At 45.7% G+C, this 576,716-nt stretch overlaps 4 protein-coding genes across 11 annotated transcripts; 3 read left to right on the top strand and 1 right to left on the bottom strand.

The window, feature by feature from the left end:
- Positions 1-109,678: 109,678 nt before the first annotated feature.
- On the top strand, positions 109,679-318,270 carry DENND4A (DENN domain containing 4A). 7 transcript variants are annotated; one of them, XM_069766368.1, is made up of 34 exons: positions 109,679-109,781; positions 218,489-218,821; positions 221,398-221,647; positions 222,814-222,883; positions 226,013-226,182; positions 226,942-227,183; positions 228,117-228,183; positions 229,867-229,925; positions 231,705-231,849; positions 234,494-234,669; positions 235,392-235,492; positions 240,642-240,860; positions 241,381-241,526; positions 242,451-242,489; positions 249,426-249,559; positions 249,661-249,790; positions 262,599-262,805; positions 262,943-263,071; positions 264,657-264,801; positions 264,910-265,038; positions 265,127-265,240; positions 265,714-265,854; positions 267,220-268,325; positions 288,868-289,072; positions 289,155-289,249; positions 290,813-290,988; positions 291,113-291,220; positions 292,337-292,541; positions 309,858-310,106; positions 310,312-310,429; positions 310,638-310,664; positions 313,255-313,417; positions 314,025-314,089; positions 316,310-318,270. In XM_069766368.1, the coding sequence occupies exons 2-34, from the start codon at positions 218,511-218,513 to the stop codon at positions 316,444-316,446; spliced, it is 5,778 nt and encodes a 1,925-aa protein (XP_069622469.1). In that variant the 5' UTR covers positions 109,679-109,781; positions 218,489-218,510; the 3' UTR covers positions 316,447-318,270. The 7 variants fall into 7 exon arrangements, with proteins under 7 accessions (XP_069622469.1, XP_069622474.1, XP_069622470.1 ...); XM_069766369.1 differs by lacking the exon at positions 109,679-109,781 and adding an exon at positions 153,442-153,506 and having other exon boundaries at positions 292,340-292,541; XM_069766367.1 differs by lacking the exon at positions 109,679-109,781 and adding an exon at positions 153,442-153,506.
- A 5,581-nt stretch (positions 318,271-323,851) lies between these two features.
- Positions 323,852-499,391, bottom strand: SLC24A1 (solute carrier family 24 member 1). 2 transcript variants are annotated; one of them, XM_069766375.1, is made up of 10 exons: positions 499,255-499,385; positions 496,499-497,664; positions 492,484-492,543; positions 448,311-448,419; positions 369,051-369,137; positions 365,715-365,833; positions 361,231-361,467; positions 360,333-360,422; positions 325,185-325,351; positions 323,852-324,432 (listed from the first exon to the last, which is right to left on the bottom strand). In XM_069766375.1, exons 2-10 carry the CDS (start codon positions 497,474-497,476, stop codon positions 324,183-324,185), a joined length of 2,097 nt encoding a protein of 698 aa, XP_069622476.1. In that variant the 5' UTR covers positions 497,477-497,664; positions 499,255-499,385; the 3' UTR covers positions 323,852-324,182. The 2 variants fall into 2 exon arrangements, with proteins under 2 accessions (XP_069622476.1, XP_069622477.1); XM_069766376.1 differs by lacking the exon at positions 369,051-369,137 and having other exon boundaries at positions 499,255-499,391.
- Positions 499,392-520,013: 20,622 nt separating this feature from the next.
- LOC138674264 (fatty acid hydroxylase domain-containing protein 2-like) lies at positions 520,014-525,857 on the top strand. The gene is made up of 4 exons (XM_069762146.1): positions 520,014-520,130; positions 522,895-523,094; positions 523,475-523,612; positions 525,474-525,857. Exons 1-4 carry the CDS (start codon positions 520,014-520,016, stop codon positions 525,784-525,786), a joined length of 768 nt encoding a protein of 255 aa, XP_069618247.1. The 3' UTR covers positions 525,787-525,857.
- Positions 525,858-540,840: 14,983 nt separating this feature from the next.
- On the top strand, positions 540,841-574,094 carry INTS14 (integrator complex subunit 14). Its single transcript, XM_069766366.1, has 12 exons — positions 540,841-541,084; positions 543,379-543,639; positions 544,568-544,675; positions 545,324-545,479; positions 556,553-556,671; positions 556,760-556,902; positions 558,310-558,402; positions 558,482-558,626; positions 559,101-559,234; positions 559,837-559,955; positions 572,909-572,974; positions 573,262-574,094. Exons 2-12 carry the CDS (start codon positions 543,418-543,420, stop codon positions 573,511-573,513), a joined length of 1,557 nt encoding a protein of 518 aa, XP_069622467.1. The 5' UTR covers positions 540,841-541,084; positions 543,379-543,417; the 3' UTR covers positions 573,514-574,094.
- The last annotated feature ends 2,622 nt before the right edge of the window (positions 574,095-576,716 follow it).

Raw genomic sequence — 576,716 nt, 5'->3', positions numbered from 1 at the left:
AAAATCTCACGATACATGGCCCCATTCATTCTTTCATATACACGGATCCGACGTCCTGTTCCCTGTGCAGAGGAACAGCCCCAAAGCATGATGTTGCAACCCCATGCTTTACAGTAGGTATGGTGTTCTTTCAATGCAACTCAGCATTCTGTCTCCTCAAAACACGACGAGTTTTGTTTCTACCAAAACTTTGGTTCTACTTTGGTTTCATCAGACCATTTGACATTCTCCCAATACTCTTCTGGATCATCCAATTGCTCTCTAGCAAACTTCAGACGGGCCCGGACATGTACTGGCTTAAGCAGAGGGACATGTCTGGCACTGCAGGATCTGAGTCCCGTACTGTTTTACTAATGGCAGCCTTTGTTACGGTGGTCCCAACTCTATGCAGGTCATTCACTAGGTGAGATTTTGCGTGGAGCCCCAGATCAAGGGAGATTATCGGTGGTCTTGTATGTCTTCCATTTTCTTATTATTGCTCCCACATTTGATTTCATCACACCAAGCTGCTTGCCTATTGCAGATTCAGTCTTCCCAGCCTGGTGCAGAGCTACAATTTTGTTTCTGGTGTCCTTCCTCTTTGGTCCTCACCATAGTGGAGTTTGAAGTGTGACTGTATGAGGTTGTAGACAGGTGTCTTTTATACTGATAAGTTCAAACAGGTGCCATAACTACAGGTAATGAGTGGAGGACAGAGAAGCCTCTTAAAGAAGAAGTTACAGGTCTGTAAGAGCCAGAAATCACAGAAATCTTGCATGTTTTTTAGGTGACCAAATACTTCCCCACTGTATATATATGTATATATATATATATATATATATATATATATATATATATATATATATATATAATTTTTTTTTATTTGAAATAATAATTTTCTCCTTCAAACTTTGCTTTCTTCAAAGAATGCTCCCTTTGCAGCAATTACAGCATTGCAGACCTTTGGCATTCTAGCAGTTAATTTGCTGAGGTAATCTGGAGAAATTTCACCCCATGCTTCCAGAAGCCCTTCCCACAAGTTGGTTTGGCTTGATGGCCACTTTTTGCCTACCATACGGTCAAGCTGCTCCCACAACAGCTCAATGGGGTTGAGATCTGGTGATGGTGCTGGTCACTCTATTACAGATAGAATACAAGCTGTCTGCTTTTTCCCTAAATAGTTCTTGCATAATTTTGGAGGTGTGCTTTGGGTCATTGTCCTGTTGTAGGATGAAATTGGCTCCAATCAAGTGCTGTCCACAGGGTAATGGCATGGCGTTGCAAAATGGAGCGATAGCCTTCCTTATTCAAAATCCCTTTTACCTTGTACAAATCTGCCATTTTACCAGCACCAAAGCAACCCCAGACCATCACATTACCTCCACCATGCTTGACAGATGGCGTCAGACACTCTTCCAGCATCTTTTCAGTTTTTCTGCGTCTCACAAATGTTTTTCTGTGTGATCCAAACACCTCAAACTTGGATTCGTCTGTCCATAACATTTTTTTCCAATCTTCCTCTGTCCAATGTCTGTGTTCTTTTGCCCATATTAATCTTTTCCTTTGGTTAGCCAGTCTCAGATATGACTTTTTCTTTGCCATTCTGACCTGATGGCCAGCATCCCGGAGTCGCCTCTTCACTGTAGACGTTGAAACTGGCGTTTTGCATGTACTATTTAATGAAGCTGCCAGTTGAGGACCTGTGAGGCGTCGATTTCTCAAACTGCAGACTCTAATGTACTTGTCTTGTTGCTCAGTTGTGCAGCGGGGCCTCCCACTACTCTTTCTACTCTCGTTAGAGCCTGTTTGTGCTCTCCTCTGAAGTGAGTAGTACACACTATTGTAGGAAATCTTCAGTATCTTGGCAATTTCTCGCATGGAATAGCCTTTATTTCTAAGAACAAGAATAGATTGTCGAGTTTCACATGAAAGTTCTTTTTTTTCTGGCCATTTTGAGAGTTTAATGAAAGCAACAAATGTAATGCTCCAGATTCTCAACTAGCTCAAAGGAAGGTTGGGTTTATAGGTTCTCTAATCAGCCAAACTGTGTTTTCAGCTGTGCACAAGGGTTTTCAAGGGTATTCTAACCATCCATTAGAATTCTTACATAGTTAGCAAACACAAAGTACCATAAGAACACTGGAGTGATGGTTGTTGGAAATGGGCCTCTATACACCTATATTGCATTACAAACCAGACGTTTGCAGCTAGAATAGTCATTTACCACATTAACAATGTATAGAGTGTATTTCTGAATCATTTAATGTTAGCTTCAATGGAAAAAACTGTGCTTTTCTTTCAAAAATAAGGAAACTTTGAAGTGACCCTAAACTTTGGAACGGTAGTGTATATACTGTGTATATATATATATATATATATATATATATATATATATATATATATACATACACATTCTATACAAATCTCATATGTACAAAATAGTTATAGAAGAACCAAAGTGCTTGGCTGCTATATGGTATGTGATTGAGCGCCGTGCAATTTTTTAGACACAGAAAAATAATTCAGCTTATACAATTATTTTAAATAGTTGTATGTATGGCCCTATTGAAATTTAAAACCTTCATATTGGGTGCCACCTGTAGTGCCCGCATCTCTGCCAGCATACTCACTGCCTAGGCTCTTGTCCTTTTCCTTCCGGGTCTGCTGCTGCTCGGGGTGCATGCCCTCTTAGCAGGTCTCCAGGCACTATGCTTAGGGCGGACGCGCACGCACACTTCCTCTTTTTTAAAGGGGCCTCACACGTTCCTCTAAAGTGTCCCCAGCCAATAGCTGGATGTCACTTACTATTTAAAGCGCCTCCAACATGGAGGTGCCTGTGCAATGTTGTGAGTTTGTTCCTAACACGCTTGTAAGTTCTCAGGTCCCTGTACTTGTATCTTAGCCAGCTGCACCCACTAGTGCTTTCTTCAAAGGCAGCCGAGCCAGCTGCACCTGCCAGAGCTTTCTTCAATGATAGCTGAGCCAGCTGCACCCGCCAGTTCTCACTTCAACAGCAGCTGAGCCAGCTGCACCTGCCAGTGCTCATCTTAATGGCAGCCGAAACAGCTGCACTTGCCAGTGCTCAAGTCGACGGCAGCCGAGCCAGCTGCTCCTGCCAGTGCTCACCACAATGGCAGCCAAGCCTGATGCACCCGCCAGTGCTCACCACGACAGCCAAGTGTGCTGCAACCGCCAGTGCTCACCACAACGACAGCCGAGCCTGCTGCACCCACCAGTGCTTACCACAACAGCAGCCGAGCCTGCTGCATCCGACAGTACTTACCACAATGGCAGTCGAGCCTGCTGCACCCACCAGTGCTCACCTCAATGGCAGTGGAGCCTGCTGCACCTGCCAGTGCTCAACTCAACTGCAGCCGAACCTGTTACACCTGCCAGTGCTCATCGCTCCATCAGCCTGTCCTTTCTGAACCTGCGGTTACTGTCATCTTCTCTGCCTGCCTGCATCTGTTGGACATTCCCCCGGGCCATCCTAGCTACCCACTCCTAGGGGTTAGCCGCCATCTACACAAGGTCAGTCCTGGAGTAGCACCTGGATCACCTCCCTTGTCTCTCCATGGACCTCGGTATCGTTAGCTGCTGCATGTCCGTGGTCAGATTGGATGAGGCTTCTAGTCACACCCCTCCAGGTCTTCCTTGGGCTTTGGCACAGTGGTTGCACCACCCAGCCCCTTACATCACCTTTAACGTAAAAAATAGTGCATTCATCCTTAACTCAGCTACCCCAATAATTCTGATATCCCCTGCCTCTTCACTCAGACAAACAATTCGCTAGTTTCCCAGTGAGAAGAGTACGGTGAGAATTGATCCTATTACTAAGGGCACTGATGTACCAGAAACGCATCAGTCTTGTTTTAAGATTTTATGTTTTGACCTTCAATTAAATTTAAAATTTTACTACCTGGATGGTTGTGCTGAACTCCACCTCCCCTCCTTCACTGCTTCTACGGTGAGAATACTACAGATTGTGGATAAGCTGTAGACACTATTGATTGAAGATTTCAATGGCTATATTGATAATCTTGTTTGAAACATGCAGTAATCAGGAAGGAAATATCTTTTAATACCTCTAGAAAACTCCATTGTTTTTCATCATTGCAGAACGGAGAACACTCACAAACTGATAATATTCCAATTTGGTATGTTAATCACTGAGTGAGTATATGAATTTTATATCTACTGTGGTAGGTTGACTCACTCAGCTGCTCTCAGAGGTAGACACAGGAACATTTGGTGTTAAGGTCTGTGGCGAGTTTATTGCTTCATAAACCACAAAGCAAAATAGTAACACAAAGCAGCCTTTTCTGGCACAAGAAAAAAAGAAAAAGTTCACACAAAAGTTATTTCCACCGAGGCTCCAGCCTTCTGGAACACAACACACTTCATCTCCCACTGGAGCTCAAGCCTGGAGACCTCCTTGTCTTCAGACACGTAGCAGAGAAAAAAACAGTTGCTGAATATTTAAATCTCCAACCACTCCCTTGAGGTGTAAATATGGTGAGTAGGCATTCCATCTCTTATAAAAATTGTAGAAGAAAAGAAAATGTGGTACTCACCAAATGATGCGTTAAAAGTCCTTTTATTCTCACACTTAGTGGGGTGAGGACATGCCTCAAGGGTGGCTGGTATACAAGAGGGTGCAGGGAAAAAACAGGACGACGGCCGTTTCGCGCCGACTGCGCTTCAACTGTATCTGTATGTGATTATTTCTTGTTTTTATGTTGTATAATTTTATGCATATTGTGTTATGTAAAGATTTGTGCTACACAGATGGTTTAGGGTTCCCTATAAAGGAACCGACATGAGTCTTAATCACACACCTGGACCCGTTGAAGCGCAGTCGGCGCGAAACGGCCGTCATCCTGTTTTTTTCTCTGCACCCTCGTGTATACCAGCCGCCCTTGAGACATGTCCTCACCCCACTAAGTGTGAGAATAAAAGGACTTTTAACGTATCATTTGGTGAGTGACACATTTTCTTTTCTTCTACAATTTTTATCATGGATTACTTTTTTGTTGAGCACCACATTGTGAGATGAAACCACCACCACTATATGGTCATAAGAAATATCTGCCTGCATAATATTGTGTTCACGGTCCATCAGTTATTGCCACATGTAGTGCCGTTCTACTTTTTCCCTTTGGACAATTTATCTACGTGTTTCTGAACTGAGCACAGCTATTTTTTGGTGTTTATTCAAAGCAATAATGATGGAAACAAGTGATGAAGCTATGGCAAATCCGACCTCTCAGGTGGAGGATAATCAGGGCTTAATGGCAGGTCGAGAGGGTGCAGGAGAATTTTTTGCAGATTGCAATTTTAAAGATGAGTTACAAGTCATTGGCAGACAAACATTGGAAATGAGGATCCATGCATTAGCTGAGCGAGAGATACGTCTTTTTTGGACTATTAAATCTTTGAAGTCGTATGTTCAATGTGAACGGGTACATTGAGGACTTCGTGTTTTTAAAGAAATTTCCCAGTTTAAGGAACTATTGTAAAAGAATGGGGAGACAAAGAGCGCAATAGGGTCTTATCCACGTTACACAGAGGAGAATATATACCAAAATTTGCTCACCTGGTTAGGATGAGATTAGAGCATATAGATAGCGGCTGCTGCAGATCCACAGGTCTTCACCAACCAGAGAAAATAATGTCTTCAAAAGGAGATTTGTAGTTAAAATTCTGCACTGCCGCTAAGATGAATTTCAGGAGAGTAAAGTTGATTCACAGTGGTTTTATTCAACGCGTTTCAGGGGTCTCATGCCCCCTTCATCAGGAAATACCACACAGAACATACAGGCATCACAGGTATAAATAGTTTTGCTAGGTTACAAAAAAAAAAAAAAGGGCACCAACAGGTCAGATGACTCAGTGTCAAAGTTCAATGATGACACACAATTAACAATTCAAACGATTAGGGAGGTATATACAATGAAAAAAAATAATGCAATGACTTCTTTTATATTTCTAGACAATATTTCCAAATTTGAAGCATTTAAGCAAAAAAAAAAAAAAAGATCTCTACTTAAATGGACAAGAACCTGTAAGAAAAGGAATTACTCCAGTTCAGAAGCAAATGCCTTACAGATGAACTACTGTGTGGAATCAACAAGCTGCTTATTCTTATCGAAAATCCATTGGAATCTTTACATTGAATATGGAATAAAATCATGTTTTATTATTTTACATTAAAAAATATAACTATATATATATAAAGATTAATTTGTGGTAGTTTGTGGTGATCTAAAATTCCGAAAATTGTAATTAGTGAGTTTAAAATTGTGTCACGTACATAAAAGTAAAAATTTAAGCAGCGGAATATCTATCATTGATCCCTGGATGGTGCTGTGTTACTTTCACTTTGTTTCTGCGCTCACTTTGAGCGCTGGTTACCGCTGCTTAAATTTTTACTTTTATGTACGTGACACAATTTTAAACTCACTAATTATAATTTTCGGAATTTTAGATCACCACAAACTACCACAAATTAATCTTTATATATATATAGTTATATTTTTTAATGTAAAATAATAAAACATGATTTTATTCCATATTCAATGTAAAGATTCCAATGGATTTTCGATAAGAATAAGCAGCTTGTTGATTCCACACGGTAGTTCATCTGTAAGGCATTTGCTTCTGAACTGGAGTAATTCCTTTTCTTACAGGTTCTTGTCCATTTAAGTAGAGATCTTTTATTTTTTTTTTTGCTTAAATGCTTCAAATTTGGAAATATTGTCTAGAAATATAAAAGAAGTCATTGCATTATTTTTTTTCATTGTATATACCTCCCTAATCGTTTGAATTGTTAATTGTGTGTCATCATTGAACTTTGACACTGAGTCATCTGACCTGTTGGTGCCCTTTTTTTTTTTTTTTTTGTAACCTAGCAAAACTATTTATACCTGTGTTGCCTGTATGTTCTGTGTGGTATTTCCTGATGAAGGGGGCATGAGACCCCTGAAACGCGCTGAATAAAACCACTGTGAATCAGCTTTACTCTCCTGAAATTCATCTTAGCGGCAGCGCAGAATTTTAACTACAAATCTCCTTTTGAAGACACCAGTTTAAGGAAGACATGAGTTTCCAGAAAGAATGGGAACGTATACATGTACAATGTTCACAAAATCTATTAAAACTGGTTGTAACTAGTGTTGAGCGATACCTTCCGATATCGGAAAGTATCAGTATCGGATTGGATCGGCCGATATTCAAAAAATATCGGATATCGCCGATACCCGATCCCAATGCAAGTCAATGGGACCAAAATATCGGAATTAAAATAAACCCTTTCTTTCCTTGTAGGTTCATTCTACATGAAGGAAAACAACTAAGAATAATGCAGGATGTATTTGGGGAGGTGGCGGAGACATTAAAGTCATAGAGGTTTAGCCCAATCAAATAGAATAGCATGATTTTTTTTTTTTTTAAAGACGTTCGGAGTGACAAAGATATTGACTATGTAAATATTTTTTTTTATTTTGTCAGATATTAATGTTTCACTATTCCACGCCCTTCCCCTTCTTTTTTTTTTTTACTTTTCCCACACTTTCATCTTCATCATCATCAGCATCTTTGACATCAACTTCTTCACCTTATTCATCTTCTTCTTCATCTTCTACCTATTTTTTTTTTTATTACATTCTTCATATTCATTTTATTCAACTATTATTATTCTTCCTATTCTACATATTCATTTTATTCAACTGTTATTATTCTTCCTATTCTACTTCTTCATCATATTCTCATTTGTGACAGGCATTCCCGTAGTTGTTAGCTATAAAAGTTTGAAGATTACACCTTCCGTTCTGCCTGTCACAAAAGTTACATTTGTCCGCGTTCAGTTTGGCCTGCAGCATCAGGCTTTATCCAGGGGCACCACGAGGAGGAACGGACTCACCCCCATACACTGCTTAGTCTTCTTCTGCATATAATTTAGATAATATCTTTTGCTCTGATATTAAGTGTTATGCTTAATGTTCTTCTGCTCTTTGTTCTGCAGCCTCTTGTTCTTCTGCTTCTCGGTCTTCCATGTCGTCGTCTCCAGGGTCGTCGTCGTCATCGGGGTGGTCTTCAGGGTCGTCATCTCCAGGGTCGTCGTCATCTCACTGGTTGTCGTCTCTGGTGTCGTCGTCATCTTAGGGGTGGTCTTCCGGGTCGTCGACTTTAGGGTCTTCAACTTGGAAATGTAGCAGAAGGTACAAGAAGGCTGAGAAAATGCCAAGAACCAGCTGATGGAACTGGAACTCGGATGGCTACCCGAAGGTTCAAGAGCCTATGGAACTACCGAGGACCAGCTGACGTTACTGGAACCCGGTTACTAAGCAGGAGGTACCCGTGCTAAAAAGCACTACCAAGGACCGCCTGACGTTGGCGGAACTCGGATACCCAGAAGGAGGCACCTAAGCCAAAGGCTCTGCCCGGAACCAGCTGACGTTACTGGAACCAGGATGGAGAGCAGAAGGTACAAGAGCAAAAGACACTGCCGAGAACCAGCTGACGGTACTGGAACCCGGTTACTAAGCAGGAGGTACCCGTGCCTGAAAGCACTACCAAGGACCACCTGACGTTGGTGGAACTTGGATACCCAGAAGGAGGCACCTAAGCCAAAGGCTCTGCCCGGAACCAGCTGACGGTACTGGAACCAGGATGGGGAGCAGAAGGTACAAGAGCAAAAGACACTGCCGAGAACCAGCTGACGGTGCTGGAACCAGGTGGTGGACCCGAAGGTCCACAGGAGAGGAGAGAACAGCTAGGCCGCGAGGCAGCTGCAGTTACCGAACCCCAACAGTCCTACAGGGGGAGCTTGGCCTACTGGCACTACAGAACCAGCCTTGACTACCAATTCACGCAGCCCACATAGAAAGCTCCTAAACTGGAGGCACCCTGGAGTTGGCTAACTCGACCGCAACATGACGGGGCAAGCATAGGCGTCTCAGTGAGCTTGACACTACCCGGAAACAGCTGACGGTGCTGGAACCAGGCTGGGCACGAGGGAGTACCCGTGACAAAAACACTGCCGGGAACCAGCTGACGGTGTTGGAACCAGGTGGTGGACCCGAAGGTCCACAGGAGAGGAGAGAACAGCTAGGCCGCGAGGCAGCCGCAGTTACCGAACCCCAACAGTCCTACAGGGGGAGCTTGGCCTACTGGCACTACAGAACCAGCCTTGACTACCAATTCACGCAGCCCACATAGGAAGCTCCTAAACTGGAGGCACCCTGGAGTTGGTTAACTCGACCGCAACACGACGGGGCAGGCATAGGCGTCTCAGTGAGCTTGACACTACCCGGAAACAGCTGACGGTGCTGGAACCAGGCTGGGCACGAGGGAGTACCCGTGACAAAAACACTGCCGGGAACCAGCTGGCGGTGCTGGAACCCGGATGCGTTGCCCCAGTGTGCAAGAGCCAATGGCACTGAGGACCAGCTGACGGTGCTGGAACCCGGTTACTAAGCTGTAGGTGCCCGCGCTTAAAAGCACTACCAAGGACCGCCTGGCATTGGCAGAACTCGGATACCCAGGAGGAGGCACCTAAGCCAAAGGCTCTGCCCGGAACCAGCTGACAGTGCTGGAACCAGGTGGTGGACCCGAAGGTCCACAGGAGAGGAGAGAACAGCTAGGCCGCGAGGCAGCCGCAGTTACCGAACCCCAACAGTCCTACAGGGGGAGCTTGGCCTACTGGCACTACAGAACCAGCCTTGACTACCAATTCACGCAGCCCACATAGGAAGCTCCTAAACTGGAGGCACCCTGGAGTTGGCTAACTCGACCGCAACACGACGGGGCAAGCATAGGCGTCTCAGTGAGCTTGACACTACCCGGAAACAGCTGATGGTGCTGCAACCAGGCTGGGCACGAGGGAGTACCCGTGACAAAAACACTGCCGGGAACCAGCTGACGGTGCTGGAACCAGGTGGTGGACCCGAAGGTCCACAGGAGAGGAGAGAACAGCTAGGCCGCGAGGCAGCCGCAGTTACCGAACCCCAACAGTCCTACAGGGGGAGCTTGGCCTACTGGCACTACAGAACCAGCCTTGACTACCAATTCACGCAGCCCACATAGGAAGTTCCTAAACTGGAGGCACCCTGGAGTTGGCTAACTCGACCGCAACACGACGGGGCAAGCATAGGCGTCTCAGTGAGCTTGACACTACCCGGAAACAGCTGACGGTGCTGGAACCAGGCTGGGCACGAGGGAGTACCCGTGACAAAAACACTGCCGGGAACCAGCTGGCGGTGCTGGAACCCGGATGCGTTGCCCCAGTGTGCAAGAGCCAATGGCACCGAGGACCAGCTGACGGTGCTGGATCCCGGTTACTAAGCTGTAGGTGCCCACGCTTAAAAGCACTACCAAGGACCGCCTGGCGTTGGCGGAACTCGGATACCCAGGAGGAGGCACCTAAGCCAAAGGCTCTGCCCGGAACCAGCTGACGGTGCTGGAACCAGGTGGTGGACCCGAAGGTCCACAAGAGAGGAGAGAACAGCTAGGCCGCGAGGCAGCCGCAGTTACCGAACCCCAACAGTCCTACAGGGGGAGCTTGGCCTACTGGCACTACAGAACCAGCCTTGACTACCAATTCACGCAGCCCACATAGGAAGCTCCTAAACTGGAGGCACCCTGGAGTTGGCTAACTCGACCGCAACACGACGGGGCAAGCATAGGCGTCTCAGTGAGCTTGACACTACCCGGAAACAGCTGACGGTGCTGGAACCAGGCTGGGCACGAGGGAGTACCCGTGACAAAAACACTGCCGGGAACCAGCTGGCGGTGCTGGAACCCGGATGCGTTGCCCCAGTGTGCAAGAGCCAATGGCACCGAGGACCAGCTGACGGTGCTGGAACCCGGTTACTAAGCTGTAGGTGCCCGCGCTTAAAAGCACTACCAAGGACCGCCTGGCGTTGGCGGAACTCGGATACCCAGGAGGAGGCACCTAAGCCAAAGGCTCTGCCCGGAACCAGCTGACGGTGCTGGAACCAGGTGGTGGACCCGAAGGTCCACAGGAGAGGAGAGAACAGCTAGGCCGCGAGGCAGCCGCAGTTACCGAACCCCAACAGTCCTACAGGGGGAGCTTGGCCTACTGGCACTACAGAACCAGCCTTGACTACCAATTCACGCAGCCCACATAGGAAGCTCCTAAACTGGAGGCACCCTGGAGTTGGCTAACTCGACCGCAACACGACGGGGCAAGCATAGGCGTCTCAGTGAGCTTGACACTACCCGGAAACAGCTGACGGTGCTGGAACCAGGCTGGGCACGAGGGAGTACCCGTGACAAAAACACTGCCGGGAACCAGCTGGCGGTGCTGGAACCCGGATGCGTTGCCCCAGTGTGCAAGAGCCAATGGCACCGAGGACCAGCTGACGGTGCTGGAACCCGGTTACTAAGCTGTAGGTGCCCGCGCTTAAAAGTACTACCAAGGACCGCCTGGCGTTGGCGGAACTCGGATACCCAGGAGGAGGCACCTAAGCCAAAGGCTCTGCCCGGAACCAGCTGACGGTGCTGGAACCAGGTGGTGGACCCGAAGGTCCACAGGAGAGGAGAGAACAGCTAGGCCGCGAGGCAGCCGCAGTTACCGAACCCCAACAGTCCTACAGGGGGAGCTTGGCCTACTGGCACTACAGAACCAGCCTTGACTACCAATTCACGCAGCCCACATAGGAAGCTCCTAAACTGGAGGCACCCTGGAGTTGGCTAACTCGACCGCAACACGACGGGGCAAGCATAGGCGTCTCAGTGAGCTTGACACTACCCGGAAACAGCTGAGGGTGCTGGAACCAGGCTGGGCACGAGGGAGTACCCGTGACAAAAACACTGCCGGGAACCAGCTGGCGGTGCTGGAACCCGGTTGCGTTGCCCCAGTGTGCAAGAGCCAATGGCACTGAGGACCAGCTGACGGTGCTGGAACCCGGTTACTAAGCTGTAGGTGCCCGCGCTTAAAAGCACTACCAAGGACCGCCTGGCATTGGCAGAACTCGGATACCCAGGAGGAGGCACCTAAGCCAAAGGCTCTGCCCGGAACCAGCTGACAGTGCTAGAACCAGGTGGTGGACCCGAAAGTCCACAGGAGAGGAGAGAACAGCTAGGCCGCGAGGCAGCCGCAGTTACCGAACCCCAACAGTCCTACAGGGGGAGCTTGGCCTACTGGCACTACGGAACCAGCCTTGACTACCAATTCACGCAGCCCACATAGGAAGCTCCTAAACTGGAGGCACCCTGGAGTTGGCTAACTCGACCGCAACACGACGGGGCAAGCATAGGCGTCTCAGTGAGCTTGACACTACCCGGAAACAGCTGACGGTGCTGGAACCAGGCTGGGCACGAGGGAGTACCCGTGACAAAAACACTGCCGGGAACCAGCTGACGGTGCTGGAACCAGGTGGTGGACCCGAAGGTCCACAGGAGAGGAGAGAACAGCTAGGCCGCGAGGCAGCCGCAGTTACCGAACCCCAACAGTCCTACAGGGGGAGCTTGGCCTACTGGCACTACAGAACCAGCCTTGACTACCAATTCACGCAGCCCACATAGGAAGCTCCTAAACTGGAGGCACCCTGGAGTTGGCTAACTCGACCGCAACACGACGGGGCAAGCATAGGCGTCTCAGTGAGCTTGACACTACCCGGAAACAGCTGACGGTGCTGGAACCAGGCTGGGCACGAGGGAGTACCCGTGACAAAAACACTGCCAGGAACCAGCTGGCGGTGCTGGAACCCGGATGCGTTGCCCCAGTGTGCAAGAGCCAATGGCACCGAGGACCAGCTGACGGTGCTGGAACCCGGTTACTAAGCTGTAGGTGCCCGCGCTTAAAAGCACTACCAAGGACCGCCTGGCGTTGGCGGAACTCGGATACCCAGGAGGAGGCACCTAAGCCAAAGGCTCTGCCCGGAACCAGCTGACGGTGCTGGAACCAGGTGGTGGACCCGAAGGTCCACAGGAGAGGAGAGAACAGCTAGGCCGCGAGGCAGCCGCAGTTACCGAACCCCAACAGTCCTACAGGGGGAGCTTGGCCTACTGGCACTACAGAACCAGCCTTGACTACCAATTCACGCAGCCCACATAGGAAGCTCCTAAACTGGAGGCACCCTGGAGTTGGCTAACTCGACCGCAACACGACGGGGCAAGCATAGGCGTCTCAGTGAGCTTGACACTACCCGGAAACAGCTGACGGTGCTGGAACCAGGCTGGGCACGAGGGAGTACCCGTGACAAAAACACTGCCGGGAACCAGCTGGCGGTGCTGGAACCCGGATGCGTTGCCCCAGTGTGCAAGAGCCAATGGCACCGAGGACCAGCTGACGGTGCTGGAACCCGGTTACTAAGCTGTAGGTGCCCGCGCTTAAAAGCACTACCAAGGACCGCCTGGCGTTGGCGGAACTCGGATACCCAGGAGGAGGCACCTAAGCCAAAGGCTCTGCCCGGAACCAGCTGACGGTGCTGGAACCAGGTGGTGGACCCGAAGGTCCACAGGAGAGGAGAGAACAGCTAGGCCGCGAGGCAGCCGCAGTTACCGAACCCCAACAGTCCTACAGGGGGAGCTTGGCCTACTGGCACTACAGAACCAGCCTTGACTACCAATTCACGCAGCCCACATAGGAAGCTCCTAAACTGGAGGCACCCTGGAGTTGGCTAACTCGACCGCAACACGACGGGGCAAGCATAGGCGTCTCAGTGAGCTTGACACTACCCGGAAACAGCTGACGGTGCTGGAACCAGGCTGGGCACGAGGGAGTACCCGTGACAAAAACACTGCCGGGAACCAGCTGGCGGTGCTGGAACCCGGATGCGTTGCCCCAGTGTGCAAGAGCCAATGGCACCGAGGACCAGCTGACGGTGCTGGAACCCGGTTACTAAGCTGTAGGTGCCCGCGCTTAAAAGCACTACCAAGGACCGCCTGGCGTTGGCGGAACTCGGATACCCAGGAGAAGGCACCTAAGCCAAAGGCTCTGCCCGGAACCAGCTGACGGTGCTGGAACCAGGTGGTGGACCCGAAGGTCCACAGGAGAGGAGAGAACAGCTAGGCCGCGAGGCAGCCGCAGTTACCGAACCCCAACAGTCCTACAGGGGGAGCTTGGCCTACTGGCACTACAGAACCAGCCTTGACTACCAATTCACGCAGCCCACATAGGAAGCTCCTAAACTGGAGGCACCCTGGAGTTGGCTAACTCGACCGCAACACGACGGGGCAAGCATAGGCGTCTCAGTGAGCTTGACACTACCCGGAAACAGCTGACGGTGCTGGAACCAGGCTGGGCACGAGGGAGTACCCGTGACAAAAACACTGCCGGGAACCAGCTGGCGGTGCTGGAACCCGGATGCGTTGCCCCAGTGTGCAAGAGCCAATGGCACTGAGGACCAGCTGACGGTGCTGGAACCCGGTTACTAAGCTGTAGGTGCCCGCGCTTAAAAGCACTACCAAGGACCGCCTGGCATTGGCAGAACTCGGATACCCAGGAGGAGGCACCTAAGCCAAAGGCTCTGCCCGGAACCAGCTGACAGTGCTAGAACCAGGTGGTGGACCCGAAAGTCCACAGTAGAGGAGAGAACAGCTAGACCGCGAGGCAGCCGCAGTTACCGAACCCCAACAGTCCTACAGGGGGAGCTTGGCCTACTGGCACTACGGAACCAGCCTTGACTACCAATTCACGCAGCCCACATAGGAAGCTCCTAAACTGGAGGCACCCTGGAGTTGGCTAACTCGACCGCAACACGACGGGGCAAGCATAGGCGTCTCAGTGAGCTTGACACTACCCGGAAACAGCTGACGGTGCTGGAACCAGGCTGGGCACGAGGGAGTACCCGTGACAAAAACACTGCCGGGAACCAGCTGACGGTGCTGGAACCAGGTGGTGGACCCGAAGGTCCACAGGAGAGGAGAGAACAGCTAGGCCGCGAGGCAGCCGCAGTTACCGAACCCCAACAGTCCTACAGGGGGAGCTTGGCCTACTGGCACTACAGAACCAGCCTTGACTACCAATTCACGCAGCCCACATAGGAAGCTCCTAAACTGGAGGCACCCTGGAGTTGGCTAACTCGACCGCAACACGACGGGGCAAGCATAGGCGTCTCAGTGAGCTTGACACTACCCGGAAACAGCTGACGGTGCTGGAACCAGGCTGGGCACGAGGGAGTACCCGTGACAAAAACACTGCCGGGAACCAGCTGGCGGTGCTGGAACCCGGATGCGTTGCCCCAGTGTGCAAGAGCCAATGGCACCGAGGACCAGCTGACGGTGCTGGAACCCGGTTACTAAGCTGTAGGTGCCCGCGCTTAAAAGCACTACCAAGGACCGCCTGGCGTTGGCGGAACTCGGATACCCAGGAGGAGGCACCTAAGCCAAAGGCTCTGCCCGGAACCAGCTGACGGTGCTGGAACCAGGTGGTGGACCCGAAGGTCCACAGGAGAGGAGAGAACAGCTAGGCCGCGAGGCAGCCGCAGTTACCGAACCCCAACAGTCCTACAGGGGGAGCTTGGCCTACTGGCACTACAGAACCAGCCTTGACTACCAATTCACGCAGCCCACATAGGAAGCTCCTAAACTGGAGGCACCCTGGAGTTGGCTAACTCGACCGCAACACGACGGGGCAAGCATAGGCGTCTCAGTGAGCTTGACACTACCCGGAAACAGCTGACGGTGCTGGAACCAGGCTGGGCACGAGGGAGTACCCGTGACAAAAACACTGCCGGGAACCAGCTGGCGGTGCTGGAACCCGGATGCGTTGCCCCAGTGTGCAAGAGCCAATGGCACTGAGGACCAGCTGACGGTGCTGGAACCCGGTTACTAAGCTGTAGGTGCCCGCGCTTAAAAGCACTACCAAGGACCGCCTGGCATTGGCAGAACTCGGATACCCAGGAGGAGGCACCTAAGCCAAAGGCTCTGCCCGGAACCAGCTGACAGTGCTAGAACCAGGTGGTGGACCCGAAAGTCCACAGTAGAGGAGAGAACAGCTAGACCGCGAGGCAGCCGCAGTTACCGAACCCCAACAGTCCTACAGGGGGAGCTTGGCCTACTGGCACTACGGAACCAGCCTTGACTACCAATTCACGCAGCCCACATAGGAAGCTCCTAAACTGGAGGCACCCTGGAGTTGGCTAACTCGACCGCAACACGACGGGGCAAGCATAGGCGTCTCAGTGAGCTTGACACTACCCGGAAACAGCTGACGGTGCTGGAACCAGGCTGGGCACGAGGGAGTACCCGTGACAAAAACACTGCCGGGAACCAGCTGACGGTGCTGGAACCAGGTGGTGGACCCGAAGGTCCACAGGAGAGGAGAGAACAGCTAGGCCGCGAGGCAGCCGCAGTTACCGAACCCCAACAGTCCTACAGGGGGAGCTTGGCCTACTGGCACTACAGAACCAGCCTTGACTACCAATTCACGCAGCCCACATAGGAAGCTCCTAAACTGGAGGCACCCTGGAGTTGGCTAACTCGACCGCAACACGACGGGGCAAGCATAGGCGTCTCAGTGAGCTTGACACTACCCGGAAACAGCTGACGGTGCTGGAACCAGGCTGGGCACGAGGGAGTACCCGTGACAAAAACACTGCCGGGAACCAGCTGGCGGTGCTGGAACCCGGATGCGTTGCCCCAGTGTGCAAGAGCCAATGGCACCGAGGACCAGCTGACGGTGCTGGAACCCGGTTACTAAGCTGTAGGTGCCCGCGCTTAAAAGCACTACCAAGGACCGCCTGGCGTTGGCGGAACTCGGATACCCAGGAGGAGGCACCTAAGCCAAAGGCTCTGCCCGGAACCAGCTGACGGTGCTGGAACCAGGTGGTGGACCCGAAGGTCCACAGGAGAGGAGAGAACAGCTAGGCCGCGAGGCAGCCGCAGTTACCGAACCCCAACAGTCCTACAGGGGGAGCTTGGCCTACTGGCACTACAGAACCAGCCTTGACTACCAATTCACGCAGCCCACATAGGAAGCTCCTAAACTGGAGGCACCCTGGAGTTGGCTAACTCGACCGCAACACGACGGGGCAAGCATAGGCGTCTCAGTGAGCTTGACACTACCCGGAAACAGCTGACGGTGCTGGAACCAGGCTGGGCACGAGGGAGTACCCGTGACAAAAACACTGCCGGGAACCAGCTGGCGGTGCTGGAACCCGGATGCGTTGCCCCAGTGTGCAAGAGCCAATGGCACCGAGGACCAGCTGACGGTGCTGGAACCCGGTTACTAAGCTGTAGGTGCCCGCGCTTAAAAGCACTACCAAGGACCGCCTGGCGTTGGCGGAACTCGGATACCCAGGAGGAGGCACCTAAGCCAAAGGCTCTGCCCGGAACCAGCTGACAGTGCTGGAACCAGGTGGTGGACCCGAAGGTCCACAGGAGAGGAGAGAACAGCTAGGCCGCGAGGCAGCCGCAGTTACCGAACCCCAACAGTCCTACAGGGGGAGCTTGGCCTACTGGCACTACAGAACCAGCCTTGACTACCAATTCACGCAGCCCACATAGGAAGTTCCTAAACTGGAGGCACCCTGGAGTTGGCTAACTCGACCGCAACACGACGGGGCAAGCATAGACGTCTCAGTGAGCTTGACACTACCCGGAAACAGCTGACGGTGCTGGAACCAGGCTGGGCACGAGGGAGTACCCGTGACAAAAACACTGTCGGGAACCAGCTGGCGGTGCTGGAACCCGGATGCGTTGCCCCAGTGTGCAAGAGCCAATGGCACCGAGGACCAGCTGACGGTGCTGGATCCCGGTTACTAAGGTGTAGGTGCCCGCGCTTAAAAGCACTACCAAGGACCGCCTGGCGTTGGCGGAACTCGGATACCCAGGAGGAGGCACCTAAGCCAAAGGCTCTGCCCGGAACCAGCTGACGGTGCTGGAACCAGGTGGTGGACCCGAAGGTCCACAGGAGAGGAGAGAACAGCTAGGCCGCGAGGCAGCCGCAGTTACCGAACCCCAACAGTCCTACAGGGGGAGCTTGGCCTACTGGCACTACAGAACCAGCCTTGACTACCAATTCACGCAGCCCACATAGCAAGTTCCTAAACTGGAGGCACCCTGGAGTTGGCTAACTCGACCGCAACACGACGGGGCAAGCATAGGCGTCTCAGTGAGCTTGACACTACCCGGAAACAGCTGACGGTGCTGGCACCAGGCTGGGCACGAGGGAGTACCCGTGACAAAAACACTGCCGGGAACCAGCTGGCGGTGCTGGAACCCGGATGCGTTGCCCCAGTGTGCAAGAGCCAATGGCACCGAGGACCAGCTGACGCTGCTGGATCCCGGTTACTAAGCTGTAGGTGCCCGCGCTTAAAAGCACTACCAAGGACCGCCTGGCGTTGGCGGAACTCGGATACCCAGGAGGAGGCACCTAAGCCAAAGGCTCTGCCCGGAACCAGCTGACGGTGCTGGAACCAGGTGGTGGACCAGAAGGTCCACAGGAGAGGAGAGAACAGCTAGGCCGTGAGGCAGCCGCAGTTACCGAATCCCAACAGTCCTACAGAGGGAGCTTGGCCTACTGGCACTACAGAACCAGCCTTGACTACCAATTCATGCAGCCCACATAGGAAGTTCCTAAACTGGAGGCACCCTGGAGTTGGCTAACCCGACCGCAACACGACGGAGCAACGCATAGGTGTCTCAGTGAGTTTGACAGTACCCGGAAACAGCTGACGGTGCTGGAACCAGGCTGGGCACGAGGGAGTACCCGTGACAAAAACACTGCCCGAGAACCAGCTGGCGGTGCTGGAACACGGATGCGTTGCCTATTCAAGATTGTCTTTCTAGAGCCCCAACTAGCGGTGTTGGAGCAAAGGGTAAGCAGGGGAAGCATAGTGTAGGCCGAAGCCTGCACTGGAGGCAGCTTTGTGTCTGCGTTGCATTTGCAGGACACGATGCTGGCTACACAGCGGGGGAACAGCTGGCGGTGCTGAACCCCACTAACACATTGGCTGGTGTTTTTCTCTGTGCAGCTAGCACGTCCGGGCAAAAACTGTCGGTGTTAGAGCCCAGGGTCAGCAGGAGGAGGAGAGGAGCAGAGTGTAGGCCGAAGCCTAATTGAACCAATTTCAAAGGTAACCTTTAACCCACCCTCAGGTGTTACAATGTAGAAGAGCCACACCTTGTGCAGCAGTAATGCTCCACAAGTGAAAGGTTGCTCTTTAAATTTTGCTCATTGCACAAGCTGAATGAAAGACGTACACAATTTTGTCCATTATACAGTAAAACTGTATTGGAGGCGTGACTTGTCTTTTTAAGGAGACGCGGCACAGGTGTCCAAAAATAACGCATTGGTGCTGGGTGCAGCCTCCTGAGCGTTGTTATTTGCTGTACAGGAGTCTGTGCTCTTGTTATCCCTTGGCCATGCGCTGTGAGCGCTGCCTGTCTTATGACCTCGTTTCATGTTGGCCGGTGTGGTTATCAATGGCCATGAATCCCAGACCCCCAGTGTGTTTTCAATAATTCACACTGCGGGGCTGGGATTCATGGCCTTGTGCAATAAATATGTTCGTCGCTCACACATGTCCTTACACCTGCTTCAGACTGGGCGGCCTCAGCTGATGCCTTCTCGCATGCCGCGGCCATAAGGCCACATAGTCTGAAGAAGGCGGAAGGAGATGAGTGAAGACAGGCGACCATATGCACTGCATATGCCCATCAATCACACCCTCGCAGTCAAAATAGATCTGACAACGAGGGGCGTTGTGTCGGGCAGGGCGGACGCACAGGCACAGCCAGCCAACCAATGATGTCAGAAGACGGGCAGTGCTAACAAGGGGGGTGCTGCGTGTCATTTAAAAGTAGAATCACACCTCAGGGACATTGTAATGGTCTCTAATGAGAAACATTTTGTACGTGTTGAGTTCCACGTGGGCAAGGAGAAAAAGTCAGCCACCTTGTACAAATGCAGCAGTACTGCTGTACAAGGTGGCTGTTATACATAGAAACACCTGGGGGGGTGGGGGTCAGGGTCCCTTTAATTTCAGTTCAGGTGCCTGCGTGGCGTTTGCAGGTCACGTTGCCGGCTACACAGCAGGGGAACAGCTGGCGGTGCTGAACCCCTCTAACACATTGGCTAGTGTTTTTCTCTGTGCAGCTAGCACGTCCGGGCCCCAACTGGCGGTGTTAGAGCCCAGGGTCAGCAGGAGGAGGAGAGGAGCAGAGTGTAGGCCGAAGCCTGCACTGGTGGCAGCTTTTCGTCTGTTGTGCCAGCGTGGCTTGTGCTGGACACGATGACGGCTACACAGCAGGGGAACAGCTGGCGGTGCTGAACCCCACTAACACATTGGCTGCTGTTCTTCTCTGTGCAGCTAGCACGTCCGGGCAGAAACTGGCGGTGTTAGAGCCCAGGGTCAGCAGGAGGAGGAGAGGAGCAGAGTGTAGGCCGAAGCCTGCACTGGTGGCAGCTTTTGGTCTGTTGTGCCAGGGTGGCTTGTGCTGGACACGATGCCGGCTACACAGCAGGGGAACAGCTGGCGGTGCTGAACCCCACTGACACAATGGCGGGTGTTTTCCTCTGTGCAGCCAGCACTTCCGGGCCCCAACTGGCGTAGTTAGAGCCCAGGGTCTGCAGGAGGAGCATTGTGTAGGCCGAAGCCTAATTGAACCAATTTCAAAGGTAACTTTTAACCCACCCTCAGGTGGTATAATGTTGAAGAGCCACACCTTGTGCAGCAGTAATGCTCCACAAGTGAAAGGTTGCTCTTTAAATTTTGCTCATTGCACACGCAGAATGAAAGACGTACACAATTTTGTCCATTATACAGTAAAACTGTATTGGAGGCGTGACTTGTCTTTTTAAGGAGACGCAGCACAGGTATCCAAAAATAACGCCTTGGTGCTGGGCGCAGCCTCCTGAGCGTTGTTATTTGCTGTACAGGAGTCTGCGCTCTTGTTAGCCCTTGGCCATGGGCAGTTAGCGCGGCCCGTCTTATTACCTCATTTCATGTTGGCTGGTGCAGTTAACGATGGCCATGAATCCCAGACACGCCGTGTCTTTTCATAAAGTCACAGTGCGGGGCTGGGATTCGTGGCCTTGCGCAGTAAATATGTTCGAAGCTCACACATGTCCTTACACCTGCTTCAGACTGTGCGGCCTCAGCTGATCCCTTATCGCCTGCCACGGCCATGAGGCCGCACAGTCTGAAGAAGGCGGAAGGAGGGGAGTGAAGACAGGCGAAGATATGCACTGCTTGTGCCCATCAATCACACCCTCGCAGTCAAAATATATGATACAACGAGGGGCGTTGTGTCGGGCAGGGCGGACGCACAGGCACAAGCAGCCAACCAATGATGTCAGAAGATGGGCAGCGCTACCAAGGGGGGTGCTGCGTGTCATTTAAAAAGGAGAATCACACCTCAGGGGCAGTGAAATGGTCTGTAATGAGACACATTTTGTACGTGTTGAGTTCCACGTGGGCAAGGAGAAAAAGTCAGCCACCTTGTACAAATGCAGCACTACTGCTGTACAAGGTGGCTGTTATACATAGAAACACCTGGGGGTGGGGGTCAGGGTCCCTTCAATTTCAGTTCAGGTGCCTGCGTGGCGTTTGCAGGTCACGTTGCCGGCTACACAGCAGGGGAACAGCTGGCGGTGCTGAACCCCTCTAACACATTGGCTGGTGTTTTTCTCTGTGCAGCTAGCACGTCCGGGCCCCAACTGGCGGTGTTAGAGCCCAGGGTCAGCAGGAGGAGGAGAGGAGCAGAGTGTAGGCCGAAGCCTGCACTGGTGGCAGCTTTTCGTCTGTTGTGCCAGCGTGGCTTGTGCTGGACACGATGACGGCTACACAGCAGGGGAACAGCTGGCGGTGCTGAACCCCACTAACACATTGGCTGCTGTTTTTCTCTGTGCAGCTAGCACGTCCGGGCCCCAACTGGCGGTGTTAGAGCCCAGGGTCAGCAGGAGGAGGAGAGTAGCACAGTGTAGGCCGAAGCCTGCACTGGTGTCAGCTTTTGGTCTGTTGTGCCAGCGTGGCTTGTGCTGGACACGATGCCGGCTACACAGCAGGGGAACAGCTGGCGGTGCTGAACCCCACTAACACATTGGCTGGTGTTTTTCTCTGTGCAGCTAGCACGTCCGGGCAGAAACTGGCGGTGTTTGAGCCCAGGGTCAGCAGGAGGAGGAGAGGAGCAGAGTGTAGGCCGATGCCTAATTGAACCAATTTCAAAGGTAACCTTTAACCCTCCCTCAGGTGTTACAAAGTAGAAGAGCCACACCTTGTGCAGCATTAATGCTCCACAAGTGAAAGGTTGCTCTTTGAATTTTGCGCATTGCACACGTAGAATGAAAGACGTACACAATTTTGCCCATTGTACAGTAGAACTGTATTGGAGGCGTGACTTGTGTTTTTAAGGAGACGCAGCACAGGTGCACATAAATAACGCCTTAGTGCTGGGCGCAGCCTCCTGAGCGTTGTTATTTGCTGTACAGGAGTCTGCGCTATTGTGATCCCTTGGCCATGCGCTGTGAGCGCTGCCTGTCTTCTCACCTCATTTCATGTTGGCCGGTGCGGTTACCAATGGCCATGAATCCCAGACCCGCAGTGTCTTTTAATAAAGTCACACTGCAGAGCTGGGATTTTTGGCCTTGCGCAGGACATATGTTCGCCGCTCACACATGTCCTCACACCTACTTCAGACTGGGCGGTCTCAGCTGGTCCCTTATCGCCTGCCACGGCCATGAGGCCGCACAGTCTGAAGAAGGCGGAAGGAGATGAGTTAAGACAGGCGAACATATGCACTGCACATGCCCATCAATCACACCCTTGCAGTCAAAATACATGAGACAATGTGGGGGGTTGTGTCGGGCAGGGCGGACGCACAGGCACAGGAAGCCAACCAATGATGTCAGAAGACGGGCAGCGCTACCAAGGGGGGTGCTGCGTGTCATTAAAAAGGAAAGTCACACCTCAGGGACATTGTAATGGTCTGTAATGAGACACATTTTGTACGTGTTAAATTCAACGTGGGCAAGGAGAAAAAGTCAGCCACCTTGTACAAATGCAGCAGTACTGTTGTACAAGGTGGCTGTTATACATAGAAACACCTGGGGGGGTGGGGGTCAGGGTCCCTTTAATTTCAGTTCAGGTGCCTGCGTGGCGTTTGCAGGTCACGTTGCCGGCTACACAGCAGGGGAACAGCTGGCGGTGCTGAACCCCTCTAACACATTGGCTAGTGTTTTTCTCTGTGCAGCTAGCACGTCCGGGCCCCAACTGGCGGTGTTAGAGCCCAGGGTCAGCAGGAGGAGGAGAGGAGCAGAGTGTAGGCCGAAGCCTGCACTGGTGGCAGCTTTTCGTCTGTTGTGCCAGCGTGGCTTGTGCTGGACACGATGACGGCTACACAGCAGGGGAACAGCTGGCGGTGCTGAACCCCACTAACACATTGGCTGCTGTTTTTCTCTGTGCAGCTAGCACGTCCGGGCCCCAACTGGCGGTGTTAGAGCCCAGGGTCAGCAGGAGGAGGAGAGTAGCACAGTGTAGGCCGAAGCCTGCACTGGTGTCAGCTTTTGGTCTGTTGTGCCAGCGTGGCTTGTGCTGGACACGATGCCGGCTACACAGCAGGGGAACAGCTGGCGGTGCTGAACCCCACTAACACATTGGCTGGTGTTTTTCTCTGTGCAGCTAGCACGTCCGGGCAGAAACTGGCGGTGTTTGAGCCCAGGGTCAGCAGGAGGAGGAGAGGAGCAGAGTGTAGGCCGATGCCTAATTGAACCAATTTCAAAGGTAACCTTTAACCCTCCCTCAGGTGTTACAAAGTAGAAGAGCCACACCTTGTGCAGCATTAATGCTCCACAAGTGAAAGGTTGCTCTTTGAATTTTGCGCATTGCACACGCAGAATGAAAGACGTACACAATTTTGCCCATTGTACAGTAGAACTGTATTGGAGGCGTGACTTGTGTTTTTAAGGAGACGCAGCACAGGTGCACATAAATAACGCCTTAGTGCTGGGCGCAGCCTCCTGAGCGTTGTTATTTGCTGTACAGGAGTCTGCGCTATTGTGATCCCTTGGCCATGCGCTGTGAGCGCTGCCTGTCTTCTCACCTCATTTCATGTTGGCCGGTGCGGTTACCAATGGCCATGAATCCCAGACCCGCAGTGTCTTTTAATAAAGTCACACTGCAGAGCTGGGATTTTTGGTCTTGCGCAGGACATATGTTCGCTGCTCACACATGTCCTCACACCTGCTTCAGACTGGGCGGCCTCAGCTGGTCCCTTATCGCCTGCCACGGCCATGAGGCCGAACAGTCTGAAGAAGGCGGAAGGAGATGAGTTAAGACAGGCGTACATATGCACTGCACATGCCCATCAATCACACCCTTGCAGTCAAAATACATGAGACAATGTGGGGGGTTGTGTCGGGCAGGGCGGACGCACAGGCACAGGAAGCCAACCAATGATGTCAGAAGACGGGCAGCGCTACCAAGGGTGGTGCTGCGTGTCATTAAAAAGGAAAGTCACACCTCAGGGACATTGTAATGGTCTGTAATGAGACACATTTTGTACGTGTTAAATTCAACGTGGGCAAGGAGAAAAAGTCAGCCACCTTGTACAAATGCAGCAGTACTGTTGTACAAGGTGGCTGTTATACATAGAAACACCTGGGGGGGTGGGGGCAGGTTCCCTTTAATTTCAGTTCCGGTGCCTGCATGGCGTTTGCAGGACACGTTGCCAGCTACACAGCAGGGGAACAGCTGGCGGTGCTGAACCCCACTGACACATTGACTGGTGTTTTTCTCTGTGCAGCTAGCACGTCCGGGCAAAAACTGGCGGTGTTAGAGCCCAGGGTCAGCAGGAGGAGGAGAGGAGCAGAGTGTAGGCCGAAGCCTGCACTGGTGGCAGCTTTTGTTCTGTTGTGCCAGCGTGGCTTGTGCTTGACATGTTGCCGACTACACAGCAGGGGAACAGCTGGCGGTGCCGAACCCCACTGACACATCAGCTAGTGTTTTTTCTGTGTAGACAACACTTCCAGGTGGCAACTGACAGTGTTGAAACCCAGGGAATCAAAGAGGAGCAGAGTGTAGGCCGAAGCCTGCAGTGGAGCAAGTTGAAAGGGAACCTTTAACCCCCCCCCCAGGCATTTGTTGCTGAAAGAGCCATCTTGTACAGCAGTAATACTGCACATGGAAAATGGTGGCTCCTAAAATTAAGCTCCTTGCAAGCGCTGAAGTACACACTCATATAATGTGTCCCCTCACACCGTCAAACCGTCACGGAAGTGGGACTTTCCTTTGTAATGTGACACAGCACAGCCGTCATTCCAACCCCCTTGGTGCCGTGCGCCACCTCCTCAACGTTGTTTGGTTCTGTCACGGAGCCCGCGCTGTAATGTTAGCCCTTGGCCATGCACAGTTAGCGGTGCCCGTCTTCTGACATCATTTAGGTGTCAGGCTGGCAGTGCCTGTGCGTCAAAGCTGCCCGAGATCCAACCTCGCAGTGTCATCTAATGTAATCCCACTGCGGGCCAGGGATCCATGGGCATGCGCAGTGCATATCATCGCCTCTCACTCACCTCCTTCCTGCTTCTTCAGACTGTGCGGCGTCACGGCCGTGGCATGCTATTAGGGATCAGCTTACGCCGCCTAGTCTGAAGAAGCGTGAAGAAGTGAAGTGAGAGGCTAGTATATGCAATGCGCATGGCCATGGATACCAGGCCCACTGTGGGATCACATTAGACGACACTGCGAGGTGGGATTTCGGGCAGCGTGGACGCACAGGCGCAGCCAGGTCGACAACAAATGATGTCAGAGGACGGGCAGCGCAAACTGTGCATGGCCAAGGGATAACATAACAGCGCAGGGTCCTTGACGGAATCAAACAATGCTAAGGAGGCAGCGCACGGAGGCAAGGGGGTAGGAATGACGGCTGTGCTGCGTCACATTACAAAGGAAAGTCCCACCTCCGGGACGGTTGGACGGTGTGAGGGGACACATTACATGAGTGTGTAGTTCAGCGTTTCCAAGGAGCATAATTTCAAGAGCGACCTTTTCCTTGTGCAGTATTAGTGCTGCACAAGGTGGCTCTTTCAGTAACAAACGCCTAGGGGGGGGGGACAGGTTCCCTTACATTTTTGTTGTGCCAGCGTGGCGGTCGAATGACACGTTGCCGGATACACAGCTGGGGATCAGCTGATGTTACTGAACCCCAATAACAGAGGAGCGACTGTTGACTGTGCAGACAGCACTTCCAGGCACCAACTGGTGGTGTTAGAGCCCAGGGACAGCAGGAGGAGCAGATTGGAGGTATTGCCGCACACACAGCTGGGGATCAGCTGACGTTACTGAACCCCAATAACAGAGGAGCGACTGTTGACTGTGCAGACAGCACTTCCAGGCACCAACTGGCGGTGTTAGAGCCCAGGGACAGCAGGAGGAGCAGATTGGAGGTATTGCCGCACACACAGCTGGGGATCAGCTGACGTTACTGAACCCCAATAACAGAGGAGCGACTGTTGACTGTGCAGACAGCACTTCCAGGCACCAACTGGCGGTGTTAGAGCCCAGGGACAGCAGGAGGAGCAGAGGAACAGAGTGTAGGCCGAAGCCTGATTGGAGCAAGTTGAAAGGGAACCTTTAACCCCCCCCCCAAGACGTTTGTAGCTGAAAGAGCCATCTTGTGCAGCACTAAGGATGCAAAAGGAAAAGGTTGCTCTTTTAATTATGCTCCTTGCAAACACAGAAGTAAACACTAAAAATGTGTCCCCTTATACCGTAAAACCGTCCCGGAGGTGGGAATTTCCTTCGTAATGGGACGCAGCACAGCTGTCATTCCTATCCCCTTGGTGCCGTGCGCTGCCTCCTCAGCGTTGTTTTAAGCTGTCACGGAGCCTGCGCTGGTCTGTTATCCCTTGGCCATGCCCAATTTGCGCTGCCTGTCTTCTGACATAATTTGGTGTCAGGCTATCAGTGCCTGTGCGTCCACGCTGCTCCAGATCTCACCTCGCAGTGTCGTCTAATGTAATCCCACTGCGGGCCTTGGATCCATGGGCATGCACAGTGCATATCCTCGCCTCTCACTCCCCTCCTTCCCTCTTCTTCAGACCGTGCGGCATCACGGCCGTGGCATGCTATTAGGGATCAGCTGACGGCGCACAGTCTAAAGAAGGCGGAGGGAGAGGAGCGAGAGCCCGAGGTGAAGATATGCACTGCGCTTGCCCATGGATCCCAGGCTCGCAGTGTGATTCAATCAGAATACACTGCGAGGCGGGTTCTCGGGCAGCGCGGGCGCACAGGCGCAGCCAGCCTGACACCAAATTATGTCAGAAGACAGGCAGCGCAAATTGGCCATGGCCAAGGGATAACAGAACAGCGCAGGCTCCGTGACAGCTTAAAACAACGCTGAGGAGGCAGCGCATGGCACCAAGGTAGGAATTACGGCTGTGCTGCGTCACATTATGAAGGAAAGTCCCAGCTCCGGGACGGTATAACGGTATCAGTGAACACATTTTATAAGTGTTAAGTTCTGCGTGTGCAAGGAGCTAAACTAAAAGAGCTACCTTTTCCTTGTGCAACATTACTGCTGCACAAGATGGCTCTTTCAGTAAGAAACGCCGGGGGGGGGGGGGGGGACAGGTTCCCTTACATTTAGGTAGTTGTGCCAGCGTGGCGGTCGCAGGACACATTGCCGGCTACACACCTGGGGATCAGCTGACGTTACTGAAACCCAATAACACTGGGTCGTATGTTTTGACTGTGCAGCCTGCACTTCTGAGCCGCAACTGGCGGTGTTGGAGCCCAGGAATAGCAGTTCAGGTGGTAGAAAGATGAACACATCAGGAGACCTGGATGACACCCAATTACTTAATCAGGCAGAGGAGTGGCAAATTCCTGCGAGATCCAGGCCTGGTTCATTTTCAGGAAAGTAAGCCGGTCAACGTTATCGGAGGATAGTCGCATGCGACGGTCTGTTAGTACACCACCTGCGGCACTAAAGACACGTTCCGATAAGACACTAGCCGCAGGGCAAGTCATCACCTCCAATGCATACTGGCTTAGTTCTGGCCATGTATCCAGCTTAGAGACCCAAAACTTGAACAGGGAAGAGCCGTCTGGGAGTACAGTAAGAGGGCAAGCCATGTAGTCTGTCACCATCTGACGGAACCGTTGCCTCCTGCTGACTGGAGCCGCCGGTGATGGTGTAGACATTTGGGGCGGGCACACAAAAGTTTGCCACAGTTGTGCCATACTAGGCTTGCCTTGGGCAGACGCACTGCTTCTGCTCCCTCTTTGTGCAGAGCCTCCCCCACTGCCTCGACGCACTGAGCTGCTTTGTAAAGCACTAGCAGCACTCCTCTCAGTTGGACTGGAGAAGATGATGGAATTCACCAGTGTGTCGTGGTACTCCCGCATTTTACGCTCCCGGGTCAACGCTGGGATGAGGTTTTGGACGTTGTCCCGGTAGCGAGGATCGAGGAGGGTGAACACCCAATAATCAGGCATGTTGAGAATGTGGTCGATGCGGCGGTTGTTTCTCAGGCACTGCAGCATGAAATCCACCATGTGCTGCAGACTGCCAACTGGCCCAGAAACGCTGTCCCCTGCTTGAGACATGATCTCTGTCCGCTCGTCATCACCCCACCCTCGCTGTACACACTGACCACTGGACAATTGTCTCACTCCCTCCTCTGGACGGAGCTCTTCCTCCTCCATTGACTCCTCCTCATCCTCCTCACAAAGTGGCCCCTGCGTACCCCTTTGTGAGGAACCACGTGGCGCTGACTCTCCAGAAGCTGATGGAAAAGGTGACTCCTCATCCTCCACCTCTTCCACAACATCATCCTTTAACGCTTGCAAAGGTTGCTGAAGCAGGCATGCTGACTAGTGCATCATCTGCACTTGCCATCCGCGTGGAATAATCGAAAGGACGCAAAACCTGGCAGACGTCCTTCATAGTGGCCCACTCTGTGGTTGTGAAGTCTGATCGGCGCTGACTGCGACTTTTTAGCACCTGATGCAGCTGGTACTCCATTACTGCTTGCTGCTGCTCACACAACCGCTCCAACATATGTAACGTGGAATTCCACCTGGTAGGTAGGTCACATATGATGCGGTATTCCGGAAGGCGGAATCGGCGCTGCAGAGCAGCAATGCGGGATCTTGCCAAGCTGGAACGCCGCAAGTGAGCACACTCTAGGCGGACCTTGTGCAGCAGTGCATCAAGATCCGGATAGTCCCTCAGAAAACTCTGCACAACCAAATTGAGCACATGTGCCAGACATGGGATGTGAGTGAGGTTGCCAAGGGCCAAAGCTGCCACCAGATTTCGGCCATTGTCACACACTACCATGCCTGGCTGGAGATTCGCTGGCACAAACCACACATCGCTCTCCTGCTTGATGGCATTCCAGAGCCCCTGCGCTGTGTGGCTTCGATTCCCCAATGAAACTAGTTTCAAGACGGCCTGCTGACGTTTGGCCACGGCTGTGGTCATGTCGGTCATAGGTAAACGTTCACGGGTCCATGTGGAGGTGAACTGTGACGGCTCCTGCAGCGATGATTCTGAGGAACTTGTGTATGAGGAGGAGTCAATGCGTACAGACTGGATTCCTGCAATCCTTGGAGTGGGCAGGACACGTCCTGCGCCACTCGCACGATCTGTACCGGGCTCAACAACATTAACCCAATGGGCAGTGAGGGAAATGTACCGCCCCTGTCCATGTTGACTGGTCCACGCATCGGTGGTGAGGTGGACCTTGCTACTGACGGCGTTCAGTAGCGCGTGTTTTATTTGTCCCTCCACATGCTTATGCAGGGCAGGGACAGCTTGCCTGCTGAAGTAAAAGCGGCTGGGCACCTTGTACTGTGGGACTGCCAATGCCATCAAGTCATGGAAGCTGTCAGTCTCCACCAGCCTGAATGAGAGCATTTCCAGGGACAGAAGTTTGGCAATGCCTGCATTCAGAGCCTGTGCTCGGGGGTGGTTGGCCGAGAATGCCCGCCTTTTCTCCCATGCCTGTACTACCGATGGCTGTAGAGTAGACTGGGAGTGTGAGGATGACTGGGAATGTGGTGCTGTGGGTGGAATTACACTAGGTCTCTGGACAACAGTGCCAGAGGTTCTTCCATGGCGATCCAGGGAGGACGCCAAACCAGCTGTGCGTGAGCTGGAGGAAGAGGCAACATGAGCTGTAGAGGTGGTAGCTGCCGCTGTTGGTTGGCCTAGGTCTTCAGTGTGTTTTTGGAACTCCACCGCGTGCCTGGTCCGCACATGTTTCCACATATTTGTGGTATTGAGGTTGCTGACACTTTTACCTCTTTTGACTTTCTGATGACACAGCTTGCATTTGACAAAACAAATGTCATCTGCAACTGTGTCAAAAAAGGACCAGGCACTGCAAGTCTTGGGAGCGCCCTTTTTGGATTTTGAAAGAGACAGGCTCCTAACGGGTGCCAAAGTGGAGGCTACAGGCTCCGCAGTCTTCCCCCTCCCTCTCCCTCTTTGGCCCGTTAGGGGAATCTCTTCCTCTGAGCTGCTCCCACCACCTTCCATTTCCTCACGCCACGATGGGTCAAGGACCTCATCATCTCCACTACCCTCTGCCACCAACTGCTCCTCCTGGGTAGTCTCGGCAGCACAGTACGCACCAGAAAGCGGCACCTGAGTTTCATCATCAGATGCGTACTGCGCTGTGGTCACCGCAGGCACTGACCCACCCGCCTCTTCAGAGTCAGAGAGACAAAGCTGTTGGGCATCACTGCACACTGCCTCTTCTTCCATTTCTCCAATACTGCTTGGCTGGCCCCCTGTTTCCAAGCCAAGAGATTCAGAGAACAGAAGTAGAGACGGCTCCTGTCCTGGGCTCTCTGACTGCCTGGCCAATTTGGCAGGTGGTGAAGAGACAGATGGCTGCTCTCCAGTGGTCTGTGCCTGAGAGGATGTGGCAATAATTGAAGTCGATGCCGATGTGTTAGCTGCCATCCATCCGACAACGGCTTCAATTTGATCTTCACGCAGCAGCGGTGCACGGCGCTCTCCGACAAAGCTGTGCATGAAGGACTGTTCCCTGCTGAAACTGAGTGATGACGAGTCACCGGTGCCCGCAGCAGGCACAGAATCACCACGTCCTCTCCCTGCTCCTCTCCCTGCTCCGCGCCCATGCCCACGTGCCTTACTCCCTGCCCTCTTCATCTTGGTTGACAGATAAAGATAAGCAGAAAAGTACTAAGGCCTTAGTATGCTTATTCCTGAAATGCTCCTCCTAACAGGTGTAAGAAACACTAATGTTGTGAAGTGTGGACTAGACTTTATTATTTATAAAATGTGGCCTACACAAGTGTTAAGTGGTGTTTGGTGAACTTTACTTTTTTTTTCTGCAGATCGGGCTACAGAGCGACTTTAACTCACACGGGGACCGTGCAGACAGCCGTAAACGGCGCTGCAAGGCCCAAAAACACTCCTCTAGGTTATCCTATGTAGTGTTTTTCCACTATTTAGCTGGAGACGGGTGGAAAGACACTAATAGGAATTTTTAAAAAAAAATTTCAACAGGCTGCACTATTTGAAAAAAAGGACAAGTTATTCAACGGTATGAAGCAGTGACGAACCCTGAGCTGAATACAACGGGCTGTGGCTGCACACAGACTACAGGGCGAGCTGCGCTCACACGGAGACCGTGCAGACAGCCGTAAACGGCGCTGCAAGGCCCAAAAACCCTCCTCTAGGTTATCCTATGTAGTGTTTTTCCACTAATTAGCTGGAGACGGGTAGAAAGACACTAATAGGAATTTTTTTTAAAAATTTTCAACAGGCTGCACTATTTGAAAAAAAGGACAAGTTATTCAACGGTATGAGGCAGTGACGAACCCTGAGCTGAATACAACGGGCTGTGGCTGCACACAGACTACAGGGCGAGCTGCGCTCACACGGAGACCGTGCAGACAGCCGTAAACGGCGCTGCAAGGCCCAAAAACCCTCCTCTAGGTTATCCTATGTAGTGTTTTTCCACTATTTAGCTGGAGACGGGTGGAAAGACACTAATAGGAATTTTTTTTTTTAAATTTCAACAGGCTGCACTATTTGAAAAAAAGGACAAGTTATTCAACGGTATGAGGCAGTGACGAACCCTGAGCTGAATACAACGGGCTGTGGCTGCACACAGACTACAGGGCGAGCTGCGCTCACACGGAGACCGTGCAGACAGCCGTAAACGGCGCTGCAAGGCCCAAAAACCCTCCTCTAGGTTATCCTATGTAGTGTTTTTCCACTATTTAGCTGGAGACGGGTGGAAAGACACTAATAGGAATTTTTTTTAAAAATTTTCAACAGGCTGCACTATTTGAAAAAAAGGACAAGTTATTCAACGGTATGAGGCAGTGACGAACCCTGAGCTGAATACAACGGGCTGTGGCTGCACACAGACTACAGGGCGAGCTGCGCTCACACGGAGACCGTGCAGACAGCCGTAAACGGCGCTGCAAGGCCCAAAAACCCTCCTCTAGGTTATCCTATGTAGTGTTTTTCCACTATTTAGCTGGAGACGGGTGGAAAGACACTAATAGGAATTTTTTTTAAAAAATTTCAACAGGCTGCACTATTTGAAAAAAAGGACAAGTTATTCAACGGTATGAGGCAGTGACGAACCCTGAGCTGAATACAACGGGCTGTGGCTGCACACAGACTACAGGGCGAGCTGCGCTCACACGGAGACCGTGCAGACAGCCGTAAACGGCGCTGCAAGGCCCAAAAACCCTCCTCTAGGTTATCCTATGTAGTGTTTTTCCACTATTTAGCTGGAGACGGGTGGAAAGACACTAATAGGAAATTTTTGCAAAAATTTTCAGCAGGCTGCACTATTTGGAAAAAAGTAAAAATGTTTTCACGGTATGAGGCAGTAACGCACCCTGAGCTGAATCCAACCGGCTGTGGCTGCACACAGACTACAGGGCGAGCTGCGCTCACACGGATACCGTGCAGACAGCCGTAAACGGCGCTGCAAGGCCCAAAACCCCCCCTCTAGGTTATCCTATGTAGTGTTTTTCCACAATTTAGCTGGAGATGGGTGGAAAAACACTAATAGGAAATTTGAGAAAAATGTGCAGCAGGCTGCACTATGAGCAAAAAAGGACAATGGATAGAACTGTGTGAGGCAGTGGGAACCCCCCCTGAGTTGAATACAACCGGGTATATGGCTGCACACAGACTACAGAGTGAGCTGCACACACACACACACACAGAGACCTTGCAGAACGCTGTTAAAACAGCGCTGCAAGGCAAGAGCAAGGTGAACAGTGAACAATGCACAGCGTTTTGCTAAATTAGCCTTGGGAAAGCAAAATAAAGCAATTAGCTATCTCAACTGGCCCTCAGTTAGAACACAGCGTCCTGTCCCTAACTGAAATCACAGCAGAGTGAGCGCAAAATGGCGGCAGCGTTTTTTATAGTGCAGAGTGACATCATTTCAGCAGCCAATCACAGCCTTGCCAATACTTAGATGCCCACCATGCTAAACAGGATGTGCCCACACTTCCATTCATTCCTCATTGGCTGCTGCGTGCAGTTTGAATTCTGGGAACTTCCGATTCCGGTATCCGATACGCGGGAAGTATCGGAATTCGGTATCGGAATTCCGATACCGCAAATATCGGCCGATACCCGATACTTGCGGTATCGGAATGCTCAACACTAGTTGTAACACAAAATGAAAAAGAATATGCGGACTTGTGTATACAGTTAGAAAAAGCAAAAAATTAATTGTCTTCTCGTTTGACTGAGGTCCAGCATGGTAATTTCAGCAAGAAACTTGAGAAAAAACTAGTCCCGATCCAAATAGAAACGAAACAAAAGAAAAATTTGTGAGAGATAAGAATGATTTTGATAATGGGCCGATTTTTACCTGGAATAAGAATAAAAAACGTTCATTTTTTAAGAACCGTATCAATAAAAATATGAAGAAGCGTAAACCAAGAACAGATGGTTGGATAACAGATTCGGAGTCCAGTGCCGCAAAAGAACAGGTGGAGGATTATGAACAGGCTTCAACATCTTCTAATGCGATACCCCTTTAGGAAGAAGATCAGACGGGGGGGCAGGAAACGCAAATCCGTGGAAAAAACGGAAACAAGTTTTGTGGAAGGAATAAAAACAGTTGAGGATAATCTACAGATAATAAACTTGTCGAATAGAATCTTGAACAATCATCATTTGGCGGTGTTGTCAAAAGGTTTAAATTTTTGTGTACCGGAACAATTTGATTTGGTAGAATGTAAAATTGATTTATTTAAGAACACTAGGAAGCTCCATTTACAAAAACATTATGCTGGCATAAAAAATAAGAACATGACTGGAGCAGTAAGTAATTCGGAGAGTCCAGTAGCAGTAGGTAGTTTGGGCTTCATGATAAGTCAAACTACGGATATCAAGGACTTAAGGTACCGTCACACATAACGATATCGTTAATGATATCGTTGCAACGTCACGCTTTTGGTGACGTAGCAATGATCCCGCTAACGATCTCGTTATGTGTGACAGCGACCAATGATCAGGCCCCTGCTGGGAGATCGTTGGTCGTTGGGGAATGATCAGGACCATTTTTTGGTCGCTGATCACCCGCTGTCAGCGATGTGTTCACTTGTAACCAGGGTAAATATCGGGTTACTAAGCGCAGGGCCGTGCTTAGTAACCCGATATTTACCCTGGTTACCATTGTAAAAGTAAAAAAAAAAAACACTACATACTCACATTCTGATGTCTGTCACGTTCCCCGGCATCCACTGTGTCAGCGCCGTCCGTAAAGCAGAGCACCGCATGGAAACTCTTGGCAGCAGCGCGTGCATTAGCAGCGCTCCTGCCGAAAGCAGTTTTAACCCTGTGGACGCCGGCAGGGGACGTGACAGACATCAGAATGTGAGGATGTAGTGTTTTGGTTTTTTTTTTACTTTTGCAATGGTAACCAGGGTAAATATCTGGTTACTAAGCGCGGCCCTGCACTTAGTAACCCGATGTTTACCCTGGTTATCCGGGTGCTGCAGGGGGACTTCGGCATCATTGAAGACAGTTTCAACGATGCCGAAGTCGTTCCCCTGATCATTGATCGCTGGAAAGAGCTGTCTGTGTGACAGCTCCCCAGCGACCACACAACGACTTACCAATGATCACGGCCAGGTCGTATCGCTGCTCGTGATCGTTGGTAAGTAGTTTAGTGTAAAGGTACCTTTAGAGGACATGCTACTGCTGGCACATTTAGGTGATAATAGTATAGTCAGAGATGAATCATTACTTTTAGAAAGGGAACAACCCCATATGGTTCCGTTTAAAGGTGGAACACTTTCTAATTACATGCCATCAATTTCCCCAGGGAATGCTATCGATTTGTTCCACGATTCTGTAATAAGAAATGTACAGTTAGGTCCATATATATTTGGACAGAGACAACATTTTTCTAATTTTGGTTATAGACATTACCACAATAAATTTTAAACAAAACTATTCTGGTGCAGTTGAAGTTCAGACTTTGAGCTTTCATTTGAGGGTATCCACATTAAAATTGGATGAAGGGTTTAGGAGTTTCAGCTCCTTAACCTGTGCCACCCTGTTTTTAAAAGGACCATAAGTAATTGGACAGATTCAATAATTTTTAAATAAAATGTTCATTTTTAGTACTTGGTTGAAAACCCTTTGTTGGCAATGACTGCCTGAAGTCTTGAACTCATGGACATCACCAGACGCTGTGTTTCCTCCTTTTTGATGCTCTGCCAGGCCTTCACTGCGGTGGTTTTCAGTTGCTGTTTGTTTGTAGGCTTTTCTGTCTGAAGTTTAGTCTTTAACAAGTGAAATGCATGCTGAATTGGGTTGAGATCAGGTGACTGACTTGGCCATTTAAGAATATTCCACTTCTTTGCTTTAATAAACTCCTGGGTTGCTTTGGCTTTATGTTTTGGCTCATTGTCCATCTGTAGTATGAAACGACGACCAATCAGTTTGGCTGCATTTGGCTGGATCTGAGCACACAGTATGGCTCTGAATTCCTCAGAATTCATTCGGCTGCTTCTGTCCTGTGTCACATCATCAATAAACACTAGTGACCCAGTGCCACTGGCAGCCATGCATGCCCAAGCCATCACACTGCCTCCGCCGTGTTTTACAGATGATGTGGTATGCTTTGGATCATGAGCTGTACCACGCCTTCGCCATACTGTTCTCTTTCCATCATTCTGGTTGATCTTGGCTTCATCTGTCCAAAGAATGTTCTTCCAGAACTGTGCTGGCTTTTTTAGATGCTTTTTAGCAAAGTCCAGTCTAGCCTTTTATTCTTGATGCTTATGAGTGGCTTGCACCGTGCAGTGAACCCTCTGTATTACTTTCATGCAGTCTTCTCTTTATGGTAGATTTGGATATTGATACGCCGACCTCCTGGAGAGTGTTGTTCACTTGGTTGGCTGTTGTGAAGGGGTTTCTCTTCACCATGGAGATAATTCTGCGATCATCCACCACTGTTGTCTTCCGTGGGCGCCCAGGTCTTTTTGCATTGATGAGTTCACCAGTGCTTTCTTTCTTTCTCAGGATGTACCAAACTGTAAATTTTGCCACTCAAAATATTATAGCAATTTCTCGGATGGGTTTTTTCTGTATTCGCAGCTTGACGATGGCTTGTTTCACCTGCATGGAGAGCTCCTTTGACCGCATATTTACTTCACAGCAAAACCTTCCAAATGCAAGCACCACACCTCAAATCAACTCCAGGCCTTTTATCTGCTTAATTGAGAATGACATAGCGAAGGGATTGCCCACACCTGTCCATGAAATAGCCTTGGAATCAATTGTCCAATTACTTTTGGTCCCTTTAAAAACAGGGTGCACATGTTAAGGAGCTGAAATTCCTAAATCCTTCATCCAATTTTAATGTGGATACCCTCAAATGAAAGCTGAAAGTCTGATCTTCAACTGCATCTGAATTGTTTTGTTTAAAATTCATTGTGGTAACCAAAATTAGAAAAATGTTGTCTCTGTCCAAATATATATGGACCTAACTGTAGAAGCGATCCTATATCATCCCCCTAATTTAAGTCTAACTAAAGAGGAGATAAGTGCTTTGACGAGATGAGAACGTGGACTGATGTAGTGTTCCGTAAAGCGTATAAAGATGGCAATGTGGTAGTTTTAGATCGGACCTACTACGTAGAAGAAGCTTTATCCCAGTTGAGTGATTCTGATACCTATGTGATGCTAGATAGTAATCCAACTTTTAAATACAAAGGGAGATTAAGGACATTATTGAACAAATATGTAGCACTTGGAGTCTTGACTAAAAAAAGAGGAGAAAATGTATTTCCCGAGTTTCCTAATACTGCGTTCTGGTATAGTCTACCCAAAGTACACAAAGATTCTAAAAAACCTCCAGGGTGCCCAATAATATCAGGGGTGGGTTCTTTAACAGATCCACTATCGCAATACCTGGATTGGTTGTTAAAACCACTGCTGCAGAAAATACCTTTGTTTGTGAAAGATTAGGGCGATTTTCTTGCTATATTAGATGAGTTTGACTGGCAAACTAGTTTCTCTCTGGCTTCAATAGACGTTGTTAGTCTATACACCAGAATTCCACAAGATGCGGGCATAGAAGCTATTCAAAAAATGTTGGCAAATGGTAATGTTGATCAGGACCTTATCTCCTTTATTGTAGAAGGTTTAAAATTTGTCTTATCGCATAATACCTTTAAATTTCTTGACAAGTGGTATTTGCAAAAGACCGGTACCGCTATGGGTACACCGGTCGCATGTGTTTTTGCAAACCTGTTCCAAGCGGTATTTGAAGAGAAGTACATCTATAGTGACCACAACCCATATCTTAAACACATCCGTTGTCTTTTGAGATTTGTTGATGATGTATTCATCATATGGGACGGGACAAAAGAGGATTTCGAGGGTTTTGTACAATACTTAAACCTGGAGAATGATGATAATATGTGTTTTACATCATGTTTAGGGGGAGTAGTTTAGAGTTTTTAGATGTTAAGATTTACATTATAGATGGACGAATAAACACTCGGGTCCATAAAAAATCTACGGCTACAAATAGCATGTTGCGATACGACAGTGCGCATCCTGTTCACACTAAGCGAGGATTGCCCTATAGTCAAATGCTAAGATATCGGAAGATTATTAACAATGAAGAGACATAGAGACAACAGCTAAAGGTTTTAAAGTCATGCTTCTTAAAAAGAGGTTACCCGAAATCATTGTTGGATGAAGCAGAACAACGGGATGAGAATGTTACACAGCTGGATCTTCTTAGAAAACAAAGGTATAAAAATAATAAAAAACATACTTATAAAGAGAGAATTGAGCAGAAGGTTATTTTTAACTTTAAACACAGTCCAATGGATAGAGTTGTTCATACAGCCATTAGAAGAAACTGGCATATTCTGCAATCGGACAGAGATTTAGCTAAAATAAATATCGGTAATCCACAATTTGCTTACAGACTCACACAAAATTTAGGGGATATACTGGTGCATAGCCCGCTTCAGTTCCTGGAATGCCATCTTTACCTCAGCAGTCCATTTAACTATCATCGATTTGATGCCATTAAGGAGATCAGTCAAAGGTGCGTCAATTATGATGAAACTTTGGATAATCCACTCGTAATATCCCACAATTCCAAGAAACGCCTTCACCTGCTTCTTGGAAAGCGGTTGCGGCCACTTCTGAATCGCCTCGACTTTGTTTATCTGTGGCTTGATTTCGCCTCTCCTGATGATCTAGCCTAAGTACTTGACCTCTTCCTTCCCTACGGCACATTTTTTTAAATTTATGATGCACCCTGCATTCCTCAGAGCATCTAGAATCACCTGTGCCATTGGGTGATGACTACTGCAGTCAGGGCTGAAGACCACAATGTCATCAAGGTAGGCTGCGGCATACTTCGTATGCGGAATTAGGATCCGATCCATAGCCCTCTGGAAGGTAGCTGGGGCCCCCTGCAGTCCGAAGGGCATTCTGGTGTATTGAAAACAGCTATCAGGTGTCGAGAAGGCCGTCTTCTCCTTGACACTCTGGGACATAGGAATCTGCCAATAGCCCTTCGTCAGGTCTACGGTTGTAATGTACCTCGCGGGTTCAAGTCTCTCAATGAGTCTGTCCACATGGGGCATCAGATACTTATCAAAATTGGACACCTCATTCAGCCTGCAGTAGTCATTAAAAAAAAACGCCACTCAGTTGGGAGATGCACAGTCATGAACTGTACGTTAGAGAGAGAGCTGCGAGCAAGTGGGTAAACTTAATCTACTTTTGCCTCTCTAGGTATGCCCACAATGATTTTGGCAAGGACTGGCTATATGTTTGCAGATTATATGGGTTACCGGCTTTGACCCAATGTACAGTACCATTTCTTGATGTACTCGTTTAAACCCCACCCTGCTTCTTTTCCTCCCTTTGACTTGTCCCTGGTTCTCCCACTTCCTGCCTTCCCTTCCACTATCCCCACCCCTATTCTTCCCCATCCATCCTTTCCCCCCTCCACTCCCCTTTTCTCATTTTACATAAAAACGTGTTATCTGAAGAGTTTATCACTGACTTTGAATGTATTTGCCTGTATTGCGCATTTAATTGTCATTGCTTTTCCGTTTATTCATAAATAAAGAATTTACAAAAAAAAAAAAACGCCACTCACCGTTGAACTTTGGCACGAGGACGTAAGACTCGACCATCCAGTTTTTGCTCCTATATCATGCCGACGTGTAGCATTTTCTTCACCACATTTGATATTGCCATTAAAGCCAGTGCTGGGCAGCGGTGAGCAGATGCTTTTGGGACTAAGTCCTGCTTTGCTCCTTCTGAGCATGCCCAGGGTAAGATTTCTCATTGGAGATCGAGGATCACATGCTTGGATACTGCAGCAAAGTCCATTGGTTCTCCAGGAAGGTCCTGAAGGTGCTCAGGCTTTGTGGCAGCTTCTCATTGGTCCTTCTAGGAAGGTTTTGTGCTTGCTGCAGCTATAAAAGGCTCTTTCTAAGTATCTTTCTAAGTTATGTGCTTTGCGCCAGTGTGGTCATGTAAGACTGTGTTCAGGGATCCGGCTGAAATAAGCCACTAGAATGCTGGCACCTCCGGCGAGGAGATTGTGTGTTTGTGTGTATTCAGGGACCTGGCTGAAATAAGCCCCTAGAATGCTGGCACCTCTGGCGAGGAGATTGTGTGTTTGTGTGTATTCAGGGACCTGAAGTAAGCCCCTGGAATGCTGGCACCTCCGGCGAGGAGTTTTGTGTGTATGCATGACCACTGACTGCTCTCTGTAGGGCAGTTAGCCTGTGCCTCTGTGAAGTCTAACAGGGCGCAGTGCTTTGCTTTCACGGCCGCTCTGTGAAATAACAGAGCTAGTCCATACCGCCATATAGTGCCGCCATTTGCTAGCAGCAGGTTCTCCTGCACGGTGGACTCCGGGCTGAGAACGCATCAATAACAATAAAACTTCTATATTTACTCGGTGCGTTCTGCTAGCCCTAACAGTACGGACGTTTAGAGGCCTCCCCCTATAAATATGGATCTCTCTGGATCAGCATGTCCTCGTTCTGTGAAGGAAGGAACGACACTTGGGTGAGATTGTTCCTCTTTATTATTTCAGGCAACAAGTTGTGATTGAGGGTTTGCCTGTTTCTTTCTGTCAAAATGCAAAATATATTAAAAAAGGACAGCAAGACGATTGTTTATTGGCGCCTAATGCTTTTTTGCTATGGTGGTTTATGTATACACTTTAAAAAAAAAAGGGGGGATGTGTTTTTTCACCAGGCTATATGGAATTGGGGCGCTCTATATGAGCACTCACTGATATGTGATTCGTGCATTGCTTTAAGTGTTTGTGATTTGATGGTCTGATGGAGGAGAGCAGAAACAAATAATCCCAGTCTTGACCATCCTTCTCAATGACCTTCTTTAGCATGTCCTTTAAGGTCTTATTGAAACTCTCTACCAGGCCGTCTGTCTGCGGATGATAGACTGAGGTTCGCAGCTTGGCAATCTGAAGGACCTTACACAGCTCCCTCTTCACTTTTCTCATGAAGGGGGTTCTCTGGTCCATCAAAATCTCCTTTGGTAGGCCTGTCCTAGCAAAAATATGGACAAGTTCCCAGGTGATACTCTTGGACGAAGAGTTCCTTAGTGTTTTTTTTTTTTTATCCCAGCAGGACCTCTACCCCTCCACAGAGAGAGACATTTTAGTCTAAGAGAGGATTCATGTTCCCATACAGATGAAGACTTTATTCTAAGAAAGGAAAGGCATTGCTAGGTCCTGGAAACAAGAAATGCCTTAACGTGGCTTCCAGGTACACATGAATTGGCCAATTTATGCGCTAAGCTTTCTCAATTTTTCATATTTCTAATGGAGTAATGCAATAAAATTTTCATATTTCATATTTGCATGCTATGGCACTGCAGAGTGCTGCCTTTTTTGTTTCAGTGTATATGAGTTGGTGACTCTAGGTTAGCACCTGTTCACACTTAGTCTATGTTTGGATGTGATGGTCAGTTTTTTTTAAATTTGAATCCTTTGGTAGGCCTGTCCTAGCAAAAATATGGATAAGCTCCCGGGCGATACTCTTGGCCAAAGAGTTCCTTAGTGGTACTGCTCAGTGTACCGGGTCGCATAGTCCATGTCCCTGGAACGTTGCCCGCATTTGAAACATTGACTGTGGTAGGTTGACTCGCTCAGCTGCTTTCGGATGTAGACACAGGGACATGTGGTATTAACCCCTTAATCCCATATGACGTACTATCCCGTCAAGGCGACCTGGGACTTAATTGCCAGTGACGGGACAGTACGTCATACGCAATCGGCCGCGCTCTCGGGGGGAGCGTGGCCGATCGCGGCCGGGTGTCAGCTGACTATGCAAGCTGACATCCGGCACTATGTGCCAGGAGTGGTCACGGACCACTCCCGGCACATTAACCCCCGACACACTGCGATCAAACATGATCGCAGTGTGCCGACGGTATAGGGAAGCATCGCGCAGGGAGGGGGCTCCCTGCAAGCTTCCCTGAGACTATCGGTACAAGGCGATGTGCTCACCTTGTACCGAGCATCTCGTCCCTGCAGGCCCCGGATTCAAAATGGCCGCGAGGCTACTTCCGGGTCCTGCAGGGACTGCTTCCGGGTCCAGAGCAGGCTCTGGTATCCAAGCAGCAGGGCACGCCAGATCGCTGATCTGACACAGTCCTCTGCAAAGTGTCAGATCAGCGATCTGTCACTATACAGTGATGCTCCCCCTGGGACAAAGTAAAAAAAATAATTTTTAGATGTGTAAAAAAAAAAAAAAAATTCCTAAATAAAGCAATATATATATATATATATATATATACAGTTAGGTCCTTATATATTTGGACAGAGACAACATTTTTCTAATTTTATTTATAGACATTACCACAATGAATTTTAAACAAAACAATTCAGATGCAGTTGAAGTTCAGACTTTCAGCTTTCATTTAAGGGTATCCACATTAAAATTGGATGAAGGGTTTAGGAGTTTCAGCTCCTTAACATGTGCCACCCTGTTTTTAAAGGGACCAAAAGTAATTGGACAGATTCAATAATTTTAAATAAAATGTTCATTTTTAGTACTTGGTTGAAAACCGTTTGTTGGCAATGACTGCCTGAAGTCTTGAACTCATGAACATCACCAGACGCCGTGTTTCCTCTTTTTTTGATGCTCTGCCAGGCCTTCACTGCAGTGGTTTTCAGTTGCTGTTTGTTTTGGGGCCTTTCTGTCTGAAGTGTAGTCTTTAACAAGTGAAATGCATGCTCAATTGGGTTGAGATCAGGTGACTGACTTGGCCATTCAAGAATATTCCACTTCTTTGCTTTAATAAACTCCTGGGTTGCTTTGGCTTTATATTTTGGGTCATTGTCCATCTGTAGTATGAAACGAGGACCAATCAGTTTGGCTGCATTTGGCTGGATCTGAGCACACAGTATGTCTCTGAATACCTCAGAATTCATTCGGCTGCTTCTGTCCTGTGTCACATCATCAATAAACACTAGTGACCCAGTGCCACTGGCAGTTATGCATGCCCAAGCTATCACACTGCCTCCGCCGTGTTTTACAGATGATGTGGTATGCTTTGGATCATGAGCTGTACCACGCCTTTGCCATACTTTTCTCTTTCCATCATTCTGGTGGAGGTTGATCTTGGTTTCATCTGCCCAAAGAAAGTTCTTCCAGAACTTTGCTGACTTTTTTAGATGTTTTTTAGCATAGTCCAGTCAAGCCTTTTTATTCTTGAATCTTGTGAGTGGCTTGCACCGTGCAGTGAACCCTCTGTATTTACTTTCATGCAGTCTTCTCTTTATGGTAGATTAGAATATTGATATGCCTACCTCCTGGAGAGTGTTGTTCACTTGGTTGGCTGTTGTGAAGGGGTTTCTCTTGACCATGGAGATTATTCTGTGATCATCCACCACTGTTGTCTTCCGTGGGCGCCCAGGTCTTTTTGCATTGATGAGTTCACCAGTGCTTTCTTTCTTTCTCAGGATGTACCAAATTGTAGATTTTGCCACTCCTAATATTGTAGCAATTTCTCGGATGGGTTTTTTCTGTTTTCGCAGCTTAAGGATGGCTTGTTTCACCTGCATGGAGAGCTCCTTTGACCGCATGTTTACTTCACAGCAAAATCTTCCAAATGCAAGCACCACACCTCAAATCAACTCCAGGCCTTTTATCTGCTTAATTGAGAATGACATAACGAAGGGATTGCTCACACCTTTCCATGAAATAGCTTTGGATTCAATTGTCCAATTACTTTTGGTCCCTTTAAAAACAGGGTGGCACATGTTAAGGAGCTGAAACTCCTAAACCCTTCATCCAATTTTAATGTGGATACCCTCAAATGAAAGCTGAAAGTCTGAACTTCAACTGCATCTGAATTGTTTTGTTTAAAATTCATTGTGGTAATGTCTATAACCAAAATTAAAAAAATGTTGTCTCTGTCCAAATATATATGGACCTAACTGTATATATATATATATATATATATATATATATATATATATTGTTCCTATAAATACTTTTTTTATCTAAATAATAAAAAAAACAATAAAAGTACACACATTTAGTATCGCCGTGTCCGTAACTCCCCATCCTATAAAACTATAAAACTGTCCCACTAGTTAACCCCTTCAGTGAACACCGTAAAAACAAACAAAAAAAATGATGCAATAAACAACGCTTTATTATGATACCGCCGAACAAAAAGTGGAATAACACGCGATCAAAAAGACGGATATAAATAACGATGGTACCGCTGAAAACGTCATCTTGTCCCGCAAAAAACGAGCCGCCATACAGCATCATCAGCGAAAAAATTAAAAAGTTACAGTCCTCAGAATAAAGCGATGCAAAAATAATTATTTTTTCTATAAAATAGTTTTTATCGTATAAAAGCGCCAAAACATTAAAAAAAGTAAATGCGGTATCGCTGTAATCGTACTGACCCGAAGAATAAAACTGCATTATCTATTTTACCAAATGCGGAACGGTATAAACGCCTCCCCCAAAAGGAATTCATGAATAGCTGGTTTTTGGTCATTCTGCCTCACAAAAATCGGAATAAAAGCGATCAAGAAATGTCACATACCGGAAAATGTTACCAATAAAAACGTCAACTCGTCCCGCAAAAAACAAGACCTCACATGACTCTTAGGACCAAAATATGGAAAAATTATAGGTCTTAAAATGTGGAAACGCAAAAAATATTTTTTGCAATAAAAAGCATCTTTTAGTGTGTGACGGCTGATAATCATAAAAATCTGCAAGAAAACCCGCTAGAGAAGTAAATCAAACCCCCCTTCATCACTCCCTTAGTTAGGGAAAAATAAAAAAAATTTTAAAAATGTTTTTATTTGCATTTTCCCATTAGGGTTAGGGCTAGGGTTGGGGCTAGGGTTAGGGCTACAGTTAGGGTTGGGGCTAAAGTTAGAGTTAGGGTTGGGGCTAAAGTTAGGGTTGGGGCTAAAGTTAGGGTTAGGGTTGGGGTTAAAGTTAGGGTTAGGGATAAAGTTAGCGTTGGGGCTAAAGTTAGGGTTGGGGCTAAAGTTATGGTTGGGGCTAAAGTCAGGGTTAGGTTTGGGGCTAAAGTTAGAGTTGGGGCTAAAGTTAGGGTTAGGGTTTGGATTACATTTACGGTTGGGATTAGGGTTAGGGGTGTGTCAGGATTAGGGGTGTGGTTAGGGTTATGGTTGGGAATAGTGTTGGGTGTGTTCGGGATAGGGTTAAAGTTAGAATTGGGGGTTTCCACTGTTTAGGCATATCAGGGCTCTCCAAATGCGACATGGCGTCCGATCTCAATTCCAGCCAATTCTGCGTTGAAAAAGTAAAACAGTGCTCCTTCCCTTCCAAGCTCTCCCGTGCGCCCAAACAGGGGTTTACCCCAACATATGGGGTATCAGCATACTCAGGACAAATTGGACAACAACTATTGGGGTCCAATTTCTCTTGTTACCCATGGGAAAATAAAAATTTGGGGGGCTAAACAAACATTTTTGTGGGAAAAAAATTAATTTTTATTTTCACGGCTCTGCGTTATAAACTGTAGTGAAACACTTGGGGGTTCAAAGCTGTCAAAACACAGCTAGATAAGTTCCTTAGGGGGTCTACTTTCCAAAATGGTGTCACTTGTGGGGGGTTTTAATGTTTAGGCCCATCAGGGGCTCTCCAAACGTGACATGGTGTCCCATCTCAATTTCAGTCAATTTTGCAATGAAAAGTCAAACAGCGCTCCTTCCTTTCCGAGCTCTGCCATGCGCCCAAACAGTGGTTTACCCCCACATGTGGGGCATCGGCGTACTCAGAACAAATGGCACAAGAACTTTTGGGGTCCAATTTCTTCTCTTACCCTTGGGAAAATAAAAAATTTGGGGCGAAAAGATCATTTTTGTGAAAAAATATGATTTTTTATTTTTACGGCTCTGCATTATAAACTTCTGTGAAGCACTTGGTGGGTTAAAGTGCTCACCACACATCTAGATAAGTTCCTTAGGGGGTCTACTTTCCAAAATGGTGTCACTTGTGGGGGGTTTCAATGTTTAGGCACATCAGGGGATCTCCAAACGCACATGGCCTCCCATCTCAATTCCAGTCAATTTTGCATTGAAAAGTCAAATGGCGCTCCTTCCCTTCCGAGCTCTGCCATGCGCCCAAACAGTGGTTTACCCCCACATGTGGGGTATCGGCGTACTCAGAACAAATGGCACAAGAACTTTTGCAGTGTTAAAAAAGTTAAATGTTAATTTTTTTTTAAACATTCCAAACATTTCTGTAAAACACCTGAAGGGTTAAAAAACTTCTTGAATGTGGTTTTGAGCACCTTGAGGGGTGCAGTTTTTAGAATGGTGTCACACTTGGTTATTTTCTATCATATAGACTCCTCAAAATGACTTCAAATGTGATGTGGTCCCTAAAAAATATTGGTGTTGTAAAAATGAGAAATTGCTGGTCAACTTTTAACCCTTATAACTCCCTAACAAAAAAAATTTTTGGTTCCAAAATTGTGCTGATGTAAAGTAGACATGTGGGAAATGTTACTTATTAAGTATTTTACATGACATATCTCTGTGATTTAAGGGCATAAAAATTCAACGTTGGAAAATTGCAAATTTTCAAAATTTTCGCCAAATTTCCGTTTTTTTCACAAATAAACGCAAGATATATTGAAGAAATTTGACCACTATCATGAAGTACAACATGTCACGAGAAAACAATGTCAGAATCGCCAAGATTCATTGAAGCGTTCCAGAGTTATAAAAATTGGCCCGGTCATTAACGTGCAAACCACCCTTGGGGCTTGAGGGGTTAAAGTCTGTGGTGGGTTTATTGCTTCATAAACCACAAACTAAAATAATAACACAAAGCAGCCTTTTCTGGCACAAGAAAAAATAAAAAGTTCATACAAAAGTCCTTTCCACCATGGCTTTAGCCTTCTGGAACCCAATACACTTCAGCTCCCACTGGAGCTCGAGTCTGGAGACCTCCTTGTCTCCAAACACATAGCAGAGAAAAAAACAGTGGCAGGGATTTTAACTCCTCAATCACACCCTTGAAGTGTAGATTTGGTAAGTAGACATCTCGCCCATCTCTTAGGTGGCGCCCCTGAGGGTCCAGTTGCCACAGAGGTACTGCATCTCAGCCAGAGGTGTGGTGCCCCAACTCTCTGGTAAGGAGGGGACACTGTACAGAACACTAACACTTGCACCCATCACTAGACCTCTCCAGGCCAGGGAGGGATTAGGTAGAAGGTGTAAGTGGAGAAAATGGACAAGGGGAGGAGATAGTTAGTAAGTCAGTCAGTCTGTGGGGAGAAGGCCAGACATGAGAGAGAGTTGAAGCTGGGGACTGGAGCTGTGAGGAGCTTGTCCCAGCACGAGAGAGAGAACAGGAGAGAAAAGGGAGAGAAGCTCCCAGGAGAAATCAAGGGGTCTTACGGGCACGAGAAGTGTGGAAACCACCCTTGGGGCCCGCATCCATGCTGACCATCGCCAGATGGAGGGATCAGGTTGCAGTAGGGCAACCGGCCCCTGATCTAGTGGAGGAACTACAAGTCCCAGCTAGGAACTGAAGGCTGTCGTGTCTGGCAGTGTGACAGCTACATGCTCATCTTTTCCTCTGAAAAGGTAGACACAGAGGGTCAAGGGGACAGTGAAGACGTCGCCCATCAGGACCTGCGACTACCGGCTTGGGACACTGGGTGTGAAGCACAGGGCAGGAGAGGCGAGAGCCAGCGCAGTGAGTCGGCCAGGAAAGGCACATATTAAGGAGTTCTGGACAAGTGCTCCAAGTTACTGGAGAGTTGGCTGGACCACTAACCCAGAGGACACAGCACCTGGCTGGATACTGTACTCAAACTGAGAGTAAAACGTGAAGACTGCACCCTGCTGTGTCCTCTCAGTTTTTTCTTGCGTCACTTCCCCTGCACTATATCCATCATCACCATCTTTAATAATATAACTGCTCTGGGACTAAGCTCTACCTCTGGAGAGCTGAAACAACTCTGCTGCATCACCATCAGCCCCAGCGGTCTCTTTAAGCAGCGTCGGCAATCCCTAGCCAAGTACCACAGGTGGTGTCACGAACAATCCCCTTTCCTATATAAACTTTATTCCCATTATCCATTCTTCATCTTTGATTGCACGCACAGGGCCACGGACAGGGTCACCGCCGCCGTGACCACCCCTTTAAGAACCATCCGACCCGGTTTCACGTATCCCACAGCCCTAGCGGGCGTTGCACTTACACCTACTCACAAAAAGCCCAAACCCTTGTAATGGCTGGTTAACTTCCTCAGCACATAGGATGCTGGAAGGAAACTTATGGGTTCCACATCACGGATGATAGCAATCTTAATGACACATATCTCCCTTCACATACAGCACCAGTGACTTTGTCAGACTACTTTCAAAAATTAGCATGCCTGTGTAATAGACAAACACATTTTCCCCATCACTAATGGATCATTTTTTCCCCATTTCCCATTTACTTTTCTTTAATATTAGCAGATTGAAAATGTGACAATTGCCTTCAAGAAGTTTTCCATCACTGTGATGTGAATACTGTAAACCCCCTTCAAAGTCCAACCATTCTCAGTGCAGTGTTGGGAGTGGCAATGGGACACCGCAAGTGTGCTGGCTAAAACAGCTTCTGCCTGAGGAAAGTCTTAGGCCACCTACCACAGTATGTTGGCTAACAAGATTCTATGGATTATAACCAACACAGTTCAAATATGATGTCAAGTGGTGGGACCCCTTGGTCACAGGATATCCCAACAGCTACTGTGGAAGGAAAAAGGGAAGATCAAACTAGCAGTGGCATTGGTGACATAGATATGACAAATCTATATGGACACCTATCTGCCAAATTGAGAATCTATGCTGTACGAAACTCATGAAAATTGTAATGAGGAACATTAATGGAATGAATGTCTGGAAACTGACCATTGTCAAGAAAGAAGAAGAGGACACCAAAGAACCCTCTGAATTGACAGCATCAAAGTGACATGGGAATAACCATTGCAAACTAAAAGAAGCAATGCAGGATAGGACATGAGTCTTGTGAGTGATGATCCATAGAATGAGTCATACTCGCCTGAACGGGTAAGAGGAGGGAGGATGTGAATAACCTGTCCTTAAGAATAGAGATAGGTGAACCCAAACAGTAAAGTTTGGGGGTCCATACCCAACACCTACTTCTCCAGGAAGTCTGTGTTATTGTTTGGCATCCCAAACACCGGGTGTTTCTCGTGCTGTCATCTGTATAACAGAGCAAGATACACCTCTGACTGGTGGTAAGATTGTTAACACCAGTCAGAGTGCTGTGGCTCCCGCACTGTCAGATGACAACGTGAGCCCGCAGCTGTGACTGGAGGTAAAAAGTTTACCTCAGGTCACAGAGACATCGTCTGATGGGAGTCCTACCATGAGATTTCTCAAAGTGGACTGCAGTGTACTCACTGAGCTCAGAGCTGCACCGTGAGACTTTTTCTCACATTGAGATCGGTGATCTCACTGAGGTCACTGCAGTTCATTGGCCTGGCTGGGAATGCAGCCTCAGTGACCTGCAAGTAACCTCGATGATGTCACTGCTAATGACTGAGGCTGCTCTTACAGCAGCTCATTTTCCCGTGGTTTTCAGCGTGGACCGTCGCATCTTGGCACCATCCAGGTTGAAAACCATTTATTGCAGACATGGATTACCATGTGGAACAGTACATCGGGCAGGTGAGGGATATGATCTTTTTTTTTATTTTTTTTTTTACAGGAGACCAGGGCTTCAACAGAATGGACATTAGGTGAGTATTATTGTTGTTTATTTATGTTTTTACAGGAGACGAGGGCTTCAATGGAATGCGCGTTAGATGAGTATAACTGTGTTTATTATTTTTAAATAAAAAAGTAAAACTTTATTTTATTTCAAATAAAGTACTTTATTAACACTTGATTTACAATATGACTATAGGATTAGTAATGGATGGGTCTCTTATAGGAAGTTCTCCATTAGTAACTCGTGGGCTTAATGTCACCTGACAATAAAAAGGTGACATCAACCCCACAAATATTACCCCACTTGCCACCGCCAAAGGGCAAGTGGGAAGAGCTGGGCAAAGTGCCAAAATTAGGGCATCTAATAGATATGCCTTTTTAGGGTGGCTGCAGGCTGCTATTTTTAGGCTGGAGGAGCAAAATCTATGGCCCCTGACCAGCCTAAGAATACCAGCCTCCAGCTATCTGCTTTAGCTTGGCTGGTTGTAAAAAATGAGGGGGACACACTGTTTTCTTTAATCATTTATTGAATTGTGTAAAAAATTTTTTTTTAAAACCACGTGGGGATACCCCTATTCTTGATAACTAGCCATGATAATGCTGACAACTGAGGGTTGCAGCCCGTAGCTATCAGTTTTACCTGTCTGGTTATCAAAAATACAGGGAAGCCCACGTCAATTTTTTAAATTATTATTTATTTATTTATTCATAGAGTAGACTGATAAATACTCCCATCTGATGGGAAATTCTCCCAGGCTGATGGGAGTAGTAGTCCGATCAGCCGACGGCTGTGAAAGGAGGTAAACTTTTTAACTCCGGTCACAACCCCAGGCTCACACTGTCATCTGACAGCGTGGGAACCGCAGCTCTCTGACCGACAGTAATGATCTTAACGCAGATCAGAAACAGTACTTGACACTACATCACAGAGCGGCAAATAATGGATGTTCATGTGAATAAGGTCCGGGTTCAGGTACTGTACTGGTACCCGAACCAAACTTTTTTTCTTTCAAATAATTTTTATTGGGAAATATAACTTTTTAACCAGGCAGGAAAGGCCAGGAAGGGACGGAGGGGAAGGGTGGGATACGGATGTAGGGGAAAATAAGCCCCTATAGCAATAGGGGAGACAGGCGATCATACAGTAGATTAATGTAAACATAATAGCTTAAAATGATGAACGTAGTAAGCTATAAAATAGCATAAGTAGTGCATTGTGAAAATTCGCTAAATCAGTAAGTAGTAATGCTTTGTATCGATTTGCTAAATAAACATTTAAAGTAGGTTATAAAAATGGCATAAGTAATGCTTTGTGTATATTCATTATGTAAACATCTAGTAACCAGTAAACATAAGAATATGAATGCCCGTCATGAACTTTAAGCTTGATGTATGATAAATAGTAGTTTGACGTGCATGGGAACACCCTTGGGTGATCCTGCGACTATGTGGGCAGCAAAAAAGTCTGGCTCAATATCAAGGCTAATTATTGGGATAAGATATAATTGTCACTTATGAGCGAAATGAGGATATGTGTTTTTATGTATAGGACGGGACTACAAGTCAAGTAAAGCCATTGGCAGTTCTAGGAGGGTTCAGACCATGTCGCCGCAGAAAGGTCATACCCTCCTCCGGTGTTGCAATGTGTACGACCCCAGACGAGAGCTTCACCAAAAGAGTGGAGGAAGGCGACCATGAATAAGCAAGATGGGACCTCCGGAGCTCCCGTGTGACGGATTAAAAATCTCGTCGCTTTTTCAAAGTGTCCTTAGACAAGTCCCTGAAGAATGTTAGGTGGCCATATGAGGAGCGCAGAAAGCTTTTTTCGGAGGAGAGTTCAAATAGTTTACCCCTAACCCAGACTGGGAAAAAGGAGACAATAATGTCTCTTGGCACATCAGATGGGAGGGATACAGGCCTTTTAATACGGTAGACTCTTTCTTTTTTTTTTTTATTCAAATAAATTTTTATTAAGAATAACAAGATAAATGACATGTTACATTCTCATTTTCAATACAAAGCTTTTTTCTCCCCCTTCAAACATTCCCCTTCAATCCCACCACCCCCCAACCCCACCCAACAAAGCAGCTCACCTTGCTTACCACTTCCATCATTAGACCAATATACTATCTAATCCCTCGGCCAATAATATAAGCCACATTTAACATTACCATTAATTAGGAACCTTAATTAACTCTCCCTCTATAATACCCCTATCCCATAGCAATCCACGGAGACCACATTTTATTGAACATTTCGATTTTCCCTCTTTTTTTATAAAACCCCTTTTCTAGTGTCAGGCCCTGCTTCACATACTGGAGGAACTCTCCTCTTGACGGCGGTTCTTCCCTAATCCAATTTCGAGCTATTACCTTCCTAGCCATGTATAACAATCTGGCAATAGCTATCTTTAGGTTGTTATCCACTCCAATCTCATCCACACATCCCAACAAGCACACTATAGGATCCCTTGGCACCTTACAGCCATACGCACCTTCCATACGACTCAAAACTACCACCCAAAAAGCAGCTAGTCTCGGACACGTCCACATCATATGGAGTATATCAGCATCTGCAGTTTTACACCTCGGGCATTCAGAATCATCACGCAAACCAGCCTTATATAGCACCATCGGAGACTTATAAACCCTGTGTATCACATAGAGCTGTGACAGTCTATACGGTTCGCTCAGTGACAATCGTGGGACCCATTCTAGCACCGACTCCCAAGTCTCATTCTCCATTGGACCCAGATCCCTCTCCCACTTAGCTCTCGCCATTATTGGAAACCCCAATAGGAAAGTGTGCAACAGATCTTTATACAAAGTAGATATGACTCCCCCAGTAGTCCCTTCATTACACACATACTCCAGTACTATATCCCTCTGAATTCCAATACCTCCGTTTCTACTCTGAGCTCCAAAAGCATGCCTCATCCGCAAATACTGAAATTCCCCCACAGTCCCAAGACCAAATTCCGCCTGTAATTGGGAAAATGATTTCAATTCACCTCGCTCAATTATTTGATACACGTATTGAATCCCTTTGACTTGCCATTCTGTCAGTACCCCCAGTGCCTCAAACTCCTGTAAGTTGCTGTTATGCCATAGCGGTGAGAATCTAGTCAAATCCGTGACCCCCCGTATATGTCTCAGCCTACCCCACAGCCTGCGTATCAACAACACAGTCGGGTATAATTTCCCCAGAGCCCCCAGGGATCCATCCTCGAAACATTGTACCACTGGCCTTCTTTTTGTCACCACTTCCATCAGCCGCTGTACCGCCCCAGATGACCCTTCATGCGCCCAGCCTTTTAGATGCTGACTCTGGGCTGCAAGAAAATATGTTTCAGGGTTAGGCAATGCCAATCCCCCATCTTCCTTGGGTCGCTGAAGTGTCTCCAGTTTCATACGCGGATGCTGTCTCCCCCATATCAAATTCCTGAACAGAGAGTTAATCTGTCTAAATCTCCCACGTGGTATCCAAACTGGCGCATTATGAAGAATATACAGTATTTTTGGCATCAAAATCATTTTAATAAGATTCACCCTACCTACCACAGATAAATGCAGTTTAAGCCAAGCATCCGCTTTCGCTTTAAGAACACCTAAGATTGGAGTCAGATTTCTATGTATATAGTCAGTAACAGGCATAGATACCCATATTCCAAGGTACTTAAATTGGCTAGTCATCTCCAGTCGCCCATCCTCCAGTGACTCCCCACCATCATCATCCACCTTAAACAAGACAGACTTACTCCAGTTTATCCTAAGTCCCGACACCGATCCGAAACGCTCAATAATCCCAATGGCTCCCTCCAAGGACATACCCGGGTCAGCCAGAAATAGCAGAATGTCATCCGCATACAACGCCACCCTTTCTTCAATCATCCCATATTTAAACCCAGTCACCTCATCAGACCGTCGAAGCTTAGCAGCCAGTGGTTCCACAGCCAGAGCAAACAAAAGAGGAGAGAGCGGACACCCCTGTCTCGTCCCTCTAGCCAGTTGTATGGTCCGTGATAACTCCCCATTTACCCTAACCCTAGCCATCGGCATCGAGTACATTAGTTGAATCCAGGATATGAACTGCGGTCCAAACCCCATACTCCGGAGCACCTGCCAGAGATATCCCCACTCCACACTATCAAATGCCTTATGGGCGTCTAAAGATGCAATAACTCTCTGGCCACAGTTGTCGGATCTGATTTGCAAAGTCATATACAGCCTTCGTAAGTTGATCGCAGTGGACCGATCAGGCATAAAGCCGGACTGGTCTGAGTGCACCAGGCCGGAAATAACACTTGTCAACCTCATCGCCAACACCTTAGCCAGAAGTTTAACGTCTGTAGTAAGCAAGGAGATTGGCCGATATGAATCCGGCTGTGTCGGGTCCTTCCCCTCCTTAGGAATCACCACTATTATGGCCTCCCGCATAGATGCCGGTAGACGACCGCCACTCCTAGCCTCCTCCAGAAGTACCCTTAATTTAGGGATCAGCACTTCCCCAAAGTTTTTATAAATTTCAGCAGGAAATCCATCTACGCCAGGTGCCTTCCCATTAGCCATAGACTGCAGTGCCCGACCCAACTCCTCCTCCGTGATGGGAGCTTCCAAATCTTCTCTATCTATGTCACTCAGCCTTGGGAGCTCCAATTCCTCAAGGAACGCCACCGTGTCCTCCACCAACCCATCTACCTGAGAGGAATATAAGTCCGCATAAAAATCCGCAAAAATGTCCAAAATCTCTGAAGTCTCAGAGACAGCCACACCGCTCCCCGATACCAAAGAATGAACAAAGGAAGTGTTTCTCTGGGCAGAAGCCACCATCGATAGCAAATGACCCACAGATTCGCCCTCCTGGTAAAAAGCCAGATTCATGAATTCCCTCTTCCTTTCAGCCTTACCGAGCAATACCTCCTCCAACTGACTCTGAGCTGCCTTTAGCCTCCTCCCAGCTTCCGGAGTACCCGCTATTACCATCTCATCCTCGGCTATCCTCAGCCCATCAACCGCCAACCTCTCTGTCTCTCTTGATTTCCTCTTACACCTGCTAATATCCCTGAACAGCAGTCCCCTCAAGTACGCCTTCATGGCTTCCCACACTGTAAGAACATCTACACTTCTCTCGTTAATCTCAAAAAATTCCGCCAACTCCTTCTTTATCTTTTCCAAGTCCATACTGTGTAGCCAATTAGGGTGAATCTTCCACTCCTTCCTGCTCCCGATCCGTGTCCCCACCGGCCGAAATTCCACCTCAACTGGACTATGGTCTGAAAGAGCCCTAGGTAAATATCTCATGTCCCTTACCATCGTGTCCAGTAAACAGTTACCCAGCGCCAAGTCAATCCTAGACAAAGTACCATGAGCTGGCGAGTAGCATGAGTACGTCCTTTCCCCAATATGTCTAACTCTCCATAAATCAATCATACCTACTTCCCGGACATAGGTCCCAAACGTAGTGATATGTCCCCCTGTTCTATTCTGGGGATTTTTGTTTTTATCCCAAAAGTCATCACAGATATTATTAAGATCGCCAATAATTAGAGATGGTAACGGTCCCCAACGCTCTACCCTCTCCAGCACCTCTCTTATCTTCTTACTTGAGTATGGGGGCGGAATATACATTGCCGCTATACACATCAACACTCCATTTATTTTACATTTCACCACCACATACTGACCATCCACATCCACTTTTACCGCTACCTCCTCATACTGCACCCCCACAGGTATTAACACAGACACACCCCTAGAGTACGTCGAGAAAGTAGAATGATACGCCCTCTGTATCCAGCGCCTATTCAATACGTTCACCCTCTCCCGCACTAAATGTGTCTCCAGCAGACATATCATTGAGACCTTCTGTTCTCGGACATACTGCAGACTTGCCGCCCGCCGTGTTTTATCCGCCAGACCTCTCACATTCCAACTCAATATTTTAATACAATCTCCCATCATGTGGCTCATCATTTCTTAAAGTATCCAATTTCCCAAGTATGAGCTGCCCCAAAAATAGGGGGGGTTGGTGAAAGATCCGAGTGGGGAAAATTACAGCCTTCATGGAAAAAGTCCTCCATACTGCTGTCTGAAGAGCGTGCCAAGGACTCGTATGAGTCATGTGTTGGTGAAGAATGATCGCAGAGTGAGGATCTTGAGGAAGATAAGGACGAGGAGGAATCCAGGCTTTCCGCAATGGATGTCAACGCGTCCTTTATGTACGACTCTGATGCTGTATCTGAACTGTAAGATCGGGTGTTTGACGGATTAAAAGAGAGTAAGGCTTTAATTTGTGTTAGGAATGCCTCCTTCATTTTTTTGTTGATTTGGGCACAGAAGTCTTTCAGCAAACTGTCTATAATTAATTCAGTCGGGGGACTTTCTGTAGCTCTCACCCCCTCTGTACTGAGAAAAGAGCTTATAGTTTCTGTGGGGTAGTTCCCCCCCCCCCCGATTGGAGCAATCGCTGGGTTTCTGAATTGGTGCCTTTTGTGGGTGGCGATTTATTTGCTGTGTGTCCTCCTGAATTGTTTTAGCACCCTCAGCCCTGTGCCTCTCTGTCGTCTGGTGTCTGGGCTGGGGTACGAATGTGGGGGCATTATAGTTCAGTGTGCGGCTAGCTGCTTTCCTTAATGTTTCTTTGGCTGAGGTGCTGCTGTTAGCTGTGGACGGAGTAGTGGGCGGGGTTTCGTCCTCTCTCCCGCTCCCCATCCCCGCCGGTAAAAGCAGAGCCGCGGCTTTGATTTTATGTGTCGTGTCAGTCTGAGGGGCTAGAGCGGGTGTACCCAGGGTATGCAGAGCAGGAGCTGCCCGTGGAAGAGGCTCACCTGACGCTTCACCTGCATCCAGGCCGGAGTCTCCGTCTCGGAGCGATGCCGCCGCGAGCTGTGGGCGGAACAGTGGGCGGAGCTTCAGCGTTCCTTCTGTTTCCCGGCCTCGCTTGTCTAAGCGGGGCCGCGGCTTTGGGTCCGTTCCCGGTGGCAGCTCCGGTTTGCGTAGGAGCAGCGGAGGGCCCTGGGAACCTCAGGGCGGGGGTCGCTTGTGGTCTTGAAGGTTTTCCCGGTGTCTCCCCCGCAGCTGGGACCAGGTTCCTCTTTCTAGAGATGGGGCTGCCGCGCGTCGTGGGCGGAATTTTGGGCGGGGTTTCAGCGTCTCTCCTTCCCGACCTCGCCTGCTCAGGCGAGACCGCGGCTTTGGGCCTACCTCTGGCGGTAGCAGCGGGCTGTGGGCCTGCCATATAGGGACCTGCAGGTTTCAACACAGGGGTCGTTGCGGATGGGAGCCTGTCCAGGTGTCCTCCAGTAGATGCGATTAGCCTGGGGCTTGTTAGCACCGATGAGTGCGGCCTCTTGTTGTCTTGTAAGCCAGGGCCTGCAGCAAGGCCGCGGCTTGGATCCGGACGTCCCGAAATCGCTTGTGCCTTCTTAAAAGCCAATTTATTCATTCTGTGTCCTGGTCCTGAGCACTTTAAATAAAGTTTTGAACAATTTCTTTGTTGCAGAGTGCGTCTTCTTGCAGTCACCGCTGTACTTAGGAGAGCTTCAATCAGCAAGATATCTTGAGTAAACAGTAATTACTTCATACTGGATAAACATGAGATACAATTCAGTGTCACACAGTCCGTGCACTGAAGACAACACATTCATGAAGAAAAGCAAAACAGAAAGTAAGAAAAACAACCAACAACTGAGAGCTTCCCTCCCCACATTACAGCAAGTATATAACTTTACACACTATCGCCATCTGCTGTCTGGTTAGTATAAAGTCCTCCTTTCACTTATAATAAGTTCTAATCTGTTGCATATGCCAACACCCTTTCTCAACAGTAAGGACTTATTCAATCAAACCCAACTTTTTTATTAGTCTCTGATGTTTATCAGCATTCAACGCCTTCGTGAAAATGTCTGCTGTCATTTCTTCAGTAGGACAGTACTCTAACTTCAAGACTCCTTGTTCCTGATGATCTCTCAAGAAATGATATTTCACATCAATATGCTTGGTTCTTGGATTGACTCTTTCCATCTGAGCAAGAACAAGACATCCTTGATTGTCCTCTTTCAGTTTTGTTGGTGCCAACTGTGGTTGTCCTAATTCTGTCAACAATTGTCTTAACCACAGTACTTCTTGACTCGCATGTGCTGCGGCAACATATTCTGCGTCTGTTGAAGATAGTGTCACAATTGACTGTTTCTTACTTGTCCAACTTATTGTATGAAGGAACAAATTATGAAAGATTCTCCATTTTGTGCTTTGACTCCATTTTGTTGTTGGTTAAAGATAAATTCTGTTATTTACTTAGGTAGAAGGTTACAGCTGCTATGAAATAACTCTGTCCTGTTTCTCACGAAGATAACATTTTGTTATTCAGCTAGTCTATGGTCCATAATTGGTATAAAGACCTTGAGTATTCTAACTCGAGTGAGCCAGATAAGAGACTCGTGGGGGTATCGCTATACAAGACTGAGGCATCTGTTAATATGTTTTTCTATGCCAAAAAGACATGACCATATCTGTAGTTTCCATTTTTCCTGTATCCTCATGGGTTAAGTTTTTCCTGTATTCTTATAGGTTAAGAACTGTGAGCGTATTCTTATGCTGATTGGTTGAAGTATAATTTGTATGACTATGAAAACTCATACACAATAAACGGGGGCCCAGAGATCTGCTCGATCCCCCACACAGAGGCACGAGTCTCCGTCTGGTCATTTTCAGTTGCCGGCAACGCCCTTTAGATTAATTTGGAAATCACTGAGTCAACCGTGAAGGATCACTTTAGATCCTCCCTCAACAGCTTGGCGCCCGAAAACGTGGGGCCCCAAACAGGAACGCCTCTGCCCCCCGGAGGACAACAAGGCAAAGGACCCTCGGAGCGGACACAGGCACTGGAAAATTGGGACTGATCATCCCCCACAACAACCACGGTAAGTTGGCAGTTATACTGTCCAGACTGACCGTTTGGTGTGGTTTTCCTGTGTTTGTTGCTGCAAAGAGGATCTGAGGTTTGTCCCCGATGGTGGGGTGATTTTTGGGTGGAATCATATAGAGGTGCAGTTCCGTTGGGAGCCCAGTGCTTGAACCATACCTCATAAGGGACGGACACCCCGGATTGACCAGTGATGTAATTCTCTTTATAGTCAAAATATCCTGAATTCCTGATCATTGTTAGAATCAGGCGCGGTGAGGTGATCGAAGATTGGGTAGGATACGTAACTCAGGAATATATAGAAGTATACAGTATATATATCCAGAGGTATTCGGAGGGAATGTCTAAGACGCCCTCCTCCTTTCACTGAGTACCGCGTTTTTGGGTTGTCCCAGCGGGGGACAGAGAGACCCAGTGGAACAAACCGTAAAGGCCTCTCGGTATTGTGCACAACTAGGTAAGGATATTCAGCTCTAAAGGAGAATCATGTTTCCATGGAAGTAAGAGAAGACTTTGAATTTGTGTGTTGAATCTGATACTGTTAGCCCAAAGATGAGGAAAATATTCTCAATCATTGGTTTTTCTAAGGTGTTCTGGCATATGAATTGTGTGATGAAGGTTTTGTAGAAATTAATTAATTCTGATAACTGCTGTATTCCGTTACTCTGTGTGGTTTTCCGAGGGTTAAACAGCTGCGCTGTGCCTTTCTTCTTTTGTGTTGAGGAATGCTGTGATGTTCTTAACAGTTCTGTGTTTCTGGTATGGAGGGGGCGAGTCGCTGCGTCCTCTCGGAATTTTCTATCCTTGTGTAGTATGTGTAATAGTACAATATTGTATTGAAGTAGAAAGAATTATTGTAAGTTTAAAGTAAAATATGGTGTTTTGTTTTAGAAAGATACTTGTAAGAGATTGTTTGGTTATCAGTGTAATTGAAAGATTGGTAAAAGATTCACCTGCTTCAAGTTGAGTGGTTGATTAATTAAGGATTAAGGCAAATTAAGGATTAACAAAGGACGTGAATTTGGATTTGTTTTTGTTATGTTGAAAAAAAAAGGAAAATTGTCTATTGCTATGACAAAAACTGGATGTTTGTAGTGCAGGAAGGAACTGAGAAAGTGATTGAGGGTAATGTGCTAGAAAGACAAATAATTAAAAAAAAAAAAAAAATTGAAACAGGGGGGCTCCCTGTTGGGTAATATGATCCCTCCCCAGGAAATTAAGTCTCTTCTCCCGACTGTAAGCTCTGTGCCCCTTAACCCCAAAGCTCCAATATATCCTGGGTTGCCAAAACTTAGTGCGCCCCCACCCTATGATCCTGCCGGGTGGATTTGTGATGTATGCAGAGTTACTAATTCTCAGTGGAGACAGGTCTGTTACAATTGTGAAGCAAGAAGACTCGGAGTTGTAGCCCCCACCTTTCCCTTGCTAAACGCTGACGGCACTTATTATCAGCCACCGCCACCGCCAGCACCAGTCCCTGCTATGCTTCGTATTGCTAGTGGTTATGAGTATCCACCCCCTCCTACTTTAGTTACCCGATTCAGAAACATCCCCCATGGCCTTCTATAGACAAATAGCAGCGAATCGAGAGATTTATTCCACTCCCCAGAGAGATCTGTTACACTTACTCCATGTGAAGGCTGGAGAGGGGTATTTTCCAATTATTGAGGGTGGCATAATGTATAATGTGAACGGGGGAACCTATGAGAGTGATGTTGATTTCTGTAATGCTTTAAAGGTTTGGGCACAAGATAGACTAGCGGACCAAACTACCTCCCTCACAGATGTCACACAGGACAAGGGGGAGACTGCCGAGAAGTTCTATGGGCGTCTTATGGTAGTACTTAAAGATTTGGGGTTTTCACTGTATAATAAAGCCCATTCACATCTTTTTGCAGTAGCTTTGATGTCCGGCCTTACATCTGAATTGAAAGAGGCAATAATGTCAATGAGACCCGATACTGAGACTTCCATTCTGGACGATGCATTGAAAAAAAAAAAAAAAAAAAGGGTAGTACAAAGTTTTCAGAAGAACTTAACCCACTCTAAATCAGCAGCTGCAGCGATCTCTGCTCGCTCTCTAGCCCCCACCACCGCAGCTTCAAGGACGCAGCTCGGTTCCTTATCAGTGGCCCAAGCAACAGACTTTAGCTCCAGCCCCCCTCCCTTACTCAAATCCAGTCTCATACTCCAATATCCATTTTAACCCTATATCTGGGAATCTCCCTCGCCATGTCAATTCTCAGATCAAGAGCTTGTTTTAATTAGAGTAGATGGCAGACCCAATAAATATACTCTCACAAAACCCATCCCTGTGGGACCTTTCCCTGAAGTTACTGCTCAGTTCGTAATCTCTCCCTCATGTCCGGTAAATTTACTGGGGGCAATTTTATTATCACAGTTGTTAGGGGTCGAGTTCCCGCTTCTGCACTGGGGGAATCTCGAGCCACTTCCGCTGCGGTCTCCCATTCTTGTCCAGCCGCAGTGGAGCCTGCTCAGCAAGGACGTTGGTCCCAGCGTCTTGCTCATTCTCACTCTGTTCAGAGAGTTAGTGCTGCTTCTCCAGTCTCTGCCATTAAAGTCAGTACTGGTCAGCAGCGAGCGGACTTCTCTGGGACTAAGTCCTTGTCTGCATGTACTGAGCATGCCCAGCGTAAGGTCTCCCGTTGGAGATCGAGGGTCATGTGCTCAGGCTCTGCAGCACATTCCATTGGTCCTCTTGGCAGGTCCTAGAAGGGCAAAAGTGCTGTGGCCACTTCCTGTGCTGCTCCTATATAAACTGCGCATGACCGCACGGCCATGCGCTAGTATTGTCTTGTTATTATGTGTGTGTGTAGATGGATGTATGTCGAAGGATGAAAGCTCCTAAATATCCCTCCCTAGTGTTGTTGACTGTTCGCGGATGACGGTAGCTATCTAGCGCCCGACTTGCCATCTACACGATACACACATCTCAGCGTCCTATAGCTGTGCCTGCCTGTACGGCGCCGTGCGCTTGCCTTGCGCTTTCCATACCCTAGTCTGGGTGGTTAGTGGCGTCCGTTAGTGCGGCATCGCTCGCACTCTTGTGCACATATTTGTCCTAAGGTTCTCTACACACCCAGTTGCGGTGTTACGCCAGCAAGGGTCTAATCGGGCTTCAATCCCTTCTGGGGTTAAGTCCGCTGACCACTTGCTCGCGCTCTAGTGCGGTACTGCGGTCCTGTGAGTTAACAGGATCGCTTTCTTCACGCTGGGTGAGGTTTAACCCACGCGTGTATACTTTAGTGTACCGCCATATTGTCTGCCAATTACTAGCAGCAGGTCTCCACCTGCACGGTGGACCCCGGACTGCGAACGCACCTTTATCATCTGTCTTGGTGCGTTCCGCCAGTCCTAACAGAATACTAGCGCCAGGGTCTGGCTAGTAAAATGGCGGACGACCAGCGTTTACAGCGGTACATCCAGCAGCTGGAGGGAAGGTTGGCGGCTCTTGAGCGTACAACCTCAGCTGTGGATGTCACTGCTGTAGCTGTGCAGGCTGCAAGTGTAGCCGCAGCCAGTTTGTCCACTGCCACCCCTGCTCCGACTTTATCCCGTCTCCCACTACCTGACAAGTTTGCTGGAGAGAGCAAACATTGTCGTGGATTCGTGAGCCAGTGCTCTATCCATCTCGAGCTCCTGGCTGCACGTTTTCCTACAGAGCGGGCTAAGGTGGGATTTATTGTCTCGCTGTTGTCGGGCAGGGCGTTGGAGTGGGCTACGCCGCTGTGGGAGCGTGATGATCATGTGGTGCAGAGTGCTCCGTTGTTTCTGGGCACGCTGAAAAAGGTCTTTCTAGGACCTCAACTCACCCATGATACAGCGCTCCAACTACTGGCATTAACTCAGGGTGAGTCCTTGGTCAGCCATTTTTCCGTCCGATTCCGTACTTTAGCTTCCGAGCTGGAGTGGTCGGATAAAGCCCTTATCCCCATATTCTGGAGGGGCCTGGCTGACCATGTTAAGGACGCTCTGGCCACTAGGGAGATTCCTGCCACACTGGAGGAGTTAATATCTATTTCTACTCGTATAGACCTCCGTTTTAACGAGCGGAGGTTGGAACGAGCCCAGTGTAGGCAGAGGTTTCGGCTGGCTCCTACCTTCGCCAAACCTTTGAAATCTCCAGTCCAGGCATCTGAGTCACATGAGACCTTGGAGGTGACACGAGCGGGATCCAAGTCTCAGTCCGCTCGTGCACATAAGGTTCGTCATGTTTGCCAGCAGTCAGGACGTCTTGCCTCCAAGAGTCCTCAGCGGTCGGGGAAACGTCAGCGTCTAGTGGCAGTTGGAGGAGGTACACTAGACACGGCGACGTTTGCCTCAAAGTTGTCCTTCAAGGGGACAATTACCATAGGCCCATCCACTCTCACGGTCGAGCTATGCTTGGATTCTGGGGCAGAGGGTAACTTTATGTCCTCCGCCTTTGCCCAGCGTCACGCAATACCCTTGGTGATGCTCGCCCAGCCAGTGACCGTTCGAGTGGTAAATGGGTCAACACTACCTTCACAGATTACCCACCAAACCATTCCTTTCACCCTATCTGTGTCTCCATCACATCAGGAGATAATCTCCCTATTAGTCATTCCTGAGGGAATTTATGAGGTCCTGTTGGGGATGCCATGGCTTCGCTACCATTCTCCTCATATTGAGTGGTCCTCTGGGAGAATTTTGGGATGGAGTAAATCCTGTGAGGGTAGATGTCAGAGGGAGTGCGTTCAGGTTGCTACTACACAGGTACCCGCAGATCTTTCCTCTCTCCCCAAGCACTATTGGTCCCATGCAGACGTGTTCTCCAAAAGAGCTGCGGAGACCCTTCCGCCTCACCGCCCCTATGACTGTCCTATTGACCTCTTGCCTGGTGCTGAGCCTCCCCGGGGTCGAGTCTACCCGTTATCTCTCCCGGAGACGGAGGCAATGTCCCAGTATATTCAGGAGAATCTGGCAAGAGGATTCATTAGGAAGTCAGTGTCACCGGCAGGGGCTGGGTTCTTCTTCGTACAGAAGAAGACTGGAGACTTACGTCCATGCATAGACTACAGGGGTCTTAACGCCATTACCGTTAAGAACAAGTACCCATTACCCCTGATATCTGAGCTCTTTGATAGGCTACGGGGAGCAAAGGTATTTACAAAGTTAGATCTGCGGGGTGCTTACAACCTGATTCGCATCCGTGAGGGGGATGAATGGAAGACGGCTTTTAACACCAGGGATGGTCACTATGAATATCTAGTGATGCCCTTTGGGCTCTGTAATGCCCCAGCCGTTTTCCAAGACTTTGTGAACGACATCTTTCGGGATATGCTCACCACCTCGGTCGTAGTCTATCTGGATGACATTCTCATCTACTCTCCAGATATAGACTCCCATCGGAGAGATGTTCGCAAAGTCTTCGACCTCTTACGGGCAAACTCCCTCTACGCTAAGTTGGAGAAGTGTGTGTTTGAGCAGGAGTCCTTGCCTTTCCTTGGTTATATCATTTCTGCCCAGGGTTTGGCTATGGATCCTGCCAAGCTACAGGCTGTAATGGACTGGCAGGAACCCCATTCTCTTAAAGCGGTGCAGCGCTTTATGGGGTTCATTAATTATTATCGCCAGTTCATTCCACACTTCTCAACTTTGGTAGCTCCCTTGGTCGCCCTCACCAAGAAGGGAGCAAATCCCAAGTTGTGGTCAGAGGAGGTCTCCAAGGCCTTTCTCTCGATTAAGTCACACTTCGCTAGCGCTCCCATCCTACATCGCCCCGATGTAGATAAACCATTCATCTTGGAGGTGGATGCCTCATCCGTTGGTGCTGGAGCAGTTCTTTTCCAAAAGGATGCTCAAGGTCGGAAGCATCCTTGCTTCTTCTTCTCCAAGACCTTCACACCAGCGGAGAGGAATTATTCCATCGGGGACAGGGAGTTGCTAGCCATGAAGTTGGCTTTTTCAGAGTGGAGACACCTCTTGGAGGGAGCTCGCTTTCCCTTCCAAGTCTTCACTGACCACAAGAACTTGGTGTATATACAGACGGCCCAGCGGCTGAATTCTCGCCAGGCTAGATGGTCCCTGTTCTTCTCCCGGTTCCATTTTACTCTCCATTTTCTCTCCGGGGAGAAGAACGTTCGTGCCGACGCTCTCTCCCGCTCCGTAGTGTCATCTGAGGAGGAGGAGGAGGAGCCTCGGCTTATTGTCCCTTCTGAGAGCCTGAGAACTGTAGCTCCGGTTTCGCTAGAGTCTGTGCCCCCGGGCAAGACTTTCGTGCCAGCTAACTTGCGACCGGAGGTTCTCTCTTGGGCTCACTCCTCCAGAGTGGGGGGGCATTTTGGGACCAAGAGGACATCAGAGCTTTTGGCGAGAACATACTGGTGGCCGCATATGGCCCGAGATGTCAGGGACTACATTCAGGCGTGCGTTTCTTGCGCCCAGAATCGGTCTCCTCGGCAACGGCCTGCTGGGTTGCTTTACCCTCTACCGGTGGCAGACAGGCCCTGGGAGATGGTCGGGATGGACTTTGTGGTGGGTCTACCCAAGTCGCGTGGCTGCTCCATTATTTGGGTTGTCACTGACCATTTCTCTAAGATGGTGCATTTGGTGCCGCTTCCTCGGTTACCCTCAGCACGGGCCTTGGCGGTGTTGTTCGTTAAACACGTTTTCCGTTTGCATGGTATGCCTGATAAAATTGTCAGCGATCGGGGTCCCCAGTTCGCATCTCGGTTTTGGAGAGAGCTCTGCCGTTTACTCAGCATAGAGTTAAACCTCTCCTCTGCTTACCATCCCGAGACGAATGGGTTGGTGGAGAGAACCAACCAGACTCTGGTGACATATTTGCGACATTTCGTCTCTGCTAGGCAGGATGACTGGGCATCTTTGCTACCTTGGGCGGAATTTGCCCTGAACAACGCCGTAGCCGATTCCACTGGTCAAACTCCTTTTCTCCTTAATTACGGCCAGCATCCGCGTGTCCCTGTGCCCATGCCCGTGTCCTCCACCGATTCTAGGGTGGCAGACTGGGCGGTGGAGGCACGTGACATCTGGGACCGCACACAGGATGATATCCGGGCCTCCAAGGAGAGAATGAGGGTTTCGGCTGATACACACCGGCGCCCCGCTCCGGTCTTTGCTCCCGGCGACTTAGTGTGGCTCTCCGCCCGTAACATCAGGCTGCGAGTTGAGTCCACTAAGTTTGCTCCTCGCTACATTGGCCCGTTTAAAGTTCTGGAACAGGTCAACCCTGTGGTTTACCGTTTGGCCATTCCTCCACGCCTTGGTATCACCGATACCTTTCACGTTTCCCTCTTAAAGCCCGTTCGTTTGTCTCGGTTTTCTGAGTCATCTGCTGGGACATCGGGTTCATCCACGGATGAATTTGAGGTGAATGCTATTGTGGGAAGCAAGGTGGTACGTGGCAAAAAATTTTATTTGGTGGATTGGAAGGGTCATGGTCCAGAGGATAGAACCTGGGAGCCTGTGGAGCACATTCGGGCTCCGCAGCTCATTGCTGCCTTTGAACGTAGCGAGGCCCAAGGAGGGGGGGGCCCTGGGAGGGGGGGGTAATGTTAGGGGTCGAGTTCCCGCTTCTGCACTGGGGGAATCTCGAGCCACTTCCGCTGCGGTCTCCCATTCTTGTCCAGCCGCAGTGGAGCCTGCTCAGCAAGGACGTCGGTCCCAGCGTCTTGCTCATTCTCACTCTGTTCAGAGAGTTAGTGCTGCTTCTCCAGTCTCTGCCATTAAAGTCAGTACTGGTCAGCAGCGAGCGGACTTCTCTGGGACTAAGTCCTTGTCTGCATGTACTGAGCATGCCCAGCGTAAGGTCTCCCGTTGGAGATCGAGGGTCATGTGCTCAGGCTCTGCAGCACATTCCATTGGTCCTCTTGGCAGGTCCTAGAAGGGCAAAAGTGCTGTGGCCACTTCCTGTGCTGCTCCTATATAAACTGCGCATGACCGCACGGCCATGCGCTAGTATTGTCTTGTTATTATGTGTGTGTGTAGATGGATGTATGTCGAAGGATGAAAGCTCCTAAATATCCCTCCCTAGTGTTGTTGACTGTTCGCGGATGACGGTAGCTATCTAGCGCCCGACTTGCCATCTACACGATACACACATCTCAGCGTCCTATAGCTGTGCCTGCCTGTACGGCGCCGTGCGCTTGCCTTGCGCTTTCCATACCCTAGTCTGGGTGGTTAGTGGCGTCCGTTAGTGCGGCATCGCTCGCACTCTTGTGCACATATTTGTCCTAAGGTTCTCTACACACCCAGTTGCGGTGTTACGCCAGCAAGGGTCTAATCGGGCTTCAATCCCTTCTGGGGTTAAGTCCGCTGACCACTTGCTCGCGCTCTAGTGCGGTACTGCGGTCCTGTGAGTTAACAGGATCGCTTTCTTCACGCTGGGTGAGGTTTAACCCACGCGTGTATACTTTAGTGTACCGCCATATTGTCTGCCAATTACTAGCAGCAGGTCTCCACCTGCACGGTGGACCCCGGACTGCGAACGCACCTTTATCATCTGTCTTGGTGCGTTCCGCCAGTCCTAACAACAGTTCCGCTGCAGAATATAATTCCAAGATGCTGGTCAAATGGTATTTACGTTATATAACCCCTATGCAAATGAATATAATGAGATGTGTATCTTACACGCCCTTTCCCAATCAGTATGCAAAAAATATGGGCGAGTGTTTTTAACCCTGGCAGTTAGAATATCCTTATGTCACGCTGCTTCAGTATGTGGGTAACCTTTTGTTGTGTGCACATACAGAGCAGGAAGCCATTGTTGCCACTGTTAGTTTCCTCAAGTATCTTGCAGATCTGAACTGTCGGGTTTCGGCCTCGAAACTTCGGTTCTGCCTTGGTCAAGTGATATTTTTGGGTCACTGTCTCCTTCAGGGTGCCAGACACCTTACAGAAGAAAGAAAAATGGCAGTCAGCTCCCTTCCTTTCCCAAAAGATGAGACTGCACTCCAGCGTCTTCTTGGACTATGTATTTATTGTTGTCAGTGAATACCGGACGCATCCCGCATAATGCTACCCCTCTACAATGCCCTGAAAGACGGTTCAAGATATGATGATTTTAGCAGATTCCACACCGGATACACTGTTACTACGGAAGATACTGTATTGCCCGGAGCTGCACTCCCTCCCTCACTGTCAGGACAAGAAGCAGAACGTCAGGCTCTGTCTACTGCATGTGTTCTGGCCAAAGACAGACGGGCTAATATATACACGGACTCACAGTATGCATTTGGTATTGCTCATGATTTCAGAGCCCTATGGACCAATCGAGGGTTTGTTACTACCGCCGGGACTCAGTGAAGAATGTTGAAGCTGTTAAAGCCCTCATGGACTCAATCAAATTACCTACTCAGGTGGCCATTATCAAAGTTAAGGAGCACGGTCCTAGGAACAGTCCACAGACTGTTGGTAACGCCTTTACGGATATGCAAGCAAAAGCCGCTGCTCTTCTGCCTGTTGAACAGACCATACCAACTATGGTGACCACACGCTCTCAGCGTAAACAGTTACAAGAAACACTGACTCTACAGGAACCTGATGATCTATACCAGACTGAGGTTTTCTTTCGGACCCCGCGAGATCGCTTAATGACGATGCAGAGAATGTCTCCAAAGGAAGAAGTGAAACAGTGGAAGCTGATGGAGCATGTATGGACAATGGTCTCTGGAAAAAGGACCAACTTGTGTGTCTCCCTAAGCGGATGTACCCTGCTATTGCCACGTGGGCGCATGGGCCCACACATCGAGGTATCTGTCAGACCTGCAATCCCGGTCAACTTCAATGTGTAACCCCAAAGCACCTTGCTAAGCCCGACTATCCTTTCCAAAGGCTCCAGGTAGACCTCATCACGTTGCCTAAGTCTGGAAGGTATGAATATTGTCTAGTGGTTGTCGATATGTTCTCCAGTTGGCCAGAAGCATTCCCCGTTACCAACGTGACTGCAAAGACTACAGCAAAGAAACTGGTGATGGAAGTTATATGCAGATATGGTGTTCCAGAAATTGTTGAAAGTGACCAAGGCCCGGCCTTTTCTTCTCATGTGTATCAGGAGGTTCTGACAATGCTTGGATCCACTGTAGCCCTCCATACTCTGTACCATCCACAATCTAGTAGGAAAATTAAGAGGCTGAACGGCACACTGAAGGGACAATTGACCAAAATGATGCAGGAGACTACGGCTCCATGGCCAGGGCTCTTACACATTCGTACTACCCCTATTGCAAAACATGGCCTGTCCCCATAGGAGATATTGTTTGGTGCTAGGTTCTCAGTTGTAAATTTTCAGTCTCAGTAGTTGTCAGAAGAAACTGACCGTGCTGTTCAATATGTTATTCAGTTTAGTAGAAATGTTGCTAACACCCATGTTTTAGTTTCTTCTTCCCTTCCAGATTCAGCAGAAACCGATATTGGTCACAATTTGAAGCCTGGTGGTTTTATGGTCGTGAAAAGCTATGTCAGAAAACACGGACTAGAACCCTTGTATGACAGTCCCTACCAAGTCCTCCTCATTACTCCTATGTCAGTAAAGCTGGAAGGAAGGCCGCCATGGATCCACGTATCGCACTGCAAGCTGGTCAAATAGACTAGTGGCAAATAAGGGGACATGATGTTTTGGTTTTTCGTATTTCCATTTAATAATATTGATAACCGAATGGGACAGCCTAAATTCCACAACATCCTTGAATAATAAGTTTGTACAATATCATGAAAGATTAATAGTACAGATGTGTTGTGAATTCTGTGGCAGAGCTCCCTCCTGTGGTCACAAGTGGTACTTCGGCTGGTTCTCTCTGTGAGCTTCCGTTGGTGGAGGAAAGTGGTACTGCGGCTTCTGAGTTTCCTTCCTCAGGTGATGTGGTGAAGTCGTTAGGTGCTGCTCTATTTAACTCCACCTAGTGCTTTGATCCTGGCCTCCAGTCAATGTTCTAGTATTGGACCTGTTTCCTCCTGGATCGTTCCTGTGGCCTGCTGCTCTGCATAGCTAAGTTCTCTTTGCTATTTGTTTGCTGTTTTTTTCTGTCCAGCTTGTCAATTTGTTTTTTACTGCTTGCTGGAAGCTCTGGGACGCAGAGGGTGTACCTCCGTGCCGTTAGTTCGGTACGGAGGGTCTTTTTGCCCCCTTTGCGTGGTTTTTGTAGGGTTTTGTGTTGACCGCAAAGTTACCTTTCCTATCCTCGCTCTGTTCAGAAAGTTGGGCCTCACTTTGCTAAATCTATTTCATCTCTACGTTTGTCTTTTCATCTTATCTCACAGTCATTATATGTGGGGGCTGCCTTTTCCTTTGGGGTATTTCTCTGAGGCAAGGTAGGCTTATTTTCTATCTTCAGGCTAGCTAGTTTCTCAGGCCGTGCCGAGTTGCATAGGGAGCGTTAGGCGCAATCCACGGCTGCCATTAGTGTGGTTTGAGAGGATTAGGGATTGCGGTCAGCAGAGTTCCCACGTCTCAGAGCTCGTTCTATGTTTTTGGGTTATTGTCAGGTCACTGTATGTGCGCTGACCTCTATGTCCATTGTGGTACTGAATTACCTTTCATAACAGTACTGGAGGCCAAAAGTACTAATGATTCCCAATAGAGGGAAAAAAGAAGTTCTGAGACCATTTTTTTTTCTTTGCACTGTGTTTTGCCTTTTTTTTCCCCTAGACATTTGGGTGGTTCAGGACACAGGTGTAGCAATGGACATTAAAGGTCTGTCTTCAGGTGTGGATCAGCTCACGGCAAGAGTACAAAGTATTCAAGACTTTGTGGTTCAGAATTCTATGTTAGAACCGAGAATTCCTATTCCTGATTTGTTTTTTGGAGATAGAACTAAATTTCTGAGTTTCAAAAATAATTGTAAACTATTTCTGGCTTTGAAACCTCGCTCCTCTGGTGACCCAGTTCAACAAGTTAGGATCGTTATTTCTTTTTTGCGTGGCGACCTTCAGGACTGGGCATTTTCTCTTGCGTCAGGAGATCCTGCATTAAGTAATATCGATGCATTTTTCCTGGCGCTCGGATTGCTGTACGATGAGCCTAATTCTGTGGATCAGGCAGAGAAGAATTTGCTGGCTCTGTGTCAGGGTCAGGATGAAATAGAGGTATATTGTCAGAAATTTAGAAAGTGGTCCGTACTCACTCAGTGGAATGAAGGTGCGCTCGCAGCTATTTTCAGAAAAGGTCTCTCTGAAGCCCTTAAAGATGTCATGGTGGGATTTCCTATGCCTGCTGGTTTGAATGAGTCTATGTCTTTGGCCATTCAGATCGGTCGACGCTTGCGCGAGCGTAAATCTGTGCACCATTTGGCGGTATTACCTGAGCTTAAACCTGAGCCTATGCAGTGCGATAGGACTTTGACCAGAGTTGAACGGCAAGAACACAGACGTCTGAATGGGCTGTGTTTCTACTGTGGTGATTCCACTCATGCTATCTCTGATTGTCCTAAGCGCACTAAGCGGTTCGCTAGGTCTGCCACCATTGGTACGATACAGTCAAAATTTCTTCTGTCTGTTACCTTGATCTGCTCTTTGTCATTGTATTCTGTCATGGCATTTGTGGACTCAGGCGCTGCTCTGAATTTGATGGACTTGGAGTATGCTAGGCGTTGTGGGTTTTTCTTGGAGCCCTTGCAGTGTCCTATTCCATTGAGAGGAATTGATGCTACGCCTTTGGCCAAGAATAAGCCTCAGTACTGGACCCAGCTGACCATGTGCATGGCTCCTGCACATCAGGAGGTTATTCGCTTTCTGGTGTTGCATAATCTGCATGATGTGGTCGTGTTGGGGTTGCCATGTCTACAAGTCCATAATCCAGTATTAGATTGGAAATCCATGTCTGTGTCCAGCTGGGGTTGTCAGGGGGTACATGGTGATGTCCCATTTCTGACTATTTCGTCATCCACCCCTTCTGAGGTTCCTGAGTTCTTGTCTGATTACCGGGATTTATTTGATGAGCCCAAGTCCGATACCCTACCTCCGCATAGGGATTGTGATTGTGCTATCGATTTGATTCCTGGTAGTAAATTCCCAAAAGGTCGACTGTTTAATTTATCTGTGCCTGAGCACGCCGCTATGCGGAGTTATGTGAAGGAGTCTTTGGAGAAGGGGCATATTCGCCCGTCATCGTCGCCATTAGGAGCAGGGTTCTTTTTTGTAGCCAAGAAGGATGGTTCACTGAGACCTTGTATAGATTACCGCCTTCTAAATAAGATCACGGTTAAATTTCAGTACCCCTTGCCATTGTTATCTGATTTGTTTGCTCGGATTAAGGGGGCTAGTTGGTTCACCAAGATAGATCTTCGTGGTGCGTATAATCTTGTGCGTATTAAGCGAGGCGATGAGTGGAAAACTGCATTTAATACGCCCGAGGGCCATTTTGAGTATCTAGTAATGCCATTCGGACTTGCCAATGCTCCATCAGTGTTTCAGTCCTTTATGCATGACATCTTCCGAGAGTACCTGGATAAATTCCTGATTGTGTACTTAGATGACATTTTGATCTTCTCGGATGATTGGGAGTCTCATGTGAAGCAGGTCAGAACGGTGTTTCAGGTCCTGCGTGCTAATTCTTTGTTTGTGAAGGGATCAAAGTGTCTCTTTGGTGTTCAGAAGGTTTCATTTTTGGGGTTCATCTTTTCCCCTTCTACTATCGAGATGGACCCTGTTAAGGTCCAAGCCATCCATAATTGGACTCAGCCGACATCTCTGAAAAGTCTGCAAAAGTTCCTGGGCTTTGCTAATTTTTATCGTCGCTTCATCTGCAATTTTTCTAGTATTGCTAAACCATTGACCGATTTGACCAAGAAAGGTGCTGATTTGGTCAATTGGTCTTCTGCTGCGGTGGAAGCTTTTCAAGAGTTGAAGCGTTGTTTTTCTTCTGCCCCTGTGTTGTGTCAACCAGATGTTTCGCTTCCGTTCCAGGTCGAGGTTGATGCTTCTGAGATTGGAGCAGGGGCTGTTTTGTCGCAGAGAAGTTTTGATTGCTCGGTGATGAAACCATGCGCCTTCTTTTCCAGGAAGTTTTCGCCTGCTGAGCGAAATTATGATGTGGGCAATCGAGAGTTGCTGGCCATGAAGTGGGCATTCGAGGAGTGGCGTCATTGGCTTGAAGGAGCTAAGCATCGCGTGGTGGTCTTGACTGATCATAAGAACTTGACTTATCTCGAGTCCGCCAAGCGGTTGAATCCTAGACAAGCTCGTTGGTCGTTGTTTTTTGCCCGTTTTGACTTTGTGATTTCATACCTTCCGGGCTCTAAAAATGTGAAGGCGGATGCTCTGTCTAGGAGTTTTGTGCCCGACTCTCCGGGTGTATCTGAGCCGGCGGGTATCCTCAAAGAGGGAGTAATTGTGTCTGCCATCTCCCCTGATTTGCGGCGGGTGCTGCAAAAATTTCAGGCTAATAAACCTGATCGTTGCCCAGCGGAGAAACTGTTTGTCCCTGATAGGTGGACGAATAAAGTTATCTCTGAGGTTCATTGTTCGGTGTTGGCTGGTCATCCTGGAATCTTTGGTACCAGAGAGTTAGTGGCTAGATCCTTTTGGTGGCCATCTCTGTCGCGGGATGTGCGTACTTTTGTGCAGTCCTGTGGGATTTGTGCTCGGGCTAAGCCCTGCTGTTCTCGTGCCAGTGGGTTGCTTTTGCCCTTGCCGGTCCCGAAGAGGCCTTGGACACATATTTCTATGGATTTTATTTCAGATCTTCCCGTCTCTCAAAAGATGTCAGTCATTTGGGTGGTCTGTGATCGCTTCTCTAAGATGGTCCATTTGGTACCCTTGTCTAAATTGCCTTCCTCCTCTGATTTGGTGCCATTGTTTTTCCAGCATGTGGTTCGTTTACATGGCATTCCAGAGAATATCGTTTCTGACAGAGGTTCCCAGTTTGTTTCGAGGTTTTGGCGAGCCTTTTGTGGTAGGATGGGCATTGACTTGTCTTTTTCCTCGGCTTTCCATCCTCAGACTAATGGCCAGACCGAACGAACCAATCAGACCTTGGAAACATATCTGAGATGCTTTGTTTCTGCTGATCAGGATGACTGGGTGTCCTTTTTGCCTTTGGCTGAGTTCGCCCTTAATAATCGGGCCAGCTCGGCTACCTTGGTTTCACTGTTTTTCTGCAACTCTGGGTTCCATCCTCGTTTCTCTTCAGGGCAGGTTGAGTCTTCGGACTGTCCTGGTGTGGATACTGTGGTGGACAGGTTGCAGCAGATTTGGACTCATGTAGTGGACAATTTGACTTTGTCCCAGGAGAAGGTTCAACGTTTAACTAATCGCAGACACTGTGTGGGTCCCGGACTTCGGGTTGGGGACTTGGTTTGGTTATCTTCTCGTCATATTCCTATGAAGGTTTCCTCTCCTAAGTTTAAACCTCGTTTTATTGGTCCGTATAGGATTTCTGAGGTTCTTAATCCTGTGTCTTTTCGTCTGACCCTTCCAGATTCTTTTTCCATACATAACGTATGCCATAGGTCATTGTTGCGGCGATACGTGGCACCTATGGTTCCATCTGTTGATCCTCCTGCCCCGGTTTTGGTGGAGGGGGAGTTGGAGTATATTGTGGAGAAGATTTTGGATTCTCGTGTTTCAAGGCGGAATCTGGTTAAGTGGAAGGGTTATGCTCAGGAAGATAATTCCTGGGTCTTTGCCTCTGATGTCCATGCTCCCGATCTTGTTCGTGCCTTTCATATGGCTCATCCTGGTCGTCCTGGGAGCTCTGGTGAGGGTTCGGTGACCCCTCCTCAAGGGGGGGGGGTACTGTTGTGAATTCTGTGGCAGAGCTCCCTCCTGTGGTCACAAGTGGTACTTCGGCTGGTTCTCTCTGTGAGCTTCCGTTGGTGGAGGAAAGTGGTACTGCGGCTTCTGAGTTTCCTTCCTCAGGTGATGTGGTGAAGTCGTTAGGTGCTGCTCTATTTAACTCCACCTAGTGCTTTGATCCTGGCCTCCAGTCAATGTTCTAGTATTGGACCTGTTTCCTCCTGGATCGTTCCTGTGGCCTGCTGCTCTGCATAGCTAAGTTCTCTTTGCTATTTGTTTGCTGTTTTTTTCTGTCCAGCTTGTCAATTTGTTTTTTACTGCTTGCTGGAAGCTCTGGGACGCAGAGGGTGTACCTCCGTGCCGTTAGTTCGGTACGGAGGGTCTTTTTGCCCCCTTTGCGTGGTTTTTGTAGGGTTTTGTGTTGACCGCAAAGTTACCTTTCCTATCCTCGCTCTGTTCAGAAAGTTGGGCCTCACTTTGCTAAATCTATTTCATCTCTACGTTTGTCTTTTCATCTTAACTCACAGTCATTATATGTGGGGGCTGCCTTTTCCTTTGGGGTATTTCTCTGAGGCAAGGTAGGCTTATTTTCTATCTTCAGGCTAGCTAGTTTCTCAGGCCGTGCCGAGTTGCATAGGGAGCGTTAGGCGCAATCCACGGCTGCCTTTAGTGTGGTTTGAGAGGATTAGGGATTGCGGTCAGCAGAGTTCCCACGTCTCAGAGCTCGTTCTATGTTTTTGGGTTATTGTCAGGTCACTGTATGTGCGCTGACCTCTATGTCCATTGTGGTACTGAATTACCTTTCATAACACAGATGGGTATAGCCAATAAAATTGTCAATTCCATTTTCATTTACCCTATGATTACACAAATGTGGGATAAATTGCTTAGGGCCACAGATTATCCAGATTATCAAATTTGGGGATATATTGGATATACTTAATACTACTGTTGCTGTCCAAAACTAACTTATCATAGTCACTAATCAATATACTGTAGTACTGGACTACTTAACAGCAGCACAGGGTGGTATGTGTCAGATTATTGGACCCGCATGCTGTTATTATACAGATCCCAATAGTACTCTAAAGTTAAAGTTAGAAGACATTCAAAGACTCAGAGATCAATATGATAAAGACAATGACTGTAATAAGGACAGTTGGTGGGCAGACACCTTCTCCTTTCTTAATCCAGCCAATTGGTTTGAGGGACTTGCGGCTGGATAGCTGGAATCTTGCAAAGTTTGTTACACATCGCTGCCTTTATTCTTGTCATGTATGTAATACTAAAACTTGTTCTTTGGTGTATTTCTGTATGTATTAGGAAATTCTGCACTAAGACAACTAATGATGAAACCAAAAGCGTTGCCACCCCTGCTCTTCTCTACACCGATTTCACAAAGTTACCAGATGAAGATGTTGAAGCCAAGCGCATGGCTATCTTCAAAAGATCCCCACCACCGTCATCAACAATTGTTATTCGTAAATTCTAGCATACAGGGGGGACGGGTACGCCGCAACAGCCATGGCTGGTAACGTGGCACCAGTCATGTGAAGACCAGTACCCCTCGAGCTTATAGCTTGGGATAGTACCTCTGATGCTGGACATTAATTAACAAAATTTATCTAGGGGGGAATGTGAAGGAACAAATTATGAAAGATTCTACATTTTGTGCTTTGACTCCATTTTGTTGTTGGTTAAAGATAAATTCTGTTATTTACTTAGGTAGAAGGTTACAGCTGCTATGAAATAACTCTGTCCTGTTTCTCACGAAGATAACATTTTGTTATTCAGCTAGTCTATGGTTCATAATTGGTATAAAGACCTTGAGTATTCTAACTCGAGTGAGCCAGATAAGAGACTCGTGGGGGTATCGCTATACAAGACTGAGGCATCTGTTAATATGTTTTTCTATGCCAAAAAGACATGACCATATCTGTAGTTTCCATTTTTCCTGTATCCTCATGGGTTAAGTTTTTCCTGTATTCTTATAGGTTAAGAACTGTGAGCGTATTCTTATGCTGATTGGTTGAAGTATAATTTGTATGACTATGAAAACTCATACACAATAAACGGGGGCCCAAAGATCTGCTCGATCCCCCACACAGAGGCACGAGTCTCCGTCTGGTCATTTTCAGTTGCCGGCAACGCCCTTTAGATTAATTTGGAAATCACTGAGTCAACCGTGAAGGATCACTTTAGATCCTCCCTCAACAATTGGTCCACCTGAGAGGAAAAAAATATGTCCACTGGTAGATCTTCTGTCAGTTGGATCTCCAGCCCAATCTGCATCAACATTTCCTGTTAAAATGCATTCATCGCTTGTGGGTAATTTCAGCTTAACATTGCTAGTTCCTTTCAAATAACGCATTACTCTCTTCACGGCATTCCAGTCAGCTTTATTTGGTTTTGATACCTTTCTACTCAGGATTCCTACTGCTGCTGCGATGTCTGATCTTGTAACGGTCGCTAGATACAGTAGTTTTCCTATTGCTGTTCTGTATTCTTCATTATTTGGTAGCATATTTTGTTCACTGTTCATCTGTTTGAGATAATTAATTTCCATTTGAGACTTTACTGTTTTTGCATCCTTTAATCCAAATTTTTCTGTTATGTCTTGAATCATGTGATTTTGATTCAGTAGGAAACTTCCATCTTCTTCTCTTTCTACTTGTATTCCTAGATATTGTTTTACATTTCCCAAGTCTTTGATCTCGAAATGTTGCTTCAGGATTTTTAGAATGTTTTCGTTATCCCTTTCTTGTTCAAAACAAATCAAAATGTCGTCTACATATGAGTATTGTAAGACTCATGCTGGTGTGGTAGATGGAGGCAGGTATATCTCGCCCAGGTGTTTGTCCTATGTGAATTAGGCCACTCAGTATCTTCAGGGTGCTAATGGGTTAATGATTGCAGGAATAAAAGATGACCAGCTGGGTGTTTCCAGTGTCTGCCTGGGGCACACAGATTGCCTGCCTGTGTGAGACAAACGTGAGTGAAGAGCTCTGCTTAAGATCTGTATGATGTTAGCTGGGTGGGAGAAGCCCCCCAGTTGTTGAGATAGCAACGTATTTGTTTAGTTAGTGCCGGACAGGCTAGGGTTTATTTTTATGTTTTGTTTTTTGTGTTGCTTTCACGTTAATAAATCTGACCTGAGGTCAGCCTGCTCAGAAACCTGCTGTACGCCTCAGATTCAATGCACAAACCACGTGTCCTTTGACCCCAGCAAAGGCGATCCCAGAGTGTTTTGTCACATTGTGGTGGAGAACGCGGGCATACCGTGGCACAGGCGACAGCATGGAAGACGTGGTGAAAGCCTTAGTACAGTCCACTGCCGTACAGCAGCAGGCCACTGCCGCACAGCACGAAGCTAATCGCTTGATGGCCGCACAGCTGAAGGAGTTACTGGACATGACGGTTGCAGACCGCCAACTTCTCCAACAGGTGGCGCAGCGCCTGGTGAGCATGCCTGACGCTGACCCGGAAGCAGAGTCCAGAAGGATCCATGTGAGTCGATACTGGCAAAAGCTGACTGCAGAAGATGATGTCGAGGCATATCTGACAACTTTTGAGCGGACGGCATTGAGAGAGAAGTGGCCGAAGGCACGATGGGCCGATTTGATTGCCCCGTTTCTCTCCGGCGAGGCCCAAAAAGCTTACCATGATTTGGACCCGGAGGTCGCTCAGGACTTTGAGAAGCTGAAAGCTGAGATCCTGGCCCGGCTGGGTGTGACGACGGCTGTCCGTGCACAGAGGGTACATCAGTGGACATACCAGCAAGATAAACCAGCGCGGTCTCAGATGTTCGACCTCATCTACTTGACAAAGAAATGGCTGCAACCCGAGGTACTGACAATACCCGAAATAATCCAGCGGGTTGTCCTGGACAAGTACCTGAGAGTACTACCCCCAGCGCTGAAAAGGTGGGTAAGCCAAGGAAATCCCACGACAGCGGATCAACTTGTGGAGTTGGTCGAGCGTTATTCCGTGGCAGAAGGACTTCCCGACGACACCGCCAAACCCCGGACTGTGCCTCCTCCTCGTGGAACCGGTAAGACTGTTCCAGGGACCACGGGTGAAGGAAAATCGCTTAAAACTGTGGGGGAGGAGTCCGGGACTGCTCGCACTCCGAGACCAAGAGTATTGGACGGTGGTCTCAGTAGGGGACCTGTTAGGTGTTTCCGCTGCCATGAGAAGGGTCATGTTTCTGCGAACTGTCCTGTTACCGCTGAACCCATGCAGTGCGACGTTATAGAATCTAGAAAACGCATGTCTGGTTACACAGCTAGTGAGTGTGAATGCGGGTCAAAATGATACAGTGAAACACCTGTGTGAATTATCTGTTGATGGGAAAAATGTTGTGGCATTACTAGACTCTGGAAGTGTGGTGACTCTAGTGAAAGCTAGTCTGGTGGCACTTCCGTCTGGTCCGTCTGACAAGTTTTCTGTGACGTGTGTGCATGGTGACACCCGCTCGTACTTAACAGCGGTCATATGGATTTCTACTCCCTATGGGTCAGTGCAGCACAAAGTGGGACTCGTTCCCGCATTGTTACATGATGTAATCCTGGGCAGGGATTTTCCCTATTTCTGGCAGTTGTGGGAGAATCAGTTACTCCTTCACGGTAGCTGTACCCGTGAATCTTCTCCCATGCCATCTGGAGGTCCCGAGTCCCTAGAGGAGACCCCACAGGAAGATGTTGCTGGGGAGGTTAGTGAATCTAACCTTCAGTACCCCTTCTCCGTCATGGCGGGGGAAACAGAGGAAACTGAGGAACCTCAGCGAGAGGCGGAGGCAGACAGCCATCCGGCACCCTGCCTGCCAGATTTGGGAGTCCAGGTGGATGACTTCCACAGCGAGCAAATGAAAGATCCTACCCTGACTCCGGCTAGGAAAAATGTAAAAATGATAGATGGGGTACCCGTAGAACCTGACACTAGGCTAGCGTACCCATATATGGTTCTTGAAAATGATTTGCTCTACCAGGTAGAAAAAAAAGGGGAAGACACAGTGCAACGGTTAGTGGTACCCAAACCTTATCGGCGGAAGGTACTGGATTTGGCCCACGGACATATAATGGGGGGACATCTGGGGGTACAGAAAACCACAGAAAGGATATTGCATTGTTTTGTGTGGCCTGGAATACATTGTGATGTGCGTAACTATTGTGAGTCCTGTCCAGAGTGCCAAATCGCGGCCCCTAAATCTCAGTTCCGTAGCCCTTTGGTACCCCTTCCTATCATCGGGGTCCCTTTTGAGAGAATTGGGATGGATTTGGTTGGGCCCCTTCCCCGATCCGCACGTGGGCACCAACATATCCTCGTCATCGTGGACTATGCCACTCGTTACCCGGAAGCCGTCCCTTTGCGTAACACAGCTACCAAGACGATCGCCAAGGAATTGGTACAAGTGTTTAGTCGGGTGGGAATTCCAAAACAGATACTCACCGACCAGGGGACTCCCTTTATGTCGAGGGTAATGAAGGAGCTCTGCAGGCTCTTACAAATAGACCCGTTGCGTACGTCTGTCTATCACCCTCAAACAGATGGCCTGGTTGAGCGCTTCAACAAAACCTTAAAACAGATGCTCCGGAAGGCAATAGACAAAGATGGGAAGAACTGGGATTACTTGTTACCCTATTTGCTGTTTGCCATTAGGGAAGTTCCCCAGTCTTCCACAGGATTTTCGCCTTTCGAACTGTTGTACGCCCGTCGTCCCCGGGGACTGCTGGACGTCGCAAAAGAAACCTGGGAAGGTCAAGTCACTCCCTTTAAAACGGTGATCGACCATGTAACACAAATGCAGGATCGTATTGCTGCTGTCATGCCCATTGTTAGGGACCATATGTTACAGGCCCAGGGAGCCCAGAGGCAAAGTTATGATAGAGGCGCTAAGGTCCGTACATTTGCACCCGGCGATAGGGTGTTGGTCCTAATCCCTACGGTGGATAGTAAATTCCTGGCGAAATGGCAGGGCCCATTTGAGGTCCGAGAAAGAGTTGGTGAAGTGAACTATAAAGTGTACCAGCCGGGTAAGAGAAAACCGGAACAGATTTATCATGTGAATCTGATAAAATCCTGGAAAGACCGCTCTGCCCTAACGGCGGATCTGCCCCGTCCGGTTTGTTCACCTACTGTACCAGAGGTGCAGGTTGCTGAGACTCTCTCAGAACGACAAAAATCTGAGGTTAAGCAATTTTTGTTACAGAACCGACAGTTTTTCTCCGAAAAACCTGGCCGGACGAAGTTGGTGAAACATGAGATTGTCACAGAGCCTGGCGTCACTGTTCATGTGAAGCCCTACCGGATTCCGGAAGCCCGCCGTGAAGCCGTCTCCCGGGAAGTGATGGCAATGTTGGACTTAGGAGTCATTGAGGAGTCACACAGCGCCTGGTCCAGTCTAATTGTGTTGATACCTAAACCGGATGGCTCCATCCGGTTTTGTAATGACTTTAGGAAACTGAATGCAGTTTCTAAATTTGATGCGTACCCTATGCCCCGGGTCGATGAGTTGATCGACCGGCTTGGTAAAGCCCGATACATTACGACCCTGGATTTAACAAAGGGGTACTGGCAGATTCCTCTGGCCGAGGCGGCCAGAGAGAAGACGGCATTTGCTACACCGGAAGGTCTGTTCCAGTATGTCTATATGCCGTTTGGACTTCACGGAGCTCCCGCAACGTTCCAGAGATTGATGGATCGAGTCTTGAGGCCTCACAGACAGTACGCTTCTGCCTACCTGGATGACATCGTAATTTACAGCATGGACTGGGAAACTCATCTCCAGAAGGTACAAGCCGTGATTGATGACCTGCGAGATGCAGGTTTAACGGCAAACCCCAAGAAATGCCACATCGGGCTTGAAGAAGCCCGATACTTGGGCTACGTGATTGGCCGAGGAGTGGTTAAACCCCAGATCGACAAAATACAGGCAATTCAGGGCTGGCCACAACCAGTGAACAAAAAACAAGTGCAGGCTTTCCTGGGGATTGCCGGCTATTATCGCCGGTTCATACCCAATTTTGCAGCCATGGCTACTCCCTTGACGGATCTTACCAAGGGGAAGGGTTCCGTCATGGTAAAATGGACCTCAGCTGCTGAAGAGGCCTTCCACAGCCTGAAACGGGCTTTGTGCTCTCAGCCCGTACTAGTGACTCCTGATTTCAGCAGCGAGTTTGTGGTACAAACTGATGCCTCTGATACTGGTGTCGGAGCTGTACTTTCCCAGGTGAGGGACGGAATCGAACACCCGGTCCTCTATCTCAGTCGGAAACTGAATGTACATGAGCAGAGGTATGCCGTGGTTGAAAAAGAGTGCCTAGCCATTAAATGGGCTCTCGACTCCCTCAAGTATTACCTGGCTGGTAGGAAGTTTAGGCTGGTCACAGACCATGCCCCTCTCAAGTGGATGCACCTCCACAGGGACCGTAATAGTCGGGTAACCAGGTGGTTCCTTGCCCTGCAGGCTTACTCTTTTACGGTGGAGCACCGACCTGGGGTGCAGATGGGGAACGCCGATGCCCTATCCCGAGTGCACTGTTTCAAAAGTGTTCTTGCTCGACCGGAGTGGTCTGAGCAAGGGGGGGGGATATGTAAGACTCATGCTGGTGTGGTAGATGGAGGCAGGTATATCTCGCCCAGGTGTTTGTCCTATGTGAATTAGGCCACTCATTATCTTCAGGGTGCTAATGGGTTAATGATTGCAGGAATAAAAGATGACCAGCTGGGTGTTTCCAGTGTCTGCCTGGGGCACACAGATTGCCTGCCTGTGTGAGACAAACGTGAGTGAAGAGCTCTGCTCAAGATCTGTATGATGTTAGCTGGGTGGGAGAAGCCCCCCCAGTTGTTGAGATAGCAACGTATTTGTTTAGTTAGTGCCGGACAGGCTAGGGTTTATTTTTATGTTTTGTTTTTTGTGTTGCTTTCACGTTAATAAATCTGACCTGAGGTCAGCCTGCTCAGAAACCTGCTGTACGCCTCAGATTCAATGCACAAACCACGTGTCCTTTGACCCCAGCAAAGACGATCCCAGAGTGTTTTGTCACAGTATGTAAATCCATCTATTAATCAGCCTTTTTGTGTATAAGCATGGATCAGCTTTGCTTCTTTGAAATTTTTAATTTGTAAGTACTTCCGTGATTTTGTAATTCCACGCTTTAGCTGCTTGCTTTAAACCATATATGCTTTTCTGTAGTTTACAAACTTTGTTTGGATTTCTTTCATCTTTGAATCCTGGAGGTTGTTCCATATAAATGTCTTCTGTTAAATCTCCATTCAGAAAAGCTGTCTTTACATCCAGATGTCTCAGTTGCATCTGTTTCATTGCTGCAACTGTAAGTAAAGTTCTTATTGTAGTGTGTTTGACAACTGGAGCAAATGTTTCATCATAGTCTTCTCCATATTTTTGAGAATACCCTTTAGCTATGAGTCTTTCTCGGTATCTTTCAGCTGTGCCATCTGTTTGGTATTTAACTTTAAAAATCCATTTACATCCTATGGTTTTTCTTTCTTCTTGTAAATCTGTTAGTGTCCATGTATTTGAATCTTGCATGGATTTAATTTCCGTTTCTGTTGCTTCTATCCATTTATTAGCTTCTTCTACAGGCAGTTTAGATATTTCTTCCCAAGAAGTAGGCTCATAGATTTTTCTTGTGCTTGTCTTGTATGAGAGACGTTTCGGTGGTTTTCCTTTGTTCTCTCTCATTGAACGTCTTGGTTCTGTGTCTGTTTGTAGTTGTGATTCTTCACTTTCAGTATTTTGTTCTTCATTAATTTCTACTTCTTTCTCATCAGATATTTCTTTAGTTGTGTCATTATTGGTTTTCTCATTTTTTGTTTCAACTGAAATCATAATATCTTCATTTAAATCTTCAATGAATGTCACACTGTTACTAACCGTAACTCTGTCTGTTTTGGGATCTAGGATTCTGTATCCTTTGCAATTTTCACTATATCCAACAAATATTCCTTCCATGGATCTGTTTTGAAGTTTGGAACATTTTTCTGTTGGAATGAATATGAAAACTTTACATCCAAAAACTTTTAACTGATTGACACTTGGTTTCATACCTTGCCAAAGTTCATATGGAGTTTTCGTCAGTTTTCTGCAAAAAAGTCTGTTCTGTAGATAAGTAGCTGTCATTGCTGCCTCACCCCAATATTTCTCTGGTAGTTTGGAATCCGTCAGCATACATCTTATCATCTCTGTTAGAGTTCTGTTTTTTCTTTCTGCTACTCCATTTTGTTCAGGTGTGTATGGAACCGTTTTCTGGTGTTCTATCCCATTTTGTCTTAAGTAGTCTTCTATTCTGTGACCTGTAAATTCACCTCCATTATCACTTCTGATGACAATTGGCTTCCTTTGAAATTTGTTACTTGATCTTGTTACATAGTCTACAAGTTTATCAAATACTTCACTTTTGTTTTTAATTAAGTATGTGACTGTGTATCTTGAGCAATCGTCTTTAAAAGTCAACATGTATCTATTGCCTCCTGATGTATTCACTTTCATGGGTCCACATACGTCAGTATGCACCAAATCAAGTGGTCTTTCGCTTTTCATCTCACTTTCTTTTGGAATAGATATCCTTGTGGCTTTGGATTTTATACAACAATCATATCTTTTGGTAATTGAGCAATCTGATATCTTTAAATCTTTTGTCAATTCTTTTCTCTGTAGTTCTGTATACTGTCAGGGTGTCTATGTCCTAGACGTCTATGCCACATGTGAATACAGTTTTTGTGATCATGTGTACATACCTTCATCTCTTCCTTTGGTGTGTCAAAATGATATAATTGTTCATCTGCCTTGACTTTGGTTATCACCTTGTTTCCTGCAATAATTGCACACTCATTGTCTTTGAATTTCACTGTAAGTCCTTTTGCTGTTAAACGTTTCACAGATAATAATCCGCCTTCCAATTTTGGGACATACAACACATCTTGTACAAGTATCTTTGAATCTTGCCCAAACTTGTTTGAACAATTTAGCATACCTTGTCCAATACCTTCTGCGGTTATTTTGCTTCCATCTGCGAGATAAATGGCTTCTTTCTTATCTAAATCAAGATCACTAAAGAAATTCTTGTCACTTGTCATATGACTCGTTGCTCCTGAATCAATAAACCAACCAAGTGATGATTTCTTGTCTGTTACTTTAAATGTGCCATTCCAATTATTCTCAGATGAATCGGAAATTGTGTTTTTTACTTTCTATGTATGCTTTTTATGTTGTAATTTTTGTTGTTCTGCTTTCCATATGGTAGAGTCTTTCTTTAAATGACCTTTTTTCTTACATCTGAAGCATTCTCTTGTCTCTTTATTATAGGGTTTTTTGAATTCTGTAGCTTTAAGAGCGTTTCCACTGTCCTTTTCAGTAGAAGAATAATTTCTTTGTTCTTTTCTTCTCTGATATTCATCTATTAGTCTTGTTTTCACAAAATCTAATGTAATGTCAGTTTCTGGTCTCGTCTCAAGGGCATTTATCAAGGCTGTATACGAATCTGGTAAACTGCACAACAATATAGCTGCTACATGACTTTCTTTGACATCTTCACCAATAGATCTTAGCTGTGATATCACTTCCATCATTGAGAATATGTGCTTCTGCATATCATCATTTGCACTCAATCTCATACTGTACAGCTTTCTTAATAAAATTAACTTGTGATTCAAGCTAGGTCTTTCATACAGTTTTCTTAATGCTTCCCACATTCCCTTAGCTGTTTCTTCATTTCTTATATGTATTAATTGAGCATCATCCACTAATAAGCTAATGGTGGCTCTCGCTTGTATATTCTTCTTATCCCATGTCTGATTATCTTGATCTGGTCTTGCTGTAACAATTACTTCCCATAGATCATCCTTAGATAACAACATCTCTACTTTGAATTTCCATAACTGATAATTTTCACTATTCAGTTTAGCTACTGTAAATTTCAGTTCTGTGTTACTCATCATCTTTATATAGTCTTACTTGTTTAGAGAGTTGTACTGAAGATATTCTCCTGTATGTCCTGTGAATTCTCTGCAATTATATCCAGCTCCTGGGATGGTGAATTCCTCTGTCACTGTGTATCTGGATTTAGTTCCTTCTGTTTACAGAGCTTATCTGTGTGCTCCGTTATCTGGGCTATAAACCAGGATCCTTCTGCCTGAGCTTGTAGTGCAGACCTGTAGTGTCTGGGGTGCCTGGGCCCATAACCTGTTGCAGAGTGCGTCTTCTTGCAGTCACTGCTGTACTTAGGAGAGCTTCAATCAGCAAGATATCTTGAGTAAACAGTATTTACTTCATACTGGATAAACATGAGATACAATTCAGTGTCACACAGTCAGTGCACTGAAGACAACACATTCATGAAGAAAAGCAAAACAGAAAGTAAGAAAAACAACCAACAACTGAGAGCTTCCCTCCCCACATTACAGCAAGTATATAACTTTACACACTATCGCCATCTGCTGTCTGGTTAGTATAAAGTCCTCCTTTCACTTATAATAAGTTCTAATCTGTTGCATATGCCAACATTCTTCCCAGAAAGTATGCAAGTTTTCGCTAATAATAAGGGATTTTTCAGGAGCTCCTGTGACACAGGTCTGCTCCTGATACCCAGCAAGCCACGCCCCCCCGAACCAAACTTTTTTTAACTGTTCCGCTGAACACGCTGGACCCGAAAAGCCAGTGGTTCGTCCATCACTACTTAAAATCTGATCTTCACAGTACAGCATCTGATTTTTATGGATACATTGCAATTCTGTAAGATAGGATACTGTAAATGATCTTGTAAATTATTAATAGCTGCTGAGTAAAAAAACCGATTGGATAGGGACAACACAGAGAAAAAAATGGTATCACTTTTCTGGATGAAAATCGGACCGATTTTTTCATACTGTTGTGTGAGCCTAGCCTAGAATTTAGTTGCATTAATCTGAACGGTAAAGCACATGTATAAACCCCATTAAGATAACAGGGACTGTTGCAAAAATGGGCGAAGCAAGTCTGCTACATGTGAATTTATTCTGATGCTTTATTCACACTTTTTCGCTACTCCTCTGTTTCCCCCCTCTGCAGATCTCTTCACTGGCTCCCATTCCCTCAGCGTATCCAGTTCAAATTACTAACTCTGACCTACAAAGCCATCCATAACCTGTCTCCTCCATATATCTCTGATCTAATCTCCTGATATCTTCCCTCATGTAATCTCTGGTCCTCCCAAGACCTCCTTCTCTTCTCCACACTTCTCCGCTCCTCACCCAACCGCCTCCAAGATTTCTCCCGAATATCCCCCATCCTCTGGAATTCTGTGCCCCAACACGTCCGACTATCAACCACATTCGGATCCTTCAGACAGAACCTGAAAACCCAACTTTTTAGGAAAGCTTACAGCCTGCACTGACCCCGCTGCCTTCTCAGCACTACCGGAGCTACCACCTCACCAACACCAGAGCAGCTGCAACCCCTTGACCTCCTGTCTCCTTCCCCATAATCATGTGTAGAATGTAAGCCCGCAAGGGCAGGGTCCTCTCACTTCTGTATCAGTCTGTAATTGTTAGTTTATTTATTGTAAGTGATATCTGTAATTTGTATGTAACCCCTTCTCATGTACAGCACCATGGAATCAATGGTGCTATATAAATAAATAATAATATTTAAAAAATGGGCCTCGGTGCTTTCTCAAGTGCCAGGGCCCTGAAAAAGTGGGGGGCCCACTTGCTGTAGAGGACACTGGCACACCATGGGGGCCTGGTGCCAGTGCCTTCCCCCCGCCTGCTAAGGACCCCGGTGCCTGTAATACTTAGCACTTAGCGGTGTCTTCCACGTCTCGTGACTCTGTGACGATTCAGGTCAGAGATGTAAGTCTCCATAATGAAAATGAAACTCAGTGCCAATTATGAATCAATAAAAGTGCATAATATATTTAAAAATACATACAAGGAAAATATTAAGAAAAAATAGTAAACATATGACAGCGTGAATGTGCCTGTGTTTCACGGCCGCAAACCAAAAAGCCCATTCCTGTGAGTGATGTCATGGACGCATACTCCACACGAACGGTACAGGTCTCGCTCCATATTCAATCTGATCTCCGGGCACCAGACCAACACACCACTGACCTCGTGATTAACACACCTCCCCACCTAGCATGCTGATTGGTCAATCCTTATAACTTAATCATGTCCACTCCTGCCCAAAACACGTCTCCTGATGAAGATTGTTGTGAATTCTGTGGCTGAGTTCACTTCTGTGGTCACAAGTGGTATTGCAGTCTCTGGGCTTCCTCCCTCAGGTGTTTTGGTGAGCTCGTTGGCTGCCTTGCTATTTAGCTCCACCTGAGTCTGTCTTCCTTGCTCCTTGTCAATGTTCCAGTGTTGGATCTGAGCTACTGCATCTTTCCTCGGGCCTGCTGCTCTGCTAGATAAGTGCTTCTAGTTTGTTTTCTGTTTTTTCTGTCCAGCTTGCTATTGTCTTTTGCTGGAAGCTCTGAGAAGCAGAGGGGTGCACCGCCGTGCTGTTAGTTCGGCACGGTGGGTCTTTTTGCCCCTTTGCGTGGTTTTCGTTTTAGGGTTTTTTGTAGACTGCATAGTTCTCTTTGCTATCCTCGCTCTGTCTAGAATATCGGGCCTCACTTTGCTGAATCTATTTCATTCCTACGTTTGTCTTTTCATCTTGCTAACAGTCATTATATGTGGGGGGCTGCCTATTCCTTTGGGGTATTTCTCTGAGGTAAGTCAGGCTTGTATTTCTATCTTCAGGCTAGTCAGCTCCTCAGGCAGTGCCGAGTTGCATAGGTAGTTGTTAGGCGCAATCCACTGCTGCTTATAGTTGTGTGAGGATAGATTAGGTACTGCAGTCTACAGAGATTCCACGTCTCAGAGCTCGTCTTATTGTTTTTGGTTATTGCCAGATCTCTGTATGTGCGCTGATTACTGCACGCTGTGTTGCCTGATTGCCAGCCATAACAGTACAAGGAGCCAACCAATGATTCCCAATAGAGGGAAAAAAGAAATCCTGACATCATTTTTTTTTCTTAGCTCTGTCTTCAGTCTTTTTTTTCCCCTAGACATTAGAGTGCTTCAGGACACAGCTGTGGACATGGATATTCAGGCTCTGTGCTCCTCAATGGATAATCTCGTTGTAAATGTACAAAAGATTCAAGATACTATTGATCAGAAATCGATGCTAGAACCAAGAATTCCGATTCCTGATTTGTTTTTTGGTGACAGAACTAAGTTCCTGAGCTTCAGAAACAATTGTAAGCTATTTTTGGCCTTGAAACCTCATTCTTCTGGTAATCCTATTCAACAGGTTTTGATTATTATTTCTTTTTTGCGCGGCGACCCACAGGACTGGGCGTTTTCTCTTGCACCAGGAGATTCTGCATTGAGTAATGTTGATGCATTTTTCCTGGCGCTCGGATTGCTTTACGATGAGCCTAATTCAGTGGATCAGGCTGAGAAAAATCTGCTGGCTTTATGCCAGGGTCAGGATGATGTAGAAGTATATTGTCAGAAATTTAGGAAATGGTCAGTACTCACTCTGTGGAATGAATCTGCACTAGCGGCTTTGTTCAGAAAGGGTCTCTCTGAAGCTCTTAAGGATGTAATGGTGGGATTTCCTATGCCTGCTGGTTTGAATGAGTCTATGTCCTTGGCCATTCAGATCGGTCGTCGCTTGCGCGAGCGTAAATCTGTGCACCATCTGGCGGTACTGCCTGAGAGTAAACCTGAGCCTATGCAGTGCGACAGGACTATGACTAAAGTAGAACGGCAAGAACACAGACGTCTGAACAGACTGTGTTTCTATTGTGGTGATTCTACTCATGCTATTTCTAATTGTCCTAAACGCACTAGGCGGTTCGATAGCTCTGCCGTTATTGGTACTGTACAGTCCAAATTCCTTTTGTCCATTACCTTAATGTGCTCTTTGTCATCGTATTCTGTCATGGCGTTTGTGGATTCAGGCGCTGCCCTGAATCTGATGGATTTGGATTATGCTAAACGTTGTGGATTTTTCTTGGAGCCTTTGCGGTGTCCTATTCCGTTGAGAGGAATTGATGCTACACCTTTGGCCAAGAATAAGCCTCAGTACTGGGCCCAGCTGACCATGTGCATGGCTCCTGCACATCAGGAAGTTATTCGCTTTCTGGTACTGCATAATTTGCATGATGTGGTCGTGTTGGGGTTGCCATGGCTACAAACCCATAATCCAGTATTGGATTGGAACTCTATGTCGGTAACCAGCTGGGGTTGTCAGGGAGTACATGGTGATGTTCCATTTTTGTCTATTTCGTCATCCATTCCTTCTGACATCCCAGAGTTCTTGTCGGACTTTCAGGATGTATTTGAAGAGTCCAAGTCTGATGCCCTACCTCCGCATAGGAATTGTGATTGTGCTATCGATTTGATTCCTGGTAGTAAGTTCCCTAAGGGTCGTTTATTTAATTTGTCCGTACCTGAGCACACCGCTATGCGCAGTTATGTGAAGGAGTCCCTGGAGAAGGGACATATTCGCCCATCGTCGTCACCATTGGGAGCAGGGTTCTTTTTTGTAGCCAAGAAGGATGGTTCGCTAAGACCGTGTATTGATTACCGCCTTCTTAATAAGATCACTGTTAAGTTTCAGTATCCCTTGCCATTGATTTCTGACTTGTTTGCTCGGATTAAGGGGGCTAGTTGGTTTACTAAGATTGATCTTCGTGGTGCGTATAATCTGGTGAGAATCAGGCAGGGAGATGAATGGAAAACGGCATTTAATACGCCCGAGGGTCATTTTGAGTATCTGGTGATGCCGTTCGGACTTGCCAATGCTCCATCTGTTTTTCAGTCTTTTATGCATGACATTTTCCGTGAGTATCTGGATAAATTCTTGATTGTTTACTTGGATGACATTTTGATCTTCTCAGATGATTGGGAGTCTCATGTGAAGCAAGTCAGAATGGTTTTCCAGGTACTGCGTGCTAATTCCTTGTTCGTGAAGGGATCAAAGTGTCTCTTCGGTGTGCAGAAAGTTTCATTTTTGGGGTTCATCTTTTCCCCTTCTACTATCGAGATGGATCCGGTTAAGGTTCAGGCCATCCAGGATTGGACTCAGCCGACATCTCTAAAAAGTCTGCAGAAATTCCTGGGCTTTGCTAATTTTTATCGTCGCTTCATCTGTAATTTTTCTAGCATTGCCAGACCATTGACCGATTTGACCAAGAAGGGTGCTGATTTGGTTAATTGGTCTTCTGCTGCCGTGGAAGCTTTTCAGGAGTTGAAGCGTCGTTTTTGCTGTGCCCCTGTGTTGTGTCAACCTGATGTTTCTCTTCCGTTCCAGGTCGAGGTTGATGCTTCTGAGATTGGTGCAGGGGCGGTTTTGTCACAGAGAGGTTCTGGTTGCTCAGTGTTCAAACCATGTGCTTTCTTTTCCAGGAAATTTTCTGCTGCTGAGCGTAATTATGATGTGGGCAACCGAGAGTTGCTGGCCATGAAGTGGGCATTCGAGGAGTGGCGTCATTGGCTTGAGGGTGCTAAGCATCGCGTGGTGGTATTGACTGATCATAAGAACTTGACTTATCTCGAGTCTGCCAAGCGCTTGAATCCTAGACAGGCCCGTTGGTCGTTATTTTTTGCTCGTTTTGATTTTGTGATTTCATACCTTCCGGGCTCTAAAAATGTGAAGGCGGATGCTCTGTCTAGGAGTTTTGTGGCCGACTCTCCGGGGTTATCTGAGCCGGCGAGTATCCTCAAGGAAGGAGTCATTGTGTCTGCCATCTCCCCTGATTTGCGGAGAGTGTTGCAGAAATTTCAGGCTAATAAACCTGATCGTTGTCCGGCCGAGAAACTGTTCGTCCCTGATAGGTGGACTAGTAAAGTTATCTCTGAACTTCATTGTTCGGTGCTGGCCGGTCATCCAGGAATCTTTGGTACCAGGGAGTTGGTTGCTAGATCCTTCTGGTGGCCATCTCTGTCACGGGATGTGCGTGCTTTTGTGCAGTCCTGTGGAATTTGTGCTAGGGCTAAGCCCTGCTGTTCACGTGCCAGTGGGTTGCTTTTGCCCTTGCCGGTCCCGAAGAGGCCTTGGACACATATTTCGATGGATTTCATTTCTGACCTTCCCGTTTCTCAAAAAATGTCGGTCATTTGGGTGGTCTGTGATCGCTTTTCTAAAATGGTCCATCTGGTGCCCTTGGTTAAATTGCCTTCCTCCTCTGATTTGGTGCCTTTGTTCTTCCAGCATGTGGTTCGTTTACATGGCATTCCTGAGAATATTGTTTCTGACAGAGGTTCCCAGTTTGTCTCGAGGTTCTGGCGAGCCTTTTGTGGTAGGATGGGCATTGACCTATCTTTCTCCTCGGCCTTCCATCCTCAGACTAATGGCCAGACCGAACGAACCAATCAGACCTTGGAAACATATCTGAGATGTTTTGTTTCCGCTGACCAGGATGATTGGGTGTCCTTTTTGCCGTTGGCTGAGTTCGCCCTTAATAATCGGGCCAGCTCGGCTACCTTGGTCTCTCCATTTTTCTGCAATTCTGGGTTCCATCCTCGTTTCTCTTCAGGACAGGTTGAGTCTTCGGACTGTCCTGGTGTGGATTCTGTGGTGGACAGGTTGCAGCAGATCTGGACTCAGGTAGTGGACAATTTGACCTTGTCCCAGGAGAAGGCTCAGCTTTTCGCTAATCGCAGACGCCGTGTGGGACCCCGACTTCGTGTTGGGGATTTGGTTTGGTTATCTTCTCGTCATATTCCTATGAAGGTTTCCTCTCCTAAATTTAAACCTCGTTTTATTGGTCCGTATAGGATTTCTGAGATTCTCAATCCGGTGTCTTTTCGTCTGACCCTCCCAGACTCCTTTTCCATACATAATGTATTCCATAGGTCGTTGTTGAGGAGATACGTGGCACCTATGGTTCCATCTGTGGAGCCTCCTGCCCCTGTTTTGGTGGAGGGGGAATTGGAGTATATTGTGGAGAAGATTTTGGATTCTCGTGTCTCTAGACGGAAACTCCAGTATCTGGTCAAATGGAAGGGTTATGCTCAGGAAGATAATTCCTGGGTTTTTGCCTCTGATGTCCATGCCCCAGATCTTGTTCGTGCCTTTCATGTGGCTCATCCTGGTCGGCCTGGGGGTTCTGGTGAGGGTTCGGTGACCCCTCCTCAAGGGGGGGGTACTGTTGTGAATTCTGTGGCTGAGTTCACTTCTGTGGTCACAAGTGGTATTGCAGTCTCTGGGCTTCCTCCCTCAGGTGTTTTAGTGAGCTCGTTGGCTGCCTTGCTATTTAGCTCCACCTGAGTCTGTCTTCCTTGCTCCTTGTCAATGTTCCAGTGTTGGATCTGAGCTACTGCATCTTTCCTTGGGCCTGCTGCTCTGCTAGATAAGTGCTTCTAGTTTGTTTTCTGTTTTTTTCTGTCCAGCTTGCTATTGTCTTTTGCTGGAAGCTCTGAGAAGCAGAGGGGTGCACCGCCGTGCTGTTAGTTCGGCACGGTGGGTCTTTTTGCCCCTTTGCGTGGTTTTCGTTTTAGGGTTTTTTGTAGACTGCATAGTTCTCTTTGCTATCCTCGCTCTGTCTAGAATATCGGGCCTCACTTTGCTGAATCTATTTCATTCCTACGTTTGTCTTTTCATCTTGCTAACAGTCATTATATGTGGGGGGCTGCCTATTCCTTTGGGGTATTTCTCTGAGGTAAGTCAGGCTTGTATTTCTATCTTCAGGCTAGTCAGCTCCTCAGGCAGTGCCGAGTTGCATAGGTAGTTGTTAGGCGCAATCCACTGCTGCTTATAGTTGTGTGAGGATAGATTAGGTACTGCAGTCTACAGAGATTCCACGTCTCAGAGCTCGTCTTATTGTTTTTGGTTATTGCCAGATCTCTGTACGTGCGCTGATTACTGCACGCTGTGTTGCCTGATTGCCAGCCATAACAGAAGATAGAGCGAAACGTGCGTTGGGACAACAGGGACAACATACAAACGAGTGGTCATTTCATATAAGTGTAGTTTCTTTTGAATATATTACCTATCATTTTTCAACAAGGGAAAAGTGTATCCCATAGTATTTAAAAATATAGCCAGGCGATCTATGTACAGGTCCTTCTCAAAAAATTAGCATATAGTGTTAAATTTCATTATTTACCATAATGTAATGATTACAATTAAACTTTCATATATTATAGATTCATTATCCACCAACTGAAATTTGTCAGGTCTTTTATTATTTTAATACTGATGATTTTGGCATACAACTCCTGATAACCCAAAAAACCTGTCTCAATAAATTAGCATATTTCACCCATCCAATCAAATAAAAGTGTTTTTTAATAACAAACAAAAAAACCATCAAATAATAATGTTCAGTTATGCACTCAATACTTGGTCGGGAATCCTTTTGCAGAAATGACTGCTTCAATGCGGCGTGGCATGGAGGCAATCAGCCTGTGACACTGCTGAGATGTTAAGGAGGCCCAGGATGCTTCAATAGCGGCCTTAAGCTCATCCAGAGTGTTGGGTCTTGCGTCTCTCAACTTTCTCTTCACAATATCCCACAGATTCTCTATGGGGTTCAGGTCAGGAGAGTTGGCAGGCCAATTGAGCACAGTAATACCATGGTCAGTAAACCATTTACCAGTGGTTTTGGCACTGTGAGCAGGTGCCAGGTCGTGCTGAAAAATGAAATCTTCATCTCCATAAAGCATTTCAGCCGATGGAAGCATGAAGTGCTCCAACATCTCCTGATAGCTAGCTGCATTGACCCTGCCCTTGATGAAACACAGTGGACCAACACCAGCAGCTGACATGGCACCCCACACCATCACTGACTGTGGGTACTTGACACTGGACTTCAGGCATTTTGGCATTTCCTTCTCCCCAGTCTTCCTCCAGACTCTGGCACCTTGATTTCCGAATGACATGCAAAATTTGCTTTCATCAGAAAAAAGTACTTGGGACCACTTAGCAACAGTCCAGTGCTGCTTCTCTGTAGCCCAGGTCAGGCGCCTCTGCCGCTGTTTATGGTTCAAAAGTGGCTTTACCTGGGGAATGCGGCACCTGTAGCCCATTTCCTGCACACGCCTGTGCACGGTGGCTCTGGATGTTTCCACACCAGACTCAGTCCACTGCTTCCTCAGGTTCCCCAAGGTCTGGAATCGGTCCTTCTCCACAATCTTCCTCAGGGTCCGGTCTCCTCTTCTCGTTGTACAGCGTTTTCTGCCACATTGTTTCCTTCCAACAGACTTACCATTGAGGTGCCTTGATACAGCACTCTGGGAACAGCCTATTTGTTGAGAAATTTCTTTCTGGGTCTTACCCTCTTGCTTGAGGGTGTCAATGATGGCCTTCTTGACATCTGTCAGGTCGCTAGTCTTACCCATGATGGGGGTTTTGAGTAATGAACCAGGCAGGGAGTTTATAAAAGCCTCAGGTATCTTTTGCATGTGTTTAGAGTTAATTAGTTGATTCAGAAGATTAGGGTAATAGGTCATTTAGAGAACCTTTTCTTGATATGCTAATTTATTGAGACAGGTTTTTTTGGGTTATCAGGAGTTGTATGCCAAAATCATCAGTATTAAAACAATAAAAGACCTGACAAATTTCAGTTGGTGGATAATGAATCTATAATATATGAAAGTTTAATTGTAATCATTACATTATGGTAAATAATGAAATTTAACACTATATGCTAATTTTTTGAGAAGGACCTGTATGTACAATTGTGCTTATAATAACACTGTTCTATGGGTGTGAAAGTCTCTGCTCTGAGGAAAGCAGCCTCTGTATTATTATTATTATTAGTTTGCACAACTATTTTAACATTGCTTAAATTAAAAATGTTTTAGTTGGGTTATACGTACTCCTTTGTTTTTTCTCCCTTCTATTCTGTGCGGGTTGTTTTATGTGCAGATTTTCCCCATAGAGTTGCATTCGATGCGTAAAATCCGCAGGTAAATACGAATGTAATCTGCATATGACTATATAAAAAAGTTTTGTCAAAGCTAAATCTCAGGAAGTATCAAAAACAAAGAAGCAATTAAAAATATAAGTAACCTAATTTAACTAATAGATACAGAAATGGCGCAGAAAATCTGCAGTCTCAAAAACTCACCAAAAGCTCATCGTGGGACCGTAGCCTTAACATAACTACAGGAAGATACATTGCTAAATCTAAATTGGCAAATACTTCTTAAATCTGTCCACTAGATGTCCTTCCAGATATAGAAAAACACACTCAGCGAGGATGCAGTGACGTGGAAATGATTATCTCCTCAGTCAGGCTAGTATTTCTGGTCCTAAGGAGGACCTGTAAGGCTACGTTCACATTGGCGTTCCGCCAATGTGCGTCGCTGTTGCGCCGGCGACGCAGCGGCGACGCAGCGGCGACGCGCCCCTATGTTTAACATAGGGGACGCGTGCGTTGTTTTGGTGGCGTTTTTGCCACGTGCGTCGTTTCCGACGCTAGCGTCGGACGCAAGAAAACGCTACATTGTAGCATTTTCTGTGCGTCCGATTTTCGTAAAAAACGACGCACGCGTCGCAAAACGCGCGCGTTTTTGCGCGCGTTTGCGCGCGTTTTTACGTGCGTCGCGCGTTGCGTCGCCGACGCAGGGCGGCGCAACGCTAGTGTGAACCTAGCCTAAGAAAGTTCCCTTCTCTGTCTGAAGTGCTTTGTTGCATTCCAGTAGCACATAAAAAGAGATTACAAATGAAAACTGAGGAGGAGTAATGTTGAAGACTAGTATATCTCAGTGGTATACGTGTAGCATGTCCTATAGCCTAAAACATTGCTGCACCCATTCTCTTAGGCTAAGTTCACAATGTGTTAGCAGCAGCCCATTCAGCACATACGCTAACGGGCTGCTGCTAGCGCAAGTGCCGGCGCTACATCGCGCTAGCAGTGACGGACCCGGAAACGCTGCAGCCCACGTCTCGGGTCCGTCACTCAAATGACGGCACATCGCTAGCGCACACCCATTGTGGGCATGCGCTAGCGATGCGTCCGACAATGCATTCAATGGCGGCGTTAATGGACTACGTTACACCGCGTTATGCCGCGGTGTAACGTAGTCCGTTTAACGTAGTCACTGAACGCAGTGTGAACCCAGCCTTATTCACCAGCCCAACATTTCAGCATCTGGTTTTCCTGCAGAAACTTGTCTCGTACTGTTTTTATGCAGTCTGTGATGTACCATATTTTATTGTAGCTCAAACTGGAAATTGATGGAACTCCAATGAATCTTTTCTTTGGTACATACTCAAGGTTTGGTTAAAAGAAAAATCTAAAAAAAAACTGCAAAAAAACAGCATTTTAGAAGCACAATCTAACTGTAAGGCATCATGTCCGCTCTGTATCTGAAACTCAACCTCTCCAAAACTCAACTTCTTCTGCTCCCGCCATCTACTAACCTCCCTAAATCTGACATTTCCCTCTCCGTGGATGGCACCATAATAACACCCCGGAAGCAGGTGCGCTGTCTGGGTGTTATGTTTGACACCGATCTCTCCTTCACATCCCGTATACAATCTCTTGCCCGCTCGTGCCGCTTACACCTAAAGAACATCTCTAGAATCTGCCCTTTTCTCACCATGGAGACAACTAAAACCCTCACTGTCGCCCTGATCCACTCCTGTCTGGACTACTGCAATTCTCTATTAATTGGCCTCCCCCTTACTCGACTTTCCCCTCTCCAGTCCATCCTTAATGCAGCAGCCATGGTTGTCCATCTAGCTAATCGGTATTCAGACGTGTCCGCTCTTCGCCAGTCGTTACACTGGCTGCCCATTCATTATAGAATCCAATTCGAAGTACTTATTCTCACCCACAAAGCTCTCCACAGTGCGGCACCCCCTTACATCTCCTCCCTCATTTCTGTCTATTGGCCTAACCAACCGCTGCGCTCTGCAAACAACTTTCGACTAACCTCTGCACTAATCCATACCTCCCACTCCCGACTCCAAGACTTCTGCCGCGCTGCACCAATCCTCTGGAATGCTCTACCCCAAGATATTAGGACCATCCACAATTTGCATAGTTTTAGGTGCGCCCTCAAAACACATTTGTTCAGAGCGGCCTATCACGTTCCCTATTCAAAGTCATTTTATGTTTGTGTGTGTGTGTAGCCCATTCACTATCTCCATCTTTTCCCCACCCCCTGAAGATGGCTGAACCATCATTGTAAATACACCATTGTAAATACACACCTGTACTTTGTATCTCCCCCACCTCATTGTAGATTGTAAGCTCTCACGAGCAGGGCCGTCTTATTTTGCTTTAATTATTGTATTGTTAACGTTGTTATCTATGACTGTTGTGTTTGAAACTGTTAAACTGTAAAGCGCTGCGGAATATGTTGGCGCTATGTAAATAAATATTATTATTATTATTAAGGCAGAATTCATACATGTAGTTATCAATCCAGTTTTGAATGCAGAAAGTTAGATACAAAAGAGATGAGAATTATAAGTCTTCCCTTTCTAAAATGTATATTATAAATTGCATACATCTAGAAGTTGTAATTTTTTATAGGAATTTTGAAAAAAAAATTCTAACAATTTATATAATGTAAAAACAAATATTTTTAATTATTCAGTTTCTATGGCACTTCCCAAAAAAAGGCTACAAGGAACCTAGGGTAACTGAATGCTGACAGGTACTCTGGTCTGAGTGCTAAACAAAGGGGTCCACCAATGATAGAAGAACCATTGCACCTGCAGAACTCCACAACTGACCAGTCATCTGTTTGTGCAGAATGCAGAGAGAGGACACATGATGTGCCAATACATGATTCTGGATTGATGGTGAGAAGAAAGCCTGATAAGCCTGATTAGGCATGTTCTCTACAGTGGGTACGGAAAGTATTCAGACCCCTTTAAATTTTTCACTCTTTGTTTCATTGCAGCTATTTGGTAAATTCAAAAAAAAAACTGAAATATCACATGGTCATAAGTATTTAATAAGTATTTAGACCCTTTGATCAGACACTCATATTTAAGTCACATGCTGTCCTTTCCTTGTGATCCTCCTTGAGATGGTTCCACTCCTTCACTGGAGTCCAGCTGTGTTTAATTAAACTGATAGGACTTGATTTGGAAAGGCAAATACCTGTCTATATAAGAGCTCACAGCTCACACTGCTTAAAGGGAACCTGTCAGCTGTTTTGGCATTCTGTAATGCTGTAGATAAGCCCCCGGTCAGTCTTGAAAGATAAGAAAAATGAGTTTTATTATACTCACCTGTGGGGCGGTCCGGTCCGATGGGTTTCGCAGGTCCGGGTTTGGCACCTCCCATCGTTTTGTGATGCCGCCCTCCTGCTTGCTTCATCGCTCCCCGGCATCGTGCTCCTGTGCAGGCGCACTTCTCTGCCCTGTTTAGGGCACAGTAAAGTACTGCAGTGCCCTGGAAGGCGGTGGCCATATCTTATATCGCCCAAAACTGCTGACAGCTTCGCTTTAAACATGAGTGTCTGAGCAAAGGGTCTGAATACTTATGACCATGTGATATTTCAGTTTTTCTTTTTTATTAAATTTGCAAAAATTTCTACATTTCTGTATTTTTTTTTAGTCAAGCTGGGGTGCGGAGTGTACATTAATGTGAAAAAATGAATTTTTGAATTTACTAAATGGCTGCAATCAAACGAGTGAAACATTTAAAGAGGTCTGAATACTTTCAAGAACTTTTTGTTTTCATAGATTCTGGAATCTCCTTTCATTATGGGATAAAAACTTATTACGGTACCAATGATTCTATGATGAATTCTATTCTTCTGCCCTATTGAACATGTACTGGAGAGGTTTCTTGAAGAAAATCCTATGTACCGTAAATACTTTTCTGCCCCCCCAAAAAAGTATTCCAGGAGTTATTGCTTTGTTTTTGGGGGGCTTAAACATATTTACATTTATTTTTATGGTAACTACAATAGAATTTTTCGTTGTACATAATAATTGAGGAAAATAGAAAATGGTTTGTTGCTAAGCCACAATGTAAGTGCTAACGATCATGTTTAGAATACTTCTGTTACAACACTTGATCTCTGTATCTATGATAATGTTCAAAGTTAAACTTGTGACGTTTTGGGAAGTGGGCAGGAAGTGACTTACATCCGATTTAAGTCAAGTGCATGTTTCTGTGTTTCCACCTTATCACTGTCACAACAGGCGAGCAGAGGGCACCGACACCATCCAGCGATGTTTGGCATTAGGCTAGGTTCCCATTGCGTTAATGGGACCGCGTTGCATGGCGAAATTAACGCCGTGCAACGCGTCCGTTAGCGCACCCATTAACAGCAATGGGGACGCGCATCACTAGCGCGTGCCATTTTCGGCACGCGCTAGCGATGTGCCGGTGCTTTGTGGTGCGCTGCGAACGCTGCTTGCAGCGTTCGAGGCGCGCCCGCAGTCCGTTCCCCGCTCTCGCAGATCGGAGATCTGCGAGAGCGGGGACGTTTAACGCGACCCCTTTACAACACATTGCATTAGCGCAATCCGCTAGCGCTAAACGGATTGCACTAACGCAATCTGAACCTAGCCTTATAGTATTGTGTGATACACTGCTATATGGATTAGGTCCTGCCATTATAAAGTAACATTCTTAAAGGGGTTGTCCGGTCACACTATACTGATGACCAATCTATAGAGTTACTAAGAGGGGGCATTGTGGTAGGGGGTTACTGTGAGGGCCTCTTTGCGTGTTTGGAAGTATTATACTGTGGGAGGGTTACTGTGAGGAAATCATACTGTGGGAGAGTTCTGCCTATTATAAAGTAACAATCTTAAAGGGTTGTCTGGTCACACCATACTGATAACATATTTATTGAGTTGCTGAGGGGGGTCATTGTGGAGACATATTGTGGGAGGGTGACTGTGGGTGCCTCATCCTGTGTTTGGAGGTATTATACTGTGGGAGAGTCACTGTGAGGGCATCATTCTGGTGGAGCATTACTGTTTGGGAGCCACTGCTTGGCCTCATAATGTGTGTGGGGGAACTGTGGGGGTATCATACTATAATACTGAGATTGGGGCACTCTAGTAGTACTGCAGTAACATTCATAGGATAGGTAATCAATATTGACACCCAACACCCCCACAGATCAGCTGTTCCGCAGTACCTGGCAGCGCCTACTACTCATTAAATGGAGCTGTGCTCTGCAGCTCTGCTTCATGAATTTAAATCTTGCAAATATCAGCCGAGTGTTGGACCCCCATAGATCTTATATTAATAACCTGTCCACTGGAAAGCTCATCAATATGGTGTGACTGGACAACCACTTCAAAGTCTACTTGTTTGTGTGGCTAAGATCTAATAACCATTTACATGAAAATTACACATATAAGCTAAACAAGAGATACCAAGAATATTTATGATCTAAACTGTGCCCCTTTATATAGATAGAGATGGTGAGGAAGAAAATTCCAGATTTATCTTTCAAATGTAACAAAAATCCCCTCCTAGCATATACTGTACAGTAAACGTTTGGTGCAAGCTGCTGTGACTTGCATTGCTATAGCATAGTGTCACGCTACAGCATTGCAGGTAAATGCAAACTCCACTAGATGGCGGCAGAGTGGAGAGAGGGATGAAATCCTTCTCAGAGCAGACCAGCAGAACTGCAGCAAGGCTACCACCAGGTGGCAGCAGAATAGTCAAACAAGCCGGGTCGATACCAGAAAGTAGCGTAGTACCAAGGGGAATTCCAAACACAGAGTCAGAGTAGCGCCAAAAGGTCAGTACCGGTCCATAGCAGAAGTACCAGAAGGAAGAAACAGAATCAGGTCAGAGCCAAAGCAGAGTTGAGTACCGGGGAATCCAAACACACAGGGACACACAGAGTCGGGGCGGGAAGAGAGGAATGAACAGACACAGGCAAAGGCAGCTAAACGTAGCAGGACAAATCAGGGTTTCACCAGAGCCAGCTACACACGCTGAAGGCAGGAAAAATAACTGGCACTGCCTGCCATGACACAGCGCAGAGAAATAGCAGACCAACACCGGAACGAGGCAGAGACATGACCAGACCGGGAAAGGAGAGACAAGACCCATAACCCAGTCTGGATCATGACACATAGAAAACACAAATATACAACCGAACTCTGAGCCGCTAAGGTTATATATGAACATTGACTAAATTAGTTTTCGACTGCGTTACTCTTATATAGACTATATTTATGTATTTAAGCAGTCACCAGAGTTTGATCAAGTTGTTTGAGCCCATCTGCCAGGGTCAAAGTAACTTAGATTGGAGCCTATACTATCAGACTTACCTATACCTACAAATTTAGCCATAGAGAGATGGGAGGAGTGCTGCAATCAGATATTACTTATAAGAAAGCAAAGAAAATACAGTACAGAGTAAAATGGCAAGCTGACACATTAAAGGGAATCTGTCACCTCATTTCTGGGCTATAAGCTACGGCCACCGCCATCAGGGGCTTATCTACAGCATTCTGTAATGCTGATGAACCAGGTGACCTCTTAAAGGATGGAGGGAGTGGTCACCACAAACATCAGCCGACCCAGCAGCAATGCAATAACACCAGCGGCCACCGGGGGGAAAACACTGCATTAACCCCCGATGACCAGAAAGGAAAAAAGGTCTAAAACTGAGGCAAACCAGATCTGCCACAAATCCAAAATTGGATCGTGACAGACCTCCCAAGGAAATAAGGATAGGCCACAATGAATGTAGAGTTCAAAAACATATAGTTTATTTATATCAAAAAGATAAAAAGCTACAGGCTGTTATAAACAATCCAAACATAATGAAAAAGTGCCTCCGATCGTATGAATAGGTCACGTGTAATTCATACACTGATACCAGTATGTAAGCAACTATAATAAATATTTAATCAAGCCAAAAAATGGCTTATGCCATATAAATAAACATACTGGACATAGATAATATGTATGAGAGAACCTAAAGGGAATAACCCCTATACAAAAGTGCCAAGTGCATAGATCTAATAAACCACGCATATAAATAATCTATTGAGAGGGCTACAAATGATAGTACCTGGGTATTACCCTATTGTTGGTACTTACTTATCCTAAAAAAACCTCAAGCAATATGCAAGTAATAATGCAGGTTAATATACAAAGTATAGGAAACCTCAAAACATATTTACCACAGTGGGATAACACGAGACCTGGGCAAACCCCTACGCGCATTTCGATGAATTCTTCTTCCGGGGGCGTATACCATGGAGGGAGATGGAAGTGTATTTAAGTGAACCTCAGCCAATCACAGCGCTAGTAACGGCCGAATTTACATAGTATAACGAGCGTGTCCCACATGGACCTATTGCGCAATTGCAGAAGTGTCAATCCCGGATACTAATCAAACATTTGATTATACACTGTTACCTAGCTACTCAATTAAATACACTCACTTAAATGAAAAGCATTACTGCGCATGCGCCCACGCACTATGTCCCAGAACACAGCTAAATACTTCCGGGACATAGGGCACTGGCGCATGTGCTGTAATGCTTTTCGGCTTTGCCCGCAGTTGGGCAAAGCATACTGCGCGTGCGCGAGCGAAGATTGCATTGTGCACGCATGAACTATGGAGGACAAGTACTCTAATTCTCGAACATATTGCGGACAACAGGGACAGATGGGGTGGAGAAATGAAGACGAAACACCGCCCATCGGATGGGAAAAAGGCATTTACATATCTCGCCAATTTGAGGTGACAGGTTCCCTTTAACTTATTTGGGAGTCACTGTTGCACTAAATTCACTGGCGGAAACGCCCGCTGCTTTACAGTTGGTATAATGGTTAATGTGAGATAAAGGGGTTGTATCATGAAGACATCCTCTGTCTATATACCCCGTTAGGGCATACCAATGTCAAAGAAGGGGCACCTAACTAGGGACCCCTTCTGTCAGTTATAACAGAGAGTTACTCAGTAGGCGTCACCCCTTCTCTACTAGCCAACTTATGCATTTCATGGATAGCCTTTAATTGACCATTATGTAATGCAATATTTCCTGTGCAGGAAAAAAAGAATTGCTTGCTGCAGTTTCTTGCACTAATAACAGATGATCGCAGAGGACTGTGAGAACCAGCGGATTTGAATTGATTCCTCAATATCAGATTGGTGGAGGCCTGACACCCCAATAAGTGCTCAAGCACAGTTCTTGGCAGCCGCAGCTAATAACATCTGATCGGAGGGGAAGGATGGGCCATCAATATCAAATCCTTAGAGAACTTGAAAACAAGTTATCACCAATCCACAGGAAAGGTGATTATTTATGATCATTGGCGGCCGGTCGGACCACTGGAGCCTATCACCAATCTGCAGAATGGGGAATTTGTATCCCCAACAGTGAAACTGTATTCTCTTTACAAAATAGTGTGGCAAGTCGGATGTCTGACCGCCACTCCATTCATTCTCTGTGGGTCTGCCAGACAATCCGATTTATAAAAAACTAGCTGAAGAGCCCGGCGTTGCCTGGGCATAGTAAATATCTGTGGTTAGTTATAGCACCTCACTTCTCTTATTTTCCCATCACGCCTCTCATTTTCCCCATCACATCTTTCATTTTCCCTCTCACATCTCTCATTTTCTCCCTCACACCTCTCATTTTCCCCCTCACTCCTCTTATTTTCCCCCTCACTCCTCTCATTCCCCTCTAACACTTGTCATTTGACCTCACATCTGTCATTTTCCGATCACTCCACTATTTTCCCTCACTCCTCTCATTTTGCACTCACACCTTTTCATTTTCACCTCACACCTCTCATTTTCACCTCAGTATATACATGTTTGTCATCTCCCTTATATATAGTATACACCTGTATGTCATCTCCTGTATATAGTATATACCTGTATGTCATCTCCCCTGTATATAGTATATACCTGTATGTCATTTCCTCCTATATATAGTACATACCTGTATGTCATCTCCTCCTGTATATAGTATATACCTGTGTGTCATCTCCCCTGTATATAATATATACATGTAAGTCATCTCCTCCTGTATATAGTATATACCTGTAGGTCATCTGCTCCTGTATATAGTATATACCTGTGTGTCATCTCCTCCTGTATATAGTATATACTTGTATGTCATCTCCTCCTGTATATAGTATGTACCTGTATGTAATCTCCTCCTCTATATAGTATATACCTGTGTGTCATCTCTCCTGTATATAGTATATACCTGTGTGTTATCTCCCCTGTACATAGTATATATCTGTATGTCATCTCCTCCTGTATTAGACCTCGTTCACACGTTATTTGTTCAGAATTTTTACCTCAGTATTTGTAAGCTAAATTGGCAGCCTGATAAATCCCCAGCCAACAGGAAGCCCTCCCCTTGGCAGTATATATTAGCTCACACATACACACAATAGACAGGTCATGTGACTGACAGCTGGCGTATTTCCTATATGGTATATTTGTTGCTCTTGTAGTTTGTCTGCTTATTAATCAGATTTTTTTTTTGAAGGATATACCAGACTTGTGTGTGCTCTAGGGCGAGTTTCGTGTGTCAAGTTGTGTGTGTTGAGTTGCGTGTGGCGACATGCATGTAGCGACTTTTGTGAGATGAGTTTTGTGTGGCGATATGCGTGTAGCAACTTTTTGTGTGTCGAGTTGCATGTGACAGGTTAGTGTAGTAAGTTGTGTGCAGCAAGTTTTGCGCATGGCGAGTTTTGCGCGTGGCGAGTTTTATGTGTGGTGCCTTTTGAGTATGTGCAAGTTTTGTGTGAGGCAACTTTTGCATGTGTTGCAACTTTTGTGCATATGGCAATTTTTCCGCGGGTGCAAGTTTTGCGTGTGGCGAGTTTTCCCATGAGGTGAGTTTTGCACGTGTGGCGAGTTTTGCGTGAGCCTAGTTTTTGCATGTGGCGAGTTTTGCGCGTGGCGAGTTTTGAGTGGCGACTTTTGTGTTTCGACTTTTATGTGGCGAGGTTGGTGTATGTGTGGTGAAATGTGTGCTGAGGGTAGTATATGTGTTCAAGCACGTGGTAGTGTGTGGCGCATTTTGTGTGCGTGTTCATATCCCCGTGTGTGGTGAGTATCCCATGTCGGGGTCCCACCTTAGCAACTGTATGGTATATACTCTTTGGCGCCGTCGCTCTCATTCATTAAGTCCCCCTTGTTCACATCTGGCAGCTGTCAATTTGCCTCCAACACTTTTCCTTTCACTTTTTCCCCATTATGTAGATAGGGGCAAAATTGTTTGGTGAAGTGGAAAGCGCGGGGTTAAAATTTCACCTCACAACATAGCCTATGATGCTCTCAGGGACCAGACGTGTGACTGTGCAAAATTTTGTGGCTGTGGCTGCGACGCCTCGAACACTTTTCCTTTCACTTTTTTCCCCATTATGTAGATAGGGGCAAAATTATTTGGTGAATTGGAAAGCGTGGGGTTAAAATTTCACCTCACAACATAGCCTATGATGCTCTCGGGGTCCAGACGTGTGACTGTGCAAAATTTTGTGGCTGTAGCTGCGACGCCTCCAACACTTTTCCTTTCACTTTTTCCCCATTATGTAGATAGGGGCAAAATTGTTTGGTGAATTGGAAAGCGCGGGGTTAAAATTTCACCTCACAACATAGCCTATGACGCTCTCGGGGTCCAGACGTGTGACTGTGCAAAATTTTGTGGCTGTAGCTGCGACGGTGCAGATGCCAATCCCGGACATACAGTTAGGGCCAGAAATATTTGGACAGTGACACAATTTTCGCGAGTTGGGCTCTGCATGCCACCACATTGGATTTGAAATGAAACCTCTACAACAGAATTCAAGTGCAGATTGTAACGTTTAATTTGAAGGGTTGAACAAAAATATCTGATAGAAAATGTAGGAATTGTACACATTTTTTTACAAACACTCCACATTTTAGGAGGTCAAAAGTAATTGGACAAATAAACATAACCCAAACAAAATATTTTTATTTTCAATATTTTGTTGCAAATCCTTTGGAGGCAATCACTGCCTTAAGTCTGGAACCCATGGACATCACCAAACGCTGGGTTTCCTCCTTCTTAATGCTTTGCCAGGCCTTTACAGCCGCAGCCTTCAGGTCTTGCTTGTTTGTGGGTCTTTCCGTCTTAAGTCTGGATTTGAGCAAGTGAAATGCATGCTCAATTGGGTTTAGATCTGGAGATTGACTTGGCCATTGCAGAATGTTCCACTTTTTGGCACTCATGAACTCCTGGGTAGCTTTGGCTGTATGCTTGGGGTCATTGTCCATCTGTACTATGAAGCGCCGTCCAATCAACTTTGCAGCATTTGGCTGAATCTGGGCTGAAAGTATATCCCGGTACACTTCAGAATTCATCCGGCTACTCTTGTCTGCTCTTATGTCATCAATAAACACAAGTGACCCAGTGCCATTGAAAGCCATGCATGCCCATGCCATCACGTTGCCTCCACCATGTTTTACAGAGGATGTGGTGTGCCTTGGATCATGTGCCGTTGCCTTTCTTCTCCAAACTTTTTTCTTCCCATCATTCTGGTACAGGTTGATCTTTGTCTCATCTGTCCATAGAATACTTTTCCAGAACTGAGCTGGCTTCTTGAGGTGTTTTTCTGCAAATTTAACTCTGGCCTGTCTATTTTTGGTATTGATGAATGGTTTGCATCTAGATGTGAACCCTTTGTATTTACTGTCATGGAGTCTTCTCTTTACTGTTGACTTAGAGACAGATACACCTACTTCACTGAGAGTGTTCTGGACTTCAGTTGATGTTGTGAACGGGTTTTTCTTCACCAAATTAAGTATGCGGCGATCATCCACCACTGTTGTCATCCGTGGACACCCAGGCCTTTTTGAGTTCCCAAGCTCACCAGTCAATTCCTTTTTTCTCAGAATGTACCCAACTGTTGATTTTGCTACTCCAAGCATGTCTGCTATCTCTCTGATGGATTTTTTATTTTTTTTCAGCCTCAGGATGTTCTGCTTCACCTCAATTGAGAGTTCCTTTGACCGCATGTTGTCTGCTCACAGCAACAGCTTCCAAATGCAAAATCACACACCTGGAATCCACCCCTGACCTTTTAACTACTTCATTGATTACAGGTTAATGAGGGAGACGCCTTCAGAGTTAATTGCAGCCCTTAGAGTCCATTGTCCAATTACTTTTGGTCCCTTGAAAAAGAGGACGCTATGCATTACAGAGCTATGATTCCTAAACCCTTTCTCCGATTTGGATGTGGAAACTATCATATTGCAGCTGGGAGTGTGCACTTTCAGCCCATATTACATATATAATTGTATTTCTGAACATGTGTTTGTAAACAGCTAAAATAACAAAACTTGTGTCACTGTCCAAATATTTCTGGCCCTAACTGTACATACATACATACATACATACATACACACACACACACATTCAGCTTTATATATTAGATAAATGGAGCAGCGGTTGAACATCTGCACTGCGCCTCCAGACTAATGGTGATTAATGTTCCCCATTCTGCTGATCAGTGCAGGTCCCAACAGTCAGACCCCCACGATCAATAAGTTATCACCTATCTACCTAGGTGATAAATTCTGTTCACCGGACAACCCCTTTAACTTTGGGGCTACATTGTTTGAGCACGGTGGTAACTAGTTTAGCCCTAAGTTCTGAGTAAGAGCTACAGATGATATAGTGAGCTGCGCCATATAGCAAACTTGGCTCGCCTACATCTATACTGCACTTTCCTCCGCTAGCTGTTAGCCCTTTTTTTCCCCTGTATGCTCGTGCAGCATTATCGATCATGATGGTTTCTAAATAAATAATGATTCCATATATAATTGTGCAGCAGGGCTCCTAAGACAGCAGGATTATGCAGATTGATCTTTTCTTATTTATAGGTAAGCAATTTTACACAGTCCCAATAGGCAGCACTTGTCATCTGGAAAGCTCATTATTGCCATCCAACATCACCATGATAAAAGCTACCCAGCTTGCTTCCAAACATTGTAATGACAGCAGGGTTTCTGCTCCCTACTCTTCCATGTAATGTACCTGCATTGCATTCCTATGTCAGTCATACCCATCGTTTCATTAGTGCGACACTAATAAGGGCACATGAATAAGCTTTGTGCACACTGGCATTAATTATTTTACCATCTCCTTTCTGTTGCTTTTTGACAGCATGCTGAGCTATTCTGTCCATGAATAACCAGAAACATGATAAATCTATGATAAGTCAAATTGGAGATAATAAAATCAACTGATCCAATAGGCCCCTATACATATTCGATAGAAGTCACTTGACCTCTATGAAATTGGCAGAGTATAGCGGGGGCTTCTTTCTGTGACCTGACATCATCAAAATCCAAAAGTTGGATTTCAACTTCTCTATTCTTTTGCTCTCCATGGGATTGAGATAAGTCACTGCTAATGTGGGGGCAGCAGCAGTTTACACCGCTCTCCCCACTAAAGACATACACATTTGACCAAGCATGTTTATGAGGGAGTTGTGAGGATAAGCTGTTGTTCAGATGAATCATCTATGGCTGTTTTCACACCTGCATGATTGCAAACCAGGCCTTACTATCAGGTCTCCTCAATTGAACAACTTGCTTAATATATATGGTCTACAAGGCAGTAGTTAGCTCAGGTCTGGAGACCCGGCAGACAAGTCGTGTCTTGAGATCCAAGTGTGGTCCATGTAGCACAGATGTGTTAAACCAGCCAAAAGTGTTTGGCCACCTCAATGAATAATAGATCACAACAGATCTCTCACCTAGATCAAGACAGATCAATCCTATCTGACATCTGTCATGGAACAAAGCCTCAGGTATCCTGTGGACACAATACAAATGCAAATAAAGATTGACCTAAATGGAACTTGGTCATTAGAGCTTTGAACATATCATGAAATGGTCCTCCTGTGGTTCAAAAGGAGCTTCACCTTTCACCACTTATACCCAAGGAACTAAGATTGGATATGTTTCAACCAATATCTTCTAAGGGAAATACCGAAATTTTGAAAAGTGGGCATAAGATGTTGCATTACTAGTAGTAATGTTATCTTAACTTTGTTCCTACTACCAAACTCCGGACGGAACTTTTAGTTGTCTCTGCAAACAGATCTACTTGACATCTTAGCCATGTCCCTTCTCTGTGGTAATAGTGATCCATCATTGTGAAGTTCTTCAGCTGTTTGAACCTCTGCCTCTTTCCTCCCAGCACCCAGCTAAGAATTTTAGCAGCTGTTCTCTTTTGTTTTTCAAGAAGAACATTCCTGAGACCTGGGCAGGAACCAGCCCAGCATGGACCTGGACAACTTGCCAAGAACATGAGCAGTAAGTGACATGTCTGTGTGCACTCAAAGACTTCCTCCACCTCCCAACTGTAATCTCAGCATGTTACAAAGACCTGGTGCCTGTACAGAAAACCACAGGGTTTCCCCATCACAGAGCTGGGCTGTCAGACAACTGTGACACACATTTCATTCAGAGCTGTCTCCAAGGAAGTTGGGCTGATCTCTAAGCTCATAGAGGACCCTTCAGGGACAATTATTCCATTGAGAAGGTAAAGCAACGCTATTATTCCTACCTGAATGTAGACTTGGCAAACTATATGTCTTTATAACTTGATTCTTGAAAAGTTTTTATTACTTGTAATTAGTAATTTCTTACAAGCCAAAATTAAGGGCAGCATGGTGGCTCAGTGGTTAGCACTGTTGTGTTGCAGCTCTGGGGTCCTGGGTTCAAATCCCACCAAGGACAAGACCTGTAAGGAGTTTGTATGTTCTCCCCATGTTTGCGTGGGTTTCCTCCGGGTTCCCTGGTTTCCTCCCACACTCCAAACACATACTGATAGGGAATTTAGATTGTAAGCCTCAACGGGGACAGTGCCGGTAATATCTGTAAAGTGCTGTGGAATTAGTGGCGCTATATAAGTAAGTAAAATAAATAATATGAGTCAAACTTTTTATCTCGATTCTTACAGACTTTTGCCTCCTTTTTACCCATCTGCATATTTTGTGTTAAAATTTAGAAAGATTCTTGTAATTGTTCGTACACTTTTACAATATTTATTATCAATTGTGGACATTTTTCTTTTACTTAAAGTATTTCAGCTATTCTAACTTGTCCATGTCTAGATTGGCTTATGTCTTGTATATACAACGTAGTGGGGTGGGAAATGTGAATTATGGGGACATGTTTTGGATAGTGGAGGGTCACGGTTGGCCCAGAATGGATCAATATTAGCGACCCTCCCCCAGTAACTGTGTCACATATTGTATGGATAACTTAAAGGAATGTTTCAGTCTTAGTAGGTTATCACTTCTCCACTGGATGAAGATTGCATAGCACAGCGCCCAGCTATTTTCAGACATCTTTAGTGTCACAGACTTTAATGGAGGGGAAGGACGCATACATGACTGTTCTGTGATCTTGTAGACATGACAGATTGGGGACTCAATCACTGTTCTGGTAAATGGTGGGGCTCCCGGTGGTGATACCCACAGCGATCTCACCGTCATTACCTATCCCGTGGGCTGGAATACTCCTTTTAATCTATCGTTATATATGACACTCCTCAGAAAAGCAGATCATCCTGCCATATTATGTGTATAAGGAAACTTGATTGTTGCCCGATTTGTAGCCTGTTACCATGGAGACCACATTGGTCTGCATTGAACCTGTGAACACAGATTGATAGGAAATGTTACATCTAATTATTTTATTTCAGCTACATCGGGACAAAAATGGTTGCTCAGTTGTACATAGCCTATAAATATGTTGCAGCATCAGAACATTGGTTCACTGTCATCAAAGCACCGAAAAACTTATTGAAATAAATGTCTAATTCTATCATGTAGCCATTCCTATCCTCAGCTTATTCACCCTGAAGGGTCAGCTAATGAATCCATGCTGCTGCTTCCGTCTTCTTCTTCCACTACAATCACTATCAGCTTGCCACGTTTCAAAGGAGAATTTATCAGACCATTCTGGTACTTTGCGGGATATTTCCATTTACTAGGAGCATTGCACTTTATCATCCAAATGACTGATGATGCAGGCTCTGTATATTCACATCTTGTGATTAAAATACATTAATATTCAAAAGCACAAATGACAGATTGGGTTCATTCTAGCTATAGATCTCATGGCAGCTGCAGAAAGGTACTGACTGTTTTATGAGTTTGTTGGTCTTGGTTCATCAAATGCATTTGTGTCCTATTTCATATCAGAAAACAAATGTATTTGCATAATTCAATACAGACACACATTTGCCCTATTCCATTTCTTGCATATTATAACTCTTTATTGGCTCATATTCATCCGTGCAACAATAAATAATTGCGCGCATGACTACGACACAATGCATTGTTAGCCAAAATCTACTATAAGATGAACTGTCCGTATCTCATCTTGCATTCTGTCCTACAAAGTTATGATGGTAAATGGGTTTCCCACAGCTCCTGCTCTCACAGTCTTATCAGTCGTGTTTTTTACTAAACCTAAAGCCGGTCCTTCACATGAGATTTCTATTAGATGATCATTCATGTGTTTTCATTGGGAAAAGACTAGAAAGTAGCTGTCAGCAGCTATAGCTAACCTCCCCCAACGATGATCGCGAACAAGCCGTAAGCCTAACAGGCTAATTAAAGAAGTTGTCCACTACTTGGACAGCTTCTTGTCATACCCCTCGCTTGGCCCAGATAAAATGATAAAGCCTATACTTATCTTCTGTGCCGGCGCCGTGTTTCTCACGGAAAATGATTGCAATTACACGCTTTGTTAGGCTAGGTTCACACTAGCGTTGCGCCGCCCTGCGTCGGCGACGCAACGCGCGACGCACGTAAAAACGTGCGCAAACGCGCGCAAAAACGCGCGCGTTTTGCGACGCGTGCGTCGTTTTTGACGAAAATCGGACGCACAGAAAATGCTACAATGTAGCGTTTTCTTGCGTCCGACGCTAGCGTCGGAAACGACGCACGTGGCGAAAAACGCCACCAAAACGACGCACGCGTCCCCTATGTTAAACATAGGGGCGCGTCGCCGCTGCGTCGCCGCTGCGTCGCCGGCGCGTCGCCGGCGCAACAGCGACGCACATTGGCGGAACGCCAATGTGAACGTAGCCTTATACACGTGTTTATTTTGTTTGTGTGTATTGAAACAACACAAAAAAAGGCAAATTGGACATAATTTCACACAAGACAACAAAAATGGGTCACACACAATTGTTGGCACCCTCAACTTAATATTTGGTTGCACACCCTTTGGAATAAATAACTGCAATCAGTCACTTCCTATAACTATCAACAAGCTTCTTACATCTCTTACTCAACTGGAATTTTGGACCACTCTTCTATTGCAAACTGCTCCAGGTCTCTCATATTTCAAGGGTGCCTTCTCCCAACACCAATTGTTAGATTTCTCCACAGGTGTTCAATAGGGTTTAGATCGGGACTCATTACTGGCCACTTAATATCTCTCTAGCACTTTGTTTCCATCCATTTCTGGTTGCTTCCTGAAGTATCTTTGGGGTAATTGTCCTGCAGGAAGACCAACGACCTAGGATGCAAACCCAGCTTTCTGACACTGGCCACTACATTGTAGACCACCAAGATAAATAATCCAAGGGTATAATTATTTAAACAAAAACAAAAAAAGAAAAAAAACACCTAAAAATATTTTTTTAATAGATATACTTTAAAAATACTATCAATAATTACAGGCAAATACACAAATTACCAACACCCAAGCTGAGTAGGGTTAGGGACAAAAAGGCCAAAAATACCGTATGAGGGTGAAAAATTCCTGAAGTCGCCCTGAAGGGGTCCTAATAGACTAAAGGTACCGTTACACATAACGATATCGTTAACGATATCGTTGCTTTTTGTGACGTAGCAACGATATCGTTACCGAAATCGTTATGCGTGACAGCGACCAACGATCAGGCCCCTGCTGTGATGTCGTTGGTCGCTGGGGAATGATCAGAACTTTATTTTGGTCGCTGATCTCCCGCTGACATCGCTGAATCGGCATGTGTGACGCCGATTCAGCGATGTCTTCACTGGTAACCAGGGTAAATATCGGGTTACTAAGCGCAGGGCCGCGCTTAGTAACCCGATGTTTACCCTGGTTACCATTGTAAATGTAAAAAAAAAAAAACCACTACATACTTACATTCTGGTGTCTGGTCACGTCCCTCGCCTTCAGCTTCCCGCAATGACTGTGAGCGCCGGCCGTAAAGCAGAGCACTGCGGTGATGTCACCGCTCTGCTTTACGGCCGGCCAGCGCGCCGCTCACAGTCAGTGCGGGAAGCTGAAGGCGAGGGACATGACCAGACACTGGAATGTAAGTATGTAGTGTTTTTTTTTTTTTACATTTACAATGGTAACCAGGGTAAACATTGGGTTACTAAGCGCGGCCCTGCGCTTAGTAACCCGATGTTTACCCTGGTTACTCGGGGACTTCGGCATCGTTGGTCGCTGGAGAGCTGTCTGTGTGACAGCTCTCCAGCGACCAAACAGCGATGCTGCAGCAATCGGCATCGTTGTCTATATCGCTGCAGCGTCGCTAAATGTGACGGTACCTTTACCCTTCCTGTCAGTGGAGGTTGGCACCCTACAATTCGATGTGGCACCCCCACTCTTCATCGACTGTCCCTCCTGGCCATACATGTCCCTGCTAGCTACCCACGCCCAAAAACCCAACCACATACATACAAGACTCTGTAAGCTAGACTGACCTGCAATACATATGCTTATAATCAGTGTAGATATATAGAAGGTGTCAAAGCTCTTAATCTAATAAAGGCTATTTGGTATTGAAATGATTTTAAGTTATAGACACCTTTTGGTATAGTGGTCAGAAAAACATTTTTTTAGTAAAAAAATATATACCATAGATCCAGCTAGAGTAAATAGAAACTATCTGCATTTATATAACTGACCATGACTTGGCCAAGTGATATTGGAGTTTCACTCCATATGGAGTAATTTAGCACTTCACAGGTAAACATATTAACAACAAAAGTACTTATATCATAGCAGTGCCTGAGCTTTAGAGCACTAATGCCAGGCTGTAATAAGCCAATAGTCTGCCTAATACAGCTCAGTATCCCAGTTGTTCACTATACAAACAAAAAGGGGGGGCACCTGATGTTGAACAGTAAGGTCATGGTTCATAATGCAGAAAAAACTTAAATAGCTTGCTAAATCCACCACAGTGGGTCACTTATCTGGTCACTTGTCTGATCATGTCTGGTCATCTATCCCAGTTTAGTTATAGCGTCCCTACGCGTTTCACCCTCTCCCATCAGGGCTCATCAGGGGACTGTAGAAAGGAGCGTGCCGAAGTGGCTGTAGTAATCAGTGTGGGTGACACTGATTACTGATTACTACAGCCACTTCGGCACGCTCCTTTCTACAGTGATACAGTTTCTACTTGTGATATCAATTGCAAAATGTGCTAACTTAATAAATCAGTTTAATGGCCAATAATTCTACAACGGTCTGTAGTCTTATAGAGAGCCAACATCAATATTAGCAATACCCCCAGTGGGTTCCAATTTCTTTCTATCATTTAGTGTGTGAGAAATCATTTCTTGCTGCAGTGTGTTCATTGAAGCTGTATGTTTATTGAAATATTTCACTTTTAGTACATTCATTTTATAACAAGCGACATTAAAACACAGTTTGCTTCAGTTAAGCATTAGATGCTGCCTTTACTTTCTGCAATTACCTCATTGTAAAATATTATGCAGACTGACTATAACTGGAGCAAAATAATATGGGTAAGGTGGTGTCTGAAGCGTCAACCCAACAGACCTCATAATACACCATGTTCCAAATTATTACGCAAATGACATTTTTCTCGGATTTTCCTAGATGGTCGGTGCAAATGACAGTAAGTCTAATAAAAGTCATCACCCGTTAGATTATACATCGAATTTTATTGAAGAAACCTCCCAATGATAACAGTATAATCTCCAAAATGAATAAAAACTCAAATTGCACTGTTCCAAATTATTAGGCAGAGTAGAATTTCTAAACATTTGATATGTTTTACTGAAAATGCTCATTTGTGGAATTTGCAGCATTAGGAGGTCACATTCACTGAACAAAAAAGCTACCGTATATACTCGAGTATAAGCCGACCCGAGTATAAGCCGACCCCCCTAATTTTGCCACAAAAAACTGGGAAAACTTATTGACTCGAGTATAAGCCTAGGGTGGAAATGCAGCATTTACCGGTGAATTTCAAAAATAAAAATAGATCATTATTTCCCCATAGCTGTGCCATATAGTGCTCTGCACCGTTCATATTGCCCCATAGATGCTGCACAGATGCCCCATACAGTGCTCTGCACCGTTCATATTGCCCCATAGATGCTGCACAGATGCCCCACAGTGCTCTGCACCCTTCATATTGCCCCATAGATGCTGCACAGATGCCCCATACAGTGCTCTGCACCGTTCATATTGCCCCATAGATGCTGCACAGATGCCCCATATAGTGCTCTGCACCGTTCATATTGCCCCATAGATGCTGCACAGATGCCCCATATAGTGCTCTGTACCGTTCATACTGCCCCATAGATGCTGCACAGATGCCCCATATAGTGCTGTGTGCCGTTCATACTGCCCCATAGATGCTGCACAGATGCCCCATATAGTGCTGTGTGCCGTTCATATTGCCCCATAGATGCTGCACAGATGCCCCATATAGTGCTGTGTGCCGTTCATATTGCCCCATAGATGCTGCACAGATGCCCCATATAGTGCTGTGTGCCGTTCATACTGCCCCATAGATGCTGCACAGATGCCCCATATAGTGCTGTGTGCCGTTCATATTGCCCCATAGATGCTGCACAGATGCCCCATATAGTGCTGTGTGCCGTTCATACTGCCCCATAGATGCTGCACATAAATCTGTGCTGCTGCTGCTGCAATAAAAAAAAAAAACACATACTCACCTCTCTTGATTGCAGCTCCCAGCGTCCGGTCCCGGCGCCTCCATCTTCCCGGCGTCTCTGCTCTGACTGATCAGGCAGAGGGCGCCGTGCACACTATACGCGTCATCGCGCCCTCTGCCTGAAGTCTGAGCGCAGACGCCGGGAAGATGGAGGCGCCGGGGAGATGGAGCGGCGCCCGGCGGCTGGAACGGGGACAGGTAAGTATGATATACTTACCTAGTCCCAGCGATCCTGACGCTCCCCGCCTTCCTCCCCGTCTTCTGTGCTGCAGCCTCTTCCTGTCAGCGGTCATTGGCACCGCTGATTAGAGAAATGAATAGGCGGCTCCACCCCTATGGGAGGTGGAGCCGCCTATTCATTTCTGTAATGAGCGGTCCCACGTGACCGCTGAAGAGGGGAAGAAGCTGCAGCACAGAAGCCCGTGGGACGGCAGGGACAGCGCGAGGATCGCTGGGACTAGGTAAGTATACCTCAGCGACCTCTCCCCCTCACCCGCCGACCCCACCGCTACCGTGACTCGAGTATAAGCCGAGAGGGGCACTTTCAGCCCAAAAATTTGGGCTGAAAATCTCGGCTTATACTCGAGTATATACGGTATTTAACTCCAAAACATCCTAACAGGCCAAGTTACATGTTACCATAGGACCCTTCTTTGATATCACCTTCACAATTCTTGCATCCATTGAATTTGTGAGTTTTTGGAGAGTTTCTGCTTGTATTTCTTTGCATGAAGTCAGAATAGCCTCCCAGAGCTGCTGTTTTGATGTGAACTGCCTCCCACCCTCATAGATCTTTTGCTTGATGATACCCAAAGGTTCTCTATAGGGTTGAGGTCAGGGGAAGATGGTGGCAACACCATGAGTTTATCTTCTTTTATGCCCATAGCAGCCAATGACTCAGAGGTATTCTTTGCAGCATGAGATGGTGCATTCACATTGGTGCATGAAGATGATTTTGCTCCTGAAGGCACGTTTCTGCTTTTTAGACCATGGAAGAAAGTTGTCAGTCAGAAACTCAATATACTTTGCAGAGGTGATTTTCACACCTTCAGGAACCTTAAAGGGCCCTACCAGCTGTTTCCCTGTGATTCCGGCCCAAAACATGACTCCTCCACCTCCTTGCTGACGTCGCAGCCTTGTTGGGACATGGTGGCCATCCACCAACCATCCACTACTCCATCCATCTGGACCATCCAGGGTTGCTCGACACTCATCAGTAAACAAGACTGTTTGAAAATTAGTCTTCATGTATGTCTGGGCCCACTGCAACCATTTCTGCTTGTGAACACTGTTTAGGGGTGGCCGAATAGTAGGTTTATACACCACAGCAAGCCTTTGAAGGATCCTACACCTTTTGGTTCGAGGGACTCCAGAAGCACCAGCAACTTCAAATAACTGTTTGCTGCTTTGTAATGGTATTTTGGCAGATGCTCTCTTAATCCAATGAATTTGTCTGGCAGAAACCTTCCTCATTATGCTTTTATCTGCATGAATTCTGTCTGTGCTCTGTTTCAGTCACAAATCTCTTCACAGTATGATGATAACTCTTAAGTTTTCGTGAAATATTTAATGTTTTCATACCTTGTCCAAGGCATTGCACTATTTAACGCTTTTCAGCAGCAGAGAGATCCTTTTTATTTCCCATATTGTTTGAAACCTGTGGCCTGCTTAATAATGTGGAACATCATTTTTAAGTAGTTTTCCTTTAATCAGAATCACCTGGAAAACTAATTATCACTTGTGTTTAAGATTGATTTCAGTGATCCATTGAAAAAAAAACCAATTCAATCTTTGACACTTAAATCCAATTTGCATAATAATTTGGAATACAGTGTAAACCTCCACCACTTTCTGCTCTTGGATATTTCCGAGTAATCGTTACATTGCCAGTGTGACACTTGAATTATTTGGCCACACGGGATTTATAATGGGTATATTAGGTCAACATCATTGTTCATCAGTATGATACTTCATTGGTTCTAGGCTTTGACATAATTTTGAGATTTAAGAGTCCAGAAGGAGCTAACCTGATTTAGTGCCGACTTTGGAGCCAAGTAGAGTTTTGTAAAGTCTTACTTGGAGAGGTGGATCCTAGAAATCTTTGGTCCAGAAGAGAAGATCTTATACACCATAAAAAGATGGTGTTGGTGCAGCGGAACGATCCAGTTGGTACAACAAAACCTGATGTGGGACCCGAAGACAATGAGTCAAAGTGACAGAAATTGGCGTGGTGAGGTCACCTCATTGACAACAGGCTGGATATTATGAACACGTTCACACGTTCACATGAGTAACGGTAGAAGGAAATGACTTAAAAGATGCCGTTCCTGCACCCAACTGGTTCCTGTACAGACTAGTAAAGTCCATAACATGGATGGGGAAGTAGATATGACATGGGCAAGTTAAGTTGGGTGCTCTAATTTTACAGAATAGGAAATGGACCTCACCTCTGTGTAATCTACACTGTGTGCAGAATTATTAGGCAAGTTGTGTTTTAGAGGATTATTTTTATTATTGATCAAGAACTATGTTCTCAATCAACCAAAAAGACTCATAGATATCAAAGCTTAATATTTTTGGAAGTTAGAGTGTTTTTTTTAGATTTGGCTATCTTGGGAGGATATCTGTTTGTGCAGGTAACTATTACCGTGCAGAATTATTAGGCAACTTGATAAAAACGAAATATATTCCCATCTCACTTGTTTATTTTCACCAGGTAAACCAATATAACTGCACAAAATTTAGAAATAAACATTTCTGACATGCAAAAACAAAACCCCCCAAAATGAGTGATCAATATAGCCACTTTTCTTTATGATGACCCAACAGCCTTACATCCATTGATTCTGTCAGTTGCTTGATCTGTTTACGAACAACATTGCGTGTAGCAGCCACCACAGCCTCCCAGACACTGTTCCGAGAGGTGGACTGTTTTCCCTCCCTGTAGATCTCACATTTTATGAGAGACCACAGGTTCTCTATGGGGTTCAGATCAGGTGAACAAGGGGGCCATGTCATTATTTTTTCTTCTTTGAGACCTTTACTGGCTAGCCACGCTGTGGAGTAGTTGGAGGCATGTGATGGAGCATTGTCCTGAATGAAAACCATGTTTTTCTTGAACGATACTGACTTCTTCCTGTACCACTCCTTGAAGTTGTTTTCCAGAAACTGGCAGTAGGTCTGGGAGTTGAGCTTCACTCCATCCTCAACCCAAAAAGGTCCCACAAGTTCATCTCTGATGATACCAGCCCATAGCAGTACCCCACCTCCACCTTGCGGGCGTCTGAGTCGGAGTGGAGCTCTCTGCCCTTTACTGATCCAGCCTCTGGCCCATCCATCTGGCCCATCAAGAGTCACTCTCATTTCATCAGTCCATAAAAAACCTTTAAAAAGTCAGTCTTAAGATATTTCTTGGCCCAGTTTTGACGTTTTATCTTATGTTTCTTGTTCAAAGGTGATCATTTTTCAGCCTTCCTTACCTTGGCCAGTGTCATTTAACATGCGCTTTCGGCAAGCGCGCTGGAAATCCAACCCATCGGCGCCTGTGTAAAATGACCGTTGGTCGCTGATGGACTGGCATGACAACCAGAGGTCTCCAGCAGACCTATATAGTTGTCATGGCCGGACTGCTATGAGCGCCGCCCGGTGGTCAGCGTTCATAGCAAGTCAGCAATTCTGCTACATACAGGCGATTTGATCATCATCTGTATGTAGCAGAGGTGATCGGGTTATGGCAGCTTCTAGTCTCCCATGGAGACTATTGAAGCATGCCAAAAGTAAAAAAAAAGTTTTTAAAAATATAAAAAAAATATAAAATATGTAAAAGTTCAAATCACCCCACTTTTGCACCAAACTAAAGCAATAAAAAAAATTAAACCTACACATATTTGGTATTGCCGCGTTCAGAATCGCCCGATCTATCAATATAAAAAAGAATTAACCCGATCGCTAAACGGCGTAACAAGAAAAAAAGTCAAAACGTCAGAATTAAATTTTTTTGGTTGACGCAACATTGCATTAAAGTGCAATAACAGGCGATCAAAAGAACGTATCTGCACCAAAATGGTATCTTTAGAATGTCAGCTCAGGAAGCAAAAAATAAGCCCTCACCCAACCTGAGATCATGAAAAATGGAGACGCTACGAATATCGGAAAATGGTGTTTTTTTTAACAAACTTTAGAATTTTTTTTCACCACTTAGATAAAAAAGAACCTAGACATGTTTGGTGTCTATGAACTCGTAATGACCTGGAGAATCGTAATGGCAGGTTATTTTTAGCATTAAGTGAACATAGCAAAAAAGCCAAACAAAAAACAATTGTGGAATTGCACTTTTTTTGCAATTTCACCGCACTTGGAATTTTTTTCCCGTTTTCCAGTACACGATATGGTAAAACCAATGGTGTCGTTCAAAAGTACAACTCATCCCACAAAAACAAACCCTCACATGGCCATTTTGACCAAAAAATAAAAAAGTTATGGCTCGGGCAAGAAGGGGAGCAAAAAATCAAAATGAGAACATGTGTTTATGTGCTGCATGTATACAACTTAACCCCTTAGTGACAGAGCCAATTTGATACTTAATGACCGAGCCAATTTTTACAATTCTGACCACTGTCACTTTATGAAGTTATAACTCTGGAACGCTTCAACGGATCCCACTGATTCAGAGAATGTTTTTTTGTGACATATTGTACTTCATGTTAGTGGTAACATTTCTTCGATATTACTTGCGATTATTTATGGAAAAAAAAAAGAAATATGGCGAATATTTTTAAAATTTTGCAATTTTCAAACTTTATATTTTTATGCCCTAAAATCAGAGAGATATGTAAAAAAAATAGTTAATAAATAACATTTCCCACATGTCTACTTTACATCAGCACAATTTTGGAAACAAATTTTTTTTTTGTTAGGGAGTTATAAGGGTTAAAAGTTGACCAGCAATTTCTCATTTTTACAACAATATTTTTTTTTAGGGACCACATCACATTTGAAGTCATTTTCAGGGGTATATATGATAGAAAATAACCAAGTGTGACACCATTCTAAAAACGGCACCCCTCAAGGTGCTCAAAACCACATTCAAGAGGTTTATTAACCCTTTACGTGCTTCACAGGAACTGAAACAATGTGGAAGGAAAAAATGAACATTTAACTTTTTTTTTGCAAACATTTTACTTCAGAACCATTTTTTTTATTTTCACAAGTGTAAAAACAGAAATTTAACCATAAATTTTGTTGTGCAATTTCTCCTGAATACGCCGATACCCCAAATGTGGGGGTAAACCACTGTTTGGGCGCACGGCAGAGCTCAGAAGAGAAGGAGCGCCGTTTGACTTTTTCAATGCAGAATTGGCTGGAATAGAGATCGAACGCCATGTCACGTTTAGAGAGCCTCTGATGTGCCTAATCAGTGGAAACCCCCCCAAGTGACACAATTTTGGAAACTAGACCCCTTAAGGAACTTGTCTAGATGTGTGGTGAGCACTTTGAACCCCCAAGTGCTTCACAGAAGTTTATAACGTAGAGCCGTGAAAATAAAAAATCGCATTTGTTTGCACAAAAATGATCTTTTTGCCCACAAATTCTTATTTTCAAAAGGGTAACAGGAGAAATTAGACCACAAAAGTTGGTGTACAATTTTTCCTGAGTACGTTGATACCCCATATGTGGGGGTAAACCACTGTTTGGGCGCACCGCAGAGCTTGGAAGAGAAGAAGTGCCGTTTACTTTTTCAATGTAGAATTGGCTAGAATTGAGATCGGACGCCATGTCGTTTGGAGAGCCCCTGATGTGCCTAAACAGTGAAAACCCCCACAGGTGACACCATTTTGGAAACTAGACCCCTTAAGGAACTTATCTAGATGTGTGGTGAGCACTTTAAACCCCCAAGTGCTTCACATAAGTTTATAAAGTAGAGCTGTGAAAATAAAAAATCCTTTTTTTTCCCTCAAAAATGATTTTTTAGCCTGCAATTTTTTATTTTCTCAAGGGTAACAGGAGACATTGGACCCCAAAATCTGTTGACCAGTTTGTCCTGAGTATGCTGATACTCCAAATGTGGGGGGAGGGGCACTGTTTGGGCACCCATCGGGGCTCAGAAGGGAAGGAGCGCCGCTTGGAATGCAGACTTTGATGGGATGGTCTGCGGGTGTCATGTTGCATTTGCAGAGCTCCTGATGAACCTAAACAGTAGAAACCCCCCACAAGAGACCCTGTTTTGGAAACTAGACCCCCCAAAGAGCATATCTAGATGTGTGGTGAGCACTATGAACCCCCAACTACTTCACAGAAGTTTATAATGTAGAGCCATGAAAATAAAAAAATAATATTTTTTCCACAAAAGTGATCTTTTCACCCCCAAATTTTTACTTTCACAAGGGTAACTGGAGAAATTGGACCCCAAAACTTATTGTGCAATTTATGCTGAGTAGGCTGATACCCCATGTGTGTGTGTGGGGGGGGGAGGGCACTGTTTGGGCGCTTGGCAGAGCTCGGAAGGGAAGGAGCACCGTTTTGGAATGCAGACTTTGATAGAATGGTCTGAGGGCGTTATGTTGCGTTTGCAGAGCCCCTGATGTACCTAAACAGCAGAAACCCCCCACAAGTGACCCCATTTTGGAAACTAGACCCCCAAAGGAACTTATCTAGATGTGTGGTGAGAACTTTGAATGCCCAAGTGCTTCACAGAAGTTTATAATGCAGAGTGTTGTGAATTCTGCTCTTGGGTTCCCTCCAGTGGTTGTTGGTGGGAATGCAGTTGTCTCTGACTCACAGTCCTGGCCAGGTGTATCGGATAATTACAATTCTGATTGGGATATTTAGGTGTGCAGGATCCTTTAGCCCTTGCCAGTTGTCAATGTTCCTTGTGAAGTGTTGGATCTCTTTCTGGCTTCTCCTGCTTGCTGCCAAATTCAGCAAAGATAAGTGTTTTGTTTTTGTATCTGTGGCACACTGCTGTGTGCTTGTTTCAGTTTATTCCTGCTCTGTTTGTAGGATTCACTGGAGTTGCAGATATACGCTCCGACATCTTTAGTTAGATGTAGGAAGTTTTTTGTATATTCTGTTGTGGATTTTTTGAAGGGTTTTAATACTGACCACACAGAACTCTGTCCTATCCTGTCCTATCTAGCTAGAGTGGCCTCCTGTGCTAAATCCAGTTTTTTCTGCCTGTGTATGTTTTTTCCTCTCCTACTCACCGCCGATATTTGTGGGGGGCTGTCTATCCTTTGGGGATTTTCTCTGAGGCAAGATAATATTCCGATTTCCATCTTTAGGGGTTTTTAGTCCTCCGGCTGTGACGAGGTGTCTAGGTGTGTTAGGTACACTCCACGGCTACTTCTAGTGGCGGTGTTAAGTTCAGGTTTGCGGTCAGTATAGTGGCCACTTTCTCCAGTGAAAGTTCTCATGCAGCTCCAAGGTCACCAGATCATAACAGCAGAGTCGTGAAAATAAAAGACTTTTTTTTTTCAACAAAAAAGATTTTAGAAGCCCCCAAGTTTTTATTTTCATAATGGTAACAGGAGAAATTGGACCCCAAAAGTTGTTGTCCAATTTATCCCGAGTACGCTGATGCCCCATATGTGGGGGTAAACCACTGTTTAGGCGCACGGCAGAGCTCAGAAGGGAGGGAGCACCATTTGACTTTTTGAGTGCAAAATTGGCTGTCGTGTTTGGAGACCCCCTGATGTACCTAAACAGTGGAAACCCCCCCAATTCTAACTCCAACCCTAACCCCAACACACCCCTAATCCCAACCCGATCCATAATCCTAATCACAACCCTAACGATAATCACAACCCTAACCCCAAAACAACCCTAATCTCAACCCTAACCATAACCCTAATCAAAACCCTAAATCCAACACACCCCTAATCCTAATCTCAACCCTGACCTCAAACCTAACCCTAATCCCAATACACCCCTAACCCTAATCCCAACCCTAACCTTAACCCTTATCCCAAGCCTAACCCTAATCCCAAGCGTAACCCTAATACCAACCCTAATCCAAACCCTAACTCTAATCCCATCTCTAACTCTAACTTTAGCCGCAACCCTAGCCCTAACTTTAGCCCCAACCCTAACTTTAGCCCAACCCTAACCCTAAATTTAGCCCCAACCCTAACTTTAGCCCCAACCCTAACCCTAGCGCTACTTTCACACTTGCGTTGTGTGGCATCCGACGCAATCCGTCATTTTGGACAAAAAAAAGATCCTGCAAATGTGCCCGCAGGATGCGTTTTTTGCCCATAAACTTGTATTGCCGACGGATCGCGACGGATGGCCACATGTCGCGTCTGTCGTGCACTGGATCCGTTGTGTTTTTACAGACTGTCGTCACAAAAAAAATTCAATGTAACTTTTTTGTACGTCGCGTCCGCCATTTCCAACCGTGCATGCGTGGCCGTAACTCCGCCCCCTTCTCCCCAGGACATAGACTGGGCAGCGGATGCGTTGAAAAACTGCATCTGCTGCCTACGTTGTGCACAATTTTCACAACGTGCGTCAGTACGTCGGGCCAACGCATTGCGACGGCCCAGTACCGACGCAAGCGTGAAAGAAGCCTATCCCTAGTCCTAAATTTAACCCCAACCTTAACCCTAAATTTAGCCCCAACCCTAAATTTAGCCCCAACACTAACCCTAAATTTAGCCCCAACCCTAACCCTAAATTTAGCCCCAACCCTAAATTTAGCCCCAACCCTAAATTTAGCCCCAACCCTAAATTTAGCCCCAACCCTAACCCTAATTTTAGCCCCAACTCCTCCAGCTGCCAGCCGGCAGATCATGGCGGGCGCACTGCACATGTGCCCACCATTTTCTTACTGGATGAAGCCGGCGGGCAGGAGGGGACGCAGGAGGACCCAGGGACAGCAGTAAGTATAGCAGGGTCCCCGAATCCCCCTATTTCTTTGTCCTCTGATGTGCGATCACATCAGAGGACAGAGAATGACAGATCGCTTTTTTTTTTTGCGGCCGCCGGTAAGCAGTTAATTACCGGCGATCGCAAAACAGGGGTCGGTATAAACCGACCCCGATCATGTTCTTTGGGGTCTCGGCTACCCCTGGCAGCCAAGACCCCAAAGATTTTCCGGGTGCCGTCCGGCGGGCGCACTGCGCATGCGCCTGCCATTTTTTGGCCGGAACAAGATGGCGGCGCCCATCGGGAGCCACGAGGAGCACCGGGGGAGACAGGTGAGTATCGGGGGGCTATCGGGGACCCTATTTCTCTGTCCTCTGATGTGCGATCACATCGGAGGACAGAGAAATTAAATGGGAAATTGCATTTTTGTTTTTTTTTTGCGACCGCCGGTAAACGGTTAATTACCGGCGATCGCAACCCGGGGGTCGGGAAAAAACCCCCGAATCATTTTCTCTGGGGTCTCGGCTACCCCCGGCAACCGAGACCCCAGAGAAAATCCAACTCTGGGGGGCGCTATTCACTTTTTCCACAGCGCCGTTAATTAACGGCACTGTGGTTTAAGTACCCTTAACTGCCGCCGTTAAAAGGCGTATCGGCAGTCGTTAAGGGGTTAAACCAAGCTCCATTTTTATGTTTTTTCTTTGTATTTTTGCATTCTGTGCAAGTCAGGTGTGGCCTCTCTCTCTCCTGAGCTGGAAATTAAATTTAGAAGATTCCCTGCTGAGGTCAGCACAGTGGTTCAGTGGATAGCACTGCAGTGCTGGAGTCCTGGGTTCAAATCTCACCAAGGACAACATCTGCAAGGAGTTTGTATGTTCTTCCCGTATTTGCATGGGTTTCCTCCAGGTTCTCCGGTTTCCTCTAACATTCCAAAGACATACTGATAGGGAATTTAGATTGTGTGCCCCATCGGGGACAGCGATGATAATGTGTGCAAAACTGTAAGGCGCTGCGGAATATGTTAGAGCTATATAAAAATAAATATTATTACAAATAAATATCATAATTATTATTCCCCAGACTGGTGTCCACAGGTTGGGATCCGGTCCTTTTTATCGGCCCTTATTCACATACTAAGGTCAACTCTAACACATAGTAAGGTTTTTAATATTAGACAGTGTAGGACCGTCCCAATCATCCAGTATTTTAAAGGGAATCTGTCACCCCCGAAACGTATACAGTGGGGCAAAAAAGTATTTAGTCAGTCAGCAATAGTGCAAGTTCCACCACTTAAAAAGATGAGAGGCATCTGTAATTTACATCATAGGTAGACCTCAACTATGGGAGACAAACTGAGAAAAAAAAATCCAGAAAATCACATTGTCTGTTTTTTTAACATTTTATTTGCATATTATGGTGGAAAATAAGTATTTGGTCAGAAACAAACAATCAAGATTTCTGGCTCTCACAGACCTGTAACTTCTTCTTTAAGAGTCTCCTCTTTCCTCCACTCATTACCTGTAGTAATGGCACCTGTTTAAACTTGTTATCAGTATAAAAAGACACCTGTGCACACCCTCAAACAGTCTGACTCCAAACTCCACTATGGTGAAGACCAAAGAGCTGTCAAAGGACACCAAAAACAAAATTGTAGCCCTGCACCAGGCTGGGAAGACTGAATCTGCAATAGCCAACCAGCTTGGAGTGAAGAAATCAACAGTGGGAGCAATAATTAGAAAATGGAAGACATACAAGACCACTGATAATCTCCCTCGATCTGGGGCTCCACGCAAAATCCCACCCTGTGGGGTCAGAATGATCACAAGAACGGTGAGCAAAAATCCCAGAACCACGCGGTGGGACCTAGTGAATGAACTGCAGAGAGCTGGGACCAATGTAACAAGGCCTACCATAAGTAACACACTACGCCACCATGGACTCAGATCCTGCAGTGCCAGACGTGTCCCACTGCTTAAGCCAGTACATGTCCGGGCCCGTCTGAAGTTTGCTAGAGAGCATTTGGATGATCCAGAGGAGTTTTGGGAGAATGTCCTATGGTCTGATGAAACCAAACTGGAACTGTTTGGTAGAAACACAACTTGTCGTGTTTGGAGGAAAAAGAATACTGAGTTGCATCTATCAAACACCATACCTACTGTAAAGCATGGTGGTGGAAACATCATGCTTTGGGGCTGTTTCTCTGCAAAGGGGCCAGGACGACTGATCCGGGTACATGAAAGAATGAATGGGGCCATGTATCGTGAGATTTTGAGTGCAAACCTCCTTCCATCAGCAAGGGCATTGAAGATGAAACGTGGCTGGGTCTTTCAACATGACAATGATCCAAAGCACACCGCCAGGGCAACGAAGGAGTGGCTTCGTAAGGAGCATTTCAAGGTCCTGGAGTGGCCTAGCCAGTCTCCAGATCTCAACCCTATAGAAAACCTTTGGAGGGAGTTGAAAGTCCGTGTTGCCAAGCGAAAAGCAAAAATCATCACTGCTCTAGAGGAGATCTGCATGGAGGAATGGGCCAACATACCAACAACAGTGTGTGGCAACCTTGTGAAGACTTACAGAAAACATTTGACCTCTGTCATTGCCAACAAAGGATATATTACAAAGTATTGAGATGAAATTTTGTTTCTGACCAAATACTTATTTTCCACCATAATATGCAAATAAAATCTTAAAAAAACAGACAATGTGATTTTCTGGATTTTTTTTTCTCAGTTTGTCTCCCATAGTTGAGGTTTACCTATGATGTAAATTACAGACGCCTCTCATCTTTTTAAGTGGTGGAACTTGCACTATTGCTGACTGACTAAATACTTTTTTGCCCCACTGTATGACCTATTAATATGGGCATACAGGTAATAGAAATGTTACACTGGTCCTACCTGTATGCCTCATATTAATGGTCTTGTTGTGGAGAAATGTTATTTTCTTTCTTTATGCTAATTATTTCTTCCAGGCTTCTGGGAATTTCTCCACAACAAGACCATTAATATGAAGCATACAGGTAAGACTAGTGTAACATTTCTATTACCAGTATGCTCATATTAATAGGTCATATATGTCCCGGAGGTGACAGATTCCCTTTAACACTTAGTATATAATTCTACATTTTATTTCCTCAGCTCCAGTGCAGGACTTTATATCTTGTCTACATCAAAGCCCAAAACTCCAGCTTATACAGTGTATTGCGAAAGTCTTCACCATCTTGGATTTTTACCTATTTTGTTACAGTACAACCTGTGTTTAAATATGTTTGTAATCCAATTTGTTTGTGATACATCAGCACTAAATAGTCTAAGTTGATGAAGTGAAGTGAGAAAAATATAGACATAAATTAAATTTATGGGATCAAATAACAAAAAATTGGCATGTGCATATGTATTCGCCCCTTTTGCTGTGAAGACCCTAAAAATTTTTGGTGCAAGCAATTACCTTCATAAGTCACAAGCTTAGTGAAAAGAAGTCCCCCTGGGTGCAATCTAAGTGTCAAATGGTCTGTCCGTATCAAACTCTTTACCTTTTCTGAAAGGCCTGTGAGGCAGTGACTCGTGTCACAGGTAGGGGTCACTGTGTGTTCTCCCCAGGTTGTGCATGGAGACGGATGAAGTCCATAGGGGTGCATGGGAGTCATGGATTTCGGGTCCGGGTTTTCCATGTGGCTGTAAGCCACAGGTTTGTTAGTTAAAAACCCTGCAGTAAGGGGTATGGGTGTGTCAGGTGCAACATCAGTGTCAGTCTAGTGTGTGCTGTTGTGCAGAGCAGAGGCATGCAGAGCGCTGGCTGTGTGTGAAGCAGCACAGGCCAGCAGAGCCAGCAGCTGAATAGCTTGGCACCCACAGCGATGCAAGTCGTCCATAATAGCTGGTCTCGGATGTGGACAGTCCTGTGTCCGAAGGTGGATGTCCTGTGCCCAAAAGAGGACTGGCATGTGTAACGATTGCAAACAGGTGGAAATGGTGCCCGGCTGCTATCCAAATGATATCCTGGACTGTGTACGGCTGTGTGAGTAGAGTCTGTGATACAGCAGTGCAGGACACCCACGGGAACTAGTCAGAGGAGGACTGGCGTGTGTAGTATCTGCAATATGTAAAGCTGTGTTTGGGGACTTTCATATGGCGTGCGGTCGCCCCACAGATACTGGACAAGGAGAGGTCAGGCGTGTTTAGGGACTGCAATCTAAAAGCCATATGATATGTAATGCTATGAACTGGTATGAATTGAGCACTGATAATATACACTGAAGTTATATGCACTGAAATCTATGCACTTGTGTGTGAATTGGACTTCAATGCTGTGAGGAAACACATTAAAGAGACTTTGTGTTGGAACTTTGTGGGTCACTGCCTCTTCACTGCGTACAGTTGCTACCGCAGCATCATAGGCCACAGAGACTGCAGTTAAGACAGTTAAGTAAGGATCATCACTAACCAAACACCACCATGAAGACCAAAGAGATCTCCAAACAAGTCAGGGACAAAGTTGTACAAGTAGAGTTGGGTTATAAAAAAAATCCCAATCTCTAATGATCCCCTGGAGCACCATCAAATCCGTTATTATCAAATGGAAAAAAAATGGTACCACAACAAACCTGCCATGAGAGAGACACTCGCCAAAACTCTCAGCCTGGGCAAGGAGGGCATTAATCAGAGAGGCAGCACAGAGACCAAAGGTAACCCTGAAGGAGATAGCGTTCCCAAGCAGAGACTGGATTATCTGTCCATACTACCTCAATAAGCTGTACACTCCATAGAGGTGGCCTTTATGAAAGAGTGGGCAGAAAAAAAGCCTTCACTTACACACAAAAAATGTAGGGTTTGTTTTGAGTTTGCCAAAAGATATAAGGGAGACTCACCAAATGTATGGAGGAATGTGTTGTGGTCAAATGAAGCCAAAATTGAATTTTTTGGCCACCAAGGTAAACGTGATGTCATCATAGCTCATCATCCCAAGAACACCATCCCCACAGTGAAACATGGTGGTGGCAGCATCATGCTGTGAAGATGTTTTTGGGCAGCAGGGCCAGGTAAAATTATCCGAGTCGAGAGGAAGATGGATGGTGTGAAATACAGAGATATTCTTGAGCAAAACCTGTTTCCGTCTGTCAGTTATTTGAGACTGAGATGGAGGTTTACCTTCCAACAAGAGAATTGTCATACCATTGCTGCCGCCTCCCCAGTCAGCGTCTCTTTCTCCGCGCTCGCTCCCGGCCTCTGCTTCTCGTGCGCGCGCGCATACCAGGTTCAGTGCTGCGCGTGTGCACTTCTGATCTTCTGTCTCCTCTATGGTCCTGGAGGACTAATACCCTGAGGTCGGTTCTCCTTATTGTCCTCTCTATGGTACTGGAGGTCTGTTACCTGGAATTGCTACCCTGCCTGTAGGTATTTAAACTGCTTCCTGCCGTCCCTCTGTGCCTGGTTATCATTTGTTCCTTCAGGTGTTCCTGGCCGCTCTTAGTCTCTGTGAAGTTCGTTTTCCCTCTGACTTTGAGTTTATCGTGTCTTACTGCTGCAGTTTACCCATCAGTCCTGTGTCTCTGCAGTTCCTGTCTTTCCTGGATCCTGCTAGCCTCTGTGTTTCCTCAGTCCCTTCGCCAGTCCCTGTACTGGTGCAGTTTACCCATCAGTCCTGTGTCTCTGCAGTACTCTCTACAGGACTGCACTCGGGTGTCATCTGAGTCCAGCCTGATTCTATAGCATTACTCTGTGGTCCTACTATCCACGCCTCATCTTGGTCTTCTCCCGTCCTGGTCCTCCAGCTTCCGTGGCGATAGTCCCTCACGGGCCGGCCCCTAACTCTCCCTGTATAGGGGGCGATCTATCTGGTCAGCTTGTCCGTGAGGGGTTCGTCGTCGCGGTCTAGAGGGTCCACTTCCCATTTTCCTCCTGTGAATCGTCACACTCACTATAGGACTGCACTCGGGTGACATCTGAGTGCAGCCTGATTCTTACAGCATAATAAGAATGACCCAAAGCATATTGCTAAAGCACCACTCAAGTAGTTTAAGGGGAAACAATGTTTTGAAGTGGCACAGTTAATGCCCAGACCTTAATCCAATTGAGAATCTTAAACTATGTTTTTCTCTGCAACGCTGCAACCGCTGTCTGATACATTCTGCCCGTGGAACGGTCAGCATGTATCAGCTGCCAAGTGTATTAAAAAGTGATAAAACATACATACCACCGAATGGCGCCTATGAAAACTACTTTCCTGCCACAGCTCCACTGATGAAACATGGCAACACTGAAAAATGATTTCATACAGTATTGCTGAAACACGTAATTCAACCATACACTTCTGGTAACGTCGTACCCCGAGCCACAGAATAAAGTTAACACTTAATTTATGCAGCATATGAATAGTGTTAAATTTACAATGCAAAAAATAGAAAAGACACCCAACAGCTGCCTAGCTTTCTATCTCTCCCAGTAAAGATTTAAAGGGTTGTCTCATTTCGTTAAAAAAATAATAAAATTGTAAAACGGTATTAAATAAGAAACTTTGCATTTTCCCTCTTATTTAAAAATCTTTTTTTTCTCAAGAATGGAGGGATTTTAAATTCTATAGTTTACAGATTGTTGCTCAAGTTACTCGCCACCTCTGCAGTCTATCAGAGGTGGCCGTTCCATGAGGAAAGGAGTGCAGCACTTACATGCTGTTTGCTATAAAGTTTGTAAGCAGTGGCGTAGTGACAATGGCGGCAGTCCACCCAGCTGCTATGGGACCTGTGAGCAGGGGTGCCGATACAGTTAAGTCTTTTTAGGCGTCTGCCGTCTCAGCGCAGTGGGCGCGATGACATCACTACCTGTGTCGGCTGTGCTGAGATGTGCGGCATTTCAGGATACTCGCTGCAGAGACCGAAGCAGCCCGGGGAACGAGTAGGAGATGTGAGTAGTATTGTTTTTTTTTTAAATCAGTGAGTACATTGTGGTGTCCAGAATACTGTATAGAGGCCTATGGGGAGTGCATTATACTCTATGGAGGACTACGGGAAATGCATTATACTGTATGGAGGGCTAGGGGAAGTGCATTATACTGTATGGAGGACTATTGGAAGTGCATTATACTCTATGGAGGACTACGGGAAATGCATTATACTGTATGGAGGGCTATGGGGAGTGCATTATACTGTATGGAGGGCTATGGGGAGTGCATTATACTGTATGGAGGACTATTGGAAGTGCATTACACTCTATGGAGGACTACGGGAAATGCATTATACTGTATGGAGGGCTATGGGGAGTGCATTATACTGTATGGAGGACTAGGGGAAGTGCATTATACTGTATGGAGGACTATTGGAAGTGCATTATACTCTATCGAGGACTACGGGAAATGCATTATACTGTATGGAGGGCTATGGGGAGTGCATTATACTGTATGGAGGACTAGGGGAAGTGCATTATACTGTATGGAGGACATGGGGAAATGCATTATACTGTATGGAGGACTAGGGGAAATGCATTATACTGTATGGAGGACTATTGGGAGTGCATTATACTGTATGGAGAACTAGGGGAAGTGCATTATACTGTATGGAGGGCTATGGGGAGTGCATTATACTGTTTGGAGGACTATTGGGAGTGCATTATACTGTATGGAGGACTAGTGGAAGTGCATTATACTGGGGCACTTTGGAATACCCGCTCTATATGCAACAAACTCCATGTGATCCACGATCTCTTTACTTCCCGCAATCTTTCCTTCCTGGCCCTCGCTGAGACCTGGCTGACACCCCCTGACACGGCCTCGCCTGCAGCGCTGAGCTACAGTGGCCTCCAATTCACCCACACTCCTCGCTCTGGCAACAGACATGGCGGAGGAGTGGGTATCCTTCTTTCTAAAAACTGTTCCTTCAACCCTATCCAACCCCCACCCTCCCTTATCCTCCCTTCTTTCGAGGTTCACGCTGTCCGTATCTACTCTCCCTCTAATCTTCAAATGGCTGTCATATACCGACCACCGGGCTCAACCACTGCCTTCATCGACCAATTCTCCACCTGGCTACTTTACTTTCTCTCTGCTGACATCCCCACCATCATCATGGGTGACATTAATATCCCTACTGACACCAGCCAGCCAGCATCCTCCAAGCTCCTGGCCCTTACTTCATCCTTTGGACTCACTCAGTGGTCCTCCACAGCCACCCACACAGACGGACATACACTAGACCTCATCTTCACCCGCCTCTGCTCCTTATCTAATCTCACAACCTCTCCCTTCCCCCTATCTGACCACCATCTACTCACCTTCTCATCCTTGTCCTCCTCACCTGCCCCCCATGTCCAGCCATTACCACATCCTCGCAGAAACCTCGCACACCTAGACATTCACAGACTCTCTCCTACCCCTGTCCTTCATATCTTCACTCCATGATACGAACAGTGCCACCGCTTTCTATAACTCCACCCTCACATCAGCCATAGACTCAGTCGCCCCTCTCATGCATGGCTCAGTGCGACGAACCAATAGGCAACGTTGGCATAACAATCTCACAAAAAAACTTCGACAAGCATCCAGGGTGGCGGAGCGGCGTTGAAAGAAAACACGCCTGCCAGACGACTTCAATGCTTTCAAACAAGCTACATTTGACTTCAAGTCTGCCCTCACCTCCGCTAAACAGACCTATTTCACTAACCTTGTATCTTCACTATCCTACAACCCAAAACAACTATTCAGCACATTTACCACATTTCAGAGACGGACTACACCTCAACAAACCTGGGAAACACACATTCGCCAGAAGACTTGCTACACTCATCAGGAGGGCGTTAAACTAGAAGAAGAGGGGACGGGAAGAAAAACATTAGACTCGAACAAAGAAGACCCAGGAAAACATACTCATAAGGGAGGTAAGAACATTTCTAAAACAATCCACAGCAAGGAGATTAGAACAAAACAAAATCCTCTAAACTGCATGCTCGCAAACGCCAGAAGCCTGACAAACAAGATGGAAGAACTAGAAGCAGAAATATCTACAGGTAACTTTGACATAGTGGGAATAACCGAGACATGGTTAGATGAAAGCTATGACTGGGCAGTTAACTTACAGGGTTACAGTCTGTTTAGAAAGGATCGTAAAAATCGGAGAGGAGGAGGGGTTTGTCTCTATGTAAAGTCTTGTCTAAAGTCCACTTTAAGGGAGGATATTAGCGAAGGGAATGAGGATGTCGAGTCCATATGGGTGGAAATTCATGGAGGGAAAAATGGTAACAAAATTCTCATTGGGGTCTGTTACAAACCCCCAAATATAACAGAAATCATGGAAAGTCTACTTCTAAAGCAGATAGATGAAGCTGCAACCCATAATGAGGTCCTGGTTATGGGGGACTTTAACTACCCGGATATTAACTGGGAAACAGAAACCTGTGAAACCCATAAAGGCAACAGGTTTCTGCTAATAACCAAGAAAAATTATCTTTCACAATTGGTGCACAATCCAACCAGAGGAGCAGCACTTTTAGACCTAATACTATCTAATAGACCTGACAGAATAACAAATCTGCAGGTGGTCGGGCATCTAGGAAATAGCGACCACAATATTGTACAGTTTCACCTGTCTTTCACTAGGGGGACTTGTCAGGGAGTCACAAAAACACTGAACTTTAGGAAGGCAAAGTTTGACCAGCTTAGAGATGCCCTTAATCTGGTAGACTGGGACAATATCCTCAGAAATAAGAATACAGATAATAAATGGAAAATGTTTAAGAACATCCTAAATAGGCACTGTAAGCGGTTTATACCTTGTGGGAATAAAAGGACTAGAAATAGAAAAAACCCAATGTGGCTAAACAAAGAAGACAGGCAATTAACAGTAAAAAGAAAGCATTTGCACTACTAAAGCAGGATGGCACCATTGAAGCTCTAAAAAACTATAGGGAGAAAAATACCTTATCTAAAAAACTAATTAAAGCTGCCAAAAAGGAAACAGAGAAGCACATTGCTAAGGAGAGTAAAACTAATCCCAAACTGTTCTTCAACTATATCAATAGTAAAAGAATAAAAACTGAAAATGTAGGCCCCTTAAAAAATAGTGAGGAAAGAATGGTTGTAGATGACGAGGAAAAAGCTAACATATTAACCCCTTAGTGACAGAGCCAATTTGGTACTTAATGACCGAGCCAATTTTTACAATTCTGACCACTGTCACTTTATGAGGTTATAACTCTGGAACGCTTCAACGGATCCCGCTGATTCTGAGATTGTTTTTTCGTGACATATTGTACTTCATGTCAGTGGTAACATTTTTTTGATATTACTTGCTTTTATTTATTAAAAAAACGGAAATATGGCGAAAATTTTGAAAATTTCGCAATTTTCAACATTTGAATTTTTATTCCCTTACATCAAAGAGATATGTCACACAAAATGGTCAATAAATAACATTTCCCATATGTCTACTTTACATCAGCACAATTTTGGAAAAAAAAAAAATTTATTATGGAGTTATAAGGGTTAAAATTTGACCAGCAATTTCTTATTTTTACAGCAAAATTTACAAAACCATTTTTTTTAGGGACCACCTCACATTTGAAGTCAGTTTGAGGGGTCTATGTAGCAGAAAATGCCCAAAATTGACACCATTCTAAAAACTGCACCCCTCAAGGTGCGCAAAACCACATTCAAGAAGTTTATTAACCCTTCAGTTGCTGCACAGGAACTGAAGCAATGTGGAAGGAAAAAATGAACATTTTACTTTTTTTCACAAATATTTTACTTCAGAACCAATTTTTTTCATTTTCACATGTGTAAAAAAAGAAAATGAACCACATAATTTGTTGTGCAATTTGTCCGGAGAATGCCGATACCCCATATGTGGGGAGGGACCACTGTTTGGGTGCACAGTAGAGCTCAGGAGGGAAGGAGCGCCATTTGGCTTTTTCAACATAGAATTCCCTGGAATTGAGATCGGACACCATGTCGCGTTTGGAGAGCCGCTGATGTGCCTAAACAGTGGAAACCCCCCACAAGTGACACCATTTTGGAAACTAGACCCCCTAAGGAACTTATCTAGGTGTGTGGTCAACACTTTGAACCCCCAAGTGCTTCACACAAGTTTATAACGTAGAGCCGAAAAAATTAAAAATCATTTTTTTTTCACAAAAATGATCTTTTCACCCCCAATTTTTTATTTTACCAAGGGTAGCAAGACAAAATGGACCCCAAAAGTTGTTGTGCAATTTGTCCTGAGTATGTCGATACCCCGTATGTGGGGGTAAACCTCTGTTTGGGTGCACAGTAGAGCTCAGAAGGGAAGGAGCGCCATTTGACTTTTTCAACATAGAATTCTCTGGAATTGAGATCGGACACCATGTCGCGTTTGGCGAGCCCCTGATGTGCCTAAACAGTGGAAACCCCCCACAAGTGACACCATTTTGGAAAATAGACCCCCTAAGGAACTTATCTAGGTGTGTGGTCAACACTTTGAACCCCCAAGTGCTTCACACAAGTTTATAACGTAGAGCCGAAAAAATTTAAAATCATTTTTTTTTCACAAAAATGATCTTTTCACCCCCAATTTTTTATTTTTCCAAGGGTAGCAAGACAAAATGGACCCCAAAAGTTGTTGTGCAATTTGTCCTGAGTATGTCGATACCCCGTATGTGGGGGTAAACCTCTGTTTGGGTGCACAGTAGAGCTCAGAAGGGAAGGAGCGCCATTTGACTTTTTCAACATAGAATTCTCTGGAATTGAGATCGGACACCATGTCGCGTTTGGAGAGCCCCTGATGTGCCTAAACAGTGGAAACCCCCCACAAGTGACACCATTTTGGAAACTAGACCCCCTAAGGAACTTATCTAGGTGTGTGGTCAACACTTTGAACCCCCAAGTGCTTCACACAAGTTTATAACGTAGAGCCGAAAAAATTAAAAATCATTTTTTTTTCACAAAAATGATCTTTTCACCCCCAATTTTTTATTTTCCCAAGGGTAGCAAGACAAAATGGACCCCAAAAGTTGTTGTGCAATTTGTCCTGAGTATGTCGATACCCCGTATGTGGGGGTAAACCTCTGTTTGGGTGCACAGTAGAGCTCAGAAGGGAAGGAGCGCCATTTGACTTTTTCAACATAGAATTCTCTGGAATTGAGATCGGACACCATGTCGCGTTTGGAGAGCCCCTGATGTGCCTAAACAGTGGAAACCCCCCACAAGTGACACCATTTTGGAAACTAGACCCCCTAAGGAACTTATCTAGGTGTGTGGTCAACACTTTGAACCCCCAAGTGCTTCACACAAGTTTATAACGTAGAGCCGAAAAAATTAAAAATCATTTTTTTTTCACAAAAATGATCTTTTCACCCCCAATTTTTATTTTCCCAAGGGTAGCAAGACAAAATGGACCCCAAAAATTGTTGTGCAATTTGTCCTGAGTATGTCGATACCCCGTATGTGGGGGTAAACCTCTGTTTGGGTGCACAGTAGAGCTCAGAAGGGAAGGAGCGCCATTTGACTTTTTCAACATAGAATTCTCTGGAATTGAGATCGGACACCATGTCGCGTTTGGAGAGCCCCTGATGTGCCTAAACAGTGGAAACCCCCCACAAGTGACACCATTTTGGAAACTAGACCCCCTAAGGAACTTATCTAGGTGTGTGGTCAACACTTTGAACCCCCAAGTGCTTCACACAAGATTATAACGTAGAGCCGAAAAAATTAAAAATCATTTTTTTTTCACAAAAATGATCTTTTCACCCCCAATTTTTTATTTTCCCAAGGGTAGCAAGACAAAATGGACCCCAAAAGTTGTTGTGCAATTTGTCCTGAGTATGTCGATACCCCGTATGTGGGGGTAAACCTCTGTTTGGGTGCACAGTAGAGCTCAGAAGGGAAGGAGCGCCATTTGACTTTTTCAACATAGAATTCTCTGGAATTGAGATCGGACACCATGTCGCGTTTGGAGAGCCCCTGATGTGCCTAAACAGTGGAAACCCCCCACAAGTGACACCATTTTGGAAACTAGACCCCCTAAGGAACTTATCTAGGTGTGTGATCAATACTTTGAACCCCCAAGTGCTTCACACACGTTTATAACGTAGAGCCGAAAAAATTAAAAATCATTTTTTTTTCACAAAAATGATCTTTTCACCCCCAATTTTTTATTTTCCCAAGGGTAGCAAGACAAAATGGACCCCAAAAGTTGTTGTGCAATTTGTCCTGAGTATGTCGATACCCCGTATGTGGGGGTAAACCTCTGTTTGAGCGCACTGCGGAGCTTGGAAGGGAAGGTGCGCCGTTTGACTTTTTAATCTCTTAATTGTGAGAGCGGACGCCATTTTGGGTTTGTAGATGTGCCTAACAGCAGAAACCCCCCACAACTGACCCCGTTTTGGAAACTACACCCCTCAAAGATTTTAATCAGGGGTATATTGAGCAATTTGAACCCACATGTATGACACAGAGTTTGATAACATTAGGTCGTCATATTGAAAAAATTCATTTTTTTCCACGAGAATCTTGTTTTAGACCTGAATGTCTCACTTTTTCAGAAATAACATCAAAAACTGGACCCCACAATTCGTTACCCACTTTATTATGAGTGCAGCGATATCCCATATGTAGTAAAAAAGTTCTGTTTGGACAAATGGCAGGGCTTGGACAGAAAGGGGCACAATGTGACAAATTTGGCTTTATTTGAAATTGAAGATCCAAGACCCATTCAAAGCTTCTAGAGACATTGAGCAAAAAAGAAAATCCTTCCAGGAATTATTACTCACAGAGGGAGGCATGCTCCTAAAACACAATGGCTGACTATAAAATTGGTCTTGCTAACAAAACAGTTGTCCCGCATTTGCGTATATTGTAGCAGGAAGAATAAACTGTACTGGAATGAAGGGCAAAATGTGTAGGAAAATGCAGCCAACTATGTGGCAAAGCGGAGTTTGTTCCAAAGATGAAAGAACACCATCAGGGCTAGAATGGCAGACACTTTCAGAGACTGGTCGTACAACGTCCTTTTAGCTCCATCAATCCCTATATGAGAGACGAATGTGCCAATAGACGTGGTACACCATAGCAAGCTCCCACCCGCCAAGGTCAGAACCGCTATATGCACAAAACAACCAGTTCTCTATAGAAAGTATTGTCTGGTACCAGAGGTTCGGCAAGAACCATAAAGTAAAGCCCATAGTGTATAAGTACGGAACTTCCTCATTTTTTAGAAATCCTACAATAAAATGATCATGCCCGTATCATCAACATAAATATAAGTAATATAAATGGAAGCCAAAGTTTTGTGTAGCAAGACAGCTATAAAAACAGTCAAAGTTAGATAAATGGTCAAAAATGTTTGTGAGTAATCAAGTCCTAGAATTCATTTTCTGATAATCTCACTTTTCATGATCATTTCTGGGGTCCACATTCTAACGCTTATTGACATAGGTACGTGGACGAGAATTTGTTGGAATAGTAGTTTGGTATGGGATTGATCGAGTTGTAGAATTTTCAGATGACCTGACTTTGCAAGAACATTTGTGGGGTCCACACTCTAGAGCGTACAGACGTGGGTACGTGGGTGAGAATTTGTTGGGATAGTAGTTTGGTATGGGATTGATCGAGTCGTAGAATTTTCAGATGACCTGACTTTGCAAGAACATTTGTGGGGTCCACACTCTAGAGCGTACAGACGTGGGTACGTGGACGAGAATTTGTTGGGATAGTAGTTTGGTATGGGATTGATCAAGTTCTGGAATTGTGAAATGGGGTAAAATGGGATCTACTAATTAAAATATTATTTATCAATTGTTCCAAATTGTACTACTGGGGCCACTAAGCAGAAAATAAAAATTATTGAAAAAAAGCAAACTAATAATTGTAGGTGGTGTGGTAGGTCTCAAAACAGGGGGAGATACAAAGGCCTGGTTGGGATGGGCATGTGGGGCAATAGAATCGGGAATCACTCCGCCTGCCATGCTTTCTGCAAACTCGGCACCTTTTTTGAGGATACCTTTGGGTGGGAGTGACAGGGACAGGGTGAGGAAAATGGCGTTCTGACAGTCTCCGGGAATCCTCAGAGTCGAAGGCTTCCCCCGGTGCCATCGACTCAAATATGAGGCTCTCTACTACTTTCTCCTGAAAGTGCAGGAAAGTTAGCGGTCCTTGAGATTTTTTATATAGGACAAAGCTGTTGTAGGTGGCAGTCTGAATTAGATAGATTCCCACCTTTTTATACCACGCCCTGGTCTTCCTCTTGACCAGGTATGGTTGCAGAACCTGGTCTGACAGGTCTACGCCACCCATATGGTTGTTATAATCTGTGACGCAGACAGGTTTTTCTTTGTCCCTGGTGGCACCCCTCTCTCTGACCGTCACAGTGGTGTCCGTATGCAGTGTGGAAAGCATATAGACGTCCTTCCTGTCTTTCCACTTCACTGCAAGTAGTTGGTCGCTTGCAAGTGAAAATGACGCCCCCCTCTCCAAACGTCTGGACACCAACTGTGACGGAAACCCCACTCTGTTTTTCCTCACTGTCCCACAGGCCCCTGTACTTGCAGCATGGAGGGATTTGTATAGGGGGATACTCGTGTAATAATTATGTGTACACGTGGTACCCTTGATTGAGAAAGGGCGTCATTAGCTCCCAGACAATTTTGCCTGGGATACCAATTGTCTGGGGGCAGTTTGGGGGGTTTATTTGGCGGTCCCTACCTTCGTAAATTAGGAAGGTGGACGTGTACCCTGATGAGCTCTCGCAAGCTTTATATAATTTTACGCCGTATTTGGCTCTCTTGGAGGGAATAAATTGGCGGAATGAAAGACGGCCCTTGTAGCTCATCAAGGACTCGTCGACTGCCATATTTTGCTCTGGGGTATAGGAATTTAGAAAGGAAGTTTTTAGGAGGGAAATTAGGGGTCTTAATTTATTTAGCCGATCGTAGTTGGGGTCAGTTCTTGGGAGAGCTTGGGAATTGTCACTGAAGTGGAGGAATCTCATCAGGGCTTCGTAACGGGCTCGGGACATGATGGCTGCAAATACAGGGGTGCAGTGGACAGCTTTTGTTGCCCAGTAAGAGCGGAGAGTGGTTTTTTTTACTATACCCATATTCAGGGTGAGGCCTAAGAATTTTTTAATTTCGGGGACATTTGTGGGGATCCAGGAACGGGAATGAAAGGCAGTGGGTTTTTGGGAAATATATTGCCGGGCATATAGGTTAGTTTGGTGGACGATTAATTGCAGGACTTCGGGGCTAATGAAAATTTCAAAAAAATCAATGGGGGTAAAATTGGCGACATCTACTTTTATTCCAGGGACTGCAGAAAAAGGGGGAATTTGAGGGGAAAATGAGGTGTCATTATACCACAGCGGGGGGAGGGGAGGGGACTGCGGTACTTGGTCCTGCCTCTGAAGCTTCAGCAGTGACGACCGACTCCGCTACCACCGGGCTGGGGGATCCCGTGGAGGAAGAGTCGTCATCACTGTCTGAAAACTGCTCAGCTTCAGGGGCAGAATCTGTTTCGCTGCCGGAGCTGCCGGAGCAAAGCAGGCTGTAAGCTTGCTCCGCGCTAAAAGTTCTGTGGGCCATTTTATCTAATTCCTCCCCTAACCCTAACCCTACCCCTAACCCTGCCCCTAACCCTAAAAAAAAATTTTTTTAAAAAATTATAATTTTTTTTTTCTTTTTTTTATAATCCTCTGCTGATGATGCAGGGATTACGGAGAACGGGGGTGGGTAAATGGGATGCTGGCGGAGGCAGATATTATGTTTTGTGAATAACTGACAGGGCAGCACTTGAACTGTAGTCTCTCTCTCTTCTCTCCTAGAACAACTACAAGGAGAGAAGAGAGAGGTACAGCCCAAGTGCTGCCATATTTATCAAACATTTGGGGTTTTGATCACTGTAATTGGACATATTACAGTAATCAAAACCCAGCAGCCAATGAGAAAATTCTCATAGGTTGCTGGGTCTCTGCTGGCAGATCATGGCAGGCGCACTGCGCATGCGCCCGCCATTTTCTTCCAGCAGAGAAGAAGAAGGGGGGCCAGGAGCAGTGGGCTGGGGACCGGGGACCATGGGCTGTGGACCGGGGACAGGGGGACATCAGGAGGAGGTATGGTGGGGGGCTCGGGGGCTCTATTTCTCTCCCCTCTGATGTGCGATCACATCAGAGGGGAGAGAAATCCAAAGCATTTTTTTTTTTTTTTTACAAACTATTTGCAGCGATTGCAATCCCGGGGGTCTGTAAAGACCCCCGGGATTGCGATCGCTCCAGGGGGTCTGCGATCGCTCCAGGGGGTCTGTAAAAACAGACCCCAATACACCGGGGGAAGCTAGGCTTTGGCGGGCGCATCTGCACATGCGCCCGCCATTTTGGAGCCCGGACAGCTAGGAGGAGGGTCGGGGACCGGGGGGGCACCTTCTCCGGTACATAAGGTACCGTGGGGGGCTCGGGGGACCCTATTTCTCTCCCCTCTAATGTCCGATCACATTAGAGGGGAGAGAAACACAATACTAATGCGTTTTTTTTTTTTTTTTTTGCGATCGCCGGTAAACGGTTAATTACCGGCGATCGCAAAAGCGGGGTCGGTGAAAACCGACCCGAATCATGTTCTCTGGGGTCTCGGCTACCCCCGGCAGCCGAGACCCCGGAGAAAATCGGCCTCTGGGGGGCGCTATGTACTTTTTCCACAGCGCCGTTAATTAACGGCGCTGTGGCTTAAGTACACTTAGCGGCCGCCGTTAAAAGGCGTATCGGCGGTCGCTAAGGGGTTAAATACCTTCTTCTCCACGGTATTCACGGCGAAAAATGAAATGCTAGGTGAAATCCCAAGAAACAATGAAAACCCTATATTAACCCCTTCACCCCAAAGCCTGTTTTCACCTAAGTGACAGGGCCAATTTTTACAATTCTGACCACTGTCACTTTATGAGGTCATAACTCTGAAACGCTTCAACGGATCCTGGTGATTCTGACACTGTTTTCTCGTGACATATTGTACTTCATGATAGTGGTAAAACTTCTTCGATATGACTTGCATTTATTTGTGAAAAAAACAAAAATTTGTCAGAAATTATGAAAATTTAGCAATTTTCAAACTCTTAGTTTTTATGCCCTTAAATTAGAGAGTTATATCACATAATATAGTTAATAAACAACATTTCCCACATGTCTGCTTTACATCAGCACAATGTTGGAAACATAATTTTTTTTTGTTAGGACGTTATAAGGGTTAAAAGTTGACCAGCGATTTCTCATTTTTGCAACAAAATTTGCAAAACCATTTTTTTACGGACCACCTCACACTTGAAGTGACTTTGAGGGGTCTATATGACAGAAAATGCCCAAAAGTGACACCATTCTAAAAACTGCACCCCTCAAGGTACTCAAAACCACATTCAAAAAGTTTATTAACCCTTCAGGTGCTTCACAGGAATTTTTTGAATGTTTAAAAAAATTGAACATTTAACTTTTTTTTCACAAAATTTTTACTTCAGGTCCAATTTGTTTAATTTTACCAAGGATAACAGGAGAAATTGGACCACAAAAGTCGTTGTACAATTTGTCCTGAGTACGCCGATACCCCATATGTGGGGGTAAACCACTGTTTGGGCACATGGCAGAGCTCGGAAGGGAAGGAGCGCCATTTGACTTTTCAATGCAAGATTTGCTGGAATTGAGATCGGAGCCCATGTCACGATTGGAGAGCCCCTGATGTGCCTAAACAGTGGAAACCCACCACAAGTGACACTACTTTGGAAAGTAGACCCCCTAAGGAACTAATCTAGATGTGTGGTGAGCACTTTGAACCTCCAAGTGCTTCACAGAAGTTTATAATGTAGAGCCGAAAGAAACTTTTTTTTATTAATTTTCACAAAAAATTATCTTTTTGCCCCAAATTTTTTATTTTCCCAAGGGTAAAAGGATAAATTGGACCCCAAAAGTTGTTGTGCAATTTGTCCTGAGTACGTCGATACTTCAAATATGGGGATAAACCACTGTTTGAGCGCATGGCAGAGCTCGGAAGGGAAGGAGTGCCATTTGACTTTTCAATGCAAAATTGGCTGGAATTGAGATCGGACGCCATGTCGCATTTGGAGAGCCCCTGACGTGCCTTAACAGTGGAAACCCCCCACAAGTGACCCCATTTTGGAAAGAAGACCCCCTAAGGAACTTATCTAGATGTGTGGTGAGCACTTTGAACCCCCAATTGTTTCACTAAAGTTTAGAATGTAGCATTGTGAAAATTAAAAAATCATTTTTTCTTTCCACAAAATGATGTTTTAGCCCGCAATTTTTTTTTTCCCAAGGGTAACAGGAGAAATTGGACCACAAATGTTATTGTCCAATTTGTCCTGAGTACGCTGATACCCCACATGTGGGGGGGAACCACCGTTTGAGTGCATGGCAGAGCTCGGAAGGGAAGGAGCACCGTTTGAAATGCAGACTTAGATGGAATGGACTGCAGGTGTCATGTTGCATTTGCAGAGCCCCTGATGTACCTAAACAGTAGAAACCCACCACAAGTGACCCCATATTGGAAACTAGACCCCCCAAGGAACTTATCTAGATGTGTTGTGAGAGCTTTGAACCAACAAGTGTTTCACTACAGTTTATAACGCAGAGCCGTGAAAATAAAAAATATTTTTTTTTCCACGAAAATGATATTTTATCCCCTATGTTTTTATTTTCCCAAGGGTAACAGGACAAATTGGACCCCAAAAGTTGTTGTCCAACTTGTCCTGAGAACGCTGATACCCCATATGTTGGGGGGAACCACTATTTGGGTGCACGGCAGAGCTCGGAAGGGAAGGAGCGCCATTTGAAATGCAGACTTAGATGGATTGGTCTGCAGGCGTCATGTTGCATTTGCAGAGCCCCTGATGTACCTAAACAGTAGAAACCCACCACAAGTGACCCCATATTGGAAACTAGACCCCCCAAGGAACTTATCTAGATGTGTTGTGAGAGCTTTGAACCAACAAGTGTTTCACTACAGTTTATAACACAGAGCCGTGAAAGTAAAAAATATTTTTTTTTCCACGAAAATGATATTTTATCCCCTATGTTTTTATTTTCCCAAGGGTAACAGGACAAATTGGACCCCAAAAGTTGTTGTCCAACTTGTCCTGAGAACGCTGATACCCCATATGTTGGGGGGAACCACTGTTTGGGTGCACGGCAGAGCTCGGAAGGGAAGGAGCGCCATTTGAAATGCAGACTTAGATGGATTGGTCTGCAGGCGTCATGTTGCATTTGCAGAGCCCCTGATGTACCTAAACAGTAGAAACCCCCCACAAGTGACCCCATATTGGAAACTAGACCCCCCAAGGAACTTATCTAGATGTGTTGTGAGAGCTTTGAACCAACAAGTGTTTCACTACAGTTTATAACGCAGAGCCGTGAAAATAAAAAATATTTTTTTTTCCACGAAAATGATATTTTATCCCCTATGTTTTTATTTTCCCAAGGGTAACAGGACAAATTGGACCCCAAAAGTTGTTGTCCAACTTGTCCTGAGAACGCTGATACCCCATATGTTGGGGGGAACCACTGTTTGGGCACACAGGAGAACTCGGAAGGGAAGGAGCACTGTTTTACCTTTTCAAAGCAGAATTGGCTGGAATTGAGATCGGACGCCCCCTGATGTGCCTAAACAGTGGAAACCCCCAATTATAACTGAAACCCTAACCCCAACCCTAACCCTAGCCCTAACCCTAGCCCTAACCCTAGCCCTAACCCTAGCCCTAACCCTAGCCCTAACCCTAGCCCTAACCCTAGCACTAATGGGAAAAAGGAAATAAATACATTTTTTACATTTTATTATTTTTCCCTAACTAAGGGGGTGATGAAGGGGGGTTTGATTTACTTTTATAGCGTTTTTTTGGCGGATTTTTATGATTGGCAGCTGTCACACACTAAAAGACGCTTTTTATTGCAAAAAATAGTTTTTGCATCACCACATTTTGAGAGCTATAATTTATCCATATTTTGGCCCATAGAGTCATATGAGGTCTTGTTTTTTGCGGGACGAGTTGACGTTTTTATTGGTAACATTTTCAGGCAGATGACATTTTTTGATCGCTTTTTATTCCGATTTTTGGGAGGCGGAATGAACAAAAACCAGCAATTCCTGAATTTCTATTAGGGGGGGCGTTTATACCGTTCCACGTGTGCTAAAATGGATAAAGCAGTTTTATTCTTCGGGTCAGTACGATTACAGCGATACCTCATTTATGTAATTTTTTTTATGTTTTGGCGCTTTTACACAATAAAAACTATTTTATATAAAAAAATAATTGTTTTTGCATCGCATTATTCTGAGAGCTATAACTTTTTTATTTTTCTGCTGATGATGCTGTATGGCGGCTTTTTTTTTGCGGGACAAGATGACGTTTTCAGCGGTACCATGGTTATTTATATCCGTCGTTTTGATCGCGTGTTATTCCACTTTTTGTTCGCCTGTATGATAATAAAGCGTTGTTTTTTGCCTTGTTTTTTATTTTTGCGGTGTTCACTGAAGGGGTTAACTAGTGGGATAGTTTTATAGAGCGGGTCGTTACGGACGCGGCGATACCAAATATGTGTACATTTATTGTTTTTTTTTTTTTTTACATAAATAAATGGATTTATTGGGAAATGTTTTTTTTTTTTTTTATTTGGGGATTTTTTTTTATTTTTTTTTACACATTCTATTTTTTTTTTTTTTTACTTTCTAACATTGTCCCAGGGTGGGACATCTCTGTATTAGATCAGATCGTTGATCTGACACTGTGCATAGCACACTGTCAGATCAACGATCTGACAGGCAGCTTAGCTGGCTTTCCAGCGCCTGCTCTCAGCAGGCGCCGGCTAGCCAGGTCACTTCATGACCCGGAAGGAGTCCGGCGGCCATCTTGGATCCGGGGACTCCTTCCGGGTCACCGGAGCAACGCGATCTCATTGCGTTGCTCCGGTGGGAGAGCGCAGGGAGCCCCCGTCCCTGCGCGATCCCCCTCTATGCCGCTGTCACTACTGACAGCGGCATCAGAGGGGTTAAATGCCCGCGATCGGCGATAGCGCCGATCGTGGGCATTGCTGCGGGGTGTCAGCTGTCGTATACAGCTGACACCCGCACCCGATCACCGCGGCGCTCAGCGCGAGACCGCGGTGATCGGTGCGCCGTACTAGTACTGCTGCTGGCACTAATGCAGTGCCGGCAGCGCAGTACTAGTACGGCGCATGTCGCGAAGGGGTTAAGGGTCACCAATCTAACCCAAGAAGAGGTGCGAAACCGGCTAAATAAGATCAAAATAGATAAATCTCCGGGTCCGGATGGCATACACCCACGAGTACTAAGAGAATTAAGTACTGTAATAGATAAACCATTATTTCTTATTTTTAGGGACTCTATAGCGACGGGGTCTATTCCACAGGACTGGCGCATAGCAAATGTGGTGCCAATATTCAAAAAGGGTTCTAAAAGTGAACCTGGAAATTATAGGCCAGTAAGTCTAACCTCTATTGTTGGTAAAATATTTGAAGGGTTTCTGAGGGATGTTATTCTGGATTATCTCAATGAGAATAACTGTTTAACTCCATATCAGCATGGGTTTATGAGAAATCGTTCCTGTCAAACCAATCTAATCAGTTTTTATGAAGAGGTAAGCTATAGGCTGGACCACGGTGAGTCATTGGACGTGGTATATCTCGATTTTTCCAAAGCGTTTGATACCGTGCCGCACAAGAGGTTGGTACACAAAATGAGAATGCTTGGTCTGGGGGAAAATGTGTGTAAATGGGTTAGTAACTGGCTTAGTGATAGAAAGCAGAGGGTGGTTATAAATGGTATAGTCTCTAACTGGGTCGCTGTGACCAGTGGGGTACCGCAGGGGTCAGTATTGGGACCTGTTCTCCTCAACATATTCATTAATGATCTGGTAGAAGGTTTACACAGTAAAATATCGATATTTGCAGATGATACAAAACTATGTAAAGCAGTTAATACAAGAGAAGATAGTATTCTGCTACAGATGGATCTGGATAGGTTGGAAACTTGGGCTGAAAGGTGGCAGATGAGGTTTAACAATGATAAATGTAAGGTTATACACATGGGAAGAAGGAATCAATATCACCATTACACACTGAACGGGAAACCACTGGGTAAATCTGACAGGGAGAAGGACTTGGGGATCCTAGTTAATGATAAACTTACCTGGAGCAGCCAGTGCCAGGCAGCAGCTGCCAAGGCAAACAGGATCATGGGGTGCATTAAAAGAGGTCTGGATACACATGATGAGAGCATTATACTGCCTCTGTACAAATCCCTAGTTAGACCGCACATGGAGTACTGTGTCCAGTTTTGGGCACCGGTGCTCAGGAAGGATATAATGGAACTAGAGAGAGTACAAAGGAGGGCAACAAAATTAATAAAGGGGATGGGAGAACTACAATACCTAGATAGATTAGCGAAATTAGGATTATTTAGTCTAGAAAAAAAGACGACTGAGGGGCGATCTAATAACCATGTATAAGTATATAAGGGGACAATACAAATATCTCGCTGAGGATTTATTTATACCAAGGAAGGTGACGGGCACAACTGGGCATTCTTTGCGTCTGGAGGAGAGAAGGTTTTTCCACCAACATAGAAGAGGATTCTTTACTGTTAGGGCAGTGAGAATCTGGAATTGCTTGCCTGAGGAGGTGGTGATGGCGAACTCAGTCGAAGGGTTCAAGAGAGGCCTGGATGTCTTCCTGGAGCAGAACAATATTGTATCATACAATTATTAGGTTCTGTAGAAGAACGTAAATCTGGGGATTTATTATGATGGAATATAGGCTGAACTGGATGGACAAATGTCTTTTTTCGGCCTTACTAACTATGTTACTATGTTACCTCCCTCCTCCGCCCACCACTGCCTCCTCCAACTCCCCTCATCTCCTCCGAGGACTTTGCCACCTACTTCAAAAACAAGATCGACCAAACAAGACTAACCTTTACAGCTCCATCACCCCAACCACTCCATATACCAGACCTCTGCCCTTCCCTAATAACCTCCCTATCCAACATCACTGAAGGAGAGCTTACTCGCCTCTTCTCCAAATCGCACCTCACCACCTGTGCACTTGACCCCATCCCCTCCCACCTGCTCCCCAACGTCACTAACATGCTCATTCCAGCCCTAACCCATCTCTTCAATCTATCGCTATCTTCTGGTACCTTCCCCTCGGCCTTCAAACATGCCACCATCACACCCATCCTCAAAAAAACTAACCTTGACCCAACTGCTATGCCCAGCTACCGCCCCATATCACTGCTCCCATTTGCTTCAAAACTCCTTGAGCAGCATGTCCATGCTCAAATTTCCTCCCACCTCTCATCTAACTCTCTCCTTGACAACCTCCAATCTCGCTTCCGCCCCCATCACTCCACCGAAACTGCCCTGACAAAAATTACTAATGACTTACTCACAGCCAAAGCTAACAGACAGTTCTCCATCCTCCTCCTTCTTGACCTGTCCTCTGCTTTCAACACAATCACTGCCTACTGCTACAGATTCTTTCTTCCCTTGGCATCAAAGACCTTGCCCTGTCCTGGATTGCGTCATACCTTTCCGACCGCACATTTAGCGTTTCCCACTCCCACACCACCTCCTCATCCTGCCCTCTCTCTGTTGGAGTCCCTCAAGGCTCTGTCCTAGGGCCCCTACTTTTTTCCATCTATATTCTTGGCCTAGGACAACTCATAAAGTCCCATGGCTTCCAGTACCACCTGTATGCGGACGACACTCAGATCTACCTCTCTGGCCCAGATGTCACCTCTCTGCTGTCCAGAATCCCGAAGTGTCTGTCAGCCATATCCTCCTTCTTCACCTCTCGCTTTCTAAAACTCAATGTAGACAAAACCGAACTCATCATCGTTCCCCCATCTCACGTATCCCCCCCTACCTGATCTATCTATTATGGTAAACGGCATCAAGCTCTCTCCCGCACCTGAAATCCGCTGCCTCGGGGTAACTCTCGACTCTGCCCTGTCCTTCAAACCGCACATCCAAACTCTTGCCACCTCCTGTCGCCTCCAACTCAAAAATATTGCCAGAATCGGTTCCTTCCTCAGTCCACAATCTACCAAAACTCTTGTGCATGCCCTCATCATCTCCCGCCTCGACTACTGCAACACCCTCCTCTGTGGCCTCCCCGCTAACTCTCTTGCACCACTCCAGTCTGTCCTCAACTCTGCCCGGCTAATCCACCTCTCTCCTCGCTACTCCCTACTCCCCTGCTTCTCCCCTCTGCAAATCCCTCCACTGGCTCCCCATTCCCCAACGAATCCAGTTCAAACTACTAACACTGATCTACAAACCCATCCACAACCTGTCCCCTCCCTATATCTCTGAACTAATCTCCCAATATCTTCCCTCACGTAATCTCCGATCTTCCCAAGACCTCCTACTCTCCTCCACACTTATTCGTTCCTCACACAACCGCCTCCAAGATTTCTCCCGAATATCCCCCATCCTCTGGAATTCCATGCCTCAGCACGTCCGACTATCCGCCACCCTTGACTCCTTGAGGCGGAACCTGAAAACCCATTTCTTCAAGAAAGCCTACAGCTTGCAATAACCATTCTGCCGCCTCACCATCGCCAGAGCCACCGCCTCGCCATCGCCAGAGCCGCCGCCTCGCCCCTACCTTCTGTCTCTCCCCCACTATCCTATAGAATGTAAGTCCGCAAGGACAGGGTCCTCTCCCCTCTGTACCAGTCTGTCAATGTAAACCTGCTTACTGTAATCAATATCTATAACCCTGTATGTAACTCCTTTCTTATGTACAACACCATGGAATTAATGGTGCTATATAAATAATAATAATAATACTGTATGGAGGGCTATGAGGAGTGCATTATACTGTATGGAGGACTAGGGGAAGTGCATTATACTGTATGGAGGACTAGGGGAAATGTATTATACTGTATGGAGGACTAGAGGAAGTGCATTATACTGTATGGAGGACTATTGGGAGTGCATTATACTGTATGGAGGACTGGGAGAAGTGCATTATACTGTATGAAGGACTAGGGGAAGTGCATTATACTGTATGGAGGACTAGAGGAAGTGCATTATACTGTATGGAGGACTAGGGGAAGTGCATTATACTGTATGGAGGACTAGGGGAAGTGCATTATACTGTATGGAGGACTAGGGGAAATGCATTATACTGTATGGAGGACTAGGGGAAGTGCATTATACTGTATGGAGGACTAGGGGAAGTGCATTACACTGTATGGAGGACTAGGGGAAGTGCATTATACTGTATGGAGGACTAGGGGAAGTGCATTATACTGTATGGAGGACTAGGGGAAGTGCATTATACTGTATGGAGGACTAGGGGAAGTGCATTATACTGTATGGCGGACTAGGGGAAGTGCATTATACTGTATGGAGGACTAGGGGAAATGCATTATACTGTATGGAGGACTACTGGGAGTGCATTATACTGCATGGAGGACTAGGGGAAGTGCATTATACTGTATGGCGGACTAGGGGAAGTGCATTATACTGTATGGAGAGCTATGGGGAGTGCATTATACTGCATGGAGGGCTATGGGGAGTGCATTATACTGTATGGAGGACTAGGGGAAGTGCATTATACTGTATGGAGGACTAGGGGAAGTGCATTATACTGTATGGAGGGCTATGGGGAGTGAATTATACTGTATAGAGGGCTATGGGGAGTGCATTATACTGTATGGAGGACTAGGGGAAGTGCATTATACTGTATGGCGGACTAGGGGAAGTGCATTATACTGTATGGAGGACTAGGGGAAGTGCATTATACTGTATGGAGGACTAGGGGAAGTGCATTATACTGTATGGAGGACTAGGGGAAGTGCATTACACTGTATGGAGGACTAGGGGGTGCAGTATACTATTTGGAGGCCTATGGGGAGTGCATTATTATATTTGGAGGACTATTGGGAGTGCATTATACTGTATGGAGGACTTTGGGGTTCGGTATACTATATGGAGGATTATGGGGCCCATTATACTATACTAGATTGTGGCCCGATTCTAACGCATCGGGTATTCTAGAATATGCATGTCCCTGTAGTATATGGACAATATGGACTGATTGGTCGAGGCAACCTTTATGACATCATCGTCGCCATGGCAACCATTATGACATCTACGTCGATACTGTGCCCGTCGCTGAATCAGAAACGTGGGATTTCTATTTCCTTTATGACATCATCGTCGCTGTGCCCGTTGCTGATTGGTCGAGGCCTGGTGGCCTCGACCAATCAGACGCGGGATATCTACGTCCTTTATGACATCATTGTCGCTGTGCTCGTTGCTGATTGGTCGAGGCCTGGCGGCCTCGACCAATCAGAGAGGCGGGATTTCCAGGACAGACAGACAGAAAGACAGACAGAAAGACGGAAAAAACCCTTAGGCAACCTTTATGACATCATCGTCGCCATGGCAACCATTATGACATCTACGTCGATACTGTGCTCATGGCTGACCAATCAGAGACGCGGGATGTCTGCGTCCTTTATGACATCATCGTCACTGTGCCCGTCGCTGATTGGTCGAGGCCTGGCGGCCTCGACCAATCAGAGACGCAGGATTTCTACGTCGATACTGTGCCTGTTGCTGATTGGTCGAGGCCTGGCGGCCTCGACCAATCAGACAGGCGGGATTTCCAGGACAGACAGAAAGACGGAAAAACCCTTAGACAATTATATATATAGATGGAGGGCTGTGTGGGGGGGCCATTATATTTGGAGGTCTGTGTGAAAGTCTTTATACCCTATGGAGGGCTATGTGGGGGCCATTATACTTTATGGAAGCAATTATACAGAGTGAAGGTTAGCATGGAGTCCATCAAACTGTGCAGAGGCCATTATATTCTTTGGAGCGCTAGAGGGGGTCATTATTCAGTGTGGAGAGGTGTGGGGCCAATATGCTGTATGTAGGGCCATTACACTGCACGGACGGCAGGGGGGAGTGGCGGTGAGGTACAGTGGGGTCACCAAACTGTGTGAGTGTGGAGGGCTCACTGTGGGGGGGTGATACTGTGCTGGGGGCACATCTTGGAGGCATTATACTTTATGGTGCAATGAAAACGGAATCTAGGGCTTCAGTGGGAGGAAAATTCGTCTGTCTGGGGATTAGTACTCCTGCTATGGGCCCTCATGATTTCTATGAGCGCCCCTGCTGGTAAGCGCGGCTCTGACCGAACCCATCATCCAGGCTCAGTCCCCGGCCTCCTATACACATTACTGAGGGCAGGCGCTGCACACAGACCACCGGGTACAGCGTGACACAGACACACACGCTGCCTTCTGCGTCTTACGTGCCCCTCCGATGATGACGTCACATGTGAGGGGGCGGGGACTCACAGCCACGTGTCTCCGGCCTACCGTCACGTGACACTAATGCTCCTCCCACCAGTGGTCCAAACACAAGATGGCGCGGGGAGGCGGCGGGAGACGCTGAGCACCGGGAGAGAGCCCGGCGGAGGTGAGAGCGCGCAGCATGCCGGGAGAAAGGGCGTGGTCAGAGCACGGTCCGTTGTGTGAGGGGGAGGGGTGCAGGTGATTGTCATCATATAGGAGGTGAGGGAGGATGAGGCTGCGGATAACGGGACGGAGGCTGCTGACATCTCTGACAGGACCCGCTCCCGCCCTCTGCATTATCCCTGTGACAGTTACCCTGACTACAGGGGGTCACAGCGCGACAGTCAGTCGTGACTTACGGCTGTCAGTCATGTATTAGGGGTTAGTGACAGCGGTGCGTGACACGATGTGTGGATGGTGGTGAGGGGCTATCTCCTCCCGGCACTGCCGGTCCCACCAGTCGGGAAGTGTGACAAGCCATTGTAGTCTTTTTTGGGTGCCTGCCCAGCGTTCTGTCAGCACTGTGGGTGCTGGAACTCCCGCTCTCACTTCCCAGCATGCATTGTTGCTGTCACTGATGGCTTCCAGCTTCTGCTCTGATCTCCCCCCTCTGTCATGACTTGATGTGGTTGCTGGAGACGGATTGCACTTGACAACAAGCAGCAGGATAAAGGTGTTGTCCTCTCTGCATGGAAGTGTGCAGCCCCCCTATGTGACAGCAGCCTGAACCTTACAACAGGGGCACGCCGTGCTGTCAGTCATGTGGTCGCCATCGCTCCGCTCCCTGTATAGAGCGCTCCAGTGTTCTCCGAGCGACTGGTCTCCTCAGCCCGATCCCTCTCACCCCACACTCACTTCATGGTCGGCGACTTTTATTTAACGTCTGTGGACAGAAGCGAGACCCTACTGGCCGGGACATTGCTGGGATGATTTATTTATTTTTCAGACAACATAATAATGATGTTATTTGCAGATTGACATCAGATCAGGTTTTGTGTCCGGCTCTGTCACACTGAATGTGGATGAGAAGCATACTGTCAGGAGGGGAGCGGTGCCAGTAACACTACGACCCCACGCACCTGACCTCCGCTGGATTAATTGACTACTGGCCACCGCTGCAGTCCTATCAGAGGTGGCTGATCTTCTAGACAAGGAGCACAGCGCTTCCAACCTTTGCTATAGGGCTTGTAAGTGCTGCTCTGTAGCAGGCCCTATCCATAGCTGTCTCTGATGTTAGTATCGCAGAGCACACCATGGTCATCTATGCGTGTGTGACCTCTCAGCCAGGAGAGCAGCCCCCCTGCCCCAGCAATTGGGGAGAGGTCCCTCCTGAAACGCTCATGTGCAACAATTCTTTTAAGAATGTGAAAAAAGAAGAACTCAACTAAATTGTTGGCCTGTGTGTATATAGCCGCGTGTCCGGCTTGGTTTTGAGATTTCCAAACTTCTGTCTGTGTGATATTCATTGTGAGAACTGGAGGTGACATGCGTGCATTAACCCACGAGATGCCTGACACCACTGTAAGTCTGGTGCAGTCGGCCTGTCAGGGACGTGCTGGCTACTCCCCTCCCTCTGATCGCTGCCAGTAAGTATTACGTGCTCAGAGGGCATGAATGATGAAAATCTCTGAAATCTGACGGTACAGCACAGCTAAGTGGGCGCCCTGTCAGAATGTCTTCTGGTAAAATGTAGGTGTGGGGTTGACATTTCATCGGTTCTTTGAGCACGTGCCGATGGCCATTACTGGAAGACATGCTGCATCTTACAGTATGTCACGAGTTTAGGATGAGTTACATAATATGTCAGCGCCAGCCTGCATCAATATTCAATAGTGGAGAAAAATCTAAAGCAGTGAGCCTCCAGATATTTACTGTCATATTCTCTGCAAACAAAGTGATGTAGTTGTTATTATTATTGAGTTCATAGAATGTTAGCATTGGAAGGGACCTCCAGGGTCACTGTGTCCAGCCCCCCGGAGTTGTATATAGCTAAGGATACCATCACTGCTATTTAACAGTATCTGATTTTTGACAACTGAGCCTCCAGAGCAGAATGGAGCTCAGCCGCAACACACGGAGTAACCTTACCGAGGTATACCGGGATCCTTCTCCTATAAGCCCTTAGGTGATTTATGCAGTGCTGACTTGTAAGAAAACCCATGGTAAACATAAGAAAACACAAGCGGAGCTGCAGTTTAATGTGCCACATGCAGATGAGCCCCGTTCAATTGGGCCAGTTCACGTCTGGCTAACTGCACGTGGGTTTCTGATTTCAACAATGTTGCTTGTTTTTTTTGGAAATGTGGTTTTTGAGTCCTCGCTATGTGCACACATTACGGATTAGGCTTAGGAATTTCTGGTGCGGATTCTGCCTCTCCTGGCAGAAAATGCACCTGCGGATTTGTCGCGTTTTTTTGTGCGGTTCTGCTGCGGTTTTTACCCCTGCGGTTTTCTATAATGGAATGGGTACAAAAACGCTGCTGATTCACAAAAAATCATTGTATTGTAAATCAATTGCGGATCTGCAGCGTTTGTGCACCGCAAAAAACGCTGCGGATCCGCAGAGAATCCGCAAGGTGTGCACATACCCTTGCACAGATTTCACGTGTATTAACTTGCAGAATTCGTATTCCAGTGTTTGAACAATCTCTAAAACCTTTATTTTTATTAAAGTTCGGTTCATATAATATCGTGAAAGTTGCACCTTTTGTGCTGTATCGAACAGAAAAAAACATTCCTCCTATTAAACTTGGAGCTGTAGTAAATGTTCCATGTATTTCTATGGGCATTTCCGCATTTATGGTCCGAGTACAGACCTCCGTGTCTGGAATGGCCTCAGGTCTCCTGACCGGAACGTAGCACCCTTTAAGGACATATATGACGCCATCAAGTTTGGCTCGAAGATCTGTGGTTGGTCCGTACTTGGACCATGAATGTCAGAAGTGTGACATGCCTTGGTCTTGTAGTGTGGTGTTCAGCTGCAGTACGAGTATAGGTAAAGCATGTTATAGCCATGTGTGGTTCTCGGGCACACGGCAAATATTCTCCACTGTTCGGGGGGCCCTTGTTCTTGGGGTTTTGTGATTTCTAGTGTGCAGTCGATCTTAGTAGCGCCTGTCTGTAGGTGGCTTCTCTTTAGTCGTCATCTTTGAAAAGTGACTCTCCCGTCATGACAGATTTGGGTTAAAGTTTCCTTTTGAATTTGATTCATTTCTTTTGTAGTTTCTTAAATGGGAAAAGTGCCAGCTATGCTACTGGAAAATTACAGTGTATTAATTCCCGGTTCCTTTAATCCGCTCAGTGATGAATAATAGCATAACGTACATGGAAAACTTTGGAGCAGAGTTTTTTATAGGTGTTCTCCGTACTTTACTGATGACAGTCTCACCAATGCCGTGTGCACTTTTGTATGTAGCTATGTTAAGGCCATGTTCACACAGTGCGTTTTTTACTGCGGAACCGCAGCGTTTTTGCCGCTGCGGTTCCGCAGCTGTTTTCCATGCAGGGTACAGTACAATGTACCCTATGGAAAACAGGAACCGCTGTGCACAGGATCCTGAATTTAAAAAAAAAAGCCGCGCTGAATAGCTGCGGGAAAAAAGAAGGAGCATGTCACTTCTTTTTTCGGAGCCGCAGCGGTTCTGCACCCATAGACCTCCATTGTGAGGTCAAACCCGCAGTAAAACCCGCAGATCAAAAATATATCTGTGGGTTTTATTGCGGTTTGTGGTGCCGAACCGCTGCAGCAGGAAGTGCGGGGAAGCGGGCGGAAGTGCGTGGGCGGAGTGTGGCTGCCCCGATCCCCCCCCCGTGCTCCGATGCCCCCCCCCCCCCCGTGCTCCGATGCCCCCCCCCGTGCCCTAATCTCCCCCCTTATACTTACCCGGCCTCCCGGTGTCCGTCCGGCCGTCTTCTCCCTGGGCGCCGCCATCTTGCAAAATGGCGGGCGTATGCGCAGTGCGCCCACCGAATCTGCCGGCCGGCAGATTCGTTCCAAAGTGCATTTTGATCACTGAGATAGGTTATATCTCAGTGATCAAAATAAAAAAATAGTAAATGACACCCCCCCTTTGTCACCCCCATAGGTAGGGACAATAAAAAAATTAAGAATTTTTTTTTTTTTCCCACTAAGGTTAGAATAGGGTTAGGGGTAGGGGTAGGGTTAGGGCATTTTCAGCCATTTTAACCCTAAAAAACTTCCTAGAAAACACACAGACTCTGCATAGAAAACTGCATTAAAAAAAGGATCAAAAAACGCATCAAAAAACGCACCAAAAAAGCACAAAAAAAGGACCAAAAAAAGGACCTGCGTTTTCTGCCAAGAGCTGCGGTTTCAGTCCTGAAAAAAAAAGGATGGAAATCAGGAACGTGTGAACATACTTTAAGGCTCCTGACGTACAGAGATTGTATAACGACTGGCATTTTCCATCAAATGTACGGTAGTATTCTCTAGAAGCATTAGTGTTCACTATATTACAAATTATTTTCTATTGGGGTAAGTTTACGCCCCATTCACCTTGTCAAAGCAGGTATACTAGGACCTGGAGATTGTACAGCTACAGACAGGGATGGTTCCTATTGAATGACAAGGAGCAGAGAGCTTGAAAACTTTTGGGAATTGCTGTATCGAAAACCGAAATACATTTTCTTTATACACAACATAGCATTTACTTGATCAAACTGGAATATCCCTTTAATGTTATTACATACTCAGATTACACCCAAACATTTAACTTCAAAACTTAAAACAACCTATTTTTGAAATATACCCAATCGTTATTGCTGGGGGGTCAGTGATTTTAAGAATGGGGCTCTAGTCTGCATGCTCTTTGCATCAGTCCCATAGAGAATGAGTGGAGCAGTGGTTCATGTTCGACCTCTGCTCATTTCAGACAGGTCTCTTCAGAGCTTGGTTCTTGGGATTGGTGATTCCTCCCACCTTCATGAAGCTATTCCCTATCCACAAACCCTTTAACTGGTCTTACAAATATCCCTTAAGGCGATACTAGTATAAATGATATGCTCTTCCATACGATATGAGTGTGTTACTGCTCTGTACAGCGCCTGGAATGGGATGGAGTTCCTAAAATGGCACGTGTATTGCCTCTGGTCATGGATTCTAGAGGATAATGACCCTGTAATTTGGCACACTGGGTGCCACTGCTCCGTAGTGCTGAGCTTGCAGGGTCTGCATTCGATTCTGCTGTGTGCATGAGGCTTAATACTGAGTCCAGTGGATGTTTCTCAGGCACCAAAGGATGCTCTGTGCTGGCTCTGAATGACACCCCACAAGGTCCAAAGCAACATCAAATCCAAAGTATCTGATGCTCTAGAAACTTCTCAAAGGGATAAAATAGAATAAAAGTTATATCTTTAAAAGCATTTGGCAGTGGTTACAATTGAGCTAGATGGAAAAAGCGAAATTTCGGCCATAATAGGCCTTTTTCAAACCAAAATTACAAATTACGAAAACAGATGTCACAGGAGCCCAGAAGCTGTAATGCCTCGACCATCTGCATCAGGCCTGACATCTAGGCTAGACATTTGAAGCCCAGATACTTTTCAAGTGTTGATCACATCAGTGTTTTCAGTGTTTCTTCCTTTGTTGCTTTCTACACGCATACTTTAACACACTTTAAAAAATGGTAATCCCTTGAAGGTCATTTATTACCTTGCAGATTGAGCCTTGCAGAACTTTTTGGACCTATTGCTCCACGAGGCTGAAGTTGGTTTCTTATTCGTTCAGTTTCTTATTCGGAGCTGAAGTTGGTTTCTTATCGGTCAGTATCTTATTCTGCAATTTTTTTTTCTTTTCTGTTTTTTATAGGTTTGACAACAAAAAATAAGCATCACAATAATAAAAGACAATGCAGTGAGGTGCCCTGATGTGAATACACTAAAAAAGGCTACAAAAATCAATAGAACTGGCACAAAAATGGGCATCAAAGTGGGCACCGAAGAGCGCTGAAGAAAGGGTTAAATGCCTTTAGGCCACTGATCTCACAATGCAGACATATAGAACAGGGTGCCCCACATCAAAACCAGCTATCTCCAGCCTGGCTCAAATGGGTTCTGGGCATCAGAACTAGCATCAAAGTGGGCAGACATTCAATTTTGGCCATTTTAATAAGTGACTGATGTTTTTAAGGGGTTAAATGCCTTTGGGCCACTGATATCACACTTAAAATACTCAGATATTGATGCTGTGCATCAAACCCAGGTCCCTGCAGCCTGGACCAAATGGGTTTAGGGCACAAGAACTGGCATCAAAGTGGGCAAACAGCCCATTTTCACAGATTTGAATAAGTAACTGATGTTTTTAAGGGGTTAAATTCCTTTGGTTCACTGATCTGACACTTAAAATACACTGACAGTGATGCCCTGCATCAAACTCGGGTCCCTCCAGCCTGGTCCAAATGGGTTCTGGGTACCACAACTGGCATTAAAGTGGGCAAACAGCCCATTTTTACACATTTGAATAAGTAACTGATGTTTTTAACAGGGCTGTGGAGTCGGTAAGCCACAGTTGCTACTCCGACTCCTGGATTTTATCAGGTTCCGACTCCGGCACCGACTCCGACTCCTTCATAAATGGCCAATTCGTAACAATAAATTTACTGTTGTCAAATATTGTCATCGTGCTTATTCAGTTTCTCACCATCATATATAAGTAATCAGACCACTTAGAGCAAAAACTATATTTATTAGAATACAATTAGAATATAGCAAATAACTTTTATAAACTCTTGTAAGTAAATATGCAATAAACACTGTTATGCAGTTAATAAGAAGAAATCTATAAATTTGTCCTCAGAAAAAGTATTGTCTCTGTCAAATCCTTCTTCATGGATGCCCTCAAATCTGATCTAATTATTTTGAGTGCAGAGAACAACCTCTCTACACTAACTTGGGTTGGTGGCAAAGCAGTAACCACTCGGGCAACATCTCTGACAATGTCAGGATACAGAGGAATCGCTTGTTGCACTGTTATTTTTGATGAACGGTCAAATTTCTCAATTTCTTTTAGTGCACATGAAAAATTCTGCTGAAATGTACTGACTGTGTTCTTTGATGGGGATGACTCTTCTATGCGGGAACGCTTTGCACGGTCCTTGTGATCCAAATATTTTTCGAAATTAAATTCTGTTATTCCTCATGTACTCACAGTTAACTGATGCAAAGTTTGTTGAAAGGATAATACTTCTTACAGTCTTCCTCTTCTGAGTAGCAGCTGTGAGATGCTTGGAAGACTCACACCAAACATCTAGTCTAGAGGAGGAGCTTTACTACTAAGAATTTGCAATACATTTTCACTTTCAGTTTCATACATTGTAAGTAGGGGGGGTTGGGGCAGCATGAAGTTAACCAAGTATAAGATTAGATAAGGGCAGTGGAGAACAGTGACACACAAGTAGTAAGAAATGTCTCTACCTCCAGCAGAACTGCTTATCACTGTTCATAGTTTGATAGAACATATATATTTGAGTAACATTTATAAAATTCATATGAAAGTTCAATTATGAAATATTAATACATTTTTTTTTAAAGCTTGAGTCGGTACATTTCTACCGACTCCGACTCCAACCAAAACTACCTCCGACTCCACAACTCCGACTCCACAGCCCTGGTTTTTAAGGTGTTAAATTCCTTTGGTCCACTGATCTGACACTTGAAATACACAGACAGTGATGCCCTGCATCAAACTCCGGTCCCTCCAGCCTGGCCCAAATGGGTTCTGGGCATCAGAACTGGCATCAATTTGGGCAAACAGCCCATTTTCGCTCATTTTAATAAGTAACTGATGTTTTTAAGGGGTTAAATGCCTTTGGGCCACTGATCTCACACTGTAGTCAGATAGAACACGGTGCCCCACATCTAAAACAGGTCCCTCCAGCCTGGCCCAAATGGGTTCTAGGCACCAGAACTGGCATCAAAATGGGCAAACATCCCACTTTCACAAATTTGAATAACTAACTGATGTTTTTAAGGGGTTAAATGCCTTTGGGCCACTGTTCTTACACTTAAAATACACAGATATTGATGCCATGAATGAAACCCAGGTCCCTCCAGCCTGGCCCAAATGGGGTCTGGGCACCAGAACTGCCATTAAAGTGGGCAAACAGCCCATTTTCACAGATTTGAATAAGTAGCTGATGTTTTTAAGGGGTTAAAGGGAACCTGTCACCAGTTTTTTTTTGCCTATCAACTAAAAATATCATCTAATAGAGTGTGAGCTATACATTCCCCAGCTACTTATGAACCCCCCCTCCCCCCCCCCTTCCCGACTATATCCTCGGTCCGGTTAGATGGGCGTTGGTTCTGGCCCCTCTTCCCACCCCAAATCTGCGTGCCATACGCGTTCCGTTCTGTGAATAGCGTTGTTCGCCTTCAGGCTCCTGCGTGCTCCTTCAAATTGCCTTCTGCACGTGAGCAGTATGCTTTGCCCAACTGCTGGCAAAGCCGAAAAGCATTAGTGTCCTCTGACGAAGGCTCCACCGAAACGTGCGTCGGGGTGATGTGTTGACCTCTGGCTTCCTGGTGTGCTCCCCTTTCTGACCGTCTTCAGTGATTCACTGGACCTATACCTTGGTATGCTATATTATCTCTATTGATCTCTTTTTGCTACTACTATGCATTCAGTTACAGGCCAGCATATGCATTTTTACATGTTAGGGGCCATCAGTGTGATTTTATATTTATGATTCTACTATCCATCATCAGTTATATATTACTTGGACTCTATTAGCCAGGGTCTACACATCCCGTTTCGCTTGATTGTATATATGCACTGTGGTTGCATCCACCTCTCTACCCGTTTTTTGTTCTTTGTATAATAATCTAATAGTTTTTTTCTACTTTTATATTTATATTGGCCTATGCATCATCCTTTGTCCTCTTGCGGTTTTTACTTATTCAAATCTGAAAAATATTTAGAATTGAGAGTCCTCAGTGGTTGATACCTTTTAATGGCTAACTGAAAAGTTGGTAACAAGTTGCAAGCTTTCGAGACTACTCAGGTCTCTTCATCAGGCAAAGACTAAAAGAAATTCTGAAGAATCACATATTTATGCACAACATAGCACAGAAAAAAAACAACCATGGATAAGACAGGTGACATGAAGCAGAATTACCATGAGTGATAAACAGTTATGTCCATAAATATTGGGCCAGTTCTTAGGTAAGGAATGTTTTATTGTCCTCTGATTGAGGTCTGTTATGATGACCCCTCATGGTCTGCGGGGCAAGTTCCTTAGTTGATGTAAAAAGACATAAATCCATGCGACACATTCATTTTTGCAGTGAGTCTGTGAAAATGGGCTGTTTGCCCACTTTGATGCCAGCTCCGGTTCCCAGAACCAATTTGAGCCAGGCTGGAGGGACCTCGGTTTGTTGCAGGGCATCAATATTTATGTGTTTTAAGTGTCAGACCAGTGGCCCAAAGTCATTTAACCCCTTAAAACCATCAGTTACTTATTCAAATCTGTGAAAATGGGCTGTTTTCAAAATCTGATGCCAGTTCTGGTGCCTAGAACCCATTTGGGCCAGGCTAGAGGGACCTGTTTTTGATGTGGGGCTCCCTGTTCTATATGTATCCACTGTGGTATCAGTGGCCCAAAGGCATTTAACCCCTTAAAAACATCAGTTACCTATTCAAATTTGTGAAAATGGGCTGTTTGCCCACTTTGATGCCAGTTCTGGAGCCCAGAACCCATTTGGGCCAGGCTGGAGGGACCTGGGTTTGTTGCCAGGACATCAATATCTGTGTATTTTAAGTGTCAGATCAGTGGCCCAAAGGCATTTAACCCCTTAAAACCATCAGTTACTTATTCAAATCTGTGGAAATAGGCTGTTTGCCCGCTTTTATGCCAGTTTTGATGCCCAGAACCCATCTGGGCCAGGCTGGATGGACCTGTTTTTGATGTGGGGCTCCCTGTTCTATATGTATGCACTGTGGTATCAGTGGCCCAAAGGCATTTAACCCCTTAAAAACATCAGTTACTTATTCAAATCTGTGAAAATAGGCTGTTTGCCCACTTTGATGCCATTTTTGGTGCCCAGAACCCATTTGGGCCAGACTGAAGGGACCAGGGTTTGATGGAGGGCATCACTAGCTGTGTATTTTATGTATCAGATCAGTGGCCCAAAGTCATTTAACTCCTTAAAAACATCAGTTACTTATTCAAATGGCCAAAATTGACTGCCCACTTTGATGCCTGTTCTGATGCCCAGAACCCACTTGGGCCAGGCTGGAAATCACTGGTTTTGACGTCGGGCACCGTGTTCTATCTGACTACAGTGTGAGATCAGTGGCCCAAAGGCAGTTAACCCTTTCTTTAACGCTCTTTGATGCTCACTTTGATGCCCATTTTTGTGCCAGTTTTAATGTTTTTGTAGCCGTTTTTAAGCGTACTCACATCAGGGCACCTCACCGCATTGTCTTTTATTATTGTCATGATTATTTTTTGTTGTTAAACCTACAAAAACAGAAAAGAAAAAAATGCTGAATAAGAAACTGACGAATAAGAAACCAACTTCAGCTCCGAATAAGAAACTGAACGAATAAGAAACCAACTTCAGCCTCGTTATTGCTCCACACTGCACAACTTCTGAGATGTCCAACCCATCCTAATAAAGGACTGCAGCTCTGTGTGTTTGTTTGTTTTTTCTCAGCAGTGGTGCCAGGTCCCCTGGTGTACAGGAGTTGTACAACCGCTCCAGTGATATGAATGGGTCCACGTTGCATTGTAACTTTTGGACGGCCCATACGAGAGCCACTTTGGAGATACAGCACTAAGCCTCCATTGTGTTTTATTACTTCCCAAGATTTGTAGGAGTGAGATTCGTACAATATACCACCATGATGGGACTGAAAATTTTCAAACAACTACTACAAAATGTGTTTCAGGATAACTAGTAATGCTGCTACATTTCTTTCTGAAGAGAATGGCAAGAATAAAGATTTGTAACAGTCTTAGATGGCAGAGTGAGGAGGAGAGGTTCGTTTCTTCTTCCCTTACTGATGTCACAGCTGAAATGTTTCTCACCATTCAATGAAAGAGACAAAAAAATCAATTTGGTTATATGCTACAAGTTATGATGAAGAATCTCTGACACCTTTGGTGAACGGAACATGTGGTCACTGTTCCCACACCATGATTCACTCTTCTTGATCAGTCCAGTCTCTTCACAAGGGTATCTCACTGCGAATGTGAGGGAAAAATACATTGGAGAACCCACCAGGTGATGGAAAGTCCTCATTAAATAAAGGGTCCTGTCATCTACCTGCTTTCTCAGAAACGGAAGTGATGTTTGAAATAGAAATCCTTGAGCTTAGAAGATGAATCCTGCATGTAAAAATTTGGGAGCTCATGAACATTTTTGGTTTTAACTAGAATGCCTCAATGTCACGGCGGTTACCTGCATGCCTCCTCAGCGCACCCTACTCTCCACGGTCACTGCACTGCTTATCCTCGTGTCAGGCTGTCTCACTGGGTCTGCCTCTTGCAGTACTCCTCAACACTGCTGCATCTTCCTACTGTTTCCACCTGGCAATGTTTGCCGGAGTGTCCTGCAGAAATTAGGATCCTTGGCCTATCCCGTGCCAGAAGGGTATATGAGGAAGCTCCTCCCATCACTCCTTGCCTGAACGTTGGTTCTTCATTAGTTCATCTGCTAGTGCCCTACACTTGTTTGTATACTCAAGGTATTGATCTGATTTGTTTACCTGTCCCATCTTACCTCTAGGCTCCTGACCTTGGCTACGTGTATCAAACTTGTGCTTCCTGCTCTGACCTTGGATTGTCTGACCACAGCTTTGCTTTCACCCTCCTGTACTTCGTACTTGTGTCTCTGACTCTCTGGTCAGCTGCTACAGTCCCAGGGCCTGCCCTGGAGTAGTACCTTCTGGTGGCCAAGCCCATCCTCACCATCAGAGGCTCTAGTGAATACCTTAGTCATGCCTCTCAAGGGTAAGCGTGGCTTCTTGTGCAATGGCTCCACACCCGCCAGTGTTGCGCTCGGCATGATGCCAGGATAGTGGCGCACGGAGTCCTAAAGATTCTGTATTGCAGAGCTGTAGACATTTGATGTGCTGGCATTTGACAGTCTGGCATGAGATCTTCTTAATATTTGAAATGTCATTGTGATTTTGAGCACATAGTGTTTCCTTAACCCCTTCCCGACCCATGACGCCACGTAGGCGTCATGAAAGTCGGTGCCAATCCGACCCATGACGCCTATGTGGCGTCATGGAAAGATCGCGTCCCTGCAGATCGGGTGAAAGGGTTAACTCCCATTTCACCCGATCTGCAGGGACAGGGGGAGTGGTAGTTTAGCCCAGGGGGGGTGGCTTCACCCCCTCGTGGCTACGATCGCTCTGATTGGCTGTTGAAAGTGAAACTGCCAATCAGAGCGATTTGTAATATTTCACCTATTATAACGGGTGAAATATTACAATCCAGCCATGGCCGATGCTGAAATATCATCGGCCATGGCTGGAAATACTAATGTGCCCCCACCCCACCGATCGCCCCCCCAGCCCCCCGATCTGGCCGGTACACTGCTCCGGCTCCCCTCCGTCCAGTGCTCCGCTCCCCCTCGTGCTCTTGTCCGCTCCCCCCGTGCTCCAATCACCCCCCCCCCCGTGCTCCAGTCACCCCTCCTGCACTCCGATCCACCCCCCCGTGCTCCGTTCCAGCCCCCCCGTGCTCCGTTCCAGCCCCCCCGTGCTCCGTTCCAGCCCCCCCGTGCTCCGTTCCAGCCCCCCCGTGCTCCGTTCCAGCCCCCCCGTGCTCCGTTCCAGCCCCCCCGTGCTCCGTTCCAGCCCCCCCGTGCTCCGTTCCAGCCCCCCGTGCTCCGTTCTACGCCCCCGTGCTCAGTTCCACGCCTGCCGCGCTCCGATTCCCCCCTCCCCATGCTCCGATCCCCCCCCCCCCCGTGCTCCCCCCCCCCCACACCATCATACTTACCGATCCTGCGGGGCTCCGTCCGTCTTCTCCCTGGGCGCCGCCATCTTCCAAAATGGCGGGCGCATGCGCAGTGCGCCCGCCGAATCTGCCGGCCGGCAGATTCGTTCCAAAGTACATTTTGATCACTGAGATTATATCTCAGTGATCAAAATAAAAAAAATAATAAATGACCCCCCGCCCCCCTTTGTCACCCCCATAGGTAGGGACAATAAAAAAATAAAGAAATTTTTTTTTTTCCACTAATGTTAGAATAGGGTTAGGGGTAGGGTTAGGGGTAGGGTTAGGGTTTCGGTATGTGCACACGTATTCTGGTCCTCTGCGGATTTTTCCGCTGCGGATTTGATAAATCCGCAGTGCTAAACCGCTGCGGATTTATGGCGGATTTACCGCGTTTTTTTCTGCGCATTTCACTGCGGTTTTACAATTGCGATTTTCTATTGGAGCAGTTGTAAAACCGCTGCGGAATCCGCACAAAGAAGTGACATGCTGCGGAATGTAAACCGCTGCGTTTCCGTGCAGTTTTTCCGCAGCATGTGTACAGCGATTTTTGTTTCACATAGGTTTGCATTGAACTGTAAACTCATGGGAAACTGCTGCGGATCCGCAGCGTTTTCCGCAGCGTGTGCACATACCTTTAGAATTAGGCCATGTGCACACAGTGCAGCAGTGTTCCATCAGGTTTACAGTACCATGTAAACATATGAAAAACCAAATCCGCTGTGCCCATGGTGCGGAAAATACCACGCGGAAACGCTGTGTTGTATTTTCCGCAGCATGTCAATTCTTTGTGCGTATTCCGCAGCGTTTTACACCTGTTCCTCAATAGGAATCCGCAGGTGAAATCCGCACAAAAAACACTGGAAATCCGCGGAAAATCCGCAGGTAAAACGCAGTGCCTTTTACCCGCGGATTTTTCAAAAATGATGCTGAAAAATCTCACACGAATCCGCAACGTGGGCACATGGCCTTAGGGTTAGGGATGGAATTAGGGTTATGGCTACAGTTGGGATTAGGGTTAGGGGTGTGTTGGGGTTAGGGTTGTGATTAGGGTTATGGCTACAGTTGGGATTAGGGTTAGGGGTGTGGGGGGGTTAGTGTTGGAGTTAGAATTGAGGGGTTTCCACTGTTTAGGCACATCAGGGGGTCTCCAAACGCAACATGGCGCCACCATTGATTCCAGCCAATCTCGTATTCAAAAAGTCAAATGGTGCTCCCTCAATTCCGAGCCCCGACGTGTGCTCAAACAGTGGTTTACCCCCACATATGGGGTATCAGTGTACTCAGGATAAAGTGCGGAACAATTACTGGGGTCCAGTTTCTCCTGTTACCTTTGTGAAAATAAAGAAATGCTTGCTAAAACATCATTTTTGAGGAAAGAAAAATGATTTTTTATTTTCACGGCTCTGCGTTGTAAACGTCTGTGAAGCACTTGGGGGTTCAAAGTGCTCACCACATATCTAGATAAGTTCCTTGGGGGGTCTAGTTTCTAAAATGGGGTCACTTGTGGGGGGTTTCTACTGTTTAGGCACACCAGGGGCTCTGCAAACGCAATGTGACGCCCGCAGACCATTCCATCAAAGTCTGCATTTCAAAAGTCACTACTTCCCTTCTGAGCCCCGACGTGTGCCCAAACAGTGGTTTACCCCCACACATGGGGTATCAGCGTACTCAGGAGAAACTGGACAACAACTTTTGGGGTCCAATTTCTCCTGTAACCCTTGGGAAAATAAAAAATTCTGGGCTAAATAATTATTTTTGAGGAAAGAAAACGTATTTATTATTTTCACGGCTCTGCATTATAAACTTCTATGAAGCACTTGGGGGTTCAAAGTGCTCACCACACATCTAGATAAGTTCCTTTCGGGGTCTAGTTTCCAAAATGGGGTCACTTGTGGGGGGTTTCTACTGTTTAGGCACATCAGGGGCTCTGCAAACGCAACGTGACGCCCACAGAGCATTCCATCAAAGTCTGCATTTCAAAACGTCACTACTTCACTTCCGAGCCCCGGCATGTGCCCAAACAGTGGTTTACCCCCACATATGGGGTATCAGCGTACTCAGGAGAAACTGGACAACAACTTTTGGGGTCAAATTTCTCCTGTTACCCTTGGGAAAATAAAAAATTGCAGGCTAAAAGATCATTTTTGAGAAAATAATTAATTTTTTTTATTTTCATGGCTCTGCGTTATAAACTTCTGTGAAGCACTTGGGGGTTCAAAGTCCTCACCACACATCTAGATTAGTTCCTTTGGGGGTCTAGTTTCCAAAATGGGGTCATTTCTGGGGGATCTCCAATGTTTAGGCACACAGGGGCTCTCCAAACGTGACATGGTGTCCGCTAATGATTGGAGCTAATTTTCCATTTAAAAAGCCAAATGGCGTGCCATCCCTTCCGAGCCCTGCCGTGCGCCCAAACAGTGGTTTACCCCCACATATGGGGTATCAGCGTACTCAGGACAAACTGGACAACAATATTTGGGGTCCAATTTCTCCTATTATCCTTGGCAAAATAGGAAATTCCAGGCTAAAAAATCATTTTTGAGGAAAGAAAAATTATTTTTTATTTTCATGGCTCTGCGTTATAAACTTCTGTGAAGCACCTGGGGGTTTAAAGTGCTCAATATGCATCTAGATAAGTTCCTTGGGGGGTCTAGTTTCCAAAATGAGGTCACTTGTGGGGGAGCTCCAATGCATAGGCACACAGGGGCTCTCCAAACGCGACATGGTGTCCTGTCATGATTCCAATGGCAGGGAATCACAAAAGGAGAAGCACCAACGAGCTCTAGGGTGATGGAACCTGAGCTGACCGCGACCCTAAACCTGAACACACAAATAACAATAGCCGGGGAACGTGCCTACGTTGATCCTAGACGTCTCGCTCCAGCCGAAGATCTAACTTCCCCTATTAGAAGAAACACAGACCTCTCTTGCCTCCAGAGAAATACCCCACAGAAATAGCAGCCCCCCACATATAATGACGGTGAAATGAGAGGAAGGCACATACACAGTATGAAATCAGATTCAGCAAAATGAGGCCCGCTAAAACTAGATAGCAGAGGATAGAAAAGTAAACTGCGCGGTCAGCAAAAAAACCCTTCAAAAAACCATCCTGTAATTACTTGAACTCATGTTCCAACTCATGGAACATGAGGAGCAATTACAGCCCGCTAGAGCAACCAGCAGCAAAGAAACAATTATATGCAAGCTGGACAAGACAAAAATAAATCAAAACGTGGAACAAGAAAATCAAAAACTTAGCTTGTCCTGAAGATTACTGAAGCCAGAAGCTGAGGTAACAAAACACTCAGATAACCTTGATAGCCGGCGGGGAAATGACAAGAAAGCCCAGTTAAATAGGAAACTCCCAACATCCGTAACCACCAGAGGGAGCCCAAAAACAACCCACAACAGTACCCCCCCCTTGAGGAGGGGTCACCGAACCCTCACGAGAACCACCAGGGCGACCAGGATGAGCCCTATGAAAAGCGCGGAACAAATCATCAGCATGAACATCAGAGGCAACCACCCAAGAATTATCCTCCTGACCATAACCCTTCCACTTGACCAAATATTGGAGTTTCCGTCTGGAAACACGAGAATCCAAGATCTTCTCCACAACATACTCCAATTCTCCCTCCACCAGCACCGGAGCAGGAGGCTCAGGCGAAGGAACAACAGGTACCTCATACCTCCGCAACAACGACCGATGGAACACATTATGAATAGCAAACGATGCCGGGAGATCCAAACGAAACGACACAGGGTTAAGAATTTCCAAGATCCTATAAGGACCGATGAACCGAGGCTTGAACTTAGGAGAAGAGACCTTCATAGGAACAAAACGAGAAGACAACCACACCAAGTCCCCAACACGAAGTTGAGGACCCACGCGGCGACGGCGATTAGCAAACTGCTGAGCCTTCTCCTGGGACAACTTCAAATTGTCCACCACATGACTCCAAATCTGATGCAACCTATCCACCACCATGTCCACTCCAGGACAATCAGAAGGCTCCACCTGACCAGAGGAAAAACGAGGATGAAACCCCGAATTACAAAAGAAAGGAGAAACCAAGGTAGCAGAACTAGCCCGATTATTAAGGGCAAACTCGGCCAGCGGCAAAAAGGTAACCCAGTCATCCTGATCAGCAGAAACAAAACACCTCAAATAAGTTTCCAAGGTCTGATTAGTTCGCTCCGTCTGGCCATTCGTCTGAGGGTGGAATGCAGACGAAAAGGACAAATCAATGCCCATCTTAGCACAGAACGTCCGCCAAAATCTAGACACAAACTGGGATCCCCTGTCAGAAACGATGTTCTCCGGAATCCCATGCAAACGAACCACGTTCTGGAAAAACAGAGGGACCAACTCAGAGGAGGAAGGCAACTTAGGCAAGGGTACAAGATGAACCATTTTAGAAAAGCGGTCACACACAACCCAGATGACGGACATTTTTTGAGAGACAGGGAGATCCGAAATAAAGTCCATGGAAATGTGCGTCCAAGGCCTCTTCGGGATAGGCAAAGGTGACAACAATCCACTGGCTCGAGAACAGCAAGGCTTAGCCCGAGCACAAACCTCACAAGACTGCACAAAAGAACGCACATCCCTAGACAAGGAAGGCCACCAAAAAGACCTGGCCACCAAGTCTCTAGTACCAAATATTCCAGGATGACCTGCCAACGCAGAAGAATGGACCTCGGAGATGACTCTACTGGTCCAGCTATCCGGAACAAACAGTCTCTCAGGCGGACAACGATCAGGTTTACCCGCCTGAAACTCCTGCAAAGCACGTCGCAAGTCTGGGAAGACGGCCGACAAAATCACCCCATCCCTAAGGATACCAGTGGGCTGAGAATTTCCAGGGGAGTCAGGCACAAAACTCCTAGAAAGAGCATCCGCCTTCACATTCTTTGAACCTGGCAGGTATGAAACCACAAAATTGAAACGAGAGAAAAACAGTGACCAACAAGCCTGTCTAGGATTCAGACGCCTGGCAGACTCAAGGTAAATCAGATTTTTGTGATCAGTCAAGACCACCACACGATGTCTAGCACCCTCCAGCCAATGACGCCACTCCTCAAATGCCCACTTCATGGCCAAAAGTTCCCGATTACCCACATCATAATTCCGCTCAGCGGGCGAAAATTTTCTAGAAAAGAACGCACATGGCTTCATCACCGAGCAATCGGAGCTTCTCTGTGACAAAACCGCCCCCGCTCCAATCTCGGAAGCATCAACCTCAACTTGGAAAGGAAGCGAAACATCAGGCTGACGCAACACAGGAGCAGAAGAAAACCGGCGTTTAAGTTCCTGAAAGGCCTCCACAGCCGAAAGGCCTCCACAGCCGCAGGAGACCAATCAGCAACATCAGCACCCTTCTTAGTCAAATCCGTCAAAGGCTTAACAACACTAGAAAAATTAGTTATAAAACAACGATAGAAATTAGCAAAGCCCAAGAACTTCTGCAAACTCTTAAGAGATGCAGGCTGCGTCCAGTCACAAATAGCCCGAACCTTGACGGGATCCATCTCAATAGTAGAAGGGGAAAAAATATACCCCAAGAAAGAAATCTTCTGGACTCCAAAGAGACACTTTGAGCCCTTTACAAACAAGGAATTAGCCCGCAGGACCTGAAAAACCTTCCTGACCTGCTGAACATGAGACTCCCAGTCATCAGAAAAAACCAAAATATCATCCAAATACACAATCATAAATTTATCCAGATATTCACGGAAAATATCGTGCATAAAGGACTGGAAGACTGAAGGAGCATTAGAAAGTCCGAAAGGCATTACCAAATACTCAAAATGGCCCTCAGGCGTATTAAATGCGGTTTTCCACTCATCACCTTGCTTTATTCGTATAAGATTATACGCACCCCGGAGATCAATCTTAGTGAACCATTTAGCCCCCTTAATGCGAGCAAACAAATCAGTCAACAAAGGCAAAGGATACTGATATTTTACGGTAATCTTATTCAAAAGACGATAATCTATACAAGGTCTCAAGGACCCATCTTTCTTGGCCACGAAAAAAAAACCTGCTCCCAAAGGGGACGAAGATGGACGGATATGTCCCTTTTCCAAGGACTCCTTAACATAATCCCGCATAGCAGTATGCTCTGGCACTGACAGATTGAACAAACGACCTTTAGGAAATTTACTACCAGGAATTAAATCTATAGCACAATCGCAATCCCTGTGAGGAGGAAGCGAACTGAGCTTAGGTTCCTCAAAAACATCCCGATAATCTGACAATAATACAGGAACCTCAGAAGGAGTAGATGAAGCGATAGAAATCGGAGGTGCATCATCATGAACCCCCTGACATCCCCAGCTTAACACAGACATTGTTTTCCAGTCAAGGACTGGATTATGAGTTTGTAACCATGGCAGACCAAGTACTAGAACATCATGTAAATTATACAACACCAGGAAGCGAATCACCTCCTGATGAACGGGAGTCATACGCATGGTCACTTGTGTCCAGTACTGAGGTTTATTCATAGCTAAAGGTGTAGAGTCAATTCCCTTCAAAGGAATAGGGACTTCCAGAGGCTCAAGACTAAACCCACATCGCTTGGCAAATGACCAATCCATAAGACTCAGGGCAGCGCCTGAATCTACATAGGCATCGACGGAAATGGATGATAATGAGCAAATCAGAGTCACAGACAGAATGAACTTAGACTGTAACGTACTAATGGCAACAGACTTATCAACCTTTTTTGTGCGTTTAGAGCATGCTGATATAACATGAGCTGAATCACCACAATAAAAGCACAACCCATTTTTCCGCCTATAGTTTTGCCGTTCACTTCTAGACTGAACTCTATCACATTGCATTGTCTCAAGTGCCTGTTCAGAAGACACCGCCAAATGGTGCACAGGTTTGCGCTCCCGTAAACGCCGATCAATCTGAATAGCCATAGTCATAGACTCATTCAGACCCGTAGGCGCAGGGAACCCCACCATAACATCTTTAATGGCCTCAGAAAGGCCATCTCTGAACTTTGCAGCCAGGGCGCACTCATTCCACTGAGTAAGCACTGACCATTTCCGAAATTTTTGACAATATATTTCTGCTTCATCTTGCCCCTGAGATAGAGCTAATAAAGCTTTTTCAGCCTGAATCTCTTGGTTAGGTTCCTCAAACCCAATGCCAGAAAAAACGCATCTACATTAAGCAACGCAGGATCCCCTGGTGCCAATGCAAATGCCCAATTTTGAGGGTCACCCCGCAGGAAAGATATAATAATCTTAACCTGCTGAGCAGGGTCTCCAGAAGAGCGAGATTTCAAAGAAAGGAACAGCTTGCAATTGTTCCTAAAATTCAGAAAACTAGATCTATCTCCAGCAAAGAACTCTGGAATAGGAATTCTAGGTTCAGACATAGGAGCATGTACAACAAAATCTTGTATATTTTGAACCTTAGCAGCAAGATTATTCAAGCCGGAAGCTAAACTCTGGACGTCCATGATAAACAGCTAAGGTCAGAGCCATTCAAGGATTAAGAGGAGGAAAAAAAAAAAAAAAAAAAAATCAGCCAGGCTGCAATTAGAGCTAGGCAGCAACCTCAGAGGAGAAAAGAAAAAAAAAAACTTCCTCAGACTACTTTTCCTCCTACTTCAGCCCAAACATTTTTGGCCGGCTATACTGTCATGATTCCAATGGCAGGGAATCACAAAAGGACAAGCACCAACGAGCTCTAGGGTGATGGAACCTGAGCTGACCGCGACCCTAAACCTGAACACACAAATAACAATAGCCGGGGAACGTGCCTACGTTGATCCTAGACGTCTCGCACCAGCCGAAGATCTAACTTCCCCTATTAGAAGAAACACAGACCTCTCTTGCCTCCAGAGAAATACCCCACAGAAATAGCAGCCCCCCACATATAATGACGGTGAAATGAGAGGAAGGCACATACACAGTATGAAATCAGATTCGGCAAAATGAGGCCCGTTAAAACTAGATAGCAGAGGATACAAAAGTAAACTGCGCGGTCAGCAAAATACCCTTCAAAAAACCATCCTGTAATTACTTGAACTCATGTTCCAACTCATGGAACATGAGGAGCAATTACAGCCCGCTAGAGCAACCAGCAGCAAAGAAACAATTATATGCAAGCTGGACAAGACAAAAATAAATCAAAACGTGGAACAAGAAAATCAAAAACTTAGCTTGTCCTGAAGATTACTGAAGCCAGAAGCTGAGGTAACAAAACACTCTGATAACCTTGATAGCCGGCGGGGAAATGACAAGAAAGCCCAGTTAAATAGGAAACTCCCAAATCCTAATAGAACAGGTGGACACCAGAGACAGCAGAACACAAATCACCCAGTACCATCAGTAACCACCAGAGGGAGCCCAAAAACAGAACCCACAACAGTGTCCGCTAACAATTGGAGCTAATTTTCCATTCAAAAAGTCAAATGGCGCGCCTTCCCTTCCGAGCCCTGCCGTGTGCCCAAACAGTGGTTTACCCCCACATATGAGGTATCGGCGTACTCGGGAGAAATTGCCCAACAAATTTTATGATCCATTTTATCCTACTGCCCATGTGAAAATGAAAAAATTGAGGCTAAAAGAATTTTTTTGTGAAAAAAAAGTACTTTTTCATTTTTACAGATCAATTTGTGAAGCACCTGGGGGTTCAAAGTGCTCACTATGCATCTACATAAGTTCCTTGGGGCGTCTAGTTTCCAAAATGGGGTCACTTGTGGGGGAGCTCCAATTTTTAGGCACACGGGGGCTCTCCAAACGTGACATGGTGTCCGCTAAAGAGTGGAGCCAATTTTTGATTCAAAAAGTCAAATAGCGCTCCTTCCCTTCCAAGCCCTGCCGTGCGCCCAAACAGTGGTTTACCCCCACATATGAGGTATCAGCGTACTCAGGACAAATTGGACAACAACTTTCGTGGTTCAGTTTCTCCTTTTACCATTGGGAAAATAAAAAAATTGTTGCTAAAAGATAATTTTTGTGACTAAAAAGTTAAATGTTCATTTTTTCCTTCCATGTTGCTTCTGCTGCTGTGAAGCACCTGAAGGGTTAATAAACTTCTTGAATGTGGTTTTGAGTACCTTGAGGGGTGCAGTTTTTAGAATGGTGTCACTTTTGGGTATTTTCAGCCATATAGACCCCTCAAACTGACTTCAAATGTGAGGTGGTCCCTAAAAAAATGGTTTTGTAAATTTCGTTGTAAAAATGACAAATCGCTGGTCAAATTTTAACCCTTATAACGTCCTAACAAAAAAAAATTTTGTTTCCAAAATTGTGCTGATGTAAAGTAAACATGTGGGAAATGTTATTTATTAACTATTTTGTGTCACATATCTCTCTGGTTTAACAGAATAAAAATTCAAAATGTGAAAATTGCGAAATTTTCAAAATTTTCGCCAAATTTCCGTTTTTATCACAAATAAATGCAGAATTTATTGACCTAAATTTACCACTAACATGAAGCCCAATATGTCACGAAAAAACAATCTCAGAACCGCTAGGATCCGTTGAAGCGTTCCTGAGTTACCTCATAAAGGGACACTGGTCAGAATTGCAAATAACGGCAAGGTCTTTAAGGTCAAAATAGGCTGGGTCATGAAGGGGTTAAATTTCACCAAGGTGAAGCCCATATGTCCTTGACTCTTTTATGGGGCCATCTCGCTCAGTAGGGTTTTGGAAATGTGGAGGCTTTTTATAATCTGGAGAAGGCTTACAACGGCCGGCACACAAGTGCCTCTTTATTGTATTAAGGTAATGAGAGAAAGGAAGAAAAATATTGCATGATGGCTATACATATTACTCTGCAAGCAATTTTTCTAGGTTTTTCTCATGTGCAAAAATCTGACCCCGTCTCATCAGTGTTTTTGATCAGATTTTCATCAGTCTTTGGTCAGTGTACCAGTTTTTACCATCTGCTTCATCAGTTTTTCTTGTATACAAAAAACCCTTACGGCTGTTTTTCAAGCTTCTACCTTGAGACAGTGGAAAACGGAACATTTTAAGTGCTGTCAGATTTTTTTTTTTTGTATTGATCAATAGACTTGGATTGTTGAGTTTTATCTGTGATTTGGATTACCATAATATCGGATAAGTCTCCAGAAAGATACACAGAGAAGTCAACAGTCCCATGGACCTTACGAGTTCTGTCTGTGAAAAACCTGGAACTCGTGTGTGAAAAGTGGACATCTGAATGAGGCCTGTGGTAGATATGTCTGTAATATTCATAACCTTTCTCCTCCATATATCTCCGAAATAATCTCCCGTTATCGTCCCTCACGTGATCTCCAGTCTTCCCAATACCTCCTTCTCTCCTCCACGCTTATTCGCTCCTCACCCAATCGCCTCCAAGACTTCTCCTGAATATCCCCCATCCACTGGAATTCTGTGCCTCAAAACTACCAATTATCCACGTTATTGGGATCCTTCAGACACAACCTGAGAACGCATTTCTTCAAGAAAGCTACAACTTGCTCTGACCCCGCTGCCACCTCAACACCCCCGACCTACTGTCTCCTTCCATCATCCATCATCTCCCCTCTGTACCAGTCTAGTATGTCTACTGTAAGTGATATTTGTAACGCCCTTCTCATGTACAGCACCATGAGAATCAATGGTGCTACATAAATAATATGTAATGTAACACGCCACATTTTTCTGCTTCACAGATTCTATATGAATGTGTGAGAACCTGTATGCCTCCTTTTTGACATTGGATGTAGTGTGACCTAGGATATTTTTGTGGTTGTTACATTACAGAAGTGTACAGCACAGATCCGATATGGCAAAATGTACACAGCCTTAGAGATGGGATTTAAAGATGACCTTGACTTGTACTTTTTAACTTAAGCTGAGAGCCACCTCCAATTGGCGCTGCTCCACTGATTCTGGAACAGCTTTTTTTTTTATTTTTCTTCTGTGCCTCTCCATTCCAAAATACGCCCCAGTAATGAAGATGCACATTTTCCCTTCAACCAACTGGACGTATGCCACAGCACACCTCTGAGACCATTTTTGCTTTTTCTTCTCTGCCATAGAAGTTTTGTGATATAAGCCCAGTTGGTTGAATAGAAAATTTGCATAACTTTTACCGGGGTCCATAGCAGGACATTGGTACTTATTTGTACTTTTGATTGATTCTGACATTCCCTTCTTTTGGGCAACATATCTGATGCAATTATGAGTAGTGAGATGTCTGTGCTGCTCCATTCTCCATTAGGCAGTTTTGTTGTGCTTGCCAATTTTAGCCCTTGTTGTCACTTTTTGACCGTTTATATTTGTATGGATATTTAAATAAAATATATATTTTACTACTCTGGACTAGTACACTAATTTTCCTTCTGTGGTGCTATAATCTCTTTAGTGTGTCCTGCACATCCAAGTAATTTGGCTTCAACATCATATATCTTATGATGCTAGTTTATTGTGCTAGAAGCCTTGTATGTTTCCTATGTGTGTACCTCTTACTATACTGCACTCATCACGTTATACAGCACTGTGTACTTAGAATTGCTCCTTTTGCCTTTCTACCTAGCTAATTCTTCTTTTTCACTGCTCTATGTAAAAACAGAAAGTGTATTGTGCCTGCAGAAATCATTACCCTCTGTAACTCCTAACCCAACTGTCATTGATGTTTGCAGTGACTGATGACTCATACAGGGAAAATTGACCTCCTGTTTCTGCATAGCTCTAAAGGTACCTTCACACATAACGATTTCGTTAACGATATCGTTGCAACGTCACGCTTTTTGTGACGTAGCAACGATCCCGCTAACGATCTCGTGTGACAGCGACCAACGATCAGGCCCTTGCTGGGAGATCATTGGTCGTTGGGGAATGATCAGGACCTTTTTTTGGTTGCTGATCACCCGCTGTCATCGCTGGATCGGCGTGTGTGACGTCACCGCTGTGCTCTGCTTTACGGCCGGCGCTGACAGTCAGTGCGGGAAGCTGACGGCAGGGGACGTGACAGACATCGGAATGTGAGTATGTACTGTGTTTTTTTTTTTTTTACTTTTACAATGGTAACCAGGGTAAATATCGGGTTACTAAGCGCGGCCCTGCACTTAGTAACCCGATGTTTACCCTGGTTACCCGGGAGCTGCAGGGGGACTTTGGCATCGTTGAAGACCGTTTCAACGATGCCAAAGTCTTTCCCCTGATCGTTGGTCGCTGGAGAGAGCTGTCTGTGTGACAGCTCCCCAGCGACCACACAACGACTTACCAACGATCACGGCCAGGTCGTATCACTGGTCGATAAGTCGTTTAGTGTAACGATACCTTTAGTAGGATTCAGCAGGTCAGTTTTTAATCACGCCATGTCATAGATGTAATGGGAAAACAAAGATTAACCCCTTTACCCCCAAGGGTGGTTTGCACGTTAATGACCGGGCCAATTTTTACAATTCTGACCACTGTCCCTTTATGAGGTTATAACTCTGGAACGCTTCAATGGATCCTGGTGATTCTGACATTGTTTTCTCGTGACATATTGTACTTCATGACAATGGTAAAAATTATTTGATAGTACCTGCGTTTATTTGTGAAAAAAACGGAAATTTGGCGAAAATTATGAAAATTTCGCAATTTTCCAACTTTGAATTTTTATGCAATTAAATCACAGAGATATGTCACACAAAATACTTAATAAGTAACATTTCCCACATGTCTACTTTACATCAGCACAATTTTGGAACCAAATTTTTTTTTTTGTTAGGGAGTTATAAGGGTTAAAAGTTGACCAGCAATTTCTCATTTCTACAACACCATTTTATTTTAGGGACCACATCTCATTTGAAGTCATTTTGAGGGGTCTATATGATAGAAAATACCCAAGTGTGACACCATTCTAAAAACTACACCCCTCAAGGTGCTCAAAACCATATTCAAGAAGTTTATTAACCCTTCTGGTGTTTCACAGGAATTTTTTGAATGTTTAAATAAAAATGAACATTTAACTTTTTTTCACAAAAAATTTAATTCAGCTCCAATTTGTTTTATTTTACCAAGGGTAACAGGAGAAAATGGACCCCAAACATTGTTGTACAATTTGTCCTGAGTATGCCAATACCCAACATGTGGGGGTAAACCACTGTTTGGGCGCATGGCAGAGCTCGGAAGCGAAGGAGTGCCATTTGACTTTTCAATGCAAAATTGACTGGAATTGAGATGGGACGCCATGTTTCGTTTGGAGAGCCCCTGATGTGGCTAAACATTGAAACCCCCCACAAGTGACACCATTTTGGAAAGTAGACCCCCTAAGGAACTTATCTAGAGGTGTGGTGAGCACTTTGACCCACCAAGTGCTTCACAGAAGTTTATAATGTAGAACCGTAAAAATAAAAAATCATATTTTCACAAAAATTATCTTTTCGCCCCCAATTTTTTATTTTCCCAAGGGTAAGAGAAGAAATTGGACCCCAAAAGTTGTTGTACAATTTGTCCTGAGTACGCTGATACCCCATATGTGGGGGTAAACCACTGTTTGGGCGGATGGGAGAGCTCGGAAGGGAAGGAGCGCCATTTGACTTTTCAAAGCAAAATTGACAGGAATTGAGATGGGACCTCATGTTGCGTTTGAAGAGCCACTGATGTGCCTAAACATTGAAACCCCCCACAAATGACACCATTTTGGAAAGTAGACCCCCTAAGGAACTTATCTAGAGGTGTGGTGAGCACTTTGACCCACCAAGTGCTTCACAGAAGTTTATAATGCAGAGCCGTAAAAATAAAACAAAATTTTTTTCCCACAAAAATTATTTTTTTAGCCCCCAGTTTTGTATTTTCCTGAGGGTAACAGGAGAAATTGGACCCCAAAATTTGTTGCCCAATTTGTCCTGAGTGCGATGATACACCATATGTGGGGGGAACCACTGTTTGGGCACATGGGAGGGCTCAGAAGGGAAGGAGTGCCATTTGAATGCAGACTTAGATGGAATGGTCTGCAGGTGTCACATTGCGTTTGCAGAGCCCCTAATGTACCTAAACAGTAGAAACCCCCCACAAGTGACACCATTTTGGAAAGTAGACCCCCTTAGGAACTTATCTAGATGTGTGCTGAGCGCTTTGACCCACCAAGGGCTTCACAGAAGTTTATAATGGAGAGCCGTAAAAATAAAACAAAATTTTTTTCCCACAAAAATTATTTTTTAGCCCCCAGTTTTGTATTTTCCCGAGGGTAACAGGAGAAATTCGACCCCACAATTTGTTGTCCAATTTGTCCTGAGTGCGCTGATACCCCATATGTGGGGGGGAACCACTGTTTGGGCGCATGGGAGGGCTCGGAAGGGAAGGAGCTCCATTTGGAATGAGGACTTAGATGGAATGGTCTGCAGGTGTCACATTGCATTTGCAGAGCCCCTAATGTATCTAAACAGTAGAAACCTCCCACAAGTAACACCATTTTGGAAACTAGACCCCCTAAGGAACTCATCTAGATGTGTTGTGATAGCTTTGAACCCCCAAGTGTTTCACTACAGTTTGTAACGCAGAGCCGTGAAAATTAAAAAAAAAAATCTTTCCCCCCAAAATTATTTTTTAGCCCCCAGTTTTGTATTTTCCCGAGAGTAAGAGGAGAAATTCGACCCCAAAAGTTGTTGTCCAATTTGTCCTGAGTACGCTGATACCCCGTATGTTGGGGGAAACCACCGTTTGAGCGCATGACAGAGCTCGGAAGGGAAGGAGCGCCATTTGGAATGCAGACTTAGATGGAATGGTCTGCAGACGTCACATTGCGTTTGCAGAACCCCTAATGTACCTAAACAGTAGAAACCCCCCACAAGTGACCCCATATTGGAAACTAGACCCCCCAGGGAGCTAATCTAGATGTGTTGTGAGAACTTTGAACCCCCAAGTGTTTCACTACAGTTTATAACGCAGAGCCGTGAAAATAAAAAATCTTTTTTTTCCCACAAAAAATGTTTTAGCCCCGAGTTTTGTATTTTCCCAAGGGTAACAGGAGAAATTGGACCCCAAAAGTTGTTGTCCTATTTGTCCTGAGTACGCTGATACCCCATATGTTGGGGTAAACCCCTGTTTGGGCACACGGGAGAGCTCGGAAGGGAAGAAGCACTGTTTTACTTTTTCAACGCAGAATTGGCTGGAATTGAGATCGGACGCCATGTCGCGTTTGGAGAGCCCCTGATGTGCCTAAACAGTGGAAACCCCACAATTATAACTGAAACCCTAATCCAAACACATCCCTAACCCTAATCCCAACAGTAACCCTAACCACACCTCTATCCCAGACACACCCCTAACCCTAATCCCAACCCTATTCCCAACCGTAAATGTAATCTAAACCCTAACTGTAACTTTAGCCCCAACCCAAACTGTAGCCCTAGCCCTAACCCTAGCCCTAACCCTAATCCTAACCCTAGCCCTAACCCTAACCCTAGCCCTAACCCTAGCCCTAACCCTAGCCCTAGCCCTAACTCTAACCCTAGCCCTAATGGGAAAATGGAAATAAATACATTTTTTTAATTTTTCCCTAACTAAGGGGGTGATGAAGGGGGGTTTGATTTACTTTTATAGCGGGTTTTTTAGCGGATTTTTATGATTGGCAGCCGTCACACACTGAATGACGCTTTTTATTGCAAAAAATATTTTTTGCGTTACCACATTTTGAGAGCTATAATTTTTCTATATTTTGGTCCACAGAGTCATGTGAGGTCTTGTTTTTTGCGGGACGAGTTGACGTTTTTATTGGTAACATTTTCGGGCACGTGACATTTTTTGATCGCTTTTTATTCCGATTTTTGTGAGGCAGAATGACCAAAAACCAGCTATTCATGAATTTCTTTTGGGGGAGGCGTTTATACCGTTCCGCGTTTGGTAAAATTGATAAAGCAGTTTTATTCTTCGGGTCAGTACGATTACAGCGACACCTCATTTATATCATTTTTTTATGTTTTGGCGCTTTTATACGATAAAAAGTATTTTATAGAAAAAATAATTATTTTGGCATCGCTTTATTCTCAGGACTATAACTTTTTTATTTTTTTGCTGATGATGCTGTATGGCGGCTCGTTTTTTGCAGGACAAGATGACGTTTTCAGCGGTACCATGGTTATTTATATCTGTCTTTTTGATCGCGTGTTATTCCACTTTTTGTTCGGCGGTATGATAATAAAGGGTTGTTTTTTGCCTCGTTTTTTTTTTTTTTCCTCACGGTGTTTACTGAAGGGGTTAACTAGTGGGCCAGTTTTATAGGTCGGGTCGTTACAGACGCGGCAATACTAAATATGTGTACTTTTATTGTTTTTTTTTATTATTTAGATAAAGAAATGTATTTATGGGAATAATAATTTTTTTTTTTTCATTATTTTGGAATATTTTTTTTTTTTTTTTACACATTTGAAATTTTTTTTTTAAACTTTTTTACTTTGTCCCAGGGGGGGACATCACAGATCAGTGATCTGACAGTTTGCACAGCACTCTGTCAGATCACTGATCTGACATGCAGCGCTGCAGCCTTCACAGTGCCTGCTCTAAGCAGGCTCTGTGAAGCCACCTCCCTCCCTGCAGGACCCGGATCCGCGGCCATCTTGGATCCGGGGCTCGGGGAGGGAGGGAGGTAAGACCCTCGCAGCAACGCGATCACATCGCGTTGCTGCGGGGGGCTCAGGGAAGCCCGCAGGGAGCCCCCTCCCTGCGCGGTGCTTCCCTGCACCGCCGGCACATCGCGATCATCTTTGATCGCGGTGTGCCAGGGGTTAATGTGCCGGGGGCGGTCCGTGACCGCTCCTGGCACATAGTGCCGGATGTCAGCTGCGATAGTCAGCTGACACCCGGCCGCGATCGGCCGCGCTCCCCCCGTGAGCGCCGCCGATCGCGCTGGACGTACTATCCCGTCCATGGTCATAGGGGCCCACCCCACATGGACGGGATAGTACGTCCGATGTCAGAAAGGGGTTAACTGGGTAGAAAGGCAAAATGAGCAATTGTGAGTACACTGCTATATAATATGACTGCACTATATTAACTTGATAAAAGCTTTGATGGGAGGCGTGCTTCTTTAAAGGATGCAGTGAAAATGACTCGGAGCTGCTTGTGAGCCACTACACCGCTTATTGCCATTCTCTTCTTTTGTACCAGTTTTTGCCAAATTTCCCCCATAAACTATTCTGGATACTATGACTTTCAATCGCCCTACGGTCATTTGCTCTCGTCAAGGTGTCTTGCCCTCGCCCGGTTCGGACCGCCTGTGCTCCCTGTGAGCAGTCCATGACCGCCACTCACCATTTGCAGTAATGAAATATTAAAAGAGAAAATAAAAGCTCAGTCCCGAGTGGCAGCGCTGGTTTCTGCCAGACTGGAGAACAATATAATTTTTAGCTTTTAACCTCCTCCCTGCCTGTATAGGCCACTGCTGGCAATAAAATAAAGACTAATTTATATTTTTTTTTTTTCCTATAATCACTTGTTAGTACAACACATCCTGCCATTACACCAACAGTCTTAGAAAGGGCCAAATCTTTTGAATAAAGTAAGTTCCAGTGATATTTCACATTTAATATCTTGCAGAAAGAACGCAAAATGTTAAAGTGCTAATGTGTCCTAGTAATTACGTCTCAGATTTTTGCCCAGTGTCCTTGTATTGTTTCACCATGTTCAGTAGAGATTGAACTTTCTTTATAAATGTCAGACCTTCGTAGCGTCTGACCAAGATCCCATCAGCAGCAATTTCTTAGCAGTAACCCATGATTATACTACAGTATTCAGTTTACTTTCCAGCTCCTATAAAAGGTTTGTAGTCTCCACATTTATGTACAGTACAGACCAAAAGTTTGGACACTCCTCATTTAAAGATGTTTGTGTATTTTCATGACTATGAAAATTGTACATTCACACTGAAGGCATCAAAACTATGAACTAACACATGTGGAATTATATACTTAACAAAAAAAAAGTGCAACAACTGAAATTATGTCTTATATTCTTGGATCTTCAAAGTAGCCACCTTTTGCTTTGATGACTGCTTTGCACACTCTTGGCATTCTCTTGATGAGCTTCAAGAGGTAGTTACCAGGAATGGTCTTCCAACAATCTTGAAGGAGTTCCCAGAGCTGCTTAGCACTTGTTGGCCCTTTTGTCTTCACTCTGTGGTCCAGCTCACCCCAAACCATCTTGATTGGGTTCAGGTCTGGTGACTGTGGAGGCCAGGTCATCTGGCGTAGCCCCCCATCACTCTCCTTCTTGGTCAAATAGCCCTTACACAGCCTGGAGGTGTGTTTAGGGTCATTGTCCTGTTGAAAAATAAATGATGGTCCAACTAAACGCAAACCGGATGGAATAGCATGCCGCCGCAAGATGCTGTGGTAGCCATGCTGGTTCAGTATGCCTTCAATGTTGAATGAATCCCCAACAGTGTCATCAGCAAAGCACCCCCACACCATCACACCTCCTCTTCCATGCTTCACGGTGGGAACCAGGCATGTAGAGTCCATCCGTTCACCTTTTCTGCATCGCACAAAGACACAGTGGTTGGAAAAAAGATCTGAAATTTGGACTCATCAGACCAAAGCACAGATTTCCACTAGTCTAATGTCCATTCCTTGTGTTCTTTAGCCCAAACACGTCTCTTCTGCTTGTTGCCTGTCCTTAGCAGTGGTTTCCTAGCAGCTATTTTACCATGAAGGCCTGCTGCACAAAGTCTCCTCTTAACAGTTGTTGTAGAGACGTGACTGCTGCTAGAACTCTGTGTGGCAGATTTATCCGGCTGCTCAGTTATTGCTGATGGATTCTATATGTTATACACCATACTCGCAATGTGCATTCATAAGCGCCGTTAATGCCATCTATAGGTAGGGAACTTGTCCAGCATCAGCACATTGTTTCCTCTAATCACATCAGAATGGTTAAAGTATTATTCACACTGGAAGATTCATTGCAGACATTTCTGCAAATAATATGGCATTTGTGAACAACCACTTATGAAAATAGTCATCATTAAAGTGATTGTCCGACTCCATCCTTGGGATGAGCCATCCATATGAGGTTGTTGGAAGTCAGACAGCCGGGACACCGGGCCCACCGATTTGCTGCCGGAAGTAAACCATGAACAGAGCCAGCACAGGCACATTCGCTGTGTAGTGGCTGTTGTTGAGAAATGCTGACCAGCTCCTATTCAGCTCAGTGGGAGACGTGCTCCAGTTCCACATTTATAAGAGCTGATCGGTGAGGGTACTACCGATCTGATGTTTTCCTTAGGATAGCTGATCAAAATCATAAGCACCGACAACCCCCATAATTGGTGTCCGGCATTATGTACTTGGACAAGAAAGTGACATTTTAAAACATGTAAATTTATTGCCCAAACTTTTAATAAATTGCAGTTCCTCGTTATACACACATATGGGTATCTCTGGCATCTAACGGAGCCTCCAGTACAAGGGAGAACACCGCCCTAGCAGATGTTTCCCACACCCTTTATGCCTTTTTTCGGGAGACAGTCCATGGCAGCTTATATACTGAAGGACCATGGTTATAGGCAGTGAGACCATAAATTTACCGAAAAAAAACAGAGACATAATGATTAAATACTCTACACTAAATAAATAAATAGCATAGTGCATGAAAATAATATACAGTACTTAGTTAACATGTATTTTGATTTTTTTTTAAAAAAATGCAAAAGCCATCCCACCACTTCATTGTGACCCTAATTGGGACGGTCCTAACTTAAATAAAAAACCTTACCGTTTGTCAAGTGACATGCATATAGATAAGGGCTGAGAAGGACTGGACCCCGCTAGCGGAACCACAACCAAGGGAGACAACATCAATAATGCCCAGCTCAAGGGAAAGGCAGGCCCCACCCTTTATATGCACTTTGGCTGTTTGCACCATGTGCAAATAAAGGTTAATATTCGAGTTAGGACCATCCCAATTAGGGTCACCGTGAAGTGGTGGGATGGCTTTTGCATTTTAATGTATTTAATCATTATATTTGTCTTAGTTTTTTTTTCTGTTCATTGGCCAGTGTGAACGGGCGCTTACATGCTGCATGCACACCAGTCTGTATCCCAGTTCATATCTTTAGGTTCATAAACTTACCTAGAAGTGTTCTCTTTTGTAATACCCCAAACAGTACAGAACTTGATCTCCCCAGTGACTTTTGGACCAATACTTGAAGAAAGTGTCTTCCTGAATCTATCAGTGGTTATAAGGCCAGTTTCATCCATCCATGTTTCATGGCTCCAGTATGGACCATGAATGTACGGACTGACTAATAAGGGTCTACTGATCCAAACACAACAGTTTCATATATGTTTATGAGACTATTGATTTCAGGAGACCTGCAGCTTGTCGGGACATCCCTATCTGTACTCAGAGCTTGAAACATGGACCTGTGAATCCGGGCTAATCCTAAAACCAAATCCCTCTGTACTGGATCCAGACTCTGATGCCTACATCCTATAGATATCAGTCATAGCCCCGTCACCAGTCACACTCATCCTAATTTAGTAACCAGAATCTATCTTTCATAACTCCTGCCCTGCATTCTTCCCTCAGCTCCTAACTCCTGTATTATCTGATGTCGTGTTCCCCCATAATGTCACTGACTTGTTCTGTCATTGTGCTGCCCAGATGTGTCGTACACCCCGCGCTGTCAGTGTGGCCTATCGTAACTACGGTAATCAGATTTTAGCTTTCCCTGGAGATGTGTGCCAAATACAACTTTGTATTAGAACGGTTTTTAAAGGAAACCTGTCAGCAGGATTGTTCTCAGTAACATACTGACAGTGTCAGGTCGCCGCCATTATACTGATTAAAATAACGTGGTTGATGAAATCAGTCTTGTGGTTGTTGTTGTTTAATCTGTATTTGTAGTTTTCAGTTAGAGATTCTCGTGCTCCGGGGCGGCCTGTGGGGGTCTTTATGTGCTTGTTGTAGATATTTGTACTGGTGGCTTATGACAGGTCACTGATCCCTCACTGACCTACTCCATATTTTGCATCCTGTATATATTATTGTTTGGAAAAAAAAATTACAATAGTCATGCAGACAATAGCGCCTGCGCTGTAGCATGATTGTATCTATAATATCCATATATTAATTTTAAAGTTTTAGACTATGATCGCTACACAAAGAAATCCCTGCACGCACTCATGGTGGCCGCTATCAGTGGCTGAGGAATGTTCTGCCACACTGGATACATTTGGTTACACTAATTATCAAGATCCGCTACTGGCAAGTCCTCTGCAGTTGTCACTCGTGCTGCTATGACCTGTAGCCTCTCCGTACTTGACACCAGTCGAGCATATGAGGGAAGTCATCAGTTGGCAATTGCATAGGGAGCTGCCAGCAGCGGCTCTTGATTTGCTAAACTGCGTTCAGCATGGGCAGACAACCATTAATACAATCAGTGATAGCAGCCAAGCCATGTAAGTGCCACGATTGCTGCACGTGGTGCTCATACTCGATACGGAATAAATCAAGATGTTTTGAAAATTTTCCATCATGTGCATGTCATTAACATTCCTTTCAATTTTGTGATTTCCATGGCTCCTTGTCTTTTCCTTCTTGGTGTTGTAGTTTCAATGCAGAGGCGAGTATTCGTGTAGTCTCACCAAAGGTGAGCAGAGGCGCTGATGTTTGTACTAATGGTTCAGCATGTGTTGTCAGACTTTATTTGTAGAGGTCGTATCCCTCTCACTTACTGAACTTCACCCTTTTTTGCCTGCCTGCTCTTCCTATACTTGCATTGGCAGATTTGATATCTCTCGGATTTCAGTGTCCAGGTACAGCTCTTTATATTTTGTTTTATCCTGTTGTATTGGCTGTGAGGTCGGACTGGATTAAGTGATAATCACCTGGCTGCATTGGAGTCTATACTTTTTATTCTTGTAATATTTTGGATTATACTTAGGTCTGTAGCACAGACACTAATGATTCAGGGAAGGTTATTCATCCATGCTCTCCACATAATCCATACAGGCGGCTTTGTATGTGTGGGATACATGCGTAGTGTTTTGTGGATAACGCCACATAAAGTTGTGTGAAAAAGTGTTTGCCCCCTTCATGATTTCCTAGTCTTTTGCATGTTTGTCACACGTTTGTTTGTCTAATATTTAAATGTTTCAGATTACCATAGGTAGCTCAAGTAAACACAAAATTCAGTTTTAAATGAAGGTCTTTATTAAAGGAAAAATAAATCCAAACCTACAGGGCCCTGTGGAAAAAAAAGTGATTGCACCCTAAACCTAATAACTGGTTGGGCCACCCTTAGCAGCAACAACTGCAATGAAGTGTTTGCGATAACTGGCAGTAAGTCTTTTGCAATGCTCTGGAAGAATTTTGGCCACTCATCTTTGAAGTATTGTTGTAACTCAGCCGCATCGGAGGGTTTCCAAGCATGAACCGCCTTTTTAAAGTCCTGCCGCAGCATCTCAATCGGATTAATTTAATTAAAGGTACCGTCACACTGAACGATATCGCTAGCGATCCGTGACGTTGCAGCGTCCTGGATAGCGATATCGTTGTTGTGAATTCAGCTTTTGGGCTCCCTCCGGTGGTTGTAGAGGGTAATGCAGTTGTGCCTGGACTGCAGGATTCGACAGGTGTATCTACTAATTGCAAAACTGACTGGGGTATATAGCTTTGCAGGACTCTTTAGTCCCTGCCAGTTGTCCATTGTTTTTGGAGGATTCACATCCCTTCTGGTCTCTCCTGTTCGCTGTGCTTTTCTTCAAAGATAAGTCCTGGCTTTGTTTTTGCTGTCCACCTGCTGTGGACCTTATAGTTCTGTGCATTTTCATGTTTTGTCTTGTCCAGCTTTGTCTGTGAAGTATTTTTTTGCAGCCTTGCTGTGTCTCTGGAGGTGCAGATATACCCTCCATGTCTTTAGTCAGATGTGGTGTTTTGTATTTTCTGTGGTGGATATTTTCTAGTGTTTTAATACTGACCGCATAGTACTCTGTTGTATTCTTTCTATTTAGCTAGTATGGCCTCCTATGCTAAATCCTGATTTCATGTCTGCGTATGTTTTTTCCCTCTCCTCTCACAGTCAATATTTGTGGGGGGCTATCTGTCCTTTGGGGATTTTCTCTGAGGCAAGATAGGTTTCCTATTTCTGTCTTTAGGGGTAGTTAGTTTCTTAGGCTGTGTCGAGGGGTCTAGGGAGTGTTAGGTACCCCCCACGGCTACTTCTAGTTGCGCTGCTAGGTTCAGGGTTTGCGGTCAGTACAGGGGCCACCTTCTCCAGAGTACGTCTCATGCTGCTACAAGGCCACCAGATCATAACAATCGTTCAGTTTGACAGGCAGCAGCTATCTGGATCCTGCTGTGCCATCGTTGGTCGGAGCAGAAAGTCCAGAACTTTATTTCGTCGCTGGATCTCCCGCAGACATCGCTGAATCGGCGTGTGTGACGCCGATTCAGCGATGTCTTCACTGGTAACCAGGGTAAACATTGGGTTACTAAGCGCAGGGCCGCGCTTAGTAACCCGATGTTTACCCTGGTTACCATCGTAAATGTAAAAAAAAAAACCAAAAACTACATACTTACATTCCGGTGTCTTGTCCCCCGGCGCTGTGCTTTCCTGCACTGGCTGTAAGCGCCGGCCAGCCGTAAAGCACAGCGGTGACGTCACCGCTCTGCTTTACGGCTGGCCGGCGCTGACAGTGCAGGAAAGCACAGCGCCGGAGGACAGACATCGGAATGTAAGTATGTAGTTTGTTTTTTTTTTTACGTTTATGCTGGTAACCAGGGTAAACATCGGGTTACTAAGCGCGGCCCTGCGCTTAGTAACCTGATGTTTACCCTGGTTACCAGTGAAGACATCGCTGATGTTTACCCTGGTTACCAGGGGACCGGCATCGTTGGTCGCTGGACAGCTCTCCAGCGACCACACAGCGACACTGCAGCAATCGAGATCGTTGTCTAGATCCCTGCAGCGTCGCTTAATGTGACGGTACCTTAAGGTAAGGACGTTTACTAGGCCACTCCAAAGTCATAACTTTGTTTTTCTTAAGCCATTCAGAGGTGGGCTTGCTGGTGTGTTTTGGATCATTGTCCTGCTGCATAATCCAAGTTCTCTTCAGCTTGAGGTCACGAACAGATGGCCGGACATTCCCCGTCAGTATTTTTTGGTAGACAGCAGAATTCATGGTTTCATTTACCACAGCAAGTCTTCCAGGTCCTGAAGCAGCAAAACAGCCCCAGGCCATAACATTACCACCACCATATTTTACTGTTGGTATATTGTCGCTTTTTTGAAATGCTGTTACTTCTACTCCAGATGTAATGGGTCATACACCTTCCAAAAAGTTTAACTTTTGTCTTGTCAATCCACACCGTAGTCTCCCAAAAGTCTTGGGGATCATCAAGATTTTTGCTGGCAAAACGGAGACGAGCCTAAGTTATTGCTCAGCAGTGGTTTTTATCTTGGAACTCTGTCATGCAGGCCATTTTTGCCCAGTCTCTTATGCTGGAGTCATGAACACTGACTGACCTTAACTGAGGCAAGTAAGGCCTGCAGTTCTTTAGATATTGTTGTGGGTTTTTTTTGTGACCTCTTGGATGAGTCGTCACTGCGCTTTTGGGGTAATTTTGGTTGGCCAGCTACTCCTGGGAATGTTTACCGCTGTTGCATGTTTTCGCCATTTGTGGATAATGGCTCTCACTGTGGTTCACTGGAGTCCCAAAGCTTGAGAAATTGCTTTATAAACTTTTCCAGACTCATAGATCTCAGTTACTTCACATCTTACTTGTTCCAGAATTTCTTTTTATCGCGGCATGATGTCTAACTTTTGCGGATGTTTTGGTCTGTTTTACCTTATCGGTCAGGTCCTATTTAAGTGATTTCTTGATTGAGAATGCGTCTTTTCAAAGATGTGATAAACCACAGTTAATTTTATGTTTTGGAAGTGGGGGGTGGGGGCGGCTGGCATGGAATCACTTTTTCACACAGTGCCTTGTAGGTTTGCATTTCTTTTTCCCTTAGTAATAAAGACCTTCATTTAAAACCTGTGTTTAGTGCGTCTGTAATCTTTGTCTAATATTTACACTTGTTTGGTGATAGGATACATGCAAAAGAATAGAAAATCATGTAGGGGCAAACGCTTTTTCACACAACTGTAATATCTAAGTTCTGCACAATAATAGTGATCACTGACTATTTTACCAGAAAATTAAAATGTATTGCATTCTGTACTATTTTAACGATTTAATGGCCTTATCAACTAATTTTACTACTGAATTAAATAGCAACATCAGTGATGTTACTTCATTGCTGCCCCATTTAGAGGTTTTGCTTGAAAAAAACGTACTATTTGCTAGATTCCAACATCTGTATGTCATCTCTTTTACCTCTTTTTTTTTTTTTTTTTTTTCGCATTCTTGTTACATTGGTTTTTATAAATTGAAAGAGAATGATCTTTTACTTCTAGATTCACTCTTAACACCGAATCAGTGGAAAATGCATGAAACACGGATAGAAAATTGAAGGACAAAGTATTCCTTTCATTTTTCAGCTGTGTCTAATGGATCCCCACAGATTTTACTGTCAGTCTGATCTGCAAAAATAATGCGAGGATGAGAATAGGGCATGCTCGGAGTCTCACTGATCGGATCCATTTTTAAAATGGTTGTATGGATCAGTGAAACTTTATGTAGGGTCCATGTGCTGTTTGTTTACAGATGTGTTAATGGTGGCTTAACCCCTTAGCGACCGCCGATACGCCTTTTAACGGCGGCCGCTAAGGGTACTTAAACCACAGTAATTAACGGCGCTGTGGAAAAAGTGAATAGCGCCCCCCAGAGTCGGATAGTAGTCGAGACCCCAGAGAACATGATTCGGGGTTTTTTTTTTACCGACCCCGCATTTGCGATTGCCGGTAATTAACCGTTTACCGGCGATCGCAAAAAAAAAACAAAAACGCGATCTCTTTAATTTCTCTGTCCTCCGATGTGATCGCACATCAGAGGACAGAGAAAGGGGGTCCCAGATAGCCCCCCGATACTCACCTATCTCCCCCGGTGCTCCTCGTGGCTCCCGGTGGGCGCCGCCATCTTCAAAATGGCGGGCGCAGTGCGCCCGCCGGCCGACCCCGGGAGAATCTTTGGGGTCTCGGCTGCCGGGGGTAGCCGAGACCCCAAAGAGCATGATCGGGGTCGGTTTTACCGACCCCTGTTTTGCGATCGCTGGTAATTAACTGTTTAACGGCGACCGCAAAAAAAAAAAAAAAAGTCAAAGTGTAATTCTCTGTCCTCTGATGTGATCGCACATCAGAGGACAGAGAAATAGGGGGATTCGGGTACCCTGCCATACTCGCCTGTGTCCCTGGGTCCTCCTGCTGCTCCTCCTGGCCACCGGCAAAAGAAAATGGCGGGCGCATGCGCAGTGCGCCCGCCAACTGTCTCCATCTGCCGGCCGGCAGGAGAACAGCAGTTGGGGCTAAAATTAGGGTTAGGGCTAAGGTTAGGGTTAGGGCTAAGGTTAGGGTTGGGGCTAAATTCAGGGTTAGGGTTCTTTCACACTTACGTCGTTACGGGGCCGTCGCAATGCGTCGGCCCGACATACCGACGCACGTTGTGAAAATTGTGCACAACGTGGGCAGCGGATGTAGTTTTTCAACGCATCCGCTGCCCAATCTATGTCCTGGGGAGGAGGGGGCGGAGTTACGGCCACGCATGTGCGGTCAGAAATGGCGGACGCGACATACAAAAGAACGTTACACTGAACGTGTTTTGTGCCGACGGTCCGCCAAAACACAACTGATCCAGTGCACGACGGACGCGACGTGTGGCCATCCGGCACGATCCGTTGGCAATACAAGTCTATGGGCAAAAAACGCATCCTGTGGGCACATTTGGAGGATCCGTTTTTTGTCCAAAATGACGGATTGCGACGGATGCCAAACGACGCAAGTGTGAAAGTAGCTTTAGGGTTGGGGCTAAAGTTAGGGCTAGGGTTGGGGCTAAAGTTAGGGTTAGATTTGGGATTAGGGTTAGGGTTTGGATTAGAGTTGGTATTAGGGTTAGGGTTGGCATTAGGGTTACGCTTGGGGTTAGGTTTGGGATTAGGGTTAAGGTTAGGGTTGTGATTAGGGGTGTATTGGGATTAGGGTTAGGGGTGTATTGGGATTAGGGTTAGGTTTGAGGTTAGGGTTGAGATTAGGATTAGGGGTGTGTTGGATTTAGGGTTTTGATTAGGGTTATGGTTAGGGTTAACATTAGGGTTAACCTCAATATCAGACAATATCCTCAGAAATAAGAATACAGATAATTAATGGGAAATGTTTAAGAACATCCTAAATAGGCAGTGTAAGCGGTTTATACCTTGTGGGAATAAAAGGACTAGAAATAGGAAAAACCCAATGTGGCTAAACAAAGAAGTAAGACAGGCAATTAACAGTAAAAAGAAAGCATTTGCACTACTAAAGCAGGATGGCACCATTGAAGCTCTAAAAAACTATAGGGAGAAAAATACTTTATCTAAAAAACTAATTAAAGCTGCCAAAAAGGAAACAGAGAAGCACATTGCTAAGGAGAGTAAAACTAATCCCAAACTGTTCTTCAACTATATCACTAGTAAAAGAATAAAAACTGAAAATGTAGGCCCCTTAAAAAATAGTGAGGAAAGAATGGTTGTAGATGACGAGGAAAAAGCTAACATATTAAACACCTTCTTCTCCACGGTATTCACGGTGGAAAATGAAATGCTAGGTGAAATCCCAAGAAACAATGAAAACCCTATATTAAGGGTCACCAATCTAACCCAAGAAGAGGTGCGAAACCGGCTAAATAAGATTAAAATAGATAAATCTCCGGGTCCGGATGGCATACACCCACGAGTACTAAGAGAACTAAGTAATGTAATAGATAAACCATTATTTCTTATTTTTAGGGACTCTATAGCGACGGGGTCTGTTCCGCAGGACTGGCGCATAGCAAATGTGGTGCCAATATTCAAAAAGGGCTCTAAAAGTGAACCTGGAAATTATAGGCCAGTAAGTCTAACCTCTATTGTTGGTAAAATATTTGAAGGGTTTCTGAGGGATGTTATTCTGGATTATCTCAATGAGAATAACTGTTTAACTCCATATCAGCATGGGTTTATGAGAAATCGCTCCTGTCAAACCAATCTAATCAGTTTTTATGAAGAGGTAAGCTATAGGCTGGACCACGGTGAGTCATTGGACGTGGTATATCTCGATTTTTCCAAAGCGTTTGATACCGTGCCGCACAAGAGGTTGGTACACAAAATAAGAATGCTTGGTCTGGGGGAAAATGTGTGTAAATGGGTTAGTAACTGGCTTATTGATAGAAAGCAGAGGGTGGTTATAAATGGTATAGTCTCTAACTGGGTCGCTGTGACCAATGGGGTACCGCAGGGGTCAGTATTGGGACCTGTTCTCTTCAACATATTCATTAATGATCTTGTAGAAGGTTTACACAGTAAAATATCGATATTTGCAGATGATACAAAACTATGTAAAGCAGTTAATACAAGAGAAGATAGTATTCTGCTACAGATGGATCTGGATAGGTTGGAAACTTGGGCTGAAAGGTGGCAGATGAGGTTTAACAATGATAAATGTAAGGTTATACACATGGGAAGAAGGAATCAATGTCACCATTACACACTGAATGGGAAACCACTGGGTAAATCTGACAGGGAGAAGGACTTGGGGATCCTAGTTAATGATAAACTTACCTGGAGCAGCCAGTGCCAGGCAGCAGCTGCCAAGGCAAACAGGATCATGGGGTGCATTAAAAGAGGTCTGGATACGCATGATGAGAGCATTATACTGCCTCTGTACAAATCCCTAGTTAGACCGCACATGGAGTACTGTGTCCAGTTTTGGGCACCGGTGCTCAGGAAGGATATAATGGAACTAGAGAGAGTACAAAGGAGGGCAACAAAATTAATAAAGGGGATGGGAGAACTACAATACCCAGATAGATTAGCGAAATTAGGATTATTTAGTCTAGAAAAAAGACGACTGAGGGGCGATCTAATAACCATGTATAAGTATATAAGGGGACAATACAAATATCTCGCTGAGGATCTGTTTATACCAAGGAAGGTGACGGGCACAAGGGGGCATTCTTTGCGTCTGGAGGAGAGAAGGTTTTTCCACCAACATAGAAGAGGATTCTTTACTGTTAGGGCAGTGAGAATCTGGAATTGCTTGCCTGAGGAGGCGGTGATGGCGAACTCAGTCGAGGGGTTCAAGAGAGGCCTGGATGTCTTCCTGGAGCAGAACAATATTGTATCATACAATTAGGTTCTGTAGAAGGACGTAGATCTGGGGATTTATTATGATGGAATATAGGCTGAACTGGATGGACAAATGTCTTTTTTCGGCCTTACTAACTATGTTACTATGTTACTATGTTACTATGTTAGGGTTGTTTTGGGGTAAGGGTTGTGATTATCGTTAGGGTTAGAGATTAGGATTGTGGATAGGGTTGGGATTAGGGTTAGGGGTGTGTTGGGGTTAGGGTTGGAGCTAGAATTAGGGGGTTTCCACTGTTTAGTTACATCAGGGAGTCTCCAAACACGACAGCCAATTTTGCGCTCAAAAAGTCAAATGGTGCTCCCTCCCTTCTGAGCTCTGCCGGGCGCCCAAACAGTGGGTTACCCCCACATATGGGGCATCAGCGTACTCGGGATAAATTGGACAACAACTTTTGGGGTCCAATTTCTCCTGTTACCCTTGTGAAAATAAAAACTTGGGGGCTAAAAAATCTTTTGTGGAAAAAAAAATATTTTTTTATTTTCACGACTCTGCATTCTAAACTTCTGTGAAGCACTTGGGCATTCAAAGTTATCACCACACATCTACATAAGTTCCTTGGGGGGTCTAGTTTCCAAAATGGGGTCACTTGTGGGGGGTTTCCACTGTTTAGGCACATCAGGGGCTCTCCAAACGCGACATGGCGTCCAATCTCAATTCCAGACAATTCTACATTGAAAAAGTAAAATGGCACTCCTTCTCTTCCAAGCTCTTCAGTGCGCCCAAACAGTGGTTTACCCCCACATATTGGGTATCGACGTACTCAGGAGAAATTGCACTACAACTTTTGTGGTCTAATTTCTCCTGTTACCCTTGTGAAAATAAAAATTTGGGGGCAAAATATCATTTTTGTAGAAAAGCGATTTTTTTTTTTTTTTTTTTTTTTTTTTTTTTAAATTTTCACGGCTCAACGTTATAAACTTCTGTGAAGCACATGGGGGTTCAAAGTGCTCACCACACATCTAGATAAGTTCCTTAAGGGGTCTAGTTTCCAAAATGGTGCCACTTGTGGGGGGTTTCCACTGTTTAGGCACATCAGGGGCTCTCTAAACGTGACATGGCGTCCGATCTCAATTCCAGCCAATTCTGCATTGAAAAAGTCAAACGGCGCTCCTTCACTTCGAAGTTCTGCGGTGCGCCCAAACAGTGGTTTACCCCCACATATGGGGTATTGGCGTATTCAGGAGAAATTGCATAACAAAATTTATGGTTACATTTCTGTTTTTACACTTGTGAAAATAAAAAAAAATGGTTCTGAATTAAAATGTTTGCAAAAAAAAGTTAAATGTTCATTTTTTTCCTTCCACATTGTTTCAGTTCCTGTGAAGCACGTAAAGAGTTAATAAACTTCTTGAATGTGGTTTTGAGAACCTTGAGGGGTGTAGTTTTTAGAATGGTGTCACACTTCATTATTTTCTATCATATAGACCCCTCAAAATGACTTCAAATGTGATGTGGTCCCTAAAAAAAAAAAGGTGTTGTAAAAATGAGAAATTGCTGGTCAACTTTTAACCCTTATAACTCCCTAACAAAAAAAAAAAAATTTGTTTCCAAAATTGTGCTGATGTAAAGTAGACATGTGGGAAATGTTATTTATTAACTATTTTTTGTGACATATCTCTCTGATTTAGGCCATGTTCACACAGTGCGTTTTTTACCGCGGAACCGCGGCGGTTTTGCCGCTGCGGTTCCGCAGCTGTTTTCCATGCAGGGTACAGTACACTGTACCCTATGGAAAACAGGACACACTGTGCACATGGTCCGGAAATTGTAAAAAAAAAGACGCGCTGAATAGCTCCCGGAAAAAAGAAGGAGCATGTCAATTCTTTTTCCGGAGCCGCAGCGGTTCTGCACCCATAGACCTCCATTGTGAGGTCCAAACCGCAGTAAAACCCGCAGATCAAAAATATATCTGCGGGTTTTACTGCGGTTTGATGTGCAGAACCGCTGCAGCAGGAAGTGCGGGGAGCGGGCGGAAGTGCGTGGGCGGAGTGTGGCTGCCCCCCCCGTGTTCCGATCCCGCCCCCCCGTGCTCCGATGCCCCCCCCAGTGCTCCGATGCCCCCCCCAGTGCTCCGATGCCCCCCCCGTGCCCTAATCTCCCCCCCTTATACTCACCCGGCGTCCCGGTGTCCGTCCGGCCGTCTTCTCCCTGGGCGCCGCCATCTTGCAAAATGGCGGGCGCATACGCAGTGCGCCCGCCGAATCTGCCGGCCGGCAGATTCGTTCCAAAGTGCATTTTGATCACTGAGATATAACCTATCTCAGTGATCAAAATAAAAAAATAGTAAATGACACCCCCCCCACTTTGTCACCCCCATAGGTAGGGACAATAAAAAAAAAATAAAGAATTTTTTTTTTTTTTTTTTTTCACTAAGGTTAGAATAGGGTTAGGGGTAGGGTTAGGGGTAGGGTTAGGGGTAGGGTTAGGGGTAGGGGTAGGGTTAGGGTATTTTCAGCCATTTTAACCCTAAAAAAATTCCTAGAAAACACACAGACTCTGGCTAGAAAACTGCATCAAAAAAACGCATCAAAAAACGCATCAAAAAACGCATCAAAAACGGACCAAAAAAGGACCAAAAAAAGGACCTGCGTTTTCTGCCAAGAGCTGCAGTTTTTTAAAAAACAGTCAGGAAAAAAAAAGGATGGAAATCCTGAACGTGTGAACATACCCTTAAGGGCATAAAAATACAAAGTTTGAAAATTGCAAAATTTTAAATTTTTTTGCCATATTTCCGTTTTTTTCATAAATAATCGCAAGTAATGTCGAAGAAATGTTACCACTAACATGAAGTACAATATGTCACGAAAAAACAATCTCAGAATCAGCGGGATCCGTTGAAGCGTTCCAGAGTTATAACCTCATAAAGTGACAGTGGTCAGAATTGCAAAAATTGGCTCGGTCATTAAGTACCAAATTGGCTCTGTCACTAAGGGGTTAAAACTGTACCCAGCTAATTGAGGTTGCGGTCTGCAGAGACTAATTCCTGTAAGTCAGATGGCTGTAGAAATCTGTCCGGAGATTGGAACGCGGTGCATGGACTGGAGAGCGGCTCTCCCGAGCAGTGCCTGACAGCTGCATAGAAATACATGAAGCTGTCCTGCTTGGCTCAGGAGAGCCGCCAGCCAGTCCGTGCACTATTGTCCAATCTCTGTCCCATTTATACAGCTGTCGACTGCACCCTTTCTGCGTATATTGACCAGATACGATAATACATTACATATGCGCATGTGCCTACCACATATTGGTATTATTGCAGGTAGTTTTTTTCACTAATCTATGTACACGGTTATCCATGCATATACATTGTCACTTTGATAATTTAGGACTGAAGTAGATTTATTTATCTGGGAGTTACATTTAGATCCTGCCTAACGGTAATTTTCTATAAAGTAAAGTCAACTGACATAAAACAAGTTATGTAATATATAGAACTGATTGTTTGTATATCAAAACTATTAATCAAGCACATGTGACCAGTTGTTTTTTGGTTATGAGGTATTTGCACATTATGTATTTATGGATGTTAAAGAAACGAAATAATTTTATGGTTGATAAAATAAACTTTATATATTTGAACTAAACATTCTTTGGCCTGCACAGTGGTTTTTTGGGGGGCCTTTTGTTATAACAGATTTGGTATCGCTGCATTCAGAATCGCCCGGTCTATCAATAACAAAAAGCATTAACCTGATCGCTAAACAGCGTAGCGAGAAAAAATTTGAAATGCCAGAATTACATTTTTTTGGTCGCCGCGACATTGCATTAAAATGCAATAACGGGCGATCAAAAGAACGTATCTGCACCAAAATGGTATAATTATTAACGCCAGCTCGGCACGCAAAAAATAAGCGCTCACCTGACCCCAGATCATGAAAAATGGAAACGCTACGGGTATCGGAAAATGGCGCAATTTTTTTTTTTTTTAGCAAAGTTTGGAATTTTTTTTCACCACTTAGATAAAAAATAACCTAGTCATGTTAGGTGTCTATGAACTCGTAATGCCCTGGAGATTCACAATGGCAGGTCAGTTTTAGCATTTATTGAATCTAGCAAAAAACCAAACAAAAAACAAGTGTGGGATTGCACTTTTTTTGCAACTTCACCGCACTTGGAATTTTTTTCCCGTTTTCTAGTACAAGACATGGTAAAACCAATGATGTCGTTCAAAAGTACAACTTGTTTCGCAAAAAATAAGCCCTCACATGGCCAAATTGATGGAAAAATAAAAAAGTTATGGCTCTGGGAAGGAGGGGAGCGAAAAACGAACACGGAAAAACGGAAAATCACAAGGTCATGAAGGGGTTAAATTATGAAGACTGTTATATTATGGAAATGCTAGGCAAGTAATTTGCTATTATTTCCAACCTTTCCATTTTGCCACGATCTAGCTGTGTACTGTATATTGAATCAGGGTGACGGATTGCTGTTATTATAGATGTCTGCCATGTTTTGCCACAAGGGATTAAAATAGCAGTATCTGACTTTTTCAAGCAGACACAAAAATGTGGATGACTGCATTTGTGTACCACCTGAAAGTAAGGTCAGACAGAGCATGTTGTGCCATTGTCTGCGGATGCCCCTGAATTCTGGTTTTCAGGCCTTCGTGCAGAAGTCTCACCAAAGCCACTGGCAGAATGAGAATTTGGCCTTATACGTGCTATTGGCCTTTTACGTGCTATTGGCCTTATACGTGCTATTGGCCTTGTACGTGCTATTGGCCTTGTACGTGCTATTGGCCTTGTACGTGCTATTGGCCTTGTACGTGCTATTGGCCTTGTACGTGCTATTGGCCTTATACGTGCTATTGGCCTTGTACGTGCTATTGGCCTTATACGTGCTATTGGCCTTGTACGTGCTATTGGCCTTTTACGTGCTATTGGCCTTGTACGTGCTATTGGCCTTATACGTGCTATTGGCCTTGTACGTGCTATTGGCCTTGTACGTGCTATTGGCCTTGTACGTGCTATTGGCCTTGTACGTGCTATTGGCCTTGTACGTGCTATTGGCCTTGTACGTGCTATTGGCCTTGTACGTGCTATTGGCCTTGTACGTGCTATTGGCCTTGTACGTGCTATTGGCCTTATACGTGCTATTGGCCTTTTACGTGCTATTGGCCTTATACGTGCTATTGGCCTTTTACGTGCTATTGGCCTTGTACGTGCTATTGACCTTGTACGTGCTATTGGCCTTGTACGTGCTATTGGCCTTTTACGTGCTATTGGCCTTGTACGTGCTATTGGCCTTTTACGTGCTATTGGCCTTGTACGTGCTATTGGCCTTTTACGTGCTATTGGCCTTGTACGTGCTATTGGCCTTATACGTGCTATTGGCCTTTTACGTGCTATTGGCCTTATACGTGCTATTGGCCTTTTACGTGCTATTGGCCTTGTACGTGCTATTGACCTTGTACGTGCTATTGGCCTTGTACGTGCTATTGGCCTTTTACGTGCTATTGGCCTTGTACGTGCTATTGGCCTTTTACGTGCTATTGGCCTTTTACGTGCTATTGGCCTTATACGTGCTATTGGCCTTATACGTGCTATTGGCCTTATACGTGCTATTGGCCTTTTACGTGCTATTGGCCTTATACGTGCTATTGGCCTTGTACGTGCTATTGGCCTTGTACGTGCTATTGGCCTTGTACGTGCTATTGGCCTTTTACGTGCTGTTGGCCTTGTACGTGCTGTTGGCCTTTTACGTGCTATTGGCCTTATACGTGCTATTGGCCTTTTACGTGCTATTGGCCTTATACGTGCTATTGGCCTTTTACGTGCTATTGGCCTTATACGTGCTATTGGCCTTATACGTGCTATTGGCCTTGTACGTGCTATTGGCCTTATACGTGCTATTGGCCTTTTACGTGCTATTGGCCTTATACGTGCTATTGGCCTTATACGTGCTATTGGCCTTGTACGTGCTATTGGCCTTGTACGTGCTATTGGCCTTATACGTGCTATTGGCCTTTTACGTGCTATTGGCCTTGTACGTGCTATTGGCCTTGTACGTGCTATTGGCCTTGTACGTGCTATTGGCCTTGTACGTGCTATTGGCCTTATACGTGCTATTGGCCTTATACGTGCTATTGGCCTTTTACGTGCTATTGGCCTTGTACGTGCTATTGACCTTGTACGTGCTATTGGCCTTGTACGTGCTATTGGCCTTGTACGTGCTATTGGCCTTATACGTGCTATTGGCCTTGTACGTGCTATTGGATAGTAGATCTGCCCACACTTGGAGCATCTGCCATTGGCCACCGTCTGGGTGGATGCTGTGACATTTGAAGACCATCGGGACCTGTTGCAAAAAATGGTATAGAGCGCAGTATACGTTTTCCTTTGTTTGCCCTCTCTAAGAGAAAGTGCTGCCTGTACAGTGAAATAAACACATTACCAACATACACTGCCCAGAGGCTACTGTCTGGTGAGTGGGGGCAATACTAAACAGTACGTTGCCTTTCTCATCAGATCCATTCAGTTCAGAGCTCGGCCCCTGACTCTTGTACATAGTCGGTAATCTTATCGTCTTCATAGACCTGACTGTGGGCCCTGAAACAGGTATTGTCAGTAAAATGAAGTTTTCTTTTATTGGATGTGAGAATGGCCGCCCCGGGTATACTGTTCCTCCACTCTGTGGTCTGTGCTGGCTGTATAATCCACACGTCTTATGGTGTCATTACTGGAATGTGCGCAGCAGATGGAGGAAATCCAGTGCACATTGTGGAGCTGTACAGACCTTACTAGCACCTACTTAATTACAAGCTTACTTCATTAAGTCATCCTAAAGCCTCTTAGATGCATTGATTGGATTACGTATCAAAGACCAGCATTTGCTCCGCTCTGAAACCCGTAGCAGAGTTTAGTCAGTCATTTGGCACAACTTATCTGCGTCTTACATTTGCATTACATCCTGGGAAAGCTTCCAACGTATGTCATAGGGCTCCACTCACCCGCCAGAGATGGGAAACGAAGTGTCCTGGTCACCGCTGGGCTGATATAGTCACTTTTTTTGCAAAGGCTTCCTGCAAAAAGTGTATCACACGGTGCTATTTTTTTTAAAGAAAACCAGAACTGGGCCGGTTTTGCTCTTATTTTATTCCCACTGCTCTGAATAGTACTTTTTTCTAAAATCTGCCATACGGTTCCAGTATTTTTATGGTCTTTACTAGGGAGTGTGGCTCACAGAGTAATAAGAGCAGCCTACAGACACTCCCACCCCCCCAGGGAATCCTTTTGCTTCTCCCCCTTGTAAAGATCATAAAAAGTAGCACTAAGGGAAAAATCTCACACAGTGGTGTAGTGCATCGGGTTTGGTGCAATGCCACAGATAGGGAGCGACCACAGAAATGTCCAACATAAACAATGTCTTTATTTGCAGACTCACATGCAAGAGTGATATCGTCCAGATCGCAACCAGGTTGTCCATATGTACAGTCCAGAACTCAAAACCCGGTTGCTGTGGACGATGGCACCGCCGTGTCTTTTTGGTGCGTCAGCCCCCTTGAAGTCCCTGGCTCTGTGTTAGCTTCACACAGTCCTGGGTTGCACAGAGCCTCCTGCTCTGCAACTTGCAAACTCCAAACTGACACCCCCAGGCAAAAACTGACCAATTTTAAATAGAACCGTGGCCATAGAGCCACTTCCAAAACCTGGAGTGGAGAGAGGCATTCGCCCCACTACCAAACCTGCAAATCCCTCTAAAAATAAAAGCCCTTAACGGATTTTCCTAAGAATGTGACTGGGTCACTACTTGTACCCAGTCCACTCTTTCTTTTATTTTGCCTTGTGATTCACAGGCATCCTGCTGTGAACCCAAGGCACTCCAGCTGGTTTTATAAGACTCCTTTCCCATCCTGGGAGACACGTATCGACCCTCGCATATGATCCTCCTCACTGCCTCAGTGGTATATGAAGGGCAATGCTGACATTAGTATCTGACTGAATGTGAACAGATGAGAATCCACTTAAAATTTTGCAATACTTTTTAGTGAAATAACTTAATATATCCCTTACCCTTTCACCCTTTTCTCCATCAATACAAAGACTTGGGTAGATTTAAAGGGATCTTCCAATTACAGGCGGAAAAAAAAAATGAGGGCGCTTAAAATAGAAATCTTTGGCATACTTATTTTCTGGTACCCACGTGCTTCCAGCACAGGTCCCTCTAGAAAAACCACGCCAGCTTTGGGAGGTCACAGGATCATTACAGCAGTGATTGTCTGCAGCTGGCAGTTGACTAGAGAGCAGGTCATCAGATGTTGTTCGGATTTCTGAATGGAGGGAGCCTCACTTACGGGGCTGGCTGAGACCTCCAGAGCGGCCTGCGCTGGGTCCACAGGGTGCCTTAAAGGGAACCTGTCACCCCGTTTTTTCAGTACGAGATAAGAATACTGTTAAATAGGGCCTGAGCTGTGCGTTACTATAGTGTATTTTGTGTACCCTGATTCCCCAACTATGCTGCCGAAATAACTTACCAAAGTCGCCGTTTTCGCCTGTCAATCAGGCTGGTCAGGTCAGATGGGCGTGGTGACATCGCTGTTTCTTCCCCCAGATCTTGCATATCTTTCCGTTGGTGGCGTAGTGGTTTGCACATGCCCATCTTCTGAATCCACTGGGCAGGAGAAGAAAAAACGCGCGATCTGCACTATTTCCCTGGTGATCTGTGGGGGCGGCCATCTTCCTGAGGCCGCGCGTGCGCATATGGAGTCCTCTGCTGCCCAGGGCTTCAGGCAAATGGCCGTGGGATGCCGCGCGTGCGCAGATGGAGATCACGGCGGCCATTTTCCTGAAGCCGAGATGCGAACTCTGCTTCAGGAAAATGGCCGCCGCGATCTCCATCTGCACACGTGCGGCATCCCGCGGCCATTTTCCTGAAGCCCCGGGCAGCAGAGGACTCCATATGCGCACGCGCGGCCTCAGGAAGATGGCCGCCCCCACAGATCACCAGGGAAATAGCGCAGATCGCGCGTTTTTTCTTCTCCTGCCCAGTGGATTTAGAAGATGGGCATGTGCAAACCACTACGCCACCAACGGAAAGATATGCAAGATCTGGGGGAAGAAACAGCGATGTCACCACGCCCATCTGACCTGACCAGCCTGATTGACAGGCGAAAACGGTGACTTTGGTAAGTTATTTCGGCAGCATAGGTGGGGAATCAGGGTACACAAAATACACTATAGTAACGCACAGCTCAGGCCCTATTTAACAGTATTCTTATCTCGTACTGAAAAAACGGGGTGACAGGTACTCTTACAAATGCCGAGCGCCCAGGGCTGTGGAATCGGTAAACCAAACCTCAGACTCCTCAATCTCCCTGACCCCCGACTCCCCAGCCCTGGTCACTACTGAGAATGTACATAAAGTGCAGCACAGATTCATCTCCTCTACGACCCCACAGCACTGGTCACTACTGAGAATGTACATAAAGTGCAGCACAGATTCATCTCACCTACGACCCCACAGCACTGGTCACTACTGAGCATGTACATAAAGTGCAGCACAGATTCATCTCATCTACGACCCCACAGCACTGGTCACTACTGAGCATGTACATAAAGTGCAGCACAGATTCATCTCATCTATGACCCCACAGCACTGGTCACTACTGAGCACGTACATAAAGTGCCACACAGATTCATCTCCACTTACAGCCGAGATTCTTAGATCAGGAACAGAACAGACATTTATAGGACATTTCATAACTTTCCCAAATTTTCATGAAAACATTTACAGCACATCCTGTTGGAGTCGGACCATTTTATTCTGACTCCACCAAAATGGACTCCCGACTCCGCAGCCCTGCGATTGCCTCTGCCAGAAATGTTAATTAACCCCACTGAATGGCAATACCTTTTTTCGACTGGCATCTCCAAGCTATACTTTTGCCTTTGGCGGAGCTGGTTGGGGCGGCTTAAAAACACAGAAGTCATTAAATTTTTTGCAAAACTTAGCGTTTCTAAAATATTTTGTGACATTTCAAGGTGTTTTTTTTTTTGCCATAAAACTGTCAAACCCCTTGATGAATCGGGCCCTATGTGTACAGAAGGATCGATTGGACTGTGCTGGAAGCACACGTGCGGTTCTCTTTGATGTTCGGTCCTCTCCAGCTGCCTGACATGTGGCAGCAGTAATGATGCCATAGCTGTGTAAGTGATAGTCCTCCTCTAGACCAGCGTGTGGTCAGCTGCAAGTTCCTAACGTTCACTTTATCACCCTGGGCTCATCTGTAAAACTCAACATTTTTCCTTTCTAGGCTCTAAATCCTGGAACCGTCTCACACATCACACAGCACGCGGCAATGGTCTGTGCTCATTATACGCCCAGGTGCTGGCAGAGCACATGAAAGCGCTGTCACCTGCTTCTTCTGTTTGTCAGCACCTTGTTTGACAGCACTTTGAGGCGGTTTTAATGAAGGCGCCTTCTAAGATCTGATGCCTCATTCCTCAGATACAGACCCTACACTTTATTTTCCCCTTTCATATACATGATAAATGACAAATGTATAATAGTGCTTGAGAAATAGTTGTTTGGTGGAGAATATGTACATGTGTGGCTGTGCTAAAATTACAACATCCACTAACAACCCAGCAGGCAAACATGGGTACGGGAGCGCCACGTGGCATCATGACAGCACTAACCGCAACACTTCATCTTCTAATATACCCCTTCTATTCCAACTACCAAACGACATTGTGATGAACACCCCGGTGGGGTCGAAACATTCTTACTTTGTTGCATATATCACAGCTGCCTTTTATATTGGTTGTCTTCACGAAATAAAGAACATTGTGTTACCAAATACATAGCGTGCGGTGAATCTCTAGCCTTGGTCGTGGGGTCACATACCCCATTCCACCTACACCTCAATATTTTAACTGAGTGTACACCATTCTTCCGTCATGTACTCATGGGGTAGGTGCTATAGTAAATCAGAAGAACTATACTGTATTTCTAACTGAATCTTTTTGGTACTATTAGTAAGAAATCATATAATAAAATTCAATTTTTATTTCACCATTTCTAAAACCCCCAAAAGGGGTACAAATATGTATATAAAAAAAGCACAAATAAAACATTACATAAAAACCTTTTTGTGTATGCTAGGTAGCCCTGATGCTGCGGTCCTGTGCTTTACCCTGCCTAGGGGGGAAAGTTACCACCTAAAAATCCCCGATAACTGATAGTGTCCCCATGTGCAGTAAGAGAACCACTACTACTAGACAATCTACACACCTGCTGCACTAAGGCAACCCAATACCCCAAGGTTAGATTCACAAACAGATCAGGACGATTTACCCGATTTATGACCAGTATGGGTTAATCGCAGTGACAAATCTGAATTAAAAGGAACCTGTCAGCAGGATTATGCACAGTAACCTGCACACAGTGTCAGGCTTGCGCCGTTATACTGATTAAAATGATGCCTGGTGATGAAATCCGTCTTGTGGTTGTTGTTTAATCTTTATTTTCAGCTAGATGGTGGCCCGATTCTAACGCATCGGGTATTCTAGAACAGGGGTCCCCAACTCCAGTCCTCAAGGCCTACCAACATTCATGTTTTCAGGATTTCCTTAGTCTTGCCCAGGTAATAATTTCATCACCTGTGCAATGCAAAGGAAATCATGAAAACATGACCTGTTGGTGGGCCTTGAGGACTGGAGTTGGGGACCCCTGTTCTAGAATATGCATGTAGTTTATTTATGAAGATTTTAGAATAATACAATGAATACACAGAATTTGGCTGGCCGTGCGCGACTAATTAGCGAAGCGTGGTTCAAATCCTGCGCCAATTCGCAGCCGGAGTGCGCCTGTCGCTGATTGTTCGCGGCCGGCCACGTAGTATATAGCAGCCCACATGTGCTGCCTACCTGGCGCTCGAGTCCGACACATCGCTGATCGGGTTGACAGATTACTGATTACTGGGAGGGGCTGGTGAGGACCCAGCGGTTATGGTGCACATTGGCACAAATGACAAAGTTAGAGGTAGGTGGAAGGTCCTTAAAGATGATTTCAGGGAATTAGGCCGCAAGCTGAAAGCAAGGACCTCCAACGTGGTATTTTCCGAAATACTGCCTGTACCACGTGCCACACCAGATAGGCAATGGGAGATTAGGGAGGTTAATAAGTGGCTCAAGAATTGGTGTAGGAAGGAGGGGTTTGGGTTCCTGCAGAACTGGGCCGACTTCTCAGTTGGCTACAGGCTCTACGCTAGGGACGGGCTGCACCTCAATGGGGAAGGTGCAGCTGTGCTGGGGGAGAAAATGGCTGGAAGGTTGGAGGAGTGTTTAAACTAGGAATTGGGGGGGAGGGTATTCATTTTATAGGAGGGGAAGATAGTGCAGATAGAGACCTGGGCACAAATAAGGAAGTTGGGGGTGGCGGTGGCATGGGGGGTGGGGTTAGAACAGTTAATTTAAGAAAGAATAGAGGTGCAAAGAGGAACATCAAGTGCATGTATACTAATGCCAGAAGCCTTGCCAACAAAATGGATGAATTGGAACTAATGTTGTTGGAGCATAATTATGACATGGTGGGGATATCTGAAACGTGGCTGGATGAGAGCCATGACTGGGCTGTTAACTTGCAGGGCTATAGTCTGTTCAGAAATGACCGTACAGATAAGCGAGGGGGTGGGGTGTGTCTATATGTAAAATCGTCCTTAAAACCCATCCTGCGTGATAATATAGGTGAATTTAATGAAAATGTAGAATCCCTATGGGTGGAGATAAGGGGAGGGGGAAAAAATAATAAATTACTGATAGGGGTTTGTTATAAATCTCCAAAAATAATGGAAGCAATGGAGAATATCCTCGTAAAGCAAATAGATGAAGCTGCGACGCAAGGAGAAGTCATTATTACGGGGGACTTCAACTACCCTGAAATAGATTGGGGAACAGAAACCTGCAGTTCCAGCAAGGGTAATCGGTTTTTGACAACTATGAGAGACAATTACCTTTCACAACTGGTTCAGGACCCAACAAGAAGGGGGGCACTGCTAGACCTAATATTAACCAACAGGCTAGACCGCATAGCAAATGTAAGGGTTGGGGGTCACTTGGGAAATAGCGATCACAAAATAATACGTTTTCATGTATCCTTTAAAAAGATGTGTAATAGAGGGGTTACAAGGACACTAAACTTCAGGAGGGCAAATTTCCAACGGATGAGAGAGAATCTTGGTGCAATTACCGTATATACTCGAGTATAAGCCGAGATTTTCAGCCCAAATTTTTGGGCTGAAAGTGCCCCCCTCGGCTTATACTCGAGTCACGGTAGTGGTGGGGTCGGCGGGTGAGGGGGTGAGGGCGCTGAGGTATACTTACCTAGTCCCAGCGATCCTCGCGCTGTCCCTGCCGTCCCACGGTCTTCGGCGCTGCAGTTTCTTCCTCTCTTCAGCGGTCACGTGGGACCGCTCATTACAGAAATGAATAAGCGGCTCCACCTCCCATAGGGGCGGAGCCGCTTATTCATTTCTCTAATCAGCGGTGCCGGTGACCGCTGATAGAGAAAGAAGCTGCGGCACCGAAGACAGGAGGGGACAGCGCGAGGATCGCTGGGACTAGGTGAGTATAGCATATTCACCTGTCCTCGTTCCAGCCGCCGGGCGCCGATCCATCTTCCCGGCCGGCGCCTCCATCTTCCCGGCGTCTCTGCTCTCTGACTGTTCAGGCAGAGGGCGCGATGACGCATATAGTGTGCGCGGCGCCCTCTGCCTGATCAGTCAGAGCAGAGACGCCGGGAAGATGGAGGCGCCGGAACGAGACGCCGGGAGCTGCAATCAAGGGAGGTGAGTATGTGTTTTTTTTTCTTTATTGCGGCAGCGGCGGCACAAATTTATGTGGAACATCTATGGGGCACAGTGAACGGTGCAGAGCACCGTATATGGCACAGCACAGCTATGGGGCACAGTGAACGGTGCAGAGCACCGTATATGGCACAGCACAGCTATGTATGGGGCACAGTGAACGGTGCAGAGCACCGTATATGGCACAGCACAGCTATGGGGCACAGTGAACGGTGCAGAGCACCGTATATGGCACAGCACAGCTATGTATGGGGCACAGTGAACGGTGCAGAGCACCGTATATGGCACAGCACAGCTATGGGGCACAGTGAACGGTGCAGAGCACCGTATATGGCACAGCACAGCTATGTATGGGGCACAGTGAACGGTGCAGAGCACCGTATATGGCACAGCACAGCTATGGGGCACAGTGAACGGTGCAGAGCACCGTATATGGCACAGCACAGCTATGGGGCACAGTGAACGGTGCAGAGCACCGTATATGGCACAGCACAGCTATGGGGCACAGTGAACGGTGCAGAGCACCGTATATGGCACAGCACAGCTATGGGGCACAGTGAACGGTGCAGAGCACCGTATATGGCACAGCACAGCTATGGGGCACAGTGAACGGTGCAGATCACCGTATATGACACAGCACAGCTATGGGGCACAGTGAACGGTGCAGAGCACCGTATATGGCACAGCACAGCTATGGGGCACAGTGAACGGTGCAGAGCACCGTATATGGCACAGCACAGCTATGTATGGGGCACAGTGAACGGTGCAGAGCACCGTATATGGCACAGCTATGGGGCACAGTGAACGGTGCAGAGCACCGTATATGGCACAGCTAGGGGGCACAATGAACGGTGCAGAGCACTATATGGTTCACACCTATGGGGAAATATGAACGGTGCAGAGCACTATATGGCACAGCTATGGGGAAATAATGATCTATTTTTATTTTTGAAATTCACCGGTAAATGCTGCATTTCTACCCTAGGCTTATACTCGAGTCAATAAGTTTTCCCAGTTTTTTGTGGCAAAATTAGGGGGGTCGGCTTATACTCGGGTCGGCTTATACTCGAGTATATACGGTAAATGGGACGATATCCTGAGACACAAAAATACACAAAGAAAATGGGAGACATTTATTCGCATCCTGGATAGGACCTGTGCACAGTATATACCGTATGGGAATAAACATACTAGAAATAGGAGGAAACCAATATGGCTAAATAGAGCTGTAAGGGGCGCAATTAGTGACAAAAAGAAAGCATTTAGAGAATTAAAGGAAGTAGGCAGTGAGGAGGCATTAAATAAATACAAACAATTAAATAAATTCTGTAAAAAGCAAATCAAGGCAGCAAAGATTGAGACAGAGAGACTCCTTGCCAGAGAGAGTAAAAATAATCCCAAAATATTCTTTAACTACATAAATAGTAAGAAACTAAAAAATGATAGTGTTGGCCCCCTTAAAAATAGTCTGGGTGAAATGGTGGATGAGGATGAGGAAAAAGCCAATATGCGAAATGACTTTTTTTCATCAGTATTTACACAAGAAAATCCCATGGCAGACAAAATGACTAGTGATAAAAATTCCCAATTAAATGTCATCTGCTTAACCCAGCAGGAAGTGCGGCGGCGTCTAAAAATCACTAAAATTGACAAATCTCTGGGCCCGGATGGGATACACCCCCGAGTACTGCAGGAATTAAGTACAGTCATTGATAGACCATTATTTTTAATCTTTAAAGACTCCATAATAACAGGGTCTGTACCACAGGACTGGCGTATAGCAAATGTGGTGCCAATATTCAAAAAGGGGACAAAAACTGAACTCGGAATTTATAGGCCAGTAAGCTTAACCTCTACTGTGGGTAAAATCCTGGAGGGAATTCTAAGGGATGCTATACTGGAGTATCTGAAGAGGAATAACCTCATGACCCAGTATCAGCACGGGTTTACTAGGGACCGTTCATGTCAGACTAATTTGATCAGTTTCTATGAAGAGGTAAGTTCCGGATTGGACCAAGGGAACCCAGTGGATGTAGTGTATATGGACTTTTCAAAAGCTTTTGATACGGTGCCACACAAAAGGTTGATACATAAAATGAGAATAATGGGGATAGGGGAAAATATGTGCAAGTGGGTTGAGAGCTGGCTCAGGGATAGGAAACAAAGGGTGGTTATTAATGGAGCACACTCGTACTGGGTAGCGTTTAGCAGTGGGGTTCCACAGGGGTCAGTATTGGGCCCTCTTCTTTTTAACATATTTATTAATGACCTTGTAGGGGGCATTCAGAGTAGAATTTCAATATTTGCAGATGACACTAAACTCTGCAGGGTAATCAATACAGAGGAGGACAATTTTATATTACAGGATGATTTATGTAAACTAGAAGCTTGGGCTGATAAATGGCAAATGAGCTTTAATGGGGATAAACGTAAGGTCATGCACTTGGGTAAAAGTAATAAGATGTATAATTATGTGCCTAATTCTAAAACTCTGGGCAAAACCGTCAATGAAAAAGAACTGGGTGTATGGGTGGATGACAAACTCATATTCAGTGGCCAGTGTCAGGCAGCTGCTACAAAGGCAAATAAAATAATGGGATGCATTAAAAGAGGCATAGATGCTCATGAGGAGAACATAATTTTACCTCTATACAAGTCACTAGTTCGACCACACTTAGAATACTGTGTACAATTCTGGTCTCCGGTGTATAAGAAAGACATAGCTGAACTAGAGCGGGTGCAGAGAAGAGCGACCAAGGTTATTAGAGGACTGGGGGGTCTGCAATACCAAGATGGGTTATTACACTTGGGGCTATTTAGTTTGGAAAAACGAAGACTAAGGGGTGATCTTATTTTAATGTATAAATATATGAGGGGACAGTACAAAGACCTTTCTGATGATCTTTTTAATCATAGACTTGAAACAGGGACAAGGGGGCATCCTCTGCGTTTGGAGGAAAAAACGTTTAAGCATAATAACAGACGCGGATTCTTTACTGTAAGAGCAGTGAGACTATGGAACTCTCTGCCGTATGATGTTGTAATGAGTGATTCGTTACTTAAATTTAAGAGGGGACTGGATACCTTTCTGGAAAAGTATAATGTTACAGGGTATATACACTAGATTCCTTGATAGGGCGTTGATCCAGGGAACTAGTCTGATTGCCGTATGTGGAGTCTGGAAGGAATTTTTTTCCCCAATGTGGAGCTTACTCTTTGCCACATGTTTTTTTTTTTGCCTTCCTCTGGATCAACATGTTAGGGCATGTTAGGTTAGGCTATGGGTTGAACTAGATGGACTTATAGTCTTCCTTCAACCTTAATAACTATGTAACATAGCATATAACACCGCTCAAGTAGTATATAACACAGCCCACGCAGTATATAACACAGCCCACGCAGTATATAGCACAGCCCACACAGTATATAACACAGCTCACGTAGTGTATAACAGTCCACGTAGTATATTGCACAGCCACGTAGTATATTGCACAGCCGACGTACTATATACCACAGCCCACGTAGTATATTACACAGGCCATGTAGTATTACAGCCCACGTAGTATATGGCACAGCCACGTATTATATTGCACAGCCGACGTACTATATAACATTGCCCACGCAGTATATAACACTGCACACGTAGTATATAACACAGCCCACGTAGTATATATCCATGTGGGCACCATGTCCCTGTTAAAAAAAAAAAAAAAAAAAAAAAAGAATTAAAATAAAAAATTGTTATATACTCACCCTCCGGCCCCCGGATCCATCCCAGGACTTTCCCGCTCCTCGCGCGCCGCTCCGGTCCCAAGCGGCAATAACACGTGATGATATAGCGGTCTCGCGAGACCGCTATGCCGTCTCTGGTCATTGTCGCAATGCATTATTGCGACCGGAGCGGGAAAGGCCTGGGCTGGATCCGGGGACCGTCGGAGGGTGAGTATATAATGATTTTTTAAAATTATTTTTAACATTATATGTTTTTACTACTGATGCTGCATAGGCAGCATCAATATTAAAAAGTTGGTCACACAGAGGGTTAATGGCAGTGTTAACGGACTGCCTTACACCGGGTTATGCCGTGGTATAAGGTAGTCCTTTTAACTTTATGTAGGCGTTGACTGGGGGGGAGGAGGGAGGGGCCATTTTGCGGTAGGACTGTGCCGTCACTGATTGGTCGCGGCCAGCTGGCCACGACCAATCAGCGACGCAGGATTTCTGTGACAGACAGACAGAAAGACGGAAGTGATTTTTAGACAATTATATAGTAAATTTAGAGTTAATGATGTGCCCGTGCTTCGGGGCGCCTGTGGGGGTCTTCATGTGGTGCTCTGTTTAAAGGGAACCTGTCACCCCGTTTTTTGAGATTGAGATATAAATACTGTTAAATAGGGCCTGCGCTGTGCGTTACTATAGTGTATGTAGTGTACCCTGATTCCCCATGTATGCCGAGAAATACATTACCAAAGTCGGCGTTTTCGCCTGTCAATCAGGCTGGTCTGGTCAGGTGGGCGTGTTCACAGCGTTCTTTTCTTCCCCAGGTTTCCGTTGGTGGCGTAGTGGTGTGCGCATGTCCAAGGTCCGGATTCCCTGTGCCCACGTGAAGACACAGCGCGCGATCTGCGCTGTCATTCCTTTCATCGGTGCGGGCGGCCATCTTCCTGGGGCCGCGCGTGCGCAGATGTAGTGCTCTGCTGCACGGGGCTTCAGGAAAATGGCCGCGGGATGCCGCGCGTGCGCAGAAGAGATCGCGGTGGCCATTTTCCCAAAGCCGAGTTTGCATCTCGGCTTTGGGAAAATGGCCGCCGCGATCTCTTCTGCGCACGCGCGGCATCCCGCGGCCATTTTCCTGAAGCCCCGTGCAGCAGAGCACTACATCTGCGCACGCGCGGCCCCAGGAAGATGGCCGCCCGCACCGATGAAAGGAATGACAGCGCAGATCGCGCGCTGTGTCTTCACGTGGGCACAGGGAATCCGGACCTTGGACATGCGCACACCACTACGCCACCAACGGAAACCTGGGGAAGAAAAGAACGCTGTGAACACGCCCACCTGACCAGACCAGCCTGATTGACAGGCGAAAACGGCGACTTTGGTAATGTATTTCTCGGCATACATGGGGAATCAGGGTACACTACATACACCATAGTAACGCACAGCACAGGCCCTATTTAACAGTATTTATATCTCAATCTCAAAAAACGGGGTGACAGGTTCCCTTTAACTATTCATCTGTATGGCTTATGACAGGTCTCTGCTCCCTCACTTACCTGCCCCCTAGTTTACATAATGAATATTATATATACATATTGGAGAAAAAAAACCCTTCTGCAGGCGAGCTCCGACCATGGCACCAGCACTGCAGCATAATCACATGTGTAATGTGCATGTAATTATTATGGTTAAGGTTTTCCTACTATACCCCCCCCCCCCCCCCAAAAAAAAAAAAAAAAATCCATTTGAAAATATTGCCCACCGCAACTGCGCAGTACAAGAGCAGTATCAGGGCTATCTAGCGTACACAAAAAGGGTTCTAATGTTATGTTTTGTTTGTGCTCATTTTTTGTATTTTTTGCATACATTTGTTCCCGTTTTTGTTTTTAGAAATGGTGAAATAAAAATTGCGTTTTATATTTAGGTCTTGCCTTGTTGAGACTGTTAACGACCAGGGGAATTTCAGTTTATGTATTTGTTTTTCACTCCCTTTCTTCCCAGAGCCATAACTTTTTGATTTTTCAATGTCAATATGGCCGTGTGAGGTCTTGTTTTTTGCAGGACAAGTTTTACTTTTGAACATCACTGGTCTTCAGATATCGTGTACTGGAAAATGGGGGAAAAAATTCCAAGTGCGGTGAAATTGTAAAAAAGTGCAATTCCACAATTTTTTTTTTCCACCATGTTCACTAAATGCTTAAACCGACCTGCCATAATAATTCTTCAGTTTGTTACGAGTTCATAGACACCAAACATGTCTAGGTTTTTTTTTTATCTAAGTGGTGAAAAAAAAAATTCCAAAATTTGTTTTAAAAAAAAAAAAAAATAATGGAGCCATTTTCCGATACCTGTAGCGTCTCCATTTTTTGTGATTTTGGGTTCGGTGAGGGCTTATTTTTTGCATGCCGAGCTGACGTTTTTATTGATACCATTTTGATGTTGATATGATTTTTTTGATCGCCTGTTATTGCATTTTATTGCAATGTAGCGGCGACCAAAAAACATAATTCTGGCATTTTAAGTTTTTTTTTCTTGACACAGCTTTCAGCGATCAGATTAATTTTTGTTTTATATAGATCGCGCGATTCTGAATGCGGCGATACGAAATATGTGTATATTTTAATTTTTGAACTTTTTATATATTTTTTAATATTTTTATAACAATTTTTTTTTTGTTTTTACTTTTTGCATACTTGAATAGTCTCCATGGGAGACTAGAAGCTACAGTATTTTGATGGCTTCTGCTGCACACAGGCGATGATCAGATAATGTGACAGGGTCACAATGGGTGGGCTTAGTGACGCACTTACGGTAAGCGTGAGTTGAATGCCGCTGTCAGAGATTGATAGCGGCATTTAACTAGTTAACAGCCATGGTCGTGATTCCACCTGCGGCATTGCTGGTAAGTCAGCTGTATAGATCTGTCATGTGCCCGGAAAGGTGCTGGCTCGGCGCCGGAGCCCGCACCAAACAAGGGGAGTCCAAAATCAGAAAGGGTTAAAGCATCATTGTTCACAATATACTATTATTATTACACCTACTACATATTGGGATAGGATCTGGGAGATGGGAATACCCCTCTAATTACATTGAAAATCAGAAAGTGAAGACCAGTGTGGCTGCAGCAACTAAATAGGAAAATGATGAGATCTCTGGAACTGAAGGAATCCTAATTGCGAAACTTTGGGCTCTAAGTACGGTTTCGTTACTATATGGCAACATTTTATATTTTGCGCAAAATCCCTTCTAAAATTTCCATGTAGAGTTTAGTTTGACAAAGTTTGTCTTTCTCTTTTACAATGTTATGTGGGTTTGATGTGCTGCAGATTTTGTTGAAGATGTCACTAAGGCCGTGGTCACACTAGACCGTAATACGGCCGAGTGCAATGTGATAAAAAAAATCGCATTGCACTCGGACCAATGTTAAGCTATGGGACAGCTCCCACCAGCCGACTTTTTGTGCATGCTGCGATTGTCTCGGACCGAGGAAAAGTCTCGGCTCACTCGCACCCATATAAGCCTATGGGTGCGAGTGAGACAGCGCACACCACTCGGATAACATCCGAGTGATGTGCGCTATAAGCGGACCCCAGCAATGGAGGAGATGGAGAAATTCATTTCTCCGCCTCCTCCCTGTGCGAGAGAATCGGAGCACAGACGCATGACACTCGGCTCCTGCTCTGCTGCGAGCAGGAGCCGAGTGTCATTAGCATATCGCATCCGATGCAATACGCCAGTGTGACCCCGGCCTAAAATGTAGCCTTTGCATTGTGTTCCCCACTTGTGTGGCTGAGACTGCACATTTGACCTGTGTGGCCTGACCCCAATATCTGCATGCAGCCCAGCATAGTAATGCAGGAAAGCCCCCTCCAGAAGATTTGTGTGCGCCGCGTTTGACAAACTGGACAGGAAATAAAATAGATTTTGAGTTTCTATTATTGAGAAACGTGATTAAGATTTTCTTGCGAAGGGGAAAAACAGAAGTTGGTTTCTGCTGTGTGCTGACACGTCTGAACTTCTGGCACAGTTTTTTTTTTCATGATGAGCAAGAGACTTTTTGTTCATGTTCTGGGATCCTCGCTCCCTGTGTTATTCGGGCAGTTAGTCACTGAAGCCTATGTGCACACACACATTTTTGAGAGGTTTAAAAAAAAAAAAAAAGTTACCGTAAGTGGAAACTACAGTACTTAAAAAAAAAAAAAAATGCTCCTTTTTTAGGGAAATTTTTTCCTTATACAGTTTTGAGAGTTGTGTTTTTTTTTCTTTTTGCTGAAGAGGATTTTTTGAGTTGACAGCGTCCAGCTTGGAGCAGATTCTACCATATGTGTTTTCATCACTTATTTCTGAAGAAAAAATATTGTGATAAGTCTGCACATCGCCTTATTTACAGGGATGTGCGACTGCAGACTTGGGAATCCTTATGTTGCGCACACTATGCTGTGAGGATTTTCTGGTGCATGCGATTTAAACACTTGCAGACACATGCCAACTAGATGTGAGGGCAGACACGTCTAGTCGGATTGTGGTTGGCTGCAGTCACATGACCTCCTGCCATCGGAGAATCCTAACAGCGTGCAGTGCGTGCGATGTGAGGATTCACAAGACTTGTAGTTTAAGTCCCGACACCCCCTTTAACAACCTGTTGTCCTACCATGATTCCCTCTATGTCTCTGACCACTAGGTGTCTCCCTTCTGTTGAATTTTCTTTCTACCTCCTGTTGTGTAATCTCTATAGATGCTGAGACGCGTTTCAGGACATTTTTCTCGGATCCCCTGTCTGTCACACTGCATACAGGCATAACATAGAGGCAGATGTTCAGGGCAATCAAGACATTGGCCAATGCCAGACGCTATGCATGCTGGGAAGTGAGAAGGAAGTTTCAGCACCTATAGTGCTGACCGAATGCTCAAGAGGAAACGCCTACTCCAAAATAATTAGTAGCAGGTTACAGAGCAGGAGTATCGAGACAGTTCCTGGACATATTAGCCTGGTAGAACTTGTGGGGGTGAATGAAGCAAGGCCATTGTGTATGAAAGGTCTGGCACAATTGAAACCGCCTTTTCTTCCAGTGGTCTACCTATGACAAGTGCACAATGTCCGCCTATACTATTCATTAGTATATGGTCTAGTCTTGGATGGAACATGGCGTCCTCTATCATGGAGCCTGACAGAGCGGACCTGTCCCCTTACTGAGCTGCCCAAAACGCGTTGTTCTCGAATAACAGAAGTTCAGAATTGATCGTGTCCTCTGATGGGGATAGCCATATAATTTAGCAGAGTGCTAACATTATTATTTTCTCTATACTCGTGAACGTTCTTGTTAATAACCAGAGTCCTAACCTTTCCTCTTGTCTCCTGTGTTTTCAGCTTTCTCATCCCAACACGGAAGATGATGGAAGATAAAGGACCCCGTGTCGCCGACTACTTTGTTGTTGCAGGATTAACGGACTCGTCAAAACCGCTCGAGGAGGAAATCCACTTTAATGATGCCTGCCATAAGATAGCGAAACCAAAGGAACCCATCACCGATATTACCGTGATTATTAAATCCCTTGGGGAAGAGGTGCCCCAGGGATATGTATGTATGGACACTACGCCGACGGGCCTGTTGGCTGACCTCAACAATGGGAGCATCCGCGGACCCCAGATATATCTGTGTTATAGGAGAGGAAGGGACAAGCCGCCTCTTACAGATCTGGGGTGAGTCTGTCCCTCTGAACAGTGACTGTGGTGGGCAGCCTCTCTGCTTACAATGGATCCGCAGTGTGTATTATCTGGGAACATTGATTATTTCTCCGGCTTTTCATAAAGTATTGGGGGTAATCCTCTGTTTTACGATGTATGAATACTATAACCCGACCAATATCAGAGCCAGAGGAGAGAAAAACCTCTGTGATCTGTGCGGTGGAGCGCTTTATCTGTGTTACGTCTCCTGCTGCAGTCTTTTTTACATTTTTTTTCATATTTCTTTTATTTATGTGTTCATAACACACAATAACAGTATCCTATCCCAATATGTAGTAGGTGTAATAATATTAGCAAATGCCTCCAAATAAAAATGTAGTATAGTTCTTCTGATTCACTATGTTGCTTTCCCCATGTGCAGCAGGGCATTGCAGTAGCTTAGGTTTCTATGGTTATCACCACCAGCAGCTGTCACTATATTAGCTGTTGTAACCATGGATACCTAAGCTGCTGCAATGCCCTGCACAAGGGGAAAACGACATAGTGAATCAGAAGAACTATACTACATTTCTTATTGGAGGTATTTGCTAATATTATTATTGCACCCACTACATATTTGTATAGGATTTTGTAGATGAGAAGACCCTTTTAAAGGGACTTTGTCAGCTCAGAATGACTGTTCAAACTGAGTCCCACCGCTCGATGCTTAAGGTGCGGCCGATCATTTGTATACACCTTCCCACCTGCTTGTTGTCCCTCTATCTCCATCCTCCTGCCTTATTTCATTGACCGCTCTGGCTTTCTAGAGCGAGACAAGGGCAGAGATTGAGGCAAACAAGCAGGTGGGAAGATGTAGTTAAACGTCTGGCCGCGCCATGCTGCACTTAGCGCCTGTGCTTGGTTTGAACAGTCATTCTGTGCGGACATCCCCTTTAAGGTGAAAGAAAGACTGGGAAAACAATGCTAGAATTGTAACATCAGAGCTGCAAAAAAACAAGTAGAGCGAAATGTAACTTTTTTTTCTACAAAACTTTGTATTGAGTGCGCCCATTAGCTATGATCGTACCTGTTTAACCCATTGTATGTCGTTGTCAAGCATGAAGTTGACATTTAGATGGCCTCCAGCATGGCTGTCAGCAGCATTCCTGAAGCCTTTGGCTGAAGGCCTCCCTACTTGCCATGGTCCGCGGTACAATAAACTGCGGTGCCGTGGTGTTAATAGTTGGCAGAAACGGAGCGGTTCTTCTGACTGTAATGTTTGGTATAGGGGCTCCAATGCACCGTGTTCATCACCGTCAGACACGTACAATTGGCACATCCCCCACTTTATATTGACAGATGATGGTTGTGGCATAACCTGCTGCGTAGGCGTACGCCAGAAGAGTCAACATACACCATGTCATGTTCTGATACTATATATTGACTCATGCAATGGCAACTTTAACCCTTTCCCAACATAAGATGTTCATTTCCGTCATGTCAGATCCCCTTCCTTGAAGTAGGCTCAGATACTGAGCCAGCTTGATCGCAAGCAGATGATGACGGTGTTACTCAGCCATCATCTGCCTCTAGTGGAGCCGGGCTCTGCCCGCCGCCGTCATTCACAGTGCGTAGCCCAGGGGGCGCACCGTTCTAAGTGTCTTCTTTCCATCCAGGATCACCATTCGACCGGTCTTGTGTTGCAGATGGGTTGCCATGATAGTCTGGGTCTGCAGAAGACCCACAGGCCTGTCATGACTGTGCTTCAATGAAACGAAGTAGAAACCTCAGCATCACAAAAAAAGAAAATGGGACTGTAGGTCTTGCTGCAGTGTTATTTATTTTGATCCGGCAAGACGGATCTGGTCCAACGTTTTGACCAAGAACGGTCTCTGTCAAGGACGTCTGTGCAGCAAGAGCCGGGAACCAGGGAATGTGGCCGGTGTTACCCTGCAGTAAGACCTGCCGTACCTTGGTCTTTTTTGTGGTGCTCGGGGTTCTACTTCGATTAGTCTGGACCCTGAGCCCCGTCTTCGAGCACACTATTTAAAATGACAGCGCTGGTCTTCCTCTTTCATCTAATTTGCGCTTCAGTGACAACCAGCCTGTACCTGGCGATCATAGGAGATGGCAACATTGTGACACTGCAGTATACAGTATCAGCGATCACACGATGGCAGGCTCAAGTCCCCCAGGGGGACTTAAAAATACAGCAAAAAGGGAAAAAAAAAAAAAATAGAAGTTTGAATTACCACCACTTTCCCCATTTAAAATCCATACAAAGAAAATGCTCATGAGGTGTCACTGCTGCCATAAACGTCTTATCTGTCCGATCGGTGTAGGTAATCTAATGCCTGGTAAGATATTATAGAACTCATTACACACAATAGCAAAAAAGTGGCATGGAAAAGAGATGCCTCATGCCACCTGAGGGAGACGGTGCCATCTGGGTAACCGTGTGGAAGTGATGTCTGCCAGCAGTACTGAAGGCTTGATGCCAGCTATGTGAAGATTCCCGCTCTGCATAAATTGCCATTTTGGTCAGATTCCTTCTCCCGGGAGTCGGCAGCTCCTTCCGTCCGTCCGCAGTAAACCTGCGCTTTCTTTTTCAGGGTTTTGTATGAGTGGAAAGAGAGGCTGAAGCCGGGCTGTCACATCATCCAGACCACAGCGCACGGCCGTCCTGCCAATATCAGCAGCAGTACGTCCTCGCAGAAAGCTTACATCACCTATCGAAGAGCCTCCGAAAACATGACCCAGAACACCCTGGCCGTCACGGACATTTGTATAATCATCCCCAGCAAAGGCGAAACTCCGCCACACACCTTCTGTAAGGTGGAGAAGAACCTTAATAGCAGCATGGTAAGAAGGAGCGGTTCGTGCTGGGCCCCTCACTTTTACCAATCTTAGGCCCTGCTTACACTTTCTTTCAAGGGTTTTTTATTTTTTTTTTGTTCTATGTAATCGATTAAGGCACGTTGACATATTTTTATAGACATATAGAGTTGCTGCAAATTTTACCCAATCACATGAAAACATGTGGACAGGTTTTTGTTATGTAATCGGAGAGCAGCATGATGTAGGGGCAGAGACCCTGATTCCAGTGATTTATCACTTACTGGGCCGCTTGCGGCAGTTCTGCTAAATCAGTTTATCTGCTGCTGATCTACCAGTTCTCTGACTGCTGAGCTCTGTATAACCTCACCCACATTACTGATTGGCAGCTTTTTATTCACACTGTGCATAGGCAGGAAGCTTTCAATCAGTGGTTGATGCATGGTTATACAGAGTAGAAAGAGTACATGGCAGGAAACAGCTAGTCCTCTAGTGACAATTTCCTGCTGATAAAACACAAATTGTATTGACACTACAATTGCCAGTCCCATAAGTGACATATTGCTGGAATCAGGGTCTCAGCCCCTACCTCATGCTGCTCTCAGGTTACATAACAAAAATCTGTTGACAGATTACCTTTAATTGGAAAGCATGAAATGCTGGGTGAAAATGAGCAGCAAATAGTCAATTTCCACAGCGATATTTTACAGAAAATATTTTTGACTTACAATTCCAGATATAAAATCCACAGTGTTTCCACCACATAAAGGGGTTGTTGCATTACACAAGCCCTGCCCCAACAGGGTATAAGGACCTGATTGAGGGGGTCCCAAGCAGGGGCGTTACCCACCCATGAACGCCATACACCCTAAAGAGCAAATGAGCGGGCTGAGCATTAGATAGAGCGCTGCTAACTGGCGTCCATGTTCTAATACAGTCCATTAGCTGGCATGTTATGCTACTGTTCCCTGCTGTCAGCCACTGCAGTGTATTGATGTGTTTATCTCCAGTTTTCCCCAGTAATTGCTGGCATATATAAAGTGGATAACAACGACATGCCTGCAGCGATTCCATTTCTATGCTATAGAGGACATTTTCATACGGTAGATTGGATCTGTATAATAATGGCCGAGCCTCACGTATTTCTGAGTGTTTCTATATAAGATGATTCAGTGTCTCCTTCTCCCTTGCAGTGGGGATCAGCCGTGTACCTCTGTTACAAAAAGTCAGTTGTGAAAGCCAACGCCGTGTCTTATAAAGCTGGTAAGTAACCGTCCGGCTGTAGACTGCTCCTAGAACTGTTGTCACTGTGAATTAAAGGAGCACTGCGCGTCTTAAATACTATAATACAGTGCGGCGAGGTGTACGCAGCTGATATAGGGCCACAGTCTGGATGCCCAGGCATCTCTCCATTATAGGGACCTGTTATAAAAACAGATACGGCCCGGTACACATTTGTTCTTTGTGCCGACACCCCTGTATATGAATGTGCAGTCAGCAGGGCATTAGGAAGCCGTGAAATAAATGCTTTACATTTCCCTACACGCAAAATCTAGGCCAAAAAAAAAGCTGCCGACACACATTTTTGGCTAAAGCCACGCAGTCTGCGTTTTTATAGTTCACGCTTTGCAATTTAATGGGGTAGCTTTATCAGGATGTATCGCTGCATAGACAGAGTATTGTATTGCATTCAACAAGATGATGTAGGGGAAATGGTGAGTTTGGCACAACCCTTTAGGTGTAGTCATTGTTCTTTCTCACCACTCGCCTATATTAACATGCCCCAAATGAACGCCCACCTACTGCTGTGGCCAAGCTATGGAAGTAGCGTGAGATCGGTGTGATTGATCATTTATCAGTGTGAACATTTATGTGGCGTGTGCTAAATCTGTAAGTATTCTGCGCCAAAAAATGTGATGTCCAGAAGTGTCAGGATGGTCTCCAGTGACAGATCTTCTATCCCTGAAGCTCTGTTCCATAGTGTCTTCTGCGGGATGATCATGGATTGCTGCACACAACACCCAAGTGTCTGCCCTAAGTGCCACAGGCTGTCAGCAGTATTGTTCTTACTGTGTGGTACGACTATATGGGGCGAAAAAGTGCAGTACAATCCAGCTGTCTGGGAATGATCAGGTTAAAATTCAGATCTGTGATTTCATAACTTTCTCAACATGAACCCCCTCATCTTGGTTTTGTCCCTTTGCCAACAGCATATTTGGCTGCTGACAATCATAAATGAATGTTGGACGCTGCATGCACCAATTACTCGGAGACGTCTTACTATCCTGAGATAATTCCCTCTCGTTACTGTAAATGAGGGTAATCATCCGCAGGACGCTGCGGGTTCTCCACTTATCACCCCGGACGGCTCCTGACATACCAGGCTGTAATTTCACTTTACCTCCATTATAACCTTGATTTATATAGGATTTATTGTGATTTCCTCTTAGACAGTATATTGAATTACTCATATCTTGAACTGCAGTCAGACGTTTTTAAGTTTTATACATTTGTGTTAAAGGGAATTTCCAGTTTCAGAAATCCCTTTTCCCCAGCTGCAGATTGTTTTTTTTTTTTTTTTCCAAGACAATGCTTTACTTAGGGCCGAGTTACCACCGCTGCTGCCAGTGTGTGGTATTGACTGCATCACTGAGTCTGCACCACTGCTGCCAATGTCTGGTATTGACTTCATCGCTGAGTCTGCACCGCTGCTGCCAATGTCTGGTATTGACTTCATTGCTGAGTCTGCACCGCTGCTGCCAGTGTCTGTATTGACTGCATCGCTGAGTCTGCACCGCTGCTGCCAGTGTCTGTATTGACTGCATCGCTGAGTCTGCACCACTGCTGCCAATGTCTAGTATTGAGTGCATCGCTGAGTCTGCACCGCTGCTGCCAATGTCTGGTATTGACTGCAGCGCTGAGTCTGCACCGCTGCTGCCAGTGTCTGTATTGATTGCTTCGCTGAGTCTGCGCCTCTGCTGCCAGTGCCTGGTATTGACTGTATCGCTGAGTCTGCACCGCTGCTGCCAGTGTCTGTATTGATTGCATCGCTGAGTCTGTACCGCTGCTGCCAGTGTCTGTATTGACTTCATCGCTGAGTCTGCACCGCTGCTGCCAGTGTCTGTATTGACTGCATCGCTGATTCTGCACCGCTGCTGCCAGTGTCTGTATTGACTTCATCGCTGAGTCTGTACCGCTGCTGCCAGTGTCTGTATTGACTGTATCGCTGAGTCTGCACCGCTGCTGCCAGTGTCTGTATTGATTGCATCGCTGAGTCTGTACCGCTGCTGCCAGTGTCTGTATTGACTTCATCGCTGAGTCTGCACCGCTGCTGCCAGTGTCTGTATTGACTGCATCGCTGAGTCTGCACCGCTGCTGCCAGTGTCTGTATTGACTTCATCGCTGAGTCTGCACCGCTGCTGCCAGTGTCTGTATTGACTGCATCGCTGAGTCTGCACCGCTGCTGCCAGTGTCTGTATTGATTGCATCGCTGAGTCTGCACCGCTGCTGCCAGTGTCTGTATTGACTGCATCGCTGAGTCTGCACCGCTGCTGCCAGTGTCTGTATTGACTGCATCGCTGAGTCTGCACCGCTGCTGCCAGTGTCTGTATTGATTGCATCGCTGAGTCTGCACCGCTGCTGCCAGTGTCTGTATTGACTGCATCGCTGAGTCTGCACCGCTGCTGCCAGTGTCTGTATTGACTGCATCGCTGAGTCTGCACCGCTGCTGCCAGTGTCTGTATTGATTGCATCGCTGAGTCTGCACCGCTGCTGCCAGTGTCTGTATTGACTGCAGCTCTGAGTCCGCACCGCTGCTGCCAATGTCTGGTATTGACTGCATCGCTGAGTCTGCACCGCTGCCGGACGTGACGTCACCGCTCTGCTTTACGGCCGGCGCTTACACAGTGCAGGGAAGCTGACGCTGGGGGACGTGACAGGAATGTGAGTATTTACTGTTTTTTTTTTTTTTACTTTTACGCTGGTAACCAGCGTAAACATTGGGTTACTAAGCGTGGCCCTGCTCTTAGTAACCCGATGTTTACCCTGGTTACCCGGGGACCGCGGCATCGTTGGTCGCTGGAGAGCTGTCTGTGCAACAGCTCTCCAGCAACCACACAAGGACTTACCAACGATCACGGCCAGGTCGTATCGCTGGTCGTGATCGTTGGTAAATCGTTTAGTGTAACGGTACCTTTACAGTAAGCAAACTAACAATGACAGACTGGTACAGCGGGGAGAGGACAGGATGTTGGGGAAGGAGACAATAGGTTGAGGGTTGCCATCAGCAGATCGTCCCTTTCCCACCACAATGGTCTATGTACATGCTGGTTGTTGTGAGCGTGGTAACGCCGAGATTCTGCATCGATAATCTGAGTGTTTTCCTTTGTGCAGGGTTAATCTGCAGATATCCAGAAGAGGATTATGAGTCGTTTCCTTTGCCGGAGTCGGTGCCCCTCTTCTGCTTGCCCATGGGGGCGACCATTGAATGCTGGCCGTCCAACAGTAACTATCCGCTGCCAGTTTTTTCTACCTTTGTTCTGACTGGCGCATCTGCAGCAAAGGTACAAGACATTGGGACTTCACGAGTAACGGCACTTACCTGTATATTGTGCTGACTCGCAGCATATCCTTTCTCATTCCTTAATGCCTTTATAGTGGGCTCTGGGATATAGCTGGAGCTTTTGCTGTGCCCTTTGCTTTTGTATATAGGTGTATCCGGGCGTTATTGTCTCCATGTAGTAAAATAAAGTCAACTGTCAGCATCTTTTACATATGTAAGCAGTGCTATGTCTGTTGTGGGATTTGTCCTCCCGTAAAAATACCTTTTTTTTTTTTTGTCTTCAAAAGATCCGATGTACCAGTTATGAGAAATCCAGCATAGAAGCCGTATGCAAATAAGGTGGGAGGTGCACTGGAGGCGTGTCAGAGCTGTGACTTATTTCCAACTATAGGGAGACGCCCACAATGCACTTCCTGTCTGATTTGCATACGCATTGATTCTGGATTTCTCACAAATGGCGACTCTGTTCTTTTCAAAAATGTTATAATTTTTATTGGGGGGTGAGCACTTCAATAGCCTTCCCACTGCTTCCATATGTAAAGCGCTGTGAACCAATTCTGCACTGATATGTGGTATACCAGGTTTTTTTCTACCTGTATAACATGGCTGTAATACGAGTCCTTGTGGGGTCCGGGGATTGCCTCTGTAGCACGGACTCTGTATTTGGCCATATTACAGCTGTGTCCAACCTATATATACTCCTGTTATTTTACCTTTAGTCCTTCTTTCTGATGCGTTTTATAACCTGCATTACCTTTAGGTGTACGGTGCGGCCATACAGTTCTACGAGCCATGTGGTCACGAGCAGTTGACCGAAAAGCAAAAAGTCCAATTAGGACAGGCCAACAACGCAGAGGGCTGGATGGACGCCTCCCGCAGCATCCATGTCAGCAAGTGCATCTGCCTCCTGTCTCACTGGCCTTTCTTCGATGCGTTTAAGAAATTTCTCACTTTCCTCTATCGCTATTCCATCTCTGGACCTCATGTGCTCCCGATAGAGAAGTAAGTAATCCTTACTGTGAATAATTTACTGCCGTTGTCTTGTTCCATCCGCTCACATGAATGCACGCTGTCCTGAGCAGCCGGACGCCCAGTGTCACACTCTGAGGCTACGTTCAGATTAGCGTTGCGCGCCGCTGCGTCGGCGACGCGACGCACGAAAAAACGCGTGCAAACGCACGCAAAAACGCTGCGTTTTGCGACGCGTGCGTCGTTTTTTTGACGAAATCGGACGCAAGAAAAATGCAACTTGTTGCGTTTTCTTGCGTCCGACGCTAGCGTCAAAAACGACGCACGTGTCGGAAAACGCAACAAGAAAAACGCATGCGTCCCCCATGTAAAACATAGGGGCGCATGACGCGTGCGTCGCCGCTGCGTTTCCCGACGCAGCGTCGGGAAACGCTAATCTGAACGTAGCCTTACTGTACGCACGCTGCGCATCCACTATCACACTTTCTTTGTTAAAGGGGTTGTCCTCTTTTAGAAATCCTGGTTGCAGGTTTTTCTTAAACAAACAAACAAAATGTACTTAACTCACCCTCCCTGGGTCCGGCGCTACTCCCAGTTTCTGTTATTGGCTGCAGCCGGTCAGTGAGCCCAGAGGCTATGAGTGGAGCATTCATCCTACGTGGGCAGAGCCACCGAGCTCAGTGATTGCTGGTGATGAGCGGCAGCGCTGCAGCCAATAGAAGACACTGGGAGCAGTGGTGGACCTGGGGATAGTGCGTAAACCGCTTTGTTTTCTATGGTATACTGCCCGGAGACCAGGATTTTCTGAGGGTGACTTTTTCCTGACGATAATATATTTAATTCACTATAATCCTTTTGTTCAATAAATAATTCTTGCTAAATTTCTTTTTTTTTGTGTGTGCTTTTGATTGTAGTGTATATTTCACATTAGTCACTTCATTTTCCTTTTTATCTTCCTTCGTCCAGACACATCTCCAACTTCATGCATAAAGTCCCATTCCCTTCTCCACAAAGGCCAAGAATATTGGTCCAGGTAAGTGTGCGGTTATATTGTTACACGACCTTAAACATTAGGGAATCGATCCCACAGTTTCTGTGCTTGCAGAATAAAAGGGGTTATCCCATCTCTGACGGATTCTCCATAAATGTCCCATTGCACAGGCGTGATAGGGCTTGGGTCTCGTTCAGACAAGCGTATAATACGGACAAGCGCTGTCCCAGTATTTGTCCGACTGACCAATATAGTGCTGGTCGGATGAATTGTTTTCACATTGACCAAGTGTCCGTGTGAAAAACATTGCAGCATGTACTATTGTTTTTCAAGAATTCCAATGCTTCAGATCCCATACTGAACATCCATATAACATCTGATTTTTACTGATACATTGCCATTATTAATCTAGGAAACGGTGAGTGAAAATACACATTTAGTGATGAGCAAACGTGCTCGGATAAGGTGTTAGGCTGGGTTCACATTGCGTTAGTGGGTGTCCGCTGACGGAATCCGTTACATAACTGCACTAACGCTATGTAACGGATCCGTTAGCGCACCCATTGACCGCAATTATGTAGCGCATTGCTAACGCATGCCATTATTGGCATGCGTTAGTGATGTACCGTTATTTTGTGACGGACCCTCGAACGCTGTATGTAGCGTTTTTGGGTCCCTTCCCGCTAGCGCAGATAGAGCATCTGCGCTAGCGCGATCGCATAACGCGATCCCTTTTTGGCAATTGCATTAACGCAGTCCGTTAGTGCAGTCCGTTTAGCGCATACGCTAACGCAATGTGAACCTAGCCTTATATGAGCATGCTCGGGTTCTAACAGTGACTTCGGCGTCCTCAAAAATTATGTTCGAGACCCCCTAGCTGCATGTCTTGTTTCTGTTTGACAGCCGCAGCACATGCAGGGATCGCATAACGGACATGCTAACAGCCCCCATAGATATTCCATCGATAGTGGATCAGAGGGATTCACCAATAGAAACCTGATGTCTGTGGCCAGGTCCATGTAATATTGTTGGCTATACATATGAAGAGCCTGTACAGAGGCCAAGGTGTACGTTTCCTGGTGTGACCCCGGTCCGTGTTTGTGCCCTTTCCTGCTGTAAGGACAGGTACACACACGTGTTGTCGGTTTCTAAGTGTCATCCATCTTTTTTTTTTATCAGATCCGTTTTTTCTTATGCTTGAAGGAACTGACACGGTTTCTTGACTCTGTCAGCTAGGAATAGATGAAATGGGATGTCCGGCCGCTCATCCTTAGCACCAGGTATTGGGCAGTGACTGTGTAACGAACCCGCTGTGCTGGGACTTGCGGTGTCTCCCATTGCAGTTCCGGAGGTTGTCTGCAGTGTTTGCACAGCCGAGGGCTGATGGTAGGCGATGCAGCGCTGCTTCTTTACAACCTCGGGATTAGCGGTGGTCCCAGAAGAATGGCCAATACCACTCAAGTGATGGCTTAGTCTAGTCATATGTCATCTCTGATCAAGATAAGAATGAGTCCTAGAGACCGGAGCAATCAGTCGCTGTGTGATGCATTATTCATGATTTCTGCGTTACTCCTCTGATTGGTTTTTGCTGGACTTGATGATGTTGCAATGATAATTATACTAATAAGCGTTTATTATGCTGCTTGCCCTGTATGTTTCTCCTCTCATGTAAATCCAGCCCTTTCGCTCTGCTGACCAAACACAATTTGCTGTCTTTTCGAATAGCTGTCCCCGCACGACACCCTGATACTGAGCCAGCCTGTGTCCTCACCGCTCCCACTGAGGCAAGTACACACGATTCTGTGCCAGCGCCGACCCTTACAGGTGCACCCGTAGATCGCCAGCTTCCTGCGGATAAGCCTTGTATAATGCTGCACCAGTAAAGCTAATTGCATCTGATGGGTGCTGTCATGTGACGGACATGTTTGTAAGCTCCCGGCGCAGTTGGGCTTTGGTTACTTTAGCAACCTGTCTTTCCCCGCAGTGCGACGTCTCTCTCCTTGCAGGGTGTCACGGGACACCGCACTACGACCAGCCTGGCGTTCATTAGTGCACCAGCGAGACATTGAAAAGACGGCTGCATAATAGCAGCAACATTTACATTTAATTACTGTAAAATTAATTAGTGCTGAACAATTATCTTTTTATTGTTCTGGAAGCTTGTCATTGCTGGCAGGGTCCCACGACCTTCACTAGCAGACTACAGCAGCCATTTAATTACTCAGTTAGCCGGAGTGACCCTTGTTGATTTCGTTCCTGGTCCCATTAATTGTATTTTGCTAACTCATTGGTGTCCCAGAATTCTGACATCCTGGATTGTTAATGGATCTTAAACAAATTTAGTATGGTAGCGTAGACTGGACTTTAACCAGGGTTGAACATCCTGCAAATACTCAGCAGGGAAAAGAACAAAACAGGTGACTTTCCTCCGCACTTATATGTCCGTGTGAATCAATGGTTCACATGGAAAATGCAGCAGAGCCCTCTAATATTATTAACGAGTTGAGCAAAAAGATTTGCAACTCCCTGGTACAGCGGCCATGCTGGTAGTCTGTGGCCATGGAACCCAAACCTGCAAGCCTCCTCCTACCTGCTGACATCCTTGGTGCTTCTTCTGATTAGTAGGCTCGGCATAACATCATGTGTCATGCCATCATCAGACCTGTGGAGTCGGTAAGCCAAACCTCCGACTCCAACTCTGACTCCGACTCCTCAATTTCCATGACACCGGCTCCGACTCCACCAAAATGGGCTCCGACTCCACAGCCCTGGCCATAATGGTGACGTCACTCCAGGTCTACTGATCAGAAGAGGCATAGGGATTCCAACAGGTAGAGAAGATCAGAAGATCTGCACGGACTTGTTTTAGCAACCATGGACTCCTGACATGGCCGATGAATCAGAGTCCTGCAAATCTTTTCTGATTGTTGATGAAAGTGAAAGGTCGGAAATACAAGTTTTGGGGTATCAGAGGGAACCTGTAACATTACGCTAGTGGTTCAACCTATGGGCAGCATGTCATAGAGGAGGGGAACAGATTTATATGCAGCTATGGGAGAAAATGTAGTTGGTAGGTGGTCCTACTGACAGATGTGTATGCTCCGCCCACTGGACTCCTAAGCCTTGAAATAGCAGTGATTCTAGTTATATCAGTCTGGTCATCTTACATAATGTGTCAGAGTTTTTGTGTAATTTGTGCCAAAAGAAAACCCTCTTTCCTGACCTGCACCCCATTTCTGCACCATGCGGGTCGAGATGGCATGGCCTCATTGAAAAGGGCATGTCTTGCTGGTAGAAGGCATAGTCAAGGTGAAATAATGGGCCATAATTGTGGCAAACATTTCTGGCACAACAAAAAAGCAGTGTAAAATTATACAGCATAGTCTTGAAATGTGACAGATTTATCCAGTGTCTGGTGAACATTTGCACTGTTTATGGAATTGGACAGTACTGATGAATGTTCCCCAATGTCTGCACACGTGACACTATGGGGGGCATGCTTACTCCATCCGCCTCTGTGGTGCTGTTATACATTGTGCTTTCTTGTATCTTTGTTTTGGCAGCGGAGGGAAGTTCTCTACTTTACTGCAGAATTTGGGACCCGAGAACGCGGTGACTCTCTTGGTCTTTGCAGTCACAGAACACAAGATCCTCATCCACTCCCTACGGCCGTCTGTCCTCACCAGTGTCACTGAGGCTTTGGTCTCGGTAAGTGGCTTTTATTATTCAGAAAAATTCAGTTTTTATCATTTTTTTAATGTATATTTATTTGTAAGAAGTCAAATGAGTTGATCCATTTTATCCCAAGTTATTTCTGGGTAGCTGGTTGTCAAGAAGAAAACGGCTGGTCTGAAGCCTAAGGCTGTGTTCTTGGGAGCTCATGGTGGCAACATTTCCCCTACTGACTTCTATCACGAGCAGTGTTGTCATGGGGACTTTGTGTGAATACGCAAACACGTCAGTATCTTCCTGACTAGTAGCCGGCGTGTGTATATTTAGGGTCATCCCATGTAACATAACATAGTAACATAACATAGTTAGTAAGGCCGAAAAAAGACATTTGTCCATCCAGTTCAGCCTATATTCCATCATAATAAATCCCCAGATCTACGTCCTTCTACAGAACCTAATAATTGTATGATACAATATTGTTCTGCTCCAGGAAGACATCCAGGCCTCTCTTGACCATGTATTTGGTGATTAACATTCTCACAAGATCTAATGACAACACTGCACCTGATGGAAATCGGAGCGGGAAGTGTCACCAGGACTCTCAGGAGCACAACATTACTCAGTTTTATTTTCCATTTCTGACCTGCTAGTTAGACATATGATGACACTTATTTAAAAACAATATACATACACACATATATATATATGGCCTCATTTGTGATGACGGGCTCCCATGGAAGCGGCCATCATTTAACACTTCTCCAAGTGGAGGATATTGATGCAGAGGGGAAGGTTTCCACGGATCCTTTGTCATGTGATTGTGCTATAGCTTTGCTCTGCCTTCCATATTGATTGTGTTCCAGCTGGTTGTTCTCGCACCTTCCGCCAGTATACTTAGACTGCGCAGCTCCTGGTCCCATAGGTATTTCTTGCAGCGGCTGCATGGTAACGTTAGAAGCAGATGGAGCTGCTCCATGGCCTCATTTCCGTCACATTACCTGGCTGCTCGCAGGCCCTCGTTACTGGCCCGAATCCAAATGCAGGATTCCCGAGCCAGCCTGTAAAGTGTGCGAGAATGGGGCATATGGCGGAGGAGCTTATCACGGCCTAACCGTCCTACTTCTCATGCAAGAGCACATTGCCCAGAGTTCTTGTAAATTACAGCCAGACTGATAGCCATTGCTTAAAGCCTGCAAGTGTGTGACGCTGTGATGTGCCTGGGAACGGTTAGTGTTCATCTGCACGGAATACATCGAGTGTTGGAGGATTTTATTTTTATCCACTTTAGCTTTATTTTCTGCTACACCTTGCCCAAAAAGCTGGAAGTTTTCCAATCTGCCTGGCGCCCATACACTTTACACTAAAGTAAGTTAAACCCACCGACGCAAGTGGGACTGACCAGCAATCTATTATTTATGGGGACCTCCAGACTCATGATGTCCTTTGGCCGATCCTTTTGTTCTCCCCTGAGATAAGGCTCCTCTGGCAGTGGCTCTGTCATAGAGAACCAGGGAACAGTGGTCTGCGCGGAGTATTCCTGTATTTGGGAGGTCTAAGGGGGCACTCTTCTCCTTCTGGCGAGTGCCAAGCCAGGGAAAGGAGACTTATTGGCCATAATATGCTTCTCTGGAAATGTAATTATTCAAACAGAGGAAGAGGACTAGACCTCTAGCACCACTTATTAAATGTAGCAATACTAATGGCCAATACCGACCCTTTTAACGATACTCATTTTGCAACCATGTATAGAGGTGTTTGCCCCTTTTCAGTGCAAAGCCAGTAGGTGGCGCTAGAGTTCAAGTGTTCTTCCTCTTTGTAGAGGCCTATGTATATGGGGTAGTAGGGTGAGAGTGCTGTCGGTGAATAATCGTTCGGCTGATATCTGTCTGATGTGCATGTAGGCCTCTAAGTAATGTATTTCCTTGTCTTTAGATATGGGCAGAGATAGTCTCTATGGCAGGGAATGATGACATGTAAAGCTGTCTATATGATACCTTCTGATTCTAGCATATAAGTGTGTTTTGCTAACCCAGATTCCACTTTGTGCCCATAATATAAGTACACCCCTGCCTTGTGCCACATCCCTGCATTATTAATCCATCCTCCATGCATGTCCTATTCAAAACAGGGTACCATATCATAGGAGATCTGCATAAAGCGAGGGTGACAGATCGTATCAGCAAGTCTAAGACGTATGAATTGTGGACCTACGATTGTAGAGCTGCGCTTTAGCTGTAAAAAAAAAAAGTCCCATCATAGACCTGTCACGTGCTGGGTGCAGCTACGTGCCTTACATTGAAGCCCATGGGGGAAAAGCTACTTGGAACCTGCACCCAAGTTTGTGTGTTTTTTTTTCTCCAGTGGTACGGACTCCTTGTGATGAGACATTTGCAATTATTAGATGCACACGACACGTTGCCCTATCCTAAAGCTGACCATAAAAATTAGGAGACATCTGAACATGCAGATTGGAGGACTGAAGGAGGAAATATTGCAGATGCATATTATAGATTACAGAATAAAGGCTTTGTACGAGCACTTAGGCTCCAAAACAAACCAAGGAGGACTATGATTTTGTGCCGTTTATGGAATCCTTGTCTCATTGATGCAAAAGGTAACACTGTGATCTAACAAACCCAATAACAGAAATCATTTCTCTTTCATTTTTCTGTTCCCACAGATGATTTTCCCCTTCCACTGGCCGTGCCCATATATTCCTCTTTGCCCTTTGGCTCTGGCGGACGTGCTGAGTGCCCCATGTCCTTTCATCGTGGGAATTGATTCTCGCTACTTTGATTTGTATGAGCCCCCTCCGGATGTGAGCTGTGTTGACCTAGATACCAACACCATCTCTCAGTAAGTTTTCCTGCATCAGAACTTGCTGCGCCACAATAAAAGGGATTGTTACTTTCCTTAAATACATTCAAGCCTATAACCTACATATAGACTGATGGATCACCAATTCGACCTGTTCCGGTCAGGGGCAGCCAATGTGATAATTAGAGGCTTCAGTTTTATAATTCAGAAACCATCAAAGCTGAATAAATGATACTGCACACATTGTACCTACAAATCTGCAGTAATTATATAGGAAGATCGCATCATTGGACGTGGTCTGCGAGCTGCGTCGCTGCATAAAAAACGTAATTTACAAATACAAATGCCCCCAACTATGCTGTGTAATGTATATTTCTGGCCTTTTTTGGCTAAGTGCCCAATGCAAAAAAAACTGGAAGCCTGTAAAACTTATTCAAATGTGATGTAAAATGTCGCCTTGAATCCTAAATCTGCAGTAATGCATGTGTAGACCATCAGTGATTCTAGACTTCTCATCTGGAGTTGTCACTTGTGCCAAGTCCAGATTTTGTGTCACTCATCCTGCTGTGACACGCATCTGCATCTGCACTTGGATGGTTACCATCTTACTTATGATTTACATAGATTTGCCGCTTGTTAAATCAATCACAATCGGTTATAAATGACTAGATGTATGCAATGTTTGTTTCTCAGCTCGATCACATAGATGATTAATGAATTGGGAATAACAATTGATTGTAATTGTATCTCTGATTTCACAGAATGGAGTGTAAGAGGAACGTCAGCTGGAAGAACCTTCCCAAAAAGGCCTGCAAGAATCTCCTGAATACGCTCAGCAACTTGTATCAGCAGCTGGCAGAGTGTAAGTGGGTAATAATGTTGCCCCTGCAGTGTGCGGCTTTGCCCCTAAAATGCATGTATGCAGGCTGGTATGCTATATATTGGGGATCTGCAGCTGTCTGCTCCTTTCCCCCATTAGCCATTAGTTAGGTTTTTGCCCAGTACCCTCACATCTACTATATAATTGTCTAAGGGTCACTTCCGTCTGTCTATCACGGAAATCCCAAGTCGCTGATTGGTCGTGGCTGTTTTGCGACGGGCACAGTCCGGCGGCAAAATGGCCACTCCCTACTCCCCTGCAGTCAGTACCCGCTCCATACTCCCCTCCAGTCAGCGCTCACACAGGGTTAATGGCAGCGTTAACGGACCGCGTTATGCCGCGGTGTAACACACTCCGTTAACGCTGCTATTAACCCTGTGTGACCAACTTTTTACTATTGATGCTGGCTATGCAGCATCAATAGTAAAAAAAGATCTAATGTTAAAAATAATAAAAAAACCATTATATATTCGCCCTCCGTCGGACCCCGGATCCAGCCCTGGCCTTTCCTACTCCTCGCGACGCTCCGGTGACCGGTCCATGCATTGCGATCTCGCGAGATGAAGTTGTAGCGGTCTCGCGAGACCGCTACGTCATCATCTCGCGAGACGGCAATGCACTCTTGGGACCGGAGCGTCGTGAGGAGCATCGGCAAACGCCTGGGTTGGATCCGGGGGGCCGACGGAGGGTGAGTATATAATTAGTTTTTATGTCAATTCTTTTCTTAACAGGGATATGGTGCCCGCATTGCTATATACTGCATGGGCTGTGTTATATACTACATCTCTGTGCTATATACTATGTGGGCTGTGCTATATACTACGTGGCTGTGGTATATATTACGTGGCTGGGCAATATACTACATTGCTGTGCTCTATACTACGTGGCCTGGGTTATATACTGCATGGGCAGTGTTATATACTACGTCTCTGTGCTATATACTACGTGGCTGTGGAATATATTACATGGCTGTGCAATATACTAAGTGGCTGTGCAATATATTGCGTGGCTGGGCAATATACTACGTGTCTGTGCTATGTACTACTTGGCTGGGCAATATACTACGTGGCTGGGCAATATACTACGTGGCTGGGCAATATACTACGTGGCTGGGCAATATACTACGTGGCTGGGCAATATACTACGTGGCTGGGCAATCTGCTATGTGGCTGGGCAATCTGCTATGTGGCTGGGCAATCTGCTATGTGGGCTGTGTTATACACTACTTGGCTGTGGTATATTTCTCTGCTGTATCTGTGCATTATGAATCCTGGTATGTGTTAAAGAGGGGGGCCCACTGAGACTCTTTCGCCCGAGGCCCTCAAAAACCTGGAGCAGGCCCTGGCTTCACTGATTGGTCACGCCTGGCCGCGAACAATCTACGACAGGCGCATTCCGGCTGCGAATTGGCGCGGAATTTGAACCACGCTTCGCTAATTGGTCGTGGCCGGCCGAATCCTGTGTATAAATTGCATTATTCTGAAAACTTCATAAATAAACTGCATACATATTCTAGAATACCTGATGCGTTAGAATCGGGCCACCATCTAGGGTGTTTGTAAGCAGCTGACCCTGGCATAACTTAACAATGCCAATCCCCTGTCACTCACTGACACACTGGCACAGAAGCGCTGGGGTATTGGTAATGTGAGTATTCCTCCTGTTACTTTATACCACTAGCAGTTGTTTTGATACATAATAATAATAATAATAATAATTTTTATTTATATAGCGCCAACATATTCCGCAGCGCTTTACAAATTATAGAGGGGAATTGTACAGACAATAGACATTACAGCATAACCGAAATACAGTTCAAAACAGATACCAGGAGGAGTGAGGGCCCTGCTCGCAAGCTTACAAACTATGAGGAAAAGGGGAGACACGAGAGGTGGATGGTAACAATTGCTTTAGTTATTCGGACCAGCTATAGTGTAAGGCTCGGGTGTTCATGTAAAGCTGCATGAACCAGTTAACTGCCTAAGTATGTAGCAGTATAGACACAGAGGGCTATTAACTGCATAAAGTGAATGAGAACATAATGCGAGGAACCTGTTTTTTTTTTTTTTTTTTATAAATAGGCCACACAGGGATCATTAGGTTAATGCATTGAGGCGGTAGGCCAGTCTGAACAAATGAGTTTTTAGGGCACGCTTAAAACTGTGGGGATTGGGGATTAATCGTATTAACCTAGGTAGTGCATTCCAAAGAATCGGCGCAGCACGTGTAAAGTCTTGGAGACGGGAGTGGGAGGTTCTGATTATTGAGGATGCTAACCTGAGGTCATTAGTGGAGCGGAGGGCACGGGTAGGGTGGTAGACTGAGACCAGAGAGGAGATGTAGGGTGGTGCTGAGCCATGGAGTGCTTTGTGGATGAGGGTAGTAGTTTTGTACTGGATTCTGGAGTGGATGGGTAGCCAGTGTAATGACTGGCACAAGGTAGAGGCATCGGTGTAACGGTTGGTGAGGAATATGATCCTGGCAGCAGCATTCAGGACAGATTGGAGCGGGGAAAGTTTGGTAAGAGGGAGGCCGATTAGTAGAGAGTTACAATAGTCCAGACGAGAATGAATAAGTGAAACAGTCAGAGTTTTTGCAGAGTTGAAAGTAAGAAAAGGGCGAATTCTAGAAATGTTTTTGAGATGCAGGTAAGAAGAGCGAGCCAGTGATCGGATGTAGGGGGTGAATGAAAGGTCAGAATCAAGGATGACCCCAAGGCAGCGGGCATGTTGCTTTGGAGTAATGGTGGAACCGCACACGGAGATGACAATGTCGGGCAAAGGTAGGTTAGTAGAAGGAGAGAACACGAGGAGTTCAGTTAACATACATGATACATGAGCAGTTAATAAAATTGCCAGTTAATACAAAGACCCTAAACTGTTCCTTATATGGATACAATACTGGAGATCCATATGGGATCAATTTTTTTTTTTTTTTTTTTCACACGCACCCATAGTAGTCTTGAAAAGGTGAGTCTCATCCAAAATAGAGAGAACCGTGGATGCTGCAGTTTCTTTCAACATACCTATTGAAAAAGACTGTCCCTTGTGATGGTACTTTTTTTTGGTGAACCGCACTCTGGCAGAAAATATGGTTTTCAATATACTGACTTAGCTATCTCCCCTGACCTCCCCATACACACGCTTAACTCTGCGACGTAAGCTGCTGACAAACACATCTGATGATAGATAAAGGCAATCACGAAAAAAACAAGTGTGCCCACTATTGAAAACATTTCTCTCTTCTGACATGATATACATGTTAGAGGAGAAAGTAATGAGGTCCCAAAGCCCCCCGGGACCTCCACCATTCCCTGTCCCTCCAACTCCGTCCCCGGCCCTCCACCAACAGTTTGCATCGGGGTCGCTCGAGCTCCTGCGATACTTGGTGCATAGCGGAGCCCCCGATGCAAACTGGAGTAGCGAGCACTTTCTCTTAACACTATTGACGACATATTCAATATGACAACCTAATGTTATCAAATTCTGTGTAGTACCTTTGGGTTAAAAATCCTCACTATACTCCTGGATTCTCCAAAATACTCCTGGAGTTTCCAAAATGGGGTCCCTTGTGGGGGGTTTTCACTTTAAGACACATTAGGGGCTCTCCAAACGTGGCATGGTGTCCGCTATTAATTCCAGCCGTTTTTGTTATCAAACGGTGCTACTTCCCTTCCAAGTTCTGCCGTGTGCCCAAGTATTAGTTTTCTCCAATATATGGGGTATCTGCATGCTCAGGAGAAAGTGCACAAAAGATTTCGGGTCTATTTTCTCCTGTTACCCTTGTAAAAGTAAAAAAAATTGGGGAGCTAAAGCAACATTTTTGTGTGAAAAAAAAAAAAAGTTAAATGTTCAATTTTTCCTTCCATATTTCGTTAATTCCCGTAAAGAGCATGAAAGGTTAATAAACTTATGAATGTGATCTTCAGGACTTTGGGGGTGCAGTGTTTAGGATGGTGTCACTTTTGGGTTTCTTCTGTCACATAGGCCCCTCAAAGTCACTTTAAATGTGAGGTGGTGCCTAAAAAAATGGTTTTGTAAATTTTGTTGGAAAATTGAGAAATCACTGGTCAACTTTTAACCCTACTAACTTCCTAACAAAAAAAAAATTGTTTCTTAAAAATGTGCTGTGGTGAAGTAGACATGTGGGAAATGTTATTTATTAATGGGAATCTGTCACCCCAAAAATGGCCTATAAGCGAAGGCCACCGGTATCAGGGGGCTTATCTATAGCATTCTGTAATGCTGTAGATAAGCCCCCGATGTAACCTGAAAGATAAGAAAAACAGGTTATATTATACTCATCCAGGGGCGGTCCCGCTGCGGTTCTGGTCCGATGGGAGTCGCGGTCCGGGTCCAGCGCCTCCCATCTTCTTAAGATGACGTCCTCTTCTTGTCTTCCTACTGTGGCTCCAGCACAGGCGTACTTTATCTTCCCTTTTGAGAGCAGAGTAAAGTACTGCAGTTCGCAGGTGTCTGGAAAGGTCAGAGAGGCCCAGCGCCTGTGCACTGCAGTACTTTGCCCTCAACAGGGCAGACAAAATACGCCGGAGCCGCGGCAGGAAGAAAAGAAGAGGACGTCATCGTATGAAGATGGGAGGTGCCAACCGCGACGCCCATCGGACGGGACTGCCCCTGGATGAGTATAATATAACATGTTTTTCTCATCTTTCAGGTTACATCGGGGGCATATCTACAGCATTACAGAAAGCTGCAGATAAGCCCCTGATGCCGGTGACCTTAGTTTATAGGCCAATTTTGGGGTGACCGCTTCCCCTTTAACTATTTTGTGTGACATGACTCTGATTTAAGGGCATAAAAATTTAAAGTTTAAAAATGGCAAAATTTCAAATTTTTTATATTTTCATAAATAAACGCAAATTACATCGACTAGAATCTGCCACTATCAGGAAGTACAATATGTCAAGAAAAAACAATCTCAGAATACCACATAATGTGAGAGTGGTCAGATTTAAAAAAATTTGGCTTGGTCATTAAGGTCAAAATTGTCTCCGTCACTAATGGTTAAACATATGTCCTTTCTTCAGTGGACTTCTTGACTCAGTAATGTTTATAGTATATAGATTTTTATTTATATCCAGTGGATCAATGCATTTCCATTTTTCCTTTAGTACAGCAAAGACCTAGAGACGATGCACTGCTGGAGCTGGCTTTGAACGACTGTGACTTTAATGCCGGAAAAAAACTCCACCAGCTGGACATGGAGATTCAGGAAGCCTTCCTGTGCTTCATGGCATCCATTCTGAAGGGCTACAGAGCCTACCTTCGACCAATCACACAGGCGCCCTCTGAGACCGCCACCGATGCCAGCTCCCTTTTTGAGCTCCAAGGTAACAACACAATAGTACTTTTTTCCTCTTTTTGTGTGAAGTATGCAGTCAACATTAGGTTTCTGGGTACATTAGTGCATGGATCTACTCCCACCTCTCTCAGGCATGTCCTCTAAACCAGGCTTGATGCTTAGGAGAGGGATAAAGGAGACCAACTGCTTTTAGATTGGCAGAAGCAGCTATATTCTCGGTCGCCAGCTTTTCCCATAGATAGCCATAACTTGGAGGAAGCAGAGCAAGTGCATCGACACATCCCAGTGCACTTAATTTGCATGTGGCTTTTAGACTGGAATATCCATCCGATCGCTTAAAAAAAAAAAGTTATTTGTGGACGAGCGCCTAGTCATACCACTACTTCCATATGTAAAAACATACAGACAGGTTCCCTTTATCAAACATATTTTTATAAATGAGAAAATACAGTTTTTCTTTTTTGGGTTGTATGGCGGGGTTCATTAAATGTTTAAAACGACTCCTATCTGAGGAGTATAACAATGCTCTCTGTTCTCTTCTTTATTAGGTTTTTTAAAAAGTCGAGATCGCTCCCACCACAAGTTCTACAACATGATGACTAAAACGCAGATGTTCATCCGGTTCATCGAGGAGTGCTCCTTTGTTAGTGATAAGGACGCCAGTTTGGCCTTCTTTGATGACTGTGTCGAGAAGGTGGGTACATTGTAAATTCTGTTCCCCCTGGTGTTCTCTTAAAGCCGTAATAAGGGTCTTTTAACTCTGCTAAATTGAAGGTTTATATCTGGAGAATTTCCCAATGCCAGACAAAGTTGTTTTTGTTTTTTCCTTTTTTTTTTCCTCTGGATGTCGCTTTAGGGAATAGCATAGTACTATTAGAAAAAAAATGTACACAAACAGATGCCTGACTTCTCGGAGTCTGTTGGGTGACTTGGAAGGTCCTGGGAGCTTTCCCGATGCATTCACCATATCAACATTGGACCCTGCATACACAGGGTACATACACCCCTAAAGGGGGCACCACCATGTTGGAGAGCATTTTGCTTGGACAAATCAGTGGGGGTCAGACCCCTGGGAACCCTACCTGTCTCCAGAATAAAGTCTCATTATTATGTGGATTGATTTACCATTTCTTCCTGTAGGTTAATATTACACTTTGCTGTAAGTGTTCACCCTCGTCCTCCTGCATACAGTTTACTGTGGAGGTGACACGAGGAGCGTTTCATTGCAGGTTTTTGTGGGTGGGTGGGTGGGTGGGTGGGTGGTACCCACTATCCATGGATTTACTGAACCCCATACAGTGTGCTGTATGGTATTTAAAAAAAATCTATCATTGTTGTTTGCCTTTTCAGATCTCTGCCATTTTTTTAAACTAATATTTTATACCTGAAGCTTATTAATTGACGTTGATAGAAAAATAATCCAGCTGTAAAGAGCAGCCACATTTTTGAACATGTTCTAACGTTTGTGTTTTCAACCCTGAACAATTCTGGGATTATACCACAATGACCGCAAAACCTTACATGTGCCTACAAATCCATGTTATCTGTTTGCAAGCTGTAATGTTCAGCTGATACTTCACCTTCTGATACTTTACTGCTTTGCTCTTTCATTAACAAGCTGTTCTCAGAAAGGAATGGTGCAGAAAAAGGCGCCAAGGTAAGTGGTGTCAGGGGTCCATTGTCAGAGACCCTTACTGGTGCTCAATTCATTATCCTGTAAATGTATTGCAGAGCCCCATGTTAAATGTATTGTTACAGACACTGATAGAGACGATGGCTGCTTAGAAGTTGCAAAAAACTTGTCACAAGACTACTGTTCTCCTGATAGGTTCCAGTTTTAAAATGGTTCTCATCAGGGCAAATCAGGACTTTAAGGGTATGTGCACACGTTGCGCGTTTTGCTGCGGATTCGCAGCGTTTCCACAGCTGCGGAATCCGCAGCAGTTTCCGCAGCTGCGGATCTGCAGCAGTTTCCCATGAGTTTACAATACAATGTAAACCTATGGGAAACCAAAACCGCTGTGCCCATGCTGCGCAAGAAAACGCGCATGTCAATTCTTTGTGCGGAATCCGCAGCGTTTTTACACCTGCTCCAATAGGAAACTGCAGATGTAAAACCGCAGCGGAATCCGCAATAGAAAACGCGATAAATCCGCAGGAAAAATGGCAGAGGAGCTCTCTACGTGTGCACATACCCTAAAAGAGGCTCCGTCACCAGATTACACACTGCCAAGTGAATGCTATATAGATTTTCGCCCTAATGAGGCTAATGAACTTACTTTGAAAATTCATGTAAGAATGGCTGTAGAATGATTTATTTAAAAGTTTTCCACCCTTTATAAAAAGGACGATTTTAAGCTGAAGAGCTTGACTCATAGCATGCTCATTTTATTACCCGGCTCGCTCTGTAATTCTCATAGACTTCTATTGTAAAAGCTGAAAATATTCATAAAAGATTATACAAAAATTCTGCTGTAGTAAGCACATCAGCCTCTTCAGGTCTTTGAGCTGTTTAATAATGTATGCAGCTAATATTGTGACAGATCTGCTTTAAAGCTTTTAGTCTAGAGATGGTGTGTTTTTCACATTTTAAAGGTGGTGGTTCTAGTTTAGCTGTCGTTAATCGAATATTCATGTGATGATGGCTTAGATTTAGCTCCCATCAAATGTAGGTCAGTGTAATTCATTCCTACAGATCATGTTAATGAGTACACAGAAGCTGACATTCTGTAGATCAGCACCTAGGCTCCAAGGCTCCATCGCTCGGCTCCTGTCTGCATTTCACAGCCGCTTCATGGAATAAGTGCTCGTATCTTTTATTTCATGTTTTGCTCATTACAGTAACCGCTTCCGTACGCTGTCACTATAATAAAGCAGATTTCTAGGATCTCCATTACTGCAGCATGTGCTTGGTTTTAATTTTTACTACTGGCTTAAGGCCTTTAGACCTTTGGCCAAAAATCAGGGAATAAGTGTTTATAGGAATATTTGTTCCCAAATATCGACCCGTGTAAACAGGCCGGAAATTATCCATCAAATATGTTGTTCATCAGATGCAATGATTTAGCTTAAATATAATTATCGGCAGCACATCGTCCTGTGTAAACAGATGACATTGTATGTGCACAGAATGAGCACAGTAAGGACACTATCAGTATTTGGTCAGTATTTTACATCCATATTTGTAGCCAAAACCAGGAGTGGGTGATAAATACAGAAGTGGTGCATATGTTTCTATTATACTTTTCCTCTGATTGTTCCACTCCTGGTTTTGGCCTACAAATACTGATGTAAAATCCTGACCAAATACTGAACGTGTGAACATGGCCATTCAATCATATTTGGATTGTAGTTGGCCTGTTACTTTTAGTGCTGTAATACTACAAGACTGTAATTGCTCCCCAACTCGTTACACTCCCCATTTGTGCATTTCAGCAGCCACTGACATCATTGACAAATGCAACACATGATCAAAGCAGAGAAATATTGTTTTACTATCCAAAAACTTACTATATAAGATTATTCTATAACTAGATGGCAGCCCGATTCTAAAGAATCGGGAGTCTAGAATCCATATATACTTTATTTATTCAAATGTAAGAATAATACAATTAATAAATAATAGTAAGAAAGAACAAAAATAATAGGCAGTATATGGAGAAAACACCAAACAAAAGTTCAAAATTGGTGTGAAAATGGCACTGAACCACTTCACAACTAAATATATATAGTTTTGGTAAATGGTATTATCATTTTTTTGACGAAATTCGGCAGGAGCTTGAAGAGCAACGTCAGTGGGCCCGTCTCCACGCAGTAGAAACTTGCTGTGAGGTAAAAATTCAAAAATCACACCAAAATGGCGGGCGGAGTGTGTCACAGTACGGCACGTTTCTGATTGGTCGCTCGCAGCAGGCGGCAACCAATCAGACAGTGGACACTGTTGACGTCACTTATCTCCGGACATTATCTCCGGACATTATCTCCGGACATTATCTCCGGACATTAGCTCCGGACATTAGCTCCGGACATTAGCTCCGGACATTAGCTCCGCACATTAGCTCCGGACATTGGCTCCAGACAAAGCCTCGGAAGTTGGCACAAATTGCAGGAAGTAGTATTCTAGGCAATTAATCTCCGGACATTAGCTCCGGACATTAGCTCCGGACATTAGCTCCGGACAAAGCCACGGAAGTTGGCACAAATTGCAGGAAGTAGTATTCTAGGCAATTATATATTAGATAATGTACTGTAGGAAAAGAATGGAGACCAGCTCACCCGCTTGCACTATTAGAAATCCGGAGCAGAGGAGGCGTCTGTGCCTTAGATGTGGGTAATTGTAAGAAAGAAAGTAATCCAGCTCCACGGAAATTCCAAATCTTTTCTTTATTGATGCGAGTTGAAAACATTTCCGTCTGTAAGTTTAAAATGCAGTGGTAATGGATAAAACAACGCGTTTCAGGTAGTGAAACCCTTACGCCTCATTTCCACTTGTCTAATATATAATTGCCTAGAATACTACTTCCTGCAATTTGTGCCAACTTCCGTGGCTTTGTCCGGAGCTAATGTGCGGAGCTAATGTGCGGAGCTAATGTGCGGAGCTAATGTGCGGAGCTAATGTCCGGAGCTAATGTCCGGAGCTAATGTCCGGAGATAAGTGACGTCAACAGTGTCCAGTGTCTGATTGGTTGCCGCCTGCTGCGAGCGACCAATCAGAAACGTGCCGTACTGTGACACACTCCGCCCGCCATTTTGGTGTGATTTTTGAATTTTTACCTCACAGCAAGTTTCTACTGCGTGGAGGCGGGCCCAGTGACGTTGCTCTTCAAGCTCCTGCCGAATTTCGTCAAAAAAATGATAATACCATTTACCAAAACTATATATATTTAGTTGTGAAGTGGTTCAGTGACATTTTCACACCAATTTTGAACTTTTGTTTGGTGTTTTCTCCATATACTGCCTATTATTTTTGTTCTTTCTTACTATTATTTATTAATTGTATTATTCTTACATTTGAATAAAGTATATATGGATTCTAGACTCCCGATTCTTTAGAATCGGGCTGCCATCTAGTGTATAAATAATTGGTCCCGTTCTCATCCAGGAGAGTGTGATACTTCTTTCTCACTTGTCATCCATATTCAATACTTATTCGATTTTTTTTTTTTTTTACTCAGCAGTGGTGATGAGCGAATATACTCGTTACTCGAGATTTCCCAAGCACGCTCGGGGGTCCTCTGAGTATTTTTTAGTGCTCGGAGATTTAGTTTTTCTTGCCGCAGCTGAATGATTTACATCTGTTAGCCAGCATAAGTACATGTGGGGGTTTCCTAGTAACCAGGTAACCCCCACATGTACTCAGGCTGGCTAACAGATGTAAATCATTCAGCTGCGGCAAGAAAAACTAAATCTCCGAGCACTAAAAAATACTCAGAGGACCCCCGAGCGTGCTTGGGAAATCTCGAGTAACGAGTATATTCGCTCATCACTACTCAGCAGCTATTAATCTTTCACAGGACCATTTACAGTTTCCAGCTTCATGTTTCAGAATTGTAATACATTCGTAAAAATCAAATGTTATACTGTATGGCATGCTGATTTATTTTTTATTTTTTCCCTCACACCCATGCCGAATACAGCTGAGAAAAAATACTCAGATCTGCACTCCCTCATTGAATAACATTGGTGCGAGTGTAATGTGATTTTTTTTTTTTTTTTTTTCTTCTTCTCATTGTGCTCATTGAATTTATACACAAGTCAGAATGAGACCTGAACTGTTATCATACAATGTAAAGGGTGAAGACTTATATAAAGCAGTATCTGTTCTTCGTATATGATGCTTAACACCTTTCCAACGTGGTCCGTCATTTTTTTCACAAAGAAACTCAAGTCATATCAATGAAATGTTAACATTATCATGAAGTACAATATGTCATGAGAAAACATTGTCAGGATCACCAGGATCCGTTGAAGCGTTCCAGAGTTATAACCTCATAAAGGGACACTGGTCAGAATTGTAAAAATTGGCCCGGTCATTAACGTGCAAACTACCCTCGGGGGTAAAGGGGTTAATTATCAATTAATCAAATTGACCTCATCACGTGCATTGTGAACAGAACAAGTAATAAACTGACAAAAGCAAATAGCACATTGCCAAGTACAGTGTATACAGCATATGTAGTACATCTGCAATAGTCTGGGGTGAAACATACAGAACATGCAGCGTAGGGTCACACAATGTGCCAGATACACGTTTTTTACAATAATTATACAAAATGTCAAAACATTTTATTGGAAAACATCATGGCGATACTTGAGGAATAAGAGTTTACACTATTGAACAAGTACCATCAGCAATAGACGGGGAAACACGGAGGCTATGAAAAGACGCGAATGCTTGGTGGATATTTAATGTGAATACAAGGTACCTATGGGTCCGAATCTCAGGGAAGATATTGTGCTCCATTACTGATTATTAATCATTTTTATAGAAATGAAGGAATAATTGAAAGAATTTACGGAACATTTTCCCTATTGTTAGTAACTGTATATAATATTGAAGTACGACTGTGTTTGCGCATAATGGAAATGCCGTAATAATAAGAATCTATTAATGGGAACAACACCTATTTTGTACACAGTAGTATTTCATCATTGGTAGTGATATCCTATGTTCTGCACACTTTGGATATTTAATATATTTGTTCATTTTGTATGTTTTGCTTATTTTTGCATAATTATTGTAAACATTTGCACATATGGCACATTTCGTGACCCCATGCTGCATGTTGTGTATATTTCACCCCAGATTATTGCAGATGTACTACTACATATGCTGTATATACTGTACTTGGCTATGTGCTATTTGCTTTTGTTAGTGAATTACTTGTTCTCTTCACAATACACGTGATGAGGTCAATTTGATTAATCGATAAATTATGCGTCATATGTGAAGACCGGATATTGCTTTATATAAGTCGTGACCCTTCATATGGTAGGATAATATGATTAAGGGTTTCACTACCTGAAACGCGTTGTTTTATCCATTACCATGGCATTTTTTGTACTTACCGACTGAAGTGTCTTCTATTCGCACCAATAAAAAAGAGTTGGAATTTCCATGGAGCTGGATTACTTTCTTTCAATACTAATATACTTACTCTGGGCCTCTGATGGTAACGTGTAGATGGCACTGTACATAATTAATTTCCATCGGCCGCAGAGTAAATGTATTGAGCCACCGTGAGATATATTGTTCCAGACACTGCAGTTTAAAGAAGATTAATCCATGATGTTGGATTCCCTGAAAACTGGGTCACCTTCTGTCCTTTCAGCAGGAATTAGCGCAGATTATACAATGCATATTACTAAAAGTCTACATTACCGAAAAGAGTATGGCAGCATATACCGTAACTAGCTGCCAATCGTGCCGCACCCACGGTACTTTAATAATGTGTCTCACATGCTGCCTTCTGCCGCCCATTAACACCGCTCACTTGACTGCAATGTTAGAATCTCGCTAAACTTTATAGTAGATCATTAATCTTGGTGTTTTAATCAGGGAAGTTTTTAATCCAAGGGGAGAGATATTCTAGAAATATAGATCACTGTTCTCCGGGACCTTCTTGGCATTGGGCTGACGGTTCTCCGCACCGCCGTGTGTTCACATGTACTGGGATAGGAGATCCATCATTTCACAGCAAACGCCTAACTAGTAGTGATGAGCGAGCATGCTCAGGTGCTGAGTGTCTTCTGCGTGCTTCAATAATATGTTCAAATCCCTCCGGATGTGGCAGCCGCAACACATGCAGCTCATCCCTACTAACTAGCTGAAACCACAGGCCAAAGGGATTGATCCAGTAGATCCTCACCACACATTCCTCCATATGGGAAGCACGCCTAATGTACAGATGTCGGGCTAATGGTCACATTTGGAAAACCCACATTTCAGGGAGCTTACCAGGCTTAGCTTCTGAGTGAGGGCCACAAAAGTGACCATTAATAAAGGAGTGTTCCTATCTGCGACAATGCGGTATGTCCACAGGATATGACATATATGTAAGATAGATGTTTCTCCCAAGACAATATACAAATTGTCTCTTCAGAGAAAAAGAGGACTTGAACTCTATAGCGCCACCGGTTAGAAGTAGCGATCCTACAAGTCACAATCAGCCCTTTAACGAGTCGTGCAGTATGACTTAGGATAAAAGCCAAATCAGTATCTCAATACGCAGACAGAGACCCATTGTGGAAGGTAAGGTTGGCTTGCCTTGCGCAGGCGTGTACTATGGAGGACATAGAATGAACTTCAATCCAATATTGCAGCCAGCATGCAGCCAGCGGGTAAGGAAAGGGTGAATCAAACACCTGAAAACCCCGCCCCTATGGCTGAAAATTGTTCCCTCCAAATTCAAGTGACAGAGTCCCTTTAAGTCTTTGGAGATGATTTTATTTATTTTTCATTTTTGATCCATATATAGTCACTTTGTGTCCTGTGCTTGGCATACTCCATCCGGCCTTAGTAATTTTCAGAATATCATCTGAAGCTCCCCCTCTGCGCTGGTGCCATAACTGAAGACATAACTTTACATTCCAGGTGGATGTAGACAAGTCCGGAGAGATGCGTCTGATTGAGCTGGATGAGTCTCACAGGAGTGAGCACACCGTGTTTATTACACCACCCGAGATCCCTCATCTACCGAATGGCGAGGAGCACCCAAAGAATTACAGGTAGGCACCCACCTGCCTAGTGGAGATTTCTACCCTAATTTCTCTTGTGTTCTCCATTTTTGGTGAAGCCATCCAATATAATGTTTATTTCTGATCTTTAGTTACAATGGGTTTCCTGTTCTCACATTGGACCTCTTTGACACTCCGGAAGGGCTCTTGAAAACCCTTAGGCTGTCCTCTAAAGTTTCAGCACCCTGCAGTCCTTCTCCAATGTTCAGGAGAACTAAGCAGGTATGTCCACCACTGGATGTCTTACTGCACAGTAAAGCCAACTTTTCCGTAAGTGTAGTAATGTTCATGCTATCTGAAGACCGGATACCCCATGCTGTTATTATTATTATTATTATTATTAATAATAATAATTTTTTATTTTTATAGCACCAACATATTCTACAGCACCTTCCATTATACAGTGGACTTGTACAGACAATAAACACATTAGAGTAACACATAAATCAGATACCAAGAGGAGTGAGGGTCCTGCCCACAAGCTTACAATCTTTGAGGAAATAGGGGGACACGAAAAGTGAATGGTAAAAAGTGTTTGTATTGTATGGTCCGGCCATCAATATAATAAATAGGGTATTCAAATAACGCTGCATGAACCAGTCACCAGCCAGTACCAGTACAAGTACAGACAGAGGGCTAATAGGTGATGGAGGGTATGTGGACAGAGGGTCTTGATTTTGAAGCAAATTTTGTTTGGGCAAAAAGGGATAGTTAGATAAGTATGTTGTGCGATAGGCCAGTCTAAAGAAATGTGTTTCTTTCTCACTTCATTGGGGGACACCGGTAACCATGGGTGTATGCTGCTGTCGCTAGGAGGCTGACACTATGCAAAAAAAGGAAAATAGCTCCTCCTCTGCAGTATACACCCACCGACAGGCAGGAAGTACCTCAGTTTAACCCCTTTCTGCCAGCTGACGTACTATTCCGGCAGTGAGGCCACCTCAAAGCCGCGACATGTCAGCTGTTTTGTACAGCTGACATGAGCGCGCAATGAGCGCGAGCGGAATCGCGATCCGCCCGCGCCCATTAACTAGTTAAATGCCGCCGTCAAGCGCTGACAGCGGCATTTAACTAGCGCTCGCGGCCGGAAGTGCTCGCACTGCTGACCCCCGTCACATGATCGGGGGTCAACAGTGCATTGCCATAACAACCAGAGGTCTCCCTGAGACCTCTATGGTTGTTGATGGCCGATTGCTTTGAGCGCCACCCTGTGGTCGGCGTTCAAAGCAACCCTGCATTTCTGCTACATAGAGGTGATCTGTACTTCAACTCTATGTAGCAGAGGCGATCGAGTTGTGCATGCTTCTAGCCTCCTATGGAGGCTATTGAAGCATGCCAAAATTTAAAAAAAAAGTGATTAACCCCTATCTGACCTTGGACGGGATAGTACGTCCAAGGTCAGATCCCCTGCTTTGATGCAGGGCTCCGCGGTGAGCCCGCATCAAAGCCGGGACATGTCAGCTGTTTTGAACAGCTGACATGTGCCCGTAATAGGCGCGGGCAGAATCGCGATCTGCCCGCACCTATTAACTAGTTAAATGCCGCTGTCAAACGCAGACAGCGGCATTTAACTGCCGCTTCCGGCCGGGCGGCCGGAAATGACGTCATCGCCGACCCCCGTCACATGATCGAGGGTCGGCGATGCGTCTCCATTGTAACCATAGAGGTCCTTGAGACCTCTATGGTTACTGATCGCCGGTGGCTGTGAGCGCCACCCTGTGGTCGGCGCTCGCAGCACACCTGCATTTCTGCTACATAGCAGCGATCAGCAGATCGCTGCTATGTAGCAGAGGCGATCGCGTTGTGCTTGCTTCTAGCCTCCCATGGAGGCTATTGAAGCATGGCAAAAGTTAAAAAAAAAAAAAAAGTTGAAAAAAATGTTAAAAAAATAAAAAAAAAATATAAAAGTTTAAATCACCCCCCTTTCGCCCCAATCAAAATAAATCAATAAAAAAATATCAAATCTACACATATTTGGTATCGCCGCGCTCAGAATCGCCCGATCTATCAATTAAAAAAAAGCATTAACCTGATCGCTAAACAGCGTAGCGGGAAAAAAGTTTGAAACACCAGAATTACGTTTTTTTGGTCGCCGCGACATTGCATTAAAATGCAATAACGGGCGATTAAAAGAACGTATCTGCACCGAAATGCTATCATTAAAAACGTCATCTCGGCACGCAAAAAATAAGCCCTCAACCGACCCCAGATTACGAAAAATGGAGACGCTACGAGTATCGGAAAATGGTGCAATTTTTTTTTTTTAGCAAAGTTTGGAATTTTTTTTCACCACTTAGATAAAAAATAACCTAGTCATGTTAGGTGTCGACGAACTCGTACTGACCTGGAGAATCATAATGGCAGGTCAGTTTTAGCATTTAGTGAACCTAACAAAAAAGCCAAACAAAAAACAAGTGTGAGACTGCACTTTTTTTGCAATTTCACCGCACTTGGAATTTTTTTCCTGTTTTCTAGTACACGACATGCTAAAACCAATGATGTCGTTCAAAAGTACAACTCGTCCCGCAAAAAATAAGCCCTCACATGGCCAAATTGACGGAAAAATAAAAAAGTTATGGCTCTGGGAAGGAGGGGAGTGAAAAACGAACACGGAAAAACGAAAAATCCCATGGTCATGAAGGGGTTAAAAATATAAAAAATATATATAAAAGTTCAAATCACCCCCCTTTCGCCCCAATCAAAATAAAACAATTAAAAAAAAATCAAACATACACATATTTGGTATCGCCGCGTTCAGAATTGCCCGATCTATCAATAAAAACAAAGGATTAACCTGACCGCTAAATGGCGTAGCGAGAAAAAAATCAAAACGCCAAAATTTTGTTTTTTTGGTCGCCGCGTCATTGCATTAAAATGCAATAACGGGCGATCAAAAGAACGTATCTACACCAAAATGGTATCATTAAAAACGCCAGCTCGTCACGCAAAAAATAAGCCCTCACATGACCCCAGATCACGAAAATTGGAGACGCTACGGGTATCGGAAAATCGCGCAATTTTTTTTTTTTTTTTAAGCAAACTTTGGAATTTTTTTTCACCACTTAGATAAAAAATAACCTGGTCATGTTAGGTGTCTATGAACTTGTAATGACCTGGAGAATCATAATGGCAGGTCAGTTTTAGCATTTGGTGAACCTAGCAAAAAAGCCAAACCAAAAACAAGTGTGAGATTGCACTTTTTTTGCAATTTCATCACACTTGGAATTTTTTTCCCGTTTTCTGTTACATGGCATGGTAAAACCAATGGTATCATTCAAAAGTACATCTCGTCCCGCAAAAATAAGCCCTCACATGGCCATATTGACGGAAAAATAAAAAAGTTATGGCTCTGGGAAGGAGGGGAGCAAAAAACGAAAATGAAAAAGCGGAAAAAGCTCCGGGGGTGAAGGGGTTAAGCTTAGTGTCTGTAGGAGGCGGACCTAGATTTGTTCCCAGATCCGCAGCTAATCCTTTTTTCCTTACAGGTATTGTTGTGTTTTAATAACAACTAGCTGAAGAGCCCGGCGTTGCCTGGGCATAGTAAATATCTGTGGTTAGTTATAGCACCTCACTTCTCTTATTTCCCATCACGCCTCTCATTTTCCCCCTCACATCTCTCATTATTTCCCTTACACCTCTCATTTTCCCCCTCACTCCTCTTATTTTCTCTCCTCACTCCTCTCATTCCCCCCTAACACTTGTCATTTCGACCTCACATCTGTCATTTTCCGATCACTCCACTATTTTCCCTCACTCCTCTCATTTTGCACTCACACCTTTTCATTTTCACCTCACACCCCTCATTTTCACCTCACACCTCTCATTTTCCCCTCAGTATATACATGTTTGTCATCTCCCTTATATGTAGTATACACCTGTATGTCATCTCCTGTGTATATATATATATATATATATATATATATATATATATATATATATATATACCTGTATGTCATCTCCCCTGTAAATAGTATATACCTGCTGTATGTCATCTCCTCCTCTATATACCAATGTCATCTCCTCTTTTATATAGTATATACATGTCATCTCCTCCTGTGTATAGTATATACCTGTGTCATCTCCCCTGTATATAGTATATATGTGTGTCATCTCCCCTGTATATAGTATATACCTGTCATCTCCTGTATATAGTATATACGTGTGTCATCTTCCCTGTATATAGTATATACCTGTCATCTCCCCTGTATATAGTATGTACCTGTATGTAATCTCCCCTGTATATAGTATATACCAGTGTGTCATCTCCTGTATATAGTATATACCAGTGTGTCATCTCCTCCTGTATATAGTATATACCTGTATGTCATCTCCTCCTGTATATAGTATATACCTGTATGTCATCTCCTCCTGTATATAGTATATACCTGTATGTCATCTCCTCCTGTATATAGTATATACCTGTGTCATCTCCTCCTGTATATAGTATATATGTGTGTCATTTCCTCCTGTATATAGTATATACCTGTGTCATCTCTCCTGTATATAGTATATATGTCATCTCCCCTGTATATAGTATATATCTGTATGTCATCTCCTCCTGTATTAGACCGCATTCACACGTTATTTGGTCAGTATTTTTACCTCAGTATTTGTAAGCTAAATTGGCAGCCTGATAAATCCCCAGCCAACAGGAAGCCTTCCCCCCTGGCAGTATATATTAGCTCACACATACACATAATAGACAGGTCATGTGACTGACAGCTGCCGTATTTCCTATATGGTACATTTGTTGCTCTTGTAGTTTGTCTGCTTATTAATCGGATTTTTATTTTTAAAGGATAATACCAGACTTGTGTGTGTGTTAGTGTGAGTTTCATGTGTCAAGTTGTGTGTGTTTAGTTGCATGTGGCGACATGCATGTAGCGACTTTTGTGAGGTGAGTTTTGTGTGGCGACAGGCGTGTAGCAACTTTTTGTGTGTCGAGTTGCATGTGACAGGTTAGTGTAGCAAGTTGTGTGCAGCAAGTTTTGCGCATGGCGAGTTTTGCGCATGGCGAGTTTTATGTGTGGTGCGTTTTGCATGTTTTGCAACTTTTGTGCAAGTGGCAATTTTTCCGCGTGTGCAAGTTTTGCGTGTGGCGAGTTTTCCATGAGGTGAATTTTGCATGAGCCTAGTTTTACATGTGGCAAGTTTTGCGCGTGGCGAGTTTTGAGCGGCGACTTTTGTGTTTCGACTTTTATGTGGCGAGGTTGGTGTATGTGTGGTGAAATGTAGGCTGAGGGTGGTATATGTGTTCAAGCACGTGGTAGTGTGTGGCGCATTTTGTGTGTGTGTTCATATCCCCGTGTGTGGTGAGTATCCCATGTCGGGGCCCCACCTTAGCAACTGTACGGTATATACTCTTTGGCGCCATTGCTCTCACTCTTTAAGTCCCCCTTGTTCACATCTGGCAGCTGTCAATTTGCCTCCCAACACTTTTCGTTTCACTTTTTCCCCATTATGTAGATAGAGGCAAAATTGTTTGGTGAATTGGAACGCGCAAGGTTAAAATTTCGCCTCACAACATAGCCTATGATGCTCTCGGGGTCCAGACGTGTGACTGTGCAAAATTTTGTGGCTGTAGCTGCGACGGTGCAGATGCCAATCCCAGACATACACACATACACACACACACATTCAGCTTTATATATTAGATTTCTACAAAATATAAACAAGAGAGAAAGCGGCGCTGGTTTTTGGTGCAGGGTATAGAAAATCTGCCGCGAAATATAAACAATCACCACAAGATTGTAGGAGATACCAAACAGTAAAAAACATATACCGTATATATACTTCGCGCTGATATACCCGATATTTATACACACGAGTAGGTGTATTGTAATAGTGCACTAGATTAGATGATAGTCCATATCTAAAAGATAGTCTAAGCGCTAAAGTCTGCAGTTTAAAATCAATACCTTTGGGGGTAGAAGTAGATCATGTCACATGCCGTGACATGATCTACTTCTACCCCCAAAGGTATTGATTTTAAACTGCAGACTTTAGCGCTTGGACTATCTTTTAGATATGGACTATCATCTAATCTAGTGCACTATTACAATACACCTACTTGTGTGTATAAATATATTAGATTTCCCTTTGTCTTTCAGATACAGTTTCAGGGAAACGGTGTAATTTCTCACTCTGCCTTCCCATATTAGGTGGCTGAGCGAGCAGTGTGGTGTCTCCCACATCGCAACTCTCAGGCCCGCTGGCAGGACTTTATCCCCTGCCACCTTCACGGGTGCTCCAGGGTTGATTCCGGTGGCCAGTCCTTGCCATTTCCCTCCTCACCCCTCTCCTCGGAGAGGGCTGAGCGGAAGATGGTGGTCATCAGCGGTGGCCTCCCCCTTGTAAGGGGTTGATGCCATCTTCTGCACCGTCCGGAGATGATGCGGGAAGAAGGATCCCAGTTTCCAGTGACCCTCACCCTTCCTGAGGGCTCCTGATGTGATCCTCGTCAGTGAAGAGGGATTCGGGACTCACCTTTTACAGGTATGTCCTTTTCTCTGTCCCTGGCAGCTACCTGCCTGCCTCACTGTTTACGCGCGGAACGCTGCACAGAACATAACGTCACTGAACAACAACGGCCATCTTTTCCTCAGCTAGTGCTTCGTTAACGCCCTCCGCATATTTATCACGTGCTTTTCTCCCTATCAAGGGGCCTCCTCCCCCCTACCCGGTGCATTCCTCTGGCGGCACAGTCAATGGAGGGGCCCCTACTCCCACCAGACGCAGACTAGGACCTTCGTTTACCGGCCCTGCCACTGCGGGTGCCGAGACTGCACATAATTCCATGTCCAGCTCAGACTGGTTATTTTCTCTCTTCACAAGGTCTTAGCTCTCCCAGCTGTAGCCCTAGCCTATTACTTATGCCTAATCTCAGGGAGGCCCATTCCTGTCCCTATAATCCACAATGCTTTTGCCATCCGTACAAGAGCAGTGGCATTCAGATAAACCCTCTAACACCTTGGATGAGAGCAATCACATCCTTCCGGAGTGGGCTGTTGCCAGGTCACAGTCGTTCTCAGATCTGACCAAACTCTCACAATCCCTGGTCCTGGTCCGCCCTTCACGTTTGTCTTCTGCCACCAGTGCTCCGAACACCTCTCACGGTGATTCGCACGCACCTGACCGTGACCTTCACAGGTACAGATCGCGTACAAAGCAAAAGAACCGGCTGGTCCCTCTACTTTATCCTGGATGCATTCCTCATCCCATGCCCCTCGGAGGCGGTTTTTGGGTCGGATATGGATTCCCAGTCTGAGTCCGATACGGGCCAGACCTGATACGGACCAGACCTGAAAGATGCAAGATATGCTCATTAACCTCATCTTGGCAAAATACCAAATTTCTGAACCTACGGGAGGATGAGGCTCCTGCTCACGAGCATTCCGATACTTTCAAATTTTCCCTGATCAGGGAACTTGTCATCACTATGTCTAAACACTGGGAACACTCTGAAAAGCGCCTCCCAGGTAGGAGGAAGCTACACATCCTCTATCCCTTTAGACCAGGCCTTCTTGATAAATGGGCAGAATCCCTAAGGTGGATCCGCCTGCTTCTCGCCTGTCTTCCTAGACAGCCTTGTCTCTACTGATCAGTGCATCCCTTAAGGATTCTACAGATAGACAGATTGAATCCTTGGTTAAGTCAGCCTTGGAGGCAGGTGACGCCCCTCTCTCTCTGTCCCACATTTGCCTACACCTGGGTGTCAAATTCCATGTATGTCGGGGCAAGAATACTTCAAGGTATTCTAGCGGCCGCTCCTCCGGATGGGAGGCCAGCAAATATATCGTGTCCGCTCCCCTTTTTATGCGGCTGGTTGTTTCTTCACGACTACCGGCAGCATCGTTTCCATATGTCGCATTCTCTGGCCTCACTGGTTTTGCCTTCAAAGTCTCTAGATCTTTTGGATCCAAGCTGGATCAATAGTTTCGGATGCCACTGGCGGGGAAAAACGCCTCGCTTTTCCGGTCCAAACGTAATGTCCTTTTAATAGGAAAAGGTTGCTTCAACCTCAAGAGAGATAGCAACTTCCATCTACAATATCGACCGTTCTTCTCCCCCAGGAAGATGTTTCCTTTTGTTTTTTCGCCCGTCAAGACATAAGTCGCAGGCCCCAGCAGTTCTTCAGGCAGTCTTTACCTGCCATTCACAGAAGTGATCGTACCCGTCCCCAGGAACGTACTGTTCTCGGGGTTCTATTCTATTCTTTCTTAGTCACGAAGGAAGGCAGAACACTCCTCCGATTTTAGTCCTCGAGCGGTTTACCGGTCACGTTCAGTCCTGTCTCTTCAGGACGATGTAACTAAGTTCGGTAATCACTTTCATGGACTCGGGAGAATTTTCCTCACATTCTTGTTTGTGTTTAGCTTCAGAGGCTCCTATGATGTGCGATCCAGGAGGGTCCTTATCAGTTCACAGCTCTCCCCTTCATCCTAGCCTCTGCTCCCAGACTATTTATGTCATGGCAGCGATCAGGGTCATTCTTCTATCCAAGGGATTTTTTCATATTTCCCTACTAAAACGATCTTCTGATCAATGAGTTGTCCCGCTGAGACTGCAAACAGAGTCTTCAGTTTACTCTACATATCCGGGTCCATCTCAGCTAGATTATAAACGGAGAAAAGTCCTCCCTCACCTTTGCTCTATACTAGTGTTTCTAGGTATGAGTTTGACATGACCCAAGCCAGTCTCTTCCTTCCAAAGGAGAAGGTTTTTCATCCCTCTACCAGGGGTTTCTGTACTCTAAAGCGATCAGCTTCTCTTCTCCTATGGTCCTGCATAGGAGTTCTAGGGGAAATGGATTGTCGCCTCGGAAACCGTTCCTTTTGCCCAGTTCCATGCCCGCCCCCTTCAGCGGGCTCTCTGGTCGTCTCCACGGACAATCCTGTGCTTCTTCCTCTCAGAGTGAGGCAGTGTTTCATCTGGTGACGCCGTCGACATCAGTTCTATAAAGGAAGTTCCTCTTTCCTCTCTAGTGGCAGGTTTTTACCAACAACACCAGTCTCATCTTTTGCGGAACCGTTTTTTCTTCGTGTCACAGCGCAGAGCCACTGGAACACCCAAGAGAAAATGCTACGGCCGGGGTTTACATAAACCGTTAAGGCGGTACTCGCATCAAACAAGTGAAGTCAAAGTTAACAAGGATTCTGCGAGAGGCAGAACATAATGTTTCCGCCATATCAGCCATGCATATTCCGAGGGTAGAAAACCGGGCAATCGATTTTCTGAGCCATCTGGGTCTCGCTTCGGGCAGCCAATGGCTCAGCCCCTCTGTCTTCATCCATATATGCTGAAATGGGGCTCTCCGGACGTTGCCCTCGTGGCGTCTTGGATAAACCATAAGGTTCCTTGGTTCGTAGCCAGATCCCGGGACCTGCTAGCCACCTGTTGCGACGCTCTAGTAATATCATAGTCACAATTCCATCTGCTCTCTCCTTTTCCGTCTCTCCCCTCGGCCCGAGAGTTGTGAAAAGGATAAAGGAAGAAGGGATCCCTATATTCCTGTTACTGTATCTTCGGATTGGCCAAGAAAGGCCCGGTGAATATGTTCATAGACGCCCCTTGGAAGCTTCCAGTCTGTCCAGATCCTCTCTCTCAAGGTTCCGTCTTCCACCAGAGTTCATAGTCTCTGTCTTTAACAGCATGGCCGTTGAGGCCATAGTCCTAGAGGAGGCTGGTTTTTCCCCGACTGGTCATTTAGACCATGATTGGGACCGGGAAACCAGCATCCTTGAGTATCTACTACAAATACTGAAAGGCCTTTTTTTGGTTGAGTATGGACAAGGGTCTGGTCCCTATGTCCGTTTTCCGTTCATTCTTGGTTTTCTTCAAGGAGTCGCTCACCTGGCTCCTCCTTATTGTCCTCTAATAAATCCATGGGATTTTAATCTTGTCTTAGGCGCGCCGCAGCGCGCCCCTGTTTTAGCCCATTCAACACATGACATTTCTCTTTGTTCAATTATGTCCATCAGGACAGTTTCCAAGTTAGCACTCCTGATTCTATATCAGGACAATGTGGTTCTCGGGCCTGGCCCTTCCTTTCTTCCCGAGGTGGTCTTTTCCTTTCTCATTAACGAAGTCATTGTCCTTCCTTCTGTGTCTCTCCAGTCCATCCCCTGGAGAAGTCCCTCTACAAGCTGGATTCCGTCACAGCTCTCCGAATCTACCTTTCAAGGACTGCTCTCTTTCGTCAATCTGATTCCCTGCTCATCATCTCTGAAGGTTGCCTTAAAGGGCTCCTAGCTTCTAGTTTCTCTATTGCCGTGAGGCAGTCTGCTTCCAGGACAAACAGCCTCTTCCGACGGTGCAGTCTCCTCTGGGGCTGAAGGCTCACTCCGCCCTGCGGTAGGGGCCTCCTAGGCTGTTTGTCACCAGGATTTGGCTTTCCAGACTGTAAGGCCGCAACCTGGTCATATTTGCCATGCCTCATCTGATGCAGACCTGGGAAAGTAGGTGCTGCAGGTGGCGGTTTTGCACCGACCGACCTGAGCCCATTTATTCCTTGAATCTTCCTGTGTCCCACCCTAGGGACTGCTTTGGGACATCCCATGGTTACCTGTGTCCCCCAATTAAGCGATAAAGAAAGAGGGATTTTTGGTACTCACCATAAAATCTTTCTTGGAGCCTTCATTGGGGGACACAGCACCCTCCCTAACTGTTTGTACCATTAATGTGCCTTTGTTGTTTCATTGGCACATATGTGGTACCATTATTTGGTATGTTGTACCATTATTTGATCTATGTGTCGTCATGTTGGATTGGTACATATGTTGTACCAATATTTGGCCTATGTGCCTCCGTTGTTGGATTGGTACATATGTTGAGTTTTGGTTGCTTCTCCTACTGCTTTAACACTAACTGAGGTACTTCCTGCCTGTCGGTCGGTGTATATTGCAGAAGAGGAGCTATTTTCCTTTTTTTGCATAGTGTCAGCCTCCTAGCGACAGCAGCATACACCCATGGTTACCTGTGTCCCCCAATGAAGGCTCCAAGAAAGAGATTTTACCGTGAGTACCAAAAATCCCTCTTTTTAGGCCACGCTTAAAGCTGTGGATATTGGGGATAAATCAAATTGTTGTGGGTATTCCAAAGAATTGGCGTAGCACGTGAGAAGTCTTGGAGACAGGATTTGGAGGGTTGGGTTATTAAGGATGTTAGTCTTAGGTCATCAGCAGAACAAAGGGCACGGGTAGGGTGGTAGACTGAGACGAGGGAGGAGATGTAGGATTGTGCTGAACCATGGAGAGCTTTGTGGGTGAGAGTGATAAGTTTATATTGGACTCTATATCAGATGGGCAACCAGTGCAACCACTGGTACAGGGTAGAGGCATCGGTCTGGTGGTTGGAAAGGAATATGGTCCTCGCTGCTGCATTCAGGACAGATTGGAGAGGGGAGAGTTTGATATGAGGGAGACTGATTACTAGAGAGTTACAATAGTCCAGACAAGAAATTAGAGCAACAGTAAGAGTTTTTGCAGAGTCAAAGGTAATAAAAGGTCGAATTTTTGAGCTTTAGGTGACACGAGCAAGTGAGTGAATGGATGTTGGGGGTTAATGAAAGATCTGAGCAGTGATGGTCAAACCACGCAGAAATAGCAATAGAGAGCACAGGTAGGTTAGTGGAGGGAGGAAACAGTGGAGCTGTTCCTGTAACATTACCATTAATCTGCTACGCGTGAGTGTATCTCAGTAGTTGCATCTAAAAAAAAAATATGACCCATTTTGACAGGTCATCAAAGATTTCTAGTAGATTAGTGTGGTAGCGATAACAAGATGTTTGAGAGTTAAAAGTTGTATTGCTATTTGGGCAGAGATGGATGAAATTTTTTTATTTTGGCCCTATGTCTACCTTTTCTTAAATGCAGATGCAAAATCATTACCTAAATATGCAAGTGTGAATGAGGCCTTAAGCTCATCCATTTGTGTGACTGAGGAGAAAAGTCACAAATTTTACTGCAAATTTTGTTAACTGTTACATTTACTACTTTTCTCATCTAAGAAAATTAGGACTTTAATACTGGCCGGAGTTTGTGTGGTCAGATCTTCTTGGATGTGGAGAGCAAATAAATTTTTTTCCTCCAGACCCATAGACCTGAATGGCCAGTGGGATCCAATAATTGGATGCATGATGCAATTTTCTCCTCGGACCGACTGAGTCTGCATGGCCCCATAGAATGACAAGGGGAAGAGCGTTACCATCAAAATGACGGTTAGCACTCGTCCGATTTTTAGTCATGTGCACAAGCCATAAAGGGTTATTCTCATCTCAGCCTTTCATGGCTCTAAACTGTTACTCCTCCATTCTTGGCTGTGTCCTTTCTCTACCTCCTGTGGTCTGCACCTGGACATAAAAGGCTGAGATTGGAACAATCCTAGAGGTGTGCTCAGTTCATGAGTAGAGATCAGTGAATTTGCTCATTCGGCAAGTGATAGCGCTTACCGAATAAGCTGCAGAGGGAACCTGGCTTCCTGGATCACTCTGGCCGATCAGCTGTTCGGCGCTATAGATGCATGTGTTGCGGCTGTGTGACAGTCACACACATGCATGGAGGGCCTGTTTGTTAGGTAATCCCCGCATGTGTTGCAGCTGCGGGGACTTGAACATATTATTCCAGCACGCGGAAAATACTCTATTAGCACCCGAGCATGCTCGCTCATCACTACCATGACTTATATTGGCATACATGAGGTCCCGAGACCTGTGGTTTGACCAAACGTTGAGGCCACAAACAAGGGAGACTATGGTAATTTCCTATAGGGCGAGTGTTCCACATATTGTTCAGCAATTTCTTTGTTCCTTAACAACTACTGACATCTTGTAAATGATGGAACCGACTGTTTGCTACATGCTACGGTCAGGGTAACACTATTCTCCGTCTGTGGCCACATATATGAGCGGCTTCCTCTTACTATTAAATATTAGTGGCCATTTTCTTTTAGACTATCAGAAAAGTCACCTTAACGCTTGACTGATCTACAACTCCTTCTCAAAGAGGGTAAATCTACTGTGTCGCCTTTGCAGGAGATCAAGTCGGCTCATAAAATAGCGAAACAGTACTCGTCTATCCCCCAAATGTGGTCCCGATGCCTGTTAAAGCATTGCTACGGCCTGTGGTTTATATGTCTGCCGGCCTACGTCAAAGTGTGCCATTCTAAAGTGAGAGCCCTGCGTACTGCATACGACATCCTCCGGAAGATGGCGGCTAAGAAAATCGACTCTCCTGATGAGGTAAAACAGATGCAGTTGCATTTTTTTTTTCTCGTATGAACATGTGGACAGTGCACCATATGTTGTTATTTCAGTGTGCAGTGTAACCATCAGGTCATAGTTGGTGCCCATTGCCCATCCGTGTCCGTGTATTTCAGGTGTGCTATCGCGTTCTCATGCAGCTGTGCGGGCAGTACGGGCAGCCGGTGCTTGCTGTTAAAGTTTTATTTGAAATGAAGAAAGCCGGTGTGCAGCCCAACGCCATCACCTATGGGTACTACAACAAAGTAAGTACTGGTAGTAATGAAATAGAAACCTTAAAGGGTGTGCAGGGCCTGCATGTTACAGGGGTTGTCCACCCTTAGGGAACCTTTTTTTTTTTTTTTTTTATCAGTTAATGCCCCACTCCGTGTTTTTTTTTTTTTTTTTTTTTTTGAGTGGTGCTTTAAATGCAATTTCCCTGTCTCATACCCACCTGCCACCTTCATAGATCTCCAGTGTTGCTTCCGTCGGTCTCCAGCTGTCTACAGCTCCAGTGTTTCATGGAGCCGCAGATGTGGAGGTCACGTTTCTCAATACAAGTCTATGCTCATTCTGGCCTCAGTCTTGCAGTGAGAGCTTGTGACGTAGCTTTTAACTTCCGGCCACTCAGAAGCTGCACTCACAAGATGGTGCCACGGGACCAGAGCGGTGCTGACAAATGAGGAAGACGCTGGAAGGTGACTTTAACCGTAAGCCCCCTGCCCATGGTCATAAAGTGCCATCCAGCACTGGAAGAAAAAAAAAAAACACCCTGGAGTGGTGCTTCAAGTATTTGTATTTGGGGCTAAAATTTATTTTTGCTACTTGGTTTGATTTAAAAATTGTGCACCGTTTAGCTTTAACAGGCTCTTTGTTTCTCTGCACATTCAACTTTGGTGTGGTCTGTGGTCATAGATCAGTCAATAGGTGCCCAGAAAAAGACAGACTACCTGAATGAGCTCACTGATGGATACTCCGTTAACGCAGTGGGGAAACTTTTAATGAAACCTAATTGTAGAAATCATTTTTTAGCTTGTAAATAACAATCAAAAAAATGTTCTTTGGAAAAGCCATCAAGAATAGGTTGGTTTTTGGTCCTGCTCCTGCCACACTATGATCAGCATATTGAAGGTCTGCCATGCTTCTTTGGTTGTTGCGCCCCTTTCATTGGTTACCAGGCATGGCTGTATACGCCTTGTAGTGTCAGGGCAGCTCTCACCAGCACAGTACTATGCAAACCATTAGGACTGGGCTGCAGTAACCTCACAGCCACCACGAAACGTACCAATACAAAACGTAAAGTGGACAAGCTCTGTTATTGTATCGGAAAACCGTTTTTAACATTAACTTTTTTTTTTTTTCAATTTTTCTTTACCTGTGGTGCAATGTACAAAAATTCAATGGTAAATCCAAACATTGCCATCATGTTCTCCTGCAGTTTTCCAGTTCAGTATCTTCTGATTAGGTGAACTAGCATCATTATAGACAGCCTTCAAAATATGGGAGCTGGGCTTCAAGACAATAGAAGCTGTGGCAACGTCAGACATTTCTGGGGAAATGTAGTATCACATGTCCGCATGGAAGCCATTTATACGAATGGCCGTCTGTGTAAAACATAGATTGCCAACCTCTGCTAGAACCAGGACAAATGGAAAGATAATGGTATGGGGGGCTTCTAGAGATGCTGCTGATGACTTAGATAAGTCCTACTGGAGAGAGATGGCTCCATGTCTGAGTCTTGGAGACCGGCACATATTCCAGCTTATATTCTCATTAATATCTGTATAGTAATTCCGGGTATAGGTGCCCTAGCTGTGCTGCATGCCGCTAACCCGTACATTCCTTGTACAGGCTGTCCTGGAAAGTGTGTGGCCCTCGGGGAACCGAGGAGGTTATTTCTTGTGGATAAAGGTCAGGAATGTTCTTCATGGAGTCGCCCAGTTTAAGAGAGCCCTGAAGAAGCCGCACTCTGTAGCTCCACATGCGACGCCCTCAGGTAACTGCAGGAAATCTGTTCATACTAGTTAGGATATAGCAGTGACATGTCACAGGAGTGATCGGTCAAGGATTTAATCCCTGTTTTTCATCCATCCGTCCTCCATAGATAGCAGCGATCTGGACGCAGTTAGTCACGGCAGTATGGACAGTTCTATAGACATGAACGCCACAGATCAGCCATCATTCACCACAGACGTGACCAGCACTGACCCCACAGATGACCGATCTAGTACAGGTATGGGCCGCACACTATGCTGGGTGGATTGGGTTTGTTAACCATTGGCATGCTGAGATGATCACTAATGAGCTTCCTGGATCTGTAGGTGGTCAGTCTGATCTGGGATACAGCTCATTATCCAAGGAGGAGGTTCGCAGAGGAGCGGTGCATGATATACAAGAAGAACAGGAGGACTCCCGAGGCAGCGACTCCAGCTCATGTATGTTTATCTCACTTCTACAAATAACTGGCGACCTGCATGAGTTTATAGAGGTTATCTGCGATGCATAAAAAAACAAAAAACGTGGCTGCTTTCTTCAGGAAACAGCAAGATTGTTCATTGTTTGCGTTTACCTTCATTCTGACTCCTCTGTGTCCTGATTTAGTAAGCCTTGTATTTTAAGTGTCAGTTATTGTAAGACATCAGTGATGTGAATAAAGGGCATGTAGAAGATGGCTATGAAAGTGGTAAAGTGGCAAATGTGCCGAGTGCCCGCTGTCCACTGCCTCTGACCCGCAGCTCCGAGGGTAAATGCTGCAGTCCTGACTAATCGGGTGACGTGGAATTATCTAAATCATAGGCTTTTCTCATTCTTTATGCATATTTCATATTTAAAATGTTAGTCACACACAAATTCTTTTTCCTTTTTTTTTAAATGGACATCTAAGATTTGATATCTATTTTCTGTGTAGTGTCAGAGACGGAGAGTTCCAAAGGCAGCCGCGATGGCCTACCCCAGCTGCTTAGTCCCATTTCTCAGCCTGCCAAGCCCACATCCAGTATCGTTCGTAAAGAGGTCATAGCGGACAACGTGGCTGACACAGTCGCTGCAGGTAAGTAGAAGCCACGTATCCTACCGTGTAGTGACTATAGAGTGGTCAGCCAAAGACCCCAAATGCATTGGACTATTTTTACTATTACTTCTTTTTGTCTCTTTCATTGGAAAGCGCCACCTTAGCCTTGTCTCATGTAGTTTTCTACACTAAAGAGAACAAATCAAGACACCGGTACTAATCTGCAAATTACACTTACAGCTTCACACATTCAAGTTTCCGGGCCCCACATTTTTGTTTATATATGAGGCTGAATAGTATGGGTCCGGAGACCCCCAGCCAGTCCATAAATCGCAGTCTGAATTCAAACATTCAATCTTAGTGATTTCTTCCATGGTTTGTGAAATAATTAAAAAGTTGACAGGCCCTTTGAATCTGGTATTAGTGAGAACACGCTAGTCCCAGATTATCTCATGATCTCCATTTCCCCTTTAACAAATCTTATATCTTTGAGTCTGTCAGGTTAACCGTTCCATTCTGGTATTTGTCACTTCTATCGGCATCTGTTTCCTAAAAGCCTTTCGGTTTTCGCTTTTACACAACCTCTTACAGAAATGATTTTGTAAACAAGAGCAATGGCTTCTGCTAGTTCCCTAGTGGACATCTCTAATAATGCTTTACTTGTCCTCCGTAAAAAGGTTCAATTGTCAAAAATGCACACTCAATTCTTAGATCTGATTACTAAGACCTACACGGGTCTGTCTTTTTAATTGCACATCCAACGCACTTAAGAATTTCCATGAATTCGGTCCAAAATAGGTAAAATACTCATCTCTGGTCACAGACCTCTAAAATCTCTGAAGTCCCTCTATTGACATGCACTCAGAAATTTGGCATCTTTCTTCATCTGGAAGAGGGCAAAAAGCACAGCAGGAGCGGACATGCCATTAGTGCAACCTGCACAGCCGCTTTTGGGCCCAAGAGGTAATGGATTCCACTTCTACATCCAAAACAGCACATAGGGCCCATATACTGTTCATGCACAGGGGACCTCTCTGTTCTGTGTTCGGTCCTTCAGCACAGCTATTTTTTTTTCCTTGATCGTGACCACCATTCATAATATAAAGATAGCATTAGTAAATCATGGATTCCTCTGACTTTCATCCAATGTTTGTGGGCTTGTGAGTTTGCTAAACTTCACCTCCATAAATATTATTTCATGTCTTGATAACTAAACTTTGAAGCACTGGACTAAAATATTATATAAGCCAAGTTCAAAGAACTGAAAAGGTTAAAGTATGGGTCTTTTTGTGATATGGAGAATATTATATTATTGAAGGTACCAGAAATAAATCATGGAAACCCCTTGCTCATCTAAAGGCATATCAAAGTAAATCATTTATGGAATGCATTTCTCAATTTCAGGAAATGCAGCTGGAGTGCTATTTGCTTCCTCACTTGAAGACGGCAGGGAAAGGGAAATCTACCAAAGCTGGAGTTTACAGAGGAGGCGCAAGGGCACCATGGAGCCAAGTCTAGAAAAACAATTAGATTGGGGAAGTAACAGTGGACCGTACCAGCAGGAAAACATGGCAGGGTTACTGATCGATGTCACTGGCCGAGAAGAAAAAGCTGATAAAATGCTTCATAAACTAGGAGCTGATGCAAAGATACTCAGTGGAGCGCTCCAAAATAGTATTCCTCGGCCAAAGACCTTGGACATCAAAAGGGCATCTCCACGGAAGGAATCTGTGAATATGACCAAGGAGTGGAGTGATGATGAGTCTCCAGTGGGAGAGGAGGGGTACACAGACAAGGCTGACTCTCCTGTCATTTTTGACCTTGAAGATCTTGACAATGACGCTATGGAAAGCAAGCCAGTAAGGATCGGTGGACCAAAGGCAAATCGCGTAGAGAGGAGCATGAGCACAAGTTTATCGATGTCCGTGTTCCCAAGCAAGTCCGCGGAGAAGACAGATGTAAAAGTAGGATTAGATCCTCTATCAATGCTAGCAGCAGAGACCGAGCAAGAAGAAGAAACTGAGGAAATGGAAGACAAAACGCTCTTGACACCATCTGCTAAAAGGGACCTTGCAGAAGAGATTGAGATGTACATGAACAACATGAGCAGTCCATTGGCCAGTAGGGCCCCGAGTATGGACCTACAAAAGAACACCTCTGACCAGTACAAAAGCTCTAAAGCTATTCCACTCTGCCGACGCTCGAGTCTCCCCTCCACCCCTCCACAGGCACCTCGATTAACGAAGTCAAAAACTTACCATGTAAAGCGTGAAGATAGACAGCGTGGGCGGCTCTGGTCCTCTCCTGCCTACTCATTGGGAAGTCCAAAAACAGAGCACCCACCAGATTCCACAGTGGCAGTGATGTCGCCAACATCTTTTAACTTTGACACAATTCTTACACCCAAGCTTGATGTGCTGAAGAGCAGCATGTTCTCGGCTGGAAAGGGAGTCGCTGAAAAGGCCACCAAATGGTACTCAAAGATTGCCAACTACAGCGGCCCAGTGAAGGTAAGCCAATACTCTTATCTGTACAATATACAGCAGCTTATCCACCATGCTTACGGTTCCCAATTCTGGGAAAGTGTCAAGAAGGGTTGTAAGCTCACGTGTCATGCTTTAGTGATGTCAGGAGGGGTTCTAAGCTCACTTATTGTGCTCTACTGATGTCAGGAGGAGTTGTAAGCTCACATATTATGCTCTACTGATGTCAGGAGGGGTTGTATGCTCACATATGGTGCTCTACTGATGTCAGGAGGGGTTGTAAGCTCACATATTGTGCTCTACTGATGTCAGGAGGGGTTGTATGCTCACATATGGTGCTCTACTGATGTCAGGAGGGGTTGTAAGCTCACATATGGTGCTCTACTGATGTCAGGAGGGGTTGTAAGCTCACATATTGTGCTCTACTGATGTCAGGAGGGGTTGTAAGCTCACATATTGTGCTCTACAGAGGTCAGGAAGGGTTGTAAACTCACATATCGTGCTCTACTGATGTCAGGATGGGTTGTATGCTAACACATCGTGCTCTACTGATGTCAGGAGGGGTGGTAAGCTCACATATGGTGCTCTACTGATGTCAGGAGGGGTTGTAAGCTCACATATCGTGCTCTACTGATGTCAGGATGGGTTGTAAGCTCACATATGGCGCTCTACTGATGTCAGGAGGGGTTGTAAGCTCACATATTGTGCTCTACTGATGTCAGGATGGGTTGTAAGCTCACATATTGTGCTCTACAGAGGTCAGGAGGGGTTGTAAACTCACATATCGTGCTCTACTGATGTCAGGATGGGTTGTATGCTCACACATGGTGCCCTACTGATGTCAGGATGGGTTGTAAGTAGTGTTGAGCGATACCGTCCGATACTTGAAAGTATCGGTATCGGATAGTATCGGCCGATACCCGAAAAATATCGGATATCGCCGATACCGATATCCGATACCAATACAAGTCAATGGGACATCAAGTATCGGAATGTATCCTCATGGATCCCAGGGTCTGAAGGAGAGGAAACTCTCCTTCAGGCCCTGGGATCCATATCAAAGTGTAAAATAAAGAATTAAAATAAAAAATATTGTTATATTCACCTCTCCGGCGGCCCCTGGACATCAGCGGGAGGATCCGGCGTCCGGCACGGCTTCTTTCTTCAAAATGCGCGCCTTCAGGACCTGTGGAATGACGTCCCGGCTTCTGATTGGTCGCGTGCCGCCCATGTGACCGCCACGCGACCAATCAGAAGCCGCGACGTCATTCCTCAGGTCCTAGAAGGCGCTCATTCTAGGACTTTAGCTGAGGAATGACGTCGCGGCTTCTGATTGGTCGCGTGGCGGTCACATGGGCGGCACGCGACCAATCAGAAGCCGGGACGTCATTCCACAGGTCCTGAAGGCGCGCATTTTGAAGAAAGAAGCCGTGCCGGACGCCGGATCCTCCCGCTGATGTCCAGGGGCCGCCGGAGAGGTGAATATAACAATATTTTTTATTTTAATTCTTTATTTTACACTTCCGATACCGATACCCGATATCACAAAAATATCGGATCTCGGTATCGGAATTCCGATACCGCAAGTATCGGCCGATACCCGATACTTGCGGTATCGGAATGCTCAACACTAGTTGTAAGTAGTGTTGAGCGATACCTTCCGATATCGGAAAGTATCGGTATCGGATAGGATCGGCCGATATTCAAAAAATATCGGATATCGCCGATACCGATACCCGATCCCAATGCAAGTCAATGGGACCAAAATATCGGAATTAAAATAAACCCTTTCTTGCCTTGTAGGTTCATTCTACATGAAGGAAAACAACTAAGAATAATGTAGGATGTATTGTGGGAGGTGGCGGAGACATTAAAGGCAATGAGGTTTAGCCCAATCAAATAGAATAGCATGTTTTTGTTTTTTTTTAAGATGTTCGGAGTGAAAAAGATATTGAGTATGTAAATTTTTTTTTATTTTGTCAGATATTGATGTTTCACTATTCCACGCCCTTCCCCTTCATCATCAGCATCTTTGACATCAACTTCTTCTTCACCTTATTCATCTTCTTCTTCATCTTCTACCTATTTTTTTTTTTTTATTACATTCTTCATATTCATTTTATTCAACTATTATTATTCTTCCTATTCTTTTTATTCCACTGTTATTATTCTTCCTATTCTACTTCTTCATCATATTCTCATTTGTGACAGGCATTCCCGTAGTTGTTATCTATAAAAGTTGGAAGATTACACCTTCCGTTCTGCCAGTCACAAAAGTTACATTTGTCCGCGTTCAGTTTGGCCTGCAGCATCAGGCTTTATCCAGGGGCACCACGAGGAGGAACGGACTCACCCCCATACACTGCTTAGTCTTCTTCTGCATATAATTTAGATAATATCTTTTGCTCTGATATTAAGTCTTATGCTTAATGTTCTTCTGCTCTTTGTTCTGCAGCCTCTTGTTCTTCTGCTTCTCGGTCTTCCATGTCGTCGTCTCCAGTGTCGTCATCTCCGCCGTCGTCGTCTCAGCCGTCGTCGTCTCCGCCGTCGTCGTCATCGGGGTGGTCTTCCGGGTCGTCGTCGTCGTGGTCTTCCGGGTCGTCGACTTTAGGGTCTTCAACTTGGAAATGTAGCAGAAGGTACAAGAAGGCTGAGAAAATGCCAAGAACCAGCTGATGGAACTGGAACTCGGATGGCTACCCGAAGGTTCAAGAGCCTATGGAACTACCGAGGACCAGCTGACGTTACTGGAACCCGGTTACTAAGCAGGAGGTACCCGTGCTAAAAAGCACTACCAAGGACCGCCTGACGTTGGCGGAACTCGGATACCCAGAAGGAGGCACCTAAGCCAAAGGCTCTGCCCGGAACCAGCTGACGGTACTGGAACCAGGATGGGGAGCAGAAGGTACAAGAGCAAAAGACACTGCCGAGAACCAGCTGACGGTACTGGAACCCGGATGGGTAGCCGAAGGTCCAAGAGCCAATGGAACTACCGAGGACCAGCTGACGTTACTGGAACCCGGTTACTAAGCAGGAGGTACCCGTGCCCGAAAGCACTACCAAGGACCACCTGACGTTGGTGGAACTTGGATACCCAGAAGGAGGCACCTAAGCCAAAGGCTCTGCCCGGAACCAGCTGACGGTACTGGAACCAGGATGGGGAGCAGAAGGTACAAGAGCAAAAGACACTGCCGAGAACCAGCTGACGGTGCTGGAACCAGGTGGTGGACCTGAAGGTCCACAGGAGAGGAGAGAACAGCTAGGCCGCGAGGCAGCCGCAGTTACCGAACCCCAACAGTCCTACAGGGGGAGCTGGGCCTACTGACACTACAGAACCAGCCTTGACTACCAGTTCACGCAGCCCACATAGGAAGCTCCTAAACTGGAGGCACCCTGGAGTTGGCTAACCCGACCGCACCACGACGGGGCAAGCATAGGCGTCTCAGTGAGCTTGACACAACCCGGAAACAGCTGGCGGTGCTGAAACCAGGCTTGGCACGAGGGAGTACCTGTGTCAAGAACACTGCCGAGAACCAGCTGGCGGTGCTGGAACCCAGATGCGTTGCCCCAGTGTGCAAGAGCCAATGGCACGACCGAGGACCAGCTGGCGGTGCTGGAACCCGGTTACTAAGCTGTAGGTGCCCGCGCTTAAAAGCACTACCAAGGACCGCCTGACGTTGGCGGAACTCGGATACCCAGGAGGAGGCACCTAAGCCAAAGGCTCGGCCTGGAACCAGCTGACGGTGCTGGAACCAGGTGGTGGACCTGAAGGTCCACAGGAGAGGAGAGAACAGCTAGGCCGCGAGGCAGCCGCAGTTACCGAACCCCAACAGTCCTACAGGGGGAGCTGGGCCTACTGGCACTACAGAACCAGCCTTGACTGCCAGTTCACGCAGCCCACATAGGAAGCTCCTAAACTGGAGGCACCCTGGAGTTGGCTAACCCGACCGCACCACGACGGGGCAAGCATAGGCGTCTCAGTGAGCTTGACACAACCCGGAAACAGCTGGCGGTGCTGAAACCAGGCTTGGCACGAGGGAGTACCTGTGTCAAGAACACTGCCGAGAACCAGCTGGCGGTGCTGGAACCCAGATGCGTTGCCCCAGTGTGCAAGAGCCAATGGCACGACCGAGGACCAGCTGGCGGTGCTGGAACCCGGTTACTAAGCTGTAGGTGCCCGCGCTTAAAAGCACTACCAAGGACCGCCTGACGTTGGCGGAACTCGGATACCCAGGAGGAGGCACCTAAGCCAAAGGCTCGGCCCGGAACCAGCTGACGGTGCTGGAACCAGGTGGTGGACCCCAAGGCCCACAGGAGAGGAGAGAACAGCTAGGCCGCGAGGCAGCCGCAGTTACCGAACCCCAACAGTCCTACAGGGGGAGCTTTGCCTACTGGCACTACAGAACCAGCCTTGACTACCAGTTCACGCAGCCCACATAGGAAGCTCCTAAACTGGAGGCACCCTGGAGTTGGCTAACCCGACCGCACCACGACGGGGCAAGCATAGGCGTCTCAGTGAGCTTGACACAACCCGGAAACAGCTGACGGTGCTGAAACCAGGCTTGGCACGAGGGAGTACCTGTGACAAGAACACTGCCGAGAACCAGCTGGCGGTGCTGGAACCCAGATGCGTTGCCTATTAAAGATTGTCATCCTAGAGCCCCAACAAGCGGTGTTGGAGCTAAGGGTAAGCAGGGGGAGCAGAGTGTAGGCCGAAGCCTGCACTGGAGGCAGCTTTGTGTCTGCGTTGCGTTTGCAGGACACTTTGCCGGCTACACAGTGGGGGAACAGCTGGCGTTGCTGAACCCCACTAACACAATGGCGTGTGTTTTTCTCTGTGCAGCTAGCACTTGCGGTCAAAAACTAGCGATGTTAGAGCCCGTGTTGAAGCAGGAGGAGGAGGAGAGGAGCAGAGTGTAGGCCGAAGCCTATTTGAACCAATTTCAAAGGAAACCTTTAACCCCCCCTCAGGTGTTACAAAGTACAAGAGACACACCTTGTGCAGTATTAATGCTGCACAAGTGAAAGGTTGCTCTATTAATTTGTCTACTTGCACACGCTGAATGAAAGACGTACACAATTTAGCCCATTCTACAGTCAAACTGTAGTGGATGCGTGACTTGGCTTTTTAAGGAGACGCAGCACAGGTGTCCAAAATAACGCCTTGGTGCTTGGCGCAGCTTCCTGAGCGTTGTTATTTGCTGTACAGGAGTCTGCGCTCTTGTGTTATCCCTTGGCAATGCCCTGTTAGAGCTGCCCGTCTTATGACCTCATTTCATGTTGGCCGGTGCGGTTAACGATGGCCATAAATCCCAGACCCACAGTGCCTTTTCATAAAGTCACACTGCGGTGCTGTGATTCGTGGCCTTGAGCAGTAAATATTTTGGCCGCTCACACACGTCCTTACACCTGCTTCAGACTGGGCGGCCTCTGCTGATCCCTTCTCGCATGCCGCGGCCATGAGGCTGCACAGTCTGAAGAAGGCGGAAGGAGATGAGTTAAGACAGGTGAAGATATGCACTGCTCGTGCCCATCAATCACACCCTCGCAGTCAAAATAAGACAACGAGGAGCATTGTTTCAGGCAGGGCGGACGCACAGGCGCAACAAGCCAACCAATGATGTCAAAAGACGGGCAGCGCTACCAAGGGGGGTGCTGCGTATCATTAGAAAGGAAAGTCACACCTCAGGGACAGTGGAATGGTCTCAATGAGACACATTTTGTACGTTTTGAGTTCCACGTGGGCAAGGACAAAAAGTCAGCCACCTTGTACAAATGCAGCAGTACTGCTGTACAAGGTGGCTGTTATACATAGAAACACCTGGGGGTGGGGGGCAGGCTCCCTTCAATTTCAGTTCATGTGCCTGCGTGGCGTTTGCAGGACACGTTGCCAGCTACACAGCAGGGGAACAGCTGGCGGTGCTGAACCCCACTAACACATTGGCTGGTGTTTTTCTCTGTGCAGCTAGCATGTCCGGGCAGAAACTGGTGTTGTTTGAGCCCAGGGTCAGCAGGAGGAGGAGAGGAGCAAAGTGTAGGCCGAAGCCTGCACTGGTGGCAGCTTTTGTTCAGTTGTGCCAGCGTGGCTTGTGCTGGATACGATGCCGACTACACAGCAGGGGAACAGCTGGCGTTGCTGAACCCCACTAACACATTGACTGGTGTTTTTCTCTGTGCAGCTAGCAGTTCCGGGCAAAAACTAGCTGTGTTTGAGCCCAGGGTCAGCAGGAGGAGTACAGGAGCAGAGTGTAGGCCGAAGCCTAGTTGAACCAATTTCAAAGGTTACCTTTAACCCCCCCCCTCAGGTGTTGCAAGGTACAAGAGCCACACCTTGAACAGCATTAATGATGCACAAGTCAAAGGTTGCTCTATTTAATTTTGCTCCTTGCACACGCTGAATAAAACACGTACACTATTTAGCCCATTATACTGTCAAACAGTAGTGGAGGCATGACTAGTCTACTAGTCTTTTTAAGGAGACGCAGCACAGGTGTACAAATTTACACCTAGGTGCTGTGCGCAGATTCCTTACCGTTGTTATTTACAGTACAGGAAACTGCGCTCTTGTGTTATCCCTTGGCAATACCCTGTTAGTGCAGGCCGTCTCATGACCTCATTTCATGTTGGCCGGTGCGGTTAACGATGGCCATAAATCCCAGACCCACAGTGGCTTTTCCTAAAGTCACACTGCGGTGCTGGGATTCGTGGCCTTGTGCAGTAAATATGTTCGCCGCTCACACATGTCCTTACACCTGCTTCAGACTGGGCGGCCTCAGCTGATCCCTTATCGCATGCCGCGGCCATGAGGCCGCACAGTCAGAAGAAGGCGGAAGGAGGGGAGTGAAGACAGGGGAACATATGCACTGCTCGTGCCCATCAATCACACCCTCGCAGTCAAAATATATGAGACAACGGGGGGCGTTGTGTCGGGCAGGGGGGACGCACAGGCACAGCCAGCCAACCAATGATGTCAGGAGACGGGCAGCACTAACAATGGGGGGTGCTGCGTGTCATTAAAAAGGAAAGTCACACCTCAGGGACATTGTAATGGTCTGTAATGAGACACATTTTGTACTTGTTGAGTTCCACGTGTGCAAGGAGAAAAAGTCAGCCACCTTGTACAAATGCAGCAGTACTGCTGTACAAGGTGGCTGTTATACATAGAAACACCTGGGGGGGTGGGGGGCAGGCTCCCTTCAATTTCAGTTCATGTGCCTGCGTGGCGTTTGCAGGACACGTTGCCAGCTACACAGCAGGGGAACAGCTGGCGGTGCTGAACCCCACTAACACATTGGCTGGTGTTTTTCTCTGTGCAGCTAGCATGTCCGGGCAGAAACTGGCGTTGTTTGAGCCCAGGGTCAGCAGGAGGAGGAGAGGAGCAAAGTGTAGGCCGAAGCCTGCACTGGTGGCAGCTTTTGGTCAGTTGTGCCAGCGTGGCTTGTGCTGGACACGATGCCGACTACACAGCAGGGGAACAGCTGGCGGTGCTGAACCCCACTAACACATTGACTGGTGTTTTTCTCTGTGCAGCTAGCATGTCCGGGCAGAAACTGGCGGTGTTTGAGCCCGGGGTCAGCAGGAGGAGGAGAGGAGCAGAGTGTAGGCCGAAGCCTGCACTGGTGGCAGCTTTTGGTCGGTTGTGCCAGCGTGGCTTGTGCTGGACACGATGCCAACTACACAGCAGGGGAACAGCTGGCGGTGCTGAACCCCACGAACACATTGACTGGTGTTTTTCTCTGTGCAGCTAGCAGTTCCGGGCAGAAACTAGCGGTGTTTGAGCCCAGGGTCAGCAGGAGGAGGAGAGGAGCAGAGTGTAGGCCGAAGCCTAGTTGAACCAATTTCAAAGGTTACCTTTAACCCCCCCTCAGGTGTTGCAAGGTACAAGAGCCACACCTTGAACAGCATTAATGATGCACAAGTCAAAGGTTGCTCTATTTAATTTTGCTCCTTGCACACGCTGAATAAAACACGTACACTATTTAGCCCATTATACTGTCAAACAGTAGTGGAGGCGTGACTACTAGTCTTTTTAAGGAGATGCAGCACAGGTGTCAAAATTTACACCTAGCTGCTGTGCGCAGATTCCTGAGCGTTGTTATTTGCTGTACAGGAGTCTGCGCTATTGGGATCCCTTGGCCATGCGCTGTGAGCGCTTCCTGTCTTCTGACCTCATTTAATGTCGGCCGTTACGGTTAGCGATGGACATGAATCCCAGACCCACAGTGTGTTTTCAAAAAATCACACTGCGTGGCTGGGATTCGTGGCCTTGTTCAGTAAATATGTTTGACGCTCACACATGTCCTTACACCTGCTTCAGACTGGGCGGCCTCATCTGATCCCTTATCGCCTGCCGCGGCCATGAGGACACCCAGTCTGAAGAAGGCGGAAGGAGATGAGTGAACACAGGCAAACATATGCACTGCACATGCCCATCAATCACACCCTCGCTGTTCAAAAAAATTAGACACCGAGGGGCGTTGTTTCGAGCAGGGCAGACGCACAGGCGAAGCCAGCTAACCAATGATGTCAAAAGACGGGCAGCGCTAACAAGGGTGGTGCTGCGTATCATTAGAAAGGAAAGTCACACCTCAGGGACAGTGGAATGGTTTCAATGAGACACATTTTGTACGTGTTGAGTTCCACGTGGGCAAGGAGAAAAAGTCAGCCACCTTGTACAAATGCAGCAGTACTGCTGTACTAGGTGGCTGTTATACATAGAAACACCTGGGGGGGTGGGGCCAGGTTCCCTTTAATTTCAGTTCATGTGCCTGCGTGGCGTTTGCAGGTCACGTTGCCGGCTACACAGCAGGGGAACAGCTGGCGTTGCTGAACCCCACTAACACATTGGCTGGTGTTTTTCTCTGTGCAGCTAGCACTTCCGGGCAAAAACTAGCGGTGTTTGAGCCCAGGGTCAGCAGGAGGAGGAGAGGAGCAGAGTGTAGGCCGAAGCCTGCACTGGTGGCAGCTTTTGTTCTGTTGTGCCAGCGTGGCTTGTGCTGGACACGTTGCCGACTACACAGCAGGGGAACAGCTGGCGGTGCTGAACCCCACTGACACATCACCTAGTGTTTTTTCTGTGTAGACAACACTTCCAGGTGGCAACTGACAGTGTTGAAACCCAGGGAATCAAAGAGGAGCAGAGTGTAGGCCGAAGCCTGCAGTGGAGCAAGTTGAAAGGGAACCTTTAACTCCCCCCCCCCAGGCATTTGTTGCTGAAAGAGCCATCTTGTACAGCAGTAATACTGCACATGGAAAATGGTGGCTCCGAAAATTATGCTCCTTGCAAACGCTGAAGTACACACTCATATAATGTGTCCCCTCACACCGTCAAACCATCCCGGAAGTGGGACTTTCCTTTGTAATGTGACACAGCACAGCCGTCATTCCAACCCCCTTGATGCCGTGCGCCACCTCCTCAACGTTGTTTGGTTCTGTCACGGAGCCCGCGCTGTAATGTTATCCCTTGGCCATGCACAGTTAGCGGTGCCCGTCTTCTGAGATCATGTAGGTGTCAGGCTGGCAGTGCCTGTGCGTCCAAGCTGCCCGAGATCCAACCTTGCAGTGTCATCTAATGTAGTCCCACTGCGGGCCAGGGATCCATGGGCATGCGCAGTGCATATCATCGCCTCTCACTCACCTCCTTCCTGCTTCTTCAGACTGTGCGGCGTCACGGCCGTGGCATGCTATTAGGGATCAGCTGACGCCGCCTAGTCTGAAGAAGCGTGAAGAAGGGGAGTGAGAGGCTAGTATATGCACTGCGCATGGCCATGGATACCAGGCCCACTGTGGGATCACATTAGACGACACTGCGAGGTGTGATTTCGGGCAGCGTGGACGCACAGGCGCAGCCAGGACGACAACAAATGATGTCAGAGGACGGGCAGCGCAAACTGTGCATGGCCAAGGGATAACATAACAGCGCAGGGTCCATGACGGAATCAAACAACGCTAAGGAGGCAGCGCACGGTGCCAAGGGGGTAGCAATGACGGCTGTGCTGCGTCACATTACAAAGGAAAGTCCCACCTCCGGGACGGTTGGACGGTGTGAGGGGACACATTACATGAGTGTGTAGTTCAGCGTTTGCAAGGAGCATAATTTCAAGAGCGACCTTTCCCTTGTGCAGTATTAGTGCTGCACATGGTGGCTCTTTCAGTAACAAACGCCTGGGGGGGGGGGACAGGTCCCCTTACATTTTAGTTGTGCCAGCGTGGCGGTCGCATGACACGTTGCCGGATACACAGCTGGGGATCAGCTGACGTTACTGAACCCCAATAACAGAGGAGCGACTGTTGACTGTGCACACAGCACTTCCAGGCACCAACTGACGGTGTTAGAGCCCAGGGACAGCAGGAGGAGCAGATTGGAGGTATTGCCGCACACACAGCTGGGGATCAGCTGACGTTACTGAACCCCAATAACAGAGGAGCGACTGTTGACTGTGCACACAGCACTTCCAGGCACCAACTGGCGGTGTTAGAGCCCAGGGACAGCAGGAGGAGCAGATTGGAGGTATTGCCGCACACACAGCTGGGGATCAGCTGACGTTACTGAACCCCAATAACAGAGGAGCGACTGTTGACTGTGCACACAGCACTTCCAGGCACCAACTGGCGGTGTTAGAGCCCAGGGACAGCAGGAGGAGCAGAGGAACAGAGTGTAGGCCGAAGCCTGATTGGAGCAAGTTGAAAGGAAACCTTTAACCCCCCCCCCCCAAGACGTTTGTAGCTGAAAGAGCCATCTTGTGCAGCACTATGGATGCAAAAGGAAAAGGTTGCTCTTTTAATTATGCTCCTTGCAAACACCGAAGTAAACACTAAAAATGTGTCCCTTTATACCGTTAAACCGTTCCGGAGGTGCGAATTTCCTTCGTAATGGGACACAGCACAGCTGTCATTCCTATCCCCTTGATGCCGTGCGCTGCCTCCTCAGCGTTGTTTTAAGCTGTCACGGAGCCTGCGCTGTTCTGTTAGCCCTTGGCCATGCCCAATTAGCGCTGCCTGTCTTCTGACATAATTTGGTGTCAGGCTGTCAGTGCCTGTGCGTCCACGCTGCTCCAGATCCCACCTCGCAGTCTCGTCTAACGTAATCCCACTGCGGGCCTTGGAACCATGGGCATGCACAGTGCATAACCTCGACTCTCACTCCCCTCCTTCCCTCTTCTTCAGACTGTGCGGTGTCACGGCCGTGGCATGCTAGGGATCAGCTGACGGCGCACAGTCTAAAGAAGGCGGAGGGAAATGAGCGAGAGCCCGAGGGGAAGATATGCACTGCGCATGCCCATGGATCCCAGGCCCGCAGTGTGACTCAATCAGAAGACACTGCGAGGCGGGATCTCGGGCAGCGCGGCCGCACAGGCGCAGCCAGCCTGACACCAAATTATGTCAGAAGACAGGCAGCGCAAATAGGGCATGCCCAAGGGATAACAGAACAGCGCAGGCTCCGTGACAGCTTAAAACAACGCTGAGGAGGCAGCGCATGGCACCAAGGGGGTAGGAATGACGGCTGTGCTGCGTCACATTACGAAGGAAAGTCCCAGCTCCGGGACGGTATAACGGTATCAGTGAACACATTTTATAAGTGTTAAGTTCTGCGTGTGCAAAGAGCTAAAAAAAAAGAGCTACCTTTTCCTTGTGCAGCATTGCAGCTGCACAAGATGGCTCTTTCAGTAACAAACGACGGGGGGGGGGGGAGGGGGGTGACACAGGTTCCCTTACATTTAGGTTGTTGTGCCAGCGTGGCGGTCGCAGGACACATTGCCGGCTACACAGCTGGGGATCAGCTGACGTTACTGAAACCCAATAACACTGGGTCGTATGTTTTTACTGTGCAGCCTGCACTTCTGAGCCGCAACTGGCGGTGTTGGAGCCCAGGAATAGCAGTTCAGGTGGTAGAAAGATGAACACAGCAGGAGACCTGGATGACACCCAATTACTTAATCAGGCAGAGGAGTGGCAAATTCCTGCGAGATCCAGGCCTGGTTCATTTTCAGGAAAGTAAGCCGGTCAACATTATCGGAGGATAGTCGCATGCGACGGTCTGTTAGTACACCACCTGCGGCACTAAAGACACGTTCCGATAAGACACTAGCCGCAGGGCAAGCCAGCACCTCCAATGCATACTGGCTTAGCTCTGGCCATGTATCCAGCTTAGAGACCCAAAACTTGAACGGGGAAGAGCCGTCTGGGAGTACAGTAAGAGGGCAAGCCATGTAGTCTGTCACCATCTGACGGAACCGTTGCCTCCTGCTGACTGGAGCCGCCGGTGATGGTGTAGACATTTGGGGCGGGCACACAAAAGTGTGCCAGAGTTGTGCCATACTGGGCTTGCCTTGGGCAGAGGCACTGCTTCTGCTCCCTCTTTGGGCAGAGCCTCCCCCACTGCCTCGACGCACTGAGCTGCTTTGTAAAGCACTAGCAGCACTCCTCTCAGTTGGACAGGAGAAGATGATGGAATTCACCAGTGTGTCGTGGTACTCCCGCAATTTACGCTCCCGGGTCAACGCAGGGATGAGGTTTTGGACGTTGTCCCGGTAGCGAGGATCGAGGAGGGTGAACACCCAATAATCAGGCATGTTGAGAATGTGGTCGATGCGGCGGTCGTTTCTCAGGCACTGCAGCATGAAATCCACCATGTGCTGCAGAGTGCCAACTGGCCCAGAAACGCTGTCCCCTGCTTGAGACATGATCTCTGCCCGCTCGTCATCACCCCACCCTCGCTGTACACACTGACCACTGGACAATTGTGTCGCTCCCTCCTCTGGACGGAGCTCTTCCTCCTCCATTGACTCCTCCTCATCCTCCTCACAAATTGGCCCCTGCGTACCCCTTTGTGAGGAACCACGTGGCGCTGACTCTCCAGAAGCTGATGGAAAAGGTGACTCCTCATCCTCCACCTCTTCCGCCACATCATCCCTTAACCCTTGCAAAGTTTGCTGAAGCAGGCAGATAAGGGGGACAGTCATGCTGACTAGTGCATCATCTGCACTTGCCATCCGCGTGGAATAATCAAAAGGACGCAAAACCTGGCAGACGTCCTTCATAGTGGCCCACTCTGTGGTTGTGAAGTCTGATCGGCGCTGACTGCGACTTCTTTGCGCCTGATGCAGCTGGTACTCCATAACTGCTTGCTGCTGCTCACACAACCGCTCCAACATATGTAACGTGGAATTCCACCGGGTAGGTAGGTCACATATGATGCGGTGTTCCGGAAGGCGGAATCGGCGCTGCAGAGCAGCAATGCGGGATCTGGCCAAGCTGGAACGCCGCAAGTGAGCACACTCTAGGCGGACCTTGTGCAGCAGGGCATCAAGATCCGGATAGTCCCTCAGAAAACTCTGCACAACCAAATTGAGCACATGTGCCAGACATGGGATGTGAGTGAGGTTGCCAAGGGCCAAAGCTGCCACCAGATTTCGGCCATTGTCACACACTACCATGCCTGGCTGGAGATTCGCTGGCAGTAACCACACATCGCTCTCCTGCTTGATGGCATTCCAGAGCTCCTGCGCTGTGTGGCTTCGATTCCCCAATGAAACTAGTTTCAAGACGGCCTGCTGACGTTTGGCCACGGCTGTGCTCATGTCGGTCATAGGTAAACGTTCACGGGTCCATGTGGAGGTGGACTGTGACGGATCCTGCAGAGAGGAATCAGAGGAACTGGTGTAAGAGGAGGAGTCGATGCGTACAGACTGGATTCCTGCAATCCTTGGAGTGGGCAGGACACGTCCTGCGCCACTCGCACGATCTGTACCTGGCTCAACAACATTAACCCAATGGACAGTGAGGGAAACATATCGCCCCTGTCCATGCTGACTGGTCCACGCATCGGTGGTGAGGTGGACCTTGCTACTGACGGCGTTCAGTAGCGCATGTTTTATGTTTGCCTCAACATGCCTGTGCAGGGCAGGGACAGCCTGCCTGCTGAAGTAAAAGCGGCTGGGTACCTTGTACTGTGGGACTGCCAATGCCATCAAGTCACGGAAGCTGTCAGTCTCCACCAGCCTGAACGAGAGCATTTCCAGGGACAACAGTTTGGCAATGCCTGCATTCAGAGCCTGTGCTCGGGGGTGGTTGGCCGAGAATGCCCGCCTTTTCTCCCATGCCTGGACTACCGATGGCTGTAGAGTAGACTGGGAGTGTGAGGATGACTGGGAAGGTGGTGCTGTGGGTGGAATTACACTAGGTCTCTGGACAACAGTGGAGGAAGAGGCAACACGAGATGAAGAGGTGGTAGCTGCCGCTGTTGGTTGGCCTACTTCTTCACTGTGTTTCTGTAACTCCACCGCGTACCTGTTCCGCACATGTTTCCACATATTTGTGGTATTGAGGTTGCTGACACTTTTACCTCTTTTTACTTTCTGATGACACAGCTTGCATTTGACAAAACAAATGTCATCTGCAACTGTGTCAAAAAAGGACCAGGCACTGCAAGTCTTGGGAGCGCCCTTTTTGGCTTTGGAAAGAGACAGGCTCCTAACGGGTGCCAAAGTGGAGGCTACAGGCTCCGCAGTCTTCCCCCTCCCTCTCCCTCTTTGGCCCGTAAGGGGAAGCTCTTCCTCAGAGCTGCTCCCACCACCTTCCTGTTCCTCACGCCACGATGGGTCAAGGACCTCATCATCTCCACTACCCTCTGCCACCAACTGCTCCTCCTGGGTAGTCTCGGCAGCACAGTACGCATCAGAAAGCGGCACCTGAGTTTCATCATCAGATGCGTACTGCTTTGTGGTCACCGGAGGCACTGGCCCACCTGCCTCTTCAGAGTCAGAGAGACAAAGCTTTTGGGCATCACTGCACACTGCCTCTTCTTCCATTTCTCCAATGCTGCTTGGCTGGCCCCCTGTTTCCAAGCCAAGAGATTCAGAGAACAGAAGTAGAGACGGCTCCTGTCCTGGGCTCTCTGACTGCCTGGCCAATTTGGCAGGTGGTGAAGAGACAGATGGCTGCTCTCCAGTGCTCTGTGCCTGAGAGGATGTGGCACTAACTGAAGTCGATGCCGAGGCGTTAGCTGCCATCCACCCGACAACGGCTTCAATTTGGTCTTCACGTAGCAGCGGTGCACGGCGCTCTCCGACAAAGCTGCGCATGAAGGACTGTTCCCTGCTGAAACTGAGTGACGACGAGTCACCGGCGCCCGCAGCAGGCACAGAATTACCACGTCCTCTCCCTGCTCCTCTCCCTGCTCCACGCCCACGTGCCTTACTCCCTGCCCTCTTCATCTTGGTTGACAGATAAAGATAAGCAGAAAAGTACTAAGGCCTTAGTGTGCTTATTCCTGAAATGCTCCTCCTAACAGGTGTAAGAAACACTAATGTTGTAAATTGTGGACTAAACTTTATTATTTTTCAAATGTGGCCTACACAAGTGTTAAGTTGTGTTTGGTGAACTTAACTTTTTTTTTGGTGCAGATCGGGCTACAGAGCTAGTTTAAATCACACGGAGACCGTGTAGACAGCCGTAAACGGCGCTGCAAGGCCAAAAAACCCTCCTCTCGGTTATCCTATATAGTGTTTTTCCACTATTTAGCTGGATACGAGTGGAAAGACACTAATAGGAATTTTTTTTTTCAAATTTTAAACTGGCTGCACTATTTGAAAAAAAGGAAATTGTTTTTCAAGGTATGAGGCAGTAACGCACCCTGAGCTGAATCCAACCGGCTATGGCTGCACACAGACTACAGGGCGAGCTGCGCTCACACAGAGACCGTGCAGACAGCCGTAAACGGCGCTGCAAGGCCAACAAACCCTCCTCTAGGTTATCCTATATAGTGTTTTTCCACTATTTAGCTGGATACGAGTGGAAAGACACTAATAGGAATTTTTTTTTTCAAATTTTAAACAGGCTGCACTATTTGAAAAAAAGTAAAATTTTTCTCAAGGTATGAGGCAGTAACGAACCCTGAGCTGAATCCAACCGGCTATGGCTGCACACAGACTACAGGGCGAGCTGGGCTCACACGGAGACCGTGCAGACAGCCGTAAACGGCGCTGCAAGGCCCAAAAACCCCCCTCTAGGTTATCCTATGTAGTGTTTTTCCACAATAGAGCTGGAGACTGGTGGAAAAACACTAATAGGAAATTTGAGAAAAAATGTGCAGCAGGCTGCACTAAGAGCAAAAAAGGACAACTGTGTGAGGCAGTGTGAACCCCCCCTGAGCTGAATACAACCGGGTATATGGCTGCACACAGACTACAGAGTGAGCTGCACACACACACACACACACAGAGACCTTGCAGAACGCTGTTAAAACAGCGCTGCAAGGCAAGAGCAAGGTGAACAGTGAAGAACACACAGCGTTTTGCTAAATTAGCCTTTGGAAAGGAAAATAAAGCAATTAGCTAGCTCGACTTGCCCTCAGTTAGAACACAGCGTCCTGTCCCTAACTGAAATCACAGCAGAGTGAGCGCAAAATGGCGGCAGCGTTTTTTATAGTGCAGAGTGACATCATTTCAGCAGCCAATCCAAGCCTTGCCAGTACTTACATGCCCACCATGCTAAACAGGATGTGCCCACACTTCCAATCATTCCTCATTGGCTGCTGCATTCAGTTTGAATTCTGGGAACTTCCGATTCCGGTATCCGATACGCGGGAAGTATCGGAATTCGGTATCGGAATTCCGATACCGCAAATATCGGCCGATACCCGATACTTGCGGTATCGGAATGCTCAACACTAGTTGTAAGCTCACATATGGCGCTCTACTGATGTCAGGAGGGGTTGTATGCTCACATATTGTGCTCTGCTGATGTCAGTAGAGGTTGCAAACTCACATATGGTGCTCTACTGATGTCAGGAGGGGTTGTAAGCTCACATATTGTGCTCTACTGATGTCAGGAGGGGTTGTAAGCTCACATTGTGCTCTACTGATGTCAGGGGGGGTTGTAAGCTCACATATGGTGCTCTACTAATGTCAGGAGGGGTTGTATGCTCACATATTGTGCTCTGCTGATGTCAGTAGAGGTTGCAAACTCACATATGGTGCTCTACTGATGTCAGGAGGGGTTGTATGCTCACATATGGTGCTCTACTGATGTCAGGAGGGGTTGTAAGCTCACATATGGTGCTCTACTGATGTCAGGAGGGGTTGTAAGCTCACATATTGTGCTCTACTGATGTCAGGGGGGGTTGTAAGCTCACATATGGTGCTCTACTAATGTCAGGAGGGGTTGTATGCTCACATATTGTGCTCTACTGATGTCAGGAGGGGTTGTATGCTCACATATTGTGCTCTACTGATGTCAGGAGGGGTTGTATGCTCACATATTGTGCTCTACTGATGTCAGGAGGGGTTGTATGCTCACATATGGTGCTCTACTGATGTCAGGATGGGTTGTATGCTCACATATGGTGCTCTATTGATGTCAGGAGGGGTTGTATGCTCACATATTGTGCTCTACTGATGTCAGGAGGGGTTGTATGCTCACATATTGTGCTCTACTGATGTCAGGAGGGGTTGTATGCTCACATATGGTGCTCTACTGATGTCAGGATGGGTTGTATGCTCACATATGGTGCTCTACTGATGTCAGGATGGGTTGTATGCTCACATATTGTGCTCTACTGATGTCAGGAGGGGTTGTATGCTCACATATGGTGCTCTACTGATGTCAGGATGGGTTGTATGCTCACATATGGTGCTCTATTGATGTCAGGAGGGGTTGTATGCTCACATATGGTGCTCTACTGATGTCAGGAGGGGTTGTATGCTCACATATTGTGCTCTACTGATGTCAGGAGGGGTTGTATGCTCACATATGGTGCTCTACTGATGTCAGGAGGGGTTGTATGCTCACATATGGTGCTCTACTGATGTCAGGAGGGGTTGTATGCTCACATATGGTGCTCTACTGATGTCAGGAGGGGTTGTATGCTCACATATGGTGCTCTATTGATGTCAGGAGGGGTTGTAAGCTCACATATTGTGCTCTACTGATGTCAGGAGGGGTTGTATGCTCACATATCGTGCTCTAGTGATATCAGCAGGGATTGTAAACTCACATATCGTGCTCTGCTGATGTCAGTAGGGGTTGTAAACTCGCATATCGTGCTCTACTGATATTGGGAATGATTCTAAAGCTCATATATCATCCTCTACTGATGTCAGGAGGATTAGTAAGCTCACATATCGTGGTCTGTTCCTGTAATAAGACTTGATCTAGGTGATTATATACGCCTTATATATCTTATGTATGTGTAACAGTCTCTGCAAGTATCAGGGCTATCCATTTTATAGTGCAAGTATAATACAACATTTAGATAATATTTTCCTTTCACTTCATGAAATTGGTATTCTCAAGTTTGGAAGCGATCACCTAGTCATTGGATAGAAAATAACTTTCTGAGCACTGTGGATTACTGCACATTGTAAAATACTATTTTATAACTTTGGTAGGGATTTGGTAATTAGTGGCTGTCTAGTCTAGGGGGTGTAGGGACCGGTGCAGTTGTTTTTCCCAGTGTAGTCATCCCACTAATCACATGGCACCCCTGGGGGAATGTGAGTAACATGATTATTTGTAAGAGCGGCGTTGCCAGTGATGCTTTGCAAATCTCTGCCTCCCTGGCAATGCGCCGTACACCCCCTGGCTTCATCCGCACCCTGTGCATGGCCATATCTGCATCCCGGCTTAATCATTGCACTTGGCATGTGTATACATGGATTCCTCCGCACTATCAAGGAGTATATACCCTGGCTTTATCAGTGCATGCCCATGGAGGCAGCGGTGATATAGCTGTAACGACTGGCTAAGTCCTATATCACCTCTGCATGCGTGTACACCCGGGTTACTGTGCTTTGTCAGGAATCAAAGATTTGCAAAGAGGCAGTGGTTGTGCCCATAAGGGCATAATAACCTGATTAGTGGGATGACTAGTAGTGATGAGCGAGTGTGCTCGTTACTCGAGATTTCCGAGCATGCTCGGGAGGTCTCCGAGTATCTTGGGCGTGCTCATAGATTGTTTGTGTCCCTGTAGCTGCATGATTTGCGGCTGTTAGACAGCCTGAATACATGTGGGGATTCCCTAACAAACAGGCAATCCCTGCATGTGTTCAGATTATTTAACATCCGCAAATCATGCAGCTGTGAAGACAAAAACATAATCTACGAGCACGCCCAAGATACTCAGAGACCACCCTAGCATGCTCGGAAAACTCGAGTAATGAGCACACTCGCTCATCACTAATGACTAGTATTGGGAAAATGCCTCCCCTCCATGACTAGTCATCCACTAATTAGCATATCTCCTCAAACATAATAAAATAGTTGTTTGCAGTAATCCTTTACCTTTAATAATAAGGACTTGTCATGGCAATGAGTGACTACATGTTGGTGGTTTGGGGAGCCTGGGCAAGCTGTGATGGGTGTGCAGCACTCCCATAAGAATGATTGGAGTGGCAGTGTGCATGATTGACTGTTGCTTCATTCACACGGGAAAACGCAAAGCCCTGATTCTTGGGATTGGGGGGTCCCAGTGGTTTGATTCCCAGTGACCAGGAAGTTATCCCCTGTCCCATGGATAACGTCTAACTTTGAGAATACTCGTTTAAAGAGGTATTGTCACTTTAGTAAGTGATGTCCTCATTCACTATGGTGTAATTACTGCAATCCTTACATGACCTTGACGTTTCCCAACAACGACACGAATTGTTGTGATCACGAAAAACTTTTTCTTTTGTAGCGAAACATTGATTTTACTGTGACTGATGTGTAATACTAGTGTGGAGAGGTTTTCCATCACACGTGTAAAAATGGCTGAATATTAATGAGCAAACAACCAAAATCTGACTATTATGTTTTATTGACACAGAAATAACTGCAGTTTTCTATTTTGTTTTGGTGGCCATATTGGCAAAAGTGAAAACAGTGCAAACTTCTACAAGTTCACTGTGCGTCAGCAAACTACGATTAGCTCCATTATTGCTGGTTAAAAAACAAGAGGCAGTGAATGAACCCTTTTTTTTTTATCTAAAAGCCGCCCAACCACGTCAAGATTACCTGAATTTTGTATGGTTCCTGACTACACACTCGCCTCTCCATGTGCTCCGTGGTTTTTTATAAGTGCAGTCTTATTAGTGTTCGTCGCTTTTTTGTTCTCTTCTTTGGCAGATGACATTATTATTTTGTCAACATTTTCAACAAATACAAAGAAACCGTTTTACTATCAGTGATTGAGAAGCCAATATGGCTGTCTCTTGCAAAAATGGCCACTGTAGTGGAAAATCATATGCCCATAGTTCTGTAAATAAAAGACCGTTAAAGGATTAGTCCACATGAAAACATTTAGAAAGTGTTAGGTGTAAAATGTCCAGGTGATTAATGTTTTTGGTTAAGATATCCCTTTACAAAACTTTTTCATCTGGTGAGTTCTCCTTCAATGGAAGTCTTCAGACAGACAGAAATCTGTCTGAGATGGTTTAGTGAATACTGCATTGAACAGGGGGTTGGACATGATGACCCTGGAGGTTCCTCTCCAACTCTACCATTCTAGGAATAACATTACGAATTCTGACTACGTCACATTTATGTATGGGCGATAACGTGCTAACTGTTTTACGTGCTGCATGTTTCCCAGGATCAGAATTCGGATCGGATGAGCCTCTGTTCTAGTGGGACTGGAGACGCAGAGTCGGCCTCTCTCAATGAAGATGACTTTGAAGGCATCGCCTCTTCTCGGGACGGCGACCTCACTAATGCCAACATCACAATGGGTATGAGCAGAACAAGCCTGGAGAGCAACACTTCTCAAGAGGGCAGCACCAAGCAGCTCTACAACAGCGGTAAGCATTAATCCCAGGAAGCGTTCTCAGGAGGACCAGGGGGAGATGATGGTGCTAACCCAGTGTCTTCTCTCCAACACAGGCTCCCCTTCTAGGATCACAATAAACTATAAACCGGAGCCTCATCCCTCCTGCAATTCCAGCACTACCAGTGTCTTCCAGAACTATGCCATGGAGGTGCGCTGCTCCAGTTATTACTATCTCATGAACCATTTTGGGTGAATGTATCAAGGACATATGTATTAATGGTAACATAGTTAGTAAGGCCGAAAAAAGACATTTGTCCATCCAGTTCAGCCTATATTCCATCATAATAAATCCCCAGATCTACGTCCTTCTACAGAACCTAATAACTGTAAGATACAATATTGTTCTGCTCCAGGAAGACATCCAGACCTCTCTTGAACCCCTCGACTGAGTTCGCCATCACTACCTCCTCAGGCAAGCAATTCCAGATTCTCACTGCCCTAACAGTAAAGAATCCTCTTCTATGTTGGTGGAAAAACCTTCTATCCTCCAGACGCAAAGAATGCCCCCTTGTGCCCGTCACCTTCCTTGGTATAAACAGATCCTCAGCGAGATATTTGTATTGTCCCCTTATATACTTATACATGGTTATTAGATCGCCCCTCAGTCGTCTTTTTTCTAGACTAAATAATCCTAATTTATAGTACTTTATAGTACTAAATTATAGTAATAATAGTCACATTTTATTTTATGACCAAAAGACTTAAAGCAGCTTTTTAATCAGACCATGTTTTCCAGTGTGAGGGCAGCATTGCTAGTGGACAGGTCTACTCTTCTGGCCAAAAAATCATACTGTGCCATTTGGCTAATAGCAATCATAGAATACAGCAGACAGTTTGAGCCCGGTGTCGTTATCAGGGGATCGCTTCCCCTGACTCTCCCAAGCTCCTCCAGAAGCTGATTGACAGCTGGATGCTGTGTACACGTAGAGCGTAGCTGTGTCTGTTCCAGCCAAGGTACTTTGAGGTTAAAGGTTTGGAAATGGGTCTCCTGCTCCTGACCACCAGACCACTACTGGAGACTTTGCACGACCATGTATATTGGTGAATGAGAGCCCTGTAAAAGCACGTTTCTCTTGTAGTTCCTGTTGAACCTTCAGCTTCAATGGGGGTTGTTTACTTGAACATCTTCTTTTCAAATGAAACTGTACCCCATGTAAAATAAAAACAGCACATGCTCAGTGTTCACCTTTCAGATCAGCGCAGTTCCGGCAATGTCATCACTATGTCTTCTGGCACTAGCGTAACATTGTCATATCAGTGGCTGCTGATGGGCTGCAGCGCTCACATGGCATAACCATGCTACACTACTGCCTTTGACTCCGCACCGGCATAGTTGAAACTGCGCTGGTCTAGAAGGTGAGTTTATGCCGTTTCCATTTTATATGGGACACTATTTAAAAAGGGGTTGTCCAAGTAGGGAATAACCCCTTTAAGGACCCGCAGCAATCTCTTGATAGTCAGTGGCTTTTAAATTTAGGTCAGTGGCGCAGAGAATTAGAATTAACTTAGATAATAAAAGTGCGGCTGTAAGGCTCCTCTCACTTGTCACAGCCACATTAAATGCAGAAGATTGTGGTCGTGTGTGTATATGTGTATGTATATATATATAGAGAGAGAGAGTGATATTATATTCAGTTATATACATAGATGTTCTCAATTTTGTTACCCACTTTAAACCCCATAATAGAATTGTCTGCACTTTCCTTTGAAGGTCCTGATCTCCAGCTGCTCGCGTTGTCTGACCTGCGATTGCCTTGTTCACGATGAAGAGATTATGGCGGGCTGGACAGCAGACGACTCAAATCTGAATACAACTTGTCCCTTCTGTGGCAGTCCCTTCCTACCGTTCCTTAATATTGAAATCCGAGATTTGCGCCGCCCTGGAAGGTAAGCTTCCCATAGCTGGTATATATAGAATGAGTGCTCAGTAACAGGTTATATCTAGCAGGGAGCAGAGCAATGTGTCTGATATATCCGCAAAAGCCCAAATCCTCACCATTGTCTCTACTAGATACTTCCTGAAATCCAGTCCTTCCACCGAATGCATGCCGATTCCTTCTGTGGCATCTCAAAGACCCAAGTCTGAAATCATTTCTCGGTCATTTTCTCTTAATCCAAGGTTGGTATTTAGGATTGTGCTGCAATTTTAAATGAAAACTTCACAGCTTCTGACACTGAAACATGCAGACATATCTCAGCAAGCGAGAAATGCTGCAGACTCGGGGATGGATTGGATATATCAATAGTCAAAAGGTGCATTGCACTTGAGTACCAGAGCCCCTGCTTAAAAGTGGAGAATCTCTTTAAAGGTTTAAGCAATAAACCATAGAACTGTATTAGAGCTTGCCCCATACTGTTACTTATTAATACTGACAAATGCATCTATTCACAACACATTGATTGGTCCCCATAGCCCTGAAAGAGGTAAAGGCCACCCATCCTTTGCAAATAAAAATCTTGATATATTATAGTATTGTCCACCTTTGTCTTTATGCCCCTAACGATCGCTCTAAACACTGCTCTGCTCTGACGTGTGCATCTCCTTCAAAAGATGTCTGCACAGATTATTGTATGGGCTCAATAGTGAGTGTGGCTCCGTATACCACTCTGTGAGGGAGTGCACAAACTCATAGACTTACTATTGAGCCAGTACACCACCACCGATTTGCTCATATAAAATATAATAAGACAGCTACACTATGTAGGTGTGTCTCTAAACAATAAACATTGAAGGCAAGCAGAGATCTAGCTGTTTTTGGTACAGGGGCTCTTATTAGAAAATAGTTTGTTTGTTTGTTTGTTTTACAGTGAATTACCTAGATTTGCTAAAACCTTAATGTTCGTGATTAGTTATGAGCGAGTGTGCTCGTTACTCGAGTTTTCCGAGCATGCTCGGGTGGTCTCTGAGTATTTGGGGTGTGCTTGTAGATTATGTTTGAGTCCCCGCAGCTGCATGATTTGTGGCTGGTGGACAGCCTGAACACATGCAGGGGTTGCCTCTTTGTTAGGGAATCCCCACATGTATTCAGGCTGTCTAGCAGCCGCACATCATGCACCTGTGGAGACTCAAACATATTCTACAAGCACACCCCAGATACTCAGAGAGCACCTGAGCATGCTCGGAAAACTTGAGTAACGAGCACACTCGCTCATCACTACTCGTGATTCTTACTACATGTAATCTTTTTTTTTATTATTATTATTATTTATTTATTTATTTTATGCTTTATTTTAGTAGGAAAACTAAATCAGAGGAGACAAATGTCCGGATCATACAGATCCCGACAGGAAGGAGGAAAAATGATCGTAACGAAGCCACTTCTCCAAGTATCCCTGTAGCGAGAAGCATCAGTACGTTCAGCCCTTTGGATGAGAAGCCATCTTGCAATCTGAGCCATGTCTCGACCGGCAGCCTGCCTACTAACTTTCAGACATCCACTGTATGTGACCCTGTAATTCTACATTAACATTCTCATATAACAATGTCCGGGCACCAGCTCTTTAGGTTGACCAGAATAATAAACTTACGCTTAATTAGTGATGAGTGAATATACTCGTTACTCGAGATTTCCCGAGCACGCTTGAGTATTTTCCCGAGCATGAGTATTTTTTAGTGCTCGGAGATTTCGTTTTTCTTGCGGCAGCTGAATGATTTACATCTGTTAGCCAGCTTGATTACATGTGGGGATTCCCTAGCAACCAGGCAACCCCCACATGTACTTATGCTGGCTAACAGATGTAAATCATTCAGCTGCGGCAATAAAAACTAAATCTCCGAGCGCTAAAAAATACTCGGAGGACCCCTGAGCGTGCTCGGGAAATCTCGAGTAACGAGTATATTCGCTCAGCACTACTCTTAATTTCTTCTCCTGTCTCAGCATGGAGACACAATGAGCATGCTGACAAATGTATGAAGTCCATGGTCTTATAGACAGGTCCTATTAAAGGGGTACTCTGGGACAAAACTTGTACCGTCCCTGCCCTCATAAACTATAAAGAGGAGATGCACATTGCACTTTAATTATCTTTATAACCCTTATAATTCCATGTGACAGGAGCTGCTCCTCACTGCTCCCCCTCCCATCTGGCGAAAAAAGCAAATCTAGATAAATCCACGGTAATGGGAAATATGCAACAAATCCCACCAAAATTAGAGGAACATAGCTATAGTAGGAATCTAAAACATAACCTTTAATATATATAAGGTAAAAATATACAAAAAAACAAAACAAATATCACCCCACACCAATCTAATAGTATTCAATGGTGTAACCCGAATTAAAAAAAAAAAACACCATTTATAATATGATACCAAAAATGTTTATGAGAACAGCCTTATCACATACAGTGTGCTGTCCCACGCTACCAAGATACCGCTAGTTATAAACATAAGCACACCTAGGTGCAAAAAATGTTCAGCAGGGTAAACTTGTATGTACAAATATTGGCAGGTATCAGACAAATGAATAAAGCAGGCAGGAGGGGGTAAGGCAAAAGAAAAGAAATATCATGTAACAACAAAGATAGTTAAAACAGGAATGATCTCACCAATTGCCATAAACGAAGTAGGTGAAGCCCGCAATTCACTGGAGTAGAGAAAAGTCCATATAACAGCGATGCCGGGAGACAATACCCTGTCAATCCCTAAGGGGCTATTCATAAACCTACAGTCCCAGACTCCCAATCCTTACTAGTTATAAACATAAGCACACCTAGATAAGGGTGTGCCTTGTAAGGGCGGGAGTCTGGGACTGTAGGTTTATGAATAGCCCCTTAGAGATTGACAGGGTATTGTCTCCCGGCATCGCTGTTATATGGACTTTTCTCTACTCCAGTGAATTGCGGGCTTCACCTACTTCGTTTATGGCAATTGGTGAGATCATTCCTGTTTTAACTATCTTTGTTGTTACATGATATTTCTTTTCTTTTGCCTTACCCCCTCCTGCCTGCTTTATTCATTTGTCTGATACCTGCCAATATTTGTACATACAAGTTTACCCTGCTGAACATTTTTTGCACCTAGGTGTGCTTATGTTTATAACTAGCGGTATCTTGGTAGCGTGGGACAGCACACTGTATGTGATAAGGCTGTTCTCATAAACATTTTTGGTATCATATATAAATGGTAAGCAATAAATTACTTGGCACTCAGGAAATCTTGTTGCAAGATAAGAAATTAGTTTATTTAGTGCATCCAGTTCCAACTTTTGAACGTTTTCGGTCTTAACAACAGACCTTCATCAGAAATAGTTTTTTTAGAATACTGTAACACATGTATAAAAAACATAAGAGAATACTTTTAGAGAACACACATGATGCACAGAACAAATACAGGTGTAACACATTTAGCTCGAAAAGATCAATTAAATACATCACTAGTTGTATGGCAGATAACAGCAGTGGCGGTCTAAAAGATCCGGACTGGTGTTTCGTGAGTCACGTTCAGGAGATGCAATAGACTGTGAGCGTGTTTAGGAAAAAAGTGAGCGTATCAAGTCCATATCAGGTGACTGAGCGAGTAGGCTGCATAATGACCACCCCCAAAGGATACAGAGAGTGTGGTGACCTCCCAAGACGCGGGGTCACAGGGCTGAGGTGCAAGGTAAGGTGCCTAAAAATATAAAAACACGAACATATGAGTACACACACTAATGCCATTGTGTAAGTATCGTATAGTGCCAAGTAATTTATTGCTTACATTTGACGGGTTGGATACCTAACTTGAGCACCACCAAGAAGCCCTGAGTGCCGTGTTTACTATTGCTCCTCATATATAAATGGTGTTTTTTTTTTTTTATTCGGGTTACACAATTGAATACTATTAGATTGGTGTGGGGTGATATTTGTTTTGTTTTTTTGTATATTTTTACCTTATATATACAGGTCCTTCTCAAAAAATTAGCATATAGTGTTAAATTTCATTATTTACCATAATGTAATGATTACAATTAAACTTTCATATATTATAGATTCATTATCCACCAACTGAAATTTGTCAGGTCTTTTATTGTTTTAATACTGATGATTTTGGCATACAACTCCTGATAACCCAAAAAACCTGTCTCAATAAATTAGCATATTTCACCCATCCAATCAAATAAAAGTGTTTTTTAATAACAAACAAAAAAAACGTCAAATAATAATGTTCAGTTATGCACTCAATACTTGGTCGGGAATCCTTTGGCAGAAATGACTGCTTCAATGCGGCGTGGCATGGAGGCAATCAGCCTGTGACACTGCTGAGATGTTATGGAGGCCCAGGATGCTTCAATAGCGGCCTTAAGCTCATCCAGAGTGTTGGGTCTTGCGTCTCTCAACTTTCTCTTCACAATATCCCACAGATTCTCTATGGGGTTCAGGTCAGGAGAGTTGGCAGGCCAATTGAGCACAGTAATACCATGGTCAGTAAACCATTTACCAGTGGTTTTGGCACTGTGAGCAGGTGCCAGGTCGTGCTGAAAAATGAAATCTTCATCTCCATAAAGCATTTCAGCCGATGGAAGCATGAAGTGCTCCAAAATCTCCTGATAGCTAGCTGCATTGACCCTGCCCTTGATGAAACACAGTGGACCAACACCAGCAGCTGACATGGCACCCCACACCATCACTGACTGTGGGTACTTGACACTGGACTTCAGGCATTTTGGCATTTCCTTCTCCCCAGTCTTCCTCCAGACTCTGGCACCTTGATTTCCGATTGACATGCAAAATTTGCTTTCATCAGAAAAAAGTACTTGGGACCACTTAGCAACAGTCCAGTGCTGCTTCTCTGTAGCCCAGGTCAGGCGCCTCTGCCGCTGTTTATGGTTCAAAAGTGGCTTTACCTGGGGAATGCGGCACCTGTAGCCCATTTCCTGCACACGCCTGTGCACGGTGGCTCTGGATGTTTCCACACCAGACTCAGTCCACTGCTTCCTCAGGTTCCCCAAGGTCTGGAATCGGTCCTTCTCCACAATCTTCCTCAGGGTCCGGTCTCCTCTTCTCGTTGTACAGCGTTTTCTGCCACATTGTTTCCTTCCAACAGACTTACCATTGAGGTGCCTTGATACAGCACTCTGGGAACAGCCTATTTGTTGAGAAATTTCTTTTTGGGTCTTACCCTCTTGCTTGAGGGTGTCAATGATGGCCTTCTTGACATCTGTCAGGTCGCTAGTCTTACCCATGATGGGGGTTTTGAGTAATGAACCAGGCAGGGAGTTTATAAAAGCCTCAGGTATCTTTTGCATGTGTTTAGAGTTAATTAGTTGATTCAGAAGATTAGGGTAATAGGTCGTTTAGAGAACCTTTTCTTGATATGCTAATTTATTGAGACAGGTTTTTTGGGTTATCAGGAGTTGTATGCCAAAATCATCAGTATTAAAACAATAAAAGACCTGACAAATTTCAGTTGGTGGATAATGAATCTATAATATATGAAAGTTTAATTGTAATCATTACATTATGGTAAATAATGAAATTTAACACTATATGCTAATTTTTTGAGATGGACCTGTATTAAAGGTTATGTTTTAGATTCCTACCCTTCCCCCTCCCATCTGGGACAATGTCATGTTTTATCTCCCCAGAGTACCTCTTAACCCCTTGCCTACCTTTAATGTACTTGAACATCAAAAGTCGTGTCCCTGCCTTTGATGCGGGCTCGCACACCGAGCCCACATCTTTCCTCACACATGATGGCTGATTTAATCAGCAATCATGTGCTTCTGACAGCAGCAGTCAACACCCTCCTGCAGGGGTGCGCATCGTTCCAGGCTCCCATCGGCGAGCCCTCATTAAAGTCCGGGAGATGGCTATGACGTACGGGTATGTCATATGTCGGTAAGGGGTTAAAGAGGATCTTTCTCCAAATTTTTCATGTCGAACTGGACACACATGGTAATAGTAGCTACAGAGCGGAATAAAACAGAGATATTCGCAATCAAGGTAATGGCACATAATGAGTGTGCATTAATACAAGAGGGTCTTATTAGTTACTTTTTACTAGAGGCATGTACTTGTTCTCGGGGTCTTTAAGTACAACAATGAATTTCGTTGTGTATTGTCTCATCAGCTTATCTGTATGGGGTCTATAACATCGCTCAGGCTTTTGCTTTCTGGTTCATGAACAGAATGACAGAAGTATCGTAAAGATTGGCTTGTTTTGCTATGTATCAGTCCGAATTTATATTTCACTTCAAATGTTTTATTAATTGAGTAGGATGTATACAGCAGCATTGTGCATCCTGAGCTGACTGGTTCATGTACACAATGCCAGACATAAAATCGACTCGCACCTGTTTTGCTATGTGACCGGGTAAGTTTCTATTCCATCCATGGTGCTTGGGTACAGTTCTGAATCCCACTGTGTAGTGTCTCTTCGCCGTGACTGCTTGGATCTCTGGCATTGCTCTTCCTGAGCTTACAAGTTGAGTTTTCATCTCTGATCAGGCATTGTGGAGGAGCGGTACAGCTACACATGGAGTTTATCTGAAAGATGTTAGGCCCCTTTCACACATCAGTTTTTTGCCATTAGTCGTAATCCGTCGAATTTTGAAAAAAACGGGTGCGGCGACTGATACCGTTTTTTTCTCATAGACTTGTATTAGCGACGGATGGCCTCACATTTCATCTGTTGTTTACCGGATCCATCAAATTGTCTGTCCAGCGGCCTGAGACAACGGACAAAGTAACGGTTTTGTGTCTGCCAAAAAAACATGTCATGTTGTGGTGTTTCCAGATGAAGAACTCTTATAACTTTGAAACGCGTTGAATAAAACCACATTTTATACTGATAATAAACCCGGACTTCCAGTTATTCAGCAGCGCAGAGTAAATCCACGTTTTATTCATTTTTTTTCTTTCGGTTGGTCACTATTGGACCTGTGGATCGGCTGCAGCGAACACTTCCAAAAGCTAAATTTTAGCTCGATCCGGTGAGCACAGTTCAATCATATTAAACCCTGTTTGCGCTATTTTCTCCAGCAGCAGTCACTGTATCCTTACATCTCACACCCTGAGAAACCGCTATGGCGGGACGTGTGCGCTCTAGTATGTTGCTGCCTGTCTATGATTGGGAAAAGAAAGTGAAAAGTAACTAGGAACACACACTTGGACTTAATTTTTCTCCATCGTCTCATTGGGGGACACAGGACTGTGGGTGTATGCTACTGCCGCCAGGAGGCTGACACTAAGTAGGTATAAAAAAAAAAAAAGTTAGCTCCTCCTCCATAGTATACACCTTGCCACTGGCCCTGACAGCTCCAGTTTATGCTCAATGTCCGTAGGAGGCACATCTCTGGGTTTTCCCAGATGCTTTTTTTCTCTTTCTCTGAAGATAAGACAGGGGCAACGGACCATTTTGAAGGGGTCCGATCTCCCCAAACCAACAACGGGCGAGCACATGGAGTGTCGCCTCCACGTATCCTTTCCCGCGACGTGGGATTTTTTTGCCGGACTAAGAACCTGACCACCCTGAGGTAACGGAACCCTAGGTTGTACAGGCATTCATTCCTTGTCCGTGCACCCTCCACTTCATCACCAATGCACGGCTACGGAGTTTAAAGGAGGCAGACGGTCCCTCTCCTCGCCTTCTGAAGGGTGTAAGGAGTTAGGGTGCCTGCACCGTCTTTTTTATATATGTATATATATTTATATGTGGATTTTTTTGGTCTAACCTCATCCGCTGTCAGAGGGCTGCACAGGGGGCTCCTGCTTCATCGCGCGTTCTGCTGGTACTGCACAGGTGGCGACTATTATCCGGCGCTGTGCTGGTTTCCAGCATTATTCCCCACAAGCAAACTTCAGCAGGGGCATGGGCGGAAGTCCCGCCCCTTTTTTCGGCGGTTTCCTGTTCTTTAGGCAGCCTGAGGCATTATGGATCTTGTAGTCTGAGCATGGGCGGAAGTCCCGCCCCTTTTTCGGCGGCTTCCGGTTTTCTGTACGGCCTGTGGCATTATGGGTCTTGTAGTCTGGGGGAGGTCCCGCCTCCATCAGCGGCGGTTTACTTCCGGTTTCGAGCACCCAGCTTTCCCGGGAGAGCAGGGGAAGGAGTAAAATCTAGATCCCTGCTTCAGCCTAAACTGGGTCCATGCGTGGTAACTCCTCCCACTTTTTCAGGCATCCGCCCTGTGAATTAGTTTATATGTGTGGTTTGCACAGGAGACATGGTTCAGTGTTTGAGAGCATACGGGGACACAGGACTGGGGTAAGTGCTACTTCCCTCAGCCTGTCAACAGTATTTGTTCTAGACCTAGTAGCTCATAAGGAGTCATCATGTCTAGAAACCCTAAGACTCACTCAGTTCTGTATTCCTCATGCATTACCTGTCGGTCTGCTTTTCCGCATGCGCAAAGTAACCATCTCTGTGAGGTTTGTGATTCCGAGCGCATTCAGGAGCCCCCGTCTGCTACCCTGCCTGTTACCCCGCCGGCTATCCTGCCGGGTGTGCCTGTACCTGGGTCGGCAGTGTCTCCCCCTGAGTGGGTCATATCATTAACGCATTCTATGGCATCTCTAACAAAGGCGGTTGAGTCCCTTCAAGCCCCTGTCAGGGACATTCATCCGCCTGTTTTGGAAAGATCCTCCGAATTTCAGGATCCTCCGGCCTGCATGGGCCGTACTCCCTCTAGGCAGACACAGGGGAAACGATCCCACACAGCGTCTCCCGGTCCGTCAGGTGCATCAGCATCTTTGAATCCCGTCTCTCGATCTCCCTCTCCTGCGGAATTGAGTGAACACGGTTCGGACTATGACTCAGAGGGGTCTTTTGATTTAGAAGCTCCTGGTTATCAGGAATCTGTTGACAGTCTCATTGAGGCCGTTAACCAGACTTTTGGGAGTAGAGGATGTGGCCACCTTACCTTCTGGTCATAAAGTGTCCTTTAAGAAATTCAAGCTACCTCATAGGGTGTTTTCTACTCATCCTGAGTTTGAGGATCTAGTCCAACGTCACATGGAGCGACCAGATAAGCGTTTCTTAGGCCAGAAGGCCCTAGGTGCAAGGTATCCTTTCACTCCAGAGCTTTGTAAAAAGTGGGCAGAATCCCCTTCAGTGGATCCTCCCGTGTCCCGTTTGGCCTCTAGTACGTTGCTGTCTCTTCCTAATGGGTCGCCTATTAAGGATCCGACTGATCGGCTCCTAGAGTCTAGCTCGGTCTCTGTTTGAGGCTTCAGGGTCAGCCCTCGCGCAGTCTTTTGCGGCCACATGGGTTGCCAAAGCTATGATAGCTTGGTCAGAGTCCGTAACTAAGGCTCTTCAGGATAAGGGGTTTCCTGTAGAGGTGATAGAGATGTCAAATCAGATATCTTTAGCAGGGAATTATCTGATTAATGCATCTTTGGATGCGGCAAATTGTTCAGCATTGGCTGCGGCAAATGCTATTGCTATCAGAAGGGCCCTATGGCTAAGAAATTGGCGGGCGGACTCTACTTCAAAAAAGTCCCTTACATCCCTCCCTTATCAAGGTGTCCGTCTTTTTGTCGAAAAACTGGATCAGCTTATATCTGATACCACGGGAGGTAAAAGTAATTTCCTTCCTCAACAAAAGGTTAAGCAACCTTTTCGTCGCCAATTTCAAGCAAGATTTAAATCCTTTCGTAACTCCCGGTGGTCTGCGGCACCAAGCGCAGGTCCCCCAAGTCGGCCTGTCCAAGACAGGGAGCACCAGGTCTCCTATAGGGCCAATCCATTGGCAAGAATGCGGTATCAACCATCAAGATCTAGGGGATCTAGATATCCTCGATCTTCGGCTAAATGACTGGAGGCAGCCTCTCGTCGCTTTCAACAGGGTAGGCGGTCGCCTACTACTGTTCCATCAGTCCTGGCTGTCAGTTGTTCAAGACAGATGGGTAAGAGACCTGGTGGTTTCAGGGTACAAAATAGAGTTTTCCTATCTCCCTCCAGGCCGGTTTTTTCCATCCAGTCTTCCCAGTTCAAAAACCCATCTAAGAGCTTTATTCAGAGCAGTCGAGTCTCTTCAGTCCAACGGGGTCATTGTCCCTGTTCCAAAGGAAGAAAGGTTCAAAGGGTTTTATTCAAATCTGTTTACGGTTCCCAAAAAGAATGGGACCGTGGGACCCATTCTGGACCTAAAGTGTCTAAACAAATTCATCAGCACTCGTCGCTTCCGTATGGAATCTCTCCGCTCGGTCATTGCGGCTATGGAAAGGGGAGAATTCCTGGCTTCCATAGATATTCAAGACGCCTATCTGCACGTTCCTATATTTCCTCCTCATCAAAAATTTCTACGGTTTTCCATAGGCGAGCGACACTTCCAATTCACTGCATTACCTTTCGGGCTCGCCACTGCTCCCAGGGTGTTCACGAAGGTGATGGCAACAGTGGTGTCAATCCTGCACTCTCGAGGCATAGTCATTCTGCCTTACTTAGACGATCTCTTAGTCAAAGGACCAACTTTTCAGGCATGCAGGGACAACGTCAACATCTCTTTGGACACCCTAGCTCGTCTAGGGTGGCTGGTCAATTTAAAGAAGTCATCTCTAGTACCATCTCGGAAGATCTCTTTTGTAGGGAATGATCTTCGACACCTCTCGGGGGCTAACTATTTTACCCCAGGACAAGGTGCTTTGTCTCCGGCAGGAGGTAAAAATTCTTCGGCAGCCGAGTTTCCATTCAATCCGGTTCTGCATGAAGGTCTTGGGCAGGATGGTAGCAGCTATAGAAGCGGTTCCATTCGCCCAATTCCATCTTCGTCCACTTCAACAGGCACTTCTGTCAGCCTGGGACAGGAGTCCTTTGTCTCTCAACCTCAGGTGTCGTCTGTCTCCTGGGGTCAGGCAATCCCTGATATGGTGGATGAGGAGTTCATCCCTACTTCAGGGAAAAGCCTTTCCTCCAGTTCATTGGCTGGTAGTCACTACGGACGCCAGCCTTCTCGGTTGGGGAGCAGTGTTTCTCCAGCACACGGCTCAGGGTCGTTGGTCCCCAAGGGAATCAACCCTTCCAATCAATCTGTTGGAGATAAGGGCAATTTGGCTGGCCTTGCAGCACTTTCACCATCTTCTGGCGGGTCGCCCGGTGCGGATCCAATTGGACAATGCCACGGCCGTGGCCTACGTAAATCATCAGGGGGGCACTCGCAGCAGATCAGCCATGCGCGAGGTAGGACAAGTCCTCCGCTGGGCCGAGAACAATCACTCTGTGATCTCGGCAGTTTACATCCCGGGCAAGGAGAACTGGGCAGCGGACTTTCTGAGCCGACAGGGTCTTGCGCCCGGGGAATGGTCTCTTCACCCCGATGTTTTTCGGCAGATATGTCTACGCTGGGGAATCCCGGACGTGGATCTAATGGCCACCGGGTCGAATACCAAAGTACCCAGGTTCGTTGCACGGTTTCGAGATCCAGGAGCAATTGCCGTAGACTCACTAGTCCTATCTTGGAACCAATTTCGTCTTCCATATCTGTTTCCCCCTCTGGCGCTGCTTCCAAAGGTCGTCAGGAAGATCAAGTTAGAGGGAGTTCCGACAATTCTAGTCGCCCCAGATTGGCCTCGGAGGTCATGGTACGCAGACCTAGTTCAGCTGATCGTCGGGGTTCCTTGACAGCTACCAATGCAGCCAGATCTTCTGTCGCAGGGGCCGATATTCCACCAGAACTTAGAGGCCCTGCGTTTGACGGCTTGGCCGTTGAATCTTGGATTCTGACCCAGGCCGGTTTTTCTCAGAAAGTAGCCTCAACTATGGTTAATGCTCGAAAGACAGCTTCAGCACGCATTTACCACCACACCTGGAAAGTCTTTCTCTCATGGTGCAGGAAGAAGGGTCTTCCTCCTCTTCGGTTTTCCATTCCTAATGTCCTAGCTTTTCTCCAATCTGGTCTAAACTCAGGTCTCGCTCCAAGTACCCTTAGGAGGCAAATATCCGCCTTATCGGTTCTTTTCCAGCGCAGGATCGCTACCAATCTGCAAGTAAAAACTTTTTTGCAGGGAGTCTCTCATATAGTCCCTCCTTACAAAGCTCCGATAGAAGCTTGGGACCTTAATTTGGTCTTGAGTGCTCTTCAGGAACCTCCATTTGAACCCCTCCAAGATGTTCCTTTAAGGTACCTTTCTTGGAAGGTTTTGTTTCTGGTAGCTATAACATCCATTAGGCGGGTATCGGAATTAGCGGCCTTGTCCTGTCAGGCGCCGTTTCTACAATTTCATCAGGATAAGGTGGTGCTGAGACCAGCACCTTCCTTTCTGCCAAAAGTAGTCTCCTCATTCCACATTAATGAGGACATTGTCTTGCCTTCTTTTTGTCCTGCGCCTACACACCGGGTGGAAAAAGCTCTCCATACTCTAGATTTGGTGAGAGCTCTGAGAAGATACGTTTCCCGGACCGCTTCTTTCGGATGTTCTGTTCGTTCTTCCTGCGGGTCATAAAAAGGGACTCGCAGCCTCTAGATCGACCTTAGCCAGATGGATAAGAACCACTATTCAGGAGGCCTACCGTATCAAGGGTGCAGCCATCCCGGCTGGGATCAGGGCACACTCTACTCGGGCGGTAGGGGCTTCCTGGGCGCTTCGGCACCAAGCTTCAGCAGAGCAGGTTTGCAAAGCGGCCACTTGGTCCAGCCTGCACACTTTCTCTAAACATTATAATATCCACACTCAGGCCTCTGCTGATGCAAGTTTGGGAAGGAAAATTCTTCAGGCTGCGGTATCACACCTATAGGCGGTAAGTGCCTAGGGGTTTTCTTCCAGTGAGTCTTCTTCCCACCCTGGGACTGCTTTGGGACATCCCACAGTCCTGTGTCCCCCAATGAGACGATGGAGAAACAGGGATTTTTGTGTTACTCACCATAAAATCCTTTTCTCCGAGTCGTTCATTGGGGGACACAGCTCCCTCCCTATTCATTTTATTTGTCTATGGGGTTGTTCAGACTGTAGTATTATTCTAGACATGTTGTCTTTGCTCTAATGCTGTTTTGTTTTCTCTATCTCCTACTGCTTGTGCACCAAACTGGAGCTGTCAGGGCCAGTGGCAAGGTGTATACTATGGAGGAGGAGCTAACTTTTTTTTTATACCTACTTCGTGTCAGCCTCCTGGCGGCAGTAGCATACACCCACAGTCCTGTGTCCCCCAATGAACGACTCGGAGAAAAGGATTTTACGGTGAGTAACACAAAAATCCCTGTTTTTTTAAACTCCTTATGTGCCAATACTTTGATTGCTAATGTCTCTGCAACGAAGAGGTGAAATTAAAAAAAAAAAAAAGATTTTTTTTTTTAATTTTGCTCTGCAGCCACTATTACATTGTGTGTCCGTTTCAATGTGAAAAATTTGTTGATCGATCCTCCTCAAGGTAGAATAATCAGATAATTCATATAGATGAAGTTTGTTCTTACATATAATAGTCAAACATTAGCTACTGGAAGCTGTAGATGGCTTCTATGTAGAGGACAGAAGGTCTTCAGGGTTCTTTTAAAGTAGAAATGTAATGGAGCTTTCCTCACATGGCATCCAAAGGAGCAGCTGATCCTGGCCCAGTAGTCCTACATGGCATCCAAAGGAGCAGCTGATCCTGGCCCAGTAGTCCTACATGGCATCCAAAGGAGCAGCTGATCCTGGCCCAGTAGTCCTACATGGCATCCAAAGGAGCAGCTGATCCTGGCCCAGTAGTCCTACATGGCATGCAATGGAGCAGCTCATCCTGGCCCAGTAGTCCTACATGGCATGCAATGGAGCAGCTGATCCTGGCCCAGTAGTCCTACATGACATGCAATGGAGCAGCTCATCCTGGCCCAGTAGTCCTACATGGCATGCAATGGAGCAGCTGATCCTGGCCCAGTAGTTACTACATGACATGCAATGGAGCAGCTGATCCTGGCCCAGTAGTCCTACATGGCATGCAATGGAGCAGCTGATCCTGGCCCAGTAGTCCTACATGACATGCAATGGAGCAGCTGATCCTGGCCCAGTAGTCCTACATGACATGCAATGGAGCAGCTGATCCTGGCCCAGTAGTCCTACATGACATGCAATGGAGCAGCTGATCCTGGCCCAGTAGTTACTACACGACATGCAATGGAGCAGCTGATCCTGGCCCAGTAGTTACTACATGACATGCAATGGAGCAGCTGATCCTGGCCCAGTAGTCCTTCATGGCATGCAATGGAGCAGCTGATCCTGGCCCAGTAGTCCTACATGACATGCAATGGAGCAGCTGATCCTGGCCCAGTAGTCCTACATGACATGCAATGGAGCAGCTGATCCTGGCCCAGTAGTTACTACATGACATGCAATGGAGCAGCTGATCTTGACCAGTAGTCCTACGTGGCATGCAATGGAGCAGCTGATCCTGGCCCAGTAGTCCTACATGGCATGCAATGGAGCAGCTGATCCTGGCCCAGTAGTCCTACATGACATCCAATGGAGCAGCTGATCCTGGCCCAGTAGTTACTACATGACATGCAATGGAGCAGCTGATCCTGGCCCAGTAGTCCTACATAACATGCAATGGAGCAGCTGATCCTGGCCCAGTAGTTACTACATGACATGCAATGGAGCAGCTGATCCTGGCCCAGTAGTTACTACATGACATGCAATGGAGCAGCTGATCTTGACCAGTAGTCCTACGTGGCATGCAATGGAGCAGCTGATCCTGGCCCAGTAGTCCTACATGACATGCAATGGAGCAGCTGATCCTGGCCCAGTAGTTACTACATGACATGCAATGGAGCAGCTGATCTTGACCAGTAGTCCTACGTGGCATGCAATGGAGCAGCTGATCCTGGCCCAGTAGTCCTACATGGCATGCAATGGAGCAGCTGATCCTGGCCCAGTAGTCCTACATGACATGCAATGGAGCAGCTGATCCTGGCCCAGTAGTCCTACATGACATGCAATGGAGCAGCTGATCCTGGCCCAGTAGTCCTACATAACATGCAATGGAGCAGCTGATCCTGGCCCAGTAGTCCTACATGAAATGCAATGGAGCAGCTGATCCTGGCCCAGTAGTCCTACATGACATGCAATGGAGCAGCTGATCCTGGCCCAGTAGTCCTACATGACATGCAATGGAGCAGCTGATCCTGGCCCAGTAGTTACTACATGGCATGCAATGGAGCAGCTGATCTTGACCAGTAGTTCTACATGGCATCCAAAGGAGATCCTGGCCCAGTAGTCCTACATGGCATCCAATGGAGCAGCTGATCCTGGCCCAGTAGTTACTACATGACATGCAATGGAGCAGCTGATCCTGGCCCAGTAGTCCTACATAACATGCAATGGAGCAGCTGATCCTGGCCCAGTAGTTACTACATGACATGCAATGGAGCAGCTGATCCTGGCCCAGTAGTTACTACATGACATGCAATGGAGCAGCTGATCTTGACCAGTAGTCCTACGTGGCATGCAATGGAGCAGCTGATCCTGGCCCAGTAGTCCTACATGGCATGCAATGGAGCAGCTGATCCTGGCCCAGTAGTCCTACATGACATGCAATGGAGCAGCTGATCCTGGCCCAGTAGTCCTACATGGCATGCAATGGAGCAGCTGATCCTGGCCCAGTAGTCCTACATGACATGCAATGGAGCAGCTGATCCTGGCCCAGTAGTCCTACATGAAATGCAATGGAGCAGCTGATCCTGGCCCAGTAGTCCTACATGACATGCAATGGAGCAGCTGATCCTGGCCCAGTAGTCCTACATGACATGCAATGGAGCAGCTGATCCTGGCCCAGTAGTCCTACATGACATGCAATGGAGCAGCTGATCCTGGCCCAGTAGTTACTACATGACATGCAATGGAGCAGCTGATCTTGACCAGTAGTCCTACGTGGCATGCAATGGAGCAGCTGATCCTGGCCCAGTAGTCCTACATGGCATGCAATGGAGCAGCTGATCCTGGCCCAGTAGTCCTACATGACATGCAATGGAGCAGCTGATCCTGGCCCAGTAGTTACTACATGACATGCAATGGAGCAGCTGATCTTGACCAGTAGTCCTACGTGGCATGCAATGGAGCAGCTGATCCTGGCCCAGTAGTCCTACATGGCATGCAATGGAGCAGCTGATCCTGGCCCAGTAGTCCTACATGACATGCAATGGAGCAGCTGATCCTGGCACAGTAGTCCTACATGACATGCAATGGAGCAGCTGATCCTGGCCCAGTAGTTACTACATGGCATGCAATGGAGCAGCTGATCTTGACCAGTAGTTCTACATGGCATCCAAAGGAGATCCTGGCCCAGTAGTCCTACATGGCATCCAATGGAGCAGCTGATCCTGGCCCAGTAGTTACTAAATGACATGCAATGGAGCAGCTGATCCTGGCCCAGTAGTTACTACATGACATGCAATGGAGCAGCTGATCCTGGCCCAGTAGTCCTACATGACATGCAATGGAGCAGCTGATCCTAGCCCAGTAGTTACTACATGACATGCAATGGAGCAGCTGATCCTGGCCCAGTAGTCCTACATGGCATCCAATGGAGCAGCTGATCCTGGCCCAGGAGTCCTACATGACATGCAATGGAGCAGCTGATCCTGGCCCAGTAGTCTTACATGACATGCAATGGAGCAGCTGATCCTGGCCCAGTAGTCTTACATGGCATCCAATGGAGCAGCTGATCCTGGCCCAGTAGTTACTACATGACATGCAATGGAGCAGCTGATCCTGGCCCAGTAGTCCTACATGACATGCAATGGAGCAGCTGATCCTGGCCCAGTAGTCCTACATGACATGCAATGGAGCAGCTGATCCTGGCCCAGTAGTTACTACATGGCATGCAATGGAGCAGCTGATCCTGGCCCAGTAGTCCTACATGGCATCCAAAGGAGATCCTGGCCCAGTAGTCCTACATGGCATCCAATGGAGCAGCTGATCCTGGCCCAGGAGTCCTACATGACATGCAATGGAGCAGCTGATCCTGGCCCAGTAGTCTTACATGACATGCAATGGAGCAGCTGATCCTGGCCCAGTAGTCTTACATGGCATCCAATGGAGCAGCTGATCCTGGCCCAGTAGTTACTACATGACATGCAATGGAGCAGCTGATCCTGGCCCAGTAGTCCTACATGACATGCAATGGAGTAGCTGATCCTGGGCCAGTAGTTACTACATGACATGCAATGGAGCAGCTGATCCTGGCCCAGTAGTCTTACATGACATGCAATGGAGCAGCTGATCCTGGCCCAGTAGTCCTACATGACATGCAATGGAGCAGCTGATCCTGGCCCAGTAGTTACTACATGGCATCCAAAGGAGCAGCTGATTCTGGCCCAGTAGTCCTACATGGAATCCAATGGAGCAGCTGATCCTGGCCCAGTAGTCCTACATGGCATGCAATGGAGCAGCTGATCCTGGCCCAGTAGTCCTACATGACATGCAATGGAGCAGCTGATCCTGGCCCAGTAGTCCTAGATGGCTTGCAATGGAGCAGCTGATCCTAGCCCAGTAGTCCTACATGGCATGCAATGGAGCAGCTGATCTTGGCCAGGAGTCCTACATGGCATGCAATGGAGCAGCTGATCCTGGCCCAGTAGTCCTACATGGCATGCAATGGAGCAGCTGATCCTAGCCCAGTAGTCCTACATGACATGCAATGGAGCAGCTGATCCCGGCCCAGTAGTCCTAGATGGCATGCAATGGAGCAGCTGATCCTAGCCCAGTAGTCCTACATGGCATGCAATGGAGCAGCTGATCTTGGCCAGGAGTCCTACATGGCATGCAATGGAGCAGCTGATCCTGGCCCAGTAGTCCTACATGGCATGCAATGGAGCAGCTGATCTTGGCCAGGAGTCCTACATGGCATGCAATGGAGCAGCTGATCCTGGCCCAGTAGTCCTACATGACATGCAATGGAGCAGCTGATCCCGGCCCAGTAGTCCTAGATGGCATGCAATGGAGCAGCTGATCCTAGCCCAGTAGTCCTACATGGCATGCAATGGAGCAGCTGATCCTGGCCCAGTAGTCCTACATGGCATGCAATGGAGCAGCTGATCCTAGCCCAGTAGTCCTACATGACATGCAATGGAGCAGCTGATCCCGGCCCAGTAGTCCTAGATGGCATGCAATGGAGCAGCTGATCCTAGCCCAGTAGTCCTACATGGCATGCAATGGAGCAGCTGATCCTAGCCCAGTAGTCCTACATGACATGCAATGGAGCAGCTGATCCCGGCCCAGTAGTCCTAGATGGCATGCAATGGAGCAGCTGATCCTAGCCCAGTAGTCCTACATGGCATGCAATGGAGCAGCTGATCTTGGCCAGGAGTCCTACATGGCATGCAATGGAGCAGGTGATCCTGGCCCAATAGTTACTACATGACATGCAATGGAGCAGCTGATCCTAGCCCAGTAGTCCTACATGGCATGCAATGGAGCAGCTGATCCTGGCCAGTAGTCCTACATGAAGCCATGTGCTGTGTTGCAGACAGGCACGGATTGCCTCTGTGCACCTCTACTGTAATTATATAATTTTCTAGTAGGGTTTTGTCAGTATGTGCTGCTTTTTAAGGCCGTGATTCCCGAGTCTGAAAACGGCTGTGTTTTTTTGTGCCGCATTTTTCTACAGGCGTTCACACCACAATACCCTGACTTCTTTATACTTTTTGGTGCAGATTGGATTCGGCTATTTTTACTGTTTAATTTGGGGAAAGTTGTGTTACTAACACACTGAACTATCAGGAGTTGTGAGAAGTGTTTCTAATGTTTGCTGTAACATAAGGATATTGGTGTCTGTACTACCTCGCCATTCTGCCCGCATCGTGTCATATTGATAATTTAGCTGATGGCGTCCATAAGTAACTCGTCTACCCTCTGATCACCGATGTCAGGACTCTCTGGACTGGAGGACGTCGCACCCTGAGCCGATCACAGTACCTTACCTCAGCCCCCTCGTAGTGTTGAAAGAACTGGAAAGTCTGCTGGAGAATGAGGGGGACCCAGCAATTACCGTGTCGGGTTTTGTGGACCATCACCCCATTGTTTTCTGGAACTTGGTGTGGTATTTTCGGAGGCTGGATCTTCCCAGTAACCTGCCTGGATTAATCTTATCTTCTGAACATTGCAACAGACAATCCAAGGTGAGCAGAGACTTGCGTCTGGTCCTGGACACATCGGGGCTTTCGTGCCTCCTAATGTCTGGTCGCGTGTTGTCTTCACTTTACGTTCAGCACATCTCCAGGGAAATCCGCAAGGCAGTAACCTGTATGGGAGAAGCAGTTTTTTTTCAAAGTTTTAGATTTATTAATTATTCTAAGTTTGCTTTAATTTGACTGTTTCCCGCAGATTCCCAGGATTTCAGTGCCTGAAGACAGCAAACACGTCCTTATTCAAGTGTTGTGGGACAATCTGAAGCTCCACCAGGATCCTCGGCAGCCGCTCTACATCCTGTGGAACACTTTAAGTAGGTTTTATTGCCACTTTACTTCTGGTATCGGGCTGCATTCACACTGTTGCTCCTTTCCATATTCCCTGTGCTGGGATCCGTTTCTATTTTTTGGTAAATTACATCCGGTAGGGAAGTGGATCTCGTAAGCCCTATTGTGAATGCAGATTTACTATGTTTTTCTTGCTTCAGTTTATACTGACTTTTAATCTCGTCTTATCTACAGGTCAGAACTGCACTGTAGTTTATGAGAGTGAGTCCCAGCTGTTACATGGGCCTTTGGTGAATTTTGTCTGGTTTTGCATGGCTACTGTTTCTGGAGAACTAAGTGTTAATTGTCCTACCAAAGATGAGCCGATAACACCACGCACATGGCGCTTATGTGATGACCAAATGTATCCCAATAACACCACTTTTCTGGCAAATGTTGTAGCATCTGATGAAAAGACAGCAATAGTTATAAAGTGGAGCTCCACCTTCCTACGTCAGTAAGTTATGGCACCTGTGGGACCCCACTGGTCCTGAGAATGAAGGGGCTGCTTCAGAGTACTTGTAGCCGACCACGGTTCCCTGCTCTGTGGCGCTCCTGGACCACCCAGCTGTGCAAAGAACTGCAGTATGCCCCAGTCTCCCTGGCTGCTCCCATGAAGCAATGTTGCATTCCCTACCAGGATCAATGAGATCCCCAGCGACCATTAAAGAGTAACTTTAATTACTCTCCAGACTTTGTAAATCTTTTAAAGTTTGTAGTGTACATCATTGCAGCAATTTGCTTCTTTCTTTCCCAAACTCTATGCCCAGTTCAGCTTTCGGCTGGTTCTCTGCAAGATCTATATAAAAAGAGATTGCATACGACACTTTTTCTATCTGAGCTTCTCGGATCCCCACCCCAGTACTCGGACAGGGTAATGCTATGATTGTTTGATTATGGTACATGGATCTATCTGAGCAGCAGTTGAAAGCAGTTTCTAAAGGGCAATAAATTGGCATTGAAACAGCATTGCTGCATAATGTTTGGGACAGAGGTAAGCAAAGTAAGGTAAATAAGTACATTCATAAAATTCATAACTTTGCAATGCTGGAGGATAATTAACTAAACAGTAACTGAACTAAAAAAATGTTTAAAGTGCTGGTGTATCGTAGTGGTTTGCCATTACTCACTAATATGGTAATATCCCTTTTATGGACACTATAAGCGGTATGTCAGTATTATACAGAGATGGGGCTCCTCTTTAAGTACTGTAATAAGTTGATGTTGCAGATAACCTTTGTCATATGGCCGCCCTCTGCCTGGGTGTATCGCTCTGCCCTCCGTCTGTCCGCCTCGCAGACTTCCCCACCATGCAGGTTTTCTGGATATTGCTTATTGATCAGTGTGATCCTGAAAGCCTGCAGTGTTCTTCATGATGTTTGCGGTCTGGATTTCTATGATGATGTGTTCGTGTGTCTTCGTTATCTGTGTGTCTGTTGTGAGTAACCACATGATGATTTACTCTCATGCCGCACATTTTTATCATTTATGTATAGAGCTAGATGCAAACACAGTCAGATACCGCTCTACCTATTCTAAACTCCTGTGGCCTTTGGTTCGTGTCAGGAACACGTTTCATTGAAAATGATAAAGTTTCGATATTTGTGGTGCCCGTACACAGGGGGTGTCTCTTGACCAATCACTCATTCAGCAGACTCCCCCATACAGATGAATATTCTGCTCAGCTGAGAGTCAATATGTTGTCAATGAGGAGAGAGGAGAAAGTGTCAACACTACAGCGCTGGGGGCAGCTTTTCTCCCATGAGAACAAAGGCTCAGGCATGTTAGAATCCGACATGTCCCATCCTTCTTTTTTGTGACATGTACCATCGGTGGAGAATCCGTGCACCCTATACACATTATATTATTGGTTATTCCTGCTGAAAAATAGTTCATGGTAATGCATGGACAGACTGGGCATCCCGATGCAAAAAAACCATTCATGTCTAACAGTTCTCTGCTCCCCGTTTCCCCTTCCTCACTCACGCCCAAGATGCCATAAAACATCATTTGGACTGACCTTGTCTTTGAGACAGCCCCCTTCCCTTCTAAACCAGGGTGCTCTGTTTTCGGGCGTTACACGATGTAGCGTATAGAGAAGTATCCACTAAGGATCGTGCTTGGTTTATAGGCGTTCGGACACAGCTAGAGCCTGGTTTTGAAAAAGCGTTTTTTAAAGGGGTTATCCCGGACTGAATAATTTTTTTACTATGGGCCTTACAACTAACAGGCAGGTAGTTGCTAGCTCCCTGCCTGTTGTGCCCAACACCGATCTCTCCCAGTACAGAGCTGTCACAGACCCCTCCTTCCGGCAAATCAGCGGCTTCCGGTGACATCATGTCAACAAACCGCTGCTCTGTTGACTGCCAACATCATGTATTTTGACAGCCGGCTACCCACTGCCTAACTGCGATCAGCGGGCTGTCAATCAGCATGATGTTGCCTGTTGGCACAGCAGTCCAGAAACCCAAGAGCTGATCTGATTACGTTGAGCAGATAAACCACCGGCAGCAGAGGTTGGTGACCACTCTTGAGTTTGCGCCTCCAGATAGTTGCCTCCATTAGCAGCTACCTGCCTGTTAGTTTTTAGGCCTGTAGTAAGTAAATGCAATAGTCCTGGACATCCCCTTCTACGGATGGTTAGGACACTTATGCAACTTATTTTTTTTAATCTTGCCTAATATTTTTCCCTGGTATTAATCTTACTAAGAAGCGTTTGATAAACCTCACGGTGCAGCAATGTCTCTGTACAATGCTACAAACCCCGAATGTCATGTAATATTACATATTCCTCTCCTACTTCTTTTTCCAGCCCAGGAGCACCCACTGGCCCTTGCCCAGTACAAACAGGAGGAGACGTATAATCAGGAGTTCCTCCAAGGTCTTGTGAGGAGCATCAAGAGCAACAATGTGTATGTTCCTATGAGCCAGATACTGGAGTCGCTGCAGCCTAGCCCAAAGAGCCCACGGCAGAGGTATCTCCGCAACTAACGCAGTCTTACTTTATAGCGGGGTGAAGGTCAATGCCGCTGACTGGAGGGGTGCTGATCTCGCTGTTCTATAATGTGCATCCCTTCAGTGATGCCATTGCAGAATGGGGACACACAGCAGATTCCTGACGGCTCTCTGGTTCAGAAAATGCCAATTTGGAGGACTTATCCTTACTACTATGCGATCCTCTATTATTATGGTACTCCTGGAAAAGTACAAACAAATTGACAACTGGGTTGCGCCCCTACATTCTTTTCACAGTCCAGTCAGCACTAACTTGTGTTGAGATTCCCCTTATTACCAAGGAAACAGTTACACTAATAAATGGATAATTGGGAGGATTTCCAGGAGTAATAATAGCGGTATTATTGATTACTGACTTGTTAGAAAAGATGCTCCAGAATTGTCATTTCAAGTCGAATTACTAAAATGTACTGCACATGGAAGTTTTATAAATTTAAAATGATGAATTTGGTGTTTTCATATCTTATATCACCACTGTGCTCATTCCTGTATTCTGCAGATCGTTAGTGTTTGTCATTCAGACAGAGGTCTTTTTCTAATGAGTAACCCTTTATTGCTGTCTTGTAGGAGTTTGTACCGAGAGATTCTGTTCCTGTCTCTCGTAGCTCTGGGGAGAGAGAACATTGACATAGGTAAGTGTCAGCGACCTGTCCTCATACTGTAACTTCATTACTCTCCTTATCGGCCATCTCAGCGACTCATCCGACATGTCACTGCATCGTTATGCTTTGTAATGTAAAAGGTTTTGGGTGGTCCACGGCTCCTTGGGACAACAACCATTAACATTATCTGTGACAAGATATGGACATTCCCTGTAGCTGTCACTCATCATTTCTTGTTCTTTATCTGGGTGAACAATCACTGTTGCTGTTGGGTTTATAGGCCCCAATTCCACTTGAAAGTCGGCAAAACCTACTATCTAATGTGTATCCCACCTCTCCACCGACAGAAAACCAGTTGGACTTTAAACATCTGATCCTTTTGTTTTCAGGGAAGATAAGTCACTGGCCGAGGTGATCTGAACAGTCGCGTTTGGGGAAGTTGGGAGAGATAGTTCTCAAACGAATGTTTGTCCCACATCCACATGTTTATGGCCAGCTAAGGGACCTCAAATCCTTACATAGTTGGTCTTAAAATAACAAGTCTCAACACTTGAGAATTGTCAACTTTTCCAAGCGTTTTATCGAACTTTGATCAATATCGGCTACTTTTTGGATTCCATTGAACATTAAGAGGTGGATACTATAAGTTATCACCTATCCACCTTCATCTTACCCGACTGATCACCCCCATCGAGGTTCTGTATACCCCCAACGAGGTCCTGTATACCCACTATCTAACCCAATAATCACAGAATAAAGGTCCTGTATACCCCCTATCTAATCCCACTAATCACAGAATGAAAGTCCTGTATACCCCCTGTCTAATCCCACTGATCACCAGAATGAGGGGTCTGCTTGTCCTCTATCTAATTCCACTGATCACAAGGGATCTACAGGACCTTCATGCTATCTATTCCCACTGATCAGCTGAATTAAGATCCTGTAGCCCCCCTGTCTAACCCCACTGGTCACAAGAATGGAGGTCCTGTATACCCCTTATCTAACACTACTGATCACAAGAATGAAGATTCTATATACCCTTTATGTAAGCCCACTGATCACCAGAATGGAGATCCTGTAGACCCGATTAGAGTGGAACAGTGGATTACACATGCGCTCGTCTATAGGACTGACGTAGACCACCAAGTACAGCTTTGGGCTATGCCTATCAGACCTTTGGACTGAGTGCAGGTCGCTTACACAACCACCACTCTATTCCTACAGGAAACTTGGGACCCCTTTTCTGCAAGTTATTCCTGGTCATGTGGATAGGTGAAACTTTGTTGATGGATTATCACACCTGTAACCTTAATCCCAGTATAACCCCCAGCTGAAATGGATACAGATTGGGAATATACCCTGTTTGATAGTTGATGTTTATGAGACTGTGTTGTGTTTCACTGTTAATGTTTGGTAGGTCAGACAGTCATATACTGTATATATAATTGTGCACCAGTTTTCTTGTATTAAAGGGATTCTGTCACCCCTGGGACATATATAACCTATTAATATGGGCATGCAGGTAATAGAAATGTTACACTGGCCCTACCTGTATGCCTCATATTAATGGTCTTGTTGTTGAGAAATGTTATATTCTGTCTGTATGCTAATGATTTCTTCCAGGCTCAGGGGCGTGCGTTGCCAGGAACAAATCCCTGTCCTCTGTCCTCATTGTAATACTTGCTTCATCGTCAGTTATGGCTCCAGAATCCCGGTGAGTCGCTCTGACCTCCGGTGTGTACGACAATAATATGCTCTCCCCACTTCCTCCATGCATTGTCATCACTAGGAACCATGAGTACATAGTGATAACTATGCCGGGAGGAAGTGAGGAGAGCACCTTGTCGTCGTGCACACCAGAGGTCACTCTGGTAGCGGAAGTCGCCTGCGCAGAAGATCCCTGAATGCAGTGCCCAGAGAAGGGAGGAAGACGTATGGATTTTTTCATGGAGTGCAAGGCGCATGGGTGGGATCCGGCGCCATAACTGACGTGCATGGGAGAGGGGGTAGTATTATAATGAAGACAGGAGGCAGGGATTTCTTCCAGGCAGGGCACGCCCCAGAGCCTGGAGGAATTCATTAGCATACAGATAGAATATAATATTTTTCAACAACAAGACCATTAATATGAGGCATACAGGTAGGACTAGTGTAACATTTCTATTACCTGTATGCCCATATTAATAGATCATAAATGTCCTGGGGGTGAAGGATTCCCTTTAATAATTCACTTTCATCCTTTTCATACAGATGTGTTTGACCGAGAATACAAAGCAGCCTATGACCGCCTTACCCCTGAGCAGGTGAAGTGCACCCAAATCTGTGACTGTCCTCCAAGTACTGGCGTCACTGAATGCAGGAAGACATTTGGGCATCCGTTCCTCTGAGAGTCTTCTGATCGGCTGCCACTTCAAGGATGCCGGAGCCAGATGGCAGCACATACGTGTGTGCTGCAGGAGATCCAGCATAGGGAACAAGCAATATGGCAGATTTTCATGCATTGTGTGTAAAATGGATGATAAAAGGCAGGAGGGGGAAGTATTGTCTGCGACCCCTCACCTGTCCTGAACGAGGGTCAGGTCTCTATATTATGGAGAGAGGAAAGCGAGAGATTTACATCATTCCGAGTGTTTGTAGTTTACACAGAATATTTATAGGTAATGTTATATAAAGCCTTTGTGTACAGTAGGTAGCGATACCTAGTAAGTCCTTACCGGTCTATTTTATATTTTCTGATGAGAGTACTGAGTGGTGAACATGTTTTGTGGGCAATATGTTACTGTGCCTCATAGTGCGGGCACCAACTTGTCTTTAGCTATTTATTAGACGTCCTGGGTGCCGTGTGATGTTCGCAATTGTAAAAATAAGTTCTGAAAAATATCCATTCAGACATCACCATGTTCAGCCGGCTATGAATTACTGTATCCGGAGGGGGATTTCTGCATTGGAGCAGCAATAAATACACTAATCCTATAGCTATGGGAGTGATGCGGTACGCTTGGCTATGATGGCGGGTCAGAGACCCCACTGGAGCTAACCAGAGGTAGTGCAACCGGCCTCATGCATTCGCCTCTATGCTATGGGTTATGGTTACAGATATAAGGTGGTGTATGTCAGCAGATGTTGGTTACAGGTGACAACCCAGGACATGATGCCATTACTGTAGCTACGGTTGTCTGGTTTATACATCCCTTTTCCATTTGCCCTATTGGAGCGTGGGACGCCATGATCACATAGTACCTACTGAATTGTACGCCATCACAGAGGGGCACAGCCCCCTATGGCCATGTAGTTTTGGTCCAGCGGACTCCATGATTTGATTAATCTTGGTCCCAGAGGACACTGCTATTTGCACCTTACGGCTATCTTATCCCACCAAACACACAATATTGAGCAGGGACCAGATAAGAGTGAAGGCTCACCCGTGTGGTGCATTCCTACCCCTTGGTAGGTCGCTTGTTGATCGCACCCTTTGATCAAATTATTGCTGACCTGAATGAATCCTCATGCACTTAATGCTGTTACATTCCTACTATTACCAATGCTGGCGATCATGGAAGGCGCTGGCTTTGCACTATGAATACTGTTTTGTAATAACGGTATGTAATGCTTAGTTCTACAACATAGTTGTAGGTATAGCCGCTATCCTGTACATGGGATTAATGCACAGTTACCTGTACTGCACACGCCACCTCCATACTGGAAAACTCAGCATTATACCCGGCTGTGAAATAGGTGGGTCGTCCCTTCATCTCATTCCTCTGAATATCGGTACTGTCTGGAGCTGTACATTCTGTAGATTTGTAATATTTCCAGAAATAATATACTGAGAAGAGATGAGTTTATTATAGAAATCACCTTTATTTTTGTGGTAAGAGGCTCGTTTACATTGGTCGGACATTTCGGTTCTAGAGGTTATAAATGCAGCATTGTAAAAGGCGGCGAACAGACCAGGAGGTATATGAGAGGTCATGTCAGATGTAGCAGCGTTACTGCCCCTGCCCGATGTGCTGTACATAAAACCCTGTAAAGAGTCTACAGATTGCTTCTGGTTTACAGGCGCACGGACACTGCCAGGAACCACGTGTACTAATGATACCGTATGTATGAAGGTGGTTTGCTGGTGGCATGGAAGATCTGTTCATCATTGTTGCCTTGTGACATTTTGTTGTGTTGCTTTTATTTAATTAAATGTCTTTTAAAGTTGGAAATTTTGTGTCTTATTGCTTCTTCAACATAAGAAGTGACGATGGGGGTTGCTGTTTTGACAAGGTGAAGCTCCTGCAGTAGACGGCGTAGTAGTGACGTCACCCAAGCCCGAGCTCAATGGTTATCACATCCTATCCCACACAAGGATCATGGAAGCCATGGTTGACCCCGTTGTACCATCTACGCATAGTAACCTTTCAAGAAGACAGAAATCACTTCTCACACTTTGTTCTACTACATCTAATGCCAGGACCGCAAAGTGCCACGGCTCAGCACGAGTTGTCTCTGGTGGGGTACACACATTGACCACCTTTTTATTATGCAGTTTACAACTTGTTTTGGTGTAAACTGCACCATTAAAATGTTGCCAATGACATGCTACGTTTTAGTGGTAAGAATTGCAAGCAATGGGGAAATTCTGCTTAATCCCAATAGTTTAGGCATGGTTTATTAATGTAGCAGGCACAGATTTCATTTCCTCATTGTAAATTGTAAAAAATGCAGAGAAGTAACTGGTGGGAACAATTGAGCGCAGTGGGGTATTGTCCAGATAACAGCGTGAAGTGAGAGGTGGTACTGCTCACCCAACACAACACAACGCATGGCACCAGGAGATGGAACAGGATCCTTGATGCAAACAACTGGCTAAGATGATGGTGCAGACAACAAGGATTCGGATTCCTGGACCACGGTGTGAATTACTTGTACGATGGACTCCTCGCCAGAGACGGACTACACCTCAACAAACCTGGGAAACACACATTCGCCAGAAGACTCGCTACACTCATCAGGAGGGCGTTAAACTAGAAGAAGAGGGGACGGGAAGAAAAACATTAGACTTGAACAAAGATCCAGGAAAACATACTCAGAAGGGCGGTAAGAACATTTCTAAAACAATCCACAGCGAGGAGATTGGAACAAAACAAAATCCTCTAAACTGCATGCTTGCAAACGCCAGAAGCCTGACAAACAAGATGGAAGAACTAGAAGCAGAAATATCTACAGGTAACTTTGACATAGTGGGAATAACCGAGACATGGTTAGATGAAAGCTATGACTGGGCAGTTAACTTACAGGGTTACAGTCTGTTTAGAAAGGATCGTAAAAATCGGAGAGGAGGAGGGGTTTGTCTCTATGTAAAGTCTTGTCTAAAATCCACTTTAAGGGAGGATATTAGCGAAGGAAATGAGGATGTTGAGTCCATATGGGTCGAAATTCATGGAGGGAAAAATGGTAACAAAATTCTCATTGGGGTCTGTTACAAACCCCCAAATATAACAGAAACCATGGAAAGTCTACTTCTAAAGCAGATAGATGAAGCTGCAACCCATAATGAGGTCCTGGTTATGGGGGACTTTAACTACCCGGATATTAACTGGGAAACAGAAACCTGTGAAACCCATAAAGGCAACAGGTTTCTGCTAATAACCAAGAAAAATTATCTTTCACAATTGGTGCAGAATCCAACCAGAGGAGCAGCACTTTTAGACCTAATACTATCTAATAGACCTGACAGAATAACAAATCTGCAGGTGGTCGGGCATCTAGGAAATAGCGACCACAATATTGTACAGTTTCACCTGTCTTTCACTAGGGGGACTTGTCAGGGAGTCACAAAAACACTGAACTTTAGGAAGGCAAAGTTTGACCAGCTTAGAGATGCCCTTAATCTGGTAGACTGGGACAATATCCTCAGAAATAAGAATACAGATAATAAATGGGAAATGTTTAAGAACATCCTAAATAGGCAGTGTAAGCGGTTTATACCTTGTGGGAATAAAAGGACTAGAAATAGGAAAAACCCAATGTGGCTAAACAAAGAAGTAAGACAGGCAATTAACAGTAAAAAGAAAGCATTTGCACTACTAAAGCAGGATGGCACCATTGAAGCTCTAAAAAACTATAGGGAGAAAAATACTTTATCTAAAAAACTAATTAAAGCTGCCAAAAAGGAAACAGAGAAGCACATTGCTAAGGAGAGTAAAACTAATCCCAAACTGTTCTTCAACTATATCAATAGTAAAAGAATAAAAACTGAAAATGTAGGCCCCTTAAAAAATAGTGAGGAAAGAATGGTTGTAGATGACGAGGAAAAAGCTAACATATTAAACACCTTCTTCTCCACGGTATTCACGGTGGAAAATGAAATGGTAGGTGAAATCCCAAGAAACAATGAAAACCCTATATTAAGGGTCACCAATCTAACCCAAGAAGAGGTGCGAAACCGTCTAAATAAGATTAAAATAGATAAATCTCCGGGTCCGGATGGCATACACCCACGAGTACTAAGAGAACTAAGTAATGTAATAGATAAACCATTATTTCTTATTTTTAGGGACTCTATAGCGACAGGGTCTGTTCCGCAGGATTGGCGCATAGCAAATGTGGTGCCAATATTCAAAAAGGGCTCTAAAAGTGAACCTGGAAATTATAGGCCAGTAAGTCTAACCTCTATTGTTGGTAAAATATTTGAAGGGTTTCTGAGGGATGTTATTCTGGATTATCTCAATGAGAATAACTGTTTAACTCCATATCAGCATGGGTTTATGAGAAATCGCTCCTGTCAAACCAATCTAATCAGTTTTTATGAAGAGGTAAGCTATAGGCTGGACCACGGTGAGTCATTGGACGTGGTATATCTCGATTTTTCCAAAGCGTTTGATACCGTGCCGCACAAGAGGTTGGTACACAAAATGAGAATGCTTGGTCTGGGGGAAATTGTGTGTAAATGGGTTAGTAACTGGCTTAGTGATAGAAAGCAGAGGGTGGTTATAAATGGTATAGTCTCTAACTGGGTCGCTGTGACCAGTGGGGTACCGCAGGGGTCAGTATTGGGACCTGTTCTCTTCAACATATTCATTAATGATCTGGTAGAAGGTTTACACAGTAAAATATCGATATTTGCAGATGATACAAAACTATGTAAAGCAGTTAATACAAGAGAAGATAGTATTCTGCTACAGATGGATCTGGATAAGTTGGAAACTTGGGCTGAAAGGTGGCAGATGAGGTTTAACAATGATAAATGTAAGGTTATACACATGGGAAGAAGGAATCAATGTCACCATTACACACTGAATGGGAAACCACTGGGTAAATCTGACAGGGAGAAGGACTTGGGGATCCTAGTTAATGATAAATTTACCTGGAGCAGCCAGTGCCAGGCAGCAGCTGCCAAGGCAAACAGGATCATGGGGTGCATTAAAAGAGGTCTGGATACACATGATGAGAGCATTATACTGCCTCTGTACAAATCCCTAGTTAGACCGCACATGGAGTACTGTGTCCAGTTTTGGGCACCGGTGCTCAGGAAGGATATAATGGAACTAGAGAGAGTACAAAGGAGGGCAACAAAATTAATAAAGGGGATGGGAGAACTACAATACCCAGATAGATTAGCGAAATTAGGATTATTTAGTCTAGAAAAAAGACGACTGAGGGGCGATCTAATAACCATGTATAAGTATATAAGGGGACAATACAAATATCTCGCTGAGGATCTGTTTATACCAAGGAAGGTGACGGGCACAAGGGGGCATTCTTTGCGTCTGGAGGAGAGAAGGTTTTTCCACCAACATAGAAGAGGATTCTTTACTGTTAGGGCAGTGAGAATCTGGAATAGCTTGCCTGAGGAGGTGGTGATGGCGAACTCAGTCGAGGGGTTCAAGAGAGGCCTGGATGTCTTCCTGGAGCAGAACAATATTGTATCATACAATTAGGTTCTGTAGAAGGACGTAGATCTGGGAATTTATTATGATGGAATATAGGCTGAACTGGATGGACAAATGTCTTTTTTCGGCCTTACTAACTATGTTACTATAAAGGTATCAGAGAAAGCGCTCCAGCTGCTGTAGCCCCACAGGTTCCAACGTTTTATTCAGGTATACAGGATCTTTGGGTAACCTGCGCTGCTGGGGGTATATCCAATAAATAGAAATCCAATCCAGTATAAAGGTAACTTTAGTTTGTCAGCGCGTTTCGAAGTGCTATCGCTTCATCAGGAGAACAACAAAAGTTTTGGATAAGGTTAACAGTAGTGATGAGTGAACGTGCTCTGGTAACATCTTATCCGACCACGCTCAGTGTTATCAGAGCATCTGGTAGTGCTTGTATATTATGTTCACATGCCCTGACTGCATGATTTGTGGCTGTGATATAGAAGGGTTACATGTTTTCCCTTTAATTGCAAGAATTTGTTCTTATAATGTAGTAGCCTTATAGTCTCCCAATTCAAGGATTTTATACTTATCTTATATGAAATGTTTTCAATAGTCAGCAAGAACATGTTCTGGGTACATGGTAAATAAAGCATGACCCTGGGTAACGAGGGGCTACATGACTTACTTTGAGTTACATTTGCTGTAAATGGTGTAAAATACTGCCTCTTGTTTCAATAAACCAGAAAAGTGATTTGCTCACAACCTGTGTGCTTTCCTTGCTCCAAGCGCTTGTCAATTTGAGGGCGTAACATCTTCATTTGGCCTCACTGGTGATCTGGCATATCTGACTTTGGGTCAGAACGAAAACGCCTACAACAGTTTTGGCGCCCAGCCAGATCTCCTGTGTGGATTGCCTATTTGTTAGATAACATCAATATATGGGGATTCCCTAACAGCCGCAAACTATGCAGCCACAGGGACGCGAACATAATATACGAACATTACAAGATACTCTCATAACCCCTGAGCATGCTTGGATAAGACGGTATCCGAGCACGTTTGCCCATCACTAGTTAACACTGCTGTTTATTCACAATGCATTTCCAAGTGTTCTCAGTTCTTCATCAGGAGAACCACAAAGATGGGTTTGGGTTCTTCGTGGTTCTCCTGATGAAGAAGTGAGAGCACTTTGAAACATGTTGAGAGTAAACCGCACTGTTACCCTTATAACGAATTGCATACACCACCAGCAGCGCAGGTTACCTAAATACCTGAAAAAAATGTGCAGAGGCTCCTCTACCTAGGCTGGCATTAAACAGGTTTTTTTTTTTTTTTTAAATGTTCACCAATATATTCAGCACTTGGCATTGATGCATCGATGGTAGTCAAGGGGTTAATGATAACTCAATACCTTTAGGGTATGTGCACACGATGCGGATTTTGCTGCGAATCCGCAGCGTTTCCGCAGCAGTTTCCCATGCGTTTACAGTTCAATGTAAACCTATGGGAAACCAAAAACGCTGTGCACATGCTGCAGAAAAAACCGCGCGGAAAAAAACGCAGCGGTTTACATTCTGCAGCATGTCACTTCTTTCTGCGGATTCCCCCTATGGAAAACCGCAGTTGTAAAACCGTGGTAAATCCGCAGCGGTTTTCCACTGCAGATTTCTCAAATCCGCTGCGGAAAAATCCACAGTGGACCTAGAATACGTGTGCACATAGCCTAAGTCTTATCAAACGACAATCGACTGACCAGCAAAGAGTCTTCTGCAGCGCCATAATGGTTACTTACCCCAATATAAACCTGGCCGAACCCTGCGCCACACACTGGATTGATCAGATGGCAATGTATACCTCCCACTGCTGCCATCACTCAATGAGCCCTGTACTTGATGCCGGCATACAGATACAGACGCCATTACCTCTGGGAATCAGATTGGTTTTATTTTCATTCACTTATTATGTTATTATTCTGCAATCTTATTCAGGGTTCACATATCGCTTGGAGGACATCGCTAATGGTGGCATCATAGTGAAATGTGCATATATAGTCCGGGTATAAAGAGTTGGAGATTTCTAGGCGGAGGACACAATTTATATTCTATGTGGAAATACTGCTGTGGATAAATATAGTAGCAACAGGTATATATGTATGTGTGTATATATGGAATAAGAAAATATACTTATGATCAGGTTTGTGCTATGATGGTGCGCCATGTATATGAGCATTGGGGGAGGTCCGTTCAGTGGGGGCGTTATATCGATATGGGGCACACAATGATCCTGTCCTCCAGCATCACACTGACGATCACAAACACAAAGTACAATACGAACATGGTGAATCCTAGGAACTTGTTCATCTTCCACTTGCAGGCAGCAATGGAGAATATGACAAAGAGAAGCATGAGAAAGAGGAGGACGATTGCACAAAACAAGCCATTGCTGCTCACCGCCACCGGACTGAAACCATTAAATACTGAGAACAGAAACCAGGGGACCGGTAACCTGCAACCAAAAAGATGACAGTTTGTACGGCCACATCACCAAACCTTCAGCTGTGCACATTACGGCTTTATAGGTGCCCGCAGCGCTCTTCTATACCCATAGGGAAGACATATTAAAGGGATTATCCGGGACTTGGAGGAGTTTTTTTTTCTTATAGGCTTAATTGCTGTCTGCAATTCTTCTGGTGACGTCATGTCGACAGAGCAGTTCTTTCTTTTCCGCTCTGCTCTATTAATGGGGGCTCACTGCCGAGTTCAGGCTGATTGACAGTCAGCTCCCCACTGCCTGATTTTAAAAGAAGCGGGGGAATCACCACTTGAATCAGGAAAGATCTTTGCATCGCAGGACATACAGGCAACTACCCGTTGGTAAGTTTTTCACTCTTGAAAAAAAAAAGCCCTAAGTCCTGGATAACCCCTTAAAGAAGGACATATATACTGTATTTTTCATAAGGATTTAAAGGGGTGGTCTAAGGGTATATGGACGACATAAAGGTGGGGGGTACAGCTTTTGCTGATTGGTGACTTTCCATTGTATGACGATAGAACTGATCACTCTGCCATCTTTGTTTCTAAACAGGTTGTCATTAAGAGACCACTTTTGTAAGTCATGCATAATGCAAGTTGTGTATGGCAATGAATGTTCGGGGATCAGTAACATTTTAACTAATCTCTAATTAGAACATAAGTCATCTTCGTGTATTGTTGTTAGCGTTGGACTCAACATTTAGCTCCATTATTACAGATACTCACCCTACAGTGATGTCAAAGATGTTGCTTCCAACAGAACTAGAGACGGCCATGTCTCCCAGTCCCTTCCTTGCCACAATCACACTGGTGATGAGATCTGGGATTGAGGTGCCGGCAGCCAGTATGGTAAGGCCCATTATCTCCTCTGAAATGCCAATGGTTTCCCCAACCTGATAGAAGTAATGCATAGTTAACACTTTATCTCGGATTATATACTTTACTCCTAAAGGTGCCAACCATCCATTTTGTTTTGTACCATTTACTCATACACTGTTTTAGTTTACCATGCATTTACCCCAAATTGTATCACATTTTTTAAAACTTGAATGGCAACTTTGGCAAGGTGCCGCTGTGTACAGTCAGTCTATGATTTACCATGGGAGACAGACCGATCCCTATTCCTGAATTGATGTGTAGTTGACTACATTATTCTAGGTGTTCTATGTATCCCAGTGTCATTTGTACATTTTTTTCTTTAACAGAAAAGTAAAGTTTAATGAAAATGAATAACATTACACTTAAAATTTTTCAACTTCCATTGCAAATTAGTTTTTTTTAACAAAATGTAAAACCTTTGAGTTTCCAATAAATGAATAATTGTATATAACTCAATACAATAGAGCAAAGCCGTGTTACTGAGGAATATTAGACCATTCCTCATGGACAATAGCTTCCAGTTCACTGGTATTCTTGGGTTTGTGTGCTGCCACCGCCTTCTTCAAATCCCTGCAAAGGTTTTCTATAGTGTTCAAGATAGGCAAGTTATGTCCACTTCAGAGACTGCTAGGACTACTTCTTAAACCAAGCATTTGAAGACTTTGAGGTAAGTATATAGTCCTATTGGAAGGTCCAGTGACATCTAAGCTTCAGCTTTCTTACAGAAGCCATGATGTTTTCTCCCAGGATTTCCTATTGATAGAATATATTTTGCCCTCCACACGAGGCAAGTTTATAGTGCCAGGAGAAGCAAAGTAGCCCCAGAGCATCACTGCATCACTTCTGTGCTTCACTAGGCATCACAGAGCCACCATTAAGTTTCTCTGTAGGTATCACCGAGCCACCACACAGCTTAACTGTAGGCCTGATCGAGTCACCACTATGCTTAACTGTAAGTATGATGGAGACACCGCCATGCTTCACTAGACAACACTAAGCCATCTCTAGTAGTGATGAGCGAGTGTGTTAGGATAAGGATGCTCATGTCCTAATCAAGTATTTTCAGCGTGCTCGAGATGCTTACTGTCTGGCTAACAAACAGGCAATCCCTGCATGTGTTGTGGCTGTCGAACAGCTACGAGACATGGAGCTGTGGCAAATCGAGGATTTTTTTTCCGGGTGCATCGAATATACTCGATTAGGACAATGGCATGCTCACTCATCACTATGCTTCATTAGATATCGCTGAGCCTCTGCCATTTTTAAACGATAGGCATCACCGAGCCACCATCAACCTTCACTGTAGGCATCAATGAGACACCATCAAGCTTAACTGTAGGCGTGAGTGAGCCACTGCCATGCTTCACTGTAGCCATCACCGAGTTACCACCATGTTTAACTGTAAGCATCACGGAATCATGTCTATGACTTTTTACTGCATCTTTACTCTGCTGTGTGTGTGCACACTCAAGTCTCATCAACTGGGTACTTCTAAGAGTTAAAAGAACTAAAACATTAACCTCTTGCCTCCGCAACCAGTTTTCATTTTTTTATTTGCATTTTTCCCTTTCTGTTAAGTGGTATACGTTTGTTTTGCATTACTCTGACGACATAGCTGTACGAGGGTTTGTTTTCTGCAAGACAAGTTGTAGTTTTGAATGATGCCATCAATTTTTCAGAGGGTGAATAATTATGAGATTGTAGTAGTCACTATTAGTGGTATTTTGTGGAACCACTTGTTATGTTAATTGTGTTGAGTGATATCAATTGGGCTTTTTTTGCAAACAGAAAGATTGTAAATTTCCCTAACATCTAATTTGCAAGTGGAGTTGAAAAATTTTAATTGAAACTGTATAACCTCAGCCATGGCGAGGAGAAGCACATTTCTCCTTGCTGCAGGTGAGCTTGTAGGGACAATCATATTCTGCCTAATGAAATAGAGTTCACAAGTTGCAAGCTACACGTAGATAAATGGCACTCTGTTGTTTCAGATTCTTGTCTATGATTGAAAGCTGTGTTTTTGTAAGGGTGTTTTGGGGTAAAGTTATGCCCTGCACCCCTCCCTAGTAAAATTGTGTGATAATGCTTTATTATGCAATGATGTATGTGTAATGTGTAGTTATTCATCTTTATGGACTTGGGATAGAGTTATAGAATTACAGTATAAGTGGAGTATTTAATAATAACTTGTAATATACGGTTTAGTACAGTGGGGGCACTGTAGATTAGGAGATTAGGATAAGAACTAGTTAAGGAAATAAGGGATTTCCAAGTTAGGAGAGGCCAGAGTAGTGATAGTTGAGACAGATCCTGGTTTTAGTCAGTCAGACAGTTGGATGGAGAATAGTAAGGTTATTTCAGGAACAAGTATAAGAAGATGAGTCGAGCAATTCAGGGCTGGAAGTTACACGGGTAGGGAACAAAAGCAGCATGAGAGCGGCAGTGACTAGGTTCAGTGGGAAATCCCAGAATGCCCGATACTATGGTCTGGAAAAGGTTTGGAAGAGCCATCCTTTATTTCGCCCTCGGAGGGGAAAATGGGCAGGGACCCCCAGGCAGGAACTAGTCTGGCTAGTCAGGAAGCTGCAGTACATTACCGGAACAAAGATTGCCAGGAGAGCAAGGGACAGCACAGAGGAAAGGCTCTATGTTCAGTGAGAATTACTGTGTGATATCGGTGACTGAATTTGCTGAGTAAAGTTGTTTTGTTAAAAATGGATTTGGACTCTGTCATTCAGTGTGTGATGATATCTGGAATCAGGACCGTGCAACCCGAGGAGAACTCGAACCTAAAAGTGAGTGACTTGCATTGCACACAAATCACACAACAAATGGGACACTACCACCCTGGCCACCTCACATTTTCACTACTAAATATCACATCTGTAACATCTAACTGTAAATGTTAATAAATGCATCCTACAATGTCTGCTGCCTATACAGTAGGTCTGTGTCATACTGCTCCTATCTGAGATTTTCTAAGTTATGGACAGGGCTTTAGTGGGACTGCCCAGGCCTAGATGACCACAATAAAGCCTCCAATCGACCCTTGGCTTATAGGTTGTAAGGACTAGTAGATCAGCAGACATGGCCACATTTAGCTTGATTTACGGTCTATCCATCTAACCTGACGAATGAAACATGTCTGAACTTTAATCAATCCTTGGAGAACTTATTTACATGAAATATCAGGTATTCAACTTCTCCTGACATATTTCTATTGATTTCTATTTCATATTTCTATTGATTGAGCAATTTATGGCTGGAGAAGGACGTTCTTAAAGCCAGGTCACGTTCACACGTTCATTATTTTACCTCCGTATTTGTAAACCAAAACCAGGTGTGGAACAATCAGAGGAACAATCAGAGGAAAAGTATAATAGAAACACGTCACCATTTCTGTATTTATCACCCACTCCTGATTTTAGCTGCAAATACTGAGGTAAAATACTGACCAAATACTGAACATGTGAACTGTGGTCTATGGGTTTGTTTACACTGGTGAAGCCAGCTGTTAACCCCTTAGTGCCAATTTTGTGTTTAATGACGAAGCCAATTTTTACAATTCTGACCACTGTCCCTTTATGAGGTTATAGCTCTGGAACGCTTCAACGGATCCCACTGATTCTGAGAATGTTTTTTTATGACATATTGTACTTCATGTTAGTGGTAAAATTTATTTGATATGACTTGCGTTTATTTATAAAAAAAAAATGGAAATATGGCAAAAAATTAGCAATTTTCAAACATTGAATTTTTATGCCCTTAAATCAGAGTGGTGTCACACAAAATACTTAATAAGGCCTGTCCCACACGTCCAGATAATTCCGGTACCGGAGTTATCCGTGTCCGTGTGCTAACGTGGCACATCAGTGTGGCACATGTGCGGTAGCCGTGTGCCGACTGGGTACCACACGCACCGTGCAGGAGACAGTGCTAGAGTTAAGCGCTGTCCCCTGCTTTGGGTGCTGAATCCAGAATTCATTCCTTCTTTCCAGCAGCGTTCGCTGGAGAGAAGGAATGAAATTTTTTATTTTGTTAAAATAAAGTTCCCAGTAATCTCCCCCCTCCCACCCCCTGTGCGCCCGCCCGCTAGCATCAGAATACTTACCCAGCTCCCTCGATGCTTCCATCCTCTGTGTCGCAGCTCTTCCTGTATGAGCGGTCACGGGGTGCCGCTTATTACAGTGATGAATATGCGGCTCCACCCCTATGGACCCTCAAGGTGCGCAAAACCACATTCAAGCAGTTTATTAACCCTTCAGTTGCTTCACGAGAACTAAAGAAATGTGGAAGGAAAAAAAATGAACATTTTACATTTTTTTACTTTGGAACCAATTTTTTTTTACTTTCACAAGGGTATCAGGAGAAAATGGACCACAAAATTTGTTGTGCAATTTCTCCTGAGTTCACGATACTCCACATGTGGGGAAAAGCCACTGGGTACATGGCAGGACTCAGAAGGGAAGGTGCACCGTTTTACTTTTTTGAACGCAAAATTGGCTGGAATTAATAGTGGTGCCATGTCGCATTTGGAGACCCTCTGATGTACCTAAATGGTGGAAACCCCCCAATTTTAACTCCAACCCTAACCCCAACACACCCCTAATCCTAACCACAAACCTAACCCCAACACACCCCTAATCCCAACCCTAACCTTAATTCCCTAACTTTATCCCAGCTCACTTTAGCCCAACCCTAACCATAACTTTAGCCCAACTCACTTTAGCCCAACTCTAACCCTAATGGAAAAATGGAAATAAAGTTTTTTATTTTATTATTTTTCCCTAACTAAGGGAGTGATAAAGGGGGGTTTATTTACTTTGTTCATTTTGATGACTGTGATAGATCCTATTACAGTGATCAAAATATAATAAAAATAGGAAAAAAATTTCCTATTGTTGCTGGGTGCCGGCCGGCAGATCTCGGCAGGCGCTGAACTTCACGGGGGCATGCAGGGACACCAGAGGTACTAGGGGGTGATCGGGGGACAGAAGGACCCTATTTCTCTTTCCTCTGATGTGTGATCACATCAGAGGAGAGAGAAATTATATGGAAATCTGACCTTTTTTTGGCGGTCGCGGTTATACCGTTAATAATGGTGATCGCAACACTGGGGTCGGTAAAAACTGACCCGAATCATGTTCTCTGGGGTCTCGGCTACGCCTGTAGCCTAGACCCTGGATAAATTCTGACGCTGGGGGGTGCTATACCCTTAAACCTCAGGGCCAATAAAAAGCGGCGCTGTGATTTAAGTACCCTTAACTGCCACCATTAAAAGGCATATCAGCGGTAATTAAGGGGTTAAATGCCCACCCATTATTTACTTGTTTACCTATCGGCGGTCATTTCATAGCCTGCTTACACAGATACAGACTGAACGATCAATAATAGATTGCTCTGTGTCAACGGCGCAGCTAAGGGTTCATCTGGGGAGACATCAGAGTGCACCCCTAACTGATTACCCTGATAATAACTATGGTTACACACCATAATCATGTGAAAACATATCTTACTGAAAGTACATCTCTACACAAAGACCAACACCGATATTACCACCATATGGTGACCATACAAGTCCTGCAGAACATGTAAGAGATTACAGTACAGTTATAGATTGTGACTTACAGGGAACACCAATTTGTGTGAGAATAATAAAAATGTACTGTAGCTTTCAATAAATACACTACCGTTCAAAAGTTTAGGGTCACAAAGAAATTTCCTTATTTTTAAAAGAAAAGCACAGTTTTTTCCAATGAAGCTAACATTAAATGATTCATTAAATACATTCTATACATTGTTAATGTAGTAAATGACTATTACAGCTGCAAACGTCTGGTTTGTAATGCAGTATCTTCATAGGTGTATAGAGGCCCATTTCCAACAACCATCACTCCAGTGTTCTTATGGTACTTTGTGTTTGCTAACTGTGTAAGAAGGCTAATGGATGGTTAGAATATCCTTGAAAACCCCCTGTGCAAGTATGTTAGCACAGCTGAAAACAGTTTGGCTGATTAGAGAACCTATAAACCTGACCTTCCTTTGAGCTAGTTGAGAATCTGGAGCATTACATTTGTTGGTTCCATTTAACTCTCAAAATGGCCAGAAAAAAAAGAACTTTTATGTGAAACTCGACAGTCTACTCTTGTTCTTAGAGATGAAGGCTATTCCATGCGAGAAATTGCAAAGAAACTGAAAATGTCCTACAATGGTGTGTACTACTCCCTTCAGAGGAGAGCACAAACAGGCTATAACCAGAGAAGAAAGAGAAGTGGGCGGCCCCGCTGCACAACTGAGCAACAAGACAAGTACATTAGAGTCTGTAGTTTGATAAATTGACGCCTCACAGGTCCTCAACTGGCAGCTTCGTTAAATAGTACACGCAAAACGCCAGTGTCAATGTCTACAGTGAAGAGGCAACTCTGGGATGCTGGCCTTCAGGGCAGAGTGGCAAAGAAAAAGCCATATCTGAGACTGGCTAATAAAAGGAAAAGATTAATATGGGCAAAAGAATACAGACATTGGACAGCGGAAGATTGGAAAAAGTGTTATGGACAGATGAATCCAGGTTTGAGGTATTTGGATCACACACAAGAACATTTGTGAGATGTAGAACAACTGAAAAGATGCTGGAAGAGTGCCTGTCAAGCATGGTGGAGGTAATGTGATGGTCTGGGGTTGCTTTGGTGCTGGTAAAGTGGGAGATTTGTACAAGGTAAAAGGGATTTTGAATGGGGAAGGCTATCACTCCATTTTGCAACGCCATGCCATACCCTTGGACAGTGCTTGATTGGAGCTAATTTCATTTTACAACAGGACAATGACCCAAAGCACACCCCCAAATTATGTAAGAACTATTTAGGGAAGAAGCAGGCAGCTGGTACTCTATCTGTAATGGAGTGGCCAGCGCAGTCACCAGATCTCAACCCCATTGAGCTGTTGTGGGAGCAGCTTGACCGTATGGTAAGCAAAAAGTGCTCATCAAGCCAATACAACTTGTGGGAGGGGCTTCTGGAAGCATGGGGTGAAATTTCTCCAAATTACCTCAGCAAATTAACTGCTAGAATGCCAAAGGTCTGCAATGCTGTAATTGCTGCAAAGGGAGCATTTTTTGACGAAAGTAAAGTTTGAAGGAGAAAATTATTAATTCAAATAAAAATCTTTTTTTCGAATCTTGACAATGTATGGACTAGATTTTCAATTCATTTGGCAACTCGTTTGATTAATAAATGTATGAGTTTTCATGGAAAACACAAAATTGTCTGGGTGACCCTAAACGTATGAACGATAGTGTATATTTAAGAGAATCAAGGTGCTATCTAAAAAGAGGATAGATTCCCCAACCAACGTATAAGGCTGCCGTCACACTAGCAGTGTTTGGTCAGTATTTTACATCAGTATGTGTAAGCCAAAACCAGGAGTGGGTGATAAATGCAGAAGTGGTGCATATGTTTCTGTTATACTTTTCCTCTAATTGTTCCACTCCTGGTTTTGGCTTACAAAAACGGATGTAAAACACTGACCAAATATTGCTAGTGTGACGGCAGCCTAAGTGACCTTTTTAATGGATGGAGGTCTATCTCTTATAAAACCAAGCACAAGGAGGTCCAGGTCATGGTAAGCCAAGGTACCATGTCGTGGCTGAAGTGAGACACTAAAGCAACATTGGTCAAACTCCTGTTCGAGGGTGCACCAGAATCTAGGAGACAATCCTATCCTAATGCAGAATAATTTTAGGACAATTGAAAGTTACTTGTAGCTGCTTATATCATACTAGATGGAGGCCCGATGCTATCGCATCGGGAGGGCAGTAATGTCACGATGGGGGCAGGCTTTGCAGGGTTGAGAATCTCTCCCCCCCCCCCATGTGCTCACCCACCTATCCACTCTCTCTTTACCCATGTGCTGACTTCTCCCGTCTGTGCTCTCATCTTTGACATTGGCGTACTTTTTAGGAAAAGCCATGTTGGTGTTGATATTTTCTTTTTAAAGGGGTTTTCCCATGAACTAAAGTTCATTTTAAAATTGTCTGTGTCTGACCATATACAGAACATACCAAATCTCCTGGGCAGGGGAGGAAGCAAAAGACAATACTGACATTACAGCAGGAGATCGCAGAGGATATATTTTGTGAGGTAAAATATTGTTTAAAAACAGTCAGTGAAATATTTTACCTGACAAAAGAAATCCTCTGTGATCCCCTGCTGTAATGAAAATATTGTCTTTTGCTTCCTCCCCTGCCCAGGAGATGTGGTATGCTCCGTACAATGTATGTGAGCACAATTGCCACGTCAAAGCGTCCTTCATAATTGGGTCCCTGTCCTGTTTTGTCATCTCCTGGGCAAAAAAAGCCTACAATTTATGGGTCAGGAGTGGACCAGCTAACTACTTAACCCCTTCCCGACCTGTGACACAGCGTATGCGTCATGAAAGTCGGTGCCAATCCGACCTGTGACGCATATGCTGTGTCACAGAAAGATCGCGTCCCTGCAGATCGGGTGAAAGGGTTAACTCCCATTTCACCCGATCTGCAGGGACAGGGGGAGTGGTAGTTTAGCCCAGGGGGGGTGGCTTCACCCCCTCGTGGCTACGATCGCTCTGATTGGCTGTTGAAAGTGAAACTGCCAATCAGAGCGATTTGTAATATTTCACCCATTATAACGGGTGAAATATTACAATCCAGCCATGGCCGATGCTGAAATATCATCGGCCATGGCTGGAAATACTAGTGTGCCCCCACCCCACCCCACCGATCGCCCCCCCAGCCCCCCGATCTGGCCGGTACACTGCTCCGGCTCCCCTCCATCCAGTGCTCCGCTCCCCCCCGTGCTCTTGTCCGCTCCCCCCGTGCTCCAATCACCCCCCGTGCTCCAATCACCCCCCCCTGCATTCAAATCCAACACCCCGTGCTCCGTTCCACCCCCCCCATGCTCCGTTCCAGCCCCCCCGTGCTCCGTTCCACGCCCCCCGTGCTCCGTTCCACGCCTGCCGCGCTCCGATTCCCCCCCCCCGTGCTCCGATCCCCCCCCGTGCTCCGATCCCCCCCCTGTGGTCCCCCCCCACCCCATCATACTTACCGATCCAGCCGGGGTCCCGTCCGTCTTCTCCCTGGGCGCCGCCATCTTCCAAAATGGCGGGCGCATGCGCAGTGCGCCCGCCGAATCTGCCGGTAGGCAGATTCGTTCCAAAGTGCATTTTGATCACTGAGATAGATTATATCTCAGTGATCAAAATAAAAAAAATAATACATGACCCCCCCCCCCCCCCTTTGTCACCCCCATAGGTAGGGACAATAAAAAAATAAAGAAATTTTTTTTTTTCCACTAATGTTAGAATAGGGTTAGGGTTAGGGGTAGGGTTAGGGGTAGGGTTAGGGGTAGGGTTAGGGCTAGGGTTAGGGGTAGGGTTAGGGGTAGGGTTAGGGGTAGGGTTAGGGTTTCGGTATGTGCACACGTATTCTGGTCCTCTGCGGATTTTTCCGCTGCGGATTTGATAAATCCGCAGTGCTAAACCGCTGCAGATTTATGGCGGATTTACCGCGTTTTTTTCTGCGCATTTCACTGCAGTTTTACAATTGCGATTTTCTATTTGAGCAGTTGTAAAACCGCTGCGGAATCCGCACAAAGAAGTGACATGCTGCGGAATGTAAACCACTGCGTTTCCGTGCAGTTTTTCCGCATCATGTGTACAGCGATTTTTGTTTCCCGTAGGTTTACATTGAACTGTAAACTCATGGGAAACTGCTGCGGATCTGCAGCGTTTTCCGCAGCGTGTGCACATACCTTTAGAATTAGGCTATGTTCACACGGTGCGGATTTGGCTGCGGATTGGCCGCTGCGGATTCGCAGCAGTATTCCATCAGGTTTACAGTACCATGTAAACATATGAAAAACCAAATCCGCTGTGCCCATGGTGCAGAAAATACCGCGCGGAAACGCTGCGTTGTATTTTCCGCAGCATGTCAATTCTTTGTGCGGATTCCGCGGCTTTTTACACCTGTTCCTCAATAGGAATCCGCAGGTGAAATCCGCACAAAAAACACTGGAAATCCGCGGAAAACCCGCAGGTAAAACGCAGTGCCTTTTACCCGCGGATTTTTCAAAAATGGTGCGGAAATATCTCACACGAATCCGCAACGTGGGCACATAGCCTTAGGGTTAGGGTTGGAATTAGGGTTGTGGTTAGGGTTGTGATTAGGGTTATGGCTACAGTTGGGATTAGGGTTAGGGGTGTGGGGGGGTTAGTGTTGGAGGTAGAATTGAGGGGTTACCACTGTTTAGGCACATCAGGGGTCTCCAAACGCAACATGGCGCCACCATTGATTCCAGCCAATCTCGTATTCAAAAAGTCAAATGGTGCTCCCTCACTTCCGAGCCCTGAAGTGTGCCCAAACAGTGGTTTACCCCCACATATGGGGTATCAGTGTACTCAGGATAAACTGCGCAACAATTACTGGGGTCCAATTTCTCCTGTTACCCTTGTGAATCTAAAAAAATGCTTGCTAAAACATCATTTTTGAGGAAAGAAAAATGATTTTTTATTTTCACGGCTCTGCGTTGTAAACGTCTGTGAAGCACTTGGGGGTTCAAAGTGCTCACCACATATCTAGATAAGTTCCTTGGGGGGTCTAGTTTCTAAAATGGGGTCACTTGTGGGGGGTTTCTACTGTTTAGGCACACCAGGGGCTCTGCAAACGCAATGTGACGCCCGCAGACCATTCCATCAAAGTCTGCATTTCAAAAGTCACTACTTCCCTTCTGAGCCCCGACGTGTGCCCAAACAGTGGTTTACCCCCACACATGGGGTATCAGCGTACTCAGGAGAAACTGCACAACAACTTTTGGGGTCCAATTTCTCCTGTAACCCTTGGGAAAATAAAAAATTCTGGGCTAAATAATTATTTTTGAGGAAAGAAAACGTATTTATTATTTTCACGGCTCTGCATTATAAACTTCTATGAAGCACTTGGGGGTTCAAAGTGCTCACCACACATCTAGATAAGTTCCTTTCGGGGTCTAGTTTCCAAAATGGGGTCACTTGTGGGGGGTTTCTACTGTTTAGGCACATCAGGGGCTCTGCAAACACAACGTGACGCCCGCAGAGCATTCCATCAAAGTCTGCATTTCAAAACGTCACTACTTCAATTCCGAGCCCCGGCATGTGCCCAAACAGTAGTTTACCCCCACATATGGGGTATCACCGTACTCAGGAGAAACTGGACAACAAATATTGGGGTCAAATTTCTCCTGTTACCCTTGGGAAAATTAAAAAATTCTGGGCTAAATAATTATTTTTGAGGAAAGAAAACGTATTTATTATTTTCACGGCTCTGCATTATAAACTTCTATGAAGCACTTGGGGGTTCAAAGTGCTCACCACACATCTAGATAAGTTCCTTTCGGGGTCTAGTTTCCAAAATGGGGTCACTTGTGGGGGGTTTCTACTGTTAAGCCACATCAGGGGCTCTGCAAACGCAACGTGACGCCCACAGAGCATTCCATCAAAGTCTGCATTTCAAAACGTCACTACTTCACTTCCGAGCCTCGGCATGTGCCCAAACAGTGGTTTACCCCCACATATGGGGTATCAGCGTACTCAGGAGAAACTGGACAACAACTTTGGGATCCAATTTCTCCTGTTACCCTTTGTAAAATAAAAAATTCTGGGCTAAAAGATCATTTTTGAGAAAATAATTTTTTTTTTTTATTTTCATGGCTCTGCGTTATAAACTTCTGTGAAGCACTTGGGGGTTCAAAGTCCTCACCACACATCTAGATTAGTTCCTTTGGGGGTCTAGTTTCCAAAATGGGGTCATTTCTGGGGTATCTCCAATGTTTAGGCACACAGGGGCTCTCCAAACGTGACATGGTGTCCGCTAATGATTGGAGCTAATTTTCCATTTAAAAAGCCAAATGGCGTGCCATCCCTTCCGAGCCCTGCCGTGCGCCCAAACAGTGGTTTACCCCCACATATGGGGTATCAGCGTACTCAGGACAAACTGGACAACAATATTTGTGGTCCAATTTCTCCTATTATCCTTGGCAAAATAGGAAATTCCAGGCTAAAAAATCATTTTTGAGGAAAGAAAAATTATTTTTTATTTTCATGGCTCTGCGTTATAAACTTCTGTGAAGCACCTGGGGGTTTAAAGTGCTCAATATGCATCTAGATAAGTTCCTTGGGGGGTCTAGTTTCCAAAATGGGGTCACTTGTGGGGGAGCTCCAATGCATAGGCACACAGGGGCTCTCCAAACGCGACATGGTGTCCGCTAACAATTGGAGCTAATTTTCCATTCAAAAAGTCAAATGGCGCGCCTTCCCTTCCGAGCCCTGCCGTGTGCCCAAACAGTGGTTTACCCCCACATATGAGGTATCGGCGTACTCGGGAGAAATTGCCCAACAAATTTTATGATCCATTTTATCCTACTGCCCATGTGAAAATGAAAAAATTGAGGCGAAAAGAATTTTTTTGTGAAAAAAAAGTACTTTTTCATTTTTACAGATCAATTTGTGAAACACCTGAGGGTTTAAAGTGCTCACTAGGCATCTAAATAAGTTCCTTGGGGGGTCTAGTTTCCAAAATGGGGTCACTTGTGGGGGAGCGCCAATGTTTAGGCACACAGGAGCTCTCCAAACGCGACATGGTGTCCGCTAACGATGGAAATAATTTTTCATTCAAAACGTCAAATGGCGCTCCTTCCCTTCCGAGCCTTACCATGTGCCCAAACAGTGATTTACCCCCACATGTGAGGTATCAGTGTACTCAGGAGAAATTGCCCAACACATTTTAGGATCCATTTTATCCTGTTGCCCATGTGAAAATGAAAAAATTGAGGCTAAAAGAATTTTTTTGTGAAAAAAAAGTACTTTTTCATTTTTACGGATCAATTTGTGAAGCACCTGGGGGTTCAAAGTGCTCACTATGCATCTAGATAAGTTCCTTGGAGCGTCTAGTTTCCAAAATGGGGTCACTTGTGGGGGAGCTCCAATTTTTAGGCACACGGGGGCTCTCCAAACGTGACATGGTGTCCGCTAAAGAGTGGAGCCAATTTTTGATTCAAAAAGTCAAATGGCGCTCCTTCCCTTCCAAGCCCTGCCGTGCGCCCAAACAGTGGTTTACCCCCACATATGAGGTATCAGCGTACTCAGGACAAATTGCACAACATCTTTCGTGGTTCAGTTTCTCCTTTTACCATTGGGAAAATAAAAAAATTGTTGCTAAAAGATAATTTTTGTGACTAAAAAGTTAAATGTTCATTTTTTCCTTCCATGTTGCTTCTGCTGCTGTGAAGCACCTGAAGGGTTAATAAACTTCTTGAATGTGGTTTTGAGCACCTTGAGGGGTGCAGTTTTTAGAATGGTGTCACTTTTGGGTATTTTCAGCCATATAGACCCAAACTGACTTCAAATGTGAGGTGGTCCCTAAAAAAAATGGTTTTGTAAATTTCGTTGTAAAAATGACAAATCGCCGGTCAAATTTTAACCCTTATAACTTCCTAACAAAAAAAAATTTTGTTTCCAAAATTGTGCTGATGTAAAGTAAACATGTGGGAAATGTTATTTATTAACTATTTTGTGTCACATATCTCTCTGGTTTAACAGAATAAAAATTCAAAATGTGAAAATTGCGAAATTTTCAAAATTTTCGCCAAATTTTCGTTTTTATCACAAATAAACGCAGAATTTATTGACCTAAATTTACCACTAACATGAAGCCCAATATGTCACGAAAAAACAATCTCAGAACCGCTAGGATCCGTTGAAGCGTTCCTGAGTTATTACCTCATAAAGGGACACTGGTCAGAATTGCAAAAAACGGCAAGGTCTTTAAGGTCAAAATAGGCTGGGTCATGAAGGGGTTAAAATCACCTGAGGCTATTGGGAGTGGGAGTGCACATGTCCAAAAAGGCTTAAAGGGAACCTGTCAACCCCAAAATCGAAGGTGAGCTAAGCCCACCGGCATCAGGGGCTTATCTACAACATTCTGTAATGCTGTAGATAAGCCCCCGATGTAACCTGAAAGATGAGAAAAAGAGGTTATATACTCACCCAGGGGCGGTCCTGCTGCGGTCCGGTCCGATGGGCGTCGCGGTCCAGTCCAGCACCTCCCATCTTCTTACGAGGACATCCTCTTCTGGTCTTCACGCCGCGGCTTCGGCACAGGCGTTCTTTGTCTGCCCTTTTGAGGGCAGAGCAAAGTACTGAAGTGCGCAGACGCCAGGAAAGGTCAGAGAGGCCCAGCGCCTGCGCGCACTGCAGTGCTTTGCTCTGCCCTCAGCTGGGCAAACAAAGTATGCCTGCGCCGGAGCGTGAAGACAAGAAGAGGATGTCAACTTATGAAGATGGGAGGCGCCGGACCGAGACAACCATCGGACCCGAACCACACCGGGACCGCCCCTGGGTGAGTATAATCTAACCTCTTTCTCATCTTTCAGGATACATCGGGGGGCTTATCTACAGCATTGTGTAATGCTGTAGATAAGCCCCTGATGCCGGGGGGCTTAGCTCACCTTTGTTTTTCGGGGTGACAGGTTCCCTTTAATACAAATATGAACAACTTGTATGTTTTTTTTAGTTGGCGCCTGTTCACACTAGCTTGGATGTGCTGGTCTTGTTCTCTATTTGTATTAAGCCTTATTACAGTAAAGAGCTGACAATGGTCAGACCAGATATACTGTACCTTAGCCGGTAACTTAGAGTAACCAGATCAGATATTAACCCCTTAACGACCGCAATAAGTCTTTTTACTGACCTGAGATATAAGAGAATAGCCTCCCCATACAGGTGACAATCCAGCAGCTGTGGGCTGTACACTATAGGTGACAACTTGCTGCGTCAGCCACAATCAGTGTTGACACCGTCTATATCTGTTTAACACCTTAGATGCTGGTGTCAATAGTGACTACATCATATAAATGGTTAACGGAGTGTGGGGGTCCCTCTTTAACCCCATTGGCACCTTGAGATCTTGATTGCCTGGTCCTGATGTTTGCCATGGCAGTTCACAGTCAAATAATGGCCTTAGTCTGCCAGTTGCAGCGGCCTGTTCAGAACTTAGAGACATTTAGGTGGTAAAAATACACTTTTTCATTCTGTCATGTCACTTTGCATTAATTCCTGAAAATGACCTGAAGGGTTAATAAACTACATGACAGCAGTTTTCAATATGACAGGGAGTGCGGTTTTCAAAATGGTATCACTTTGGGGGTTTCCCAATATGTAGGAACTCTAAAGTCACTTCAAACCTGGATAGGTCCCTCAAAAAAATAAATTTCCTTGAGAAAATTCAACTGCTCCATTTTTAAATTTCCTAAAATGCTAACAAAATAAAATAACATTTTACAAATGGTGCACTGCTGAATTAAAGCAGACATAAGGGAAATGTTATGTTTTTCTATGGTATGACTACCTAGATTAACCCCTCTGTGACCTTAGACGTACTATCCCGTCGAGGTGCCCTGGGCTTATCTGACCCTGGACGGGATAGTACGTCATAGCCGATCAGCCGTGCTCACGGGGGGAGCGCGGCCGATCGCGGCCGGGTGTCAGCTGCTTATCGCAGCTGACATCCGGCACTATGTGCCAGGAGCGGTCACGGACCGCCCCCGGCACATTAACCCCTGGCACACCGCGATCAAAGATGATCGCGATGTGCCGGCGGTGCAGGGAAGCACCGCGCAGGGAGGGGGCTCCCTGCGGGCTTCCCTGAGACCCCTGGAGCAACGCGATGTGATCGCGTTGCTGCGAGGGTCTCACCTCCCTCCCTGCTCCCTCCAGCCCCGGATCCAAGATGGCCGCGGATCCGGGTCCTGCAGGGAGGGAGGTGGCTTCACAGAGCCTGCTCAGAGCAGGCACTGTGAAGGCTGCAGCGCTGCATGTCAGATCAGTGATCTGACAGAGTGCTGTGCAAACTGTCAGATCACTGATCTGTGATGTCTCCCACTGGGACAAAGTAAAAAAAAAATTTTCCAAATGTGTAAAAAAAATTAAAAAAAATATTCCAAAATAATGAAAAGAAAAAAAAATATTATTCCCATAAATACATTTCTTCATCTAAATAAAAAAAAAACCCAATAAAAGTACACATATTTAGTATCGCCGCGTCCGTAACGACCCGACCTATAAAACTGTCCCACTAGTTAACCCCTTCAGTAAACACCGTAAGAAAAAAGAAAAAAAAACGAGGCAAAAAACAACGCTTTATTATCATACCGCCGAACAAAAAGTGGAATAACACGCGATCAAAAGGACAGATATAAATAACCATGGTACCGCTGAAAGCGTCATATTGTCCCGCAAAAAACGAGCCGCCATACAGCATCATCAGCAAAAAAATAAAAAAGTTATAGTCCTGAGAATAAAGCGATGCCAAAATAATTATTTTTTCTGTAAAATAGTTTTTATCGTATAAAAGCGCCAAACCATAAAAAAAAGATATAAATGAGGTATCGCTGTAATCGTACTGACCCGAAGAATAAAACTGATTTATCAATTTTACCAAACACGGAACGGTATAAACGCCTCCCCCAATAGAAATTCATGAATAGCTGGTTTTTGGTCATTCTTCCTCACAAAAATCGGAATAAAAAGCGATCAAAAAATGTCACGTGCCCGAAAATGTTTTCAATAAAAACGTCAACTCGTCCCGCAAAAAACAAGACCTCACATGACTCTGTGGACCAAAATATGGAAAAATTATAGCTCTCAAAATGTGGTATTGCAAAAAATATTTTTTGCAATAAAAAGGGTCTTTCAGTGTGTGACGGCTGCCAATCATAAAAATCCACTAAAAAACTCGCTATGAAAGTAAATCAAACCCCCCTTCATCACCCCCTTAGTTATGGAAAAATAAAAAAAAATGTATTTATTTCCATTTTCCCATTAGGGCTAGGGTTAGGGCTAGGGTTAGGGCTAGGGTTAGGGTTGGGGCTACAGTTAGGGTTGGGGCTAAAGTTAGGGTTAGGGTTTAGATTACATTTACAGTTGGGAATAGGGTTGGGATTAGGGTTAGGGGTGTGTCAGGGTTAGAGGTGTGGTTAGGGTTACCGTTGGAATTAGGGTTAGGGGTGTGTTTAGATTAGGGTTTCAGTTATAATTGGGGGGTTTCCACTGTTTCGGCACATCAGGGGCTCTCCAAACACGACATGGCGTCCGATCTCAATTCCAGCCAATTCTGCGTTGAAAAAGTAAAACAGTGCTCCTTCCCTTCCGAGCTCTCCTGTGTGCCCAAACAGGGGTTTACCCCAACATATGGGGTATCAGCGTACTCAGGACAAATTGGACAACAACTTTTGTGGACCAATTTCTCCTGTTACCCTTGGGAAAATACAAAACTGGGGGCTAAAAAATAATTTTTGTGGGAAAACAAAAAGATTTTTTATTTTCACGGCTCTGCGTTATAAACTGTAGTGAAACACTTGGGGGTTCAAAGTTCTCACAACACATCTAGATAAGTTCATTGAGGGGTCTAGTTTCCAATATGGGGTCACTTGTGGGGGGTTTCTACTGTTTAGGTACATTAGGGGCTCTGCAAACGCAATGTGACGCCTGCAGACCAATCCATCTAAGTCTGCATTCCAAATGATGCTCCTTCCCTTCCGAGCCCTCCCATGCGCCCAAACGGTGGTTCCCCCCCACATATCGGGTATCAGCGTACTCAGGACAAATTGGACAACAACATTTAGGGTCCAATTTCTCCTGCTAACCTTGGAAAAATACAAAACTGGGGGCTAAAATATAATTTTTGTGGAAAAAAAATATTTTTTATTTGCACGGCTCTGCGTTATAAACTGTAGTGAAATACTTGGGGGTTCAAAGCTCTCACAACACATCAAGATGAGTTCCTTAGGGGGTCTACTTTCCAAAATGGTGTCACTTGTGGGGGGTTTCTACTGTTTAGGTACATTAGGGGCTCTGCAAACGCAATGTGACGCCTGCAGACCATTCCATCTAAGTCTGCATTCCAAATGGCGCTCCTTCCCTTCCGAGCCCTCCCATGCGCCCAAACGGTGGTTCCCCCCACATATGGGGTATCAGCGTTCTCAGGACAAATTGGACAACAACTTTTGGGGTCCAATTTCTCCTGTTACCCTAGGGAAAATACAAAACTGGGGGCTAAAAAATAATTTTTGTGGGAAAAAATTTTTGTTTTATTTTTATGGCTCTGCATTATAAACTTCTGTGAAGCCCTTGGTGGGTCAAAGTGCTCACCACACATCCAGATAAGTTCCTTAGGGGGTCTACTTTCCAAAATGCTGTCACTTGTGGGGGGTTTCAATGTTTAGGCACATCAGTGGCTCTCCAAACGCAACATGGCGTCCCATCTCAATTCCTGTCAATTTTGCATTGAAAAGTCAAACGGCGCTCCTTCCCTTCCGAGCTCTCCCATGCGCCCAAACAGTGGTTTACTGCCACATATGGGGTATCAGCGTACTCAGGACAAATTGGACAACAACTTTTGAGGTCCAATTTCTTCTCTTACCCTTGGAAAAATAAAAAATTGGGGGCAAAAATATAATTTTTGTGAAAAAATATGATTTTTTATTTTTACGGTTCTGCATTATAAACTTCTGTGAAGCACTTGGTGGGTCAAAGTGCTCACCACACATCCAGATAAGTTCCTTAGGGGGTCTACTTTCCAAAATGGTGTCACTTGTGGGGGGTTTCAATGTTTAGGCACATCAGTGGCTCTCCAAACGCAACATGGCGTCCCATCTCAATTCCTGTCAATTTTGCATTGAAAAGTCAAACGGCGCTCCTTCCCTTCCGAGCTCTCCCATGCGCCCAAACAGTGGTTTACTGCCACATATGGGGTATCGGCGTACTCAGGACAAATTGGACAACAACTTTTGGGGTTCATTTTCTCCTGTTACCCTTGTTAAAATAAAACAAATTGGAGCTGAAGTAAATTTTTTGTGTAAAAAAGTTAAATGTTCATTTTTATTTAAACATTCCAAAAATTCCTATTAAACACCTGAAGGGTTAATAAACTTCTTGAATGTGGTTTTGAGCACCTTGAGGGGTGCAGTTTTTAGAATGGTGTCACACTTGGGCATTTTCTATCATATAGACCCCTCAAAATGACTTCAAATGAGACGTGGTCCCTAAAATAAAATGGTGTTGTAAAAATGAGAAATTGCTGGTCAACTTTTAACCCTTATAACTCCCTAACAAAAAAAAAAATTGGTTCCAAAATTATGCTGATGTAAAGGAGACATGTGGGAAATGTTACTTATTAAGTATTTTGTGTGACATATCTCTGTGATTTAATTGCATAAAAATTCAAAGTTTGAAAATTGCGAAATTTTCGCCAAATTTCCGTTTTTTTCACAAATAAACGCAGGTACTATCAAAGAAATTTTACTACTATCATGAAGTACAATATGTCACGAGAAAACAATGTCAGAATCACCAGGATCCGTTGAAGCGTTTCGGAGTTATAACCTCATAAAGGGACAGTGGTCAGAATTGTAAAAATTGGCCTGGTCATTGACGTGCAAACCACCCTTGGGGGTAAAGGGGTTAAAGGGATAAACACACAAATTTTGAAATAGCACATTTTTAAAAAAAATTTGTCAAATTTGTTTTTTTTTTTTTTTTATAAATAAACACAAAACTTAACCTAAATTTACTATTATGATAAATTATAATGTGCTACGAAACAAAACAATCTCCAAATCACTGGGATATGTTGAAGCATTCCAGAGTTATTACCACAAAGTGACAATGGTCAGATTTTAAAAATTTGGCCCGGTCACCAAGGGGTTAAATAGAAATATGATAAAAATAACATTGTTACGTGTTACGGAACCACTTAGCACCCATAATATGTTGTACAGTTATATGTATGTATAATAGGTTCCATGTTAGATGCATGTCCCTAATGCATCAGCCCACAGGCTGCGCCCCTGGGCAGAGGGGACACGATATTCCCCTTTTGACCTCCCCCACCTTTGTAATTCCCACCGTAAATATCGGCAGGCTCCGGCCACAAGTGGCTATTGTAATGTATGTCTGGCCTGCCGTTTTTCTATTGGCCTGCCCTCTGTATCTGTGTTATATATTCTGTGTCCTGTGAGTAAAGTGTTGCAAGACTGGAAATACGTGGAGAAGCAGTGATCTTTTATAAGCGCCCATGTAACCAAGGAATTCCAGCCAGCGTCCTTCATTCAGACTCCAGCCAAAGCAGAGTGGACCTCCGGAAACACGGGGTGGTACTGAAAGAGGTACCCCAGATTGGTAGACCCCGTTACACTGGTGGCAGACAGCGGGATATGATACCCCTTCTACAGGAGGAAAGGAATGAATGAAAAAAACTACCAGAAGTTAAAGTGGACTACATTAAAATATCTGGTGGAAGTACGAGGGTTGATCGCCAGCAACAAAACAAAAGCAGATTTGATAGCAGCCATCATGGAACACGACAGTGCAGCGCCCCCCAATGTGAACGTGGAGGAGACTGAATTCCAGAGGGAGGTAAAGAACAGACTGGCATTCTATGGCCCAAACCCTGCAGTAGAGATCATACGAGAGGTGATGGCTGATGTGCGTACTGATCTGAAGGAAAAGATGGCCGAGCGGACCAGGATAGAGCTAGCCAAGATGGAGATGGCAGAGCGGACCAAAGTGGAGCTGGCCAAGATGGAGATGACAGAGCGGAGAGAGGAGAGTCAGCGAGCATGGGAAGCTCTGGCCTTCGACCAGGTACCTTCAACAGTAAGCCACAAAAAGATCCAGTATAATGCCTTCCGACAGATGGGGGAGGCAGAGGAAGACATTGATGGCTTTCTGCATGACTTTGAGCGGCAGTGTGCCCTTCATCAAGTGAAACCGGAGGAACGGGTTCAGATTCTGGCCATCTTGCTCACACTGACATGACAACTTTTTCAGCCAGGACTCGTCGGCAGAGATTACAACAGACACCTAGGACTTCTCACATTTCCTGCACCATCGCACGGTACCTGATGAGGACTGTATGGACTATGAGCGGATCAAAGAAGTGATCTTGGCCCTGTATGCGCTGACACCAGAGGCATACCGCCAAAAGTTCCGCGGACTTATAAAACGCGTAACCGATACCCACGCTGAATGGGCCTGTAAATTACGGCGGTCACTGCTACAGTGGGTACAAGGGAGCCAAGCAACTACTAAGGAGGACGTCCTCCAGCTCTTCTTGTTAGAACGATTATTTAATGGACTAACCCCCGAGACACAGGAATGGCTTCGGGACAGGCGGCCAACGACTCTTGAGGAAGCCGCTCGTCTGGCCGATGAACATCATGATGCCAGGAGGCCGCAGTTGTCCGGATCAAAGATTGTCACTAGGGGCCCGCCCATGGACCTGGAGGGCCCCAAACCACCGAAGATTGTAGGGGGACCAGCTAGATGCCCGGCCTACCACAGTCCCCCTGGGGTGCGATGCCCCACCTGCCGTCAGCTGGGCCACCTGCAAAGACAATGTCCCAACCGGACTCAGCATACCCAGTGGCCAAAGGCGGGAACAGCGACCTTCAGCTGGGCTGCTGTACACTGCTACCAAGGTGAAGCTGACCCGGCATTGGGGGCTACGACTAACCAAGGGGTGGAAGACATGGAGGAAGTGCTGCATGAAGTAGACCCCGTGCAGGCAGCCCGGGCAGATAATCGACAACCGCATCGACAGGTCGTGTGGGTTAATGGGAAACGTATGCAGGGACTAAGAGATTCTGGGGCAACTTTGACCCTAGTGAAGCCTCATCTCGTCCGAGACTAAGAGAAGATGGACCGGACAGTGGCAGTCCGTGTAGCAGGGGGAGCTATACATCGACTGCCCACTGCCAGGATTCACCTGAACTGGGGAGTCGGGGATGGCCTTGTTGAGGTCGGCTTGATGGAGGATTTGCCTGCAGACGTCTTGCTGGGAAATTACTTGGGGCCCATGTTGCCTGCATTCTCGGTTGCCCCTCTGGCTGAGACATATCCTGTGACCATCCGGAGACAACGCCAGATTGCTGCGGTGGAGTTTAGCCCTACAACCTCTGGAGTTGCCCATCCACTACAGACCCGGCAAACAAAACGGTAACGCTGATGGACTAAGTCGACAAACGGAACTTGTACCAACCCCATAAACTTTGGTCATCCCCAAACCAATCCGTTAAGGATCAGACTGTGTATGCCGATCGCGTCACTGAAAAGGGGAGCCATGTTACGGAACCACTCAGCACCCAGAATATGTTGTGCAGTTATATGTATGTATAATACGTTCCATGTGAGATGCATGTCCCTAATGCACCAGCCCACAGGCTGCACCCCTTGGCAGAGGGGACATGATATTCCCCTTTTGCCCCCCACCTTTGTAATTCCCACAGTAAATATCGGCAGGCTCTGGCCACCTGCGGCTATTGTAATGTATGTCTGACCTGCCCCTTTTCTATTGGCCTGCCCTCTGTATCTGTTATATATTCTGTGTCCTGTGAGTAAAGTGTTGTCAGACTGGAAATACGTGGAGAAGCAGTGATCTTTTATATGCGCCCATGTTACCAAGGAATTCCAGCCAGCGTCCTTCATTCAGACTCCAGCCAAAGCAGAGTGGACCTCCGGAAACACAGGGTGGTACTGAAAGAGGTACCCCAGATTGGTAGACCCCGTTACAAACATGTTGGGTTGTAACCACCACACTCAGTTGGTTAGATATGCAGTAAATAAGGACGTTCTCACCCATTGCAGATGGGGGTATACTTCATCCTGCTAGAGGTGATCTAGAAAAAAAAAGGTGCAGTCTGGCTCTATAGGTCCCTATAGGAGCTGCGCTAGACTGAAACCCCAATGGCTCTCACCCTGACAGGGGCAGTCTACCAACTTACCCTAACGTGCAGGTCCTGCACTTTCCCTTAAATCGTCTCGATGTGTTTCTTCCCAAACAGATTCCTCAGGGGACTGATAGTATGAATATGGTCTCTAGTGTGCGAAATGCAGAGTGTAAACGGGTGTCTCCTGTCTCTATTCTGCAGATGATCTATCGTCACTTACAGCTGACGTTCTTTCTGATGGAGTAGTTCACTTTTCTCGTCTTTTCCATCTTGCTCACACTGACATGACAACTTTTTCAGCCAGGACTCGTCTGCAGAGATTACAACAAAGACACCTAGGACTTCTCACATTTCCTGCACCATCCCCATGTATTCCCAATCTACGCAAACACCAAGTCCTACTGATATCCCATTACTGAGTTATTGCTGCCATATGTGTCTGTGTGGTACAATAACAGTGCTCCTCTTATTGCCCCACATAAAAATGCCACCACTGTGCCCCTTACATTATTATTATTATACATTTTTATAGCGCCATTTATCCCTTGGCGCTTTACACGTGAAAGGGGCAAATATAGACAAAGTACAATAGACATGAGCAAATGAATGCACACACAAGTACAGAAGGAGAGAGGACCCTGCCCTCGAGGGCTCACAGTCTACAGGGGATGGGTGAGGATACACTAAGAGAGGGTAGAGCTGGTTATACTGTGGTTCAGCAGACTAAGGATCCCTGCAGGTTGTAGGCTTGTCGGAAGAGGTGGGTCTACAGGTTCGTTTTGAAGACTATGGGGGAAGAACGGGAGAAGTTTTGTATGCTGTTGTGGGAAGAAGAGATAAGAGGGGAGTAGATAAGGAGGTGTTGAGAGGGTCAAAGGTTGTGTGTGAATAAGTACCGGGAGATCATGTCACAGATGTATGGAGGAGACAGGTTGTGGATGGCTTTGTATGTCATAGTCAGGGTTTTGAACTGGAGCCTCTGGACAATAGGAAGCCAGTGAAGGGCTTTGCAGAGAGGAGAGGCTGGGGAAAAAAGGGGAGACAGGTGGATTAGTTGGGCAGCAGAGTGTATGATGGATTGGAGTGGTGCCAGCGTGCTAGAGGGGAGACCAGAGAGTAGGAGGTTGCAGTAGTCAAGGCGGGAGATGATAAGGGCGTTCACTAGTGTTTTTGTGGTTTCATGGTCAAGGAATGCACGGATCCGGGAAATATTTTTGAGTTTGAGCCGGCAGGATGAGGCAAGGGCTTGGATATGTGGCTTGAAAGAGAAGGCAGAGTCGAGGATCTCCCTGAGACACCGAGCATGTGGGACTGGGTAAAGTGAGATGGGGGAAAGATGATGAATTCTGTGTTGTCCATGTTCAGTTTTAGAAACCGGGCAGAGAAGAAAGCTGAAATAGCAGGCAGACATTGTGGTATTTTGGTCAGTAAGGAGGTGACGTCGGGTCCAGATAGGTAGATCTGCGTGTCATCGGCATAGAGATGATACTGCATACCATGGGATTCTATGAGCTGTTGAAGGTGTAGATGGAGAAGAGCAGGGGCCCTAGGACTGAGCCTTGGGGAACACCGACAGACGGGGCGAGGTGAGGAGGTGGTGTGGGAGAGGGAGACACTGAATGTTCGGTCTGTTAGATATGACGAGATCCAGGATAGGGCCAAGTCTGTGATACCAAGAGATGAGAGAATCTGTAGCAGGAGGGAATAATCAACAGTGTCGAAGGCAGAAGACAGGTCCAGGAGAAGGAGGACAGAGTAGTGTCGCTAGATCTTGGCGTTTTGTAGGTCGTTGGTAACTTTAGTTAGTGCAGTTTCAGTTGAGTTCAGTTACATAGTAATAATGTTGCTTCCTTTGTGACCTATAGATGGTGAAATTGCTCCCTAGAAAATTAGAAAATATTAATGTCCTGTGCAAATGCCCTAAAAAACAATGTCCACATTCTCTATCCCCATGATGGCACCACGGAGAGAGGGGTCCGCCCCCAGGGACAGGAAACCTACAGATGAAAAAGGGCGTACCTCTCTCCCACATCAGTTGGTTTCCTGTCCTTGACGGGGAACCTACAGCACGTACCTGAGGTTTCGGCGTGGGATTCCAGGGAGCTGGTCTGGTCGGTTCCTGACAAGGGGTGCACTGTCACGACTGGATCCAGCAGGTTTTCTCCCCCCTTTTGTTCCGACCCTGAAGCACCACCGCTGGGGTCGGCGGGCCCTATGGGTGAGTGTGGCAGGGGGAGGCAGTGAAGGGGATCGAGCCTGCCTTCCCCGTGAAAAAAAAAAAAAAGGGGGGAGGAAAGAGGCAGGTGACGGCGGTCACCGATATAGCCTCTGTACCGCTAATCGGTACATGGAGGTAGCGGCGGCTACGCTACCATGAGGGGACACAGGAGCGCACCAAAAGCGCCCATGGCACCGCCGGACGCCGCCGCCTAAACCGGAAGTGCGGGGGCAGCAGGACGGGGGCGGAACGCTAGAGCGCGCGCACAGGCGTCCCCGATAATATCCTCCCTATAGGACGCCTGTGCTGCGAACCGGAAGTGACTCGCGCGCATGCGCAGATCGCCACTTTCACTGGCGGCAAATTTAAAAGCGTTTTCTAAGGGGAATACGTGGCAATACCTCCTCTTTGCTAAAACGCAGCGTGGAGCCACTATGAGTGACAAAGAGCAGCAAGAGGCACAGGAGTGTGCACAATTGTCGCCTGAGCAAGTGCAGGTACAGTGGCACCCGCGCTCACAACATCAGCGCGAGGGAAACGTTTCCTCTCAGCAGCGCAGCAGCAGTGGACGCTCAGGGTCACAACGCAGCCGAGTCTCTGAAAAAACTACGCGACCGGTGACGAATCCAGTGGATATAGTCCCGAGGCCAGAGACGGTATCTCTTATTCACAAAGGGTGAGTGATCTACGTGAAAGTAATAATGTAATACGGGATTACTCTTTCTCCTAGGGAAGAAAATGTACAGCCAAATCAAAGCACAAAGTGTGTGCGATATGTCTGGAAGAGCTACCTTCCTCCTGGGAGAAAAGCTATGCGGGCCTTGCATAGAAAAAACCATTCAGGAGGAATCTCCGGCGTTCGCATCAGACCTAAAAACACTAATAAAAAATCAGGTGGAGAGTGCCCTCAAAGGCATTAAAGTCCCGAAGAAAAAACACAGGTCAGGTCATAAATCTCCTGAATCTAGCATAGACGAATCAGAAAGTGAAACATCCGATTCTAACGATTCGTCGACATCCGGGACCTCTTCACCATCGTCAGAGGGGGGACGCAGTTACTTCCCCATCTAAGAGACAGACGCACTGGTAAAAGCCATTAGAACGACCATGGGTCTGGTAGACGAACGTCCCAAAAGAACAGCACAGGACATAATGTTCAGCGGATTAGAACAAAAGAAAAGAAGAGTATTCCCGATAAATGAGAAAAGTCATTCTTTGATCAAAAAAGAATGGAAAAAAACGGATAAAAAAAGTTCTCTTGACCCCAAGAGAAAATACCCGTTTGACGACCCAGCCTGCTCATCCTGGAGCAAGGCACCCAAACTGGATGTGGCCATAGCAAAGGCCTCTAAAAAATTCGCCCTGCCCTTCGAGGACATGGGCACTCTAAAGGACCCGATGGACAAAAAAGCGGACACTTTCTTAAAAAACTCCTGGGAAGCAGCAGGAGGTGGCCTAAAACCAGCCATTGCAGCCACTTGTACGGCCCGTGCCTTAATGGTATGGCTCGAGCACTTGGATTCCCAACTAAAGGAGAAAGTCTCAAGAGAAACAATCCAGAAGTCAGTGTCCATGATGAAAGGGGCGGCAGCCTTTTTGGCGGACGCTTCGGTGGACTCAGCAAGATTAGCAGCCAGGTCGGCCTCTTTCTCAAACGCCGCAAGACGTGCCCTGTGGCTAAAGTGCTGGCCGGGGGACTTGCAAACAAAGACCAAGTTATGCTCAATACCTTGCGAAGGTGAATTTCTGTTTGGGTCAACATTGGACGACATCCTTGACAAAGCGGGAGATAAAAAGAAATCTTTCCCCGGGTTCCCTAACCAGTCATATAGGCGTTCCTTTCGGAACAGAAAGTTCATGCGGAGAAGACCCCCAAAAGGGAATAAAGACGGATGGGAAGACAGAAGGAACAAAAACATGGGCTTCTTGTTCAACAAACCCCCCCCCCCCCCCCCCTTCCAGATAACAAAAAATCTCAATGAAGGTACTCCCCGGGTCGGAGGGAGACTAGCCAAGTTTCTTCCAGCCTGGGAAAAAATTTCAAACAGTCCCTGGATTTTAGGTATTATACGAGAAGGCCTCAAATTCAAATTTCGTATTCCTCCCGGCAACTCCTTCATGATAACGCCTCAAAAACAAACACACGAACAGTCAGCTCTCGAGAAAGAAATTCTGAGCCTAATCCAGAAAGGAGTATTGCAAGAAGTCCCATACCAGGAAAGAGGCACGGGGTTCTATTCTCCCCTCTTCCTCCGCAAGAAACCGGACGGATCGTACAGAGCGATCATAAATCTCAAAAAATTAAACAGTTTCCTAGAGATACAACATTTCAAAATGGAGACGATAAAATCTTGCGTGAGAATACTCTTTCCCTTGTGTTTCATGACTGTTCTAGATTTACGAGACGCATATTACCATGTGCCCATCCACAGAGATTATCAAAAATATCTCAGACTGGCAGTGAATATCCAGAATATCCACTTCCAATTCCGGGCTCTCCCCTTCGGGATAGCCGTCGCTCCTCGGGTATTCACGAAAATAATGTCAGAGGTAATGGCCCACATACGGGAACAGAATATCCTAATAGTTCCCTATCTGGACGACCTCCTCGTGGTAGGGAACTCATTTCAACATTGCGAACAACAGTTGAATCTGGTCATGGCTTCACTGTCGAGTCTAGGGTGGCTGCTAAACATACCCAAGTCCAAAATAGTGCCATCCCAGGTACAGGAGTACTTAGGGATAGTCCTAGACTCGATCACGCAGAAATGCTATCTTCCTCAGGAGAAGGTTCAAAAAATGACACAGGCAGTGTTACAGCTGACGGTATCCCCAGTCACTACTCTGAGGAAAGCAATGTCCCTGTTGGGCTCCATGACTGCCTGTATCCCGGCCGTACAGTGGGCACAATGTCATTCCCGGGATCTACAATGGGAGACTTTAGATTCAGGCATATCTCTGCACGGAAATTTAGACGGGCAGTTAAGTATATCACCAAACACGATACACTCCCTAGTATGGTGGGCAGACCCAGGGAATCTAACCAAAGGGGTTCCTTGGGCGCTACCGACAGTAAAGATTGTAACGACAGATGCAAGCCCCTGGGGTTGGGGAGCACATATAGATAATCAAGTGGCACAGGGGAATTGGAATAAAAGTCAAGAGCTAGCTTCTTCCAACATGAAAGAGCTGTTAGCGGTAAAACTGGCCCTAACACACTTTCTATATCTCCTTCACGGCCATCACGTAAAAGTCTTTTCGGACAACCAGGTAGTGGTTGCATATCTAAACCACCAAGGGGGCACCAGGTGTCGAGCACTGATGGAGGTAACCCAATCCATCTTCCACATAGCAGAACACAGTCTAAAGTCCTTGACAGCTCTCCACTTAAAGGGCTCAGAAAACCAAACTGCAGACTTCCTGAGCAGAACATGCTTAAAGCAGGGGGAGTGGGAGCTAAACCAATCAGGTTTCGATCAAATCGTTAATCTCTGGGGTTTACCAGAGATAGACCTATTCGCGAACAGCCAAAACCACAAAGTAAAAACATTCTGCTCAATCGATCCCCGGGGGAACCCTGTAGCTCTAGACGCACTGACAATTCCTTGGAATTATCACCTTGCCTATGCGTTCCCTCCAATGTCGCTCATCCCCTTAGTGTTGAGGAAAATTCGGGAGGAGGGAGCTATAGTGATAGTAATAGCGCCATTCTGGCCCCGCAGAATATGGTTTTCTTGGCTAAGAAAAATGTCCATATCAAGCCCATGGGTTCTACCAGACACTCCGAAGCTTCTGTCCCAGGGCCCAGTATTTCACCCCAATGTAAAGAATTTACACATGACAGCGTGGCTTTTGAAAGGAGGTTGCTAAGGGATAAAGGGTTCTCTCCCAACTTGGTGTCCACTCTATTACAGAGTAGAAAACCCGTAACCACTAGAATATATGGGAAAGTGTGGAAAAAATTTATGTCGGTATCAGGGGCAGACCCGTCCGGGGAAATTCCAATAGGGAAAATCCTTGAGTTCTTACAGAAAGGTCTGGAAAGAGGTTTGGCTACAAGCACTCTAAAAGTTCAGGTGGCAGCCTTGGGAGCACTGTATAATTATGATTTGGCCAGAAATCGGTGGGTCATGCGATTTATTAAAGCCTCAACTAGGTCCAGACCCATTCCCCTCCACAACTCTCCTCCATGGGATCTAAACCTTGTATTAAACGCTCTAACCAAACCTCCCTTTGAGCCCCTGACAGAAGTTCCTTTAAAGATCTTATCTCTAAAAACCACACTCCTAACCTCGGCTCGTCGTGTCAGCGATATACAAGCGTTATCTTCATGCCCACCCTTTACTCAGATACTTGATGACAGAGTCATTCTTAAAACTGACCCGGCTTACCTCCCTAAAATAGCGTCATAGTTTCATAGAACGCAAGAAATTTCTCTACCCTCCTTTTGTCCTAACCCTAAAAATGAGGGGGAAAAAACACTGCATACCCTAGACGTAAAAAGATGTCTGGTCCAATATCTATCAGCCACTAGGGAGTGCAGGAAGGATAGTTACATAGTTACATAGTTATTAAGGTTGAAGGAAGACTATATGTCCATCTAGTTCAACCCATAGCCTAACCTAACATGCCCTAACATGTTGATCCAGAGGAAGGCAAAAAAAACCCATGTGCAAAGAGTAAGCTCCACATTGGGGAAAAAAAATTCCTTCCCGACTCCACATACGGCAATCAGACTAGTTCCCTGGATCAACGCCCTATCAAGGAATCTAGTGTATATACCCTGTAACATTATACTTTTCCAGAAAGGTATCCAGTCCCCTCTTAAATTTAAGTAATGAATCACTCATTACAACATCACATGGCAGAGAGTTCCATAGTCTCACTGCTCTTACAGTAAAGAATCCGTGTCTGTTATTATGCTTAAACCTTTTTTCCTCCAACCGCAGAGGATGCCCCCTTGTCCCTGTTTCAGGTCTATGATTAAAAAGATCATCAGAAAGGTCTTTGTACTGTCCCCTCATATATTTATACATTAAAATGAGATCACCCCTTAGTCTTCGTTTTTCCAAACTAAATAGCCCCAAGTGTAATAACCTATCTTGGTATTGCAGACCCCCCAGTCCTCTAATAACCTTGGTCGCTCTTCTCTGCACCCGCTCTAGTTCAGCTATGTCTTTCTTATACACCGGAGACCAGAACTGTGCACAGTATTCTAAGTGTGGTCGAACTAGTGACTTGTATAGAGGTAAAATTATATTCTCCTCATGAGCATCTATGCCTCTTTTAATGCATCCCATTATTTTATTTGCCTTTGTAGCAGCTGCCTGACACTGGCCACTGAATTTAAGTTTGTCATCCACCCATACACCCAGGTCTTTTTCATTGACGGTTTTGCCCAGAGTTTTAGAATTAAGCACATAATTATACATCTTATTACTTCTACCCAAGTGCATGACCTTACATTTATCCCCATTAAAGCTCATTTGCCATTTATCAGCCCAAGCTTCTAGTTTACATAAATCATCCTGCAATATAAAATTGTCCTCCTCTGTATTGATTACCCTGCAGAGTTTAGTGTCATCTGCAAATATTGAAATTCTACTCTGAATGCCCCCTACAAGGTCATTAATAAATATGTTAAAAAGAAGAGGGCCCAATACTGACCCCTGTGGTACCCCACTGCTAACCGCTACCCAGTCCGAGTGTGCTCCATTAATAACCACCCTTTGTTTCCTATCCCTGAGCCAGCTCTCAACCCACTTGCACATATTTTCCCCTATCCCCATTATTCTCATTTTATGTATCAACCTTTTGTGTGGCACCGTATCAAAAGCTTTTGAAAAGTCCATATACACTACATCCACTGGGTTCCCTTGGTCCAATCCGGAACTTACCTCTTCATAGAAACTGATCAAATTAGTCTGACATGAACGGTCCCTAGTAAACCCGTGCTGATACTGGGTCATGAGGTTATTCCTCTTCAGATACTCCAGTATAGCGTCCCTTAGAATGCCCTCCAGGATTTTACCCACAGTAGAGGTTAAGCTTACTGGCCTATAGTTTCCGAGTTCAGTTTTTGTTCCCTTTTTGAATATTGGCACCACATTTGCTATACGCCAGTCCTGTGGCACAGACCCTGTTATTATGGAGTCTTTAAAGATTAAAAATAATGGTCTATCAATGACTGTACTTAATTCCTGCAGTACTCGAGGGTGTATCCCATCCGGGCCCGGAGATTTGTCAATTTTAGTGATTTTTAGACGCCGCCGCACTTCCTGCTGGGTTAAGCAGGTGACATTTAATTGGGAATTTTTATCACTAGACATTTTGTCTGCCATGGGATTTTCTTGTGTAAATACTGATGAAAAAAAGTCATTTAGCATATTGGCTTTTTCCTCATCCTCATCCACCATCTCACCCAGACTATTTTTAAGGGGGCCAACACTATCATTTTTTAGTTTCTTACTATTTATGTAGTTAAAGAATATTTTAGGATTATTTTTACTCTCTCTGGCAATGAGTCTCTCTGTCTCAATCTTTGCTGCCTTGATTTGCTTTTTACAGAATTTATTTAATTTTCTGTATTTATTTAATGCCTCCTCACTACCTACTTCCTTTAATTCTCTAAATGCTTAATGCTTGATAGGGCTCTGTTTGTCTGCTTCCAGGGTCCACGCAAGGGACAAAAAGCATCAAAAGCCACGTTAGCAAGATGGATAAGAGACGCCATCGCCCTATCCTACTCATCCTGTGGGACAGCCATCCCAGAGAACATAAAAGCTCATTCGACCAGAGCAGTGGCATCATCCTGGGCGGAGAGAGCTGGCGCTTCAATACAACAGATATGTAGAGCGGCCACTTGGTCTTCCCAGTCTACATTTTTCAAGCATTACTGCTTAGACTTGACCTCCTCTGATCCTACCTTTGGGCGAAGGGTTCTAGAGGCAGTGGTCCCTCCCTAAGAGCTCTATCTATTCAAATCTCTCCGTGGTGCCATCATGGGGATAGAGAAAATGGTAGTTACCTGCCGATAACGGTATTTCTCTGATCCCATGATGGCACCCGTATATTCCCTCCCTTTTCACACACAGGTGTGCACTTGATAATGTACTAGTAATTAATTTTAGTCACGGTGCCTCTGTTAAGTTAAATAGGTTAAGTTTAATTTGTGTAAATATTGAGTTGCAGCTGAAGTTCTGTATAAGGCTCTGTAATCCAACTGATGTGGGAGAGAGGTACGCCCTTTTTCATCTGTAGGTTTCCTGTCCCTGGGGGCGGACCCCTCTCTCCGTGGTGCCATCATGGGATCAGAGAAATACCGTTATCGGCAGGTAACTACCATTTTCTGCCCCTAGAAAGTAATAATACCTCCTGAGCAACTTTGGCAAGTCACAGCAATCTGAGTCCCTCTATAACAATAATGCTTCTTAAGTGCCAATTAACATTTAATAATATACCCTGTGTTTTCCCATGTACAGCTCCTGTAGACACAGTATAATGCCCCCCAAAAGGTTACCTATACACAGTATGGTTGACCCACAGCTCCTCTTTACACAGTATGATGGACCCACAGCTCCTCTTTACACAGTATGGTGGGCCTACAGCTCCAATATTAACAGTGTGATATGCCAACAAGTCCCCATACACACAGTATAATCCCGCCACATCTAAATAACAGTTTAATGATCCCCACAGTAGAAGCCATACTGTATAATGGCCCCCACAGTAGAAACCATGCTGTATAATGGCCTCCACACTTTATGATGGACTCTACAATAGCCTTCAAATTTTATACTGGCCCTCGCATTAGCTCCCACACTGTATGATTACCACCACTGTGGGCTCCAAACTGTATAATAGCTCCCACAGTACTCCCACACTATATGATGGCCCCCAAACTATATCATGGCTTCCACATTATATAATGGCCCTCACTGTATTTCCCACACTGTATAATGGCCCCACATTATCCCTCAAACTGTATAATGGCCTCCACACTTTGAGGGCCCCCCACAGTAGTTCCTACAATATATTAAGGGCCCCCTCACTGTATAAGGGTCTCCAATTGTTTATGATACCCTTAGTCCACCACAAGTTTTAATTAAAATAAAAAAATCAAATGTGTAATCCAGAATCCTGATGAGTCCCCCGGTGAGGCTCTCGCTGACCAACAAGCTGATGTCATCCCGCCGATGTACACACAGAACATCAGAGTCCCGCCGCTGCAGCCTGATGATGTCACCGCATTGAGACTCTGACTTCCTGTGCATGTGCGGCACCTCGGCAACTGCATCCCCCTGCTTTTCCTTAGGTCGCAGGTATAAAGCAACCAAAGGTCTACAGAACGGAGAGCCGTAGTCAGGGAGATCAACTTTCCTTGCTCTACAGCATGCTGATATAGCTCTCAGTAAAGGTAGCTTTGGATGGGCAAAGGGGCCCAGGACAACCGCACCATCATACTCCCCTTGGTAGCTACTCCACTACTCCTGTGCACATAGGCTGCCATTGTTCTCGACAGCACATGTCCTTGTTTACACAGAACAATGCTACCTACACCCATGATTAAAAATAATTTCACCTGATGAACATCGAGTGATTGGCCGTCTGCTTACTCTGCACAATTATTAGGTCACCAGCGTTCCTAGGATAATCTGTCATTGTACAGGTACTTTAACTCGCGATAAGTGACAGAGGGAAGGTCAGACAGTGAGGCGGTCTAATTCTGATTGACGGTCAGATTGAGGATTATCACTGGGTAAACTGGGCTTACCTGTGATTCAGGCACCTCTAGTAACTAAGAGACCAGTGAACTGTAAGAGGGTGAACTGTAGTCCCACTGAGAGGGCACTAGGACCCTGTGGTTTTTGCCTGTTGCAGCAGAGGACAGACCTCCCAGAGACAATGTGTGCTGCGGGGTGGGGTCTAGTGTCTCGAGTGTAAAGTAAAAGTAGGAAGTGAGAGCTGAGAGAGAAAAGGCGGGAAGAAAAGGAGAAGCTGCTGTGAGATCTTAAAAAGAGACTGTGTGGATTTACTGCAAGTGTTTTTGGAGGAAAAGAAGCTTTTGAGAGACTTTTTGTTGCTAACGGTCCCCTGGAGAAGAGCTAACCTTTTGTTTAACTCTGTGAGAGACTTGTGTTGCTAACGTTTCCTGGAGAGGAGCTAACCCTTTATCTAAGAAAAGACGGAGACTTTGCTAAGAACCCAGTACGAATTTGGAAGTCTGTGGATTCCCTGTGCATTGAGTGGAGGAAGAAGTCTGGACAGACTGCTGATACAGAGACGGACGGATTGTCGTGGAACCATTCCTAGGAGCTACAGAAGCAGAGACTACATCGTGAGACCACTAACTAAGTCCCCGGCGTTTGGGCTCGGCATCGGCCGACAAGACAAGAGGAGCTTGCTGTAACTTATTGGCGCTGAAGATATGAACTGGCTACAGCCTCTGCGGATTCCTGCCTGAGAGGAAATCTATCTCAGGATACGGTACCATAGTTATAGATACCTGGGTATCTCTGCTCAGAGTGTTAGATTGTTACTTTAGAGGTGTATCTTATATTAGAGTTGTGTAAGTTATACTCAATGTGCCATTCCAGGGGCTCCCTTAATAACACTACATTCAATTTACACTTGTTCCTGTTTTTAGTTGCCTGTTAGGTAAATTTCTTACTAGTCTGTTGTAGTACACAGTTCTCAGGAGACCTTTGAGTGGCACAGTGATTTCAGCTGCTGCTGAATTAGTGTATCTTTGGGGTGCATCTGCCTTAATATTCTCCATATTACCTTGATTAATTTGCCTTTGAGTAAATACCGTTGGAGATTTCTGCCTTGGTCTTGGTTTGTGACTCACTGGATCTTATTCGGACCTCTGGTCATTACAGAACCATAACACAATTTATGGTATTTGCATTTGGCAGAATCTTAGTCTATTGACTAGGCAGATAAAACGCAAAGCCGGTACAATGATGCCTGCTCAATCCCCAGCCTCACCTGATGTGCCCACCATACCATGAGATACGAAAACACAGCAATCCACATAATAGAGCCCAGGAACGTCAGCACGAAGAACTTTCTTGATTTCTGTAACAGAATTAGGAAATGACAGATAATAATTAGTTTGTGTAAAGCCTGCGGATAATGAGATTAGTTTTCAGTGGCCTCTGTTCTCAATGGAGTCTGTGGTGACGACAGGGAGGATAGCGCAGAATCCAGTAGTTTTATTTCCCTCGAATCTGACAAAATTTGTGACTGAACCTTCGAAACATATGTGAAGTGAGCCTAATACGCATGTACATTTCTAGTTCATTCAGGTAGTGTAAATGTAATGTAACTAAATGAAAGAATAATAAAAATCAAGTTGGTGTAACTTGACTGAGACTAAGTCGCAATACGAGGCACACCCCATGTACAAGGGTGGCGCTGTATATGGAAATAAAAAAAAGTCTAATTTATTTATTTCCCATCTTTGGGCTTGTTCCAATGAGTGTACTATACATCCTTGTGCCGTTTGCATGCAAAACTGATACATTGGTCCATGTGTTGTGCTAAGTCAATGGTGTAACTTAAATGATCGTTTTCACACAAGGGTGGATGGCCCACATGTAAAAACTACAATATGCACTAGTTTCATTCATGTTCGGATCATACATTCGGACACCATCCATATGACATCCGATTTATACTTATTCATTACAATTATTAAACGGCGTTTGGCCTTTCATTATATTTGAAATTGTTGTATAAAGCGGATTGGAAAAATATACAGATGGCAAAATGGATGAATAATTGCCTGTTGTTTTTTTTCTGGATGAAAAACGGACAGTTTTTCAAATGTTCGTCAAAACCCTGGCTTTAGACAATCCTTTAATTATCCCATATTGTCACTTACCGGACTCCGGACATCAGGCACAGTCAACCACAGAGGGAATACAATGGGAAGTAGTAATAGGTATGTTATTTGCTTTCTCTTAGTGTCAGGCCACTCCAAAGAAAGAGGTTCATCTGGCTCGTCTTCATCATTGTCATCATCATCACTGTCATCATCATCGCTTTCATCCTCATCATCACTGTCATCTCCGCTGCTGCCAGATCCACGTCCTCCATCACCTGCTTCAGCTGCACCTTTCTGTGGAGCAACAGCACAAACTGAGCACATACTTGTTACGCTCATGTGTGGACTGTTAAGCGCGCACGTGGATCTTGGACCAAGGAGATCCTGGAGGAGTTTGGCTAAGCACACACGAGACTCTTTGCTAAAGTCCCTGATGGTGGGGTTAAACGTAGCTCCGGATGGACGCCAGGTGCTACTCCAATACAGACCTCGGACGCACGGCAGTTGACCCCCCAAAGGGACAGGAAGCTATAATGACAGGTGCTGGCAGGAATGGTAGAGATACAGGCAGGTGCAGCAGGTATACTGACTGGCACGGCTGATTCACTGGAGAGACAGGTACTGGCAGACACTGCTTGTATACAGGCAGGTGCTGGTGAGCATGGCTGATATACAGGCAGGCAGGTGTTGGCGGGCACAGCTATGTAAGATGACTGCAACAGGAGCACGGTCGCGGCGGTGAGTACTTTGGCGTTCCTGCCAGGGGAAGGAGGAGGCATGCAGTGATGCTAGCATTATGCAGCGCCCCAGAGACCTGGTCGTTGCAGTATAGCGCTCTGCCGCTAAGGGGAGCAGCGGTACGTCTGATGGCACTAAGGAGTTCTCCTGACCAGGTATCACCAGAACACATTACACTTCACACTCCGGCCACTAGGGGGAGAAAAAGGCTTTATTTATTGGGCCACTCCTCACACTGGTAAAACTAGGGGCTGGGGAGGAAGTTAGTCAGAAGCTGACTGGGTTGGAACCAGGCAACATCCCGTGGCAGGGAGTGTTGCAGGGAGAAGGCACAGGGGGGTCCCTGTTAGGTGTGGGAACCTGGCAGGTGCCTAGCGAACAGAACGTAACGGAACCGCGCCTGCACACCCTGCGGCGGTATCCAGAAGAGAGACATGAAGGGAAGGATATTGTGGAACAGTGTAAACAAGATCAGCACAAAGGAGAGCCAGTAAGAATCGTGCCGAGAGAGGAAGGCAACATCTTACTGAGGCGCGTAGTCGGTGGCCGGATCACCGTAGGAGTAACTGACTTCAGGCCTTACTTCATATTCCGCTGGACAGTTAATCATAGGTTGGCTGTCTACCTTCTACACCTACGAAGACAGAGGGGGCAACATTGGGAGAGGAGCGTCTCTAGGGTCCCGGAAGACCTCCAAGCCCTCCCGTCAAATGGGTGGCGTGGGGGACGTTAGAAACTAGTAACATCTGGAACCAAAGAACGAGAGAGAGAAAGAAAGCTGTAGAGAACGAACGAACGAGAACAGCAGTTGTGAGGACTATTCCGAATGCTCAGCAGGGTAGGACTACAACACACAGGCGCTATTGGTAGGCAACGATTTCCATCTGCGAAGGAAACTCTGGATGTGCCCATCGGACCGGCCGGTCTCTGATAGCCCGGTTGAACGTGCTCTGGACTGAGGATATTGAAGCCTTCAGTAAAGAGGTAAAGAGACTGCAACCTTGTGTCCTCGTTATTGCCTGCACCTCACACCATCATCATCTACCTTACTGCCTTACTGGGAAGCCCTGGGGACATACTTCACCTGTGGGAAGGTATACCATCCAGCTGCCATTCCATCACCCCAGCGGACCCCACAGCAGCGTCGGTCACCCTGACCGAACACCACAGGTGGCGTCACGAACCCCTGACAGACTGCTTACTACTTTCATTGGACGCCCCTTAGCAGGGTCGCGGACCGGGTCTAGCCACCGTGACCGCCTCAGAACCGAACCAGAGAGGCCCGGTACCGAAACGCGTGGCCCTGTGTCTGGGGGCGCTCCAACTACAATACTGAAATCCAGAAAAACAATCCTCTGGTATGTGGTTGATGAGTGAGAAGATGACCTCGCTGAGGTCAGAAATATTCTGGAAAATATCAGAGTCCAGAGATTTCTGTTATTGTAAATTAGATATAAAATTCTAAGGAAAGGCCCATTCGTATCAATAAGAATGTGATCAGTAGTCAACCCCCTTAGTTCAGTGGAGGTCCATGACTTCACCAATGTCATCTTATCCCTTATATGACACATCCAATTATTTCTAATGGATTTATAATTTAAGAAATGACTGTGCATTTCATGAATGAGCAAACAATTTACCAAAGACCATTTTACTTCTGTCGCCAATGTGCAATGGCGGTAAGTGTAGACACAATTTTGTAAAAGTGTAGATTGTGGAAGTAATAACTTTGTAACCAGAACCAACTTGCTATGATGCATTCATGGGTTAGGTGATGACCTCTAAACCAGTGGGAGTCTGATTGCTAAAACGCCTACCGATCCTCAAAACGGAGAACTTTTGTCCGCCCCCCACCCCAAGGTGAATGGAGACGGGGTGTGCTCAATCACAGCTACACTGATTCTAAGTGGGACTTCCAGAGATAACCAAATACACGCCTGTTAAGGCTTGTCAAATGCGTATGGGCACCTTAAAGGGCTTGTCCAGTTATACCATATTGATCACCTATCCATAGAACAGATCAACACTAAAATATTTGTAGGGGTCCGAAACCTGGCACCCGCACCAATCAACTATTTGTTGCTCCATTCAATGTGCAGTGGCTGACACTGACTACTGCAGAACAGCTCCTGTTTGTTTGAATAGCGACTAATCTGCAGCACCCGGCAGCAGACACTACACATCGAATGGAGTTGCACTTTGCTCAATTCAATGTGTTTACATGCAGCCACCACCAGAGCAAATAATAGCTAATCTGTAGGGGTGTCTGCTGTCGATTGATACAGTATCCTATCAAGAGGTCATCAACATAGTATTAACTGACAACTTTTTCTTACTTTCCAAGTATGAATGTTTGCTGTACACTGTATACAATGATCTGATCACCACAAAGACTTGCATGGAAATACAAAAACATTTTTCTGGGTCGTGTTTCTGAATGCTTTCTATGTTTGTTTCCTTCCAGCTCATAATGATTAGTAGAAAGCAGCTAGCAAGTAGCTAGTGTTCTGGGGAACGGTTCCCTACTCTGGAAAATACAATGATTTCCCTGTAACAAAATGCAGAGTTGTATTCCCAATAATAAAGCAGATCCCTATAAAACAATAAGGAATTATAAGAATAGTCAGCATGGTCGCCACCAATGTCCGTAGAGAAGGACTTCACCCCTATGTATGTGTTACATCTCACCTTTACTGAACACTCCAGCTTTGGGGTCCTGTCCACAAAAAAAGAACTGTAAAATAGTTTACATTTTAGAAAACTATAGATAAGCTAAATGGTCAGAGGTCTGCACATAGGTTAATGTGAATCCCTGGTAGTTCAAGAGGTTTCCTTTTATTTAGAGGGACAGTCAGGGTCTCCACAATCCCTTGGGTCATGGACAGATTTATTTTATTAGCCATCTCTTCCATTGCTCTCAGTATATTTTGGTGTTTGATCTTTGTAATTGACCTGCCTCATTAAAATCTTGGTAGGAAAAATTCCTGCTGAGCTTCAAGATGTGGTAGGAAGGAGCAAAAAGAGTCATAGTGCCGACTGGCTGCCAGCTGGGGCTGTAGTGGATGTGGATCAAGGCCAGCACTTGACTGCCAACATTCTGAAGAACATTTCTAATTACTAGACCGCCTATATGTCATGAGGTCGCAGAATGACACATGTCATGATATTGCATGATACTAGGGCAGAATGGTGGCTCAGTAGTTAGTAGTGTTGCTTTTCAGCTCTCATGTCCTGGTTTCAAATCCCCCCCCAGGACAACATCCGTAAAGAGTTTGTATGTTCTCCCTGTGTTTGCGTGGGTTTCCATCGGGTTCTCCAGTTTCCTCCCACACTACAAAGACATACTGATAGGGAATTTAGATTGTGAGCCCCAATGGGGACAGTGATGTCTGTAAAGCACTGTGGAAAATGATCTATGTAAGTTAGCATAATAACTAAAACAAGGTTTTACAAATCTTTGGCTATTCTCTACGAGCCGGTATCTTTTCTGGTAATATTAATACACTATGTTATGCCAACTGCAGGGCGTGAGGGGTGGTACATAAGGTGCCATTCATTTAGAAAACTGGACTGCAGTTTACAAAAGAGCTGGTATTTTACATACATGAATTTCTATGTCTGTATGAGATGTGGAGGGTAAACTGGTAATATGGATGCATAAGGGAGACACAGCATAGTGCGCAGGTATAAGAACAATAAATAGATGGTTGGAAGCCGCCTTTAAGAATAGTAGTGGGTTCTTTACCTACTGAGCCCGTGTGCCGTTGCTTTTATGGTAAGTCCACCCCTGTGAATTGACTTACCTGAGAATCATCCTTGTCTGCTCCTTCATACTCCCCAACCTTGGAGGGCTCAGACCCAGTGGCGGGAGTCACCTGTACATTCACACTGTTGGGGACATCACCACCTTCATCTTTGTCATCTGCAAAGAAAATAGAATTAAATAAAACGCTGTGCTGGCGATGTGGAGTTGTGTTCACTAGTTGCTAATACTATGTCATAATTAAACTATCCATTGTGAATAATAAATGTCTAGTCTTCTACGTAAGACTCTGTTATGACTAGTAGGATTGTATGGTATTACTCATGCATGTCACTATGTACAGTACAGACCTAAAGTTTGGACACACCTCATTTAAAGATTTTTCTGTATTTTCATAACTATGAAAATTGTGCATTCACACTGAAGGCATCAAAACTATGAATTAACAAATGTGGAATTATATACTTAACAAAAAAGTGTGAAACAACTGAAATTATGTCTTATATTCTAGGTTCTTCAAAGTAGCCACCTTTTGCTTTGATGACTGCTTTGCACACTCTTGGCATTCTCTTGATGAGCTTCAAGAGGTAGTCACCGGGAATGGTCTTCCAACAACCTTGAAGGAGTTCCCAGAGATGCTTAGCACTTGTTGGCCCTTTTGCCTTCACTCTGCGGTCCAGCTCACCCCAAACCATCTCGATTGGGTACAGGTCTGGTGACTGTGGAGGCCTGGTCATCTGGCGTAGCACCCCATCACACTCCTTCTTGGTCAGATAGCCCTTACACAGCCCGGAGGTGTGTTTGAGGTCATTGTCCTGTTGAAAAATAAATGATGGTCCAACTAAACGCAAACCAGATGGAATAGCATGCCGCCGCAAGATGCTGTGGTAGCCATGCTGGTTCAGTATGCCTTCAATTTTGAATAAATCCCCAACCGTGTCACCAGTAAAGCATTCCCACACTATGACACCTCCTCCTCCATGCTTCACGGTGGGAACCAGGCATGTAGAGTCCATCCGTTTACCTTTTCTGCGTCGCACAAAGACATGGTGGTTGGAACCAAAGATCTCAAATTTGGACTCATCAGACCAAAGCACAGATTTCCATTGGTCTAATGTCCATTCCTTGTGTTCTTTAGCCCAAACAAGTCTTTTCTTGTTGCCTGTCCGTACCAGTGGTTTCCTAGCAGCTATTTTACCATCAAGGCCTGCTGCACAAAGTCTCCTCTTAACAGTTGTTGTAGAGATGTGTCTGCTGCTAGAACTCTGTGTGGCATTGACCTGGTCTCTAATCTGAGCTGCTGTTAACCTGTGATTTCTGAGGCTGGTGACTCGGATAAACTTATCCTCAGAAGCAGAGGTGAATCTTGGTCTTCCTTTCCTGGGGCGGTCCTCATGTGAGCCAGTTTCTTTGTAGCGCTTGATGGTTTTTGCCACTGCACTTGGGGACACTTTGAAAGTTTGCCCAATTTTTTGGACTGACTGACCTTCATTTCTTAAAGGAATGATGGCCACTCGTTTTTCTTTACTTAGCTGCTTTTTTCTTGCCATAATACAAGTTCTAACAGTCTATTCAGTAGGACTATCAACTGTTTATCCACCAGACTTCTGCACAACACAACTGATGGTCCCAACCCCATTTATAAGGCAAGAAATTCCACTTATTAAACCTGACAGGGCACACCTGTGAAGTGAAAACCATTCCCGGTGACTACCTCTTGAAGCTCATCAAGAGAATGCCAAGAGTCTGCAAAGCAGTCATCAAAGCAAAAGGTAGCTACTTTGAAGAACCTAGAATATAAGACATATTTTCAGTTGTTTCACACTTTTTTGTTAAGTATATAATGCCACATGTGTTAATTCATAGTCTTGATGCCTTCAGTGTGAATGTACAATTTTCATAGTCATGAAAATACAGAAAAATCTTTAAATGAGGTGTGTCCAAACTTTTGGCCTGTACTGTATGTCTTGTCCAGAAGCTCAGGCAGTAATACTAATTACAAGCTATATACCTATATCTAGCTTCATGTATATTTCTCTCAGTATTCTGTATCATCTTCCTCACAGGAATGATGGATATTGCCCCTATTACAAGTGGCTGTATGATGCAAGCCAAGCAGGGAATATCAGGGAATGTAGGACACAAGAAGAAATGGTCTTTAAAGGAGTTGTCCACTACTTTTGGAAATGCCCAACGAGGTGTAAAAATAGAAAAACCATCTACCAGACCCCCAATGCTCCCCCATCTGGCTGCTGCTCCTGTCAGTTTCCTGGCTTCCTGTGCCAGCGGGGCATCATGTGACCACTGCAGCAGTCATGATTTGGGCAGACATACTACTGGTGCAACCAAGCACTTGGAATTGTACAATATTATGAGCTATTGGACTGCAAAATGCCCATACGCTGTCCCTACACAGAGGCCCTGTTCTGTCTATGTCATTAGTGGGTCATGAGATGAGCAAAATGATTTTCACTCCTCAGGTCCGGTGTCCACTTCATCCAGAAGTCACCGTTTGGCTTAAGCTGTCACCAGATAGTCCCAAGCATAAGAGGTGGCCAGAAAACAAATGAGGGTAACTGGCAGCAATACAGAAGAGCATCAGTAATCCGGCAGGTGGGTATTTTTTTGTGCCTATTAAATTAACTATTTCAAATTAGTAGACAGTCCCTTTAGGCAGCTAATTTCTTTTAGTTCAGCTATCAATACCCATGAATGAACCTGCAATATTAGCAAGGATACAGTTTAAAAATCATAAGTGACAAAACCTTAGAGAACCGATAGGCTGTCGTTCTCACATTTCTGCTCATGAAATGACTCCCCCCCTATACTTTTCTTTTGCGAAATCTTGACATACAGAAGCTCAATAGTTCCCATTGGTTAGTTAGCCGCTCATCGTAAGCAATAAATCCTGCCCATTCACCAGTGTTAGTAATCCTGTAAGACCCAACCAAAACAAACCATGCTGAATACATCTAACAAGAGGTGCCTAAGAGACAGACTCCATATATAGCACACCTATCCATTTCATTACTTAACGTTCCCTAAAAAAAACAAGATAAATGTTATATTACATACTCATTTTAATAACTGTGTAGGAAAACAACTAACTGTCTGTCCATCGCTCAATAGGATATCGCAAAGACACCAGAAAGCAAAATTCTGGACTAGACCTCTATATAGACATCCAACACTTACACATCTTACATAGCGGGATTGGAGATTAGTGCATCTAATACTGCTGCTTTAAAGATTTGGGCTAGATCTATACCCATGCCTCTATTGAACTACTTCTATAAACTGGGCAAGGGGTGTACAGCCATGACATGATCAATCCAGTGTCAGGAAGATGAACAGCATCTGAGCCTACTTTTCTCACCTTTGTTTTTCAGACATTTTTTCCCCTCTGTTTCTACCTTGGCCTTGGCCATGTTGTTCATGATTTCAGCTTTGTCTTTAAATTTTGCTGGAAAGGAGAAAATGTACTTACTGTTCACTCATTCAGTGCACACATGAACTTCACCCTACAGGCAACTCTTGCACTTTTTCCGTGCATAAAAGTACCAATACTACCCATCCAACACAAGCAGCTGTCCTAGCTCTAGCGTAATGACTACATAGTCCATAGAAACTGTTTTTAGTGATATATTTGCCCCTGCTGCATACATATTATATATACAAAGCACAGAAGCTATCACTCCTTAGTCATATCTGCAGCAAAAGGTGAAGTTTCCTATAGGAAGTGGCATACCAGAGGAGCAGGACAAGGAGCAGGCAGAGTGGGCAGCAGCCTAGGGTGGTACTGAGCATGGGAGTGCAGTTTATATATTGTTAAAAAAATGAGCATCTACATTGGATCACACCAACCAAATGAGTCTGACTTTAGTTAAGAAATAAGTGCCTAGAAGAATAGCCAGACGGCAGACTGATTTTTATTTATATGTACTGTACCATGTAGTGAAATTATGAATGGGGGACAAGGCACTTGATGACACACAAACCTAAAGCAGCAATGTCTGCCACATACAATATAGTCAATACATATATACCACACACCATCAACATAAGTCATTAACTGTGTTCTCAAATAAAAATTCAGCATATCAGAATGGAATCGGTACATGTTTTTCTAAAAAAAAAATCTTAAATGTCCCTCAAAACTTTACAGCAGCAGTATTTTAGGGTAACTGAATCTCATTAAAATGTAGAGCAATGCAAAATAAAGTATAAAATTAGTGATTACATTTTTTATATATCTGCAATGCATCAAAAATTCTCTATAAAGAACAAAACAAGAGGCTCTGTCATCAGATTACAACCTACATACAGTAATAAATAGATCTCTCAGAACTAATAACAATGTAGTATTTTCCTTGAAAATCCATGTTGAAATGTCTGTCTAATCTTTTATGAAACTTTACCTCCATCTACCCCCTACTAGCTTGATTGACAGTTCCTCAGTGTCCCTCCACCCTGCTGAGATCTCATACTACTATGTAGAAGCTGCAGCTAAGATTCAGGCTGGGAGGCAGCAGCTGAGTACACTTGTACTTATGAGTTAATCATCTTATTTTCTAAAGAATTTGCCCTCATTGCATTTGAAAAATAGGTCAGATTCTGTCTTGGTGATCTTGCCTTCCAGTGACAATTCTGGGTTTTTCCATAGCCGGTTCAAAGTACCGGAAGAGTGGCAACACATGACATATCAACTGCAGATGTCGTATGGCTAAGTACTACGGAATAAGGAAAGACCTCGTGAGCGACTGCATAAAATCTTTACCATGAAACTATGGATCATAATCCATATGCTTCAAATACAGTATGTTGTTTAACAATTGTTACCCCAGGCTGGACAGCATCATTCAAGAGCGAAGGTACATACAAAATAATCAGGACATGGATAATTTCAAGAGGGAGAAACCTACATGGAGGCCCAATTGTGAATATAGTCCCTGATGAAAAGGGCTACCTAAGCTGCAAAAAAAAAACAATATTCCATTGGAATGTGGAAGCTGACTGGGATGAACACTGGAAAGATGGACATTATCAAGAGGAAAATGGAAAAAAAAAATTGTAAACCTGAAAGTCAATGAACTGTATTTAGTACTCAAGCAATAACACATTAAGGAGAAAGGGAGTTGCTAATGTGGCCAACAAAAGGATCCAAGTCTGCACCAACGGCAGATATGTCAGAGCAGGACATTAAGGACCTATAGGCCCAGGCACTCCGCATGATTCCAAAGAAGGATATCATCTACATTGTGGGCAAGTTCAATGCCAAAGTTGAAGAAAGACAGGATGCAGGAGTGGTCGGCAGACATGGATTAGGAGAGAGGAAAGAAGCTGGTGAGCACTTTGTGCAGTTGTATCATGAGAATGAGCTAAGAATCACCAACACCTTCTAATCTTCACTCAGCCAAAGCAAAGCACGTGGATATCCTCATCCTCACCAGCAAAAAAGGAACAGATCAATTTTCTCTGCAAAAACATGGCCAGGAGCAGACTTAGTCTGATCATCAACACCTTGCAGCCAAAATCAGGGTCAGACTATGCAAGATGAAGCATGCAGACATGCAAAGGAAGTTTCATATCAATATGATCCATGCGAGTGGAAGTGCTCAGGCAGTAGAAAGGGGCTTAGACAAATTGTGGAAAAGATCAAAGCAACTATAACTGAAACTGCTGAATAGTATATTCCATAAAAGAAGCCAATACATGGTGGGAATTTATTAGCTGAATCACCCTCTAGATCCCTAGTAAAAAGAGAGAGGCCAAGTGAGAGCACATTGTACAATGTGAGGTAACCTAATATTGATGTCCAAAGAGAAGCCGGAAAGACAAGAACAACTTTCTGAATACCCGATGAATGAACCTTTAAGAAGTCTATAATAAGGGCCAGAGAATTATTTTCCATGGTGAAACAGGTGAAGCCATTCTTAGCATGACAAATAACCATCAATGATCGTAATGGGAATTAAATCAGCGACCACCTAGACATCAAGTAGAGATGGAAAACTTACAAGAAATATATGACTTTGACAGCACTGACTATCATGAGGAGCAGGGAGACCAATAGGAATGAAAATCATATTTATTGGCAAGTAAAGTGGATTAAATGCCGAGGCAGCTTCCAAACAATAAAGCACCTGGCAGTGATGATATCGCTGTAGAGATGCTCAAACCAGTCTCAAAAGCAGCACTATGCTAGAAGATCCAGAGAATCTGCACAAGGACAAATGACGAGAAAAGATCATTCAACTGCTGAAGAAAAGCAACGCCAGGGACTGTGCCAAAGAGAACAATTGCCCTGATCTCCCACATCAGCAAGGTGGTTCGGAACATCATTCCAAAGTCCTTGGGCAAAATCCTTGATAGAGAACTTATTGATCACCAAGCTGGACTCCATAATGACAGAGGGAACAATAATCACAACACAATTCTTAGGTGGTTCATAGAAAAAGAAGAAAGAGTACCAAGAGTACCACTCTGTTATGAACAGGTGATTCAGAACCACAATGGACCTGGTGGTTACGAGCACAGAAAATGACCTGATAGTTGCTAATCACATAGGACGAGCTCTGAGACGTGGGAACTCTGCAGACCGCAATCCCTAATCCTATCATACCACACTAAAGGTAGCCGTGGAGCGCTCCTGACCAGACCTAGGCACCTCGGGCACAGCCTGAGAAACTAGCTAGCCCTGAAGATAGAAAAATAAGCCTACCTTGCCTCAGAGAAATTCCCCAAAGGAAAAGGCAGCCCCCCACATATAATGACTGTGAGTTAAGATGAAAATACAAACACAGAGATGAAATAGATTTTAGCAAAGTGAGGCCCGACTTACTGAATAGACCGAGGATAGGAAAGATAGCTTTGCGGTCAGCACAAAAACCTACAAACAACCACGCAGAGGGGGCAAAAAGACCCTCCGCACCGACTAACGGTACTGAGGCGCTCCCTCTGCGTCTCAGAGCTTCCAGCAAGCAAGAAAAACCAATATAGCAAGCTGGACAGAAAAAATAGCAAACAAAAGTAACACAAGCAGAACTTAGCTTATGCAGGGCAGACAGGCCACAAGAACGATCCAGGAGAAAGCAAGACCAACACTGGAACATAGACTGGAGGCCAGGAACAAAGAACTAGGTGGAGTTAAATAGAGCAGCACCTAACGACTTAACCTCGTCACCTGAGGAAGGAAACTCAGAAGCCGCAGCCCCACTCACATCCACCAGAGGAAGCCCATAGACAGAACCAGCCGAAGTACCACTCATGACCACAGGAGGGAGCTCGACCACAGAATTCACAACAGTACCCCCCCTTGAGGAGGGGTCACCAAACCCTCACCAGAGCCCCCAGGCCGACCAGGATGAGCCAAATGAAAGGCACGAACCAGATCGGCCGCATGAACATCAGAGGCAAAGACCCAGGAATTATCTTCCTGACCATAACCCTTCCACTTAACCAGGTACTGGAGTTTCCGTCTCGAAATACGAGAATCCAAAATCTTCTCCACTATATACTCCAACTCCCCCTCAACCAAAACCGGGGCAGGAGGATCAACGGATGGAACCACAGGAGCCACGTATCTCCGCAACAATGACCTATGGAATACGTTATGGATGGAAAAAGAAGCTGGAAGGGTCAAACGAAAAGACACAGGATTAAGAACCTCAGAAATCCTATACGGACCAATGAAACGAGGCTTAAACTTAGGAGAGGAAACTTTCATAGGAATATAACGAGATGACAACCAAACCAAATCCCCAACACGAAGTCGGGGACCCACACAGCGCCTGCGGTTAGCGAAACGTTGAGCCTTCTCCTGAGACAATGTCAAATTGTCCACCACATGAGTCCAAATCTGCTGCAACCTATTCACCACAGTATCCACACCAGGACAGTCAGAAGACTCAACCTGCCCTGAAGAGAAACGAGGATGGAAACCAGAATTGCAGAAAAACGGCGAAACCAAAGTAGCCGAGCTGGCCAGATTATTAAGGGCGAACTCAGCCAAAGGCAAAAAGGACACCCAATCATCCTGATCGGCAGAAACAAAACATCTCAGATATGTCTCCAAGGTCTGATTGGTTCGTTCAGTTTGGCCATTTGTCTGAGGATGGAAAGCCGAGGAAAAAGACAAATCAATGCCCATCCTAGCACAAAAGGCTCGCCAAAACCTCGAAACAAACTGGGAACCTCTGTCAGAAACGATGTTCTCCGGAATGCCATGCAAACTAACCACATGCTGGAAGAACAATGGCACCAAATCAGAGGAGGAAGGCAATTTAGACAAGGGTACCAAATGGACCATCTTAGAGAAGCGATCACAAACAACCCAAATGGCCGACATTTTTTGAGAGACTGGGAGATCCGAAATAAAATCCATAGAGATATGTGTCCATGGCCTCTTCGGGACTGGCAAGGGCAAAAGCAACCCACTGGCACGAGAACAGCAGGGCTTAGCCCGAGTACAAATCCCACAGGACTGCACAAACGAACGCACATCCCGTGACAGAGACGGCCACCAAAAGGATCTAGCCACCAAATCTCTAGTACCAAAGATTCCAGGATGACCAGCCAACACCGAACAATGAACCTCAGAGATAACTCTACTCGTCCATTTATCAGGGACAAACAGTTTCTCCGCTGGGCAACGGTCAGGTCTATTAGCCTGAAATTTTTGCAGCACCCGCCGCAAATCAGGGGAGATGGCAGACAAAATTACCCCCTCTTTGAGAATACCCGCCGGCTCAGACAAACCCGGAGAGTCGGGCACAAAACTCCTAGACAGGGCATCCGCCTTCACATTTTTAGAGCCCGGAAGGTACGAAACCACAAAGTCAAAACGGGAGAAAAACAGCGACCAACGAGCCTGTCTAGGATTCAACCGTTTGGCAGACTCGAGATAAGTCAAGTTCTTGTGATCAGTCAAGACCACCACGCGATGCTTAGCTCCTTCAAGCCAATGACGCCACTCCTCGAATGCCCACTTCATGGCCAGCAACTCTCGATTGCCAACATCATAATTACGCTCAGCAGGCGAAAACTTCCTGGAAAAGAAGGCGCATGGTTTCATCACCGAGCCATCAGAACTTCTTTGCGACAAAACAGCCCCTGCTCCAATCTCAGAAGCATCAACCTCGACCTGGAACGGGAGCGAAACATCTGGTTGGCACAACACAGGGGCAGAAGAAAAACGACGCTTCAACTCTTGAAAAGCTTCCACAGCAGCAGAAGACCAATTGACCACATCAGCACCCTTCTTGGTTAAATCAGTCAACGGTTTAGCAATACTAGAAAAATTATTGATGAAGCGACGATAAAAATTAGCAAAGCCCAGGAACTTTTGCAGACTCTTCAGAGATGTCGGCTGAGTCCAATCATAAATGGCCTGAACTTTAACAGGGTCCATCTCGATAGTACAAGGGGAAAAAATGAAACCCAAAAACGAAACCTTCTGAACACCAAAGAGACACTTTGACCCCTTCACAAACAAAGAATTCGCACGCAGGACCTGGAACACCATTCTGACCTGCTTCACGTGAGACTCCCAATCATCCGAGAAGACCAAAATATCATCCAAGTATACAATCAGGAATTTATCCAGGTACTCTCGGAAGATGTCATGCATAAAGGACTGAAACACCGATGGAGCATTAGAAAGCCCGAATGGCATAACCAGGTACTCAAAATGGCCCTCGGGCGTATTAAATGCTGTTTTCCATTCATCGCCCTGTTTAATACGCACAAGATTATACGCACCACGAAGATCTATCTTGGTGAACCAACTAGCCCCCTTAATCCGAGCAAACAAATCAGACAGCAGCGGCAAGGGGTACTGAAATTTGACCGTGATTTTATTTAGGAGGCGGTAATCAATACAAGGTCTCAGCGAACCATCCTTCTTGGCCACAAAAAAGAACCCTGCTCCCAATGGCGACGACGACGGGCGAATATGACCCTTCTCCAAGGATTCCTTTACGTAACTCCGCATAGCGGCGTGCTCAGGCACAGACAAATTAAACAGTCGACCTTTAGGAAACTTACTACCAGGAATCAAATCGATAGCACAATCACAATCCCTATGCGGAGGTAGGGCACTGGACTTGGGCTCATCAAATACATCCCAGTAATCCGACAAGAACTCTGGGACCTCAGAAGGGGTGGATGATGAAATAGACAGAAATGGAACATCACCATGTACCCCCTGACAACCCCAGCTGGACACAGACATTGATTTCCAATCCAATACTGGGTTATGGACTTGTAGCCATGGCAACCCCAACATGACCACATCATGCAGATTATGCAACACCAAAAAGCGAATATCCTCCTGATGCGCAGGAGCCATGCACATGGTCAGCTGGGTCCAGTACTGAGGCTTATTCTTGGCCAAAGGCGTAGCATCAATTCCTCTCAATGGAATAGGATACTGCAAGGGCTCCAAGAAAAACCCACAGCGCCTAGCATACTCCAAGTCCATCAAATTCAGGGCAGCGCCTGAATCCACAAATGCCATGACAGAATAGGATGACAAAGAGCAGATCAAAGTAACGGACAAAAGAAATTTCGACTGTACCGTACCAATGGTGGCAGACGTAGCGAACCACTTAGTGCGCTTAGGACAATCGGAGATAGCATGAGTGGAATCACCACAGTAAAAACACAGCCCATTCTGACGTCTGTGTTCTTGCCGTTCAGCTCTGGTCAAAGTCCTATCGCACTGCATAGGCTCAGGTTTATGCTCAGGTAATACCGCCAAATGGTGCACAGTTTTACGCTCACGCAAGCGTCGATCGATCTGAATGGCCAAAAACATAGACTCATTCAGACCAGCAGGCATAGGAAATCCCACCATGACATCCTTGAGGGCTTCAGAGAGACCCTTTCTGAAAATTGCTGCCAGAGCACATTCATTCCATTGAGTGAGCACAGACCACTTCCTAAATTTCTGACAATATATCTCTACCTCATCCTGACCCTGACACAGAGCCAGCAAGATTTTCTCTGCCTGATCCACTGAATTAGGTTCATCATAAAGCAACCCGAGCGCCAGAAAAAACGCATCAATATCACATAATGCAGGATCTCCTGGCGCAAGGGAAAATGCCCAGTCTTGAGGGTCGCCACGTAATAAAGAAATAATGATCTTAACTTGTTGAACTGGGTCACCAGAGGAGCGGGGTTTCAAAGCCAGAAATAGTTTACAATTATGTTTGAAATTCAGAAACTTAGCTCTATCTCCAGAAAATAACTCAGGAATAGGAATTTTAGGTTCTAACATAGGATTCCGAACCACTAAATCTTGAATGTTCTGTACACTTATAGCGAGATTATCCATCAAAGAGGTCAGACCTTGAATGTCCATGTGTACACCTGTGTTCTGAACCACTCTGATGTAAAGGGGAAAAGAAAGACAAAACACAGTGCAAAGAAGAAAAAAATGGTCTCAGAACTTCTCTTTTCCCTCTATTGAGAAGCATTAGTACTTTGGGCCTCCAGTACTGTTATGAACAGGTGATTCAGAACCACAATGGACATGGTGGTTACGAGCACAGAAAATGACCTGATAGTTGCTAATCACATAGGACGAGCTCTGAGACGTGGGAACTCTGCAGACCGCAATCCCTAATCCTATCATACCACACTAAAGGTAGCCGTGGAGCGCTGCTGACCAGACCTAGGCACCTCGGGCACAGCCTGAGAAACTAGCTAGCCCTGAAGATAGAAAAATAAGCCTACCTTGCCTCAGAGAAATTCCCCAAAGGAAAAGGCAGCCCCCCACATATAATGACTGTGAGTTAAGATGAAAATACAAACACAGAGATGAAATAGATTTTAGCAAAGTGAGGCCCGACTTACTGAATAGACCGAGGATAGGAAAGATAGCTTTGCGGTCAGCACAAAAACCTACAAACAACCACGCAGAGGGGGCAAAAAGACCCTCCGCACCGACTAACGGTACGGAGGCGCTCCCTCTGCGTCTCAGAGCTTCCAGCAAGCAAGAAAAACCAATATAGCAAGCTGGACAGAAAAAATAGCAAACAAAAGTAACACAAGCAGAACTTAGCTTATGCAGGGCAGACAGGCCACAAGAACGATCCAGGAGAAAGCAAGACCAACACTGGAACATAGACTGGAGGCCAGGAACAAAGAACTAGGTGGAGTTAAATAGAGCAGCACCTAACGACTTAACCTCGTCACCTGAGGAAGGAAACTCAGAAGCCGCAGCCCAACTCACATCCACCAGAGGAAGCCCATAGACAGAACCAGCCGAAGTACCACTCATGACCACAGGAGGGAGCTCGACCACAGAATTCACAACACCACTCTACCTGTGCTTTATTGATGATACCAAAGCTTTTGACTGTTGAGCAAGATAAGCTTCGGGAAGCACTGAGTGAAATAGGGGGGCTGGTGTACCTGATTAGGTTTCTATAACCATCAAGAAGATGCAGTGTGAACCAGATATTGAGATACAGACTGGTTGTGTGATAAGAAAAGGGACGAGACAACAATGTATATTTGGTCCTTTTCTTTTCAATCTCTATTCAGAAGGATTCACGAGGAAGTTGGGAATATATGATTTGAGTGTTGCAATGAACATAGGGGAAAGAACCATCAGCAACCTGAGATATACAGATGATACAACCCTGCTGGCAGAGAGTGAGAAGGACCTGAAGACGCTGATTCTGAAGCAGAAAGAAGAAAGCGAGAAGATGGGACTTTGCATGAATATCAAGGAGACCAAAAACATGACTACCATCAATAAGGAACTCCATATAATGATTTACAATGAAGACATAGAAGTGGTCGATAACCCAATTTTCTTGGGTCCCTCATTAATCACAGTGCTAGTTCTGCAGCAGAGATTGAGTGTTGATTAGCACTGAGGCAAAAAGCCATGGTGAACATGGACCAAATATGGAAGTCTCATTAACTTTTGAACGAAGGCACACTGCAATTGTGTTCCCAATTCTGATATATGGCTGTAAAACGTGGAGACTCAAAAAAGCAGACAAGAAAAATTGATGCTGTTAAACTGTGGTGGGAAAACTTCTATGAATCTCATGGGAAGCTATAATCACCAACAAAGATTGTTGGAAGGCACCAAACAGAAATTGACCTATTTTGGACATGTAACATAGTAACATAGTAACATAGTTAGTAAGGCCGAAAAAAGACATTTGTCCATCCAGTTCAGCCTATATTCCATCATAATAAATCCCCAGATCTACGTCCTTCTACAGAACCTAATAATTGTATGATACAATATTGTTCTGCTCCAGGAAGACATCCAGGCCTCTCTTGAACCCCTCGACTGAGTTCGCCATCACCACCTCCTCAGGCAAGCAATTCCAGATTCTCACTGCCCTAACAGTAAAGAATCCTCTTCTATGTTGGTGGAAAAACCTTCTCTCCTCCAGACGCAAAGAATGCCCCCTTGTGCCCGTCACCTTCCTTGGTATAAACAGATCCTCAGCGAGATATTTGTATTGTCCCCTTATATACTTATACATGGTTATTAGATCGCCCCTCAGTCGTCTTTTTTCTAGACTAAATAATCCTAATTTCGCTAATCTATCTGGGTATTGTAGTTCTCCCATCCCCTTTATTAATTTTGTTGCCCTCCTTTGTACTCTCTCTAGTTCCATTATATCCTTCCTGAGCACCGGTGCCCAAAACTGGACACAGTACTCCATGTGCGGTCTAACTAGGGATTTGTACAGAGGCAGTATAATGCTCTCATCATGTGTATCCAGACCTCTTTTAATGCACCCCATGATCCTGTTTGCCTTGGCAGCTGCTGCCTGGCACTGGCTGCTCCAGGTAAGTTTATCATTAACTAGGATCCCCAAGTCCTTCTCCCTGTCAGATTTACCCAGTGGTTTCCCATTCAGTGTGTAATGGTGATATTGATTTCTTCTTCCCATGTGTATAACCTTACATTTATCATTGTTAAACCTCATCTGCCACCTTTCAGCCCAAGTTACCAACTTATCCAGATCCATCTGTAGCAGAATACTATCTTCTCTTGTATTAACTGCTTTACATAGTTTTGTATCATCTGCAAATATCGATATTTTACTGTGTAAACCTTCTACCAGATCATTAATGAATATGTTGAAGAGAAGAGGTCCCAATACCGACCCCTGCGGTACCCCACTGGTCACAGCGACCCAGTTAGAGACTATACCATTTATAACCACCCTCTGCTTTCTATCACTAAGCCAGTTACTAACCCATTTACACACATTTTCCCCCAGACCAAGCATTCTCATTTTGTGTACCAACCTCTTGTGCGGCACTGTATCAAACGCTTTGGAAAAATCGAGATATACCACGTCCAATGACTCACCGTGGTCCAGCCTATAGCTTACCTCTTCATAAAAACTGATTAGATTGGTTTGACAGGAGCGATTTCTCATAAACCCATGCTGATATGGAGTTAAACAGTTATTCTCATAGAGATAATCCAGAATAACATCCCTCAGAACATGTGATTAGGGCAACTTCATTAGAAAATGATATACTATTTGGAATAGTAAATTGGAAAAAGAAACAGGATCCCGTCCCGTTGGCTGGACACCATCAAGAATAACATGGAAATGAAAATCAGGCAATGGAAAGAAGCCATGGAAAACAGTCAAGAATGGTGAGAACTGATCTTCGGAGTATCAGCGTATCCAAGGGTTGGACATAACTGGATAGAATAGAGTTTCATCAGGTCTAAGAGATCTTTAATAATGTATGTAATTTTTATCGTGAAATTTAGTAACAGATCCACCTAGTTTAATCCACCCAAAATTTCTCCATTAATTAGGGAGAATAGAGTGCTACAAGGTGTATTTTTGCCTGTAGGACCCAGTTATGTCACAGACAGGTCTTAAATCAATAAGCACCATGGAATGCCTATCTTTCCCTCTGGTGGCAACTGTAGGAGAATTTGATATATGCTGCTTAATTCCTCCACACATTCCAGAACATGTTGTGCAAAACGGCAAGGAAAGATATGACATGTTCTCTCCAAGAATACAAAGGTTAAAGTAGATATGGTGATGTGGTGAAGGGAGGGAAGGCCACAAGGACAGATGCTCTGGATGCAAAATTTCAAAAGAAACGAGAAGTAATGCCATTAGCACTGAATATCTGAAGCAGTGGACATGCCTGATTCTCCAGGTGACCACCACTTTGAATATCATGCCAGTACATTTAGATCCAGTGGTAGAGCAGGGAGCCATAGGTCCACCACTCTCCACCCTGTAGGGCAGAGGCTGGGTGGGTTTGTGGCCTCCAACTTGTCAGTACCCCAGCAAGTGGTAGGCAACACTGCGTTGCTCCATGGATGCTAGCCCGCTCTATGTGCAGAAGTAACGAGGTGTTGATCTCTTGGATTAGGTGAATTCAGACTTTATTTTTTTGTGGGGGTGTCACAAAGGTGGCATTATTACTTTGGGAGAGATCACTTATGGAGCATTATTACTTTTTATGGGTGTATTCAGGGGGCATTAATAATGGAATAGGGGGGGCACAATTTTTGCCTTGTTCTAGGTGCTACCAACCTCACATTATGCCACTGAGTAGGTATGGAGGGCAGTTATGGTGGCAACATGTGGGTTGACCACAAAGCTTACTGACAATGTCACAATTCTGTTTTGCCATGAGTATGATAAGTCTCATTAGATTTTACAGCAAAAATTGCCTCAAAATCAGTTATTTTTATTCAATATATTGCATGCTTGCTCATTCTTTATACTGTTGCTATGATATAACAAACTATTTTTTTAGGCAGATGCCTGTATTATTTTTTCAGCCACTACATACAGTACAGACCTACAGTTTGGACACACCTTCTCATTTAAAGATTTTTCTGTATTTTCATGACTGTGAAAATTGTAAATTCACACTGAAGGCATCAAAACTATGAATTAACACATGTGGAATTATATACTACACAAAAAAGTGAAACAACTGAAATTATGTCTTATATTCTAGGTTCTTCAAAGTAGCCAACTTTTGCTTTGATGACGGCTTTGCACACTCTTGGCATTCTCTTGATGAGCTTCAAGAGGTAGTCACCGGGAATGGTCTTTCAACAATCTTGAAGGAGTTCCCAGAGATGCTTAGCACTTGTTGGCCCTTTTGCCTTCACTCTGCGGTCCAGCTCACCCCAAACTATCTCGATTGGGTTCAGGTCTGGTGACTGTGGAGGTGTGTTTGGGGTCATTGTCCTGTTGAAAAATAAATGATGATCCAACTAAACGCAAACCGGATGGAATAGCATGCCGCTGCAAGATGCTGTGGTAGCCATGCTGGTTCAGTATGCCTTCAATTTTGAATAAATCCCCAACAGTGTCACCCGCAAAGCACCCCCACACCATCACGGTGGGAACCAGGCATGTAGAGTCCATCCGTTCACCTTTTCTGCATCGCACAAAGACACGGTGGTTGGAATCAAAGATCTCAAATATGGACTCATCAGACCAAATCACAGATTTCCACTGGTCTAATGTCCATTCCTTGTGTTCTTTAGCCCAAAAAAGTCTCTTCTGCTTGTTGCCTCTCCGTAGCAGTGGTTTCCAAGCAGCTATTTTACCATGAAGGCCTGCTGCACATAGTCTCCTCTTAACAGTTGTTGTAGAGCTGTGTCTGCTGCTAGAACTCTGTGTGACATTGACCTGGTCTCTAATCTAAGCTGAGCTGCTGTTAACCTGTGATTTCTGAGGCTGGTGACTTGGATAAACTTATCTTCAGAAGCAGAGGTGACTCTTGGTCTTCCTTTCCTAGGGCGGTCCTCATTTGAGCCAGTTTCTTTGTAGTGCTTCATGGTTTTTGCTACTGCACTTGGGGACACTTTCAAAGTTTGCCCAATTATTCAGACTGACTGACCTTCATTTCTTAAAGGAATGATGGCCACTTGTTTTTCTTAGCTGCTTCTTTCTTGCCATAATACAAATTCTAACAGTCTATTCAGTAGTACTATCAGCTGTGTATCCACCAGACTTCTGCACAACACAACTGATGGTCCCAACACCATTTATAAGGCAAGAAATCCCACTTATTAAACCTGACAGGGCACACCTGTAAAGTGAAAACCATTCCCGGTGACTACCTCTTGAAGCTCATCAAGAGAATGGCAAGAGTGTGCAAAGCAGTCATCAAAGCAAAAGGTGGCTACTTTGAAGAACCTAGAATATAAGACATAATTTAAGTTGTTTCACACTTTTTTGTTAAGTATATGATTCCACATGTGTTAATTCACAGTTTTGATGCCTTCAGTGTGAATGTACAATTTTCAGTCATGAAAATACAGAAAAATCTTTAAATGAGAAGGTGTGTCCAAACTTTTGGTCTGTACCTTGAGCCTAACAATGTGCAGCTGCAAATTCACAGAAATATTGTCTGTAAGAAGAATAGAAGCCACGTGGGTCTCGGGATTAAACAGATCAGGCTCAGGACAACTGGCTGCTCTCCAGGTTTGACGAGATTTTTGTTAATCTGGTCAGTAATACACCTGACATGAGCAGCACACAGTAGAGGTCGGTGAGTAGAACTTCAAGGTCGTAGGACCAGAGGTGCTTAGAGATTATAAAATACAGACACAGCAGGTTTTTATATGATCTTCAAATAAGGTGGAAGCAAACAAGTAAAAGTCATTACATTTACCAAGAATTGATTCTTCCTAAGGCCTCATTCAGACATTAGTTTTTCACAGATAGCACACATACCTATCAAAGTCTATGATGCTACTCACATGTCTGTGTTCTTTTGCAGACCGTGTATGCGCAAAACAATTACAAAGACGTGTCCGTTTTTGATTAGTTTGACAGAGAAAAATAACCCATACGATTCTATGGGTCTGTGATAATCACTGAGAGCACACGAATGGCATCAGTGTATAAGCCGTGTACTGTCCGTGATTAACATTGCAAGGAATAGGTGAAGCTTTGTCTTTTATTTCTTTATTTTCATCGCTGAAAATCCCTGATGAAATACTGATGGTAAAAGCTGACACTGACCAAACTCAGATCAAAAACCTTAACAAAACTCAGACTATTTTTTGGGGAGTGTGAAAAATGTCATCTAAATGAGGCAGGAATATGCATGTAAAATATCTCTCTCATCACATTTTTTTCAGCACAAACAGAAGAAGAAATGTGTAACACATTTTGTAGGGTTCCATATTAAAGAGAGATGCAAGTACAAGTGCTTCTCACAAAATTAGAATATCCTCAAGAAGTTAATTTAGTTCAGTTCTTCAATGCAAAAAGTGAAACTCATATATTATATAGAGTCATTACAAATATAGTGATCTATTTCAAGTGTTTATTTCTGTTAATATTGATGATTATGGCTTACAGCCAATGAAAACCCAAAAGTCATTATCTCAGTAAATCAGTAATATTCTCAGTTACCCCACCAACAACCACCTCAGCAGGTAAGGTACAGTGAGACGAGAAAATGCAGGAAATATATACACCCGGGTCGTCTCCCTCCATATGACCAGGGGGAAGCGGCTCTTTACATGGTGCAGGTACTTTCGCACACGCTGGGCAGACATTGATAAAATAACCGGTCTGCCCACAGTAAAAACATGCCCCCACTCCATGGCGAACCACAGGCAACCCATTCTGGGAACCAACTCCTCCCACCTGCATGGATTCATCCGCCTGCCCAGGTGTGTCCTCCTCCCTAGCAAGGATTACAGGGGGCACATTTGGTGTATGCCTCTCCCTCAAGCGTCTATCCACCCGGATGGCAAGGGACATGGCTGCCTCCAACGACCTGGGAGCGGCGTACTGCACCAGAGTATCTTGCAACCTAGGGGACAGACCTTGAACAAAATGGTTCCTAAGGGCAGGGTCATTCCACTGTGTCTGTGGCCCTCCTCCCAAACTCTAAACAGTACTCCTCAGCCGGCTGGCCCCCCTGCTTGATCTTACGGAGTCGGGATTCTGCCAGGGAGACGCCATCAGGATCACCATACACCGACCGTAGGGATGGTGATCCGGTCGGCAGGGAGAAGGCCCAGGATTGGGGATCACCTTTAAGAAGGGAAATGATGATTCCCACCCGTTGTTCCTCAGTCCCTGATGAATTAGGGCGGAGCCTGGGGTATAACTTGCAGGCTTCCTTAAAAAAAAAAAATGTATCTCTCCCTCCAGAGAACTTGTCAGGGAGAGATATCTTGGGTTCTGGTTCAGCCTGTACCTGAGCCGAGACTCAGAACCCCAACAATTGCTGCAGCTCCTGCACCACCTCACCACGCAGCACGTTACACTCCTTGGTGAGACTCACAAGGGAACACCGGGGACACAGTAACAAAGGTGGGCCCTGCGATAGGGAACGGGGAAATGGACACCTCCTGCACTCTCCTAAGGATGTGCCCTAATAGCCATCGGGGGGGAAACTGCATTAATCTCCAATGACCAAAAAGGAAAAAAGGTTTTAATGAGAGGAAAACCAGATCTGCCACAGATCCAAACATGGATTGTTACAGAACGTACATAGAGTGTAACCAGACAGCAACAGTTAATTTAAAAAAAAAGTACAAAAAATTTGCGTGGGCTCCCGCGTAATTTTAATAACCAGCAGAGGGAAAGCTGAGGGTTGTTGTTAATACTGTGGGAAGGAGCTAATAGCCATAAAGGTTTCCAGGTTAACCCTGCTGTTCTGTTGGTCAAAAATGACCGACTTTGAACTTCAATATTCTTTAAAATATTCAAGATGCGGCTCTGAAACCCGTGGCCGACCGACCCATCCTCATTTAAGTCAATCAACCACAAGTTTCAGAACCGCATCTTGAACACCCCAAAAAATACCAAAGTTCAAAATAGGTCTCCCCAGACCGAACAGAACAGCAGGGTTAATATCAGCTTGAAGCCGTTTGCTTATGTGGCACCCCTAGGGGTATTTGCCACAAAAATAGTTACTGACACTAAACACAAATATTAAGATAGCAAAACTGCACTACCACCTCCGGCCAGAAGGGGGAGCTCCAGAAACTCCCCTTAATCCATTCTGGTCTGAGAGAAGAAATGGCAGTTGGGCTAAGGAGCTGAAAGTGAGAGGTCATACAGTTGAATCTCTAACAGCCCTGTGACTGTTACCAGGCCTAAATCACCGGCCTGAGGAGAAGAGGGATAGAGAAAAAGGACATTGTGAGAACCGGGTAGCATTAATCACTACCCAGAACAGGCGCAAAGACGGATACCGGATCCGTGGCTGTATTCATTATATATAATACAGCAACCGGAAAAACGTGAGGTGATATCAGCTTCACTAGGGTCGGATGCAGCAACAGACACAGAGTTCAGCGGTACTCCCAGAGGGGGTAAACCGATAAAAGGACTCGGGTTGCCCGTCGAACCAGGACCCGGAGGGGACAGATTGGGCCGGCAGCCAGTTCACATACAGCAGCAGGGCCACACAGAAATTGCGCACAATAAGAGGCGAAGACCCCGGCAGGGTCAAAGTAACTCAGAGTTCCCATACAGACTCCGGTGACAGGACTGGTTGTAAATCCTTTTATGTTAAAGTAAACTGGTTAAACGTTTCAGTGCCTCAGTCTTTCATTTGGACAATAGCCATCTATCCAGGATCGAGATCGTCACCGCTGGGAGAACCTGCTGCTGATCAAGTAAGTGCCTGTCCCCTCATGATACCCCTTACACTGTGCATTGCCTGAGGCCACAGCACCGGGTCAAGCCACCCGTGACATCCCCCTCAAGAGACAGACTCCATTGGTCCGGTGCTGGGTATCCCGGTCTCCCGGGCGTCACAATTGGCGTCACGAACAGGATCTAGCCAGCCCGTATACCGGGTATTGTGTGCCGTGATTGGAGCCCAAAACTGTGAAAACTGGGATGAAAAATCTTGAAAATCGACTTTATTAAAGAAAAATCCATTCCCCATTGAAAACTATTGAAAGTGACTTTTCCCCATTGGTTATAATGGAGTAAAGATGGCCGCCATCCCCTGAGGTAATCACTTCATAACCGTTAGGCACGAGACTGTTAATTGAGCTACGCCATCACCTGAGCCCCAGTCTAACTGAAAAACTTCAGAATCCGCCATTACAGAGCGCGGTGGGTGGGAGCAGCAGGGGACGTGTCATTGTGGGCGGCACCAAGCTGAGCGCTCTGACATCAGAGCAAGGGGAAAATCGATCCTGCTGCACAGCGGAACGAATCTACACTATCCCGACGGAAGCGGAGGACCGGAAGGGTCCGGATTAACTAAGGGGGCACAGTATGTCGCAGCACGGAGACGCCGCAGCACTCGGGAACGCTAATGCAGCTGAAAGACAGAGTGTCAATAGAGAGTCCGGCAGCGCAGCGGTGCAAGGAGTGGCGCCCATCATGCCGGTGCTGATGCCATATACCCCGGGTGGCCCATGGCTTCCAATGTATGAAGGTGAGCCTAATACCCTTGACGATTTCAGAGAAAAGATGCTGGCCCATTTTGACATGTTCCCTGTGGGTGAAGTTCAGCGTGTTAGTCTCCTGATGATGCAGTTAAGTGGCCATGCTAAGCGAGAAGTCACAGCATGGGCAGCTGATCTAAAAGGCACTGTTGAACGCATATTTGCTGGATTAAAAGCTACATTTGAAACCACGGCCAGCAGCAAAGCTAAAATACGATTCTTTAGTTGCAAACAAAAAGCTAATGAGGGCGTGAGAGACTTTGCCTTAAACCTGCAGGAAGCCCTTAAATCACTTACACTGGCTGAACCCATTTTTAACACCGGAGCGGATAAACTGCTAAGAGATCAATTTATTGAGGGACTCTACACCCCTTCTCACCGGGGGCATGTGAGCATGCTTGTTTTTAAGAACCCTGAATTGACATTTGCCCAATTAAAGGAGAGCGCTATACGTCTCCAGCTGGCAGAGGCACCTCGGGATCAGGATCCTGCGCAACCCATGGCAGAGGCACCTCAACAACAGGGAGTGCCAGTGACATCAGCTATGTCTGGGGCCATTGCTAAGCCCCTGGGGCCCAGTACTAATGAGGCTCTTCAACAAAAGCTTGACTCTTTAGCTGATGTTGTTGCTTCAATGGCTAAAACCATGCAGGAGATGAGAGGACACAAGATGGAGTTGGCAAACTGTAGAGAGGATGTTCCATGGATGAGACCCCGGAGATACCCGACATGGAGAGGACGACCCCGCGACCGCTACCAACCGGATGGACAGCCCATTTGCCGCCGTTGCCAGCAGCCGGGCCACTTTGCACGAGATTGTGATTTAAACGGGAATCCCCTGGGAATGCGGGCCGCTTCACAGGAATGAACTTTCAAGGCCCAACACCCTGGCACGACAGGTACATCGGAGGACGACCCATTATCCCTATCGTGCTGGACGGAATTCCCCTCAACGCTTTGCTGGACACAGGTTCCCAGATTTCATCTATACCGTATATCCTTTATAAGAGGTACTGGGCTGATGCAGATATTGATAAAGGGCCCTCTGATGTTGAACTAGATATATGGGCCAGTAATGGTAAGTTGGTACCGAAACTAGGATTCAGGGAGATGACCATAAAGATTGGTAAAGTAGAACTGAAGAAACAGGGTATAATTGTTGTTGATGTTGACCGGCGGAACTGTGAACCAACTGTATTGATAGGAATGAATGTGTTAGAGAACTGCTTTTCCGAAGTCATTTCTGTCTTACAGCAAATTGCTGAAACTGCCCAATCCTGCCAGCAGAGAGTTCTCCGGAGGGAAATAAAAGTATTGATGTTAAGGCAACAGGTAGAAGTTGCAGGTGGAGAAATCGGCAGTGTGAGGGTAAGTGATCCAACGTCTATTGTAATCCCACCAAAAACAGAAATGCTGGTATGGTGTAGAGCAGCCATTGGTACTAAGGGACGAGATTATCAAGCCTTAATAGAACCAGTGTACACCAACAGCAGGCCCACTATACTCACAGCACGAGGGATAGTCGAGGTACACCGGGGACGAGTGCCGGTACGACTTTTGAACTGTGGAGAGGAAGAGGTCACTTTGCCAAGGTATGCTACAATGGCAAAGCTATATACTGTTGACAACAATGCCATCACAACCATTGAGCCCTTAGAACCAACCTGTCAGGTGGAAGGCAATGGCTCAGATGGAGAAATGGAGGATTGGTGCCAACAGCTACACGTGGGCATAAATTCAACACCTACCCATCAAAAACAAGGGGTGTATAGGCTAGTGACGGAATATGAACAAGTCTTCAGTAAACACCCATTGGACTTCGGACGGATAGAAGGGGTAGAACACACAATCCCCACAGGTGACCATCCCCCAATAAAAGAAAGATATAGACCCATACCGCCCGCTCACTATCAATGTGCAAAAGATATGCTGAGGGAAATGAAACAGGCCGGGGTAATAAGAGACAGCTGTAGCCCCTGGGCGGCCCCTCTAGTGATTGTCAAAAAAAAGGACGGAACCATGAGAATGTGCGTAGACTACCGGAAGATTAATAACATCACCCATAAAGACGCCTACCCCTTGCCTAGGATAGAAGAGTCCTTAACTGCTTTGAAATCTGCTAATTATTTTTCCACCTTAGACTTAACAAGCGGGTATTGGCAAGTCCCTGTGGCTGAGAGAGATAAGGAAAAGACGGCATTCACCACACCAATGGGTCTATGTGAATTTAATCGCATGCCGTTCGGACTCTGCAACGCATCCGGTACCTTCCAGCGGTTGATGGAATGCTGCCTCGGACACAAGAACTTCGAGACCGTCCTCCTGTACCTAGATGATGTGATCGTCTACTCAAAGACTTACGAACAACACTTAATAGACCTGGCAGAAGTGTTCGAAGCCTTATCCAGGTATGGCATGAAAGTCAAGCCATCCAAATGTCACCTTCTCAAGCCAAAGGTACAGTACCTGGGACACATCGTGAGTTCGGAGGGAGTAGCACCAGATCCCGAGAAAATAAGCGCCATAAGGGATTGGCCAAGACCTACCAGCGCAAAAGAAGTGAGACAATTCCTGGGATTGGTGGGTTACTATCGCAGATTTATAAAAGGATTTACCAAGTTGGCAGCACCCTTGCAAGACACCTTGGTAGGGCAGACGAAGAAACTTTCAAACCGAAACCCTCCTTTTCAGTGGAACGACGAAAGGGAAGACTCCTTTGAACAACTAAAGAAGGCACTAACCGGAGAAGAGGTTCTGGCATACCCAGATTACCATAAACCTTTCATCCTCTACACCGATGCCAGTAATGTGGGACTAGGAGCGGTGCTGTCACAAAAGCAAGAAGGTCGGGAGAAAGTCATCGCCTTTGCAAGTAGAAAGCTCCGGCCTACTGAAAGAAATTCAGAAAATTACAGCTCCTTCAAATTGGAACTACTGGCAGTAGTTTGGGCTGTGACGGAGCGTTTCAAACACTATCTGGCCGCTGCAGAATTTATTGTCTATACTGACAACAATCCGTTGACCCACCTGGACACAGCCAAATTAGGTGCGTTAGAACAGCGATGGATAGCCCGGTTATCTAATTACAACTTCATAATCAAGTATCGAGCAGGTCGCAAGAATGGAAATGCCGATGCCCTATCCCGGATGCCACACTTGAGAGATGTAGAAGAGGAAACGGGGGAGCTTGAAGAAATTGAACTACCAGCCTTCCATCGTCCCAAGGCAAAACATCATCAGTCAAGTACCTATCAGAAACAACAAGAGGTGAATTTTAATCCGTTAGCACACCATAGATGGGCTGACACCCAAGACAGCAATCCGGCTGTGAAGTTGGTGAAGGAACTGTTGACTGAGCAAAGTGCATATCCCTATGAGGATGCCCCAGAAGAGACGCATCAACTCTGGAAAGAGAGAGGCAAAATGTTCCTGTATCAAGGGAAGCTCTGTAGAAGATACACCAATCCGAAAACACATGAATTGGTTTGGCAGATTATTGTGCCTAAACAAGATGTGAAGATGGTCCTCGAAGCTTACCATAATGGTGCTGGTCACTTCGGTTGGAAAAAGTTAGAAGTACTTCTAAGAGAAAGATTTTATTGGGTCGGGATGAGAAAATCAATCGAACAGTGGTGCAGAAATTGTGGCCCGTGTAACCTCAGAAGAAACGATCAAAAGAACCAAAGAGCACCACTGCAGCCCATAATCACCAAACAACCACTTGAACTTGTAGCCATGGACCACGTGAAGTTGACACCAAGCCGGTCCGGCTATGTCTATGCCTTGACCATCGTGGACCATTATTCACGTTTCTTGGTAGTAGTACCCGTAAAAGATCTGACAGCAAAAACAGCAGCCAAAGCATTCCAAACGTACTTTTGTAGACCCCATGGATATCCGGAACAGGTTCTCACCGACCAAGGTACAGCCTTTGAATCAGAGATCTTCAGAGAATTCTGTAATATGTATGGTTGCAAAAAGATCCGGACGACGGCCTATCATCCACAAACAAACGGCTTATGCGAGAAGATGAACCATATTGTAATAGACCTACTAAAGACTTTACCTGAGACAGAAAGGAATCAATGGCCAGAGAAATTGCCTGACTTGGTGGATCTGTATAATCATGTCCCGGTGAGCTCCACCAACTGCACCCCAGCTTACCTTATGCGTGCAAGACCCGGCCAATTACCAATCGATCTAGAAATGGGAATTCTGAAACCAGACGCAGAAGTTCAAGACTCCAATTGGGATATCATACGGCAAAAGCAGTATCGCCAAGTGCAAGAGAGTGTGGAAAGAAGCCTTCAGCAAACTAGAGAAAGACAAGAGCGAACTTTCAACCAGAATGCTCTAGCGACCCCATTAAGACCGGGTGACCAAGTGCTCAAGAGAAATCGTCGAACCAATAAACTGGACAATCAGTGGGAAGCCGTACCCTACACAGTTTTACCAACAAGAGTGGATAATCCTAAAATGTGTCTCATTAGCAAAAACGGAGGCTTAACATCTGTACTAGTGTCACGAGACAATCTTAAATTATGTCCGGAAGCATTGAAAGAGCCAGACGTTGTCCAGCCAGAACCAGAAGTTATTCAACCCATACAGGTTCAACCAGTAAAGGAAAAAGAAGAGGAAGTGTATCACACCTGTATAGGAGACTTTCCCAAAACCCTACTAACATACCATGGTGCAGTAGTGGTTCCCATGGTGGCCTTTTACCCAACACCGAACCCAATACCAGAAGTCCCAAGACAGGAAGAGGCTGACCCCGTACTACAGGAGGTTCCAGGCCAGGAAGAACAGATTCCTGGTCAGAGTAATCCCATTCACGGTGGACTTGCCAACTCCATAGTCGTGGAATTATCTTTAGCAGAGCGGGCAGATACTACATCCGCAGTAGACAGTAGTACACCACATGAAGAGACACCGCTATTACGTAGATCACAGCGTAGTACCCAGGGTCAATTACCGGCCAGGTATGCAGATTACCAACTATAAAGCTCATAATGTGAATTGTATATATGTTATGCCGTATATAGTTAAACAGAAAATGTAGTATAGTCATTGCTATCAGTCTGCAACGTTTAAGCCCAGTGCCTACAGAGACTTGTCTGTATGAACTTATTGCATATTCTTGAACTTTTTATCAGCCCGGAGGCACTAAATCAAAGCTCCGGAAAGACTGCTTTTTGAACTTTGCTTTTTGCTCTTTTTGAACTTTCTTTAGACTTTCTATTGAGTACCTTCAAGGGTAGAACTGTATTAATGGACGCTATTTGAAGTGACTTTTTACAGAACTCTATTTTTGTTTCCTTGAGTGGTTTTTGTAACTTTTCATTTTTAAGACTCTGTACATAATAATTGTTATTTCAAAATGTTATCGTCCCACAGTCCCGGAGTACTGTTCTTAACTAAGGGGGAATGTGGCACCCCTAGGGGTATTTGCCACAAAAATAGTTACTGACACTAAACACAAATATTAAGATAGCAAAACTGCACTACCACCTCCGGCCAGAAGGGGGAGCTCCAGAAACTCCCCTTAATCCATTCTGGTCTGAGAGAAGAAATGGCAGTTGGGCTAAGGAGCTGAAAGTGAGAGGTCATACAGTTGAATCTCTAACAGCCCTGTGACTGTTACCAGGCCTAAATCACCGGCCTGAGGAGAAGAGGGATAGAGAAAAAGGACATTGTGAGAACCGGGTAGCATTAATCACTACCCAGAACAGGCGCAAAGACGGATACCGGATCCGTGGCTGTATTCATTATATATAATACAGCAACCGGAAAAACGTGAGGTGATATCAGCTTCACTAGGGTCGGATGCAGCAACAGACACAGAGTTCAGCGGTACTCCCAGAGGGGGTAAACCGATAAAAGGACTCGGGTTGCCCGTCGAACCAGGACCCGGAGGGGACAGATTGGGCCGGCAGCCAGTTCACATACAGCAGCAGGGCCACACAGAAATTGCGCACAATAAGAGGCGAAGACCCCGGCAGGGTCAAAGTAACTCAGAGTTCCCATACAGACTCCGGTGACAGGACTGGTTGTAAATCCTTTTATGTTAAAGTAAACTGGTTAAACGTTTCAGTGCCTCAGTCTTTCATTTGGACAATAGCCATCTATCCAGGATCGAGATCGTCACCGCTGGGAGAACCTGCTGCTGATCAAGTAAGTGCCTGTCCCCTCATGATACCCCTTACACTGTGCATTGCCTGAGGCCACAGCACCGGGTCAAGCCACCCGTGACATCCCCCTCAAGAGACAGACTCCATTGGTCCGGTGCTGGGTATCCCGGTCTCCCGGGCGTCACACTTAGATTTACTGGCTAGTTTACAGGGGACCCAGAAAAAAATTGACACCGGGTTCCCCTATAAAATCTAACCGGCAAAGGCTAGGCAGACTAGCTGCAGGTTGATATTAATAGCCTAGGAAGGGGCAATGGATACGCCCAGTGAGAGCCATTCAGGGATTTTATTGGCTCTCACTCGGGTGTTGGCTCCCATCGTTCACAGCAGGGAGCCGGCTCTTTGACTCGGATCATTCACGAACGACACATCACTAGTTTGAGCCCTCCCCCCAGCATCAGTTGGAAACTGAAGGATGACTGAGAGTTGCATCTTGAAGTGCTGATAGTAAGAGACTGCGGTGACAGGAACACAGGAGAGTTAAGAAGAAGAATCACATTGGGGAGACGACTATGGTTGGATACAGAGTTAGAATCCACCCAAAGCATCCGCTGTGACGTGAATGGCTTTCTGCTAGCCTGTCAGGCACAAACTGTAAATGACCAGGATCCACTCCATGGTCTCCCAGCTAAACGGCTGTTCGGACGATTAGACAGTCACTTCTGTATTCAGTTAATGGTCAGTAAGTCCTGAGCTCAGGCCCCACCACAGGAATCCCGGGGGAAGAGGGGGGGGGGGGGATTGAGCATGCAGGCAGACTTTAGATAGAGTTTGGCCAAACCTAATTTCTCATTTTGAGACATTGTTTGCTAAAGGGGCTGTGTGAACCATGGCTAGATAATCCCCTCAGTGGGTGAGCTTGTATATAGATAGCAGGACAGAACTGTAATGTTAGAGAATTGTTAAGTTTGTAAGGGTACCGTCACACTATACGATTTACCTACGATCACGACCAGCGATATGACCTGGCCGTGATCGTAGGTAAATCGTAGTGTGGTCGCTGGGGAGCTGTCACACAGACAGCTCTCCAGCGACCAACGATGCCGAGGTCCCTGGGTAACCAGGGTAAACATCGGGTTACTAAGCGCAGGACCGCGCTTAGTAACCCGATGTTTACCCTGGTTACCAGAGTAAAAACAAACAAACAGCACATACTTACATTCCGGTGTCCGTCAGGTCCCTTGCCGTCTGCTTCCCGCACTCACTGACTGCCGGCCGTAAAGTGAAAGTGAAAGCACAGCACAGCGGTGACGTCACCGCTGTGCTCTGCTTTCACTTTACGGCCGGCAGTCACTGAGTGCGGGAAGCAGACGGCAAGGGACCTGACGGACACCAGAATGTAAGTATGTGCTGTTTGTTTTTTTTTAGTTTTACGCTTGTAACCAGGGTAAACATCGGGTTACTAAGCGCGGCCCTGCGCTTAGTAACCCGATGTTTACCCTGGTTACAAGCGAACGCATCGCTAGATCGCATCACTAGATCGGTGTCACACACACCGATCTAGCGATGACAGCGGGAGATCCAGCGACGAAAGAAAGTTCTAAACGATCTGCTACGACGTACGATTCTCAGCAGGATCCCTGATCGCTGCTGCGTGTCAGACATCGTTACGATATCGCTGGAACGTCACGAATCGTACCGTCGTAGCGATCGAAATGGCAGTGTGTGACGGTACCCTAACTCTCTGCTCTGCACCACCGCCTCTAGCACTCATCTAATTACACCCTTGCTCTTAAGGTGCCATCACACTCAGCGACGCTGCAGCGATATAGACAACGAGCCGATCTAAACTAGATCGCTGGAGCGTCGCTGTTTAGGTCGCTGTAGAGACGTCAAACACACCAACTCCAGAACGATGCAGGAGCGATCCAGTAACGTAACTTATCGTTCTCGCTGGTTGTTAGCTCCATGTCAAACAGCTGGAGTGTAACTATCCGACAAATTGCAGCGTAGCCAGATAGGCGTGTTTCTCCACATGGAGACACCCAGGATGTGACGTTCCGGCGTCCCGGAATATAAACCGCAACTCTACAGCGATTCAATCGTTCTATATTGTTTGAGAGCTGCATCTTCACATTCTTCTGCCTTTCCAGCGTCCTGTCCGGAACGACCCTCCGCCAGCTACGATCCTCTTCTCCCGTGAGCGTTCTTTCCGGAACGCCGTACTCAATATACTGCAGGCGTCTTCATCGGTTCTTTTCTTGCTCATCAACGGTATGACATATCTTTGAGTTGTTGTTTGTTTCTTCTGTGTATAGTTATGGCTATGAAGCAATGCTTATCTATGTACAAGGTAAAATGATGTATAAAACATCTCTGGCAGCCATCTTGTGCATCTGGCAAGCGGACGCACAAGATGGAGGCACTTTAGGATGCGGTTAGCAAACTCTTTTGCGCTGGCTGCCATTTTGTGCGCACACTATATGGAAAGGTAAACCAACTCTTTTGTGTCTGCCTTGGCTTGGCTGGCTCTGGCCTGCTCCGCTAGTTAATTAAAACAGCACACAACATAATGGTAATATGAAACTTTTTTTTTTTTTGGAACAACTGGTAATATAAACCTTTTTTTTTTTTTGAACAACTACAACTTTGAATAAGAAAAAAAATTTAAATCCTCCCACGGGCCACCAGGTGTCGCAGCGTGCGGCCCTGCTGCTTCACTTGCTCCAGCAGACGCGCTGCTGTAGTCTCCAGCCGCTTCTGCTTGGCCAGCAGCTCTCTCACGGTGGGCGATTCTGTGGATAGAAGAGGTCGGAGAACAGACGGTGATTACGCTGCAAATACGGCATATGTGAACATACCCTGAGATTTACTACAAACTCAATTTGGTCCTGTCCCAGAGGGCGAGAACGTTTTTTTTTGTCGTTTTTGTCGTTGTCAAATGTGACATCCCACCGATAACCCCTCCCACTGTCTGTATACTTACGGAGAAGGGACGCCAGTTGTTCATCCCCGGAAGAAGTGCTGCTGACCTCCCATCCCCTCGCTCGGGCCACAGCTGCCGCAGCTAAAAGGAAGCAAATACATATCTGGTTAACAATTGAACACGCTGTGGGGAAGCGCTTGCAGTTTTGCTCACTTACGAATGCTCGCCTCTGGGGAGAATGCCACCGACCCGGGGGAGGAAGATGAGTGTCGGAAGGATGGTGTTGTGGCTTGCGGTGGGGTGCTAGCGAGCCTGGTCCTTACTGCGTCTGTAATGTATACAATATTTCAGCTCCCCTCTAATGTCCCGTATGCAGTAATAAAATTGCAATGAATGATGGTTAACATACGTGATGTCCCGGGCTGTGGGCTGCCGCTGGTGGCGGATGAAGACATGCTGGCTGGTGCTGGTGCCTGTTGCCGGCGCCGTCTCTTTACACAAACATTAAAGAACCGCAATATTTAGACACCAAAAGTACAGGGCTCCAAAATAAAAAAAAAAAATACCTAGGCGCCATTGGTGGCAAAAGGTAGGAGTCAAATGAAATTTTGAGTCGCAAAATGTACGTACATATATAGAAAATAGAGATCACACTTCCCAGTGATGCTATACTCTGCATTGTCTGGGGGCTCTGGTGTTCAATGGTCTGCGTGGCGTGGGACACGTATTATTGCATCACTAGGAAGTGCCTCACGGCAGCCCCCGTCTCCTGATTCCCCCCCCCCCCCCCCCCCGGCAATTGCGGACATCCCAAAATTTTATATGTTGGTGGAGATTCTGGAACCCCTGACCTGACCATTTTTCACATTCCCCCCTTCCGGCAGCGTGCGTCACCCGATTCCCCCATACTAGTACTTGCCTTGACTAGTCTCCGCCCTCAACTCTGCCAGAAGCTGTGGGGTTTTAAATTTCAGGTCCGCCCACTTCTTACGCAGCTGGAGCGCACTGCGGCGGATGCCAAACCGCCCCTCCATCTGCCCAGCAATGCGGCGCAGCACCTCCTGCTTGTGCAGGTTTTTGTGGGCAGGTGCTCTCTGAAGACCCTCATAGTCATAGTCCCAGGCTGTCATTTTGTACACAAAAAAACTGAGTTCTGTCTGGCCAAAGGGAGCGCAATGCTATCTCACCGCCATTTTACCTGGAATGACGCTGAACGGCACCGCCTAACCACGCCCAGAGGAAGTTCGCGATCCGCATCGCTATAGCGTCTCCGTTTATGCACAGCGTCGCGGTTGTGACGCCGGCTCCTGAAATCACTCTTTGGCTTTCCTGGTTTCAAGCCGCAGCGCTCATCGTCATGGTTTCAGCGTTTCAGCGGCTTGTACAGTGATTTTAGGGAATCTATGGGGAACGGCTGTTGCGTCAATGCTGCTCATTAGCCCTGCATATGGACCAGACAGTGGCTGCAGAAGAGGAATCAATTGTCCCATATGGGCCTAATAAGGGAACTGCAGGAGAACAATCCGCATGATTTCAGGAACTACCTGCGAATGTCGGAGGATTCCTTTAATGTGCTACTTGCTGCTGTGGAACCTTCTATCAGGCGGCAAAATACCAGGATGCGAGCTGCTGTCCCTGTGGATGAGAGACTGGCTGTCACGCTGCGGTTCCTGGCGACTGGCAGGTCTATGCAAGACTTGCATTACTGCGCAGCTATTTCCCGATCCCTGCTCAGCGTCATCATCCCAGAGACATGTAATGCAATCGTCTCAGCTTTACACCGCACTTACATGCCTTTCCCGGAGACCCAGGATGATTGGAAACAGATTTCCCATGGATTTCAGCAGCAATGGCAGTTCTCAAATTGCGGTGGGGCCTTGGATGGGAAACATGTCCGCATCACACAACCACCACACTCCGGCTCATTTTTCTACAATTACAAGGGTTATTTCAGCGTTATTCTCATGGCCCTCGTTAATGCAAACTATGAATTTATAAGTGTGGCTGTAGGGATCAACGGGAGAGTATCTGATGGCGGAGTTTTGGAGCACACCGATTTTGGGGACCGCTTGAAAGAAAACAAACTGGCCTTGCCGCCCAACAGCGACACCACTGAAAACATGAACTTTGTGTTTGTCGGAGATGAGGCGTTCCCACTGCATCCCAACCTTCTGAAGCCCTACTCCCAGAAAACTCTGACACCGGAGCGACGCATTTTTCATTACAGACTTTCCAGAGCTCGACGTGTTGTGGAGAATGCTTTTGGTATTATGGCAAACTGATTTCGGGTTTTCCACACTGCACTCAACATGAAACTCTCGTCTATTGACTCTGTGGTGCTTGCCTGTTGCATCCTGCACAACTTTCTACGCCGCCATGATGCCAGTGCATACAGCCCTCCACAATATGTTGACTTTGTTGACCCTGCAAACGGAGATGTAACCAATGGCGTCTAGACGAGCACAGGGTTTCAGGCTTGGAAAGTCTTGGATCCGGAAGGAACTCTGATGATGCGACGATTTGCAGGGAGAAGTACTGTGACTTTTTCAATGGGCCAGGGGCTGTTTCATAGCAGCATCTCCAGCAGTAGCGTAACTGTAGCCATTTACTTGTACCATGTATTATGGAATACATTTTTTTGGGTTGATGTGCTCTCGTGTACCATTTTGTTGATGACCCATGCAATTCCTTTTTCTGTCGCAATGTCTACATAAATATATATCTATCTATGCACATACTCTAGTTCTGTATCAAACATATCAATAAATATATCTATATATGCACATACTCTACTTCTGTATCAAGCATATGAATCCTGGGAACCCGCAGCATCCTCTGCCCTAGCGCTTTCATGAGATATATATATATATATATATATATATATATATATATATATATACTGGATGGTGGCCCAATTCTTCACGCATCGGGTATTCTAGAATAAGCATGTCCACGTAGTATATTGCCCAGCGATGTAGTATATTGCCCAGCCACAGAGCCACGTAGTTTAGAGACTTAAAAAAAATAAATATTTTTTTATTATTTTTGACATGACATATTTTTACTATTGATGCTGCATAGGCATAGGGGATTACGGAGCGGGTGTGCTGGGCAGTGAGTGCAGGGGAGTAGGGGAAGGACTAATCGGACTTATAAAGTTTATTAACATATAAATAAACATATACTCACCTTCTGAAGTCCCGTTGAAGTCGCTATACTCACCATCCGCCGCCTTTCCCTGAGACCAGAAGCTGCCGCTTGCAATGGAGCGGTCCCGGGAGCGGGAAAGGTGGCGGAGGGTGAGTATAGCAGGTGTTTTTTTTAATTATTTTTGACATGACATATTTTTACTATTGATGCTGCGTAGCCATAGGGGATTACGGAGCGGGCGCCGGGCAGTGAGTGCATTGGAACTTTCAATCACAGATGGAATAGGATGAGGTAAATTTTGGAAAAGCACTGGCCCATTCTAAAAACAGACTCCATCTTGCAGAAATGCCTTCCTGATGGACCCCTGATGACAGCGCGGAGATGTAACAACATCCGCGACATGGTGGTACATAGCCACTATGTGGCTAAAAATCCTGACCCGTTCAAGGCAGGAAGACAAAAAAATGGTTTTTAACCATGTGGGGATTGTCTGGCCTGCAGTAATTTGATGCGAGCCACATCTTTCGCGTCATCTGATGGCAAAAAGAAATATCAAATTAGGGAGTATATCAGCTGCAGCACCACGTTTGTGGTGTATTATGCAGTTTGCCCGTGTAATCTAATATATGTGGGCTTAACATCCCGTGAACTACGTGTTCGTACACGGGAACACGTTAGAGATATAATCGCCTCACGTGACGCGGAAGATGTGGCCAATTTAAAACCCATACCCAGACACTTCAGAGCATGCCATGCCAGTAACCCAAAAGGTCTCAAAATTAGAGGAATAGACAGAATTCGTGCTGGGATTAGAGGGGGAGATCTGAAACGCAAGTTGGCACAGAGGGAATGTCGCTGGATCACTATCCTTAACCCCTTCCCGACCTGTGACACAGCGTATGCGTCATGAAAGTCGGTGCCAATCCGACCTGTGACGCATATGCTGTGTCACAGAAAGATCGCGTCCCTGCAGATCGGGTGAAAGGGTTAACTCCCATTTCACCCGATCTGCAGGGACAGGGGGAGTGGTAGTTTAGCCCAGGGGGGGTGGCTTCACCCCCTCGTGGCTACGATCGCTCTGATTGGCTGTTGAAAGTGAAACTGCCAATCAGAGCGATTTGTAATATTTCACCTAAAAAAATGGTGAAATATTACAATCCAGCCATGGCCGATGCTGCAATATCATCGGCCATGGCTGGAAATACTAATGTGCCCCCACCCCACCCCTCCGATCGCCCCCCCAGCCCCCCGATCTGTGGCCCGCTCCCCTCCGTCCTGTGCTCCGCTCCCCCGTCCTCCTATCCGCTCCCCCGTGCTCCAATCACACCCCCCCGTGCTCCAATCAAACCCCCCCGCACTCCGATCCCCCCCCGTGCTCCGAACCACCCCCCCTGCACACCGATCCCCCCCCCCTGCACACCGATCCACCCGCCCGCACACCGATCACTCTCCCCCATGCTCCGATCCCTCCCCCCCCGTGCTCCGACGCCCCCCCGTGCCCTGATCTCCCCCCCCTGTGCCCTGATCTCCCCCCCTTATACTTACCGATCCTGGCGGGGTCCGTCAGTCTTCTTCCCCGAGCGCCGCCATGTTCCAAAATGGCGGGCGCATGCGCAGTGCGCCCGCCGAATCTGCCGGCCGGCAGATTCGTTCCAATGTGAATTTTGATCACTGTGATATAATCTATCACAGTGGTCAAAATAAAAAAACAGTAAATGACCCCCCCCATTTGTCCCCCATAGATAGGGACAATAATAAAATAAAGAATTTTTTTTTTTTTCCACTAAGGTTGGAGTTAGAACTAGGGTTAGGGGTAGGGTTAGGGGTAGGGGTAGGGTTAGGGTTAGGGTTAGGGGTAGGGTTAGGGGTAGGGGTAGGGGTAGGGTTAGGGGTAGGGTTAGGGGTAGGGTTAGGGGTAGGGGTAGGGGTAGGGGTAGGGGTAGGGGTAGGGGTAGGGTTAGGGGTAGGGTTAGGGGTAGGGGTAGGGTTAGGGTTTCGGTATGTGCACACGTATTCTGGTCCTCTGCGGATTTTTCTGCAGCGGATTTGATAAATCCGCAGTGCTAAACCGCTGCGGATTTATGGCAGATTTACCGCGGTTTTTCTGCGCATTTCACTGCGGTTTTACAACTGCGATTTTCTATTGGAGCAGTTGTAAAACCGCTGTGGAATCCGCAGAAAGAAGTGACATGCTGCGGAATGTAAACCGCTGCGTTTCCGTGCAGTTTTTCCGCAGCATGTGTACAGCGATTTTTGTTTCCCATAGGTTTACATTGAACTGTACACTCATGGGAAACTGCTGCGGATCCGCAGCGTTTTCCAAAGCGTGTGCACATACCTTTAGAATTAGGCTATGTGCACACGGTGCGGATTTGGCTGCGGATCCGCAGCGGATTGGCCGCTGCGGATCCGCAGCAGTGTTCCATCAGGTTTACAGTACCATGTAAACCTATGGAAAACCAAATCCGCTGTGCCCATGGTGCGGAAAATACCGCACGGAAACGCTGCGTTGTATTTTCCGCAGCATGTCAATTCTTTGTGCGGATTCCGCAGCGTTTTACACCTATTCCTCAATAGGAATCCGCAGGTGGAATCCGCAGGTGAAATCCGCAGGTAAAACGCAGTGCCTTTTACCCGCGGATTTTTCAAAAATGGTGCGGAAAAATCTCACACGAATCCGCAACGTGGGTACATAGCCTTAGGGTTAGGGTTGGGTTGGAATTAGGGTTGTGGTTAGGGTTAGGGGTGTGTTGGGGTTAGGGTTGTGGTTAGGGGTGTGTTGCGGTTAGGGTTGTGGTTAGGGTTACGGCTACAGTTGGGATAAGGGTTAGGGGTGTGTTGGCGTAAGAATTGAGGGGTTTCCACTGTTTAGGCACATCAGGGGGTCTCCAAACGCAACATGGCGCCACCATTGATTCCAGCCAATCTTTTATTCAAAAAGTCAAATGGTGCTCCTTCCCTTCCGAGCCCCGACGTGTGCCCAAACAGTGGTTTACCCCCACATATGGGGTATCAGTGTACTCAGGACAAACTGGGCAACAATTACTGGGGTCCAATTTCTCCTGTTACCCTTGAGAAAATAAAAAATTGCTTGCTAAAACATCATTTTTGAGGAAAGTAAAATGATTTTTTATTTTCACGGCTCTGCGTTGTAAACGTCTGTGAAGCACTTGGGGGTTCAAAGTGCTCACCACATATCTAGATAAGTTCCTTGGGGGGTCTAGTTTCCAAAATGGGGTCACTTGTGGGGGGTTTCTACTGTTTAGGCACACCAGGGGCTCTGCAAACGCAACGTGACGCCCGCAGACCATTCCATCAAAGTCTGCATTTCAAAACGTCACTACTTGACTTCCGAGCCCCGACGTGCGCCCAAACAGTGGTTTACCCCCACATATGGGGTATCAGCGTACTCAGGACAAACTGGGCAACAATTACTGGGGTCCAATTTCTCCTGTTACCCTTGAGAAAATAAAAAATTGCTTGCTAAAACATCATTTTTGAGGAAAGAAAAATGATTTTTTATTTTCACGGCTCTGCGTTGTAAACGTCTGTGAAGCACTTGGGGGTTCAAAGTGCTCACCACATATCTAGATAAGTTCCTTGGGGGGTCTAGTTTCCAAAATGGGGTCACTTGTGGGGGGTTTCTACTGTTTAGGCACACCAGGGGCTCTGCAAACGCAACGTGACGCCCGCAGACCATTCCATCAAAGTCTGCATTTCAAAAGTCACTACTTCCCTTCTGAGCCCCGACGTGTGCCCAAACAGTGGTTTACCCCCACATATGGGGTATCAGCGTACTCAGGAGAAACTGGACAACAACTTTTGGGGTCCAATTTCTCCTGTAACCCTTGGGAAAATAAAAAATTCTGGGCTAAAAAATTATTTTTGAGGAAAGAAAACGTATTTATTATTTTCACTGCTCTGTGTTATAAACTTCTGTGAAGCACTTGGGGGTTCAAAGTGCTCACCTCACATCTAGATAAGTTCCTTTCGGGGTCTAGTTTCTAAAATGGGGTCACTTGTGGGGGGTTTCTACTGTTTAGCCACATCAGGGGCTCTGCAAACGCAACGTAACGCCCGCAGAGCATTCCATCAAAGTCTGCATTTCAAAATGTCACTACTTGACTTCCGAGCCCCGACATGTGCCCAAACTGTGGTTTACCCCCACATATGGGGTATCAGCGTACTCAGGAGAAACTGTACAACAACTTTTGGGGTCAAATTTCTCCTGTTACCCTTGGGAAAATAATAAATTGCAGGCTAAAAAATCATTTTAGAGAAAATAAAATTTTTATTTTATTTTCATGGCTCTGCGTTATAAACTTCTGTGAAGCACTTGGAAGTTCAAAGTCCTCACCACACATCTAGATTAGTTCCTTTGGGGGTCTAGCTTCCAAAATGGGGTCATATGTGGGGGATCTCCAATGTTTAGGCACACAGGGGCTCTCCAAACGTGACATGGTGTCCGCTAATGATTGGAGCTAATTTTCCATTTAAAAAGCCAATTGGCGTGCCTTCCCTTCCGAGCCCTGCCGTGCGCCCAAACAGTGGTTTACCCCCACATATGGGGTATCAGCGTACTCAGGACAAACTGGACAACAACATTTGCGGTCCAATTTCTCCTATTACCCTTGGCAAAATAGGAAATTCCAGGCTAAAAATCATTTTTGAGGAAAGAAAAATTATTTTTTATTTTCATGGCTCTGCATTATAAACTTCTGTGAAGCACCTGGGGGTTTAAAGTGCTCAATATGCATCTAGATAAGTTCCTTGGGGGGTCTAGTTTCCAAAATGGGGTCACTTGTGGGGGAGCTCCAATGCATAGGCACACAGGGGCTCTCTAAACGCGACATGGTGTCCGCTAACAATTGGAGCTAATTTTCCATTCAAAAAGTCAAATGGCGCGCCTTCCCTTCCGAGCCCTGCCGTGTGCCCAAACAGTGGTTTACCCCCACATATGAGGTATCGGCGTACTCGGGAGAAATTGCCCAACAAATTTTAGGATTCATTTTATCTATTGCCCATGTGAAAATGAAAAACTGAGGCGAAAAGAATTTTTTTGTGAAAAAAAAAGTACTTTTTCATTTTTACAGATCAATTTGTGAAGCACCTGAGGGTTTAAAGTGCTCAATATGCATCTAGATAAGTTCCTTGGGGGGTCTAGTTTCCAAAATGGGGTCATTTGTGGGGGAGCTCCAATGTTTAGGCACACGGGGGCTCTCCAAACACGACATGGTGTCCGCTAACGATGGAGATAATTTTTCATTCAAAGAGTCAAATGGCGCTCCTTCCCTTCCGAACCTTACCATGTGCCCAAACAGTGGTTTACCTCCACATGTGAGGTATCGGTGTACTCATGAGAAATTGCCCAACAAATTTTAGGATCCATTTTATCCTGTTGCCCATGTGAAAATGAAAAAAATTGAGGCTAAAAGAATTTTTTTGTGAAAAAAAAGTACTTTTTCATTTTTACGGATCAATTTGTGAAGCCCCCGGGGGTTCAAAGTTCTCACTATGCATCTAGATAAGTTCCTTGGGGCGTCTAGTTTCCAAAATGGGGTCACGTGTGGGGGAGCTCCAATTTTTAGGCACACGGGGGCTCTCCAAACGTGACATGGTGTCCGCTAAAGAGTGGAGCCAATTTTTCATTCAAAAAGTCAAATGGCGCTCCTTCCCTTCCAAGCCCTGCCGTGCGCCCAAACAGTGGTTTACCCCCACATATGAGGTATCAGCGTACTCAGGACAAATTGGACAACAACTTTCGTGGTTCAGTTTCTCCTTGTACCATTGGGAAAATAAAAAAAATGTTGCTAAAAGATAATTTTTGTGACTAAAAAGTTAAATGTTCATTTTTTCCTTCCATGTTGCTTCTGCTGCTGTGAAGCACCTGAAGGGTTAAAAAACTTCTTGAATGTGGTTTTGAGCACCTTGAGGGGTGCATTTTTTAGAATGGTGTCACTTTTGGGTATTTTCATCCATATAGACCCCTCAAACTGACTTCAAATGTGAGGTGGTCCCTAAAAAAAATGGTTTTGTAAATTTCGTTGTAAAAATGAGAAATCGCTGGTCAAATTTTAACTCTTATAACTTCCTAGCAAAAAAAAATTTTGTTTCCAAAATTGTGCTGGTGTAAAGTAGACATGTGGGAAATGTTATTTATTAACTATTTTGTGTCACATAACTCTCTGGTTTAACAGAATAAAAATTCAAAATGTGAAAATTGCGAAATTTTCAAAATTTTCGCCAAATTTCCGTTTTTATCACAAATAAACGCAGAATTTATTGACCTAAATTTACCACTAACATGAAGCCCAATATGTCACGAAAAAACAATCTCAGAACCGCTAGGATCCGTTGAAGCGTTCCTGAGTTATTACCTCATAAAGGGACACTGGTCAGAATTGCAAAAAACGGCCAGGTCATTAAGGTCAAAATAGGCTGGGTCATGAAGGGGTTAATACTATTACTCCAGCAGGCCTAAATGAGCAGATTAGTTTTAGCTCGTTTTTGTAAAAATTGTCTCCATATGATACGTGTGTGTGTGTGTGTGTTTTTTAATTATTTATTTTCTGTCTTGTTTTTAATTTAGCTATTTAATAGCACATGTGATGACGCCAAAACAAGTTGTTCCTAAATTCAACATTGTGGTGGGATATCTGGGGAAGACTTCCGGTTATGAACTTTTGGAGGACAAAATCAAGATCCGCAATAATAACGAGCAATGTGGAAATATACAAGCAGCAACACTGTCATTTTATGTATATGATTAATGCGTATACTTGTATTCAATTCACTTATGTATAATGAGATGTTATTTTAATAACAGTTTGTATCATCTGTATTGGTCATATTATCTGTTTTTTAGAAGAGGTAATAATTTATATAGAAATATTTGGGGTTGATAGATATGGCAATAGAGGGGTGTAAATATCACGAATAATAGATATAGCGACACTTTATTATATAGAGGTTGTCATATTATCTCCTTAGCAAGCACTATGTTTTAGTAAAGAAAGGGTTAATATTCACGTACGCTGCAGCGATATGTTCTCCAGGTGAATATGGGAGGATCTTCCTGTCAGGCACAGTGCGCATGTCTTCCATGACTGGCGTCTCGGGGCATCATGGGTGGCGCTGGGAAGTGATGTGTGCGCTTCAGTGACGTCATTAGGACATGCCTGAATGCGCTCCATCATGGTGGGCGCCCAAAGTGATGCAGCTCCTGACGCGGTCAGCGGCGCACAAGCGCTACGGTCTGTGCCTGATTCACGGTAATTAGGGATCCCATATAAACTTCCCCCACACACATCACAGTACCGCCCCCTGACGAAGCCGACGCGAAACGCGCGTTGGGGCTGTACTGTGTGATCGCGCTGCATCTACCACATGGGTAAGGAGTCGGACCTAGGACAATAGATTTATACTAGTGATTACCGGGTAATATGAGACTTGAGATGGTTTGAGTAAGGAGGTGTAGACCCCCTTTTTTCCTGGGGGGCTCTGGATCCCAAAAGTCGCACTGATATGCACTGAACACTGTATTATTGATAGTGAGTAGGTGTGTGCGGTCACACAGGTCTGGTGCCAAATGTTCTTCTGCTGAGCATGTTTTATATTTGTGGTGATATTTTGTAAATAACAAATCTATATATGTTTAATAAAAATTGACTTTTACCTTTATCTAATTTGGGACTTGAACTCTGTTTTTCCGGGGTTATGGTATCTTGATAGTGGAGTGTCCTATGTTGACTCTATGATGCCTATATATGGGGTTCCTCCACATGGAGACGAACCAATATAGGAAAACTAATGTTGTTCATTATGGGATTTAATTAAGTGAGTGCAGGGGAGTAGGGGAGGGACTAATCAGACTTATAAAGTTTATTAACATATAAATAAACATATACTCACCTTCCGAAGTCCCGTTGAAGTCGCTATACTCACCATCTGCCGCCTTTCCCTGGGACTGGAAGCCGCCGCTTGCAATAGAGCGGTCCCGGGAGCGGGAAAGGCGGAGGAGGGTGAGTATAGCAGGTGTTCTTTTTTTATTATTATTTTTGACATGACACATTTTTACTATTGATGCTGCATAGGCATAGGGGATTACGGAGCTTATAAAACAGAAGTCTCTATTGATTTCAAGCCAAGGACCCTACAGATGTTGATAGTAGGTGTCCATCTCGCTGTACTGGTGTGTGGCCGTAGGAGGTCCTTGCGAAAAGTCACCAAAAGATGGTGGTGTCCGGAACTGCAAATGATGTGGGCCTGGTCTGCGGACAGGAGTGCTGTGCATGGGCTCCTGCTGGTATCCCCAATAAAACTGGCCACTGGGCTGACGGTCGCTGATGGTCACCGTTGATGTCTCATTCAGTTTGCCAGCGGCTGCCGCGTTCAAAACCTCAAACATTAATCTCTCCGCGTGCGTTCGCTGGGTAACGTCCAATCTGTTTAACCGTTCCGCAACGAAGGATGGGAATCCGGTGAGCTGGGTTGTGGCATGCTGGGTCATAATGTTGTTGGCCAGTGCCAGGAGATCCACAGGTGTGCCCGCAGTCGCCTTTCTTTTGCGAGATGGCTGCTGTGGACGTGTCTGCTCCTCGACACATGGGCTTATGGAGGACTGAGGGGTTTCGTCATCGTTCCCTTCCGGTGTTTGGAGCTGTTGCAGAGGCACCTGCGAGTACAGGAAAAAAAAAAAAAGTCAATAACATACAAACAAATCAGCCCTAGAGAGCCCCCACCTCCCCAACACCTCTATGCCCGTCCATGGGAAGCTATGAGGAACAGTTATCTAGGTAGCAAACCACAGGGGTTACAGAGCTGGGCTGAACTACTTTTGCCGGCTATACTGTACGAATGTGCGGAAGACACAAAATTTAAATTTATCTTATAGACTTTTGAAATAAGACAGCATTTAAAGGAAGGGAAGGACTGTTTGGACATACTTATCTGAACAGGAAGTGGCACTGTTATTATCTGGGGGATTAAACATGAAAAACGTGAATTATTATTATTGGAAACCGTGCAGTCTCATAAACATACAAGACACTCGGCATGCTACAAGAAGGGAAGCTAGGGGGTACTTACATGCTCGTCAGGAGACTCAGGCAGGATCTCTTCGGCAGATGGCGCACAAAGGCTTGTCACGGTCTGGCACGTGTGAGGGATTTCCTGGTCCGGAGTGAACACCAGCAGGTCATAGTACCACAATTTGGGCACATAGACGTCGTCGGTTCCGGGCCCAGACTTCATGGACTTTTCGACCTTGTTAATTTCTTTTTTGTACACTGTGCGGAGAGCCTGGATCTTCTTCCGCACAATGTTTTCATCCACCGTCTCAGTGGGATGATGCTCCTTGTAGAGGGCCACCAGCTTCTCGTACACAGCTTTCTTTTTGTAGCGGTTGCTGTAATCCGCAGACTTGATCTTCCACAAGCAGGGCAGGGAGCGGTACATATCGATGAGTGCCCAAACAAACTTCTGGTCATTGGCAGACATCTGAAAAAAAGAAAGAAATAGTTAAGTTACAGCAAGCAAGAAAGTGATGGGCCGTGTGCTTTTTCCTATTGTTAGCAGCCATTTTGTGGATGGGATGGGCCGTGTGCTTTTCCTATTGTTAGCAGCCATTTTGTGGATGGGATGGGCCGTGTGGTTTTTCCTATTGTTAGCAGCCATTTTGTGGATGGGATGGGCTGGGGTTTTTTTCTTTTGTTAGCAGCCATTTTGTGGATGGGATGGGCCGTGTGTTTTTTCCTATTGTTAGCAGCCATTTTGTGGATGGGGTGGGCCGTGTGCTTTTTCCTATTGTTAGCCATTTTGTGGGTGGAAAAAGTGTTAATTATAATGGTGGCTATTTTGTGGATGGCAAATGTTAATTTGGCGGTGGCCATTTTGTTGGTGAACATCTTAACATCTTAACACACCACATCACCAAATCCTTGTTACCCAGTAATGACCACTAACTGCCAATACTACAGCGCAAAAGCGTATTTGTTTACAAACTTGCAAGCTCAAACAGATCCCTGCAGAGCTCAAAATGGCTGCCAGCCAGCGTAAAAACATATTTGTTTACCTTTCCATATAGTGAAAGCTCAAAGTGGCTGCCAGCCAGCGCAAAAGCGCATTTGTTAACAAACTTGCAAGCTCAAACAGATCTCTGCAGAGATGTTGTATACATCACTCTACAATACACATAAATTACCATTGCTGCATGGCAGATGAAACAAACAGCACAAAGATATACTTACCGTTGATAAGCTGAAAGAGATATAGAGAACGAAGACGATGCAGAGTTCTGGATTTCCAAACAGGACGCTCACGAGAGGCTCGTAGATGGCGGATGACGCACAAGTGATTGCAAAGGAGTAGAGTCGCGGTTTATATTTCGGAATGCAGCTACAGATGATCCCGCTGTGGCCTATCAGCGTTCACAGGGAGACGCCCAGCTACCACTGTTCCTGCTGCAAGGTCCCTCCCAGGCCATCGCGGCTGAGGGCGTCTCCATTTGGAATACAACATGCCTACCTGGCTAGAAAGAGACGCTGCCACGCCCCCTATGCTCGTTGCTGGCGTCGTTGCTTTTAATGTCAAACATGACGATACACGCCGACCTGACGACGAAATAAAGTTCTGGACTTCTAGCTCCGACCAGGGATGGCACAGCGGGATCCAGATCACTGCTGCATGTCAAACACAACGAGATCGCTATCCAGGACGCTGCAACGTCACGGATCGTTGTCGTTCTCGTTGTAAAGTTGCTGAGTGTGAAGGTACCTTTAGTAACTCCCGGTTACTGCATTAGGCAGAACCACAGGTCAGGCCGGGGTCACACTAGCATTGAATATGGATGAGTGCTATGCGAGAAAACATAGCATAGCACTCGGACCAGTGTTAATCTATGGGGCAGCTCCCATCACTGTATTTTTTTCTCAGGCGTATTCAGCGTGCATGTAAAATCGCAGCATGCTGCGATTTTAAGCGTATATCGTCCACCAATGCAAGTCTATGGGTGTGAGAAAAAAATCGGACACCACCTGGACCATCTGTGTGACTTGCGATAAATACGCACACATTTTCCTCATTTCAGCCCATGGAGCCATTAAATTCAATGGAGAAAAGCAGTGAGAAATGTAAAGCCATATCATTGCAAACACATTACATACGAATGCCCATACGGAGAACACTTGTACGACTCTCGGCAGGGAGACTCGCACCAATTTTCCATACGTTTACTGCGACCCTGGCCTCAGGCAAATTATAGTGTACCTGATAGAACATACTGGGCCTATCGGTTGTGCAGCACAGGGGTCCTAGCTGATCCAGGATAGATGTACGTGTGATAGTTAACTGTGTTTCTTTCTTGCTATTTCCGGGGTAACACAGTTTTCGTTGTTAGTAAAAACTAGTTCCTCAACAAATTGCCTGGTCGTGTTCTTTGTCATCGGCCCCCTGTATTCTGGAAGAGACCACCCCGGTACATGGTCTACACCAGAGGTGTCAAACTGCATTCCTCGAGGGCTGCAAACAGGTCATGTTTTCAGGATTTCCTTGTGTTGTACAGGTGATAATTTAATCACCTGCACAGAATGATTCCAGCACCTTGTGCTAAGGAAATCTTGAAAACAAGCATGGTTTGCGGCCCTCGAGGAATGCAGTTTGACACCCCTGGTCTACACTACCTGCTACCGGCAGCCATAAGTTGTGGTTTTAGGAGCTCTTGCTTTTCCTTTTAACTTTACATGCTAGCTTTTACCATATTGGAGCTTTTATTTTCTATTGTAGAACTATGTATTCAAATTTATTTGACCCCCTTCACCACCTTGCGATTTTCCATTTTTCATTTTTTGCTCCCCTTCTTCCCAGAGTCATAACTTTTTTATTTTTCCCTTAATATGGCCATTTGAGGGCTTGTTTTTTTGCAGGACGAGTTGTACTTTTGAATGACACCATTGATTTTACCATATAGTGTACTGGAAAAAAGGAAAAAAAAAATGTGTGGCAAAATTGCAAAACAAAGTGCAATTTCACACTTTTTTATTTTTTTTTATTTACCATGTTCACTAAATGCCCAAACTGATCTGCCATTATGATTCTACATGTCACTATAAGTTTGGAGATACTAAACATGAATAGATAGTTTTTTAGGTAAATGGTGAAAAAAAATCCAAAGTTTGTAAGAAAAAAAATGTTGCCATTTTCCGAGACCTGTAGCGTCTCCATTTTTCGGGATCTGGGGCTGGGTGAGGGCTTATTTTTTACGTGCCCAGCTGACATTTTTACTGATATCATTGTAGGGTAGATACAATGTTTTGATCGCCTGTTATTGCAATGTTGAGGCGGCCCCAAAAAATGTAATTCTGGCATTTCAAATTTTGTTTCTCTTCACATCATTCACTGATCAAATTAATTTACTTTATATTTTGATATATTGGACATTTCTGAACGCAGAAATACCAAATATGTGTATTTTTTTTTCTTAATTGTTTTATTTTTAATGGGGCAAAAGGGGGCTGGATTTGAACTTTTGTGTTTTTTTATTTATTTATTTATTTAAACTTTTTTTTATTTACTTTTTACTGGCATCAATAGTCTCTTTTGGAGATTTGAAGCTGCGATTATTCGATCGTCTGTGCTTTACCCCTGCTATGTGTAGCAGAAATCATCATCTCCTATGAGATTTCATAAGAGATTTACAATGCAGACTCCCGACTGTCATGACAACCCATCAGCGCAACAACCCATAACCCTGGCTGTCATGACAACCCATAACTTGTTAACAGCTGCGGGTAGATCACAAATCTACTTGTGACTGTTAGATGCACATGACAGCTCATCAAATCAACCATCATGTGCAGGGAAAGATGCGGGTTCAGCGCCGGAGCCTGCATCAAAGGCAGGGACACGATCAATGACGTAACTATACGTCATCGGTTGTGATCGGCTTAACACATCTGTGTTGTATATTATCTGTTTTCATTTATCAACAATTTAGGGAACCTTTAATCAGATTTTTGCTACCCCCAACTTAGAGCAACATAACGTAGGTGCAAAGACTAGCTGCCGTTTTGGATAAAAAAATATTTTATCTGCGGAGATCTAGTAGTTCTCTAATGCTGAGCTCTATTTAACCCCACCCACGCTATTCATTGGCAGCTGTCTGTGTATACTCTGCATAGGCAGAAAGATGCCAATTAGTGGTGGGGGCGGGGTTTTACAGAGCTCATGAATATGGAGGACTACATGGCAGCAGGTTTACTAGTCCTCTAGTGATATTCTCCTACTGATAAAACAGTGATTTGATCAAAACTACAGCAAGCGCTACAGTAAGTAATACAGTGCCTTGCGAAAGTTTTCGGCTCCCTGGAACTTTTCAACCTTTTCCCACATATCATGCGTCAAACATAAAGATACCAAATGTAAATTTTTGGGGAAGTTGAATAAAATTTATAGGTTATTTTAATTTTTTGTGGAAATTCAAAAACTGAAAAGTGGTGCGTGCAATATTATTCGGCCCCTTTACATTCAGTGCAGCAAACTCACTCCAGAAGTTCATTGTGGATCTCTGAACGATCCAATGTTGTCCTAAATGCCTAGTGATGATAAATATAATCCACCTGTGTGTAATCAAGTCTCCGTATAAATGCACCTGTTCTGTGATAGTCTCAGGGTTCTGTTTGAAGCGCAGCGAGCATCATGAAGACCAAGAAACACAACAGGCAGGTCCATGATACTGTTGTGGAGAAGTTTAAAGCCGGATTTGCATACAAAATGATTTCCAAAACTTTAAACATCCCAAGGAGCACTGTGCAAGCGATCATGTAACAACCCTGCCGGCATCACTGCATGGCCTTTGTTCTGCCCAATAATGTGCAGCAAGTTAATTCATAATGTAATACCTGTTGTCACCATTAGATGTCATTAGGTACACATTTATCCTGTTCCTGTATTCCGGAGCATATCACTTTAATCCTGTGTTCTGACTAGAACCGCCCCCCTGGTTTCTCGGCAAGAGTAGCCATTTTCCCCCAGACCTTGAGTCTTACACACGTTCCTGGCTCTCTCTTCCTGCAGATCATTGCTCTTGATAAGCAAATTCTGGTGAGGCAGTTATGCAGCCACTGTGTAGCAGAGTGTGTAGTTAGGCATGTTGTGCTTTGTTTCATATTGCTGTTTCTCGGTATGAAGATAGATGTTTGCCTGTATAAAGTAATACAATGCTGACAGCCTGAATTTGCCCTAAGATAGCCATGATAACTGTGTATCTGCCTTATGCTGTGTTAGCTCTGTAATCTCTGTTATTCATGTTATTGCATCCTGTAACATGCTGTAATGTACCAAGTACTGATGCTGTTATTTCCTTTGTAGTTTTTTCCTGATCATCCATTATATCGCATATCTCACAATATCATCTACTATTGTTGTTCATCGTTCACCAGCTCAATAAATATAGACTTAAGAACCTATACAGTCTGTTTACTAAGGAAATGGATGAATGTTTATCTGTATGCTAGAATCCACATTGCATCATACGTGGAGGAAGGCAGAACAGTAAAAACGGAACTGCCGGTTTCACGCGGTGATTACACAGACTGTACGGGACCGCTACCACCCAAACTGCTCTGCATACGGGTATTACAGCAGCTGCCATACAGCCGCAGGGAATAAGAACCCAGGACCTAGTAAAAATGGACCACCGGTCGCACGCGGTGATTACACAGACTGTATGGGACCGCTACCACCCAAACTGCTCCGCATATGGGTATTACAGCAGCCGCCATACAGCCGCAGGGAATAAGAACCCAGGACCCAGTAAAAAGGGGCCGCCGGTTGGACGCGGTGATTACACAGACTGTATGGGACTGCTATCACACAGACTGCACTGCATACGGGTATTACAGCACCCGCCACACAGCCGCAGGGAACAAGAGTCCAGGGCCCAGTAAGAACAGATTAGCTGCCTTCAGTGAAACTGATAGCCGGTCGCAGGCTGTAGTTGATCAGACTGTACGGAACTGCTAACACCCACACTGCTCCGCATAAGGGTATCACAGCAGCCACCATACAGCCGCAGAACGAAACTGAAGCCCACCAAGAAGTGCTATGCCATTCCCGCCAAGCGGAAGCTCGCCTGCACAAAGACTCGAGTTTCCCACCAAAATACTCAGTAGTACGCAGCTAAGCGCACAATGTCTCGGCGCGATACATCCTCACTCAAAACGAGGTCACGAGCAGGCTCTAACAAGTCTTCAATAAAAAAGCTTGCTGCTGTTGCTCCTGCCGAAGCCGAAGCGGCCTAAGTGAGGTCCTCTTTCGCTGAACAAGAGATGCATCTAAAGATGAGACAAGCAGAAACTGCAAGTTTGAAGGCAGAGAATGAAGAGGAGAGTGCGCGCCTGTGAGCGTCTCTAGAAAGACTTGCAGCCGACAAAGAGACGGCAGCTGCAATAGCTAAAGCAGAGTACTTGGAAGCTATGAAGGATCCTGATGATGAGAGACGCAGCAACGTTCTCGGAACACATCTAGAGCAGCAAGATCCAGCACAGCGCGTCGCAGAGTATGTCCATCAACATTCTGGCATGGATGACAGCCCTGATGCACTACACCAACTAGCTTATGCTGATTATCAGCGATACAACCCCGAACTTCGCTACTATAGACAAGAGGACACCCAGCATAGAGATGTCGACCATAGCTACTGTTCCACTGATCAGAAGGTATGGCTCTCGTCCCCCCTTAAAGAGACACCTTCACCGGAAAGGTACTACGTAGACTATCCGAAACCAGGAACGTCTCACAGGTATTTTTGGTACACCACACATTAGACATGACTATAACACACCGGCTCGGACCAGCAATAACCAAGCCACCATGGACTTTGCAAAGTTCTTTACCTGCCGAGAACTAGTTACTAAAGGACTTGTAAAGTTCACTGATAAAGCTGAAAACTATAGATCATGGCGTGCCTCGTTCCAGAACAGCCTTTCATGTACTGGACCTTTCTAGTAGTGAGGAATTAGATCTCCTGGTAAAGTGGCTCGGAAGTAAGTCGGTCGACCATGACAAAAGACTAAGAGACATTAATATAAAGTATCCCCACATACAGTACAGACCAAAAATTTGGACACACCTTCTCATTTAAAGATTTTTCTGTATTTTCATGACTATGAAAATTGTACATTCACACTGAAGGCATCAAAACTATGAATTAACACATGTGGAATTATATACTTAAAAAAAAAGTGTGAAACAACTGAAATTATGTCTTATATTCTAGGTTCTTCAAAGTAGCCACCTTTTTCTTTGATGACTGCTTTGCACACTCTTGGCATTCTCTTGATGAGCTTCAAGATGTAGTCACCGGGAATTGTTTTCACTTCACAGGTGTGCCCTGTCAGGTTTAATAAGTGGGATTTATTGCCTTATAAATGGGGTTGAGACCATCAGTTGTGTTGTGCAGAAGTGTGGTGGAAACACAGCTGATAGTCCTACTGAATAGACTGTTAGCTGCTTTTTTCTTGCCATAATACAAATTCTAAGTAAAGAAAAACGAGTGGCCATCATTACTTTAAGAAATGAAGGTCAGTCAGTCTGAAAAATTGGGCAAACTTTGAAAGTATCCCCAAGTGCAGTGGCAAAAACCATAAAGCGCGGGGCATGGCTATGTAGCAGAGGAGTGAGGACACATCTTGAGAGAGCTCCTGGGATCCTGTAATCATCCTGTATCTAAGAACCCTGTCCAGGACATCATACTCACCGGCGCTGGGACCACTGGGCTCCGTGAGGCTGTTGGCTCCATTGGAGGGATGCTACAAAGATCTAGAGGCACCAGGAGCAGGGGAGGCCAGGACAAGTGAGGAGCTCCACGTGGGGAGGTGGCCATCTTCTGGGAGAGCGCTCTGTCTGGAGGAGGCGCGGCGCCGGCTCCTGCTGGGGCTTGGATTCTCCCTGAACTTCGGAGGACTCTTGACACTTGCTAGTAGGAGCCGCGGTACCCTGATGTGCCAGGAGTTGGAGGGATTCATGCCGGCGCCGCCTGTGTGGGTCGGCGGCCACTTCTAGAGCACGCGCTCTAACAGGAAGAGACGCGTCGTTGTTTATTATCGCTGCAGTGCTGTTCGGGGGGTGAGCACACATCTTGAACATACTGAGGGGACGTGCGGTGTGTGCTCTGGAAAATTGGGCCCTGCGCTCCCCTATTACTTAGTCACTTGACCCGTCAGCACCATTACTTTGGAGGGTCCTTGGAACCCCCTCCCTGCTGCTGCCACTGTGGACACCGTGGGTCCCTCCTGTTATATGACACTCTGGTGAAAACCCAGGGTTGTCACACTTATAACTCTTGGCTACAGAACTGTTTAAAGACATAAATACCATATAACGGCCCTGCTGTACTTGTGTGGAACCCTTATAAATGTAATAGATAATTTGCTGTGCCACAGAGCTGCCAATCATGCACCGCTCTAAAGGGTCAGGAGCTGTCGACAAATTAAAAGAATTCGCCAGAGTTGACCCCTCTAATTGAAACACGGTCCCTCAGAAACAATCCCTCACAAGCTCAGCGCAAAAATCGCCTCTCTGATGGTATTGAGGAGAGTGAACAGGAAAAATTGTCTCTTAAACAGGCGTCTGAACAATTAATGAAGGCCATATCCCTAACCAAAACATCCCTCACCGAAAAAATAGAAGATGTACATACTGAGGTGGGGCGTCTTCGGCAAGATATACAGGCCATGAAGGAGCGTATTACTGAAGTGGAGACAAGAGTGTCTCATATAGAAGACACCATTAAACCTATGGAGGCAAAAAGTCACTGGCTCTATAAACACTTGGAAACAAAAAGAGGACGATTTAGAGAATAGACATGTCGGAATAATATTCGAATCATTGGATTACCAGAACGCTCAGAAGGTCAGCAACCTGAGAAATTTCTGAAGGGCTGGCTTAAGTCTTCTCTGGTAGACAAATTTTCTCCAACGTTCTCTGTGGAAAGAGCTCATAGAGTTCCTACTAGGCCCCTCCCTCCTGGGGCCCCGCCTAGACCTTTCCTGGCACGTATCCTCAATTGCAAGGATAGAGATGTTATTCTATGTCTGGCACGGCAAAAAAGTCCCATCAAGTTCAACAATGCTACAATCTCGATTTTTCCAGGCTTTTCTATGGAACTTCAGAAACAACGGGCAAGGTTCATGGAGATTAAGAAGCAACTCAGAGACAAGAATGTTATATATTCAATGATTTATCCAGCTCAACTCCGAGTTGTCTATGAAGGTTCTTCTATATTTTTCACAGATCCAGCAGAGGCGGCTGAATGGCTGCAGTCCCATGGGATGTCCAATCCTTATATGTTCCTGATAAAGCAGTCTCCTTATAATGATGTTATATAGAGCTCTCTCTCTGCACGTCCAATTTACCAACAATACCGGACGCTGAATTCAGCAGGGGTATCCCCTTACTTGTTTGACAATAGGAGCATAGGACTCTGCTCCTACACTGTTTGGTTCTTGTTCCGTTTTTTTTCTTACATTTGTTTTATTTGTTATTTAGATAGAAACCACCGCCAACAGTATTATCACTCTCTGTGTGCTGTCTTTGAACTTTATTTGAGTAATATGGCATATCATACTTTGATGAGTAAGTATGGGATCTAAAATAATATGTATGACCTGGAATGTACGGGGTATTAAATCCCCCCAGAAGAAAATTAAGGTATTTTCACAGATTAGACGCTATCATCCCCACATCGCGGCCTTGGTGGAGACACATCTGACCAGGGACACGGCCCGGTGCGTACAGAAACCATGGGTACAATGGTACATCCATGCGTTCCACACTAGCTGTTAGAGAGGGGTCTCACTGTTAATACACAGAGATGTTAGATGGGAGGCTCGAGGGGCCCGGCGGGATTCTGAGGGTCATTTTGTATTTGTATACGTGCTAATCAACTCCCGTGAATATGTTATATTGTATGTCTATAACCTTCCTCCGGCTAATACATCAATCCTTCAGATCGCAATGAGTTGCCTTAAATTATCCAGATGCACATGTCATTTGTATGTGAAATTTAAAATTAGTCATGGATAATTGTCTTGATAGGCTAAGACTGGGAGATGAGATATCTGGAGAGCCCCCCTCTCCGTCTCCAACTTCGTCTCAATTAGCATTATTTATGGAGAATAGCGGGTGGTTAGATCTATGGAGGATGCGTCACCCTGGGACAAAAGGTTATACTTGCCACTCGTCCACTAAACGTTCTCTGTCCCGCAGAAATTACATATTCGGATCCAGCAGATTAGCAATGTGGATAGACAGCATAGAACATGGCAATAGAGGAATCTCAGATCATAGCCCGATTGTACTTAAACTTAAATATGGGCAATCAAATAATGGTATTGTTTGGAAACTGAATCTCTTTTGGCTGAAATGAATAGATTCTAACGACAGAACAGCAGGCCAGTTGAATTGTTTCATTTTGTCCCACCCAGAACCTCAGAACATTAATTTATTTTGGGATACCCTTAAGGCATATTTAAGGGGATGTTTGTCTTCTACAATCTCCTATGTTAAAAGGGTGACATCGAAAGAGGATGATGAGATGGAGCGGCGATTGAAAGATACTGAGGCGGCATATATATCTAACCAAACTAATGGTAATAGAATTGAGTGGCTGACCTCACAAAGGTTATATACTCAGCATATAGACACTAAGTCTAAGGGTATGTGCACACGTCAGGATTTCTTGCAGAAATTTCCTGAAGAAAACCGGAAATTTTCTGCAAGAAATCCGCATTTTTTTTTTTGCTTTTTTTCCCCGTTTTTTTCCCGTTTTTTTAGCATTTTGCAAGCGAAATCAGCTTGCAGAATGCTAAAGTTTTCCAAGCGATCTGTAGCATCGCTTGGAAAACTGACTGACAGGTTGGTCACACTTGTCAAACATAGTGTCTGACAAGTGTGACCAACTTTTTTACTATAGATGCTGCCTATGCAGCATCAATAGTAAAAGATAGAATGTTTAAAAATAATAAAAAAATGGTTATACTCACCTGCAGACAGCCGATCTCCTCAGCGGCGTCCGTTCGTATAGATGGTGTGTGTGTGCAGGACCTTCGATGACGTCGCGGTCACGTGAGCGGTCACATGAGCGGTCACTCGACCAATCACAAGACGGCGACGTCATCGCAGGTCCTTCACACACACCATCTATAGGAACGGAAGCGGCAGCATGCACCGCTGAGAGGCGGGAAGACTCCGGGGCCATCGAAGGTGAGTATATCACTATTTTTTATTTTAATTATTTTTTTTTTACCAATTATATGGTGCCCAGTCGGTGGAGGATAGTCTCCTCTCCTCCACCCTGGGTACCAACCGCACATAATCTGCTTACTTCCCGCATGGTGTGCACAGCCCCATGCGGAAAGTAAGCAGATCAATGCATTCCTAGGTGTGTGGAATCCCCCCAATTCTGGAAATTTTAATGAACATGTTGCTTTTTTTTCCGCAATGCGATTTTTTCGTGGAAAAAAATGCAACATTTGCACAAGAAATGCGGAATACACTGTAAATAATAGGAGGCATATGTAAGTGTTTTTTTCGCGTTTTTATCACGTTTTTATAGCAAAAAAACGTGAAAAATACTGAACGTGTGCACATGGCCTAAACGTAAATTGTTCTTCACACGTCAATCCTATTTTGAATTGGGAAACCAAGCAAGTAAATTTTTGGCTTTTCTGGTACGTCAACATAACACATCTAATACGGTATTACAGATTTGTACACCTGACTGCTCATTGGCATCCACAACTGAAGAAATACTTCAGCCCTTTCATGACTATTACAAATTGTTATATCATTCTTTCATGACTATTACAAATTGTTATATCAGTCTAAGAGTGGCCTCGATACTTTAGAATGTCTAGATTACTTATCAGATGTAACATTTCCCACACTGAGTCCTGCCCAGTGGGCCTTTATGGAAGCTGAGTTCACCTTGGAGGAGATAGAATATCCTATAGTGGATATGGTCTCTGGGAAGGCTCCTGGGCCAGATGGATTTCCCATAGAGATATATAAAAAATATCAAGATATTTTAGCACCACTCTTACTTAAGGTATTTCGGGGTGTATGGGGGGGTGGATGTATGCCTGACACCTTCTATGAGGCAAACATTATCATACTCAGGAAGGAGGGAAAAGACCCTTTAGAATGTGGATCTTATTGCCCCATATCGTTGGTAAACGTAGACTACAAAAAATTTACTAAAATCTTGGCCATCAGAATTCAATTATATTGGATCTTGTTCATCCAGATCAAACTGGTTTCATGCCCGGTAAGATCACGTCTATTAACATCAGAGGAGTCCAGTCATAATTCAATATAGTTCTTTCATTGCGGATAATAAGTGGGCATTAGCATCGCTAGATGCAGCTAAGGCGTTTGACTTTCTTGAGTGGCCCTTTTTGTCGGCATGTTTGCAAAGATATGGTTTTGGGGATAAATTCTTAAAATGGGTCAATATACTATACGTGAAACCTAAGGCCCATATAATTGTAAATAATTCCATTTCTGAGCCCTTTTCATTATATAAAGGGACCCGTCAGGGATGCCCCCTCTCTCAGGCTCTCTCTGCCCTTGCGATAGAGGCACTGGCAATACGTATAAGATCTTCCCCTGACATTAAGGATATAGATATAGCGGGTCGTGTGGATACCATTGGTTTATATGCTGATGACATCGTAATATTCATGGACAGGGCGGAAGAAACACTGCCACGGGTGATTGCCATTATAGATAAATTTAGTAAATTTTCGGGCCTACACATAAATTGGGACAAGTCTGCTTTATTACCTCTTTCTCATGCCCCAATATCTAATCTTGATACTCTTTTCTTGTTACCAATTGTTTCTAATTTTAAGTATCTAGGCATCTACATGTCTCAATATAGTGATTCGGACTTACAACTTAATGTTTACCCACTATTGGAATTAGTCAAACTTAAATTCTCATTTTGGAGTAAACTCCCGCTATCCGTCGCAGGCTGCATTAATTTAATTAAAATGATATTACTCCCTAAGCTAAGCTATTGTCTCCAACATAGTGCAGTAACAGTACCTAAATCCCTCTTTACAAACTTAAATTCCCAAATCACTTCTTTTATATGGGGAAAAACTAGGCCTAAGCTTAAGCTATCTGCTCTGCAGAGACCTAAACAGGGGGGTGGAGTGGCATTACCGGATTTCTTTCTGTATTATCTGGCCGGACAGGCTAAAGCAGTAAGTAAATGGATGCCTAATAATTATCTCCCTAATTCTGAACATCATTTACTTCATCCTGCCCGAACCGAATGTCCGTTGAGCCTCCTGGAATCAGAAAAAAATAATGTCCCTCGCTTACTACCTTTGCTTCGACTGGCACGGTCAATTTGGAGACAAATTATAAAAGTTGTTGGATTTCAAGATATTATAGCTGAAATGCCTCTATGGAAAAATAATTATTTTCCGGTGCTGTTAAACCACCCGTCCACTGATTTTTGGATTTTCTATGGTGTCTCCTCGGTGGGTGATCTGTATGACCGGGGGACCTTAATATCTTTTGAACAGTTGCAGGCTAAACACAGCGTCCCGAAACCGCAATTTTTTTCGTTATTTACAACTGAGGTCGGCCTTCCAGTCGTATATGAGAAATGTGGGCGCAGATCGAACCATTTCGTCTTTACCCCTGATAGGAATCCTTAATTCGCCAGACACTCAGAGCCTTATCTCCTCTTTGTATACCTACAGTTAGGGCCAGAAATATTTGGACAGTGACACAAGTTTTGTTATTTTAGCTGTTTACAAAAACATGTTCAGAAATACAATTATATATATAATATGGGCTGAAAGTGCACACTCCCAGCTGCAATATGATAGTTTCCACATCCAAATCGGAGAAAGGGTTTAGAAATCATAGCTCTGTAATGCATAGCGTCCTCTTTTTCAAGGGACCAAAAGTAATTGGACAATGGACTCTAAGGGCTGCAATTAACTCTGAAGGCGTCTCCCTCGTTAACCTGTAGTCAATGAAGTAGTTAAAAGGTCAGGGGTGGATTCCAGGTGTGTGGTTTTGCATTTGGAAGCTGTTGCTGTGAGCAGACAACATGCGGTCAAAGGAACTCTCAATTGAGGTGAAGCAGAACATCCTGAGGCTGAAAAAAAAGAAAAAATCCATCAGAGAGATAGCAGACATGCTTGGAGTAGCAAAATCAACAGTTGGGTACATTCTGAGAAAAAAGGAATTGACTGGTGAGCTTGGGAACTCAAAAAGGCCTGGGCGTCCACGGATGACAACAGTGGTGGATGATCGCCGCATACTTAATTTGGTGAAGAAGAACCCGTTCACAACATCAACTGAAGTCCAGAACACTCTCAGTGAAGTAGGTGTATCTGTCTCTAAGTCAACAGTAAAGAGAAGACTCCATGACAGTAAATACAAAGGGTTCACATCTAGATGCAAACCATTCATCAATACCAAAAATAGACAGGCCAGAGTTAAATTTGCAGAAAAACACCTCAAGAAGCCAGCTCAGTTCTGGAAAAGTATTCTATGGACAGATGAGACAAAGATCAACCTGTACCAGAATGATGGGAAGAAAAAAGTTTGGAGAAGAAAGGGAACGGCACATGATCCAAGGCACACCACATCCTCTGTAAAACATGGTTGAGGCAACGTGATGGCATGGGCATGCATGGCTTTCAATGGCACTGGGTCACTTGTGTTTATTGATGACATAAGAGCAGACAAGAGTAGCCGGATGAATTCTGAAGTGTACCGGGATATACTTTCAGCCCAGATTCAGCCAAATGCTGCAAAGTTGATTGGACGGCGCTTCATAGTACAGATGGACAATGACCCCAAGCATACAGCCAAAGTTACCCAGGAGTTCATGAGTGCCAAAAAGTGGAACATTCTGCAATGGCCAAGTCAATCTCCAGATCTAAACCCAATTGAGCATGCATTTCACTTGCTGAAATCCAGACTTAAGACGGAAAGACCCACAAACAAGCAAGACCTGAAGGCTGCGGCTGTAAAGGCCTGGCAAAGCATTAAGAAGGAGGAAACCCAGCGTTTGGTGATGTCCATGGGTTCCAGACTTAAGGCAGTGATTGCCTCCAAAGGATTTGCAACAAAATATTGAAAATAAAAATATTTTGTTTGGGTTATGTTTATTTGTCCAATTACTTTTGACCTCCTAAAATGTGGAGTGTTTGTAAAGAAATGTGTACAATTCCTACATTTTCTATCAGATATTTTTGTTCAACCCTTCAAATTAAACGTTACAATCTGCACTTGAATTCTGTTGTAGAGGTTTCATTTCAAATCCAATGTGGTGGCATGCAGAGCCCAACTCGCGAAAATTGTGTCACTGTCCAAATATTTCTGGCCCTAACTGTATATGCTATCAGTGAGAACTGGGTCCGCTTTAAGATCTGTTAGGGGAAAATGGGAGGGACTTATCCCTGAAGTGCAAGAAGAGGAATCGGAAGAAATTCTAGAATCCCCACTCAAGGTGTCCCCATCAATTAATAACAGGATGACCCAGTTATATCTAATCTATCAATCATATTTGACTCCGATACAACTTTTCAGGATGGGCCGATTTCAATCATCAGAGTGCTTACGATGCCACTCACCAGATACAGATTTTACTCATATGATATGGAGGTGCCCCATTATCCTTCAATATTGGAAAGAGGTGATGTCATTATTAACAACCTTGCTGCCTGCCCCTGTTCCTCTTGAGCCGCTGGTTTGTTTGTTTGGGGTGTGGGATGAGGAGGCTTGGGATCATTATGTTGGGATTTTTCTATGGGAGACGCTCTTTACGGCATGGAAGGTATTGGCACTACGGTGGATGGGGGGGTTCATGTCCCTCCCTTAGAACCTGGATTGAGTTGGTGAACTCGGTTATCCCATATGAACGCACATTGTATCAAAATAGAGGATGTCCGGGTAAATTTGTTAAAATCTGGGATAGGTGGAATTCCTCTCACCTTACTCTATATTATTCATAATGATCCAGTATTAGTGCAAGGGGTTTGGTTTCTTGTTTCTGAGGACATCGCACGGAGAGGAAAATATAAAACATAGTGTTAAATGGCGGAATAGAAGTAGTTACTATAGATATAGTAACAGTTGTAGTGTAGGAACTTTATATATTTATAGTTCCACTAGATGGTGGCCCGATTCTAACGCATCGGGTATTCTAGAATATGCATGTCCACGTAGTATATTGCCCAGTCACGTAGTATTTTGCCCAGTCACATAGTATTTTGCCCAGTCATGTAGTATAATGCTCCATGCAGTTATGGCCCCATAGATGCCCCATATAATGCTCCATGCAGTTATGGCCCCATAGATGCCCCATATAATGCTCCATGCAGTTATGGCCCCATAGATGCCCCATATAATGATCCATGCAGGTATGGCCCCATAGATGCTCCATATAATGCTCCATGCAGTTATGGCCCCATAGATGTCCCATATAATGCTCCATGCAGTTCATTATGGCCCCATAGATGCCCCATATAATGTTCCGTGCAGTTATGGCCCCATAGATGCCCCATATAATGCTTAATGCAGTTATGGCCCCATAGATGCCCCTTATAATGCTCCATGCAGTTATGGCCCCATAGATACCCCTTATAATGCTCCATGCAGTTATGGCCCCATAGATGCCCCATATAATGCTCCATGCAGTTATGGCCCCATAGATGCCCCATATAATGCTCCATGCAGTTATGGCCCCATATAATGCTCCATGCAGTTATGACCCCATAGATGCCCCATATAATGCTCCATGCAGTTCATTATGGCCCCATAGATGCCCCATATAATGCTCCATGCAGTTCATTATGGCCCCATAGATGCCCCATATAATGCTCCATGCAGTTATGGACCCATAGATGCCCCATATAATGCTCCATGCAGTTATGGTCCCATAGATGCCCCATATAATGCTCCGTGCAGTTCATTATGGCCCCATAGATGCCCCATATAATGCTCCATGCAGTTCATTATGGCCCCATAGATGCCCCATATAATGCCTTATGCAGTTATGGCCCCATAGATGCCCCATATAATGCTCCATGCAGTTATGGACCCATAGATGCCCCATTTAATGCTCCATGCAGTTCTTTATGGCCCCATAGATGCTCCATACAGCATTGTGCCACATGTAATGCTGCTGCTGCAATAAAAAAAAAATCACATACCTCTCGTCGCTGCTCCTCAGCGTCCCGTCTCTCCGCACTGACTGTTTAGGCAGAGGGCGGCGCGCACACTAATACTTCATTGTGTCCTCTGACCTGAACAGTCACTGCAAGAGGACGGGAAGACGGAGCGGCGCCCGGCGGATGGAACGCGGACAGGTGAATATGAAATACTCACCTGCTCCTGGCGCTCCTGACGCTGTCCCTGCCTGTCCCATGGTACCGCAGCTTCTTCGCGCCTGTGCGAGAAGGACCTGCCATGACGTCACGGTCACATGACCGTGACATCATGGCAGGTCCTTCTCGTGCAGGGCCTGTGATGACGTCGCGGTCACATGACCGTGACATCATGGCAGGTCCTTCTCGCGCAGGCGCGCAAGGCCTGTGATGACATCGCGGTCACATGACCGTGACGTCATGGCAGGTCTTTCTCCCATGCCATCGTTGGCACCGGAACCTGCCGCTTCCATGGAGAGGTCACCGGAGCGTCGCGAGGAGCGGGAAAGGTGAGTATATAATAATTTTTTATTATTTTTAACATTAGATCCTTTTACTATTGACGCTTCATAGGCAGCATCAATAGTAAAAACTTGGTCACACAGGGTTAATAGCGGCGGTAACGGAGTGAGTTACCCGCGGCATAACGCGGTCCGTTACTGCTGGCATTAACCCTGTGTGAGCGGTGACTGCGGGCAGTATGGAGCGGGCACTGACTGCAGGGGAGTAGGGAGGGACTTATCAGACTGTGGCCGTCGCTGATTGGTCACGGCAGCCATAACAGGCAGCTGCCGAGATCAATCAGCGAATTAATGTCCGTGACAGAAAGAAAGAAGGACAGACGGAAGTGACCCATAGACAATTATATAGTAGATGTTTCCATTAATATGATTCACGTGATGAAAATGATCTGATATACACAGTCGTTAACACTTTTTTTTTTTGAAAATTTCATAGACTATAAATGTCATTCTGGATATGAATAGGGGCGAGAACCCTACTTTACATATAACAATGTATGCTTTCTATTTTATGTACTAATAACGGATACAAATGTGTATATTGAATAACTTTATTTTTTTGTTAATAAATGAATTTAAAAAAAATAAAAATCAAGCGCTACAAAGAAACTGGCTCACGTGAGGACCGCCCCAGGAAAGGACGACCAAGAGTCACCTCTGCTTCTGAGGATAAGTTTATCCGAGTCACCAGCCTCAGAAATCGCAGCAATTCAGATTAGAGACCAGGTCAATGCCACACAGAGTTCTAGCAGCAGACACATCTCTACAACAACTCTTAAGAGGAGACTTTGTGCAGCAGGCCTTCATGGTTAAATAGCTGCTAGGAAACCACTGCTAAGGACAGGCAACAAGCAGAAGAGACTTGTTTGGGTTAAAGAACACAACGAATGGACATTAGACCAGTGGAAATCTGTGCTTTGGTCTGATGAGTCCAAATTTGAGATCTTTGGTTCCAACCACCGTGTCTTTGTGCGACGAAGAAAAGGTGAACGGATGGACTCCAAATGCCTGGTTCCCACCATGAAGCATGGAGGAGGAGGTGTGATGGTGTGGGGGTGCTTTGCTGTGACACTGTTGGGGATTTATACAAAATTGAAGGCATACTGAACCAGCATGGCTACCACAGCATCTTGTCGCAGCATGCTATTCCATCCGGTTTGCGTTTAGTTGGACCATCATTTTTCTTTCAACAGGACAATGACCCCAAACACAACTCCAGGCTGTGTAAGGGCTATTTGACCAAGAAGGAGAGTGATGGGGTGCTATGCCAGATGACCTGGCCTCCACAGTCACCAGACCTGAACCCAATCAAGATGATTTGGGGTGAGCTGGACCGCAGAGTGAAGGTAAAAGGGCCAACAAGTGCTAAGCATCTCTGGGAACTCCTTCAAGATTGTTGGAAGACCATTCCCGGTGACTACCTCTTGAAACTCATCAAGAGTGTGCAATGCAGTCATCAAAGAAAAAGGTGGCTACTTTGAAGAACCTAGAATATAAGACATATTTTCAGTTGTTTCACACTTGTTTGTTAAGTATATAATTCCACATGTGTTACTTCATAGTTTTGATGCCTTCAGTGTGAATGTACAATTTTCATAGTCATGAAAATGCAGAAAAATCTTTAAATGAGAAGGTGTGTCCAAACCTTTGGTCTGTACTGTAGGTCTACGTAAAGTGTGGGAAAGACTTGATGAGTGCTATGGGTCCGTAGAAGTCATAGAGAATGCTTTATACAAAAGGATTGATGATTTCCCTAAGATAGGGCCTAAAGCAGTGGTCCCCAACTCCAGGCCTCGAGGGCCGCCAACAGTGCAGGTTTTCAGGATTTCTTTAGTATTGCACAGGGGTTGGAATCATCACCTGTGCAGATGATCACATTACCACCGATGCAATACTAAAGAAATCCTGAAAACCTGCACTGTTGGCGGCCCTCGAGGCCTGGAGTTGGGGACCCCTGGCCTAAAGGTTATAAGAAGCTTAGAGAATTGAGTGATTTATTGATAGTTACAGGTTGCCCAGAAGGAAGGTCACTTGCCCAGATTGGCATTCTTAGACACTGTTAGGGGTTTCAACCCAATAGTACGGAAACTCCCTTACAACTTACAAGAAAAGTGGGTTACACATGGTTCACGGTATAAGTACACTCATAACGTAGCATTCTCTCCTTTTACTGTATTTGTGGAATTTGTCACCCAACAAGCTAGGATCAGAAATGACCCCAGTTTTGACTTCACTCTGTCATGTTCCACTGCCCCTGGTGTCAAACCCAGTAAGACACCTGTGGCAGTCTACAAAACTAATATTGTTTCCACAGGTCCTCCTCACAATACAAGTAAGCCCCCTTCAGAAGAGAACAAACCTCAAGATGTCAGTAAGCAGTGTCTTCTACACAGAAAACCACATCCTCTACAGTAATGCCAAGCCTTCAAGGAGAAGTCTCTGGAGGATCGCAAAGGTTTCTTTAAGGAAAACAACATCTGCTTCAAGTGCTGTGCCACAACCTCTCATCTCGCCAGGAACTGTGAAGCTAGTATCAAATGTGCAGAATGCAGCAGCATGGATCACAACACAGCCCTGCACCCTGGACCACCTCCACGAGCATTGTCACAAGCAGAGGAGCCTGATGGGAAGCAAAAGAACACTGAAGAAGACACCCCTGTGGTCACCCCTCAATGTACGGAGATCTGTAGGGGACTCCCAGGAGGAAGATCCTGTTCAAAAATCTGCCTTGTCCGAGTCTACCCAGCAGGCTTCAGGGACAAAGCGTTCAAGATAAATGCAATCCTGGATGACCAAAGTAACAGGTCTCTAGCCAAGTCCATCTTCTTTGACAAATTCAGCATTGTAGGCCCCGGTTCTCTCTACTCCTTGAGGACGTGTTCAGGTACCGGTGAGATGGCGGGGAGGAAAGCAACCGGATACAAGGTGGAGTCCATAAATGGCCAAACCTGCCTATCACTACCGACCATCCTGGAGTGCAACCAGATTCCCGACAACAGGTCGGAGATACCTTCAATGGAGGTGGCAGCACATCACCCCCACCTGAAGCCCACCTGATACCAGAGTTGGACCCAGAAGCCCCAATAGCTTTACTCCTGGCAAGAGATATACTACGAGCCCACAAGACTAGAGAATATATCAACGGCCACCGGAATGCTAAATACGCACAGAGTCTCGACCTTGGATGGGTCATTATAGGAGACGTCTGTCTAGGAGGAGCACACAAGCCGGCTTCAGTCAACAATATGCTTACCAGCACACTTGAAAATGGACGTCCGTCTCTCTTCCAGCCATATCACAATAGTCTACTGGTAAAGGAATTACCAAACAGCACTTCCCTACCTTACCGACGAATACCACTCCTGTGAAGGTGAACAAGACCACATATGATGTACAGTCTTCCACAGGATGAAGGAAGACGACAAGGTAGCGATGTCCATAGAAGACAGGATGTTCTTGGACATCATGGATAGTCAAATTGTCATGGACAAGTCAAAGAGTTGGGTCGCACCATTACTGTTCGACCTCAGAGAAGACGCCTACCCAACAACAGGGAACTCGTCTACAACCGATTCATCTCCCTCAGACACAAGTTTCAGAAGTCACCTGAGACAAAGCAACTTTTCTTTACTTTCATGGGGAAAATATTCCAGAACAACCACGCAGAACCTGCACTTCGGCACTCAGAGGAGTGTTGGTACTTGCCCATCTTCGGAGTGTACCATCCTAAGAAGCCAGGGCAAATAAGAGTGGTATTCGACTCAAGTGCCAAATGCGAAGACGTTTCATTGAATGATGTCCTACTGTCGGGCCCAGACCTGAATAACAGACTTCTAGAAGTACTGCTCTGTTTCCGCAGAGATACGGTGGCATTTATGGCTGATATACAACAGATGTTCCACTGTTTTCTTGTCAAGGAGGAACACAGAAACTACTTGAGGTTCTTCTGGTACCGCGACAATGACCCAGGCAAAGTCATCGCAGAGTACTGGATGAGAGTACACATCTTTGGGAACAGCCCTTCCCCAGCAGTTGCTATCTACGGCCTCCGGAATTCCACCAAAGAGGGTGAAGAAGAGTATGGGTCAGACGTCAGATCCTTCTTAGAAAAGGACTTCTACGTAGATGACTGTTTGAAGTCCACACCAACAAATGAGGCTGCAATCAGTCTACTAAAAAGGGCTCAAGAAATGCTCTCTCAGTCTAACCTATGGTTACACAAGATTTCCTCCAACAGCCGAGTATTGATGGAAGCCTTTTCCTCTGAAGGCTATTCCAGCGATCTAAAAGACTTAGACTTAAGCATCGACTCCTTTCCCATGCAATGAAGCCATGGATTGCTTTGGGATCTGAAGATGGATGCCTTCACCTTTCAGATCTACAAGGATGAGAAATAATTCACCCACAGAGGAGTTCTTTCTTTTGTGAATAGTCTATACGACCCCCTGGGATTTGTAGCTCCGGTAACCATCCAAGGAAAAATGATGCTAAGGGTCTTCACCCAAGACACATCTGATTGGGACGATCCACTTCCAGCAGAAAAGGCTGACCAGTGGGAAAAGTGGAGGAAGTCTCTCGAAGCTTTGACTGACCATCGTGTGAAACGACTGTATGCTCCTGTGCCATCCACAGAAGTTAAAACACAAAGGCTTTGTATCTCTATGATGCATCAGTCAAAATGATCGCAGCAGTAGCGTACCTCAAGACCATAGATGAGAAAGAACAATGCCATATTCAGTTTGTGATGAGCCGTACTAAACTGGCGCCACTCAGTGAACACATGATACCCAGATTGGAACTCTGTGCTGCTGTCCTCGCAGTGGAGTTAGTTGAGCTTATCTCAGATGGGATTAATCTGGAGGTCAAAGATGCAGAGTTTTACACCAATAGCAAGGTGGTACTGGGATACATCTGCAACGAAACGCAGAACTTCTAAGTCTACGTTAGCAACCGGGTACTGAGGATAACCTGCCACCTACCCTAATCAGTGACACTACGTGCATACTCATCACAATCCCGCAGACCATACGACTAGATCAGTTGCACCAAGTCATCTTAAGGACACTACATGGTTCACAGGCCCTGCCTCCTTGAACTGTTCTATGCCCCACATCAGCAGGACTGATACATTCGAACTAGTGGATCCAGATACCGATGAAGAGCTCCGTCCTCGAGTGTCTGCTCTACATACAGTCAACACCTCAAATCTCATCGGTTCATCGGGTTTTCAACCTGGAAGTCAATTGTTCGAGTCATCGCTTGTCTAATTCATGTAGCCTAGTCCTACAAGTCAGCACTACCTGCATGCCAGGAACCTTGTAAAGGTTGGCATCACTGCAAGCATGCATTTACCGCTCCCAACCTGGAAAGAGCCAAGGTTACAATACTTCGTGTTGTACAAAGCATGTCCAATGTCTTTTGGGACAGATGGAGAAAGCAATATCTCTCCACCCTGCAAATCAGGACAAAGTGGTTGAAAGACCTCCCAAACATCCAACCTGGCGATGTTGTACTTGTCAAAGACAGTCGCATCGAAACGAGTGGCCACTCGGGCCTAGTCACCAAGCCCTTTCCCAGCAAGGGCGGGAAAATGCGCAAAGTAGAGGTGATAGTGTGCAAGCTTGGGGAGAACAAACTGTTCCTCAGGCCAGTTACTGAACTTGTATTGTTATTTTCCCCAAAAGAACCAAATAGTGGCATCCATTGATGTCAAGCGGGGAGTGCTCTGCCCATTAATGTGCAGCAAGTTAATTCACAATGTAGTACCAGTTGTCACCACTAGATGTCATTAGGTACACTTTTATCCTGTTCCTGTATTCAGGATCATATCGCTTTAAGCCTGTGTTCTGACTAGAACTGCCCCCCCTGGTTTCTCGCAAGAGTAGCCATTTTACCCCTGACCTTGAGTCTTACACACATGTTCCTGGCTCTCTCTTCCTGCAGATCATTGCTCTTGATAAGCGGATTCCGGTGAGGCACAAATGTAGTTACATGCGTGTGTTATGTTAGAACAGTTATGCAGCCACTGTGTAGCAGAGTGTGTAGTTAGGCATGTTGTGCTTTGTTTCATATTGCTGTTTCTCTGTATGAAGATAGATGTTTGCCTGTATAAAGTAATACAATGCTGACAGCCTGAACTTGCCCTAAGATAGCCATGATAACTGTGTATCTGCCTTATGCTGTGTTACCTCTGTAATCTCTGTTATTCATGTTACTGCATCCTGTAACATGCTGTAATGTGCCAAGTACTGATGCACTGTTATTTCCTTTGTAATTTTTACCTCATCATCTATTATATCGCATATCTCACAATATCATCTACCATTGTTGTTCATCGTTCACCATCTCAATAAATATAGACTTAAGAACCTATATAGTCCGTTTACTGAGAAAATGGATGAAGGTTTATCTGTATGATAGAATCCACACTGCATCATACGTGGAGGAAGGCAGAACAGCCTCCTGTTACATCAACTCACTCACCCTGTGCCATGCTGTGAGATCTGTCTGCTGCCGGCTCCATGTCGTGTGCTTCATGGCCGCTTGCTCTGTGTACAATTCCTGGCTGTGTGCATAGGGGGGCAGCGCTGGCAAATCTGGATTCTTATTGAGACTGTGTGCACCTCCCTATGGTGTCCCTGGCCAATGGCCTAAAGGCCTCTGATTTTTAAGTCGTACTCACCCATTGCAGGACGCCTGAACAAACTATTTCCCTCAGTTAGTATTTGCTACTGAGCTGCCAGGTCGTGTTCTGTTTCAGAGGGCTGCAATACGCAGGCCTTTATCTGTGTTCTGTTTGTGTATCCAGGGACGCCATCAGGGCATTACAGCCGTGACTGGCGTATGGGGCCCGGTGAGCAGAGGGGGCCCGCATCGGGCCCCTACCGGCAGCCGCAGGCTGAACCGGGCCCTTAGCGGCGGCCGGCGCTACAGCTGTTTAACGCGCCCGCACGTCAATAGTTAACAGCCGCCAGCCGCAGCGTGCAGGTCGCCGGCGTCTGATGTCATTGTCAGTCGCCGGCGAGTGCACGACGCTGCAGTTGCGTGGAGAGAGCAGGAGCGCGGCAGGTAAGCAGAACTTTTTTTTTTTTTATTGAGAGCGGCGATCCGGGGGGGGGGGGAGACAGAAAGCTGGACACAGGGAGGGCAGAAAGCTGGACACAGTGAGGGCAGAAAGCTGGACACAGGGAGGGCAGAAAGCTGGACACGGGGGGGGGGGCAGAAAGCTGGACACAGGGGGGGCAGTAAAGCTGGACACAGGGCGGGCAGAAAGCTGGGCAGAAAGCTGGACACAGGGGGGGCAGAAAGCTGGACACGGGGGGGCAGAAAGCTGGACACAGGGGGGGGCAGAAAGCTGGACACAGGGGGGGCAGAAAGCTGGACACAGGGGGGGCAGTATAGCTGGACACAGGGGGGGCAGTAAAGCTGGACACAGGGGGGGGCAGTAAAGCTGGACACGGGGGGGCAGAAAGCTGGACACGGGGGGGCAGAAAGCTGGACACGGGGGGCAGTAAAGCTGGACACGGGGGGGGCAGAAAGCTGGACACAGGGGGGGCAGAAAGCTGGACACGGGGGGGAAGAAAGCTGGACACGGGGGCAGAAAGCTGGACACGGGGGGGCAGAAAGCTGGACACAGGGGGGGCAGAAAGCTGGACACGGGGGGCAGAAAGCTGGACACAGGGGGGGCAGAAAGCTGGACACAGGGGGGGGCAGAAAGCTGGACACGTGGGGGGCAGAAAGCTGGAACAGGGAGGGCAGAAAGCTGGACAAAGGGGGGGCAGAAAGCTGGACACAGGGAGGGCAGAAAGCTGGACACAGGGAGGGCAGAAAGCTGGACACGGAGGGCAGAAAGCTGGACACGGGGGAGGGCAGAAAGCTGGACACGGGGGGGGCAGAAAGCTGGACATGGGGGAGGGCAGAAAGCTGGACACGGGGGGGGCAGAAAGCTGGACACGGGGGGGCAGAAAGCTGGACACAGGGGGGCAGAGTGCTGGACACAGATGGGGCAGAGTGCTGGACACAGATGGGGCAGGATTGGACACAGATGGGGCAGAGTGCTGGACACAGATGGGTGTTGTGAATTCTGTTGTCGGGCTCCCTCCTGTGGTCATGAATGGTACTTCGGCTGGTTCTGTCCATGGACTTCCTCTGGTGGGTGTTTCTGAGTTTCCTTCCACAGGTGACGAGGTTAATTTGTTAGCTGCCGCTCTATTTAACTCCACTTAGATCTTTGCTCCACGCCACCTGTCAATGTTCCAGTATTGGTCTAGTTCACTCCTGGATCGTTCTTGTGACCTGTCTTCCCAGCAGAAGCTAAGTTCCAGCTTGAATTTCTTTGGTTTGCTATTTTTCTGTCCAGCTTGCTATTTTTATTGTTGTCTTGCTTGCTGGAAGCTCTGGGACGCAGAGGGAGCGCCGACTCACGTTGCGGAGGGTCTTTTTGCGCCCTCTGCGTGGTCTTTTTGTAGGTTTTTGTGCTGATCGCAAAGTAACCTTTCCTATCCTCGGTCTGTTCAGTAAGTCGGGCCTCACTTTGCTAAATCTATTTCATCTCTGTGTTTGTATTTTCATCATTACTCACAGTCATTATATGTGGGGGGCTGCCTTTTCCTTTGGGGAATTTCTCTGAGGCAAGGTAGGCTTTATTTTTCTATCTTCAGGGCTAGCTAGTTCCTTAGGCTGTGCCGAGTTGCATAGGGAGCGTTAGGCGCAATCCACGGCTATTTCTAGTGTGTTTGATAGGATTAGGGATTGCGGTCAGCAGAGTTCCCACGTCCCAGAGCTCGTCCTTATTATCAGTAACTATCAGGTCATTCCGTGTGCTCTTAACCACCAGGTCCATTATTGTCCTGACCACCAGGTCATAACAGTACAGGTGGCCCAAAGTACTAATGCATCTCAATAGAGGGATAAGAGAAGTTCTGAGACCATTTTTTTTTCTTTGCAGTGTGTTTTGTCTCCCTTTTCCCCTTTACCTCTGGGTGGTTCAGGACACTGGTGTAAACATGGACATTCAAGGTCTGTCCTCTTGGATGGATAATCTCACTACAAGGGTACAAAACATTCAAGATTTTGTGGTTCAGAATCCGATGTCAGAGCCTAGGATTCCAATTCCTGATTTGTTTTTTGGTGATAGATCTAAGTTCTTGAATTTCAAAAATAATTGTAAATTGTTTCTTGCCTTGAAACCTCGCTCCTCAGGTGACCCTGTTCAACAAGTAAAGATCATTATTTCTTTGTTACGTGGTGACCCTCAAGACTGGGCATTTTCCCTTGCGCCAGGAGATCCGGCATTGCGTGATGTTGATGCGTTTTTCCTGACGCTTGGATTGCTTTATGACGAACCTAATTCAGTGGATCAGGCAGAGAAAATCTTGTTGGCTCTGTGTCAGGGTCAGGATGAAGCGGAGATATATTGTCAGAAGTTTAGAAAGTGGTCTGTGCTCACTCAGTGGAATGAATGTGCCCTGGCAGCAATCTTCAGAAAGGGTCTCTCTGAAGCCCTTAAGGATGTCACGGTGGGGTTTCCCATGCCTGCTGGTCTGAATGAGTCTATGTCCTTGGCCATTCAGAACCGATCGACGCTTGCGTGAGCGTAAAGCTGTGCACCATTTGGCGGTACTATCTGAGCATGGGCCTGAGCCTATGCAATGTGATAGGACTTTGACCAGAGCTGAACAGCAAGAACATAGACGTCGGAATGGGCTATGTTTTTACTGTGGTGATTCCACTCATGCTATCTCCGATTGTCCTAAGCGCACTAAGCGGTTCGCTAGGTCTGCCACCATTGGTACGGTACAGTCTAAATTTCTATTGTCTGTTACTCTGATTTGCTCTTTGTCATCCTATTCTGTTATGGCATTTGTGGATTCAGGCGCTGCCCTGAATTTGATGGACTTGGAGTATGCTAGGCGCTGTGGTTTTTTCTTGGAGCCCTTGCAGTATCCTATTCCATTGAGAGGAATTGATGCTACGCCTTTGGCCAAGAATAAGCCTCAGTACTGGACCCAATTGACCATGTGCATGGCTCCTGCACATCAGGAGGATATCCGCTTTCTGGTGTTGCATAATCTGCATGATGTGGTCGTTTTGGGGTTGCCATGGCTACAGGTTCATAATCCAGTATTGGACTGGAAATCTATGTTTGTGTCCAGCTGGGGTTGCCAGGGGGTACATGGTGATGTTCCATTTTTGTCTATTTCGTCTTCCACTCCTTCTGAAGTTCCAGAGTTTTTGTCGGATTATCGGGATGTATTTGATGAGCCCAAAGCCAGTGCCCTACCTCCTCATAGGAATTGCGATTGTGCAATTAATTTGATTCCTGGTAGTAAGTTTCCTAAGGGCCGATTGTTCAATTTATCTGTGCCAGAGCACGCCGCTATGCGCAGTTATATAAAGGAGTCCTTGGAGAAAGGCCATATTCGCCCGTCGTCATCACCGTTAGGAGCAAGGTTCTTTTTTGTGGCCAAGAAGGATGGTTCTTTGCGACCTTGTATTGATTACCGCCTTCTTAATAAAATTACAGTCAAATTTCAGTATCCTTTGCCGTTGCTGTCTGATTTGTTTGCTCATATTAAAGGGGCTAGTTGGTTCACCAAGATAGATCTTCGAGGGGCGTATAATCTTGTGCGTATTAAACAAGGCGATGAATGGAAAACAGCATTTAATACGCCCGAGGGCCATTTTGAGTACCTGGTTATGCCATTCGGGCTTTCCAATGCTCCATCAGTATTTCAGTCCTTTATGCATGACATCTTCCGAGAGTACCTGGATAAATTCCTGATTGTGTATTTGGATGATATTTTGGTCTTTTCGGATGATTGGGAGTCTCATGTGAAGCAGGTCAGAATGGTGTTCCAGGTCCTTCGTGCGAATTCCTTGTTTGTGAAGGGGTCAAAGTGTCTCTTTGGAGTTCAGAAGGTTTCATTTTTGGGGTTCATTTTTTCCCCTTCTACTATCGAGATGGACCCTGTTAAAGTTCAGGCCATTTATGATTGGACTCAGCCGACATCTGTGAAGAGCCTGCAAAAGTTCCTGGGCTTTGCTAATTTTTATCGGCGCTTCATCGCTAATTTTTCTACTGTTGCTAAACCGTTGACTGATTTGACCAAGAAGGGTGCTGATGTGGTCAATTGGTCTTCTGCAGCTGTAGAGGCTTTTCAGGAGTTGAAGCGTCGTTTTTCTTCTGCTCCTGTGTTGTGCCAGCCAGATGTTTCGCTCCCGTTTCAGGTTGAGGTTGATGCTTCTGAGATTGGAGCAGGGGCTGTTTTGTCGCAAAGAAGTTCTGATGGCTCAGTGATGAAGCCATGTGCTTTCTTTTCTAGAAAGTTTTCGCCTGCTGAGCGTAACTATGATGTTGGTAATCGTGAGTTGTTGGCCATGAAGTGGGCATTCGAGGAGTGGCTTCATTGGCTGGAAGGAGCCAAGCATCGCGTGGTGGTCTTGACAGATCACAAGAATTTGACTTATCTTGAGTCTGCCAAACGGTTGAATCCGAGACAGGCTCGATGGTCGTTATTTTTCTCCCGTTTTGATTTTGTGGTTTCGTACCTTCCGGGCTCTAAGAATGTGAAGGCTGATGCCCTGTCAAGGAGTTTTGTGCCTGACTCTCCGGGTGTTCCTGAGCCGGCGGGTATTCTCAAAGAGGGGGTAATTTTGTCTGCCATCTCCCCTGATTTGCGGCGGGTGCTGCAAAAATTTCAGGCTGATAGACCTGACCGTTGCCCAGCGGAGAAACTGTTTGTCCCTGATAGATGGACTAGTAGAGTTATCTCTGAGATTCATTGTTCAGTGTTGGCTGGGCATCCTGGAATCTTTGGTACCAGAGATTTGGTGGCTAGATCCTTCTGGTGGCCGTCTTTGTCACGGGATGTGCGTTCTTTTGTGCAGTCCTGTGGGACTTGTGCTCGGGCTAAGCCCTGCTGTTCTCGTGCCAGTGGGTTGCTTTTGCCCTTGCCGGTCCCGAAGAGGCCCTGGACGCATATTTCTATGGATTTTATTTCGGATCTCCCTGTCTCTAAAAAGATGTCGGTCATTTGGGTGGTTTGTGATCTCTTTTCTAAGATGGTCCATTTGGTACCTTTGTCTAAATTGCCTTCCTCCTCTGATTTGGTGCCATTATTTTTCCAGCATGTGGTTCGTTTACATGGTATCCCGGAGAACATCATTTCTGACAGAGGTTCCCAGTTTGTTTCGAGGTTTTGGCGATCCTTTTGTGCTAGGATGGGCATTAATTTGTCTTTTTCCTCGGCTTTCCATCCTCAGACAAATGGCCAAACCGAACGAACTAATCAAACTTTGGAAACCTATCTGAGATGCTTTGTTTCTGCTGATCAGGATGATTGGGTGTCCTTTTTGCCGTTGGCTGAGTTCGCCCTTAATAATCGGGCCAGCTCGGCTACTTTGGTTTCGCCGTTTTTCTGCAATTCTGGTTTCCATCCTCGTTTCTCTTCAGGGCAGGTTGAGTCTTCGGACTGTCCTGGTGTAGATACTGTGGTGGATAGGTTGCAGCAGATTTGGACTCATGTGGTGGACAATTTGACATTGTCCCAGGAGAAGGCTCAATGTTTCGCTAACCGCCGGCGCTGTGTGGGTCCCCGACTTCGTGTTGGGGATTTGGTTTGGTTGTCGTCTCGTTATGTTCCTATGAAGGTTTCCTCTCCTAAGTTTAAGCCTCGTTTCATTGGTCCGTATAAGATTTCTGAGGTTATCAATCCTGTGTCATTTCGTTTGGCCCTTCCTGCTTCTTTTGCCATCCATAATGTGTTCCATAGGTCGTTATTGCGGAGATACGTGGCGCCTGTGGTTCCATCCGTTGATCCTCCTGCCCCGGTGTTGGTTGAGGGGGAGTTGGAGTATGTGGTGGAGAAGATTTTGGATTCTCGTGTTTCGAGACGGAAACTCCAGTACCTGGTCAAGTGGAAGGGTTATGGTCAGGAAGATAATTCCTGGGTTTTTGCCTCTGATGTTCATGCTGCCGATCTGGTTCGTGCCTTTCATTTGGCTCATCCTGGTCGGCCTGGGGGCTCTGGTGAGGGTTCGGTGACCCCTCCTCAAAGGGGGGGTACTGTTGTGAATTCTGTTGTCGGGCTCCCTCCTGTGGTCATGAATGGTACTTCGGCTGGTTCTGTCCATAGACTTCCTCTGGTGGGTGTTTCTGAGTTTCCTTCCACAGGTGACGAGGTTAATTCGTTAGCTGCCGCTCTATTTAACTCCACTTAGATCTTTGCTCCACTCCACCTGTCAATGTTCCAGTATTGGTCTAGTTCACTCCTGGATCGTTCTTGTGACCTGTCTTCCCAGCAGAAGCTAAGTTCCAGCTTGAATTTCTTTGGTTTGCTATTTTTCTGTCCAGCTTGCTATTTTTATTGTTGTCTTGCTTGCTGGAAGCTCTGGGACGCAGAGGGAGCGCCTCCGCACCGTGAGTCGGTGCGGAGGGTCTTTTTGCGCCCTCTGCATGGTCTTTTTGTAGGTTTTTGTGCTGATCGCAAAGTAACCTTTCCTATCCTCGGTCTGTTCAGTAAGTCGGGCCTCACTTTGCTAAATCTATTTCATCTCTGTGTTTGTATTTTCATCATTACTCACAGTCATTATATGTGGGGGGCTGCCTTTTCCTTTGGGGAATTTCTCTGAGGCAAGGTAGGCTTTATTTTTCTATCTTCAGGGCTAGCTAGTTCCTTAGGCTGTGCCGAGTTGCATAGGGAGCGTTAGGCCCAATCCACGGCTATTTCTAGTGTGTTTGATAGGATTAGGGATTGCGGTCAGCAGAGTTCCCACGTCCCAGAGCTCGTCCTTATTATCAGTAACTATCAGGTCATTCCGTGTGCTCTTAACCACCAGGTCCATTATTGTCCTGCCCACCAGGTCATAACAGATGGGGCAGGATTGGACACAGATGGGGCAGAGTGCTGGACACAGATGGGGCAGAGTGCTGGACACAGACGGGGCAGAGTGCTGGACACAGATGGGGCAGAGTGCTGGACAGAGATGGGGCAGAGTGCTGGACAGAGATGGGGCAGAGTGCTGGACAGAGATGGGGCAGAGTGCTGGACAGAGATGGGGCAGAGTGCTGGACAGAGATGGGGCAGAGTGCTGGACAGAGATGGGGCAGAGTGCTGGACAGAGATGGGGCAGGATTGGAAACAGATGGGGCAGAGTGCTGGACACAGACTGGGCAGGATTAGACACAGACGGGGCAGGATTGGACACAGATGGGCAGAGTGCTGGACACAGATGGGGCAGGATTGGACACAGATGGGGCAGAGTGCTGGACACAGATGAGGCAGGATTGGAAACAGATGGGGCAGAGTGCTGGACACAGATGGGGCAGGATTGGACGCAGATGGGGCAGGATTGGACACAGACGGGGCAGAGTACTGGACACAGATGGGGCAGGATTGGACACAGACAGGGCAGAGTGCTGGACACAGACGGGGCAGAGTGCTGGACACAGACGGGGCAGAGTGCTGGACACAGACGGGGCAGAGTGCTGGACACAGATGAGGCAGGATTGGAAACAGATGGGGCAGAGTGCTGGACACAGATGGGGCAGGATTTGACACAGACGGGGCAGAGTACTGGACACAGATGGGGCAGGATTGGACACAGACGGGGCAGAGTGCTGGACACAGACGGGGCAGAGTGCTGGACACAGACGGGGCAGAGTGCTGGACACAGACGGGGCAGAGTGCTGGACACAGATGAGGCAGGATTGGACACAGATGGGGCAGAGTGCTGGATACAGATGGGGCAGGATTGGACACAGATGGGGCAGAGTGCTGGACACAGATGGGGCAGAGTGCTGGACACAGCAGATGGGGCAGAGTGCTGAACACAGATGGGGCAGAGTGCTGAACACAGATGGGGCAGAGTGCTGAACACAGATGGGGCAGGATTTGACACAGACGGGGCAGAGTGCTGGACACAGACGGGGCAGAGTGCTGGACACAGACGGGGCAGAGTGCTGGACACAGATGAGGCAGGATTGGAAACAGATGGGGCAGAGTGCTGGACACAGATGGGGCAGGATTTGACACAGACGGGGCAGAGTACTGGACACAGATGGGGCAGGATTGGACACAGACGGGGCAGAGTGCTGGACACAGACGGGGCAGAGTGCTGGACACAGACGGGGCAGAGTGCTGGACACAGACGGGGCAGAGTGCTGGACACAGATGAGGCAGGATTGGACACAGATGGGGCAGAGTGCTGGATACAGATGGGGCAGGATTGGACACAGATGGGGCAGAGTGCTGGACACAGATGGGGCAGAGTGCTGGACACAGCAGATGGGGCAGAGTGCTGAACACAGATGGGGCAGAGTGCTGAACACAGATGGGGCAGAGTGCTGAACACAGATGGGGCAGAGTGCTGAACACAGATGGGGCAGAGTGCTGGACACAGATGGGGCAGAATGGAGACAGATGGGGCAAGATTGGAGACAGATGGGGCAGGATGGAGACAGATGGGGCAGGATGGGGAGATCATATGGGGCAGAATGGATACTCATGAGGGCAGGATGGGAGAACATATGGCTGGAGCCTGGAATGAGACACACGGGGGCTAGGATGGCGAATATTACCATAGGGGCTAATTAAGGGATATTATTATTGCAGTGATGTATTTATTTTATTTTTTGAGTATACTGTTTTAAATTGGGGGGGCGGTCCTGTTACTGTGTAGAGTGATACTATGTTGCCTTCTTCATGTGGTGTAATGTAGAAGTTGGGAAAATTAAGTAATGTGTTCTACAAGCGGAACTCGAGATAACCGTTTTATTCCCTGCAGAGACGAGTCCTGGCTGGATGAAGTGATGGCGGTCTGTGCTGGATGAAAGATGAAGGACTTCACCTAGAGACGTCACTGGTGAGTCAGTGTTACCTATACACTGACACTATACACTGTATACTATATACAGAGGTCCTGTGTACAATGTCACTACCTGTGGCTCAGTGCTTCTCTGCTTTGCTCGCCACAACCTGTGACTCTGTGCTTCTCTGCTTTGCTCGCCACAACCTGTGGCTCTGTGCTTCTCTGCTTTGCTCACCACAACCTGTGGCTCTCCGCCTTCTGGCTCTTGGTTTTGCCTCCTGCGATTCTGATCTTGGCTCCGCCTTGGGCGTCTTCGCTCTTGGCTCTGCCTCCAACATCTCCGCTCTTGGCTCTGCCTCCAGTGGCTCCGTCCTTAGCTCCGCCTTCTCCTTCTCTGCTCTTAGCTCCGCCTTCCTCTTCTCTGCTCTTAGCTCTGTCTTCTCCTTCTCTGCTCTTAGCTGCGTTTCTGTTCTTGGCTCTGCCTCCTGCTCTAGGCTCCACCTCCTGTGTTCTGTTCTTGGCTCCACCTTCTGCTCTTAACTCCTGTGGCTCTGCTTTGCATCCGCTCTTGCGGACTTTCTCTATCCCCGTTCTGCAACTTGCCGCACAGGTCTCTACCTGTTTCTTTATAATCACCAGTCCGAACAGGTCCCTACCTGTTCTCATATACCCTCCAGTCTGAACAGGTTCTTCCCTGTTTCCATACACCTGCCTGTGTACCAGTTCCTACCAGAGTATCAGCCCTGTCCATCTGACATGCCAGTGTGCCAGCCGTGCTCGCCTGTCTGTGTCTCTGTCAAGCCCGTCTGCCCATCAGGGCCTCTGCCGTACCCGTCAGCCAGCCAGTGTCACCGCGATGCCTGCCTGCCTGTGTCCTGTCCCCCAGTGGGATCAGCAGCCACAGCCAGACACCACCCTGGAGTGGTACCTGGTAGCTACCTGCCACACAAGTCTGACCTCACCATCAGAGGCTCCAGTGAACATCTAAGAAGCTACTCAGTTACGCCCCTTCCAGGGTAGTCTAGTCAGTGGTCCAATGGGGCCACACCCCCGGACGCTCGCACCAACCAGTCTGGGAGTGAGCGTTACAGATCATATTGAAATGGAAGGAGTATCATACCACTGCAAATCTACCAAGACCCGGCCATCCCTCTAAACTTTCATCTCAATCAAGGAAAGACTGATAAGAGATGCAGCCAAGAGGCCCATGATCACTCTGGATGAACTGCAGAGTTCTACAGCTGAGATGAGACAGTCTGTCCATAGGACAACAATCAGTCGTACACTGCACAAATTTGGCCTTTATGGAAGAGTGGCAATAAGAAAGCCATTTCTCAAATATATCCATTAAAAGTGTTGATTAAAGTTTGCAACAAGCCACCATGGAGACACATCAAACATGTGGAAGAAGGTGCTCTGGTCAGATGAAACCAAAAATTTATCTTTTTGGCAATAATGCCAAACGATATGCTTGGCGTAAAGGCAACACAGCTCATCACCCTGAACACAACATCCTCACTGTCAAACATGGTGGTGGCAGCATCATGGTTTGGGCCTGCTTTTCTTCAGCAGGGACAGGGAAGATGGTTAAAATTGATGGGAAGATGGATGGAGCCAAATACAGGACCATTCTTGAAGAAACCCTGTTTGTCTGCAAAAGACCTGAGACTGGGATGGAGATTTGTCTTCCAACAAGACAATGATCCCAAACATAAAGCAAAATGTACAATGGAATGGTTCACAGATAAACGTATCCAGGTGTTAGAATGGCCAAGTCAAAGTCCAGACCTCAATCCAATCAAGAATCTGTGGAAAGAGCTGAAAACTGCTGTTCACAAACGATCTCCATCAAACCTCGCTGAGCTCGAGCTGTTTGCCAAGGAAGAATGGGCAAGAATTTCAGTCTCTCGATGTAGAAAACTGATAGAGACAAGTGACTTGCAGCCGTAATCGCAGCAAAAGGTGGCACAACAAAGTATTAAGTTAAAGGGGCCGAATAATATTGTACGCCCCACTTTTCAGTTTTTGAATTTCCACAAAAATTTTAAATAATCAATACATTTTGCTCAACTTCCACACTGTGTTCCACTTGTTGTTGATTCTTCACCAAAAATTTACATTTGGTATCTTTATGTTTGAAGCATGATATGTGGGAAAAGTTTGTAAAGTCACAGGGAGCCGAAAGCTTTCGCAAGGCCCTGTATATTGCTGACATTGATTACAGATTCCTTTTAATGCTTTCTTGGATTTTATATTTCTTTCTGCATATGTATGTATGATTGGTGACCATCTGTCTACTTCTCACTTCCCCACTATAACCCGGCACACTAACATAACAACAATTTATCTACTTAGCTTCAATCTCTTTTAAACTATACTTGAATGCCAAGAAGATAATCCATTTAGAGCAAGTAGGCCATTGCAGGACAGACGTGCACTTGATACAAGAATCATCCTGTGAACCTGTACTCCATAGAGAAATCTTTTCATATTCTCTTCCCATTCTTCCAAGAGCCATAACTTTTTATTTTTTTTCTGTAGACATAGCTGTATACAGGATTGTTTTTGCAGGACAAGTTGTAGTTTTGAGTGGTATCGTTCATTTCACCACTCAATGAACTGGAAACCAGAAAAAAATTCCAAGAACTTAAAAAAATAATAAAAGTCTGCAATTGTGCAATAGTTTTTTTTTTGCTTTATTTTTACATTATTCCTTGAGTGGTAATAGTGACCATCATCATCATGATTTCTCAGGTCAGAGCAATTGCAGAAACACTAAAATTGCATCTTTTTTTTATTTACGTGGTAAAAAAAATCTTAATTAAAAAAAAAAAAAATTGCTGACATCATTATTTTCCAAGACAAGGCCGGTCTATCAATACAAAAAATGAATTATGCTTGCTTGCCACACAAAAAGTTTCATTTATTGTATTGATAGATCGGCCTTATACGGATGCGATGATCCTAAATATTTTATTTTTTGACATTTTTTATTTCTTAGTTAAAAAAAAAGGGAAAAGGAGCATAAATTGAATGTGTATATTTTTAAATAATTCTGTTAATGTTGATGATTATGGCTTACAGCCAATGAAAACCCAAAAGTCATTATCTCAGTAAATAAGAATAATTAACAAAAACACCTGCAAAGGCTTCCTAAGGCTGCTTTTACACTTGCCGTGATTTTGTGGCCCCAATAGATTTCTATGGCCTTGAGGGCCGTATTTACAGCCATGATAAAAGATCGAGCTTGCTCGATCTTTTTCACGGCTTGCGGACACGGCCCCATTGTGTGCCGTCACGTCCAGTTTTGTGGACCACCGTTCTTTTTTTCCCAATACTCTTGCTATAGTAGTAATATTGGGAACCTGGAAAACATTTTTTTGCGGTCTATTATTGCAGCAGACCTTGAAATTTGCGGCAATACGGCCTGAAAAAAAGATCCGCCATAATGGGCAGCAAAAAACACGCAATGTGTAAAAGTAGCCTAAGAATTTAAAAAGGTCCCTTAACCTGTTTCAATAGGCTCCACAATCATGGGGAAGACTGATAACTTGACAGATGTGAAGAAGGCAGTCATGGATACACTCCACAAGGAGCATAAGCCACAAAAGGTCATTGCTAAAGAAGCTGGCTGTTCACAGAGTGCTGTAGCCAAGCATATTAATGGAAAGTTGACTGGAACGAAAAAGTGTGGTAGAAAAAGGTGCACAAGCAACTGGGATAACCGCAGCCTCGAAAAGATTGTTAAGAAAAGATATTGTAATTTATTGAGATAATGACTTTTGGGTTTTCATTGGCTGTAAGCCATAATCATCAACATTAACAGAAATAAACACTTGAAATATATCACTCTGTTTGTAATGACTCTATATAATATATGAGTTTCACTTTTTGTATTGAAAAACAGAAATAAATTAACTTTTTAATATTATAATATTTTTAATATTTTGTGAGAAGCACCTGTACATATACTGCATACAGTATATGCTACAATACCACAGTATTGCAGTATATAGTAAAAATCACTGTCATGTGAACACCAGCCACATGCTGGTCTTCACATCAGTGCCTTAAGCAAGCCCCCAGCTGCCATGGCAATTAATTGGCAACACGTGATTGCATTGCAGGGAGACAAATGGGAGTATGGAACTGTACCCCTCAACACCAATTTGCACACTTTAAATGCCAATGTGAGAGACTGACAGTGACATCTAAGTAATTGACCTCTTTACCCCCAAGGGTGGTTTGCACGTTATGGACCGGGCCAATTTTTACAATTCTGACCACTGTCCCTTTATGAGGTTATAACTCTGGAACGTTTCAACGGATCACTGTTTTCTCGTGACATATTGTACTTCATGATAGTAGTAAAATTTCTTTGACATTACCTGCGTTTATTTGTGAAAAAAATGGAAATTTGGCGAAAATTTTGAAAATTTCGCAATTTTCCAACTTTTAATTTTTATGGAATTAAATCACAGAGATATGTCACACAAAATACTTAATAAGTAACATTTCCCACATGTCTACTTTACATCAGCACAATTTTGGAACCAAAATTTTTTTTTGTTAGGGAGTTATAAGGGTTAAAAGTTGACCAGCAATTTCTAATTTTTCCAACACCATTTTATTTTAGGGACCACATCTCATTTGAAGTAATTTTGAGGGGTCTATATGATAGAAAATACCCAAGTGTGACACCATTCTAAAAACTGCACCCCTCAAGGTGCTCAAAACCACATTCAAGAAGTTTATTAACCCTTCAGGTGTTTCACAGGAATTTTTAAATAAAAATTAACATTTAACTTTTTTTCACAAAAAAATTACTTCAGCTCCAATTTGTTTTATTTTACCAAGGGTAACAGGAGAAAATGGACCCCAAACGTTGTTGTACAATTTGTCCTGAGTACGCTGATACCCCATATGTGGGGGTAAACCACTGTTTGGGCGCATGGGAGAGCTTGGAAGGGAAGGAGCGCCATTTAACTTTTCAATGCAAAATTGACTGGAATTGAGATGGGACACCATGTTGCATTTGGAGAGCCACTGATGTGCCTAAACATTGAAACCCCCACAAGTGACATCATTTTGGAAAGTAGACCCCCTTAGGATCTTATCTAGATTTGTGGTGAGCACTTTGACCCACCAATGGCTTCACAGAAGTTTATAATGCAGAGCCGTAAAAATAAAACTAAAATTTTTTCCCACAAAAATTTTTTTTTAGCCCCCAGTTTTGTATTTTTCCGAGGGTAACAGGAGAAATTGGACGCCAAAAGTTGTTGTCCAATTTGTCCTGAGTGCGTTGATACCCTATATGTGGGGGGGAACCACCGTTTGGGCGCATGGGAGGGCTCGGAAGGGAAGGAGCGCCATTTGGAATCCAGACTTAGATGGAATGGTCTGCAGGCGTCACATTGCATTTGCAGAGCCCCTAATGTACCTAAACAGTAGAAACCCCCCACAAGTGACCCCATATTGGAAACTAGACCCCCCCAAGGAACTTATCTAGATGTGTTGTGAGAACTTTGAGCCCCCAAGTGTTTCACTACAGTTTATAACGCAGAGCCGTAAAATTAAAAAAAAAAAATTTAACCCCAAAATTATTTTTTAGCCCCCAGTTTTTTATTTTCCCAAGGGTAACAGGAGAAATTGGACTCCAAAAGTTGTTGTCCAATTTGTCCTGAGTACACTGATAACCTGATAACCTATATGTTGGGGTAAACTCCTGTTTGGGCACACGGGAGAGCTCGGAAGGGAAGGAGCACTGTTTTACTTTTTCAACGCAGAATTGGCTGGAATTGAAATCGGACGCCATGTCGCGTTTGGAGAGCCCCTGATGTGCCTAAACAGTGGAAACCCCCCAATTATAACTGAAACCCTAATCCAAACACACCCCTAACCCTAATCCCAATGGTAGCCCTAAGCACACCTCTAACCCAGACACACCCCTAACCCTAATCCTAACCCTATAACCAACCGTAAATGTAATCCAAACCCTAATCCTAATTTTAGCCCCAACCCTAACTGTAGCCTTAACCCTAGCCCCAACCCTAACCCTAGCCCTAACCCTAGCCCTAACCCTAAAGTCAACAAAAGATGCCCACTTGGAAGAAAGCCCCCAAAGTTTTTGAACTGAAACTATATTCAATATGTAAATGCAGGGGATGAAACCAGGGAAGTTCAGCAGGGAAAAAAAGCAAAACTATAAGCAAAGCAGATTAAGAAAATGACTATGGTTTATGATACTCAGTCAAAATAACTTAGCGCTGGTGGAATCACATTCACACAAGACCAAAACTTACAATCACAGGAAACAAAAAGCTCAAAAATGAAGTCATGATTTGATTGAAGCTCAATGACCAGTAGTGTTATATCAAGATAATCCTCATAGTGAGTCCATCAGATCTATCACTCATAATGTTCATTGAGAGTTGTCTTACCTTCCCCCAGGGGGTCCAGGGTATGGATCATAAGTTGAAATATGGTGCAACGAATGGTGCTGTTATGTAGAGAGGCCGAACTCCCGCCTCTGGTAAGGTAAGGCTTCAGCTGGACAGAAGAGGAACAAGTATTATTATATATTAAAACTTATATTTATAGTAAAGGAGCAATCCAGTCATAGGCAGCTGTTACCTATCCATTCCCTTATAAAACTGTATATTTAAATCATGTTGGTCTGGAAAATTAATTCATTCTTTTCTAACTGTGTTGCTGGTTGCAGGAAGTCAGACTATACATGCCAGGGGTGTCAAACTGCATTCCTCGAGGGCTGCAAACAGGTCATGTTTTCAGGATTTCCTTGTACTGCACAGGTGATAATTTAATCACCTACACACATAATGATTGCAGCACCTTGTGCAATGCTAAGGAAATCTTGAAAACACGCATGGTTTGCGGCCCTCGAGGAATGCAGTTTGACATCCCTGATATATGCTATACAGTGGGGCAAAAAAGTATTTAGTCAGTCAGCAATAGTGCAAGTTCCACCACTTAAAAAGATGAGAGGCGTCTGTAATTTACATCATAGGTAGACCTCAACTATGGGAGACAAACTGAGAAAAAAAAAATCCAGAAAATCACATTGTCTGTTTTTTTAACAATTTATTTGCATATTATGGTGGAAAATAAGTATTTGGTCAGAAACAAAATTTCATTTCAATACTTTGTAATATATCCTTTGTTGGCAATGACAGAGGTCAAACGTTTTCTGTAAGTCTTCACAAGGTTGCCACACACTGTTGTTGGTATGTTGGCCCATTCCTCCATGCAGATCTCCTCTAGAGCAGTGATGTTTTTGGCTTTTCGCTTGGCAACACGGACTTTCAACTCCCTCCAAAGGTTTTCTATAGGGTTGAGATCTGGAGACTGGCTAGGCCACTCCAGGACCTTGAAATGCTTCTTACGAAGCCACTCCTTCGTTGCCCTGGCGGTGTGCTTTGGATCATTGTCATGTTGAAAGACCCAGCCACGTTTCATCTTCAATGCCCTTGCTGATGGAAGGAAGTTTGCACTCAAAATCTCACGATACATGGCCCCATTCATTCTTTCATGTACCCGGATCAGTCGTCCTGGCCCCTTTGCAGAGAAACAGCCCCAAAGCATGATGTTTCCACCACCATGCTTTACAGTAGGTATGGTGTTTGATGGATGCAACTCAGTATTCTTTTTCCTCCAAACACGACAAGTTGTGTTTCTACCAAACAGTTCCAGTTTGGTTTCATCAGACCATAGGACATTCTCCCCAATCTCCTCTGGATCATCCAAATGCTCTCTAGCAAACTTCAGACGGGCCCGGACATGTACTGGCTTAAGCAGTGGGACACGTCTGGCACTGCAGGATCTGAGTCCATGGTGGCGTAGTGTGTTACTTATGGTAGGCCTTGTTACATTGGTCCCAGCTCTCTGCAGTTCATTCACTAGGTCCCCCCACATGGTTCTGGGATTTTTGCTCACCGTTCTTGTGATCATTCTGACCCCACGGGGTGGGATTTTGCATGGAGCCCCAGATCGAGGGAGATTATCAGTGGTCTTGTATGTCTTCCATTTTCTAATTATTGCTCCCACTGTTGATTTCTTCACTCCAAGCTGGTTGGCTATTGCAGATTCAGTCTTCCCAGCCTGGTGCAGGGCTACAATTTTGTTTCTGGTGTCCTTTGACAGCTCTTTGGTCTTCACCATAGTGGAGTTTGGAGTCACACAGTTTGAAGGTGTGCACAGGTGTCTTTTTATACTGATAACAAGTTTAAACAGGTGCCATTACTACAGGTAATGAGTGAAGGAAAGAGGAGACTCTTAAAGAAGAAGTTACAGGTCTGTGAGAGCCAGAAATCTTGATTGTTTGTTTCTGATCAAATACTTATTTTCCACCATAATATGCAAAAAAAAAATGATAAAAAAACAGACAATGTGATTTTCTGGATTTTTTTTTCTCAGTTTGTCTCCCATAGTTGAGGTCTACCTATGATGTAAATTACAGACGCCTCTCATCTTTTTAAGTGGTGGAACTTGCACTATTGCTGACTGACTAAATACTTTTTTGCCCCACTGTATATACAGTGTCACATTGGAAAGCCATAATATATCATTATGATTGCCAGTGATCAATATTTACAGCCCATAATCCTGATATGAAGACATCAGCTGCATTCACTGTAAACCCTTAACCCCTTCATGACCCAGCCTATTTTGACCTTAAAGACCTTGCCATTTTTTGCAATTCTGACCAGTGTCCCTTTATGAGGTAATAACTCAGGAACGCTTCAACGGATTCTAGCGGTTCTGAGATTGTTTTTTCGTGACATATTGGGCTTCATGTTAGTGGTAAATTTAGGTCAATAAATTCTGCGTTTATTTGTGATAAAAACGGAAATTTGGCGAAAATTTTGAAAATTTCGCAATTTTCACATTTTGAATTTTTATTCTGTTAAACCAGAGAGATATGTGACACAAAATAGTTAATAAATAACATTTCCCACATGTTTACTTTACATCAGCACAATTTCGGAAACAAAATTTTTTTTGTTAGGAAGTTATAAGGGTTAAAATTTGACCAGCGATTTCTCATTTTTACAACGAAATTTACAAAACCATTTTTTTTAGGGACCACCTCACATTTGAAGTCAGTTTGAGGGGTCTATATGGCTGAAAATACCCAAAAGTGACACCATTCTAAAAACTGCACCCCTCAAGGTACTCAAAACCACATTCAAGAAGTTTATTAACCCTTCAGGTGCTTCACAGCAGCAGAAGCAACATGGAAGGAAAAAATTAACATTTAAATTTTTTAGTCACAAAAATTATCTTTTAGCAACAATTTTTTTATTTTCCCAATGGTAAAAGGAGAAACTGAACCACGAAAGTTGTTGTCCAATTTGTCCTGAGTACGCTGATACCTCATATGTGGGGGTAAACCACTGTTTGGGCGCACGGCAGGGCTTGGAAGGGAAGGAGCGCCATTTGACTTTTTGAATCAAAAATTGGCTCCACTCTTTAGCGGACACCATGTCACGTTTGGAGAGCCCCCGTGTGCCTAAAAATTGGAGCTCCCCCACAAGTGACCCCATTTTGGAAACTAGACGCCCCAAGGAACTTATCTAGATGCATAGTGAGCACTTTGAACCCCCAGGTGCTTCACAAATTGATCCGTAAAAATGAAAAAGTACTTTTTTTTCACAAAAAAATTTTTTAGCCTCATTTTTTTCATTTTCACATGGGCAACAGGATAAAATGGATCCTAAAATGTGTTGGGCAATTTCTCCTGAGTACACCAATACCTCACATGTGGGGGTAAACCACTGTTTGGGCACATGGTAAGGCTCGGAAGGGAAGGAGCGCCATTTGACTTTTTGAATGAAAAATTATTTCCATCGTTAGCGGACACCATGTCGCGTTTGGATAGCTCCTGTGTGCCTAAACATTGGCGCTCCCCCACAAGTGACCCCATTTTGGAAACTAGACCCCCCAAGGAACTTATTTAGATGCCTAGTGAGCACTTTAAACCCTCAGGTGCTTCACAAATTGATCTGTAAAAATGAAAAAGTACTTTTTTTTCACAAAAAAATTCTTTTCGCCTCAATTTTTTCATTTTCACATGGGCAGTAGGATAAAATGGATCATAAAATTTGTTGGGCAATTTCTCCCGAGTACGTCGATACCTCATATGTGGAGGTAAACCACTGTTTGGGCACTCGGCAGGGCTCGGAAGGGAAGGCGCGCCATTTGACTTTTTGAATGGAAAATTAGCTCCAATTGTTAGCGGACACCATGTCGCGTTTGGAGAGCCCCTGTGTGCCTAAACATTGGAGCTCCCCCACAAGTGACCCCATTTTGGAAACTAGACCCCCCAAGGAACTTATCTAGATGCATATTGAGCACTTTAAACCCCCAGGTGCTTCACAGAAGTTTATAACGCAGAGCCATGAAAATAAAAAATAATTTTTCTTTCCTCAAAAATGATTTTTTAGCCTGGAATTTCCTATTTTGCCAAGGGTAATAGGAGAAATTGGACCCCAAATATTGTTGTCCAGTTTGTCCTGAGTACGCTGATACCCCATATGTGGGGGTAAACCACTGTTTGGGCGCACGGCAGGGCTCGGAAGGGATGGCACGCCATTTGGCTTTTTAAATGGAAAATTAGCTCCAATCATTAGCGGACACCATGTCACGTTTGGAGAGCCCCTGTGTGCCTAAACATTGGAGATCCCCCAGAAATGACACCATTTTGGAAACTAGACCCCCAAAGGAACTAATCTAGATGTGTGGTGAGGACTTTGAACCCCCAAGTGCTTCACAGAAGTTTATAACGCAGAGCCATGAAAATAAAAAAAAAAAATTATTTTCTCAAAAATGATCTTTTAGCCTGCAATTTTTTATTTTCCCAAGGGAAACAGGAGAAATTTGACCCCAAATGTTGTTGTCCAGTTTCTCCTGAGTACGCTGATACCCCATATGTGGGGGTAAATCACTGTTTGGGCACATGCTGGGGCTCGGATGTGAAGTAGTGACGTTTTGAAATGCAGACTTTGATGGAATGCTCTGTGGGCGTCACGTTGCGTTTGCAGAGCCCCTGATGTGGCTTAACAGTAGAAACCCCCCACAAGTGACCCCATTTTGGAAACTAGACCCCCAAAGGAACTTATCTAGATGTGTGGTGAGCACTTTGAACCCCCAAGTGCTTCATAGAAGTTTATAATGCAGAGCCGTGAAAATAATAAATATGTTTTCTTTCCTCAAAAATAATTATTTAGCCCAGAATTTTTTATTTTCCCAAGGGTTACAGAAGAAATTGGACCCAAACGTTGTTTTCCAGTTTCTCCTGAGTACGCTGATGCCCCATATGTGGGGGTAAACCACTGTTTGGGCACATGCCGAGGCTCGGAAGTGAAGTAGTGACGTTTTGAAATGCAGACTTTGATGGAATGCTCTGTGGGCGTCACGTTGCGTTTGCAGAGCCCCTGATGTGGCTTAAAAGTAGAAACCCCCCCACAAGTGACCCCATTTTGGAAACTAGACCCCGAAAGGAACTTATCTAGATGTGTGGTGAGCACTTTGAACCCCCAAGCGCTTCATAGAAGTTTATAATGCAGAGCCGTGAAAATAATAAATACGTTTTCTTTCCTCAAAAATAATTATTTAGCCCAGAATTTTTTAATTTTCCCAAGGGTAACAGGAGAAATTTGACCCCAATATTTGTTGTCCAGTTTCTCCTGAGTACGGTGATACCCCATATGTGGGGGTAAACTACTGTTTGGGCATATGCCGGGGCTTGGAATTGAAGTAGTGATGTTTTGAAATGCAGACTTTGATGGAATGCTCTGCGGGCGTCACGTTGCGTTTGCAGAGCCCCTGATGTGCCTAAACAGTAGAAACCCCCCACAAGTGACCCCATTTTGGAAACTAGACCCCGAAAGGAACTTATCTAGATGTGTGGTGAGCACTTTGAACCCCCAAGTGCTTCATAGAAGTTCATAATGCAGAGCCGTGAAAATAATAAATACGTTTTCTTTCCTCAAAAATAATTATTTAGCCCAGAATTTTTTATTTTCCCAAGGGTTACAGGAGAAATTGGACCCCAAAAGTTGTTGTCCAGTTTCTCCTGAGTACGCTGATACCCCATGAGTGGGGGTAAACCACTGTTTGGGCACACGTCGGGGCTCAGAAGGGAAGTAGTGACTTTTGAAATGCAGACTTTGATGGAATGGTCTGCGGGTGTCACGTTGCGTTTGCAGAGCCCCTGGTGTGCCTAAACAGTAGAAACCCCCACAAGTGACCCCATTTTAGAAACTAGACCCCCCAAGGAACTTATCTAGATATGTGGTGAGCACTTTGAACCCCCAAGTGCTTCACGGACGTTTACAACGCAGAGCCGTGAAAATAAAAAATCATTTTTCTTTCCTCAAAAATTATGTTTTAGCAAGCATTTTTTTAGATTCACAAGGGTAACAGGAGAAATTGGACCCCAGTAATTGTTGCGCAGTTTGTCCTGAGTATGCTGGTACCCCATATGTGGGAGTAAACCACTGTTTGGGCACACGTCAGGGCTCGGAAGTGAGGGAGCACCATTTGACTTTTTGAATACGAGATTGGCTGGAATCAATGGTGGCGCCATGTTGCGTTTGGAGACCCCTGATGTGCCTAAACAGTGGTAACCCCTCAATTCTAACTCCAACACTAACCCCAACACACCCCTAACCCTAATCCCAACTGTAGCCATAACCCTAATCACAACCCTAACCACAACCCTAATTCCAACCCTAACCCTAATCCCAACTGTAGCCATAACCCTAATCACAACCCTAACCACAACCCTAATTCCAACCCTAACCCTAAGGCTATGTGCCCACGTTGCGGATTTGTGTGAGATTTTTCAGCACCATTTTTGAAAAATCCGCGGGTAAAAGGCACTGCGTTTTACCTGCGGATTTTCCGCGGATTTCCAGTGTTTTTTTGTGCGGATTTCACCTGCGGATTCCTATTGAGGAGCAGGTATAAAACGCTGCGGAATCCGCACAAAGAATTGACATGCTGCGGAAAATACAACGCAGCGTTTCCGCGCGGTATTTTCCGCACCATGGGCACAGCGGATTTGGTTTTTCATATGTTTACATGGTACTGTAAACCTGATGGAATACTGCTGCGAATCCGCAGCGGCCAATCCGCAGCCAAATCCGCACAGTGTGCACATAGCCTAATTCTAAAGGTATGTGCACACGCTGCGGAAAACGCTGCGGATCCGCAGCAGTTTCCCATGAGTTTACAGTTCAATGTAAACCTACGGGAAACAAAAATCGCTGTACACATACTGCAGAAAAACTGCACGGAAACGCAGCGGTTTACATTCCGCAGCATGTCACTTCTTTGTGCGGATTCCGCAGCGGTTTTACAACTGCTCCAATAGAAAATCGCAGTTGTAAAACCGCAGTGAAATGCGCAGAAAAAAACGCGGTAAATCCGCCATAAATCCGCAGCGGTTTAGCACTGCGGATTTATCAAATCCGCAGCGGAAAAATCCGCAGAGGACCAGAATACGTGTGCACATACCGAAACCCTAACCCTAGCCCTAACCCTACCCCTACCCCTAACCCTAACCCTACCCCTAACCCTAACCCTTCCCCTAACCCTACCCCTAACCCTACCCCTAACCCTACCCCTAATCCTACCCCTAACCCTACCCCTAACCCTAACCCTAACCCTATTCTAACATTAGTGGAAAAAAAAAATTTCTTTATTTTTTTATTGTCCCTACCTATGCGGGTGACAAAGGGGGGGGGGTCATTTATTATTTTTTTTATTTTGATCACTGAGATATAATCTATCTCAGTGATCAAAATGCACTTTGGAACGAATCTGCCGGCCGGCAGATTCGGCGGGCGCACTGCGCATGCGCCCGCCATTTTGGAAGATGGCGGCGCCCAGGGAGAAGACGGACGGGACCCCGGCTGGATCGGTAAGTATGATGGGGTGGGGGGGCACGGGGGGGGGATCGGAGCACGGGGGGGGGGATTGGAGCGCGGGAGGGGTGGAACGGAGCACGGGGGGCGTGGAACGGAGCACGGGGGGGCTGGAATGGAGCACGGGGGGGTGGAACGGAGCACCGGGGGGGGGGGTGGATCGGAGTGCAGGGGGGGTGATTGGAGCACGGGGGGGTGATTGGAGCACGGGGGGAGCGGACAAGAGCACGGGGGGAGCGGAGCACTAGACGGAGGGGAGCGGGAGCAGTGTACCGGCCAGATCGGGGGGCTGGGGGGGCGATCGGTGGGGTGGGGGCACATTAGTATTTCCAGCCATGGCCGATGATATTTCAGCATCGGCCATGGCTGGATTGTAATATTTCACCAGTTATAATAGGTGAAATATTACAAATCGCTCTGATTGGCAGTTTCACTTTCAACAGCCAATCAGAGCGATCGTAGCCACGAGGGGGTGAAGCCACCCCCCCCTGGGCTAAACTACCACTCCCCCTGTCCCTGCAGATCGGGTGAAATGGGAGTTAACCCTTTCACCCGATCTGCAGGGACGCGATCTTTCCATGACGCCACATAGGCGTCATGGGTCGGATTGGCACCGACTTTCATGACGCCTACGTGGCGTCATGGGTCGGGAAGGGGTTAAATGATGATAATTACAGTCAAAATAATCTGTATACGTTTCTTCAGCTTCAAAAAAAATCACAGACCCCTGATTTTTTTTCTATGGACAAGTGAAAATGTTGGCAACCCTGGTATCAAAGAATGGTTTAGAAACCAGCAATAGATACCCAACCTCACTACCCACATTTTAAAAAAGTTACAAAAAGTTTGTGGTAGGGATGTTGTGAAGAGAGCAGATGAAGAGAACTGGGGAAGGAGGGATCTGATTGTTAGGAGACAATTGGGTAGCCATTGAAGATATTGTTGGGTTCTAGAAACATTGTCCTATGTCCACACTATAGAATTTGAACAGAACCTTCGACGGAGCTATAGAGTGCAATGACACAAACGAAGTACAAATGGACTTTGTGCTTTTTTTTCCCAACAGTGTCCCCTTCTTCAGACAGGGACAGAAATGTAGAAAACATTCCTGTGTCCATCTGAAAAGACATACACCATCGCAAAAAGCATGAACAGTGTACATTTGTGTCACTGTACTCTATAGCAACATTGGGGTTTATGCTTAACCCCTTAGTGACAGAGCCAATTTGGTACTTAATGACCAGGCCAATTTTTGCAATTCTGACCACTGTCACTTTATGAGGTTATAACTCTGGAACGCTTCAACGGATCCCGCTGATTCTGAGATTGTTTTTTCGTGACATATTGTACTTCATGTTAGTGGTAACATTTCTTCGATATTACTTGCGATTATTTATGAAAAAAACGGAAATATGGCGAAAATTTTTAAAATTTTGCAATTTTCAAACTTTGTATTTTTATGCCCTTAAATCAGAGAGATATGTCATGAAAAATAGTTAATAAATAACATTTCCCACATGTCTACTTTACATCAGCACAATTTTGGAAACAAGATTTTTTTTTGTTAGGGAGTTATAAGGGTTAAAAGTTGACCAGCAATTTCTCCTTTTTACAACACCATTTTTTTTTAGGGACCACATCACATTTGAAGTCATTTTGAGGGGTCTATATGATAGAAAATAATGAAGTGTGACACCATTCTAAAAACTACACCCCTCAAGGTTCTCAAAACCACATTCAAGAAGTTTATTAACCCTTTACGTGCTTCACAGGAACTGAAACAATGTGGAAGGAAAAAATGAACATTTAACTTTTTTTTGCAAACATCTTAATTCAGAACCATTTTTTTTATTTTCACAAGTGTAAAAACAGAAATGTAACCATAAATTTTGTTATGCAATTTCTCCTGAATACGCCAATACCCCATATGTGGGGGTAAACCACTGTTAGGGCGCACCGCAGAACTTAGAAGTGAAGGAGCGCCGTTTGACTTTTTCAATGCAGAATTGGCTGGAATTGAGATCGGACACCATGTCACATTTAGAGAGCCCCTGATGTACCTAAACAGTGGAAACTCCCCACAAGTGACACCATTTTGGAAACTAGACCCCTTAAGGAACTTATCTAGATGTGTGGTGAGCACTTTGAACCCCCAAGTGCTTCACAGAAGTTTATAACGTAGAGCCGTGAAAATAAAAAATCGCTTTTGTTTACACAAAAATGATCTTTTCGCCCACAAATTCTTATTTTCACAAGGGTAACAGGAGAAATTAGACCACAAAAGTTGTTGAGCAATTTCTCCTGAGTACACTGATACCCAATATGTGGGGGTAAACAACTGTTAGGGCGCACCGCAGAGCTTGGAAGAGAAGGAGTGCCGTTTTACTTTTTCAATGTAGAATTGGCTGGAATTGAGATCGGACACCATGTCACATTTAGAGAGCCCCTGATGTACCTAAACAGTGGAAACTCCCCACAAGTGACACCATTTTGGAAACTAGACCCCTTAAGGAACTTATCTAGATGTGTGGTGAGCACTTTGAACCCCCAAGTGCTTCACAGAAGTTTATAACGTAGAGCCGTGAAAATAAAAAATCGCTTTTGTTTACACAAAAATGATCTTTTCGCCCACAAATTCTTATTTTCACAAGGGTAACAGGAGAAATTAGACCACAAAAGTTGTTGAGCAATTTCTCCTGAGTACACTGATACCCAATATGTGGGGGTAAACAACTGTTAGGGCGCACCGCAGAGCTTGGAAGAGAAGGAGTGCCGTTTTACTTTTTCAATGTAGAATTGGCTGGAATTGAGATTGGACGCCATGTCGCGCTTGGAGAGCCCCTGATGTGCCTAAACAGTGGAAACCCCCCACAAGTGACACCATTTTGTAAACTAGACCCCTTAAGGAACTTATCTAGATGTGTGGCGAGCACTTTGAACCCCCATGTGCTTCACAGAAGTTTATAACGTAGAGCCGTGAAAAAAAAAATTGCATTTTTTCTACAAAAATGATCTTTTTGCCCACAAATTTTTATTTTCACAAGGGTAACAGGAGAAATTAGACCACTAAAGTTGTTGTGCAATTTCTCCTGAGTACGTCGATACCCAATATGTGGGGGTAAACCACTGTTTGGGCGCACCGCTGAGCTTGGAAGAGAAAGAGTGCCGTTTTACTTTTTCAATGTAGAATTGGCTGGAATTGAGATCGGACGCCATGTCGCGTTTGGAGAGCCCCTGATGTGCCTAAACAGTAGAAATCCCCCACAAGTGACCCCATTTTGGAAACTATACCTCCCATGGAACTTATCTAGATGTGTGGTGAGAACCTTGAATGCCCAAGTGCTTCACAGAAGTTTATAATGCAGAGCCGTGAAAATAAAAAATATTTTTTTTTTCCACAAAAAAGATTTTTTAGCCACCAAATTTTTATTTTCACAAGGGTAACAAGAGAAATTGGACCCCAAAAGTTGTTGTCCAATTTGTCCTGAGTATGCTGATACCCCATATGTGGGGGTAAACCACTGTTTGGGCGCACGGCAGAGCTCGGAAGGAAGGAGCGCCGTTTTGGAATGCAGACTTTGATAGAATGGTCTGCGGGTATTATGTTGCGTTTGCAGAGCCCCTGATGTACCTAACCAGTAGAAACCCTCCACAAGTGACCCCATTTTGGAAACTAGACCCCCCAAGGAACTTATCTAGATGTGTGGTGAGAACTTTGAATGCCCAAGTGCTTCACAGAAGTTTAGAATGCAGAGTCGTGAAAATAAAAAATATTATTTTTTTCCACAAAAAAGATATTGTAGCCCCCAAGTTTTTATTTTCACAAGGGTAACAGGAGAAATTGGACTGCAATAGTTGTTGTCCAATTTATCCCGAGTACGCTGATGCGCCATATGTGGGGGTAAACCACTGTTTGGGCGCACGGCAGAGCTCGGAAGGGAAGGAGCGCCTTTTTGGAATGCAGACTTTGATAGAATGGTCTGTGGGCATTATGTTGCGATTGCAGAGCCCCTGATGTACCTAACCAGTAGAAACCCTCCACAAGTGACCCCATTTTGGAAACTAGACCCCCCAAGGAACTTATCTAGATGTGTGGTGAGAACTTTGAATGCCCAAGTGCTTCACAGAAGTTTAGAATGCAGAGTCGTGAAAATAAAAAATATTATTTTTTTCCACAAAAAAGATATTGTAGCCCCCAAGTTTTTATTTTCACAAGGGTAACAGGAGAAATTGGACTGCAATAGTTGTTGTCCAATTTATCCCGAGTACGCTGATGCGCCATATGTGGGGGTAAACCACTGTTTGGGCGCACGGCAGAGCTCGGAAGGGAAGGAGCGCCTTTTTGGAATGCAGACTTTGATAGAATGGTCTGTGGGCATTATGTTGCGATTGCAGAGCCCCTGATGTACCTAAACTGTAGTAACCCCCCACAAGTGACCCCATTTTGGAAACTAGACCCCCTAAGGAACTTATCTAGATGTGTGGTGAGAACTTTGAATGCCCAAGTGCTTCACAGAAGTTTAGAATGCAGAGTCGTGAAAATAAAAAATATTATTTTTTTCACAAAAAAGATTTTGTAGCCCCCAAGTTTTTATTTTCACAAGGGTAACAAGAGAAATTGGACCCCAGAAGTTGTTGTCCAATTTATCCCGAGTACGCTGATGCCCCATATGTGGGGGTAACCCACTGTTTGGGCGCACGGCAGAGCTCAGAAGGGAGGGAGCACCATTTGACTTTTTGAGCGCAAAATTGGCTGTCGTATTTGGAGACCCCCTGATGTACCTAAACAGTGGAAACCCCCCAATTCTAGCTCCAACCCTAACCCCAACACACCCCTAACCCTAATCCCAACCTCATCCATAATCCTAATCACTAACCCTAACCATAATCACAACCCTTACCCCAAAACAACCCTAATGTCAACCCTAACCATAACCCTAATCAAAACCCTAAATCCAACACACCCCTAATCCTAATCTCAACCCTAACCTCAAACCTAACCCTAATCCCAATACACCCCTAATCACAACCCTAACCTTAACCCTAATCCCAAACCTAACCCTAATCCCAAGCGTAACCCTAATGCCAACCCTAACCCTAATACGAACCCTAATCCAAACCCTAACCCTAATCCCAGCTCTAACCCTAACTTTAGCCCCAACCCTAGCCCTAACTTTAGCCCCAACCCTAACCCTAGCCCTAGGGCTACTTTCACACTTGCGTCGTTTGGCATTCCATCGCAATCCGTCGTTTTGGACAAGAAACGGATCCTGCAAATGTGCCCGCAGGATGCGTTTTTTGCCCATAGACTTGTATTGCCGACGGATCGTGACGGATGGCCACACGTCGCGTCCGTCGTGCACTGGATCAGTTGTGTTTTGGCGGAGCGTCGGCACAAAAAAAGTTCAATGAAACGTTTTTTTGTACGTCGCATCCGCCATTTCTGACCGCGCATGCGTGGCCGTAACTCCGCCCCCTCCTCCCCAGGACATAGATTGGGCAGCGGATGTGTTGAAAAACTACAGCTGCTGCCCACGTTGTGCACAATTTTCACAACGTGCGTCGGTATGTCGGGCCGACGCATTGCGACGGCCCCGTACCGACGTAAGTGTGAAAGAAGCCTAACCCTAAGTTTAGCCCCAACCCTAACCCAAAATTTAGCCCCAACCCTAACCCTAAATTTAGCCCCAACCCTAGCCCTAACCCTAGCCCTACCCCTAACCTAACCCTACCCCTAAACCTACCCCTAACCCTAACCTAACCCTACCCCTAACCTAACCCTACCCCTAACCCTACCCCTAACCTAACCCTACCCCTAACCCTAACCTAACCCTACCCCTAACCCTACCCCTAACCTAACCCTACCCCTAACCCTACCCCTAACCCTACCCCTAACCCTACCCCTACCCCTAACCCTAACCCTACCCCTACCCCTAACCCTAACCCTACCCCTAACCCTACCCCTAACCCTAACCCTACCCCTAACCTAACCCTACCCCTAACCCTAACCCTACCCCTACCCCTACCCCTAACCCTACCCCTAACCCTAACCCTAATTTTAGCCCCAACTGCTGTTCTCCTGCCGGCCGGCAGATGGAGACAGATGGCGGGCGCACTGGGCATGCGTCCGCCATGTTCTGCTGCCGGCGGCCAGGAGGAGCAGCAAGAGGATCCAGGGACCTAGGTGAGTATGCTAGGGTCGCCGAATCCCCCTATTTCTCTGTCCTCTGATGTGCGATCACATCAGAGGACAGAGAATTACACTTTACTTTTTTTTTTTTTTTTGCGGTCGCCGGTAAACAGTTAATTACCGGCGATCGCAAAACAGGGGTCGGTAATACCGACCCCAATCGTGCTCTTTGGGGTCTCGGCTACCCCCGGCAGCCGAGACCCCAAAGATTCTCCCGGTGCCGGCCGGCGGGCGCACTGCGCATGCGCCCGCCATTTTGAAGATGGCGGCGCCCACCGGGAGACACGAGGAGCATCGGGGGAGCTAGGTGAGTATTGGGGGGCCACCTGGGACCCCTTTTCTCTGTCCTCCGATGTGCGATCACATCGGAGGACAGAGAAATTAAAAAGAGATCGCTTTTTTTTTTTTTTTTGCGATCGCCGGTAAACGGTTAATTACCGGCGATCGCAAATGCGGGGTGGGTTAAAACCCCCCCGAATCATGTTCTCTGGGGTCTCGGCTACCCTCGGCAGCCGAGACCCCGGAGAAAATCGGCCTCTGGGGGGCGCTATGGACTTTTTCCACAGCGCCGTTAATTAACGGCGCTGTGGTTTAAGTACCCTTAGCGGCCGCCGTTAAAAGGCGTATCGGCGGTCGCTAAGGGGTTAAATCTCATTTTTGGGGATTTAGACAGAACAACAAATTACACTGCATTAATACAATGTGAACAGTAGAGACTAGTGTTGAGCCACCTCCCTAGTGTTCGGGTTCGGTTCATCGAACAGGGACGTGTTCGACGAAATGTTCGTTGAACGTTCGACGAACACAGTCGAACCCCATTGAAACCAATGGCAGGCAAACACAAACACATACAAACACATGGAAGACACATAGAAAACACCTTAAAAGGTGTCCAAAAGCTGACAAACTGCTCAGAAGACACAACAAACACATGGAAAAGTCACAACTACATATAGTCATGCGAAAAGAAAGGTGGAGGAGTAAAAGGAGGAGGAGACACAGATATAGGCATGTCATGCCATTCTAAAATCAAGAAAGGCTGGAGTAAAAATCTAAAGTCACTCTACCAACACCCAGATGTCTTGACAAAAAAAATAAAAAAAATAAATATCTTTAGGTAGAATGGCGGCGGGTCCATTCAGAACACTTTCCTTAGAAGACGTAGTGGTACCCCCGTTGGGAGTTGTGCCAAAAAATGAACCCAATATATTCATACTAATCCACCATTTGTCATATCCAAGGGGCAGGTCAGTAAACGACAACCTTGACGCGGAACCTTTGAAGAGGCAATCAGGCGGGTCAAGAAGTTGGTAAGGGGCACCCTAATGGCCAAAACAGACATTGAGGGGGCGTTCCGGTTACTACCTGTGCCTCCGAATAGTGTCCTCCCATTGGGCTGCTTCTGTGAAGGAGCATACTACATAGATCGCTGTTTGCCCATGGGGTGCTCCATATCCTGCTCACTATTTGAGGTGTTTAGTTGCTTCCTCAAATGTGTTGTCATGGACGTTTGTAAGGCGGCACATATTATCCATTACCTCGACGACTTCTTATGCCTGGGCCCAAAAGATTTGCCACAGTGTGAAAACACGTGGTAGTCCACCTGTGAGAAGGAGAGCTGGAGGGAGAGTGGACACCCCAGAGCCGAGGGGTTAGATTGAGAAAGAAAGAAGGCGGTGTAGCTTGCTTCATGGGTGGGGTACTCTGCTGAGTAGCAGAAATTGCTACTAGGCCCAAAAGGATTTCCTGGGCCAAATGCCGTTTAAAAATAGTACTTAGGTAAACAGGCGGTGTAGCTTGCTTCATGGGTGGGGTACGCTGCTGAGTAGCACCAAATTCTAATAGGCCCAAAAGGATTTCCTGGGCTAGATGCCGTTACAAAATAGTAGTTAGGTAAACAGGCGGTGTAGCTTGCTTCATGGGTGGGGTACTCTGCTGAGTAGCACAAAATGCTATTAGGTACAAAATGATTTCCTGGGCTAGATGCAGTTAAAAATTAGTAATTAGATCAACAGGCGGTGTAGCTTGCTTCATGGGTGGGGTACGCTGCTGAGTTGCACCAAATTCTACTAGGCCCAAAAGGATTTTCTGGGCTAGATGCCGTTAAAAAATAGTACTTAGGTAAACAGGCGGTGTAGCTTGCTTCATGGGTGAAGTACGCTGCTGAGTAGCACCAATTTCTATTAGGCCCAAAAGGATTTCCTGGGCCAGATACAGTTAAAAATAGTACTTAGGTAAACAGGCGGTGGGTGGCTGGGCTACTCTGCTGACTAGCAGGCACTGAAGCTTTGGAGCAGACCTCTGAATCCCAGGCCATAGTATGAGTAAACAACTCTGGAGACGACCCCACCCACCTGGAATTGACGATGGCAATGTCATGTAAAACTCAGCAAGGGGACTAAATAAAAGAGTCTCCATTTTTTCCAAAAATACAGCCTCAGACACCACTTAAGTGGCATCAATTTCGCCAGAGTTTTTTAAAACGGTTGGTGAAGTGATTTTCAAAAATCATCAAGCTTTTAGTCTCCCCAAGATGACACAGGGGTAGAAAAGTCCTTGCGGATCCAGGATTTGTTCATCTTGATAAACGATAGTCTGTCTACATTGTCACTGGACAGCGGTGTGCGCTTATCTGTCAGCACAACACCAGCAGCGCTGAACACACGTTCAGAGAGAACGCTGGCTGCGGGGCACGACAAGATCTCCAAGGCGTCAGTGGCGAGCTCAGGCCATTTTTCAAGATTGGAAGCCCAAAATGAGCAAGGGTCCAGTTCCACAGTCATGGCATCGATGTTAACTTGGAGATACTGTTGTACCATCCTCTCTAGGTGTTGGCTGTGCGTCAGACTTCTTGTCTCCTGTGGCCTTGCAAAGGATGGTCTAAAAAAATCTTGAAACGATTGGAAAAAATTGCTGTTACCACCAGATACGAAGTTACTGTTACGGTTTGAGTGATAACTCGATAGTCCCACGGTTGGCAAGTTAGAACTCAGACATTCACTACGTGCACCACTGGTGTTTTGTGGAAAAGCAGATGTTAGATTCTGTAAAAGTCTCTGCTGATACTCCTGCATGCATGAATCCCTTTCTATGGTAGGAAATATTTTGCCAAATTTGCTTTTGTACCGGGGATCTAAGAGTGTGGCAACCCAGTAGTCGGCATTACTTTGGATTTTGACAATCCGAGGGTCATGTTGCAGGTAGTGCAGCAAGAAGGCACTCATGTGTCTTGCGCATCCAGGAGGACCAAGTCCTTGTTGTCTTGGTGCTGGCGAGGTGAGAATCATGCTTCCTTCGTCTGCCGTCTACCCCCAACCTCGCACAACAGAAAATTGATCAAGGTCTCCCTCATCTGATGAGTCTTCCATGCCCAACGCCAGTTCGTCCTCCACTTCTCCCTCGCCTCCTGCACCTTCCTCAACAGTTTGGCTGCTACCATGCGCCCTCAGTAATCACTCTCCCCCAGCCTCCAATGCCAGCCGCCTTGGTGCTGCCAACCTTCTTGACCTTGGAGATATGATCCCTTCTGCATACGACTCCTCCTGTTCCTCCTCCTCCTCTAGTTCCAGCACCTGACTCCGAACACTGTGTAAGGTGTGCTCCAGCATGTAAATCACCGGAATGGTCATGCTGATAATGGCATCGTCAGCACTAAACATCTTCGTTGCTATTTCAAAACTGAGCAGAAGGGTGCATATGTCCCTGATCTGAGAACACTCCTGCAGCGTGATTTGCCCCACCTCTTGATCTTGTTGGCCCAGGCTATACGTCATAACGTACTGCACCAGGGCTCATCGGTGCTGCCACAGTCGCTGCAACATGTACCGAGTTGAATTCCACTGTGTGGGCACATCGCATTTCAGCCGGTGAACTGGCAGGCCCAACGACTTCTGTAGAGATGCAAGTCGTCGAGCTGTGGGATGTGAACGGCGGAAGTGAGCACACAGCGACCGTGTCCTCTGCAGAAGCCCATCTAGTCTGGGATAGTGGGATAAAAATTGCTGGACAACCAGGTTCAAAATGTGAGCCATACAAGGCACGTGTGTGACATTGCCCCGGCGAAGGACCGCACCCAGGTTTGCAGCATTTTCGCACACAGCCTTCTCTGGCTGCAGGTTGAGTGGAGACAACCATTGATGGAACTCGGTCTCCAGAGCTGACCACAACTCCTCAGCTGTGTGACTCACATTTCCCAGACATTTCAATGTAAACACTGCCTGATGCCGTTGAGCCCTGGTGACAGCATAGTGAGGAGGTGTGCAGGATTCCTTTTGCGCAGTTACAACGCGGGTGGCATTACCAGACATGCTTTGGGTGCAGGGGGAGGACCGAGAGGATGTTGAGGAGGCAGAAGCAGTGGAGGAACTTCTAGATACAGAGGATCGACGAGCAACTCGTGGGGACGGCAAGACTTGGACGGCAGCCTCTTCTCCTGATGGAGACCCGTGGAAGCGTAGCCACACGAAACGGCCGTCGTCCTCCTCATCCACGTTCTCCCTTGTTGTTCCCTGCATATGCCGTAATAAACGATTGTTGAATCACAGGACCGGTGAGTGCACCATCATTTTTTCCTTTTGTCTGGACTATTTGCATACTACTGCATGAAGTGCACCCGAGAGTCTGCTCAGGTAGTTTTGGCAGTATCGGCATAGCAGCAGCTTACAGTCGTGGGTACATTGGATAGGTGGGTGAAGCAGTGCCGTGTTATTTCTCTTTTTTCTTGACCTCTGGACTGGCGGACTGGGGGTTGACAGTAAGTGGGGTCTACAACCTCATCATCATCATCCTGTGTGTTCTCACACCCGTCGTCCTCAGAGCCAACCTCTTCCTGCCCCGACCGAAAAGTCAAGTTTTCGTTCCAATCAGGTATCTCATTCTCATCATCATCTTCCTCATTGTCTCCACCAACAGGAGTTACAGTTTGGGAACGAGGGTCTACATTATGCTCAGAACCTTCTTCATCTGGGCCTGGATCCGACTCACAAAGATTCTGGGCATCAGTGCAGATCATTTCCTCATCTGGATTCACAGAAGCTCTGGAGCAGACCTCTGATTCCCAGGCTATAGTATGCGTAAACAGCTCTACAGACTCAACCATGTGTGTTACCCCATGCTCAGACGGGCAGCTGGAGACTTGGGAGCTGTGAGGAAGCAAGTGCCATTGGGGTGACAACTCTGAGGACTGGAGTAGTTGTGATGTTGAAGTTGACATGGAGGAGAGCCCACTTGAACGAGCACTTGATATCTGTTCAAGCACCTGCTGTTTTTGTGCCTCATCTGGAATTTTTGGCGATGCTTGTAGCGATGGTCGTAAGAAAGGGATCATATCAGATTTTCCACGAAAAGAAGTAGACATCTTACTTTGGCTGGAAGATGGTCTTTCTTCTGCAGATGGTACTGTTGCTTTACCACCTACCTCACGGACACAACCTTTTTTTCCCTTTCCAACATGCCTATTCCCCTTTCCACCACCAGCAGGCCTTTTGCCACTCATTTTAGTGCTTAACTTATTGGCAACTCTGTATCTGTAGTTGTTGGCACAACAACCGATGGATGAAAACCGAGCAGAACTGAGTGGATAAACTGCGGTACTAGGCCCAAAACTATTAACTGGATTAGATGCAGTGAAAATTGAGATACACAGGCGGTGTAGTTAGTTTCACAGGCGGGCTACTCTGCTGATGTGCAGACACTGCTCCTAGGTCCAAAACTAATAACTGGATTGATGCAGTGAAAATTGAGATACACAGTCGGTATAGTTTGCTTCACAGGTGGGCTACTCTGCTGACGTGCAGACACTGCTCCTAGGCCCAAAACTATCAACTGGATTAGATGCAGTGAAAATTGAGATACACAGGCGGTATAGTTTGTTTCACAGGCGGGCTACTCTGCTGACGTGCAGACACTGCTCCTAGGCCCTAAACTATTGACTGGATTAGATGCAGTGAAAATAGAGATACACAGGCGGTGTAGTTAGTTTCACAGGCGGGCTACTCAGCTGACGTGCAGACACTGCTCCTAGGCCCAAAACTAATGACTGGATTAGATGCAGTGAAAATTGAGATACACAGGCAGTATAGTTTGTTTCAAAGGCGAGCTACTCTGCTGACGTGCAGACACTGCTCCTAGGCCCTAAACTATTAACTGGATTAGATGCAGTGAAAATAGAGATACACAGGCAGTGTAGTTAGTTTCACAGGCAGGCTACTCTGGTGACATGCAGACACTGTTCCTAGGCCCAAAACTATTAACTGGATTAGATGCAGTGAAAATAGAGATACACAGGCGGTGTAGTTAGTTTCACAGGCGGGCTACTCTGCTGACGTGCAGACACTGCTCCTAGGCCCAAAACTATTAACTGGGTTAGATGCAGTAAAAATTGAGATACACAGGTGGTATAGCTAGCTTCACAGGTGGGCTACTCAGATGACTATCAGACAATGCTACTAGCCCAAAAGGATTGGCTGAGCTAGATTACACCAAATGCTGTGACAAACACTTGCACAGCACTGGCACAGACCTGCCTGGCAAACAGTGCTATGAACTGCTGTAACCTACCCTGAAAAGGGCTGATATTACAACTAGTCCCGACTCCTCCTGACTCCCTAAACCTATCTCTCTGACAATTCGCTCCAAGAAAACACTCTTAGTCTGTATAGCGCCCACAGCAGTAACGGTACCGTCTAACACTAAGCTGCAGCACTGAGGAAATGGTGGCAACGGGGCAAATGGCTGGTTCTTATAGGGCAAGGACATGTGACATACACAGCCAATGACACATGCCCTTGCTTGTGTGCATCACATGCACATTGCCGTGTGTGTGTGCACTGCCGATAGACTGAGAGACTGCAACGCCCCACTGTAAATGTGGGAAAGAAAAAAAAAATGGAGATCGGCGTTATTTCCGCACAGATCTATCCACCCCGCCCACTATACACTGAAACAGTCTATTAACAATGATAAACAGTTTTAATGTGCAAATCAAGCTAGGCTTTTGGTGAACGAACAGTTATCGAACAGAAACTCGAACAGCTGAATTTTAAGCAAAGTGTTCAGGTTCGTCGAACGACTCGAACACCGCCCAAAACAGCTTGAATTTGAAATTGGCGAACAGTTCAACTCGAACACTGCTCATCTCTAGTAGAGACTTCCAATCTAGATATGCATAGAAAGAGTGATCTGACTGTAATGGGGTCTAATAAGCTGGGGTACCTCTTTCAGTACCACCCCGTGTTTCAGGAGGTCCACTCTGCTTTTGCTGGATTCTGAATGAAGGACGCTGGCTGGAATTCCTTGGTTACGTGAGAGCATATAAAAGCTGACTGCTACCCCACGTATTTCCTGCCTAAAAGAACTCACTTTATTTACAGCACACAGAATATATAACACAGATACACAGGGCAGGCCAATAGAAAAAACAGGCCAGACATACATTACAATAGCCGCAGGGGGCCGGAGCCTGCTGATATTTACTGGGGGAATTACAAAGGTGGGGGAGGACAGAAGGGGGATATCTTGTCCTCTCTGCCCAGGGGCACAGCCTGTGGACTAATGCATTTCACATGGAACCTATTATACATAATATATACTGCATAACATATTCTTGGTGCTGGGGGTTCTGTAACACTGACACTTAGTATGGTTGATGATAAGAGCTCTCACAGCTGGAAAATTGGTGGTCTGGCACAGAAGAGCTCCAACAGTTATGGACGTGGTAAATATATGATTTGGTACATCATGGAACTGGTGAGGAGGCCTTACAGTTAGAAAACACACAAAGACACATAGAAGATAAATAGTATCTCCAAAGCTTGAAAGCTGTGAAATAATTGACTGAACAAGTAGAAGAGCTGAAGAAGAGAGCCTCTGGTGTTGTAGATGAAAGGAATTAGTAATCTGGCACAAAAACAGCTAGAAAAGTATGGTGTCTGGTACATGGGAGCGCTGAGAAGGACATCTCCAACACTTATAGACCTGGGAAATAAGTGGTCTGGCACATTGAAGAGCCGGCGAGTATTGCCCTCACAGGTGAAAACCTGGTGAATGACCTCTGCGACATAGAAGAGCTGGTAGGAAGGGCTACTACTAGGGTTGAGCGACCTTGACCTTTTTAGAGTCGAGTCGGGTTTCGCGAAACCCGACTATCTCAAAATTTGAGTCGAGTGGAATCGGCCGATTATCGCGAAAAGTCGGGGATCGACCGAAACACGAAACCCAATGCAAGTCAATGGGGGAGCATAGTCGGCAGTGAGTAGAGGCCAGGAAAACATGTACAGAGTCCATTTGAATGGCAAAAACCTCCATTCTTGTTACTGAAGCTTGTCAATCTTAATTTAGCTTATAATAATTGTAAGGCATTTGCAATTGGGGGTCATTTGGCTAAAGTTGTGGGTGGTAGGGCTGGTTCAAGTAATTAGTGGGCCCAGTAAATCTGGACCACGTCACGGCAGTGGAGCAGGGAGAGGTAAGTATTTCAACTTTGCAAGTGCTGTGATCCTGAGCAAGCAGGGGGGGCCCACTCGTTGGCATTGGCACTGGCACAGGGCCCCTCAAAGTACAGCGGTGTGTTTGCACGGCGGGGGCGCCTCCCACCGGCAGCAACACTTTTGCGTACTATGAGGGGCCCTGTGCCAGTGACGTCGCCAATGAGTATTCCTCCCCCCACCTGATGAAGGAACCTGCACCTTCATCTGCACCTTCCTCTTTGTCCCCGTGTAAGGTGGTATGGTATGCGGGAAGGGGGACCTGACTTTCAGCAGGGTCACAATCTTGCAGTGTAGCGTGCACGGGGAATGTTGCATTATGGGTCAATGTACCAGCAGACTCATCTATCACTGGCTGGGCAATGGGCAGGATGAGGGGGAAACAGATATGGGCCCAAAGAATAAAGTGGGCTAAATGCAGTTCAAAATTGGTAACAGGACTAACCAGGGGGCATTGTTTTGTTCAGTGGAGGACAACTGGAATGAGAGGCTGACATAGAGAGTAGGCCCAAATCAGTAAGTATTCTAAATGCAGTTCAAAATTGGCAACAGTAGTAAACCGGCGGCACAGCTTTGTTCACTATAGGAGAACAGCAAGGAGCGGCAGACACAGATAGAAGGCTCCAACCCAACTAGTAGGCCGAATGCAGTGTTGTTTTCAACAACTACTAAACGAGAGCTTTAAGATTGAAGCAATGGAGAGGAAACCTGGAGAGCACCTTGGAGCGTAAGACACCGTCTCTACAACCCAGACCCAACTTGTAGGCCGAATGCAGTGTTGTTTTCAACAACTACTTAAGAAGAGCCAGAAGATCGAAGCAATGGAGAGGCAACCTGGGGAACACCTTGGAGTGGAACACACCGTCTCTACACCCCAGACCCAACTTGTAGGCTGAATGCAGTGTTGTTTTCAACAACTACTAAACGAGAGCCAGAAGATCGAAGCAATGGAGAGGCAACCTGGGGAACACCTTGGAGTGGAACACACCGTCTCTACACCCCAGACCCAACTTGTAGGCCGAATGCAGTGTTGTTTTTAACAACTACTAAACGAGAGCTAGAAGCTCTAAGCTATGGAGAGGAAACCTGGGGAACACCTTTGAGCGGCAGACACCGTTAGTAGGCCCTACCGAAGTAGTAGTAGTAGCCCCAATGCAGTTTTCAAATTCCTATAGGCTGAAAACCAGACTATTGACGCTCAGCTTTTTTAAAAGGAGGACAGCTGTATTGAGTGGCGCAGACAGACACAGGTAGTAGGCCTTAAACACAACATTTGGCTCAATGCAGTTTAAAAAAGGTTACAGGGGTACACAGGCAGCATTGGTCTGTTCAGTGGAGTACAATTTCAATTATGGACCACAGACAGAGTTTGTATGCCTACTATTAAAAAAAGGATGCTCTATGCAATTTAAAATAGGTTCCAGGGGTACACGGGCAGCAGTGGTCTGGTCAGTGGAGGACTAGTGGAAGGAGGGACCGCAGACAGGCGTAGTAGGCCTAACATAACAAAATTTTGCTGTAGGCACTTTTAAATTGGTTCCAGGGGTACATGGGCAGCAGTAGACAGGACACTGGAGGACTAGTGGAAGGAGGGACCGCAGACAGGCGTAGTAGGCCTAACATAACAAAATTTGGCTGTAGGCACTTTCACATTGGTTCCAGGGGTACACGGGCAGCAGTGGACAGGTCAGTGGAGGACTAGTGGAAGGAGGGACCGCAGACAGGCATAGTAGGCCTAACATAACAAATTTTGGCTGTAGGCACTTGCAATTCTCTTGCAGGGGTACGCAGGCAGCATTGGTGTTGTCAGCGGAGGCCGATTGTAATGAGTGTCTGCCAGTTAGTACTCCAAAAAAATAAATAGATGTTAATGTCTCGCATTACAACAAAACCAAAACACAAAAGGGTGGAATACTTAGGTACAGGGGTGGGCTCCTCTACTGAGTTTTAGACCTAGTAATTTGGCGCTAATTATTTACTGGTGTAAATATAGGACACTGCCCCTGTCTATGTTAAGTACCATCATACATGTCAACACAATGGTATTGTCAGTGCCAGGCATTGAATGATGTCAGCGCATAGACTAAACATTGGTGGAACTGTGAGAGATAATTGTGCAAGTGGTAGAGCAATGTTTGAGCTGGGGGGGGGAACTCTCTTGTGGCCGGCGGTACAGGCCCAGGGCCCCTCATGTTACAACAGTGTGTCTGACGTTGAGTGCGCACCACCACCGCCAGAGACACTTTATTGTACAATGAGGGACCCAGTGGCAGTGCCGTCGACCAAAAGCGGACACACCCACCTCTTCAGACAAACGGCACTCTCACGGGTGCTTGCGCCAAGTGGCGAGACCACGGCCCCGTGGGGGGAGTTTGGCCATTTTGGGAGGTGTAAACATGTCGTATGCTGGACAATCAGCTGCTGCAAATTACGCGATTGGAAAAGTCAGTCAGAGTAGTCCACAAGCAAGACCTTTTCATAGGAAAGCTAGGTGTCAGCCGGGCAAGGTGGGGCAAAAGAATTCGAAATCCAGTTGTGGTTCATTTTAATGAAGGTTAGATCATCAACATTTTGGGTAGCCAGACGAGTCCTTTTTTCGGTTAATATTGAACCTGCAGCACTGAATACTCTTTCTGATAGGACACTAGCTGCCGGGCAAGCAAGCTCCTGCAATGCATATTCTGCCAATTCTGGCCAGGTGTCTAATTTGGATGCCCAGTAATCAAATGGGAATGACGGTTGAGGGAGAACATCGATAAGGGATGAAAAATAGTTAGTAACCATACTGGACAAATGTTGTCTCCTGTCACTTTGAATTGATGCTGCAGTACCTGTCCTGTCTGCGGTCATAGCAAAATCACTCCACAACCTGGTCAGAAAACCCCTCTGTCCAACACCACTTCTGATTTCTGCACCTCTAACACCTCTGGTCTGCTGCCCCCTGCAGCTCGTGTGAGAACGATCACGGGCGCTGTGTGCTGGGAATGCCTGAAGCAAACGGTCAACAAGAGTTGATTGTTTGGTTGCTAATATTAGTTCCAAGTTCTCATGTGGCATAATATTTTGCAATTTGCCTTTATAGCGAGGATCAAGGAGGCAGGCCAACCAGTAATCGTCATCGTTCATCATTTTAGTAATGCGTGTGTCCCTTTTGAGGATACGTAAGGCATAATCCGCCATGTGGGCCAAAGTTCCAGTTGTCAAATCTGCGGTTGTGCTGGGTTGAGGGGCTGTTTCAGGCAAAGACCACTGATAGGTCTGCATACGGCTGGAGTGTACGGGCGAACGGCGGATATGCGAGCAAAGTCCGCGCACTTTGAGGAGCAGGTCGGATAACCCCGGATAACTTTTCAGGAAGCACTGCACCACCAGGTTTAAGGTGTGAGCCAGGCAAGGAATGTGTTTCAGTTGGGAAAGGGAGATGGCAGCCATGAAATTCCTTCCGTTATCACTCACTACCTTGCCTGCCTCAAGATCTACAGTGCCCAGCCACGACTGCGTTTCTTTCTGCAAGAACTCGGACAGAACTTCCGCGGTGTGTCTGTTGTCGCCCAAACACTTCATAGCCAATACAGCCTGCTGACGCTTGCCAGTAGCTGCCCCATAATGGGACAACTGGTGTGCAACAGTGGCAGCTGCGGATGGAGTGGTTGGGTGACTGCGGTCTGTGGACGAGCTCTCGCTTCTGCAGGAGGACGAGGAGGAGGAGGAGGGGGTGCGAACGGCTACAGCCAACTGTTTCCTAGACCGTGGGCTAGGCAGAACTGTCCCAAAATTGCTGTCCCCTGTGGACCCTGCATCCACCACATTCACCCAGTGTGCCGTGATGGACACGTAACGTCCCTGGTCATGCCTACTGGTCCATGCATCTGTTGTCAGGTGCACCTTTGTACTCACAGATTGTCTGAGTGCATGGACGATGCGCTCTTTAACATGCTGGTGGAGGGCTGGGATGGCTTTTCTCGAAAAGAAGTGTCGACTGGGTAGCTCGTAGCGTGGTACAGCGTAGTCCATCAGGGCTTTGAAAGCTTCGCTTTCAACTAACCGGTAGGGCATCATCTCTAACGAGATTAGTCTAGCTATGTGGGCGTTCAAACCCTGTGTACGCGGATGCGAGGCTAAGTACTTCCTTTTTCTAACCAGAGTCTCATGTAGGGTGAGCTGGACTGGAGAGCTGGAGATCGTGGAACTAGCGGGGGTGCCGGTGGACATGGCAGACTGAGAGACGGTTGGAGACGGTATTGTTGCCGCCGGTGCCCTAGATGCAGTGTTTCCTACTACGAAACTGGTGATTCCCTGACCCTGACTGCTTTGGCCTGGCAAAGAAACCTGCACAGATACTGCAGGTGGTGCGGAAAATGGTGGCCTTAGGCTACGTTCACATTTGCGTTGTGCGCCGCTGCGTCGGCGATGCAACGCACAACGCAAATAAAAACGCACCAAAACGCACGCAAAAACACTGCGTTTTGCGATGCATGCATCGTTTTTTGCCGAAATTTGGACGCAAGAAAAATGCAACTTGTTGCGTTTTCTTGGTCCGACGCTTGCGGCAAAAAAGACGCATGCGTCGCACAACGCAACAAACAAAAACGCATGCGTCCCCCATGTTAAATATAGGGGTGCATGACGCATGCGTCGCCGCTGCGTCGCCCGACGCAAACCCGACGCAAACTAGCATAACGCTAGTGTGAACGTAGCCTTACACTGACGGAAGGGATGTAGCGTTGCTGACTAGCTTCATTGGCCGAGGGTGCTACAACCTTAAGGGACGTTTGGTAGTTAGTCCAGGCTTGCAAATGCATGGTGGTTAAATGTCTATGCATGCAACTTGTATTTAGACTTTTCAGATTCTGACCTCTGCTTAAGGTAGTTGAACATTTTTGACAGATGACTTTGCGCTGATCAATTGGATGTTGTTTAAAAAAATGCCAGACTGCACTCTTTCTAGCATCGGATCCCTTTTCAGGCATTGCAGACTGAGCTTTAACCGGATGGCCACGCTGTCCTCCAACAGGTTTTGGCTTTGCCACGCGTTTTGGGCTAGATACGGGCCCGGCAGATGGAACCTGTTGCGATGTTGATGCCTGCTGCGGCCCCTCCTCCTCCGCTTCAGAACTACTGCCGCCTGCACCCTGTTCCCCCAATGGCTGCCAATCGGGGTCAACAACTGGGTCATCTATAACCTAGGTCGTGTGCAACTTCGTCTGTGTCACCGTGTAAGTCGGTGGTATAGCGTTCGTGACGGGGCACCATAGTCTCATCAGGGTCTGATTCTGGATCAGTACCCTGCGATGGCAATGTTGTGGTCTGAGTCAAAGGACCAGCATAGTAGTCTGGCTGTGGCTGTGCATCAGTGCACTCCATGTCAGATTCAACTTGTCATGGGCATGGCCTGTTAACTGTTTCACTTTCTAAGCCAGGGACGGTATGTGTAAAGAGCTCCATGGAGTAACCCGTTGTGTCGCCTGCTACATCCTTCTCTGTTGCTGTTTTTGCTGAAGAGGACACGGAAGCGACTTGTCCCTGATCGTGAACATCCACTAACGACGCGCTGTTTTTACATTTACCAGTTTCAGAAGAGGAGGCAAAAGAGCTAGAGGCTGAGTCAGCAAGGTAAGCCAAAACTTGCTCTTGCTGCTCCGGCTTTAAAAGCGGTTTTCCTACTCCCAGAAAAGGGAGCGTTCGAGGCCTTGTGTAGCCAGACGACGAACCTGGCTCCACAGCTCGAGACTTAGGTGCTATATTGTTTTTCCCACGACCACCCGATGCTCCACTACCACTACCATCATTACCAGCTGGCAATGAACGCCCACGGCCACGACCTCTTCCACCAGACTTCCTCTTTGTTTTAAAACGTCACCAAACTAACGGTATTTGTTACTGTCAAACAACTTACAAGGTGAACTCTAACTTCTGTATGATTTAGATATCCCTTTATAGGTGGGTGAGACCGCAAGGAAAATCAGGCACGATGTTACACATTCTGTTTTCTGTGGCACCAAATGAGAGAGATGCCACACACGCAGGACTGTCACTCAAGCACAAAGGCCAATATTAATCTCCCACTGTTTTTTTTTTTTTCAGGGAGAATTTAGATACCAAATTAAAAAAAAAACAAACACTAGGCTTTCTATGGCCCACTATTTAAGAGAGATGGCACACTCAGGACTGGCAGACAAGCAGAAAGGTAAATATTAATCTCCCACTGTTTTTTTTTTTCAGGGAGAATTTAGATACCAAATTTAAAAAAAAACCACTAGGCTTTCTATGGCCCACTATTTAAGAGAGATGGCACACTCAGGACTGGCACACAAGCAGAAAGGCCAATATTAATCTCCCACTGTTTTTTTTTTTCAGGGAGAATTTAGATACAAAATTTAAAAAAAAACCACTAGGCTTTCTATGGCCCACTATTTAAGAGAGATGGCACACTCAGGACTGGCAGACAAGCAGAAAGGCCAATATTAATCTCCCACTTTTTTTTTTTTTTCAGGGAGAATTTAGATACCAAATTTAAAAAAAAAACACTAGGCTTTCTATGGCCCACTATTTAAGAGAGATGGCACACTCAGGACTGGCACACAAGCAGAAAGGCCAATATTTATCTCCCACTGTTTTTTTAATTTTTTCAGGGAGAAGTTAGATACCAAATTTTAAAAAAAAACCACTAGGCTTTCTATGGCCCACTATTTAAGAGAGATGGCACACTCAGGACTGGCACACAAGCAGAAAGGCCAATATTAATCTCCCACTGTTTTTTTTTTTTTTTCAGGGAGAATTTAGATACCAAATTTAAAAAAAAAAAAAAACACTAGGCTTTCTATGGCCCACTATTTAAGAGAGATGGCACACTCAGGACTGGCAGGCAAGCAGAAAGGCCAATATTAATCTCCCACATTTTTTTTTATTTTTTCAGGGAGAATTTAGATACCAAATTAAAAAAAAAAAAAAAGCTTTCTATGGCCTACTATTTAAGAGAGATGGCACACTCAGGACTGGCAGACAAGCAGAAAGGCCAATATTAATCTCCCACTGTTTTTTTTTTCAGGGAGAATTTAGATACCAAATTAAAAAAAAAAACACTAGGCTTTCTATGGCCCACTATTTAAGAGAGATGGCACACTCAGGACTGGCACACAAGCAGAAAGGCCAATATTTATCTCCCACTGTTTTTTTAATTTTTTCAGGGAGAAGTTAGATACCAAATTAAAAAAAAACACTAGGCTTTCTATGGCCCACTAATTAAGAGAGATGGCACACTCAGGACTGGCAGACAAGCAGAAAGGCCAATATTAATCTCCCACTGTTTTTTTTTTTCAGGGAGAATTTAGATACCAAATTAAAAAAAAAAACACTAGGCTTTCTATGGCCCACTATTTAAGAGAGATGGCACACTCAGGACTGGCACACAAGCAGAAAGGCCAATATTAATCTCCCACTGTTTTTTTTTCCAGGGAGAATTTAGATACCAAATTTAAAAAAAAAAAAACACTAGGCTTTCTAAGGCCCACTATTTAAGAGAGATGGCACACTCAGGACTGGCAGACAAGCAGAAAGGCCAATATTAATCTCCCACGTTTTTTTTTATTTTTTCAGGGAGAATTTAGATACCAAATTTAAAAAAAAAACACTAGGCTTTCTATGGCCCACTATTTAAGAGAGATGGCACACACAGGACTGGCACTCTAGCAGAAATGCCAATCTTAATCTCCCACAACTTATTTTTTTAGGGAGAATTAAAAAAAAAAAAAAAAAAAAAGGGACTGTCCTACAATTACTATCTCCCTGCATAGTGGATGCTTTCCTGAAACGGAAAGTACTTGCAAGCAGCATAATACAAAGAATAGCAGGTTTACCCAGAATCCTTTGCAGTAGGCGGAGCTATGCAAATCATCTCTTTCCACCCCTGTCTAATCCACAGCGCTTGGAACCGCCAAGTGTGCAATGCTGCGGATTAGTTTATAAATTTACACAGCCAACCAATTCCTACCTGTGGACATGTGTTTCGGGCTTTAGGCCCTCATCAGCACAGGGCTGGAATTGGTTGGCTGTATGGAGTGAGGCTCGGTGAGCAAGCGATACATACATGCTAGCCACCTTAGGGAGAGACCCAAGTTGGGCTAAATGTAGCGGGACGAAAGAGACCGAAAAGCCCTCTACTTAAAGGAAATACATAGTGGATGCTTTCCTGAAACGGAAAGTACTTGCAAGCAGCATAATACAAAGAATAGCAGGTTTACCCAGAATCCTTTGCAGTAGGCGGAGCTATGCAAATCATCTCTTTCCACCCCTGTCTAATCCACAGCGCTTGGAACCGCCAAGTGTGCAATGCTGCGGATTAGTTTATAAATTTACACAGCCAACCAATTCCTACCTGTGGACACGTGTTTCGGGCTTTAGGCCCTCATCAGCACAGGGCTGGAATTGGTTGGCTGTATGGAGTGAGGCTCGGTGAGCAAGCGATACATACATGCTAGCCACCTTAGGGAGAGACCCAAGTTGGGCTAAATGTAGCGGGACGAAAGAGACCGAGGGCTTAAGTAGAGGGCTTTTCGGTCTCTTTCGTCCCGCTACATTTAGCCCAACTTGGGTCTCTCCCTAAGGTGGCTAGCATGTATGTATCTCCCTGCAGTAATCTCAGCCAGGTATGGCAGGCAGCAATAAGAAGGAGTGGACTGCTGCACAAATTAAATCAAATGTGTGGACAAACAAAAAAGATAGCTGTGCAGAAAGGAAGGAACAACAGGATTTGTGCTTTGAAAAAAGCAGTTGGTTTGCACAGCGGCGTACACACAGCAATGCAGCTATCAGGGAGCCTTCTAGGGCAGCCCAATGAGCTACAGCGCTGAGGAAAAAAAAATGTAGCTTCCACTGTCCCTGCAAACAAAAGGTGGTGTTGGACAGTGGAAATCGCTACAGCACAAGCGGTTTGGTGGTTAATGGACCCTGCCTAACGCTATCCCTGCTTCTGACGAAGCGGCAGGAACCTCTCCCTATGCTCAGATCAGCAGCAGTAAGTTGGCGGTCGGCGGGAACGCCTCTTTATAGCCCCTGTGACGCCGCAGACAGCAAGCCAATCACTGCAATGCCCTTCTCTAAGATGGTGGGGACCAGGACCTATGTCATCACGCTGCCCACACTCTGCGTCCACCTTCATTGGCTGAGAAATGGCGCTTTTAGCGTCATTGAAACGCGACTTTGGCGCGAAAGTCGCGTACCGCATGGCCTACCCCACACAGGGGTCAGGTCGGGTTTCGTGAAACCCGACTGTGCCAAAAGTCGGTGACTTTTGAAAATGAACGATCCATTTCGCTCAACCCTAGCTACTACAGCTAGACAGTGGTCCTCTTTCACATTGACAGATGGAAATTAAATAAATAGGCAAATAGAAAAGCTGGAGAGGAGGGTCTCCACAGCTATATGCATAGGAATGAGTGGTCTGCCACACAGCACAGCAAGGGACAAATGATGTCTGCCACATAGCACAGCGAGGGAGGAATAGTGTCTGCCACACAGGGCAGCTAGGGAAGAATGATGTCTGCCACATAGGACAGCAAGGGGCGAATGGTTTCTGCCACACAGGACAGCTAGGGAAGAATGGTGTCTGCCACACAGCACAGCAAGGGACGAATGGTGTCTGCCACACAGAACAGCTAGGGAACAATGGTGTCTGCCACAAAGAACAGCTAGGGAACAATGGGGTCTGCCACACAGAACAGCTAGGGAAGAATGGTGTCTGCCACACAGGACAGCGAGGGAAGAATGGTGTCTGCCACACAGGACAGCTAGGGACAAATGGTGTCTGCCACACAGGACATCAAGGGAACAATGGTGTCTGCCACACAGAACAGCGAGGGAAGAATGGTGTCTGCCACACAGCACAGCGAGGGACGAATAGTGTCTGCCACACAGGACAGCTAGGGAAGAATGGTGTCTGCCACACAGGACAGCTAGGGAAGAATGATGTCTGCCATACAGGACAGCGAGGGAACAATGGTGTCTGCCACACAGGACAGCTAGGGAAGAATGATGTCTGCCACACAGCACAGCGATGGACGAATGGTGTCTGCCACACAGGGGAGCTAGGGAAGAATGGTGTCTGCCACACAGAACAACAAGGGGAAAATGGTGTCTGCCACACAGCACAGAGAGGGACGAATAGTGTCTGCCACACAGGGCAGCTAGGGAAGAATGGTGTCTGCCACACAGGACAGCTAGGGAAGAATGATGTCTGCCACACAGTACAGCGAGGGACGAATAGTGTCTGCCACACAGAACAGCAAGGGAACAATGGTGTCTGCCACACAGGACAGCTGGGGACGAATGATGTCTGCCACACAGCACAGCGAGGGACAAATGGTGTCTGCCACACAGGGGAGCTAGGGAAGAATGATGTCTGCCACACAGAACAACTAGGGAAGAATGGTGTCTGCCACACAGGACAACTAGGGTAGAATGGTGTCTGCCACACAGGGCATCTAGGGAAGAATGGTGTCTGCCACACAGCACAGCAAGGGACGAATGGTGTCTGCCACACAGGGTAGCTAGGGAAGAATGCTGTCTGCCACACAGAACAGCTAGGGACGAATGGTGTCTGCCACACAGAACAGCTAGGAAAGAATGGTGTCTGCCACACAGGACAGCTAGGAAAGAATGGTGTCTGCCACACAGAACAGCTAGGAAAAAATGGTGTCTGCCACACAGAACAGCTAGGAAACAATGGTGTCTGCCACACAGGGCAGCTAGAGAACAATGGTGTCTGCCACACAGAACAGCGAGGGAAGAATGGTGTCTGCCACACAGCACAGCGAGGGAAGAATAGTGTCTGCCACACAGGACAGCTAGGGAAGAATGGTGTCTGCCACACAGGGCATCTAGGGAAGAATGGTGTCTGCCACACAGCACAGCAAGGGACGAATGGTGTCTGCCACACAGGGTAGCTAGGGAAGAATGCTGTCTGCCACACAGAACAGCTAGGGACGAATGGTGTCTGCCACACAGAACAGCTAGGAAAGAATGGTGTCTGCCACACAGGACAGCTAGGAAAGAATGGTGTCTGCCACACAGAACAGCTAGGAAAAAATGGTGTCTGCCACACAGAACAGCTAGGAAACAATGGTGTCTGCCACACAGGGCAGCTAGAGAACAATGGTGTCTGCCACACAGAACAGCGAGGGAAGAATGGTGTCTGCCACACAGCACAGCGAGGGAAGAATAGTGTCTGCCACACAGGACAGCTAGGGAAGAATGGTGTCTGCCACACAGGACAGCTAGGGAAGAATGATGTCTGCCACACAGGACAGCGAGGGAACAATGGTGTCTGCCACACAGGACAGCTAGGGAAGAATGATGTCTGCCACACAGCACAGCGAGGGACGAATGGTGTCTGCCACACAGGGCAGCTAGGGAAGAATGGTGTCTGCCACACAGGACAGCTAGGGAAGAATGATGTCTGCCACACAGCACAGCGAGGGACGAATGGTGTCTGCCACACAGGGGAGCTAGGGAAGAATGGTGTCTGCCACACAGAACAACGAGGGGAAAATGGTGTCTGCCACATAGCACAGAGAGGGACGAATAGTGTCTGCCAAACAGGGCAGCTAGGGACGAATTGTGTCTGCCACACAGAACAGCGAGGGAACAATGGTGTCTGCCACACAGGACAGCTGGGGAAGAATGATGTCTGCCACACAGCACAGCGAGGGACGAATGGTGTCTGCCACACAGGGGAGCTAGGGAAGAATGGTGTCTGCCACACAGAACAACGATGGGAAAATGGTGTCTGCCACACAGCACAGAGAGGGACGAATAGTGTCTGCCACACAGGGCAGCTAGGGAAGAATGGTGTCTGCCACACAGCACAGCTCGGGACGAATGGTTTCTGCCACATAGGGGAGCTAGGGAAGAATGGTGTCTGCCACACAGAACAACGAGGGGAAAATGGTGTCTGCCACACAGCACAGAGAGGGACGAATAGTGTCTGCCACACAGGGCAGCTAGGGACGAATGGTGTCTGCCACACAGGACAGTGAGGGAACAATGGTGTCTGCCACACAGGACAGCTAGGGAAGAATGATGTCTGCCACACAGCACAGCAAGGGACGAATGGTTTCTGCCACATAGGGGAGCTAGGGAAGAATGGTGTCTGCCACACAGAACAACGAGGGGAAAATGGTGTCTGCCACACAGCACAGAGAGGGACGAATAGTGTCTGCCACACAGGGCAGCTAGGGACGAATGGTGTCTGCCACACAGGACAGTGAGGGAACAATGGTGTCTGCCACACAAGACAGCTGGGGAAGAATGATGTTTGCCACACAGCACAGCGAGGGACGAATGGTGTCTGCCACACAGGGGAGCTAGGGAAGAATGGTGTCTGCCACACAGAACAACTAGGGAAGAATGGTGTCTGCCACACAGGACAACTAGGGAAGAATGGTGTCTGCCACACAGAACAGCTAGGGACGAATAGTGTCTGCTACACTGGACGGCTAGGAACAATGGTGTCTGCCACATAGGGCAGCTAGGGAAGAATGGTGTCTGCCACACAGGGCATCTAGCGAAGAATGGTGTCTGCCACACAGCACAGCAAGGGACGAATGGTGTCTGCCACACAGGGGAGCTAGGGAAGAATGCTGTCTGCCACACAGAACAGCTAGGGACGAATGGTGTCTGCCACACAGAACAGCTAGGGAAGAATGGTGTCTGCCACACGGGACAGCTAGAGAACATTGGTGTCTGCCACACAGGACAGCTAGGAAACAATGGTGTCTGCCACACAGAACAGCTAGGAAACAATGGTGTCTGCCACACAGGGCAGCTAGAGAACAATGGTGTCTGCCACACAGGGCAGCTAGGGAAGAATGGTGTCTGCCACACAGAGCAGCTAGGGAACAATGGTGTTTGCCACACAGAACAGCTAGGAAACAATGGTGTCTGCCACACAGGGCAGCTAGAGAACAATGGTGTCTGTCACACGGGGCAGCTAGGGAAGAATGGTGTCTGCCACACAGAGCAGCAAGGAAACAATGGTGTCTGCCACACAGAACAGCTAGGAAACAATGGTGTCTGCCACACAGGGCAGCTAGGGAACAATGGTGTCTGTCACACGGGGCAGCTAGAGAGCAATGGTGTCTGCCACACAGGGCAGCTAGGGAAGAATGGTGTCTGCCACACAGGGGAGCTAGGGAAGAATGGTGTCTGCCACACAGGGCAGCTAGAGAACAATGGTGTCTGCCACACAGGGCAGCTAGGGAAGAATGGTGTCTGTTACACAGGGCAGCTAGAGAACAATGGTGTCTGCCACACAGGACAGCTAGGGAAGAATGGTGTCTGCCACACAGAACAACGAGGGGAAAATGGTGTCTGCCACACAGCACAGAGAGGGACGAATAGTGTCTGCCACACAGGGCAGCTAGGGACGAATGGTGTCTGCCACACAGGACAGTGAGGGAACAATGGTGTCTGCCACACAAGACAGCTGGGGAAGAATGATGTCTGCCACACAGCACAGCGAGGGACGAATGGTGTCTGCCACACAGGGGAGCTAGGGAAGAATGGTGTCTGCCACACAGAACAACTAGGGAAGAATGGTGTCTGCCACACAGGACAACTAGGGAAGAATGGTGTCTGCCACACAGGACAACTAGGGAAGAATGGTGTCTGCCACACAGAACAGCTAGGAAACAATGGTGTCTGCCACACAGGGGAGCTAAGGAACAATGGTGTCTGCCACACAGGGCAGCTAGGGAAGAATGGTGTCTGCCACACAGAGCAGCTAGGGAACAATGGTGTCTGCCACACAGAACAGCTAGGAAACAATGGTCTCTGCCACACAGGGCAGCTAGGGAACAATGGTGTCTGTCACACGGGGCAGCTAGAGAACAATGGTGTCTGCCACACAGGGCAGCTAGGGAAGAATGGTGTCTGCCACACAGGGGAGCTAGGGAAGAATGGTGTCTGCCACACAGGGCAGCTAGAGAACAATGGTGTCTGCCACACAGGACAGCTAGGGAAGAATGGTGTCTGCCACACAGCACAGCGAGGGACGAATGGTGTCTGCCACACAGGGGAGCTAGGGAAGAATGGTGTCTGCCACACAGAACAGCTAGGGAAGAATGATGTCTGCCACACAGGGGAGCTAAGGAACAATGGTGTCTGCCACACAGGATAGCTAGGGAGCAATGGTGTCTGCCACACAGAACAGCGAGGGAACAATGGTGTTTGCCACACAGGACAGCTAGGGAAGAATAGTGTCTGCCACACAGGACAGCTAGGGACCAATGGTGTCTGCCACACAGGATAGCTAGGGAACAATGGTGTCTGCCACACAGGACAGCTAGGGAAGAATGGTGTCTGCCACACAGGACAACTAGGGAAGAATGGTGTCTGCCACACAGAACAGCTAGGAAACAATGGTGTCTGCCACACAGGGGAGCTAAGGAACAATGGTGTCTGTCACACAGAACAGCAAGGGAACAATGGTGTCTGCCACACAGGACAACTAGGGAAGAATGGTGTCTGCCACACAGAACAGCTAGGAAACAATGGTGTCTGCCACACAGGAGAGCTAAGGAACAATGGTGTCTGCCACACAGGATAGCTAGGGAGCAATGGTGTCTGCCACACAGAACAGCGAAGGAACAATGGTGTTTGCCACACAGGACAGCTAGGGAAAAATAGTGTCTGCCACACAGGACAGCTAGGGACCAATGGTGTCTGCCACACAGGATAGCTAGGGAACAATGGTGTCTGCCACACAGGACAGCTAGGGAAGAATGGTGTCTGCCACACAGGACAACTAGGGAAGAATGGTGTCTGCCACACAGAACAGCTAGGAAACAATGGTGTCTGCCACGCAGGGGAGCTAAGGAACAATGGTGTCTGTCACACAGAACAGCGAGGGAACAATGGTGTCTGCCACACAGGACAACTAGGGAAGAATGGTGTCTGCCACACAGAACAGCTAGGAAACAATGGTGTCTGCCACACAGGGGAGCTAAGGAACAATGGTGTCTGTCACACAGAACAGCGAGGGAACAATGGTGTCTGCCACACAGGACAGCTAAGGAAGAATGATGTCTGCCACACAGCACAGCGAGGGACGAATGGTGTCTGCCACACAGGGGAGCTAGGGAAGAATGGTGTCTGCCACACAGAACAGCTAGGGACGAATAGTGTCTGCTACGCTGGACAGCTCGGAACAATGGTGTCTGCCACATAGGGCAGCTAGGGAAGAATGGTGTCTGCCACACAGGACAGCTAGGAAACAATGGTGTCTGCCACACAGAACAGCTAGGAAACAATGGTGTCTGCCACACAGGGCAGCTAGAGAACAATGGTGTCTGCCACACAGGGCAGCTAGGGAAGAATGGTGTCTGCCACACAGAGCAGCTAGGGAACAATGGTGTTTGCCACACAGAACAGCTAGGAAACAATGGTGTCTGCCACACAGGGCAGCTAGAGAACAATGGTGTCTGTCACACGGGGCAGCTAGGGAAGAATGGTGTCTGCCACACAGAGCAGCAAGGAAACAATGGTGTCTGCCACACAGAACAGCTAGGAAACAATGGTGTCTGCCACACAGGGCAGCTAGGGAACAATGGTGTCTGTCACACGGGGCAGCTAGAGAGCAATGGTGTCTGCCACACAGGGCAGCTAGGGAAGAATGGTGTCTGCCACACAGGGGAGCTAGGGAAGAATGGTGTCTGCCACACAGGGCAGCTAGAGAACAATGGTGTCTGCCACACAGGGCAGCTAGGGAAGAATGGTGTCTGTTACACAGGGCAGCTAGAGAACAATGGTGTCTGCCACACAGGACAGCTAGGGAAGAATGGTGTCTGCCACACAGAACAACGAGGGGAAAATGGTGTCTGCCACACAGCACAGAGAGGGACGAATAGTGTCTGCCACACAGGGCAGCTAGGGACGAATGGTGTCTGCCACACAGGACAGTGAGGGAACAATGGTGTCTGCCACACAAGACAGCTGGGGAAGAATGATGTCTGCCACACAGCACAGCGAGGGACGAATGGTGTCTGCCACACAGGGGAGCTAGGGAAGAATGGTGTCTGCCACACAGAACAACTAGGGAAGAATGGTGTCTGCCACACAGGACAACTAGGGAAGAATGGTGTCTGCCACACAGAACAGCTAGGAAACAATGGTGTCTGCCACACAGGGGAGCTAAGGAACAATGGTGTCTGCCACACAGGGCAGCTAGGGAAGAATGGTGTCTGCCACACAGAGCAGCTAGGGAACAATGGTGTCTGCCACACAGAACAGCTAGGAAACAATGGTGTCTGCCACACAGGGCAGCTAGGGAACAATGGTGTCTGTCACACGGGGCAGCTAGAGAACAATGGTGTCTGCCACACAGGGCAGCTAGGGAAGAATGGTGTCTGCCACACAGGGGAGCTAGGGAAGAATGGTTTCTGCCACACAGGGCAGCTAGAGAACAATGGTGTCTGCCACACAGGACAGCTAGGGAAGAATGGTGTCTGCCACACAGCACAGCGAGGGACGAATGGTGTCTGCCACACAGGGGAGCTAGGGAAGAATGGTGTCTGCCACACAGAACAGCTAGGGAAGAATGATGTCTGCCACACAGGGGAGCTAAGGAACAATGGTGTCTGCCACACAGGATAGCTAGGGAGCAATGGTGTCTGCCACACAGAACAGCGAGGGAACAATGGTGTTTGCCACACAGGACAGCTAGGGAAGAATAGTGTCTGCCACACAGGACAGCTAGGGACCAATGGTGTCTGCCACACAGGATAGCTAGGGAACAATGGTGTCTGCCACACAGGACAGCTAGGGAAGAATGGTGTCTGCCACACAGGACAACTAGGGAGGAATGGTGTCTGCCACACAGAACAGCTAGGAAACAATGGTGTCTGCCACACAGGGGAGCTAAGGAACAATGGTGTCTGTCACACAGAACAGCAAGGGAACAATGGTGTCTGCCACACAGAACAGCGAGGGAACAATGGTGTTTGCCACACAGGACAGCTAGGGAAAAATAGTGTCTGCCACACAGGACAGCTAGGGACCAATGGTGTCTGCCACACAGGATAGCTAGGGAACAATGGTGTCTGCCACACAGGACAGCTAGGGAAGAATGGTGTCTGCCACACAGGACAACTAGGGAAGAATGGTGTCTGCCACACAGAACAGCTAGGAAACAATGGTGTCTGCCACGCAGGGGAGCTAAGGAACAATGGTGTCTGTCACACAGAACAGCGAGGGAACAATGGTGTCTGCCACACAGGACAACTAGGGAAGAATGGTGTCTGCCACACAGAACAGCTAGGAAACAATGGTGTCTGCCACACAGGGGAGCTAAGGAACAATGGTGTCTGTCACACAGAACAGCGAGGGAACAATGGTGTCTGCCACACAGGACAGTTAAGGAAGAATGATGTCTGCCACACAGCACAGCGAGGGACGAATGGTGTCTGCCACACAGGGGAGCTAGGGAAGAATGGTGTCTGCCACACAGAACAGCTAGGGACGAATAGTGTCTGCTACGCTGGACAGCTCGGAACAATGGTGTCTGCCACATAGGGCAGCTAGGGAAGAATGGTGTCTGCCACACAGGGCATCTAGGGAAGAATGGTGTCTGCCACACAGCACAGCAAGGGACGAATGGTGTCTGCCACACAGGGGAGCTAGGGAAGAATGCTGTCTGCCACACAGAACAGCTAGGGACGAATGGTGTCTGCCACACAGAACAGCTAGGGAAGAATGGTGTCTGCCACACAGGGCAGCTAGAGAACAATGGTGTCTGCCACACAGGGCAGCTAGGGAACAATGGTGTCTGCCACACAGAACAGCTAGGAAACAATGGTGTCTGCCACACAGGGCAGCTAGAGAACAATGGTGTCTGTCACACGGGGCAGCTAGGGAAGAATGGTGTCTGCCACACAGAGCAGCTAGGAAACAATGGTGTCTGCCACACAGAACAGCTAGAGAACAATGGTGTCTGTCACATGGGGCAGCTAGGGAAGAATGGTGTCTGCCACACAGGACAGCTAGAGAACAATGGTGTCTGTCACATGGGGCAGCTAGGGAAGAATGGTGTCTGCCACACAGGACAGCTAGGGAAGAATGGTGTCTGCCACACAGGACAGCTAGGGAAGAATGGTGTCTGCCACACAGGACAGCTAGGAACAATGGTGTCTGCCACACAGGGCAGCTAGAGAACAATGGTGTCTGCCACACAGGGCAGCTAGGGAAGAATGGTGTCTGCCACACAGGGGAGCTAGGGAAGAATGGTGTCTGCCACACAGGGCAGCTAGAGAACAATGGTGTCTGCCACACAGGGCAGCTAGGGAAGAATGGTGTCTGTTACACAGGGCAGCTAGAGAACAATGGTGTCTGCCACACAGGACAGCTAGGGAAGAATTGTGTCTACCACACAGCACAGCGAGGGACGAATGGTGTCTGCCACACGGGAGCTAGGGAAGAATGGTGTCTGCCACACAGAACAGCTAGGGAAGGATGATGTCTGCCACACAGGGGAGCTAAGGAACAATGGTGTCTGCCACACAGAACAGCGAGGGAACAATGGTGTTTGCCACACAGGATAGCTAGGGAAGAATAGTGTCTGCCACACAGGACAGCTAGGGACCAATGGTGTCTGCCACACAGGATAGCTAGGGAACAATGGTGTCTGCCACACAGGACAGCTAGGGAAGAATGGTGTCTGCCACACAGGACAGCTAGGGAAGAATGGTGTCTGCCACACAGGACAGCTAGGGAACAATGGTGTCTGCCACACAGGACAGCTAGGGAAGAATGGTGTCTGCCACACAGGACAGCTAGGGAAGAATGGTGTCTGCCACACAGGACAGCTAGGGAACAATGGTGTCTGCCACACAGGATAGCTAGGGAACAATGGTGTCTGCCACACAGGACAGCTAGGGAAGAATGGTGTCTGCCACACAGGACAGCTAGGGAAGAATGGTGTCTGCCACACAGGACAGCTAGGGAACAATGGTGTCTGCCACACAGGACAGCTAGGGAAGAATGGTGTCTGCCACACAGGACAGCTAGGGAAGAATGGTGTCTGCCACACAGGACAGCTAGGGAACAATGGTGTCTGCCACACAGGATAGCTAGGGAACAATGGTGTCTGCCACACAGGACAGCTAGGGAAGAATGGTGTCTGCCACACAGGACAGCTAGGGAACAATGGTGTCTGCCACACAGGACAACTAGGGAAGAATGGTGTCTGCCACAGAGGACAGCTGATGAATGATGGGCTCAAATAAACTTGAGAAGGATTGGGCTGGTGATATTAAAGGTGAAATCAGTCAGGGAGGAAAGCTCCTGAAATTGCTCTAATCCTTAGAGATTTGTTATTGCTGACCAGGGGTTAGCAGTTGAATAAATACACCTCTTAATTCGTGTATACATAAAAGAAGATTATTTATTATTTATTATATATGATGTTTAGTCTGTAAATAATGTAATTATTTATTACTACCATAATGGGTTCTGGGGTCATCTATTGACCACACACTTGTTTTCCAGAATTCAACAACAAAAAGTACGGTAATATCATTAAGACATTTTTTCACATTTTCTGACATTTATCCATCAATGCCATATACAGAATTAAAGGTTTATCAAACAACACTTGATGCAGAACTCTAACTTGTGGACAGTCATAAGTACAGTTAGGGCCAGAAATATTTGGACAGTGACACAATTTTCGCGAGTTGGGCTCTGCATGCCACCACATTGGATTTGAAATGAAACCTCTACAACAGAATTCAAGTGCAGATTGTAACGTTTAATTTGAAGGGTTGAACAAAAATATCTGATAGAAAATGTAGGAATTGTACACATTTCTTTACAAACACTCCACATTTTAGGAGGTCAAAAGTAATTGGACAAATAAACATAACCCAAACAAAATATTTTTATTTTAAATATTTTGTTGCAAATCCTTTGGAGGCAATCACTGCCTTAAGTCTGGAACCCATGGACATCACCAAACGCTGGGTTTCCTCCTTCTTAATGCTTTGCCAGGCCTTTACAGCCGCAGCCTTCAGGTCTTGCTTGTTTGTGGGTCTTTCCGTCTTAAGTCTGGACTTGAGCAAGTGAAATGCATGCTCAATTGGGTTTAGATCTGGAGATTGACTTGGCCATTGCAGAATGTTCCACTTTTTGGCACTCATGAACTCCTGGGTAGCTTTGGCTGTATGCTTGGGGTCATTGTCCATCTGTACTATGAAGCGCCGTCCAATCAACTTTGCAGCATTTGGCTGAATCTGGGCTGAAAGTATATCCCGGTACACTTCAGAATTCATCCGACTACTCTTGTCTGCTCTTATGTCATCAATAAACACAAGTGACCCAGTGCCATTGAAAGCCATGCATGCCCATGCCATCACGTTGCCTCCACCATGTTTTACAGAGGATGTGGTGTGCCTTGGATCATGTGCCGTTCCCTTTCTTCTCCAAACTTTTTTCTTCCCATCATTCTGGTACAGGTTGATCTTTGTCTCATCTGTCCATAGAATACTTTTCCAGAACTGAGCTGGCTTCTTGAGGTGTTTTTCTGCAAATTTAACTCTGGCCTGTCTATTTTTGGTATTGATGAATGGTTTGCATCTAGATGTGAACCCTTTGTTTTTACTGTCATGGAGTCTTCTCTTTACTGTTGACTTAGAGACAGATACACCTACTTCACTGAGAGTGTTCTGGACTTCAGTTGATGTTGTGAACGGGTTCTTCTTCCCCCAATTAAGTATGCAGCGATCATCCACCACTGTTGTCATCCGTGGACGCCCAGGCCTTTTTGAGTTCCCAAGCTCACCAGTCAATTCCTTTTTTCTCAGAATGTACCCAACTGTTGATTTTGCTACTCCAAGCATGTCTGCTATCTCTCTGATGGATTTTTTCTTTTTTTCAGCCTCAGGATGTTCTGCTTCACCTCAATTGAGAGTTCCTTTGACCGCATGTTGTCTGCTCACAGCAACAGCTTCCAAATGCAAAACCACACACCTGGAATCCACCCCTGACCTTTTAACTACTTCATTGATTACAGGTTAACGAGGGAGACGCCTTCAGAGTTAATTGCAGCCCTTAGAGTCCATTGTCCAATTACTTTTGGTCCCTTGAAAAAGAGGACGCTATGCATTACAGAGCTATGATTCCTAAACCCTTTCTCCGATTTGGATGTGGAAACTATCATATTGCAGCTGGGAGTGTGCACTTTCAGCCCATATCTAATATATAATTGCCTAGAATACTACTTCCTGCAATTTGTGCCAACTTCCGTGGCTTTGTCCGGAGCTAATGTCCGGAGCTAATGTCCGGAGCTAATGTCCGGAGATAAGTGACGTCAACAGTGTCCAGTGTCTGATTGGTTGCCGCCTGCTGCGAGCGACCAATCAGAAACGTGCCGTACTGTGACACACTCCGCCCGCCATTTTGGTGTGATTTTTGAATTTTTACCTCACAGCAAGTTTCTACTGCGTGGAGGCGGGCCCAGTGACGTTGCTCTTCAAGCTCCTGCCGAATTTCGTCAAAAAAATGATAATACCATTTACCAAAACTATATATATTTAGTTGTGAAGTGGTTCAGTGACATTTTCACACCAATTTTGAACTTTTGTTTGGTGTTTTCTCCATATACTGCCTATTATTTTTGTTCTTTCTTACTATTATTTATTAATTGTATTATTCTTACATTTGAATAAATAAAGTATATATGGATTCTAGACTCCCGATTCTTTAGAATCGGGCTGCCATCTAGTTATATATATAATTGTATTTCTGAACATGTTTTTGTAAACAGCTAAAATAACAAAACTTGTGTCACTGTCCAAATATTTCTGGCCCTAACTGTAAGTATGCATATAAAACATGCACATTACCTATGCTTTTTATTTGCAAAACTATGACATTCCACTTTACACACAGGTAATAATGTAAATTGGATTAGATCACTCTGTATTAAGCTCCTTGTATCGCCTACCTTTAATCTGTTGTCTTCTTGTGCCTTTGGCTCATCCCCTGCAAGTGACCCATTGCCCTTCTGTACATAGACATGAAAAGTAATGATGTAACAGCATCAGTCAGGACATTAACACCCATTAGCAACAACAAGGTTAACCCTACTGCATTAAGTGCCTTTTAGTAAAGTGGAAATATGTGGAATTATTCCGATTTTTATTTAAATTCTTGGACATTTTGTTTGTTGCTGGTTGTCAAAATTAAAGGGGTGGTCCAAAGGCAAAGCCATTTTCATTCTAAATCCCTATCTATTGCCATAATCTAAACTATTTTCTAATATACTTGCACTGAAAATTCCCTGTTCTTCTCTAACTACGATATCTAACTATTATTCTATTTTTTTTTCTCCAACTTTCTTTGTGGAAGACTCTTTGTTTGAGAATCCTAGCCCATGCTGGGAAACTCAAATGAAGCTTTTTCAGGGGCCAGAGGCTGCAGTCATTTCCGCAGTCTCTGCCCCCTCCCTGAAATGAAACATCATCAGTGACGCTCCTTTCTGGGGATGGGCTAGTCTCCGTGCTCTATGGACAAATGCAGCGCACTTTGTGTTCCTGGCTCAGATCAGCAATAACAAGCCGGCAACAGAGCAGTGTTAGAATACCTGGATGGAATGTAGAGAACAGTGACGTCACTTGTGGGGCAGTGCTGGTCTCCTGCACTCCGAGTATCTGACATTGCTCTGTTGTCGATTCGTTGCTGCTCATGTGAGCTGTCAACAGAGAGGGCGCTGTCAATGTGCACATTGTGCAGGGACTAGCCCATCCCCTGAAAGGAGCATCAATGATGACGCTTTGTTTCGGGTAGGGGTTAGAGTCTGTGGTAGAGGCAGCAGCCTCTGCCCCCTGATCACTTCATTTTAGTATCCCATCATTCACTAGGATTCTGAAATGTAACATCATAAAAATATAGAATAGCAGTTAGTGTAGTAAGGGAAGGACACAGAATTTTTAATTAAAATATATTAGAAAATAGTTTAGATTATGGCATAAGAAAGATAGGGATTTAGGAGGAAAGTGACCTTGCCTTCGGACCCCCCATTATCATAACTAGATTAGTATGAAGGGTATGGCATTGGGACATATCATGTATCGAGCATTGAGACCAGCCTATCCATCTCACACAATCACTCTTTTGGTATAGAAGCTGTTACAGAACCCCCAGCACCAAGAATATGTTATGCTATATATATATTATGTATAATAGGTTCCATGTGAAATGCATCAGTCTACAGGCTGCATCCCTGGGCAGAGGGGACAAGATATCCCCCTTCTGACCTCCTCCACCTTTGTAATTCCCCCAGTAAATATCAGCAGGCTCCGGCCCCCTGCAGCTATTGTAATGTATGTCTGGCCTGTTTTTTCTATTGGCCTGCCCTGTGTATCTGTGTTATATATTCTGTGTGTTGTAAATAAAGTGTGTTCTTTTTAGACTGGAAATACCTGGAGTAGCAGTCAGCTTTTATATGCTCCCATGTAATCAAGAAATCCTAGCCAGCATCCTTCATTCAGAATCCAGCAAAAGCAGAATGGACCTCCTGAAACACGGGGGGTGCTGAAAGAGGTACTACAGCACAGTAGACCCTGTTACACTGGTGGCAGACAGCGGGATGTGATACCCCTTCTACAGGAGGAAAGGAACGAATGGAAGACAACTACTAGAAGTTAAAGAGGACTACACTAAAAGATCTGGTGGAAGCCCGAGGGTTAATCGCCAGCAACAAAACAAAAGCGGATTTGATAGCAGCCATCATGGAACACGACAGTGCAGCGCCCCCCAATGTGAACGTGGAGGAGACTGAATTCCAGAGGGACGTAAAAACAGACTGGTGTTCTATGGCCCAAACCCTGCAGTAGAGATCATACGAGAGGTGATGGCTGATGTGCGTACTGATCTGAAGGAAGAGATGGCCAAGCGGACCAGGATAGAGCTAGCCAAGATGGAGATGGCAGAGTGGACCAAAGTGGAGCTGGCCAAGATGGAGATGGCAGAGCGGAGAGAGGAGAGTCAGCGAGCAAGGGGAGCTCTGGCCTCCGACCAGGTACCTTCAACAGTAAGCCACAAAAAGATCCAGTATAATGCCTTCCGACAGTTGGGGTAGGCAGAGGAAGACATTGATGGCTTTCTGCAGGACTTTGAGCGGCAGTGTGCCTTTCATCAAGTGAAGCCGGAGGAACGGGTTCAAAAACAGGCCAGACATACAGTACAATAGCCGCAGGGGGCCGGAGCCTGCTGATATTTACTGGGGGAATTACAAAGGTGGAGGAGGTCAGAAGGGTGATATCTTGTCCCCTCTGCCCAGGGATGCAGCCTGTGGACTGATGCATTTCACATGGAACCTATTATACATAATATATACTGTATATAGCATAACATATTCTTGGTGCTGGGGGTTCTGTAACAGAAGCCTATTATGTAGATTATGTAGTATCATAAACTTAGCGGTCAGGTACCTGTCAGGCGGAAATCACTTAATAAATTAGCTTATTTTGGAAATAGGTAAAGGGCAGAGCAATCAGGATTTGCATTTTCCCAGTTCAATACATCAATCATTACCAGCTATATAACACTCTGATATACACAGTAGAATACGCATTGACTGCAGTATGGATCAATGACAGCAGCTATGATGTATTTCAAGAGAAGCCGTCATGAGGGTAACAGTGTCCAGTTTTTCCTGTTATTTTATTCTCGCTGCTCCCCTGAGTATTTCATTTTTTTTTTTTAAATCTGCCATATGGTAGCAGAGATGTAGGCCTTATTATTTAGTAATAACATTTATGATCTTTACTAAAGGGGGTTTGGTTCAAATTGTAATTATGCAAAGCAGCCTAAAACACAGAAAGAGCATAAAAACTATGACTAAATAAAAAGTCCCATATCTCTGAGGAGTAAAAAAAAAACACTGAATAATCAGAGGCGAGGCATGAATAAAGTAAGAGTAAAAACTAGTAACTTTTAACCTGGAAACATATCCTCTCTGAATATAATTTGTCAGCTAAGGTTTCATTATTACACTAATCGCTTTATATTACAATGGCTGAAAATTAATTTTTGAAGATTTTCCCCTAGAGATCGTCAGTTTTACTAAGAGAGAGAAAGTGAAGTTATATTATCACCATGTGCTGCCCTCCAATAGTCATCTGGGAGGAGCTTAAGTGCTGATTAGTCATTATTGTGATCACACCCATTTTTTCTTGATTTATGTCCCTCTTGGCACATCTAGCATTGAATTCACATGCCACGCAGGACAGCAATAAAAAAAAGTGTGATTGTGATTATGGCCAAGACTACCAAAAGTGTGCATCCCAAATTAGACATGGCCAAAAAGCTTGACATTTCCCAGGTCCGATGTCTGCTTTGGTACTCCATGGCAGGCAGGCCAGAGCAGTGGAACTTTGTTGGCCAGCACTGGATTATCAGCATGCTAGGAGTCTCTTCTGATTACTAGGCCCCTGAAAAGTCATGACGTGAGTCATGGTGGAATGCCGAGATGTCTCATTTAGTGATGACAAAAGCTGTCGATGATGCAAGATCGCATTGCCTTGGCCTGCCTGCCGTAGAGTACCCAATTGTGTAATGGACGGACCTACTGCAGGTAGTGCGAAGCTTTATCAAATGCCATAACATATAGGGGTCTTGTAGGATGCAAAGCACATAATGTCTTAACAAGGTCAGAATCTTATTAATTTATGTACAAGTTTTTGACAATATGGATAAATCAGTTGATTTTATTCCTCTCTTTTGTCATTGTAAGCTACACAAATCATAAAAACACCACAATGAATGTAACATAATGGGTAAATGCAAGACATCATAGGAGATGTACAGTAATCAGAAACATCATATTTATTTTCATGAAAAAGGTCCGCAATTCATATATGACTTCTATTATAAATTACTTGTGATTAAAAGTTCGTATGATACTAGATGATGCCAGGAAGCTTGCTCAGGTAACACGATGATTGATATCTACATACCTTAGATGTATCTTCCAGTGCCATTACTTTCACCAGCCTCTTTCTTTTGGACAGATGTGTCTTCACCCATGTTTCAAACATAACATTACATTTCATGAAGCAGACATAAAACCCATAGGCACTGAGAAGCAGCATGCTCTCCCACCACGATATAAAATTATCAAGGAAGAAGATAATCAGCATGACCAAATCAAGGACGTAGAATGAGACATCTCTGAAGAGAGGCCACCATGTAAGGTTGAGTATCTCCCTGGAGAAGAGGGCGCAAGTACCAATCACAAACAAGATATTAAAGACTGCTGATCCCACAATTGTTCCAATGCCAACATTGCTGTGAGAAATAAACACGCCAATCAAGGAGGTGAAAAGTTCTGGTGCTGATCCACCAGCAGCCATAAATGTAGCACCAGCTACATCTTCAGAGATCTGAAGCTTGTCTGTGATCACCCCCAAAGCTGGGACAAAAAACTCATCGCAAACAATGGCCAAGGCCACAAATACATACATCATGCCAAAGATATGAAGTGCTACCCAACCCTGCCTGCGCTGCTCAATGTTGAAGAGGTCCTCTGGATATTCTCCTTTGGCATGAGGCAAAGGGTGTTTTGTGGGTTTGCTGGTGCTGGTTGAAACAGTGGTTGTAGATTTTGGTTTATTGATTGGCGTTATAGGATCTGGGTCGACAAATATGCAGTGTCGGGTTTTGGTCCTTCCAGTTACATTTTCTGTGTGCGCAATTGAGGTAGAGGTGGTAGTGGTGGGCAATGTCAGGTTTAATACTTCCCTTATAGATACTTTTATAGTCATGCCATTTTTTGCATCCTTCGGAAAGCGAGGTTCTTCCAGGTTAGTCTCTGTCCGAGGTTCTGAATCCATTAGTTGATTTACTGATAGTTGGTACAAGGAGCAAAGGAACATCACACAGACGATAAATAAAATACGATTGAGCTGAAGCCTTTTTCTCCGCTGTAGATGCATTGTGATGATATCAGATGGGATAAAAGACCAAGGCCAGAAAACGTTATGCCAGAAAGTCTATTCCAGTCAATAATTTATATTCTATGAAGATTTTACTGACAGAGCTCTGGACTTGTTCTCCATCATTGGGTTGCTTGCATTAAGTATCAGATAAATTTGGAAGCTTCTGCAGCACATCACATAGAACCCTAAGAAAAAAAAAATATACGAGGAAGACGTATTATTATCAATACTTAAATATACAGAATATACAGTACATGGTTCTACAGCAAAGACTTCTCCAAAATGATTACATGGAGAAAGCATGTAGCAATAAGAATTCTGCAATGTGCTTTCCCAAAATAAATGTAAACATGCCCTTTTATTTTGAAATCATAATTTAGACTGAATGTAGACTTAGCAGGGAATACACTTCTATACATTACCTATACCTGATGACACTCAGATCTACCTCTCTGGCCCAAACGTCCCCTCTCTGCTGTCCAGAATCCCATATTGTCTATCAGCCAATCCTGACTGATTTTACGGTACCACCACCCCCGAGGAAGCTAATCATTATCAGTGATACGCATGGGGATTGTTTGCCCCACATGAACCTTATTTCTTTTTTTTTGAGCTTTGATTATGGTATAATCTCTTCCATTAAACAATTCCTATATTCCGTACCCTCCAATTTTTTCCTAATGGAATTTTTTTGTCATTTCTCTATTGGTTTAATCTAATGTTTGGATGATTAATTTTGATATTATCCTGTTTACTTATTATTGTTGGATTATTTCAATTATTTTTATATTGCTTCTTTTTAATATTCAATTTTACATTCTGCTTCTTTAGAGTTTTTGGATGTGTCTTTTTATATAAGCAGCACGGTGGCTTGGTGGTCAGCATTATTGCAGCGCTGGGGTCCTGGGTTCAAATCCCATCTAGGACAACATCTGCAAGGTACGTTCTCCCCATGTTTGCGTGGGTTTCCTCTGGGTTCTCCGGTTTCCTCCCACACTCCAAATACAGACTGATAGGGAATGTAGATTAGGGAATGTAGATTGTGAGCCCCAATGGTGACAGCACTGATAATGTCTGCAAAGCGCTGTGGATTTAATGGTGCTATGCAAGTGAGTAAAATAAATATACAGGGGCACCTTTTACCTTATTTTGTAGGTATCTGTTTAATAGATTTGTAATTCAAAACGTATCCTATTAGTTGTGATACTCCTGGTCTGCCAGCCTAAGATTTTCCCATTATTTCAGTCAGTAGAGTAATGCTATAAAATACTGTGACACCTGTGATGACATGTCATGCCATTTCAATATAATGAATACAAACCTTCTTTTATCTTGCTGCTGTTGAAATCTAAATTTCCGACACATTATAGGCAGTACAACAATATGGCTTACAGAGGACAATATATGAAAAGCTTAAAAGAAAGTAAAAAAAAACAATGTTGCAAAAAAATTAAAAAGAAATTTTTAATTGTATAATAATATATGTATTGGTAAATTACAAATGAGGCGGTGTTGCTCATAATCATAAGGTGAGCTCTATTAACTCTATATAACTAGTCAATAAATCGCCCACCCATCAAATGATTCCGTGACAGTTTACGAATAATAAGATACGTTACATGTGATGGATAAACATATTCTAATAAAATAAGTACAAAGCAAACATCAACATAATAACCTACAAGTCCCTTCCATTCATCCTGTCTATATAATATGTCCAATAATAGAATATTAAATGTATATTTTGGGACCCCATTGATACATCTGAAACCTACCTGAAGATAGCAGGCCGCACGTAGTTTGGGGAAATCATTCGCCCCTTAGTCTTCAGGGCACATGATGCCAAGTGAGGTGAGGTGGACTAGGGGGAATGCGACGTAAGTGTCCCCATCGCCAGCAAATCTGCACCGGCTCAAGTCTGCGGAGGGTCAGGTATGAAGGACACACTGCAGTGTCCAATCCACACTAATACCTGCAGCATTAAGGAGATTATACAGCAACACTGTACTTTCCTCTTTCCCAGGAGAGAGGCTACTGAATGAGGGGGAATCGAGAATTATTTAATGTTTAATGGGTTCACATGTCAAAAGCATGTTTTCTATAAATTACATACAAATAGATGCGTTCTCCTAGCGGCTTCTTACATCTCAGATCAGATCCAAAACTTTTTCTTTGTTCTTAGCTTAATATGATTAGATGATGCTTTCTATGGGCTCTGTTCCAATTGAAAATTGATTTTTGATAAGCTACAGAGGGATCACTTATATTGTCCGTGCAATTAAAAAGAAGGGAACTTCTTGTTCTTCACTCGTATTACTCAGAGAGACGTATGGACTTTCCCCAAATCCCAGGAAGGAGGTCAGAGATAAACAGAAATACCAGGAAAAAGCTGAGCTGTAGGATGGAACCAAAGTATCATAGAGTCCGACCTTCCAAAGAAGGTACTGATTGAATCCACAGAAGTCCAGTAGGATTTAAAGGGAACCAGTCAGGAGCTTTAGGGTTAATAAATAGACTACTTAGCTGGGTAGGGAAGAAAAAGACAATGTAAAATATGAAATTGCAAGTGTCCAAAATATGAAATTGCAAGTGCAGGACAATCACTGGTTGTGGCACCAATCTTATGCATTATTCACTGCCCATTGCCACTCCATGTGCTTAAATGATATTTCTTTTGCACCTCTAGTTCTGCACTAGCAGAGAATCTGTCAGCCCTCAGTGTATTTGCACTTTTCTCAGCAATGGAAAATATATTTACAGCTAGGTAGGTAAGTATGAACTTGGCTTTTACTACTCTACCCAGCAATGTAATTAGTTTGGTGACTCTAAAGCCCCTGACACATTCCCATTGAGATACAGTGACTGTAGCTGGGGTCAGAACATTCAACGCAAAAGCTATTTAGACCATTGATCTTAGGACACACTGAGGCCTGCGAGTATGATTTCACTTCAAATAAGGTACTGTATTTGCCAACTTTACTGAATTTTCTCCCAAAATTTGATTAGCAAGGAAAAAATGTGCCCAAATTTCAATATTGTACAGCTTGTAATTGCTCTGAAAATAAACATGGGGGAGTGTAGAGAGAGAGAGAGAGGACCCCACTGACCATAACAGCTTACACTCTACATGAGAGAGAGAGAGATGACCTGGCTGATCAGAAGAGCTTACACTCTACTGAAGAGAGACTTAAACAGTGACTCTCAAGATAGGAAACGTCTCTGCTGTACAAACTCTGGTCCGCTGATCTGTGATGCCCCTGGTACTGACCACCACTGCACAAGGTATGATAATCCGCTAGGTGTCCCAGCTGCAGGGCATTATGGTGAAACCCACTCGACCGCACATAAGACATTAGCCCACTCTTTGATGCTTCAGCAGTGTGGGAAATAGTGCTGTGCTGTGCTGTTTTTTTGGGTATCGTGGATCAAATCTCAAAGTGTTTGAATTCACAATAGATCCTTAGTGGGGAAAATTAAGATCACTGTTTCAGACTGTTTTATCCCTTTTTCTTCTCCTGTCCTTACCATCCCCTCTCCCTCCTTTTTTAACTTTCTATTCTCCCCTAACGCCTCGTTTCTCTAAGATACCCAGGTTATAAAACCTTCTCCATTACAATAATGTCATTAGGATTTTCTACCTAACTTCTTTACATATACGGTACCTGTATACACTCGGGTATAAACCAACCCGAACATAAGCCGAGGCACCTAATTTTACCACAAAAAACTGGGAAAACTTAATGACTTGAGTATAAGCCTGATATGCATGGCCCCTCATCCCTATCCTGGTATGCATGGCCCCCTCATCCCTATCCTGGTATGCATGGCCCCTCATCCCTATCCTGGTATGCATGGCCTTCTCATCCCTATCCTGGTATGCATGGCCTTCTCATCCCTATCCTGGTATGCATGGACCCTCATCCCTATCCTGGTATGCATGGCCTTCTCATCCCTATCCTGGTATGCATGGCCTTCTCATCCCTATCCTGGTATGCATGGACCCTCATCCCTATCCTGGTATGCATGGCCTTCTCATCCCTATCCTGGTATGCATGGCCCCTCATCCCTATCCTGGTATGCATGGCCTTCTCATCCCTATCCTGGTATGCATGGCCCCTTCATCCCTGTTCTAGTAGGCATGGCCCCCTCATCCCTATTCTGGTATACATGACCCCCTCATCCCTATCCTGGTATACATGACCCCCTCATCCCTATCCTGGTATGCATGGCCTCCTCATCCCTATCATGGTAGGCATGGACCCTTCATCCCTATTCTGGTATGCATGGCCCCTAATCCCTATCCTGGTATGCATGGTCCCCTCATCCCTATCCTGGTATGCATGGACCCTCATCCCTATCCTGGTATGCACCTTCTCATCCCTATCCTGGTATGCATGGCCCCTCATCCCTATCCTGGTATGCATGGCCTTCTCATCCCTATCCTGGTATGCATGGCCCCTTCATCCCTGTTCTAGTAGGCATGGCCCCCTCATCCCTATTCTGGTATACATGGCCCCTAATCTCTATCCTGGTATGCATGGCCCCCTCATCCCTATCCTGGTATGCATGGCCCCTCATCCCTATACTGGTATGCATGGCCTCCTCATCCCTATCCTGATAGGCATGGCCCCTCATCCCTATCCTGGTATGCATGGCCTCCTCATCCCTATCATGGTAGGCATGGACCCTTCATCCCTATTCTGGTATGCATGGCCCCTAATCTCTATCCTGGTATGCATGGCCCCCTCATCCCTATCCTGGTATGCATGGCCCCTCATCCCTATACTGGTATGCATGGCCTCCTCATCCCTATCCTGATAGGCATGGCCCCTCATCCCTATCCTGGTAGGCATGGACCCTTCATCCCTGTTCTGGTATACATGACCCCCTCATCCCTATCCTGGTATGCATGGCCTCCTCATCCCTATAATGGTAGGCATGGACCCTTCATCCCCCTCCTGGTATGCATGGCTCCCTAATCCCCATCCTGGTATGCATGGCCTCCTCGTCTCTGTCCTGGTATGCATGGCCCCCTCATCCCCAAATTGGTATGCATGACTTCCTCATCCCCATCATGGCATGCATGGCCCCCTCATCCCCATCCTGGTATGCATGGCCATCTCATCTCTATCCTGGTATGCATGACACCCATTAGAAAAACATTAAAAAAATAAACCATTCTATTTACCTTTCCTGAGCTCCCTTGCAGCTTCCTGTTCTGATGCTGGCAGATGATTTATGCCTGTAAGCAGCGCATGGTAGTGACGTCATGCGCTGCTTACAAGCAAAGGACTGCTGCCAGAATACTCACTGCTCCCAACGCCGGTGTAACAGGCCAGTTTACCCCCCCGCCCAGAATATACCCGGGGTTAAAGTGGCCTAGGCCAGATTATACCCCGGTATATTCTGGCCTAGCCGAAACTATACCCCGGGGTATAAATTGGACTAGTCCAGTTTATACCCCTCTGGGCCAGATTATACCCCGGGTATACATGGGCCCCAGGCAGCGCACATGGCCCCAGGCAGTGCAGGGGGGCTCCAGGCAGCAAACAGGGGCCCCAGGCAGCGCACAGGGCTCCAGGCAGTGCAAAGGAGTCCAAGACAGCGCACAAGGGCCCCAGGCAACGTACAGGGCCTTAGGCAGTGCACAGGGCTCCAGACAGAACACAGGGCCCCAGGCAGCGTACAGGGCCCCAGGCAGCACACTGGGGCCCCAGGCAGCACACAGGGCCCAAGGCAGCACACGGTGCCCCAGGCAGCACATAGGGCTCCAGGCAGCGCACAGGGACCCCAGGCACCTAATCATTTTAATGTTGTTATCAGTGATTACCTTTGAACGTTTATATTGTAGTGTCCTGTTACCAACCATGTGTACGATTATCAGCCGAAAGCCGCTCTGGAACCAATAATCGCCCCATGTAAAAGTACCTTTATAAGTTGAAGTTTCAGAATGTTATAACTTTTATTATATCCTGAACAGTTTTTTTATGAACAGTCAAGGTTTTAAGGTTGAAGTAAAAAAAAAGTCAGTGCGCTGCCTGGGGCCCTGTGTGCTGCCTGGGGCCCCCTGCGCTGCCTGGGGCCATGTGCGCTGCCTGGGGCCCGTGTGCTGCCTGGGGCCCTGTGCACTGCCTGGGGCCCCTGTGCGCTGCCTGGGCCCCCATGCTGTGCCTGGGGCCCCGTGTGCTGCCTGGGGCCCTGTGCGCTGCCTGGAGCCCCCTGCACTGCCTGGGGCCATGTGCGCTGCCTGGCGCCCGTGTGCTGCCTGGGGCCCCTGTGTGCTGCCTGGGGCCCTGTGGGCTGCCTGGGGCCCTGAGGGCTGCCTAGGTCCCTGTGGGCTGCCTGGGGCCCCTGTGGGCTGCCTGGGGTCCTGTGCACTGCCTGGGGCTCCGTGCGCTGCCTGGGGCCCCTGTGTGCTGCCTGGGGCCCCTGTGTGCTGCCTGGGGCCCCTGTGCGCTGCCTGGGGCCCCTGTGCGCTGCCTGGGGCCCCTGTGCACTGCCTGGGGCCCCTGTGGGCTGCCTGGGGTCCTGTGCACTGCCTGGGGCACCGTGCGCTGTTTGGGGCTCCGTGCGCTACCTGGGGCCCCTGTGTGCTGCCTGGGGCCCTGTGCCCTGCCTGGGGCCTTGTGTTCTGCCAGGGGCCCCGTGTGCTGCCTGAGGCACTTGTATGCTGCCTGGAACCCCGTGGGCTGCCTGGGGTCCTGTGCACTGCCTGGGGCACCGTGCGCTGTTTGGGGCTTCCTGCGCTGCCTGGGGCCCCTGTGTGCTGCCTGGGGCCACTGTGGGCTGCCTGGGGCCCTGTGCGCTGCCTGGGGCCCCGTGCACTGCCTGGGGCCCTATGCACTCCCTGGGGCCCCTGTGTGCTGCCTGGGGCCCTGTACTCTGCCTGGGGCGCCTGTGTGCTGCCTTGGGCCCTGTACGCTGCCTGAGGGCCTTGTGCACTGCCTTGGGCCCTGTGCGCTGCCTGGGGCCCCGTTTGCTGCCCTGTGCTCCGTTATTGATTATATCACTCAATGGTTCTCAAAAGGCTGACAAATCTACAGCAGCTGGGGTATATTCTGACCTGGAGGGGTATAATCTGGACAAGTCCAATTTATACCCTGGGGTATAGTTTGGGCTAGGCCAGAATATACCCGGGGTATATTCTGGCCCAGAGGGGTATAAACTGGACTAGTCCAATTTATACCCCGTGGTATAGTTTGGGCTAGGCCAGAATATACCCGGGGTATATTCTGGCCCAGAGGGGTATAAACTGGACTAGTCCAATTTATACCCCGTGGTATAGTTTGGGCTAGGCCAGAATATACCCGGGGTATAATCTGGCCTAGGCCACTTTAACCCGGGTATATTCTGGCCAGTTACACTGGGACTATGGGCATGTGGAGCAGTGAATATTCATTGATCTTTAATAGCAGATACAGGAACCTCAACCACTGGCTTGCTGCAGCGGCTGGGCATTCACATGTGACCACTACTAAAGGGAAGTAATATTTATTGCTCTATATGCCCATGGGAGTGGAGAGCAGAGAATATTCATTCCCTTAAGTAGCGGGCACAATTCAGAGCCCAGCAGCTGCAGGAAGCAGGCTGTTGCGGCTAACAGTGTGTTTGCTATTAAAGACAAATTAAAATTCACTGCTCTCCACTCCCATGGGTATGGAGAGCAGTTAATATTCATTCCCATTAGTAGCGGGCACACGTGATTGCCGGGCCGCTGCAGCAAGCCAGCTGAGGTTACTGTGCTTGCTATTAAAGACAAGGCTCATTAAAGGGATGACATTAACTGTTAGGATTGCTTCTTTCAATTGGTGGCACTAGAGTTCTAGTCCTCTTCCTCTCTGAAGAGACAATTTGCTGTTAAAGAGAAATAAATATTCACTGCTCTCCACTCCCATGGGCGTGTAGAGCAGTCAATATTCATTTCTCTTTAGCAGCGGGCACAGGTGTTAGCCGCAAAAGGCTCCTGCCTCATGTGACCAGCTGCTATGCCGCTCCCCCTCTGTCTTATAGTCAAAAAAATACTGTATGTGGGACCCTCACTTTCATATAAACCGAGAGAGGCTTTTTCAGCATAAAGAATGTGCTGAAAAACTCAGCTTATACACGAGAATATACAATAATTTTGATTAGTAGACATGGAATTTTATTAGGATTTTAACATGACAGAAACACATTGCAACCATGATAGTTCTTAATATTTGTATCGTGTTTGGTTTATTTATATTTCATTTTGTTTTGTATAATAAAAAATGTTAAAAATAAAAAAGTGTTTACGAATTTCAGGAAATTGAACTCGTACTCAATTCTCCATTAATCGATCCTTTCATCTCTAGTTTTGATAGCAAAAGGTGGTGTCATGACACAGCTGTCGAGTGACCTGGGACCAGTGGCTCCTTTCCTGGCCCTAACACTAGGGGGCGCCGTAGCTATCTCTGTTCCCCGGGATACTTCAGATGTCTGTTCCCTTCCCCCACCCAGGGAAAAGGGGGCACTACTGTGCACCGCAGTACACAAACCAAAAAAACAGGGCAACAAAGACAAGTATAAACTAAAAGCTAGACACAAAATATTCACTCACATATAACAGAGGAATCCACCAGGGTGTGCAGGAATGGGAAGAAAGCAAAACAGGGAATGATAAGGAATTACCAAGCGTACAAACCAAATAACAGTCGCTTCTAATTCCTACAGCACTCCTTCTCATACCAACTTCTCTCCCTCCTTTTGTCATGCAGCTAGTGCAAACTCTAACAAGGACTTCGTAATAGAGCCCAGATTTTATAAGGAAAAGGAGTTGCTAACCAAGCACTGCTGAATACAGGAATCTCCAACATGGCCGATTAACAACTGTTCTGATGGAAGAAATAAACACATTTAATAAACCGGAGAAGTGCATCTTCTCAGCAGCGGAGTAGGAGCCACCAGACACTGCGGTCTTCTGGCTCAGCTGTGTTGTGGTAACACCATGACAGGTGTATCTAGAGGAGAAAGAAACAAGCTCAGCACCTCTAAGCTATGCTTTTGTATCTCTAGTCTTTGTTCCATCAATTAACAATAGCCTAACAAGAACCTAGAGGTATATGGGAGTTTGTAGGAAACATAAAGCCAATAGAGATACTCCCATGCACAAATATAATTACCGTAATCTTTATTGAAGCAAATTACATATCAACAATACGCTAATATATAAAATCAGATAAAAAGAGTCGTACAGAGATAAATAACAGGTAAGTATAAATTGATTGTGTTCAAACCATGAGTAGTATTTATTTATTTATTTAATTTATTTATTTATACCACTCATGGTTTTAATTAATTCTACATGTGAATTCTATAGTCAATGGTATACTTTTTCCATGTCGGTCTCTAGTATATTAAAAATCTTTTTATAATTTTTATAATGAATTAAGAAATGCTTCATGATTAACATTTCCTAAAGACTAACACATTCAATTTATACTTACCCGTTATTTATCTCTGCAGTACGACTCTTTTTATCTGATTTTATCTATTGGTGTATTGTTGATTTGTAATGTGTTTCAATAAAGATTAGTTTTATTTGTGCATAGGAGTATCTCTGTTGGCTTTATACTTTGTTCCATCATGCAGGGCCGAGACATTAGTGCCCTAGGCAAATGAAGCCAATGGCGCCCACACACCTCAAAGCAAATGAATGGCTTAGAGAATAAGGCAACAGAACCCCTAATGCACATCCCCCTTCACCTCTGATGGGTTAGGTAGCAAACTCTGATGACCACTTCCACTAGAATTGTTACCTTTTTCACAATTTTTTTAATGAAAAGTAAAAAAAGTGGGCTACTTTAGGGATGTGACTTACTAGGGAGTGCAATTTCAAAGTTAGATACAGAATCAATAATGTTTTTGCTGACCATTTACACAAAATAGGGGGAAAATATTGATATTCATCACCGACGTCCTATATTTTAAATATAGAACCCAAGGATAGTTATGGAAACTGATAAAGCGTAACTATAATCGGGGCTTCTTGGTTTCAATTAAGGTGTCCGGCATTAGGCAAATACCCTTATGGAAAATAAACCGACCCCTATTGTAAATCAAGTGATATGTCTGATGGTTTTTGTGTCTGTCTTATGACAAATTCAGCTTGCACAAAACTGATGGTGGTTTTGATGATTTATTCTGATTCAGGTGACATGTTCATGTAGAGAAGGTTGTTCTGGTGCTGTATTCATGTAGTGATGATGTTTCTGGTGATATACTGATCATCAGAACTATCAATAGGACATGAACACGAAGCCAAAATCTTCATCAGTACATAACTAGAGCACTGGAGCCATCAACAGTACATGAATATGGCACTAAGAAACATTACATTAGTCAACGCAATTTTTCTGGCAAAAGGTTTTAAAACATTTTTTAAGTCAATTTTGGCTGCTGATTACGAATATGAACTCCGTTTTTGGCTATCACATCAGGATTTCGAGATATTTTCAATTTTTGATGAAAATTACTCCTAATGTTTTATGATAAAAACACATGATTTTCGGTACTACATTTTGTATATTTTTAATCAAGGAATAACAAAGATTACAAAGTCTATGTACAACAAATCAAATATACTTACAGAATTAACCCCTTCCCAACCTGTGACACAGCGTATGCGTCATGAAAGTCAGTGCCAATCCGACCTGTGACGCATATGCTGTGTCACAGAATGATCGCGTCCCTGCAGATCCGGTGAAAGGGTTAACTCCCATTTCACCTGATCTGCAGGGACAGGGGGAGTGGTAGTACAGCCCAGGGGGGGTGGCTTCACCCCCCCCCCCCCCCCCGTGGCTACGATCGCTCTAATTGGCTGTTGAAAGTGAAACTGACAATCAGAGCGATTTGTAATATTTCACCTATTATAACTGGTGAAATATTACAATCCAGCCATGGCCGATGCTGCAATATCATCGGCCATGACTGGAAACACTAATGTGCTCCTACCCCACCCCACCGATCGCCCCCCAAGCCACCGATCTGTCCTTTACACATTACCCCCGTGCTCTTGTCCGCTCACCCCCGTGCTCCAATCCCACCCCCGTGCTCCAACCACCCCCCGTGCACTCCGATCCACCCCCCCTGCAGTCCGATCCACCCCCCCTGCAGTCCGATCCACCCCCGATACTCCAATGCACCCCCCCGTGCTCCGATCCACCCGCGTGCTCCGATTTAACCCCCCATGCTCCGATCCACCCCCCCATGCTCCGATCCACCCCCCCATGCTCCCTCCCCACCTCATCATACTTACCGAGCCTCCCGTCCGTCTTCTTTCCTGGGCGCCGCCATCTTCCAAAATGGCGGGCGCATGCGCAGTGCGCCCGCCGAATCTGCCGTTTCAAGTGCATTTTGATCACTGCGATAAAACCTATCGCAGTGATCAAAATAAAAAAAAATACTGAATGACCCCCCCCCCTTTGTCACCCCCATAGGTAGGGACAATAATAAAACAAAGATTTTTTTTTTCTTTTCTTCCACTAAGGTTGGGGTAAGAACTAGGGTTAGGGTTAGGGATAGGGTTAGGGTTAGGGATAGGGTTAGGGTTTCGGTATGTGCACACGTATTCTGGTCCTCTGCGGATTTTTCCGCTGCGGATTTCATAAATCCGCAGTGCTAAACCGCTGCGGATTTATGGCAGATTTACCGCGGTTTTTCTGCGCATTTCACTGCAGTTTTACAACTGCGATTTTCTATTGGAGCAGTTGTAAAACCGCTGTGGAATCCGCAGAAAGAAGCGACATGCTGCGGAATGTAAACCGCTGCGTTTCCGTGCAGTTTTTCTGCAGCATGTGTACAGCGATTTTTGTTTTCCATAGGTTTACATTGAACTGTAAACTCATGGGAAACTGCTGCGGATCCGCAGCGTTTTTCGCAGCGTGTGCACATACCTTTAGAATTAGGCCATGTGCACACGGTGCGGATTTGGCTGCGGATCCACAGCAGATTGGCCGCTGCAGATTCGCAGCAGTGTTCCATCAGGTTTACAGTACCATGTAAACCTATGGAAAACCAAATCCGCTGTGCCCATGGTGCGGAAAATACCACGCAGAAACGCTGCGTTGTATTTTTCGCAGCATGTGAATTCTTTGTGCGGATTCCGCGGCGTTTTACAACTGTTCCTCAATAGGAATCCGCAGGTGAAATCCGCACAAAAAACACTGGAAATCCACGGTAAATCCGCAGGTAAAACGCAGTGCCTTTTACCCGCGGATTTTTCAAAAATGATGCTGAAAAATCTCACACAAGTCCGCAACGTGGGCACATAGCCTTAGGGTTAGGGTTGGAATTAGGGTTGTGGTTAGGGTTAGGGGTGTGTTGGGGTTAGGGTTGTGGTTAGGGGTGTGTTGCGGTTAGGGTTGTGATTAGGGTTATGGCTACAGTTGGGATTAGGGTTAGGGGTGTGTTGGGGTTAGGGTTGTGGTTAGGGTTATGGCTACAGTTGGGATTAGGGTTAGGGGTGTGTTGGGGTTAGTGTTGGAGGTAGAATTGAGGAGTTTCCACTGTTTAGGCACATCAGGGGTCTCCAAACGCAACATGGCGCCACCATTGATTCCAGCCAATCTTGTATTCAAAAAGTCAAATGGTGCTCCCTCACTTCCGAGCCCCAACGTGTGCCCAAACAGTGGTTTACCCCCACATATGGGGTACCAGCATACTCAGGACAAACTGCGCAACAATTACTGGGGTCCAATTTTTCCTGTTACTCTTGTGAAAATAAAAAAATGCTTGCTAAAACATCATTTTTGAGGAAAGAAAAATGATTTTTTATTTTCACGGCTCTGCGTTGTAAACGTCTGTGAAGCACTTGGGGGTTCAAAGTGCTCACCACATATCTACATAAGTTCCTTGGGGGGTATAGTTTCTAAAATGGGGTCACTTGTGGGGGGTTTCTACTGTTTAGGCACACCAGGGGCTCTGCAAACGCAACGTGACACCCGCAGACCATTCCATCAAAGTCTGCATTTCAAAAGTCACTACTTCCCTTCTGAGCCCCGACGTGTGCCCAAACAGTGGTTTACCCCCACACATGGGGTATCAGCGTACTCAGGAGAAACTGGACAACAACTTTTGGGGTCCAATTTCTCCTGTAACCCTTGGGAAAATAAAAAATTCTGGGCTAAATAATTATTTTTGAGGAAAGAAAACGTATTTATTATTTTCACGGCTCTGCGTTATAAACTTCTGTGAAGCACTTGGGGGTTCTAAGTGCCCACCACACATCTAGATAAGTTCCTTTCGGGGTCTAGTTTCCAAAATGGGGTCACTTGTGGGGGTTTCTACTGTTTAGCCACATCAAGGGCTCTGCAAACGCAACGTGACGCCCGCAGAGCATTCCATCAAAGTCTGAATTTCAAAACGTCACTACTTCACTTCCGAGCCCGGCATGTGCCCAAACAGTAGTTGACCCCCACATATGGGGTATCACCGTACTCAGGAGAAACTGGACAACAACTTTTGGGGTCAAATTTCTCCTGTTACCCTTGGGAAAATAAAAAATTGCAGGCTAAAAGATCATTTTTGAGAAAATAATTTTTTTTTATTTTCATGGCTCTGCGTTATAAACTTCTGTGAAGCACTTGGGGGTTCAAAGTCCTCACCACACATCTAGATTAGTTCCTTTGGGGGTCTAGTTTCCAAAATGGGGTCATTTTTGGGGGATCTCCAATGTTTAGGCACACAAGGGCTCTCCAAACTTGACATGGTGTCCGCTAATGATTGGAGCTAATTTTCCATTTAAAAAGCCAAATGGCATGCCTTCCCTTCCGAGCCCTGCCGTGCGCCCAAACAGTGGTTTACCCCCACATATGGGGTATCAGCGTACTCAGGACAAACTGGACAACAACATTTGGGGTCCAATTTCTCCTAATACCCTTGGCAAAATAGGAAATTCTAGGCTAAAAATCATTTTTGAGGAAAGAAAAATTATTTTTTATTTTCATGGCTCTGCGTTATAAATTTCTGTGAAGCACCTGGGGGTTTAAAGTGCTCAATATGCATCTAGATAAGTTCCTTGGGGGGTCTAGTTTCCAAAATGGGGTCACTTATGGGGGAGCTCCAATGTTTAGGCACACAGGGGCTCTCGAAACGCGACATGGTGTCCGCTAACAATTGGAGCTAATTTTCCATTCAAAAAGTCAAATGGCGCGCCTTCCCTTCCGAGCCCTGCTGTGTGCCCAAACAGTGGTTTACCCCCACATATGAGGTATCGGCATACTCGGGGGAAATTGCCCAACAAATTTTAGGATCCATTTTATCCTATTGCCCATGTGAAAATGAAAAAATTGAGGCGAAAAGAAATTTTTTGTGAAAAAAAAGTACTTTTTCATTTTTACAGATCAATTTGTGAAGCACCTGAGGGTTTAAAGTGCTCACTAGGCATCTAGAAAAGTTCCTTGGGGGGTCTAGTTTCCAAAATGGGGTTACTTGTGGGGGAGCTCCAATGTTTAGGCACACAGGGGCTCTCCAAACGCGACATGGTGTCCACTAACGATGGAGATAATTTTTCATTCAAAAAGTCAAATGGCGCTCCTTCCCTTCCGAGCCTTACCATATGCCCAAACAGTGGTTTACCCCCACATGTGAGGTATCGGTGTACTCAAGAGTAATTGCCCAACAAATTTTAGGATCCATTTTATCCTGTTGCCCATGTGAAAATGAAAAAAAGGAGGCTAAAAGAATTTTTTTGTGAAAAAAAAAAAGTACTTTTTCATTTTTACGGATCAATTTATGAAGCACCTGGGGGTTCAAAGTGCTCACTATGCATTTAGATAAGTTCCTTGGGGTGTCTAGTTTCCAAAATGGGGTCACTTGTGGGGGAGCTCCAATTTTTAGGCACACGGGAGCTCTCCAAACGTGACATGGTGTCCGCTAAAGAGTGGAGCCAATTTTTCATTAAAAAATGGCGCACCTTCCCTTCCAAGCCCTGCCGTGCGCCCAAACAGTGGTTTACCCCTACATATGAGGTATCAGCGTACTCAGGACAAATTGGACAACAACATTCGTGGTTCAGTTTCTCCTTTTACCATTGTGAAATCAAAAAAATTGTTGCTAAAAGATAATTTTTGTGACTAAAAAGTTAAATGTTCATTTTTTCCTTCCGTGTTGCTTCTGCTGCTGTGAAGCACCTGAAGGGTTAATAAACTTCTTGAATGTGGTTTTGTGCACCTTGATGGGTGCAGTTTTTAGAATGGTAAAAAAGAAGAAAGGAAGCCACTACAAAAATATCTGCACACCACCCATAAATAGTATCAAAAAAGACAACTTTATTGGTGACAAACAATTTAAAAACAGTTAAAATACAAACAAAACTCCCCCATCCGATCCATTCAAAGATATGAAAATAAATGGCTGCACAGGTAATGATAAAACATACTGCATGCTACCCCAATGACCAGATTGCACCGCAAAAGCACATCCAATATAACTCAAAACAATGCAGTCAGCAGAAGTAACGCCTAAGCCCACAATAGGGACAAAAAAGGGGAGGGGGGGGGAAAGACAAACCTATCCCCCCGCAAAATAAGTCAGTATGGTCACTGCTGGCATGCATAGAACCGTCCACAGGAAAACCCTAAGAACATAATGTTCCAATGCACCTGCAACTGAACGCGGGCAAGAAATAAAAAGTCACTAAATGTAGCAGAGCCCAAAGGGGGGCAGTATGCACCTGGTAACCCCCAAATCACCTGTAAAGAGGAGGGTAACCGAGCAGCCAAATAAAGAAAAGGATCGTGAGGCAGGAGATCCCGACGCGTGTCGCGGTTACAAGGACCGCTTCATCAGGGGAAGTACTCACCACATTAGGCCACGTCTTTATATACAAAATACGATGAGAGGTGAACGCCGACACCTGTGTAGCGCTGGACCGGAACCGGAAGCCGCAGGATAATGCAGCAAGAAACCATGGTAAGAGGCATTAAGCCGCTGGCTCCTGCGCAGAGGGGGCAACTAGCTAGAAGTGGGCAGACATCTCTGCCCACACAGTTTCAATGCGCACTCGCCGGTAATATAACCGGCGGTCCGCATAGAAACATAAATAATTATGTACATTGAGACCAGGGAGGACAAGGATAAGGTGCCCAAGCCCGCTCGGAAAAGAAAAAAGAAAAAAGTAAGAATAAAAGTAAAATGGTGATCAAATACAAGGACCAGGGGGACAAAAAATGAAGGAAATAGCAGCCTGTTCATAATCCCATAAAGGTCACCAGCCCCAGACCTAAATTGTGCTCAAACGTATAAGGGCAAGTTGGTACTCCATGGACAACCACGGTGTGGAAAGAGCAAGGGACACACTAACACTGCAAAAAAATATATATATATAAGGTTATACATTTATGCATATTATTACAAATAAACTCTAGACCACAATCTGAATGCCACATGATAATATTATATGTACAGAAAAACATTCTGGGTCCAAAAGACACATGATCTACAATAAAAGCAGTTATAGCATAACCCATAATGGAAAGAGACCTAAAGGATATAATATAAGGTCATACAGGGGCTGTTACAACAATATGCCCACATACAGAATCAGCCAAACAATTCTAGTCCTTCATAAATATCGTTCCATGACCATAAAATACAGCAGCCATATGTTCCCATCTCCAAAGATATGTTACGTCCACTTGCAAGAAATCCAGATAGTAATTGCTTGTAGCCACAAGTAGCCCAATCAGCCCAAAAAAACGGTAAAATGTAGATCCTCATTAATGCCCTGGGGGGCGGTGGAATGGAGCAAGTATATCCAACGAGATTCCACTTGTAGGAGTCGTTTATGTAGCGAGCCACCTCTTTCAGAGCTCCTAACCTGCTCCAAGCCGACTATCCTGATGTTATCACATCTACCCCCATGATGGAGCAAGAAATGTGAAGCCACTGTACTGAGCGTCTTGCCTTTCCGACTGTCCACATTCGCCATATTAATAGTAGAGAGGTGACTTTGCATTCTCCGTCGCAATTGTTGCGATGTCTGGCCTACATAAATATAAGGACAGGAACAGATCAGAGCATAAATCACATGAGACGATTTACAGTTGATATAAGTCTTAAGCTTGTGTTGTATTTGGTCAACGGGATTGCAAAATACTTCACGGACAGGATGCATATATGGACAAATGCTGCATTCTCCACAAGGAAAAGAGCCCTTCAACACCATTCCCCTATTGAGCCTAGACGTAGGCCTCCTGTAATGGCTCTGGGTGAGTATGTCTCTAAAATTGGGTGCCCTCTTTGCCGTAATCAACGGCCGAGCGCTGATGACCTGAGATGTCACTTTTGGGTATTTTCAGCCATATAGACCCCGTAAACTGACTTCAAATGTGAGGTGGTCCCTAAAAAAATGGTTTTGTAAATTTCGTTGTAAAAATGAGAAATCGCTGGTCAAATTTTAACCCTTATAACTTCCTAGCAAAAAAAAATTTTGTTTCCAAAATTGTGCTGATGTAAAGTATACATGTGGGAAATGTTATTTATTAACTATTTTGTGTCACATAACTCTCTGGTTTAACAGAATAAAAATTCAAATTGTGAAAATTTCAAAATTTTCGCCAAATTTCCGTTTTTATCACAAATAAACGCATAATTTATTGACCTAAATTTACCACTAACATGAAGTCCAATATGTCACGAAAAAACAATCTCAGAACCGCTAGGATCCGTTGAAGCGTTACTGAGTTATTACCTCATAAAGGGACACTGGTCAGAATTGCAAAAAACGGCAAGGTCTTTAAGGTCAAAATAGGCTGGGTCATGAAGGGGTTAAACTACAAAATATAAAAACACATATATATGGCACACAGATGAATGACAAATGGCAGTTATTTGATCTTTCTGTTCTTGGCTGATCTGTGATGTACAGCTTCCGGGTTGTCTCCCATGAAGCTCCAGCAATAGTCAGCCATCATATGTGAGTCCCACCGGCCTTGATACCGTTCTTCCATTGTTTTAATGTCCTGATGAAAACGCTCCCTTTGTTCCTCGCTCACATCCCCAAGGTTCTCTGGAAAAAAGTCCAAATGGCTGTGTAAATAGTGAATCTTGATACTCATTCTACATCCAGGATTTCGCAGACTCATTAGTAGCTCTTCCACAATCTCTTCATAGTTGTCTGCTTTCTTATTCCCTAGAGAATTCTGCACCATATTACAAAATGCATTCCAAGCTCTTTCTTCTGTCTCATTCATTGATGTGATAAAATTTGGGTCTCTCATAAGTTTTCTTATTTGCGGTCCATCAAATATTCCAGCCTTTTTCTTCTCTTCACTAAGACCAGGAAAAGTTGAACATATATAGTTAAAGCATTCTCCACTGTGATTGAGAGCTTTGACGAACTGCTTCATCAATCCAAGTTTTATGTGTAAGGGAGGAAAGACAATGTCCTTCCTATGCACTAGAGGATCATGGATGATATTCTTATCGCCAGATGCCAAATTCTGTCGCTGAGGCCATTCATTTTTCACCCAATGCTCTGCTGTAGCTCTACTGTCCCAGTAGCACAGAAAACAAGGGTGTTATCGTAGCAAATGGGAATTATGCATGTTCAAAGAAAACAAAGATATTCTCACATTTATTGGGAGACTAAATGAAAGCTAAATTTACCTTAGTGAAACGTATAAACCAGCACTTTTCATACACTACTTATATTTATCATGGAATTCATGAAAATGGGCTATATACCTATAGCGCAAAAACGTGATGTGATAGAGAAATTATAAGATCAGATTTGAATTCAGCACCCTCAAATTAGTCTAAAACTGTTTTTTTTTTGTAGACCAGTGTTATCAGTAAATAAATACATCACCAGATCCAGTACATGAATGTCACCAGAACCACTGTCAGTACATGAATATGTTACCAGAACTACCATCAGTACATGAATACATCATCAGTCACGATTAGTACATGTATGCAGCACTAGATCCACTACGTCACCAGAACCACCATCTGTAAATTAATAAGTCCCCATATCCTCCATCAGCACATGAATACGTTACCAAAACAACCATAAGTGCATGAATACATGACCAGAACCAAGAGTACTTGAATACAAAAACCAAGCTTAGTAGAACATTCAATTGTAAGATCAAGTCAGCCCCATAAAGAATTGTATTGCATGAACCTACAACCATACAACTCCCAGTATGTCCCTAATAATTGTAAGGAGATACTGTGAGTTGTTATTAATAGTCATCATCAGACTGTGGACCATACAGGAACCACACTACTGATGAGAATTAGTCAGTATCACATATAAACATTTACATCCAGGTACCTTATAGATGACATCTTCTCTGGAGTTGTCTCTTTCTTTTCATCTCAATCTTGTCTAGATCCCATGATGACTTTTCACATCCACAGCCCTTCTCTGCAGACCTCCCTCTTCACTGGTCTTTTACAGCACATCCAGACACAGTGCCCTTAAAAATAACAGTATTATTAAAATGCCCTCTTCACAAAAATATATGTCCATATTATGACTCTAAATAATAATAATAATAATAATAATAATAATAATTATTATTATTATTATTATTATTATTATTATTATTATTATTATTTATCTATATATCACCATTAATTCCATGGTGCTGTACATGAGAAAGGGGTTACATACAGAGTTATAGATATCATTTACAGTAAACAAATTTACAGTGACAGACTGGTACAGAGGGGAGAGGACCCTGTCCTTGTGGACTTACATTCTGCGGGATAATGGGGAAGAGACAGAAGGTCGGGGGTGCAGCAGCTCTGGCGGTGGTGAGGCGGCAGCTCGGGTTGTGGTGAGGCAGCAGAATGTTATTGCAGGCTGTAGGCTTTCCTGAAGAGATGGGTTCTCAGGTTCCGTCTGAAGGAGCCGAGGGTGGTGGATAATTATCGGACGTACTGAGGCATGGAATTCCAGAGGATGGGGGATATTCGGGAGAAATCTTGGAGGGGTGTGTGTGAGGAGCGAATAAGTGTGGTGGAGAGTAGGATGTTTTGGGAGGATCGAAGATTGTGTGAGGGAAGATATTGGGAGATTAGTTCAGAGATATTGGGAGGGGACAGGTTGTGGATGGCTTTGTAGATCAGTGTTAGTAGTAACTAAGCCTCCTATGTTATATGGCCTCCACACTGTCTACCATTATCAGCTATAACCGCCACACAATCCGCCTTTATAAACTACGGCCTATACCATGGCTGTCCCCTCTCTAATTTTCCATTACATTTTCTATATTTCCACGCTGTCCCCCCACTAAGCTATCCCCTCTGCATATTGTGCCTTCATTTCATGATATCCCAGCTCCACATCCATTCTGTGCCCCTTTCCACACTATGCCCACCACGCTGCCCTCTTTAAACTGTATCGACTTCCGAGTCAAAGTCTTTTTTCCAACAAATTAACTTTACTGGACAGCAGCATATTCATCACATAGGCACAGAGACATCTTCTTATCTGCAATTATCACACAGGCAGCACAAGTTAAACACAGAGACATCTTCTTATCTTTCCCTGCCTTCCGGGCAGACTCGGTTCTTCCTGTCAACTCTGTCTATATCCTTGCAGCCTATGTCTATATCCTTGCAGCCTGTCTCACTCTTGGCCAATCTCTGACTCACTATTGGACAATTCCTGTCCCTCTTGTGGACAATCTCTGTCCCACACGTGCTCCAGGCCCACCAGCTTCCTACCAGTCACAGGTCCGATTCCAATTGGGAAAGGTGCCAGGATCGCCACTCAGCTCTTCCTGTCCCGGTCTTAAACCCCAGATCATCTTCAGGTTGGCTTCTACTCTTGCTGGTGACCGCCTGAACAACTCACATCCTGGGGCCCCTTGCTGCAACAATATCTTTATCCCCATGGCCTGTAATACTCTGCTACACTACTGATCACACAAACTGCCCTTGGGCAGGCTGCTGGGGGGCCTGCCTCTAAGGGAGCGCCCATCCTATACCTCCCTGCTCTGCTCTGTGACTCTTCCTGTTATGAACAGGTAATTCAGAACCACAATGGACATAGAAGTACAGAGCACACAAGTGACCTGACAATGACCAAAAATTAAGGACGAGCTCTGAGACGTGGGAACTCTGCTGACCGCAATCCCTAATCCTAACACACCACACTAGAGGTAGCCGTGGATTGCGCCTAACGCTCCCTATGCAACTCGGCACAGCCTGAGAAACTAACTAGCCCTGAAGACAGAAAAATAAGCCTACCTTGCCTCAGAGAAATTCCCCAAAGGAAAAGGCAGCCCCCCACATATAAAGACTGTGAGTAAGATGAAAATACAAACACAGAGATGAAATAGATTTAGCAAAGTGAGGCCCGACTTACTGAATAGACCGAGGATAGGAAAGATAGCTATGCGGTCAACACAAAAACCTACAAACAACCACGCAGAGGGGCAAAAAGACCCTCCGCACCGACTAACGGTACGGAGGTGCTCCCTCTGCGTCTCAGAGCTTCCAGCAAGCAAGGAAAACCAATATAGCAAGCTGGACAGAAAAAATAGCAAACAAAAAATAACACAAGCAAAACTTAGCTTATGCAGGATAAACAGGCCACAGGAACGATCCAGGAGGAAGCAAGACCAATACTAGAACATTGACTGGAGGCCAGGATCAAAGCACCAGGTGGAGTTAAATAGAGCAGCACCTAACGACTTAACCTCGTCACCTGAGGAAGGAAACTCAGAAGCCGCAGTACCACTCTTGACCACAGGAGGGAGCTTGGCCACAGAATTCACAACATCCTCCCATCTGCTTAACCCCTATGCTGCCTGTATCTAACTAACACTCTTATCTATTCTCTAATGCACCCCCTCTATTCTAACCCCACTGTTATGGTTGTGGACAGGGTTCCTTCCCTGTCCTCTTGGGGCAGCACGGTGGCGCAGTGGTTAGCACTGCAGCCTTGCAGCGCTGGGGTCCTGGGTTCTAATCCCACCTTGGACAACATCTGCAAAGAGTTTGTATGTTCTCTCCGTGTTTGCGTGGGTTTCCTCCGGGCACTCCGGCTTCCTCCCACATTCCAAAGACATACTGATAGGGATTCTAGATTGTGAGCCCCATTGGGGACAGTGATGATGATAATGTGTGCAAAATTGTAAAGCGCTGCGGAATATGTTAGCGCTATATAAAAATAAAGATTATTTATTATTATATAGCCTCCTTCTGGTTTGGGCTATATTTACCCGCCTTCATCTGGCGATCCTTGTCAGTGATACATCTGTCTTGGCTGTGTGTCTGACCCCCTGGTGTACTGGCATACTGTTTAGTTAATTTGCTTTCTTGTGTATGACTCGGTCTGTTTTCTCGTTCTGTGCTTTTTTCCCCCCAGCAGAATGGGCAGAAATCGGCCTATGAAAGCGTATCTTTACTTTAAGTCCTCTACCCATTCTCGGATGACAAACATCAAGTTTTTACCAAGATTGTCTTCATCCTCTGTTTCAGCAATTCCACCGTAAATCATTTATTCAAATTGACATTACATTTTTTTTTTACATTTTTACATTTTCCAGCGGCAATGGTAATTCCCATTCTTTCCTTCTGGATGTACAACGCAGTCTTACTGATTGCTGACCTGACTGGAAAACCAAGCTTTATAGCTCAGTATAAAATCCACCTTGGGAAGAATGACCCAGTAAGTATGAAGAACCAGTTGGCTCACAGCCTATTAACTACTGACGCACTAGTGATAATTTCATGGTTTCCTATTAATTAGCTTCACCTAGGGAAACCAGAGATTTTGAACAAAACTAAAGCAAGTACTGGGTACCTCCACCTATCATTGTGCCATCAAAACAGCTTGTCCATGGCTGCACTAACATATGCTACAGGGATTGAACAGCAGAAAATGACTTATGGTGTACATCAGCAAGCTCCTTATCAGCAGAGGCAGGATTACTGCTATTTTAGACCAATACTTCCTGTTTGTTCATGGGGAGTTTTCAGCAGCTCCTTATCAGCAGAGGCAGGAACAATGCCAGATAACACAACCCACTCAGCTGAAAACACATGATTTCACAGCTCCCGCTGCTCACTTGAGAATGACATTTGCTCATGTAAGGTTCGGCCAAGTCCGTAGTCATGGCCGAGGACACCGGGGTCTTTGTATCCTGGCCTCCTCTTACAGAAAAATAATATTCTCCTATCAGCATACCTGTGTCTTCACACACTTTGCAGCACATTCCTGTCAGAATCAGCATAAACATCAGGCTACATACAGTACACATCCTGCATCTTCCCTGTACTCAGTCCCACGTACTTTATCACATTACGGAGTAATAATGCCTTAGGCGGTACCGTGGTGTTCTCCTTGTCCAAACTCACTATTTCTGGGGTTTCGCTCATCCGTTTCGCCCCGGATCTAAGAGCATCTGCCCATGTAATGATCTGCCACATCTTGAACCATCTGTGCCCTGTACTTTCCTGAACCGCTTCCTTTCTTCCACTCCAAGCTGCTGTAGCTCTGCTGCTACACACTGTCCTTCTGTCCCTATAGGACTCTGAATGGCTGTGTTCTCCACTTGAAACGTTACATGGCTGCTGCGGTGTCCTGGGCCTAGGGCCCGTGTGGATGCTTTGGGCGCTTAGGCCCTTCTCAACTTCCTAACGTGACACACTTGGTTACCATACAGTAGCCCCCTACAATTAACCATCTACTTACGCTAAGTTCCCGTATACACTATGAATACTATAGTGCCCCCCATCTAGTGGCCATAATTGGACACTACGCTTTCCCTATTCTAAACATGGCAACAATACAACAGTATATATATATATATATTTTTTTTTTTTTTTTTAACAAAACACGGTAATACACCTAACAGTGCAGCAGTACTGTTGTATAAGAGTGGTAATACACTAAATCGTGTAGCAGTACCAACATACGTTAACAAATAGACCAACAATGATAATATAAGGCATCAGGACGAGAGAGAAGGGAAAGGTATAACCATAATATATCATACCCCCTACACTCATTCAATACAAAAGATGAGGTCAGGGTTTGTTCTTTGTGGCAAATGTACGGGTGCATTTCCTGAAAGAACAGGAAGTTAGTTTAAAACAACCCCAGTGACCAGTGTGAAAATTCCAAACTTTCTAATGTTTATTTTCACTAGTAAGTGACACATGACAGGAATGAGGCTCTCAGTCCCAACAACATGTTGCTCTCAGATTATGTGGCGCCCCAGGGTCCTGGTCGTCACAGTAGCATTGCTTCCCTCACGGGGGAGGTGATGCTACGCTTGAAGGCAAGAAGGGATAACTGTAACCAGGTAACACAAGCATGCAACACATTCACACTCCAGGCCACCAGGGGGAGCTTTTGATCCTATTTACTAGGTGACTCCCCCATATATATATGGTAGTCTGTAGGGAAAGTTAGTGAGTTCTTGCCAGGAAACAGACTGGATCAGTCTAAGGCAGAAGAGGGTTTACGGAGCTGCGTAGCCGCAGTGCAGCAGTTCCTGGAAAGAGACATTCAGAAAGCCGAACATATTGCAGTGAACGTGCAGAAGAGCAAAGCAAAGGAGAGGATGCCAGGTGGAGTCCTTCTGAGGCGCAGAAACCAGTAGCCGACACACCAAGGATTGTAAGGCCCTCCACGACTTACATCAGAGACCGGCAGGACAGCTGAACTCCACGTTACCTGTCTGCCTTAGTACCCAGGAGGCACGGTGACACCTATAGAGGCTAGGGCGTGCTAGAGTCCCTATAAACCACCACAAGTCACCAGTCATACGGATCATGTCCTATTGTATATGGGGGACAGAGAGAGAGAGAACACCTGTAAGGACCTTATTTGAAGCCATTGGCAGTAAGGGACTACAACACCACGGCACTAGAGGAAGGCTTTGATTTCCACCTGGATAAGGGGATTCCTAACTTTCCTCCAAGCCGGCCGAATCCTGCCTGCCCTGTGATCTGATACTCTGGACTGTGGCTGCCTGAAGTCGACAGTAAACAAGGTAAAAGAGACTGCAGCTCTGTGTCCTCATTTTTTACTGCGCTCTTCACCATCTTCCATCTACACACCAGGAGCCCTGGGGATATACTTCATCGGTGGGAAGTTATACCATCTAGCTGCCATAACATCACCCCAGAGGACCCCTTAAAGCAGCGTCGGTCCCCACTGACCGAATACCACAGGTGGCGTCACGAACATAAACTTTATTCCCTTTGAAGACCTTTCCCTTTTACATGGGCGCCCAGGGCCACGGACCGGTTCGCAGCCACCATGACATCCCCCTGTGAACGCAGGACCCGGTACAGAGTACCCTACGGCCCTGGCGGACGACTCAATTACATAGCAAAAACATCTGCTGACAGATTCCCTTAAAATGTATAAAGTCTGAGATCTAATGCCTCTAATATGACTATTTTCTGTTTGATGTTTCCAGGTGGACCCAGCAAAGCTCAAGCATGCAGTCAACGTTGTCTTCTTTAACCAGATTTTACTCTCCTTACCCATGGTCCTCCTCATGTATCCATTTATGAAGTGGCGGGGCAACCCTTGTGGTACAGAGTTGCCCACATTTCACTGGGTTTTAGTGGAGCTCTCCATTTTTGTGCTAGTTGAAGAAATCCTTTTCTATTACACAGGTACGACAGTGAGAACAATCGGGTGAATTTGGAAGTGGTTTTTATAAAATAATGGTTTCACAATAGCGCAGTGTCCTTGAATATCCAATTATGTACGCCACTAAGTTTTTAGAAATGCGCTGATTAATTTCTTAATAGTCCTGGATAGACTTAGATTTAGAAGATAACATTCGGGCACTGCTAGTGGAAGCTTATGTGCTTAGTAGTGTGGATGGACAATCCCTTTAAAGCCTTATGCATATGGTCCTATTATAGATCTGTAGTCTTTTTTGGGGGGGTGGAAAATGTTTTGCTATCTGGGCATACTGTACGTATGTTCGATGGGGTTTTCTGAAAGGCAAAAATATATTTTATGGAGCTACTTTTTTTTTTGTTCTTCTACAGATTGTTCCATCACCCAAGCATTTACAAACATGTTCACAAACAGCACCATGAGAGGACTGCCCCTGTAGGAGTGGTGGCTATGTATGCTCATCCATTGGAGCACATTGTAAGCACAGTATTAATCATCTTCAAGTCAAAATGTGAACTTTAAAAAGGAACTGTCACCAGATCAAAAGTGGCCAGTGTTACCACCTATTTTATTCTTGCTGCTCCCCTGATTGGAACCTTATGGATGGTGGATTAAAAAAAAATAAAAGTGTTATAGAGACATGGGCTTTTTATTTAGTACTCATGTTTATGTTTTTATCAAGGAGGCGTGGCTCACATGATCCTCTGGGGCGTGTCTTTAGGCTGCTCTGCATAAATACCCCATGAGTCACGCCCCCTTGTAAAGACCATAAAAAGTAGCATAAAGTAAAAGCATCGATATCTCTGGAACCATATTGCCGATTTAAAAAATGTAAAAAACGGCATACTCAGGGGAGCAGTGAGCATAAAATAAAACATGGTGGTCATTCATATCTTAAGGATGATAACGCAGATAAAAAAAAGTCAGGCTGTAGAAATTTCTATTTCTCTAGATCTTTTTGTTTTCATGGAAGAAAAGCCACTAACAGAAGGGTCTTCCCTGTCCCTATTGAAAACACATGAACGCTCTATAATATAGTTATGCCCCCTTTCTGCATCCACATGTAATAGTTCCCTCTATGTGCCTTTACACAATAATAATACCCCCATTTAGTAGTAATGTCTTCTCCTTTATTCCTGTGTATAATAGCTGTTCCCCTCACCATTTGTGACTCTATATATTAGTTATATCTCCCCTCTGTGCTTCCTCACAATAATGGTGCCGTCTTTGTTCCTCTACCAACAATAATATTGCCACCTAGAGGATACAGATACCATTGAAAACCGTGCCCACCTGGGGACTCAGGCAGACCCTGTACCCTCTGGTTTTCTATGTAGCAGTATCCTGCAAAATAAGATTTATATACTGCGTGTACTTTTTTTTTATACCATAGATTACTGTGTGCCCATACAATGCCATACATTGGAGGTCTGTGTAAGAGAACACTTGAAAAAGAGACTGTTCAGTGTATCTAAAAGGCCCAAAGCCTGAGGCTGCACTATGTCAATACTAAGTACTGTGGATAGGGCGCCCTCATATCTATAGAAAGTGGCATTCATAAGTTGTCTTGAGCCTGTGGCTGGGATATGCTGTCTATAGGTTCTCATTGTAAAAAAATGACTATACCTATAAGTTCTCACTGGAAAAAACCCTACACCTATAGGCCCCCACTGCAGAAAAATGACTCAGCTGGCTCCGACTGCAAAATTATTAATACACATTTAGGCATCCACTGCAAAAAAAAAATGACTACACCTATAGGATCCCACTGCAAAAAATTACTACACCTATAGGAGCCCACTGCAAAAAATTACTACACCTATAGGAGCCCACTGCAAAAAATTGACTATACCTATAGGATGACACTGCAAAAAATGACTACACTTCTATTGTATAAACTGGTTACATCTATATGCTCCCAGTAAAACAAAAGATAACAACATCTATAGGCTCCCACAGCAAAAAAATAGGCTATATCTATAGGCTCTTATTGGGAAAAAATGACACCTAAAGGCTCCAACCGAAAAAAAAAATGACTACAGCTTTAGGCTGCCGTCACAATATAAGTATTTGGTCAGTATTTTACATCAGTATTTGTAGCCAAAACCAGGAGTAGGTGATGAATACAGAAGTGGTGCATATGTTTCTATTATACTTTTCCTCTATTTGTTCCACTCCTGGTTTTGGCTTATAAATGCTGATGTAAAATACTGACCAAATACTGCTAGTGTGACGCCAGCCTTAGGATCCCACTGCAAAAAATTTGGATATTTATAGACTCCCACTGCAAAAACATTACTGCACATATAGGATCCCACTGCAAAAATTAAATAATAATTACACGTTCCTATACAATGAAATAAGGAATGCCAGCAGCAGCCCAGCGTATGCCACATGGACCTACTTATGCTATACACTGGGGACATGGTGCCTGTGGACACTTCAGATTTCCCCTGACAGACTCTATGTGATGTTTAAGACAAATATTAATTTGTATATTTTCTTCTCATTTTCCTTTAGGTTTAACCAGTGCTATGGAGTACTAGGAGTTTTCGACAGACTACACAGCACAGATCTGATATTCAAGCAAACTAACGCCTACAACAAGCACATTTTACTACTGAATTTTACCCCTCTGACTCAAAGCATTCCTGATCTGCCCAAGAAATCAGAGTGACATCCTCATGGACTTTTACCAACTTTGGAAATGTATTATTGTACTGTAGGCAAAATTGTCCAAAATAAATACCGAAGTGTTTTAATGTATTTGGGAGTTTGGCTCGGGTCACACATTGGGATTGTGATCTGATTGGGCCTTCTTTCCAGCTATAACAACGGTGAGATCCAAAGAAAAACCCCGCTGTGGACGGATGTCCATTCAAATAAGCATTTGAGCTTTACTACCAGTGTTAAAACTAGTGATCTCCAATCTGTGTATCTCCATCTATTGTAAAACTACAACTACCAGCATGCCTGCAGTTTCTGCTTTCACATTTCGATAGCCACCGGTAGGCGACCACTGGTCTAGAAAGTCTATTTTGACCCAGGCATCTAACATTATGCCTTCAAAGTTGGTGATGTAAGACTCATGCTGGTGTGGTAGATGGAGGCAGGTATATCTCGCCCAGGTGTTTGTCCTATGTGAATTAGGCCACTCAGTATCTTCAGGGTGCTAATGGGTTAATGATTGCAGGAATAAAAGATGACCAGCTGGGTGTTTCCAGTGTCTGCCTGGGGCACACAGATTGCCTGCCTGTGTGGGACAAACGTGAGTGAAGAGCTCTGCTCAAGCATTGTGTGATGTTAGCTGGGTGGGAGAAGCCCCCCCAGTTGTTGAGATAGCAACGTATTTGTTTAGTTAGTGCCGGACAGGCTAGGATTTATTTTTATGTTTTGTTTTTTGTGTTGCTTTCACGTTAATAAATCTGACCTGAGGTCAGCCTGCTCAGAAACCTGCTGTACGCCTCAGATTCAATGCACAAACCACGTGTCCTTTGACCCCAGCAAAGGCGATCCCAGAGTAACATAGTAACATAGTAACATAGTTAGTAAGGCCGAAAAAAGACATTTGTCCATCCAGTTCAGCCTATATTCCATCATAATAAATACCCAGATCTACGTCCTTCTACAGAACCTAATAATTGTATGATACAATATTGTTCTGCTCCAGGAAGACATCCAGGCCTCTCTTGAACCCCTCGACTGAGTTCGCCATCACCACCTCCTCAGGCAAGCAATTCCAGATTCTCACTGCCCTAACAGTAAAGAATCCTCTTCTATGTTGGTGGAAAAACCTTCTCTCCTCCAGACGCAAAGAATGCCCCCTTGTGCCCGTCACCTTCCTTGGTATAAACAGATCCTCAGCGAGATATTTGTATTGTCCCCTTATATACTTATACATGGTTATTAGATCGCCCCTCAGTCGTCTTTTTTCTAGACTAAATAATCCTAATTTCGCTAATCTATCTGGGTATTGTAGTTCTCCCATCCCCTTTATTAATTTTGTTGCCCTCCTTTGTACTCTCTCTAGTTCCATTATATCCTTCCTGAGCACCGGTGCCCAAAACTGGACACAGTACTCCATGTGCGGTCTAACTAGAGATTTGTACAGAGGCAGTATAATGCTCTCATCATGTGTATCCAGACCTCTTTTAATGCACCCCATGATCCTGTTTGCCTTGGCAGCTGCTGCCTGGCACTGGCTGCTCCAGGTAAGTTTATCATTAACTAGGATCCCCAAGTCCTTCTCCCTGTCAGATTTACCCAGTGGTTTCCCGTTCAGTGTGTAATGGTGATATTGATTCCCTCTTCCCATGTGTATAACCTTACATTTATCATTGTTAAACCTCATCTGCCACCTTTCAGCCCAAGTTTCCAACTTATCCAGATCCATCTGTAGCAGAATACTATCTTCTCTTGTATTAACTGCTTTACATAGTTCTGTATCATCTGCAAATATCGATATTTTACTGTGTAAACCTTCTACCAGATCATGAATGAATATGTTGAAGAGAACAGGTCCCAATACTGACCCCTGCGGTACCCCACTGGTCACAGCGACCCAGTTAGAGACTATACCATTTATAACCACCCTCTGCTTTCTATCACTAAGCCAGTTACTAACCCATTTACACACATTTTCCCCCAGACCAAGCATTCTCATTTTGTGTACCAACCTCTTGTGCGGCACGGTATGAAACGCTTTGGAAAAATCGAGATATACCACGTCCAATGACTCACCGTGGTCCAGTCTATAGCTTACCTCTTCATAAAAACTGATTAGATTGGTTTGACAGGAGCGATTTCTCATAAACCCATGCTGATATGGAGTTAAACAGTTATTCTCATTGAGATAATCCAGAATAACATCCCTCAGAAACCCTTCAAATATTTTACCAACAATAGAGGTTAGACTTACTGGCCTATAATTTCCAGGTTCACTTTTAGAGCCCTTTTTGAATATTGGCACCACATTTGCTATGCGCCAGTCCTGCGGAACAGACCCTGTCGCTATAGAGTCACTAAAAATAAGAAATAATGGTTTATCTATTACATTACTTAGTTCTCTTAGTACTCGTGGGTGTATGCCATCCGGACCCGGAGATTTATCTATTTTAATCTTATTTAGCCGGTTTCGCACCTCTTCTTGGGTTAGATTGGTGACCCTTAATATAGGGTTTTCATTGTTTCTTGGGATTTCACCTAGCATTTCATTTTCCACTGTGAATACCGTGGAGAAGAAGGTGTTTAATATGTTAGCTTTTTCCTCGTCATCTACAACCATTCTTTCCTCACTATTTTTTAAGGGGCCTACATTTTCAGTTTTTATTCTTTTACTATTGATATAGTTGAAGAACAGTTTGGGATTAGTTTTACTCTCCTTAGCAATGTGCTTCTCTGTTTCCTTTTTGGCAGCTTTAATTAGTTTTTTAGATAAAGTATTTTTCTCCCTATAGTTTTTTAGAGCTTCAATGGTGCCATCCTGCTTTAGTAGTGCAAATGCTTTCTTTTTACTGTTAATTGCCTGTCTTACTTCTTTGTTTAGCCACATTGGGTTTTTCCTATTTCTAGTCCTTTTATTCCCACATGGTATAAACCGCTTACACTGCCTATTTAGGATGTTCTTAAACATTTCCCATTTATTATCTGTATTCTCATTTCTGAGGATATTGTCCCAGTCTACCAGATTAAGGGCATCTCTAAGCTGTTCAAACTTTGCCTTCCTAAAGTTCAATGTTTTTGTGACTCCCTGACAAGTCCCCCTAGTGAAAGACAGGTGAAACTGCACAATATTGTGGTCGCCATTTCCTAAATGCCCAACCACCTGCAGATTTGTTATTCTGTCAGGTCTATTAGATAGTATTAGGTCTAAAAGTGCTGCTCCTCTGGTTGGATTCTGCACCAATTGTGAAAGATAATTTTTCTTGGTTATTAGCAGAAACCTGTTGCCTTTATGGGTTTCACAGGTTTCTGTTTCCCAGTTAATATCCGGGTAGTTAAAGTCCCCCATAACCAGGACCTCATTATGGGTTGCAGCTTCATCTATCTGCTTTAGAAGTAGACTTTCCATGCTTTCTGTTATATTTGGGGGTTTGTAACAGACCCCAATGAGAATTTTGTTACCATTTTTCCCTCCATGAATTTCAACCCATATGGACTCGACATCCTCATTCCCTTCGCTAATATCCTCCCTTAAAGTGGACTTTAGACAAGACTTTACATAGAGACAAACCCCTCCTCCTCTCCGATTTTTACGATCCTTTCTAAACAGACTGTAACCCTGTAAGTTAACTGCCCAGTCATAGCTTTCATCTAACCATGTCTCGGTTATTCCCACTATGTCAAAGTTACCTGTAGATATTTCTGCTTCTAGTTCTTCCATCTTGTTTGTCAGGCTTCTGGCGTTTGCGAGCATGCAGTTTAGAGGATTTTGTTTTGTTCCAATCTCCTCACTGTGGATTGTTTTAGAAATGTTCTTACCTCCCTTCTGAGTATGTTTTCCTGGGTCGTCTTTGTTCGAGTCTAATGTTTTTCTTCCCGTCCCCTCTTCTTCTAGTTTAACGCCCTCCTGATGAGTGTAGCGAGTCTTCTGGCGAATGTGTGTTTCCCAGGTTTGTTGAGGTGTAGTCCGTCTCTGGCGAGGAGTCCATCATACCAGTAATTCACACCGTGGTCCAGGAATCCAAATCCTTGTTGTCTGCACCATCGTCTTAGCCAGTTGTTTGCATCAAGGATCCTGTTCCATCTCCTGGTGCCATGCCCGTCTACTGGAAGGATAGAAGAAAAAACTACCTGTGCATCCAGTTCCTTTACTTTCTTCCCCAACTCTTCAAAGTCCTTGCAGATTGTCGGTAGGTCCTTCCTTGCCGTGTCATTGGTGCCAACATGTATCAGAAGAAATGGGTGGACGTCCTTGGAGCTGAAGAGCTTTGGTATCCTATCGGTCACATCCTTGATCATCGCACCTGGAAGGCAGCATACTTCTCTTGCAGTTATGTCCGGTCTGCAGATGGCTGCTTCGGTGCCTCTCAGTAGTGAGTCTCCCACCACCACCACTCTTCGTTGCTTCTTGGCTGTACTTTTTGCTGTCACTTGTTGCTGTGTGCCCTTTTCTTTTTTGCTTGCTGGTATTGCTTCATTCTTAGGTGTGCCATCTTCATCCTCTACAAAGATTTGATATCGGTTCTTCAGTTGTGTGGTTGGTGATTTCTCCATGGTCTTCTTGCTTCTTTTGGTCACATGCTTCCACTCATCTGCTTTTGGAGGTTCTCTGACACTTTTTGCACCTTCTGTGACCAGTAGAGATGCTTCTGTTCTGTCTAGAAAGTCTTCATTCTCTTTGATGAGTTTCAAAGTTGCTATTCTTTCTTCCAGACCCCGCACCTTTTCTTCTAAAAGGGCCACTAGTCTACACTTCTGACAGGTGAAATTGGATTCTTCTTCTGGTCGATCTGTGAACATGTAGCACATGCTGCAGCTCACCATGTAGGTTGTCACATCTGCCATGTTGCTCCTAGATCCTGCTGACTTGCTGTGTGTTTTCCTTCTTGTGTAATCTACTCAGCCAAGCTCTCTTGCAATAATGTCCTACAGGCAAAAATTTGCGCGCCGTAAGGCGCGCGGTTTGGTGATGCTTTCGAAGCAGCAGAGTGTTTTGTCACATTGTGGTGGAGATGCCGGGGACCCCGTGGCACAGGCGACAGCATGGAAGACGTGGTGAAAGCCTTAGTACAGTCCACTGCCGTACAGCAGCAGGCCACTGCCGCACAGCACGAAGCTAATCGCTTGATGGCCGTACAGCTGAAGGAGTTACTGGACATGACGGTTGCAGACCGCCAACTTCTCCAACAGGTGGCGCAGCGCCTGGTGAGCATGCCTGACGCTGACCCGGAAGCAGAGTCCAGAAGGATCCATGTGAGTCGATACTGGCAAAAGCTGACTGCAGAAGATGACGTCGAGGCATACCTGACAACGTTTGAGCGGACGGCATTGAGAGAGAAGTGGCCGAAGGCACGATGGGCCGATTTGATTGCCCCGTTTCTCTCCGGCGAGGCCCAAAAAGCTTACCATGATTTGGACCCGGAGGTCGCTCAGGACTTTGAGAAGCTGAAAGCTGAGATCCTGGCCCGGCTGGGTGACGACGGCTGTCCGTGCACAGAGGCTACATCAGTGGACATACCAGCAAGATAAACCAGCGCGGTCTCAGATGTTCGACCTGATCTACTTGACAAAGAAATGGCTGCAACCCGAGGTACTGACAATACCCGAAATAATCCAGCGGGTTGTCCTGGACAAGTACCTGAGAGTACTACCCCCAGCGCTGAAAAGGTGGGTAAGCCAAGGAAATCCCACGACAGCGGATCAACTTGTGGAGTTGGTCGAGCGTTATTCCGTGGCAGAAGGACTTCCCGACGACACCGCCAACCCCCGGTCTGTGCCTCCTCCTCGTGGAACCGGTAAGACTGTTCCAGGGACCACGGGTGAAGGAAAATCGCTTAAAACTGTGGGGGAGGAGTCCGGGACTGCTCGCACTCCGAGACCAAGAGTATTGGACGGTGGTCTCAGTAGGGGACCTGTTAGGTGTTTCCGCTGCCATGAGAAGGGTCATGTTTCTGCGAACTGTCCTGTTACCGCTGAACCCATGCAGTGCGACGTTATAGACTCTAGAAAACGCATGTCTTTGGTTACACAGCTAGTGAGTGTGAATGCGGGTCAAAATGATACAGCGAAACACCTGTGTGAATTATCTGTTGATGGGAAAAATGTTGTGGCATTACTAGACTCTGGAAGTGTGGTGACTCTGGTGAAAGCTAGTCTAGTGGCACTTCCTTCTGGTCCGTCTGACAAGTTTTCTGTGACGTGTGTGCATGGTGACACCCGCTCGTACTTAACAGCGGTCATATGGATTTCTACTCCCTATGGGTCAGTGCAGCACAAAGTGGGACTCGTTCCCGCATTGTTACATGATGTAATCCTGGGCAGGGATTTTCCCTATTTCTGGCAGTTGTGGGAGAATCAGTTGCTCCTTCAAGCTAGCTGTACCCGTGAATCTTCTCCCATGCCATCTGGAGGTCCCGAGTCCCTAGAGGAGACCCCACAGGAAGATGTTGCTGGGGAGGTTAGTGAATCTAACCTTCAGTACCCCTTCTCCGTCATGGCGGGGGAAACAGAGGAAACTGAGGAACTTCAGCGAGAGGCGGAGGCAGACAGCCATCCGGCACCCTGCCTGCCAGATTTGGGAGTCCAGGTGGATGACTTCCACAGCGAGCAAATGAAAGATCCTACCCTGACTCCGGCTAGGAAAAATGTAAAAATGATAGATGGGGTACCCGTAGAACCTGACACTAGGCTAGCGTACCCGTATATGGTTCTTGAAAATGATTTGCTCTACCAGGTAGAAAAAAAGGGGAAGACACAGTGCAACGGTTAGTGGTACCCAAACCTTATCGGCGGAAGGTACTGGATTTGGCCCACGGACATATAATGGGGGGACATCTGGGGGTACAGAAAACCACAGAAAGGATATTGCATTGTTTTGTGTGGCCTGGGATACATTGTGATGTGCGTAACTATTGTGAGTCCTGTCCAGAGTGCCAAATCGCGGCCCCTAAATCTCAGTTCCGTAGCCCTTTGGTACCCCTTCCTATCATCGGGGTCCCTTTTGAGAGAATTGGGATGGATTTGGTTGGGCCCCTTCCCCGATCCGCACGTGGGCACCAACATATCCTCGTCATCGTGGACTATGCCACTCGTTACCCGGAAGCCGTCCCTTTGCGTAACACAGCTACCAAGACGAACGTCAAGGAATTGGTACTAGTGTTTAGTCGGGTGGGAATTCCAAAACAGATACTCACCGACCAGGGGACTCCCTTTATGTCGAGGGTAATGAAGGAGCTCTGCAGGCTCTTACAAATAGACCCGTTGCGTACGTCTGTCTATCACCCTCAAACAGATGGCCTGGTTGAGCGCTTCAACAAAACCTTAAAACAGATGCTCCGGAAGGCGATAGACAAAGATGGGAAGAACTGGGATTACTTGTTACCCTATTTGCTGTTTGCCATTAGGGAAGTTCCCCAGTCTTCCACAGGATTTTTGCCTTTCGAACTGTTGTACGCCCGTCGTCCCCGGGGACTGCTGGACGTCGCAAAAGAAACCTGGGAAGGTCAAGTCACTCCCTTTAAAACGGTGATCGACCATGTAACACAAATGCAGGATCGTATTGCCGCTGTCATGCCCATTGTTAGGGACCATATGTTACAGGCCCAGGGAGCCCAGAGGCAAAGTTATGATAGAGGCGCTAGGGTCCGTACATTTGCACCCGGTGATAGGGTGTTGGTCCTAATCCCTACGGTGGATAGTAAATTCCTGGCGAAATGGCAGGGCCCATTTGAGGTCCGAGAAAGAATTGGTGAAGTGAACTATAAAGTGTACCAGCCGGGTAAGAGAAAACCGGAACAGATTTATCATGTGAATCTGATAAAATCCTGGAAAGACCGCTCTGCCCTAACGGCGGATGTGCCCCGTCCGGTTTGTTCACCTACTGTACCAGAGGTGCAGGTTGCTGAGACTCTCTCAGAACAACAAAAATCTGAGGTTAAGCAATGTTTGTTACAGAACCGACAGTTTTTCTCCGAAAAACCTGGCCGGACTAAATTGGTGAAACATGAGATTGTCACAGAGCCTGGCGTCACTGTTCATGTGAAGCCCTACCGGATTCCAGAAGCCCGCCGTGAAGCCGTCTCCCGGGAAGTGATGGCAATGTTGGACTTAGGAGTCATTGAGGAGTCACACAGCGCCTGGTCCAGTCCAATTGTGTTGATACCTAAACCGGATGGCTCCATCCGGTTTTGTAATGACTTTAGGAAACTGAATGCAGTTTCTAAATTTGATGCGTACCCTATGCCCCGGGTCGATGAGTTGATCGACCGGCTTGGTAAAGCCCGATACATTACGACCCTGGATTTAACAAAGGGGTACTGGCAGATTCCTCTGGTCGAGGCGGCCAGAGAGAAGACGGCATTTGCTACACCGGAAGGTCTGTTCCAGTATGTCTATATGCCGTTTGGACTTCACGGAGCTCCCGCAACGTTCCAGAGATTGATGGATCGAGTCTTGAGGCCTCACAGACAGTACGCTTCTGCCTACCTGGATGACATCGTAATTTACAGCATGGACTGGGAAACTCATCTCCAGAAGGTACAAGCGGTGATTGATGACCTGCGAGATGCAGGTTTAACGGCAAACCCCAAGAAATGCCACATCGGGCTTGAAGAAGCCCGATACTTGGGCTACGTGATTGGCCGAGGAGTGGTTAAACCCCAGATCGACAAAATACAGGCAATTCAGGGCTGGCCACAACCAGTGAACAAGAAACAAGTGCAGGCTTTCCTGGGGATTGCCGGCTATTATCGCCGGTTCATACCCAATTTTGCAGCCATGGCTACTCCCTTGACGGATCTTACCAAGGGGAAGGGTTCCATCATGGTAAAATGGACCTCAGCTGCTGAAGAGGCCTTCCACAGCCTGAAACGGGCTTTGTGCTCTCAGCCCGTACTAGTGACTCCTGATTTCAGTAGCGAGTTTGTGGTACAAACTGATGCCTCTGATACTGGTGTCGGAGCTGTACTTTCCCAGGTGAGGGACGGAGTCGAACACCCGGTCCTCTATCTCAGTCGGAAACTGAATGTACATGAGCAGAGATATGCGGTGGTTGAAAAAGAGTGCCTAGCCATTAAATGGGCTCTCGACTCCCTCAAGTATTACCTGGCTGGTAGGAAGTTTAGGCTGGTCACCGACCATGCCCCTCTCAAGTGGATGCACCTCCACAAGGACCGTAATAGTCGGGTAACCCGGTGGTTCCTTGCCCTGCAGGCTTACTCTTTTACGGTGGAGCACCGACCTGGGGTGCAGATGGGGAACGCCGATGCCCTATCCCGAGTGCACTGTTTCAAAAGTGTTCTTGCTCGACCGGAGTGGTCTGAGCAAGGGGGGGGGATATGTAAGACTCATGCTGGTGTGGTAGATGGAGGCAGGTATATCTCGCCCAGGTGTTTGTCCTATGTGAATTAGGCCACTCAGTATCTTCAGGGTGCTAATGGGTTAATGATTGCAGGAATAAAAGATGACCAGCTGGGTGTTTCCAGTGTCTGCCTGGGGCACACAGATTGCCTGCCTGTGTGGGACAAACGTGAGTGAAGAGCTCTGCTCAAGAATTGTGTGATGTTAGCTGGGTGGGAGAAGCCCCCCCAGTTGTTGAGATAGCAACGTATTTGTTTAGTTAGTGCCGGACAGGCTAGGATTTATTTTTATGTTTTGTTTTTTGTGTTGCTTTCACGTTAATAAATCTGACCTGAGGTCAGCCTGCTCAGAAACCTGCTGTACGCCTCAGATTCAATGCACAAACCACGTGTCCTTTGACCCCAGCAAAGGCGATCCCAGAGTGTTTTGTCACAGTGAATATAGCCCAAAGATGGGCTGCGGACCCTGCCCCAACGACGGCTCTACTGGTAGATTACTTATAATTGAATGTATTGTGTGCAATATTTTTTATTTTCTTTTAATTTAACTACTGACCAATGTACAGACATGGAATTATCAGAATATGTTTTTTTGCAGTATGACTAGATGCCAGAATAGAGAAGTAAACTATCATTTGTAAAACATTTCAAGCATCCGTTTTTGTTACTGCCATTGATGGAGACATTTACATGCCCAAAGTTGCTGATGAACGTTGTTCTTCTCTTCGTCCGATTCATATTTCTGCTGCAGAGCCACTTAACATCTTCAAGTTTAGATATGCAAATTGCCTCTTCTGAGAAAAAGAGGACTTAAACTCTTTAGCGCCACCTGTTGGAAGTAGAGATCCTGCAAGTCACAATCAACCCTTTAACGAGTCGTGCAGTATGACTTAGGATAAAAGCCAAATCAATATCTCAATTCGCAGACACGGTGTTTCGGGCTGTTGGCCCTCGTCAGAGCGAAGCATGAGAACTGATTTGGCTAGGTGAGAGGCTCTGGACTGGGATCTAAGGGGTATCGTTTCTCCTTATGGGGAGTGACATACCAGCTCTGGCTTGTCAAGGTAAGGAGGCTTATTCGCCGTGCAATGCTCCTCTGGGAAATTAAATATGCAAATTGCCTCTATAGGAATTATCAACCAGTGTCAGACATTTTTGCACCTATGGAGATTAGTGATGAGCGAGCATGCTCGTGTGCTAATAGAGGGACGTCGGCGTGCTCAAATGATATGTCCATGTCCCCGTGCCTGCATGTCTCACGGTTAGGGTTACACAGCCAGGCAATCCATGTGGTAACCAAAAATTTCCAGGCATCGCTGCTTCATCTAAATACTAATGAATGGAGTCACATTGTGACCCTAAACATACTGCAATTAAAAAAACAGTTGCCAAATATTGTACCCAGTTGGATTTTTTTTTTCTACTTGTTCACAAACGTCACTCGAAACTGGACCCCATGTACTTGTAGCAGTGCCATCTAGCAATCTTTGGTCACACAACTTGTGTCCAGGTCAAAATCACTGTAGCCAAAACCTTAATATACTGTCTCTAGCTACTTGTCTTATTTCCATATCTGTCCATCTTCCGATTTTCACCCACCATGGCCAGATTGTCCCAGGACCTTCCAGCAGAACTCCTTTCCATTCAGAGGTGACTGTAAATTCACTCACTCGTCTAGGTCTTAGGATTTTCTCTTTGTCATTGGGTTTCCACTAATCTCAAAGTGAAATGGGCAAAGAAAAGCAATGGAAAAAACCTCACATCACTTAAACCAGGCTTGCCGATGTATCCGGAAACATAGTGGAGAAAAAAAGATTAGAAGGACCTTAACCCCTCAAACACCTAGGAACTTTGTTGCAGCCAGACTAAGGGAGTGTGAGTTTTCTTAGCGGCACCTGAATTTTGGCATCATTGCTACCTCTTGTGGTTACTAGCCTCCTCAAGGTTATAACAAGTATCATGCCACAACATTGTAAAGTTTTAATAATCACAAGAGACATCCATAATGCCAATATTTGAATGATTTCCAAGAAAGTTCACACATCCCTCATCTGGCTTCCAAAGAGGACACCATTCCAGGGTCCTGAAAATCTATTTGCCCAACGATCTGTAATGTCTAAAGGATTCCAGAAAATTAAAAAAAAAAAAAAAAAAGTTAAACCTCCTGAACAATATGGCAAATCTCCAAGGAGTCGTGAAAGCAGTGCAACCTAAAAGTTTCTGTGCACGGCAGTAGTAAGATGTATCATCAGACTCTGCCCGTGTCCAGCCGCACATTGAGGGGGCAGAATCAGGGAGAACAAAAAAGAGTTTAGAATTTTTAAAGAAAATTTGCAATGCACTCACAATTCAAAGAACTGTAGAATGCCTGTAGAGAGGGGAAGCCTAGCATAGGTAAAAAAATGGAGATACCCCCTCCTATCCCAATGGGCTCAATGGTTACTAAGTACAAACTGGTTGTGGGTTTCCTGACCTGAACTCAACAGCCTTCTAGGCAAAGTAAAGGTCTGGTCAGGAGACACGTGGTCTGTTAGTACATAGCAGTCCGTACTTTGGTTGTGAAACCAGTCTTCAAGTGAGAAGGGACGGATGCGTCACATCTTCAAAATTTTCTCCCTACAATCTTGTTAAATGCTGACATTAAACTAAACTCAAATATTGACTCCTGTAGACAAATAGCATTTCCCAACACATCCATTGAAATCAGATGAGCTTCCAGCTCCTACGAGGCGTTCACTCTCCCACCATCAGCCATGGTGAAAGCAAATGGCCATTTCTCTTCCATGGCAAATGACAGGGTTGTCCAGAATCTCATTTTGCCAGGAACCCTTCTTGTGTCATGGACAAGAAATCTCCAATAGGATTTCCCTTGGGAAGTGTGATGGTAGTTTTTTTGTTTTGGATAACCTCCTAAGGTGTCGGATTAAGTAACTGGTGACCACAGAAGTCTTTTCTCGCCAATCATTTATTTTTTACAGCATTGGATAAACTTGTACCACTAAACATCCCTAGTGGATTAGATATCGGGTAGTGTCACTTGCCTCTGACAATTCCCGATATCTTTGGGTCACTCTTCAGACTATACAGGCGCTAGAATATCCTTTAGACACTTTAGCGTTGCCTAAAATCAGAGGAGCTCCAAGACACTGAATCTTACCGGATCCAGTGCTTCCACTTTGCCTAGGAAACGGGTTAGCTCTTGTACACTGCAGAGGTTGTTGGTAATCTAGGCACCGAGATATACACAACAGCATTAACAATCCATTTGTTCTTGAGAACAAAGCGGATTTTAAGTAAGAGGCAGATTCCAAACTTGCTTGTTTTTACAAGCAGCTTTGCAAAATTTTCCCTTTCAATAAGACTATTTGTTTTTGGCTTGATCTCGAGCCATGGCGACTTGATGGATGAACGCTCTGTAGAAAGATCGACCTTGTGCAAGCCTAGATTGGTCCACCAGAGTTTTCTCTGCAGTCATATTGATAGTATCAAGCCATTGGGTTGCTGGTCACCAGGGGCGTAACTACCGCGACCACATTGGCCATTGTGATAGTGTCACGATCCTGGTTTGGATCTGTGGAAGATCTGGTTTCCCTCAGATTAAAACCTTTTTTACTTTCAGGTCATCGGGGGTTAACCCCCTTATCCCATATGACGTACTATCCCGTCGAGGTGACCTGGGACTTAAAGGGACTCTGCCACCTGAATTTGGAGGGAACAATTTTCAGCCATAGAGGCGGGGTTTTTGGGTGCTTGATTCACCCTTTCCTTACCCGCTGGCTGCATGCTGGCTGCAATATTGGATTGAAGTTCATTCTCTGTCCTCTGTAGTACATGCCTGCACAATTACAATAGCAAGGTGGCATTAACCCTTCATTACCCCATATCCCACCGCTACACGGGAATGAGAAGAGAGTGGCCAAGTGCCAGAATAGGCGCATCTTCCAGATGTGCCTTTTCTGGGGTGGCTGGGGGCAGATGTTTTTAGCCAGGGGGGCCAATAACCGTGGACCCTCTCCAGGCTATTAATATCTGCCCTCAGTCACTGGCTTTACTACTCTGGCGGAGAAAATTGCACGGGAGCCCACGCCAATTTTTTCCGCCATTTAACCCTTTAATAGCTAGAACGGCCAAATTTTGCATATACACACTACTAACATTAGTAGTGTGGAATATGCAAAAAAAGGTGATATGAGATGGTTTACTGTATGTAAACCAGGTCTCATATCATGTCGGGTTTTAGGAAGGAGATAGCAAAAGCCGGCAATTGAATTACCGGCTTTAAAGCTATCTAGCGCTGTATGAAGTAATAATATATATACATATATGTGTCTACTGACATATATATATATATATATATATATATATATATATATATATATATATATATAGACAGTATATATGTTTTTTTTTTTTACACATGGATCCCTTGTATAGCCGTATGTCGGTTTTGCAAGCCTGCGAGAAAAACACGCAGTACGGATGCCATACGGATTACATACGGAGGATGCCATGCGCAAAAAACGCTGACACACCCTGCCTACGGAGGAGCTACGGACCACTATTTTGGGGACTTTTCAGCGTATTACGGCCGTAATATACAGACCGTATTGTCTTACGCTGAGTGTGACTCCAGCCTTAGGCTGCCGTCACACTAGAAGTATTTGGTCAGTATTTTACCTCAGTATTTGTAGCCAAAACCAGGAATGGGTGATAAATCCAGAAGTGGTGCATATGTTTCTATTATACTTTTCCTCTAATTGTTCCACTCCTGGTTTTGGCTTACACATACTGATGTAAAATACTGACCAAATACTGCTAGTGTGACGGCAGCCTCACTGGTCATGCTCTTTAGGCCTCTATCAGGTATTCGGTCCATGGGGTAAAACCACCCCCTAGCTTGATTTAAGGCTTTAGCCAAATCTCTTGCATTCTGTGAAGCTACAATAATTTGTGTCTTATTTTGCACACATGATTATGTGAGCGGGTTTTGGCCATTCCTGCTCCCGTTTCATCTATTGCACTAAGCACTTTATGTTCTTGGCAGCTGATTATTCATTTATTCTTATTGTGAAATTTTGCTCAGAATTTTGGGATTTCCCTTAGGAGGTTGGGCAATCTATAGTACCCCCTGGCTTCTTCAATGCATGATCCAGTTCTGATTATTGTCAATAACCTTGATGCTATACCTTGAAGTATCTAATTGGGTGCATTTAGTGTTTGTCCGGTGGCTAGTCCCTACTGTGGGGATGTACATTACTGTGGCTGTTTTTAAATGATACCATTCTTTTTGGCGTTTGTGGTGTTTAATAAACTTTATTATTGTATATATTTTGGTGGTCCCGGTTATATAGCATGTCTTCTTTTTCTCTTTGTTTGCTATACACCCGTGTATATGGGATCTGTGTTGATTTCCTAATGGTCTACATCTAAATCATGTTCATTTCATAGCAAAGATGCATAAGTAATCTAGAATACCCCTTCATCTCTTTGGACCTATAAGATATTATGTTCATTCTTTTTCTTCATTCTTTTTAGTACGTCCCACCAAGATTTCGAGTCTTTCTGTTGCACTGAATCACAGCTCTGCCTCATATTAGTGACTTTCTATATCATGACTGATCACAATGTCGCTCAGGTACTGGCGGGTTCGGCTCCCAGCTGCACACAGCCCCTCACACAGTCACACACAGACCCTCACACAGTCCCCCCCAGCCACCCACACAGTCACATAGCCCCTCACACATACAGTCTCCCCCCCCCCTGCACACACAGCCCCCCACACAATCACACACAGTCCCTTACAGCCCCCCACACTATCACACGAAGCCCCTCACGCAGTCACACACAGACGCGCGAGACAGGAACGTCGTTGTAGTGCGTGTTTCATAGGGGAACACATTTGTTAATGCACAGCGACCGGAGCGCTGCTAAAATCCTTCCGGGCTGGGAAGCTAAACGGTGAGTGAAGGAGTGAGTGGTAATTGTTGAATGAGTCTAGTACACAACTATATCAATTGGCGCAGGGCATTCTGGTACTCGTAGTTCCACACTGCACCGGCATGGACGGTCTGTATCACGTACACAAGGACCTGTGCTGCTTGGAACTTGTACTGCGGCACATGTAAACCCCATACAGTCCACCAGGACAGCTAATAACACAGGTCCAGTGGATGTGAATTACCATCACTTCGACTTAAAGGGGTTTTCCATGTCTTGTGAGGAGTTCTGTAACATTCAGATATACTTAGTCTTTTTCCTCTGCATTATCTAGACCTCTGCTTGCAGTCAGTGAATGAACTCTTTGTCCTTGTTTACATCCCAAACGGAAAATCTGTTTCTCTCATTTCCAGCTGACACGAGTACACGGCTCCTGGTCACATCTGTGATTGGATCTGTCACTGATTCGGAAACCAGGGGATCCTGTTATAAATCAGTGGGGGTGCATTACGGCCCTGGTGGTATCTGTCCTGGAAACCGGGAAGAGCTTTAGTGCACCAGAGGTCTCTCCTGATACTAAACCCCTAAATCCGCCCTAGAGGGAATCATAAATGCTTCTATTCTCTAACAGCAAGCACAGATAGTCAACTTGGTGAGGGTTGTAACCAAAAAAGAGCCGAATCACCAAGACGGATGTTTTGTGAATCGGTTTTGACCCAGGTTGTGCTGAGGTGTGATACGCCCAATTCATTAAGAGGGTGCGTGCAACTTTAAATGAATTTGGTGCATTTTTCTGCTGCTGATGTGCTGGGATCAGAGCTGAGCTTCACAGGAATGGAGAAAGCACCAGCAGGGCTCTACCAAAGTCCAAAACTCCATGGAACCACTTGAAGACAATCCAGTAAATCATAAGAGACAGAATCCAAGTCCTGGTGAAAAAGTAAAACAAAACTTATTCTGTCATCTAAACGGTAACAACATTTGAACCTGTGAAAAAGGTCTTGATAAATCCAGGACTTGGACACTGTCTCTTACTATTTACCGGAACTGTGCTTCATTCAGGGACCAAAGTAGATTTTGGTCTTAATTTCCACCTTTTTTGTGTTAGAAATTATAATGGATGTGTCAGGCCGCACTGCATTCACATTCACGACCACTAAGCCCCACTGACTGTTCCAAGAGTTGGCAGAGCTGGCCTAAAAAGAGGGCAAAAGTTGCAAAATTTGACCTCAACTATGAGTTAGACAAAAAGTGGGGGTCTCAGCCATCAGACTCCCAAGGATCTAAAAGGAAAATATTCTGTGGATAAGTGACAATATTGGCTTAGTGAGAATAGAACGTATAGTTAAAGGGAACCTGTCATGTAAAATTACATTATTAATCTGCAGGTCAGTAGTGTTCTAACCGTTCTAACACTGTGCAACTCCAGGGGCTCCATTATAGCCGCCGCTCTCTATACACAGCAGTGACTAGAACCGTGGTGGCGTTCCTTGACTGAAAGAGCGAGCCTGCCTGGGGTAATAAAGCTAATTTCCTCCTGGCAGCGGAGTGCTCAGTGCAGCCACCCCACAGACTCAGAACACTATTAACCTGCAGATTAACCCCATAGCTGCAGGTTAATAGTGTTATTTTACATGACAGATTAATTTTATCTTATAAATCAATAGTACAGTTGAAAATAGGCAAATATGTAAAATATCAGAGAAATCTGCTGCTTTCTCCTCCTGGACTGTCAATTCATGGATAAAATCTGTATTCAGTGAAGACAGATTCTCCCATTACTGAAATAGGAGACGACAATCTGGCACTTTTATATTTAAAGGAGGAAGGATCTATCAGCAGACACAGACGTTTTGCTGTGAGTTCTTCTGAAACAACAGTTCTCCGTAGAACTTTGTGAGCACCAACTGCCGTCTCAAAAGAATATCTGAAAAACTGTATTCAGTGAAGACAGATTTTACCCGTGAATTTATAATTTTGAGAATGAATGATCAGTCCAGGAGAGGAAAGAAATGGGTTTCTCTAACAAGATATATTACACAGTTTGTTATTTTCAAATGTACTATTGAATTACGAAGAAAAAATTAAAATGACATTTCTCTTTGAATGATAATTTTTAGACAGATAATTTATTGGCGTGGTTCTGCCCACTGGGACCCTCATTGATTGCCTGAAGCTGCAATATAAGTTCACTGTTCCCCTTTATGCATCACAATGTATCACATATGCTTCTATAAATATACAGTGATATATAAGTTGTGTACTGCAGGTAATTATAATAACTGATTTTGTATTTTTCTATTTCCACGTTGCAGATTTCTTCATAGTTTTTCTGTAACATCAAGACAATCACGATGCCCACGGTGGTGGTGATGGATGTGTCCCTCTCCATGACGCGGCCAGTCCCAGTGGAGGGGACAGAGGACTTCCAGCGTAAGCACCTGGCAGCCCATGGCCTCACTATGCTCTTTGAACACATGGCAACCAACTACAAGCTGGAGTTCACTGCACTAGTGGTCTTCTCTTCCTTGTGGGAGCTGATGGTGCCTTTCACTAGAGACTACAACACCCTTCAGGTAGGTTGTCAAGAGAACAAAAGCCAAATAGATAATGACAGAAAATCTCCCCTTCTCAGGATAAGTGCACCATAAGTTTATATCATGGCTTTTGCTGATCTAAGACGTATTCATTTAAGGGCTGTGCCTACGCCTTCCTCAGTCTGTTTAACCATGAATTTCCATAGTCAATTATGTCCATGACATTGGTTAGATAGAGGTAGGGAGCCCCCTTTGTAAACCCCATCAGCAACCTGCAATAAGATTCTGGGGTGCCAATGAGTTGCTATGGCAGCTAGAGGGGCCTTTTAAAATGACCCTAGGGTATGCAATATGTAAGCTAATGTGGACCTTTTTTATCTTGTTCTTCCAAAATAGAAATTAAAGTTCATTAATTGTCCTGTGTACCTTTCATAAAGCTGCTGTCCTTGTATGAACAGCGTTACATTCACCTCTTTGGGTCTATAGGAGTCGTCATGCACGTGTGCTCCATGACTGTTCCTCCATTTATATTATGAATAGTGATGAGCGAGTATACTCGTTACTCGAGATTTTTCGAGTACGCTCGGGGGTCCTCTGAGTATTTTTTAATGCTCGGAGAATTAGTTTTCATCGCTGCAGCTAAATGATTTACATCTGTTAGCCAGCTTGATTACATGTGGGGATTCACTAGCAACCAGGCAACCCCCACATGTACTTATGTTGGCTAACAGATGTAAATCATTCAGCTGCGTCAACAAAAACTAAATCTCCGAGCACTTACAAATACTCGGAGACCCCCCGAGCATGCTCGGGAAATCTCGAGCAATGTGTATACTCGCTCATCACTAATTATGAAAGCTTTTCTTTTTAGTGCTTTTATTTACAATATAATCATAGGAAGCAGCAATATGTTTTACTTGTAATTTTTTTTTTCATTAATTTTACTTTTATATTTTTATTGTTGCAGGAAGCGTTGAGTAATATCGATGATTATGACAAGACCTGTTTAGAGTCAGCATTGCAAGGTGTGTCCAGTGTGGTCCAACAAGAATGGGGGGCCACTATTCCCTGCCAGGTAATTTCAGATATCCCATGTAATGCTGCAGGTTTACCCTAAAGGAGTCACTATTTTGTAGATTAGAGTGTACAGTCTCTGGATGAAAGTCTGCAGTCATTCTATGTGACTGCAGACTTCCGAATATTTATAGCGGGCGCGCACTGTATGCTGTCAGGATCCACCAAGAGTGGATGTAAATACATGCTGTCAGGTGCCGACTAAACGTGCTAGGTCTTGCTCAATACAAGTGAGTTGAGCGAGGCCAAGCACATTTAGTCAGATTGTGGCCAGAAGTATGCACCTCACTTACTTACCGTTATGAGACCTGGGGGTCTCACTAGCAACACCAGAGACTCCTGACTGTGCTCGCTGTAAGGATTCAGAAGGTTTTGTGTCACATAGAGTGACAGCAGATTTTCATCAGAAGAGTGGACAACCCCTGTAAGGTAGTATATATTTTTACTCCATCCTTTTTTTTTTTTCTTCATTTAAGGTTTTTTTTAATCTGTCAAAGCAATGTATTGGAAGAGGATTCTGAACTACTGAAATTCGTCCTACAGATATTTGTTGCATTGTACTGATTTATATTATTATGATTAATATTGTGACTGCTGTTGTCACACTGTACTGATTATTTCACTGTCTGCCTCATGTTACTCTTGTCAGGTCGTGCTGGTTACAGATGGATGCCTGGGCATCGGAAGGGGCTCTCTTCACAACTCCCTGTCATCTTTACAGCAGCGCAGCGAGAGCAACCGATTTCCTCTGCCCTTCCCTTTCCCATCTAAGCTGTACATTATGTGCATGGCAAATCTAGAAGAGGTAAGAAAATGCACATTAAATCAGGAATGTGTTCAACACATGTATGCAAATTTCAGTTTCTTCCTTGTAGAATTATCATAAATAACTGTTTCATCTCTTTGAAGTTAGAGAACAGAGACTTTTTTTGTCTTAAATCAATCGCCCTCTCTAAATTTTAGACAAAGCTTTAAACATGGATTATAATCATCTAGGTGCATATTTATTTCTATGATATGGCAAACGTAGAACGAGTTGGGAGTAATTATTGTATGCGGTTACATTTCTATTTGAGTCACAGGCACTTACACACATGATCAAAATTGTTGGTACCCCTCGTTCAATGACAGAAAAACCCACAATGGTCACAGAAATAACTTGAATCTGACAAAAGTAATAATAAATAAAAAATCTATGAAAATGAACAAATGAAAGTCAGACATTGCTTTTCAACCATGCTTCCACAGAATTTGTAAAAACTAAAACTCATGAAATAAGCCTTCACAGAAATGATGGTACCCTTATCTTAATATTTTGTTGTACAAACTTTTGAGGCAATCACTGCAATCAAACGATACCTGTAACTGTCAATGAGACTTATCCACCTCTCGACAGGTATTTTGGCCCTCTCCTCAAGAGCAAACTGCTCCAATTGTCTTGTGTTTGAAGGTTGCCTTTTCCAGGCGGCATGTTTCAGCTCTTTCCAAAGATGCTCATTAGGATTTAGGTCAGGACTCATAGAAGGCCACATTAGAATAGTCCAACGTTTTCCTCTTAGCCATTCTGGAGTTTTTTAGCTGTGTGTTTTGGATCATTATCCTGTTGCAAGACCCATGACCTGCGACTGAGACCAAGCTTTCTGACACTGAGCAGCACATTTCTCTAGAATCCCTTGACAGTCTTGAGATTTCATTGTACTCTGCACAGATTCTAGACACCCTGTGCCAAATGCAGCAAAGCAGCCCCAGAACATAACAGAGCCTCCTCCATGTTTCACAGTAGGGACAATGTTCATTTCTTGATATGTATCATTTTTCCTTCTGTGAAAATAGAGCTGATGTGCCTTGCCAAAAAGTTCCATTTTTGTCTCATCTGTCCATATGACATTCTCCCAGAAGCTTTGTGGCTTGTCAACATGTAGTTTGGCAAATTCCAGTCTGGCTTCTTCATGATTCCTTTTCAACAATGGTGTCCTCCTTGGTCGTCTCTCATGAAGTCCACTTTGGCTCATACAACGACGGATGGTGCGATCTGACGACACTGATGTTCCATTAGCTTGAAGTTCACCTTTAATCTTTTTAATCTGTTTAGAAGTTTACTCTGTCGGCTCATTGGGGGACACAGGACCATGGGTGTTATGCTGCTGTCCACTAAGAGGCGACACTATGCATAATCTGCAAAAGATTAACCGTGGCTCCTCCTCTGCAGTATACACCCCTGGACGGCGTCAGCCTAAAGTGGGTCTGCAGCGAGACTCCCGGCACGGCTCCTTCCTCGGCCCCCTATTACGGGGTGCCCGGTTGAAGTAGAGATGGCTATTCCCCATGTCGCTCCTTCCCCAGTCCCTCGGGTGCTGGTTTGAAGTCGAGTCCCCCCCTCCTTCCCGATTTCCTTTTGGTTTCTGGATTGAGGTCGAGGCAAGGATGAAGCCCCCTGATGGTAACAGCAGCACCCTCCCTAATCCCCCTTTGGGGGCATTATGTTGAGACGCCTCAGGTAGGGCCTGTACAGGCAGCAGTCTACAGCTCCCAGCAATGGGCCAGCACACTGCGCCTGCATCCAGGGACCCCAGCTTAGCTGCGGGCTCCTGTCGGGGCCGGGGGGAGTGCAGGCAGGCATGGCACAATAGAGACACGGGGCTCCCTGCTCCCCTGTCTCTGCGGCAGCACCAGCTCTATACTGCCTCAGGGAGACCCCTCACCGGGCCCCTCCTTCCGCTTATAGCCCCACCGCTATCCTGCCTTTAAATCCGGGGGGGGGGTCCGGTTCGGATCCGACCCCCTCCCGGACTTCCGCGCCGGCTGGAGTCTTTCTGGGCATCAGGCATCTAATTTAGGCCACGGCTTCGGCCTAGCTGAAGCCGCCGCCGCCTCCTCTCCGCCCCCCTGGATGACAAATATGACACTCTACAGTGTCATAGAGGGGGCAGATCGAGACAGAAAGGGCACGTTTTTACACAGCTTTGCTGCCTTTTTCAGCTATCCGCCCCCTTCTCCCCCTTCCTCTTCTCGGCGGCCATTTCTGCTGCAGGAATTAACCCTGCACCTCCCGATCAGCAGGACCAGGAAACAGGCCAGCCAGTCTCCGGGGGGCACAGGACTGTGGATCTTCGGCGCTGGACCTAGGGGCAAACTGGTGGGGTAAGATCACAGCTGGGTTGTTTTACTTGGCTGTGAATCCATATTCCCTATAAGGCTCCCCTATAGGTTCCTCTGCATAGCCAACCCTTCTGCACTCTGTGCACTATGCCGGGCTCAAGGTCCAAGAAAACCGGGCAGGACTGCTATTATGCATTCTGCACAGCCTGCAGGACCGCTCTTCCCAGTGGCAGCATGTACACTGCCAGGACTGCATCCAGACTACTGCGTCAGAGCCCCAAGAAGCCCCTGCCAATGCTTCGGTGTCTAATGCCATGCCGAATTGGGTCACTCAGAGGTCGCAATCTATGAAGCAGTCTATAGATCACCAAACCTCCACATTGCTTCAGGCTCTGCCGAGTCATGCCTCGGCTATGACCGTTACCCAGCAAGGGAGAGCTTGACTCAGGAACAGGATGACCCTGGCACATCCACGTCTAGGTCAGGACGCAAGGGGACCCATAGGTCAGCCCACCTGCGTCATCCCATAGCACACGGTCATCCCCTTCTAGGGAGAGACACCGTAGTTCCAGGTCATCTAGACCGTCCCCTTCCAGGGGCAGACAATGCAGATTTCCGCAATCCCGACCAGAGAAGGCCTCCTCCCCAGCCCCAGCAGGGGACGCCTCAGTGATACACAGGATTCGGAAGGCATCTGTGACTCCGACTCAGACAAGGAAACGGAGGGGTCCCTGATCCCAATCCCCCTAGCAATACAGCGTTAGTTGAGGACTTAATCTCTTCCATCCATCGGGTGCTGGACATTTCTGATCCGCCACCAGAGGCCCCAGAACACAAGATTTCCTTTGAAGGAACTCTGAATCCACCTAAGGTTTTCTCTAACCACCCAGAGTTTAAGGCGATCCTTAAAAAGCAGCTCTCACAGCCTGAGAAAAAATTTGCTAATCGCAAATATCTGGAGGCAAGGTACCCTTTCCCACAGAAGGATACCAAGGAATGGACAGATCCATCCGAAGTGGACCAACCAGTCTCTAGACAAGCAGCACACACCCTCCTTTCACTGCCAGATAGCTCAACCCTCAGCAGATAGCTCAACCAGCAGACAGGCAGGTAGAACGCATGGCTCGTTCAATTTTCGAGGTGGTAGGGGCCTCCCTGGCTCTCGTGTTCGCTTCAGCTTGGGCTGCCAAGGCCATCCTGGCTTGGACCAAAAAAATTTACAAGCTGGCCTCCAAGCATCTGCTCCTGAGTTGTCGGACCAAGCGGTTCAAATAGCAGTTGTAGCAGATTACATGCTTCATGCAGCTCTGCATTCAGCAAGGGGCGTAGCGGGGATAGCATCAAACGCCATCACGATTCGGCGTATCCTCTGGCTGCGGAATGCAAAGAAGTCCCTCACGCACCTCCCGTATCTCAGTGGATGACTTTTCGGTGAAAGGTTGGACACAATGATATCCAACGCCATCGGGGGTAAGAGTACTTCTCTCCCTCAACTGAAACCTAAACACACTTACAAGAAGCGTAACCTAACCCGATTCCGATCCCTTCGGAATTCTTCAGGCTGGTCCGTCTCGCGTCCAGCACAAAATCGTAACCGTTCCCTATGCAGGGAGAACTCACAGTCGACGCAAAGGTCGGACAAGTCCTGGCAGTCAAAAGCAGGCAAGTCAAAGCCCAAAGGAGGAAAACCTCAGACTTTCTCCTCCTCATGACTCACGGACTCTGGAAGACATCACACCCGTAGGCAGCCAACTTTGCTCTTTCAGCAAGTCTGGATGCCTATTACAGAAGACAGGTGGGTCAGGGAACTAGTGTCTTCCCCCAAAACCGCCAGCCAAGGCTCGTGCCTTCCACCAAGCAGTTTCCTTGCTTCTTCAAGAAGGAGTCATAGTACCGGTTCCCGCGGCCGGGTGCCTCCGAGGGTTCTACTCCAATCTATTCGTAGTCCCCAAGAAAGGAGGCAGCGTACTGCCCATACTGGACCTAAAACAACTCAACAAATATGTACGGGTCCGTCACTTCCGCATGGAGTCTCTTCGGTCCATCATTGCGTCCATGGAGAAGGGAGAATATCTCGCCTTCATAGACATACAAGACGCATACCTGCATATACCGATTCCACCTGCTCATCAGAGTTTTCTCAGGTTCGCAATCGACCAGGACCACTACCAGTTCGTGGCTCTCCCATTCGGACTCGCCACGGCTCCCAGAGTGTTTACCAAGGTCATGGCAGCCACCATGGACGTCCTACACACCAGAGGCATAGTAGTCGTTCCATACCTGGACGATCTACTCATCAAGGCTCCCACCTTCAAGGACTGCGAGCTCAGCGTCTCAATCACAACCGACACTTTGAGTCACACGGGCTGGTTAGTCAACCTACAAAGGTCATCACCAACCCCGAGTCAGTCTCTGACCTTCCTGGGAATGCTATTCAACACCTCCAGGGGTCTAGTGCTCCTTCCCAAGGACAAGGCACTGGCTCTCCGCCTAGGAGTTCGCACCTTCCTCCGCAAACCTCCTCGATCTCTCCGGTTTGCCATGAGAGTGCTTGGCTGGATGGGGGCAGCAATAGAAGCGGTCCCATTTGCCCAGTTTCACCTCAGGCCTCTGCAACTAGCCATTCTCAAGTCCTGTGACAGGGATCCCTTTTCTCTCGACAGGGAATTCCAGCTAACGTCGTCAACCAGGAGGTCCCTGCACTGGTGGCTCAAGCCAACCTCGCTAGCAAAGGGGAAATCCTTTCTCACAGGTCAATGGAAGGTTCTGACCACCGATGCGAGCCTGACAGGTTGGGGTGCGGTGCACCTACACCACAGGGCAAGTGGTCCCCAGTGGAAGCGACCATGCCCATCAACATGCTGGAAATTTGTGCCATCCTCCTAGCATTGAGGGCTTTCCATCACTTACTGGCAGCCTCTCACATCAGAATACAATCGGACCATGCCACGGCCGTGGCATATGTGAATCACAAAGGGGGGACCCGCAGTACCCAGGCGATGCGAGAACTGTCACATATCCTCCACTGGGTGGAGGACACATGCTCGGTTCTCTCAGTGGTCCACATTCCGGGTGTGGACAACTGGGAAGCAGACTTCCTCAGACAACAAGGAATAGACTCGGGAGAGTGGTCTCTCCATCCCGAAATTTTTCGCCAAATCTGCCATCGTTGGGGACCCCGGATGTGGACCTAATGGCATCCCACTTCAATGCCAACGTCTCCAACTTCATGGCCAGAACACACGATCCGCGATCGCTCAGAGCAGACGCTCTGGTTCAGGACTGGACCCAGTTCCAGCTTCTTTACATTCTTCCACCTCTCCCCCTGATATCCAGAGTGGTGAGGAAGATCAAGCAAGAGGGAGTTCCAACCATTCTAATCACACCGGTCTGGCCCAGACGTACATGGTACGCCGACGTCGTACAACTTTCAGCAGACGCCCCCTGGTGCCTCCCCGATCGCCCGGATCTTCTATCACAAGGCCCGTTCTACCACCAGAACTCAGGGGCTCGCAATTTGACGGTGTGGCCCTTGAAACCTGGGTTTTAACCCAGGCAGGGCTCTCGACGGACGTCATTAGGACCATGATCAGGGCACGGAAGCCAGCCTCTGCCAAGATCTATTACCGTACCTGGAAAGTTCTTTACCTGGTGCGAATCTCGCAGCCAGACCCCATTCCCTTATTCCCTCCCCAAAGTACTTGGATTTCCCCAATCGGGTCTGGAGGCCAGGCTGTCCCTGGGCTCGCTTAAGAGCCAGGTGTCAGCCCTCTCAGTGCTTTTTCAAAGGCGCATTGCTACCAAGCCACAAGTAAGGACTTTTCTTCAGGGGGTTTCCCGATTGGTTCCCCCCTACAGACGACCACTAGAAACGTGGGTCCTCAACCTGGTCCTGACAGCATTGCAGGAACCACCCTTCGAACCCCTTAAGGAGGTCCCGCTCTGCCTTCTCTCCCAGAAGGTGGTTTTCTTGGTGGCAATCACCTCGCTACGCAGGGTGTCTGAACTGACAGCACTCTCCTGCAGATGGCCCTTCCTGGTTTTTCAACAGGACAAGGTAGTTCTCCGTACGGTCCCATCCTTCCTTCCAAAGGTTGTGTCCAACTTCCACCTCAATGAGGAAATTTCACTGCCATCCCTTTGTCCGGTCCCGGTTCATAGAGTGGAGAAGGCTCCGCATACGCTTGACCTTGTCAGGGCATTGCGTATATATGTGTCTAGGACTGCATCCTTTCGGAGGTCTGATTCTCTTCCTTCTTCCGGAAGGCGGCCGCAAGGGTCTGCCAGCTCCCAAAGCTACCCTTGCCAGGTGGATCAAATCCACCATACAAGAGGCCTACCGCCTTAAGAATTCTCCTCTTCCAGCCGGTATTACGGCACACTATACACGGGCGGTAGGGGCCTCCTGGGCCAATTCGGCAGCAGGCTTCGGCACAACAAGTGTGTAAGGACTTGGACTAGCCTACACACGTTTACTAAACACTACAGGGTTCATACCCAGTCCTCAACGGACGCGAGCCTGGGTAGATGTGTTCTGCAGGCGGCGGTGCCCCAAGTTTAGGGGCCTGTCTGCCCAATATTCATCCATTGCTTCCCACCCAGGGACTGCTTTGGGACGTCCCATGGTCCTGTGTCCCCCAATGAGGTGACAGAGTAAATTAGATTTTTGTGTACTCACCGTAAAATTTCTTTCTCTTAGCCTCTAACTGGGGGACACAGCTCCCACCCTGTTACCCTTTCCGGGCTGGTGTTACTGTTGAGTTCTCATATTGTTTTCTTGAGTTCGTACATAGTTGCCTTCTTATAGGCATGGTTATGTTGTTCATGTTACGTTCCTCCTACTGCTTTTGCACAAAACTGGAGAAGGCTGACACCATCCAGGGGTGTATACTGCAGAGGAGGAGCCACGGTTAATCTTTTTCAGATTATGCATAGTGTCGCCTCCTACTGGACAGCAGCGTAACACCCATGGTCCTGTGTCCCCCAATTAGAGGCTAAGAGAAAGAGATTTTATGGTGAGTACACAAAAATCTCCTTTTTCTGGGCTCTTTTGTTACCATTCATATTATCTGTCTCTTTGATTTGTCATCAATCTTCCTCCTACGGCGACGTTTAGGGAGGTGGGCTACAGTCCCATGGATCTTAAATTTCTGAATAATATGTGCAACTGTAGTCACAGGAACATCAATCTGCTTGGAGATGGTCTTATAACTTTTACCTTTTAACATGTTTGTCTATAATTTTCTTTCTAATTTCCTGAGACAACTCTTTCCTTTGCTTCCTCTGGCCCATATTGAGTTTGATATACAGTACAGACCAAAAGTTTGGACACACTTTCTCATTTAAAGATTTTTCTGTATTTTCATGACTATGAAAATTGTACATTCACACTGAAGGCATCAAAACTATGAATTAACACATCTGGATTTATATACTTAACAAAAAAAAGTGTGAAACAACTGAAAATATGTCTTATATTCTAGGTTTTTCAAAGTAGCCACCTTTTGCTTTGATGACTGTTTTTCACACTCTTGGCATTCTCTTGATGAGCTTCAAGAGGTAGTCACCGGAAATGGTTTTCACTTCACAGGTGTGCCCTGTCAGGTTTAATAAGTGGGATTTCTTGCCTTATAAATGGGGTTGGGACCATCAGTTGTGTTGTGCAGAAGTCTGGTGGATACACAGCTGATAATCCTACTGAATAGACTGTTAGCTGCTTTTTTCTTGCCATAAATCAAATTCTAAGTAAAAAAAAACGAGTGGCCATCATTACGTTAAGAAATGAAGGTCGGTCAGTCCGAAAAATTGGGCAAACTTTGAAAGTGTCCCCAAGTACAGTGGCAAAAACCATAAAGCGCTACAAAGAAACTGGCTCACATGAGGACCGTCCCAGGAAAGGAAGACCAAGAGTCACATCTGCTTCTGAGGATAAGTTTATCCGAGTCACCAGCCTCAGAAATCGCAGGTTAACAGCAGCTCAGATTAGAGACCAGGTCAATGCCACACAGATTTCTAGCAGCAGACACATCTCTATAACAACTGTTAAGAGGAGACTTTGTGCAGCTGGCCTTCATGGTAAAATAGCTGCTAGGAAACCACTGCTAAGGACAGGCAACACGCAGAAGAGACTTGTTTGGGCTAAAGAACACAAGGAATTGACATTAGACCAGTGGAAATCTGTGCTTTGGTATGATGAGTCCAAATTTGAGATCTTTGGTTCCAACTCCACATGCCTGGTTCCCACCGCGAAGCATGGAGGAGGAGGTGTGATGGTGTGGGGGTGCTTTGCTAGTGACCATGTTGTGTTGGGTATTTATTAAAAATTGAAGGTATACTGAACCAGCATGGCTACCACAGCATCTTGCAGCAGCATGCTATTCCATCCGGTTTGCGTTTAGTTGGACCGTCATTTATTTTTCAACAGGAAAATGATCCCAAACACACCTACAGGCTGTGTAAGGGCTATTTGACCAAGAAGGAGAGTGATGGGGTGCTACGCCAGATGACCTGGCCTCCACAGTCACCAGACCTAAACCCAATCAAGATGGTTTGGGGTGAGCTGGACCGCAGAGTGAAGGCAAAAGGGCCAACAAGTGCTAAGCATCTCTGGGAACTCCTTCAACATTGTTGGAAGACCTTTCCCGGAGAACTACCTCTTCAAGCTCATCTAGAGAATGCCAAGAGTGTGCAAAGCAGTCATCAAAGCAAAAGGTGGCTACTCTGAAGAACCTAGAATATAAGACATATTTTCATTTGTTTCACACTTTTTTGTTAAGTATATAATTCCACATGTGTTAAATCAGAGTTTTGTTGCCTTCAGTGTGAATGTACAATTTTCATAGTCATGAAAATACAGAAAAATCTTGAAATGAGAAGGTGTGTCCAAACCTTTGGTCTGTACAGTACATCATATCACTAAATAGCACAGTGAGTATCTGTAGCCCTATATACAGGCCCACTCACTGATTCCAAGATTGTAGACACCTGTGATGCTAGTTAGTGGACACACCGTGATTTAACATATCCCTTTTGTCACATTATTTTCACGGGTGCCATAATTTCTGTCCAGGCCTATTTTATGAGTTCTATTTTTCTTTAAATTCTGTCTAAGCATAGTTGGAAAGCAATGTCTGAGTTTCATTTGTTCATTTTCATAGATCTTTTATTTATTACTACTTTTGTCAGATTCAAGTTATTTCTGTGACCATTGTGGGTTTTTCTGTCATTAAACGAGGGGTACCAACAATTTTGACCATGTGTGTATTACATAGGTCCTCCCAGAAATTAAAGTTATTCCAAATCCAAAGGATCAGGGATAACTTATTGTTTGCTGGGGCTTCTACCTCTGGCACCCTGAGTGATGCCCAAAATGCAGCTCTGCAAAACCATGGCTTGAATAGAGCAGGGCATAACAAAGCTCCATTCAAGTATGTTCGCAGAATCACTGGGGGTCCCAGCGGTTGGATCCTGCAAGTTATTCCAGATTGTATGGATAATGGAAAACTTTCAATTCTAGGAATTCCCATTAAGTGCCCGAGGAGCTGATGGCCATGCAAAATGCATTTGCATAAGACATATTGGTGCATGTGTGTTGGAGGTGTACACTTTTTGCTGCAGATAATTTTATTTTTGTTTGGATTTTCTTTTTATATATATTTTTTTTTTCTCAGTTTTTTTTTTTTAATGAAATAATACTGTACATATTTTTGTTTATACAATGGAGGAACAGATTAACATTTTCTAACTATCTTATAACTAGAAAAACTAGTGGGGGGGTACAAATGATCTGGAAGGGATGTATTACTACTAGAAAACAGAAGGGGAGAATTCCATTGTGTGACCCTCACTAGCAGGTCAGAAAACTTAACTTGTATTCAGTAACAAAATAATTCCCTGCGAAGAGAGGTCTTGGAGACATGCAACAAAAAAGTGATCACCATCATCTCTGCAATGTTTGTGTATCCAGACCTTTAGTCCCTTTCTCTGACACCATGTATACGGTGAAATTTATGGGACTTATGTTTTAATCTGAGTGCCTTTCTTCCTGCAGAAATGACACCCCAGGGAGCCATTGTGTGATAATTAGAATCAATCCCCTTTTCAATATATAGAATGTTAGCAGATTAGGGGCAAATCTTTTTTTAATCCTTCACCTGTAATAACCTCATTTTATTTTGTTACTGAATAAAGGTTAAGTTTTCTGACCTGTTAGCGAGGGTCACACAATGGGGTTTTCTGTATGTTACAACTAACTGTAATTTTATGGTCACAGAACGTTTGCTCACGCTTACCAGTGGTCTACACAAAAACAGACATGCAGAGATGATGGTGATCACTTTTTTGTTGCATGTCTCCAAGCCCTTTCTTCACTGGGAATCCATATGACTTCCCAGGAGTCCTTAGAACTACCAGAATGCAAAAGTGGTGGGTTAAGAATTTTTAGTGACTCAGTGACACGGTTACAGAATGAAAATTTGTTTTTATTATAATTTTTTTAAACTCTCACAAACAACAATTTTTGGATGTCAAAAATGTCATACATTTAACACAAAAGAATAAAAAAGTAATAAAAGTATGGTCACCAATTCTTTGCTGGTCTTAGTAACTAGGGGTATTTGGGCTTCTTTGATTGCAAAATTGTGATGGGGCCTGTCTCTTGAAGTCAGGAGATGATTTTCACTGTTCTGTTATATTAGTAATTAAATGTTACTTTATGATTCTTATGTCATTGAAACGTTGCATGTATTTAACAATCACATTACATGTTTTATGTAACCAGCTCCAAAATTCTGATTCATTGGATTGTCTTGAGCGGCTTATTGATCTGAATAATGGAGAAGGTCAGATCTTCACAATTGATGGCCCTCTGTGCTTAAAGAACGTTCAGTCCATGTTTGGGTAAGTAGTCTGTATATTGCTGTCTGTGGCATTGATTTACACTTGTGGGAGGGTAGATCAAGAATTGTTTTATTTTATTATCTTACAGGAAGCTCATTGATGTGGCATACACACCATTCCATGCGGTCCTCAAGTGTGGGAACCTGTCTTCAGATGTCCAAGTGTTTCCTAGACCTGAACCAGTTGTCATAGACGAGGAGGTAGACCCTTTGCCTAAATCCATTAATACAGGTAACCGGTTGCAGACAAAATAATGTCAGCAATTGTTCACATATACCTGTAGAAGTGTTGCACAAAACTGTACCTACATTACATTTTAGAAATTGCATGTTAACACATGATTTTACCACCAACCTGTTTTTATGCTTTTTACCGTTGTATTGGCTGATTTTTTTTCCAAGGGAAGTTACATACTCCTAAAACAACCCCTTTAAACAGGTATTCTCAGGTTATTAAATTACTTGTTTTATCTAACCAGCTCCAAATTTCGGAGTCATTGAAATGTCTTGAGCAGCTTCTTGATCTGAATAATGGAAAAGATCAGAACATTAAATTAAGCAAGTTTGCAATTGACTTTTTTATCTTTCTCCTGATGTGAGAGCTTTTATCTTACATAGTCTTCAGCTGGTTTCCATGGAACATGGCCACCAGTGCTTGCCCATATCCTGGTCAAGTGTGTGCAGTAGTTGCATTCAAGGAGAGGGGTTAATTCCTAACATCTCGGTCATCTCTCTCCAGCCCACTGATTTCTATACATCAATTAGCTGCTCCCCTCCCACACCTCTTTTCCTCTCTTTACCTCCTCCCTTCCACCCACTTATCCCATCCCTCCTATCTCATCTGTCTACTCTCCACGTTCTACTGTCTATCCACTCTGATCCCTGTCTCTCCTCCCTTCCCTTTTCCCCCCTCCTTTCTCTGCCCTGCCCTCCTCTCCTTTTCTGCCCTCCTCTCCTTTTCTGCCCTCCTCTCCTTTTCTGCCCTCCTCTTCTTCTCTGTCCTCCTCTCCCTCTCTGCTCTCCCATCCCTCTCTGCTCTCCCCTCCCTCTCTGCTCCTGATGATCTCCTATTATAAATCTTGTAAAATCACAAGCCCACAGTTTTCGGAGCAGGTCTTCTAACCATGGCTCATGACTTGGAGCCTTGTGTTTGTTCCAGTGCCTTGTTAAATTTACGTCTAAATACAGGAATCACAATGTAGACTCCAGAACAAACCACTGATAGACAAATGTGTTACAGCAGAACTTGTGCTGAGCTTTATACTTCTACTAATACTTCAGCTCTGCTACTCCCCAGAGCTGTCAGTCAAGCAGAGCCTGCCCTGCCAGAGGCCAGGATGTAAGGAGTGTGTATATCTCTGAGCTAATCAAGACACAACTTGAGAATACCCCCTTAATGTGTTGCTTATATAGTGATGTATTGCCAGTGAGGACAGGATATCTTATATAGTGATGTATTGCCAGTGAGGACAGTATATCAGTGTATGTAATGGATATATACTATTTTGTATACCTTTACAGTGATAGTTAATGATTTCCTCCTTGACAGCCACATATTTATATCTGAAGTTTTTGCAGGATGCTATTCTGTTAGATAGGTGTAATAAACTGTATACTTATAGTTCAGGCTGTTTTTCAGAATTAGAAATCGTGGGCTTTATTGACATTGCGGATATCTCAAGCCCTCCTGTCTTGTCCCGTCATTTGGTTCTACCTATTGCCCTTAACAAAGGTGAGTGAGAATAATACGGGATTTAGCGCTCCTCCCCACCATTATTCCTTATACTGTGTCCTGCCTTGTTTCCTTATAGAAGGAGATGATTTTGGTGCTGGACTCACAGATGATATTGAGGATGAAAATTCTGCGAGCCAGATTGCTGGCAAAATTCCTAATTTTTGTGTCTTGCTCCACGGTAGTCTGAAGGTGGAAGGCATGGTGGCCTTAGTGCAGCTTGGGTAAGAAAGTCCTTGTTGATTAACTAGGGTAAACAATTTGTTAGTAAATCTGCCATATCCTTTTCAGATGAGATGTAGAATTACATGTAGACAATTAAAGCAATGGCCGTCCAAGCAGTCCATGGATGGAGCAGGCCTTCTTTATAGCTGCGTCCAGCATTGCATAGACTTATGTATATTTTGTTGATAGTAGAAACTCCTTTTACAGGTTCTTAGGGCTCTGTAATGAAGAAAGTTTCAAGTGCCGTGTTAATTGCCTATTAAGTGCCATTGACCACTACCAGAAGTGATCAAACTGCAACTCTATGCTCCAGTGTAGACCATACTGGTCACATCTACAAATTCGGAAATGGTGACCTTTAACGCTGACTTACCAACAGCTAGCTATGGTGTATTAAAGGGGTATAATTCTTGGGAAACCCAGGTTGTATATGGTTTTTCGTTATCTGCATTTCTTTCCTATCTTCTCTAAAGACCAGACTGGCATGGGATGCTCTATTCTCAAGCTGATAGTAAGAAGAAATCAAATTTAATGATGTCATTATTTGAGCTTGGTGTTGAGCCACTACCATGGCTGGGAAAAACTTCTCAGCTTGGACCCATATCAGGTATGATTTAGAAAATAAACTAAATACTTGTTTCTATTTTTGTTGCATCATTAAAGGGGTTGTTTAGATTTGTAATGAAAGTGTTCAGTTACTCTGTGACTGCAGACTTCTGATTCCCCATAATGCATGCACTGCAAGCTGTCAGGATTCTTCGGTGCCAGCAGCGAGAGCGAGCGGTTATGACTGCAAGTAAATGATTTGCAAACATGCAGTCACGTGCTGACTAGACGTGCTTGGCCTCGCTCCATTCACTTGTATTAAGTGAAGCTGTGCAGGTCTAGTCGGAATGTGGCTGGAAGTATGCGTGACCGGCCGCTCTCACCGCAGACACAGGAGGCTCCTGACCGCATGCTATGCATGCACTGTGAGGACTCACAAGGCTGAAGTCACATAGAGTGACTGCAGACTTTCATCCCAAACCTGGACAGCCCCTTTAAAGTACATTTACAGTAATTATTGATATTAACATATGTGCTGTCCTTTAGCATCTCCAAGGTATAAATAATTAGCTTTCCCCCATGAATTCATCTTAGCTTTACATGACTGACATAGCTGATATCTATAAAACTACTAATAAAACTCCATCTTTTTTTATACACAAGATGCCAAAGAGAATCCATATGGGGAAGAGGATAATAAGAGTCCATTTCCACTGCAACCCAAGTCAAAAAGAAGCTATGCCCAGAATGTGACCGTGTGGATTAAACCTAGTGGACTGCAGGTAAGATTCGTAGTGTCATGTCCTTCTTTATTTACAAAAGCATACATGTACACAACACTGAGTTATGGCATTGTGGATTAGCCTATTGTCAAGGCCATGTGGCCCACCGCGTTACGATGGAAGCAATATGTTCAAAGCATCTCACAAAGCAATTCAGTATCAAGTATGAGCGCTACTTGCAGAAGTACATGCACTTGCAGTGGGATGTAAAAGTCTGGGCACCCCTGGTCAAACTTACTGTTATTCTGAACAGTTAAGCAAGTTGAATAGGAAATGATCTCTAAAAGAGTTAAAAATGACACATTTCCTTTTCTACTTTAGGCAAAATAAAAAAATAATATATACACACATATATATATATATATATATATATATATATATATATATATATATATATATATATATATATATATATATATATATATATATATACATACAGTGGGGCAAAAAAGTATTTAGTCAGTCAGCAATAGTGCAAGTTCCACCACTTAAAAAGATGAGAGGCGTCTGTAATTTACATCATAGGTAGACCTCAACTATGGGAGACAAACTGAGAAAAAAAAATCCAGAAAATCACATTGTCTGTTTTTTTATCATTTTTTTTTGCATATTATGGTGGAAAATAAGTATTTGGTCAGAAACAAACAATCAAGATTTCTGGCTCTCACAGACCTGTAACTTCTTCTTTAAGAGTCTCCTCTTTCCTCCACTCATTACCTGTAGTAATGACACCTGTTTAAACTTGTTATCAGTATAAAAAGACACCTGTGCACACCCTCAAACAGTCTGACTCCAAACTCCACTATGGTGAAGACCAAAGAGCTGTCAAAGGACACCAGAAACAAAATTGTAGCCCTGCACCAGGCTGGGAAGACTGAATTTGCAATAGCCAACCAGCTTGGAGTGAAGAAATCAACAGTGGGAGCAATAATTAGAAAATGGAAGACATACAAGACCACTGATAATCTCCCTCGATCTGGGGCTCCACGCCAAATCCCACCCCGTGGGGTCAGAATGATCACAAGAACGGTGAGCAAAAATCCCAGAACCACGCGGGGGGACCTAGTGAATGAACTGCAGAGAGCTGGGACCAATGTAACAAGGCCTACCATAAGTAACACACTACGCCACCATGGACTCAGATCCTGCAGTGCCAGACGTGTCCCACTGCTTAAGCCAGTACATGTCCGGGCCCGTCTGAAGTTTGCTAGAGAGCATTTGGATGATCCAGAGGAGTTTTGGGAGAATATCCTATGGTCTGATGAAACCAAACTGGAACTGTTTGGTAGAAACACAACTTGTCATGTTTGGAGGAAAAAGAATACTGAGTTGCATCCATCAAACACCATACCTACTGTAAAGCATGGTGGTGGAAACATCATGCTTTGGGGCTGTTTCTCTGCAAAGGGGCCAGGACGACTGATCCGGGTACATGAAAGAATGAATGGGGCCATGTATCGTGAGATTTTGAGTGCAAACCTCCTTCCATCAGCAAGGGCATTGAAGATGAAACATGGCTGGGTCTTTCAACATGACAATGATCCAAAGCACACCGCCAGGGCAACGAAGGAGTGGCTTCGTAAGAAGCATTTCAAGGTCCTGGAGTGGCCTAGCCAGTCTCCAGATCTCAACCCTATAGAAAACCTTTGGAGGGAGTTGAAAGTCCGTGTTGCCAAGTGAAAAGCCAAAAACATCACTGCTCTAGAGGAGATCTGCATGGAGGAATGGGCCAACATACCAACAACAGTGTGTGGCAACCTTGTGAAGACTTACAGAAAACGTTTGACCTCTGTCATTGCCAACAAAGGATATATTACAAAGTATTGAGATGAAATTTTGTTTCTGACCAAATACTTATTTTCCACCATAATATGCAAATAAAATGTTAAAAAAACTCACCGTTCTTGTGATCATTCTGACCCCACGGGGTGGGATTTGGCGTGGAGCCCCAGATCGAGGGAGATTATCAGTGGTCTTGTATGTCTTCCATTTTCTAATTATTGCTCCCACTGTTGATTTCTTCACTCCAAGCTGGTTGGCTATTGCAAATTCAGTCTTCCCAGCCTGGTGCAGGGCTACAATTTTGTTTCTGGTGTCCTTTGACAGCTCTTTGGTCTTCACCATAGTGGAGTTTGGAGTCAGACTGTTTGAGGGTGTGCACAGGTGTCTTTTTATACTGATAACAAGTTTAAACAGGTGTCATTACTACAGGTAATGAGTGGAGGAAAGAGGAGACTCTTAAAGAAGAAGTTACAGGTCTGTGAGAGCCAGAAATCTTGATTGTTTGTTTCTGACCAAATACTTATTTTCCACCATAATATGCAAAAAAAAATGATAAAAAAACAGACAATGTGATTTTCTGGATTTTTTTTTCTCAGTTTGTCTCCCATAGTTGAGGTCTACCTATGATGTAAATTACAGACGCCTCTCATCTTTTTAAGTGGTGGAACTTGCACTATTGCTGACTGACTAAATACTTTTTTGCCCCACTGTAAATATATATATACACACACACACACACACACACACACACACACACACACACACACCGTATATTGTATTTTTTTCATTCATTTATTTATTTTTTCATTTTAAAAATTACCCTTGGAGATGTGTGCTCAGATAACTTTGACCAAGGTTTCAGACCTTAATTAGCCTGTTATAGGCTAGGTTCACACTTGCGTTGTGCAGTGCGTTCAACAAATCCGTTAAACGGCACTGCAAGTGCCGACTTTGGCACTGCGCTAGCGCAGATAGAGCATCTGCTAGCTCCATCTGTGCTAGCAGTGACGGACCCGGAAACGCTGCAGCCCGCATCTCGGGTCCGTCACTCAATGACGGCACATCGCTAGCGCACGCCCATTGTGGGTGTGCGCTAGCGATGCATTCGCCATTGAAAGTAATAGCGGCGTTAACGGACGTTACACCGCGTTATGCCGCGGTGTAACGTAGTCTGTTAAACGGGTCACACTAACGCAGTGTGAACCCAGCCTTAGGGTTACGGTTTGTTCACTATCCCCGTTAGGAAAGGCCAGGTGATGCAAATTTCCCTTCTTTATAAAAGCCCAGCCTCCTTTAATCTTGTGCCAAAAAATAGCAGCCATGGGTTCTTCTAAGCAGCTTCCTAGCACTCTGAAAATGGTGGAGGCCCACAAATCAGGAAAAGGCTATAAGAAGATAGCAAAGCGTTTTCAAGTTGCCCTTTCCTCAGTTTGAAATGTAATTAAGAAATGGCAGTTAACAGGAACAGTGGAGGTCAAGATAAGGTCTGGAAGATCAAACAACATTTCAGTGAGAGCTGCTGGTAGGATACATAGAGAGGCTAATCAGAACCCCTGCTTGACTGAAAAAGACATTCAGAAAGATTTAGCAGACCTTGGAGTTGTGGTACATTGTTCTATTGTTCAGACACACCTGCACAAATATGGCCTTCTTGGAAACCTCTCCTGCATCCTCACCATAAAAGTAAGCATCAGAAGTATGCAAAAGAACATCTAAACAAGCCTGATGTATTTTGGAAATAAGTCCTGTGGACTGATGAGGTTAAAATAGAACTATTTGGCCACAGTGATCAAAGGTATTTGTGTGGAGAGAAAAAAAAAAAGCACAGAATATCAGGAAAAGAACATCGCGCTAACCATTAAGCATGGTGGAGATCAATCATACTTTAAGGTTGCGTTGCAGCCAATGGCATGAGAAACACTTCACGAGTAGAGGGAAGAATGGATTCAACGAAATTTCAACAAATTCTTGATGCAAACATAACACCATCTGTAAAGAAGCTGAAGTTGAAAAGAGGATGGATTCTACAGATGGGTAATGATACAAAAAACACGTCAACATCCACAATAGACTACCTCAAAAGGCACAAGCTGAAACGTTTACAATGGCCCTCACAGTTCTCTGATCTGAACACCATTGAAAATCTTTGGCTAGACCTCAAAATAGAAAGTGCATGCAAGACGATCCAGGAATCTCATAGAACTGGAAGAAGTTTCCAAGGAAGAATGGATGAAAATTTCTGAAATAAGAATTGAAAGCTGTGATACTTTGGTGTGCTACCAAGTACTAACTATGCAGGGTGCCCAAACTTTTGCATCAGCCCATTTTCCTTTTTAATCTTACTAGATCGTGGCCCGATTCTAATGCATCGGGTATTCTAGAATATGCATGTCCCCGTAGTATATGGACAATGATGATTCCAGAATTCGCGGCAGACTGTGTCCGTCGCTGATTGGTCGAGGCAACCTTTATGACATCATCGTCGCCATGGCAACCATTATGACATCTACGTCGATACTGTGCCCGTCGCTGAATCAGAAACGTGAGATGTCTACTTCCTTTATGACATCATCGTCGCTGTGCCCGTTGCTGATTGGTCGAGGCCTGGTGGCCTCTACCAATCAGAGACGCGGGATTTCCAGGACAGACAGACACAGACAGAAAGACAGACAGACAGACGGAAAAACCCTTAGGCAATTATATATATAGATTGTAAAAATAATCTATATATATATATAATTGTCTAAGGGTTTTTCCATCTGTCTGCCTGGCGGCCTCGACCAATCAGGGACGTGGGATTTCCAGGACAGACAGACAGAAAGACAGACGGAAAAACCCTTAGACAATTATATATATAGACTAGATCGTGGCCCGATTCTAATGCATCGGGTATTCTAGAATATGCATGTCCCCGTAGTATATGGACAATGATGATTCCAGAATTTGCGGCAGACTGTGCCCGTCGCTGATTGGTCGAGGCAACCTTTATGACATCATCGTCGCCATGGCAACCATTATGACATCTACGTCGATACTGTGCCCGTTGCTGAATCAGAAATGTGGGATTTCTACGTCCTTTATGACATCATCGTCGCTGTGCCCGTTGCTGATTGGTCGAGGCCTGGCGACCTCTACCAATCAGAGACGTGGGATTTCTACGTCCTTTATGACACCATCGTCGCTGTGCCCGTTGCTGATTGGTCGAGGCCTGGTGGCCTCGACCAATCAGACGCGGGATGTCTACGTCCTTTATGACATCATCGTCGCTGTGCCCGTTGCTGATTGGTCGAGGCCTGGCGACCTCTACCAATCAGACGCGGGATGTCTACGTCCTTTATGACATCATCGTCGCTGTGCCCGTTGCTATTTGGTCGAGGCCTGGCGGCCTCGACCAATCAGAGACGCGGGATTTCTACGTCGATGCTGTGCCGGTCTCTGATTGGTCGAGGCCTGGCGGCCTCGACCAATCAGAGACGTGGGATTTCCAGGACAGACAGACAGACAGACGGAAAAACCCTTAGACAATTATATATATAGAGATATCTATAGATATCTATAGATATAGATATAGATATATATATATATATATATATATATATATATATATATATATATATATATATATATATATATATATACACACACCGTATATACTCGAGTATAAGCCGACCCGAGTATAAGCCGACCCCCCCTAATTTTGCCACAAAAAACTGGGAAAACTTATTGACTCGAGTATAAGTCTAGGGTGGAAATGCAGCATTTACCGGTGAATTTCAAAAATAAAAATAGATCATTATTTCCCCATAGCTGTGCCATATAGTGCTCTGCACCGTTCATTATTTCCCCATAGCTGGGCCATATAGTGCTCTGCACCGTTCATTATTGCCCCATAGCTGTGCCATATAGTGCTCTGCACCGTTCATTATTTCCCCATAGCTGTGCCATATAGTGCTCTGCACCGTTCATATTGCCCCATATCTGTGCCCTATATAGTGCTCTGCGCCGTTCATTATTGCCCCATAGCTGTGCCATATAGTGCTCTGCACCGTTCATATTGCCCCATATCTGTGCCATATAGTGCTCTGCACCGTTCATATTGCCCCATATCGGTGCCCCATATAGTGCTCTGCACCGTTCATATTGCCCCATATCTGTGCCCCATATAGTGCTCTGCGCCGTTCATTATTGCCCCATAGCTGTGCCATATAGTGCTCTGCACCGTTCATATTGCCCCATAACTGTGCCCCATGTAGTGCCCTGCACCGTTCATATTGCCCCATATCTGTGCCCTATATAGTGCTCTGCACCGTTCATTTTTGTCCCATAGCTGTGCCCCATACAGTGCTCTGCACCATTCATATTTCCCCATAGATGCTCAACATAAATCTGTGCCGCTGCTGCTGCAATAAAAAAAAAAAAGCCATACTCACCTCTCTTGATTGCAGCTCCCGGCGTCCGCTCCCGGCGTCTCTCCGCTCTGACTGATCAGGCAGAGGGCGCCACGCACACTATATGCGTCATCGCGCCCTCTGACCTGCACAGTCAGAGTGCAGATAGATGCCGGGAAGATGGAGCGGCGCCGGGAAGATGGAGCGGCACCCGGCGGCTGGAACGTGGACAGGTGAATATGACATACTTACCTAGTCCCAGCGATCCTGGCGCTCCCCGCCTGTCCCACGGTCTTCTGTGCTGCAGCCTCTTCCTCTATCAGCGGTCACCGGCACCACTGATTAGAGAAATGAATAGGCGGCTCCACCCCTATGGGAGGTGGAGCCGCCTATTCATTTCTCTAATGAGCGGTCCCACGTGACCGCTGAAGAGGGGAAGAAGCTGCAGCACAGAAGACCGTGGGACGGCCATGATCGCTGGGACTAGGTAAGTATGCCTCAGCGCCCTCTCCCCCTCACCCGCCGACCCCACCGCTACCGTGACTCGAGTATAAGCCGAGAGGGGCACTTTCAGCCCAAAAATTTGGGCTGAAAATCTCGGCTTATACTCGAGTATATACGGTATATGTGTGTGTGTGTGTGTGTGTGTGTGTGTGTGTGTGTGTGTGTGTGTGTGTGTATATATATATGTATATATATGTGTATATATATATGTATATATATGTGTATATATATATATATATATATTGTCTAAGGGTTTTTCTGTCTGTCTGTCTGTCTGTCCTGGAAATCCCGCCTCTCTGATTGGTCCAGGCCGCCAGGCCTGGACCAATCAGCAACGGGCACAGCACGGGCACACTATATATATATATATATATATATACTAGACTGTGGCCCGATTCGAACGCATCGGGTACTCTAGAATATGCATGTCCCCGTAGTATATGGACAATGATGATTCCAGAATTCGCGGCAGACTGTGCCCGTCGCTGATTGGTCGAGGCAACCTTTATGACATCATCGTTGCCATGGCAACCATTATGACATCATCGTCGCTGTGCCCCTTGCTGATTGGTCGAGGCAACCTTTATGACATCATCAGAGGTGCGGGATTTCTACGTCGATACTGTGCCCGTCTCTGATTGGTCGAGGCCGCCAGGCAGACAGACAGACAGACGGAAAAACACTTAGACAATTATATATATAGATATAATTTTTATAATATTTCTACAGTAAGATTATATATATATACTAGATGGTGGCCCGATTCTAACACATCGGGTATTCTAGAATATGCATGTCCACGTAGTATATTGCCCAGCGACGTAGTATATTGCCCAGCCACGTAGTATATTGCCCAGCGACGTAGTATATTGCCCAGCCACATAGTATATAGCAGAGCCACGTAGTACGGTATATTGCCCAGTCACGTAGTATATTGCCCAGCGACGGAGTATATTGTCCAGCCACATAGTATATTGCTCAGCCACGTAGTATATTGCCCAGCACAGAGCCACGTAGTATAGAGACTTAAAAAAAAAATAAACATATACTCACCTTCCGAAGGCCTGTTGAAGTCCTGCTATACTCACCCTCCGCCGCCTTTCCCGCTCCTCGGGACGCTCCCGGGTCCACTCCATTGCAAGCGGCAGCTTCCGGTCCCAGGGCTGGTGTGAGCAGGACCTATGATGACGTCGCGGTCACATGACCGTGACGTCACGGCAGGCCCTTGTCGCACACCAGCCCTGGGACGGGACCGGAAGCTGCCGCTTGCAATGGAGTGGTCCCGGGAGCGTGGCGAGGAGCGGAAAAGGCGGCGGATGGTGAGTATAGCAGGTTTTTTGTTTTTAGCAGGTTTTTTGTTTTTTTAATTATTTTTAACATGACATATTTTTACTATTGATGCTGCATAGGCAGGATGTGAGAGGACGTGCGGCTGTGCTCTCCTGCCACAATCTCCCTTAATATCGGTACCTGAGGCGCCGCCGAACGCTGAAATCACTCTAAAGAGTGTGCAGGGACCCGGGGAGCAGCAGTGTGCGGTCGGGTGGAGAGGAGTCCCGCAAGAGGATGACATGCAGCAGACAGAAGGAGCCGGCAGCGTCAGGAAGCTCTCCTTAAAAAGCGTTAGCTTTTGAACACTGCGCACCCAATGCCTCCTCCGCTGCTCTTAATTCCTCCATCACTGCTTTGTCTAGATTTTGAGACCTAGTCTTATATCGAGATACTTCTCTGAATAAGATCCCTCTCAAAAACGCCTTCATAGTATCCTAAACTATATGACCCTCTGCACTATCTTCGTTTATCCTAAAGAATTCTCCCAGTTCCTCTCCTATCTTTCCCATATCCAACAACCGTAACCAAAAGGGGTGAATTTTCCATCCCATACCTGCCAACCTCCCCTGTTCTCCCAATTGTAGAGATACCATCAGAGGACAATGATCTGATAGGACCAAGTTATCCATCCCTTTATTTCCCAAAGCCACATCAATATCAGACAAGGAACCATACGTTGCCGAGTAGCACGAGTAAGTGTAGTTCTCCATATTTCGAACTCTCCACAAGTCTATCCATCCAATTTCCCTCATGTAGTTACCAAAAGGTGTTACATTCCCTTCCTCTCTGTTCCCTGTATGTTTGCCCCTATCCCAATGATCATTTGCAATATTATTCACGTCACCTATTACAAGCAACTGGACCCCAGTCCATTTCCCCGATATGTCTAGAATTTCCTGTATCTTTTTTCCAGAAAATGGTGGAGGAATATACAAAGGCACAATACATAATAATCTATTCAATATCTTACATACAATAAAACACGTATTGCCCGTCCTTGTCTATTATAACCTCTACTTCTTCATATGGAGTAGAAGTGTGGATTAATACTGACACTCCCCTAGCATAGGCTGAGTACGTCGAGTGATAAGCCTTCCTCACCCATCTTTTTTGTAACATAGCTACTTTGTCTTCTACCAGGTGTGTTTCTTGAAGGCAAATCACTGAGGGCCTCAGCTTCAGCAGATATTGTAAAATTGTGGCCCGCTTTGAGACATTGGCGAGACCCCTAATGTTCCAGCTTAGAATTTTAATTCTACCCCCCATGATATGTCACAATACCAAACATTTGACTCGTTATAAATGAGGTCTCGGTTCTCCCCACCTTCACGCCTCTACCCCCGTCCCAACCTTCCAACTGAAATAACTCCCATCCTTCCCTTCCATCCCCCTCCCGAAAAATTGATTGTCTCCTACAACTTTTAAGCTGATAAGAACTCACTCTTCCTCTCTATTTGAGATTTAGGAGGGCATTTTTACAGCCTAACAATACAAGCTCTGTACTCCAACTACACTCCCGTCCACATTTATCAAACTGCAATAACCGTTGCGCCGCCAAACACAACCCACATATACCAACATGGCATTATGTCATCTCAGAGATGACCATTAACTTATCAAGTTCAAACTGAATAACAGAAAATGGCATGCGCTAGAGATCCGTTAGCACATTGCCGTCAATGGGTGCGCTAACGGATCCGTTGCATGGCGTTAATTGCGACAATTTCGCCATGTAACGGAGTCCGCTAACCCATTAACACAATGTGAACCTAGCCTTAGTCACTGTTTCAACATCACTCAGAGTTTGCTTCAACAGGACCGTTCTGCTTTGATATTTTTAGTGTTAGAATCAAGCCAGCGTGTCGCCTCCTCTGGATTTTGAAAAAAGTGCACTCGATCCAAGGCAGCGACTCTCAGCTTAGCTGGGTAAATCGTTGAATAGCACAAATCCATGTCCCGTAGTCGCCTTTTGACTTCTCCAAACGTCATTCGGAGCTTTTGGACGGCTGCAGAATAATCTGCGTAGATGGAGATGCGATAGCTGTCTATGGTTAGATCCGCACAGTTCCTGGCTTTCCTCAGCAGGGTATCCCGGTCCCGATAATTCAGAACTTTAGCCAAGATGACTCTTGGGGCTGATCCTGGGGGCAGGGGTCTAGTGGGCACATGATGTGCCCTTTCAACGGAAAACATTTTGGTGAGACCATCCCCTCCTACAGTGTTTTTCAGCCATGACTCAATGTACTCAGTGGGGTTATTTCCTTCCGCTTTTTCTGGCACCCCCACAATCCTCAGTTTTAAATTCCAGTTCAGCTATACGCTGCACATACTTTTTTTCCCTTTTCAACTGTTCATTAACCTGGTCTTCAGCGCTCCCCACACGTTCTTCCACCACCTCCACTCTTTATTCAACTTTGCACACTGCAGCATTAATCGCACCCATCTCTCCCTTTAAATCATCCACACGACTGTTCAGAGCTGCAAGGTCAGACTTGTTGTACATTATCACAGAGAATATATCTTTGAGCGTCGGCTCTGCTATATCTAATGTGTCCGGCTGTTCAAGCTGGTCAGCACGTGCAGCCACATCAGGGGATCTCTGTTCCTCCTCACTGCTCTGCGACTGGCCCCCTCCTTCTTGTTGTTCCCCAGGGACATATGTTGTTTCAGGTCTCTCACCTTCAGCCGCTGACTGCTCATTTGCAGCCACCTCTGACCTGGCAAAGCATTCAAGCCGAGGGATCACCTCCATCTTCCTTTCATATGCCGTGCTAGCCCTTGCCGCCTGCAGTCTCGGCGCCTTCTTGGGCCTGAGAGCTTCCTGACGCTGCCGACTCCTTCAGTCTGCTGTGTGTCATCCTCTTGCGGGACTCCTCTCCGCCCGACCGCACACTGCTCACTGCTGCTCCCCGGGTCCCTTCACACTCTTTAGAGTGATTTCAGCGTTCGTCGGCGCCTCAGGTACCGATATTAAGGGAGATTGTGGCAGGAGAGCACAACCGCACGTCCTCTCACATCCTGCGTTAGGCCACGCCCTATCTTCAACTTGTTTAACTGTTCCCAATAACAGTAATTTTGATCAGAGGTGCCCAAACTTTTACTTGCCACTGTACTCCCCTTAGCTGCTATCATTGAGGAATGTTCTACCTCACTTGATGCACTTGGGCACGCAACTCATCAAGATCCGCTGTTGGCAGCTCCCTTTGTAATTGTCAGCCAATGGCATCCCAGATGTTCAGAGACAAGTCGAGACGTGCAGGCCATGGTAGCATGTTTAGGACACAATCGCTGCTCATAGTAGCACAAGCAACATGTGACCTGGCGTGATCATGCTGAATAATAGTTCCTGGGAAGCTTTGAGAAATGATCGTACCACTTTGTTCGAAGATTGATCAATTCTGTACTGCAAGTGAAATTGGACATTGCATGCCAACTTTAAGGTGTCAAATAGCGTCTACACAACCATCAGAAGGCGTTTGCCCGATATTGGGCTACAAGCCAGATGTCCACCTACAGGAGTTAAATTGACCTCATGTCACTGCTCTCAAAGGCTATCATTTTGTAGAGCAATACGGCAATGGAGGCTTGATTGAAGATCTGTCCTCTTCAGTGACTAGTCCTGCTTTTTTACTGGACGCAATGATAGTCAGAGATTGGTCTGGCAACAATGTGGGCAACCCCCTGAAGAGGCCTTCACGGGTGAACATCACACCAGTCCTATTGTGTGGGGTGGAATAATGTACAGTCACCACTAGCCAGACACCTCTAGTCTTCATTCCAGGTACACTGACAGCTTGGCAGTACATTGATATCGTTGTGGAACCACTGGTAAGACTATTTCTCCAAAGTGTCTCAGGAAGCCGTTTTTCAACACGACAACACCAGGCCACGTGTTGCTTGTGTTACTGTGAGCAGCCTGTGTGGCCTAAATGTGCTAACATGGCCTGCAGAGTCTCCAAACTTGTCTCCCATCGAGCACATCTATGAATTCATTGGTCGGCAACTGCCATGGGAGCTGCCAGCAGTGGATCTTGTTAATAGCAGCCAAGGCATGTAAGTGTGGGGATTTCTGCACTTGCACCCCCCCACTGAAGACTGAATTAACCGAAATGTTAATTTCTATTTTTTTATTATTTGCATATCATTAACACTTCAAGTACCACTTTTTTTTCTTGCTGTTAGAGTTTCAATGTTGTGGAGTGTGTATACTGTAGGTCCCTATTTCATGAAACCATGCTGAGATGTTATGTGTGGAGTTGAGCGAATATGTTCGGAAGCGGTCGCCAAATCTGAATTTGCCATATTCGTGCCATATTGGTATCCTATGTTTGATGATCAGTTCTGAATATATTTGGCAATTTCTACTCCCATTGACTCTAATGACATTTGGCTGTGTTCAGCGACTATTGCAAAAACAATATTTGCTGCCGATCGTAATTGGAACAAAATGTTAAAAAAATTGCTCAACTCTAGTTATGTGTCTGTATATATAGTAGGTCAGTGGCACTTTTCTGTTGGCATTGCATTTCACTACGAAGCCATACAATCTTTGTTCTAACATTTTACAGTTTAAGGGAAAGAGGATTTGGGCCTTAGTAAATTCGACATTAACATTTGCTGTGAGTGTCATTGAGGCAGTAAACGAGTACAAGCTCATATGCCCAATTAGGTTCCAAACCAAGAGGCATTTCACTTTGTATCAATGTTAATTTGCACAAAAAAATCATGTTCAGTTCCTGCATGTATATGCAGTTTTTGTTGCATTTCATGTGCATTAGATTATACACCGTCTTCACAGACTGATCACACCATGATATACAGTAAAGGAAAGTAGAAGGCAGAAAGAGGAGTAAGTTTGCTCCATGCATAATGGTATGGGATGTTTCTGGGGTCAGAAAATCTTAGACTGCATGTGATGTTACCTACATGGTTGATGTTGTCTTGTAGACTGATGTGCAGAAGATCCTAAGGAACGCCAGGAAACTTCCAGAGAAGACTCAAACCTTCTATAAAGTAAGATCTAGCTGACCCCCATCTACTGTGACTGTCTGATTACCCATTAACGTCAGTGTCTCCATAGTCATCGTCATTAGGACATGGAGTTCAAATGAGGAACTAGAGGAAAAATAAAATCTCCAAATTATGTGCGCAGCTTTGCTACTGTGGATTTACAGCATACAGATTGCATTCTATTTATACAGGGGATTGTTCCTCTCTTGACTAATGTCCCATCCATATATTCATATGTGACTGCTCCTTCCACACGGCTTTCTAACACTTTTGTATGATTTGATATCCAGGAACTGAACAGACTGAGGAAAGCAGCCCTTGCGTTTGGATTTCTGGATTTATTAAAGGGAGTGTCAGATATGCTGGATAGAGAGTGCACTTTGCTGCCGGACACAGCACATCCGGATGCCGCCTTCCAGCTGTCACATGCGGCCGCACAGCTCAAGCTTGCCAGCACCGGGAGCTCTGAACATGCTGCATATGACCATAATATCGTACCTCTGCAGACAGACTTCTCAGGACGAGGGTCTGATAGGATGTGAGACTCTGCACTTATGTTCTCTAGTGAAGATTTAGGTATCACAGTGCAGCTTGGCTTCTGCCGACAACTTACACTCCAAGAGTGAAGAATATATTGCCCCACAACAGGAGGAAGCTAATAGTGGGATAGCAAAAGGCTGTCATGGCCGTGGTAGTGCAGTGACCCTAAGAAAGGACAGTGGGTCAAAATTAGGTTGCTTTCCATAAGGATTGCAAGAAGAAATCTGCAGATTTTGTGTATATGAGCAACAGAAATACTTGAACGCAACTTTACTTGTACATAATTATACAGACTTACAACTCTAAGGCTTCAGGTCTGGTGAAAGAACACAACAGCAATGCTTCTCTCCAAAAATGATGGTTTCTATCATTTTAATATTCCAGTTGTCCCAGCAAAGATCAGAGGATGGACGTAATAGAACTGGAACAAAATCCAGACTACATAGAAACTGATTTGTATCTTTACTGTTTGTACAGGAGGACAACTTTTGACTTCATTGTTGCTGTGGGCAAATAGCCATTTTTATATGTTTGGGATTGACCTCATTATTGGTTCTGTATATAAATGCTTTCTTGAATAGTACCAGTTCTCTAGTTGTCATTAATTTATTGATGAATATTGATTATTATGGCCTAGCAACATGAACTGATAGAGATAAAGTATACAAAAAAACCTTGCATCATTACATTTTTGTTTTTCCTAGTGTAAAGCCGCAGTAGCATCGTACGCAGTGAAGAAGCAGTGACCCACAAATTCAAACACAAAAGTCTCTTTTAATGTTTTTCTTCACAGCATTAAAGTCCAATTCACATAAATGCATATAACTTCAGTGGATATTATCAGTGACCAGTTTACACCAGTTCAAAGCAATACATATCACATGCCTTTGGATTTGCGGTCCCTAAACAGGCCAGACTTCCCTTGTCCAGTTTCCCTGGGCGACCACACGCCATCTCACAGTCTCTATACGTCTCCATGCATACAGCCTCATATGTTGCAGACACTACACACGCCAGCCCTCCTCTGACTAGTTCTCGTGGGTGTCCTGCATCGCTGTATCACAGTCTCTTTACTCACACAGTCGTACACAGTTCAGGATATCCTCCGGATAGCAGCCGGGTACCAGATCCACCTGTTTGCAATCGTTGCACATGCTAGTCCTTTTTCGGGTACAGGACATCCACCTCTGGGCACAGGACTGTCCACATCCGACTCCTTCGGGTACAGGACATCCACCTCTGGGCACAGGACTGTAAACATCCGAGACCTGTACCATGGACGATTTGCATCTCTGTGTACGCTGCGGGTGCCAGGCTATTCAGCTGCCCTGGGTGCTGGCTCTGCTGGCCTGTGCCTCCTTGCACTCGGCAGACCAGCACACACCAGACTGACACTGACGCACACCCGGCCTCTCCTGGCCAGACACCTGACACACCCATACCCCTTACTGCAGGGCTTTTAAACACACAAACCTGTGGCCTCCAGCCACATGGAAAACCCGGACCGGAGATCCGTGACTCTCATGCACACCTATGGACTTCATCCGTCTGCATGCACATTCTGGGGAGAACAAACAGCACCCCCTAGCTGTATCAGAGGCCACAGCCTCACACTAGTCAAATGTATATATTGGCAGCCCCTAATGTTTGAAGGCGGACAGTGGTCTTACATTCTCTATTCTCAATAGCTGATCAGCCCCATTACATTTTAGTGAACAGCTTCTACCCTGAGACTACCAACAGAAGGAAAAACGAGAGACTATTTGTCCAAAATAGTAACCATATTTTATTTATCACATCTTTAAAACTAACAATATATGACTACAAAAGCAAGATAATGTGGAACACTGGTGAAGCACCTGTACCCCTTTTACATATTATATATATCACAATAAAGTGGATGGGTGGAGCCATAAGGTTAGCAGCAATAAAAATAAAGTGCTAGTGCTTAACTTGATCTAATCGTTCATTCAATGCCCCTATGCAGTGTTTAATAATCCCTAAGCATATGGATATATACTAGCTATTCAGTGCAATCTCACACATAGTAACACATATGCTGGAAGGTCAGTATATCACTGCAGAGCATTCACTATAAAATGATATGCTACCACTAACATTACATTTCAGGGTTCTTACCCATAGTCTCCATACGGGGTCAGGTGCAGACAGCCCTGACGCGCGTTTCGCTTGGGCTTCCTCAGGGAAGTGACATCATGCACTGCTTACAGGCCGAGGACAGTTGCCGGAATACTTAATGCTCTCTACGCCGGGACTATGTGCGTGGAGAGCAATAAGTATCTATTGCTCTTTAATAGCGGACACGCTGTTAGCCGCAGGTGCCGGGCTTTTGTGTGCCCCCAATACTAAAGGGAGTGAATATTCACCTTATTCCATGCCTATGGGAGTGGAGAGCAGTGAATATTCATTCCCTTAAGTAGCGGGGACACGCGAAAGCCCGGAAGCTGCAGGAATTCGGCTGCTGCGGCTAACAGCGCGTCCGCTGTTAAAAAGAAATGAGTATTCACTGCTTTCCACTCCCATGGACGTGGAATGCAGTGAATATTAATATTTCTTTAGCAGCGGGCACAGGAGTTAGCCGCAGCCGCTGGCTCCTGCTTCTGTGACCCGCTGCTCCCTCACATCCAAATGCATAGCCAGAGCAGCTACATCGAGACTATAAGACACCCTCCCATTTTCCTCCACATTTTTTGAGGAAAAAGTGCGTCTTATATTCCAAAAACTACGGTATCTTCCAGGCAGCGTCCTCCCCATAACCTGGAAGAGGTAATTTTCATAAAGTGATAAAAACAGAATTTTTGGTTACTCACCGTAAAATCTGTTTGTCGGAGCCTTCATTGGAGGACACAGGAAAACATATGTGTATGCTGCTGCCATGAGGAGGCTGACACTATGCGCAAAAATTTTTAAGCTCCTCCTCAGCAGTGTACACCCCACCAGCACTGTTGGTCAGTTATTGAGAAATCAGTAGAAGCAATGTGTAATAGAGAAAACACACAAAAACTGCAACAATATAACACAGTTAATAGAGCTGTTAAAACGTGGGAGGGTGCTGTGTCCCCCAAAGAAGAAAAACAGATTTTATAAATTTTTGGGAATAAGCAAAAATCCTGTTTTTTCTATCGCTTCATTGGGGGACACATGAAACCATGAGACGTCCCAAAGCAGTCACTGGGGAGGGAAC

The sequence above is a fragment of the Ranitomeya imitator genome, chromosome 4 (genome assembly GCF_032444005.1).
Source record: "Ranitomeya imitator isolate aRanImi1 chromosome 4, aRanImi1.pri, whole genome shotgun sequence".
NCBI classification, from domain to species: Eukaryota; Metazoa; Chordata; class Amphibia; order Anura; family Dendrobatidae; genus Ranitomeya; species Ranitomeya imitator.
Note: the sequence above shows the minus strand (reverse complement) of the source record. Positions and strands in the feature narration are given on the sequence as shown.

Coding starts and splice junctions, on each gene's coding strand:
- SLC24A1 (XM_069766375.1), bottom strand. CDS start 497,476: ATGCATCTACAGCGGAGAAAAAGGCTTCAGCTCAATCGTATTTTATTT. Junction 448,420..492,483: donor AAGAAGACAACAGATTAAAG/GTAGGCGATACA, acceptor TCTTCTGTCCAG/CTGAAGCCTTACCTTACCAG. Junction 324,433..325,184: donor ATCTTTGACATCACTGTAGG/GTGAGTATCTGT, acceptor TTTTGGTTGCAG/GTTACCGGTCCCCTGGTTTC.
- LOC138674264 (XM_069762146.1), top strand. CDS start 520,014: ATGGTAATTCCCATTCTTTCCTTCTGGATGTACAACGCAGTCTTACTG. Junction 523,095..523,474: donor GAAATCCTTTTCTATTACAC/AGGTACGACAGT, acceptor TTTTTTGTTCTT/CTACAGATTGTTCCATCACC. Junction 523,613..525,473: donor ACAGTATTAATCATCTTCAA/GTCAAAATGTGA, acceptor CAATGAAATAAG/GAATGCCAGCAGCAGCCCAG.
- INTS14 (XM_069766366.1), top strand. CDS start 543,418: ATGCCCACGGTGGTGGTGATGGATGTGTCCCTCTCCATGACGCGGCCA. Junction 558,403..558,481: donor ACCTATTGCCCTTAACAAAG/GTGAGTGAGAAT, acceptor GTTTCCTTATAG/AAGGAGATGATTTTGGTGCT. Junction 572,975..573,261: donor AGACTCAAACCTTCTATAAA/GTAAGATCTAGC, acceptor TTTGATATCCAG/GAACTGAACAGACTGAGGAA.
- DENND4A (XM_069766368.1), top strand. CDS start 218,511: ATGATGGAAGATAAAGGACCCCGTGTCGCCGACTACTTTGTTGTTGCA. Junction 218,822..221,397: donor CCGCCTCTTACAGATCTGGG/GTGAGTCTGTCC, acceptor TTTCTTTTTCAG/GGTTTTGTATGAGTGGAAAG. Junction 227,184..228,116: donor CATGTGCTCCCGATAGAGAA/GTAAGTAATCCT, acceptor TCCTTCGTCCAG/ACACATCTCCAACTTCATGC.